Source organism: Phalangium opilio, unplaced genomic scaffold (assembly GCF_054372755.1).
Source record: "Phalangium opilio isolate 3A_F unplaced genomic scaffold, DU_Popi_V2 ptg000003l_1, whole genome shotgun sequence".
NCBI classification, from domain to species: Eukaryota; Metazoa; Arthropoda; class Arachnida; order Opiliones; family Phalangiidae; genus Phalangium; species Phalangium opilio.
In genome coordinates this window covers 8,930,842-9,340,712 of record NW_028324145.1, presented here as the reverse complement: position 1 = coordinate 9,340,712, position 409,871 = coordinate 8,930,842, and the positions used below count along the sequence as shown (strand labels likewise).

The 409,871-nt window shown below is 37.9% G+C and overlaps 43 protein-coding genes, 1 long non-coding RNA gene and 2 other non-coding genes across 62 annotated transcripts; 25 read left to right on the top strand and 21 right to left on the bottom strand.

Moving 5' to 3' along the window:
• Positions 1-15,203: 15,203 nt before the first annotated feature.
• LOC149717645 (uncharacterized) lies at positions 15,204-50,281 on the bottom strand. 2 transcript variants are annotated; one of them, XM_089840349.1, is made up of 19 exons: positions 49,148-50,281; positions 24,582-24,736; positions 24,087-24,192; positions 21,950-22,465; positions 21,575-21,814; positions 21,257-21,448; positions 21,044-21,166; positions 19,509-20,960; positions 19,207-19,440; positions 18,821-19,138; positions 18,516-18,755; positions 18,132-18,443; positions 17,596-17,883; positions 17,045-17,359; positions 16,578-16,976; positions 16,308-16,515; positions 16,117-16,235; positions 15,828-16,042; positions 15,204-15,732 (listed from the first exon to the last, which is right to left on the bottom strand). In XM_089840349.1, the coding sequence occupies exons 1-19, from the start codon at positions 49,941-49,943 to the stop codon at positions 15,652-15,654; spliced, it is 6,309 nt and encodes a 2,102-aa protein (XP_089696475.1). In that variant the 5' UTR covers positions 49,944-50,281; the 3' UTR covers positions 15,204-15,651. The 2 variants fall into 2 exon arrangements, with proteins under 2 accessions (XP_089696475.1, XP_089696476.1); XM_089840350.1 differs by lacking the exon at positions 17,596-17,883 and having other exon boundaries at positions 49,148-50,280.
• Positions 50,282-58,591: 8,310 nt separating this feature from the next.
• On the bottom strand, positions 58,592-149,487 carry LOC149717643 (sodium/calcium exchanger 3-like). Of its 3 annotated transcripts, none has more exons than XM_089840345.1 (13): positions 148,922-149,487; positions 146,268-146,393; positions 128,746-129,445; positions 128,254-128,593; positions 127,927-128,159; positions 126,685-127,014; positions 126,059-126,418; positions 78,300-78,391; positions 77,512-77,717; positions 75,308-75,407; positions 70,628-70,777; positions 65,684-65,842; positions 58,592-63,954 (listed from the first exon to the last, which is right to left on the bottom strand). In XM_089840345.1, the coding sequence occupies exons 3-13, from the start codon at positions 129,345-129,347 to the stop codon at positions 63,578-63,580; spliced, it is 2,949 nt and encodes a 982-aa protein (XP_089696471.1). In that variant the 5' UTR covers positions 129,348-129,445; positions 146,268-146,393; positions 148,922-149,487; the 3' UTR covers positions 58,592-63,577. The 3 variants fall into 3 exon arrangements, with proteins under 3 accessions (XP_089696471.1, XP_089696472.1, XP_089696473.1); XM_089840346.1 differs by lacking the exon at positions 65,684-65,842 and adding an exon at positions 65,113-65,271; XM_089840347.1 differs by lacking the exon at positions 65,684-65,842 and adding an exon at positions 65,113-65,271 and having other exon boundaries at positions 63,817-65,037.
• Positions 95,590-101,002, top strand: LOC149717644 (uncharacterized). Its single transcript, XR_016367161.1, has 3 exons — positions 95,590-95,627; positions 100,631-100,812; positions 100,881-101,002. It is a non-coding gene; the product is annotated as an uncharacterized LOC149717644 (long non-coding RNA).
• Positions 149,488-153,188: 3,701 nt separating the features above from the next.
• Dcr-1 (Endoribonuclease Dcr-1) lies at positions 153,189-161,952 on the bottom strand. The gene is made up of 10 exons (XM_089840344.1): positions 161,696-161,952; positions 161,472-161,597; positions 161,217-161,379; positions 158,029-159,563; positions 157,675-157,959; positions 157,220-157,621; positions 153,941-157,144; positions 153,709-153,874; positions 153,559-153,634; positions 153,189-153,475 (listed from the first exon to the last, which is right to left on the bottom strand). Exons 2-10 carry the CDS (start codon positions 161,589-161,591, stop codon positions 153,322-153,324), a joined length of 6,105 nt encoding a protein of 2,034 aa, XP_089696470.1. The 5' UTR covers positions 161,592-161,597; positions 161,696-161,952; the 3' UTR covers positions 153,189-153,321.
• A 454-nt stretch (positions 161,953-162,406) lies between these two features.
• Positions 162,407-187,445, bottom strand: Syx7 (syntaxin 7). 3 transcript variants are annotated; one of them, XM_089840342.1, is made up of 10 exons: positions 187,308-187,445; positions 165,187-165,353; positions 165,045-165,114; positions 164,737-164,983; positions 164,613-164,668; positions 163,961-164,060; positions 163,810-163,882; positions 163,631-163,713; positions 163,308-163,476; positions 162,407-163,174 (listed from the first exon to the last, which is right to left on the bottom strand). In XM_089840342.1, the coding sequence occupies exons 2-9, from the start codon at positions 165,293-165,295 to the stop codon at positions 163,384-163,386; spliced, it is 831 nt and encodes a 276-aa protein (XP_089696468.1). In that variant the 5' UTR covers positions 165,296-165,353; positions 187,308-187,445; the 3' UTR covers positions 162,407-163,174; positions 163,308-163,383. The 3 variants fall into 3 exon arrangements, with proteins under 3 accessions (XP_089696468.1, XP_089696467.1, XP_089696469.1); XM_089840341.1 differs by lacking the exon at positions 187,308-187,445 and adding an exon at positions 165,611-165,988; XM_089840343.1 differs by lacking the exons at positions 163,308-163,476; positions 187,308-187,445 and adding an exon at positions 165,611-165,988.
• On the top strand, positions 166,369-168,017 carry Rae1 (ribonucleic acid export 1). The gene is made up of 5 exons (XM_089840340.1): positions 166,369-166,554; positions 166,610-166,702; positions 166,774-167,019; positions 167,243-167,722; positions 167,792-168,017. The coding sequence occupies exons 1-5, from the start codon at positions 166,369-166,371 to the stop codon at positions 167,876-167,878; spliced, it is 1,092 nt and encodes a 363-aa protein (XP_089696466.1). The 3' UTR covers positions 167,879-168,017.
• Positions 168,018-175,508, bottom strand: l(2)k01209 (uridine-cytidine kinase-like lethal (2) k01209). Its single transcript, XM_089834704.1, has 13 exons — positions 172,863-175,508; positions 172,194-172,350; positions 171,468-171,739; positions 171,302-171,408; positions 171,061-171,231; positions 170,774-170,845; positions 170,217-170,406; positions 170,086-170,147; positions 169,366-169,578; positions 168,813-168,875; positions 168,449-168,737; positions 168,194-168,292; positions 168,018-168,107 (listed from the first exon to the last, which is right to left on the bottom strand). The coding sequence occupies exons 1-13, from the start codon at positions 175,078-175,080 to the stop codon at positions 168,064-168,066; spliced, it is 3,957 nt and encodes a 1,318-aa protein (XP_089690830.1). The 5' UTR covers positions 175,081-175,508; the 3' UTR covers positions 168,018-168,063.
• On the top strand, positions 175,888-179,862 carry LOC149717639 (uncharacterized). Its single transcript, XM_089834703.1, has 6 exons — positions 175,888-176,765; positions 176,834-176,919; positions 176,980-177,378; positions 177,435-177,681; positions 178,168-178,547; positions 178,894-179,862. Exons 1-6 carry the CDS (start codon positions 176,511-176,513, stop codon positions 179,354-179,356), a joined length of 1,830 nt encoding a protein of 609 aa, XP_089690829.1. The 5' UTR covers positions 175,888-176,510; the 3' UTR covers positions 179,357-179,862.
• On the top strand, positions 179,988-181,741 carry LOC149717638 (sulfotransferase 1C4-like). Its single transcript, XM_089834702.1, has 4 exons — positions 179,988-180,717; positions 180,790-180,875; positions 181,045-181,440; positions 181,501-181,741. The coding sequence occupies exons 1-4, from the start codon at positions 180,484-180,486 to the stop codon at positions 181,739-181,741; spliced, it is 957 nt and encodes a 318-aa protein (XP_089690828.1). The 5' UTR covers positions 179,988-180,483.
• On the top strand, positions 182,819-185,665 carry tilB (touch insensitive larva B). Its single transcript, XM_089840339.1, has 13 exons — positions 182,819-183,405; positions 183,627-183,720; positions 183,905-183,978; positions 184,036-184,113; positions 184,175-184,271; positions 184,335-184,410; positions 184,469-184,573; positions 184,639-184,700; positions 184,787-184,900; positions 184,963-185,034; positions 185,105-185,336; positions 185,402-185,463; positions 185,522-185,665. Exons 1-13 carry the CDS (start codon positions 183,396-183,398, stop codon positions 185,631-185,633), a joined length of 1,188 nt encoding a protein of 395 aa, XP_089696465.1. The 5' UTR covers positions 182,819-183,395; the 3' UTR covers positions 185,634-185,665.
• LOC149717636 (U2 spliceosomal RNA) lies at positions 185,851-186,042 on the bottom strand. Its single transcript, XR_016368481.1, has one exon. It is a non-coding gene; the product is annotated as a U2 spliceosomal RNA (small nuclear RNA).
• Positions 187,446-188,938: 1,493 nt separating the features above from the next.
• On the top strand, positions 188,939-192,334 carry LOC149717634 (uncharacterized). 2 transcript variants are annotated; one of them, XM_089840337.1, is made up of 6 exons: positions 188,939-189,064; positions 191,159-191,319; positions 191,375-191,457; positions 191,684-191,767; positions 191,842-191,967; positions 192,031-192,334. In XM_089840337.1, exons 2-6 carry the CDS (start codon positions 191,235-191,237, stop codon positions 192,052-192,054), a joined length of 402 nt encoding a protein of 133 aa, XP_089696463.1. In that variant the 5' UTR covers positions 188,939-189,064; positions 191,159-191,234; the 3' UTR covers positions 192,055-192,334. The 2 variants fall into 2 exon arrangements, with proteins under 2 accessions (XP_089696463.1, XP_089696464.1); XM_089840338.1 differs by lacking the exon at positions 188,939-189,064 and having other exon boundaries at positions 190,771-191,319.
• LOC149717633 (zinc finger C4H2 domain-containing protein) lies at positions 192,332-193,367 on the bottom strand. Its single transcript, XM_089840335.1, has one exon. The coding sequence runs from the start codon at positions 193,231-193,233 to the stop codon at positions 192,526-192,528; it is 708 nt and encodes a 235-aa protein (XP_089696461.1). The 5' UTR covers positions 193,234-193,367; the 3' UTR covers positions 192,332-192,525.
• Positions 193,368-193,582: 215 nt separating this feature from the next.
• On the top strand, positions 193,583-195,429 carry LOC149717632 (man(5)GlcNAc(2)-PP-dolichol translocation protein RFT1). The gene has a single exon (XM_089840330.1). The coding sequence runs from the start codon at positions 193,689-193,691 to the stop codon at positions 195,294-195,296; it is 1,608 nt and encodes a 535-aa protein (XP_089696456.1). The 5' UTR covers positions 193,583-193,688; the 3' UTR covers positions 195,297-195,429.
• On the bottom strand, positions 195,415-197,200 carry LOC149717631 (peptidyl-prolyl cis-trans isomerase-like 4). The gene is made up of 2 exons (XM_089840331.1): positions 197,123-197,200; positions 195,415-197,044 (listed from the first exon to the last, which is right to left on the bottom strand). Exon 2 carries the CDS (start codon positions 197,030-197,032, stop codon positions 195,521-195,523), a length of 1,512 nt encoding a protein of 503 aa, XP_089696457.1. The 5' UTR covers positions 197,033-197,044; positions 197,123-197,200; the 3' UTR covers positions 195,415-195,520.
• LOC149717628 (glutaminyl-peptide cyclotransferase-like) lies at positions 195,517-215,316 on the top strand. Its single transcript, XM_089840334.1, has 7 exons — positions 195,517-195,658; positions 210,614-211,009; positions 212,478-212,627; positions 212,691-212,960; positions 213,491-213,670; positions 214,519-214,618; positions 214,679-215,316. The coding sequence occupies exons 2-7, from the start codon at positions 210,881-210,883 to the stop codon at positions 214,984-214,986; spliced, it is 1,137 nt and encodes a 378-aa protein (XP_089696460.1). The 5' UTR covers positions 195,517-195,658; positions 210,614-210,880; the 3' UTR covers positions 214,987-215,316.
• On the top strand, positions 197,270-205,813 carry LOC149717629 (nuclear exosome regulator NRDE2). The gene is made up of 6 exons (XM_089840325.1): positions 197,270-199,238; positions 202,587-203,865; positions 203,939-204,048; positions 205,226-205,350; positions 205,416-205,487; positions 205,586-205,813. The coding sequence occupies exons 1-6, from the start codon at positions 197,450-197,452 to the stop codon at positions 205,769-205,771; spliced, it is 3,561 nt and encodes a 1,186-aa protein (XP_089696451.1). The 5' UTR covers positions 197,270-197,449; the 3' UTR covers positions 205,772-205,813.
• On the bottom strand, positions 204,256-204,413 carry LOC149717630 (U12 minor spliceosomal RNA). Its single transcript, XR_016368476.1, has one exon. It is a non-coding gene; the product is annotated as a U12 minor spliceosomal RNA (small nuclear RNA).
• A 1,135-nt stretch (positions 215,317-216,451) lies between the features above and the next one.
• On the top strand, positions 216,452-222,372 carry Glyp (glycogen phosphorylase). 2 transcript variants are annotated; one of them, XM_089840328.1, is made up of 12 exons: positions 216,453-217,141; positions 218,710-219,126; positions 219,195-219,306; positions 219,379-219,605; positions 219,679-219,771; positions 219,843-220,268; positions 220,336-220,644; positions 220,708-220,929; positions 221,004-221,131; positions 221,191-221,325; positions 221,400-221,630; positions 221,691-222,372. In XM_089840328.1, the coding sequence occupies exons 1-12, from the start codon at positions 216,896-216,898 to the stop codon at positions 221,701-221,703; spliced, it is 2,559 nt and encodes an 852-aa protein (XP_089696454.1). In that variant the 5' UTR covers positions 216,453-216,895; the 3' UTR covers positions 221,704-222,372. The 2 variants fall into 2 exon arrangements, with proteins under 2 accessions (XP_089696455.1, XP_089696454.1); XM_089840329.1 differs by lacking the exon at positions 221,691-222,372 and having other exon boundaries at positions 216,452-217,141; positions 221,400-221,634.
• Positions 222,373-222,752: 380 nt separating this feature from the next.
• mRpS5 (mitochondrial ribosomal protein S5) lies at positions 222,753-225,543 on the bottom strand. Its single transcript, XM_089840333.1, has 6 exons — positions 225,336-225,543; positions 225,195-225,272; positions 224,774-225,127; positions 224,538-224,710; positions 223,915-224,172; positions 222,753-223,211 (listed from the first exon to the last, which is right to left on the bottom strand). The coding sequence occupies exons 1-6, from the start codon at positions 225,400-225,402 to the stop codon at positions 222,831-222,833; spliced, it is 1,311 nt and encodes a 436-aa protein (XP_089696459.1). The 5' UTR covers positions 225,403-225,543; the 3' UTR covers positions 222,753-222,830.
• A 300-nt stretch (positions 225,544-225,843) lies between these two features.
• Ars2 (arsenic resistance protein 2) lies at positions 225,844-245,956 on the top strand. 2 transcript variants are annotated; one of them, XM_089840327.1, is made up of 18 exons: positions 225,844-226,030; positions 239,363-239,496; positions 240,058-240,195; positions 240,293-240,427; positions 240,511-240,684; positions 241,891-242,060; positions 242,192-242,291; positions 242,375-242,498; positions 242,566-242,659; positions 242,727-242,885; positions 242,959-243,164; positions 243,257-243,397; positions 243,470-243,655; positions 243,733-244,060; positions 244,157-244,265; positions 244,929-245,299; positions 245,372-245,447; positions 245,579-245,956. In XM_089840327.1, the coding sequence occupies exons 2-18, from the start codon at positions 239,378-239,380 to the stop codon at positions 245,649-245,651; spliced, it is 2,703 nt and encodes a 900-aa protein (XP_089696453.1). In that variant the 5' UTR covers positions 225,844-226,030; positions 239,363-239,377; the 3' UTR covers positions 245,652-245,956. The 2 variants fall into 2 exon arrangements, with proteins under 2 accessions (XP_089696453.1, XP_089696452.1); XM_089840326.1 differs by having other exon boundaries at positions 245,576-245,956.
• On the bottom strand, positions 232,921-235,836 carry LOC149717625 (lecithin retinol acyltransferase-like). The gene is made up of 2 exons (XM_089840324.1): positions 234,777-235,836; positions 232,921-233,657 (listed from the first exon to the last, which is right to left on the bottom strand). Exons 1-2 carry the CDS (start codon positions 235,221-235,223, stop codon positions 233,376-233,378), a joined length of 729 nt encoding a protein of 242 aa, XP_089696450.1. The 5' UTR covers positions 235,224-235,836; the 3' UTR covers positions 232,921-233,375.
• On the bottom strand, positions 245,937-248,698 carry LOC149717623 (tubulin epsilon chain-like). Its single transcript, XM_089840332.1, has 10 exons — positions 248,375-248,698; positions 248,223-248,296; positions 248,024-248,098; positions 247,834-247,949; positions 247,654-247,775; positions 247,523-247,589; positions 247,333-247,453; positions 247,077-247,255; positions 246,720-247,001; positions 245,937-246,655 (listed from the first exon to the last, which is right to left on the bottom strand). Exons 1-10 carry the CDS (start codon positions 248,397-248,399, stop codon positions 246,328-246,330), a joined length of 1,389 nt encoding a protein of 462 aa, XP_089696458.1. The 5' UTR covers positions 248,400-248,698; the 3' UTR covers positions 245,937-246,327.
• Positions 248,699-248,856: 158 nt separating this feature from the next.
• LOC149717622 (solute carrier family 12 member 8) lies at positions 248,857-253,929 on the bottom strand. The gene is made up of 13 exons (XM_089840305.1): positions 253,235-253,929; positions 253,016-253,171; positions 252,747-252,938; positions 252,570-252,687; positions 252,389-252,502; positions 252,119-252,320; positions 251,960-252,047; positions 251,755-251,901; positions 251,353-251,679; positions 251,024-251,291; positions 250,878-250,954; positions 250,503-250,678; positions 248,857-250,314 (listed from the first exon to the last, which is right to left on the bottom strand). The coding sequence occupies exons 1-13, from the start codon at positions 253,409-253,411 to the stop codon at positions 250,137-250,139; spliced, it is 2,220 nt and encodes a 739-aa protein (XP_089696431.1). The 5' UTR covers positions 253,412-253,929; the 3' UTR covers positions 248,857-250,136.
• A 150-nt stretch (positions 253,930-254,079) lies between these two features.
• LOC149717621 (thioredoxin domain-containing protein 17-like) lies at positions 254,080-254,714 on the bottom strand. Its single transcript, XM_089840320.1, has 2 exons — positions 254,589-254,714; positions 254,080-254,533 (listed from the first exon to the last, which is right to left on the bottom strand). The coding sequence occupies exons 1-2, from the start codon at positions 254,674-254,676 to the stop codon at positions 254,133-254,135; spliced, it is 489 nt and encodes a 162-aa protein (XP_089696446.1). The 5' UTR covers positions 254,677-254,714; the 3' UTR covers positions 254,080-254,132.
• A 585-nt stretch (positions 254,715-255,299) lies between these two features.
• Positions 255,300-261,279, bottom strand: Zmynd8 (Zinc finger MYND-type containing 8). Of its 4 annotated transcripts, none has more exons than XM_089840300.1 (16): positions 260,666-261,279; positions 259,843-260,060; positions 259,718-259,770; positions 259,133-259,632; positions 258,950-259,066; positions 258,805-258,892; positions 258,604-258,737; positions 258,194-258,532; positions 256,868-258,125; positions 256,683-256,798; positions 256,482-256,623; positions 256,233-256,402; positions 256,109-256,158; positions 255,850-256,027; positions 255,621-255,770; positions 255,300-255,553 (listed from the first exon to the last, which is right to left on the bottom strand). In XM_089840300.1, exons 2-16 carry the CDS (start codon positions 260,040-260,042, stop codon positions 255,491-255,493), a joined length of 3,558 nt encoding a protein of 1,185 aa, XP_089696426.1. In that variant the 5' UTR covers positions 260,043-260,060; positions 260,666-261,279; the 3' UTR covers positions 255,300-255,490. The 4 variants fall into 4 exon arrangements, with proteins under 4 accessions (XP_089696426.1, XP_089696430.1, XP_089696429.1 ...); XM_089840304.1 differs by having other exon boundaries at positions 255,300-255,563; positions 255,642-255,770; XM_089840303.1 differs by having other exon boundaries at positions 255,642-255,770.
• Positions 261,280-261,556: 277 nt separating this feature from the next.
• On the top strand, positions 261,557-265,232 carry TRAM (translocating chain-associated membrane protein 1). Its single transcript, XM_089840310.1, has 11 exons — positions 261,557-261,907; positions 262,167-262,221; positions 262,460-262,578; positions 262,764-262,880; positions 263,083-263,141; positions 263,303-263,387; positions 263,676-263,746; positions 263,835-263,945; positions 264,031-264,177; positions 264,256-264,416; positions 264,711-265,232. Exons 1-11 carry the CDS (start codon positions 261,782-261,784, stop codon positions 264,833-264,835), a joined length of 1,176 nt encoding a protein of 391 aa, XP_089696436.1. The 5' UTR covers positions 261,557-261,781; the 3' UTR covers positions 264,836-265,232.
• A 421-nt stretch (positions 265,233-265,653) lies between these two features.
• On the bottom strand, positions 265,654-272,502 carry LOC149717618 (EF-hand domain-containing protein 1-like). The gene is made up of 10 exons (XM_089840309.1): positions 272,068-272,502; positions 271,264-271,999; positions 267,795-268,058; positions 267,354-267,503; positions 267,155-267,292; positions 266,732-267,092; positions 266,423-266,649; positions 266,225-266,365; positions 265,851-266,145; positions 265,654-265,781 (listed from the first exon to the last, which is right to left on the bottom strand). Exons 2-10 carry the CDS (start codon positions 271,321-271,323, stop codon positions 265,729-265,731), a joined length of 1,689 nt encoding a protein of 562 aa, XP_089696435.1. The 5' UTR covers positions 271,324-271,999; positions 272,068-272,502; the 3' UTR covers positions 265,654-265,728.
• On the top strand, positions 272,276-273,250 carry LOC149717617 (cell adhesion molecule Dscam2-like). Its single transcript, XM_089834701.1, has 4 exons — positions 272,276-272,330; positions 272,402-272,695; positions 272,755-272,874; positions 272,932-273,250. The coding sequence occupies exons 1-4, from the start codon at positions 272,276-272,278 to the stop codon at positions 273,243-273,245; spliced, it is 783 nt and encodes a 260-aa protein (XP_089690827.1). The 3' UTR covers positions 273,246-273,250.
• A 128-nt stretch (positions 273,251-273,378) lies between these two features.
• LOC149717616 (cell adhesion molecule DSCAML1-like) lies at positions 273,379-274,425 on the top strand. Of its 2 annotated transcripts, none has more exons than XM_089840315.1 (4): positions 273,379-273,498; positions 273,564-273,854; positions 273,916-274,035; positions 274,107-274,425. In XM_089840315.1, exons 1-4 carry the CDS (start codon positions 273,423-273,425, stop codon positions 274,310-274,312), a joined length of 693 nt encoding a protein of 230 aa, XP_089696441.1. In that variant the 5' UTR covers positions 273,379-273,422; the 3' UTR covers positions 274,313-274,425. The 2 variants fall into 2 exon arrangements, with proteins under 2 accessions (XP_089696441.1, XP_089696439.1); XM_089840313.1 differs by having other exon boundaries at positions 274,095-274,425.
• On the top strand, positions 274,390-275,968 carry LOC149717615 (cell adhesion molecule DSCAM-like). Its single transcript, XM_089840311.1, has 5 exons — positions 274,390-274,521; positions 274,583-274,876; positions 274,940-275,059; positions 275,124-275,767; positions 275,833-275,968. The coding sequence occupies exons 1-4, from the start codon at positions 274,437-274,439 to the stop codon at positions 275,411-275,413; spliced, it is 789 nt and encodes a 262-aa protein (XP_089696437.1). The 5' UTR covers positions 274,390-274,436; the 3' UTR covers positions 275,414-275,767; positions 275,833-275,968.
• A 579-nt stretch (positions 275,969-276,547) lies between these two features.
• LOC149717606 (hemicentin-1-like) lies at positions 276,548-297,706 on the top strand. The gene is made up of 38 exons (XM_089834700.1): positions 276,548-276,860; positions 276,928-277,224; positions 277,279-277,398; positions 277,464-277,613; positions 277,934-278,044; positions 278,096-278,389; positions 278,443-278,562; positions 278,621-278,770; positions 279,232-279,525; positions 279,582-279,701; positions 279,758-279,907; positions 280,019-280,046; positions 280,165-280,172; positions 280,392-280,682; positions 280,741-280,860; positions 280,927-281,061; positions 281,959-282,101; positions 282,368-282,524; positions 282,583-282,876; positions 282,935-283,206; positions 284,286-284,409; positions 284,730-284,765; positions 284,852-285,145; positions 285,214-285,336; positions 285,401-285,559; positions 286,402-286,656; positions 287,473-287,721; positions 287,864-288,400; positions 288,463-288,717; positions 294,520-294,667; positions 294,786-294,934; positions 295,301-295,432; positions 295,511-295,746; positions 295,805-296,045; positions 296,111-296,398; positions 296,465-296,635; positions 296,710-296,942; positions 297,014-297,706. The coding sequence occupies exons 1-38, from the start codon at positions 276,758-276,760 to the stop codon at positions 297,092-297,094; spliced, it is 7,068 nt and encodes a 2,355-aa protein (XP_089690826.1). The 5' UTR covers positions 276,548-276,757; the 3' UTR covers positions 297,095-297,706.
• Positions 281,082-282,049, top strand: LOC149717614 (cell adhesion molecule DSCAML1-like). Its single transcript, XM_089840319.1, has 3 exons — positions 281,082-281,356; positions 281,422-281,718; positions 281,780-282,049. Exons 1-3 carry the CDS (start codon positions 281,287-281,289, stop codon positions 281,902-281,904), a joined length of 492 nt encoding a protein of 163 aa, XP_089696445.1. The 5' UTR covers positions 281,082-281,286; the 3' UTR covers positions 281,905-282,049.
• Positions 283,275-284,257, top strand: LOC149717613 (cell adhesion molecule Dscam2-like). Its single transcript, XM_089840318.1, has 3 exons — positions 283,275-283,670; positions 283,735-284,025; positions 284,087-284,257. Exons 1-3 carry the CDS (start codon positions 283,604-283,606, stop codon positions 284,242-284,244), a joined length of 516 nt encoding a protein of 171 aa, XP_089696444.1. The 5' UTR covers positions 283,275-283,603; the 3' UTR covers positions 284,245-284,257.
• Positions 285,566-286,479, top strand: LOC149717612 (coxsackievirus and adenovirus receptor-like). The gene is made up of 2 exons (XM_089840323.1): positions 285,566-285,969; positions 286,046-286,479. Exons 1-2 carry the CDS (start codon positions 285,891-285,893, stop codon positions 286,348-286,350), a joined length of 384 nt encoding a protein of 127 aa, XP_089696449.1. The 5' UTR covers positions 285,566-285,890; the 3' UTR covers positions 286,351-286,479.
• On the top strand, positions 286,664-287,458 carry LOC149717611 (cell adhesion molecule DSCAM-like). Its single transcript, XM_089840321.1, has 2 exons — positions 286,664-287,040; positions 287,117-287,458. Exons 1-2 carry the CDS (start codon positions 286,971-286,973, stop codon positions 287,455-287,457), a joined length of 411 nt encoding a protein of 136 aa, XP_089696447.1. The 5' UTR covers positions 286,664-286,970; the 3' UTR covers position 287,458.
• LOC149717610 (cell adhesion molecule Dscam2-like) lies at positions 288,725-289,655 on the top strand. Its single transcript, XM_089840322.1, has 2 exons — positions 288,725-289,086; positions 289,160-289,655. Exons 1-2 carry the CDS (start codon positions 289,026-289,028, stop codon positions 289,492-289,494), a joined length of 396 nt encoding a protein of 131 aa, XP_089696448.1. The 5' UTR covers positions 288,725-289,025; the 3' UTR covers positions 289,495-289,655.
• Positions 289,777-290,776, top strand: LOC149717609 (cell adhesion molecule Dscam2-like). Its single transcript, XM_089840317.1, has one exon. It carries the CDS (start codon positions 290,054-290,056, stop codon positions 290,600-290,602), a length of 549 nt encoding a protein of 182 aa, XP_089696443.1. The 5' UTR covers positions 289,777-290,053; the 3' UTR covers positions 290,603-290,776.
• On the top strand, positions 290,789-291,913 carry LOC149717608 (cell adhesion molecule Dscam2-like). Its single transcript, XM_089840316.1, has 2 exons — positions 290,789-291,573; positions 291,631-291,913. Exons 1-2 carry the CDS (start codon positions 291,174-291,176, stop codon positions 291,786-291,788), a joined length of 558 nt encoding a protein of 185 aa, XP_089696442.1. The 5' UTR covers positions 290,789-291,173; the 3' UTR covers positions 291,789-291,913.
• On the top strand, positions 291,982-293,327 carry LOC149717607 (cell adhesion molecule Dscam2-like). Its single transcript, XM_089840312.1, has 4 exons — positions 291,982-292,333; positions 292,406-292,693; positions 292,768-292,887; positions 292,952-293,327. The coding sequence occupies exons 1-4, from the start codon at positions 292,255-292,257 to the stop codon at positions 293,230-293,232; spliced, it is 768 nt and encodes a 255-aa protein (XP_089696438.1). The 5' UTR covers positions 291,982-292,254; the 3' UTR covers positions 293,233-293,327.
• Positions 297,707-297,831: 125 nt separating the features above from the next.
• On the top strand, positions 297,832-301,671 carry LOC149717605 (myotubularin-related protein 9). 3 transcript variants are annotated; one of them, XM_089840306.1, is made up of 12 exons: positions 297,832-298,230; positions 298,346-298,505; positions 299,129-299,280; positions 299,342-299,470; positions 299,538-299,694; positions 299,772-299,876; positions 300,119-300,492; positions 300,613-300,697; positions 300,764-300,833; positions 300,901-301,000; positions 301,099-301,226; positions 301,364-301,671. In XM_089840306.1, the coding sequence occupies exons 1-12, from the start codon at positions 298,075-298,077 to the stop codon at positions 301,443-301,445; spliced, it is 1,698 nt and encodes a 565-aa protein (XP_089696432.1). In that variant the 5' UTR covers positions 297,832-298,074; the 3' UTR covers positions 301,446-301,671. The 3 variants fall into 3 exon arrangements, with proteins under 3 accessions (XP_089696432.1, XP_089696434.1, XP_089696433.1); XM_089840308.1 differs by lacking the exon at positions 298,346-298,505 and having other exon boundaries at positions 298,089-298,230; positions 299,165-299,280; XM_089840307.1 differs by lacking the exon at positions 298,346-298,505 and having other exon boundaries at positions 298,092-298,230.
• Positions 301,672-316,158: 14,487 nt separating this feature from the next.
• LOC149717604 (cell adhesion molecule Dscam1-like) lies at positions 316,159-369,706 on the bottom strand. Of its 3 annotated transcripts, none has more exons than XM_089840230.1 (15): positions 366,306-367,043; positions 365,196-365,483; positions 356,374-356,493; positions 353,125-353,292; positions 352,546-352,693; positions 348,739-348,893; positions 346,475-346,606; positions 341,240-341,404; positions 335,605-335,675; positions 334,504-334,741; positions 325,824-325,922; positions 321,802-321,990; positions 319,352-319,555; positions 318,509-318,858; positions 316,159-318,401 (listed from the first exon to the last, which is right to left on the bottom strand). In XM_089840230.1, the coding sequence occupies exons 1-15, from the start codon at positions 366,388-366,390 to the stop codon at positions 318,321-318,323; spliced, it is 2,493 nt and encodes an 830-aa protein (XP_089696356.1). In that variant the 5' UTR covers positions 366,391-367,043; the 3' UTR covers positions 316,159-318,320. The 3 variants fall into 3 exon arrangements, with proteins under 3 accessions (XP_089696356.1, XP_089696360.1, XP_089696364.1); XM_089840234.1 differs by having other exon boundaries at positions 319,379-319,555; positions 366,306-367,041; XM_089840238.1 differs by lacking the exons at positions 353,125-353,292; positions 356,374-356,493; positions 365,196-365,483; positions 366,306-367,043 and adding exons at positions 367,730-367,900; positions 368,215-368,334; positions 369,574-369,706.
• Positions 369,707-372,117: 2,411 nt separating this feature from the next.
• Positions 372,118-393,810, bottom strand: LOC149717603 (cell adhesion molecule Dscam1-like). The gene is made up of 22 exons (XM_089834699.1): positions 393,411-393,810; positions 393,069-393,350; positions 392,884-393,009; positions 392,528-392,827; positions 392,261-392,407; positions 391,914-392,198; positions 391,739-391,858; positions 391,510-391,683; positions 391,123-391,281; positions 390,779-391,066; positions 390,583-390,696; positions 390,349-390,507; positions 389,920-390,067; positions 389,480-389,628; positions 384,773-384,904; positions 384,526-384,690; positions 383,490-383,560; positions 382,797-383,034; positions 378,144-378,425; positions 377,759-377,920; positions 376,516-376,706; positions 372,118-375,816 (listed from the first exon to the last, which is right to left on the bottom strand). The coding sequence occupies exons 1-22, from the start codon at positions 393,484-393,486 to the stop codon at positions 375,661-375,663; spliced, it is 3,924 nt and encodes a 1,307-aa protein (XP_089690825.1). The 5' UTR covers positions 393,487-393,810; the 3' UTR covers positions 372,118-375,660.
• Positions 393,811-395,227: 1,417 nt separating this feature from the next.
• LOC149717602 (hemolin-like) lies at positions 395,228-396,315 on the bottom strand. Its single transcript, XM_089840297.1, has 2 exons — positions 395,890-396,315; positions 395,228-395,768 (listed from the first exon to the last, which is right to left on the bottom strand). The coding sequence occupies exons 1-2, from the start codon at positions 395,948-395,950 to the stop codon at positions 395,458-395,460; spliced, it is 372 nt and encodes a 123-aa protein (XP_089696423.1). The 5' UTR covers positions 395,951-396,315; the 3' UTR covers positions 395,228-395,457.
• A 7,816-nt stretch (positions 396,316-404,131) lies between these two features.
• LOC149717601 (cell adhesion molecule Dscam2-like) lies at positions 404,132-405,147 on the bottom strand. Its single transcript, XM_089834698.1, has 3 exons — positions 404,829-405,147; positions 404,483-404,764; positions 404,132-404,427 (listed from the first exon to the last, which is right to left on the bottom strand). The coding sequence occupies exons 1-3, from the start codon at positions 405,085-405,087 to the stop codon at positions 404,132-404,134; spliced, it is 837 nt and encodes a 278-aa protein (XP_089690824.1). The 5' UTR covers positions 405,088-405,147.
• A 252-nt stretch (positions 405,148-405,399) lies between these two features.
• On the bottom strand, positions 405,400-406,264 carry LOC149717600 (platelet-derived growth factor receptor-like protein). The gene is made up of 2 exons (XM_089840296.1): positions 405,875-406,264; positions 405,400-405,814 (listed from the first exon to the last, which is right to left on the bottom strand). Exons 1-2 carry the CDS (start codon positions 405,945-405,947, stop codon positions 405,513-405,515), a joined length of 375 nt encoding a protein of 124 aa, XP_089696422.1. The 5' UTR covers positions 405,948-406,264; the 3' UTR covers positions 405,400-405,512.
• Positions 406,265-409,871: the final 3,607 nt, after the last annotated feature.

Here is a 409,871-nt window from a genome sequence, read left to right as displayed (position 1 = left end):
CTGCTAGACATTCGTGTAAGCAAACGATAGTTCATAATTTGCCACTAGCGGCGCTGTGTACGTAGTTACGTATTTACTGACATCTAATAAATGAAAAAAATTCCGCTAGAGGCGCTGTGTACGTAGGTACATATTTACTGATATCTAATACATGAAGAAATTTGCCACTAGGGGCGCTGTGTACGTAGTTACGTATTTAATGACTTCTAAAACATGATAAAATTCTGCTAGACATTCGTGTAAGCAAAAGATAGTTCATAATTTGCCGATAGGGGCGCTGTGTACGTATTTACTGACATCTGTAACATGAACAAACTTGCCACTAGGGGCGCTGTGTACGTAGTTACGTATTTACTGACATCTAATACATGAAGAAATTTGCCACTAGGGGCGCTGTGTACGTAGTTACGTATTTACTGACATCTAATAAATAAAAAACTTTCCGCTAGGGGCGCTGTGTACGTAGTTACGTATTTACTGACTTCTAAAACATGATAAAATTCTGATAGTCATTCGTGTAAGCAATAGATAGTTCATAAATTGCCGCTAGGGGCGCTGTATACGTAGTAACGTATTTACTGAAATCTAACACATGAAGAAATTTGCCGCTAGGGGCGCTGTGTACGTAGTTACGTATTTACTGACATCTAACACGTGATAAAATTCTGCTAGACATTCGTGTAAGCAAAAGATAGTTCATAATTTGCCACTAGCGGCGCTGTGTACGTATTTACGTATTTACTGACATCTAATAAATGAGAAAAAAAGTCCGCTAGGGGCGCTGTGTACGTAGTTACGTATTTACTGACATCTAATACATGAAGAAATTTGCCACTAGGGGCGCTGTGTACGTAGTTACGTATTTACAGACATCTAATAAATGAAAACATTTGCCGCTAGGGGCGCTGTGTACGTAGTTACGTATTTATTGACATCACATAAATGAAGAATTTTCCCGCTAGGGGTGTTGTGTACGTAGTTACGCATTTTCTGACTTCTAAAACATGATAAAATTCTGCTAGACATTCGTGTAAGCAAACATAGTTCATAAATTGCCGCTAGGGGCGCTGTATACGTAGTAACGTATTTACCAATGGTTTGAGAAAATTTCCACTAGAGTGGCCTTTCTAATAATAGACCAATAATAGGCTTTAGATAAGACTATGTAAATAAGATAAGGCAATGCTTACGTCACACAACATATTTAAGCGCGCTCAAGTATATAAATGTCATTCATTTCGCTGTCAGCCGTGAAGGAGAAAACTTGGTGTTTGATGAGAGGATCGGCTTCAAAGGTTTGCGTTGAAAAATGTAAACGCCAAGGGCTTGTCCTGGTATAGTACGGGTAAAGGCTCGAAAACCTGTACTAATTGGGCTGCGCGTCCGATCATGATTATGAGTTCCACTCCCTCCCTCGCCCTCGTGTAGGCACCCTGTTTCAAAAGTGTATCTCTTTATTCTTTTTCTATTTACTATTGCTATTATTACGATGATGATGATGTAATTATTAACTTTTGGTATTAGGCATCAGTTTTTGCTATACTTGGAGGCGCTCGTCCGGCGTATGGTAAAATGGACCATCAGAGCACGTGACACGCGTAAATAGGTTATCAGTAGACCAATAATAGGCTTTAGATAAGAGTATGTAAATAAGATAAGACAATGCTTACGTCACGCAACATATTTAAGCGCGCTCAAGTATCTAAAATGTCATTCATTTCGCTGTCAGCCGTCAAGGAGAAAACTTGGTGTTTGATGAGAGGATCGTCTTCAAAGGGTTGCGTTGAAAAATGTAAACGCCAAGGGCTTGTCCTGGTATAGTACGGGTAAAGGCTCGAAACCCTGTACTAATTGGGCTGCGCGTCCGATCATGATTATGAGTTCCACTCTAAAATTATTTTGATAGGGGGTGGAAGTAATTTTTATTTGCTCTTGGTACTAGCGAACCTTAATTGAACGTGGAACCGTATAGTTTGAGCTCGGCTTACTAGCAGCTTCCTGCTAGCAAAGAGGTTAGCGTAGAGGTTTTCAACGCCGCGAGCCGCGGTTCTAATCCTCTAGTATTTTCTAGTTGAAAAGTCCGTAACGTTTTAAATTTACAGTATAAATTAAAACACTGAGCGCGAGGTAACGTCGGTGACTAAGTGCATGGTTAGCATCGTGGTCTGTCACGCCACGTTCTCAGGTTCGAATCGTGACTAGCGCAAACTTTTAAACGGTTCATTTGGCATTATTATTGAAGTTGAATTTATAACGCTATTGAGAATGCTTACGAGGCGACGCGTTAGGTAGTGTCTCTGCTCACCATACCGTGGGCCCCGGTTCGATTCCCGCCGGTGGAAGTGATATTTATGTAAAAATCTGACCTCTTTTGATGATGCATTGAAGTTTAATTTATAACGGAGGTTGGGCAACGAAAGAGGTGGCGTGGTAGGTAGCGTGCCAGTAAGCCACGCAGCGAACCCCGGTTCGAAACCCGGCCAGGAAGTAGGTACTTATTTAAAATCGTGCTTCTTTTAAATGGTACATTTCGCTTTGTTATATTGAAGTTCAATTTACTAAGCTAATAGTACAGGTAGTGTTGTGGCTCAGTGGGTTGCGTCGTCATAAAGCGTGCCGAAGACCGAGGTTCGATTCCCACCGGTGGAACTGATTATTATATTAAAATCTGGCCTCTTTTGAATGATACATTGAAGTTTAATTTATAACACAGGCTGTACCGACGAATTGCGTAGCGCAGTAGGTAGCGTACCAGTAAGCCACACCGCGAACCCCGGTTCGAATCCCGGCGTGAATAATGCTTTTAAGTGTAAATCGTGGCTCTTTTAAACGGTACCTCGCGCTTCGTTATTTTCATGTTGAATTTATCACGCTAGTTATACCAGTGGCGTGGTGGCGCAGTTGGTAGCGTCGTCAATATACACACCACGGAGCCGGGTTCGAACCCCGGTGGAGGCGAGGGCCTTCAAGAAAACGAAACAAAAAATCATGACTGTGATGAGTAGGCGTCATCTCGTAATCCTGCCTCTGGGAAGTCAGAATTCAGATGTGGTGTGGTAGACAGGAGGTGAGACGAGGAGGAGAAGGTGAAGGAGGAGACAAACGGGGGGGTGGGGCCCCCCCCGGCATTTTTTTTCGATGATGTATTGTCTCCTCTATTTTGTTTTAGTTTTACTAGCTTATTAACTAATTAAAAGTAGTGGGGGTGGTGGTGGGTGGTAAGCTAGCAAAATTGAAATTCATCGAAAAAAAATGCCGGGGGGGGGGGCCCGCCCCCCCATTTGCTGACTTCCCATGTTTAGGCAGGACAAGGAGATGACGCCAACTCATCCCAGTCACCGGGGCTCGAACCCGGGCCCGTGGTGTGTACAACGACGACTTAACCAACTGCGCCACCACACCACTGGCATGACTAGGGTGATAAATTCAACTTGAATATAACAAAGCGCGAGGTACCATTTAAAAGAGGCGCGATTTTAAATAAGTTCCTACTTCCTGGCCGGGTTTCGAACCGGGGTTCGCTGCGTGTCTTCCTGGCACGCTACCTACCGAGCTACGTGTTCTGACGCTTAGCCTCTGTAATAAACTGAACTCTTTCAATGTATCATTCGAAAGAGGCCAGCCATTTCTATATAGTGACATCAGTTCCACGCAGCGGTGGGAATCGAACCAGAAGGGTAAATGACGAAAGATTCTGGCTTCCTTGAAATGGGGCGGCATATCCCATACAATCACTTGGAATTTAACCAAATGGAATCAGCTGGAAAAGTAACTGAAATGATTCGGATAATCTGTATAATTTGAATTAGCGCCCACGTCACACTTCGAAGCGCCCCCAACGACAGAATTTACTATAAAACTCGGACGCCACTTGCCCAGCTTTCTTTTCTCTCTGCGCCGGCGACGAGTCAACATCGTTCCTTGATCAGCTCCTCGTAATCCTGACTTTCGAAGGCAGTATTGAATGGAAAGCCACGTTTTACGCCGATGTTGGGACGTGACTCTAAGCTCTCCGCCATTCAATGTCCATTAATTAGAACGTTGAAATCAACGCGAAAGGTTAAGCCTAGTACGGTGTATGGGTAAGTTTTTCAATAATCCAAAGCCATCCAGCTAGCATTTTATTATTTTATTTAATCCTAGAGTTAAATTATTTAGGTAGAGTTAATTATGTTAATTTATTGAAAATTAATTACAATATGAAGAAATTTCAGACACGAGGTCAGTTAGACAAGGCTTCCCTCGAACTCCCTCCCTCGCCCTCGTGTAGGCACCCTGTTTCAAAAGTGTATCTCTTTATTCTTTTTCTATAATACTATTGCTATTATTATGATGATGATGATGTAATTATTAACTTTTGGTATTAGGCATCAGTTTTTGCTATACTTGGAGGCGCTCGTCCGGCGTATGGTAAAATGGACCATCAGAGCACGTGACACGCGTAAATAGGTTATCAGTAGACCAATAATAGGCTTTAGATAAGAGTGTGTAAATAAGATAAGACAATGCTTACGTCACGCAACATATTTAAGCGCGCTCAAGTATCTAAAATGTCATTCATTTCGCTGTCAGCCGTCAAGGAGAAAACTTGGTGTTTGATGAGAGGATCGGCTTCAAAGGGTTGCGTTGAAAAATGTAAACGCCAAGGGCTTGTCCTGGTATAGTACGGGTAAAGGCTCGAAACCCTGTACTAATTGGGCTGCGCGTCCGATCATGATTATGAGTTCCACTCTAAAATTATTTTGATAGGGGGTGGAAGTAATTTTTATTTGCTCTTGGTACTAGCGAACCTTAATTGAACGTGGTACCGTATAGTTTGAGCTCGGCTTACTAGCAGCTTCCTGCTAGCAAAGAGGTTAGCGTAGAGGTTTTCAACGCCGCGAGCCGCGGTTCTAATCCTCTAGTATTTTCTAGTTAAAAAGTCCGTAACGTTTTAAATTTACAGTATAATTTAAAACACTGAGCACGAGGTAACGTCGGTGACTAAGTGGTTAGCATCGTGGTCTGTCACGCCACGTTCTCAGGTTCGAACCGTGACTAGCGCAAACTTTTAAATGGTTCATTTGGCATTATTATTGAAGTTGAATTTATAACGCGATTGAGAATGCTTACGAGGCGACGCGTTAGGTAGTGTCTCTGCTCACCATACCGTGGGCCCAGGTTCGATTCCCGCCGGTGGAAGTGATATTTATGTAAAAATCTGACCTCTTTTGATGATGCATTGAAGTTTAATTTATAACGGAGGTTTGGCAACGAAAGAGGTGGCGTGGTAGGTAGCGTGCCAGTAAGCCACGCAGCGAACCCCGGTTCGAAACCCGGCCAGGAAGTAGGTACTTATTTAAAATCGTGCTTCTTTTAAATGGTACATTTCGCTTTGTTATATTGAAGTTCAATTTACTAAGCTAATAGTACAGGTAGTGTTGTGGCTCAGTGGGTTGCGTCGTCATAAAGCGTGCCGAAGACCGAGGTTCGATTCCCACCGGTGGAACTGATTATTATATTAAAATCTGGCCTCTTTTGAATGATACATTGAAGTTTAATTTATAACACAGGCTGTACCGACGAATTGCGTAGCGCAGTAGGTAGCGTACCAGTAAGCCACACCGCGAACCCCGGTTCGAATCCCGGCGTGAATAATGCTTTTAAGTGTAAATCGTGGCTCTTTTAAACGGTACCTCGCGCTTCGTTATTTTCATGTTGAATTTATCACGCTAGTTATACCAGTGGCGTGGTGGCGCAGTTGGTAGCGTCGTCAATATACACGCCACGGAGCCGGGTTCGAACCCCGGTGGAGGCGAGGGCCTTCAAGAAAACGAAACAAAAAATCATGACTGAGATGAGTAGGCGTCATCTCGTAATCCTGCCTCTGGGAAGTCAGAATTCAGATGTGGTGTGGTAGACAGGAGGTGAGACGAGGAGGAGAAGGTGAAGGAGGAGACAAACGGGGGGGTGGGCCCCCCCCCCGGCATTTTTTTTCGATGATGTATTGTCTCCTCTATTTTGTTTTAGTTTTACTAGCTTATTAACTAATTAAAAGTAGTGGGGGTGGTGGTGGGTGGTAAGCTAGCAAAATTGAAATTCATCGAAAAAAAATGCCGGGGGGGGCCCGCCCCCCCATTTGCTGACTTCCCATGTTTAGGCAGGACAAGGAGATGACGCCAACTCATCCCAGTCACCGGGGCTCGAACCCGGGCCCGTGGTGTGTACAACGACGACTTAACCAACTGCGCCACCACACCACTGGCATGACTAGGGTGATAAATTCAACTTGAATATAACAAAGCGCGAGGTACCATTTAAAAGAGGCGCGATTTTAAATAAGTTCCTACTTCCTGGCCGGGTTTCGAACCGGGGTTCGCTGCGTGTCTTCCTGGCACGCTACCTACCGAGCTACGTGTTCTGACGCTTAGCCTCTGTAATAAACTGAACTCTTTCAATGTATCATTCGAAAGAGGCCAGCCATTTATAGTGACATCAGTTCCACCTAAGACCATTAAACACAGTGTTTAATGGTCTTAGGTTCCACGCAGCGGTGGGAATCGAACCAGAAGGGTAAATGACGAAAGATTCTGGCTTCCTTGAAATGGGGCGGCATATCCCATACAATCACTTGGAATTTAACCAAATGGAATCAGCTGGAAAAGTAACTGAAATGATTCGGATAATCGACTTTAAAGTCACTTGGAAAACTCAGTTTAACTACCAATTCTCTTAGGGCGTATTTTTGCAATTTGAAAGTTTCCCACTTAAACACTGCAAACATTTACGTATCTAATCAATGTATGTAGAGCATCGTATTTTGGGATTCAATTTGATAATAAAATTTAACTCGGACGAATTTTAAGAAAATACAATCGTACACTGATGTATTGCGGGTAGAGGTTCTACAGGGGAGTGTAAGAAATGCGTTATAAATGTTTCCCCTATAGTTCGGCTTACTGAAACCCTGCCTTACTGAAATTTCGACATAGGCGGCCCCAGCCTTTCACAAACGTTCGTACGCCAGCTCTAAACAGCTGGCTGGCGACGTCATCTTATGTTTTTCTCTTTCAAATCACAAAAGTCTTAGTCTGATTATTCTACATCTTTGACCTTGATAGAGCGCGTGACACGCGTAAATAGGTTATCAGTAGACCAATAATAGGCTTTAGATAAGACTATGTAAATAAGATAAGGCAATGCTTACGTCACGCAACATATTTAAGCGCGCTCAAGTATCTAAAATGTCATTCATTTCGCTGTCAGCCGTCAAGGAGAAAACTTGGTGTTTGATGAGAGGATCGGCTTCAAAGGGTTGGAAGAATCAATCATGAACACGCGTGAACAAGTAATTAAGACTTCAGTTTCCAGCCCAAAACGTTGTTTTTCCAGGATGAACTACAATTTCCGGAAGCGTGCGTGGAAAACTTTGTACTAGTCTAAGTAATATATTTCTAAGCTGCTGAAAATTTGTTCTTGAATAAAATCTAATGTAACGTACTAATATTTAGTAAATATATTTCGAAATAAGCGCAGCTGTTGACACACTGTATACCACAAAGAGGACTCCGATTGAATGATAAATTAACGCGACACAATTTAGTACGGGTAAAGGCTAGAAACCCTGTACTAATAGGGTTGCGCGTCCGATCATGATTATGAGATTCTCTCTAAAATGATTTTGATAGGGGGTGAAAGTATTTTTTTTTTCATTTTTATTTGCTCTTGGTACTAGCGAACCTTAATTGTATATGGTACCGTATAATTGTATACGGTTCCTTTGGCATTATTATTTGGCGATTGAGATGGCTTACGAGGCGACACGTTAGGTAGTGTCTCTGCTCACCATACCGTGGGCCCCGGTTCGATTCCCGCCGGTGGAAGTGATATTTATGTAAAAATCTGACCTCTTTTGAATGATGCATTGAAGTTTAATTTATAACATGGGCTGTACCGACGAATTGCGTAGCGCAGTAGGTAGCGTACCAGTAAGCCACACCGCGAACCCCGGTTCGAATCCCGGCGTGAATAATGCTTTTAAGTGTAAATCGTGGCTCTTTTAAACGGTACCTCGCGCTTTGTTATATTCAAGTTGAATTTATCACGCTAGTTATACCAGTGGCGTGGTGGCGCAGTTGGTAGCGTCGTCAATATACACGCCACGGAGCCGGGTTCGAACCCCGGTGGAGGCGAGGGCCTTCAAGAAAACGAAACAAAAAATCATGACTGAGATGAGTAGGCGTCATCTCGTAATCCTGCCTCTGGGAAGTCAGAATTCAGATGTGGTGTGGTAGACAGGAGGTGAGACGAGGAGGAGAAGATGAAGGAGGAGACAAACGGGGGGGTGGGGCCCCCCCCGGCATTTTTTTTCGATGATGTATTGTCTCCTCTATTTTGTTTTAGTTTTTACTAGCTTATTAACTAATTAAAAGTAGTGGGGGTGGTGGTGGGTGGTAAGCTAGCAAAATTGAAATTCATCGAAAAAAAATGCCGGGGGGGGCCCGCCCCCCCATTTGCTGACTTCCCATGTTTAGGCAGGACAAGGAGATGACGCCAACTCATCCCAGTCACCGGGGCTCGAACCCGGGCCCGTGGTGTGTACAACGACGACTTAACCAACTGCGCCACCACACCACTGGCATGACTAGGGTGATAAATTCAACTTGAATATAACAAAGCGCGAGGTACCATTTAAAAGAGGCACGATTTTCACATAAGTAACATTTTCCTAACCCGGGATTCGAACCCGGGCTCGCGGTGTGGGTTACTGGTACGCTACCTCCTGACCTACGTCTTCCGCTGGATGGGATCTGTTATACATTGAACCTCAAAGCATCATTTCAAAGAGGCCAGATTTTTAAATAAATATCACTTCCACCGGCGGTGAATCGAACCCGGGTCCGGGCAACAGCCGTGTTTTAAACGGAGCTTCAGTAACAAAGTGATATGTCCCAAAATTCAATTGTAGTTTTGTGTCTAAGGAGAAAGGAGACCGAAACTTGAGATCTTAGATCAGGCAGTTCAAATCTCATTTACCTGTTATCCTATTAAATTGGTGGGTTTTGATAATGTATATATCGTTTCGATGATCACAATGAAAGATATCAATCAGAAGGTTGTTATCTCTTTGACGTGTCTTGGATCAGACTTCCATAACTTTCTTTTTCGAGTGAAAATATTTATATTTTATTTCTTTTCATTCAATCCTTTTGTACCAAGACAGACCCTTGGCGTTGACATTTTTCAGCGCAACCCCTATCCGAAAACCGATCGTCTGATCAAAGAGAAGCCCTTAAAATACGAAGTGTTCTCCTTGATGGCCGACTGGGAAATGAATGATGTATGAGTTACTTGAGCGCTTATAAGCTGCGTGACTTAAACATTTCATTGTCTTATTTACATAATCTTATCTAAAGCCTATTTTTGTCTACTGATAACCAATTAACACATGCCACGTGATCATTAGTACCATAAGTTAATAGTTATGTCAACATCATAATAATAGCAATAGTATATGAGGCCTTCAGAAAAGAGAATAAAGAGATACACTTTTGAAACTGAATGCCTACCACGAGGGAGCCCAACAGAAGAAAAAAAAATTATAAATTACTTGAAACTATATAATAATGTTGCCCAATTTTCCGTGGCAACTTTAAGTCGGAAATCAAGCTATTTAATCTGTTTATTATTCGACTCACCTGTTCTGTTATATCGAGAAAGAACTTTAATGTAGTGGATCTTATACTTTAACTTGCTGCTAAGGCACCCGGTGTTTCCCGTCTTTGTTTGCTCTCCAGCACATCAAACTTCAGATGGGGTGAATTCTTTAACACTTTTCTCGAAATAAAATAGTAATATATACTTCTACTTGTATTCAAAGGGTACCAATCAACTTTCTATAACATAGCCATAACTATAATTAGTAAGCTTATAAATAGAAAGAATTTTATCAAATAATATTTTATAAATGTTAAAGCAAGTTTTTATTTTGAATTATATTCCATTGATACATTAATAATGAAAATAATAAAAATATATTTATAAACGTGCAACTTCCGAGTGTTGAGTCCAAGTACTGAAAATAACAAGAAAATTTCTATTATTAACAAATTTTAATCGGCGTACGAATGTTTGTGAAAGGCTGGGGGGGGGGGCTTGTCGAAATTTCAACAAGTTCCCTAAGCCGAACTATAGGGGAAACATTTATAATGCATTTCCAATACTCCCCTGTAGAACCTGTACCCGTAATACATCAGTGTACGATTCAAACAAAAAGAGAGCTATTTATTTATGTTCATGCTGAAATATTTTCATTGTATCCCAAAATACTATCTACATATATTGATTAAATACGTAAATGTTTATAGTGTTTAAATTTAATAATACGGGCTAAGAGAATTGATAGTTCTGAGTTTTCCAAGTGTTACTTTTCCAACTGATTTCGGTTGGGATTACTTGGAAGCCTGAATATTATGCAAAATAACTCTACTAGCTCAGATTTGAACCATGGTCCGCGCTCGTCATGTGTTTGGTAACTCGGGTAAAATGGACTATCAGACCACGTGACATGTGCAAATTGGTTATCGGTAGACCAATAATAGGCTTTAGATAAGACTATGTAAATAAGATAAGGCAATGCTTACGTCACGCAACATATTTAAGCGCGCTCAAGTACCTAAAATATCATTCATTTCCCAGTCGGCCTTCAAGGAGAAAACTTCGTATTCTTTTCGGTATTATCCCATTGGACCGAATCCCATTCGACCGAAACCGCTTTTTGTTTTTTTATGGAGAATATATTTAAATTTCCAGCCCAATGGCGGGTTTCTGCTGAATGGGAATTTATTTGAAAGAATTAGTTAGTTAAATGTCTGTGAGGATTTCGAATCTTCGCAGCAGCATGGTAAAATATCAGGCTTTTAATTCAGAGGCTGGGGTTCAAACCCAGAGAAGGAAATTGTAAGTTAAGTTAGGTTAGGTTAGGTTAGGTTAATAATATTTTATAAATCATTTAACTATTCTACGCCTTTTCTAAAATATTTATGTTTAGCTTCATTGACTTCTCTAATAATATGCCTTTTCCAAAACATTACTGTTATGTTTGGTTAGGCTTGGTTTGGTTAAGTTAGGTTAGTAATATTTTATAAATCATTTAACAATGTTACGCCTTTTCCAAAATATTGATGTTTTATACCTTCATTGACTTCTCAAATAATATGCCTTTTTCAAAACTTTACTGTTATGTTAGGTTAGGTTTTGGTTCGTTATGTTAGGTTAGTAATATTTTACAAATCATTTTACTATGGTACGCCATTTCCAAAATGTTCATGTTTAGCTTCATTGACTTCTCAAATAATATGCCTTTTCCAAAACATTACTGTTATGTTAGGTTAGGTTAGGTTAGGTTAGGTTAGGTTTGGTTTGGTTGGGTTTGGTTAGGTAAGGTTAGGTTAGGTTAGGTTAGGTTAGGTTAGGTTTGGGTAGGTTTAGGTTTGGTTTGGTTAGGTTTAGGTTTGGTTTGGTCAGGTTAGGTTAGATTTGGTTTGGTCAGGTTTGGTTAGGTTAGGTTAGGTTTAGGTTAGGTTAGGTTAGGTTAGGTTAGGTTAGGTTAGGTTAGGTTTGGTTAGGTTAGGTTTGGTTAGGTTTGCTTTGGTTTGGTTTGGTTTGCTTTGGTTTAGGTTTAGTTAGGTTTGGTTAGGTTTAGGTTTGGTTTGGTCAGGTTTCGTTAGGTTTAGGTTTGGTTTGGTCAGGTTTGGTTAGGTTAGGTTAGGTTTGGTTTGCTTTGGTTAGGTTTGGTTAGGTTAGGTTTGGTTAGGTTAGGTTAGGTTAGGTTATGTTACTTCTATTATTCGAACCTTACAGGAGGGATTTCTACAATTATAGTAACTAGTTTTATCCTTTTTCTTATTCAATTGAAACAAGTAGCCATTATTAATGTAAAGAAAGCCGCCTTTATTAGCACTTCTCTCCGTTATCAATCACTCTTAAAGTTAAATTTTGCATTTCAAACATCAATAATATATATACAACGAAAACTGTAGGGTAAAAAAAGCCTTAAAAAGTGAAAACGTTTGCTTTTTAAATTTTGATATATATTTTCCCAAAACCGCACATTTGGGCTGTTTTCGGTTGAATGGGAAACGCGTTCGGTCGATTGGGATTCGGTCGAATGGGACACAAGCTTCTTTTCGATCAGACGGTCGGTTTTCGGATCAGGGTTGCGCTGAAAAATGTCAACACCAAGGGTCTGTCTTGGTACAAAAGGATTGAATGAAAAGAAATAAAATATAAATATTTTCACTCGAAAAAGAAAGTTATGGAAGTCTGATCCAAGACACGTCAAAGAGATAACAACCTTCTGATTGATATCTTTCATTGTGATCATCGAAACGATATATACATTATCAAAACCCACCAATTTAATAGGATAACAGGTAAATGAGATTTGAACTGCCTGATCTAAGATCTCAAGTTTCGGTCTCCTTTCTCCTTAGACACAAAACTACAATTGAATTTTGGGACATATCACTTTGTTACTGAAGCTCCGTTTAAAACACGGCTGTTGCCCGGACCCGGGTTCGATTCACCGCCGGTGGAAGTGATATTTATTTAAAAATCTGGCCTCTTTGAAATGATGCTTTGAGGTTCAATGTATAACAGATCCCATCCAGCGGAAGACGTAGGTCAGGAGGTAGCGTACCAGTAACCCACACCGCGAGCCCGGGTTCGAATCCCGGGTTAGGAAAATGTTACTTATGTGAAAATCGTGCCTCTTTTAAATGGTACCTCGCGCTTTGTTATATTCAAGTTGAATTTATCACCCTAGTCATGCCAGTGGTGTGGTGGCGCAGTTGGTTAAGTCGTCGTTGTACACACCACGGGCCCGGGTTCGAGCCCCGGTGACTGGGATGAGTTGGCGTCATCTCCTTGTCCTGCCTAAACATGGGAAGTCAGCAAATGGGGGGGCGGGCCCCCCCCGGCATTTTTTTTCGATGAATTTCAATTTTGCTAGCTTACCACCCACCACCACCCCCACTACTTTTAATTAGTTAATAAGCTAGTAAAAACTAAAACAAAATAGAGGAGACAATACATCATCGAAAAAAAATGCCGGGGGGGGCCCCACCCCCCCGTTTGTCTCCTCCTTCATCTTCTCCTCCTCGTCTCACCTCCTGTCTACCACACCACATCTGAATTCTGACTTCCCAGAGGCAGGATTACGAGATGACGCCTACTCATCTCAGTCATGATTTTTTGTTTCGTTTTCTTGAAGGCCCTCGCCTCCACCGGGGTTCGAACCCGGCTCCGTGGCGTGTATATTGACGACGCTACCAACTGCGCCACCACGCCACTGGTATAACTAGCGTGATAAATTCAACATGAAAATAACGAAGCGCGAGGTACCGTTTAAAAGAGCCACGATTTACACTTAAAAGCATTATTCACGCCGGGATTCGAACCGGGGTTCGCGGTGTGGCTTACTGGTACGCTACCTACTGCGCTACGCAATTCGTCGGTACAGCCCGTGTTATAAATTAAACTTCAATGCATCATTCAAAAGAGGTCAGATTTTTACATAAATATCACTTCCACCGGCGGGAATCGAACCGGGGCCCACGGTATGGTGAGCAGAGACACTACCTAACGCGTCGCCTCGTAAGCCATCGCAATCGCGTTATAAATTCAACTTCAATAGTAATGCCAAATGAACCGTTTAAAAGTTTGCGCTAGTCACGGTTCGAACCTGAGAACGTGGCGTGACAGACCACGATGCTAACCACTTAGTCACCGACGTTACCTCATGCTCAGTGTTTTAAATTATACTGTAAATTTAAAACGTTACGGACTTTTTAAACTAGAAAATACTAGAGGAATAGAACCGCGGCTCGCGGCGTTGAAAACATCTACGCTAACCTCTTTGCTAGCAGGAAGCTGTTATTAAGCCGAGCTCAAACTATACGGTACCACGTTCAATTAAGGTTCGCTAGTACCAAGAGCAAATATAAATTACTTCCACCCCCTATCAAAATAATTTTAGAGTGGAACTCATAATCATGATCGGACGCGCACATAAATAATTCCCTCGCGGGGATTCGAACCGGGGTTTCGCGGTGTAGCTTGCAGATACGCTACCCACTTTGCAACGTCATTCAGAACTTCGACCCTGTTATAAATCGAACTCCAATGTGTCATTCAAAAGCGGAGTTGTTGCAGAATGTCTCACCTTACTTTTGTTATAAGTAAGCTTATAAATAGAAATAATTTTGTCAAATAATATTTTATAAATGTTAATGCAAGTCTTTATTTTGAAACATATTCCATTGATACATTAGATTTTATTCAAAAGATTAACAATGAAAATAATAAAAATATATTTATAAACCTGTAACTTCCGAGTGTTGAGTTCTGGTACTGAAAATAAGAAGAAAATTTCTATTATTAACAAATTTTATTCGTCTTTGAATTTCCACTGTTTTCCCACGCTAATACCCTACTGAGCATTACGGTGGAAAACTAGTTTGTTAAGATGGAAAACCAGTGTATTTGGGTGGCAAAACGCAGCATTGTCCTTTATGTGATCAATTCACGCCATTTACACATATTATTTGCCCATATTAAAAATTTAAAACCCTATTTCCCGCCTTTATTCACCACATTTACCCAAGTTCAAGACCCTATTTACCACATTTCAAGTTGATTTTGCTATTGTCATTATCAGCTTTGGTGCCCCATATGACCAAATTCGCGCTCGGCCGAGAAATCCCGCAATTTGTCGGATTATGAATTCGGTCCAATGTTACAAACATCTTGGCTTAAATGTTCCTGATGAAATTAGAAATAATAATTGCCGGGAACGCAAAGATTTTATCTTTTCCCGCAAAATATAATTAACCTATAACATAAGTTTATAAGATATGTTCCTTAAGTATGTCGCTACCCATACTTCGTAATGTTAGAGGCTTAATGAGAGCTAGTCCAAGAACGACGTGAGAATTGACTACACTCGGTTTTGCAGTCCATCCTCCTCTTTAGTCTGTACTAAGCCTTTGACAAGGCCTCACTACGCGTCGCTTTACAAGAATCTATGACGTTTCACCTACGTCACTTCATGACAAGCTCTCATTAACGAGTGACACACTTATGGAACATATCTTATAAACTTATGCCTATAATGATTGAGTGGTTAGGTAAAATGAGCACTAGACCCAAGTATTAAGCAATAGTACATTGAAATTGTTTTATATAAGTCAATTCTTATATACAACATAAAACATTTCCTAAAAATTCTTACAAAAATATATATTTTTAGATTTTCCTCGCGTTAAGTCTTAATTCACGTTCGTGGCAACTTTTTTTATCAGTCATTCAGGAAAAAAATATGTTTAGAAACACGCACGCACATTTTCTTAGTTTGTAAATGTCAAATGTAATTATGTTAAACTTTAGAAGAAACTTCTAAAAAAAATCACCGACAATATTTTAAAATTAAGGTAAAATTAAATTATATCGCGGTCTGTGGCGTTGGTCCGCGGAAGAACACGATCGCGTTATTTAATCCTCGATTTGTAAAAGCAACAGTGATTTTCGTAAACCAATTAGCTTTTCAAAAGTGTTGTCGCATAACCATCACATTATTTACATCTTAAATTAGTTTGTTAAATTGAACAATGACTAACAAGGCTGGACGCCATTACCATTCTTTTCAACATGGTCAGGGGCTGACGTTGAGTGCCTTTCAGCGGCATCGTACGTCTAATGATAAAAAATATACACATTATAAATACGCAAATATTCGAACAACCATAAAAGAGCGATTGCTTTGAAAAAATGAGACTAGAATTGCTTACTTTGTAAGTAGGATTATCGTAAGCCGCCTCTGATGGTGACCTGGTAATTGGAGCTTTGGCGCTAGACTGTCGCCTAAGCAAGATGACCAGTAGAATGACGAAGCCCAAAGCGGCAACGGCCGCGATGACCGCTACTACTATCAAGGCGATGTAATAGGACTTGCTCTCTTCATCGCTTCCTCCATCGCGACGCTGAAGAGCCTCCGCTAAATTGGCTAAAACCAATAAGAAGAAGCTTGAATTAAGTCTCCAAACAAGATTGAAGAATGAACTTGAGTCTGAAATTTACCAGAAGGCTCGTCGTCCGGTATTTTGACCCCGGGTGGAGCCGCCTTCGTCATTACTTCTAAAACTTTGGAAGACACTGTCTTTCCGTTCGTTAAGTACAAATCTACCCAAACTTTGTACCTGTTTAATATTAAGAGCTTGTTGTAAAGTCCCGTAATTGCGAAGAAATTAAAGACCCTTATCAACACGTACCTTCTTCCCGGTTTTAAATGGTCTAACGGTATTTTCCCATCAGAGGATATACTCTTAAAGACGCGAGTTTCGTCCGCGTCTGTGTCGCTTTTGAAGGTGACTTTGGCCACGTTGACGTGATTATCGTACGGCGTAGGAACACCTTGTACTTCCAAGTCGGTTGAGAAGGAACCGACGGAAGCCGACTTCAGAGAAACGCTCATATCAGCTTTAAAATGAATTTTGAAAGTTAGTTATTAAGTCCGCGATATTTTGGCCGAGGTAGCTTACTTTTCTGCGTCATTGGTGGTGTTTTGAACTCCAGCATTTTAGTCGAAACCAAATGGGTAGATAGGTGATCAGGGGCGGCCAACTCCATCTCCAGTTGGTAACTCGCTCCGGGTTGCAAATCTCGAATGACGTATGATGTGACATCGCGATGGATCATAGGGGTTGATTTCCAGGCGACCGAATCGGCGGAGCCTTGACCGGGTACCATCTTGTACTTCAATCTCACCCCATCGATAAATTTCTTCTCTTCCGCTTCGAATGGTCGCCAACTGATACGGATGGAGTTTTCTTCCTTCAGTGGTTGACTAGTTAGCGTGGCATCGACCAATATCATCGGTGGTAAAGTGCTAGAAGTACCGGCCGTCGAAGTCTCCGAGATGGATAAATCTTTATCGTTATCTACAAATGGATCGTGTGATTAAATCTCGTTGCAAAACTGATTCGGAGATGTTTTCGTTAAACCTTACCAGCCGGCATCTTTAGCTTGAAAACCTCACTCTCGGGACCCGATTGAAGAGCGTCAATGACTAAAGAGACTTGGAAGAAGTAGACAGTTCCGGGTCTCAAACCGGCCAAGTGATACTCGATATTGGCAGTGTCAAAGAGACGCTGAGGGCGGGCGAACTTCTGCACGTGCCACGAATCGCGTGGGACATTTGGGTCGCTGGTGAATCGCAACTCGGCGTGACCAGCCAAACCAACCAAGAGAGATGGTAAAGAGAAGCGTACCCGAATAGCCGTCGAGTTTATGGGCACAAAGCTGACATTTTCCAAACCTTTCCCTGAAAAGAACTCCGATTATTTTTATATATACTTCGAATGATAATCAACTGAACACTTTTAACCAAAGACGCAAAACATGCGGGAATCAATTTAGGCCCACAAAAATATAATTGCGCAACATATATTCCGATTTAAATTAAAATGACGAATTAGTTTACCAGGAGGAACTTTTAGACGAGACCCAAAAACAGTACAGTTATACGCTTCCGACGGTAATTGTTTCTTTCGTTTTTACCTGAGAGGGAATTGTTACAGACGACGTACGGGCACATGACGGGGTCGTCGGGGGTGACGAGAACGGGGCGGGGGCATTGGGGAGAAGGTAATCGGAATCGATCGGGAATGACCGGGCATCCGCCCTCGCAATCCACCTCCGACCTCTGACCCTTGCTGGGAGCCGGGGCTCCTAAGAGCGCTGGCTGAGAGGAAGGCCGACAGGTACATAGCCTCCTAAGAGAACCCTTCCGAGCTTCCCATTGCTCGTTGGGCCGGTAACGTTTGCCGTTATATTGACAGTAGTCGTCTGTTTAGAAATGATTTTAGTTATTGTTTAGACTAGCTTTAAAACCTTATTTGGCGCGATAGTCCAGTTTCAGGAACAATATTTAGTTGAACCGATTCAAATTTAGATTCAGTTCATCATCGATGTTTAAATGACAACCGATTTAGTTTTGAATTTACGCGATCAATTATTACCTTATGATTATAACGAGTTTTCCGCGTTTGTATTTTTAATATCCCAAATGCAAATATTCAAGAAATTGTCAGTACCTCTATCGTTTCCGATGGCTACGTTGGAAATATCGTGTCTTCCACCAACCGGGGGATGGTTAGGTCCATCCGTGGACACGGGAGGACGACAAATCCAATGTTGGCAACACGGATCACCTGGTACTCGTCCCTTGTAAGCCAAGGATGGAGGGCAGTTTAAGTGAGGAGGTGGCGTTGAGGTTAACTGAGGACACCTTTGCTCGCAAGTGACGTTTCCATTGACACAGACACAACGAGTTCCGCAATCCAACAGTTCTTGAGGGACATGTTGGAAATTGCTGAGTTGCATTCCGTTGAAACGGCACGAACCATCTAAAAATTTAAATTATAGTTATATTCTAGTAACATCAAGTGAACCTAAATTGAATAGCTAGGAAAATTTACCGTTTTTGCATTTGGCGGGTGGGCAGCACTTGGGTGGTGTAGGAACAAAATCGGGATCAATTTCCCATTCGAGACATTCGCTAACATGAGCGGGAAAATGATGTGGACATTCAACTTGAGCGCAATTCACTCTCAAGTCTCGACCGCATTGGCAAACGGCTCTGCAAGAGTCGTAAAACTCTTCTCCAACGTGGAATCGACGACCCTTAAAGTCGCACATTGGAGTTGGAACGCTTAAAGCTATAATGAAAGGACCGTTCTTATTAAAATATTTTCTAAAACTTGAGCCTAATTCAAGAACTTACGATTCACGGCGTTATTGCAAAGGATGTAAGGACACAGACAAGGATCTTCGGGCGTTACTAAAACTGGTTGAGGACAATCTGGTGTTGGATGTTGAACGCTGGCGGGGATCGGCGAACAACCTCCATTACATTCAATAACGGTAGTTCCGTTGGACCTCATAGCGCAAGTGCAAACTTTTCTCGTACAACCTTCCCCTAACTCCCAAGTATCGCCTAAAGCGTGGCGGAAACCTTCATCGGACATGCAATAAGCGTTTGAGTTTGGAATTTGCGGGACGCGAGGTTGGACAGCTTCAGGTGGAATACGTTGATCCGTGTCTGAAGGAAATATAATTGTCGATTATAATTTTTTGCGAAACCTTAAAGGAAAAAATACTGCCACGTACCTCTGTTACTGTCACCGTCGCAATATGGAATGGTACAGCAAGGATCATCAGGGGCTGGTGCCCATCTGCAGTGCTCGTAACCCACGGTGTCTAGGTACTGTTCGCATCTATCCTGACATTGAATTAGACCTTTTTCTTGGCAAACACACTTGTATTGGCAACCGTCGTAAAAAACTTGCCCGATTTCGTACGTGGCGTTTCGATGGAAGCAACCTTTGAAAACCGCTTGCACGGCTATGAAAAATAAATTGAAGTAGATGAGACCTAACATTCAGTTTACACTTACAGTAATATTAACAAACCTTTCGAAAACGTTTTGACGTTGACTGTGTTACTATACAAGGACTTTTCAGGCGCATCAGTTGCAGCGTTAACGTGTTTCCTAACTTTGAAAAAATACTCCGTGTCAGGTTCCAATCCTCGAATATCCACTTGAAAAACATTAGGGGAAAGTCTTCTCAAATCTGTCAGTTTGAAACTCTCCTTCTTCCATGTGGCGTCGTTATCGGTTGAACCTTCCTTAGACGGAGCGTACCAAACTTGAACGGCGTTATTCGAGGTTAAGAGAGAGGTGGCGTTGTCAGTGACCATTTCACTTCCGGCTAAAGTCAACCTCAATCTGACTGTGGTAGCGTTTTGCGCTTCAACAGAGTCGATAATCAGTTTCAACCCTTCGGCATTACGAATAACGTCCGTGTCTCCAGGTCTCTCGCAAATCATTATCTTGCAACAGGAATCATTGGGATCGACTTGTTCGTGACAGAATGAACTATTGTCGTCAAGAATAATCAATGGACATCTTGGGACGCAAGTCACTCGTCCAGGGCCGACGCAGGTGCACCTGGCTTCACAACCGTCTTCGAAATTCTCGCCTCTCGTGTATGTCTTACCGTTATACTCGCACCCATCAAGTCTAGTTGGCACTGGAAGAGTTTTGACTATTTGTGGGCTTTCATTTTCGTGAAAGTTCCCTGTGATTAGGTCGTTTGCGGTTTCGTTTTTGGGTGAAGTTTCCGTAACGGGTGATACTTCCTCAACGGTTGAGTTAGTGCCGACATCTTCTATTACGGTTTCATCGACAAGAGAAATTGGTGACGTTGTTTCCTCAACTACTACGATTGTTTCTGTAGTCTTTTCGCTCGTCGTTTCGGGGAGAATGGTCGTAGCGGAAATGGCTTCCTCGGAGGAATCAGTCTTAGGTTTACTATCCACAAAAACAGGTGGATTTACCACGGTGGTTGTCTCTGATATTTCGACGGGCGTAGTAATGTTGTCTTTCACATCAATCAGCGTCGTCATTGGGGCCTCGGAACTAGACTCTGTCGTGAAATTGATAGTTGTCGTTTCATCCATTTGTAAACTCCTTTGAGTGGAAGCGTTACGAGCTGTCGTAGTTGTGGAAGCGTCTTCCGTTCCGTTGGTTGTTGTATCTGAATCAGGTGCGACAATCGCTTCGGTGAGGTTAGCGGGAACGATAGTCGTGTGTTCGGCTATTGATTCGCATGCTAGGATCATGCAGCAAGAGTCCAAAGGATCGGCTATAAGATCGCAAAGAGGGTCTCGATTGGCAACCTCGGTCGCGTTTGTGTCCTTGTGAAGGGCGAACACGCATCTGGGACTGCAACTGACTTCCAAATCGTCACCGCAAGTACATCGTAGATCACAGCCCACGAAGAACTGTTCGCCTCGGGAGTGAGTTTCGTTTCCGTACGTGCAAACGTTCGATTTGGTAGCTTTTTCCGACGGAGGTTCACCTTTAAGAAAAGTTAAATAAACCTTAATTTCAATAATTATATTACCTTTCAAAATCCGCGAATCCGTTTTGTTTCGAACTTACTTTTTTGACAACCTTCAATGGAATTTGGATCACCACCAAAACCATCGTCGCAAATACACTTGGGCAAAGTGGCTTCGAGAACACACCTGGCATTTGCTCCACAAAATACCGAATCGCACAAGCCTGTTTCGAAATAAAAACTCTCGTTAGATATTCCCAAACTAAACCACCTACAATAAATAATCCTCCGCCCCATCGCTAATGCCTACTTACTTTTGGGAGGTGCGACGTCAGTACAAGTCATACCACCACAATAATTCGGGCAACATTTGAAAGCGGGACCTTCCGAACCGCATTCGTGATCGTGGGTGCATTCTTTCGGACATTTATCATCAGTCTGGTTGTCTTTTGACGTAACGTGGATCACTTCCGGGCAAGATCCCGATTTTTCGGCAAAGGTGACGCCTTTAGTTTAAAAATAAAACAAAGAGAGAAAGATGCTTATTTGACCTTTTTTACTATTTATAATCTTATGTTGGCTTATGCGTGGAGTAAAAGTGGATTGTTTTACAAGTGGGAGAGGAATTTTACCTTCTCTGGCCCCGAGATTATCTTCTTGAGTGCATCTAACGGTGACGCAACAAGCGTCGGCGTCCAAGGGTGTTTCCGTGCAAAGAGGATCCTGGCCTAAGGTGCCCGCTCGATAATACGGGGGACTACAACGATCACGACATTGTCCTTCGTCTTTTCCTCGGCAAGTACATGCCAGGTCGCAGCCTTCAAAAAATTCCGCTCCCACTGCCAGAGTTTGATTGTTTCGAACGCAACCGTCTGCGAAAAACAAGTTGATTTATGTAAATTGTTAAAAAAATAACAGGTTTGTTTGCGTATTAATAAATTGGCAATGTTTTAAGACTGAAAAATATTGTTTTTAACTTTTTTTTTTTAAAAAAAATGCTACCTTACCTTCAGTGTAAACTGTAACCACTTCTGAACTAGAGCCTCTCTTCTTGGTTTCGGCGTCCTCCCAAACCATAACCTTAACTTGATAGGCGGTATGGGGTTTAAGTTTGGTGATACTCATCAATGGTATGTTTCCGGCTTGAACTTGTTCCCATTCGCTGTTATCGCCTTCTAATTGACGATACTCGACGACGTATCCCGATTCGTAATTGGGCAGCTTAAAATCGTCCCAAGCCAACGTCAACGAGGAAGGCGTACGTTGAGTGACCAGTACTTTAGCGTTGTCTAAAGGTTCACGGTCCAAACACTTGTACATTACGCAACAAGCGTCATCTGGGTCCGGGACCTCTTCGCATAGTGGATCTTTCAAGGAACCAGGTCGGAATTGGCATCGATCGTGACATTCACTCTGTCCTCCTTCGCGGCAAGTACACGTGCGATCGCAACCATTGACGTAATAGTTTTCTCCCAAACCCACCCACGCTGGACTTTCGGTGGAGTTATTCGATAGACAACCATCTGGAAGACAGTAAAAATGTTGTTCTATGAAATTCAAAAGTTGAAAAAACTTGACCATGGGGTCAAAAGGGCAAATTTGTTAGCCAAGGACACTAACAACTGAGCACGGTTCTTAAGGTGGACAATTTATTGAGAATCGAAAATTAAATACATCTCTCGATAAGCCAATAATTAATTACTGTGACAAAAATTTAATCAATGGGATCATTATAAATGAAAAAGTTTGTCATAGCCTAAAAAGGGAACGAGAGAGGGTGAAGGGGGAAGAAGAAAATTAAGCGGAACAAAAATGACCTTGAAGAAAACCTTGAAATATGTACCAGCGGCTACAAAAAGGTTTGAAAGAAAAAAATTGTTGACCCTCCCTCTAGAAACGTAAAATTACGTGTAAGGTATAAACATATTATAAATTCGCTTCGAATCATCTCATGTTATATGCCTGAAGTCTAAAATAAAGTTGAGCCAACGAAACTCGAGTCTAATGGGGGTACATCTCTTCCGTAGATTGTCTCGCTCTAAGCTTCAATCTTCATTGGCTTTAAGAAAAACCAGACGGAACATTATACCCCCTCCCGGACAAACTGAGTGTTTTAATGAGACCCGAACCTCAGATTAATCTTGTATAAAAATGATTGCAAAAACTAAGACGACGCTGGGTGAATCTTAAAATTTCCGATCACATAAACACACACCGACTTCTTGGCTCTTCCATCTCCGCGAAATCTTCCCCATTAAAAAGTTGACAGGTCTTTCGGTTACGGAACGGAGGCCGGGCCGTGGTACACATTCACGCAATGCCTAAGTAACTAACACCGCTTCTGGCTATCCATGTTTGACGAAATAAATTGACTTAACTTCGATCCCCTAGAAACCAATTTTATTTTGCTACATTCTTGTAAATAGAGAGTGAAATGCTTTTTAAATAAAGTCGACATTAACTATAATTTCCCATTATAACTATAATCTTGACACAACCGAAGTGAAGTTACTTGACCACTGACCCTTAACTGTTTTATAATTTCATAAGTTCATATGTTCCATAAGTTTGTCACTGGTTACAAACTGGAGCTTGTCACGAAGTGACGTAGGTCATAGATTCGAGGTAAATCGACGCCTGGTGAGGCGATGTCAAAGACTAAATAGGAAGATGGACCGTGCAAAATTATTTAATTCTCGCTTGTCGTTCTCCAACTAGCTCGAGCTGTAAGTCTCTAGCATTACGAAGTATAGGTAGTGTCTTATAAACTTATGATAAAATGAATAAATAAAGAAAATCGTTTCACCCGCTCTTTTCCAAAACCAATTATACTTAAGTCTGATTATAAAAACAGTCAAAAAACATGACTCAAAGTTAAATTTTCACCTTTCAGAAAATCTACCTAGGGGTTCTTTATACGCTAAAGAATGCTTGGAATTAACTCGGCAAAGAAAATGCGTACCTCATTTCCAAACAGACTGCGCGAATGGTATTCAACCGTTCTCCCGAAAACATGCATATTTATGAATTTTTCAGGACAGTTTTTAAGTACTCGAAAGAGAAATGTCAGCCTAAACGACCTTCCACTAATAATTCATAATAATCGTAAAAAAAAAGTTAACAAGCCTCGGGCTTTCGACATACCTTTAGTTCTTATAGGCAAAACTTCGAAGATGCCATTCTCCTCAACTCTAAAATAGTAATTGGTGTTCGGACGGAGATCTTCGAATTTCGCCGTAGATTCTTTCACCTAATAAATATTTGGAGATATTGATTAGACAGATGTATTTTATATTCAACATAATCCTAGATTGATAAGATATGTTCCAAAAGTATGACACATCCTATACTTCGTAATGCTAGAAACTTACAGCTCGAGCTAGTTCGAGGACGACAAAAGAGAATTGACTACACTCGGTTTTGCAATCCATCTTCTTATTTAGTCTGTATACTAAGCCTTTGACACTGCCTCACCAGAAGTCGCTTTAGGGGAATCTATGACGTTTCACCTATGTCACTTCAGTAACCAGTGACAAACTTATGGAACATATCTTATAAACTTATGATAAGTTATTCTGGGTTTCATCAATTGAAGGACCTGACAGACTAGAAGGCTAGAAAATTTGAAAAAATACTTACAATAACGCCTTTATCGCTCCAGATTGTGGAAGTTCCATCGTATGTTGGAGAATATTGGGCAACGGCTTGCGGTATTTCGGCAAATTTGGACAAAGATCGCCACCTGAGAGTGACCGATGTATGCGTCACATCGGCGCTTTGAACGAATAGTTTTCCTACAACAACAAGAGAGGAAGAGAAAAAAGAGAGAATGTTGTAATAAAATTAATCACAAAGACATTATATAAATGTTAAAACGTCAAAATAGTTTCTGTCCTAAATAATTTCAATCAAAAATGGCCCCGACTGGATTTCGGATATAGAAAGAGTATCGAGTTTCTTAAGATAACCAATATAATCTAGGTGGTTTTTTTTGCACGAAAAGGAAAATACTTTTAAAAGTTAATCAACCCATTTGGAGAGAGGTCAAATCACTCTGGTCAAACCAGTATTAACTTAACCGGCGTTTATAAGAAGAAAAGCCCTAGTTTTAAGCGAGTCCATTTTTTGTTGTAAATACTAGAATATATAGGTCAAGATTACCTTGTTTATACGAATTCTAGGTTCTTTTGAATTATTTATATACATTATAAAATATTTTGTATTTTCGAGAAAATAAAACAAGTATTTCCATTTTCGGTTAAATTCGTTAAAGCATAACGATGTTTCGAGTCTTTGTTAGTATTTACACTGTTGATGGACAGCTCTTTATATTAAACTTTTACGAGTCGTTGGTTAATTAAATACTTGATTCATTCATTCATTGCAAAAGAAAACGTGAGAGGCGTTTAAAATTTATTATAATAATATAATATGAGGCCTTTCTGTGACGTTATGTCTATTATTGATCTATTGTTTAGTATAATGTTTTATCAGTAAAAAAGTAACCTTACAGTTTTGTATAAATAGTCATGTTTTCAATCTATTGTCACGCATTCCTAGTTCATCCTTCATGTAGTTAATAAAGATATTTTAAATCTACTTATTTACGTGTGCTCAATCAAGTAACAAAACATGGTGTCAGAAGTCGGTCTTTTCTAGTCGGTTTTTTCTTTCGGGTCCGTATCCTTCCAGTCGCGTACGCGCCCCTATTACTTAGGCATCTGACCAATTTGTCAGCCACCAGGACCAGGGAATTTGCTGACTATGCAAAGGCGTTTGGATTCAAATCGATCACAAGCAGCCCCGAGTACCCCCAAAGCAATGGATTTGCAGAAGCAGCGGTGAAGGTCGTGAAAAATCTTCTCAAGAAATCACAAGATCTATCACAAGGACTTCTAGCGTACAGATCCACTCCAATGACAAACGGATTCAGTCCCGAACAGCTACTAATGAACCGACGGTTAAGAACCAGGCTCCCAACGACGTCCATATCATTGAGACCACATATCCCTCCGCAAGCAGTTGTACGAGAGAAGGCACAATCCCACCAACAAGCCCAAAAACGAAATGTTGACCGTCACCATGGAGTGAAAGACCTGCCCGAATTGCAACCTGGAATCAGGGTATGGATAATTGATATGCGAAGAGAAGGGACAATTTTAAGAAAAGCAGAGGAACTGAGGTCTTATATAATTGAGACAACGAACGGCAACTTGCGAATGAATTGTTTCCATCTAATCACCTTACCAGACAGAAGAACAAATAATATATAGTCTTCGCTAAGTCCTCAGGTTTCTGATATTGGTCCAGAAGACATGATAAGCCCGAAATCAAAGTCTACCATCCGGGATCCTGTCATACCTAATAGCAGTACTTAAGATCCTCCACCAGTCATCAGCCCAAGGAGCAGAGACGTCCTTCAATCGAGACATAGACCACGCGCAACGGATGAAACAGAAGACATCTCCAGCCAAGACCGTTCTGACAATGTCCAAATTGCAGCCACTCAACAACAATCAGCAGTCAGGGATGAAATACGCAATTACGGCACAAAAACAAGAAGCGGTCGCATTTCAAAACCAATAGTTAGATTCGGACAAATGGACCCAAGGAATAATCTAACATAGATCAAGAAAAGGGGATGTGACGTTATGTCTATTATTGATCTAATGTTTAGTCTAATGTTTTATCAGTAAAAAAGTAACCTTACAGTTTTGTATAAATAGTCATGTTTTTAATCTATTGTCACGCATTCCTAGTTCATCCTTCATGTAGTTAATAAAGATATTTTAAATCTACTTATTTACGTGTGCTCAATCAAGTAACGAAACAGTTTCTTACTGGCGATTCTCAGGAATTTCTTAAACTAATATTAAAGAATAATTTACTTCACATTTTATGTAAAAATATACAGTTTTTCTCGAGAAATTTCCAGTTTGTTTTCCAATTAGCTATTTGGTCATATCATAAGTTCATAAGATATGTTCCATAAGTTTGTCCACTGGTTACAAACTGGAGCTTGTCATGAAGTGAGTGAGGTCATAGATTCCTGGTGAGGTGGCGCTGTCAAAGGCTTAGTACAGACTAAATAGGAAGATGGACTGCAAAATTAACCGAGTGTAGTTAAGCAATTCTCGCTTGTCGTTGTCGAATTAGCTCTCTATAGCATTACGAAGTATAGATAGTGTCATACTTATGGAACATATCAAATAATTTTATCGCCATATTTATTTATTTATCAACAAATTGATAGAGAATATAGGCATTTGATAATATCAGGTTTATCTACTTCCAAACCTATACGCAATCCATCCGTAAAAACGGAATTTAATATCTTTCAAACAATGCATGCACCACCAAGAATGAAAGATAAGTTATAATAATTAAAAGCGAAACAAGGACTCTTAATAATGTAAGGTCTTCCCACGCTTTTAATGAGCCGAAACAATGAAACGCGTACAAGCTACTAAAGACGGGTTACACCGGTATGACTCTTGTGACGCGCGACGTACGTTCTACTGGGAACGTTGACACCATATACGTCGATGGGTTCACTCGAAGAGGTGAATGTCTTAATGGTTCAACCGCAGTCTGACTTCCAAAAGAAAGTCGAGAAACGAATAGAAAACCCCGCTGAGTTTATACCAACGACGCTATATACCCTCCACTTTCAATTTTGCTTATACGTTAAAAATGAAATTTCACCCTTTTGTCTCGACGGGATGGTACGCCGTAAGTATTCCGTGGCCGAACCCAACGAAAGAACGAAGCATTTTAAAGGAATAGTACCTCAAGTTTGGTTAATCGGTTAAAGCACTTACATAAACAGAAGGATTCAACTTAAGACAATTTAAAACATATTTAGCGCATGAATGTTTACAATAGTTTTCCTTTAAAAGTTTAAGGTGGGCGCCACAAACACTTAGCCGATGGTATCCGGGAGTGGGTGTTTGTGGCGAAAGGTTTAGACTTTAGAGGTAAATTACCACACAATATTCATCGCGGTACTCGAGGTTTACCACCAACTTAGATTGGCAAAAAGATAACGCTTCCTTCCTATACTAAAAATACATAGATTTCCATGTCAAATAAGACTGACTTCCCACTCAAACTTAAGTCCTGGATTTTGACCGTTTGATTGTCCCTTTTTCCACCTAAATGTCAATGGATCATTTAAGTTTTTTATCCTTTCAACCTAGGCTAGTCACTAAACTCCAAATTTACGTAGTTTTATAAGCGATTTTCGCAACGCAATTAAGCTAAAACCTACACGAGGTATTACCCCGTACCTTTAGCCAATAAGAGCTGAAAAAGTTAAGAACCTATTGTTATAAAGAAAATAATATATAAGTGTTTGAATTTTTGAAATAATTCGTTATTTTTTTATATCACGAGTTTATCAGTATGATAAAAATCGGCCTGTCATGTTAAGTATTTGTTGAAAATTATGTTTGTTCGAAACCATTAATACAAGCATAATAATGATATCGAAAGCACGAGGAATTTTAAATGCCTTTGTTGCGTTCTAGTTCACCTTAAAGTTTTTAGTTATTTGGGTGCGGAAATATTTTGGTCCTTTGGCAAAATAAATCGTTTTAAAGTACCCGAAGCAGAGCATTAAGAAAAACAAAATGGGGTTTTATTTTTTGTAGAAATTTTTGTTAGTTAAAGTAAGATAATTTTCAAGGGATTTTAATTCATAAGTAATGGGCGATGATTAGCAATATAGAGTTATTTCCAATTTTTCACTAACAAAGGAGATCATCATTATTAATTTGGGAAGGACACCACCAATTTGAGAATGACACTACCACATGAGATGGACATTGCATTGAGAGAGGCATGAGAAAGACACTACCACATGAGATGGACATTGCATTGAGAGAGGCATTATGAGAAAGACACTACCACATGAGATGGACATTGCATTGAGAGAGGCATTATGAGAAAGACACTACAGTTACGAGGGACACTATAATGAGAAGGACACTACAGTTACGAGGGACGCTATAATGAGAAGGACACTACAGTTACGAGGGACACTAGAATGAGATTAACACTACAGTTACGAGGGACACTATAATGAGAATAACACTACAGTTACGAGGGACACTATAATGAGAATAACACTACAGTTACGAGGGACGCTATAATGAGAAGGACACTACAGTTACGAGGGACACTAGAATGAGAATAACACAACAGTTACGAGGGACGCTATAATGAGAAGGACACTACAGTTACGAGGGACACTATAATGAGAAGGACACTACAGTTACGAGGGACACTATAATGAGAAGGACACAACAGTTACGAGAGACACTATAATGAGAAGGACACTACAGTTACGAGGGACACTATGATGAGAAGGACACTACAGTTAAGAGGAACACTAGAATGAGAATAACACTACAATAAGTCTTTCATTACATTACCCCTTTGGTGTTTACATTTAAATTTAAGAAAAGATGGAGAGTTCATGAACCGTTTTTTCAAAACTATAAAATAAAAAATATATTTACGTGACGTATGATTTTTTCCTGAGAGATAGATCGAGGTATTTCCCGTATATTAAATTTCCCAGTTACGCTATATTAAAGAATCTGGTTGTGGCCCTTTTGGCCCGAAGCTGAACAACGCAAAACCAAAAGAATATAATGAAGAAGGAGAAAAAAGCAAAAGTTAAAAGTATACACGCCAAGGGGCTTATACATTCTCAAATCGTGATATTCCCATCCTAACCATTATTACATATATCAGATCTACCTATGACGATATAATATACCTAGTACTAGCCTCACTTGGCATAAGGTACGATGAAAGATGAGCTATTGGGTTTAGAGACAGGTAAAGCGTGATAGGTGTATACCCACCCGTTCATCCACCTTTCCGTCTTGAAGAATATTTTGGCATCTCATCGTAAAGAATGTCGGATTATTTTCAACTCAACTGGGATTGTATCGGATGACGTCACCCTTTTCTCTAATTTTTATTTTGAAATTGTTCATACATTCACGTATTAGGGCAGTGCAGGTACAGGTGGGTTTAGGGTGATCTATACGTTTCATTAGGTATTTGCATACTATAACGTACATGTTTTCCTGTTATTTTTCAGAGACCATTGATCTCTAGAAGCTTGGCTTTGGGAAAGTCAAATCTAGATTGAAACAGAAGTATATACTATACTTCTCTTCGAGAGAAGTGTACCACAAAACGGCGGAGTAATTGTAACATGATTCTTCCCAACATCAGAACCTTTGGAGAAAGGTTACTAAATCGAATCACATAGGCGATAAATAGTTCCCTCGTCATTACTCTATTAGCGCTGCTTAACTATTTGCCAAGGCGCATGCGCTTGTGGATTTTTGTTCCACGTCAAAACAATCAAGGCTTGTGGGTTGATTGATTGCTGGGGATTTAGTACCAAACAGTTATAGAATTCACCCTACAGCACGCTGCGATGCCCATCTGAAGTTTGATAAGATAGAGAGCAAACAAAAAGGGCTCCCTTGCCTGGGGGAATCATGTTACACAACTAAAGTATTAAGAGGATACAGAGTGTCATCCTTCTTCTATTATCCCCTTCTGATTGAAGTTAAGATGTAGTTTTCCCTTAAGTTTAAGCACCGATTTGACCTTAGGCAACTGGTCAAGTTCTTGGCTATGAAAGCGTTTGTGAATTAATGGTTCAATTTTAAAGTCAGGCCCGAACAAGGTGCTTTAAAAAGAGCTTGAAGATAATCGCTTAGGAAAAAAACGCTAAGCGTAATTTGAAAACGATTAATAACTCACTTTTTGCCATCGAAGACTCGATGTTTTACATAAATTTGTTTCATATTTTCCTGGTCGATATTTGGTTCGAGCTAAGGACTGACGGTAGACATTTCCGCATACCCAAAGATTTTTCAAGCATTTTTTTTATCGAATTTTCTTTCTGTTTTTGTTGATAGGGGATAAAAACAGACAAAACAGGATTCAATTGTGCCTTGAACTCGGCTATATAATTTTCTATACGTCGGGATTTTATTAGGGGGAGTGTGTAAACCATAAATATACTCCATAAGACAAAAAAGACATTCATAATAAATTTATCGCGTACGAAAATGATTGAATATTTTCGGAAAATTTATTATCGGCTATATTTAATTGGGATATACTTTCGAAATTGGGAGGAAAATTCCTAGTACGTCTTTGCTAAAACCAAGCTCAATTAGAAACAAAACAGAACAGGAAGATTACCAGAATCTCAACCTAATTTGTTAAAAAAAAAAAAACATCAAAATTTGGAATAAAAAGTTTCGCGATCATTCAACTTTCAGGATAGAAAAATATCGATAATTTTTTTTTGGAATTAGAAGAAGAGGCAAAATTTTTCGTTTGACACCTTGAAGACGAAATTCTACTTAGAAAATTGTGACATCAATGAATAGGGAATTTCATTTCATTGACATATCTCTCAGCGGAAAGGAATTCTTCAGACAATTATGATAATATATTAACTAGTTTTAAACGTATTTTGCAAACCGGTTGGGTTTCTTTTTCAATACGGTTATATTAATCATTTAAAGTTAGCCCGTTTTGCAAGAAGATGCGGTTAATTTAGCCTCATCCAAAAAACTGGATTTTGCAAATTGAGTTTTAATGGCAAATTGAAAGAATTGCAATGAAGGGTTAACGTTACGTTATACCACCAATTTGGCAAAAGAAGATGCTGGATAGATTGAAAGATGTTTTCTTTTGCATTATACATTATTTACTGATAATAATTTTATTGGAGTGCTAATGCATATCACCTTATAATTGTAATTACATTACATATAGAGGTCTATTGCTTCATGATGGCAGGTTGCATCAATCAATGGAACACCATATTAAAGGGAATATATAAAGCAAGGCAAGTTTCAGTGATAGATTCTAAAAGTTTTGGTCTATAATTTAATACGAAAATTTAAAGTCCAACTTCAAGGGGAAATAGTGGCTTAAAACAACCTTCCACGAAAACTTGGGATGGTGTGAAGCGTTAGCACCTCCCCGCTGAGCGTTTTGGCAAAAGAAAACAGTTTGCTAAATTTGTTCAAACAGTCACGCGCGTGATATTTGAGCAAATATCCAAATTTTACCTTAAAAACAAAGAAGAACTAAAGCCAATAAAAAAAATTTGAAAATCCGAGAGAGAGTTAGTCTTAAGTATTTTCGAAGAATACCGTAACGTAAAAGAGGATGTATTAGCATAGGTTTATAAGATATGTTCCATCCATAAGTATGACACTACCTATAGAAGTTCGTAATGCTAGAGACTTACAGCTCGAGCTAGTTCGAGGGAGAACGACGGAAGCGTGAATTGAAGTCCTACACTCGGTGGTTAAATTTGCAGGACTTCCATCTTAATATTTAGTCTGTACTAAGCCTTTGACACGCAACGCCTCATGCACCAGGCGTCGCTTTACCTCGAATCTATGAACTACCTCACTCACTTCATGACAAGCTCCAGTTTATAACCAGTGACAAACTTATGGAACGTATCTTACGAACTTATGGTATTAGGAGATTTGATAAAGCAAGCGACTAGGAGATTAAAAAGAACCAAACCAGTTAGTCTAGTCCCGTAACTACACTTTTAAAAGTTCTTCTTCGGAAGAGGAATCGTTCTTAGAAATTAGAATGAAGAGAGACACGCGGAGGTCATCGAGGAAGTTTATTATTTTTCCATTCCAAGACTGGTCTTTTACTTTTATCCATTTTCTTTATCAAACAAACTTACTTAGGGAAAGAAATAATGCTTTGCATTAAATTCGAACGTAGATGTTGGTAAGAAGTATTTGGTATTTAGAAGAAAGGAGCTAGGCGACCTAGATATCTCAAGACTCGTCTTCATTTTGGTTGAAGTTTAGCATATATTTACGGGGCAAAACCTGCTTTTTACATAAGTACACAGGCATGGGGATGGGAAATGGTGGTTGCCCAAATTCGGCTAAGTCTTGAGAGAGGCCCGTCGTTTTTCCTCACGTTGTGTAGAAGTTTAGAAAATGTTTAATAAGGGATAAGAAATGTTTTAAGAATTAAGCTAAATTGTTGTAGGCATAGGCTACAATAAGTATTTTTTTTTGTCTTTTAGGGACGAGAAAGTACCTACAACTTTAATGTCAATTTAGATTAACGTGTCCCGCATGTCCTCGGTTATATGAAGGTAAATCTGCCTAATTTAAATAATCTCAATGAAATTATCTAAAAACCCACGCATCACAAGACCTAAATTTAGTAATTTCAAAATTCAAACAAAGTTTGCGCATTTTCGTTAAAAAGAAAAGAAAAGAAACCTTCTTGAAAGATATGGAAATGAGGTTAGGATGGTCTTTCGTGTAAATATAGTTACTAAATTTGTCCTTAACACTATTCGAAAATTAACTTTAACGCATCCCAAACATCCTTGAAACATTCATAATATCCATAAATGCAAATTCTCGTAATCCGCCGTGTTACAAATGGGAAAAACCGAAAAAAAAAACGCCACTCGCACCCTGGGAGTCATAAGTTTATAAGATATGTTCCTTTCCAAAAGTATGACACTACCTATACTTCGTAATGCTAGAGACTTACAGCTCGAGCTAGTTCCAGAACGACAAGCGAGAATTGAAGTACTACACTCGGTGGTTAATTTTGCACGGTCCATCTTCCTATTAGTCTGTACTAAGCCTTTGACACCGCCTCACGCACCAGGCGTCACTTTACCTCGAATCTATGACCTACCTCACTCACTTCATGACAAGCTCCAGTTTCTAAGTTACCAGTGACAAACTTATGGAACATATCTTATGAACTTATGGGGAGTATATAACCGTTGTCAAAAAATGCGGGTTCGACTTGTAACTTTCATCATCTTATGACGTATTCGCCCACAGGGTAATAATATAAAGTTATTGTTACTGTTTAAAAGAAAAATATAAGTGATCGTAACCGGGTCAATACGAAGGTAGTGGTGACTTCCCTCCCCCTTTTCCGATGATCTATTTTGTCCCCGATAGTTTCTTTCAGGTGGTTCCCAAATACCCGCCTAAATAAAAATGAAAATAATTATTAAAAGAGACTTCGGGGTCTTGCCTGCCTAGCTGACGTTATTGGTAAAGTATAACTTATCTATCTATATCTATGGGGTGAAGTTTGGTGAACCACTCCCAAGAAAGGAAGGCAGGCAGGCGCCCCCTTCAGCCTGGGGGCTTAAACACTACAAAGTATATAACTTTCAAACGACCGAGCGATACAAAGTGGGTGTTATTTTGTTAAAGTATAAAATTCACTTTTTACCTGATAGGTAATTTTTTTTTGAAACAGCAGCTCAGGGGGATTTTTTTATTACCATCGGTATTCTGGTTGAATGATGTTTGTACGAAGGAATGTTATTAAATTGATTTGTGAGAATTAAAACCTCAATTTATTTTTTATTTTTTGCAGTATCGATTCAAAGGGGAAAATATTATCTGGAACGCGGATTTATTAATTTTATATTGACTTAATTATTTAGGCATTTATTTTGTCACGCCAAATGATGTCTTAATTTCGACTTAATCTTCGCAAATTTACGTGAGAGAATCGCTCTAATACTTTTGCCCAATACTACTTATTGTAATTATTCTTGCGAAAATATAATTTTCTCATTTTCATCTGTTTAAGAAAGAAATAAAAATTATGAAATATTTTGCGTATTTCCTGTTGTGTTGCAAGAATTTCTCTAGTACTATAGTCGGACAATATAATATGACATCTGATTCACACATTAACATAGATTTTTTGTATTAGTTTCAATGCAATTGTGTTCTTATAAGGATCCTCGACAAGGGTACAATCAGGGTTCAGGGAAGCACAATGGAGTGTACTTGGGAGGTTACGGAAGGGTTGTTAGGGTCAAGTCATCTCCGGCAGTCGGCACCTGTAGAGTGGGATCACCGACGTCTTCCTTACTAACTAAAACTTCGTCACCTAGAAACTTGGCTTACAAGAGCGCACCACACTCATGGTTTCAATTTGAAATGTTATTTTATATACTCATCTCCGAAAAAAAAAAAAAAAAACTTTATGTTAACCTTAATTCCATTTAAAATTGGTTATCAAAAACGTCAGAAAATTAAATTTTAAGTGAATAATTAGCAATAAGGATAATTAAGACGATTTCAATGTTAATGTTATTAAAGTAATTGTAAATAACTTTCACATGACGTCAATTGTGTTGATTCGTGAAACCAATTCCAGGCTATGGCTGGTAAAATCGGATTAACCTAATTTAAACCATATTTCATTACAATACGGTGCGCGCATTTTTAAATTTAACCACTACTCTTAATTTGGCCTCGATTCAAGGAACACACCTTTAGTAGGTACACCTACGCCCAAGAAACCCCGAGGAGCGGACCCTTTCGAGGGCACTTTTAGCTCCGATAAGAGCCCTCTCATTATACAATGGCGCTCCGTTATAATAATGAAAAGATATCTCGGGTAAAAATCATTAAAATCTAGGGGGCCACGGAACCGAGTACATAGTTTTGGTAAACGCGTTAATGGTAGTACCTGTAGATTGAGAAGTTTTAAAAGAGGACTTCCCCATAAAAAAAAATCACGTCATTATCAAAATTGAAGCCGCGCCTTTCTGGTTTAAGACACGTTTATCGAAAAAACCCCTCGTCTCGTTCTAAATGCAAAAGCCATAAGTAAGAATTAATATGCCCTTTTCAAACATCAGGGGTTTGACCAGCTTGTTTCCTTAGGTCATGTGGACAACACGAAAGGGATTTATAACCATAATTTAAGCTTTTATCTATAAAGGTATGTCCACATTAAGCCTGTGGCTTACTTAAATATCGGTTCCTTTACAACGCTAGTCCATACACTAACTATTACCGTTAACCTCACTAGTTTTGATTTAAAGGTGAAACCACGGAAGAAAACTAGGTGATCTAAAAGTTAGGAGAAAACTTGCAAATTCCAAGCAAAAATGGCTTGTTCCCAGGTCTATCACCCTGTGCCTCAATCTGGGATCGAACCCAGCACCCTCTTGCTACAAGGCGAAAGTCATATCCGCTACACCACCCCACTTCGGTGAACTACGACTCCCGATTAACTAGGCCTAAATTACGTTGATTTAAAAACATTCCTAACCCATAATAAACACAACGTTGTTAAGGACCAACTGCCATTCAAACGATGACCAATTTCACGGTTACGTAACTGTATATCATATATATTGCACCAGTTTTAAACTTCGATTTGGTTCAACAAATCTCGATCACCTTACTTTTTAAAACGATATCATATAAAACAAATGACTTTTTAAATACCAGGCTATAGCAAATGTTGGGTGTTATATTATGTTTTTATATAACGGTTTAACCATAATGTAACCGTACGGGTAACGGAGATTTTAAGGAAGAGGAAAGATGATATGAAAGGTAGATTGAGCGGAAAGAGGAAATGGATCTAGATATTTTTTTTTAACTTCTTCTCTTTCGAGCATCGCCATCATCTTTAAGGTAATACAGAAGATAGGCTTAGCGGTTACCCAAAAGATACAAGGTCGACTAAGCAGGATATAAATTTACCATGAAAAAAAGAAAAAAAAAAACTCTGGCAGGCGGGTTCGCGATCAAAATCTATTACCAGTTTCAAATGGTGCAGTTTAATGCAAGTACCCAACGATACTTTAATATCGTAAATAATGTAAAAATGGCCGGTTTTTTTATCTTTTTATATGGCTCGTAAACTTTATCTTTATCCTGTTTTTGAATTTTTTAAACTTGCATATTTGGCTTAATTCCCATAAAAGTACCGTTAAAATTGCAATGTCTTGACATACCTACACGAAACATATGCCCACATAGATCATGCACGTTTGGATATTTTTTTCCAATCAAATTGGATTGTAGTTCACCTTACAAATTCGAAATGAAAAGAAAGGTTCTTAAGTTGAAATTTTAAAGGTAGTTTTTCGTTTTGCAAAATACGCTTTCGTTGCGTGAACAGAAGGGTATTGTGGGATTGATATCCAGTTTGTGTTTACGCAAGAAATATCAGTCAAAGTATGTCTCGGAGCTATCGAGTTTCGAGAATATAGAGCATTTCTACGCAAGGTGTAAGCGAGTCAGCGTCTACCCTTTGACAAGGTAACTCTTTTGGCAATGATATAAGCAGACGAGTATTTGTGTCGAAATTGCCTATTTGAAAAACGACGTACCTTGCCAAAAAGAATACGGTCGGCTACCTTCTAATCGTTTCAAATGTCGCTCGTAATTCGAAATGTGGTTGTCCTTGCAGCCAATTTCGATTATATACTTACGGAACGGAATGTTATCAAACGACATAAACCCTTTTTTTTTCTTTGAAAAACTAACATAGACGCTAAAAAATAAAAAGAAGTAAGATTTCTTACACGTGGTGGTATAATTATTTCTAACTAAAACCTATGATTATTTGGGGTATCGCGAAATTTTGCTACCTCATGGAAAAACAGACAAAACCGGCATTTAAAACTAAATTGGCATTCCGATACGCCTATTTGAACTCGAGGGGAATTAAGGAAGGCCGACATGGCAGTTAACGATAATTATAAATAGAGTTTAATACTGTCAATGCTTAGTAACTGTCATTACCCTTAAGTTCATTTCAGGTTCAGAACAGACTTTATAAGAAGGTACTTACAGCCCATACGTTTAACGTTAAGCATATTGTACATGCAGGTCTTAAAAACTTTCGAAAAGGCACCATGGTTTAAGGTTGGAGGGAAATTTCGGTTACCGAACCAAGACGAATCAGTGGAAAGAATCTTACGAATTAGTTGACATTGTAAATTGAGAGTAATGTTATAAACGTATAAGGCTCCCCCAGTCTTTCACCGCAATGACAAGAGACACGGTATTACCAATTACATCTCAACGGAATCCGATAGACCTACAAGAAGTCGACCTTCGTCCAAGCGGGACATCTGTGATAGTGTGAAGCTAGTGTTTTTTTTTCTCACTGGCAAAGTTTTCGAACCGTAACCGCTCGCCTTTCGCGCCACATAACTGTTACTTCCTTTGAAATCAAAGAGTTTCCAGAGGTTTTTTTATACAAACAACAAAGGTCTAACTTGTTGGTAAATGTTTTCAATATCTTATCATTGCAAGGTGATCAGCGACAAACGGTTCCATTGTTATATTATACAAGTAGCTAAGCCTAACACGTTACTCTCTATCACGATTGACATTAAGATCACGGTCAACTTAACGTGTCGATTGTACTGTTCTAGGGCTTTGGAATGAAAGGTTACGAGGTTCCAAGAGGTTAAACGTCGTCTGCTTTTGGTTCGCTTAATGAAGGTATAATCTAGATATATAGCTATGAGTTGGATGACACGACATAGTAGTAGCGTCTCTCTCTACTTAACGACAGGAAGTGACCAAGAGGACACTTGTCTATAGGGGAAATGAGTTTTGAGAGACAGAGGGAAGAGTAACAAGGAAAAACCAAAAACAAAAGTCCAATTATCGAATTCACGCATGCGAGGCCAAAATAACTTAACGTAATAAATGTGTATTATTTGAGTTAAATTTTTCAAACTTTCAACGGAAATCTTACTCTCTTATTTAGCTCGTCTATTATAATGTAAATTACCTTGTTTTACTGTTTGAGAATCTCTTCGAATTATATGAAAGTACATTTTTTCGTAAATATAGAACAGGTGTCTGATGTAGTGACAGTTTATTTTAACATAACACACCTGAACAATTTTAAATTTTCCTTTCGGGGAGAAAAAAAGTCAACGAAAATCAGGAAAACTCTTGGGTCTGTTAAAAGAAAACAACAACCGTCTCAGGTGACTCTAAGGTTCAGGGTTAGAGAACCCCAGAATGTAGAAAGTTGAAACCACGCGGGTGTCAAGCTGGGTTAGTCGGCCAACTTATAGTCTGAAAGGTTAGCTACAAGCTTTGAGAATGGGGTATCTACAAATACCGTAACAAGAAACTAGTCGAGGAAAGAAAAAAAACAAGTAACCCAGGAGAGGTTGAAGGTTACAAAAGGCCCGGTGGCGCGTTAACATTCGAGTTACCGAAGAAACCCCAACACACACTCGTGATAAATTAAGCATCAAAACGGCATGGCACCACCGGAAGTAAGCTTGTAGGTATTATTATTCGACCGTGCTCCCGCAAACGTTTAACTTCGTTTAAAAACTGACGGAAAAATCGGTGGCTTCGCGCGGGAGGAGGTGAAGTTGATGAACTCGTGGTAGCTCGTCTTTCCCAGTACTTTTAGTTATCCCCGGGTCGGTACTCGGTACATTGGCGTGTTTGGAGCCTGATCTAACCTAACCTGATGGAACAAGGGTGGGAGACCATGGAGAGAGGGAGAGAGAGGAAAGATCAGGTAGAAATCGAAGAAGAAAATAGGGCAGGATGACCTCCGACCTTGGCGGCGAGTACACGGTAGCCTACGCCTCCGGGGCTACACGCCAAGAATATAATTTGGTAGGTACTGAAGTAAAAGTTTAGAAAGTTCTGTTTCTTACTTCTTCTGAAGTGTGGGGCTCCAAAAAAATGTTATTAAACTTAAGTCCGTTCAACTTTAAAGATTGAATGAAGGTTTAGTGTCAGAAAGAATTGAATCAAATACTGAGGATTTCAACGTTTTACCAGCTTCGAATGCATTGACTCCACGATGTTGAATGGACTGGTAAAAGGCGCGTGTACCGGGTTTCGTTGTGGTAGGGAGGGATAGGTAAAGAGGCCAGCGTTGGTCTCACAGTCACTGTTTTACTCGAGACCACAAGCGGACGTTTCGAGACCTATCTAAATCCCTTCTCTTAGACTAGGGTAATACTGATTTTGACGTGAGCAAACCGTCGTCATGTACGTATTACCGAGGTTCGTCGGCACATCTCAAGGTCATTCTTTCTCGGGCGCCAAGATTTCTAAGTTTCCATCATCTCCGCTCCTCAACCAGTTCCACAAATCCCTCCACTCAAACCCTAATCACGCAGTCTCTTTCTCAATTAAAAAAGGGGAGATGGTAGGCCGAGTTTATTAACTAAGACTATCGCCAAATTCATTATTGAGACATCCGTGAGCCGTGACAAAATTTAAAGGCTGCGTCGCTTACATACGTCCTATATTGACGAAATAATTTTAGGAGTAAAAATGTTAAAATTGAAGTTTTCTGTGGGAGAGATGGGGTATTTAAGCGGTCATGGTCATACTCGACGGTGATAAGTAATTAGGCAATTTGTACACCCCTTTTAAGACCGTCCTTAACCCGTTTTGGAAGATGTATATATATTTTTTTTCGATAACGGAACTAATCGACACCGAAATACGTGCCATCAAACCAGCATCGATAATACTGAGAGACGATTTAACTTGACACTACAATTAAAGGGAGGCATACCCTTTCTAAATCTAAGCTACCAATCTCACGTGACTTTGATCGATTATGTAAGCATCTACTGATAGGTATCAGAATTTCAATTTTTGTTTTTAAGGTTGTTAGTTTTCTGTTTTTTTATAAATATATTTTCGTTTTAGTTTCGAAACTAGTTTTATTTAGTGTAAATTAATTCTTGTTTGCGCGATCATCTGGGTTGTTACAATTCAATATGGTACCTGAAAAGTATTTGGATTGCAGTAAGATATACACCTAATATATCCTAACTATATCTGATCTTGCGGAATAAATATCTTTGTTGATATCTTTTTAAGTTTTTAAGATTTTGTTTTTCTTCTTATGATTGTCGGATGCCGACAAAGTTAAAATCTAGGACATTACTCGACAAGGGGTGTTAAAAATTTCGGGTTTTATAGATTTATATAGCTGCGATTTTTTTTAATCCATGACAAATAAAATATGCGGGTCATCATGAATTCAATACATCATGATTTTTTCTTACCTTTTTCATGTTTCTGTATTATTATCCAACTCCTCTTCTTATTATTTAGAATTTATAGAAAAAACTGTAAATCGCGCGGTTGAAGGGGCAGATATTGAATTGGCGTACAAGAAAATTCAATAAACTATATCCTGATCAAACCGAATTAAAGTCTGTACACACAGATCGACTTATCCCCTTGTTTGAAATCTATTTTGTTTTATTTATTTGTCCGAATTTCGACGATGTTAAAGAAAAAACTAATTTCAAAAAATCAAAGAAAAACTGGTTTGAAAGGCTTCGGTACTCAATTCTTCAAGAAATGGATCAACATAATTTATGAATTGCAATAGATACTGACAAAACAAATGTGGCAATACAACAACCCTCGCAGTTCGCACACCAATTTGCAAATGCAATTAAGCATAACTCCACGTATATTTCTATAGCTGTGGCCAATGACATTTGCAAAAATATGTAAATAAATGCCAACACAACTCATCCTTGGCATAAAAACCACGTGAGATCAGTTCTTCCAAGAGCATAGAGAGTAAAACTGATGAATAATAATTTTCCTTTTTTTTTTGATGGTTTTGTTGGCTAAATCTTTTGGCAACCCACTACACCACCCATAGCATGGCCAAATGAGTTCTCGTTCTGTAAGATTATTAAGACGGTTGTGTAAGGTATACATACGCGTAGGGTTTTACAGAATAAGATAGATAGGAAAGTATAGGGAGGCCCTCGTTGTCGGTTAGCTTCGACACCCTAGGGCTACATCCGGTAGCTTCGACCTAACTTTTCATCCAACTATAAGGAGGAGCTCAAAGCTAGAACCAACCTTACGTGTGGTGTGTGTGTGTGTATATATAGGTGAGGTTGTATTTGTCGTGGATTTTTTAACTACTTTACAAAAACTATTAAAAGGAACCGAACGCTTTTGAAACTCTTTTCCGAAATATTTCCAAATTTTTCCTTTTCAACTTCTGACGGAAAAAAAATAAATACTCCCGTACCTTAATTCTATCACCCATTTTATGTCCCGTCATGTTGCTAAACTGGTATTTTAGTTAATTTATTCAATGTTGTTTTCATACTTGAAATCTAGTTCAAAGACTTCAATGTTAAATCGCGTATCTTCCATCGCGCCTAAGTCCCAGTTCTATATAGTGATCGCTTTAGAGTTTTTACTATAGCTAAGTTCCGAGCTTTAATTTTACAGTTAAGATTCAAATCTTAGCTTAAATATAGTTAAAATACTGTAGGTTGTAACGAATTGATTCGTTTTCTCTTGAAAATGAAAAGCACAGAACTCTGAACGTATTATTAACGCCAAACCTTCATAGATTAAAACACAAAGTGTACTTAAGCTTGCTCGCCCCGTGTAATATGAGAAACTCTCAGAGCAGTGTCGACCCCCATCTGCGTAGGATTACCTTCACTATCGTAGCACAGGGAACACGAGTGAATAGGCACAATAGCCAATACCAAGAATTAACGTTTGGAAGGCCACCATAGGTATGCTCCCAATTAACCCAAAACCATTTCTCCCAATTCTCACTTAACCCAAAAATATTTTGGTTTCCATTTAAACCAAACGCATTTCTCCCAATTCCCACTTAACCCAAAAACTTTCTAAATCTAGCGTTTTTTAAGTATAAAACGGTTATACCATAAGTCTATTATGTGGGGACCTTACATAATAGACTTATGGTTATACCTTTCTTTTTTAATTCTTAAGTGTAAAATCGTTATACATATGTAAATTTTTTAGAAGGGCACAAAAAATGATTAGATTAATTAATCTTTTTAGTTTTCGTATATAATGGGGTTACAAATATGCGATTGTTGTATTGGGTGTTTGATTTCGTCACTATCAAGATGGAGTGGGTTAGAACGTCGAAGGATCGACTTGTTCCGGTTATTGGTGGGCAAACGATGATGTTGAAGAACACCGCTAATGGTAGAAAATACTGCCCTTTTAGCGAGTGCAAGGTTACGGCAGGTAGCGATGATCAGACTATTCCTTATGTGAAAAACCAGCATTACCATGGAGTTAATCATTTGGAAGTTGTGAAAAACAGGTCCTACAGAAGTTGAAGAAAGAAGTCGCAGACAACCCATTGAAATCTGTTTTGGTGGTATAAACTGTTTTTGCCTGTATTAGCATTATTATTAATCCCCATGATTCAACAGATTCACAGTGAAGTTTGGGCAGAGTCAATTAATGGAGCCGAGACTGAAGATGTAGTTCGTCAAGCTTTCCTTAGTCATTATCAGTGCAAGTCATCTTTATATGAAGAAACGGAATATTCTAAGAGAACAATTGGACACCGGCGCTAAAACACCCGAAGAGTTTTTGGAGGCAATAAAATATGGTTTTAATTTAGAATAGTAAAATGTATACGATACTTATTTTAATTTTGGGAGAAATAAATATTTGGGTTAAAAATCATTGGGAGAAATAATTTTGGGTAAACTGGGATTGGGATAAGTAGTGTTAGGGAGAACTATTTTGGGGGAAATGGGACTAAATCCCACCATACAGTACTATTTTCTATAAACCTCTTCTCTGATTGGTTGGTTGGTTCGTGAAAGGGCTGAGAGGAGGGTGGTTTGTTTCTCCCTTTACATGACGTCTACAGCCAAAGGATTAGAACTGTGAACGAAGTACACTTTTTGCTTTTATCTACATGAACTTTTGTTAACACCCACCTTCTACGAAAGCATCAATTTCACTTTCCATCGAAGTTGTAATTAGATAATTTAAGAATTTCCAACCGTGTCAACATCCTTCTTAATTCCACGAAACAATTATTAAAACCCAAAAATAATAATATGTATACTGTATAACCTATAAGACATTATTAAACTAAACATAGCTCGGTTTTTAATTGGCCCCAGGTTAGGGATAAACACACACCCTCAAAAATGAATCAACATTGAGTCAAGTAGCTGCTGCTGCTGCTGCATCTGGTATTTTATTTAACCTGCGTGGCCTGATTTATGTTCAAGGAAAAAATAAACTTGGCTAGTTTAAAGTTACACGTATGGGATAATAATATAATAGATTCCGCCGCGAGTCCCTGTCTGGAAAAAGTCTGTACTACCAATTGACATTTTTTCCATTTTTCTATAAAATTACTTATAGTTTTATAAGATTACAGTCTGCAAGGAGGAAGAAAAAATTTAACCTAAAAATATTGACCTTAAATAAAGCCTAACTAGGCCTACAAAAATAAGGAAATAATAAGCCTTATCAGGAATGCATTTGGCTAAAAGGAATCATAAATTTTGTAGTCATTCTCAACGTGTCTATGTGGATTTTATGGAAAGAGAAATAGACTTATGCATGATGAATTTTATCTCGTGATTTTATCTATCTCGCTTGTGACTTGTACGTTGGTTGCTATTAACCAATGAAATCTCAGATAAAAAGACGTCAGAATTATCAGGCCCTGCCCACAAAACCCGCTTAGAAATTAACGTGTGAGAGATATGGGGTTACACAATTATTCCAAACAGATGTATGAATTCCTGGTATTATACACAGCTTTAAGGTATTTGACTCAACGTGTTATTTTTAAATCGTTTCCAGATATAATTAACTGGGGCATTTAACGTATTCTAAAATGTTATTTTTAAAAACTGATGATCGTGTATTTTTGACTTTGTATTTCTCTTAAATAAAATATATTTCTTTTTTTAAAAAAAAAAAAAGCGAAATTTTAAGTGAAAAGTTATATCCATTTTTAGATTTATATTTGATTCAATTCAATTTATAAAACACAATTAAAGTTAAGAAATTACGCTGATTTAGAAAGTACATCTTCCTTATACGAATCTAAATGTATTTACGCATAAATATTAATAACATAACGCGGTAATATTAAACAGATTTAACCATTAACGTTCCGGAAAATGTAGAAACGCGTGCTGGTCTATATACTTTATAAACATAATCATCTTTATAATAAAAATAATATAATTTGTATATGGGCCATGCAGACAGAGAGAGACTAGCATATATTTTTAGAAAATTTAAAAACTAACTGTACAATATGAAAAGATTAAAATTGCGGCCATAAGAGGTAACGAACTCAATCAAGTAGAACCGCCTCTATTCCGGAGGTTAATTTTAAACATTGTCCAAACAATAAGCTATACGGAATTAACCGATTTGTTTTTAACGATCTCGTTAATTTTTTAATACTATATGGGAATCGGAATTAATCCGCGTCCTAAGTTAATTTAAGGATTAATTATAAACCCGCTTCAATTTTAATAAGGTCCGGTTAAGTTTTCACGGTGTTTACTAATGAAGAGAACTAACTCCGTAATAGTACGATCATCAATTTTATCATAATTTATTCAGATGTTCGTTTCATGCGGGTTTAGAAGTCTTTCTATACCTTTGTTTAGAGTCACGTGAAGGATTTGCGCGTGAATCTTCGTTTAAAGTCATGTGACGGATTTGCGCGTGAATCTTCGTTTAATGTCATGTGACGGATTTGCGCGTGAATCTTCGTTTAATGTCATGTGACGGATTTGCGCGTGAATCTTCGTTTAATGTCATGTGACGGATTTGCGTGTGAATCTTCGTTTAATGTCATGTGACGGATTTGCACGAGAATCTTCATTTAGGGTCACGTGACGGATTTGCACGAGAATCTTCGCGCGCGAAGTTAATTAGGCCTAATGTTTTGAGTTGAAAAGTGAAGATAGTTCTAGTCTTTCATTGTTTTTCGACTTGATAGATGTTCTGATCTACACTAGAAAATCTATTGAGTTGAAATACTACCAGGTGTTAGACCTAACTCTAATCAGAATTCAGATGTTTTTGGTGTGTACAAAAGATATTCAACAGATTGCGCGGGAACTAAGTAAAGGGTGAATATAGAATCATCACGTTAGAGCGCCCAAAAATCGATTAATAAAAAGTGTGTGATAATAAAGGAAGACATTTTTTTAAAGAAGTGGATCACGTGTTGAGGGGAGAGTTCTTTGGTGCCTGACAAGAAAAAGGTGGATGGATAGATGAAGCACCCATGAAAGTTATTGAATGCACCGTTTCCAAAATATATCTCTTAGATGGCCCTGGTTCATGGGCGCGGGTCCCATATTCTTTCGCCCTCGAGGTACTACGGGTACGCGGTTCCATCCCATAAACGGAAGAAAAATCATTATTCAGAAAGAAAAATTTCACTCTCCCTGATGGCCTCTTTTTTGGGAGTTTTTGGGTTTTGGGCGGGAATGGGACTGTGGACACGCTTGGGACATCACCCAAGTTTCATTATCTAACAAGTAAAACTCCCCGCGGTAATAGGTAATGCTCAAGAGGAGTATGTAAGGAGTTTTCAAAGTTTCGGAGTACACCTTTATAAATAACTTGAAAAAAAAAATATGCTATTATGCACCATGTGACAAAACGTGCCAAAATTGGACGTAAATAACGAGCTACAATGTCAAAATTTATTATAAATTTAAAATGTAACTTTACCTTCCAAGGTATCAAAAGTGTACTTGGAAATCAAATTTAAATCTAATTAAAATTGATTTTAGAGCTCAGTTTTGCTTGTTTTTTAAAAACTATAGTGTCTGTCTGTACAAAAACTTTTGGCAAATGCGTACATGTCTTCAAACTCACAATTGTAACTTCCCAAAATAAACTATACGGACCGAAAAATCAGGTCGACACGAACGAAAATTACGCTTAATCTTAAAACGTTTTGTCGTTGCATTCCACCGCGACAATAATGGCCCAAAACCCTTTTAAACATTTTGTTTCCTTTCAGTTTTTTAAGACACAAGAACATAATAAGACAAAACAAAACTTTTCCTTCTTCATTTTAAGTGTTTTAGGGCGGGGTAGGAATGTATTTTTAGTCCCATATATATATTTATTGTCAAAATGTCATCGGTTGAAATTTTGTAACAATAAACTAGAAAGATTGAAAGCGAAAATAAAAATAGGCCTTGGATATTCAAACTTAAATTAATTTTGTAAAAGAGGGAGGGGGGGGAAGATGCGTCACGTGATGACAATAATATTATCCTTTTGAATAAATTCCCTTTCTTCTCATTATGCATTTCCGCTTCTGTAATATTATAATATACGTGAAGGGGAAGTATACCTTGTGGTTTTACATCAATTTGGAATTTAATTTGGGTAAATTTTTTATGTAAAAATTGACTTAATCTATTCGTATCTATCCATAGTTTTAAATTTACCTTAATTAATTACAGCGAGTTTATTTTAACTTTTAAAAGAAAAAACATGAAATTTTGTTCTAAAATTGTTTACTGGTAGTTTTTAAAACACATAAATAAAAGTAAAGATCCCATAGTTTTATAAGGATTAGGGTTAAGAATTGGTCAATAACCTGAAGAGCCTGTCAAGTATCGTGCATGAAACATCGATATTAACAAATATTTGGGGCATGTGTTCCTAAACAAACACATTTTTAATCATAAACATAAACCCCCCTGAGCTAAATATGGAAATATAATTTAAATAAAAAATATTATATACACTTAACCCACTAATTTCGTATTAACCCTTCACCAAAATATGGAAACAGCATCCCGTAACAATTCCCCATAAACTTTAACGTTATTAACAGCTTATAACTGCCACTGGCGTTTCGGAATACTTTGGTTTTCTTGGTATAAGATTTAAAAATTATGTTTACGCGTGAAAACACACATACGGAAATACTATATGGGAAGCAATATAAAATACATAATTCTTTACGTAATATTCCCAGACAGCCTACGTTTGAACTTTATTTTAAAAAGATGCAAACCAGTTGGACGAGATTCGTCACGACTTTATCCGACCTATAATCAATTACATTATCGGTTTTCAGTACGTATAAAGGTACCGTATTGAAACCTTACTTAAGTATGAAAATGCCTTTGGCTGTACTGTAAACCAAACCAGGGTTTTATCCGAAACTCATCGCGTGAAGTAAAATCTTCCTAGTTGGGTTATTTCACGACATGAAAAACAATTTACTTTTGGGTAATTTAATTTTAAATACAACTAACACTAATCATATATTTAATAGTTTCTTTTCAAATATAGTCTACTTGATATGGTTCATTGATGGGGTATACATTGTTTTCAGATTTGGAGGATTCATACCGTTTACACAAGGAGGACTGCCTGGCTTTTGACCTCGCCTCGGAGTCTGACCTCCTTGTGTTACACCTGAAGCCTGATCTCCTTGTGCAAATGGTATGAATGCTCCTTGGTCTGAAAACTATCTATGGTTGAAACTATCTTTGTTGTTCACATACCCATCATTGCTTCATCTTAAGAAGGATAAGGTGATCAAACAACAGACTATATTTTATCCCACTAACCTCCGATCCCGCTTAAAGGGAATGTTTTACTTCAAATAACGGACTTCCGAACAAAATCTAATTATTATTACAATATTTTTTTCACTTCATTCAACTATAGCCGCTTTACTTCATCACGGAAATACGAGATTTGTTTAAGAGCGAAAAAGCGAGCTCCGAAAAAGGGTTAAAAACTTTATCTCCGGGTGGAAAGAAAACTGGTTACGGAGATGGAATTCTTTTTTTTCTTTTTACAAACTTCAAAGTCTAAGAAAAATTAGAATGCGAAAAACGCGCTCGCCCGGCATCGTTTTAAACGTGAAAAAAATAGAGATTTGGCATCCTAAGTTATTCCAAATAGAGTACTAGCTAAGACAGAGGCAAGAAACTGCCTTTTCTCTTCACTGGGATATCCGGGCGACGCGTCAAAGTTCTGACGTATCCGAGTAAACGTTACGAATAACGAAGAGTCCCTTCATAAATCAAAATTTTTTTCCATTAAGCTTGGTAAAAAGAAATAAAAAATCTCCCCATTTTCGAAAAAGAAGCAAGGACTAATTTCCCTTCCAGCGTCTTAACAATATTTCAAGTTGGAAGGAAAACAATGAAGCATTGTTTAAACATATGTTAGATTTCCCCTTTAATACACTTGTTGAGTAGTTACTACTACACTTACATGTAGATAGTTTTTTATATGGTTTGATTGAATAAAGTTTCAGATTGGGGTCGAGAGTTGAATTTGCGTAATTTTTGATTTTCAAGGGATAATATAACGCCATAAAAAGTTCAAAAGAGCGTTCAATACAGTTGGGTTATTTAGTTTATTGTACTTTGCAGACCGTTCTATCAGTATTACGATAGTTTTACTGTTAGCCCTACTTTTAGAAGTCCCTAAGTCTAATTCGGTCTACTAAAGATTTCATTTCATTGTTAGTGTAGCTAGCGCTTTAAGTACTTAAAATTTCAAACTTACCGTGACAGGTCTTGGTTTCCGAATTGCATTTCAATCCAAACTCGACATCACACGGGGTATCGGCCGACCCGCAGCTTTGTCCCGCTTGTCTAGCGCAAACTTGTCTACAAGAACAATCCAAATCGGTGGTAACGCGTCCGGCAAAACAACTAGCAGGGTCCTTCCTTTCGACGACACCATCTTGACACGAGCAACTCTTGGGTCCTAAACTTCCCAGGTCATTCTCATCGAGTTTCAACCCTTTCTCTTTGCGACTATTATCTTCCACCATTTCCGGTTGTTTCTCAGTGGAGGACATCGTTACGCCAGGTTCTTCCGTGGACTTTAAGGTCGAAACGTCACCCGGCAAGAGGTTTGACGTCTCCGTAGTCGGTTCCGTCGAGGCAATCGGTGTTTCGGTCGTTTCCGTCGTGGTACTTGTACTACTCGTCGTACCAGATTCGGTAGAAGTCACCGGTAATTCCGTGGTACTTGGGGTCAACGTATCCGGAGATTGTACGGTGGAAGTTTGCATTGACAACGAATTATCAGTTCCGGATAAGACGTCCGGATTACCCGTGGTAGATGAGGCAACTTCCGGTGTATTAGTCGTAGTCAGTAAAATTGTTGATGACACTTCGGGGTTAATTGTACTCGCCGTTTCATTTTCCCCGATTTTGGGTAAAATTTCCAAATTACTAACGGACAATGGTCCGTTTAAGTCGTCAATATCATCCTGAGTCAAAACGGAAGGACTCTTTATCACGAATATAATTAAAAATGACGCGAACACGACTCGACAACGAGACCGCAACATGTTAGCGTCCCTGTAAGGAGATTTTACTCCTCTTTTTACTTCAAAAACACTCGATAACTGACAAGTACTTTTTAAGGCAACAATGTGTTAAAAACAACTTCAAAACGCCGGCGTGATGAATGTTGGCGCAGTTATCATAGGAGCGGAACGATTCGAGATTAAGAAGAACAACACCATTTGAGAGAAATATTTTTGGGCGTCTTCACTATCTGGTGAGCTAAACTCTTCTGAGAGTGAGAGAGGCACACCACGAGCTCGAGCAACAAGCTAAGACGTAGAAGGGAGAACCCAAAAACCGAACGACCTCACGGCCAGGTGTGTTGGGACTGCTATAATAGTCTTCTTCTTCACTCAAATGCTTTCCCCCAGAAATATAATTCGTTCCCCCGCGCCTTAATCTCATATGTTTTTTTATATTATAAAGGGGGAATCAAACGAAATAAAATAATTTCATTAATTTGACTTGATTGTTTAAAACTTTTCGATGACGTTTCAACATGAATCTTCCACTACCTATACATAGTTTTCACTAAAAGGGGTCTTTTCCCGTTCCCCCAGTGTTGCCAGGCAGTTTTTGAGTCAAGAGATAGCAGAGAGAAAGGCTAGCATCAGTTAAGTGTGACTCTGTACTAGACCAACGTGACTCACAGACTGCCTGACTGAAGTTTAAGCCGAAAGAGGGGAAGGAAACTCTTTATAGAGAATGGACAAATTGGGCGGGCGCTTTGTCTAAAAAAACCACGCTGCAAGAAAGAGCTTTCTTCAAAGTTAGTAGGGGTAGAAATCATTGCCCCCCCCGAATAAGTATTCCCCTAACAGTGCAAGCTTCGTAAAAATAACTAGTTACAAAGTCCATGATGTTGCTCTCGTGTTCTCCCCCCCCCCCAACACGAGTAAGAAGTTCAAGAACCCGCCAAAACTAATGATACTATAAGGATGGATAAAAATTAAATCACCTTCCCTTTACATTCGATTGAATTCCAGGGGAATCTCGGTGGCCCCCTCGATTTACCTGGTCCGTTCTGCTAAGGTAGGCAAGCGAGCAACCTGACAGGTTCCCCCGTTCTCCAAGCTACCACGTAACCAACCGCACCACGAATTTTTAGCAGCACCACCAAATCAAAAGACTCGGAGCTCCACTTCTACGAAGCAAAAACGAAACGGGCAAACCGGAGAGAGATTTTTTTTAACTTCAACTTAAACCGGCTTCTTTGCAAAAATTTAGTTCATTTCATTCCCCCCTTCCTTTAATTCTTTCTTAGTCTCACTTTAACTAAATTATTATTCCTTTTTTATGTAAAAAGAAGAGAAGGATAGGGGCCTGTTGGAAAATTTACCGCTGACGCGTGGCTCATAAAGGTCTCGCTTTAGTTTCGTCAAAATATGTGTAGCGAGGTTTTAATGGATTAGTCAGAATTTTATCGAAGGTGTGGGGATATTTGACGTTTGATCAAAGAAGTTCTAAGAAAATAAATGACTAGAGAATTACTACTGTGTTTTAATTTTAATTAAAATCGAAACTAGATTAAATTTCTTTAAGAAATAACGTGGAATGTACTATGAAGTCATTAACGTATTTAAGCCTAAATTTAATCAATCGTATAATCATTTGGATGGTGAGAAAGGTTTCTTTTGGTAATTACCTTAATTACTCGAGCCCTGGTTGTTGAAATTTACCAAGTATTTGGAACAAAAAGGTTTATTACGAATTCAAAGTATTTCAACGTATTTGTTATAAAACCGAAGTTATTAGAACCCAAAGTGGGATGAAACTAGAAGGATAATGCTAAACTTCTTAATTAATTTCCAAATAATATCGTTTTTAACTCTAGATAGCCCACCAAATAATCATACATAAAGGATTTTTGTCTAAATTCCCCATTAACGAATTTAACCCCACATTAAAGTCCCAATACACCCCCTTTAACATTACTGATACTTTAATTTCGCCTAAAATATTCGTAAATAAACATAAATTATGTTATTAATTGACGAGTAAAATTAAGGGTCACCAGACTTAATACCCCAACATGTTTGTACTCTGTTATGTTTAATTTATGCATATCGAAACGCGTTAATGACTTAAATATACCCTTATACGAAGTAAAAAGTAAGGTATGAATTAGAACCGAAACTATAAATCCCCGAATGCGAGATATAATTAGAAATGACACCAAAATAGCTAGAACGAAAGGTCACGGGACGACCTCCGGGTTTGTAACAAAAGAGAGAAGAACATTTTGGATATATATATCGATAATTTAAGGAGGCCCTTGGAAATTAGGCCTAGGTCGAGTACAATTTTTTTTTGTCTTTTTGATTTATTATATTTTATTTCACGTAATCCGTCGCGGTTATTTCGATTCTTCTAATTTTTGGCGGGAAACAAAAGATTTGGCGCGCATCCTTTTCACGAACGCGTGACAAAAGAAATTATTGTGTCCAACTGTTTAATTTTTAATTGGGGGAAAGAAAATTGGGTTCAATTTTTTAACATAATAAAACCATCTTCGAAACCTTATTAAAAAAATAAGGGTATCATTCTTACGTAAATCCAGAAGTTGATTATACAAAGTAAGAAGATTAAGTTTCCAATTCTGAATATAATTAATTTGTTTAGGAGAAGTTGGTCTAATACACCGTTGACGTTTTCCCATAGTTATAAGTTATAAATGTCGGGGTTATCATATTTTTCTTTTAAAAAGTTGGTCTTATCACACTTTATTTTTATATTGAATGATAATGTCGAGGTTCTCATATGTTGGTCTTACCAATCTTTAAGTTTATAATGAATGATAATGTCGGGGTTTTGGGGTTTTCATACGTTGGTCTTATCACTCTTTATGTTTATTATGAATGATAATGTCGGGGTTTTGGGGTTTTCATACGTTGGTCTTATCATTCTTTATGTTTATATTGAAAGATTTACATCGAATAAATGGACTTTTGACAATATAATAATCCCAATATGGCAACAGCCAGCCACGATACACCGGATGTAGCCTACCCCTATCGTATCTAACAAGGTGACTTCTTGAGTAAAAGATACAAAGTTAGCTCTTGTTACCGACATGAACTAAAAACCTACGATATTACAAAATTTGAAATTACACGCTCGAATTCCTAAAATAACAATGAATAAACAATTGAATTACGTTCGTCGCGATAAGAGGTCCGTGGAAAAAGAAAGGTCATGGAAAACAAGGAGACCTTGATTCGATTTTCATAGTTGGAGTTCTTGAATATTATTTTTAGTAGGCAAAAATATTCTAGAATAAAGAATGTCCCTTTTAGATTAAATTCGCCAAGGGAAAACCACCAAAATCACGATATTCGATCAAAAATCGTGAGGAAGAAATCGAGGTCTTGGTACCATTTCGGTTCCTTTTTCTTTTTTGGGCAGATGCGCCGCGGCGCGAAGAAGACCGATGGTCAAACTCGTGACCAGAAACTGGGCGAGAACCCAACGCGTCTGTGAAAAACTGTAGCGTAAATGAGGAAGAAATACTCATCCTACACCCACATAACATCTAGTTTCCCCTTTCATTACCAATTACATGTCGCGGAACAGACATCTTTTTTTTGTGTGTCGGAATATTATCACTCTAATTTTAAAGACAGCCTAAATTAATTAAACAAGATATTTCCTTCAGAATTGTCAAATAAATAAATCACATTTTTTTTTTTTTCAGATTTAAGAAAGCGACTCTGGTAAATGAACTAGGAAAAGGCAACATTGACGTAAAGACCTCTCAGCGTTTCAAGTTTAAGTTTCAAAATAACTTGTGCTGTACCAATTTCTAACAAGTTAAACGGCCTAATATTAAATTTAAAACTTCATGTGATTTTTCTCGCACCAACATTAATTATTTTTTTCTTTCCCGCGCGCCTTTTTTATCAATTTATAAATATTAGTGGAATTGGCCCCGACTTTTATTTTTATCAATTTATAAAATATTCAATTAGTGGAATTGGCTTAATTAATTGAGACCAGACTAAAAGAAAATATAAAATTTTGATAATTGTTGACCTACTCAGATTAAAACTTGATGCATCACGTTCATTCATTCATTGATTGATAAATAACTTAGACTTATATCGATTTAAAATATAGCCAATTAACTAAATAAAAAAATAAAATAAAACAGGATCCAAATAAAGGCCGATTTTTACAGAAAAAGCATCAAATTTTGAAATGAAAAAAAAAAACTAAAATAAAAAATAAAGTATTTTCCCAATGAATTTATTTTTAATCTTGATTAACGTTGTTTTTTATCCCAATTTAGAAGCGAATTCCTGGAGGAAGATGGACAAATACGTTCAAGAATATAACATACTATCTTATTCTAAAATGACCGAGGGCTATTATAAACTATAGGGATTTAAAAATAAATAGGGACATATTTTGGTAAATAATCATCGATCTCTTAATTCACCAATTAATGTCATTTGGATTAAAAAAAATAAAATAAAAACAAAAATTAGAGATAATGCACTTAAGGGGGCTAAAGAAATCCCCCCTTTCTTAGCTTTAACTGCGCATGTGCTTCATGGTTGCCAGTAATCTGTTATTAGAGCATCTCCTGCATCATTCAGGTTCAAAACTGAATGATAATTACCGAATCGAACTGAATTCTACAATCTTTTCAATCTGTTGTAAATAACGCTTGAATTGCACTCTCAAATTACTCTGGCAACACTTGTTAGCATACTATATATATTGAATCAATTACTCAGGACAAAATTTGACATTCATATCCTTGAAATAATAAGGTTATTTTTGGGTCTGGGACGTCACACTTATGATGGAAAATTAAAACTACCTAGGCCTAATTGTTTAAATTTCCTTATCTGCTCTTAAAAATAAACTTGCCCCATGAATTTATTACTTTTTCAAAGCAAGCCCGAAATTTACCCATAGGAAAATATTTATATATATACATCTAAGGAACAAACAATGATGCTCTAGATTATAGCTACACACATGGTCATTAATTAAAAAAGAAATCCCTCAACCTCCAAGGTTCTTTCAAAAACAAAGTTGCATCTTGGAAAAAAAGAGAACGCGTTTTTCCTAAAAATGTCTAACTTGTTTTGTAAAGGTGTTTTGATTCTACCTGTTTAGATAATTGACTGACAGAACTTCTTCTGTAGACGCTTACCACACGCGACTCTAGCTGGCTGAACTTTTAAAGATAAGCGTCGAGCCCGGTTTTCTCGCGTCTATTTTGGTGCCAATTGGAGCGTGCGTTGATTGACCTCGATTTTAGGCTGGTATAGGGGTTAAAGGTTAACCGTTTAAGGAAGATCCTGACGGGAAGGAAGATGAATTAAACGTAAGCAAAGGTATCCGAGGTAATTGTACTAGAACGACACAATTAACAAAGGGTCCTATACAGTTTGCTTCTGAACTTCTGAAGACAAATTCGAGAATAAATACCGAGCTAGGGGCTTCTCCGTTTCTTAACCACGCTTCAGGGTTGTCTGTTAGATTAATTTGTCAGAGCATCTAATGTAGGATTGGAACTGAATGATCACAAACACTGAATCGAACAGATCTACAAGCTTTTCAGTCTATTGTTGATAGCTGTTGAACTTCACTCTACAAAAGGCTGGCAACACTGTCTCTGACGGCATAAATAAGACGAATCTATTTTAAACGAAATCTCAACTGCAAAATAACAGAACGACACTCGTGGACAGGTCAATCTTCTAAGAGAACTTGGTCTATTATTGTTTACTAAGTCTAAAATAAGTTTCTGAAGCGTAAAATTATAATTTTCTTGCAATGTAATGCAAACAGCGGCGAGACTATTGACCGATTGATATGTTTTAATTTTGTGTTCCTTTCGTCTTACTTACTATACAAAAGGAACAAATTTATAACAAACGAAATTGTTAAAAAAGAAAAAAAAAATCGTTTCAAAAAATTACTGTCGAGTTGAGGATTTTTTCAGCTCCGTTTATTTTAACCCAATTTATCTAAACATACTTTCTCCTACTTTCCATTTTATTTTTTACATCCTACCAACAATACTCGACATAACAAAAACTACTTCAACTTCCAAAGTTTCTGTCTTAAAGGGATGGTGAAACGCCTCAAAGAAAGAAAGAAATTAAATACGTTTTCCTTTATTTGCAACAGAAGAAACTAAAAAAAAAAATAATAATAAAACTCGCATTTTGCTAAAATGAGGATAAAATATAGACCAAATACTCTCCCCTTTCCCCCCCCAATTAGCCGCCAAATTAAGCTTTTCCAATAATAAGGAAAGAAAACGTCTGTACATTCCTTTCTAATCAATACTAAGCAGCCACGTCTTGACCATTAACGGATGTCCACTATCGACATACCGATCTTTTTTTCCCCCTGCAGTTATATCGAAAGACAAGGACTCTATAAAAATGCTCTTATGTAGCCAATAACTAAGCTGACACATTGAGCGAGTAAAAATAAAAATCGATCAAGCGTTAATAATCGATGACCTACAAAAAAAAAAAGGATCATACTTCGATTTTAGGGTTGATTATTGACTTGAAAGAACAAGAGGAATTTTATTGTAACGCTAGTTTTAGAAGTTAATATTATTATCTATTTAGTGGTTTCTTTCATTGCAGTGATTCTTGAAGATGAATCAATTTATTCATGAATATGGTTCGAGATTCAAATAGATATTCTATAAATTTGAATAATAAAACTAATATCGACTTATCTAGTTAATTAGGAATTTCATCTAAATTACTTAATATTTTGTTACGCTAATTTCTTAAGCAAAATTATACTTTAATTTTTAATAAAATTTAATTTAAATTTAGAATTTTAAGTTTTAAATAGATGGCACGCAATAATTTCCCGAAATCCCATCTCCCTTTAGTTTCTTGTTCAGTTTCAAAACGTTAATGCGTACAATAGGGAGAAAAGAGATGAGCTGGAGCGGTAATGATGATGGGAGATCTGCGGCAATGAAAGTCTATCCCAGTGTACCTTGCGCACGTTCTTACCCTTCGGTAAAGGCGACTGTTAAGTGCTGCCGCGTAGCGATATTGTATTTGTATGAGAACTATCTTCTGTTTTTAAGACCCAGGGGGCATCCTCCGTGTTTCCGTACCGTACGACCCTATCGAAACGCAAGGCATCCTGGGAGGAATTCATTGCCGCATGGATTATTTAAAATGTCTAAGGATAAAGAGCACACACAGAAATCTCTGTAGGAAGGGAATGTTCTCTAGTTGTTCCTAAATTTTAACCCATCGCGAAACCAAGGCTTAGCGCAAGTTTTGGATTTTAATTGATAAAATTTGAAAAACGACTTACCAGGAGACATATCTTCGTAGATAATTCCGTTATTTCTTAAACACGACAACATTTTATATCAGAATTAATACCTTCATCGATAATTAAAATAATATATATATGCACGTAAACACACGTGTGAAATTTTTAACTTACAACACTTGAGTAGATCTGCTAGAGCAGACGAGAAAGACACAACCGGATCACGTGATGACGCTTCAAAATAAATGGCTTTCCGGTTTGCCGCTTGTGCCCGCTAGGTGCCGTTTGGAACCTACCCCTCTGCACTCTATCGTTAGGCATTTTAAATAATCCTGGGTTGCCATAGATGGCGGTGCAGAGGGTACGTCATAAGTATGAAGATTCGACTCCGTCCATCTCTACTTCAAGCTTACACGATGAAAAGAAAACTGATTTCTAAAGTTCGTGTATAACTCGTCAAATTATTAACTAATATACTTTGAACAAACAAATTCGAGCGTTCCTCTTAAGACAAATGACTTTATTTTATCTCGTATGGAAAACTATAAGGAGAGGATAGTGATAGCGTCATTAAATTAAATGAGTATAGAACACGACCCGACCAATAAGGCTTCATTATCGTTACGGCCTATAACGGAACGGTTTAAATGTCAATAAAGTTTGGAAAACCTTAAATCAACCAGGTCTTGAAGGATGTTTATTTTTAGGCCTATCTATCGAGCACCAGCTGTGAATATTCCTGCATGGCAATACACATAAATTAATGTGTGTTGGGTGCTAGACACTTGATAGCGTACGTAAACATTAAGAATCGTTATTTCACATAAATATATAAGCAAAAACAAAAATTAGTAGAGCCATTACTCCACTAAACTGTAAGTTGGCTCGAGCGCTGATGGGCTTGAATTTAGTATAAAAAGACAGAAAAACCATTAATTTTCCTAAATATCCTATACGTTGTTAATAGTGTTTCAGCGGCTTGGGCTTTCCATAGTGTAGCTGCTGGGCTTGAAATGGTTTTAAAAATTTCACAGAAAAATATTTAATAGACCTAAGAATTTTCTTAATTGGTTAAGTCGCTGTAACTCATGAGCAGTTTGGAAGGGGTAAGTTAAGACTACCGCGCACTGCGTGTTGATGAACCAGTTTCTTTCATAGTCTTTTAGGGGCTCGTAACTTTGTAAGCAACCAAAACTGCATTAAGTTTTATTTGGAAATTTGGTCGCTTAAAGACTATGGGACCTTGACATGAGTGTTTTACGATTGACCCCTTAAATTAAAATAAATAAATAAATAAACTAAAAGACAATGCTAAGGGGTCATCCGTAAAACATATAAAAAGTTGAAAGATAAATTTTGAAAGAAAAAAAGAGACGATAACAAACCTTTTTATTAACAAGGCTTATTTCGAGAAAAAAAGAAAAATTACAAGAGGATTTTTTATTGATTTTATGTTTGTTTTGTTTTTGTTTATCTTGTTTTTGGTTTTGGTTTTTGATAGAGTTTCACGGGAAAAGGATTTTCGAATAGAGATCGAGAAATTGGTTTTTTTGTTTATTTTTCATCACCAAAAAAAAATTAAATTGGGAGGGGCTTGGAGAAGATAGAATTTGTCTCAAAAGGGAAGAATTATTTATAAAGAAAAGAAGAAGGAAAAATAATAATTGTTTGGGGCTGGATTAATTATTTAATTAATGAATCTATTTATTTATTAATTAGAGTGAAATTGGTGAAGTGAGGGCGAAATGTTTTTCCATAATCGGTTTTTTTTCTTTTCCGCTTCATCTTAGCTTTCGTAAAAAAACCGTTTATATAGAAGATGGAATGATGGGTTCATATTTTAATTAAAATTAATTTATTTTTTGAAAGCGTTAAGCCTTAATATGGGGATTGGGGGTGGTGGAGGAGGAAATAGAGAAGTTAAGCGAAGCCATTTTTAAAGGTACGGTAAAGCTTATGTCTAATAAGAGGCGAGAAAAATTGTTAAGCCAAACGAGTGCGTGTTAAACGCAACTAATTAAAACTTAAACCGGGTATTTTTTAATTTATATAATTATTATAGTTTAATTAGTGAAGGGGGGTCTTAGTTTTAGTTGTTTTTTTCTTAAACTTTGTTATTGTTTTTTTATATAATCAAAAATTGTTTTTCGTATCAAGAAGCCTATATCAGTATAAATTTACATCTAATTCATTAAATTTATTTGTAAATTTCTTATTTTTTTTGTTTGGTCTTGGATATATTCTCTAATTTGGGTTTTATTGGTTTCGTTATTCGCTAAAACAAACCCGAATTTGTTTTTTCATTATATTAAATTGAAAAATGTTAAAAACTTTTATCAATAACAAAAAAAGTTTAATTATTTCTTTCTCATTTCAAATTTAATAATTTATAATTATTTCTTCTGTATTTTTTTCAAACAATTATATATTTGTATTTGGTTTTTAATATAATGTAGGCGGGGCTAAGCCTACTTTTTATTTAAATTTACTTTTTAATATTAATTTTTAAAGGCAATTTTTTTGGTATTTTTTTATTATTAATATTATTTTTTATTTTTAATAATAATCTCTCTCGATTTTTCATATCGTCAAATATAGCTAGAACTACTTTGTATAATAAGGCTCCATTTAAAATACGAAGAAACAACACGGTTCTTCCATTTTTTTGTGTTTTTTTCTTTTATTGTTAATTTTCAATTTTAACTTTTTTTTTAAGGGAAAGATTTTGGTGTTTTTTTAATATAATTTGCCAGTGATAAAGGTGGGCGAAGGTTTTTAGTTTTTGGGCGCAATTGTGTAATAGTCGTGTAAAGATGGGGGAAAAATTTGATATTGCCATAGGTCACAAGAAGGTCATTTGGATAGAGCTTAATTAGAGCTTTAAAAGGAGATTGAGAACGTTGAAATCGGATAATAAATAATAAAGTTAGGAATTTTTATTTTATTTAAAAATTAGAAACTTTTTAATTTATATTATTTCTGACATTAATTTGAAAAAAATGAGTTTGAATTTAAAGAGTTTCTTGCGGTAGATTAACCAATTAATTTCAAATAATACTTGATTTAAATTAGATAATCTAAGACTAAATGAAGCGCGTTACGTCGTATCTATATCTTTAAATTCAACAATTGTTTTTTTTTTTTTCAAATTGACGTCAATATAACATTTTTCATTTTAAAGTTCTAGAAGGGCTCAATCCAAAAAATGTGACATTTTTTTTTCTTTTATTCATTCACAAAAGTTTTTGCTTAAAAAGAAGAATGATTGGATGTAAATGTTTTGAATTAGTGTGTTTTTGGGAAATGGCGGACAATACAAACGGGCCGATAATAGTTGCTAAAAATACGGGAAGGGTCAAAGGTTAATTGGATGTTTTTTTTGGAAAAGGGGGTTTTATAATGAAAAGTTGAAAAACAAAGACGATATATTACGCGTATTACAAATAATATTAATTAACAATCGGTTCGTATTGTTTTTTAAACCGATTTCAATTTCTTTTTTTTTTTTTAATAATGTATGTATATTTTATTTTCACTTTTAATTTTAGAACAGTCCGTTTATTTGGGCAAATATTTCTTTTTTTGAAATTTTCATCGTCAGCTAAGACTAACTCGGTCAATACGGGTACGATTTTTCTTTACAAGTCGTACAATTACCCCCCAATAAACCAAAAAAAAAACCTTTGATTGTTAAATTTTCAATTTCTTCATTTTGAGACGAGACCCAAAGTTACTAAACATTGTTTATTTGTTTACTTTTACGTTTAATTTACGAAGAAGAGGAAGAAAACAAATTTGTTGTTGGAAGAGGTAGATTTTTTTAACGTTGTTACGCGTCAAAAAAATTTTAATAAATGAAAGTGTTTTTCTTTTTTTTTAATTCTTCACTACAAAGGCGTAGGTACGTCACTATTATTTGTTTTTATTTTTTTTAAATGCCGCACAATATTGTTTGTTTATTTATTTATTTCCGTTAGACCGAAACCACCACCACGTTTTCGCGAGAATTACGCGGGAAATTTTCGCGCGCGCTTTTATCATTTAATTGGGCCTAATTTGGGCAAATATTTATTTTCCCACCCTTCCCCAAAACAAAATTAATTTAATTTAATTGAAGAGATAATCACGAGAAGAAAAAAAAACCAGGAGAAATTTAACAAAGAAAATTTAAACTAAAAATGAAAAATAAAAAAAGGAATTAAACTATTTAAAAGTTCATTCTTTCTTGCCTATTTCTTTTTTTAATATTGAAATTGAATAAATTCGACTGCATTTCATTGTCCCCCTTTCGTAAATTAAATTTTGAATTCCCTTTTCCCAATTTCGTCAGGAAAATTGTCAAATAGAAATAATAAAAATGAAATTATATTTTTTTTTTGGCTACCAACTTGAACCTTGAAGGAGATAGGGATGGAGTAGTGTGAACCCCTCATCTACGGAACGGCAACGAAGTCCTCGCAGCATGCTCTGTGTGTTCGGTAACGTCGTAAGGTATGATAACTTCAAGGATACCTACCCCTCTGTCTTTTAAAACAAATCTAGTTCTCATACAAATAGAATGGCTGGCGCTACGAGGCAGCGCTTAACAAAATTTCGCCTTTACCCAAGGGTAGGGGGGCGCGCGAGGTATACTGGGAGACTTTCATCGCCGCAGATCGTCCATCATCATTCTTTACCGCTCCATCTCACCTCTTTTCTCCCTTTTTGAAAAGTCAAAACTCAAGAACGGTTTAGAGAGATAAAACTGTCAAATCTGGGCCACCGAAATAAAATTGAAAATGTGGAGGATGTAGACAGACAGGTAGATAGGAGTAAAGTGGAAGGGAATTCAACTAAAAGAAAATTAAATATTTTCTGCGGTTTGAAAAAAAAATCCGATGATATTTTATCTTATTTGGCGTTTCGATTAAACATTTTTACGCTAATCTCACATTAATAATAATCGCTGACTGACCGCCTAGGCACATTGTTTTTTGGTATTTTTATGATTTTTTTGTTGAAACTATAAACGTATACAGTTAGACCATTTTAATATAAAGTTCGTGTATATTCCGTACTTTCCTTCTAGAGAGTTAATATTTAAACTTATCAATGGCAGTGATGAACTTACGCGAACCTTCTATCAAAATGGTCTATTAATATTACACCTCGGCTTATAATAAATTAACGAATTTCTTTTTTAAGTATCTCGTATTAATTAATGTTAATTATCTCTCTCATCAAGTTCGAAGCCTTAAAAAGTAATTTCATGGCACAAATCTATCTAGGCTTATTTTTATATCAATGTCCCAATTTTCAAAGAGAGAGAGAGAGAGAGTAATTTTAAGGATCCGAAAATTTGAAACAGAAAAAAAGGTTTTTTGAAAAAGGTAAAAAAGTATGGGAAATAGTAGGAAAAATTTAATGGATATAGAATTTGTTTTCTTTGATTTTTTGTTGTTATGTTTGAAAAAGAAAAACGATAATTTTTAAGGAGAGAAAAGGGATCGATATATAAGAATTTGTTTTGGGAAAAAATCGATTATTTTTTAACTATATTTGATATTATTATTATATTTTTTACGCGAGATTTGAAAGCCCAGTTCAAGTTTGTTTTTATAATTTCAAAATGAAGGCTTTTTTAAATTTCAATTTCATTTTTTTAAACTTCATAAATACGAACACAACCCTGAAATCGTCGATTATACGATTTTTATCGATTATGAAAAATCGATATTTTTTGTCTAAAAATTCAAGCGATTAATCGGGACAAAGAAATATCGCGATATTTTTTTGGTTTTTTCACGATACGACGATAGTTCACAATTTAAATTTATAAACTTGGTCCGACGCGTTTGGCGTAACCGTTTTTATTTATTATCCCTGTACGTAGGGATCACCGTGACGTCATTATTTCGTCACCCAGAGTCCCGCAAAACTGGGGGTATTGTTGAAATAAATTCCCCGCATTTCGTCGGCGCCTTCCAATCGACGACTATAGTTAAGTAATTTAAGTGTAAGTCTCGAAATTGAAACCAAAACTTGAGAGAGTTTTCTCAAAATAATGATTAACCCTTTCATCGCGTCTTTGATTGAAAGAAGATGAAAAAAAAATCCTATAGGGTATTTTAAGAAATTACCTGTTATTAAAAATAAATATTGGGTGGCACGTCTTTTTAAATGACCCTTATAACAACAGTCAAAGGCATCGAGCTGCCATTTTTCTTTTTCTATATTAAACTTTCGTTAATTCGGGATGGTAATTTAAAAAAAAACTTCATTATCATTTAAATCGTATAATTAATTACTTTGTTTCATACGTTTTAATGACTAATTATTAAATTATTAATTATTTAATTTATTTAATTTATTATAATTTTTAGAATCCTTCGATGACGTCGTAGGCTTCTAAACTGCACAGGACGACGTAAAGAAGCCATAAACTGGCGAAGAAGATGGTAGTTGGCAACTTGAAACGCATAGGACCACCGAGCTCGCCACCGACCGCCGGTGACCTCCTGAAGAACAGGATAAAGGCGCAAACGACTGCGCAGACGCAAAAGATGGTCACCGAAAAGGCCAAGTTGCCCGGTTCCACCTTGAAGACGGAACCCCGGTTCATGTGGACGAAGGCGGCGATACTCCAGGCAATCCCGATGCCCAAAAAGACGTTGACGGCGTTGCTACCCGTCACGTTGCCGATTGAAGAGTCGGCGTACTTGTCGTTAATGGCAGCCACTTTACTAGCGAAAGTGTCTGCGCGTTCGTTAAGACCAAACCAGGATAGTCACGGCAATGACAGACGGAAAGAGAGAGAGAAAGAAAATTGGGGAGAAACGCGAAACGCCATCGATAAGGGAAAAGATAGTAAAAGATATTAGAATTGTCCCATTAGTAACGCCATAAACAATTAGCGTGACAGTGGTGTTAGACGTATATCCAAACCACTTTCCCATAAGAAATTTGGATTTTGAAACTTCTTTTCAGAATCATTAACACTAACCTAAAATCCTATATCCCGTAATAGACCATTTCGACGTAGGCAAGCCTTAGTATCGGGGCATACAAGGGGTCAAGGAGGCATTGCCGTTTCATGATACAAAAAATTAAAAAGCGAGATGGAAGGCAAAGTTTTACCCCCGTGTCTTCTTTCCCTCATCGAAATGGTCTATACCACTAGGGTTCCAATTTGTCCCTTAAACTTGGAACAATTTATTACCACACAAACTGTCACGCTTACCATTATGGCGTCACTTTCACCAGCATTTAAAAAGAATCGAAAAAAGGTTTATGAGAAAGAAAGAAGGGTCCCTTAATCCCACCACCAGCGAGCAGACCGAAGTAAAGAATCGATAATCTTTCAATCATATCGTCACAGAAGCGCGATCACCGATCGATCATCTTCCGAAGAATGTTACGTTACATAATATTCGCGTGCTCTACATACACCTAACGCAAACAGAAAGAACCAAGGGGGATTCCAGAAAAAGAAAACCATACCAAACCGCGTCGCAATAATGTATCTACATATACCCAAGTCTATGGACTGGCCGTATCTTTAACGAAGCGTAACGCGTCGTAAACACAAACGATATTAATATCGTAACTAGAACAAAGCCGATAAAGGGGCGGGCCGAACCAAAATGCTATTTTACTACAGAACGTATCACGATATATCCATTAGAAATCCATTATACGAAACAAATTGTCAAAAAATCTTCGAAGTCTGAACACAACCGAATCTGTTTTACTTCGAGTAATAAACTTCCGCGTCCACCCATATCAGAAAATAAATTTAAGTATGTTCACGAGTAAGATATCGAATGGTGTTGAAATAATCTAATGAACACCCGTGATTTACGTCGTAAATTGTGATATTTACCACGTCAGAGAGGTTGGGTGGTAAGACATTACCTGGGACGCTGGTACCAAAAGCAACTAACGAGATGGCAGTTACGGTGTCCTCGAGTCCAACCGTACACCCAAAATGGGCCGCTAGATCGCCAACAGCAGCCGTCAAGAGTCCGATAACGACTATACTGGACACAAAGCAAGCCCATCCTCCGAGGTAGTCTGGCCATCGTGGTTTTTTTTAATGTAACCCAATTTTAAATTTTACCATTTTTATACGATTTATTTTGTGATTATCCATCGAAAGAAAGCAGCCGATAAAATATATAAGATATTTGTTTTTCTTTGAAAAAATTGGTTAAATTCCGAGAAATATATCTCGATTTAAAACGGAAGACCATCTGTGATGAGATATAATGTGTTCGGGGGGAAATGTTTCGCGTTGACCTGACGTCAGCGTGTAGTGCGCGAAAATAAGGTATTGCGCGTGATTGGAGTGCAAATGTCAAAGGTCATCAGCTAAGTAAATGATTGCGTTCAATTTTGACGAATTTAAAACACTTTTATAACAGCAATCATTATGGGGTGGATCAAGGGTCAAAGGGGTTAAGGTTTTTCGGGGTGACACCATTACCTGGTACGCTGGTTCCGAGGGCGACCAAAGAAATGGCAGTGACGGAATCAGCCAATCCCACGGTGCAACCGAAATGGGCGGCCAAATCACCGATGAAAGCAGTCAGCAAACCGATGATCAATATAGATAAGACAAAGCAGAGCCATCCGTCGAAGTAGTCTGACCCATTTCGGAATTTATCGAGTTCAAACGCGAAAGGCAAGAGGGTTACGTGACCCCGTATCGAATTGAATCGAATCAAATCGAAAGGAGTTCGAAACGATAAAGTTTTTTTAAGGATTGTAAGAGGATGGAAGATGAGAGGAAAGCATTGTTCCCGGAATTGAAAGGAAAACGAGAAAGAGAAAGATAAAAAATAAAATAAAATAATTTCAAGCGATTCCGTCATTTGATAATGTCTTTTACAACCAACATAAAACTAGCCAATCACACCCTTGGGATTTTTATCGTTTTATTTATTTCTTTCCTTCTTTAGTAAAAACTCTTGAAGATAAAAAGATTTCCCGTTTTTTATTTCCGTTAAGGAAGACAGAGACATGAAGTGACGTAAAGATCCATCTGAAAAGTATACATCACGTCATACATGCCACGGACTATTCCTGTAAAGGTTTTTTTCTGGTCATTGTCCCTACTCAGGCGGTCTCTACAAATGGACTCTACTATCCGATAAAAAGAATATCATATCATCGAGCAGTTGTAGGAAATAGTTATCAACGGGTTTCGCCTTCCAACGAGCAGTGCTACCAGCTTGAAAACCCATGGCAGGCCTTGAGAAAGGTTTAAAGGTAAGCCTAAATAGTTTCATGAGTATTTCAACCGGGAAAATTTTGCATTTTGCAGGTTAACTATCCCGAAAAGTGTATTTTTTGCAAATGATTTAATCTAGCAACGCGTATTCTCGATTACTTTCATAAGAGTAGTTTTGAGAGTGGCATCACGGAATGGAATGTTGGGTCTAATACGATCTTACACGGCTGTATGACTACGATACATCCAGCTAGAGGAACCCCGAAAATAAACTACCTCATCAACGTCGAAAAAATCCCCACATAAACGTTGAGTCGTTACAATATTGGGATGGAAAAAGCGCTAGGCCACGGTACCATGAAAGATATTCAGCTAGGAAGCCGCGATGTTAAACGAACGACAGCTGAGCCCATCTGCGGCACAGCTATAAGTGCATGCGCCGAGCCGAAGCCCTTTTTTTTCTTTCTGTTTGAAACAGATCCGTTATCCTTTCCCTTCTTTTTTCTTCCATACTTGCAACGTCAAAACGAAAGAAAGGCCAATATTTGAACCGACCCAAAAAGTCCTCTTTCCTCGCTTACATTAACTTTGGATGGAGCAGTGTGATAATGATTAAGTTTACTAAAGTGTTATCAACTGACGAGGGAAACACGTCAAAATATTTTTAGGTAAACCTTGTATAAGAAGAAAATAATCATCCTTATTTAGAAGTGTTGAAGCAAGGATACTTTCAGCGACGTTTCAACGTGTGCAGTATGTATGGACTGGTACAATCAGCTCCAACGAAAAGTTTATCTTTGACCCCATATGCTCCGAAAAATTGGCGCCAATTTCGCAGGGACATATTACAATGAAATACCTGACATATCCCTGACTTTTTAAGAAAAAACTTTAAATCCCTGACTTATCCAGGTATTCCAGGCTCCGTACGAACGCTGTACATAAGGAAGAGTGTCCTGCTATACGTCATGGACACGAAGATGAGACCAGAAATATCTTCATATTTTGGTATTCCAAGTAAATGTTATTTATATATTCAGATTGATCGTTTGATTGCGTCCTTGTTCTCTCCAAACTGGCTTATATTTAAAACATAAGCACTTGCTCACTGACATTGTTGTAGCGGACGACAGTCACCAAGAAAACGAAAATTATTTCAAAACCAGGAAGAAATAAAAAGAGATGAAGTTGAAAAAGAAAAGGTGACGTTTTGGTGGCAAAATCATTTCGGGCTAGCCGTCAATCAGTTCAGAAGGGACGGAAGCAAAGAAGCTTATATTCCCTTTAAAAAACGGGGCTTTAAATGGATTGACCAAAAAAAGAAGAAGAGGTAAGAGTGCAGGCCTTTATGCGGGAAAAGAAGACTGTCAGAATATTAAATGGCGGATTTTAGAAGCGCGAAAGAAAAACTTTATATTTCGCTTTTAGTTCTTATATGGAAGAAAAAAACGCGAGTGCGGCCGAGAAGGAAATCTTTTCCTCATTTTCAAAAAGTTTTTTCCTCGAGAGTTTTTAAGTTTTCAAGGAAAGAAAGAAAGAAATAAATGGTTTTCATCCCTACGGAGTTTTGAATATTTAAGCCTTTTTTGTAAAGCGCGACAAGCGTCTCTAAACGCCATCGCTAAAGGGAAGGTGATCATGTAAACCGAACGAATAAATAGAACCTTTTCAAAGTGGGAGGGGCGCAGAATCGTCTGCTTTGACAACAAAGACGTTATATGGCTTAAAAGTTTCCAGTCCTGCACCAAATTTGGTCCGTATTGTTTCAAGTCTTTGTTGTCAACATACCCATCAATCTTACTTCTTAAGAACACAAAGTAGTGGTCAAACAACCGACTTTGAAAAGGGTCTATTCGCTTCAGTTTTTCACCGTCCTTTTATAATAAATTAATTAATACTAAATTCTCCATTCATCTAAATTAAATTAAAACTAAGTTAATGACTTAATAGAAGAGAGACCTAAATGCGGCGGCTCTCTTTCAAGTCAGAACGCTATATAAAATTTCAAACTACACCTAAAAGAAAACACTATAGAAAAAAACTACAGTTAGTAAAGAAACACAATATCTAAAGGAGAAAGAGACAAATAATGAAACCCGGGGATAAATGATAGAGGCGACAGGGGTTTTCCAACATTCATCAAAGAGTCAAAGGCAATCCATGCGAAAAACGAAGAAGAAAAGCGTACAGGAAATTGGGGAAGATATCAGAGAGAGAGAGGACATAGATATAAATGAGAGAGGTTGGGAAGAATCGAGCAAAATAGCTACAAATAGCGGGCTAATACGTTTTAGAACAGTGCGCTAAAAGTTAATCGAGTACCTTGAGATTCCAGTCAACCAAATACAAAAGACAAAGAGAGAAAGAGAGAGAGAAAGGGATATGTGGAAAGAGTTGGCAATAGGACAATCGTCCGATTATATTTTCTCCGCACGAAAATCCGTTTCGAAGCGAGCACGGGGCTCCAAGACGAGTGAGTACATTGGGGAATATAATATTGTTTAACAGCGCGATGAGCTCGAAAATCGAGCGATTTACACTTTCAACCCTTTCCTTCTTAAGTACTTCCTAAACGTAAACTGTTCGTACCATCCTTACGATTCGATTGTGAGAAACTGAGCTAAGCCTAATACTCGCTTTATCCGAATTCTCAGAGTAAACACGATACCCTATACTTTGGTATCCGAGAACTTGGGCGCAATAACCCTAAGAGCTCGTTCCCAATTCAAGGATTCTATTCGTGGTAAATAACGCTAAGCCTAACTCGAGCTTCTTCCAAAATGGTAAAGGCAACCCAGTTTAATAATACGGAAGGAAACAAAGAGAGACTATAGTTTTTAAATTAAACTTCAGTTCTGTCTAAGCCCAAGCTCATACGAAACCTATTCTAGGCCTAACATCCTACAGGTTTGTAACTGGAATGGAACTCTAGAATAGAAACGATTTAGTTGAAACCGGAGAATCATTTTCATCTCTTTCCCAACTTAACCCCTGAAGGGTTTGTTTCGCTTCAGAGCTCGCGAGTTGTTGGCCTCTTATGGCGGATAAACACTCCCCAAATGGGACTATTTAAGAGATCCAAGGCTGTTTCAACTCTTTTTTGACCTATTTCGGAAATTTGAAACGTTTACGAACCTTCATTAAAATCGGTTTTAAAACAGCTCCTTAAACCTTACAGTTTAAAGTCATCTAAAGAGAAGTTAACCTGGGATAATCCTAAAATAGTCCCAAAGGGTCCATCCAATTCGTTATTTAACAAAATTTTAAACTAGGGTCCAGAGACTAATAAATTAAACGTATACGAAGTTAGGGTTAAGATAAAGCTCGCCGTGAAGTTAAGTTTCCTACACGACGCGGTCTTCCCAAGCCACCGACCCTAACCTCCAGGGGTCACGCGGCAACCAACAGAGTCGCGACAAAAATTATTGGGTTAATACATAAGGGACAGATAGTTATCCGAGCGTTACGAATTAGCGCTGGACATAAACAATATAACAGCGCGAGAGAAAATGAGTTCGGAGGGGCAAACATTGTTTGGAAACTGCTCTTGTCATAGAATTTTAACGCCATGGGTTTCGCCGAGGGAAGAGGAAAGCGTGTGTACTGTTAGCAATAATTTACAGATAAGAGAAGGCCGGACAGAGAAAACGGGACGCGTTTGTCCGTTGTCCGTTTATTACACGTGGAACAATGGCGCGCGGTACGACAAGAAGAGGGCGGGACAGAAGGATCATTTGTTAAATTTACCATCGTCAAGTTAGAATGATGGAACGTTTTGAACAGTGCAGCGGGTGTGCAAAGCTTATATGGATGGCATACGTAATATAACAACGGCAGTTGGTTTCATACGCAACGCTGTTACGTTACATACGGTGTTAGTAAAAATATAAATAGTTAAAAACTTAAGAATACAACATTGAGATTCGAGCGACCATGACGGTTCACGATATTACGTAAAAACCAAAAAAAAAAAAAAATGTGTTATGATACAAAGTGAATCACTGGGATATTAAGGCGGTTATCGCAATAGATGTTAGTATCAAAATTAGTGGGAGAGGAGTTTTCGATCACTTCAAAGCTTGGCAACAATTACAGTATCTCATCACGTGGTCAACAGTTAGTCGGTTAAATGAAGGGAGACAATTACAATAACAGGAACCATAAGCTTGTTATTTATCATAGGTTTGTTGGACTTACCGGTGGGTGGTACGAAGGCAAAGAGGACCTTCCAGAAGATGGTGAAGAAGTGAAGAACGTAGTCGGAACAGGACGGCATCTTCTGCTCTCCTTCTCCTCCCTCCGCGCCTCCTTCTCCATCGTCTTCACCGTCATCATCGTCATCGTCGCCTAAAACAATAGAAGAAGACCCCCAAAAAATAAAACAACATTAGTTTATCTTTTAGTTTCATTCTTTACTTAAACATTATTCTAAAAAACCAACAACATTGATTAAATACTCTATATGGTACGAAAGCACCCTAGTAGACCATTTAAAGTAGGTCAAAAGAACCATTCTTTACTCATTAGGTCTAAACACTGGACGAGACACTTGAAATTGAATGGAAAAGTTAGCAGAGTTCCCTGGGAACAACCTTCGTTAAAATTAAAGAATAGAAATCTCGACAAAGCAAATGGAATAAATCGATACAATTGCAAAGTCTGAATCCCCGATTCTTTTGTCACTTTTTAAAACAACTTCAATATTTGAATTTTAAACTTTATAGGCGGAAGAGAGGGAGTCCTTGGAGATTGGGGTAGAAAGAAAAGAGAGCGCTTCTGTCTTTGTCGCGAACCAAACAGTGACGCTGCATGGCGCGAGGCGAGAAGTCTTTTAACTTTATTAACTCTTCTCGCTTCACATCCTCGCCTTTATAAATAATTGAAAAGACAAGACGGTTACGGGTTCGGCGCTATCTCGCAGTTCTTTTGGATTTTACTCATTTTTTAAATCAAAATATTAAATAAATTCATCGCCAGTTAATACCAAGTGTAAATTTAGTTACATTGGTAAACTGGCTAGGTCATAAGTTCATAAGATATGTTCCATAAGTTTGTCATTGGTTACTGAGAGTTTGTCTCATAAACTTATGGTTAAGTTCTATAATGACAATGTTACGTTCTAATTGCTGATTAATCTCAGACTCTTCATTAAAACCCTATCCACATCAGGAAAAACGAAGTTCTAGGACAACGATGGGACCAATACATACCAACTTACATAAATGGCTTATTAACATCACCTTTCCTTAAGGATAACTATACTTAGCTTCTCGCTACATGAAAACGATCAATGTCTCTGTTGAAACACATACACTGCGTTATAATTAATGAAAGTACATCTAACGAAACAGTTTCAGTTGTTTTAAAACAACGATTACGGATCGCTTTCCATATATTACGTGACCTTTACGTGAAAAAGAAGTAATCATTTGTAAAAAAAGAAAGAAGGATAGGACACTTGGCAAATGTCCTGCCACTAAGGCGCGGGGAAACATGAAAATCGGTGACCCGATCCGTCCACTAAAGGTCACGAGGATTTAAGGAATGATCCCGGCCCTTTTCTTTCTCAGAAAGTCTTTATCTTACTCTCCATTATTTTCTCCTCCTCGGATTCTTCGCGAGCTACAATCTGATTTCTTCCTTTTCTTGATGGTTAACATTTAGAATTCTAAGCGCCAGTTACCGCGTAAGAGTTTGCTCTGATAATTTAAAGCTAAACTAATGAATTTCTAACGTAATTATGATGAAGAGAAGTCTTTTTTTTATTACTTTATTTTTCTTTCCAAGTCCCGTTAAAACGGAAACCAGGAGAATTAAGTGTCATTGAAAAAGGAATTCAAGAAGTAGAGCTATCACACGTAGTCAAAGGATTTTCCTAAACCTCTTATAAACTAATAGCTTTGAAACTCCAGATAGTGAAACGGACATTAAAGGAAAGAATACAAGCCTATTTTTGTAGAAATAGACGGCGTTTGTAGGTTGATTTAACCGAGTCGTTTTGAGGTTTACTAAGACAGCACTCATGGCCGTAAACAATCGTTTCGTTTTTCATGTTTACATTCCCATCTTAATATTTATAGATAACACTTAAACTTAATGGCCGCTTTACTTTTTCTCTGACTACATAGAACAAAACCGTCTACAGACAAGTATTCCAACGATTCCAAGTACTTTAGTCTCGAGTGAACGTTAGAAAACGTGTTTAAAACAGTTTCCAACCAACTTTAGTCGCACTTTCCAAGGTTCTAACTTGACAAGTACGGGATATAATTTGAATTAACTATGGTAGAGCAATTTGCGCTTTGAAAAAAAAGGAGAGCAGACTACGTTTAGAAAGGTTCTAAAACGATTAAGCTAGGAAAATTCCGAGTATCTTTTTTTAGGCATCAGTTTTAAGGCGTATTTGCAAGCAGCAAACAATTTACGGAATGAGCTTAATTGACTGAAGTTCAAAGGTTTGATTCAGATGACTAAAACTTAATTATTCGGTTTACTTCCGAATTAACAGAAAATTTCAAGTCAACGTTTATATACTCGTTGTTAAATAGATTACCCTTTGAACTCGCGGGTTAAAACATTTTAGGAAAAAACAGGATACGGTTTCTGGCAGGCAAATCCGCCTTCACTATAGAAAAAAACTGCGTTTCTCAGCGAGATGCTTCACGAATGAATACAACCTCGTTTATGGTGGAGTATTTATGGATGAATAAGCCCCTTAAAGCGTAAAAATAAAACATGGAAGCAAGCCGTAAGGGAACGATGGAGAGCTATATGGATTACCTAAGCTTAAGGGAGCGGATACCGTTGAGACGTTCGCGACGGTTCTAAAGTCTGATAGGGTCGTACCACGGATGACGGAGAAAAACTTGAAGCGACACGTTTATTTCCTGACCAAAACTGTATTGACTGGATATATATATATACACTGCAGAATAAACAGACTTCTCCGGACCTAAGTTCTCGTTCTCCATCTTCGCGGAGACGGAGAATCGGCAATCGAACGTGAAGAGGAGGAGCGGGATGGAAAAAATCTATACAGAAAAGTTAGGACTGTTTTCATCCATTTTCAGTAGAGAGACTTGACTTCAAAAATTATTAAAAAGTAGCAATTATTCTTTAGAAACCAGCGTTTTTCTGTGGAGAATTTGAAAGCCTTTGTTTTGAAGACAAAAAAAAATAGTTTTGTAAAGAAAAATGAAAATAAAAACCTATAGATCCAATTAAACCCGTGGGAATATCTATATTTTGTTCCGTTCTTCACGATATTTGTTCATGTGCACCGTTATTAAAAGAAAAAGCGTAACAGATTGGGTGTGTGTGTGATACAACGCCCAAGAAATCTAATCCTTCCAAGCAAAAGGAATGACACGCCGAAGATGGCGTGTCGCATCTCCTACAGCCCATCAACTTTGAGGGGAGACAGCTAGTTCCCAAAACCCAAACCAAAGAAGGATTTGTTCGTAATCGAACTCTGGAGACTATGTTCCCCTCAGTACCCCAAAAACCCTAGCTACTGCACTGCATGGTCTCACTTCCAAGGCTTAAGATCTTAAAGATATCCTTGTAGAATAGTCCCCGGTAGTGGACGTAATAAGCTCGAAACCCTAAAGAAGATATGTTTTTTTTTTACGGATGAGAGCGTCTTTTTCCCTTCGAAAGACCAACCCCTATCTCTATCTAGATTTCTCGTCAAACCCATGCAGCAATTTTAAGGGTGAACCGAGAGAGACCCAACCTAAGCCTCGTCTTATCTCGTTGTAACGGGAAATTCCCAAACCACGGACTTCATTTCGTGTCCCATGAAGGACCAACTTCGATATGATAAATATACGGAATCACCTGTCATAGGCATCTTTGAATAAGGAAGGGTCTACCAAACTCTGATAATGGTGACAAGAGACGTTGAAATTGCGTATAACCAGCTAACGTGCGTGGAGGAATTGGTGCTCCGGTTAAGGAGCGAGATTTATATGGAATTTAAAAGGCCAACCAGCGGATGATATTAGGAGATAAAAGCCTTACACATAGATCTTCCCTCGATCGCACTCTTACAAAAGACCAAAATTACAATAGGAAAATTGGAGTCTCAAGGGAGAAACGTTACGCATCTAAGAGTATAAACTAGGTAGACTTTTCCCGTGCTGGTAATAAATTGAAGTTCTCGATTCGGGAAATGGACTGCGGAAAAGAGAAATATGGTAGGGGCAGGGATACATATGGCTAACAGGAATCATATCGTAGTCATCCATTTTATCAACGTATCTAGGCGGATTTTGTGGTACTGACTTATCACTATGTATGACGAATTTTACCTGGCGAATTGATATCTATCTCGGTACCTGGTGCACCTTGCACGCATGCCTAGGAACACGCCTTACTACCATCCAATTAAATCACAGTTATAGAAAGACGTCAGATTTACGCTCAAGGCGTGACGGATAGTAAGTTCTCAAGCCCGGCCCACGTAGAAATTAACATGTTAGATATTGGGTTGCACAATTATTCTTATTGGATGTATGTATTCTTGATATAGGGATTATAACTTATATAACAAAAAAGAAATAGATTTTCACGGACGTGAGAATATCGCTTATGGCTTTATATTGAGTTATCCTTCAATGGAATAAAGCTGTCGTTTATCTTATGTTTCAATTTATCTTGTTTGCACCAAAGTTTTGGACTAAAGTCGTAAATTTTAAAGACACCAACTTAACCGTATATCTGATAGTGAAACGTTACTGAAAATTGAAAATACTTAAAGCTCTATAGTTTAATGTTACAGATGTATTCACACAGGGGCATGATTTAATGCCGAAACGGTGTTAAATTTCGCAATCTGAAATAATTTGAAAAACAAAAACGAAACATTGAACTTACCCGCGCTAACTGTTATGGCTTCAATGAACTGCTCTCTCCAAGAAGAAGTGCCTAACATCATCGAAATGTTTGCTTTTTGGAATAATTTGTCCACCGTTGACTAAAACAAAGAAAATATACAAAATTTATCTGTATTATGATCCAGAATTTTGGAGAAAAAAATCACAATAAGACGTATGCCCATCTCTACGAAAAAAGCAAACCACTCAATCTTTCTTAATAACTATGCAGGGGTATAAACTCAAAATTCCATTTCGAGTATTGGATTTTATTTTTTCTCGTATATACTTTAGTTGTATACTCTGTTGTTTTCCTATTTACTTAGGATGGGATTGGATTGCAAACGTTTTTTTTTTACGTATCCATTTCCCTTCACAGACACAATCTATCCTAAAATATTTTACGTCTAGGCTGTATAGATTAGGGTCGATGTCGTAAAACTGAAATGATATATATTGTGGTTTGGGTTTTCTTCCCTAAAAGTTTCGTGTATTTTTGGGAATAGAAATAAGATATTTTATCGACTGCCTCCTGTTTCTATAGGGACCAAGGCCTATGTAGATTATAAGCCATGTTCTTTCTCGATTCAAAAATGGTCGTTATACGTATTGAGCCGAATATCGTATATAGTTTCTAGTGACGTCAGTTGACTAATGACGTAATGTGACGTATCAAATTGGACGTATGAACACGAGGATATAAACCGTCTTTCCTCCAGATCTCTGTATTTCTAAAAATAAATACTTAAGATGTTGCCGAGATTTTGGTTCTCGACGAGTCTTTTCCGATGTCTGGGTTTCGTTTAAAAATAAGATGGGGTGCATTCGGCTCGCCTATTTTCATCACCGTGGCATCACCACCTTTCGAGTCAGGGCAGAACCTACTTTTCCAAACGTAACCCCTAAAGGAGGCAAAGGTACGAAACTGCCATCATCCTCCCAGTTGATTTTATTATGATTCTTCTCTCGTAGGACGCCTTTTAAGTGTCAAAAAAAGCAGTTTTTTTTCCTCGGGTATTTTTCAGTAACAGCGAATAAAGTTAAAACCTCGTTTGTTTTTGTTTAAAGTAACTGCATCTCGCTAAACTTTTCTCGGTTCTTTACCCTCCTATCTCTCTGGAGACTCGTAAAAAACGAGCTCTTTGCTTTCGGAAGAAGACGGTTTAATCTTTTAGCGTAGGTTACGTGGTGTTGTTTAGGAAATATATTCTCTCTTTTATTTAACACAGCGCGCGACGTTTTCAATATTTACAAATTCTCAGCTTATTCGCGGAATATTTATCCATAAGAGCGTTTATCTTCTTGCATTTTTTAACATCGGCGAGGATGGCATATTATTAAATTAGATCGGAAGTTTGTTCAGCCCTATCTCGAAATAGGCTTAACACAGAGTAGAAAAATGAAATTATTTTTAATCCAGAGTCGAAAAATGAAAATAGGCTTAACACAGAGCCGAACAATGAAGTTAGGCTTAACACAGAGCCGAACAATGAAATTAGGCTTAATGATACAGATACGAACAATGAAATTAGGCTTAATGATACAGAGCCGAGCAATGAAATTAGGCTTTAATGATACAGATACGAACAATGAAATTAGGCTTAATGGTCCAGATAAGAACACCGAAATTAGGCTTAACAATTCGTTTCATGTGAAATTCAGGAATATTCTTTGTAAGCTCTATCGATAGACAAGACCTAGCAAGGTTAGCCGATAAAGTAGCGCAAATTAGGCCTAGGATTAGAAACACAAAGGGTTGCAAGAACGTCTTGTATGTATATATATATATATAATTCATATAGAGACACGCCACACAAATCTTCCCAAGTTAGTCTTGGCGACAAAACTAAAATCAACCTCAGGGACACATTTACTTTGGATATACGGTGTACAGATTGTATCATCAGTAGCCTGGTTGCCCTAAGGTTATAAAAAAAGGGTTACGTTGGCCTGCTATTTAAGGCAAAAAGCCAGCCGCATAATGGAAGGGGGATAGTTTATGACTCGGTTAGCGGTTGACTAGGTCGCGGAAAAAAACCAGTTAACTACGTCCGATCGCCAGCGCAGATTGAATTGTCGGAAACCAAGCCCAGAGGCACCCAAAGAGAGGTCGAGCGAAATAAAAAGGGACAGACCAAGGCTCTAAGCTGGATGGTGTTAAATCTCGGTTGGTAAAAGGGGCATAAAAGTGACGATTCGTCTCACCTTGAACTCTTTGCTCTCCTTGATGTGAACCTGGCACTTGGTCTGTTCTCCGAGACGCGGTTTCCCTAGTAACGCTATCTTCTCGGCTTCCGTCATTTCGTCGACGCTTTTCTTGACAACTAAGGGGAAGGCTTCTTGCTGAACCCCTTGGACCATCATAGATGGCCGACGACTGTTGTAATACTGAGGAAACTCTTTTAATAGATCTATGGTGTCAGATAAAATAAAAATAAAAATTGTTATAAAAGAAACTTGTTTTAAGATCGTAAATAAAGTTATTTATCCCACGATCGCTTTTATGTTAGCAGTAGTTTTTTTTCCACTGCAATATTATGAAATTATTCAATCTTCTATATGACAGGGTTCGTGCAATTTTTGGAAAAAACCGATTTCCCTGGTTTGTTTCCCATAAGTTTCCAATAACCGCGAGAGTGGATTTTTTGGAGTAATAATTGAGGGAGTGGTTATTTTAGTTGGAGCAACCCCTTCAGGGCAATGTCCCCTAGTTTCCCTTGAATTTTTAGTCTACAATTTATTTCCCTGACATTACTAGGTTTTCCAGGTTTGTATGAACCCTGAATGAGTAACGAACTACGTGTTAAATTGAGATGGCATTGGGTTTCTTTCGAAGATCGATTGATTTGAAAATATACCTTGATTGTTGTTTTTTTTCAACAATAGATTTCAATCAATAATTTTTGAAGTACAATATAGCAGTTCAAATTCAAGTGAGGCTTGAATAAATTCGTTACAGTGTAAATTTTATTATATTAAACTTAACGAGTTACCTTCTTCCAAAATGGGATCTCCCAATTCAACGTAAAATAAGGCGTCTTTCTCATAGCTCTCGTTGTCGATAATTCGAACCACAAGTTCTTTCCTATGTAATAAAAAAAATAAGAATATTTAGTTTAAGATATGTGTAGGTAAGTTTATAGTCATAAACAGATGCGATAATATTTAATAGTTCAGTGTCAGCTAAACTTCCCTTTGTTTAGCTGCAATAGTAAATCTTTCACTCCCATAAAAATACTCCCTGTAACAGTAGACTACTTTATAGTTGACCTACATTTCTCTCCGTTTTTAAGTTTATTTAAATATTACAGCCGTATAGACTTCCTAGATCTTAACCAAGGGTCAAAAGTAGGCTTCAGTACAGCGGTTGAAACATTTCTACATAATACAGGATGTAGGCGGAGTTTGTCAGGAGGCGCGGCGCGGTTTTTGGTCTACATGGGTCTCGAGGTCGTAAAAAATAGAACGAGGTTAAAATATAAAGTCAAAAATTTAAGAAAATGACGTCACGGAAGCAACATAAATGCTACTAATCTCTTAGCGATGTATTTTTTAAGCTTTCCTATAGCAATTCGTACATATATACGATAGTGCAGCGAGATAATTAGCGAGCGACGGAACCTAGAGTTGTAGCTTCCTGAGCTCCAAAAAACCCCTTTTTTCTTCTTTTGCATTTGAGCGTCATTAGGGCGATCTCCCATTGTTGTTTGCTTGGAAAATAAAAAGAGTAGCTCTCGTAATCATCTCCGACTCCGTTCTTGGGAGACAATCGTGTACAGGACCTCCCGTCGCTAAAAGATTGGAGTAACTAGGCCTAGCCTAGCTTCTTTTTACTCGCGTCGAGCGAAAAACGTGGCGAATGACTATTTTAATAGTGTAGAAGGGAAACGCAACGTTTCTGGTTGGTGCCAGATTTATACCGGCACCGGGAAGGACAGCAAACTCCAATTATTAAGGGACCAAGGCTTAGGACACAGAGAGAGAGAGAAGAAAAATTGCAAGGGGGATGAATCACATGTAGTCATACTTCTTTTTAAAAATATTTATAACTTTGTGGGTTAAGTCGCTCTTCTCGATGATGAACTAGAAGAAAGACAAAAAGAAAAAAGAGCCACCCATGATGAAACTTTTAAAAGCTGAAACACGTGCTGATCTATTACGAAGTTAATCTTACAAAAGAACGCATTAAGGGGAAATGTCCAAGTAAATCTGAGGATTGGGAACCAATTAGAGGGATCGATTCTACGCCAATTAGCAAACCTATTACGTTAACTACATTTGCTGCTATAGCAATCAATCTCTAATACACCTATAAATGGTCCGTCTCAAGAAAACAAGGTAATCAAACACTAAACTCAAGCTACTTAACCCTTGACCTTTGAAAAGGCTCTATATATTACTAATAATAAATTATTTCGTGTTATTGCAACTATTTTGTTTTTCCTTAAAATTTGAACTAAAAATGTGTAAGCTAGAATTCCAATTCGAAAAAAAGACACACTTCAAAAAAAAAAAAAAAAAAATGATATAGATTCGCGTACCAAGCCAGGCAGGATAAACCCTTATTTCAAAAAAATAAAATAACAAGCTTTAGTAAATCTGGGATCTCCCCATCCCCATCTTGATTGTAAAGGAATGCAATTCTTTTCTTCTTTTTCTCCTCATCAGCTAGCTATTAGATGGGCTAGAGTAGCTTTTAAATTTAGTAAAGGCCGCTGGAAGAAGGGAAGAGAAGCTAAAAATGAATGCAAAAATCAGGAAGGCAAAAGAAAATCAGTGTAGAACTCAAAAATGGCTCGATGCCAAACGTTGGCTGAGAGAGAGAGAGAGAGAGAGAAAGAGAGAGAAAGAGAGAGAGAGAGAAAGAGAGAGAGAGAGAGAGGAAGAGAGAGACTGTCTTCTTTTACTCGTAGACTTATCGGCGTAAAGAAATATTTTTGAAAGTCTCGTGAGACATTTTATTTCACCGTCGTCTCAAGCTTTTAATCGAATAATTGAGGTTTTTCTTCTTTTTTTCGGAATCGAGGGAACTTTATCTAGATTGGGGTCATTTATTAAATTTACATTAGTAGCGTGACAGAGAAGTACTAAGAATATTCTACGTCCTATTCTCTCGGGTTTTAACTTAAGGGACAGAGAATATTTGAGAGAAAAGAGATTTATTTAAGCGTGCATTGTTTTCGAGACGATTTAAAATATAATTAATTTCATTTCAACCGTAAATAAATTATTCACCGAGGAATTTAAAGTGATAGTATACAGGGTGTTTCTGATAAGTCTGCAATAAATTAAGGGGGTTAGTGTTCTTTGGGAAATCGATTTTGAGTCGAAATTGTAACTTCAATCTCCTTTTGGCTCGAGTTACTGTTTTCGAGTTATGATTTGAGTGTTTTAGGGATGACCCCTTAATTAAATTAGAAATCATTGATTGTCATTCAGTATGAAGGTATGTTCAATTTTTAAAATATATTCTTAAAATGTAAACTGATTATTTTCACCAAAAAACTTTAGTGTATAGCGGGCAAATGATTTACAGGGGCTATGGGAAATAACATTAGGGTTCTGCGCCTGTAGAAATGTTTACCCTGCCGCACACGAATTTTCAAGGATAAGTTAATCTATATCAAATCGACTCCCAGTCCAAACCGCTTTACGTAGAGGGCTGAAATTTTGCAGGGACGTTACTCTTAAGTAGTAGACACGTACTAAGCAAGATTTCTTCAATCCGCCGCCATCTTGTAAAATGGCGGCTAGAAATGTAAAAAAAACCTTCTTTATGGAATAACGCCCGCGCATTTCAACAGATTTCTTTAAAATTTAGTACACTGGTTAACTATATCCTATAGACGGGTTTTATGCCTTAAATTGGGCTTTGATTTGCCCTCCGCCATATTTAAAAATGGCGACCCGATTTTGAATAATCGTCCGCTTCCACGCGTAAGTTGCAAAGTAAATACTTTCGTGAAAACAATTCCAACAAGATTTAAATTTAAATTTAAAAACGTTGACTTTAGATTATCACTGCAGTTTTTATTACTTAAAATGAATTTAAAATGATTGAAAAATAACACACCGTTCTACGAGTATACTCTGCGCGTATCTGTACTAAAACAGCTATTATTAATATATACCTGAGCATATCCTGTTTAATAAAAGAGGCAATTTATTTTAGCCGATGTTGCAGAAAGAAAGAGAAAAAAGATGAAAAGGTGAGGAGGAAAAAATTGCTATTCTTTCAATCTTGCTTCTTTCTTTCTTTTCCATAAAAACCATGCAAGGAATCTTTGTCCTACCCTCCATCCCATCACGTGCATGATACCGGAAGTAGATAAACACGAAATTATTTAAATATAGACAATGTACAGAGAAGTGTTGACAGTCATTTGTCATTGCAATTCAACCGAACTATTAACAACAGACTGCAAAAGTTTGTAGAATTCTGTTCGATTTAGTACTGGATCATTCAGTTCCACACCTGCAACAGATGCTTTAATAACAAATTACTGGCAACCCTGAAGCGCATGCGCAGTTAAAGTTAAAGTTAAGAAATGGTTTGGGAAATTTCTCTGCCCCCCCCTTAGGGTACAATGTCTATATTTGTTTCAAGTATGAAATTATATATGAAGCAAAAATGAAATGAAACGAATTGCTATAAACAAAAATAATAATTTAATCTTTGTTTTAACTTCGTGCTTAATATACTTTTAATAATAAGAAGGATAAGGGCTAGACGTTTCTTCTTTCAAAGTTATATTAAATTTGAGATACGGGAACTATAGGAATTCTGAAAGTAAGGCAACATTCTTTTCAAATTTTTCCAAAGGCTTAAGTCTTTGTTACAAAGTCTTAACCCTCGGCATATTTTTCAAATGTTACTATAACCTTCAATAAAAAGCATACAGAAATAGCATTCTGTGTTAAGTTTCAATAGAACGGGACTCGGTTAAAGGCAGACAAGTGACACTACGCGGTAAAGAGGTTACGGTTATGGGGCTCGACATCTCGGAAATTAAAAACAGAGTCCATAAAATGATATGCTATGCCCTAAAGGTTGGTTTCTTTCTGTATCTCAATTCTGTTTTTTTCTTCACAATTTCCGGTTACGTAAAACGTTATGATAGGTCTTTTTGGTATAAACGTTTGCGCGAACGGATATCATTGATTACTACCACCAAGATTGGGTCCGACGATAAGCAAAATTGTCATCTCGGACCCCAACTTGGTGATAAGTTGTTTGTAGCGAAGATGAAACTAAATATAGGTCATCCGAGAATATATTTCTCTATATCTTCTATAAACCTGTTTACGAATTGCAGTTTAATCAAGCCAAAGGCATACGGAAAAAAGGCAACATAATGTTGCACAGTACATGCATTTCGTAAAGCGGCCTTCCATCGAATTAATTGTGACAGGTCGACCATAAGGTATATAAGATCATAAGTTTGTCAGTGGTTAAAACTTAGCTTGCCATGAAGTTACGCAGGTAACCTGGTAAGGCGATGTCAAAGGCTTAGTACAGACTAAGTTGGAAGATGGACTGCAAAACTGAATGTAGTCTATTCTGGCGTCGTTATCGAACTATAGCTCTCAGTAAGCATTACGAGATATAGGTAGTGTCAAACTTATGGAACATATCTTATAAACTTATGATATTACCCGCACTCACAACCGTTCATCATCCGAAACAAAATTGTCAGAAGCTGCCTTTCTTTCTCATATAAGTGTCGCGAGGATGACGTAAACGAAGATGACAGGTGTCTTCACCCAGACACTTTCAACCAATCAAAACGCTTCTTCGTTTTTCCAAAGAAAAAAAAACCCCTACAGGAAACTGGCTATCTTTCAGAGTTTGTCTCTCTCTTTCATTGTCACCCACCCTCGCCGCGCGTGATCTTCTTGAATGAAATGGAAGATGTTACAGAAGGGATCGTGTTGGGATGAGGACACAATCGCTGAGAGTGAAATGGAAAAGAAAGAAAAGGTTCTCAATGAAAACCGAACGATGACATCTCTTCGCTTCTATTGTCCGTGACACCCGGGCCAAAGAAGCCGGAAAGAAAACAATACCAATAGCAGCTTTGGCGAAGAACATTGTTAGAAAGAGTACCCAACTTCAACGTGAATCATCTCTCCAAGCACCGCAATACTTGCTCTTTTTCAAAAAAGAGACGTTATTGGAAGCTTGTGAACTATACACGAAGCTGCACTAAAGTCGTTAGACCTACTATAGATAAGTGTCTTTAAACGTCTACAACAAATTTAAGTGTAAACATTCCCCCTGTATTTCTTATAAACTGCATCGCGAGAATGTTTTATCTTCCCAAGACAAGCTGTAAGTGCACGCCGAACGTTATAAACAAACATAACATCGTAAAAATTATGGGAGATTACGTATCCAGGGTACTTATATATAGGTATAATCTTCCACGGTGCTAATTTGGGATAATAGATAGGGGGAATATAGTGAAAGGTGATCATAATTCAATACTTCAAAGTAAAAATAACGACGCGTGATCCCGGTTAGAAATACGTCAAATTTATGACCCCTTACCCTTGTAGGAAGAGAGAGAAAGCGCTCGGGAAAAATTCTCGCGCAGTCTAACGAGATGCGAATAGAAAGGTTAAGTGAACTTAAGAAGGGAAAATAAAATTAACAATAGCGATGAGAGTGCATTCGCGTACCTTAACCTCTCTAACACGACAACGAGGCTTAGGTATAAGGATGGCGTTACAGATTAGGTAGGAGGACATGGCTCTTTTAGACGATCATAACTTCTATTCATATACATAGCGATCGAAGGATTTCCATTAATTTTCGGAAGAAGAGCGGAGCCTTCAGAAAAGAAGGATGCGGCTTGCCCTTCTCTCTTTCCCATGCCGCATATCGTTCAATTTTCCATTGACCCTTCCATAGCGCACACCCATCCTTTTCTAACAACCAAGCTTAAATAACTTGGTTAATGATCCGCTTTTTCCTGGGCCTCTATAACTTGCCTATAACCGATCCTTTCAATATTTGACACTGTTATATTGATCGTTTCACGGTAAATAAGGCCTCAATTCACGAGTTCCTGGTGTGGTTTCTCAGAGAACTTTTAATTGGTACACATTCTGAACCATTACTTAAAATGTTTTGAAATAAATGGTTAAAAATTTGAGATGCGAGAATTGAATTCTGGGACGCATTTGAGTATTGTATACGATATAACCAGGGAGAAATTCGGTAAGATGGAGTGGTAATGACGATGGGTGACTTGCATGCGGCACCGAAACCCTCCCAGCTGTCATTGTATTTGTATAAGAACTAGCTTCTATTTTTAAACAGAAGGGGCGTACTATACGATCTAAACGGCACTGAGGATGCTGGGAGGACTTCGGTACCGTTCCGTAAGTGGGGACAAACAGAGACATGGTTAAAGGTATGAGGGTTCGACTCCATCCCTCTCTCCTTCAAGATATATCTTCCATAGACCTAGGCAAAATTATTCTCTATAGGAAATATATAACGTGACGGATGCGTGTACTAAAACCGAAAGGAGGAGTCAAGTACCGGGTATTCGTTTTCCTGTTCTTCTATATATAATTTCTAAATCGTTTTCCCGCGATATATTTCATATTTTCGCATAAACCCGACCGAGACTCCATTTCAACCAGAAAATCCAACTTTTACCTAAAAACAGCGTAATAAACTACGGTAATACCTACTTTAGTATCTAGAGAGAGAGAGAGCCGCAGTCCCATTGAATCTTTCCCATGGGATGAGGTATAAAAACTTCACGTCATTTAAATCACGCCGAGAATGCACCACTTATTTAACTATACACCTTGCTACGTTTACCTTCACTCTTATTGAATTCTCATAGTGACACTACGCATATATATAATCGGATTTTTGGGGTCGAAATTACCCTAAATGATGGAGGTCACGAATAGAAACGTTGTCGTCACCACGCGCCAGCCAGAAAAGGGGAAAAGACACGCCCCCTGGAGGAGAACGCGCCCTCTTGTGTCCATGACTCTGTGTGTGTGTTGTAATTTCATTCTAAGATGATAATAGGCGTTAAGGCTGGAATTGATGTTATTGAATCATTTAAAATATAGCTTGATATAGGTTTAATAGAAATAGAAACTCAAGTTGTAAGCAACAATATATTGATATTAAAGGGAGTATGAATGGTCTAAATAAGTTTAGTTTACTCTTATCAAAGTGATAAAATACTGAAGCTGAAGTGAACTTGTTAAAACAGTCTACGCTTTCTTTTTAAAGCATATAACCAGCTACGAGGCTGGACTCTGCTTACCTACATTAAACTCAACTTGTAAAACAAAAACAAACCAAACATTTGGCCAATGATACAAGCAAAGGTTTGATGAGTTTACTAACGTTTTGAGCATTTTTTTTAGATATATACAATTTTGAAGTGAATTTGTTTTGAACACTTCACGCTCCCTTTAAAGAAAACCAAGAAGGCTAAACCCAGCTTATCTATACGAAAAAATCTTCTTTTAAAAAATGATTCAAGTTGAGCTATCAGCGTATTTGTAAATCCTAATCTAATAAAACGACTGATAAAAATTGGATGAAACTAACTGGAGTAGAAACGGTATATATACATATAGAAAAAAAGGGACCATGCAGAAAAAAAATCAATGATTGATCCACTTCTTCAACTTAAAGAGCATTTCAATACAACTCACGTTCATATCATCTTATCAGCCTTTGGTAATGGTATAGATAGGATATAACAACATTAAGTAAGAAGGTAAGATTAAGATGGTCCGGGGCTTAAATCGAAGTCCTACATCGAAGAGAAAATCAATCTACGCGCGTGGAGAAGAGGATTCCACCTATAAAGGATATCAACTATCGATACGTCTTGAACTGCTATGAAGTATGAAGCTGTCCATTTCCGGTCTGGGCACTTTGCTTCAGTGCCGATGTAACTAATGATCAGCCTAAGATGGAGTCTTATCTATGTATACCGTAAGCGGGAAACACGTTAAGCTGGTCTTGGAGTTCTAGATTGAGGAAGGAAGGACAAATGTTGGAGCCGCATGAAGAGCGTGTAGATAAGACGCCTCCTCGCTATCATGTTCAAGGATCGAATTCGCGTTTGATTTGAAGCAGAACTTAGTTTAGACTTTGAGTGGTGTGACATTCATTTGATTAATTAATAAGCCTTTGGTTGATTAACTTAATTTAAATAGATAGTGTGCACTTAAGGGGGGCGAGAGATATTTCCTTATACCCCTTTTATTAAATTGAACCGCATACGCTGAAGGGTTTGTTATTAGAGCATCTCCTGCAAGCAGGGTATGGAACAGAATGGTAATTACTGAATCGAACAGAATTATACAAGGTATTCAGTCTGTTAATGTAGATAACGGTTGAATTGCACACGTCACAAATAACTGGTAACACTTGTCCGCGCGATATCTATTAAAAATCCTTCAACGGAATGTTTCACGAAGTGTTGATTAATTTTGATCATATTAATCAATGATTAATTTCAAATTGGAATTGGAAGTAATTTGTCTTTTGCGTTTTATCAAAACGTTCCCTACATGAACTTAAAAATTTTACAGTTGTTACTTTATCAAAATTAGGACGAGGTGAACTTTGACCTATATATATTACTATTCGAATGAACCAGACGACAGTCTTGTCTTGTCTCTCCTCTTGACATAAACTCCAACTGGATTTAGCTACTAAATTTAAGTGCCTTACAAATAATTCAGAATAAAGTATTGATCAGCAGCAAAGTATACGATACAGCAAATGGAGTTTTCGCGCAGTTTGTTGAGTTCTATCACAATGTTTGTTGGATAAAAAACCTTTTGGGTGGATGGATGTCAAACGTCCAAACTAATCAAAGTTTAAGGGATATTTTTTGTTCGTTTTTAAAAGCAAGTAGAGTTTAAAGTGTCCTTTCTTAACCGTGAGACGGTTTGAGCGAAAAAAAATAAAAAATAAGAACAGAAAGAGTTGTCTGCTGTCGATAATGCATCTTCTTCACTAACGTCTACCACAAGTCTACTTTCCCAGTTTCAATAGTGAAAAAAAAGAAAAGAAAAAAGGGTTAGTGTCCGCGTTGGCTTAATATCAGGTTAGTATATTCCCCAGACGAAGACGGATATGTCCCATACGATCACCTCGCCCTCCTTTTGTTTTTCAATTTTAAACTATGGCTATTTGTGGTCAAATTTCGCTGTAATTTTCTCACGATTTAAGGTATAATTATGCAAGATAATTAAAATTAAATGGATGTTCAATGTGTGACGTAAGTTCGGGGACAATATCAAACTTATCTTCTATGAAATAGAGCTCCCACTGAGTGAATTTCGTAGCATTGGGAAAGGGCATTTAACCCTTGCCATTTGATAAGGATTGAACTTTCCAATGAAATTAATCAGAATTAATCTTAAGTTAATCCCTGAAAAAATTTTAAATTCATTATAATTAAATATTATTTTTAAGATCATGAAGTTTAAAATATTTTCCTAAAATGTAAACTGATTATTTTCACCAAAAAACTTTAGTGTATAGCGGGCAAATGATTTACAGGGGCTATGGGAAATAACATTAGGGTTCTGCGCCTGTAGAAATGTTTACCCTGCCGCACACCAATTTTCAAGGATGAGTTAATCTATATCAAATCGACTCCCAGTCCAAACCGCTTTGCGTAGAGGGCTGAAATTTTACAGGGACGTTACTCTTACGTAGTAGACAGGCAACAAAAAAGATCTTAAAAATCCGCTGCCATCTTGAAAAATGGCGGCCAGAAATGTAACACAAATTCTTCCTTCAATAACGTCCTTGCATTTTAAGATATTTCATTAAAATTTAGTACACTGATTAACTATTTTCTATAGACGGGTTTTATGGCTTTAGGGATTCGGTTTGCCCTCCGCCATTTTTAAAAATGGTGGCTCGAGAACTAATAAAAACTTCCGTGCTACTTATAATTTTGTAAGAGCATATACCCAAGTCTTTACTTCAAATAAAACAATTTAATCGACTTGAGCCGTGACTATTAACACTTGGTAGGTACCCATTCTTACAATAGCGCATTAAATAGATTTGAAAGCCAAATGAAAGGCAAAGACCATGATAAACGCATTAGGGAGACTTTAGCCTTAATCAAACAAAGCGATTAGTAGGTAAGGCCTTTCTCTTGGCCATCGAACGAACCAAACCCCATCACGATAGCTCCTAGCTTTGGCAAAAGCAATAGAGCCGAAGCCAAGTCTTAAACGGATTCCTAATGGCGGTTTTCTCGACTCGTTACTCATTCCGGCGGGAGCCGTCCCTTTTCGGGTTTTCGCCAGAGCGTACGGGTCGAATGGAAAGCCCAACTTCCGGCCAACTCTTCCGGGCTTTCCATCAACAATCGAGGAAGAAGGGAATCGGTACGAGAGAGAGAGAGAGAGAAAGGTTAATATAGGCGCAGACAGAGCGATTTTAGTTGAAGTGTACGCTATCTCGTACCTCACTTTGATCCGTTAAAATTACAGGTTAAAAGTCACAGCACGCGACTTGTATCAAAATGGCCTATAGCTTGTGAGAATTTCAAGGGTGGCAGTAGTGCCATTGTAACACAAATGGATATCTAAGTATAAGTCAAAATCCTGTCTCACTTGTAATCAAAGCCCAGACCTTGCGGGCAAATTATTTACAGGGGCTATGAGAAATAACATTAGGTTGTTGCGCCTGTAAAATGTCTACTCTGCCGCACACCTATAATCTAAATTAAATCAATGCCCAGTCCAAACCGCTTCATTTAGAAGGCTGAAATTTTGCAGGGACGTTACTCATAAGTAGTAGGCACATATTATAAAATATTTTTACAAACCGCCACCATCTTGAAAAATGGCGGACAGAAAAGTAAAAATCTTCTTTATGGCGTACAGAAAGTAAGTGATAAAGACGATATACTGTTGTCCTAGCAATTCAAGTATAACATTCCCCCCGCCCTCACCCAGGAGCTCTTCAACCTATTTTCTTGACACGTGAAGGATCGCGCAACAATTTACGCCAAAAGCGTCGCGTGCTTCTCTATTAAGTTCATTTCACTAGGTTAAGTCTGTACTAAAACTAAATAAACATTTAAGATATTAGGGCCGTGTGTTAAATAAACGGTTAGATTTCTCCACTTGAAATAAACCGTAGAATCTCCTCAGGGGAAAATAGTCTAGTGGAGAAAGAGTGAAGTCAGAGAGCGTAGAAACATGTGGACTAGAGCCTAGCCGTTAACCCTCGCACTCCATTTCCAGAAATTCCCCAGTTTCGTGCACTTAAAGGAATAGCGACGTGATTTAAAAATTATCTCAAATCTAAAGAAAACCTTACTTTTTTGAGAGTTTAAACTCTTCTGATTCCAAAAATATGCTTGATTAATATTTAAATATGAAGGAAAACACAGAAAAAACACTTTGAAAACTTGAAATTTGGGGGCAAAAGCAAATTTGCGGAGAAGATTTTTGGCGGGTTTTCTCCTTGCTACGTCACTCACGGCATCTCGCGGAAAAGCCAAGCGCGCGCGCCCGAGACTCCCGAGTCTACTAATGCCGCGCGAATCTGAATAAAATAGGCTTAACGCGGCGCTGAGACACTTAAAGGCGTCACGTGAGCGACATCTAGAGTGAAAGTTTCTCCTTACTACGTCATTAAGCGAAACAAAATTTTAACTAGGCCTTTTCCAAACACTAAACTTTGATTGCAATTTTACAAATTTCTACGAAACCAAATACAAAAGTAAACATATCATAATAAACTAGATTTTTCAAGGATTTTTTTAGCATTTTAAGTTTGTGGGTGACGAAAATTATGTCACTAACACTTTAAATTAAACGTATCCTTGGAAACGTAAAAATAATTGAAAATTTAAAGCAGACTCTCTTTATATTGGTGTTGGATTTAGTTTGAATCGTTTGTGAAACAATTTTAAGAATAATGGTATAGCACGTGGAAATAGCACTTGGTGTTACGTATGCAATATCTTTAAATATTAATAAAGCCAAGGCTTAAGGCTTCTATTTTCCAAATTGATTAGTCATCAGGGGTTTTGATTTTTGATTTGTTTTCTCCTAACTTAAAATTAGACTTATTTAATTAGTTCTCGTATTATAACCAATCTACATGCAGAGAGGAAATCAGCAACTATAACAAAAATTTCCCAAAAGCGCCTTAGAGTCCTTGCAATTTACTAAAAGCAAAACGCATGGGGTGAATATTAAATGAAGTTGCGCTAAATAGTTATAAAAGAATAATCTCAGTTTATTTTTATAATTTCAGAACGAATTTCCACACCCATTTATATAAATTGTCATTTCCACCTCAAAAGTTCCCTCATATCATTACGAAAGTACAGTTTGTAGAAAGCTACATTGCAACTAATTAAAAAAACCTAATCAAGCAGAAAATATTTTGTACTCTCGGGATGAAATACCTATCCAAGCAGATAAAACCCCCCACACAACTGGAACTAGGATTTAAAATATTTATCACGGTGAAATTGGACCATTAATAAGGGTGAAAAAAGGCATTAAAAACAATATATTACGGTATACCTTTGATAGTGGTATATTATCAAAGTGAAAAATATTTCACAGCGTAAAGAATTAAAAGAATTAACGTCGTCAGAGTTTATTATAGAGTTCCCCTCAGGTCGCCCCCCCCCCTTTTCCAATCATCAAATTTTCATTTCGCTAACCCTAAAATCCGGGCCTAATCTAAGGGTAACGTCACCTGCTATATATTATTCTCTTCTTTTACAGATTTTCCCTGGAGACACGTAATTTACTGTGGCACTAGATATATTTTCATAAGCCAAGAAGCGATATCTAGTTTATTAGGGAGAAGGTATAAGATGTATAAGTAATCGCGCGCCATATAGTCCCAGTCCTCCTTTCAAAATACAAGGGGGGGGGGGCGTAAAAGGCTATTTCGCCTCTCCTCAGTCGGAAAATATACTGTAATTTTCGTCATTCGCGTCGCGCTGACGTGCACGAGTTTTCAAGAACCAATGAGATGCTGGTTGTAATTTAGAGGGGCGGGGATTAACTCCGGACCTACTTTTGGACTGGAGATAAAGCTAGAAAAGCGTCGAATTTATACCTTCTCCCTAGTAAACTAGATATTGCTTCTTGCATAAGCTACGTCGAGTTTAGGAGTTGAATTTCCATTCACGAGTTTTGATAGCAAAAATTAACGAACTCGGCTTAACAGCTTTAACTTATTAATGGTGGATTTGAACTAGAACTTTTCGTCCCATAAATCGTTACCATATTCATGGGGCGTGCGCAAACCGCCCCCCCCCCAAAATGTTTTGAACATTATCAGCGCCATTAGGGATAACGTTTAAAGGGTGAGCGAAACGTCAATCAACTAACATAAATCGCATCATTATTACCGGCTTACAGTCTAGACCGCACGCCGTATAAACGCCAAGGGATTTAAGTAAGGCTTAAGGAATTATTTGTTTTATACCCTATTTGAATGAAAAATATATAGGACCTATATATGGCAAACAGAATAGTAAATATTGGTTTTCTGAATGGAGTAACACAGTTTTGTTATTTAGATTCCTTGTTGATATTATGGTTTTCTTTTTTCTGACACAAACATAAATTATTTAAATATATTAAGCGTGTTTCCGATGATATCACTTGTGTAAAAAAAAAATAAAATGATGGGTTTTATTTCTAATTCAGAACAGAATCGACCACGATTTTCTTTATATTTTATTAAAATATGACTTTAAAAACCTAAGCCTTCCAGATCTCTAGATATGGATGGAAATATCTCCGAAATAAAATTTTGGCGCGTGCTACTGAGGATGAGATCCTGAAGAAAAACGTGACTAAAATACCAATGCGGCGCTTTTCCATCCAGGATTTATTATTATTAATGTCACTGATGTCTTAAAAATTCCACGACTGTTAAGCTACGTTTTCATGGTCGCTTGTAGTGTGTAAATGACTAGCTTGCGAGTAAAAAACGGACGAAACTCGCAAGAATTTTCATTTTCATGGTCGCTCTAAACATACGCTTGTAGCGTGAGCTTCCAAACTTTGATTTTTGAACGCTACACGCCGATATCAAATCGAAACAGATATTTTACGCGCAAGCGGTGGTTACAAGCGGCGTGTGAGTGTCACGTGATCAGAAAGAGCCAATAGGAAATTTATTTTTTCGCCATTTTTAAAGAACAGTTTTTACCCTGGCATTAGTACAGTACAAAATGTCAAAACCCAGTTAAAAGTCGGTGGCGGATCAAAAGAAGGAATTGAAAAAAAAAGAAATTGAGTTAAAAGAAAAATAACAATAATAATATGACCAAGGCTTAATCCGAAATGAATAGAAGTTACCAAAGAGCCGAAATCCCCCTCTGTTTTACGGTTTCGCCATATCGGATGGACCCACCAACGTTTCGCTTTGTATCGTCGTTTAATATTTTGTTTTCTCTTGATTATTGATAGTGATAATAATAGAATTTTCTTTCGAATCAGCAAATTTCGTAGTTCTTCGTCCGCCATCTTAAAAAGCCTAGTAGACAAGCTCTAGATGTCGCCAGCGGGTATTTTCAATGCTACCATGAAAACATGATTGCTTGTTTCCGAGCGAGTAAAGTACACGCGGCACTTTGACGCTAGCAAAAAATACTTGCACGCTAGTCATTTACACGCTACAAGCGACCATGAAAACGTAGCTTTTTAGGGGCTACTAGAGAGAGATGTAAAAAGTTTATCAATACTGATATCAGAGTGTCGTTCGTAGCCAGGGAGAAATTGTAATCCAAAAGATGATGGTTATATAATCATATCTAGGCTAGTTGTGTATTTACGTTTTCAACTAATACTGCGATGCTTTAATGGAAAACTTTGAATGGGATGAAATATAAAGATACGACGTCACCTAGTGTTACTTCTACAAGCACTTTATATTACATAAGGTATACGATTTTGCCATTAGTATACTAACTCGCTGAACGTAATACCAAAAGAAGAAAAACGGATACCAAACTCGAAACGAAAAACAGAGAAAAAATATAAATATAAATCCGTTCAGGTTAATATAAGTAATAAAATGTAAGCGAGGGTAGCAGTAAAATTTTAAGATTCAGGACTCCAATACCTCTAAGGTTCAACTTGAAACGTATTCACTATCAAAAGTTGAACAAAATTTTGTCCAAAACTAGATAATGCAAAGCGAAAAACCTTAAGACATTTTTTTGCTTTCGAGTTACACTTTCTTCAATCGTAGTTATCCTAAGATTTCAAAGCTACAATACTGAAAAAAATGTATTACCGCAACTCTAACAGCAGTGCAAATTGCGATTGTCTCAGATAACGGGACGACATATGAAGAAATAAGACTCGGCGGAAAAATGGAAAAATATTTCTGTCGGTTTATTGGCGCGGAAGAAGAATTCCGCAACCCTTTTTTCCTTCTCTACACAATACGCGTTTTTACTTTCTTTTTTGTTTTCGCCACATTTTTTTGTTTAAAGTATATGTCTCAATGCTGGGAAAAATACGTGTTTAAAGGGTTTTGGGGAAGATTTTAAAAGGCGCATTTTGTTTCAACTCAGAGATCTTACATTTATTTCGTCTCGTGAAATGACAAATAAAGAAAAGAAGAAGAAAATTGCGGGAAAAGTAATCCGGCGACAGAATCCGCGGAAAACAGAAACGACCAGACACTCCAAGGTTTTCTCAAAAAGTTTTTTCTATCTTTTCGGTGTTAAACGGAGTGAAACGAGTCTCTTATATGATTTTGGATGATGCGAAGACCTATTTTTATCATCGTAACACAGCGGAAAAGTGAAATTTAGGAACTTGGACACAAAAGGAACTCAAAATGAAAATAAGAAAAGTCTATGGCATAAACCATGTTCCATAAGTATGACACTACCTATACGTTCGTAATGCTAGAGACTTTACAGAGAGCTAGTTCGAGAACGACAAGCGAGAATTGAAGTCCTATACTCGGTGGTTAATTTTGCAGGACTTCTATCTAGGTCCTACTTAGTCTGTACTAAGCCCTTGACTGTGCCTCGTGCACCAGCCGTCGCTTTACTTCGAATCTATGACCTACGTCACTTCACGACAAGCTCCAGTTTGTAACCAGTGAATAACTTATGGAACATATCTTATGAACTTATGTTAAAACTGTCTTTTTGTCAATCGGGTAACGCTTGAACGTATGAATTTGGTAGAAATACTTTTATGGTGTTCTCCTTTGAATAAAAATTAGGCTTAACATAAAGTTGCTGCTAACCAACACCCAAACTCGGCGGCGTCAAAATATCACCCCAATTTCGAAGGTTGTTCCTTTTATTCGTGTACGTGTTGGAACGCGGCGGGCTATTCTTTAATATTTTAGACCAATTACTTTTAGAAACCTCGAAAGTTGAAGAGCTATATAGGTCTATCTTATAGTTCTTTTTCCGCATCGTGTTCTGTTAAATAGAGTGAACTTCCGCTTCCGCTTTTGATCACGCCAGCCAGCCAAGAAGAGTGCCATTGCCACACATACCAGTTTACAATAGAAACAAGTCCCAGAAGCCTCTTTAACCGCGCGCCACGAACCAAGGCCTATTGCCGCTGAGGAGAAGCCCGGAATGGTTACCATAGCTACCAAATAGGAAGTACCCATTTTCGACAACACTGGGGTCATGAATAGGGTAGAAAAAATAGGCCTTATCAATGAAACTACCATCCACCTTTCCTTCACGCTATAGTTGTACTAACGGAGAAAGGGGCACGTAAAGCAGCGCGTGTTTTCAATCGAAATACACCATCAATACTAGCTAAGGCCATGAGTTAGGGTCTAAAGTGGAGAAAACATGGTCCTTATCTATGAAAGCATCACCGAAACTACTATCCACCTTTCATTTACACTGCAATTGAACTGGTAGACAAAGGTGGTAGATATAGCTTAGGCTTCATATTGAAATACACTATGCCGCAATTTTTTTTAAGATAAGATTTTACTAGGGCTAAAAGGTGCATGGATACCTTTTGTTCTACGCAATGCGTTTCTGCTAGGGTTTAGCCTTGGTCTATGGTAAAATTTTAACCTTAAAATTGTTTTAACAGTCAAGAACAAAGAGGTGTAAAGCCAAGGAGGAAAGAATTAAGGGTACCTAGAAAACAAAACACTAGAGTCTGTCTGTTACGGTGAGTCGAGAGAGCGAAGTCAAGTTTAATCATGACAAAGAAGTTTGTTATCAGTAAAGGGGTGCGAAAATGTGATGTCAAAAGGCGGCGCCTACAAGAGTGATTCAACCTCAATACACCGTTATAGATGAAATTATGTAGGTACACTTCTATCATAAGTTTGTAAGATATGTTTCATAAGTATGACACTTCATATACTTCGTAATGCTACTGAGAGACTTACAGCTTGAGATAACTAGTTCGAGAACGACAAGCGAGAATTGAAGTCCTACACTCGGATGGTTAATTTTACAGGACTTCCATCTAGAGCCTATTTAGTCTGTACTAAGCCTTTGACAGCGCCTCATGCACCAGGCGTCACTTTACGAAAATCTATGACCTACCTCATTCACTTCATGACAAGGTCCAGTTTGTAACCAGTGACGAACTTATAATGTAACATATCTTATGAACTTACGCTTCCATTAATGAACTTGACATGTCAAGTAGACAATATTCTGTCGTTAATGGGGTTTTTACATCAGGGCTGTTAAAGAGTTTTTCTTGTTGGTAATACTGTCATTCTTTAGTTAATGGCGGGTATTTTATAGACTGATGTCACCCGAATACTCATATTTAAATTAGTTTTCCGTCTCCTTTCCCTTCCCACCCAGGGTTGCTTCTAACGAGGGGCTAATCACTATGCAATACCTAAATTTACGGTTTACGTGTAATCACAGTCAAAGGTTGGGTTTTTAAAAGTTACACGTGTACCTCTTTGTTATAAGAAAGACGAGGGGATAACCACTACCAAATTATCTGTAAACGGATTTCGGACACTCAACACCGAGTGGCTGTACTGCGCGTCCCTCGAAACACGGCGCGTTCAATAATTAAGGCAAGTGATTATCCCCTCGGTTTCTAAACAGTCTATTACAAGATCCAGTGGACTCAACTCGAGTGGGAAAATACAGCGAGATATTTATAGACCATAATAAATTCTAGCCAATTGACTGTTGAGAATGCGAACAGTCTGTGTACCCTACCCTCAACAGGTATGGAAATACGAGAGATATCTTGCATAACGCTTGAAAACCTGGTCATACACACCCTCTATTTGGAAAGGTTATAAATTTTTAATAAATTTAGTCATTCAAATGAAAAGTGTAATGGAAGCGAATCGAAGCGCAAACCGCGACGAAATTATTATCGGATATAAATTAGGGTTAAATATTAAATCTCGTGCGCTCGTGTTTATCGCCAGTGTATAAATTGTCACGTGGTTTATTCCAAATTGGCGCGTAATATATAATCAATTTCTACCTTATGCCCTCATTTCCAATTCATAATTTTCTAATTCAAATATTCAAATAAAATTATTCTACCTTGAATTAATCAAGAAATACGCTTGAATTCGCGGCTTTATCAACCAAAATGTAAATCAAAGCAGATTTATACGATATTCTTAGTGTTATTGCTAAATTATACGATATACGATAGTTTTTCTGTGTGTAAAAAAAATAATATAAAATAATATAACGTGATACGAGCCCATTTTAGGAGTGACCAAAATTTGGCCATAAAACCAAACCGGCCACTATAGAGCAGAATTTTCCTTAGACTTCTTCCCCCGTTATATGGAAAAGTGCAAGAAAAATTCTGCGCTAGAGGTTTTGGTAAGCGAGCGTGTTAAAAACCAACCCGGGTTCGAAATGGCAAAAGTTCTCGAGAATCAAGAGTTATAAAAATAAGTTTGCGTTGCTTGGTTGTTGTTCTTCATTTTATTCTTCTAAATCCCACATAAGGCTTAAATCGAATCTCTTAATCCGTTAAGTCAACTCAGTTCTTGAGAAGAAGATGAGAGAGATGGTATACTGGTCAACGAAAGCTTAAGGGTATATAGTTATCTTATAAGGGATTCTTTCCAAATCGAAGTGACTTACGTTTTTGGTCCAGCAGTGAGTGTATACGATAAAAGTCGTATAATAACTGCCTACGAGGCTACGAATGGTCGGCACAAAATAAGGGAGTGTCTTAAATTTTTGGCATCTTTTTGGTTCGAGGTTTTAAGTCTTCTTGTCCATTTTCCCGACTACAAATCTGGTTATGTTATGGGTTCTACTCGTCCTTGTCTAGGAATTTTACTAATTATGATTTTCCCTGATATACTGTTTAGTTTCAAACTAATTTCCCGGAGTTTTTAGCTCTAATTTCCCTGAGCTTTGAGCTCAAATCTCCCTGAACGTTTTGCTCTAAATCTGATGTCCCTGATAATTTCAAGTATATTTTCAGTTTTATTAGCTCTTAGTCATTTTCCCTGATGTTTTCAAGTCTTCCCTGAGATATTTAGATTTTAACCAATTTACCTGATATTTCCAAGTCTACCTAGAGTTTTTCGTGTTCCTATGAACGGTTTTCTACCCTATTTCATAGAGGGTCTAGCATTGGCTTGTTTCTCTCGTTATTTTTTTACTTTTTTTACCGAGTCTCCGTGGCCGGTCATCTAAGGATTTGGGTCTACTGGGAAATTCGTGGGTTGTCTATATTTTTTTCCTCTCAAACTAACGTATAACGCAAGTGTGGGCGAAGTGAAGATGGACATCGGCCGTACGAGGATTTCAGAGCAGAATCGAGAACCCACGACCACTGACAGATAGCTTGGGAAGCTCGAAGGGGAAGAAAGAAATGGGAATTACTTATCGAAGCAATGGAATAAAAGAAAAAACACACAGAAATATCGATTACGTGCAGGGTACAAGGTACAGATGATAATAGGCTAGATATATCATTGTTGGAACGTGTTTACGATCTTCCAACAAGATGGATAGTTTCCAAATTGATATTTTATTATTTAAATAAGTATCTTAAAGTGGTTGATCGTTGTAGAAATTGATACGATTAAATTACAGCGTTATTAAATGTGCGCGTCACTTCAAATATTAAATACCACAATTTTATCAAAAACACTTCAACAGACTTCAAAATTCATCCTTATAAATATCTTTACTCGAGGCTTTCTTAAACATCTAAATATACTTTCGGCTACATTAAACGTAAACCTTGGCTCCTCTATTTCTTTCATCTCAAATTTTAGGAAACTGGATAACCTTTATTAAAATATTCATAAACGGGGAAGGAAATTTTCCTCATCCTTTATAAATTATGTAGAGAAAAATTTGATATCGGTTTTTTTTTCTCTTTATCTTTATCTATAGACTTTATCATGGCCGGTGCAGATAAAAGCAAAAATTACAAATTCGGGCCTAACGAGGCTTAGGAGGATAAGTTAAAAAATGGGTTAAAAAATCAATGTCATCTTGGCTGCAATGAGGCTTCTCAAATAACACCGTAGGAAAAAATATGAAGGAGGTTTCTATTGACGGCGGCCTTTTCGTAACTCGTTAGTTAACTTTGCATAGTATGAAGAATGACAATCAATGCCTTATTTGATTAGCGCTTTTAGACTCGACGCCTAGATTCGGAGGGGCTTCTTTTCGGCGTCATACTTTTATGATTGAACCGATAGCCTCATTTCCCTCTCGAAAGTAAATTGGGAAGATTTCAGTCCTGATTCTCGCAACTCCACTACCCTCTATCTCTTACCTCGGTGTCGTCGTTCCCATACAACTGAACCCCCAATAACTGGGTTGGTTGTGTGACATTTACGTTCGCTTCTCTCTTGGCGAACTGAGGACTTCTTATTTCAGGATTTATAGAACCTTTGAAGAAGCCGATCTTTGATACTTTCAGGTTTTTCCCATGTATTTCCCTGATACTCCCCAGGTTTTTCCAACGTATTACCCTGATACCTCCAGGTTTTTCCCGTGTATTTTCCTGATTCTCTCAGGTTTTTCCCGTGTATTTCCCTAATACCTCCAGGTTTTTCCCATGTATTTTCCTGATTCTCTCAGGTTTTTCCCGTGTATTACCCTGATACTTCCAGGTTTTTCCCGTGTATTTCCCTAATACCTCCAGGTTTTTCCCGTGTATTTCCTTGATACTTCCAGGTTTTTCTCACGCATTTCCCTGATGCTTCCAGGTTTTTTCCATGTATTTCCCTGATACTTCAGGTTTTTTCCATGTATTTCCATGATACCCCCAGGTGCAAGGCCAGATTTCAATACACAGTTTTCAGACTAAGATGATTCATACCATAACCATTTACACAAGGCGAGTCAGGACAAAATACTCTGCACTTTGTCCTCCAAATACCCTGGTCTCCTTGTGTAAATGGTAAGAATCCTCCTAGCTTGAAAATTATGCATACGAAACCATCATTATTATTATTATTGGGTGAAAAACTATTTAATTCTTATGTAACTTTAAATATACTGGATTTTTCGCTCCCTATTTAACATACGTCGTATTGCTTCTCAAATATTAGAGGAAAAATATGGCAGAAATTCGTCCTTTAACCTTTAGTCATTAACAAAGTTACAAAAAAAGTAGCAAGACTGTTTCAAGATGATGTTTGACTAAGCGTAAACCCTGGGGAATAAAACGTAACAAGAACCCATATACCACCCGAGAACATTCATTCAAAGATAGCATAACTCCGTAGCATCGCATACCGTGATATCAGGTTTATTTAGACGCTATTCCAAGTAGGTTCCCTTGTGCGATCTCATGGAAACCTAAACGTTCTCGGGTATTAAGTGGGTTCTTAACGGTATTTCTCACCTCCCTGCCTTTGTCAATGGTCTATTTTCAAAGTGAAAAACAAACAAATGACGAGCGGATCGAGGGGGTCATGAAAAATTTCTTGTGCCTTGGTCTATTTTTTTTTCTATACACGTTATAAAATAAGTTTCTGTACTATATACTATCATAAGTTCATAAGAAATGTTCTATAAGTATGTCAACTGGAGCTTATCATGAAGTGACGTAGGTCATAGATTAGAGGTAAAGCGACGCATGGTGAAGAGCTGCATGTCAAAGGCTTAGTACAGACTAAATAGGAAGATGGAAGTCCTGCAAAATTAACCACCGAGTGTAGTACTTCAATTCTGGCTTGTCGTTCTCGAACTAGCTCGAGCTGTAAGTCTCTAGCATTACGAAGTATAGGTAGAGTCATACTTATAGATGGAACGTCTCTTATAGACTTATGATACTATATAACGGAAGAACTAAGGCGGCTATTTTTTCGATCTTCTTCGTATAGAGAAAACGATTCCTCACGTTTTGTGAACCAAGGGTTAAAGCAAACGAACACTTTTTTTCAAACGTAGAATTGATAGAGAAAGATTTAGAAAAGGATTGGATGAAAACTTTCTTCGATTTTCAACTCACTGAAATTCGGACTATATATATACCTACTATATAGAAACATTTCATATCCCTAAAGTAAACCAATAATATCTAAAGGTTAAAAGGTCAGTTACTATAAACTCATAGCTTATACATTTTACTAGACAGAATTTGATTTCATATTTCAAACATCAATGAAAAAAAATTTGCTTATCCGCAAATGAAGTTGTTCAAAATTCACCAAACGAAATAAAGATTTACGTATTTAAGTTATGGGAAATGAGAGCTGTTTGAAGAAATGGTTTAGTAACAGAAAAGTCACCTATAAACTAATCAAGCTCTCAAGGATCAAGCCCTGTCCCTCATCCAATTAAATAATAAATAAATATGGAATTAATATAGCCTTGTTTACTTTGTAAATATTTCCCATGGGTAGAAACTTTCCAAACACAAATAAAAAAATATTTAGGTACCTCAAGCAATTGAAATTAAATAATAACGAAGAAGCGGAAAAAATCAAGTTGGATATCAACATTTTCGTTGCACGAAGATACTTAACATTTAAAGTATGCAGTAAATACGACTACAGCCCCTACACTTTACTTGTAATATAATAAACACGGCATAGATAAGACCCCAAAATTAATATACAAATTTCCTCTCTCAATCCCAGATAAGGTGCACATACATACTTACAGAACTATATAAATATTTCCTAACCTAGGCTCTCAATATCTTCGCGGAGAGAGCTGTAATAGAGATAAAACTAATATAAACTAAACTAAACACTACTAACCAAGTTTACGCCTTCCACCGTATTAACAAATTCACCACGAATAAGGTAAGGTAAGGGTGTTTTATCGACTCAACAACCATGGAGACTTTCATACATTTTTACAAACTTCTCAATAAACTTACTACCAAGAATACATAGTTGGACTTGGAATATTTAAGAAGCAATAAACCAAATTCTAGTAAGTGACTGAAGGTAAGGGGAGGGGCTTAAAACTTTGTTAAACCTTCCTCGCGATTCATTGGTTAGTCACAACCGTAGACCCTACTTCTACTAGTTCACACGACGCAAAGAGAACTTGTTTACATTCGGGTTCGGCACTCATAGGTCTTCAGACACCCCAATATCACTTGGCTTCCAAGTTCAACTATATTAAACGTGACGTCACGGGTGATGGTTTCTACGCCTCCTCCCCTTTACGTCAATGTTACTTGGCTTCCAAGTTCAACTATATTAAGCGTGACGCCAGGGGTGGCAGTTTCTACGTCTCCTCCCCTTTAGTTCAAGCAGAAAGGTCCAGAATATTGTAAGTTAAATATTCCAAGTAGGAGAATATTTCTATACAAGATCACAATGTATGCTCTCTTTTTCACCTTGCAACCTTCCTTTGAGAAAAAGGGTCAGATTTATATTTTAACGACAAGGAAAAAGTCAGCTATATAGTGGCATTCCACGTACAGACCGATGTCCCTCCAAAAAAAGAAGAAGAGCGTGACCTCATAGTCATAAAAGAAGTAGGATCATAGCCTCATACATAAATGAAATTGCGATGGAGAACGTATACGAGACTCTACGAGTCTTCTTCTTGCCAAGGCTTAACTACAAGAAACAAACTTCTTCGTACTACGTAAGGCGTATTTTTGCTTTAAGAGTGAACTGCAATCATAGGTGACAAGTTTTTCGGACGAAAAAAAACAAGCTTGCAAAAAAAGAAAATCAAAAACCGTCGCGTTTTGAGGAAAAAATAAAAAATAAACTTGAGAAGTCTTAATTTTTTTTTTCGACGTATCCAACTATTTACGTTGTTTCGTCTCACTTTCAACGTGCACTGAGTTAAAATAGTACCTCTTTGGAATTTTCAAGGTGTTTTTGTCAACTAAGATATGCTGGTACAAACTTCTTTCAACAAACCCAAGCCTGTAACCATGGAAACCCGAATATTTTTCTAGGGCCAAATTGATGGGAAAATTATGTTGTAAGGAAAAACCTACCTACTATGGTATAGTGTTTTTAACACTAAGAATATATACTATGCAACCGAAACTACGAATGGAGCTTAAATGAATATCTTTAAATAACTTCAAATAGAAATTGAAGTAGGTGAAACTTCATAGATTCTCTTACAGTATGCTGTCAAAGGCTTAGTACAGACAGTCCTGCAAAATTAACCACCGAGTGTAGGACTTCAATTCTCGCATGTCGTTCTGGAACTATAACTCGAGCTGTAAGTCTCTAGAGTAGCATTACGAAGCGTATGAATTGTCATACTTATGGAACATATCACTTATAAACTTGTGATGTCACTGATACTCCCAGGATTCCATTCAGTGAAATTCTTTCCAGTAGTCTGTCAAAAGGTAGCTAGTCCCTCTTATTTTTATTCTACAGAATCTAGACGAAGTATAAGTTTCTCAATGGAAGAGAAAGGGTTAGGGGTTTTGGTGGCCAGAATATATAACTCAATTTCGATTTATCTACGCTCGAATTGAAAGGCGTTCAGGTAGAAATTTGGGCCTATAGGAATTCTGAGAAATTGAGAAGAGACGTCGCGAAACTCCAATATGCCTTGAAGGAGTAAAATATATATACGAATCCAGGATTGAAGGAAAATTTCGCGGGAAACACAGCAGCCTGTGATGATGCTGCCTCCAAAAATAGGACTTCTGTATCGATTCCAATTTAACTTAGGAAAAAGGAGTTTTGGAAAAATTCCCGAAGACATAATCTAATCAAATCTTAATTGATGCGCTAATTCCGATTGCGAGAAATTTTCGGAATCGTGTAAAAACACGAACGAGTGAATACACCTAAGAGCAATTGCGTTTTAATTACGAAAGAGACTAAAATTCCAATTAAAATTCGAATAATATTTACGCTTCTTATTGATTGATTTAAATTAATTAATTAAAATTTGAATCATTCTCGCGTTAAAATATTCATAACTTGAACGAAGCCTCGTGAGTTTACAAAAATTAAATAAATATATAGATAAATAAATAAAAATATAGATAAATAAATAAAAATATAGATAAATAAATAAATATATAGATAAATAAATAAATATATAGATAAATAAATAAATATATAGATGAATAAATATATAGATAAATAAATAAATATACAGATAAATAAATAAATATATAGAAAAATAAATAAATGTATAGATAAATAAATAGATAAATAAATAGATAAATAAATAAATAAATAAATAAATAACTAAACAAACAATTACTTATGTCTAAAATAAAACGTGAAGCGAAATTCGTATTTAATATGTCTAAAATAAAACGTGAAGCGAAATTCGTATTTAATATGTCTAAAATAAAACGTTAAGCGTAATTAGTCTGTTCTTATATTAAGGTACCTTCGCCTGAATCTTATATATGTAAATATATTAACCCTATTTCCTTTCCTACATTTTAAGGCTTTTTGAAAAAAGCTGTCGTAACAGCGTCTCCCTTCCTTCCTTTGAAATATACGGATTCTCTCATAAGCGGCAAATGTAGTTCCATAAACAATCGAATATAGAGAAACTCAACTTCCGGAAAAGTTTTAACAACTTCCCCTACTTACACTAGTCTACGCATTCGTAAGTCGAGGAGACGCCGGCGGCGATTTTCTTCTCTTCAAATAGCAAACTTGGGGAAACAGTTTTGGGAAAAGAGGAGGAGGAGGTCAAGAATTTAATTAAGGAGACCTTCCCCCTTTGAACTCCCCCCCCATTACACCGAAAAGCTAAGAAAATGATCCGATAACTTCAAGCCGTAATTAGAAGCTTCAAACACCAACATAAACCTTAATTCTGGACTATTTTTCATATTTCGTACAAAATATTCCAGTCATATGGAAAAAAAAATTATAAGAAAAATTTAAAACAATATATTTGAGGAAGTAGTTTGTTAACTTTGTTATTTGTTCTTTAAGCGCAGGTAAACACAATAAAACAATAACAATTTCGATAAACAATACTAATGAAATACTAAACCGCATACCCCTTTCTTTAGCCAGGGTCAATAACTTTTACCCCCGACCTTTTTCAAGAAAAGAAAACTATAGGCTAGACTATATACTTGTAAAAAAGGAATTTAAAAACATAACCAATTTTTTTTTTCCTTACTACAACCTCAGCCTTTAAGAGGTATAGTATATAGTATAAAAAAAATGTAGTAGCTCCGTACAAAGACACGACCAGATATTTCACGCATTTTTCTAAAACTTGAAGGAAGCTTCCCTCAATAACACCGAACATAAAAATGAAGAAAAAAGGGGCAAGAAATTCGTTTCTAATAAATGTGTTGGAAGACGGAAACTTGGGGAGTAAAAAAAAACTGGACTGGAAGAGAAAAATTTATAGCTGTACATAGGAGAAGCGAGAAAGAGGGAGAGAGAGAGGGAGAGAGAGGGAGAGAGAGGGAGAGAGAGAGAGAGTAAGAGAGAGAGGAAAAGGAGCAATTTTTTGACACGAAGCAGGTGTTTTGATAAAGCTCTCTTCGTCCAAGACCGGCTCCGAGGAAACTGTTCCGTATTGAACGCGTAGTAAAAGCCAAACAACAAGAAAGAGAAAAAAAAATCTGGGAAGAGTCATCGTAAAAAAATACAAATACCATTTCTTATATTTCTTTTTTTCCTCTAGATGAAATAAAGGAAACGAAAAAGAAGGAGTAAGGAAAAAAATCTATCCAAGAAGACATTTATTATATTTTGAAGTCATTTCTCCGTGCGGACCCATACAACCAAGGCAAAAAAGAAATTGAGAAAAAGTTCACAAAGCGTTTTAACCTCTGAACCCTAAAGGAAAAATGCTGTGTAGAGAATAGCAATTCGCACTATATCTATCCATTTTAACTTTTAAAATGATCGTCGAAATTGGTATCTGACATGAGATATAAATAAGTATATTGGTTAAAAGATAAATTTCAGTTCAGAGAGAGACCCACAGTTTGAAAACTATCTACAGAAATCACACACTCACAGAAAAGACGCGGCAGCAGAAACCCCGAATAAATTAGGCCTATAGAGGAATCAGAACTTTATACCGTAGCCATCAAAATAGAATAATAGACCTAAACAATCTAGATGTTATTTGAAAATCCCCAACCCGAGAGGACGAAACGATAGGAGACAGAGAGGAAACAGAACTGACTTCATCCAATACAAGAAAAGATTTTATCCTGGAAGAAGATTACTCCAAACAACTTTCGGGTTAGGGTTAGCAGGGTGGGGGAAAATGCCGAAAAGGCTTAGCGAAGAGACCAATAGAATGGAGATTGCAGCAGCGTACAACGTCGAGCGCTCGAATCGGCCACAACATTCAAAAACATCCGGAATTTGCGACCCTGTTTGAGATATTCCAAACGCTAAGCCTAACTTTGTTTGCTACGCATACTTGGTTGAAATCGAGCGAGAATGACGAGAGAGACAGTCCAGAGAGAGAGAGAGAGAAGGTGAGGAGGAGGCTAAAGGGGCATTCAATTTGGCCTTTTCATCCTCGGGATTCCGAAGCTGGTACGTAATGAAAGACTTGATTTGCATATTGCCTAGCTCCGAACCATACATACCAACGAGGGTACGAGCCACCAGAACCAAATCGGTCCTTTACTATTGGTTAAAAAGGAGAGCTAGCTATGGCAATGAAGGAAAGAGAGCAGAAAGAGACGCGTGCACATCCCGTTCTGAATCTACATTAGGTATTAACCTACAATTTTAGGGTTAAGCGCATCGTAAATATATCACAATTTCTTCATTTAACCCATGAATATGAAGGCTTTCCTACAGCCATAACCAGCCTGTGTTATTACTAAAACGTTATTCAATAATATTCATTGGAGAATTTAAATGATTCCATGGAAAGGTTTATCGAGTAACTTCTAAAAGTGAGATGAGGCAAAGATTTAGTGAGGTCTTTTCAACAATCGACTCATCTTGCCTCCTGGTGCAGCATAAAGACTTGAAAAGTAGGAAGGACATTAGCATGAGAAATTGCTAGTTTACTTTTTTTAAAAGGCTGCAACCGCACAAAAAGCAGGGTGTTTTTTTCGTGCAATGTGTAAGAGGTACTATATAGGAAAATTGGAAAAACACTATCACAGGTCTATTTTTCAAGGTAAGAATAAACCAAGTTGAAAGGCAACTATGAGGGAAGAAAAGGGTTTTAATTTAAATCCTATAGCACGCTGCCTTTATTTGTAGTAGATTCTAAGCATGGGACGTAGGAATTAAAAAAAGAGGGAAGAATGGGGCGGGAGCAATCGTAACGTTAGTCTAAAATTGAATAAAACATTCAAAAGATGTAAAATTGGCGGGAAGGCGGATATTTTTACGATCGCATGCATTCGATAAGGAGAAGCGCGGGAAGGAAACAGAAGAAGTAGAAAAAAAATGTTATCTTTTTGCAAATTTTCCAGCGCAAGCGCAAAAAAATCAATATTTTCACTTTTTTACTTTTCACGTTTTTTTTTTTATCCCAAAAGGTTTTGATAAAAGTTTCTGGTTGGCTGGCTGGAAAATAACCCTTTATACATAGGAGGTATACTTCTACTATTAAAGCTGACCCTTGTGACCTCGCGAGGTCAAAAACTAAAAGAGTTAGTGTCACCACCCCGCGGACGGAAGCTTTCCATCGACACCTCATTTGACCCAAAAAAATTGATGGTAAATAAGAAAAAAAGGATACATATGCGATAAGTTAACAACAAAAACCACGTGTTTCCATGGTTTTTAACCGTGGGGTCACAAGGTCAAAAAAACCCGAGGACGAAATATTTCCATGAGAATCGAAGGTACAAACGTACTCAAGCGAACACTCAAGGAACTTAATTTATAGATAATTACTAAAATTAAATTAATTATATTGGTAAGTACAATCGGTCTGGATCATCTTGTTGGTTCTGTTTTATCTTTTGAATATTTCTCACAGGAAATAAAAAGGAAACAGCTTGCCTTTCCAGGACAAAACAAAACACACAAGACACCGGATGTTACACGTATCCATGCACTCATCCAAGTTTTTAAAAATTTCCTGAAGTAACTTTAATGAATGAAGCACAAAGGATCATTTTTCAAAATCATAAACACGTGTCGACTCAAAAATCAATTATCAACCGTTCCCTGTTGAAAAATGAAAGGGCTCGAGCGGAACCTTAAGAGGGATGTGCCCAGCACCAATCACAAAGAAAGAGAACTTCTCTCCACCTATACTGATGATAGTTTTAAAACTTTATAAACAAAACCGCGACACATCATTCTTTAAAATGGAGGGATCAGACATTCAGGCTAGAATGGTTTTCTAAATTTCGAAAGAACTTCTATAATAACGAATATTGGAAGGAGTGGCTGGCCAATCACAGTCCCAACACAACATTACGTCATGTTTCGCATATTGTAAATTGATGCATGGTTCCCCATTTTAAATATTCATAACTTTATATATGTTCTTTTTTCCATGAAGTTAACTTAGAGCAAGAGCAACTTCTAAGTTCTAAAACAAGAATGAGAGCATTTAGTCCACCACATTGGGAGTTTATACCGCCCAGAACTTGTCAGCCCTAATTGTTTCTTACCTTTTAAAAGTTTCTAGGTTTAACCCAGGTTAAGTTTAACAGGGGGGAGAAAGGGTTGGAAACTTTTCTAGGAAGGGGTCGTTCATAAAGTAACTAACTCAATTTGTTAGTTTGTTTTTTCTAATAGCTATACCTAAATATGGTCAGAATCATCACAAGCACGATATTACCCTAAATCTTCGTCACACACAGCGCGACAAACTCTCTATCCCATTATTTAAGTTCCCAAGTCCTTAATTGCGTGCCGTAATTTATGAACGGTCCCGAAGGGGTTAGGGTTAGGGCTAGGGTTATAATTCCAGGGTTACAAAAAAGACCTATATGTAGGTGGCAACGTTCAACAATTAGGAGGGGGAGAATTTCTCAGGAGAGTTAAAGAGAAAAGATGTTGGTCCGCCTATTCTCAACCTCTTTAAAGGGAATATAAAACACCTAGCTACAAAACGACGTATTTGCTGGCCTATTCGTGACTTTAACAGCTAGTTGAGTCTCATTCCAGCAACTGCATGGCAAGTTTAAAACTATGTAGTTTCAGAATCTCTTTAGAAACAGGGCGGTTAGTGAAAGAGGTTTTCTCATCAGAGCAGAGAGAGAGAGAGCAGCGATGATCTCCTCTCACCATTCTCTCTTGGCTCGTATGTTTTCCTCCTTTACTAAAACGCCAAGTTCCCTTCCTTATCTTTGGGTCTGTCGTCGTCTAAAAAGGGGTTTTTGGGGGTTTGGGGGTTGAAGGCTATCAATGTTCTTTATTCGTGGTCAGTGACCGACAAAAATCGGTCCGATACTTTTTCCTCTTCCGTTTTTTATCGAGATTAAAGCTTCCTCCTTTTCTGACCCCGGGTGACATTAGAAAGTGTAAGGAGGTCCCCCCTCCCTATTTCCTTCCGCCAAATGAGGATCTTATCATTTTATCGACAAACTACAGGAGAATGGGCCATGATGGGAAAGCCCAAACTTTCGAGTCTCCTAGCTCATTCTCAAACACGTAAAAGAGAGAGAGAGGAGAAGAGAAAGAGGAGCAAGGATGACTTCTTTATGATTATGAGGTGTTGAGAAAAATAATGACAAATATTTTACGATTCCCTGGACAACAATAATATAACGATATTTGTGAATATGACTCTCGTTTTATGTTTTGAATTCCAATTGTTAAATAACGTCTTCACATCAAAGGAGTAGAAAAGGCATGATGCAATTCGCAGTTAGAAAGATTATAAATTAGAAATATTTAAGCCTTGTTTTCAATTTTGAAATTAGGCCCTAGTGCAACTTAACATTTTAGTTAAGCCTTTGTTTTCATTATGTATGTCACGTGGTTAGTTAATAGGTTGGCGAGGAAGAACTGGAATTAAATTAAATAGATTCTAGGCAAGGGAGCTGTTAGTTAAGTAGCAATATTTAATGAATAAATGCAATTACAGCATCAAGTCATTCATTCATTAAAAGCCTATTTTCTGCATTAGCATTTTGAACTAGGTTATTTTCACGTAGCCTACGGTTTAATTATAATTAAATCTAACCCTTAATTAATTGTAAAGAATGGAATTTATTTGACAACGGCCAAGGCATAGTTAATTCAATAGTTTTTCACTCACTCACTCACTTACCGAACACGGGGAATTAAATCTCATTGTTAATCCATTAAAGCCCCTGAAGGATAGGTGCGCGTTTCTAAACCCTACTTTCGGTCATGCGCAAACCGTATCGTCATTCCATTGTTTCAATAAAGCTCTGTCCTCGCGCTTTATTGCACGTCTTTCACGGTTAATCCAAGCGAAATTAAAAACGCAAGGACCCATGGGTGTTAATTGAGTAATTCGAGTAAAGAGAGAAGAACCCCGTTTTTAGATTTAGCTAGGCCTAGCTCGATCATTACGTAAAATAAATGTTTCTATTAAAACTAATTTATTAATTAATTAAGTAATCTGTATTTGAATAATTAATTCTAAACGTTAAATATAGTAACTGGAGACAAAGTAATCAACATGTCTCAGGAATTTCTTACATACGTAAAATCAACAGACGCCACTAATTAATTTAAGGTAATTATAACTAGACTTAATGATAATGAGAGTAATATACTAATAGTTTCGTCGAGTCTGCTACATATTGTTCGTTAGTAAGAAAGAAAAAATCTTGATTAATGAATCTAAATTTACAGCCTTTGTTTAATCTTTTATACTCGGTTATTTAAGGATGTAGCGTATAACTTAAGGTTAAAAAAACCAAGGAACTAAACCGAAACTAATGACTTTTAGAGCAACATGGCGCCCTTTTTGATCCCAAGAGAGGAAATCTAGATCAGACTAAGAGAAACTAAAGATGGTTGTTATAAGGGCGAAACGTTTTTTTGGATGATGCTGCTGGAGAAGGTACATGGCGCGAACAGTCTGCCGCCCTTAAAGAGACGAACCATTACCAGGTTCATTTTGGCGCCAAGATACGAGAAAGAAAGAACTACTTAATAGAACAAGGGGAGTTTTGGAAGATGAGAAAATCGTATATGTGTTCGAAATTGTTTTCGGAGCACGTGGTCTCGCGCGCTTTTCTCGTGACCATTAATTTTTATTCATTTTAAATCCTCGAACAACGCCTATGCCTTAAGCCTAATTATTCAGCCTTCATTATGGTTTATGTCCAAACTCCGAAGCAACAATGGGTTGGTTATTTATGTTGCACTAAAACTACGTTCTCTTTGCATATACAGGGTGTTTCTGATAAGTCTGGCATATAAATTAAGGGCGATGTACTTTCCGGGCTACTGTTTTCGAATTATGATTTGAGTGTTTTAGGGATGACCCCTTAATTAAATTAGAAATCATTGTCTATCAATCAGTTTCCTTATTAAATTTAAGGGGTCATCCGTAAAATACTCTTGACAATCTTAACTTCAAAACAGTGGCCATTAGGGGAAAAAAAGTTACATTTTCGACTCAGAATCGCCCATAAAGAACATCCCCCTTAATTTATGGCTGACTTATGAGAAACACCCTGTACATAAAACTAGTGGTTTTTCCTCTTTGAATTTGCTTCGTGTTGACCATGCAATCGTTCAATATTAAACTCGAACAGTTCAAAGGTTATCAACCCTTCTTTAGACGGTCAAAATTAGCTGGCGTAGACGTCCTTATTTGTATTTTACGACAAAATTTGGTCACCGCGAGTCTTGGCCAACCCAAACTATAACCGTATCGTATGTAATTTATAGGGTCAAAGTATATGGCAACGGATGTTGGTAACAGCCTCTGCATGCCCCCCTTTCTTGGATATACGCTAGAATAAACCTTAAGTACACTGGAATCTGTCTCACCCAATGATTTTGCAGACGCTGTTTGGACAAAAGGTTTAAGATACCAAGCTCGAGCTAGGCCCATTTAGATATATACCAGTACATATCATTGGACAGGGACATCAGTATCATCCAAACTCCACCCACGCATCAAGAAGTGATATCTAGTTTATTAGGGACAAGGTATAAATTCGCCACATTTCTAGCTTTATCTCCAGTCCAAACGTTAAGTAGGTCCGGAGTTAATCCTCGCCTCTAAATTACAAACAGCATCTCATTGGCTCTTGAAAACTCGACGCGAATGACGAAAATTACGTATTTTCCGACTGAGGAGAGACGAAATAGCCCGGCCTCCTGTTACGTCCCCCCTTGTATTTTGAAAGGGGGACTTTGACTATGGCGCGCGAATTCTTAGGTAACTTATATCTTCTCCCTAATAAACTAGATATCACTTCTTGATATAACAAAAGGGTAAAAAAAAAATCATCGAAGTGGGAAGGAATAGCAGATGCCTTATTGTTTTTAGTTTCTTTTCCAAAAGGAATCGTATTGCGATTGCGCACGACTTAAACGGTGAAGCCAATAAGGCCCGATTGATTTTTACTATTTTTTTAACCCTTTTTTCCCGTTTTTTCTCTTTTATTAGCTGGCATTTATCCAGGGAAAAAGTTTTCCCTCTTAACGAGAATCCAATACCTAAAAACCCTCCCCCAAATAAAAAGAACTTAAATAAACCTCAGATGTTAAAGATTTGAAGGAAAAAATAAATTGGACAGAAATTCTATGCGAAACTAGGAAGGGTAATGAAAAGTGGCTATTTATAACGTGGTCTATAGTTCGAGCTGCGTGGGTCTCGTGTCGTGACTTAATTGGCTTCGAGTGTAATATCATCAAATGCATAATGTTAAGGTAAATTTGCGCCCAAGTAGGTATAGTTTAAAACACAATTTACGTACGGGAATGATTTGAGAAATAGATCAGAACTTTTAACATTATCCGAGGTTTAAATTGAATTAGACTGTCAAGCGAAAATTCAAAAATAGTATCGATTTCTATTTAAACGCAAAATACCAATTCACAGGTGAGTTACTATCTTCCATCTCTCCACTGTGTAATTATGAAACTTCTTCAGGGTTCATACAACTGTTGGAAAACTAATTTCCCTGAGTTTTCCAGGTTTTTTCCCCCATACATGGAGCAATAACAACGGGAAAGGTTCTTTATATAGTTGAAGCAACCCATTCAGTGCAAACTTACTGAAACCTCACGTATTTACCTGAGTTTTTTGCCAACTATTTATTTCCCTGGGTTTTCCCTGATTTCCATGTTTTCCAGGTTTGTATTTACCCTGTTCGCGATTTCGTTGGGTACTTTGGTAAATTCGCCGCATAATAAGTAAGAATTTCTGTGTCACCTCTAAAATTATTACTGGTAAAACGTTTATCACAATTATGAGCTTTTCACAACCTTCTATTAAATCCATAAAACTTAACACCAGACTTAAATTAAGGAAAACCTAATTAACATTTAGGGAAACAAAGAAAGTGAGTAGGTCTTTGGGAGTAGGCGATAGGTTGGTTAAAACCGTACAGCCCCCTTCAATTGGATCCGATTAGTAGTCAAGTATGGGATAATGAAAGGTTCCTATATACTAAAAGCTTCCGGAAACAGAGGGTTAATTGAGACGGGGATCGAGGAGAAGAGATGTCTATTGCTAAACCTAACAACTAAGCAGCCAAAATCCTATAGTCAGAAAGAAGAACGCCAATGCACGTTAGAACGCAACGCAATGGGAGAAACTAAAATCCTATACTTCCAACGCCACGAAAACGTGTCACCTCCATTAGAGACGTTTCCAATCTCGAACGGAAGTTGGGGAAGCTTAGGATGGGGGGAAGGAGGGATGAGGATGCTAGAAAGAAGATGTAGATGAGGATGGAAGAGAGAAAATGACGTTTCCGATGAATCGGGAAAGACAAGGGGGGGGGTGAACGAAACAACAACCTTTCTTTCATTTTATGGATCCCCCCCCCTCACAAATAACGCCAGAAAAAAAAACTAACCCTTCCGAAGTTAAAAACATGTTTGTTATGGTGATGGGCCAAATTCCAACAACAAAAACAAAAGGCATCAGTCGTTCAAGATTTCCAAACAATTTTTATCAATGGAAATTTAAGGAATTGTAATTGGTTTTTCTTTAATTTCTGATAAGTCTGCCATAAATTTGGTATCAAAGAATGAGAGAGGTCTACAACATTTACTTATTGCAAGAAGTGATATCTAGTTTATTAGGGAGAAGGTATAAATTCGCCACATTTATAATCTAGCTTTAACTCCAGTCCAAACGTTAAGTAGGTCCGGAGTTAATCCCCGCCTCTAAATTACGACCAGCATCTCGTTGGTTCTTGAAAACTCACGTCAGCGCGACGCGAATGACGAAAATTGCGTATTTTCCGACTGAGGAGAGTGTAGCGAAATAGCCCGGGGCCTCCTTTTACGTCCCCCCTTGTATTTTGAAAGGGGGACTGGGACTATGGTGCGCGAATACTTAGGCATCTTATACCTTCTCCCTAATAAACTAGATATCACTTCTTGACGAGGTCTAAAACATGTGCTCCCAAACATTTGATTGGCGACTCTAAACACAAGGGAATAGTAAATAACGTTTGTTGAGGCAGGCAAACTTTGCTTCAAAATCACCAAAAAGGTATACCATGGTTCAACCATGATGGTTGTTAACTGAAGGATGGAGACATTTGAGTACGCGCATGCACTTTGAGACGGTACACGATTTTGCTTTCTAACTGATTCTTTTACGGGACTATACGTTTCGCGCCAAATATTTTAGGGTGGTATTTTACGAGATGTATAAAAATCGACCTGCACCAAGGCCTAAATACAACCAGAATCCAGTTGAAGGCTGTTTTCCTTCGTCCCAAATATATGAACGTGTATTTTACTTAACTTAAAAGAGAAAAATATTAAGAAATTCACGCAAGAAGACTCATGGTGGTAAAAAAGAAAGAAAAATTAAAAAAAATGCCAAGCTTTTCATTTTAAGAAACTATTACCTAGGTCTCTACATACTCAAAAAAGCTCTTTCTTTAAGAGTCTGCGAGGTGTGCGAAGAAAAGAGAGGGGATGGAAGAAGGAAGACTTTAGAGAGAAAAGATGAAAAATAATTTGGGCGAGAGTGAGAAATGAAAAATGCGAAAATGCGCGATTTTTCTTTCTTTTTTTAATTCTTCTTAAAAATACTGGAGAGGAAAGACAAGGTACTGGATGGGTTTATTAAGATGAAAAGGAGCAAAATTTATATAAAAATAAATGAAATAAAATGGATTCTGTGGGCGCATAAAAAAAAAACCCCTGAATAAATTAATATTTTGACAAGACTTTTAAAAAATTTAAATATGATCTTCTGACATTTATTTGATTAAAACCGCATTTTATTCTTTAACGAGTTCTCTTAAATGAATAAATTATTTCTCTCCTGAATATTGATATAAACTTTTATCATTTATGTGGGAATATTGAAAATAATTAACGCCATTAACTATTTGATTAAATTGAATGTAACCCAATTTCGATCATTATCCTGAAGCAAAAAGGTTCAAATATTTACCATTCTACATTAAATTTTTAACTAATTAGGGAGGGGAGGGGTCATCCTTAAAGAGGTTAAAGCGGAAAGTAAGTTCAACGATCCGACATTATTGTAAATACCTAAGATATTATAATTTGGCCAGTTGAAAAAGTGCAGACAGCAATATAGAAAATATTTGGAAAAATATCCTAATATCTGATTGGTCGATCAAACGTTTCAAAAATTCAGCCAACTCATAGTGAGCCGTTGTAAGAATCCTTACAAAAATCTTCAAGCAGAGAGAGAGAAGGAAATATTCCAATCGCGGGGATTTCTCATTTTTTTTAGTCTGGACCTTTGCCAAATGGTAACCATGGCAACCTTTCCTATTAAGAGAACGTGATAAGGCGGGAAGAACTCGAGGCATCCGAGTTCAGACATCAATATACTTTACTAAACATACGAATTAGCGCAAAAAACCAAACACACACTCGTCTATATCGTTCTCTATAATGTAAATACGATATAATCACCTTACAGAGTTACCACTAAAGTCTACATTCTACGGAAAGAATGAATCTAAGAGCGTTTTATCCTGAAGTAACTTGTGAAATTCTATCTCAGTAGGCAACCTAACACCAAGAAAAACCCGACCCCGTGTTGTAATATTGAAGGAGGGAAAAGTTTCATACTGGAGTGGCATACATAGTTTAGGGGCACGTTTCGTGGCATGTTTTTCAAGGTTTGGCATCATTTAATGCTCCCGTCTCTCGGTGAGAAATATTTTACAAGCTTAGTCACGTGTTAATAGTAGTTCTTATTGTTATTACCAGGTGGCACCAAGGCTTATGCCTCCCCAAAAACCGAGGGGGGGGGCGGTACTATGGGTAAATTTTAGGGCCGTCTTATGTTAGCGCTGTAGAGTATGATTGCTACTCCAGTATAAACGTTCATCCTCCATGATGAGCCAAGGGTGTTTTAAGGGGTATTGTTTGAACCTTAGGTGTCATAAAAAAGGTTTTTTTCTAAAAGCCTTTGTCCCTAATGGTTTTATTTTATCGGACTTTGAGAAAACAGAGTCAATATCGACGATACTTTCAGCCTTCCCTTACACTGGCTCTAATTCATTAAACGAAATATTTTAGTTAGAACAGTGCTACTAGGGTTTAAGACTTCCTATACAATATTTCTAACTTAACGAACGTCTAACATGTCCTTTAACTGTTTAGGACAATAGAACTAACGCTGATAAAGGTATTTCCAAGGGTTACGCTGCTCCAACTGAACTCTGGAGCTTACGAAAATACATTACGTTGACCAATGAGGTCCCTTAGTAAAGGGAGTAGTAGACAGGAGCAGCCCAAAGAAAAGGAATAGCATAAGTTTACCCCATACTGGAACTTTCATTTGAGTGATAACATCATAAGTTTATAAGTGATATGTTCCATAAGTATGACACTACCTATGTTTCGTAATGCTAGAGACTTAGAGCTCGGGAACGACAAGCGAGAATTGAAGTCCTACACTCGGTGGTTAATTTTGCAGGACTTCCATCTTCCTATTGGAGGATATACTAAGTTTTTGACATGCAGCGCCTCAGCACCAGGCGTCGCTTTACCTCTAATCTATGACCTACCTCACTCACTTCATGAATTGACAAGCTCCAGTTTCTAAGTTACCAGTGACAAACTTATGGAACATATCTTATGATAACATCAAGTTTAATACATGAGCCTTAAAAAAGTGTGGTATAAAAACGAAAGAAGGCCTTGGATGGTGCATGCATGCTATTATTGTTGAAAGGTTACTAAAGGGGAAATTCCACCGGAAGATACTGAGAGAGCTGGCATACAACGACGAAGAGAAAAAGTCCAAAATAAGATTTTTTTTTTCATTCTTTCTTTCTTCTTATTTTGGATAAAGGATGAAGAAGGAGGATGTTAAGGCTGCGAAACGGAAGAGCCAGATGAGCTCTTTCACCCTTTTCTTCGTGGTTTAAACGAAATTGTTTAGGGTTAAAAATATAGCTAGCTCCCTTATCAAGCTAAACTTTCGTAAAAAAGAGGTAGCCAAGAATCCCTTTTTGTTATGGAACACAGCCCGATAGGAAATTAAAGATTTACTAAGACCTACTAACTAGTCATAAAAATGCCAGGTTTAAAATTAATTTAGTCAGATTTAAATTTAATTAATAAACAGGGTGTTTACCGAAAAGGGATGATTATAGATGCGAAGTACAGTATACAAATAAATTTTGAGTCGAAAATGTAATAACTGACTTTATGTATGATTGACATTTTGACTTAAGGGACACCGTTTTCATGCGATGATTGGAGTGTTGTTTTAGGGACGACCCCTTTTAGGAGCACCCTGTATTACTAAAGTCGGAAAAAGAAAGTTCAATCTTTCTTATTAAAACTTGTAAATGATTAAATTATCCATGCACAATTTATTTTTAGTGAAGCCGCCTTACAGGGGCACTACAATCTGTACTAATTTTAATTTTTTAACTGTTAAAATCTGGATTTTAAGGTTAAACATCTTTACCAAAGTGTAGGTATTAGGCACCTAAAGCTTTTCAATATTTATTATAAATTATTATTAGTTAAATTCAGTCTAAAATTAATAAAATAGCCCGTAGCCCCTGCAGAAATGTTTCAACCGTATTCCTAGGAGTACGAGGAGTAAGCCAACATTTAGGGGTAATAATTCTGTACTCTATCTAATCGGGGGCTGCCTGCTTCTCAAGCCTATTGAAAAATTGAAAAGGGGGCATAGAATTTTATTTCTTGAATCTTCCTTTTAGGAAAGAAAATTCAAGGAAGTTTTCTAGCTTTCCTTGTAAGGAAATAAGGAAGAAAAGATCGAATAAAATATTTATACGAAAAAGTTCTAAAGAAGAAACGGTTTCTCTACAGCACAATTGAAAACCTGAATCATTTAACAGGGTTCCTATTTCAGATTGAAAATCCCTGACCATTTTTGGAAGTGTTTTTCAAAGCCCACTTGATCATGTGTGGCCCGTATTTAGCATTGCTCGACGTGAGGTTTAATTAATAGACTTAAATGAAATCCGTGACCTTTACCCCCCCCCCTCCCTATTTATCCAGGTTTAACAGGTTGTGTACGAACCCTGCTTCAGTTGGAAATTAAAAAACCTTGTACGGTTGAAGAAAGCGAGATGGGCGTGGCCGCTATTATTTATTTTCTTAAAAGTAGGTGGTAGCCCCAAACCGATCACTCGAAAACGAGAAAAAGCACTTGCTGAAAGTCAATAAACTTAAGTTACGTTCACACTTACGAAGGGAATCGGTTCGGAACTAGTTTGTCCAACTATAGCTGTATGTTTTGAAACCCTATTCATTACCATTGCGCAAGACCATTTCAATGACAGCCTTGGTTCACACTTTAAGACGCTTCTGTTAGTGTTGTGTGCTAGGACTCCAGGTCCTTGAAAATACCCTTAACACTAAGGTAACTAAAAAATGGAATGGATCTACGACAACTTTGTGAAAGACATTTGGGTGACGACGACTGGTTGGTTGTCCGAAGATTGGGAGAATTTAAAATTGGGTGGAAATGAAACCGACAGAGCGTCAATTCGCTCACCCAATTTTCAATCCTCAAAATAGTCATCACCCAAATGTCTCAGACCCATTTGTCATACTGCCGGTGAAATATCCCCAATAACTAGAAACTAGAGCCTCTTTTTATTCACTCGGCACTAAGCCTCATTGTTCCAACGTCATACACTCCAGAAATTTAACTTAAAGAGCTCACTAGCTTCTTCTTTCATATTGTAAATAGACCAAAAAGGCTTAGCGATATTCATAAAAAAAGGAAATAAACCAATCCATTAAAGGTTAAAATGAGTCCAGCGATAATTCATCAACTGAACTATAACCTATTCTATTGAATAGACCAAATTAGATTAGGATATCAACAAGAATGAGAAATTCCGACCAAAAAAGAATAAAAAAAAGGTAGAAAGAAAAATAGAGAATAGATAGTGGATTGGTTGGTATTCGGTATATAAGAAAAAGAGTGTTCATTCTGGCAAGTCAAAAAACGTTCCTTACTGTTCCCTCCAATCCATACCTATAATACGTGAGCCACTAACTTCCATTGACCAGGACCCGGTGAATAAAGAGAAATAGGGGAGATACGGAAAAAGAATGTCATGCTTTTAGCCTTTGGGTTCATTAAAAAGGTCTTAGCGAACGAATTTTCCTGGAAGGATTACGTGTGGAAGAACCGAACGGAACGGGTGTTGGGAAAATGTTTTTTTTTTTATTATTTTTTTGGCTCTTTATCAAAGAACGGTTTACTGAATGCGGGTAAATCCGCCTTCGGAATAACAAAACTTTGCGTTTCAACTGAAAATCGTATTAAAGTCAAAGGCGAAAATTGGGTTATTCCAATATAACTTGTTTTACTTCACCAATAACTTTTGGTACGTAATCAAAACTAAAGTTGGGACGTACTTTACAGTATACCCGCAGGTGCCTTACCCCCATAGATCTCTTCGCGAGCAGAGACGCCTTAGTTTTGTTTCCTATAATACATTTTATAAATTATAACACGACTAAAGGTTATAACGGGACTAGCTAACCGACTAAACTAACCGAACAAACCTCAGCTTCGCTTTATTTATTTTTTCTTATACCAAGAGTTTCTTAACACTCCAACGATTTTACCGAACCTTAGCTTTAAACCAAGGCTTGTTTTGGCTTTATGCTTTAGCTTTAGCAACATTTTTATTGTAAAAGGCTTGAGGAAAAAAACCACTCCCAGTGTTTTTTAGTCGAGAAATAGCGTCGAAACGAATTGCTATGGCATTATTCCTGGCTTTTTCCGAATTTTATTTTTACTCCTTGTAGTTTCACGGTTATTCCCTCTTTTTTACGTGTAATTTATCTTTTAGAATTGTGGTAATGGCTTAGTTACAGTATATAGTCGTGTAAGACTACGATATACTGTCCGTTTAAGGTGTTAGTTACAACGATTTTGCAGCTAGATGCTTATTAGAACTTTATATTAGACCTATCCTAGGTTTATAATTATCTTTTTTATATTACAGGTTATTTTTATTTATTTATTTGGGAGGGTTTTAATTTACTCTAAAGATATAGTATCAAATTATGTGCTTTGGGTACGATTGTATCGACCCCAAGTACGGTTACTTTTAAAACGTACAAAAGAAAAGAAAGAAAGAAAAAACTAGAGACTTAAAATGTTTCTGAAACTTTAGACTTTCAAAGAACAAAAAGAAAAAAGAAAAGAAGTTTAAAAAGGGTTAAGACAGATATTTCGGAGGAAGATTTATAGGTTAAAACTTTAAAACAGACAGAAGCACAAGGCAAAAACCTCTAAAACAATGAATTTCTTTTATCATCATAGCATGAAATCACGTTCTGAAACCTTTCCCCAATTGCAAATTTTGCAAAAATCCGTTTCAAAGCAAGATAGAAGAAACCCGAAAATAATTATCTTTCACAATACAATGAACGACCTTTTTTTTATAAATTCAACTTACTCCTATTTCATATCAATTAAAACTCAGTAAAAATAGAAAATTCCAATTAAAACTAAACTATATATACTTAAAAAGTAAAGCCTGGGGGTTTTTATCTAACATAAAAGACAAAAGAAAAAATCCTTGAACCGAGCGAACCTAAAATCAATTAAGAGTCTTAAGGATTTTTCTTGTTTGGAAAAGATGTGGGGGAGGGATTCTATCCTATCAGCTGAGAGAAAAGATGTTGGGAAATAAGACTGACTGAGAGCTATAGTGACGGACCACCAACCGCGAATTCAATTAGAAGGCGGTGATCCGGGCAAGGCACAAACCAATTTGGATAATAGTATAGTAGGCGGAATAGCGTAGGGGTGAACTATGAGTACATTGTCATCAACGTGTCACGTGGAGAAGATGCGGGAAAGAGGAAAAGGATACGGGGTTTTCGGATTTGGGTTTTAAATCATTTTCTATCGGTTAAGGCAGCCAAGAAGCCTGAATAGCCCTTGGTCGGTTTGCCTTTGGTCATATGACCGATCTTTGTTACTTGTACACCTAAAAGTCCCGACTAAGTACTGATTAAATAACTCCTGTGCATTGCTTTCTCTCCAAGTAAACAATGGAAAGTGGTCTATTCCCACATTATTAAGATTAAAGGCCTAATTCTCCACTCTCAATTAAAAGATTAACCCTGATTACACGTTTCACGTGGGAAAAAGAATTAGACTGTATTCATTCCCAGAATCATAAGTTTATAAGAGATGTTCCATAAGTATGACACTAGTTATACTTCGTAACGCTACAGACTTACAGCTCAAGATAACTAGTTCGAGAACGACAAGCGAGAATTGAAGTCAGGCCCGTAGCCACGGGGGGGCACCAGGGGGCAATGCCCCCTCAAAAATATATCCTGCCCCCTCAAATAAGATTTCGGTTTGCCCCTAAATGCCCCCTCAAAATTTTCCAATGCCTTCTTATCAAACTAACTTTGCCCCTGTAATGAATATTTTCATTTTGATACACAAATATTCAAGCTATATAGAATGTATATCAACATATTTTAGACTTTATTGTCTTTACTTGTGTATATTCCTGATACACTTGGATTTTTTTACTTGATATATTCCTGATTCATTTGTATGTTTTAAATTCACTTTTGATATGTATCCCTGATACACTGGAATTTTTAGCTTTTTGTGGTTATCCTTGATATATATCGCTGGTTTTGTCATCCAGGACCAAAATATTATGTCGGGGTACAGTGAGGGGTCGGACGTTTTGGAAAAAGTGTTCGGGATTTTGAAATCCAATTTGATTTCTTCGGATTCCGTCGGATTTCGTTTGATTTCAGAATTCGATAAAATCCAATGAATTTCATCGAATTTTGAGATTTTTCCCGTGATTTCGACGGATTTTGCGATTTCTTTGGATTTTGGATTTCGTGAATTTTGTAATGGATTTCACGATTTCTTTACTGATTTTGTTTCTGATTTTGTGATTTCGCTTCTGATTTCGTGATTTTTATGTTGATTTCGTGATTTCTTTGTTGATTTTTTGTTTTTTTTCTGATTTTATGATTTCTTTAATGTTTTGTGATTTCGTTGCTGATTTCGGATTTTTTATTTGATTTCGAAATCAGCATTGATTTCGGATTTCTTAAGTTGGATTTCACGGGTAGCGTACGGGAGTTCATGAATGACCGACCCCTCGGGGTACAGACTTACATTTGACGCCTCAACAGCGACTTGCGAAGTTGCGAGGCAAACTTTTCCTGCCCTACTGGCGTATTTTCACTTTAACGACGAGCTATGTCACTTGAAAGAAAGTGAAACTTAACTTCCCTAGCCTACGAAAAAGATCTGACTAGAAATTTAGATTTAGAATTGTTTATTAACAATTTATTTATTTTTAAACTTTTTAAAAAAAGTTAGATTTTCAAATGTTAAATGAGTGTCAATAATGAAATACCTGCTTAAATATTTATTGTCTGACATTTTGATATTTATGTTATTCTATAAAAAAATTCCATTTGCCATGCCCCCTCACAGAAAGATACTGCCCCCTCTGCGTAACTTTTCTGGCTACGGGCCTGATTGAAGTACTACACTCGGATGGTTAATTTTGCAGGACTTCCATATTCCTATTTAGTCTGCATTACTAAGCCTTTGACCGCGCCTCATGCACCAGGCGTCGCTTTACCTCGAATCTATGGCCTACCTCACTCACTTCATGACAAGCTCCAGTTTCTAAGTTACCAGTGACAAATTTATGGAGAAACATATCTTATGAACTTATGTACCAGAATGTTTCCATCTAAAGAAACTTCATAACAGTTAGACATCTAAGAAATTCCAAGAATTTCGTTTCCTTAAATGGCGCAACGAAAATGCAATGCTGATGAATGATATAAGATGTTCATGAAACAAACAAAAATTTCTTCTCGCTGCGGCTGCAGACAAAAGACACGAGTGACTGCGAAGCTAACGAGAAATTCTGAAAAAGTTTTGGAAATAAGACAAGGAGAGCTAGGAAGAACAATGCGCAATATATTCTGCATTCTATGACGTCATTAAAAAAGTCGTCCTCCGCATTTTTGGTTGGTTAGTTGATTTTGACAGAGAGTGGAAGAAAAGAAGAAAATTGAAAAGAGTGTGAGAGAGAGAGAGAAAGAGAGAGAGAGGCCCCATAAACTAAAATAGCCCCATTTTCCCGACTATGTGTGACGTCATATTTTGAGATATTCACGAACAGAGGGGGGAGGGTTGGAAAAGAAAGAAGTCGGGGATCACGTGACCGGTACGTTTGCCAAAAACAAAAAAACGGGCTATGCGGTTTGTCGCGGTCGCCCGACAAGGTACCTGTTCAATACCATGTCAGCTATAATGGTACTCAGTAAGGTTGTAGAAAAACAAATTTCGACAGAAAGTGTCACACGTCTATATTATATATGTTATGCTTTATAGGCAAATGGGATGAATTAGATACGTAGAAAAGCGAATAAAAAAGAGAGAAGTGACGTCATATACGGAATACAGAGCACACCCACAATATTTCCAATAGCCTAGCTGGAGAAGATACTTTTCGGAGGGACAGTGCATTTGACAAAATCATAAACGATAAATACAGCAAAACCGGGATAAAAAAAGGTCAGAATACTATGTGGTGGCCTCAAACGAGCCTCCTAGACCACCCAACAAAAAACAAACACTAAATACAGCAGCGAAACGGTATACGAAAGGTCAGAAGACCAGGTGACGACCTCATACGACCACCCAAATATAGTGATCTTTGATGAGTCCAAACTTAAACATTTCAAAGTCGGATTATAATTCGTTTGAAGTATCCAACCACTCTTAAGAAGATCTTTCCCGGAGAAGAAGGAAGACGCTGTATACATCCATAATTAGTTTTCATCCCGCTGATAGGTCGGTGCATGCGCTCGGAGATAAAGTTATCCCCGTCTACAGATGTACACGTTTATTATGGCCTATACACCACCGCGTGTCTCAATGACACCGTTCCAACTCTTATCTATCTCTATACCTCCCTTTTCCCTCTTTCTCGACTGACTGTACTTTTAAACCTAAATATTTCAATCTTAAGTTGTCAAATAATACAACATCTTCAAGCCTAACTCCCAATTGAAAATGGACCTGCGTCGAGTATAAAGAGACACCACCACTCTTGAATCCAACTAAAAGCTTACGCATTAACTTTGTTTCGGAATAGGTTACTACCAAATACAAAGCCATTGTTAGGCCTAAGCCGTAAGTAAGTTTAATCTATATACCTATATAACTTTGGTATAGAAGTTTACGATGGAAAAACAACCATCATCAAGAGCCCCGCGGAGAAGGATGAAAAAGGGCGTGGAGAAACGAGAGAGAGAAAGAAAAAGAAAGAAAAGAAATTTGAGGTCGAAAGGATGGCCGACATCCAACTGGCAGGGCTTAAAGAGAACCTACATCTTCCTGAGAAGTGGAAGAGTTTCTTTGGGCCGAGAAGAAAAGAGAGGAAAAGAGAAAGGAAGAGTAAAAGTCCTCAAACGATGACCTCGAGCGCCTCTTTACGATTTCTAAGCCACTGGTATTCGTACTAAACCGTTGAATACCGTGCAACAGTATCCTAGTGTACCCATACTCCCCTTTGTCCCCGTTTTCCCTTCATTCCTACTTTACCCACGAACACAATCCCACCCCACTTCGCATCCCATAGTTTCTCTTCTTGCCACGATGCCGACATAATTCTCGCGTTGAAAAGCTACCAAACAACAAAGGCCGGAATAGCGTATTTACAATAGTCATTAAAATACCCCAAACCCTGCCTATACACGAAGATAAAACGGTTCACGGCTAGTTCGTTTTAAATAGTTTTCTTTTCCAAAGCAGCGAGCCGCCGGGGCCAGGAAAAAATAAAAAGAAGAAAAATCTTAGTACCACTATCCATTCCCTGAAGCGAAATGAGACGTACTAAGACTAGATTTCGTCGCGAGTATGCAACCAAGGTTAAGTTGAAGCCATTGAAACAGCTTTAAGTGTAAGTGTAAACTCATCATGGGATGGACGGAGACTTCTAAGACGTATATAAGTTCTTAGCTAAGAGAAGAAAGGGCTATAAGTAAGAGAGAGGTTTGGCATCCTTTCTCGCATGCACGAGTTATTTCTATACTTTTTTTGCGCGAAAACCTCGCTCCGCAATATATAGACCACCGTTCCTCTATGGGCGGAAATTTTGACGGGCAAGTTCGTAAACAAGTCGAGTAAAAGTTTTGACAACTAATTTCTGGGGATTAGGGACCGTCTTTACAACAGTTCCTCTTAACATCTGAAGAGAAGAAGATGATAAGCATCTTTTACCATTCTTCCGAGGCACTTTAAAAGGGCCAAAAGTTAGTTTGAAAACTATCGTTGGTATATAGAAATGTTCCAACCATTATGGTACTGTCGCGTTGAAATAGGGTTCAAAAGTTGTTCAAACTTATAGGGGGTTAAGTCAGAGTCAGACGAACTCTGGTTAGTTTTTTTTTTTTTTGCGTCACCAAGTAAATTTACGGTTATTTCTACGTAAATTTGAGCCAAAAGCAGCTCGGGATTAAGTGACAGAGCAACAATAAACGGACACTTTGTATAAATTTTAAAACATGGCACCATTCCAAATTAAAGACCGTTTTTTTCTTGGAATTTCGGTGATTTCTCTACCGATTCCCAGAGAAAAAATAGATGATTGGTATGGTATTTTATGGTCTTTGGCGTGTAACAAGTAATTTGTTAATTGTATCTGAAGTCTGTCCAAAAACCTATCACTTCAGTATCTAAGTCGCAGTCTCGCTTAATCGCAACTATGTCACTTAACGACAAAAGAAAACTTTTTGACTTACGATGTTTCGTTGTTGTCGAAAATAATTTCCCCGAAGGAGGCTTCGTAATCAGCTCCGGACTTGGCCGTTCCGTCGATAGTTTTGTAGGGCAGGATGACCTTTCCTCGGGCTCCACTGTATCTGTTGATCAGGATACGTACTTCGCCGAATGATTCGGCCACGTCGTAGAGAGACTCGGCGAAGGAGTAAACGCCACTGTGATCGTCGTCCAGGATCATAACGGTGGCGACGGAAGGAGTGGCGAGTTCCAAGGGTGGACGAGCGGAACCCGTGGTCGCGATTTGGCCAGAACTCAAACGAGGAGATCCTCCATTCATCGTCGGAGGTCTCGTTACCATCAATCCATCCGGGGTCAAATACCTGTTGGCAATAATTAGAAAATGACTCGTCTATGAACGAGTCTTAGTCATCGTATAACAGGTGGTTCTTTAAAGCGTAACGTTCAAGAAAATAACCCAGGAACGAAAAAAACTGGCCTTAAAAATTTTGAAATATCCTTGAAGCCCGGCCAAGTCTGGCAGAGGTGGTTCCGCGAGGTGCGGGTGTGTTAGTAGGCCAAGAGTGTTTTTAGACTCCGAAGTTCGATCGGAGTACGAAGAAGATTGAGAAAGAGATCGGATACAAACCTGGGATTACTTAGACGGACGTAAAAGTGTTCATCTTCCTCGAAGACGTCGTCGTCAATGACAGAGACGTAGATCTGTTTATGGACTTCACCCGGTCGGAAGACCAAGGTTCCTTCGGCTTCTTCGTAATCGGAACCGGCGTTGGCTGTGCCGTCTTCCGTTTTAAACTCGACGCAAACGCAATGCGAAAGGTCATTGGCTTCTCTGGATACGGTCAACGGGAACTGACCAACGTTTTCCATCACCGTGTAATGTCCTGGATCGAAGAAGATACGCGTGACATCTTTTTCCGGACCTTTACCTTCTTCGTCGTCTTTCTTGTGATCCATTCTACAAGTTGACCGAAAATCAAAAGCCAAACCCCCCAAAAGAGAAACAAGTTAGAAACTTGAAGACAAATGGGGCATCAGAGGCCGGCTCAATTCCCATTCAAGATACGTCATCTTGTTTCATAGGAACTGACCAATTGAAATAATACTCTTAAGTAATGAATTAAATTCATGCTTGAATTGTCTACCATAATTAACTTATGTTCCATAACGTAACACTCCTGATAAGTGTTTATGGGTTAAAGCAATAAATTGCCGTTTATAACAAAAGATCCGTGGAACATAAGTTAGGCAAACCGACACCCAGTGATTGGATACGTGTTGGTATCGGTCTTTAAACTTAATATTTAACAAGCTTACAGTACACTGTGTTCCAAAAAGGGAAGGTGTTCGGACTTACCTACCTTTATGGAACACCCTGTATTTTAATTTACCAAAAGAAAAAGTTAAAAAAAAAATACCCAAAAAAAACTTGCGTCAGGTCGAAATTAAAATATATTATTTTACTACCGTTCGGGATTTAAAAAAAAAATTATTAAAAAAAAATCATTCTATATGCGTACTTGAAAAAGTGGAAAAAATGGAAAAATGAAATAGTTAGAAAAGGTAGAAAAAAGAGCTAGTGAGAGAAAAAGAGTGGTGTCGAAAAAAAGGTGTTAAAAGACAAAATAGAACCTAAACCTTTTCTCGCTTAACGTAGGGCTTCCATGAGAAAGCATGAAAGAAACGCACCAAGTGTTAGATAGAACGAAGGTTAAGTCCTAGAAGAGACAGATATACTGAGGGAAATACTCCAGACTAATAATTCTAATCAAGTTCTACAGTGCGTCGTCTCCTACTACGAAGTTAGTTATAGGCTTATATTATACGTATAAGATTAGGCTAGACGATGGCGAGAGGATTAATCGTTTACCTGGCGAGATTCTTTCTTTTCATAATGTTTCCGCCACCCATGAGTTTTCTCGTAGCCTGGACTCGATAGAACGCTCGACTTTTGGGACCCTTGGCCATAATTTCGTCCCTCGCCATCATCTCGAGCTCTTCCATGGAAGCGTCCGGGTGCTTCCTTCGAAGTTCCCTCAAAATCTCGATGTACTGTTGCCGGTGTTCCTCAAATTCTCGAACTTCGTCGTGACCATCGCCTGGCTGAACGAAAATCAATTTCAAATTTATTCATCAGTCTTTTCTCTTCCGGAATTAATGGAATGGTCTTCTATAGAGTGACGGTGAAGACACTTACCTTAAATTCTATCATTCCTCCGTCGGGTAAATGGTTTCCCTTGTGCGAACCCAATTCCATATCTTCGCCCTCACCTCCGACGATGACTCCTCGCTTGTTCATACGGTAATTCTTGGAAATGTATTTGTAAATGAGTAGCCGCCTGTCGGCGATGTACGCGGTTAAGACGGTGGCCGGGAAAAAGATGAAGGTGGTCAGTCCTTCCCATAATTCAACCACTCCCGGCGAAATTACCGCGATAATGATGTACAACCAAACGTAAGCGAAGACGCTCCACGTCATCGTCACGAAGAAGACCCTTAAGTGTTTGATCTTACGGTTCTCCGAACACGGCACTGCCCTTCACGCGCCACCCAACCCATCGAAAAGGAAAGGGACACACGAACAAAGAACAAAATAGAAAAAGAACCATTAGCGCCACACGCAAAACAAAAAGAACGACAACAACAAGAAGAAACTGCCAACGGATCAATAAACGTTTTTTCGGCTCACCAGACGCAAATGGCGATGATAACGAACATATTAAAGGCGGCGGAACCGACGATGGTTCCTGGTCCCAAATCTCCGGCCTGGTAATCGCGACCGTAGATCTCGATGATGGACAGCAAGATCTCGGGTGCCGAGGAACCCAACGCCATCAAGGTCAAATTGGAGACGGTTTCGTTCCAGATGCGAACGTTAATGATCTGCGTCTCCCCGTTGGGTTTCTTCAAGATGACCTCCTTCTCTTTGGAGGTGATAACCTCGATGGCAGCCATGAAGCGATCGGCGATAATCGAGACGCCGACGAACATGTAGACGAGTGCCAAGAAGTAAATGATACCCCTGGCCACCACGTCGCCCGTACTGAGATTCTCAATAGGGTGCCACGCGGGCAGTATTAAACCGTCCGTGCATAACCCATCTTTGGTCTTGTTTCCATTGGCGCTGGGAGGCGCCACTACCGGACTGACCCCGTTCGCCGCCTCGATCGTCGTCCAACATACCGACGATAGGACCGTCGACAGCAACAAAAATCTGGAATAGGACAATCGCTGGGGCCTCGAAGATAAAGAGGACCAGCTGCCGCAACTACTACGTCTTCGGCCTACCATGGCTCTCGGTTTTGTTCGTCCAACGAAAGGAATATTTAAATATCCTAGTGGACTTTGCTTCGTCAGGGGCCTAGGCGATTGCCTATCACCCCCACACTCTAAGAAAGAAAAAACAAAGAAAAAAGGTGATAAGTTTCAAAAATCTACACCAAATCAGAAACAAACAACATTCTTTCTGTCTCCATCCAGTAAATAAGTTCAAAGTTGAAAAACAAAAAAAAAACGTTTGTGATGTCATGATAAAGGCATAGCTAGGTTAAAACCATTGACTCGTGTTTCTAATCGGTTGTCAGCTTGTCATATTCCCGTATTTACAAACGGTATATAACAGCTTTCCCCGCGCGGTTTCCAACTGAAGAGGATGTTCTTTATTTTTTGTCGTTTAGCAGTCGATAAAAACAACCCAGGACATCAACCCACCCACCAACCAACCAAAAGCATGAATAAATCCAAATCCGTTCATGGTAGGAACTAATCCTTCCAGAGAGAGCGATAGAAATGGGAGGATTAGGGCGCTTAGCTTCGTATCTAAAAGGTTCAGCCAATACCACCCAGAAAAACGTGCGCCATATATTTCACGAATTGTATTTTGACCGACAATATACGGAATATAGATATTCTTAAACCAAACTAGGAACTATAAATGAAATTAAGGAACGAAAAAACGGGGGAAACCTTAGTAGGAGAAGGTCGAGACTATATATATATATATATATATATTTACAACGTACACGCCAAAAGGTCTACTAAAACACGCTATATGTAGATTGGAAAATGTCCCAGCTAGCGCCAAACATATAACGGATCATATCCTACGAGTAAGAGAGAGAGAGAGAGAAAGAGTAAAAGTATAAGAGAGCTGGGGGATATTTTTGGTTCGTGAAGCCTTACTCTGGAAGGAATATTGACTAGGAAAGTCTACATACAGAGAGGTGTTTATGATAAGTCTGCCATAAATTAAGGGGAATGTTCATTGGGAAATTTATTTTGAGTCGAAAATGTAACTTCTATCCCCATTTTGTTTGCCTTAAGGGACATTGTTTTCAACTTAAGATCGTCAATAATATTTTACGGATGACCCCTGAAATTTTAATTAAGAAACTGATTGATAGACAATGATTTCTAATTTAGTTCCGGGGTCATCCCTAAAACACTCAAACCATAACTCGAAAATGGAGACAGAAACCACATTTTCGAATCAAAATCGTGCACCCAAAGAACATCCCCCTTAATTTATGGCAGACTTACCAGAAACACCCTGTATATCTTTAGATTAAGTTAAACTCCATTTAGCCATACAGTTTCTCTACAGCAAAAACTTGAAAATAAATTAATATTTCCTCATTTAAAATTGAGGTAAAATCTGTCAAAACAAAAAGTAATTGGCCTAAGGACAATTTCCCATAAATGGGAAATCCCTCTTATGACTAACAAAGGCTTTCTAACTTAATAAATATTTATGTTGTACGAAGAAAGGAGGTTTTAATGAGACAATTAATTTGCATATTAATTAAACTATAGCCTGTTTGTTAGCGGGGGTATATATATTAAATGAGATGTCTATCCAATCTAGTTAACAATTGACAAGTCTATTATATTATAAGTAACGCGTCAAAAGCCATAGCGATATCGTTGGCGTTTTAGAACGAGTTACAGGGGTAAGTTCTAGGAAAAGGGTTAACTAAAATTGCTTGGTAATAGCTTCAAATTGCCTTTCATATATAAATTAATTATTAAGACAACGGGGGGGGGAACGGGAAACACGAGATACAGTTAGTCCACTAAACAAGGGGTAATTAAGTTAAAGGCAGTATAAAATGGTAAATCTGTACGCCTAAACTGTCTTTCAATCTATTACCTCAACGATAACGAACATCTTATAGCTTCGGAGGCGTTTTCTTTACTCTTAACCGAACAGTCGGTTAAGATTACCTCGTATGATTGTAGGAACAGTAGGCAATTTACCTCCCTTATATCATAAGTTTATAAGATATGCTTCATAAGTATGACATTACCCATACTTGAGAGCTAGTTCGAGGGAAAACGACGCGAGAATTGACTACACTCGGTTATATTGCAGGACTTCCATCTTCCTACTAAGCCTTTGACATACATCCCATCAGCACCAGGCGTCGCTTTACCTCGAATCTATTACCTTCGTCACTTCATGACAAGCTCCAGTTTGTAATCAGTGACAAACTTATGGTGAACATATCTTATGAACTTACGCGAAGGGTTAACTGAAATACTCTACCCTTACAACGTTCCATTCAATTATTAAAAACGTCGGCATTTAATAACAATAAAGCTTTCGTCGGTTTAAGCTAGATCTTATAAGGGTAGAGTAATCAAACGGTGGAGAAATTAATTCAAGGTATTGGTTAAATAGGCAATCACTCACGAAACCCGCCATCAACCCTTTGAACTCGGTTCATGCATGGGTCTTTTAATCCTTTTATCGCGATCAAAATCCACTTAATTGAATTCTTAAGCGTATCACAGCGCGCGTGCGCTTACTAGGCTTAGCACGAGCTGAAAACCTTCTCTCGTGCTCAGAAAGCCATACTCATCAAAGTCAGATTAAAAAGCAACGAGTTTATTAAAATTATACCCTTTTAAATATTGGTAATACGAAAATCTGATGGGGCTTATTTGATACGTACACTTATTGAATTCATTTAATTCTCTCTACACTATTATTATTATTATAAGGGTATTCAAGATCGAAGGATAAAATAATAGTGTCGTATCACGACTATGTATCGCCAAGTTTGCTATATATATATTATCTTGAAGTGTATAACAATTTAAAAACGTCGGTGACGTAAAAGAAACACACTTCATTTTCATTAAGTAAAACGTGGACATATTTAGAAATCAAAGAGACAATGAAATCTATAATTTGCACGATTTAGTATATAGAATCTTGGTTTATTTGGGCCGAAACTAATTTAGTAACTGGTAAAAATAGCTAAGTAATTGTTAATTAGATCTATAATTAGTCTTTATTCAATTAGACGACGAAGAAAGGCGCCCCGTATAGTTTCTGAAGTTTATTACCGGTACACCATCGAAGGGGAGTTCATCTATTGCTCCCTACGGCGCAGGCTCCAAGATGCGAGATGGAAGGTAGAATTTCATCCCCTCGTCTTTCCCCCCCCCCCTTAGATTCGTCGTCGAAATGGTGTACTAACACTGGCACTCTCGGGATCCAAAACTCTCCCTACAGCGCAGGCGCTAAGAAGCGGGATGGATCGAGGCAGTGTTTTTAAGACCCCCATGCCTTAAGTTTCCCTCTTATAGAACATCGAAATGGATTTCGTATTAACAGTCGTAAACACTTCACCATCCCTTTACAAAACATAAAATCTGACGTAGATGGTTTCTATTATTCCGAATAGGCGGTGCTCTTTGGCAAAGAAAAACTAACGTGAATCGTATTAATTCTTAAGAGGGTCGGGGAAAATCACAGAGACTCATCCATAAAACTTATCATATCCGAGCTAGGCCTAGAAAATCTTTTTATTATTTTTTTTCATTCTCGAATATCGAAAATGTGTCTTATCTTATCGAGACGAACAAAAGTTCCTTTCAAATACCGTTCCGTTGGTAAATCACTGTCCTTTATGTCTATTCCAGCATTTTCCCCACTGAATAATTATCAACTATGGGTTTCTATTTTTAGGAAAGCAAAAACTTACCCGATAAAATTATAGTGGAGGAGTGAAAATGATTGTAATGTTATTCCCAAACGGAATCGAGAAAGATTTTTAATGAGAGAATTATATGACAACTTCCTTCCGGCGGCCAAACGCGCGCCAACTGAGTTGCTCTAACCATAAAAGCGATTAAAATTGTTCCATAACAACTTTTTTTTTAAAACCGTTTAGTTTTCGTTCGCCTTTAGCCTATATTACCTGCAAGCGGTAAACACATTCGTATAGTGTACCGAGCACTGCGTCAACATTCATGAACTAAATAGTGACACGCATCTACACGCATAGAGGAATATTTTTGATAACGTAACTAGCACGCGCTATATTTCATATATAGAAGAGTTAATACAAATGAATGTGATTCTATTCCTATAGTTTGTTCAAATTAAGTTCATTATCGAACCGCGTTAAGTGTAATTAAGCGCAGATTGTAAACGAGCAATTTGGAAATATTCCTACAAAATACTTGAAAACAAATTTATTCGGCATATTTCAAGTTTATATATTTCCAATATTTTAGTTAAGGGGGATTTTTCATTAAATGTTCCATGATATTTGGGGGTATTTTTCACTAAGTGTTCCATGATATTTAGGGGCATTTTTCACTAAGTGTGCCATGATATTTGGGGAGATTTTTCACTAAAAGTTCCATGATTTTTGGGGGGATTTTTCGCTAAGCGTCCCATGATATTTGGCGGGATTTTTCACTAAGTGTTCCATGATATTTGGGGGGATTTTTCACTAAGCGTCCCATGATATTTGGGGGGATTTTTCACTAAGTGTTCCATGATATTTAGGGGGATTTTTCACTAAGTGTTCCCTGTTATTTAAGGGAATTTTTCACAAAAAAATCCTTATTATTTAACACCTTTTCACTAAATGTCCAATGGCATTTCCATAAATTTTTGTATAATAATTTTGAAAAATAAAATCATTTTAAAACTCAAATTCTGTTTGAAACACCTCTGCAAAAATTGAAAAACTAGGGCATGCACATACAACATCAGATACTGTCTGAAAAGGGGAAATGATTTTAAATAGAGTTGAGCATAATAGTCCGAAATGCTAGTTTAACTGGGAAAAATCCAAAAAACTGATAAGGCCGGCCATTTATGGTCAACCTCCGTAAAAGCAATAATTACCACGAAGATCCAATAATGTCAAAGGATACCACGAACTCAATAAAGCCTAATAATATTATCCACTTTCAATTAGGAAGAACCCCGTACCGCAAACCTTTCATTCAGACCATATACATGATTCGAAGGTTGACTTTGGCTAGGCCATGATTAGACCCTAACTGAACTGACACGGCAAGGGTGTCGAACACTTGTCTTATCCGCATTCTACCAATTCACAGCTAACATATCTGTCGAACAATTGTCCTATCAACAACAAACGTTTTTATTTTTTCTTCAATAATTTTAAAATACCAAAAGCTTTGGTTATACTGGGTTATACAGGGTGTTCCAAAAAGTGTCACCCATAGAACCCACAATACTTCAGTGGCTAGTTCTACCACGTTTTCTGTAAAATCCTGTATAATTTTCGGGGTAACGTTAACTAGCCATAGATAATAGCCGCTTTAGAAAGATTTAGGTTTAAATGTTGGGTATATTTTTCAAGTGTCCGAACCCTTAGACTGACGTCCTTATGGCTAGGGCTTCGTAAGGTCCTGGCAGCGTGTTCAGTTATCTAGGTCCGAAATTGATCGAGTCAGAAGCAAGCGAGGAAAGAAAGAGAGAGAAGGAGAGAGCCAGCTAGCTTTGACTTAATGACCTACTACTAGAGTAGAGACGTTACGTTAGGCTTAGGAGTCCGTTTTTCCCGCATGGCCTTACTTCTCATTCTAATCAAATTTTGGAGCGGGTCCAAAAAGGCGGGAAAAACATACCGAAAAGAATGATAATACTCTAGAGGGACCCTCAACAATATTTGGTACAACAAAAAAGTACATATCAGACTACGTTACTCCTCCAGTGATAATTCTCTCTACGGTATCATTGGATTATGGTTGAAACCGAGAACTTGGTGCTGGTGGATCTTTTAGCGTCAATTCCCTTTTCGTTACGCTTTCCGGCATAACGCGTTGAAAAAAACCCGTTTCCCGCCAGAAAGTCGAGTTTTTAAAGACCTACATTTTAAGAGAAGGCAAAAAAGGTATACTTTTTTTCTTTTCTGGATTTTTCCATTTGGGTTCCACTAAAATCTGACCTACTACAACTATATTTCTAAATTTCAAATTAGAGTGCATTAAGGGGATTGCAAGTTTCGAGAATGCTTTTTAAAAATTCAAAATAATTTTGAAGTTTGGAACACATTAAGATGTATTAAATTTTCATACGCAGAGATATCACAGAATTCTCATAAAGAGAAATGTCACAAAATTCTCATAAGGAGAAATGTCACAAAATTCTCATAAGGAGAAATGTCACAAAATTCTCATAAGGAGAAATGTCACAAAATTCTCATAAGGAGAAATGTCACAAAATTCTCATAAGGAGAAATATCAAGAAGTGATATCTAGTTTATTAGGGAGAAGGTTTAAGATGCCTAAGTATTCGCCCGCCATAGTCCCAGTCCCCCTTTCAAAATACAAGGGGGGATGTAAAAGGAGGCCGGGCTATTTCGCCTCTCCTCAGTCGGAAAATAGGACTGTAATTTTCTTCATTCGCGTCGCGCTGACGCGAGTTTTCAAGAACCATTGAGATGCTGGTTGTAATTTAGAGGTGGGGATTAACTCCGGACCTACTATACGTTTGGACTGTAGATAAAGCTGGAAATGTGGCGGGAAGTTATACCTTCTCCCTAATAAACTAGATATCACTTCTTGGAAATATCAAATAATTCTCATGAGCAGAAATATCAAAGTTCTCAAAAGCAGAAATATCACAAAATTCTCTCAAGCACAAATATCAACCTCGCATAGTTTGAAATCAAATTCCAGACCAAATGTTAATTTTAAACTATTATTAAATTAAATTAATTCTGCCGAGTATATCGAAAGAGACTTCTGAGTGACACACTGACATAAAACGTGCGTTGACTTCTTTATCATATTTAAAAATATGCGCGTAATAACCTTTCGAGTCAAAAAAGCTGACCGTCTGAAACTAAAACATCCGGCAACTGATTGATCAATGACATTCTATATATATATAAGAGAAAAGAGCTAAATAATAATTCATACACGACCACCAACATTCAATCTTAGAATCTATAAATAATACCAACCGCGCTCTATCTTAAAATTTAATTAACACTCGCATTTTTAATTAATTAATCTTTTTCAAAATTATCTTTTAATTTAGTCAGGTCGCCGTGTAATTCATTTTGCTTAATTCTTTTCAGCAACAAATTCACGCATGGTTCCTTCAACACACACACACGCATTTAAAGATCTTGAAAGACTCGAGAAATAATGAGTTTTAATTAAACGAAACGTTTACTGAAGAAATGGAAGAAAATTAAGAAAACTTGGCGCGTCAAGAGAAAGAGAAAGAGAGAGAGAGAGAGAGAGAGAGAGAGAGAGAGAGAGAGAGAGAGAGAGAGAGAGAGAGAGAGAGAGACATAAAAAAATATATTAATTATTTTAAAGATCTTCAACACACAACCAGAAAACTCCTTTTAACAAGTGGGAAGAGAACTTGCAAACTCTACGCGGCGGGATTTGTTCCCCGAATTTCAACCGGTGCCACAGTCCGGGATCGAACCCGGGATCCTCTTGCTGCAAGGCGAAAGCGCTAACCGCTACGCCACCCCACATTATATTCTTTCTATAATGAACCTCTAACAACACAAAGAAAACACCTTAAATAAATAAAAAATCGTTCAAAGAAATAAAATTCTCTTTTGAAATCCGCAGTAATTTTTTTATTTTTATCTCTCATCCTTTCTTAATTAATTTTAGCGCGGTTTCGCTGTGGCCTTTATGAAAAAAATAAAAATGAGAAGGATATTCGCCTTGAAACAATTATAAGAATCATAGCCGGTGGAAGCGAGATGAAGGAGGGAGGGATGGTGGATGACAGAGAGTAAGTTACACATAACGGGAGTCAGTTGCGGTAAATTTTTGAGTCGAAGCCGCGGTGCGCTGCTCCGAATGAGATACGAGGCGAAATGAGTTTATTTTGGGATCGGGCACTTTGCCACCGAGATCTAATTTTATCCAACGAGAGACAATTCGCGCCTAACCATCGAAACATTGTTTAGTAGACTTAGCTAAATCATTCTTCCCATTACGTAAAAAAAGACGGTATAAGTTTATAAGATATGTTCCATAAGTATGACTTACTGAGAGCTGGACGCGAGAATTGAAGTCCTATACACTCGGTTAGTTTTGTAGGACTTACATCTAGTCCTATTTATTCTGAACTAAGCCTTTGACAGTGCCTCATGCACCAGGCGTCGCTTTACCTCTAATCTATGACCTACCTCATTCACTTCACGACAAGCTCCAGTTTCTAAGTTACCAGTGACAAACTTATGGAACATAATCTTACGAACTTATGTTAGTATAGTATATTTGAAGGCGTCATAACGACCTATCGGTGATTTTATTCCGTTTATAATATAATATAATAGAGCTGCTATTAAATATAATTCAATTCTTGAAATAGATCGTAACATTCGCGACTATAGACGACTATGTTCCTCTATATATAGAACTTATTGGGTCTTAATATTGATGGTAGAAGCTATAGTAAGGAAATAGATCAACAGTTTTTATAGATTGGCGACTAAAAATACTTTCGTTTGCTAAATAACTTGGATCTTGATTTTGATGGCAAAAGGAAATTGATCATAATTAGATCAACCGATATCAAATAAATTACATCATTTCAGGATCCAAGTAGGTTAATTCAGTAGGTTGAATGAATTTAAAATTCGCGTCCGCTCAGTTCATTTTGAATCAGTTCTATTCATAACAAATCTCTAGGGGGACCCATGGATGACTGGTCTGTTGGAACATAAGCCTAATCCAGAAAATGCTTCACTTCACCACTCAGAGAGAGAAAAAAAGCTTACAAAACAAAATCCAATTATTAAGAAAATACTTAGATTGAAATGAGATACATTTAAATGCAGTTCCTACTTAAAATTCAGTCGATATATTTTCAAAATAGAACCATCATCGCGTCATTTCATTTCTCTACAGCCTGCCTAAGGTGCCTGGTTACCATAGTAACCGGTGCAAAATTATAAAGAAAACGACTTGTATCGTATTCAAAAAAAAAAAAAAGGTCTGAAAATATGGTTAACTGCATGTAGAAAAGCCTGAAAAGGGTTACTACGAAAACTGGTGACACTGGGGTGTAATTTAACGTTTCTATATGGAGTCCCGAATATTGTAAGTTAAGGTCTGTTGGTGACAGCTATTACTACAGGAAGGGCTTTATCTATCGAAAACTTCCCTACTTATCATTGCCCAATATCATTTACGATGAACTCACGCCGGTATGAGCATTTAACAGCTGGCCTTGACTAATATTGAAACGTGTTAAAAGTATATTAACCTAAAGATGTATACTTCTTCATCCCAAACTCGCTGCCTGACCTGATAGATAGTGTGTGTGGACAAAGTGTTGCCACTCATCCGTGAATGCGATAGGCCTTTTCCGAGGGGGTAGACGCTCTGGATCTCTGTGTACACCTGAGTTCAAAAGAGTTCAGCTTTGACAGTGCTTCGAGTTCAAAACCATCGGAACTCAGAGTTCAGCTTTGACAGTACATTGAGTTCAAGACATATTGTACACCTGAGTTCTCAAGTGTCTACCCCCTCGGCCTTTTCGACGTAAAAAAGGGGTAGGCATACAACCCTCTGTATCGGGACATACAGAGCGCTAAAAAATAACTAATAAAAAACTCAACCTCTTATCTAATGATAGGATTTCTCTAACTAAAAAATAACTTTAATTTCTATAAAAGCATTGTGAATCTGATGTAAGGTAGCTCTTTTATCTTCTAGTTTTAAAGCAATAAGTCAGTGCTTAATTGTAACTTGTTCTAACTTCGTATGCAAATAATTTAAAAACTATGATTTAATTTCAAGTTAATCTCGGGTCAAGTAAATTTTAAACATAGTAAGATAGATAAGTACGCGCAACAGGGTTGATGCATTGCCATGCTCTAATAACAATTTTCTGGCAACCCTGAAACGCATGCGCGGTTAAAGTTTAAAGTTAAGAAACGTTGGTAGGAAATTTCTCTATCTTCCTTAAGTGCAAACATTATCTATGGCGTGTATTGACAACAACGTTGTAGTATTTTAAAGCTATTACTACCTATGTACATAGATAAAAACAAAACCGCCCAGAACGCCATACTCTATTGGTTTATGGAAAAATAACAGATGGGGAAAACGAGAGAGAGAGAGATAAGTTCGGAAGAGAAAAATATGATTTGTTTTTAAAAACTCAATCGAAAACGGTTCAACGACTCAGTGTCCCCGATTTTTAGCTTTATTACTTCACAACGATGCAGTGTAGGCCTAACACTCCCTAATTCGGAATTAAAATGATAAAAGCCAATTTATACACTAACACCTAAAGAAATATTGCGTATTATAAATGTTCGCTTACATAATTTGGGGTGTGTCTAATGAGTCTGCATGCTATAGATAGTTTTCACACATGGAGGATACATACCATTTACGCAAGGAGGCCGGCCTATCTGGAGGACAAAAACCCGTCTGCTTTTGTCCTCCAGATAGCCCGGATTCCTGGTGTAAATGGTATGAATCCTCCATGTGTGAAAAAAATATATAAATTAAGGGGGATGTTCTTTGGGAAAAGAATTTTGAATCGAAAATGTAATTTCTATTTCCATTTTCCAATAATGGACACTGTGTCCAAGTTAAGATTGTCAAGAGTATTTTAGGGATGACCCCTTAAATTTAATTAAGAAACTGATTGATAGACAATTATTTCTAATCAATTAATTAAGGGGGTCATCCATAAAACACTCGAATCATAAAATTTCGAAAACTGTGTCCCTTGGGACAAACAGAATGGAGATAAGTTACATTTTCGAATCAAAATCGATTTCCTAAGAACATCCCCCTTAATTTATGGAAGGCAGATTTATCAGAAACACCCTGTATTAGGTCCAATATTAACTGTACAGTTTTAGTTCGGGTTAAAGTAACTATACAAGAGTTACTAACAGACTTTAGAAAACAGACAAAAGCTGATTGGTGTATTTCGTATTACAATATATTCAAATGAACTGTCTGACATACTGAAATTGAAAAAAAAAACTTCCTTTTGAATGAAAATAATTGGGTAGTTCCGAAACTATTATTTTAAATTCGAACTGACTCAAGCTGTAAAGAGTGATTGTACGAATAAATAAGAAACTTCCCATTTACATCAATGGTTATATGCATCCTTGGAGTTGAAAAAAATAAGAAGATACCAGGAGAGAGCGCTTTAATCCCCCCAAAAAAAGATACCTTAGAAAATAAAAATATACAGAAGAAAATAAATTCCAATGGATCCGTCTCCTAAACTTGACTGCGTTTCTTTATTCAGGATTTAACTTAAACTAGGCTTATATGTATGGGGAATATCGAGTTTGAATAGGAAGGGGGGTTTTTATATTACTAGCAAAAGCGACCAGCCAGCTAGCTACTTTCCCAGGGATCTTTTAAGAATGGAAAGAAAAAATATCTATTGGGTAAGAAAAAATACTTTTATCGATGTATTGAGAAGATGTGAGGCTTAACACACTATTCTCCACTTTCATCGAAATTTTTCTTACTTTCTCTATAACCATAAGTTTATAAGATAAGTATGACACCTCCTATACTTCGCAATGTTAGATAGAGACTTACAGCTCGAGATAGTTTGAGAACGAGAAACGAGAATTGAAGTCCTACACTCGGTGGTTAATTTTGCAGGACTTCCATCTAGCTCCTATTTAGTCTGTACTAAGCCTTTGATAGCAGCGCCTCATGCACCAGGCGTCGCTTTACCTCGAATCTATGACCAACATCACTCACTTCATGACAAGCTCCAGTTTGAAAATTACAACCAGTGACAAACTTATGGAGGAACATATCTTATAAACTTATGCTATGACCTATCCAAAGTGTAGAGCTCGTTTACAGACCTAGCTATTTGTACGAATAAAAAATCGTTAAATAGTATTAGTTCAAATAATGTGTTTGGTGTGTTTTATGTCTAAACTTTCAGGACTTAACTTAAACACATTCAGAACCAAGCGCGAGTTTTAAAATACACGAACATTTAATCTATTAGTGCGGGTAAATATTGTGCAGCAGAAGTTGAAAACTATATAATAGTTCCAACTTAGAGATAGTTTATAATTTTAAAAAAAGTTAGAAGCTATTAGAGCTCCAACTCGGCTACAGTTTATAACAGGGTTCGGGCGAAATTCCCATCCCTGACTTTAACATGCCAATATCCCTGACCATTTTAAGTCCACTTTACCACACCTGACCGGGCTGACCCATACTTAGCATTGTACGAAGCATGGTTTGATACATTAAAAGAAACCACTGACATTTTAGGAAATTAATTTACCTCCCTGACTTATTCCCCCATTTGCCAAATCCCTGACTTATCCAGGTTCAGTATGAACCCTGTATAATCTAAAAAAGTGGCGATTTTTGCCCTATCTCCTAAGCTACTATATTCAGGGTAATGTTACCCATTAACAATGGAAGTTATAAAAGAGACATTACATTTGGAACTGAAATATTTTGCGTATGCATATGGAAGACCAAAATTTGCGTCAATTAAACTTTCTGAAACTATGGCAACGACGGGACTTCAATATCGTATCAGAAACAGAAGAAAAAGAGAGAGAAAGAGAGAGAGAGAGAAAAAAACGTAATTGGGAAAATTTCCTCCGGTTTTCTAATTAACTGAAATTTGCGCTTGAATGCAGTTAAAACCACGTTAAGGCATGACTTATCTCTGTAAATGGTATAATTTAGACTTAGCGTCTTAATTAATATACCAAGGCTTAATGGGTATGGACTATTTAAGGCCTAACCCTACTCGAATAAGTAAACCATTTCCTTTAAATAATAGATAAGATACGGTCATGAATCTTACAAGTGCACTGACGTTTGTTGCAAATGACGCGACTAGCTAAAGGGCAGAAAACTGCAGTGACAATTTTAAGTATGCCATAAGATTATCAAATTCGAGTGTTTTTTCATAATCTACAACTAAAAAAAAACAGTATCGAACTTTGCTCCTTTTGATGTTGAAGAGAAAACTTAACTCAAGAAAAAGAAAAATCGAAGAACACGAATAACTGAGAATCTAATACAAAATCGAGTGGTTTGGCAAACACTCAAATAAAAAAAAATTAGAAATCAGAAAACTAGGAAAAGATAAGAAAATTACTAATTACTAAACCGTACTTCAGTAGCATCCAATTTTCCAATAAAAAAACTTTTCGTTTTGCTACCATTTCGACGGTAATAAGTATAGTCGAACAACGCTCAGTATCGGTACATTATGATTGATACATCAAATAGACCATTTTGATGGAACTACGAGGGAAAGACACGGCCTTCCATCTCACTTTTTGGCACCTGCGCTGTAGTGTTTTTGTTTCATGAGATTGCGCAGAGAAGGATCAAAACCCACCCCTATGTGTTGGTTTCCCTGCTACAGACCCAAACATTGAACGGTCTTTAACCGCAAATTCACAGCGCATTTAACCATCGATTATTTAAGTTTTGTACTATACATTTCAGAAATTCAAGTCACAGCGCAAACAAAAGAAAAATTACAAAATACAACACAACACAAGAAGTTGTAATACGTATTACAAGTCATTATGTAAATTAATGCTAAATATGAATGGGGGGGGGTATACTGGTACGCGTGATAAGAAATATAAGACTCGACTTTACAATGTTACGATGAACAAAACGAAAACGAAGAAAAGAAAGAGTAAAGTATCGGATTTTTGGTCAAGATATTTAGTCTGCCATGCACGAATTCCTCCAAGAAATCTATATTGAGAACTATGTTCTTAAAAAAAACCCAAACAATAAGGGGAGCGTGCGTGTTAAACGCTTTTCTACACGAAGACAAATTGTATCATTCTTCATACTGTATAAAGATTAAGGCAAAATTTCTCACGGTTTGAAATTGCGAAATTGTTAAGGTGGTTTCTGTAAGATTTAATCTATAGTATAGTAAACCTTTTCAAAATTGGTAGGGGGAGGGGTTAAAATGGAGTCTGGTGTTTTAACACCTTCTTGTCTTAAGACTTAACATTGATGGATATGTGGACAACAAAAACGTTAGATCATGTGACTTCAAAAATAATGAGGACCAATATTGGTGGACGGTTTAATGTTGAAGCCCTATCTATAGGCTTCGTTGTCCAGGTACCCAATGCCTTTGTTGTCCACGTACCCAATGCCTTTGTTGTACACGTACCCAATGCCTTCGTTGGCCACATACCCAATGCCTTTGTTATCCACGTACCCAATGCCTTTGTTGTCCACGTACCCAATGCCTTTGTTGTCCACGTACCCAATGCCTTTGTTGTCCACATACCCAATGCCTTTTAATTTAATTCTGTATTTATATTAACTAATTCAAGCAGACTATCCGAAATTGGTCTACTAATAAGTAAAAATAAAAAAAAAGAAATAATTGCGATGAGTTAAGCCTAACTCATCAAAAACTCGTTTCAGTTTGGGCATCACTTGAGAGTAGAAAATCATCTCGTTCATTCATCATATTCTGATGATCAATTTCAAATATGCCTAATCAATCAGAAAGTATTAGGCCTAAATTAGGTTGTTCAAGAAGAAGAAGCAAAAATCCATAATCTTTCAGAAGTAATTTGTGAATAAAAGAAGATATTCGATTAAGAAAAATCACCCTCCCATTAAGTCCATCCAAGGGCTGCCTATTTTTCCGTCATTACTCGCAACGTTATAAAATTCTAAAAAGATTCCGTGAACAAGTACTACTTTTCTTACCAAGTTTTATTTTTACAAGAAAGTCAGCGCTACTAAGCCTTTGTTTAAAAATCTTCCCACGTACTGTAGGAGAAAAACGGGAGGAAATAACCCCCCCCCCTCAACCAAAACCGAAAGGAATGCCTTTTGCCGCCTTTTCTCCCCGGGTCTCTTCACCTTGTGACATCCCAAGAGGGAGAGGACGAGGGAGAGAGATGATTAGAAGCTGAGAGAACGAGGATGGACAGGAGTTTGAGAATTTAAACACGTGTGTAACCATGGCAACGCTTATAGGACGGATTTGCGGTTGGCACCGACTTCCCGACATTGGGAGGGAGAGAGGGCGCCCTTATATAATCAGACTCATTATATGTATGATATAAGAGGCAGGACATATATATATATATATATATATATATATATATATATATATATATATATAGGATTAGATGTAAATTACGGAGGTCGTGTCGATCATGCGTGACCTTAGGCTTAAGGTCACATATATCAAATGGAATTTGCATATAGTATGTTATCCAAAGTGGGTTAAGACTTAAATTAAACCATGGATGCATGCTCGGCTAACTAAAGATTGATTTCCTCATCACGTCGTTTAAAGTTTTGAGAAGTTCTTGACCTTTTCGTAACTAATTAAATGCTAATTTAACGAAAATAAAATGACCAGTCGCGGTTTTAAAGCTGTACAGGGTGTTACTGGCAAAGTCTGGAACAAATTAAGGGGTTATCCCTAAAACACTCCAGTCATAACTCGAAAACGGTGGTCCCGGATGGCACATTGTCTTAGACGTTTTATTTTTGACTTAAAATCGCCCAGAAAACACCCCCTTAAGTACCAGACGGTTAAAAATATTTAAAATAATCTTAATTTGAAATTCACCCATCATCTTTCTTTCTCCAATATTGATATACTATAAACATATCATTAAAACGGTAACCGCTTTATTAAATTTCCGCGTACATAAATATTTTACTGTTTTAAACAAAGCCATTAAAAATGAAAGGGCTCATCGACTAAAGCGTGTGTGTTTAAAGATAAAAAAAAGATATATGGAGAGATGAACCGCGTCCGTCTGCTCCATGAGGGTTAATTTTCCATTCCAAGTGGGCCAAAATCTAAAAGAGCGTGTTGTTGCACGCATGGGACGTTGTGTTATACACTCTAACCCAACAGCAGCTATCGCACGAGACGAGATTGGCGCGAAACATTTTTAGAACACGCGACCCGGCGCGCCATAACCTCGTGCCATGAGCAACTAGCTTCGTAACAGTACCCTCCCTCCCTCCCATCCTTAAATTCCCATAGTTTAACCCAGGATGCTATAATTATAAAATAGAGAGCCAAATTAAACCGAAGGTATCATTATCGTTTAGCTGGCATTTTTGACCCAAAACAGCTTATTATAGCTCATCTTCCATAAAAAAGAGGCCTACTTGTGGCACGCGTAGATTTCGTGGCATTAATCAATGCATTATGAATGGTCACGTGTCATTGCCCAATCACTACTACAAGAAATAGTAACGCTACCGCTTCAAAATATAGTTCTTTATGTGACGAGTTTGTACACCCCTTCAACCAAAAGTATGTTACATAAGTTTGTCACTGGTTACAAACAGGATCTTGTCATGAAGTGAGTGAGGTAGGTCATAGATTCGAGGTAAAGCGACGCCTGGTGACTGAGGCGCTGTCATAGGCTTAGTACAGGCTAAATAAGAGAAGATGGAAGTCCTGCAAAACTAAACGAGTGTAGTCGTTCTCCCTCCAACTTGCTCTCAGTAAGTCTCTCTCTAGCTAGCGTAGTGTCATACGCTTCAACTTTAGCGAAGCAAAAAGCTATTTCATAATTTCTAGGTAATATATTTCTACTTCTACATGTTGGTAAAAGTTTTGGGAAAAGCGCAACCATCAGGTTTTGTTTTGGAGGTTCTCAAATAAACGTTTGGGATGGGAGATCTTAATAAAGGGTATAAATAAGACAAAAATGTGCCGACTTGATTTTTTTCTTTCTTTCAATTTTAAAGAGTTGAAATTCTCTTTTTAACTCTACGCGTACCTTTGGGGGCTTCTTTTCCCACAATCATTTTGCAATGAATATAAAGTTAGGGGTACCACACTCCTCCGTTTGTTTTAAACCATTTTAACACGATAGATTTACCTTTGGTAACGTTGCAATCTTATTATAGAGGAAGAGGAGAGAGAGGATATATAAAAAAGTGTTCCTTTACCTCGCTTCTAAGTCTAGGAAGCAGCCGAGGTGCGGATATTTGGCAAAAGACTGTCATTTCCAAGCTCGAGGAAAATCTTCATGCTCTCGGTTTCTTTCGCGTTGTGAGCGGGTCTTTACTCGTACCCTGTCGCAAAAGAAAGTCAACTTTTATATACTGCACGGTTTATTCTACATTATAACAAACTAATCGCCAGTGATAATGTCATTTTTGGCGCGAAATTAAGATAACCCAATTGACTAAAACACGTGTTTCCCATTAAATTGCGCAAACTTCTTTCATTACAAAAAAAAAATAAAAAAAAATATGGAGGGAAGTTATTATTGGAGTAATTTGCGAATGACCCCGTTAAAGTTTCAGTAAGAAACTGAAACCGAACGTCAATGATTGCTAATTTAATTAAGGGGGTTATCCCTAAAATACTCCAATTATAACAGTTGTTTAGAGTGTCCCATAAGTTACATTTTCGACTCAAAATTGATTATTTCCCATAGAACCATAAATCCCACTGTATTTCGGACCTAAATCCCTTTTTGGAACACAAGGTATGCTGGGAAGCCTACTCATATTAATTCTTTTTCATTGGAGAAGCTATAGAGTGGTACTGAAAGGGGAGGAGCTACGGGACGTGACGTCAATATTGGTATAATCTAAATTGTATGGACTTAAGCTGACTACTTCCAATATGGTCGCCAAAAACCGAGGTAAGAGATAGGTGTATGTGACGTCACGGTAGCAGACTATAACCGAGTCTTTTTCAGGAGAGAAGCTATAGTAAACCGACTTGAAAAGTTAAAATTCGCCTTTTCGAGCAATACAAGCCACTCAAATACTATAGTCCCATTAATATAAATAAAACCAGGTCATTTAGCGTACACATTACGCGTGTCCATTTAATCTACCGAACACTTTGTAAAATACTTAACTCCTAAATCATTTAAAATTTAAAATACTAAGCCATAAATAACCCACTTAAATAGTTAAGGCTGTAAATAAAGAATTCGGGTATGGGTATTTACTAAAGCAACTCTCTCTTAACATGATCACACGCTAACGTTACTAAAAACTAACGGTGGTGGGACCTCGCTACATTCACTAGGTTCTCTGGAGCTCCAAAAAAAGAAACGGAGGAAAGTTAGAGAGAGAGAGTGAGAGAAAGATATTTTCTTTTACCGCGCCAATTATCTTGCCAAATCTCGGTGGAAAAATTCCTATGCACCATATAGCTCCGCAAGAACCTAACCTATAAGCTCTCGACCCTTTACAACAAGAAGGGACCCGACCCAAAACCCCGTAGTCGGGGTAAAATAGACCTAGGCCATTTTAAAAAAAGAATGAGAAAATAAGTAAGAAGTAAAAAGAAGAAGAAAAAAATCCTTGGCTAGAATTTTCTAATTAAAAGACGCTCGGCGTGGTTTAAGGATGGAGGAAGATGAAAGCGATGAGACTGCAGCGCTAATCTATCCCCTTTTTGCGAAATGAACACACCCCTAACCCCTCTAAGTTTTATTAAGATAGTGAGGTTGAAAAAATAAAAGACAATCAAGTAGGAGATAAAGGGAATTTTACTTGGAAAAAGTGTACCTATAGATCTAGGGAAGAGGACTTGTGTGTAGCTTGACCTTATTATAAAATTATTTTTGCGGGCAAAATTAAGCCTTTTTTAAATAGAATTTTCATATCTACTATTCAGTTCCCCCCATGCAGTGTTGCCAGGTCGTTGATGGGTGAAGATATTGCAGAGATAAAGGCTAGTAGGTCAGTTTCACTATATATGTACTTGACCAAAACACAGAGCCTGACAACACTGCACTGAAGTTTAAGCCGAGAGAGAGAGAGAGGGGGAGAGAGTGGAGAGGAATTTTAACTAACCACTTTAGTGGAAACTATAATATAAGACAGTTAAATAATTTAGCTATTAAATTATAAAGATTCCATCATTTCTCCATATAACACAATTGGGCCTAGTTATCTATTCAGAATCTATGGGTAAACTCGATTAATTTGCAGATTAAATTATGAATAATACGGAATAACTTCAATTTAACAGATATATTTAGGAGCATGGTTCATACTAAATTACCAAAACCAAATTTTCCTAATTAACTTTTCGTTAATTTCCAGGTGTATAGAGTTACATTGATTCATAGTGAGCTAATTACACGCCTTCCCTGTTAGTACGAACCCTTAATTGCGATGAAATACGAACAAATACAAAATAACCCATAGATAATAGATAGTAAATGGGAACCTCACGCTGAATATTCCGAAAAATAATGTGAAATTTCCACAACCCTTAATCTTAAATCAGGTTTGCCAGTAATAGGTTATTAGAGAATCTCAAGCGTCATTCAGGTTTAGAACTGAATCGAACAGAATTCTACAAGCTTATCATACAGTCTATTGTAGATAGCGGTTGAATTGCAGTCGCAAATGACTCTGGCAACACTTGTTTGCGCACTATCAGTTCGATTGTATTATCAGAACCAAATATGTTATAAAATTGTTGAATTTTCTAAAAATTGGAGGGGGATGGGGACGTGGTCTTAAGGAGCCATAACCCCTTCCCTAACACTAATTCATTAAAAAATAAAACAACGCTTAATTAAAACTTCACACGCAAACTTTATAAACGAAACAAACATATCACTCACGTATATTAAAAACCGAACTGTTTGTTGGTTCCGCAAAATGACGTATTTATCCTTTTTTTCAGGTAAAAACGAATGGATACACAAAAACCCTAATAATTATTATTTTTAATTTCCGTTAAGAAATCCTTCGTTGATTATTATCCATAATCGGAAAACAAAAGAAGGGCCGAGCTGCTATGATCAAATAGAACGGAACGCGCGTGAATCGACAACAAACAAAACACCTCTTCACTTTCGATTGATTCCCTTATGAAAAAAAATACCTCCTCATAATCCACAATGGCGCGAAAACATGATCACAACACGCGGCGGCCAATGGTCATCATAACTATATCCTTCACCAACAATACAACGAAACAATGGCCAAAAAACACCAAACGATTTTTTTTATTATTTATTCTTTTCTTCTGTTGTTGTATTATTATTACTACGTCATTAAGTGACCACCGATTCCAGAGTGGACGACGGACTGACTGACTATAAGGGTAAACAATGGTGTTACGACACAACGCGCGGCGAGGGAAACCAACCGGTTCAACACCGAGGAACACCGCGCGGTAAATGGTAGTATTTGCCAAATTCTCCGTTGGTCGGTGACGAAAAACAACCCAGGCTCTTGCTCCAAACGAGACAGAATGCTCCGTTAGAGCACAAGGAAGAGAAGGTATAGAAATAGTACGAAAGATAGATAATAGGTAAAAACAGAGCGGCGCGAGAAACTTTTAGGGTTTATTCTTTTCTTTTTCCAATTGGAAAGAAGGAAGGCGAAAGCTGAGAGCTCGCCAGCCGCGTGTGGAGTAGAATGGAGCAGCAGCAACTTTGGGAGCCAACGCTCCAATGCGGCAACTCCTTTTGGCCTCTCCAGTACCAAGACGCGCTACACAGTGACGCCGCGCGTTAACTTCCAATCCCTGGCATACCTCTCTCTCTCTCCCTTCTCTTTCTCCTAAAAAGCTTCCTCCTCACCCAACATCCTATTCTCTCTCTCTCTCTCTCTCTCTCTCTCTCTCTCCTACCCTGACACTATCCTTATTCCAGTTGCGCGCGTTCATACTCGCTCTTTTCCCAAACCCGAGAGAGAGAGAACGAGTGAGAGAGAGAGAAAGGGATAATTCCTAAAGATTACAGGGAAGAATTCAAGAGGGATAAACATAATAATCTTGATCTCAAATCATCGTCCAAATAAGTTTCTAAAATTACGTTTTAGAGCCCTGAGAAATCACAGTTCAAGATTGAAAACAGAAAATAGACTTCAAAAGGTTTTCGGTTTTCCAAAGGTTTCAGGGAAGAAGTAGGGAATAGATAGTTGTATGGCGTTTCGTTCATTCAGACAAAATCAATTGCATTTTTCTTTATTATTCTCTGATATTTGTTGCACCTGACTTGAACAATTTATTTGGGACTTTCAAAGATTTCTATTGGGGTTTGACTTTAGATAGTGTGTGGACAAGTGTTGCCAGAGTAATTTGAGAGTGCAATTCCCCCAAATTAGAAAAAAAAATACTGACTTTCAAGGGCCAAGAGCGACTTGGCCTATCAAGGTTTTCTCGATTTTTGCGCAATAGTTTTTCATCCAAATTATTTCAAATTTCCTTTTTTCAAAAGTCTATTAGAAGTAGTTTAAACCGTGGTTTTTCACGTTGCAACTAATTTTACCAGCTGACCATATTTAAATTTAAGGTAAATACAAAGCCAATTAAGTTCAAAGTTCAACTTGACGCTGCCGACGCTAACGCTACTACAGTCAACTACGCGAGAAAATTAATAACTTGAATAACATATCTGTGAATTTCACGCATAACGATACTTCCTTAAACTATAAAGAACCTTGAAATTCTCTCTAAATCCAAGCAACTTCCGGAATAAAACAAAAAAATGTACAAGCAAAATCGCTTCCTATTTTATCAGTTTAAAAGCGTCAATAGACGACGTTAATATTATACTTTTACAGAATAATTTAGCAGGATGGTCCCTTGACACAATTTCCTATCCACGATTAGTTGCATGGGAGTGAAGGGGAGGAATTGCTTACGTATTGATTGTTGCGGGAAAAGCAAACCGCGTTAAGATCAGAGTGCCTGCTAGTGGAATTCGATAGTGTCAAGTCAACTTAAACAGGAAGGAGGGAAGACGCTTTTTTATCTAAATACAATAATTCGGCATTTTTAGAGGCGTTAAATGTCCGCATTTTTGACCGGTAAATAGGGGTGACAAAAGAAATGGTTCTATTATACATTATGTTATGTTGAACACTACCTGCACTTCAATTGATTTACCTCTAGAATCTAAGGTGAAGCATGAACACTCAATAAGAGTGTTTAAAAGCGCGTGCAAGGGGCAAACGTCGAAATTAAACGCCACTATCACTTTGAATGATAACAACATTGACCTATAGTATCACAAGTTTATAAGATATGTTCCATAAGTATGACACTACCTATACTTTGTAATGCTTGAGTCTTACTGAGAGGTAGTTCAAGAACGACAAGCGAGACTTGACTACACTGACACTCGGTTTTGTAGTCTGTATTAAGCCTTTGACATGCAGCGCCTCACCAGGGGTCGCTTTACGAGAATCTATGTGACCCACGTCACTTCATGACAAGCTCCATTTTGTAACCAGTGACAAACTTATGGAACATATCTTATGATAGTATGTGTAGCAGCGATGGGTCTTTCGCGATTAATCAGGGAAGTACTTGAAGTGGGTATGGGATACGGGGTAGTCAGTCGGTACCGAAGGTGCTTCCAAACTGACAAGCCCCTTCTTCACTAGTACCTTGTCGCCGAGACACTTGGCTTACAACAGTGTGCCATACTCCTAACATTCCCTACACAGTTAACTTCATATATTTACGATGCCTACTCCAGCAGTTATTCGTGATTATTATCATGTATAACCAATTATAATTATTTCAACATGCCTTGGGTGTTATAAAGCCAGACATTGCGCAAAGTTTAACCCCATTCAATGGTACCATACAGTACCCAAAACCAACCCCTTACTGAGTTAGGATGTGACAGCAGCTTTGTAACTTGAAATAAGAATATATGCCTCATATATTTATTCTCGACTTTAGGATCGGGTCGCTGAGATAATAATGGTTCATTAATGTTAATCAATCTCAATTAAAAGGGGTGAGAACGAAAGCTAAGGCCTAACTTTGAGCAAAAAAAAAAAAAAAAAGAGAAAGAAAAGGTGTATTAGTCAAACCCGAAACTTAACCAGGCAAAGGAAATATCCATTTATAGAGTCATCAATCAGAGACGAGCGCGAAAACCACTCGTTAACCGCTTCAGGGTGGGCCACCGAGGGTTCTTTTATTCCTAAAAGCTCAAATACCTCCACAGAAACTATATTTTTAACGCTCTGTTACTTAATGACTTGTAGAATGCATTAAACCTACTTTTAAATCAAACCTAAACCTCAAAACTTAAAAGCATGCATGCACTTCTCTAGATTAAAAGATGTTCCAATCTGCGGAATTGTCCCGAAATTTCTCAGAAGCAAACCTTTAAATTCAGTTTCTAGTTTCAACAGACTGTACTAGGCTGATTTACTTAGCCAATTAGAAGAGAGGTTTCTCATTAACTTAGATAAACAACTAAATCCAGCCTGATACCATTGAGATCAATGCAAATTTGCTACTGTTAACCTTAGGGCGATAATAGCTTAAGCGCCCCCCCCACCCTCCCTTGTTTATTATCGAAATAAATTTAAGTGTATACAACACCTCATTAACATAACGCACTGTGAGAATATTAACACTATGAAATCTAAAAAATATATGACCGTAAAATAAACCAAAGTGGTGCTGATGAGCTAAGGCTTACAGAGATGGATGGGCATTTCATGGATGGAATGATGGAAAAAGGGGGGAAACTTTGTTGGCCAAGGCTTAACGTTACTAAATGTTTTCCTTAATTTAGTACTTACTTGAGATATCATTTTCCACGAGTTTACGATGAAAATTCCTCCAAACATCGACATTATTATAATTTTAATTTAAAACGAAACTGTACCGTACTTTGAGGAACGCTGTCCACATCTTTCTTTCCAAGGGCATTCAGGACACAAAAATGTGGGAAAATGCGCTTTGAAATAGCAGAGACAATAAAGATCGAGTAATGAAGTACCACCCATAGAAGTCAGTTCAGTTCAATTTCTACCTCGTGGTGAGCTATTTAAACTAAAATTCCTTTTATATATGAAAAAAATCTAAGAGTAAGAACTAAATTTTTTCGTAATTTAATAAAACGAAACAACAAAATTACTAAAAATTTGTATTATTTTTTCTTCACAATAATTAGCACAAATTTCAAGCCAGGCTCAATTTCATTTTTTTTTTGTCATTTCTTAAAACAAAAACTTTACATTAAAATGTTTTAGAATGAAAAATTCATTTCTTTTCTACTTTCTTCAAAGCACGTAACGCTCTCTTTGCGGCCGTGCATTTGGCAATCCTTTTATTGCGTCCAACTCCAACAAACTGTCCCTTTCCGACCACTTCAACCCTAATCCTTACTTTGCCAGCTAAGGTCATTTCGGCTCGGCTAAAAGGTGAAGTTCAAAGGTTATTGTTACGCGAAGACCAGCGTTTCTTGAATCTACACTAAAAAGGGGGAAAGTAACATACTCGAATCTAGCAGTTTGTGGATAACTTTCTAGTAACTCTCTAATAGGCGATTTTGGAACATGTGTACTGAAATATTCTGTAAAATAAAATGTAGAAAGAAAATTGAACATTTGTTTTCATTTTGAACCTGCCAGTCATAAATGAACTTACCAATTTCGGGTTTCATCATTCTAAAATAAACTTCCCAAACTGTATCTAAGGACATGCCACTATCAAGGTAAATAGCCCCAGCGACAGATTCAAAAATATCACCGAGGGCTTTAGGTACTTCGACTTCCTCCGCTTCTTCGCATTCCTCTTCTTCTAAATAATACTCCTACAACACCACCGATTCATGTTTAACCCGTGGATTTTTACAAGTCCAGGGCCGGCCGCGACTTACCTCAAAATGTACCAATCCTGGACTGGTTCTTTTCATATCTACAAACCTGCTAATAACCGCGAAGAGCCCGGGTGAAATGGCTTTAAAATACTTGTGAAAGTCGTACTTTACAGCGAGAGAAGCGAAAAAAGTATTATTGACTAAAGCGGATCTTAAATCCGTCAAAACTCCGGGATAATGTTGTTGAGGATCTTCGTAAAGATGTCTGGTAATAAGATAATCTAAGACAGCGTCTCCTAGAAACTCTAAACGTTGATAGCAATCGGTCAGTCTATTGTAATGATAGGAGGCGTGCGAGAAAGCATGTAAAAGGTAAGCTCGATCTTTGAACTTGTATCCAATTTTGGCTTCAAAGTTTTCGAAGCCAGAGAGTTGATGCTCCAATTTGATTTCCGCATCTGGAATGTGCTTTAAAAGAGGAGAACGGGGAGGTTGAAGGTATCCAAATCGGTTGGCTAGTATTTTATCTTCGTCCGATAATGTTAAGCCTTCCTTCAGTTTCTGTTTGGTTTTATCGGGTAAGACCTTGAGGCCCATCCAGGACATGAAGAGTAAAGCGCCTCTCGGACCGCAGGACACCAAATAAGCTCCAATTAGAGCTTCTACGCAATCAGCTATACTTTTGTCTGGGATACTTTGCTGCGTCAATAAGTTGTATCGAATATAAGGAGCGCTATTTTCGTCTTCCGTGATTAAATCGGACTCAAAGTCCAGCGACTCCAACATGGGTTTACCCAAAGTCTTTTCCTCCATGATGGCCTTTCTTATCGTGTCTTCATCCATGCTTCTCAAATCCTTCATGTTTCCAATGTTCCAATGTCCCATCGGTAACCCCGAATCAATTAGGGCTTGCTCTAGTCCTCTTGGTACAGTGAAACCAGGCGGTAACCAATTATCATTCGGGTCAAACTTTGAAGCGATCATTAATTGTCCAAGGCCGCATTTTTTACCCAATCTGTACAAGTTTAAGTTGCTAATTTGTTTGCTGCGAAGGTAGGATAGTTTTCCTTCGTGGATGTCGGTGTAAGAGCAATACAGGTAAGCCGTAATGGCGTACTTTAAGAAAGAGTCACCGACAGTTTCTAACCTTTCTAAATTAATGCCGTCATTGGCATTTGACATGGTAAAAGCTTGAAGGACTATACTAGGACTAGGACCTGGATTAGATGATAAGGAAGGTTGATCATCAAAATGAACGCGAAATATTCCACTATCTTCATTATCTTTTTGAATTAAACTATTGGAAGATATACTTTCTCTGTCTGGTAAGAGTTCACCAAACGCGGGCGCGGCTGATGGTACCGTCGACACTGTTTCTTGGGATGAATTACTCTTTAAAGTACTTGACTCCGATATTTCACTCGCCGTTTCGTCATTATCTGTTTGAAAATTTTCAACCGGTTCCGGCGCTCTTGGCCTCGACTTTTCGATAATTGTTACAGATTTTCCCACCATCTTGCAAGAGCTATCATCGGGCTTTGGAAGTCCGACAAAGTTCTCGTCGTATTCATCACTCTCGAATAAGTTCTCACTGTAAACCGATAACCAATCGGATTCGAACGATTCCTTGACGGATACGGTTTTCTTGGAGGCGTTGGCGTTAGTGGTGCGAACATCGTTTTCATCTTGTTCATTATTAATTTCTTCGTTCATAGTGAAGGATTGATCGCGTCCATCGGGTTTAGGAGAGTCAGGAGCGAATGTAGAATCCATTTCGTCGAAATCTTCCAAATCTTCGTCATCGTCGTAATCGCTATCCCATATGTCATCGTCTCTTCCGGAAGCTAAATCCATGGATAATCCTTGGATATTGAAGGCACTCGGCGCTGATATATAACTCAAACCGGGAAGGTTCAACCTAAAGGCGTTACTTTCATCGATCTCCGTGTCCCATTCGGAATCCCAACCCGTTCCCTCAAAGTTACTCGGAGAACCGTATCGAATTCGAATCTCCGTTCCATCTACCTCGTTTTTATCCGGTGGTGGAGGTGCTCCCCACGTTTTAAATTCGTTTAAGTTTAGAACTTTCCCACCCAGGGCCTCTTGGAAATTGATATTAGCAACTTCGTCGTCCAAGAGTGTATCATCAATATCAAACTCATTTTCCGTTTTATGGATATGTGGGTCAAAAGTGTCAATTTCGAAGTCGACGGATGACGTGGCGTTAGTGGCGTCCTTCGACGAAGAAGTCCAAGAACTATCAAACTTGAACCCGGTTGGTTCTGTAGTGGGATCCGAGGATGGTTTGCGTTTGATTCTATTCGGGTGTGACGCGGCTCTCTTCTTTTCTTTGAAGTCTCTTTCGTCTTTGGCCGCCTGTTGAGCTTTTTCCAACACTTCCGCCAAAGTCCAACCAAAATCCAGCGGTTGCCATTTGAAATCCAAGGAAAGTTGGTAGTTTCCAACGCCTATTTCTCGAGCCACGGTAACTCGCAGTTGCTCGGCGAGTAACAACGAATTTATTCTGTACAAGATGCAAGGTAAGCAAACGGCTTTCCTCCAAAGAGAAGCCGGGAACGGATGAATGATACATAATTCCGGAATCAAAATTTGTTTCTGTTGCAAGTTCTCGCGTTTGGCTTTTTTCGTGTGTTCGCTGCTAACTGGTAAAGTCATTCCTTTACGATTAACGTAACGCGGCGTTAGTAAGTTTAATCTGGCTGATGTGTGATCGACATCGAGAAGGGGTTGATTTGGACTCATAATCGTGATATTATACTTTTCTTGATAGTAATCCTTAAAAGTATCGTAGCCAAAATCGGGAAAATCGCTAAGAGGCGTTAAATCGCTGCATATCTCAGCCACGTAAAAGAACTGAGGTTTATCTAGATTGCGGTACCAAGGCATGACTACGGCGTCGGCGTAATCTTCAACATTGAATTTAAAATTTGTACGCTCTTCCTTGGGAATCTTGCGCGACTCCAGTTTCTTGCTTTTGCATATTAGGGAGACAAAATCCCAATCTATGGACCATTCTTGACTATTGTCAAACGTGTTTAAGGGCACCAAGTAAAAGGAATTATCGCCGTCTTTTTCCTTAAAAATCATGGGATATTTTTCTAAACACAAAACGTCTTTGAACGCGTATCTATGAAATTCAATCAACTGCGCAACTTGTTCATCATCAACGCTAATATCATCGGCGATACGTTCAAGATCAACCGTGACTTCCCCAGACCTCGTAAAAACCGGGAAAGTACAAATCTAGAGAATAGGTTAGATTGAAGTAATGAACGGGTTTTATTTTACAATACAACCAAAACCTGGGTGTTCACGTACCGGAGGAACTGGTTTTGTGGTTAAAATCCCAAAACCTCTCGCGGTTTCGGCGGGGTTGTATATTTTACGTCCCCTCGTGTTTTGTTCTTCGGGAATTGGGCATGTTAATACCATAGAGAATCGATAGAGAAGGCATTTAAGATTTGAAGATGGGCTGGGACCTTTCAAGGGTTCCGCTACCATCTTATAATAATATTGGCGTCTTTTTGTGGTTCCCGGTCTAGGAGCACCTTGAGGTACTTGTTCTATATCGGAAGTTTCTAACATATCTTCTTCGAATTTAACCGCCTCTTTCCCAACTGGTAATAAGTTATCGTCTAATTCGCCAATTTTATGAAGTAATTCGCAAACGTCTAAAGCCGCGGCCATTTTAGCCAAAGATTGACTGGGCATTGGGTCACCCTAGAAATAACCTTTTCAGTTTGAGTAATGGTTCCCAAGTCCGCCAAACTTACCTTAACGGCTTTCTTTAACGGAGAATTTATAGGCAATAATATTGTGCAAACGAAAAGAGACCCGCTTTCGCCTTCCTGGATGGACACGCTCCATTTGGGGGTCAAACGAGTGAAGGTGTCACTGGGAAGTTTGCAACAATATCTATTAACTAAGGCAATAGCCGTGGACATGGAGACTTTCGCTCCGCCTTCGGAAGCTACGTAAGGCGCTTTCAAGGCATTAGCCTTTTCCTCGGAAATATCATCACCAACTGAATCATTACTCGGACTCTTACGAGTTAGAATCTAAGGTAGAGTAACACGCTTTAAAAAATCGCGGATGGATGCATTTTGGCTTCGTCTAGCAAAACTTACACTCTCAATTTGACGATAATTGGAAAGAGTTTCGATAAATTTGTCATTTCCTTTTTGAATAAAGATGTAGTATTTCGATTCGGGGGCTCGGGCCCGAGATTTCGAGTGGATATAAGAGTGAAAATTATCCGGTAGATCGAACCTAACGATCAAATTGCATTTTGGCACGTTCATGCCCTCTTCCAAGACGGAAGTCGAAAAGAGAATGTTATATTCCCTGCAACAAAATCTTCGAAGGGTATCTTCCTGATGTTGGAAAGATACGTAACTCAATCGATTCTTCGAGGAATTCTGGTTTTTCTGACCCACGACGAAATTGGGTCTGACGAACTTAAATTCGGGATCATTCTTGGCTATTTCGTTAAACCACAAGTTCATGGTGTACGCGGCAACTTTTTGTTTGACAAAAACTACGGCGCATAAGGCTTTCGCGTCAGCGGCTGCCATAGCTTCCGTCACGTAAGGACGTCTACGACCAAATGCCATCATTTTAGAGGGTGCGTTACTAGGTTTGGCACTATCACAGCCTAATTTTGTCGAACTCTCGAGAACGGGTTCAATATTCTTTTCATCATTCTCTTGGGAAGATGGTTTATCGCCGTTTGTCAAATTTTCCGGAACTTTCACATCCTTTTTAACCTCTTCTACGTCATCTTCTTCATCGGGTTTGTAAGGTTTCAAAATATCCAAAAGTCGTTTTAGCTTCGGAGCAGCGGTTTCAATCAAAGTCAACTCCGCTGATTCTTTTAGAAAAATACTAACAACCTTTTCCAAGACAGTTCTAGCGACTAAAATCATTTGTAGATGAATTTCAGAATGGCAAAACACTTCCAAAATGCGACTAATTTCGACCATGAAGACTTTGGCCGCTTTATGGGCGCACCACGGTCCTAGCGTTAGTAGGACGTAGGAAACTTCTAATAAGTATCTAATGGGTTGCGTAGTAGGATGGGGGAGTTCCGAGTTATCGTCAAAATCCAGGATTAAATCGTCAAAGAAAATTAAGGCTTCTTCCAAGCAGAGTTCCATTTGAACAAAGCAAGGTGTTGTCGAATTGAATTTTTCATATTTAACAATGGCTTCAAGCGGTTTAGTCGCGTATTGGTTGAAAGACACCAAGTCACTGGCGGTTTCTATTCTACTGGCTAAAGTTTTTTGAAGTTTTTCGATTTCAATTTTGAGATCTTTAGGTTTACTATAAGCCGTTAATAAGGAGGGACACAATCCGAGTATTCTCGGTTGAAGGGATTTTTCGTTACTAAGGTAATGCCTCATAATTTCTTGGTAGGCGTGTTTTCCCAAAGCTTTTTGACAATCTTCCATCACCAAAAGGTTAATTCGATTCAAATGAATTATCTTTGTACTAATAATGTCAAGAAATAGATCCGGAGTCATGACCAGAATTTGATACGACTCTATGGCTTCTTCCCATTCTTCTTTATTCCAAAAATCTGCCCCCATTGAACTATAAAACTGGCCTACTTTCAGGTCAGTATGGTCTTCCAAAATTTTCTTCTTTTGTTTAACCAGGTTAGCTATAGTTTGAATAATTTTTCCCCATAGATAAAATTAGTAAACTTTCCTTACCTTGTGGGCTAAAAATATGTCTTAGTTTTGAAAATCCAACTTTTTTATAATTCACACTTTTTTTTTAAATTATTTTGACTTAAATTATTATATTAATGTCATTTAAATTGTGTATAATTATTATTGGCATTAACTGTCTAAATTATAGTGGCAATTTTTCGGAATTTTAACACTTTTAATTAACACATTATTCTTCAAATCCAATTTCAATTGAAACCGGGTTTTAAGCGTAAGTATCATAATCAAAAATAAATTTTCTCTCTAAGCAGTCAGAATACTCAGAAATTAATTATCTTTACCAAAATGATATTATTCACGAACACACTTTGTATAAATAATAAAACGAATCGCTTTATATGTATCAAGTTTTAACATGGATTTATATAAAATAATATTAAAAGCACTGCGGGAATAAGTCAAACTTATTTTTATCATGTTACTTATGCTGCGCTATAAATAGACCATTTCGACGTAAAAATGGGGTAGACAACACTCAGTATGGGGCCCACGCCCCACTAAGGGGGTTAACATATTGCTATCTCTGCGCACTCTCATGATAAAAAAGACTACAGCGCAGGCGCCAAAAAGCGAGGTGGAAGGCAAAGTTTTACCGTCGTGTCTCCCCCTCTTAGTTACATGGAAATGGTCTATTATTTTTGGGGAACTTTCATGCTACTACCAACTGAAGTCTAATTTTCATCACGGACTTTAAGTTGATGAGATTTTACCTTATCTTTGAAGGGTTTATGACTAACTTCAGACATTTAAGGACACTACTATTACACTTTGATGACCCTGCCAATACCAAGAACCTACATACGACCTGAGAACATTCTAAAATAGAACAGGGCTGCTGGGTTTTTACTTCACTATTCCTCGTTTTCTAAACTTCCTTCAGATCACCATCATATTACCAAGCTTATATTGACCCACAGCAAAAAGTGTGAGCTTATAAAAAGTAAGCCTTGGTGACACCCAGCAAAAAGTGTGAGCTTATAAAACGTAAGCCTTGGTGACTTTTATTACATGTTCTCAAGCCTTATATGAGTTCTTGCTTATAGCGAGTACACATCCATGAACAACTCATTTAAAACAAAAGCTGATTTTATGTTAATGAGATTTTAGCTTAGTTTTGAAGGCCTTATGACAGACTTCAGAAAGTTCAGAACTAATATCAAAACACTACTACTACTACTACACTTTGATGACACTACCAATCCCAAGAACCTAAATATGACCTGAGAACATTATAAAATAGAACAGGCCTCAGGGCCTTATACTAAGGGTTTTTACTTCAATATTCCCAGTTTTCTAAACACCACCATATTACCAAGCTTATTTTGACCCACTACAAAAAGTATGAGCTTATAAAAAGTAAACTTAGGTAGCTGTTATTATATGTTCTCAACTCATATATGGGTTCTTTCTTACATGAACTATTTGCGTATAAACTTTTTAGTTTTTTGATTAAATATGATAAAAACATCTCAGGATTAAAGTTTTAAACCATTTAGGTAATTACAAATCTTGATAAAATATATTTTACATTTTGTCAACTTGCAAATATGCAAAAACATGCTTAGAAAAAAAATTAAGCTTACCATTTAATGCCAGGAATACCGTTTTCTTTGCATCCTTAATCGGCTGTTCTCTTGTTTGACTAGAAAGCTCGCGAATCAGCATGACAGCTATGAAAGTCTTCCCAATTCCCTTTCCCATACAAACAACCACATTTCTTTCTTTGGAGGAATCAAGAAGTTCCACCTAAAAATTAAATAAAATTAAGGATTAAATCAAACGTTAAACAAAGGCAGTTCATATGAAATCTATGGAATCAAGATTTAATTATTAATTACCTGATATTCTCTAGGTGTAAAGGTTTTAGTATGAACATAATCTAAGAATGTTCGTCTAACTCTTGCTGGAGGAGCAGCTGGAGGAGTTGATATGGGACCATTCGTATTTTGCAAAGCCATGATCACCTGTGAGGATAATAAAAGCAAATAAATAACTGGAAACTACAATTATCGGTAAGTTTTACTCTTGGTTTAAGCTCTGTTAATATTGACAAGTTGCCTACCTTAGAAACTAGACTTTAAAACTAAAAGGTTTATCGCTAAGCCTTGGTCAAAAAAAACAAAGTCTCACTAAACGTCGATTATCCACAAAGAATATGAATTTACTTCATATAATTTTGTTTTTTAACTTAACAGAAACAAAATATGGCGAGCAGAGATGCATTATTTTAATTAAATCCCGTATTGTAACAAAAATAAACTCTCTGATTAACGTGCTTCAAGTGGCTGATACTTGGGAAGCACATCAGAGTGCGTTCATAACTTACCACACTTAACCAGTCTCTTCATATTACACACGAAACCGGATGTCAACGGTTTAAACCGGTAGAGGTATCTGAACGAACTTATTACAGAAAGCTAGCCTAAGCAAAAAATGTATGAACTTTTGGCGCGAAAATTCAAAAAAAAAACCTCGTATTTATCTATCTCGGCCTTTGATATTTATTTCATAATTATTAAATCCGTATTATAACAAAAATAAACACAAATTATTACTCTCTGATTAGCGTGCGTGCTTCAAGTGGATGATACTAGGGAAGCACATCAAAGTGCGTTCATAGCTTACCACACTTAACCAGTTTCTTCATATAACACACGAAACCGGAAGTCAACGGTTTAAACCGGTAGTGGTATCTGAACGAACTTATTAGAGAAAGCTAGCCTAAAGTAAAAAATGTACGAACTTTTGGCGCGAAAATTCAATAAAACAAAAGTCGTATTTATCTATCTCGGCCTTTGATATTTATTTCATAATTATATATATATACAATGCAGAAGCAAAATTAAATATTTCTTTAAGATAAAATAGATTAACAACGCTTAATACATATTTTTACAGAGGGGAGGAGAGGCTTATTTAAGGCCTAATATCTTAGAAGAAATAGAAATAAACTTTTTAAATGAGAAACAGATGGAAAAATAACATAACGAAAGACAGAAACTAATTAAATAAGCTTATATATTGCTTATTCCAAAAAAAATGGAATGTCAGTTACGTTTAATTAATAATTATTGAATTTAATTGGTTAATTAATGCTTATTGTTTGTTCTCCATATAATAAAGAAAAGAGAAATAAACCTAATTGGTATAAAATACGAATATTACACGAAACAAAATAATAAATACTATATAAAATAATTTTCTAAATTGTAGGAGTGTAGTCTAACACTTTTGCCGAAGGAAGATATTAGTTTCTTTGCTTTTCTTATTTTTTTTTTTTTTTTTTTTTTGTCAATAATTGGGGAATTAAACGTGTGTTTTTTTCTTTTAATACAGTTTGATATTATTAACAAACAATATATTAATTAATTTATTATTATTATTCTCATTATATTTAAATGGCGCTTAAATCAATCAAATTAAATTAATTAAATTAAATTTCCCCTCCCATTTAATTCGATATCCAAATTATCAATCCTATTAAAATGGCCACTGAAGAGAATATAAGGATCAAGATACAAGAACGGCGCCTTGATGCACTCTAATGGAATAAATTAAATTTAATTAAATTATTCAGATTAAATTGATTCACTGCAAATCAAATTAAAAGCTCACTACAACCTAATTAACTAATTAAACTAATTAAATAATTAATAATTAATAATAATACATACAAAAAGAAGGTGTACAAATCATCAAATGGTAAAAAAAAAAAGGGTTTTTTATGGTTTTTGCTGCAGGTGGACTTGATTATCTCAATTCAAGCCCGATAATAAGCCCAATTATTCCCAGAACAACCAAAAGAATTGTAATCAAGATGCATTGCTTCTTTCTGGCTGAAGTCTGATCAACAAATGATCACAAATGTTCAATTGTTCATGCCATAAAAAATAAATAAAATGAAACAAAAAAAAGGAAAAATTGCAAAATTAAATTTTAAAATAAAGTAACCAAATATAAATTAAAATAAAGAAATTGCAAAGAAAGAATTAAAGACCTGATGTCTTCTAGCTTTGGACAATTCTTGAACTCCGGTGCTAACTTGGGAAGTGGCCAGTTCAACATTAGCTTCAATGCTATCTGTTTATTACAATTAAATTAATTTAATTTAATTTTTGGGTTAAAACTTAGTGAATTAACGCAAGTTATAAATTTGCATTTTTTTAAAATACTGACCAACTATCTCTCCTTGTTCATGAACTAATGTTGCCAAATCTTTGAAAATATGGTTGACATCAACAATGTCAGACTGTAAAAATATTTAATTATTAATTATATTAAAAAAGTAATTAATTTTAAACTCTCTTAATAAATTAAATTAATTAACCTCTAATTTGCGAACTGCTTGTTCCCTTTCCCTCAAAAGTTCCAAATTAACTTCTTCTTCCATTTGTAATGCTACAGCTTGGGTTTGAGTTTGGGTTGGACTGTAAAAATAATTAATAATTAATTTTTAATAAAAATAATTAATTTTTAATAAAAATAATTAATTTTTAATTTTTAATTAAAATAATTAATTTTTAATTAAAATAATTAATTTTTAATTAAAATAATTAATTTTTAATTAAAATAATTAATTTTTAATTAAAATAATTAATTTTTAATTAAAATAATTAATTTTTAATTAAAATAATTAATTTTTAATTAAAATAATTAATTTTTAATTAAAATAATTAATTTTTAATTAAAATAATTAATTTTTAATTAAAATAATTAATTTTTAATTAAAATAATTAATTTTTAATTAAAATAATTAATTTTTAATTAAAATAATTAATTTTTAATTAAAATAATTAATTTTTAATTAAAATAATTAATTTTTAATTAAAATAATTAATTTTTAATTAAAATAATTAATTTTTAATTAAAATAATTGATTTTTAATTAAAAAATTAATTTTTAATTAAATAATTAATTTTTAATTTAGTTATTTTAATTAAAAATAATTAAATTATTAAGCACAAAATAATTTTAATTACCTTGCCAAATCAATTAAATTACTGCCACTAGTATTTTCTCTGCCATCAAAAGGGTTCTAAAAGAAAATATTATAAGATTCAAAATTAGGATATTAAATTCATTAATTAAATTATTTAATTATACCCCTTTTAATCCAGAATGAGCTCTGGCTCTCATAACACTCTCTTTTTCCTTTTGAGCAGCTTGTCTCTGGGTTGTTTGGAAGTTTCTCAAGGCCTCAGAGAAATCATTAGTTAATCTTTCTTTCAAAATTTTATACTGTCTCTGTTCCGAACCAGTTAATCCCAAATTTTGAAACATTGTGGATAAATCCTTCAGATGTTCATTAGTGTCTTTAGCTAACTGATTTGTGTAATGCTGTACTTTATGACTGTAAATTGACATTAGTTTCAATTTTCAATTAAGGACTAATAGTTTAAGAGAAATCTTACAGTTCAGAACGTAAGTTATCTGAATCTTGGGCAGTGCCAAGTTGGTTGACCATTCTTTGCATAGAAGCCACTGTAAAATTAAGTAATTTAATCTAATTTGCATGATTGCACACTTATTAATTAGCCAATTGAATTAACTTACCATTTTGGGATATTTTTTGAATATCAGTGCCAATAGTTTGGGATAATCTGTCAAAGTCAAATGTTAATTCTGTCCCATTATATGGGGAATATTGATACCCCTGCGACATTCTTGGACTTTTTTTGAAGACTTCTACTAGGCAACAGCTGTTCAAATTCTTTAAGATACTAAGATAAAGTTTTGGTTAAGGTTCCCTGCCTCTTGTAATACTAATTTTATTAGATTAAGGACTGTCAAAAATAACATCTCCCGATCTTCCATTCAATTTTTCCCCCATTTTCCACCCTACCCGCCCCATTATCTTGACCAAGGCCTAAAATAAATTATAAAATATCTGTCTCCGCTACCAGACTCAAAAATAGGTTAGTAAAAAAGTTAAATTGGATTAATTTGGCGTATTTAAAAGATGAAAATAACAGCTTACTTTTCCTGAAGCGTTAAAAACTAAAGTCACAAATTAATTTAATATTAAATACGCAGAAAATCCAAAGACCGTCCAGTTAAAATTCCTCGAACCAATAAATTTGCATAAGAAGATAAAAGATACCGACAGTACTCCCCCTTAACGTTTTACCCCCTACATAGCATGGAAACCGGTTTCTTCGGTTCAGTCTCGAACCCGTTTCCAATGTAACCGGCGCTGATTTTTATATCGGTATATCTCTTTGATGCGTTCAGTTCTTAAAGCAAAACAAACCGGGATGTAAAATTGTGACATTTCCGGTCGCTGGGCCATCCTAATTTGCACTTTAAAATATAAGAAGTATTTGCAAATTAGGAATAGGATACGGTATGCAAAGTTTTAGAGGGGTAAGTTAACGGTTGCATCTGCACTTTTTTAAAAGAAGTTAGTAAAATATTTATTTGTAAATTCGGATATGCTTTGAATAAGTTTCTGCCAGTTTGCAAAAAACCTGGCTGCACATATGGAAACAGTTTGCAAACTTTTCGAGGGGTACATTACAAGTTTGTAAAAACTTTATCTGGAAATTAGGACGTCCCCTTCAAATTTGTTCAGTTTAAAATCATCGAAGGGGGGAAGTACTTAATTATTCAACGTTGTTTACAATTATGAAAACAAGTGTTTACAGTTGTCAATTTCTGAATTCGTAAATTCTCAGTTTTCAACATTTCTTTAAACAGTCCATGTATTAGGCGCGATAATTCGTAATTAGCTTGAAAATGTTTGGTACAACTCCCGCTGGTTTCGGAACTTCCAACACTACCATGTTTGGTACGACAACCGTAGCTGGCAATCACAATCCTATGAAAGATTTCGAAGTGGTGTATCCACCCGATGATTCCATCAGCAGTTTAGCCTTTAGTCCTCAACAAAACTTCTTAATCGCTGCCAGTTGGGATAACCAGGTATGAAACTATCGGTAGCTGTTGCCATGCTTAGAAATAACCGTCTTCATCACAGATAAGATGTTGGGAAGTTCAAAATACTGGCCAAACTGTTCCCAAAGCGCAACAAACTCACCAAGGATCTGTTTTAGATGTTGCTTGGAGTGATGTAAGTATTAAAAAATAAGCTTCAAAGTCAAACTTTGGAGGTTACGTTACGTAAGGTTTTTGTTATTTTAGGACGGAACTAAAGTGTTTACGGCATCTTGTGACAAAACTGTAAAAATATGGGACCTGAATAGCAACCAGTCAATCCAAGTGGCTCAACATGACGCGCCAGTCAAAACTGTTCATTGGATTAAAGCCTCCAATTATTCCTGCATCATGACAGGAAGTTGGGATAAAACTCTTAAATTCTGGGATACCAGGACACAAAATCCCATTTTAACTATAAATCTTCCTGAAAGATGTTACTGCGCCGATGTGGTATTAATATACACATGGGAGATTGGGGAGGATGTGTAATCAGCCTGCTAACTGTGGAACGACTCGGGTCGGGGGGGGGGGAGAAATACTCGGGAAAATGGCGGGCGGTCTAACTGGTATCCCCCCCCGACCCGGGTCGTTCCACAGTTCGCGTGCCGATTTCCCTCAGATCCTCCCCACATAATGAAGAATTTTCAAGCTGATAAGCTGTTTTATCGAACAGGTTTATCCTATGGCTGTTGTAGGAACCGCTGGTAGAGGAATCATAGTATATACCTTAGAAGGAACGCCACAAGAATACAAAAAGATTGAATCCCCTTTGAAATACCAACACAGATGCGTCTCAATATTCATGGATAAAAAAGGAGCCCCTAGTGGTTTTGCTTTAGGGAGTGTCGAAGGACGCGTCGCCATTCAATACGTCAATCCCCAAAATCCCAAAGATAATTTCACATTCAAGTGCCACAGATCCAATGGAACAACCAATGGATATCAAGATATTTTTCCAGTAAACGATATAGCATTTCATCCTGTTCATGGTACATTGTCAACCGTTGGTTCAGACGGAAGGTTCAGTTTTTGGGATAAAGACGCCAGAACAAAACTTAAAACATCGGAGGCCATGGAACAACCTATAACTACTTGTTGTTTCAACGCTGGAGGGGAAATATTCGCTTACGCAGTTAGTTATGATTGGTCCAAGGTAGTATTTAACTTTCAGAAAGAAGTTTCAACGGAGAAAGTTCTAAGTAAAACATTAATTTTCTCTCAGGGTCACGAGTATTACAATCCACAAAAGAAAAACTACATTTTCCTTCACCCATGTTTTGAAGAACTCAAACCAAGAAATAAGAAATAATAATAATAATTAGTGTCAATTAAATCGTCGTATTAATTGTTAAGTCGTTTGTCCTTTGAACGGATGACACTAGTTAATTCTGAAATCATACAATAACTTCAACTTGTGTTTTTACGAATAAAATTCTTTGTAACAAAAACATTTCGTGTTCTCTTTATTTATTTATATTTTATTAGTAGGCCAAATTATAGACCAGCTTCTGTTCCGAAGAATCGATCGCCAAAGTTACCTAAAATTGTACGCACGCAACATGACCATGATGATTTTAGCTGTCAGGTTGAATTACATTTACAAAAGTGTTAAAAAAGATCATACCAATTCCAGGCATAATGTAAAACTTATCATTGACACCCGGGTCAACTTGCGAAGTGATAATCTGAACTTTAGGAAAAGCGTAGGCGATTGTATGAACACCTTTTGAATATAAAAATGTTAAAAAGTCCGTAAAACACATAATTGACTTCACAAGTAGTGGAGACTATACAGATATGCGTTTTGATGGCGTCACATGGCGGCCATCATGGATTGATGCGTATCTGTACATTCTTCACTACTATCACTATAAGTCACCTGATTCCGCCATCAAAAGTGAACATAAAAATATATCTTCTTCTTTAACATCGTGATCGAGAAGAACTCTAATGGCCATCATAGCCGCGGCTCCAGTTGCGACAGTCGCGTCCATTAATATAATTTTGTAATCGGCAATATCTTTGGGTAAACGTAAGTAGTATAGTTCCGGTTCGACAGTTTCGGGGTTTGTTTGTATAAGTATTTTTCCGAGTCGGACGTCTTTCAAAACGTCGCATAAAGCTTGTTCCATTGTTTCACCAGCTCTTAAGATGGACACGCCACATATCTTCGATAATAATTGTAGAAAATTACTTATTTAATATGTTATGCGCTTAAAAACACCTAAAAACAAGTAAACAACCTTCTCGGTGTCAATTCTTTTTCCTTGATAAGGAACTCCTTGCGGAGTTTCAATAGTTACATCCTAGATTGATTGATTGAAACACAGTCTCAAAATTTTCCTTACAACAGAAGAAAGCTAAATATACCCCCAACATGGCCACAATGCGTTTTTACAACAGTACTTTCTTAACACGCATATTTTTATGCCTCAGCCTTCAGTTATTTATCAAATGTGAGCTGAACGCGCTATAGATATAGAGTGCTGTCAGAAGCGCCGGTGTGACGTCACCCATGCGGTTTTCCCATAAAGAAAAAAGGGTAACTGTCATGGCCGCCCATTGCTAAAGGCAGACTCGTGACGTTTAAAGGGGCTGTTCGGACAGTGGGACAAACGACGATCTTCCTCATAGAGCTTAACATAGTGGGTGGGTAAAAAAGGAGAGGGGGTCGAACAGCCACTTTAACCTTGGATCTGACGTCACAACAGACAGCACTCTATACTGCTAACTGCTTAACAGAAGCAGATATGTCGGCCATCTTGGGGTTCAACCAAAAATACTCTTAAAACTTACACGGAATGGCAATAAAGATAACGTAAACTCAATCAACAAACGCATTAAACGTTTGCTATAAAAGATAAAATCATCTCTGGACGTTTTACAACTACGAATATAAGTATGAAGACCCTGAATCTGGGCTGTCATTGGCAATAATTCTAACGTATTTGGCATTGGTTGGCCCAGATGAATCTGAGCCAGCTTGGACCTACGAAATAGAGACCCGGACTAAAGAGGCTTTAAAAAATAGCACAACCAAACATAAAACGTCGTAAAGACAAATAAAAACCACAAGCATTATAACTACAAACAATACTACACTAAAGTTAATAAGATAATTCAAGCACCTCCAAGCGAAACTTTTTGGTTGCGTTAAATAATAAAAATAAGTGTCAGAACTTCAATAAGAATTAGTGTTTAATTCTTTTAAACGCAGAAAATGGTAAATTATTATTACCACGTACCAGAATATTTCCCGGCTTTTTCAAGACAAGGTGTAAAGTGTATTTTAAAGATAGTTTAAGCTTACCTCAATTTTAAACCTCGCTTCAATGATAGAAAGAAGGGGAAAGTGAAAGAAAATTTATATAAAAAAAGAAAAAAGAGATGAGTATAAAGTGAAATTGAAAAACAAGGCGGGAAAAGTGGGTAACCCAATTTTGATAATGGGAAACAAGCCAAATTTTTAGGACCCTCTCAAAGCTAAACCCGTCAGAAAAGTTTATATATACTGACCTGTTGCAACTGTGAATGGATATGTTGCACGATTAAATCTTTGGCTATATTATTCTCACCGCCTAAATGATTTTTTACGTTAATTAACTCCTAATTGAAAATTTAATCGGGACTGTCTTCAAATCAATTACCTCTTGGAACTATAAGGTCAGCGTGAACCATAGTGGGGGCTATGTAATAATCAAATGACGGTTTAACAAATTTGTTATACTGTTTAAGTACACCTTCTAAATCACGCCCCCTTTCAGTTATATCCCTTTTTAAGCGTCTAGCTAACCGAATATCGGAATCGGTATCAATGAAAAGTTTCATATCCATCAGCTTCAAGGGAGATTAGAAAAATATAATAAATTTTTCAAACCACAATTTAAATTTAACTAAAGGAAAAGATTAAATAACATTATATCTTAAAAGAACGGCGGCCTTTTTCTAAATATAAAAAATAAATGATCTCTTATTGCAATTAGTCTTAAAATGAGGACTACCGCGCCATCCGCCATTCGTTTAGTGGCGTCTGCTAACCAGAACCACTTACCCCCACGGGATTGGTTGATTCTCATAGGCTGAGAATAAGGTGGGTTCGGGCTAGCAGACGCCACTAAACCAAAAGGACGTTCTTTTAAGGTATAATGTTATGTTAGCTAACTTTTCCTATAACTAATAAGTATTAACTAAGATAACAGTTCACCTCTGTAAGTTTTTTGTTAGCGAAGACTAATATTCCCTCAAAAATAATCACATTTGCTCCATACATTGTTTTCTATAGTAAATGGTTTCGAAACTATTAACCTACACGTAAATAGATAGTTTTCACACATGGAGGATTCATACCACTTGCACCTGGAAGCCAAGCGACCTGGAGGACAAAAACTCGCGTACTTTTGTCCTCCAGGTAGACTGGCTTCCAGGTGCAAATGGTATGAATCCTCCATGTGTGAAAACTATCTATTAATTACTTAATTACGATTAACAAACCATTCTTTTATCTCTCGAATGAGTAACAAAATTATAAATGGGAACTTCGACTTTGCGACCTTCTTTCAATTTAGAAATAGTTTCAATCATCAATTCAAAATCAAAAGCATCGGGGTGATCAAAATTATATTCATTATTGTGGGCCAACATGTGGTCTTTCTCATTTAAAACCTAAACAAGTCACCTCTAAATTACTTAACGATCATTTTATTTAATTTTAGTAATTCCTAATTTAACGTGCCTTATAAAATGAATCCATAGAAAGTAGAGTAACCCACGGAATATTTAAGGATTCAATAATTGTTCTAGCCATTGTAGTTTTACCGCTGGCACTCCCTCCACATATCCCTGATCAAAAAACGCGCTAATTTTACACCGGTCAAATGTGAAAGGGGTATTTTTCTCACCAATAACAAAAGGTTCAACCAATTGACCAGTGGTGTCGTACCACGGAGGTCTTCCAGCTGTATAAATGGTTCTTTGCCTAGTTCTCAAGACAGGTTCTCTAGCGGCTTGACCTTTGCTCCCACTCTTACTTAGTGACCTGGTTCGTTCTCGTTTACCCCTCTGAGTTTGGGGAGAGCAAGTTGGACAAGGCGATGGTATCGGAGAGGAGCATATGTCATCAAGTACATGAGAGGCCAATACTTTCGCGTAGAACAACTCATCTTCCCCGCCACTAATAAATTTGTCACGTTATTAAAATAAATCGGGGGATTTTTAAACAAAAGAATCTAAAGTCACCATGTAGGACAAAAATTTTTAAATCCTTCATTCATAGCTAGTGAACAGTAAGGTATAAGGATCTAAAACTAAAAGGTCTCTACGTAATTGGGTTGCTTGCTTACGTGTCTAAAACTAAAACAGCTGAAATACATTTGTATTAACGCACACACCTACTCAAAGAGCGTAATAATTTTCCTAAAATGTCAAATGACATTTCAATAATAGCGAAAGAAAACAAATATAATGGCACTATGCCAAATTTTTACGTCGCTAAAGCGAGTAACTCATGGAGTGGAGTAAGGCTTAGCTTATTTTGATTGATAAGTACTTCGAGAACTTTATCTCAAACAACGGGATCGAAGTTTGATTTTCCGCGACCTTATTTAATAATTTAAACAAATATTCACCTATCAGAGCTCGCTGAACTCGGTGGTCCATGGGCCACGGTTCCACCATCGAAATCAAAGACGTCTTTCTCAGAAGCGGCCATTTCTTCACGGTCGATAAATCTTCTAGATTGCGCAATTTCTCGAACCACGTGGCAGAAGCCACCAAGTGCAAAGGCTTAGAAATTTCTATTTTTAACCGCTGACGCTCAGTCGCGCTTCTCGCCATTGGCTGAAATTTGTCCTAAAACCACTATGAATGGGTAATGTATGCCACGTGACAGTGACACCCATCCGAAATTTGCGGGAAATTCGAATAAATGTTTACACGTGCTCGCAACTTTTAAAAATATAATAAGTTTAGTATATTTTTACAATTATACAATACATTGCTCAAATATAAAATATTTAACAAAACACAATGGTATTTTCAAAGTTGGTAAAATGTAAATGTTCTTTTAAAATAGTATAATGCAAAAATGAATAAAAGTTTGATACAAAAAATACAGTAGAGTATGAAACATTGTATATTTTTTCATTATCAAAAATATCAACAGATTTAAGGCATTATTATTATTATTATTAAATTAGTTTTGTAGAGGGACATAAAAATTTGGCTATTCATTTGTAATAAATATTTCACAGTTATTCTTCGTCACTATAACCTATAAATAAAGATTATCTTATGTTATAGTTTAGTTTCGTGCTGTCTCATTGCCGATCTAATATGCAACGCGTATTGCCTTGATCTAGGCAACCTGTCATTCGGAATAGGATCGATATCATTATCATCAACAGAATCAACATCCCCATCACTGGAGTTATTAGAAGCTGCAAAATGATCCGCTCTAACGGGCTTCCGAACTTTATGTCTTCTATAGTATCGAAATTCCCTAGGCAATGTATAAGATCGTGGCAAGGATATCTGGCTATCTAAGTCAGAAGGTATCCTATAAGACTTGTAAATAGAACCTTGAGATTCTCCATTTTCCACCACACCCAAGGGTTGTTGTTGTTGTTGCTGTTTGTTTCTTACTCTCACTGGCTTTTCAAAACTAGAAAAATTACTATTGCTAGATAAGTCCGAAGCTTGGCGATGCAAATTTACATTAGGAATGATGGAATAAGTTCCTCTGGGTTCTTGATATTCGTAATAAACTCTACTATTATCGAGGTAATGAGGAGCCAGCAAAATTTCCGGTGTTTGAGATCTTAGTTTTCCCTTCATTTGCATTTCGGGTTGAATTTGGCAACCTAACAGACTATGATACATCATTTGAGACTCGAGAAGTGAAGGTAAATCGGGTTGAAACCAGGGTTGCTTCTTAGAATGAGGAATTGGTTGACAAATAGTATCACTATCGGATATTTCGGACGGATGAGGTCTTTTCAGTTTTCCTTGTTTAATTTCTTCCTCTATCTCTTTCAACTCCTGAAGTTGTTGCTGTTTTTTCTCCTGCAACTTTTGTTGAATGTTGACGCGAGACCCGACACTTTCATGATCACTATTACAATACTTCGGTGGAGTTCTCTTCCAAAATGGGTGGGACATTTTTCCATTGCTATTAGTACTTCCATTTGAGTTACCGTTACTTATGATGGGTGCTGGAACTGAAGGAGCGGGAGGTGGAGGAATGAATGAAGATGGTTTCTTTTTCTTTCTTTTTAGTCCCGGGTTCAAACGACAATTAAAAACACCGGGAACATTCGTCACTCCATTTTGATAAGTGCCATTATTAGCCATTCCCGAATGAAAGATCGCGCTTTTTTGAGTTTTAAAGTTTGTGGCTAGTTTAGATTTAAGATTGGCGGAAGAATTCTCATCAGATGCCAGGTAAGTATTGGCGATCGATTGAGTAATTTGATCAAGATTTGACGTATTCGCTTCGCTTAAAAGATGTTTTAATCTTCGAATATGGAAGAACCAATAGTAAATACCCATAAAAAAGATACCTAACGTAAAACCTCCCCATACTATAGCGATGGTTGGATACTGAAACCATTTAAAATCGTCCCTCAATCCTAACCAAACCGCCATCAAGAGAGTATTTTCCAAAAACATGGTTATGTAAAAAGTTATCATTTTTGGACGAGGGTTAACTTCTTGCAGATTAATGTAACAAAATATGTAAACGTACGCGATCAACATTGAATAAGTTATTTTCTTCACAATTGACATTTTTTCACCATGGAAAATGTTTTTGGGTGACATAATCCAAAGCAACATACTCAACCAATGTAAACTTATGACCACAAATACCCAGTAATGATATAAAGTGGCGTATACCGTTAATGATATGGCTCGAGATGCCACAGTCCCTAATCTCCATAAAAATTGGAATATTACTCCTAACCAAGTCAAAACTAAACGATGCATATTTTTTCTTCTAACATTTTTGTTGAAAGAAGCTAAAGCCCAACAAATACTAAACAAACTAAGCATAGTTGAAACAATATTTAAATCTGAAACTTCATTTGCGGAAGGTTTAAGCCAAATTAAATACAACTGTATGAGTAATAAAGGGGCTGCTTCGCAAAAGGCGTGAACCAGCCTCAACATACACAAATCTCTAACTTCAATCTTGACCTGACCGAGTTCAACTGGAATGAACAGTTTAAAATACCGCCACAGGACCCCAAACTGCCCAATATGCATTATAAACACAATGAGTAACGTTAAAGTTAATTTTGTTTCCGGGGTATTTTGCAGGTACCACTTCAGAGAGAGTAATTGGCTAGACACTAATGATATCACGATGCACGTTAGCGCGATTGTAAACCAAACAAACTCGTAATGAAGGTATAAGGTGTAGACAGTAACCACATCGAACACAATATCACAGAAATACGATGCTAATGATATAATGTTGAACAAAACATCGCACAGAGGTAAAAATTCTTGAGCCATAACGTGGGGCTATATGTACATAGTTTTCAATGTGATGGATTGTTCAATGTCAAGTAAGTTCAATAAGAAGTCCCATTTTGTGATTTGACAAAACTGTCGCAACTACCCAGCATAGGCTAGGGTTTAAGAACCCCGCTGTTCCCTCAAATTGTTGAAATTGTACCATTTTGTTGCGTCTTAGGTTAAATTATGAGCCTAAAATAATTAAATAAATACTGAAAATTAACTTAGATGCTCCGTTAACTTATTACAATTTTTACAAAATGTTTAAGACCAAGGCTTAGGAACTGACATTCATTACCTTTCTCATTGTAGCCAGCGTCCTTTGGTTTAGTTAAGAATAATAGTTTTGAAACATACGACATAAATACCACTTCTCTAATACAATAATTTTATTATGACAATTAATTTGGGTTAAAACATCTCAATTATATCATGGATGAAGGATGCGCGTGAAAAATATTCGACGCTCTACAGGATGTGCAACTCCCTATACTAAAAAGTAGACAAGTCGACACTAGCGCCGCCTGGCTACCAGCGCTGGAAACCCTCGCGGGAAAAATAAAAATTACAGGACATAAGAAAAAAAAACAACTGTTTTGCTTCTAGCAGACGACGCTAAGGAAAAAAACGATGGTAGCGCGTGTTTTTTTCTCGTGTCCAGTATTTTTTATTTTTCCCGCGAAGGTTTCCAGCGCTGGTAGCCAGGCGGCGCTAGTATCGACTTGTCTACTTTTTAGTATAGGGAGTTGCACATCCTGTTGAGCGTCGAATGTTTTTCACGCGCATCCTTCATCCATGATTATATTTCTTCAAAGTGTACCACCAAAGACACCATTTACATTTAATTCGTTAAAGACACCACTTGTGGAATTTCAGGAATGTTGGCAAACTATCTACGGCCAACTTCAAGGGCAACTCTGGCGAGTGAGGGGAATATTTTTGGCGGGGGTTTAAACAACGCAAACTACACGTGTAGTATTGCGTAATAAACAAGATGGGTATAAACATAAATTGTTTTTCCTTTTTGAAGTTCGGTACTTCAATTTTCGATTTAGATAAACCGAAATTAAACTAATAGGCTTAATTACTTTCTAATAAAACGTTGCATTATATACGAAAATAAAGTCACTGAGATATGGTTCTTAGATAAAGCCGAGATATAATATTACTTTATCATCATAGCGTTGTATAGTTTTTATCAAGATAAGTGGTGGGACGATTTTAGGCCAAGGACATACAATTATTTTTCCGAGAACAAACATTCTTTAACCAATTGACGAGTTATTCTACGCCCGAGGCGTAGAACAGTACGGGAAAACCACTGTGTATACATAACATCATTAAAAGTCAAACATCTGCAAGAAACCAAATAATAAACTAATTGTGCTCTTATAAAGAGTTTCCCACGGATTAATAATATCCCAGATATGGCTTCAAAGCAGGAAAACGAAGGAAACGACGTTTATGAACATTGTGAAGTAGTATGGGTCGATGGATTGCCTTTCCCATTGTTTGGACCTACCGAGAAGATAGCCCGAGAAATAATAGACATGAAACCCCGTCCTGGAGACATTTTCTTGGCAACTTATCCGAAGTGCGGAACTACGTGGACCCAATTCATAATTTGGGGTATTCTCAACGATGGTGCAGTACCTCCTAACTCTAGCGTCATGATGTTCAGGGCAAGAAAAACTACTTTGAAAACATTTTCTATACGTATAACCACGGTATAACAATCGTTCCATTGTAGGATTTTCCGTTCCTGGAGCTAACTGGGTTGGATAGAGTGAAAGACATGCCATCACCCAGACCCATGAAGATCCACTTGCCTTACAGGTAATTTAAATCGTACCATAACAAATATATGTTTCTTAAAACAGTTTACATCAATCTTAGGTTGACCCCCAAGAGTTCTGACTGTAAATACGTCACTGTCATGCGGAACGCCTTCGATTGTTGCGTCAGTTACTACCATCACATCCTGGAACTCGAGGCGAAGTCGGTCGGCAAGAATATCTACCCATTCGAAATCTATTTCGATGACTTCGTCAAGGGGTTGCTACCGTTCGGCGACTATTTCGATACTGTTCAATCATGGTACGAGAGACGGAATGACGAAAACGTCCTCTTTTTGACCTACGAAGACATGAAGGGTGATCCAAAAGGTCACGTACTAAAGATAGCCGAGTTTCTGGGAACCCAGTACAAAGACAAACTGGAAAGCAATCCAGATATATTGGAAAACGTTCTGAAACATTCCAGTTTTGAATACATGAAGGAAAACGCTCCTTTCAGGTATGGAATGGGGACCATTTTATTTGAGCCTAAATTTCTCATAGCTATTGTTCCAGGTTATCCAAAGAGACTATGAACTTAGGAAGCTTCACGGAAGCCGATTTCGAAATGGCTCAAAAAACAATGTGTGATCCCGAAGTATTAAAAGATGATAACGCCTTTCGATCGGCAGACTTTTTCAGAAAAGGAAAGGTTGGAAACTCAAAGGTTGAGCTAAGTCCTGAAAATTGGGATGTCGTTGATAAATTAATAGACGAAAGGGTTAAATATCCCGAATTAAGGGATTTAATGAGAAGAATTAAAGTTTAGAAACATGTTTTTAATTGATACTTTTATCAATAAAAAGTTTTTAGTCAATACGTTTACCAATAAATAGTTTTTAGTCAATACGTTTATCAATAAATAGTTTTTAGTCAATACGTTTACCAATAAATAGTTTTTAGTCAATACGTTTACCAATAAATAGTTTTTAGTCAATAAAGTATCAATATTTTTAAATAGAAACGTAGTCATTTGATTTCATAAAAGTCATTTGATTTCATAAAGACATAAACAGAAGCTTATATTGAAATACGTATATACAAGCAAATGTAAGCTGCTACTGCGTTTAAACCTTGGGACTAACTAAAGTTGTAGAGCGGGTTTTATTTCGAGATCCTGGCACATTTATTTATTAGGTCACTCGTACACATTGTAAAAAGCCGTTCCAATCTAAGGCGAACGACGGATCAACAAAGATAATTGGCGACGCCGAAATAATATCGCGCGGTTCAGATAAACTGATATATATATTTCGATAGTTCTTTTATAATTATCTGTGTAATAAACATGGAGGCTGGTAATTCTAAGGAAACCTTTGATAAAGCTAAATATATAGAAACGGTGGTCGTCGATGGACATCCGTTTCCACCTATTAAAAACATCGAGGAAAATTTCAGAGATATTTTGAAAATGAAACCGCGAAACGATGATATCTTCCTTTCGGCTTTCCCTAAATGTGGATCAACGTGGACTCAATATATTATCTGGGAAATACTTCACGATGGGGCACCTATTCCTAATGCTAATGAGATGATGTTAAGAGACTTCGTTTTCTTAGAATTCGCGGGAGTACAAGCCGCTGAATCTATGGGATCACCAAGAACCATGAAACTCCATCTTCCATACAGGTATGGGATAATTTTGAACTCCTCTTCTCAGAATGTATATGTATAAATGTCAGGAGACGTCAGTCTACAATCAACGTAGAGTCCAAACCGCTTTTCTTCAAAATTGTTTTGCAACTACCTTACTATTATACAGTGTACACTCGGAAATATGTCTTAGAAAGCCAAGATGGCTGCGGGTCAAAGATATAAAAACTACTTTAAGTCTAAAGAGTTCAACCTCTGAGATTTAGTACACTGATTTACCATATCTCATAGATGGACTTAATGCTTTTTTGGTTTGAATATGCCATAATAGCGTAACCAAAAACAACATTAACATTTCAAGCTTTTCCCAATAATTAATTAGATTCACTCCTGTTGTACCGGAGGCCAAGTACATTTCAGTCATGAGAAATCCTTTCGACTGCTGCGTCAGTTTTTACCATCAACTATCAGCTTTCTTTCGTGACCAGCCGAGTCCTTATACTTTCGAGACATTTTTCGATGACTTTCTATTGGGACGAACCCCATGGGGAGACTACATAGACTTTGTTCAATCCTGGTACGAAAGAAGAGAGGAACCCAACATCTTGTTTTTACAGTACGAGAACCTGAAGAAGAACCACGAGAAAGGTGTCATGGACATTGGGAGATTTTTGGGCTCGAGTTACGAAGAACAATTGGAAAGGGATCCCAGTCTCTTTAGGACAGTACTCGAGAGAACGTCATTTGAATACATGAAGGCTAACGCACCATTCAGGTTTGTTTGTTTATTTATTCATTTATTATTTACTTCTATTTCAAGAAATATTTCCCTGATGAAATTATAATTTACCGAATGATGCCTGTTTATTTAGGGTTGTTAAGGACGAAGCTACGAAGAAAATCTTAGGAGCGGCTTTCGTAACATCAACCTCGAACTCTGACCTTTTGAAAGACGACAATTTGTTTAAAAACTCAAATTTCTACAGAAAAGGTACAGTTGGAAGTAGCAAGACCGAATTAACCAAGGAACAATGGAACAGGTTGGAAAACTACGTGCAAAATGGCGTGAAATACCCAGAACTTTGCCAAATGATGTTAACCACATCTTGAAAAATAAATGCACGTCAGAATTGTTTCTTTAAAGAATCGTCACTTAGCCGTATCAAAACATTACACAAATTATAGTTATTTGTGTTTATAAAGGAAGAATTCAAGATTACCAAACCTTGAAATAAAATTTTTATTATTAAATTTTTCAATCGCAACTGAGGACTTAATGTAATATTTGAATTGTCATTCCTCATCCAGGCGTTCACAAAAATTAATTAAACCTTTTTCAAACTACAAAGTTAATCCTCTTTCCCGTTACACTATACTGATGCAAGGATTTATAATGTAATCCGACCATTAGAACTTCCATAGGCCTTTTTCTCTTTTTTTTTTTTTTGCCAACCTTTATTCAGCGCCTAAACCCGAGTATTATGTAGGGGTATTTATAACCTTGGTATAAAGTGCAACTATGCTGTACACAGTAGTTTGAATAGCTGTTCTAAGCGCTTCAAGGAAGATATTGAAGAGATTGCGTTTTCACCTTCATCGCGAGCATCGGATTAGATATAACCATCTCAGTTCAGTTTTAGACGGTAGGAACTATACAGTCGTAATCATAAGTTAATAACGGCATAATTAACTTATGTCGTAATATATAATCAGCAAAGATTGAAGTTTATGTTAAAAACATTCAAACTCAAACAATCAAAAGATAAACTTTGTCTCCTATCTAAAGTTTATAAGGATATTGCATGGTTGGATTTTGTTATTTTTCAAGTAAGTCTTTGCTCGCTGTATAACTGAGTTCCAGTACACTATTCTAAGCTCTCTCTTTCTCTCTCTTTTCCAGAGTTTGTCCGGTTTTAGTTATCGATTCGTTACTTTGTGTTTATATTCCTTGACCAATTTTGTTTTATTAAAAATGGCTGACGACGAAATTCACAGAATAGAAACGATATCGGTGGATGGTTTCAGATTTCCAGCTCTAGGTTTTTTCGAGAAAACTGTACGGGAAGTATTTAACTACCAATTCCTACCCGGAGACATTGTCCTGTCCACTTTTCCGAAATGCGGAACCACGTGGAGTCAGTTTATTATTTGGGGCATTGTTAACAACGGAGAGGCACCACCGGACACAAATATCGTAATGTTAAAGGTAAGTACCTTCAGAGAACTCGCTTGCAACAATAGGGTAATTGGTGGTTAAAGGTGCTTTTTTACGCTGCAGGAGTTTCCGTTCTTGGAGTTGACCGGTTTACAGGCATTGGAACCTCTTTCCAGTCCAAGACTAATCAAGTTACATTTACCTTACAGGTAACTTATAAGCCATGCCTACTTTAGAGATATTTTGGTGTTTCTTAAAGTTAATTAGCCAGTCCAGCTCTAATAGGGTCTATCAGTGGCGAACTCGCAACAGAACTTGATGTTTTAAATAGTTAAATTACTGTTCACGACTCAAGTGTTTAATTGTTTATCCTTGAAGGTTGACACCCAAACAATCGGAAGCCAAGTACATCTGCATCATGAGGAACCCTTTCGATTGTTGCACCAGTTATTACAGCCATTTGAACGGGATTGACGCTAAAACTATGGGGAAAAGGCTAAACTTTGAGAGTTATTTCCAAGATTTCCTCGACGGCGTGCTACCTTTCGGTGACTACTTCGAGCACGTCGAATCATGGTACGAACATAAGGACGACCCAAACGTACTCTTCTTCACCTACGAAGAGATGCGGGCAGACCCGAAAGAAGGCGTACTAAAAATCGCCAAATTTTTGGGGAAAGAACATGGCGACAAACTAATAAACAATCCAGAAATCTTGGAAAACGTTCTGAAGCATTCCAGCTTCAAGTACATGAAGGAATCGAAACCGTTCAGGTATGATCATGATACGGAGAAATGTAAAGGTGCTTAGGCTTATTTTCGAGGTTATTACAGATGCGTGAAAGATATGGAAACGGCAGCGAAAATAGGAGAAAATCTACCCAACGAGATGATAGACCCGAGTAAATACAAAGACGATAACATCTTTACCAGTGTTAAGTTTTATCGCGAAGCCACCGTTGGTGGAAGTAAAAACGAACTAACTCCTGAACAATGGGAAAAGATAGAGAAGGCCATCGACGAGAAGATTAAGTACCCCGAATTGCGGGATTTGATGAGAAAAATCAAGATATGATATTTTTAAAATAATATATATACTGTTAAATTTGAATACTTTTGACGAACTGAGTTTTTTATAAGGGAATTAAAGGTTTTATTTTGTTATCCGCTTATTTTAACTTAAAAAGTGCAAGGATGACAATCATTGACTATGGGGATAATTAGTAAACCGTTATAATTACACAACTAACCTACACAAGTTGATATTTCAACGCTGTTAGCACCTTGAAACGACCACGGAGGTATGATTTTCTGGTGCATTCCAATGAAATTGTTTATTCTTGTCTCTGTCTAGACTTAAACTATATAAATACGTATTTCTTCTAAGGGAAACCATTAACCTTAAATGAATTTTAATAAATCGATAGTAGATTTCCTATTTTAAATTGGAAAACAAGAAGATACTAATTTCTAATTTGAAATAAAAAACCTGATAAAAGTTGAACCCTTATCGATAAGAATAAATTCAATAAAGATCTAATAGATCCGTTGAATACATGGCCGCGAATAATCATTACCATGGAACTGTGCATATTGTGAACATACAACAGAATATCAACTGCACGCGAACTTTGGCGTGGGAATAGAGGGGTGGAGAAAATCGACATTGTTTATAGTTAACTTTACTCTTAATAACCCAGCTAGGTCAGCGCGCGCAAATGGCACTGCCAAGGTTTTTTCAACTGGACCCTACCACCCTTTACTCCCCTTGAAAAATCCTCCAATACATGAATAGAAATAAATTACCCCGAAGTAAGCGTTACTTCTACGAATTTTACCTTTGACTTTCCCAATGAAAAAACTAGGCATGACGTTGAAGCAACGTCCTCACAATTCGCGAAGACTGTCATTCGATAAGCGGCAACTGTGAAAAGATTAGGCCTATAAATTTGGTTGTTTCCCGCCTTTCTTCTCTAAACATCCTATATGAAATACTCAGGCTTCCGCCTGAGAAGATGCCAATGCAAACATGAGCTGAAAACTGTCCACAAAGATCTAGACACTTGTCTAAGTTTCCCATAAAGCATTTAGATTTTGTAAAATATCAGTCATTAGTTAAATAGTGAAGTATATGAGTTTTGATAAGGACGTAAAAGCTTGTTATAACTTTGGGTTAAGCAACTTTGTCCTTCACTGCGCACCTTATTGCTTATCCCATTTGTAGTGTAGAACGATCATAATTTTTGGTTTTTCAAAACGGAAGGAAACATTTGGCGTGCGTGATCTTTTAACGAGTCACGATATGACTACGAAACTGACCATACCTAAAAGGCCTTTGCATACCACGTGATTGCGTGTGTTCCCGAAAACACAGTTAGGTCAATATACATAGCGAGCTAGCGACAGTCAATCGACGTACCAACTGCGAAAGTAACTGCAGTTTTTGAGCCGTTTCGACTTTCGGTCGGTGCTCAAGCGTCTTTTGTTACCATAGTGATTCCCTCCCGACTTTCTCGCCTTTAATAATAATTACAGTGATTTTCTCCGAACCGATAACCGTGCACGCGCCTTTCTTTCAAGATTAAACAAAAATCTCCACGGCCTCTTGACTTTCTGTATCTGGGCGCGAAAACTACAGCTAGACTCTTGTCGCGTCTGTTTTCTCGCTATACCACAGTTTGGAAAATTGTGTTCAAACGAATTAATAAGGATACGTTTCTCTGTTCATAATGGTTCGAAGTAAGTTGACAAGGTTACGAAACCTTCTCACAATGTGTTCTGGTTTAATGGTGAGGAAATCAAGGTGTCAGACAAACAGCTAAAAGCGCTGCAGGACTGTTTACTTTCACGCGACTTCCTTGGAAACCTTGACCATTAAGTTTACCTTGAGTGAATCATTGGTTTTGCCACGTTTGGCCTCAAGTTGTTTCGAGCTTAACAAGTCAATAATGATTTTTCAGTTACCGAGGGCTTGGTTCGAAAACGAGCTGAACATAATGATGGGTTAATTACCACTCTGGAAGAATTAACGTTGCACCAAGAAGGCATCGAAAGGTAGGACTGTCATGGAATTAAATCATTGTAGGAGGTCATACCTCTATTCTGTTCCGGTATGGGACATCAGCCTACTTTAATTTGGTTTCGAATGGACAATACCAATACTATAAGCCTCTACCGTAGACCCACACTTAAGCATTATTGGGTTACGACGATCCTTTAGCAAATTTTGTCACTTCAGGCTCGAATGTTTGGATAAATGGTGTCGTGACTTGAAGATACTGTATTTGCAAAATAACCTCATACCGAAGATAGGTATGATAATATTAAAAACGATTGGTAATAAAAAGTATAACTCTTTACTTCTTTCAGAGAATGTCAGTAGATTGAAGCATTTGGAATATTTAAATTTAACTCTAAACAACATCACCGAAATCGCCAATCTTGAAGGTTCGTGGATAGTTTCTAAACTTGTTGATATTTTTGATCTATTATTGGTATTTGTATGTAGGTTGCGAGTCATTGGTCAAATTGGACTTAACCATCAACTTTATTTGGAAGTTGACAAGCGTGGAAACGCTGGTTGGTAATTACAACCTAAGACAACTGTAAGTTTATATAAATTGAACATTTTGGATTTAAAAATACTAAATTTTAAAGATATTTCGTAGATTTTTGGTTGGGAACCCATGCGCGGAGTATGAGGGTTACAGGTCATTTGTTATTGGGACTCTACCCCAATTAACTGTAATTAAAATTTCCATTAACTAATCGAAATTAGTTAGCTTAATTTTATTATTTACAGTCTCTCGATGGACTCGAAGTTACCAGAACTGAACGGTACGAAGCCAATAAAGATCTTACGGACGTCAGAAAATTAATAATAAAACAACAAGATGAATACTTGAAGGTAAATAAAAGGCAGTTTTGAGCCATATATAGTATTTGAGCGGATTGGTGGCATGATTTTTACAGAAAACAGTGCTGAAACAAATGGATGAGAACCATAACATCAAAACGAATGATTCGGACGAGAGGTAACGTGACTTTTAAACGTCCAGCTATTAATTTGGTGGTCAATACAACGTGCCATCGGAAATATATTTGTAAAAACTATTTATAGTCTTATTGATGAAAATTATTGGACGACCCCGACCGAGTATACGCCAGAGTCGAGGGTCAAGGCCCAAAAATACGGCGAGTATTTGAGAGAGAAACGAAATTCGGAAGACGCAAAGTATATTCTTGCATTAGAATGGATTACTAATATGTATGTTATATGATATGTCAATTTTCAAGGGATGAAACTAAACCCAAGGAGAGAAACCTACTCGCCAAAGCTGGAAGGCCTTTAAACGTCAATGAAGCCAAGTACGACTTATAGACTTAAGTTCATACTATAATCAAATTTCATTTTCAAACTAGGCTTAATATTTCCTAGATTAAATTTCAAATTAACCGAAGAGGATGACGGAAACAGTTTCGTTTTGGAAATAAAATTGTTTAAGTTCTTGGAGACGTCTGACGTGTCTGTGGATTGCCAACCGGATTACGTCAGGTTATGGGTCAAAGGAAAGGTCTTTCAACTGGTTTTGCCTGAAAGCGTTCATCCCGATACATCAAAGGCGGAGAGATCGCGAGCGACGGGAAAACTGGTCATTCGAATGCCTAAAGTAAGCTACCCAATCAACAGGCTGAATTTATCGATCGAGCTGTCTAACGTATTGTAATGTTACAGGCTCGCCTGGACAAGGTTATTGTTGGAAGCGGCAACTTGAAACAGAAGAATGTGCAGAAAACGTAAGAATGCGTATAAGATGGAGGAAATAATTCAACCTTATTATTTTCCATTTATCAGGGACCAAAATGTTTCTTCGAAAGATGGGAAAAAAGAAACGCACGTGGACGCGCAAAATTCCCAAACTCAAAAGTCAGATGATTATCAAGAAGATATGCCAGAATTGATATGAAATATGGTACAAGAATTGAATACATATGTATTTATCTCAAATTTTCAATTTACATTAAAATTACTTCGTAATTAAACACTATGAATAGTTTCATATGAATCAGTGAACAATAACCATAGCAGAAATATTTTAGAGAATATTCAACATGACGTAATGTCGTTTATACCGATCTACGATAGCAATTTATAGGAAAATGTGTTTGATTTTGATTTGTTTAAGGAAGTGGGCCGATCCCGGAGGTACTGCAATACCGGGCCAACCCGTAGCGGAGGTGGAGCAAGCCCCGAACTCTCCGCCGCCGTTCAAAAATAAGTTTAATATCTTGGGCCCCAATGGGACCCGTATCAGATATTAAGCTGATAAGAACAGATACTACACTTTGATCTTAGCCAAAAGGCCGAGAAGCGATACCTTAAATATGTATCCTATCTAGCGTATGTAAAAATTCTTACCCAAGCCCTATATGGAAGAGGTGCCATTTATAGTACCAAGTATGTGCTTCACATACCTACGCTAACATCCATAACTTATAGTAAAACGTAAACATTTTTCACATATCGTGCTGTTGAAAATTATATTTAAACATTAACCGTACTTACTCAATAATTAAGATTATAAGGCTTTTAATTTTACGTTTTTTTTCTAATACAATCAAGTAACCCCATCTACTTAACTTCAATGATAAGATAACTAATTTTAACTTCAAAGTTAATCTTATATCATACGGTTAAAAATATTTCACTACAAAAGATAAATTTTGTAGTATTTTATTTTTATGATATTATTAAATTTAAAATTCTAATGTAAATTGCTTTAAACTTCACCAATAGATGGTACTTTAGTTTAGTCGTGGCCCATGCTTTCATTGAGTTGAGAAAATAACCACTAGAGTGGCCTTTGCCTTAATCTGCCTATTGGGGTACGTGGGACACTTTTGAAAACATAGAGACGGACGGACAGCTTCCAAGTTTATTACGCGATGGTGTCGCCATCTCGAAGTCTAGATTGGAAATGTATAAATGCATGTAGTCTTGAAATCAGTCAAATTTCCCGCCTTTTCTTTTAGTTCCCTTGGTTGCATCGGGATGGCGCCACAAGCGCGTGATTTAGTTAATTGGGTCTTCCCGCCTTTTCTTTTAGTTCCCTTGGATGCACCGGGATGGCGTTACCAGCGCGTGATATAGTTAATTGGGTCTTATATCCTAGCGGATGGAAGACCACTCAAGTGGTAATTGTCTCAACTCAATGCGTGCATTGATAATCTATGATGCGTGCTTTAATCGATAAAAAATTGGAAACGCGCGAAAATTCAAACTACTATGATAATATAAAAGCGCCATTAATGCTAATTACCAAAATGAATGTGAGAAATTGGCCAGAGTTTTATATTTTCACGATCAAAATTCAACAAATTAATTTGTTTAGCTAGTTAACTTGATATTACGTAACAATTATTTAGTTATATTTGGCCTTATCTACAAAGAAAGATCATGATGTTCGCTTTTTACTAGGTTAGCTAATATTGGGGTTGTTTCGTCTTTGGCCCCTTATATTTCCACTCCAATCATGCATTGAATTAAAATACACTTTCATAATTATTAGTAAAGCGCATTGATTAAATAGGTTTAATTAACATTTTAGCGCTTTTTAAATTATTTAAACTTAAAAGCTTACCTTGGTAGTGAAGCAACGCATCCGATTTCCACAAGTTACTGAGATGAAAGATGGAAATAAAATACGGTTCCCACATCACAGAAAGAAACACACGCAAACAAGCGACGACCTCTTCTCGAATTTTCCATAGAAAAACCCAAGGCCAGGGGTGCTACCCCACTAACCCACTGTTCCTAGCCTCGCTGCCTCGACCTTGCCAGAGTTTCTTCCCCCTTTGCGAAGTAACCCTTCCTCAGATCTTTCAAGATTAGAATCAAAAAAAAACCCCAAAGAGGAAATAGCTTTTGTCCTTTCCCCCAGGTATTTATATGAAAAAGCACACGTGCTTGGCTTTAGTCGTAAACAACTCCGAGCTGAAAAATTCCCGGAATTGAGGGTAGCTTGGGCCCTACCCATCCTTTAACAATGGGAAAAGAAAAAACTTCTTTTAGAGTCCTCCTGTTAGAACCCAATAACAGGTTAGGAAAATTTTAAAACTTTTAGCCTTCCCATTTGTTGGAAAGTTATATTTAACACAACAGGGGCGATAACCTTTTCTTCCGAGGTAACAACAATAAGTATTGGCCTTATGCATAAGTTTATAAGATATGTTACATAAGTATGACAATTTCTATATGCTTCGTAATGCTAGAGACTTACAGCTCGAGTTAGTTCGAGAACGACGTCACAATTGAATACACTCGGTTAATTTTGCAGGACTTCCATAGATCTTCTTATTTAGTCTGTAGTAAGCCTTTAACAGCGCCTTACCAGGCGTCGCTTACGAGAATCTACGTCACTTCATGACAAGCTCTCAGTAACCAGTGACAAACTTATGAAACATATCTTATGAACTTATGTCTTGTGTATTTTCGGTTATTTTCCATTTTTTTTTTTCTTCCTTGCTTGCAATGGACAAGCTAGGGCTGAAACCGATCAAGAGGGGATAGTGAATTTAGGCTAACAATATAAGTTAATTTTTCGTTGTAGGTTTATTAAAGTTTGAGATGAATTTAAGTATTAAATCGTATTTATTTAACAACTTTAATGCGAAGAGGATAGGGGTTATAGTATTCAAATACATTATAACTAATAATAATTAATTAATACATTATTATTAAATAAAAATTTCAAAGTAAATTGCTTGCAAATACACCAATAGCTGATGGCAATTAATCTTTTGATAAAATTGTCTGCTGATAAAAACGCGACTATTGCAAATTTTATGAAAAACACGCGCGGAACCATAGACCATTTCGAAAATTACATACAGAGAAACCAACACACATATAGGTGAGGGTCTTCTCCCTCTCGCCAAGAATCCCCGCTAGAGGCAATGCGATTTGGTTAGCCTCCCTCCTGTGTTTTGGTTTCTCTGTATGTGTTTTCCGAAATGGTCTATTTCAGTTTTAAAATGTTAGGTTTACCATAACGTTAATGGCATGACGCGCTCATAGATATTAATGGGGCCAATATATATTTAAAATATCTATGAACGCACCTGCGTGACAATGTCCAGAACATGGCATTTTCAATCATTTCGTTGGGTACTTGTTTTTTCCGGGCGCATGCGTTTAATCGATCAAGTTACCCTTATTTACCCGTCATTCGAAATTCCAAACGCGCCGACAAACATTTTTATCGCCGTACGTACAGTTTCAGTTATAGGGATTAACTCGTTCTAGAGGCAGTTGATATCTTTTCTACTCTCTCTTAAAATAGTTATTTAACAACGTACTGTCTCAGTCTGTCTGTCTGTCATCTACACAGCGATACAGGTAGGTTATTGCTCCATGTTAAAATTGTCCATGAACCTGAAAAATTGTTTATGATTATTTTAAAACGGGTTAAATCAAATTTATAATTTTTCTTATTAAACTTATCATCCATGTCCATCAAAATTATCGAAATGGAATTTCTTTGATTGGTAAATTCAAACTGGGCCATCAAAATTAACCATCAAATTAATTTGTATTTTTATTTACGCAAATCATTTTGATAATTTCTAAAGGATAAGGTCCGTGGTGTCTTTAATTATCCCGAAAATTTGTTAAAAAGTCTTGAATTATTATCCTAAACGTGCTAGACTTTAAATTCAACGCGTAATTACCATTCTTCTTGCATTAAGCCTTCAACACAGAACTGGTAATGATTTGCTTACGTCACGCCAGAGCTGTGAACTATATTTACTTGTACCCTTTTACTGTTATGGACCGAAATAGAACGAACAAGGGCTAGCAATTTTGAAAATTGGTTCAGAACTATATTGTTTGCTAAACCACATTTGACAAGAAAAACGGGAAAGGTCTAAAATATATAGTATATACATCGACATAAACGTCTTCGTGCAAAACACTTCCTAATTTTTCTAACTTCCGGTTCTAATTATGCTATCTTGATTATTCAACAAACGTACTAATAACCACAGCAATTTGCCAGAACTAATTATCTTAATAAAGAAGTTAAACATCTCGTGTTTCGGTTAATAATTTTATTTTTTTGAGCGGTTTGCTTTTGACTACAGCTGTTGTAGCAAACTATGACACTCAAATGCTAAACAGCAATAAGATATGAAACCCTGAAACGTAAATATTACCTCATTGTCAATATCGTAAGCATTTCTATTAGTCAGAGGCCAATGGACTCGAAAGCGAAGGGGACAAAAGGGGGAACAATTTCCATTTATAAAAGAACTTTGCGTGAATACGACTTCCGCATTTGCTCCAGACTAGACAATGAAAACACTTGTTTTGCCTGCATGAGTCAGATAAGCGACTTAGCGTCTTTCTAGTTATAAAATGCGTTACTTTCGAAAATATGCAAATGAGATGTAATATCGAGAGCGTCATAGAGGGGTGCGTTACTCTCATTAAAGTTTCATACCTTTAACCATGTATTACGACTAAAGTTAGACCCAAACTAAGAGCTATTAGCTCCTCGAGTGTCGCGCTAAATATTGATTCGTTTTCACCAGACAATTATAAGACCTAAATGTTAGTTAATGTAGTCCTATAAAACGCATTATAACCAGATTACACAGTTTTTATGAATTATGGGACAAGCAGGGTTGAATCGTTAATAGATCCATAAAACTTTCCAGACAATCTGGAAACTTTGGTTTTTGGATAAAAAAAACTATTATAGATTGGTTCTATATCGATTGGTACCAAAATTACAACGAACTGGTTGATTAACTGTATAAAAAATAAGATAGATTCCCGTATAGAGGTTCTGACACATCAAAAGAAAAAAAAAATAATAATTGCGAGGTATAGCCAGACAGTCACTTCAGAAATTATCACCTACGACACCGTTGAATTGATTCAATTTTCCCAATAAAACTTCACTCTAGAGATAGTATTGTGTGCACTAAAGGAAAGGGGCTTCCTCCGTTTCTTAACTTTAACCGAGCTTTATGGTTGCCAGTAATTTGTCAGAGCATCTCCTGCAGGTTTGAAACCGAATGATAATTACTGAATCTAACAAAATTCTACAAGAATTTCAGTCAGTAGTAGATAGGGGTTCAATTGCACTCACAAATGACTGGCAACACTTGTAAAAGGGTTATTATACAAACTCCTTATTTGGGAAATTTCTAAACAGCTCTATACTAAATTAACTATTGAATTAATTCACGCTACTACCTTAGTAATGGGAGGAGGTGAATACCAAGAAAAAAACCTCGGTTGTCATAGCAACCACCAAGAAACAACAAGCGTACGGCGGTGTATACATACACACACACGAATCCGAAATTCCTGAAATAATATTAGCGATGTTTTATTATCGGAAGTCCGATCGAAAACATCTCATTGCAACTCCTTCCTCAATCTCGGCTAGTAATTTTAAGAAATATACGTATTTCTTAGCAGCTGCCACGATAAGAATGGAGTGCGTTTTAAGATGAAACGTTTCGCGCCTTTTGAGTGCTTGGGATAAGTCTATCAAATGATGGGCTGTGGAGCTGCCAAAGCCGCTGCTACCGCTCCAGCACCGGAAGATTCCCCCACTTCCGTGGAACCCATACAACCAGGTTAATTAACGTTTAATTTTAAAAGTAATCACAGTACTAATTTAATTTTATTTAGTTCCCAAACCTGTGGCTTTCGATATTCCATTGGATGAAAAGGAACAAAGCATAATAAAGAAACATCCACCGAGAAGATTGCAGGTTCGTTTCCACTGGATGTTTTTTTGAGATCTGTCAAAAGGGAAAGCCACCTTTTAGGGGAAACATCTCTGTGTATTTTCAATAGGCCCCTGTAGAAATGTGTTTCCCTCTGAGCTTTGCACTCCCCGGAGACATTTTTTTTTGTTACAATTCATTCCAAAGTTTAAATTATTTACGGTTTACGTTGATGTTAATTAATTAATTTACGCAATTAAATTGTTTTTAGAGGTTAGAGGAGCAGCTTCCCAACTTAATTTCGCCTGAAGAAATTGAAGAAAAACAAGTAAAAGCGGAAGAGAGAAGGCAAGAGGTAGGTTTGACGTTTATTCTTTATTTTCAAATAATAATTTGAATTTTAAGCATAAATGTTTTTGGGGGTTAAAGATACTGCAAGAAAGGATTAAAAATTCTCAAAAAACGCAACAAAGGATACTGAAAGATATGAAAGCTGAGAGAGAAAATGAAGAGTCACAAAATATTCCTAATGGAGTTGATTCCAGTGAGGAAAAAGTGAGTTTAGTTAATTTTTTTGACTAATTAGTTGTTAATTTAAACTACTTTTTATGAATTTAGACTGAAGAGGAGACTGCCAGCTAATATTGCCATTCTAAAATATAATCAGCACAATAAATCACGAAGTGCTTTGGACATAATTTTTTATTAATTTTGGGGGGGGGGGGGGGAATAACTGTGAGCAATAATGATTTGCAAATATGATCTCTTGTTTCGTGAAATAAGGGTAAAAACTTAATAAGTAATAAATAAGCTTAAGAATTTCATGCACCTACCTATTTTTGGATAGAATGCGCCCACATGTTTGAATATTTGACCTTTTAACCCCCTGGGATGAATACATTTTATGAAATAAAATAAATTATAGTTATAAAAAGACTTTTATTTTTTAAATTACGAGACAAAGTACATAGTAGGAACTTAAAATGTTAAATGAAAAATTGTGATGAAATCATGATTTTTTTTGGCACATTGATATTATAGTATTTAACATCGAGATTTTAGTTTAATGATGGAAGAAATTTTGGTTTTAAAATGGTCGATTAACATTAAAGTTTAATCTTCTAGCTTTCTCTTTGGCTTCTTTGGATTTCTGGAACGACTTTTAGCCTTGCATAAAGGACAAATGGGAGCATTGCGATGAATTTGTTGGTGGCAACTCAGGCAAGATTTCATAGGAGGTGGCTGTTGTCTGAATGCTGCTGATGGTTGATGGTGAGGTCTAGTATGATCAGGGGGCATTTTTGGTCTTCCATGAACTTGTAATTGCTGAGCTGCAGCGGCAGCTGCTGCTAATGAAGGTGGAATAACGGTGTCAGCCACTTCACTCTGCCATTCAGTTTTCTGCTTCTCAAAGAAGTCTGGTTTGAAGTTTTCATCTTCCTCGTGAAGTTCCGGAAGTTTGTGTAGTCCAATATCGCATCTCATCTTGTCCACCAGGTCTTTAACAGGACGATACTCCTGATGGAATTGCTTTGCATTTTCCAGATGCTTGTTTCTGTCCTCTTCTGACTGTTTAATGACATTCTCCATGGCATTAATATCAGCGTGAATTTGACGAAGTTCTTCGACGTGGGCCATCTTTTCTTGAAGCAAAAGCTCCATTTCGTGGCGATATTCTTGTAAACATTTTTCCTCAGTTTCAGTAGATTCTACTTCTTGTCTAAGCCTTAGCTTCAGCTTTTCCAGTTGGATAGTTCTGGATCGTATCTCTTTCAACATCTCTAGCTTCCCCATTAAACTAACGGCTACATCGTCATCCATATTGATGATTCTTCAAATATTTAATTAATTAAAACAATAATTATTAATAATCTATACACGTAGGATAACAACAACAACAAAGCGTCACTTTCGTCAAATTGACAGATTTCTCAGATCCCCCCTGACCCCTCTAACCCGCTCCTCGGTTTATTACGCCCTCTATTGGTGAATAAATTTCAAAAAAATTGAACTGTCACTTTTTTCTCGCGGGTGCCGGTTTTTCGAAGTCTGTAGTGTTTTTATTTAATTAATTATCATAAAATTAACCTTAATTAAAGTCGAATTATCGTAAAATTAATACATAAAGCTATCAACTATAAATGGAAACGAAGAATTCAAGATATTCCCAGGTATTAAATTAGTTTTAGGCAATTTTTGAAGCGCTGGAGTTAGTTTTATAACCGCTAAGCCTTGGTCGCGAAACCGCGTATTTCAAACTCAAAGACGAAAGAAAAATGAGTTCACCCGTTGCAACCAAAAGTGATAGTGATACTAAATCAAATGAATTGTTGATAAATGTTGCGCGTTCCACGTCGTATAACATTATTCTGCAAATACTTTTGCGTGTAGTAACTTTTCTCACAAATGCCTTCATTGTGCATTATGTCAGCAAAGATGTTTTGGGAGTTGTCAATGTACGGTTAACTCTTTTGTACTGTACAACTCAATTTTTGACTAGGGAAGCCTTCCGAAGGGCAAGCCTAAGTAATAAGTCAAAAGATTCTCTTCCATTGATTGTAAACATGACGTGGCTAAGTGTGCCAATATCAATTGTATGTGGTGTGGCTTTGAGATATATCTGGTTAAATGTTCTATCTCAACCAAATCCAGATATTATTTTGAGCTACCAGTTTGGCGTGGATGCCATGGTTCTAAGTGTAGTTCTCGAAATGTTAGCCGAACCTCTTTATGTAATAACTCAACTTTCCCAGTTTGTTAAACTGAGGATTGTTGCTGAAGGGATATCTTTGACTATACGTTGCCTCTTTATGGGATTGGCTGTTGTTAGGTTTCCTAATCACGGAGTGGCTGCATTTTCATGTGGACAACTCTTAGCATCCTCAATCTACTGTTCTATTTATTACATTTACGTAATTAAACTACAATATCAAGAAAAATTTGTAATTAAATCATTTCGAAACTTGTTCCCTTCAAAAACCCATGACCATTGGTTTGACAAAGAACTAATCGTACTGACTGTCAGTTTCTTTAAACAAACTATTGTAAAGCAACTCCTGACAGAAGGGGAACGCTACATAATGACCATTTTTAACATTCTTTCATTTTCTGAACAAGGAATCTATGATATTGTCAATAACTTGGGCTCTTTAGCTGCTAGGTTTATTTTTCAACCTATAGAAGAGAATAGCTATTTATTTTTTGCCCAATCCCTAAATAGAGGTCAACCCAAAGAAGAAAGTAGTGATATTGCTCGAGTTTTAAAGAATGTGATGAAAATAATGCTCTTATTGGGAGCGATTATTTTGACTTTTGGGCCAAGCTTCTCTTCAGTGGCTTTATACATTTATGGGGGTTTAACTTTAGCAAATGGAATAGGACCGACACTTTTATCCTGGCATTGTTTTTACATAATGTTCTTGGCCATTAATGGGCCAACAGAATGTTTCGTCTTCGCGACCGTCACTAGTCAGAGTATAGAGAGCTATAACAAAATAATGGTGTACTTATCAGTTGTCTTCCTGATTGCGGCCTATTACCTAACTATAGCCTTAGGTAGTGTGGGTTTTATCTTGGCCAACTGTTTGAACATGGCTATTAGAATTGGCCATAGCTTACGATACATCGCCGGTTATTTCGAGTCTTCCAATCCGCTGAGCGGTTTGTTATTAAATAAATGGATCGTAGTTGTTTTAGTCATTTCCAATCAATTAACGTGGCATACTGGTGCCTACTTTAACTATTCCAAAGGGTTAATCTATCTATTCTTACACGTTTCTGTTGGCGGAGTGTGTTTGCTTGGGGTTCTAATGGCCATATACTATTTTGAAAAAGAATTGATAATGTTTATAAAAGAATTTTTCGCGAGAAAGAAAGTTGATTGAATGGTTTCTCTTGTAATTTTAAAAAAATTGGATGAAACGTACGGGATATGTTAATATAAAGAATTTAAAAGCATGTTCATGTTTGAAAATTATTCCAACAAAATTAAATAACAATATATATATTGAAGCAAAAGACTGTTTATTTATTTATTTATTATAAATACAAACAAATCTTTCATCAAAACTTTAGGTTAGATACAAATGAAAAGTTTGACTTGACGTAATCACTTCCTGGAATACCTATCCCGAGGTCTATGGTCATTATGGTGTCTTCTGTTATCTCTTTGGCTTTGGCGCTCATTATCACCACTATCTGAACTTCGTGATCTCTTAGAAGGCCTAAATTTCGCGTCCCTTCTGTGGTGAGTAGAATCTCTTTCATTGCCCCCACCACTACCACCACCCCTATTATCATAACGATTCGCTCTGGGATACCCTGAATTTCTGTGTCTATCTTGGTCCCTATAATCTTTGCGACTTCTGGAAGATGTTTTTCTGTCTTTACTACCACTCCTGGATCTAGATTTAGACGCGGAGCGACGCCGAGATTTTTTAGAGGAGTCTTTCTTCGAGTATTTAACTCGTTTCTCTTCATCCTTTATACTCCTCTTTAGATTTTTATAAGCCGCGTTTGAGCTTACTGGGGCATCATCTTCAAAAACCAAATCATATTTTTTGCCACTTTGAGCAGACCTATTTGGTTGGGCGCGATCTTTAACTTTAAACTGCATGAGTTTATTGGCGTGTTGTTTCATTTCTTGGTAATTTAACTTGGCAACAGACTGGCTAAAATCAACGTGAATTCTTCTATCATCAATTAGGACATTGTCCATTTTAAAATAAGCGTTTTCGCAATCTTCCTCTTTCTCAAACTCTATGAAGGCGTATTGCAAAGATTCCCCCGATTTCCTATCTTTAATTACTTCGCAACTAACGATAGTGCCGAATCTGGAGAATATCACCTCAAGATCATCCGATGTTGTAACGGGGTTTAATTTACAAACAAAGAGTACATTATCAGGGGGTCGAACTTCAGCATCGGGTATATCCCCAACCATTTCTAAAATAGTAGCCCTAGCTTTAGCTTCTTTATCTTGAATTTCTTCTTCTATTTCTTCCATTGATTTCCCCTTTGTATCATCAATTTCTTCGTCAGCTCCTATTCTACCACTAGATCTAATTTGTTCCTCCGTTAATTCCGGGGAAGCGTCTGGGATTTTTAAACCAGGAGGATCGTCATAAGGGTCTTCTAAAATAATCGTATGAGAAATTCTAATATCTTGATAAGGACGATGATGTTCATCGCATATAGCTTCGTTTATTTTTTGTAACGTTTCCAATCCCTCTTCAACTTGACCGAAAACAGTGTGATCCCCATCCAAATAGTCCAAATCTTCAGCCAGGGTAATAAAAAATTGAGAACCGTGCATATTTTGACCATTGTTTATCATGGAAAGTGTTCCCAAGTTGACGTGTTTTAGACGCGGTTTAGTTTCAGCTTCAAAGTATTTTGCTTGATCACCGTAAAGGTGGCTGAATATAGATTCTCCACCTCTTCCAGTACCTTCTGGGTCACCAGTTTGGGCTGTAAACCCTCTTTCAACTTTGTGAAACAAGCAATAATTGTAGTATTTTATCTTGCATAGTTTTAAGAAATTCATGCAAGTTCTTGGTCTCTCGTTTACAAATAAATCAATGGTTATATCGCCCAATGTAGTTTCCAAAATAACGGCCATGGTGGTTCGTTTCTAGGGTGTTTAATTTTAAAAATTAAGTTATATTTCTTAAAAGTTTATAGTTTAAAATTAGTTTAAAACCGTACAAACCTTCGACAAGAGGAGAGTTGTATTGTATATGGGCACTACGTACGTACGGTATCTCTATTTGCCCGCAATGATTTAGTATTGGAAAATATTTTCCTGCCACCTTTTGGGGAATTATTGAGGTCATTACTTAGCGTCGTCTGCTAAACTTTGAACGTCGGTACGTACGTTCCGTTCGACGGTTACGCGTATTACCATAGACATTAGAACAACGTGTTACCCTTCGTGTATTGTTCGGTTTCGGTTGCAGTTTCAAAGGCCTCGCGTATTACTTACATTTAACTGTCGAAAATAGTTGGAAGTGATTTTATTTTTCTAAAAATTATTGAAATGTCGTCTGGAGAAGAATATGAGTCTGTTATAATATCAAGTTCAAGTTCATCTGAAAATGAAATGCAAGATGATGATGAAGAAGGATTAAACCATAGATTTTCAAGATCTTCCATGATCAAGGAAGATATTTCCACGCAGGAACCAGTTAAACCGTCGCTTTTCGCTGCTTATAATCCTAATAAAGTAAGTCAAACTTCAATTCCTACTTGGAACGCTTCAGAGGTCAACTCGGAGCCCAGTTCGGGTCTTTTCCCCGCTTATAATCTCTGCGAACCCAAAAAAACTGTTGAACAAACAACTTCGCAAGCTCAATCATTCGATTGGTTAACCAATACCAGTTTTAAGACCCCAGTTGTTGAATCAAAACCTATCGTAGAACCTTCAGTATCAAAAGACAATAATACTACCAAATCAGAGAAACTCGATAAAAAGGTCAAAAAACCTAAAAAACGGAAACACAAACGTAAACGAGACTCGGACAATGAGGAAATTAAACCCATTAAACTCAAAGATAATGAGGATAAACAGGATGACTCTTTATATGGCCAACTATCTAAGATGGTCTTCATTGAGGAGACAGGGTTGGCATCAGAAAGAGCTTATCGGCTTGACCCTAAACCAGACAGGGAAAATTTTCAGTTTGATTCTTTCTATAAAGTTCATATTGCCAAGTATTATAGGAACCCTTTAGTCCCTCTTGGCGCGCCTAGGGAGTTTGAAAATGATCTTTTACTACTTGAAAAGAGGAGCAAGAAGTTCCTCAAGAAGGATAAAGACGCTAGATACTTCAGTAAAAAGAATGTATCGAGAAACATTTCAAAAACACCAGTTCCCGTTGTACCCATGAAAGAATTAAGAGTAAACGAAGATGCCAGTTATATTTCCATAAAACAGTCCTTTTCAGACAGTATTAGTTTGAAAAGCCATAGTGACATTAATGCCTTGGGGGTTTATGACGCGGCGACAACCTCTTATCTAGCTGGTGTTGGTAAAGAAGCCCTTAACGCTGACCCAACTCTACAAGAGCAGAAACGGGAAACTGAATTTTATAAAAGAACCCAAACTTTTAACGAAGCTTTAAGGGAAAATCCTGGGGATGAAGATTTATGGATGGAGTTTGTCGCCTTTCAAGACGAACTCGCTACTTCAAATCCTTACGAATCTGATCAAATTTCAAATTCGACCAATATTAATAAAGCTCTTTTGGAGAAGAAATTAGCGATTTTGGACCGAGCATTGGCTAACAATCCTAGAATGTTAAAGTTAGCGGTACAGAGGATGGAAATATGCTCCCAAGTGATGCCCAGAACCCAAGTTTTGGCTGAATGGAAGAAACTAACGTTTGTTCAAGCTGGAAATCCCGATGTTTGGCTTCATTATATCGAGTTTTTAAAATCAAATTTGACTTCATTCACCGTTACGTCGATAGTAAAAGCTTATGTCAAAGCGATCTCTACTTTAAATAGTATCTTGCAAGGGACTTTCCATACCCTTACCATTGACCCTAAGCTCGAAGAAAACCTATTGGGCTTATTTGCCAATTATTGTTGGTTTCTGAGAGAGAATGGTCTGACTGAAAGATCAGTCGCGACATATCAAGCTTTAATTGAATTTAACCTTTTTGAACCAACACTGCCACCTGAAACTACCTTCAATGAAAGAGTAACCTTTTTTGAGCCATTCTGGGACAGTGGAATGGCAAGAGTTGGAGAGGAGGGAGCTCAAGGATGGGCTCAAGTCTTTGCGCAGAAATCTTTCTCAGAATGTCATACAGTTGGTTTTGCAGGTTAGCAATAGTTGCTGAAGTAAAAGCGTCATCACACATCTCCTCTGAGTCTTGTTTGTTGAACTCTGCGATGGTATTCGCAATATATGGGGGCATAGACCATTACATTAATTCCAAGAGAGAAGCAATTACACCACATGGGCGTGGAGGTCACCTTCTTGGGCTATTTCCTTCGCGCCTAGAGATAGTGCGAGTTGGCTAGCCTCCTTCCACGTGTAGTAAACTCGTGTGAACTCAGTCTGGCGTTGAATCTTGGTTGGCAGACTATACTTTGCAGGCTCGTAACTCTGTGTCTACTAGAGATACGGGGATGTCCTTTGAGTATGTTATAGCCCAATTTGTCCCCCATCTAACCATACTAAAGACTATGGGCTACGACAAACAGGGGCCAAGTAATTAAGCAAAACGTAAAGAAACAAACCCCTCCATAGGAAATGCATTAGACCCAACTTTGCAGGCTCGTAACTCTGTGTCTACTAGAGATACGGGGATGTCCTTTGAGTATGTTATAGCCCAATTTGTCCCCCATCTAACCATACTAAACACTTTGAGCTACGACAAACAGGGGCCAAGTAATTAAGCAAAACGTAAAGAAACAAACCCCTCCATAGGAAATGCATTAGACCCAACTTTGCAGGCTCGTAACTCTGTGTCTACTAGAGATACGGGGATGTCCTTTGAGTATGTTATAGCCCAATTTGTCCCCCATCTAACCATACTAAACACTTTGAGCTACGACAAACAGGGGCCAAGTAATTAAGCAAAACGTAAAGAAACAAACCCCTCCATAGGAAATGCATTAGACCCAACTTTGCAGGCTCGTAACTCTGTGTCTACTAGAGATACGGGGATGTCCTTTGAGTATGTTATAGTTCAATTTGTCCCCCATCCAACCATACTATAAACTTAGGGCTACGACAAACAGGGGCCAAGTAATTAAGCAAAACGTAAACAAACAACCCCTCCATAGGAATTGCATTAGACCCAACTTTGCAGCCTCGTAACTCTGGGTCTAGTAGAGATACGGGGATGTCCTTTGAGTATGTTATAGTTCAATTTGTCCCCCATCCAACCATACTATAAACTTAGGGCTACGACAAACAGGGGCCAAGTAATTAAGCAAAACGTAAACAAACAACCCCTCCATAGGAATTGCATTAGACCCAATTTTGCAGCCTCGTAAGTCTGGGTCTAGTAGAGATACGGGGATGTCCTTTGAGTATGTTATAGTTCAATTTGTCCCCCATCCAACCATACTATAAACTTAGGGCTACGACAAACAGGGGCCAAGTAATTAAGCAAAACGTAAAAAAACAACCCCTCCATAGGAATTGCATTAGACCCAACTTTGCAGCCTCGTAACTCTGGGTCTAGTAGAGATACGGGGATGTCCTTTGAGTATGTTATAGTTCAATTTGTCCCCCATCCAACCATACTATAAACTTAGGGCTACGACAAACAGGGGCCAAGTAATTAAGCAAAACGTAAAAAAACAACCCCTCCATAGGAATTGCATTAGACCCAACTTTGCAGCCTCGTAACTCTGGGTCTAGTAGAGATACGGGGATGTCCTTTGAGTATGTTATAGTTCAATTTGTCCCCCATCCAACCATACTATAAACTTAGGGCTACGACAAACAGGGGCCAAGTAATTAAGCAAAACGTAAACAAACAACCCCTCCATAGGAATTGCATTAGACCCAATTTTGCAGCCTCGTAAGTCTGGGTCTAGTAGAGATACGGGGATGTCCTTTGAGTATGTTATAGTTCAATTTGTCCCCCATCCAACCATACTATAAACTTAGGGCTACGACAAACAGGGGCCAAGTAATTAAGCAAAACGTAAACAAACAACCCCTCCATAGGAATTGCATTAGACCCAAATTTGCAGCCTCGTAACTCTGGGTCTAGTAGAGATACGGGGATGTCTTTTGAGTATGTTATAGTTCAATTTGTCCCCCATCCAACCATACTATAAACTTAGGGCTACGACAAACAGGGTCCAAGTAATTAAGCAAAACGTAAAAAAACAACCCCTCCATAGGAATTGCATTAGACCCAACTTTGCAGCCTCGTAACTCTGGGTCTAGTAGAGATACGGGGATGTCCTTTGAGTATGTTATAGTTCAATTTGTCCCCCATCCAACCATACTATAAACTTAGGGCTACGACAAACAGGGGCCAAGTAATTAAGCAAAACGTAAACAAACAACCCCTCCATAGGAATTGCATTAGACCCAACTTTGCAGCCTCGTAACTCTGGGTCTAGTAGAGATACGGGGATGTCCTTTGAGTATGTTATAGTTCAATTTGTCCCCCATCCAACCATACTATAAACTTAGGGCTACGACAAACAGGGGCCAAGTAATTAAGCAAAACGTAAAAAAACAACCCCTCCATAGGAATTGCATTAGACCCAACTTTGCAGCCTCGTAACTCTGGGTCTAGTAGAGATACGGGGATGTCCTTTGAGTATGTTATAGTTCAATTTGTCCCCCATCCAACCATACTATAAACTTAGGGCTACGACAAACAGGGGCCAAGTAATTAAGCAAAACGTAAAAGAACAACCCCTCCATAGGAATTGCATTAGACCCAACTTTGCAGCCTCGTAACTCTGGGTCTAGTAGAGATACGGGGATGTCCTTTGAGTATGTTATAGTTCAATTTGTCCCCCATCCAACCATACTATAAACTTAGGGCTACGACAAACAGGGGCCAAGTAATTAAGCAAAACGTAAACAAACCCTCCATAGGAATTGCATTAGACCCAACTTTGCAGCCTCGTAACTCTGGATCTAGTAGAGATACGGGGATGTCCTTTGAGTATGTTATAGTTCAATTTGTCCCCCATCCAACCATACTATAAACTTAGGGCTACGACAAACAGGGGCCAAGTAATTAAGCAAAACGTAAACAAACAACCCCTCCATAGGAATTGCATTAGACCCAACTTTGCAGCCTCGTAACTCTGGGTCTAGTAGAGATACGGGGATGTCCTTTGAGTATGTTATAGTTCAATTTGTCCCCCATCCAACCATACTATAAACTTAGGGCTACGACAAACAGGGGAAAAGTAATTAAGCAAAACGTAAACAAACAACCCCTCCATAGGAATTGCATTAGACCCAACTTTGCAGCCTCGTAACTCTGTTTCTACTAGAGACTTGGCACCAGGGATATAACCTACGAGAACGGCCTCCCGCCTTTGCGTTGGTTTTTCTGCAAGTGATTAATGGAATAGTCTATTACAAACGTACCTCAGAGCAGTGCGTGTAGTGGACCTGTTACTTGTTGTAATCAGCACCTGCAAACCTATTTTTACTTAATTTCGAGTTTAATATTTAGATTTAAACGAAAAAGAGGATGAAATTATGGAAAATGAAGCTTCATGCGTAGAGTATTGGTTAGAATTTGAAAATCTTAGAGAGAGACATCATTGGTTACCATGGCGACCAAAAGAAGGGACTGATGAGGAATGCGAAGACCCTGAAAGAATGGTTACTCTTGAAGATGTGTCCCCCGTTTTATTTCAACTTCATTCGGAGAAGGCTAAAGTCTCCCTGATTCTACGTTTCTTACGTTTTTTGGGTGTTAACGTCAATATTGAAAAGCAAGAATTGACTCCATTCTCCTTCTCGAAAAGCTTAGAGGATAAATTGTTTAATGAAGTTGTTAATCTTTCGAACGAAACGAAATTAGAGTCTTTATTACCGTTTGTCAATCGCCTTCTGGAACAAGTTAAACCCAAATTTCCTTTCGTCACCCAGAGAGAGCTTGATAAGGTTTATTTAACATTTTGCGTCAAAGAAACACTTTCGAACTGTAAAACCAAAAAGGAATTCAACACTCAAATCAAGAATTTGAAGAAAATTACTAGGAATATCTTGAAAGAAGAGAATAACCGTAATGATTTATATCTATGGACCATTTACGCTCGATTGGAATACACTTCTGGCAAAATTAAGGACACTTTTAACGCCTTTAGTACCATATTTGCCTCACATTGCGGAATCAGCCCTGCCAATCGTGAATTATTTCTGTTTACCATACAGGCCTTGGAAACCGTTACTGGTCTAAACAATGACCTTGATAAAATCTCAGTTTCTGATGAAAATCAGACAAAATTCAGACAATACTTGACAGTTTTAGGGGCCGGTGATAAATTTCTTGTTGAGGACTACGAAAAACAACCAGAAATACCAGTAACCCTTTTATTGAAAGCCAAAAACGGTTACAAGAATTTGTTAAAAGAAAGGGAGCAAAGTTGCGAAGCTAAACAGACAGATTGGGAAGTTTTATTTGGAGAAAGAGTGTCCGAGTATGCCTTATGTCTCTCGTGTTATTTGTACTTCCTGTATTTTACTTATGGACTTCAACAATCGCTTGAACCATTGGATACAATTATTTCTTCGAAATTGACTGAAAATGGTTTCAAAATAAATCAAACTGATATGGAATATCTAAACAAATGCCGGATTAATCTATTAAATATGGGTTCCGTTTCTCTAACACTGTTAAGACCAGCTCTACAACATGCTTTAGAAATTAATCCTGAAGATATTACACATCTAACTTCGTTTATAAAGATAGAAGGTGCCTCTTATTTATCTAGACAACTTAGAAGGTAGGACTTCATGAATTATAGTTTATTTGAAACTTTTTCGAGCTAAGAAACGTGTTATATTTATGCTACGCAGATTTTTTGCTGGTTTATTAAATTCGAAATCAAAAAACTCCACAATTTTATGGATTTACGCAATTATTAGTGAATGGAGAAGGATTTCTAATCATTATTCAACAAATAATGGTAATTATGTTTGTTGTTTTTACCTTATAAGGCGATGTTTTTAATTTTTATTGGTTTAATTGGGAAGGGGTAGGTCGCTACGATGTGATTAGGGTTTTAATTGGGATGGGGTAGATGGATACGATTTAATTTAATACGGGTTTTATTTAATTCTGGTTTAATTAGGAAGGGGTAGATGGCTTTATTTAATTTTGGTTTAATTAGGAAGGGGTAGATCGCAACTACCGCGATATCTCGCTAAAGTAGGCGAGTCACCACAGGGCAACCTGTCCCCTTTTAAAAATTAGAGGCTACACTTTGTGTATGGTAGCTAAGCCTCGCATCACCAAGGCTTGTTATTTTCCTTACTCATTAGTTTAAGGCACGAAGATTGTAATAAAATATAGTGAAATATCAAATCTCCTTGTATAGCTAACGTTAGCAGTATCCTCGGAAGTTATCCCACTTTATAAGCTTAAAATTTCAAATTATCTTTGTTAATTAACGTAGATTATCTAATCATCGTTAAGTCGTAGTTTAGTTTAATTTAATTGCGCATTTTAGGCTGCGTTATTTCAATATACGCCTTTTTGTGAGATTCGAGTTGGAGCGTAGATGTAGCGATGTTCGCACTTATTGTAGATAAAAGCATAAGTTTATAAGATATGTTCCATAAGTATGGCACTACCCTATGCTTCGTAATGCTAGAGACTTACTGAGAGCTAGTTCGAGATTCGAGAACGACACTTGGTTAATTTTCTAGTCCATCTTCCTATTTAGTCTGTACAAAGCTTTTGACAGCGCCTCACGAGGCGTCGCGTTACGAGAATCTATGACCTACGTCACTTCATGACAAGCTCTAATTAACCAGTCACAAACTTACGGAACTTATCGTATAAACTTATGATAAAAGATATAAGCCTATTTGCGACTGAACTATGGAAACGTAAAGCCTCTGTAATGCGGACAAGGCCATTTGCTTCCCTTTTGCCTTGAATCTCTCCACCCTTATGGATCCTCCCGCTGGGAATTGCGCGTAATCAGACACACCTGTCAGACTGTACCACAGTAGGCGGTTCAAATACTAAAGGGAATGTGACACTATTCAGTCTGAATTTATTTAATACAAGATAAATGGCGTTTTCTTCAAAATAAAGCGTTGATTTTATTACTTAAAAAACATCTTTCTAATTTTAAGGTGAAAATGTAGAAATACCTCAGATAGGCGTATCATGGAAAATAAGAAATTTATTTGAAAGAGCTTTAAACATCCCATCCGTTACGAGTTGCCCTTTATTATGGCGAATGTATATGAAATTCGAGGTACACCGTACGCTTTATATCACCATAATTTCTTAAGCCTAATTTGTAATCACTAATTATTTTAGGTTGATCAAGGTTGTCGTGATAAGGCCAAAGCGATATTTTATCGTAGCCTACAAAAATGTCCCGGACATAAAGTAATTAACTAAATAGAGGCTGAAAGATTTCCAAAATAAATTATTATTATTCGTAATTATGTAAATTTTGATAAATTAACCTCGATTAAAATACGCAGATTTTATATTTGGATGCCGCCAAATATTTTCCCGATATTATTGAGGAAATATCCGATTTATTAACAGAAAAGGAAATAAGAGTTCGAACTCCGTTGGAAGAAATTCAACTTTTAATTGAACATAAAAATATAAATAACAAATCGGATGATGCCAATGCCGAGACAACCGAGGAAAATTTATTGTAAAAATATTATAAAAAGATATTAATAAAATTTTATACAATCGTGTTTGTCTTTCATCTTTGATCAGTCAACAACGGAACTTTCTTTAATTAATAATATATCAAATGATTGGACATGAATCTATTCATATAAACTCATGAATATCGAACCCCTTTTCTTATAAAAGCTTAGTATTTCTAAAGGAGAAGTTGCCTACAACTTATTACAATTTGATTGGCTCGCAAATATCTCTTTTTAGCTGTGAATCAATAGACTATTTCGATTTAACTAACGGGGAGGGAAAGAGTCACGGCGATTGTAAAACTTTGCCTTCCATCTCGCTTTTTTGCGCCTGCGCAGAGACGGATGACAATGTATCAACCCCCCTTGTACGTCCCGATACTGAGTGTTATCTACCCCTGCCCTTGCCTCGAAAAGGTCCATCGATAGTTTCAACCCAAGGGTCTACAGAAAATTCCTACCCCCCTAACGCAGCGCAGTGTCAGTAAAGTTTGTTCAGTTCTGACTGGTGAAACTGAACTGTTAGCCTTTATCTCCGAGTCTGCAATCTCTTGTGAGAACTATGTATACTCATGGATGTATATAAATACATTCATTCTCTATTTAAGTAATATGGGAATGAACCGGAAGCAGTCTTGTGTACCGCGATGGATGGAGAACCGCAATCTCTTCTCTTTACTGTAATCAGCATTTTGATTGAGTTTATTTCCATCAGAAACGGGGTCTGGAGAGTGGGCTGTTGTGCATGAGACTATAATAAATGGAGAGAGCTTGTTCCCTAAGTGTTGACCCTTGTCGACACGACGATTAATTGGCAAATACCCAGCCGATCATTTCCAGCCTCCCCCCCCCCCGAAGATCACGTAACTATGGTTACCACGGTTCCTTTCTTAACCAATCCACGAAGTTGCGGGAACCAAGCTCTCCATCCATCTGTTTAAGGTCAAGAACTAAGTCGATCCTGATCTAACTTTCGTAAATGTAATTTCCCCGCTTGTAATATATTATGCCATAAGCCTTTCATACCATCGATAAGTATAAGTCGCCAGGAAATGCTATGCTATGAGCATATGGTAGTAGGCTTATGCCGGAACAATTTGAAAAGGATACTAAACAAACCTACAAGGCTTACCGGTACTAAATAAAGATATAAATAAACAGAAACGATCGTCTTCTGTGATCTTTATCTCTACCTGTAACCTGACTCGACCCCTTGACTCGACTATGGAACGGAGTAAGAATGTTCATGGGCCACGTGCAGCAATGAAAGTCCCCCATAGTACCTTGCGCGCGTCCCTACCTTTGGTAGAGGGGATTGTTAAGTGCTGACGCGTATCGCCATTTTAAAACAGAAGCTAGACACAGAGGGCGACTTTGTCGACGTTTTGGTACCGTACGACCCTGCCCAAACGCCATTGAGGATGATAGGGGTACAAAGGGTTCGTTATAGGTATTTAGATTTCGACTCCATCTCATCTCTCATCCAAGATGCGATAAACCCGTACTTACGTTACGCGTTATAGGGCTATGATGAAAGACATTTCATCGCGGATTTAGCTACAGTGCTGTATAAGCAACTACATATGTCTCAGTCGGCGGGATTATGGAGAGAAAATAGTACCCATTCTCTCTTTTATCACGAAATATTTCTCTGTCGCCAGATAATAGGGTAATTCTACCCTTACCCTACCTACTTGGGTCTCCCGCAGGAAATTATGAGTACTTCTTTATTTATGGTTTCCCCGAACAAACGGAAATTAAGAAAAATGGAGAAAATATACTGTGTAGTACCGTAGGGTGATGCTCTTATCATCTAACATACCCTTTAATTGAATGTAATTTTAGAAGAATTTACTTATAAAAATCAAGCAATCAATCAATTTTTAATTAAAATCGAAGAAAGAAATATATTAGTAAATTTCTAAGAATAAGAACACGTGGCCAAGCGTGGCCAATCAGAGAATCGAATTTGGTGGCTTTGCATCATAATAGTTCTTCAAATAAGGCCGCAAAAAGGCTTAGAAATACGACGACAATAATTGAATTGAATCCTTTATTATAGTGTATTTTTATTCTAAAACTTTTCTCATAAATCCAGCATGTGTTTATCTATGGCTTCCCAGTTCCCATTTGTGAGACTCCCAACGAAAACGAAATCTAATGAATAAAGATATATAAGGCACTTTCTTATGTATATACTTCCCCTTTTTTAATTTTACACGTAATTTTAATTACGGTAAAATTTAAGAAACGGCACCAAAACCCCTGTCCCTGTCCCTGTCCCGGACGCGTCCGCGAAACGAACGCTTACGATAAGAGAGGGAAACCGGTCGCGTCCGCGAAACGTACGCTTACGATGAGAGAGAGAGATCGCTAGCGTACGCGGTGGCGATACGAAGCTCCGCGTAGAGAGAGAACTGCCTGCCTGGTATATTAGTGAGAGGGGGAAGAGGGAGGGGGGCATCCCGCTCGGAGAGAGAGGAAAGAAAGGTAGTTTAAATCTCGCGGGCTTTTTTGAGTGAAGGGAAACAAGATGATAATTTTCGTGCACTACTGCACTTTGTGCGCGTGATACATCAGAGATTATGCTGGATGGTTAGGTTAGGTTTCGTAAAATAGAGGGGACGCTTTACGGTCATAGTGATTTCTGGTTTAGGGGATCCAGGATTTTGTTTAAATACATTATTTGATTCGTATGGTTTTTAAAAATTATACTTTAGTGGGGTGCACAATTTAGTTTCATTAATATTATTTGAAATGTGACGTTATTAGAAATTAAAGGGATACACGATTGTGTTTCAGAAATGTTTTTAGTTGTCAACTATACGGGGGGTCACGTGAGCCGTGTAAAATTACTATTAAGGCCCAGCCCTTGGGCCATCTTGTTCCAAATGGCAAATACACCATTTCAATATAGTTCCCGCGTTAGAATGACCTCGCCTTTAATAGCGTTAAAACTAACCAGTTGTGAATGGGGTAATCTAACCTATCGATAGGTTTCAATCGAAATGGCTTATCCAGAGATTCGACTCGTAGGCTAGCATCAGAGCGCGTGGCACGTGACCACGTCCACGAAAAGAAATCTATATATTCTTCCAGAGGAGTGGGCGTGTTTCTAAAATTTAATATCGTGGGTTTTCAGGGGTCACGGGGTGTATATCGGGGTCGGATTTCTGTCAGAGCTTAAGCGGAGTATATTGTCGTATCCAATACACTCGGCTCAGCCAGTGCAGAGCTCAACGTATTTCTAGTTATTTTAAAAATAGACTCAGAATCAAATCCTGTTAAAAACAGAACGAAACAATTGATTGAGATTTATTTGGTGTGCCGGGAAAAACAATAAGATTGAGTTTCTCATTTTGAAACGAATGACAAAATTAACTAAAAGGGGGTCTGTCTTTTCATTAAATTTAGCAGTTTATATTAGAAACTTCAGTTCCATAATATCATAAGTTTATAAGATATGTTCAATAAGTGTGACATTATCTATACTTCGTAATGTAGAGACTTACAGCTCGAGATAGTTCTAGGAACGACAAGCGAGAATTGAAGTGCTACACTCGGATGGTTAATTTTGTAGGACTTCCATCTTCCTGTTTAGTCTGTATACTAAGCCTTTGACATGCAGCGCCTCACCAGGCGTCGCTTTACCTCGAATCTATGACCTTACCTCATTCACTTCATGACAAGCTCCAGTTTCTAAGTTACCAGTGACAAACTTATGGAACATATCTTATGAACTGAATGATCACTGAATCAGAAACAAACAGAATTGTACAAGCTTCTCAGTCTGTTGTAGATAGCGGTTGAATTGCACACGTCACAAATGACTGGTAACACCTGTCTACTGCACACTATCCGCTCTCGCCCACGCTTCGGAAAATGACTATTTATGTTTTTAATAATATCTGTTGGACCAGTTTGACCGATGATCATCGATCCACGAAAGCAGCGCAAAGCTTAACCTTTGGAACTACTGAAATTCCGTAACATTTAAGCCATTACTCGGTTTTTTCTGTAGTAGTCTTTGAGCGGCTTGGAAAGATTTGCATAGAAAAACCGGTGCTTCAATATTGGCTGGGTAAGACTTCAGGTCAGGAGGACATCTGTATTGAACTAATGATCTAGACTTGTGTGTATGAGGCCTTCAAAAGAGATGCATTGCTTTCCAAGCTGCTCAGAGTTTATATACTCTTGAGTTATTTACGCCATCAACAACGGTTATTCCATCAGCTGCCCACGTTCATGAGTACATGATCTGATCTTGAAGCAAAGGTTGGACACTTGCAGAGAATAATTTAAGGATTTTGGTAAAACCCACGATATGAAACAAATACTTAATATTTTCAAGTCAACCATAGAAACTAACTTTGATATAATTACGTTGTATTGTAAATATTGGAGATTTTAGATTTTAAATCGAGTTTTATTAGAGATATTGTCCAGCCCCTCGTATTCGTTTTTGTGGAAGCTATTTCCTTTGCCGTCAGCTGTGATACATTTTCCGCTCGGTCGCTCCACGTTATTAAATTTCTTTCCAGAAGAAAGAACACCAAATATTTGACGTAATTTAATTATAAAACAGCTAAACATTGTTTTTACTTATTATTATAGAGGTTTTTTTAAGTATTAAGTATTCAAAACTATTTTATTTTTGGTATTAATTAAGGCTAAAAATGTGTGCTCTTCCTTTTAATATATTAGATGCATTTATTATTACAAAACTACTATAAGTAAAACCTAGGTTTGCTTGGCAATTTTATTAAAAGTTAATTTAGTAATTTAATTCGTCCTGAAACGGAATGTAATTTTATTTTACATTTCATCTTTCCTTTAAAAATGCAGCTACGACTGAATCTTATTGGTTTCTTTCCATCGTCTGCTAAAGAGGGAGGATTCATTTTGGCGCGTCGCCACAGGGGGCCTGCACCTGATACGTTTCCGCCGTCATTCTATGAAAGGAGCCGCTCGGAAGTTGACGCGTGTTTCTGACTTTTCGCTATAGTTCCCGCGATACGGGGTTGTTTTAATCTAACGCACGTGATAGTTTTCCCGCGTTATTTACCCGCCAAATAAATAATTTTACGAATATTTAATTAATCCCTTGTAATAATGACAATTAGTTACGGTCAAGCTCTATTTCTTTTACCCGTTTTCGCCCTTTTTCGATTGTTTTTATGGGCAGCGTTTCGCGAATCTCCGAGCGTAAACGCAGTAAGTTGGAGTCAACAGTCAAGCAAGGTAATGTGAAACTCAATTCTTACGTTATTTATGGTTCTAGTGTTTGTAATATTTGCTAATTAATGGGTTGAAGTATAAATTTATGAGTGGTATATCTATTAAATGTAATTTAACAATAGTTTTACGGTCGTTTGAACAGACAGAGTGGTGTAGGGGTACTTTTGCATCGTAGCTTTGCGTGTGTTGGAAGTTTTACGTTTACAAAAGGGAAAGTTTTACGTCAGTTTATATTTAATTTTTTTTTGGATTGAAAAGGAAGTACAAGTTTAATGGGACATAGGTGAAAAGTACAGTTATATATTTTTGCGGAAACATGCCTTTTTTAACAGTAGCCTACGGCAAATAATTTTCTTGAAGAACGGTCTTTTGGTTAGTGGGGCAAAAATAGCTATTTAGGGGACATTTAAACTGACCGGGTATAGAATAAGAAATTTTGGTCCTTTCTAAGGGTGCAAAAGTGTTTAATTTACAACCTCTATAAGCTGCAGTCTTTATCAGAACAGTTATAATCCCCGTACTGAAGTTTAATTCTGACCTTCTGACACGATGGCCGCAAACTAATTCAACCCCCCCCCCTCCCCACCGCCGCAGTTTGACGTAACCTAACCTAACATAGAGAGGAAGGACAAGGACAGTTTAGGGTAGTTATATGCTACTGAGGGTTGAAAGTGTATACTTTTGATAAAGTTTCTGACGTTCTAAATTAAAAACTATAAGGCCACAGTTTTATCAGATCAGTTTATTTTTATTAAGTGATTTAATGTAAATAAAACTTTTAGAAAAAGTGTACATAAAACTTGAAATTATCCGATGTTTTTCAAAGATACATCTACATGGCCTTTTACTAAAATAAAATATCTTCAAATATACTTCTTTTTTCTTTACAAAACACGAAAATTAAATCAAAATTTGTCCTGTCTTATACATTCTTTTCTTGTTTTTCAAAATTCTCGAACAATTTATAAAATATATATATATATTTATAAATTAAATTTTACAAGTTGATCTTCCCAAACACGTTTTACAAGTACCATCACCCAAAGTTAGACAGTTTAACCTCAATTTTCCAAAAACATCTTTAACCTGTTCGAAATTTAGAAAGAATAATTTTAAATTCAAATATTTGTACACGGTGTTTTTGATAAGTATGCCATAAATTAAAAGGTGTGTTCTTTATGTCAAACTGAAGGGAAAGTGACATCAAAGAACATGTGGTCTACAACATGCGTCACTATTTACTTGTTTAATGGGCCAATAAATGTTTTGGAACCCATATCTTCGTAATTACAAATGTTATAGACCCCTCCCCCCTGTTCTTTGTCACTTTCCCCGCTCAGTTTGACCCCAAGGAACAGTGCACCCTTATGACAGACTTATTTATTTAAAATGATTTCAACGCAAAATTAAAACACGTAATAAAATTAAATTAAACTAATTACGACGTTAATTAATTTAATTTAATTTAAAGTGGACACATGATTTAAAACGTTTTGACGAACCATCATTGTTATACTTGGCGGAATCAAATCATATTCATCATTCGGATTTTAACGAAACATTAGACAACATCCTGAAAGTTCGAGTTCCTGGAACCGAAGGTCACAGACAAGTCAAAGAAGTATACACGTTTAATTATCATAAATTCCCGAATAAAATTTTTGAATAATTATTTATTTTATAGTATATAATTAATTCTATGAGCGATCTTGGTTGGACAATCGAAGAGGATTATTTTACAACCAGAACTCCCGAAGGAAGAAAACCCTTTACAAATATTGTCGCGACTTTAAATCCCAAAACTTGTAGGCAATTGGTCTTAGCATGCCATTACGATTCAAAATTAAGCAGGGGGAACCGGTTTGTCGGCGCGACTGATTCGGCAGTTCCTTGTTCAATGATGATACATTTAGCCAGAGTTTTGCACGAATCTCTCCTGGATCAAAAAGCCAAGGTTCCTAACTAATGTTTTTCATAAGTTTATAAGATATGTTCCATATAAGTTTGTCACTGGTTTTTGAAATGATGCCTTGTCGAGGCGCTGCATATCAGAGGCATAAGACAGACTAAATAGGAAGATGGACTGTAAAACCGCGTGTAGTCAATTCAGGCATCGTTCTCGAAGTGACGTAGGTGAAACGTCATAGATTCTCGTAAAGCGACGCCTGGTGAGGAGCTGCATGTCAGAGGCATAGGACAGACTAAATAGGATGATGGACCATGCAAACCGCGTGTAGTCAATTCACGCATCGTTCTCGAAGTGACGTAGGTGAAACGTCATAGATTCTCGTAAAGCGACGCCTGGTGAGGAGCTGCAAGTCAGAGGCATAGGACAGACTAAATAGGAAGATGGACTGTAAAACCGCGTGTAGTTAAGCAATTCTCGCTTGTCGTTCTCGATGGAACATATCTTATAAACTTATGATATATTTTTTTTAATGATTCGTTTTCATTTTTAAAACTAAATTTTTGATCATTCTCAAGTCCAAAGATCTGAGCCTGCAATTTCTTTTCTTTGATGGAGAGGAAGCCTTCCGTAGTTGGTCCCAAACTGACTCTTTGTACGGAAGCAGGCATTTAGCAGAATTATGGAATAGAACGCCGCCAACTGGTGACGGATGCGTCAGAAATGGAGAGCCAATGGTTTCTAGATTAGATCAAATGGTAGGTGACCAACTGATTAAAGTTGTTGTAAGACATCGCGATATTTAATAGGGGATCGCCATAAATGCTTCAGTTCAATGATTTCATTGGTCAGTAGCAACGCGAAGTCAAGCTCGCGGCCGCGCTAGGTCCAAGGCGCAGCGTGATAGATTATAAATTCGTGAGGTGAAAAAAATTCGTCATGCATAATGACAAAAGTGTATAGATTACCTGGGCCACGGTCGGGAAGGTAATCTACGCAGAGGGGGGTCGACACTATTCAGGGATAAAGGAGTTAGGGCTTCTCGGCGCGGACAAGTTTTAACGAAGTGTTTACTTTTTGTTCTTATACCTATATACTTTTGATAATGATTAGTCTAACCAGGGATAGATTTAATTTTAGAAGTAGGAATGAAGAACAGAGTAATGTGGGCGCGCGTCAAAGTACCGGACCCCCTTCCATGGGACCGGGGGGGGGGTATGAAAGAAGAGGCGGGTCATAGCGACAGAGGTAAAAAAGGAATTACCTCCGTATTTTTCGCCGTCTCCGACAGTAACGTCATCAAAACGTAGCTGTTTAAGTGAGCCAATAACATAATTTAAACTTTTCGTTACATTACGTGTTGGAGGGAGGGGCTCTATACTGGGTGGGCTGTGAGTCGGACTGATGTAAATACTAACCATTCTCCATTCCTACTTGTAAAATTAAATCTATCCCTGGTCTAAAATCCACCATTTTAAAATTCCCTAACAAACCCCTGACTTTTCCAGGACTTTTAAGAATTATTTTTTATTACCTCAATCGCAAATTTTTTTTAATTAACTAATTAGTTATTAGTTAATAAACTTTTTGTCAATTTTCTTTTTAGGATGTCATGGTTCTATTAGATCTGATAGGGACAGCCAATCCAAAATTTTATAACTTTTTCTCCGAAACAAACGCCATTTATTCGCGTCTTCCAGGAATTGGTAATAATTAAGAAAAATCATAAACTTCTAAGTTAATTAATATTAAAAAATCCCATTCAGAACAACAAATGAATCAATTAAAATTGATGGAAGGGCATCCTCCAGTGACGAATACGGATTATTTTGACGAGAAAACATCTTGGTCACACGTTGAAGATGACCATATACCATTTATGAAAAGAGGAGTACCAATTATTCATCTTATTCCGAGTCCATTCCCTCACGTTTGGCACAAAGATTCGGATAACCGGGAAAACCTCCATCATCCCACTATCTCTAATATTAATAAAATTTTACGTATTTTTGTCTCGGAATATTTGCATTTGGATGCTGGTAAACTTCTAAATGGTAAATTTATGGCCAAATGAAAAAGTAATTAAACATTGTTGGACGCTAAAAGTGTTTCAATGACTCTAGAAAGATTTATTTCAACTTTGATGAAAGTTGAAATGTTTTAAATAATTCAAACATTCCAATAAGTTTATTTTTACAGTTTCCATTTAAGTTTTATGGAAATTTTGAAGCAATTAAAACAGTTTTGAAAAGTTCTGTTCTTTGTGGAAACAGTGTAAATAATATTGTCAGAAGAAACAGTATTTTTAAATAATATTTTGACCGATTTTTGGTTCATTTTTAGAGCAAATTTTTGTCTCAATTGTTGTCTTGTTAAATATAAATTAAATGGTGCTTAAGCATAATTGCTTTTATTCATTTATTTCGGTATTAAGCCTTTTACAGAGCCTCGCCAGTCACCAGGTGAGTGGTGACGCTTTAAAGTACTCTACCTACGTCATTAAACGTGTAACCATAAGTTTATAAGATATGTTCCATCCATAAGTATGACGCTACCTATACGAAGAGACCGAGAACGACAAGCGAGGCCTAGGCCTTCTGTGGTTGCCTGTAACGTCTGCTACTAAATAAAGTATTATTATTAATTGATTACATTCGGTCTCGGTGTTTGCAGTCCATCTTCAGAAGTTCCGATTTAGTTTGTACTAAGCCTTTGACACGCGCAGTGCCTCACCAGGCGTCGCTTTACCAGAATCTATGACCTACGTCATTCCATGACAAGCTCCCAGTAACTAGTGACAAACTTACGGAACATATCTTATGAATTATGGAAAATATCTTATAAACTTACGATAATCTACGACCAATGAGATAGATAGAGTTCCAATTCAAATCGGCTTACCGCGATACACATTTTTTTTATCAAGCAAGTTTATCAAAACATGACAGCGCCACCTGTGAGCCTCTAGCGGAACTAATTACAACTTTTACTCGCTTATTTTCAATCAGAAACATCGTTATGATTTTTATTTCATCTATTTATTAGATTAAAAAGGTCTAGAGTTTTTATTATTTAACTTGCTTATTTTATTTAACACGTTTAAAAAACTATTTTGACAGCAGACGGTAATAAAAAAGTTCTTCAAGTGACTAATAGGCGGCGCCACCCGTATTTGATAAAGATTCATGCTCGACAAAAAGTGTATCACGAATCGTCGATCTCGAGATCCCACGTTGTGACTCTAGGTTTATATATATATTCTATCTCATTGTCTACGACTATAGGCCTCCAGTGGCGTATCTCTATGCTGATGAACGATAAAATTTTCAAATTTCCCGCTCAGAATCACGTGAAAGTTTCTTCATACTGCGCATGCGCGAATTTACGCAAAAAATCGAAGACAAAGGTCAGATTATCACGTGAGATGAGAATGCATTGTAAAAAAAAATAGAATTAGGCCTATATTAAAAAGACAAAGTAGTCGGGTCTACAAAATAGGCTATTTTCTACAAGCAAAAGTAGATATGTAAAAAATTAAAAGTCAATATTAAACAGAAACGGAACTTTTTAAAATTCGCGTTCGGTGTCACGTGTCTCTGTTTCCCTCTCAGGCCGCACGCGCGACCTTGTAAGAAGCCAAGGTCGAAATTAAAAAGTTCGCACAGCGGTGGAGACTCCCGGCGCGGCGCGGAGCTTTAAGTTTTTAGTCGGTTTTTTATTTCTGCCAAGTTTTCTACGCCCGGCAACTGCACCCTTGCTGGTTAATATACCCTCTTTGATATTATACAATATTCCATCCATTCGTTGATGGGGCAGCGTGCTAAAAGGTTCGCTCCTCTTTAATAATCGTGATTAGATTCTTAAATTAATCTCAAGGAAGTCAGTTGCTTCGTTCGCTTACCGAGGCTCGTAACTTCTTCGTCCATTCCAAATCGTTCACCTTCAACCTCAAAAGCACTGCCCAGAGTTAGTTATTTGCCATAATGTCGGCCCTACCGGATAGTGATTATGAAAAACGCAAGCAAATTAGTGTCCGCGGCATTGCCCAAGTTGAGAATGTCGCCAATGTTAAGAAAACCTTCAACCGGCACTTGCATTACACCTTAGTAAAGGATAGAAACGTCGCGACCCCAAGAGACTACTACTTCGCTTTGGCCCATACCGTCAAGGATCATTTGGTCAGTCGTTGGATTAGAACCCAACAATACTACTATGAAAAGGATCCCAAGGTAAATATTGCATGTTTTCTAAGGTGTTGGTTTTGTGCATGGCATTATTTCCCTTTACGTTGTATGGTCCACTCGAAAGGGGTCAGTGGCGTTATTTATATTGTAATTTATTGAATAAATATTTAGGCCTACCAATGGTCAAGATTTTAATTGTGTTCAATGTTCGTTAATATCTTAAATTGTTGAAGGTTAAATTAAGGCTTAAAAGTTTCCCTTGCCAATTAAGGGTCATGACCTCTTGCTTGTAGCTCCAGGTTAGGTCACCCATTGGTGTTAGAGTAGATTTTTGCCATATCAATAGATCTAATACCCTGCTGCGATTCTGTTTTAATTATTAACGAAATATGTACCAAGGGTCAACGTTTTAATTATATTCAGTGTTTGCTAACTTAAGTTGTAGAAGGTTAAATTTAAGCATCTAAAAGTTTCGCTTGCCAGGGTCATGACCTCTTGAGCTGTAGGTTAGATGACCCCTCAATGTTTGAGTAGATCGATAGGTCTAATACCGTGCTGGAGTTAGTTTTTATGAATAAGCATTCAAATATTATTAGAAAATCAACGCGGAGTTAGCTTCCCTGCAATACTTAAACTGGTTGGTTAAGTCATAAATGAGGCCAATAGTTTATCTTCGGCTTTAGGTTCATGACCCAATATTTTTACCCTCGTTTTTACTTGATATTCATAACCACGCTTTAGTGAAAGTGGGTCTTAAAAATAATAATTGTATAGTTATGGTTGTTTTGAAAACTTTTTGAAGAACCCAGATAAAGCTTTCATATTTTTAACTATTTCTAAGAATTAACATTGGTGTCTTGGAGAAAAAAATTAAACAAGCTATAAATGCTATAACGAAACCCTTGCAATTGGAATAAACCCAACTTCTTTTTTTTCCCTTTCTTTTCAAAGTCAACTTAAGGCATGTCGTTTAACAAAGCGTAGGGAGGTATTAGGTTCTAAACGGAAGCATATTGTATGAGTGTACATGTTGCATATTACGCGTATAGTTTGCCTGAAACAGGTGCATGAATCAAATAAATTAAATTAAACTAAATCAAAGTAAAGAATGATGAAGTTGTTTGATAGTCATATATTCTTTTAGACGTCTTAGAGATTTATTAGATTAATTCTAGGAAGTTGACTCCATTTTTATCTAATTTAGTTTTGTGGATTAATTTTAGTATGATTGCTTTGACAGTTTAGTAAGTTAGAAGTTCAGTGACACGCAGTAGTTATATTAGACCATTTTATTTTTTAAGGTCTACGTCAGAATTTAACTTGAGATATTTATAGGTCAATAACCCACGTCATAGATTATAGAAAATGAAATATGAGTGACGTTACAGCTCGTAGGTCAAAAGTAGTTTTGATAAGGGATTGGGAACTGAGCAATAACAGTATAAGGCCAGACATTTGAAACAAATTTCGTAAATGTTGTTTATTAAAACGGGAAATAATAAAAAGTGTGACGAAATTCGGTTGTTGACTTGTTCTAATTTGGAAAAAAAAAGACCTAATTGATTCTGATATTAGTTATCGTTAGTTTAATTGAAAATTAACTATGATTTCAGAGAGTTTACTATCTCTCTCTGGAGTATTACATGGGAAGGTCTTTGACCAACACCATGTTGAACTTGGGCATTCAAAGTGCCGTTGATGAAGCCTTATACCAAATGGGTTTAGACATTGAGGAGCTAGAAGATATTGAAGAAGATGCTGGGTTGGGTAACGGTGGTCTTGGTCGATTAGCCGCCTGTTTCTTAGATTCGATGGCCACTCTTGGTTTGGCTGCTGTTGGCTATGGTATTCGTTACGAATACGGTATTTTTGCCCAAAAAATCAGAAATGGAGAACAGGTTGAGGAACCTGATGATTGGTTGAGATATGGCAACCCTTGGGAAAAAGCTCGCCCTGAGTTTATGCTTCCCGTCAACTTTTACGGTCGAGTTGAAAAAACTGACAAGGGTTCAAAATGGGTTGATACTCAGGTACTAATGTTACGAGTACCTCGTCATTTATTCGCAGACTGAACCATGTACATATTTTTTTATTAAAGATCGTATTTGCCATGCCATATGATAGCCCGATTCCAGGCTACAAAAACAATATTGTTAACACCATGAGATTATGGGCTGCTAAGTCTCCAAATAGTTTTAATCTTAGATTCTGTAAGAATTTCTTCGAACAAATATTTTCCTGTTGAGTTCCTTTTTAATTAACTTATATGCGCCCTTAATTAGTCAATGATGGTGATTATGTGCAAGCTGTTCTTGATAGAAATCTCGCCGAAAACATTTCCAGAGTTCTGTACCCCAATGACAATGTCACTGAGGGAAAAGAACTTAGATTAAAGCAGGAATATTTCATGTGCGCCGCTACTCTTCAAGATATCATTCGCAGATTCAAATCTTCCAAATTTGGATGCAGGGATCCAATTAGAACGTCATTTGATACCTTCCACGAAAAGGTTCATATCTCAACACCCTCCTCTATCCCCCAGAAAAAGTCTCTCATTCTTATCTTATCGTCAATTATTTTAGGTTGCCATTCAATTGAACGATACCCACCCTGCCCTAGCTATTCCCGAATTAATGAGAATTCTAGTAGATATCGAGGGTCTTTCATTTGATAAAGTAATTATTTATTTTCACATTGATAACGATAGAAGACAACCCAATCTTATTGTCTGGATCATTTCCTTTAGGCTTGGGAGGTGACTAAAAAAACTTGCGCGTACACTAACCATACCGTCTTACCCGAAGCTTTGGAAAGATGGTCCGTAGGGATGCTTCAAAACTTACTTCCGAGACATTTAGAAATTATCTATGAAATTAACTCCAAACATTTGGATGAAGTTAATAAGAGATGGCCGGGAGATGTAGACCGCCTTCGTAGAATGTCCTTAGTTGAAGAGGGACACGAAAAAAAGATTAACATGGCCCATTTGGCTGTTATTGGTTCCCACGCTGTTAATGGCGTAGCCGCTATTCATTCTGAGATCATTAAGCGAGATCAATTTAGGGATTTCTACGAAATGAATCCGGAGAAATTCCAAAACAAGACTAATGGAATTACCCCTAGAAGATGGTTATTGTTATGCAATCCCAGTTTGGCCGACGTTATCGCTGATGTACGGGTTCTATTAATTGTCTTCAAAACCCAATAGGGACTTAACATTCAATATTTTTCAAACACAGAAAATTGGGGAAGAGTATTTAACTCATTTAGATCAACTGAAGAAATTGGTTCCGTTGCTTAATGATCGTGGATTTGTTAGAGCCATTCAGAAAGTCAAACAAGAAAACAAAATGAAGTTGGCGGGTTACTTGCAAAAGGAGTACGGAATTCCCGTTAACCCAGCTTCCATGTTTGACATTCAAGTCAAAAGAATTCACGAGTACAAACGTCAGTTACTTAACTGCCTTCACATTATCACTCTTTACAACCGTATCAAGAGGGATCCCACCGCTCCATTCGTTCCTCGTACCGTCATGGTTGGAGGAAAAGTACGTCGGTTGTCTTCAAAGAGTTTTAAGGTGGTCTAATTTTCAAAAAAAAAAACCTTATAGGCTGCACCCGGTTACTACATGGCGAAACAAATCATTCGTTTAATTTGCGCCGTGGGCAAAGTTGTCAACAATGATCCTGTAGTTGGTGACAAGTTGAAGGTCATCTACTTGGAAAACTACAGGGTTACTTTAGCTGAAAAGATTATTCCCGCCGCTGATCTTAGCGAACAGATCTCAACTGCTGGTACCGAAGCTTCCGGAACTGGAAACATGAAGTTTATGGTAAATAATTACTTTAGTATTTGAAACGTTTGACTCGTCTACTCAACTACTAATGGAGATTGATTGAATTATAGTTGAATGGCGCTCTAACTATTGGAACTTTGGACGGAGCTAACATTGAAATGAAGGAAGAGATGGGCCCGGAAAATATCTTCATCTTTGGCATGAATGTTGAAGAAGTTGAGGCATTGCAACGAAAGGGGTAAACTTAAATTTTCATAATATTAAAGAATGCCTAATCTAACCATCAATATCTTTCAGATACAACGCCCATGACTATTACAATAGCAACCCTGAATTAAGACAATGCATTGATCAGATCAACGGAGGATTCTTCAGCCCACAAAATCCTGATATGTTCAAAGATGTTACTAATGTTTTACTTAACCATGACAGGTTTGAATCTATCGTTGATATCATGTCTTATGAGTATAAGGATTTGTTTTGAACAGAACATTGTTTATCTCTAGATTTTTCTTGTTTGCCGATTATGACTCTTACATCAAGTGCCAAGAACGCGTCAGTGATATGTTCACAAATACCGAGGAATGGACCAAAATGGCCATCATGAATATTGCTTCTTCCGGAAAATTCTCTAGTGATCGTACAATTGCCGAATACGCAAGAGAAATCTGGGGTGTTGAACCATCCTGGGAGAAACTTCCCGCACCTCATGAACCCAGAGACGAAGATACCAGCAAGTAAGTACTTAGACTAAACTCATCAACTGAAATTTAATTTTTTTATCAACCGTTTTACAGAGCCAAGAAATAAAGAGTAATTAGTTACATATTGAGATTAGATTTAATAACAATTTTGAATTTAATTAGTTCTCTATTTTGAATTCATTTAAATTTAATTAAATAAGTAATACAGTTTATTATATTAATATTAATATTTCCAATAAGTTAAAAAAAATTTCAATTAATCTTGTTAGTTATATAATTAAAACAGATTTTAAATAAATAAAAAAAAAAATAAAACGGAAACTTCAATAAGAAAGCTATAAAATGGAAATGGACATTGTTAATTGTGGAATTCCAAATTAATTAGTCAAGATACGTGGCTTTTTGTGTGTGTGAGAAGTTGGGAGGGACTCCAGTGACGTCGTCTTATTCTATTTGTGGCTTGCTTAAAAATGTTTGATGTTTCTTAATTTTAATTTAGATTAGGTTAGATTAGGCAATATAGAAAAAGGTTAAATATAATAAATAAAATATACTCTATATCATATTCTTGTGACATTGTTTTATATAGAAAAGTTTAGTGCCATAAATTTAATCGGTAGGTTAATCAAAATTGCAAAAAAGTGTCATAAATGTTCCTATTTTTCGTTTTATTTTTGGCTCTTGTTGAAAAATGTTTCATAGTTTTATGATCATACAATCGAATCATGGGGAGAAACATAAAATTCAAATAAAATTGTTATATCAACCGTTATAAGAGTAATTTGAAATTGAAATTGTTCGCTCAAGACACACGATTTTTTTTTTTTTTTCAATTAATTATTTTTATTATCATATTCTTTTATCTACAATCAATCAAACTTAATTATTATAACTATACATCGGTTGTTGAAGCATTGACTCTTTCTTTATTAGCTAGTTCTTCTCTAATGGTAAGAAAATTGAAATTGTTCGCTCAAGACACAATTTGTTTTTTTTTTTTTTTTTTCAAATTATTTTTATTATCATATTCTTTTATCTACAATCAATCAAACTTAATTATTATAACTATACATCGGTTGTTGAAGCTTTAACTCTCTCTATTAGCTAGTTCTTCTCTAATGGTAAGAAAATTGAAATTGTTCGCTCAAGACACAATTTTTTTTTTTTTTTTCAATTAATTATTTTTATTATCGTATTCTTTTATCTACAATCAATCAAACTTAATTATTATAACTATACATCGGTTGTTGAAGCTTTAACTCTTTCTCTATTAGCTTGTTCTTCTCTAATGGTAAGAAAACTTTTTAAACCTCCGTATTCAGCCCTTAACCTCGTTCTAACATCACGGAAATTTCTTTGATGTATCGTTTTTCTAATTCTAATTTCCCAGCTCGGTAATTTCTTATAAAAAGCGACTTCTTTAGGCTTTTGAACTTGAACCTTGCCCTCGTTTATGATTTCACTGTAATCAGTGATTTCATTAGACGGAATTTCTTTCCTATTTCTAACTTTTTTCTGTTCCGGGGAAGCTATAACTTGAGGGAAATTATCCCTTTCTTTACGAAACTCTACGACATGGAGACCCATTTCATTGGCCAAATCTTGATGAGTTTTCTAAAACAGAAGGGGGAGAGAATGAAATGACCGGTCTACTTTCAGGGTTCATACAAGCCTGGAAAACAGGGAAAAATCAGGGAAATAAATAGTTGACAAAAGCCTCAGGGGAAACTCGGGGAAATTTCGAATTTTTAATAAAATTCAGGGAAATTTCGAATTTTTAGTAACATTCAGGGAAATTTCGAATTTTTAGTAAAATTCCGGGGAATTTCGAATTTTTAGTAAAATTCCGGGGAATTTCGAATTTTTAGTAAAATTCAGGGAAATTTCGGATTTTTAATAAAATTCAGGAAAATTTCGAATTTTTAGTAAAATTCAGGGAAATTTAAAATTTTTAGTAAAATTCAGGGAAATTTCGAATTTTTAGTAAAATTCAGGGAAATTTCAAATTTTTAGTAAATTTCAGGGAAATTTGCATCAAACAGGGGCCAAATAATTAAGGAAAATGTTCATGAACTCCATAGGAATAGCATTACACTAAACTTTGGAGGCTCATAACTCTGGTTATATTAGAGATACAGGGATGCCCTTTGAGTATGTTATAGTCCTGTTCCCCCCCCCCCACCACCTCCTTCGTTAACATTTGCACCATTGGATACTCCATATAGGGGGAAAAACCTGGAAAACTCAGGGAAATTTGTTTTCCAAAAGTTGTATGAACCCTGACTTTAAATTATTATTAATTTAAAATAACTTATACCTGATTTTGAAGACCATTTAAAAATGCATTAACGATGGAAAGGGGATTTGTTGATTTCTCAACTTTAACGTAGATATCTTTAATTCCTATCATTTGACAAATTTCTCTAAGGATACGGTGACAAACAAGTCCGTAACCTTTAGGTTTTTTCTTAACAAAAAGCTTGGTTTTATGAAATTCGGAATAAAAGTCATGATAGACTGTATGCTCTTCAAATCTGTCTATGTATCGGAGTTTTTGCACACTTTGATTCTTAGCCTATTTAAGAATAGAGTAATGTCAGTTCTACTATGCAAACGTCATACCATAGAGCAGTGTCGGTAGAGGGGGGAGTAGACTGTGTATCCCTCCCTCTAGGCGCGCTTTTGTAAGAGGGGATACTGTAAGCGCCTGGTAGGGGGGATGACACTTAGCTAAGAGATAGAAGGGTATGACGTTTGCATACGTAGAACTGACATTATTCTATCTCTTAGTGTCATCCCCCCTACCAGGCGCGTACAGTACCCCCTCTTACAAAAGCGCGCCTAGAGGGAGGGATAAACAGTCTACTCCCCTCTCTAACGACACTACTCTATTGAAGATGGATCAGAGGAATTATAAAATTTCTCTTTTAAGGACGTTACTTTTTTCATGGCAGTTCTTCCATCAGCGGCTTTACCCATTCCAATCCCAACAATCCCATTTTTATTCCCCGATACAGCCATAACCCTCATTCTTCTCGTTCGACCGAAGTTCCCTTTCATACAACAAACCATTCTCATCTCAAGGACCTTGCAATCAAAGTTTTCAAAGGTTTCTAATAAAAAATTTGGCGTTTTAATTTAATTTGGATTTACTCTGGATAATTATAAGCCCAAACCTTCTCCAATTGGATCAGGACGTCCAAGACTTCTACCAGGCATTTTAACTCCCGTCCAACCTCTCTCGAGTGGATGTAAACGTAAAGGAGCAAAATCCCTCATGGAATCTCTAAGTTTTATTAGTTTTTCTTCTCTTTCGGGATCAGGAGGAAGTTCTCGTTGTTCCACAACTTCTCTGCCTCGAATAACGGGAGAGTTTAATCCGGGCCAAACCATATTTATCTTTCCAATTCCAATCATTTGACCACGATTTAAGTCTTTTGCACGTTTGGTTCCTACTCCTTTACCACGACCTCTCTTTCTTCCAGCATTACTGACGCTGGTTACACCTTTCCAGAGCTGCTCGGCGCTTACTTTAAAGCGAAATAATTATTAATATTAATTATAAAATAATTATATTTATATTGTTTTTTAATTTACCTGTTGTAAGAAATGAAGTTTTTCTGTGTTGTTGAAGATTATATAAGTTTGTCGCGCATCCTTGGCATCCATTCAGCCCTGAAATTTATGAATTATCTTATAAATATTTAATTTTAATTACTTAAAGTTAATTATACATACGTTGTAATAAAAGAGGATTAATAATTTGGGCATTTTTACAAACTAGGCGAAGCATGGACGACGCCATGATTTTTATCAGAAAGTATATATAGTTATATTCAATGTAACTTGTCCATATATTACTATGAAAAAACAGGTTTTTCTACTGTACTACAGGGTCAAGTAACATAAGACATTTGGCCCTCTAGCATTGTCGTTGTGTTTTTCGCCTTTTTTTCGTCATTTGAGAAATTAAAACTTGAAAGCAGGGATGCCATATTGGGCGAAAAATCAACCAGTTGGGCTTCTACTCTAAAATAATGGCTAGAAATAAAATGGTTCGCTGTTGGCTAATAATTAGGGTTTTAATTTTCACTATTTATTGTTGGCTGTGTAGTCTCAAGGTTACTCTAAAAAGATACACTAGATATTAGTCAGTTTTGGGCTTCATTTTGAAATATCAATTTGCAGTTTTTGGGCTTCTTTCCAATTTTATTTTGGCGGTTTGAAGGTTTTCAATCTGGCAACCCTGCTTGATAGACGTCGATGTTGACCGGGTAAACGGCGTAAGTGCGAAGTTTTTATCCGCGATTTTTGCTCTTTCGTGTTTAATTTCAAGGTGAATTTCGTTCATTATTCGGTAAAAAGACGCGTTTTTATCGATTCATTTGGATTAACATCATTTGTTCAAGATTTGGATGCATTTTTGGCAAGAGGTAAGAAAATTTTCAATACAAAGAATCGGGCCGGCACTTTTTACTAGCCAAGGCTTACGAAATGAAAGCCGGTAAGCCTTGGCTAAAATTTACGCGGCGAATTGGTAATTTCCGGGTTGTGTAGCTTAGAAGCAATAGATGGCGTTAGCTGTCCATGATTTTGTTTTCGAAAAGTAGGAAAAGGGGGGGGGGGGTAAGGATTGCGGCCAATTTTAATTTCCGGGTTGTGTAGTTTAGAAGCAATAGATGGCGTTAGCTGTCAATGATTTTGTTTTTGAAAAGTAGGAAAGGGGGGTAGGGTATTGCCAATTACGTCATCCAACGTCTAATAGATATAAGAAATAAATCGATACTTCGGTTTTTTCCATGCTTTTTTCCACTTATGCTAAAAAAAAATAAATAAAATCGGTCTGGCGGTTTAAATAACTGAGATGATCCAAAAATTACAAACAACATTTCAATATTTGGAAGTGTTAATAAGTTTATTTATGATTGACTATAGTTCATAGTTTAAACCACCACATTGCCATTTTTATTTACTATAACGCTTAGCTAAACTTAAACCACATGGAATTTTCTATTGGTGAAGTATTTTTAACCACTCCACCACACTTTTAGGTGGTTTTAACCTTTCCACACCTCAATTTTAAACAATCTTAAGACCACCAAGATCTTAATACATTTTTTTAATGAATCAATCGGGTTGTTTTTAGTTCTTATAAATATTTACGGAATGGCAAAAATATATTTCAAGGGAAACCTTTTTTAAAAATCTTCTTTGCCTTAAACGATTTGTTTATTTTTTTCGAATGCATGCCCAATTTGGTAGGCTCAAAAGGGTTTAAAGACTGTTTTACTGGTGCAGCCTTGAGTCAATTACCCATCCATCCTTCCCAGCGCCTTTAAAAATAGATTTTTATTGGAGACTCGAGAGAGAATGTTGCGCGTGGAAAAATACCAAGATACGTTTTTTTTTTTTAAATATTTTTTCCCTATAGGTGTTAAAATTGTTTCTTACCAAAAATACAAATGAACATGTGGTTAATTCAGACTTAAAACATTAATAATAATTAGTACTTTAATAATTGGGGATATCTTTAAACAAAAATGGTCACGTTTCCTTCTCAAATTAAGTTTCTTAAGGGCTTATCATTTGAACCAAACATCAACCAAAAAATGTTGAACTAAAATAAGTTAGATAATTTATTATCTATATGGCTTAGATCAAAGATGTTGTTGAAGCTTTTTTTCTTGAAGAAAAACATAATTTGTCCATCTTAATCGTTGATAAACTGAAGGAAAACCCTGATAATGATTATCTATTAGGTTCAGATGTTTTTCTGAATCTTTTTCTGTATAAAAATATGCAATTCGTAATTCGAAACCTCCGATTTATGATTTTAAATTTGAAACGATTAACAGGAAATATTTTTCCAAATGAATATTAAGTTAATTGGAGTGATAAAACGATTAGGGTATACTTAAATTTATAATTAGCATTCCCTTACAAAGCCACTTAGAACGACGTTCCCAGAAAAATAATAGTGAATTAGTATCTTTGTAAAACGCTTTAAAATATATATCAGGCATGTTTTAAGAGATGAATTTTTACTTTCGTATTCTACCATGGTTCTAAGGGAGTATAGTTGAGTAACTAATTTCATTTAATGAGTTGCACCAAAAACTAGTCTTTATTCCATACAACCCCCTTTTTCTTAAAAATGATCTTTGAGACGAAAGTACGCCGACAAAAATGTATGGTTACGTGACCTCTTTTTTGAGAGGGATTAGATATAAAGGTTTTTTTTATTTTTTCTCGGTACGACAGATAAACAAGTCGTTGCTTCCCAGAAAGAGTCATTTACAGGGTAAACCGGAAAAATGTTATTTGAAACCATTAACTCTCCGCCAGTTTTCGTAACGAGTAATAATAATATTACGAACAACAGGTTTTTTTTTCTCTCTCTCTTTCTCTCTCGCTCTGTAAGCTCCTGTTATTCTAGTCGCTTGTTATTTACGCAATCAAAATTATTTTATCATGTCGTATAGTTTGCTTTTAATTTTTCCATCAAAATAAAATGAAACTTCGCGGAATTGTTTTTGTGTGAACCTACTTTCTAGGAACTTGAGATTGAGAAGACCCTGGTTTTGAGATTATATCATTTACGTTAAGAAGATTAACTCTCGTTATTTCTGGGACATGTTAGCTTATTTTTTTTCTTCGTAAACGTATATTGTTTCGACCCTTGCGAGAAAGGTTCCCAAGCAGGGTTGCCACAGGTTAGGGAAAACCTGGAAAAGTCAGGGAATTTTTAAGAATTTTAACGGAGTCAGGGAATTTGGTTAAAAGTGGCTGAAATATCTGTGGTTCGGTCATCCATCTGGGTGACGTTTTAAACGTAATTTGGGCGAGATCACATATGACCAGACACATAATGCTTTACTTTAAATATTCATTAAATTGCGATTTAAACGCAAATGTTTAGTTATATTTATAATAATGATAATTAGGCCTCAAAGGTCAGGGAAAACCTATAAAAGTTAGGGAATCTCAGTTTGAAAATTTCGTATCAACCCTGCCAGGTATTCAATGTCATTGGATGGGTAATTTGAATTTCACGCCCCTAACTAAATTTTCCTAAATTTCTTTTTGAATTTATTTAACCGTTTTAAAGAAGTCTGAACGAAGGTGTAAAGCTCCATTTTTGCCCCATGGGTTTTGTTACCAGTCTAGACAGAGAAAGTCAGTTGAAATTACTTAAATGTACAAGGAAACTTAATTAGAAAGAACCCTTCAGCGGCATTCCTTGTCCATACACTTTTTTGGCACCTACTTAACTTTAATTTAAAAGTTTCCTCAATTTTAAGTGAAAAATTATTTAATGGAACTTGGGGAGTTAAATCAACCAGCACTAGGCCTACGTCTTCATTCTTGAATCAAATAAAAACAAAACATCAATGATTCTTCCTAACCCCTTCCTCCACCCCCTAGTTAATTTGGCTTTAGTATTGTCTAACAATCAGAAATTGTGCCAAGATTTGAAACACATAAGCGACTGCCAAGAAATATCGTTTCGTTTCTCCTTTGGCTTCGGTACAACTTATTGTAACTAACAACCTATTGGAAATAATTATTCAAGTTCAAGATAAGAGTGGAGTACGATTGAAAGACGTAACTAACGTAATAGATTCGTAATGATTTTATAATCTATCTATTATGACCGCCGCCTTTGTATGTAGTATAGACTTAAATTGATACGGGTTCGGCAGTAAAAATGAATAACAAAAACAACATCCAGGTATTTGAAAAACAACAGAAGACAAAGTATCTTATCGCTTTGGTCCCATTGAACCGAATTCCCATTCGACAGAAGGGGTTTTTTTTTTGGGGTCCCATTCGACCGAACGTAGCCAAAGGTGCGATTTTATTATAGTCCCATTGGACCGAAATTCTATTGAACTGGAAGAAGACATACTGTGTGGTTTTGCATTAAATATATTTTTAATTTCACCACTTATTATTGTTAAAATAAATGTGAGTTGAAAATGTATTACTGCACTTATTTTAACTACGTTTTAATTACGGCGAACCTCACCTCACCTACCCTAGCCTAACCAACCTAACCTAACCCAACGTAACCTAACCTAACCTAACCTAACCCAACCCAACCTTGTTTGGAGGTAAAAAGATTATTTATATGAGTATTAAAAGCCCGCCTCTTACCACGAACAATTTATTAGCAATAATAGAAATATTTTGGAAAAGATGTCAGATAATTAATTGGAGAATATTTTGGAAAAGGTTGCATCTAATTAATAGGAGAATATTTTGGAAAAGGTGGCAGCTAATTAATAGGAAAATCTTTTGGAAAAGGTGGCAGCTAATTAATAGGAAAATCTTTTGGAAAAGGCGGGAGCTATTTAAAGGGAGAATATTTTGGAAAAGGTGGTAGCTAATTAAAAGGAGCATATTTTGGAAAAGGTGTCAACGAATTATTGGAACCAAACCTAACCTAACCTAACCTAACCTAATCTAAGGTAACCTAACCTAAGCTAACCTAACCTAACCTAACCTAAGCTAACCTAACCTAACCTAAAATAACCTAACCTAACCTAACATAACCTAACCTAACCTAACCTAACCCTAACCTAACCTAACCCTAACCTAACCTAACCTAACCTAACCTAACCTAACCTAACCTAACCTAACCTAACCTAAGCTAAGCTAACCTAACCCACCCGAAACCAAAATATTAAAATTTTAATTTAAAGACATTGATGGAACAACCATTAAAATCTTTTGGAAAAGGCGGGAGCTATTTAAAGGGAGAATATTTTGGAAAAGGTGGTAGCTAATTAAAAGGAGCATATTTTGGAAAAGGTATCAACGAATTATTGGATCCAAACCAAACCTAACCTAACCTAACCTAATCTAAGCTAACCTAACCTAACCTAACCTAAGCTAACCTAACCTAACCTAACCTAACCTAACCCACCCGAAACCAAAATATTAAAATTTTAATTTAAAGACATTGATGGAACTACCATTAAGACTGTACTTCATTTTAAGCACAATTTGATTATTAATTCTATATATCTCTTGCCTTGAAAGGAATGAAAGTGAGCGTTTTAATTAGTATCACGAAACGTTTACTTTTAATATTATTAACATACCTTTCGGAGATTCGAACCAACAACCTATCGCTTCGCAATTCAACATCGTATCCACTACACCACCGAATCGCTGACGGCTACAGTGTTTCAAGTTATATTCATGTATTTTTTAGGGGCATATTCGGACGATTGGGATTTCGGTCCATCGGGAATATAGCCATTGGGCTGGAAATCTAAAATCATTGCGGGATATTCGGTCGAATGGGATTTCGGTCCATTGGGAATTCGGTTGAAAGGAACGATACCATCTTATCTGGCAAATAAAATAAAAACACGAAAAAGCTCTCTACCTCATAGACTATGCATAGTTTTAAGACTAGGAGGATTAATACAATTTTTATACCAGGAGGGTAGGCTACTTTGTACTGCACTATGTCCATCAAGTAGCCTGGCTTCCTGGTGTAAATGTTATCATTATTTCTAGTCTGAAAGAGATGCATTCTTCAATTCGTCTGTTCTTGTTTTGATGGAGATTCTAGCCCCCTAAGATATGAGCCTCTCAAATTTACATAATTTTTTAGATTCTTGACATAGTTTTTGATAAACTCGTTCTATGCCCAAGCAAGCACTGACCCTTAAATGTTTGCTCAAGTCTGTATTAAAGGTATATCCCTGTTATACTGTTGCTAGACGTATAAACATTTCTGGGAAATCATTGATTTAATTCAAGCAGGGATTCAAGTTTATTTTTTGTGTGTGACTAACGAATAAGTCCCTGAAATAAAAACAACTACGCTGTGTTATTGAAGGATCCGTCCCTTCTCTCCCCCTTCATTATCTCAAACCCCTTTTGTTTTTCGTTCAACTTTTATTACAGTATTATTTCTTCAACCAATTTGACGTGACGTGTTTTTGAGGTCACAATTTCCGGTTAATGTAATAAATCGTACGAGCAGGCTTCCCCCACCATACGCAAAAAATATCCTCAAGTTCCAAGGCGTTCGAAACGTTTATCCGGGTAATAATTTTTTTCCCGCCAAAACAGATCTTACTCGGGAAAGTTTATTGGTTGAAGTAAAACAATAGAAACTGTTATTATAGATCGCGTGCATACAAGTGTTGCCAGCCATTCTTCATCTGTTATCCCCAAAAAGAATGAAAAGCTTGTAGCAAAAGAAATCCACCAATAAACCAATTCGGAAATTACAAACAGAGAAACCAACACACAGGGGCGAGACCACCATTGGGGTCTTCTCCCTCTTGCAAAGAAGCTCCGCCAGAGGCATTGCGAGTCGGTTAGCCTCCCGCCTGGTGTAGTGATTCTAGTAAACTCGGGCTCCGTCTGGCGTTGTTTATTGGCGCGAGGGAGAATAAATACCCCAATGGCGGTCTCGCCCCCCTGCGTATTTGTTTCTCTGTTTGTAATTTACGTATTGGTCTATTGGCTGCCAGAACCGTGACGTACTGCTCACACTTCAACAAATGGACATCTGTCCTAATTTATTCACTATTCAAGCTATGCGTGCTGCAATACCATTTATCCTTCTTTTATCTTATAGCCGGTTTATTTTTGGAATCGGAACTTAAAGGGAGACCCCACCCGGAACCCTTTTTTTCCTTTTCTTATTTTTCCTGTAAAGCTTCCTTCCCTCTGCGGCTTCTATTATTCTCGATTGATGCTTCTTGTCACGTGGTTTCTTATCCCTCTTCGTTAGCTATATAGGAGGAAAATCTGAATGAATAAATGATGTGCCTTTGTAAACCTTGTATATCAACAGAGACTGGGCCAAGGTTTTGAAACCATTATATTTTGTCGAGGACATAAAGTTAACGTTTCGTATGTACCGGGGGACTGTGGTGGAGTTACCTTCGGAAATAATTCCTGGAAATTGCGTGTAGTTACTAGAGACTAGAGAGAGTGTGTGTGCCTGTTCGCCGCGTTTTAGTAGACCTAGATACATTCTGTAATTAAGTCAGCTAGGATATACCCCTACCACTAGTTTTAATTAACCCCCTTTTTCATACTAACGATTTTAAAATGTTTTAGAAGGGTTGGTTTGTGATGGTTTCGCACGAGGTTTAATTTCTCGAGATGTTTGATGGTGAGATTGGTGTTGTTTGGGGTCAGGTCAAAGGTTGTCGCGAGACCAGTTAGGTTACCAGTTTTTAATTAAGAATAGGAAATGATTCATTATGAAATCTTTGACTTGAGGAAGTCCAGGTCCCCTAACAATTAAAAACTAATCTGATTTTTTTTATGTGAAATAACCACGCCATTTTTAAGTAACCAGAAATTTATTTCGGTATATTATTTATATATCTTTTCTCTTAAATTTCTTTAAATTCATTATGATCAAAACAAACAAGAAATCCATGTCAAATTTGTTGACTAGTTATTTTAAAATGCAAACAAAAACAAATTTTTTTATATAAAATATCACACTATTTACAATATGGGGATGAAATATTTGGAAAACTAAACATTTTTTTTGTGGCAGTAGTCTGAACTCGCCTCCATAAAATTCGAGGCGACATACTAGTTACAAAACAGGCATATCCAATTATATAACGAAACAATATTTACAAGTTTATGCTTCGTCATTTCTCTCTCTTTCTCTCTCAAAGATCCCGATTAGTTTTTATTTATTTTGATTGTTTATTTATGTTAATTTGGCCAATGGAAAATTTTCCATTCGGTGCTGGTAGAATGAGGGTTAATTCTTTTTTTTTTTTATGCGAAATTACAAGGTGTCGTTCGACCGCTGTTGGGTCTTGAACTAGAGTACTTAGGGATAACGGGACCGGGTATGACTGGACACACTGAGTTCGGGGTTAGTCCAAGGACTGGAGGGGTTGATGATGACCTTCTAGAACGATGGTCGCGAACTACTAAGTGACTGAACTTTTCCAAGTTCGGTGGCGTTTGAAGGATGGCTGTTAGACTTTGAAGTAATTGTTGACCTCTGTCTCGTTTACAATCCAAGGATTTAATCACGTTGATGGCCATTGTCGCCTGCAAGTTCAAAATCAAAGATTTGATTAAGATATATTTATACCAGGAAAGGTGGTGGGGGGAAGTTTTAGCGTCAGACAAGGTCATCCTAGCGAATATCTAATAGACCTTTTCGACGTACAAAAGGGGCTAGGCAACATTTAGTATCGGGACATACAAGGGGGGTTGATACATTACTCTCATGATACAAAAATTCTACAGCGCAGGCGCTAAGAAGCTATATGGAAGGCAAAGTTTTTCTCTGCCTCGTCTCTATGTGGGCGGGTACTCTACTAAGCTCTCCACAGTCCACGTTTAGACCATGGTGACGTCAATAATTGGATACTCTAAAGATTCCCTGTGTAGCTTCTATATTTTCCTATTTCTAATAATTATATCAACCCACTTTCCCCTTCTTGTTTCATCGGGGTTTAATAATTTCTAGGAAGCCATTAGTTCAGCTAGTATGACTACGATAATTGCGTTGCGTCTGCACGTGAGTTTTCCCCGCATTTTGCATATTTTAATCCCCATGGAAAAATCTGATCACGTGTTCACGAATCGCGGGAAAACTATTTTCGTAAACATTTTTATTTACGTATCCGACCTTGCACGCGTTCTTAGTAAAAAATAGAGTTAAAAACAAAAATATCACGTGTCTTATTGAGAGAAACAATGCGTTGGTGATAATATACAAGTTAAACTGACGATTGGGTTAACCTTCAAAGAGGAATATAGGAAATCCATTTCCAGGTACAGCTGAATCACTAAAACGTATCAGGCTTCCCTTGCTTTACTACGTGCTTTTACTTCAAAACCTTGAGGTATACTTTGATATGGTAGTGAAAAAACCTCAAGACCACGCACCTGGAACCCTACCCTACCCTACCCTACCCAACCAAATCCCAAGGTAACGAGACCACCCTCTAGGTCTTGGTTACGTTAGATTTCACAATAAATTCTCCGTTCAAGCTGCCCCCCATCCTTGAGTACGAACTTTAACCCAAAGTTTATGACGTTCCAATACAAGCTAAATTATTTATTAGAGTAACGGCTGGGACTAGCCTTTCCTAGTATGGGGAGTTGTGCATAGGGTGCCATTACCGTTATAACTTACGAAAAAAGTGTTTCAAAAGTTACCTGATCACTCCATCCAACACCGTATTTCCATTCGGTTGTAAAATGTTCCGCATTTCTGGTCAACAAATCATAGTCCACCACTTGACCAATCATATCCCTGGCCTTCCTTAACACATCCTCAACCGGACACGGTTGCAAATTCCTCGATTTAGCTTTCACCTCTTTATTATTGACTCTGACACCATTATGTCCAGCGACGTCCCTGAGTTTATCTCTTCGGACCACTCCTTTACAATTTGTCGGGATATTTTCGCCTTTAGCGCCGGACACGTGGATAATGTATCCATCCCCTTCGTAAAGAGCCCAATCCGTGTACAAGGTCCGGTCAATCTCGATCAGATCCCCGACGTCCGAAACTAGATCACCCGATGGAAGAAACGAACCCAATCCGTAGAAATCGGTGTCACCTCCCGATATTACACGTTTGCGTGAATTGGATTGCTGCATAACTTTAAAAGGTTGTTTTTTCTTTCGCAAATGATTTCAAAGACTTGTTTTGCGTAATCAAAGGGGTTTATAAACGAATAAGGGAATTTTACGTATTTTTTTTTATTATTATGATGAAGTTGGACTTGATTTAAGAGTTACGTTAAAGCTAGCCTATTATCTTTTTTTCCGACATAAATTATCGCGAGCGACTCCACTCTGTCTAGTCCGTTCAAGGAATGCCGGCAACCCAGCCAAGCCACGAGGTAAAATCGTGTCGTGTTGGAATAAAGTTTTTTAGACTCGCGAGTGCGCGCGGGAGGCAAGGAAAACTCGCGTGGTTGGTTGATTTGATTCTGAAAACGCTTTCGTTCAGGGTTCCTCGCCGCGGGCTCTATTTATTCAACATCCAGCTAGGTTTGTCTGAGCGTGTGGTGATGCAACGTTTATGTTGAAGTGGACTGACTGCTGGATCGATTTTCATTTTCCAGTTGTTTATGACAGGCGAGATTAAGATATGACGGTATTTACGCAAATAGAGAGACTTTTATGTCCTTGTACTTTGTGTAGCAACCACCAGAAAGGGCCGACCTTAATCTTAATAGATGACCATTGACCCATTGACTCATAGCTTCATAAACATGTTTAGCAAATGTTTGAGGCGTTGTATTGACAGCTTTCGGTTGGGGGAGGAGCTACGATTCGTGATACTGGTGGTGGGTGTAATGTATAGAAAAAGCCACCAATATGGCTGCCAATATTTGAGACTTAGTAGGTTAGGTTTTACTGTCGTATAGAGAGAGAAAGCTTTCTGTTGCGAGAGGAGTTAAGATTCGAAGTTGATAGTTTTTCACAACCATATTGTTGGTGGGTTGGTATGCACAGGGAAAGCCTTAAACCACACCAATATGGCTGCCAGAATAGTGATAAGACTTAAAAGGTTGTGACGTACTACTCATCCAACTGATAGCTCTCTTTTTTGAACGGGGTTTTTCGGTTTTATTAATTCTCATTCAAAATAAGTGGTGTACTTCACTCACAGAATGAATCGATATTTTCATGAGTATTATTTATCATGATAACTTTCATTCAAAACCCTTTAAATTTTTCCTTGGAAATTTTCGAGTTTTTATCATAAAACAAATTTAAACTCTCGTAAATTTTGTGATTCACTTTTCGGGGTAGTTTTTACATCAATTACAATACAAATACTATAGTATTTCATTGATGCCCTGACTAATGAAAAATATTGATTTCGTTTCCAAATTTAAGCTAACAGTAACCACTTGCTTGTCCTGGTAGATATAAAGATAGTAAGTCACTCTATAAACAAATGTGGTGATGTCGAGGGGAGGGGCTTAAGCGATCATCCCCTATTTTCTTGAAGTCTCCTTTTCCAAATCATTTGGAATCTATATCTTTTCTACTTACTTTTGTCGAGGTCATCCTGGGATTTCTTGGCAATGGAAAAATTTTGTAAAGCCTCTTCCACCCCCTTGACAACCGATCAGTTTTACTGTTAAGTTTCTCAAAGAGATTTAATCTGAAAGTGAGAAGTAACCTCCTCCAATTAGTTGAAATTGTTTTAATTACTATTCAAGTACTCTTTTTTTGTTTAATGTAACGCGTTATTTAAAAGTTATTTTAATTTTTCTTTTCTCGAGGGTTGATTTTCTAATTTCTCTCGTTTTTTGTTGCACCCGAGGTCTTGCCCGAGTTTTTTAACTTGTCCTCATTAAATATGTAATGTTACGCTATACTCGAGAGAAAAAGCCCTTTTTTGACGGCTAAATTATAAGGTTTTTTGGGTAACGAAATTTGCCACCCTATGGGGTCGTGCATAAAGTTTGAAATTAACATTTATTTTTGTTTTTTTAAGTTAATAAACCCATTTATTTTAATTTTAAAAGTATCTTCAAAAATAATCGTACGTATCTTTCTAATGAAGAAATATGGAAAATTTTTAATATATAGTTTTCATACTATGAGGATTGATACCATTTACACAAGGAGGCCAGACTCCGTAATGGAGTTAAAAATCAGGCCTCCTTGTGTAAATGGTATGAATCATCCTAGTCTGAATTAACTATGCATAGGTTAAATTTTAGTAAACATAAAAAAATAGGTTGAATAAGTGGGTAGACACAAGAAGTAGTTGGCGGGGTTGTCTGTATTTGTTGTGACGTTGACATGGTCTTGATTGTTAGTTCGTTTGTTTGTTGTTTTCGACATTTTCCCATGTGCAAATTATGCCGTTTTTCATTGGCTGCTAGCAATCAATCTGCCACCATTGAGCAATATGAGATTAGACATAGATGAATTGAATACAAGATTAAAGTAACTTTCGTTTTCACTTCAATAAAATTACTCCATTGAAATTCATAAGATAAGTTCCATAAGTTTCTCACTGGTTACAAACTGGAGCTTGTCATGAAGGGACGTAGGTAAGTCGAGGTAAAGCGAAGTGCGCCTGGTGAGGTGATCTCATTAAGTCTCTAGCATAACGAAACGAAGTATAGGTAGTGTCATACTTATGGAACATATCTTATAAACTTATGAAAATAGCAGTGGAAAGTTTACAGCATTAGCTTAAAAGGAAATAGAATTGCCTTGAAACATAGACCACCACCATAAATTGTAGTATAATATATATATATATATATGTATGTATTTATATGCTCCTTCCTTTCTTACGTCTTTGTAAGTCACGTGTCAGAAAGAGAAAAACATCGGAAGTTGGAATAACAAGTTTATAAAAATATCTATCAGTTCAACCATCGCTTAATTTTTTAGACGTTTTCTCTGTATCTTTTTTCGCCCAGGGTCTTTTTTTTGGGGGGGGGGGGGAGATAAGTATAATTTTTCAGCATGCACCACGCAGTCTAAAATTTATTGGTAGCTTATCAGTTAGTTTAATAGCCCCTAGTAACCAACCCACCCCGATCTAAAACGTTTCTCGAAGCTGGCAGTTAATTTGAAAGAAAGCAGAAATTTCGTTTCTAAGGTTTGCCGATAATTCTTTAACCTTCCTATCTTGTGGTAATAATATTAAACCATGATAAAACTGGTTGGAAGCGGTTGGTTACTGCGATTAAAATTGGCCAATTCGTTATTTGATCTATCGCCTTTAGATATTCGCGCACTAAGATATATTATTACTTTAAAATTAATAACCCTTTTTGGCACCCAGTACCAGTGTCTTGAATTTACAATTTATATTTTTCTTCGGGATCAAGAGCCAAAATTGTTTTAGACTTAGAGTTATGCGGTGATACTGTTTGATTTATTTGTTTACTCAAAAATTTACCATCTCTGATTTATATTTGACATTTTCTCTCTGTCAAGGCAGTGTTAGTTAGCTAAGTGAGAGAGAGAGAAAGAGAGAGAGATAGAGAGAGACATATTGCGAAACCGTAGGCATTAATTGCTGATTTTGTTTGTTTTTAATTAAGATCAAGAAATTTTACGGTTAATAGACTTTTTCAATGTAAAAAAGGGTGTACTGTAGGCTACCCTCAATATTGGGACATACAAAGGGGTTGATACGTTGCCGTCTTTGCACACTCTCTTAATACAAAATTACTACAGCGCAGGCGCCTAAAGCGAGATGGAAGGCATAGTTTTACCCCGTTTTAGTTACATCAATCGAAATAGTCTATTATACAACTCCCCTTTTGACGCAAGCAGTTTGATATATTGGCTTGTTTTCAACAAACTTCAATCACATCCTGTTGTTATTCATTGAAAATTCGTATATACGATCAAAGTCTATTTTCGTTTCTCAAATCAATTTTTAATCAATATTTAATTTACTTTACGTCTTGAAGCCTTTTCAAATTATCAAGTCATTAAGTGTAATTTATTGTCGATTGAATTTACATTTTCATGGTGAAATCCATTAAACTTATCAGCGCGTGGGGGTTTTTTCATTCACACGTAAATAAGGAAGGAAATTAGAAAACAAATACTGATAAGCTTGTTGTGTACTACACCGTGTGTCATACATGCCTATAATTTACAAGTTGATATGATAAGATTATAAGTATTAATTTGAATGAGTGGAGTTTGGGTTCTTTTAGTTTCAAGGATTTTTTTAATGCCTAATGGATTATTTTTTAATTGAAAGGATTAATACTTATTTGTCTTGTTTTTGTCAACAGGTCTAATTAAATAATATGGCGGATAGTGACGAAGAGTACGATAGACGGAGAGCCAGGGATAAATTCAGAAGAGAACGAAGTGATTATCAAGATCGGAGAGAAGATAGGGGAAGACGCGAAGATTTTCCTGAACGGTGAATATCTCCTCAGATAAACGCGTTAATTTAATAATGTATAGGCAGTCCCTATTCGAAAATAATTTTCCCAGCGTGTTTATTACATTTTAACGACGTTCATTTGAAATGTCGCCTACTTGTTTAAAATTTAAACAAAGTTCTTATTAGAAGAGAAAATGTTTTTTTTTTTAAATTTTATTATCTCGAGGTCTGGATGATGTAGGGCCAAGTACTTGGCGCTGTTAGACAAAGGACAATTGCTTCTGTCACTCTCACAAAGCGTTTCCTTCCCGTTTCCCCTTAAAGTTTAAATTTAAAAAAGTTCCGAGGTTCTGAAGTTTTGTCTACATTAATGCCACGCGTATCTTCCATTTTTTAAAAGATGAAATTGACCTAATTTATTTACATAAAATTTGCCTTGAAATATTCAAGTGTTTCTTTACCACGCGTAATATGCATATGGATTATAAACGGAACTTGTAGCTTTATATTTAGTTATTGGGGAATAAGGTCTTGAAACACATGAAAGTTGATAATCAAGAATCCCATAAGAAATGCGTTGCTTGGTTCCAATTACAGGGAATCATGGAACAACAGAGAACGCGGTGGGCGTAGAGAATACCGCGATTATGACCCTCGCGGTCGCAGAGATCGCTACAGTCCACCACCTCAAAGACACGACATAAGTCCTCCTATGAAGAGAGTCAGAATGGACTGGTAATTTAAATCCGGACTCCTTTGATCGCGGAAGAATTTCCCGTTTATAGAAAAATTTTCAAATTGTAACCGTACCTCTTGACTTCCTATTACTTAGGGCTGATGAACCAGGTTACATGGGGGGCGGTTACGAGATGGGTTACCCAGGTGGTCGAGGCGGGGGTAACATGATGGGTGGACCTCCTGGTAGCTGGGGCAGAGGGGGGATGCATCCTGATATGATGCACGGAAGGTAAGATTCGACTTTAGCTTTTTGACCCCAAGTACAAGAATATGTCACGTGTTACTTAAAAACCACTTGAAAAAAAAAATCAGCGACATGGAGCCAGGAATGACCCAACCACCCATGAAGACCTTCAAACAATTTTTGGCCGAACAGAATGACAACATTGATGACCAAGAGGCGGTCAAGTCGTATAACGATTACAAGCAAGACTTCAAACGACAACAACTTAGCGAGTTTTTCATAACTCATAAAGAAGAAGAGTGGTGAGATATTTCATACACGGTTACCGTCTTGACTTGTTTTTTTGAAATGAAATATGCAATTGTTTTAGGTTTTAGCGTAATTAAGATTCATATTTGTTATAATAGATTAATAGTTAATTGTAATTAATCGATTATAACTACTATTTTTAGTAGTTAATTTAACAGTAATTGCTTTACAGGTATTTGGGGACGGCGAGTACAATCCAATCTTTTCCATTCCCTACCTCCCATAACCTTTTAAATACTATCCTGGACACCCAATAAGTAAAACCTTCCCACCCGCATCTCTCCGAAGCCGAAATCTTTATAAAACAATGTAAATTACCAGGACACCACACACGCCGCGTTTTAGACGTTTTAGGGTTTTATTTCGCTGCGCACAAGGCAGCGTTTAGCTTTAATATCCATAAAGTTAAAGGGTAGGTTCAGACTTAGGTTAGCTTTTAGCATCTTTTTCGCGTTATTTCGCGGATTTTAAAATCGTTAGGATTTTGCGTGTGTTGGTTTTATATATAAAAAAATCTCACGCTACTCGTGTTTTGAGTCCTGGAAGGTGAGGAAACTTGTTGTATACTTCGATGGCCAATTTTTTTTTATTGTATTTTTTTATTGTTTTTCATTAGATTAAGTTTAATTTTAAGCTTACCAGCAGTGATTTTAAGCATATTTACTAACGATTTAGACTTCCGTATAAACATGGGTAGCTTAGGATACTGTCTAATAAATCTTAGTTTTTAAATGATGAAACAGTTTTGCCAAGAAGTGATATCTAGTTTATTAGGGAGAAAGTATAAGATGCCTAAGTATTCGCGCGCCATAGTCCCAGTCCCCCTTTCAAAATACAGGAGGGGGGGACGTAAAAGGCCGCCGCCGGGCTACTTCGTTTCTCCTCAGTCGGAAAACACATAATTTTCATCATTCGCGTCGCGCTGACATGAATTTTCAAGAGCCAATGAGATGTTGGTTGTAGTTTAGAAGCGGGGATTAACTCCGGACCTAGGTTTGGACTGGAGATAAAGCTGGAAATGTGGCGAATTTATACCTTCTCCCTAATAAACTAGATATCACTTCTTGATTTTGCAGGGCTAAAATTTTAGTATATAGGCCTCTAATTTTGTTTTATTTCACATGAATAATTTCGTCGCGCTAATTCTATGCTTTCTACCCCCCTTTTTCCCCCCTATGGTTTTCTTCGAACGTAATTAGGTTTAAATCGAAATACCATCCAGAAGAATGTCTTAGAAGAAAACAAGAACAACAAGAGTCCATTAACAAACGTCTCTCCGTCTTTATGGAATTGTACCAGACTAAATGGTTAGACGATGTCAGCGTTGATCACGATAAATCCGAGCAAATTATACGTCTTTTAGATGCGGGTACGTGCCAACGCATATTTTGTTTGTTTATTTACTTGTTTGTTTGTTGGAATATTCTATTGATTGATTCATTCATCAACGCGGTAATTTTCTTTCTTTCTTTCTTTCTTTCTTTCTTCTTCTATTTTTAGTTGTCATCAAACTGGAAGGTGGTTCTGACAATGACTTGCGTTCTTTAGATGAGCCCCAACCTGAAGAAAAACCGAAAGATAGTGATTCGGTTTATAAAAAGTAATTATCATAATTAATTAAGTCATCCTTGAATAGGAAATTGAAGTCTAAAAGGTAAGGAAATTAATTAATTAATTAATTAGGGAAGAAAAACCAGCACCCGCGGAATCGTCTACGAAAGAGGAGAGTAAAGAAGGTACTAAAGGCGATGAAGATAAAAAGGATGAGAAAGATAAAGATAGCAGTTTAGATGATGATTCACCAAAGGTATGAATTTTATCTTTACTATCTTTGAATAAGTTAAGCCTAAATCGTACGCAAACAACAACAACAGAAGAAGAAGAAAAAGACAAAAACAAGAGGTGAAAATCATGATGATGAAACCAGTGATAGTGAAAGTAGTAGCAGTGGAAGTTCCGACTCTGAAGGTAAGGTGGTCTTAATGGGTTCCATACATTCTTCGAACTACAATGTCCCCATCATACCATCGTGAAGATTCGAGTGAAGATGACGATGACGATGAAAAAGGTAAGAAAGATGTTAAGGAGAAGGAAAAGAAAAGGAAAAAGTCCAAGAAGAAGGATTCCGATACGGAGGAACCAGAAAAGGTCGCGGAGAAAGATGATTCCATTGTAGAGGCTAAGGAGTCTGGGGGTATGCTAAGCTTTCATTGGGGACTGTGGCGAATTGTAGCCTGACTGTTGTTAAATTTATGACGCGTACTTAGAAGTAAAAGAGGAAAATAAAGATGTTGAAATGGAGAGTATAGCTTCCCCTGATAAGGAAACCCCAGCGGAGGAAGGTGAAGCTGAAAAATCCGAAGGTAAGGCTCCAGCCAAAGTAGATTCGCAGAATCCGTGTCCTCTGCACAAGACATGTTCCATTTTCTTGAGGAATCTTCCACCAACCATTACAAAGCAAGAAGTTGAAGCGGTAAGTATCGAAGCCTGGAGGAGTCATCTTGAGTTACACTTTGGCTGGCCTATTTTTCATTCATTGTTTGACCCGGGGTGTTATGTTATTAGATGTTTAAGAAGTTTGAGGGCTTCTTAAGAGTAGCCATCGCTGATCCTAGTCCCGAAAGACGGTTCTTTAGGCGTGGTTGGGTTACTTACGAAAGAAATGTCAATGTCAAGAGGATTTGTTTTGAAGTTTCTGAAGTTAAGGTAAGGGTTGCGCGTGTTGTTTACAAGTGTGAGGGGGTAGGAGTATTGAGAAATGGTTGGTAACTCTTTTAGCTACGCGACTGCGATTTGGGCGCGATTGTCAATCGAGACCTCATCCGTCGTATTCGTTCTGTCAACGGAATAACATCTCATAAACAAGTCGCTAGAACTGACATTAAGTTAGCGGTAAAAATCATTCAGAATCTTGACAACCAAAGGAATCTATGGAAAGATGCCAAAGACACTAAGTCAGAAGGGGTAGGGAATTGGCAGTTATTTATGGGGATAAGTTTAACAAATAGCTTATACTGGTTTTTATTTTAAAAACTTCGTAGACCGCGAGTCTTAAAACCAAAAATCCATTATTGGACAATATTTCGGATTATTTAATCGAAGAAGCCAGTGCTGAGGAAGAGGAATTGTTAGGCATAAGTATTGATGAAGGTGGACAAGCGAGCGCGACGGGGGAGGCTGTCAGTACTTTAGAACGAGATGAAACTCTTATTAAAGTCTTGGATCGTCTATTATTCTACCTGAGAATAGTCCATTCCATCGATTATTACAATTATAGCGATTATCCTAATGAGGATGAAATGCCTAATAGGTGTGGTATTATGCACGCTAGAGGCCCTCCACCCAAAGACACAGTTACTCAGCAAGAAAGTAAGTCAGGGGTGGTTTTTGATGGAAAGACAACGAAGATTAATATTTCGCTGACGCGTCTTAATTGCTCAATCAACTTTATTATATTCTTTGTAGTTGATGAGTATGTAAGTTTCTTTGCCGGTAAAATCGCCCCCATTGTTAATCCCGTCAATAAGGTGCCCAAAGAAGACGCGGTCAAATTGGGATTGAAAGAACCCCAAGTGTATCCTTTCAGAGATCATTAGCACCATCCCGAGTTATTACTTAATTAGGGTTCGTACGGAACCTGGATAAGTCCGGGATATGAAAACTAGGGGGAAAAGTCGGGGATTTAAATGTTTTTCCTAAAAAGTCAGGGATATGTCAGGGATTTTGTTTGGTCAGGGTTCGTACGGAACCTGGATAACCTGGAAAACCTGGATAAGTCAGGGATTTGGAAAATAGGGTAAAAAGTCAGGGATTTAAAATGTTTTCCTAAAAAGTCAGGGATACGTCAGGGATTTCGTTTTGTATATCAAACAATGCTTCGAGCAATGCTAAATACGAGCCAGGCGTGATAAAGTGGGCTCTAGTAAACACCTTAAATTGGTCAGGGATATTGGCAAAATTTGGTCAGGGATAACCTGGAAAAGTCAGGGATTTTCAATGTATAAATTTCGTACGAACCCTGTTGGTATATCAAGCCATGCTTTGAGCAATGCTAAATATGAGACAGGTGTGATGAAGTGGGCTCTGGCAAACACCTTAAAATGGTCCAGGGATATTCCAAAATTTGGTCAGGGATAACCTGGAAATGTCAGGGATTTTCAATGTAAAAATTTCGTACGAACCCTGTTAATCGCGAAAGTTCATTATTTGAAGTTTTTCCTTAACAATAACGTAACAGGGAAGTTGAAAAGTTCGTCAAAGCCAATTCCCAAGAAGTTGGACCGGGAAAATGGTTATGTCCACTTTCCGGTAAGAAATTCAAAGGACCAGATTTTGTTAGGAAGCATATCTTCAACAAACACCACGAGAAGATCACCGAAGTGGAGACTGAGGCGGCTTACTTCAATAATTACTTGTTGGACCCCAAAAGACCCCAGCTTCCGGAACATCCTTTTAACCGCGAGAGAATGGGACCACCCGGACATATGGGACCCAATAGAGATATGCCTGGTGGTCCTGGCTTTATGGGTGGACCTGGTTTCATGGGACCACCATTTGGAGGAAATTTTGGACATAGAGGACCTATGCCCATGTTTGGAGGAGGAAGTGGTAGGTTTCGGATCTTGGCGGCGATATTTCTTTATTTTACATAATGGGGTTAAATTTTTTATTCTTTAAAAGGTTTTGGTGGTCGAAATGCTTATCAGGATATGCACTCTAGAGGTGGTGGAAATTTTGGAAAACTTCCAGGCCATGGGTAAAGCTTATTTCGTGCAATAACCAATCACAGATAACGATTTATTTTATAGAAATCGCATATGGGGTTTTTTTTTTAAGGCCTACGTTAAACTGGTTTTTAGTTTGATAATAATTATTCATTCACAGCAGGAATGTCAACAAACCTCGCAAAATGATCAGTTACAATGATCTGGATGAACCAAAGGAACAAGATTTCTTTTAAATGAAAAACCAATTACGATTGGTTCCTTTTCTTTTCTGTCTAAAACTGATTTTTGAGGGGAAAAAGGGGGAAGAATTTATAAATACTGACTTTGAATTTACACGCGTTTTGTCGATCGCGATAGGAATGATTTTATTTAACATTTTCAGCCGTTAATTTGATTTTTTTTTTTTTACCTTAGCAGTATGAAATAACGTTTTTTTGAGTCCGAGTGTATTTGGTACACGGTTCATTAATCACACATTAAGGCATAAAGAATAAATGGAAAAAAGTATACAAATTCACTTTAAAATAATAATTATAAACTGTTTTTTAATTCTCAAGGCACAAAAGTATCAAAAATACAAGCCCCCAAATATACATATTAAATACTAAGGCCTAAATTTTATGTGGCGAGTCCCTAGTGCGACTTGCCGAGTCCTAAGTCCGGCGAGTCCCGAGTGCGACTTGCCGACTCCTAAGTCCGGCGAGTCCCGAGTGCGACTTGCCGAGTCCTAAGTCCGGCGAGTCCCGAGTGCGACTTGCCGAGTCCTAAGTCTGGCGAGTCCCGAGTGCGACTTGCCGAGTCCTAAGTCTGGAGAGTCGTTAAAAATTGCTTGCCAAGTACAATGCCAGTCCTAAATCTTAAGACTTTGGACTCGCACGATCCTAATTAATACTGATGACATACGATTAATTATATCAAGACACTAATACGATTTGGCACTGTCGCTTCGTTTTTAACACTAATTGAATCGTATTCCGCAATAAGATTGGTTAAACTCGATAAACCAGCTTGAAGATCACTTATTTCCATACCATCTACTTCCAAAAAGTGATGAAGATGGGCTTTTCTTCGATAAAGCTTGAGAAAATTCTCCCGTATATTCTCAAAGTTGTATTTAATGGCGGTTGTGTTCTTTAAGGCGAGTAGAGAATATGGATGACCAACAGGCGGTACTGGACATAAACCAATTTTCCAACCTTCTTGGTTCCATTTAGCGAACTTCATTGTTTTCTGTACTCTAAAAAAAATACCACCAAAAATTGTTGTTTAATCTCTTAACACAAACCAAAGTGTTTGCGTACTTATTAATGTTCCTCTGGATGTCCGATACTTTAACCTGTCCCCTAGTTAACATGGCGCATGCCATATATATGGCGTTCGTGTTGTTCAGGCTTATCAAGTGATTATTAGCCGAAAATGCCTCGCTAAACATATGGTCTAAACGTCTGGCGGGAATGTAGACATCGGAGAGCGAGTAGAGTGGACTGAGACTAGTAACTATGTAATGTAAATGAGGAAAAGGAACTAAATTCATGGAGATTTCACTCATGTCCACGTTGAGGCTTCCATGGTATCTACTATGGCTATATTTATAAAACGATACGGGAATTATAAGCAATGGTAGTTCAGTGTGCGTGTGAGAACGTGCTGCTTATCACCTAGTGAGATTTAGAATTAGATTGGCTACAATATTATTCATATGATCGTAGGGTTTGCTTTTAGAGCTTATTCCACTACCCATGGATGACGTCAACGGACTTTCAGGCTTTACCTTGCGCCTTAATCGACTGGATTCTGGATTGGCCTTTTCAACTTTGGCCGAAATGTTAAGTAAGGCCTAGTAAGATCGGTTTGTGTGTTAGTTACTTAGAATCTATAGTGTGCTAAACAAGGGTGGTTATAGGTTAACAGTACTTCGTTTTCAACTGGAAAAACGCAATCCGCGAATTCAGTTAAACGGTGAAGAGCTAAAACACTGTTGTAAGGTGATGTGACCACGTCGTCATTTAATGAAGGCAAGACAGCAAGGACAAATCTATTGAAGATGATTTCAGGTGAGGAATGGTATGTCTTATACTAATTTTGGTTTGAGTTGTGTATAAACCTTTCAATATTTTCAAATTCGTCACTTAAATACTCCGTGATGGCTGAACCCAGCCCAGACCCGGTTCCTAAATAGGGACGGTACTTGTAATTAAGTTATTATAAGCTTATCTTACGTTAAAGTGTACCTACCACCCCCTGTTGAAAACAGCAAGAAAAATGATTGCAAATAATCACAGTGCTCCGCTTCTTTTCGAACCAAGTCTAAGATCTTTTCCTTATACTTTTTCCCATAGAATTTATTTCCCACAGCCCTGTAAAATTCTAATACGTTCAGAATATACGTACAAATTTCGGGTACCCGTATTTTACCAATTATTGCCAGATCCGGAACTATCACTCATAGTTTGTTTGCTATCAAATATTTTGCCAATTGGACCTTTAAGGATACTGTTCAAAACCCCATCTTCCATGTCAACCAAAACCGCCTATAATATATTGAACCCTGAACATTGTACTTGCAAATCGAATAGTTCGACCACCGTATGTTTTTTTCGCATACCCTTGCTTTTAAACCATTTGACCCTTTCTCCGTTTTGGATTTTCGGAAGAAACATTCTGTTGATACTTCCTTTTGCTAAGAGGGGGGAAATAGATTCAATTGCGAGCAATGCGCGTCTACAATTCATTGACCACTATGGTGTACCAATACACGGTCAATACGCGCTTGGACTTTATAGACCAAGTAAGAAACAAATTACCACAGATTGTTGCGATTGTTCTCTGAGTGCCAACTCGTAAAACTGCCCACCAATTTGATTTCCACACTGACCAACTGTAAAAATGTTGTAAACAATTACGCCTACACGCAATGTGACGCAAAACGTACGTACACAATCCACTATTACTATACCTTGAATAACGATTGATTGTGTCATCTTTTGATGACTTGTATTAACTCCACGACGCTACATTCAAATCCTTTTTACATAACCAACAACTCATTTCATTCACGTAAATAAAAATAAATAACACAAGTACACAACCAAAAAAGCTCAACCCATATTCCAAGGTTGAACCTCGGAAAATTATCTATGCTAAAACCTCCTACTAATCCATACTACCTCTTATAGCCCAACCCCCTGAGTCCCTGACACTTGGGAGGCAAATTTAAAACAAAGAAAGCCCTAATTGCATACCCTCCTCGTCTTTTAGTTATCGGAAAATCCGCCAGGGTTGCGGAAATGGCGCTAGCGTCAGTTTTACCCCCTTCCCCTCCCCCCGCTAGTGACTTGTGGAACCCTTTAAATATAAGTTGGGTAAAGTAGATCAAAAACGTAAATATTTAAATTTCACATTTATTTTTTCTTTTATTTTTTTGAGCACATTTGGGAGGTTGGTTGGTTTGATTACATTTATTTATTTTTTTTCGGGTTAGCGACATTCATTAGTTGGGAATTTTATTTTAACATTGTTAATCACAAAGTTAATAATAATAATAGCATAAGTATATAACCACCACATTGTGACACACCTTTTAAAGAATACTTATGATTTGTTATTCCCGCAGATTGTCGTGTGTTATGGACTTGTTTTTGTGTGAATATATTTTTTTAACCTCTCATACTTATGGGACCTTAGGCATGCATGCAATGACGTAATCTTTAATTTTCTGTCTTAGCTTATAATTTTGTTTTCTTGTTTTTTTTTTTTAATCTCACTTTTGGTAATTAGTTTATATGTATATATATAATTTTTTTTGCACTTTTTTTTTTGTTTTACACAGGCGCACATTTTTTTTGGGCATACACATTTTCTCTTTATAGCAAAATTTATTTTTTCTTAAAACATATTTTAAAACATGTTTTAAAGCCTTTTACGTTAGCGAGTTAACTTTAATTAATTATTGAGTATATTGTTTTATAATAATTAACACCTGAGTTAAGGGGAAGGGGGGGGGGGGTATTAAATACAATTAATACGGTATAATTAACATTAACTTAATTGGCACTATACAAGACCGGGTGGGGGAGGGGGTGGAAAGGGTTATTGATTATCACACATTTTTTAGGATTAAAAACTTTACTTTTAATTATTTAAACTATTCATTAGTGGGGGATTTAATTTATTTAACAATTAACATGACTATATATGTATATATTTAATTAATTAATTAATATCTATCATCTGAACTTTATATTAACATCTATTAAGTATAATAATTATTTTAAGTTATATTCAAGGCAGGAACATTTCTAACTGGTAATTATTTTATTTATTTTTTGGTCAAATCGGGTTTTTTTTTTTAACCACAAATGGAAAGTGTAGGGTTATTTATTTAATTATTTATTTTTAAATCCATTTAAATTTTTAATATATTCATCATAAACAAAATAGAGTTCCAGCTCTGTTGTTTTATTTTATTTTATTTTATAAAATTTGGCTTCAAAAAAAAAAAGTTAAAATACTTAAAATGTTTAAACAAAAATACAATTTTTTTTTTGGTTTAAAAACATTTTAATAACAAAAATTTAATATTTTAAAATGCTCCCCAATACTGATTTTAAGTATCTTTGTATTTGTAAAATTGTGACTAGATTAATTGTTGTTGTTTACCATCATTTTAGGCTTAGATACGTGTCTTCTCTAAGACGACGTTTTGCCTAATTACTCTTTTAATCGCTGTCAAAATCTTGAAATCGAGCCCCGGGGTTTGATTTCATGGTTTTGGAACGATGGTAAGGTTCCCTCGAAGCGTAATCCTCATTCTCTTCATTTAATTGAGCAGCCATAACTTCCACTCCAGGGTGTAAAGGGGTTACTACAATTTGGTCGTAATCTGTGTAGTTCCCACTGAAATTATATTTGTATAGTTCGAATTAAGCGACGAGATATGGTCAATTCCGATAGACCAATCAGACAGAGAAACCAACACGCAGGGGCGAGGCGCGAGGGAGAATAGTCCCTAATGGTGGTCACGCCCCTGTATGTTGGTTTCTCTGTTTGTAATTTCCGAATTGGAGACAAGTAGATGTATTTACCCGCAACATCCTTTGCATATTCTTTTAAGCCAAGGAAAGAGTTTAAATTCCGTGATACCAGGGAAAGTTCCAGGATTGGCTTGTCCGATATAAATCCAAAATACAGTTATGGCTAAGAGCATGGATAATGCGTAACCCCATTGTACCAGAAACATAATGACTATTTTACATAGTAACTGTATAAAACGGTTAAAATTAATGCTGGCGTCGTTTAGATCTATTAATAATCATTCAAGGTCATGATGACCTCTTGAAGGTCGATCGCGACTATTATCAAAGACACTTAATTTCTATGCTGCGACTTGTGGTTTGGAAAGTTATATAAGGTCATCATGACCTTCAAAAAAGGATCTAAAGGTCATGAATACCACTTACACCTAAAATAGCTATCCATCGATTGCAAAACAAAGAGTACCACGCTCTGCTTTTGCTTTGTAGTCCCTGATTGTTATCTAAATTTTTTTTAATTCAAAATCTTGAAAATTGACTGACCCTCATTTTGACACCCAAAACCATTTTACCTGGTCCCAATAATAACATTTTATCATCGGCTTCTAAGTAATTTTCCTGTTTATCTAAAGTAGACCCTTTGGATTCCGCGCTTTTAATCGAGCTATGTTCATCCGGGGATGTTAGAGGGGATTCTGTTGTACTTTGACTGTGACGTCGGTGAGGGAATTGAACGGCAGTGTTGACTGACCCCGAGGTTGTGGCGCAAGAGACGGGGCTTCGCGGGGTCGAAGTTTTAGAGCTTATTCTTTCGGGGAAAAGTTGGTCCAATTCACCGTGCTGCGTAGAAAAACGTTTAACTTAGACTTATAGATAACTCCGGACAGTTGTCGTAAAATACCTTGACTTCCTTAGAGGTACTACCATACGACGCGAATTGTTTTGTGAAACCTTTATCCTTCCTTAAATCAAACGAGGGACTGGCTAGTAGAGCTACGTCAGCGCCTTTGGTGTCGTAAATAGGTTTAGAAAATCTCGCCTCCCTTTCCTTTTGCAAGTCGTATGTCATTGATAACGAGAAGAAGGCGTATTCCACAAAAACGTAGGTCAAAAGGAATGGTATGGTGACAATGGGAGCTAACGTATTGATTTGCCCGATTGCGATGAAGATAAATGTAACCAGAGCAAAGATGACCAACGCGTTGACGGGGACTTTGTTTGGTCCAATCTGATTCCGGAGAAAGTTTCAGACTTTAGCACCCTGATAGGTTATGGTATGAAGGAAGCTGACAGTTACGGTTACCCCTTTGGAAAGAAAGGTTGAAGCGGGGACGACACTTTCCGTGGCCATACTTTGTATGATGCGAGGTCCCGAGTATAAAGCACCGAGACAAGATGACATCGTGGAAACATAAAGACCGCAGAGTAGTAGTACACCCAAAGCGGAAACCTTTTGAAAAATGACTTTAATTGACCCTGTCAAAGACTATAGTTAATCCTAACCATACATTTTCCGCAATCATGTAATTGGACTGCAACGCGGCTCTCTGACAAGTAGCACCCAAACCCATGATGAAGAGAAGATAAAGGAAAAGACTTTGAAACAAACATTAAAACTCAAATTAGTGAACGGTTCCCGACATTTGATTTGAGAAACCGCGACACACCTGACGCCGATTGATGTTAGAGTTCCAACGGGAATATCTTTGGATGGGTTTCTCAAATCCCCGCTCATGTTAACCCCGGCAAAGATACCAGTCATTGCCGGAAAGAAAACCCCAAACACAGTGAACCAATTTTCATTCTCCATGTAACCCGGCATGGTATTGTTTTGTAATACCACCAGATCATAACCAATCACACCGTGTTCTGAAATGTTATGGCAGTATACGTTAGCTTCAACCATAACTACGCGTATAACAAACTGTCCTACTGACCAGGGTCCGTGTGTACAAAAGTACCAACTGCAAAATCTAACGCGGCTAAGAACAGTATCATCAAAAGGAAAAATTGAAGCCGGATGACCCATTTCACTCCAGCGACATTGATCCCTTGGAAGTTAATGAACTTTTAGAAATGGGTTGGGTAAGGGTGAGGATAAGCCATTACGACAGTAACCTATAAGAAGAAGGATGACTCCTAAAGCTAGCGACCTTTCCAACCAAGGGTTTGTTATTTTTAGAACCTGGGACATGGACTCCGCGAATCCCATTACGTGTAAGGCGCAACTTACTGCCTAAAATTTTAAGAAATTATTTATTGTTTCTACCAAGTTGCAGCAGTCGGGGTTTAGACCTGTCCAAAGCAATAAACAATGCCAATAGCTCCACCGATTTGCGCACCCAATACGTGAGATATTAGAAAATGAATCCCTCCACTTTGTATCTGACATTGCTCGCAAATCGCAATCCCCGATAGAACTGCCACGGAACAAATGATGACTGTTGTCAGAACAATTAGAACAGACTGCCCAATACCAGCGTTTCCCTTGAAAAAATATTTGAATTTTTTTTTTGTTCCGAAGTTCTTGGTGTTAAATTCGCAACAACATAATTAAGGATTACCACAATCCAACCAGCTCTCAAAAATATGATGACGCCGAATAAATTAATCATACAGGAGGTGAAGACCCCATCCCAAGTACCAAAGAGCACCGGTTCAGATAAAAAGAAGTTGGCTTTCCACCATGGTTTTTCACCATAGCCATTTGATGACGCTTTCTAATTTAAAAATTAAGTTAATCCGCAAATATTTGGTGGTAAAGCGGACATAAATTATGGTACCTGCTCTTCACTAAATAGATCATTTTGATTAACACCACTGGGTTCGAAAACAGAATCATCACCTTGAGCCGCACCATATTGACTAAGACCTCCACCACTATCTTGAGGATTAGCACTAAGCCCATATTTTTCCCAATCAGGATATTTACCTTCCGGTTTGTCTTGACTATCCTGCATATCTGTACACTAATTTATTTTTAGCACGAGATATTTCCGGGAAGTGGACAACCCCTGTATTAGGTGCTTCCCTACAAAACACCAACTAGTATTCTCTAGTTACTTTTAAACGTTTTAAAATTAATACTTAAGTTAAATCTAAAGGAGAGAGCTTATTTATAGTTTGTCATAATTAAATTAACTCAAAAACTAGCGGTAAAGTGAAAGGTTTATGGTTTTTGGGTTCCATATGGTAAGCTACCTTGCATTGTTTACAGAGCGTGAAGGGGAAGCCCGCTCTCCAGTGCAACCGCGCCTCGGACAGAATACACGCTAGAAAGGTGGCGCAGCACTCCCACGCAATTTTTAAGGCCACACCCACAATTTAACCAGCTGATTGCCGGCTCACTCTAATCTCCGCCCATTTTCTAGTATCCCTCCCTACCCGGCCTCATTCATACCTGCCTTATTGATTTCCCAGAGTCTATTTGAAGAATTTATTGATTTATTTGATGAACCAAGGCTTAAAATAATTAATCAATGACAGACATTTTAAAAATAGTAATAATATTGATTAGGCTTATAGTGGCGATTTGCAGTAAAGCCTAAGTTATTATATGATAACATAGCAGAAGCTCATCACTTGGTGATAAAAGCTTTATGGTTTGGGTCATAAATTGAGATATGGATTTTTGGAAAACGTTTTTTATTTATCACTTTGAAACAGGTGGTTATCATTAAATTATCCTTCAATTAACATAGATACTAAATCCTTCTTCATACATTCTTCTTCGACAAGTCTTTCTGAGGCTGAACTGTATTTTACAAGTGTAGGAACGGCTTTCAAACTTAATTTGGGATCTTTTCTAAATACATTATTCTGATCTTTCCAAAAACTTCTGTCCCCAACTTCGCAATGAATTAGTGTAGTTGAAGCGTCTGCTAGTTCATCCATTGTAGAGTATATAACGGGTTCCGCTTTTACACAATCGGAGCACCAACTTTCACCCTCTGAATTTTTGGACCCACAAAACAATATAAAGACTTCTTTATCATCTTTTGAATGTTCTTCCGCCGCTTTCTTGTACTCGTCATAACCCTTTACGTGAATCTTGATAACCATTTTCTTATAAATCTGAAATTCTAATCTTATATACTCAATATAAGTATATAGTTCTATTTTAGTTAAATCACTTACCAAACTTAATTTTTAGGAAAACACGTCGAGGATCACGCAAAATTGCGGTGGCACTTGAGCTGCAGTTGAGGGAGGAAACGCATGGCATGAGGACTCAGGAGTCAGGACATGAACTTTGGACACTCCCCTCTTTGATTTCTATGGTTTTCAGCGCCCTCTATGAAGCAAAATATGAATTGATCTCACTCGTAAGTTAATTGTAATCATCTTTTGGTAATTTTAGACCGAAAATACTTCTTTTCCGAAAGTACTTAGATTTAATTGGAATTTAAGTTAAATAGGCGTTGAATCAAATCAATACTCCGATTAACAAGATGGGCAGGGCATAGTTCGCATTCACCCACTGTGTCCAGCTATAGAGTAGTGTCGGTAGAGAGGGGAGTAGACTGTTTATCCCTCCCTCTAGGCGCGCTTTTGTAAGAGGGGATACTGTACGCGCCTGGTAAGGGGGGGGATGACACTGAGCTAGAGCTAGATGTCAGTTCTACGTATGCAAACGTCATACCCTTCTATCTCTTAGCTAAGTGTCATCCCCCCTACCAGGCGCGTACAGTATCCCCTCTTACAAAAGCGCGCCTAGAGGGAGGGATACACAGTCTACTCCCCCCTCTACCGACACTACACTATGGTATGACGTTGGCATAGTAGAACTGACATTACTCTATGGATGGGAAAAATTTTATGCCTACTAATTAAAATAAGTCACACATATAATTAAATGAAACTTTTTATTTAAAAGACAAAATGACGTAAATGAAAAGAAATGACACTTTTTTTTAAATCACGTATCGTGATATTCTATTTTTAAAACTGGAAGAAAAAAACATACAGAACAATTGTGATTACAATCATCATGACGGGTGTTAGTTGACAAATGTTTAATGAGTGCTTGGAATTCCCTTTTATTCGCGGTGGCTAATTTCTGTTGAGATTTCCCTGCGTTGATGGTATGATTTGACTGGGACCTGAAAATGTCTTGGGCTGCAATGTTAGGATACTTAAAAACTACAACGTACCAACCCCCTTAAGTACATTTAAGTCTTGTATATTTACCATCAGTGGAACATTGGTAGTATTGGGAGTGACGATGGTGGAAGTGGGTACCAACTGGTAACACTGGTTTCCTGATAAGTATTGAAGTTGTACTGGTCCAGTTATAACTGGTGTAGGTGGAGGACCCATCTTATTAAGAAATGAAGATTAAGTGTACAATTCACGTCACCGGTGTGACCGGTCACAATGAGGGATGGGATATACTTACTCTTGGGCGTGTTAATTGAGGTGTTGGTAACATATTCTTATTATTATTCGATGTTAAAATGGTTACATTGGGTTGGTTCCCTTGAACTCCACTAACTGATGGGACATTAGGTTGGTTCTGAGTGCACATGTTCATGTGACTTATCCAATGAGCTTGCTGGCAGTTATGATTGCAATAGCTGAAGAGTAAAGAGGAAATTGGATGTTTAGAGAATCATTTCAATTAATTCTAAAGGTCAAATGTTTAAGCGCATGATGACCTTGTGTTCCAGCAACAATAGAAGATGGCTTCCTTCCCGCAGTTGGCACACTATATGAATGATATAAATAAGTCAGCATGGTTGGCACTAAACGATGTACACCCAAGAAGATATGAAGATATACCCATTGAATTTTCTTAGTGGCTTCAATAGCCTGCTGCTTTTCCTTTTCCATCTCAAGTTTTAGTTCCAACGTACATCTGGATTTCTCAAGTTCAAGTTTCTCCCTTAGTTCTGCCAAGGCCTTCCTCTTGTCAAGTTCCATACTAGCTCTAGCCTCCAGAAGAATTAAATCTATGACAATTAAGATAGAAAACGCGCGTTAAGTCTCCAATTGCTTATAGGAACCTTTTTGGAGACAAAATGTACCAACCAGAATTGTGTTTGACTTCCAATAATTCTTGCTGGTGTCTCCATCTCAACTTCTCCAGCTCAAGTTCCAAAGACCTAATGGTAGCTTGAGGATTGCCAGGACTTCCAGCGTCTTTGCATAACTCTTGCATAAAGTCAATCAACTGAAAGTGTAAGGTTTAGTTCATGGCTGCTGAGTCTTCTTAGTCCATGAGAAAATTACTTTATGCGCGTAGTTGGTTATGTTAGATGGATCAGTCTCTGTGATGTTGCTACCATTACATGTTTGGGTATCCGCGGAGGAAGGGCTAGCAATTGTACTTCTCTGATTAACTTCAGCTGCGAATTTTGAAGCCAGGAAAGTTAGTTACACGATGAAATAACATTATAATGTTCAACCAAACTTACATGGTTTTTGTGACGATGTGCTTGCTGCTTCTGATGGTGCTCTTGAACCATCACTTTTTCTTTTAATGCCAGCACTTTTTTCTTGAACAGGCGATGTTGATGATGTTTTTCCTTTAGTGCGACTATTAGAAACTGTATTCTCAGAATCATCCGCCATTTCTACATCCGTTCCACTTTGAACTCGAGTGTCTTCATTGTCCTTATCGCCCGTCGTCTCATCTATAACTAGATTTTCTCCATCTTCGCTGGATATGTTGCTGAAGTTATCACAAACTGGAGGACTGGCGATTCTAGGAGCGCTTTCTGTGGTTTTAGTCGCCATGTCTGGCGCAGCTTCCTTGGAGTCTTTGCTTTGTACTTGAGCCTTATCAGCGTCTTTGTCATCCGCACTGTTCATGGAGTGATCATCGTCACCTTCTGACTCGGTACTTGGAGGGGCCATCTCTTCATCCATGTGCAAGCCTTCAATGCCCAGTTGAGCTTTACACGACTGTATAGTTTCTTGAAGTTTTTGAACAAATAGACTGTTGGTCTTCTTGGGTGATAAGTGAGATGACAGGGTGGAAAGGTCAATTTGTTTTTCACTCTCAGCTAAGCTTGTTGTGCTTGAAACTTCGCATTGCGGAGGTGGTGGACTAGTTTCTTTGACCACTTCACTGGCTTCTTCATCTTGGCTGGTTGTAGTACCATCTTTATCAGTCTCAGGTACCATTTCACTTATGATTGGCGGACTTCCTTGAGGGCTAATAATGGTGTCCTCGTCTACACCTTCAGCCTCAGCATCCGAGCCACTACCCATGCTGGACATGAGATTACGTTTGATTTTTTCCGCGGCAGTTTCGTCCGCCCTTTGAGCTGGAACTTTACTTAAAACAATGGATGGACTGCGCAGTTGTAATGGTTGGTTGATCTCCAAGGAACTACTATCGCTGATCTCAAAGACACCCATTGGTGGTGGATTTTTGGCTGTATCAGACTTATCCTGGCTATTTGAATCCTCCATTTTGAGTTTGGATTCAAAAATTTCCCTTTTGAGTTGTAAGCTACTGATGGGTTTTGAGTCCGTGCTTCTGCTTGTTTTGGGAGAATTACTGGCCGAGCTCGATCCCTTCTTTGATTTTTTCGGAGTTTTCTTCTGATCTTTCTTATCCTTTGGTTTGGCAAAACCCTCGGCTTGAAGTCTTCTCATCCAGCTACTTGTAACAATGGTAACGGTGCGTCCTTTACTCAAGGAATTTTGTTCGGCATCACTATGGCGCTGAAAGATTAAAATGGTTTTTAATAAAACCCAAACCAAATTTATGGATATAAATACTGAATACTCACTCTTCCAGTGCTGACTTTACTTATGGGTTGCAAATATAATCTTTCTGGGTCCAGCATAGTTTTTGTTGGAGCGTAATCGAAACCTCCTAGTTTAACTCTCAACTTTTGAATATGAGCATCGAGTTCTTCAAGTGAGGTATCAAACGCGGCTTTTTTCTTCACTTTCAAAGGTTGGGGCATTTCGTAAGAAAGCAAATAACATAGATGGATAGGTACCCAAGCTCGATCATGGGCACCAAAAAACCTGATGTCCGCGTTGCTATTTTCAACTTGCATTACTTTTCCTGGCCAGTATGGAAACCCTTTCAATTTTGCCCAGACCAAGACATGAGCTTTTCTCTGAAACAAGTAGTTAATTGCGCTTTCTGCCCATAAAGGAGTTCATTTCCCGCGTTATAAAGTATACTCACGCATGGCTCCAGGAACCAGTTATCATTCAGGGTGTTAGCGTGCAAGTAGCAATCGGGACAAATTTCAATTTCCCTCATTTCAGCTCGACAAATCTTAACCAGCGATCTCGCAACTGATGTTAATTTGTGGGCGGCTGAAACATATTGGTTCTTAATTCAATTCAATTCACTCTTTAGTGGAGTGAAGTTTTCTATACATACATCCATTGAAAATCAGGCTATTATGAGACAACCATTTTACATCCGCTAAAAACGCTTCTGTTGACCCATAGACTTTCTTTTTTATATTCTAAATGATAATTACCGTTAGATTATTCTACTGCAACTACAGTAGATAACCTAATACCTTCTCTAAGAGAGACAAATCAACCGGGTGTACAATGTACTCTAAATACTGGGGGTATTCCTCTTCGGAGACTGGTTTACTAAATGCATCAGGTTGGGTATCCGCCAATAATTTCAACTGGAATTCGACAAAATTACTTTCAAAACCCAGTTCTTTCTTTTCCTTGTCAGTATTTTAACCTACAGCGTGTTGCTTCATTCGGTTCAAAGCAAATTTTAAAAGATTGCATAACTGGTCAATGGTCAGCATTGACATAGCGGTGGAGCGGGTGTCAATATCTTCCGCCAAGATTACGCTTCGGCACTCTTTGCAAATCCAGTTTTTAGGATCTTGAGGCAAAAAGTTGGCACCTTCGCCTTGCTGGTCGCATTTAGTATGAAACGAACGAGGGCAAACTTGACAATCAAGTGTAGTGCCTTCCCGGTGACAAGACCAACAAAACGGGTCACAAGGTGATTCTTGATTACCGCTGATATCTAATTTTTGTCGTTTTATCGGAGGCGGTTTTATGGCATTAGGACCCTCATTATGGGAGGAACTTTCTTCAGTTGGTTTGGGAGAGTTTGACGCGGAATTAATTGCCGCTTGTTTTCTGGATAAAGGCATTGGTCTAGACAATGAGGGTGAGGGTTTGATTTTTGATTCTGATGACGTTTTGCTTGTTTCTAATCTCTCTATTGATCCTAAAATGTGGAAAAACTTGTCAGGAATTAAGGAAAACAATGCCTGATTACGCGTATGGTTTTAACACAAAGCTATGAAACCAACCTTCAGGTTTTGTTTTGTCTTTTAAAGGCTTAGGTTTGACCTTTTTTACAGATCTGTATTAATTAATAATTAATGAAGTTTATTTATTTTGAATTCAAAACGGTGGTTTCGTAATCGGTTTATACCTTTTTAGAACTTTGCCAGGTGTATTGGTTTTAGTTGAAACTTTGGTGGTACTGCCGATACCGTGATCAGTATTTTTAGTTTTATCCATTGTATCGCTAGTAGGCTTAGTAGCGACTGTGTTTTTATCTGATTTGGTGCTAGATTGATCTGATTTTTTTGAATGATCTGTTTTCTTGGGGCTACTCGGTGTAGAATCCATTTTGGTACGTGCGTTTGTCTGTGAGAAAATTATGGTTCTACCGTGTTTAGGAAGTATAGGGACTTGGCATTTCTAGCTTAACTCCGCCCCCAGCGCCATTATGGTATGTTTTTTTAACAGAATGAAAACTGTATAAGCCCCTCCTCCTGGTATGTTTTTTAGCACTACTGGAAGGTAGCCTGACGTTGCGTGACGTAGTACTGCCAAGTCCCTATTGATCTAGCGTTTTTGGTCATAGGCAATCAGTTAATGGGAATATTTTATTAACAGTGACAGATTCATTAAGCGTAACAAAGATTAATTAATAATAATTCATTATTAATAATTTTTTCAAGTGAAAATCGGTAATTTTGGTAAAATTTCTATGAAATTGGCAGTTTTAGAAGGGTACAACCAGGTTTATTTGTAGACACGATAACAAGCGACACTTCATCATTATTTAAATGACAATACACTTAAAACTATCTCTGAAATACACAATTAAACACTACATAACATCATTCATACTCATACATGAGGCGAGGATTGGTGCACAAAACATTGCAGTTACGGAAACTTATGGCCCAACACTCACTGCACAATTGCTACTATGACAATATCAGGCATACAATTTATATAGTTACCTTATTCCACTTGAATTGTGTTTTATTATCTTTGAGGATAGCAAAATGGTTCTCAAGTTCTCAACTTCTTAAGTCAATTGCAAGTAACACAACTGCATCATTCAAAAGTCTTTGACGACTTGAGTAATTCTTTCAGGGTTGAGACCACTCCGCAGCCTTGCCTAGCTAGCTCCCCCTTTGTTGAATGCGATGATGGGAAGCGCCCTCTATTAGGAGGAATTCTCTTATCATGAAAATTGGCCCCAGTGTTTTTACATATATGCTATTTTAAAATAGTTAAAATTAGTTTATAATGTTAAATTTTGACGTCGCTATTGGTTATTTTTAATCTGAAATAACATAAATGGTAACTATAATTAATCAAAACTGATAAACATCCTATTTATTTGCAATATTGGTTATATTTTTGCTTGAGATCACATTTAGGGTGTTGCAAGGTAGCAACCTTTGAAGGATTAAAAGTTATTTGTTTCTTAATTATAAATGTTTTTTATCGTAACTAAAGTTAAATTAATCCGATATTAATTAAATAACGGTTTAACAGTCGTAAATTGCTCCAAAAGTTGTTTATTTTACGGTATTTCTAGTTATTTTAACCTTCTTAAAGATTTAGGGGCGGGGCCTATCCTTTTAGTACTATAGTAGGTACTACATGCGTGGGAAGGATGCGCGTGAAACCGTATTTCCACTTAAAAAAAATCTTAATTAAAAGAACATATATTTCATTACAATCTTTATTATAAAAATATACAACAATTAATTATATATAATATTTGTGACTTTTATAAAACAAGGCGTTCGCGACTCCAGCCTAAAAACACTGGTAGACGTTAGTTCATCTGATGGAAGTCACCCACCTTCGGCAATATTAAGTTCTAGTGCGAAATAACATGGGGTGCCACTAGTCTATTCGTTGGAGGAAGCCGGCCGGTTTGAAGTAAACGCAGCCACCAAAAGCGGCAGCACCGTCACCCTTCGCGCCAAGAGCCTGGCGCACGCGGCAGCGGCACGCGAGTCTTGTCCATCCTTTTAATTCTTTCGAAATCAGTCGCCGTGCGGTAAACTTGTGGGAAAGGGACGCGCTGTAAATTTTGTAGTATCGTTTCGTTTTTCAACATGGGTATCAAAAGGCGAACGGGAACGAAAAACCCGCCGATTTTTAGCCATGATTTTGTAATTCAAAATCATGCTGACATCGTATCATGCGTGGCTATGGTCTTCGTAATCGGTTTATTATTTCAAGTAAGAAATTTGACATTTTTGAATCTAAGCCTTGGCACGTCGCACGTACCTTATTAATGGTATACGTGGCGGCTTTTTTTTTGCACTTGCTACTACAACCACGGGTGTTATAGTTTTTAAGCGGTGTTTTGTGATTGTTTCGCGAATAACTTAGTTTTACAGCACATTTATTAGACGCACTGATGCTTTTTAGCAAATTATGTGGTTGAAATATGTCATAGATTCGTTTAGAATCTTAATTATTAAATTTACCATCTAGGTTACGTCGCCATATGCTACGATGTTTGTTGCCATGAATCATAACACTACTGAAGGTGGGCGCATTTCTTGGTTGAAATTGCGATATTACTTATTTACCTACATTCTAGGCTAACATTTTAACATTTAAAACCAATATTTAGGTATAGTTTTAACCACTTTTTAAGAGTTTCTGTGGGAATCTATAATAATCCCAATCTGATGAAAACTAATCTTTATTATCAATATGAAACCCATGCATTTAATACCATGAATCAGTTGAAATATTTCACTGAATCCATGTAAATTTTTTAGCTCAATCACCAATTGATATTGTTCACTACACATATGGAGTGAAAGATTTTTGCGTGGTGTTTTTCTACTATTTGATAGCCATAGTTTTACACGCTATAGTTCAAGAATATCTTCTAGATGTAAGATTTGATATTAAAGATTACGCTGCATTAAACAGAGTTCATACAAAGTTAAGAATAGTTAGTTAGGATAGCAAATGGGAGATATTTAATTACAAAATCACTTAATTAAGTTTTGTATGAACCCTGTATCTTAAGTTACAAAACCTCAAATAACATGAAAACTTTATTTTAACGTTGCATAGAAAATTAATCGTAAAATGCACCTCTCTAAAGTAAAACACAGCAAATTCAATGAATCTGGACAATTATTGATATTTTATCTGATATCATTGGTGTGGGGCATTGATATTATCAGAAGGGTAATATCATTAAAAGTTTCCAAAAAAATATTTCCAATTTCAAGGGGCTGTAACATTTGCCAGTAAATTATCATTAGTAATTACTATAAATAGTTTACTATCTTTCACTTTAAAATGGCAGGCAACTGTTTGGCCCCTTTTGTAAGTCTTTTCTTATTGCCCACAATTTGACCTGTATTTTTTGGTATAATTTGTTGTATAGGAAGGCTATATTTTTAACATAAGTAAACTCTGGGAAGATTATCCTCACGACGAAATGACGTAGGTCATTTTTTTGTTACATATATATATTTATTCCTTTCACCACACCAGTGGTCTGTCTTAGAAAAATGTTTCCTCAAAATTTTGATGAAATGGGTCAATTCAGAACTTAAAAAAAAGAACTAAACAAAACTGGTTCTTGTTTCCAAACCTATTTATAGATTCATATTCAAGTTCTACTATATCATTCAATTGTCTTATTGGTTTCATGGATACCCTGAATTATATTTCCAAAAAGTTAAAAAAGTAATATTTATAGATCGACCTAAACACCCTTGATACAAATTTTGGTCCAGAGTTTGGGGGTTAAAGGTCATTTTGATATTTGGTCCTGTTATGGAATTATGTATTTTACTTAATATTATTTTAATATAATTTACACAATTATGGAAACAGAAACTAAAATTCACCGGTAACCTCTGTGCCCCCCCCCTTCCCGGGGGCCGTGACCTCAACCCCCAAACCTTGACCAGTTTTGGAAAACTCTTTATCTAAATAAAAGCGATGTAAATAAAATGGAATTGATATTTGTAGGACGAGATGGCACCTAGAATTGCATACACAACAATGTACTTGTTGTTTTTTGCCGCTGCGTATCTCTTAAAGTGTGTACTTACTTAATACCCCTCTCTTTAAACTGAACCCCAGTATGCTTGTAATATTCAAATGTTTCTATTCTTTTGAACAACTCAGTTTCACCAGAATCGCCATTTGCCTTTCTGTTATGCACTACGTAGTTGAAAGTATATTCCACGGAGCACGTCTCCTTTATTTTGCTGAAAAATCTAAAGCAGCCAAAATAGGGTATATATAATATGAAAAAAAAAATGTTCTTTAGATTATTTATTTGGGGTCCAATAGTTATTGACGACACATTCTTTACACGCAGATTTATGGTTTGGAATGTGTTATTTGTTTGTATTCGTTTGGGATCCATAACATTATCAGTTCTTACGTTCTGGTATGGTTTGGCATTGGGTGATAATGGACAAGGTGTCGATGTCACTAAAGGGCAATTCAACACGAAATTAATCAGGTCTTTAAACTGATCTATCGTAATCTTCGAACTTCGTGATATGGGGAAGGGTTTAAATAGTTTTAAATTTACTTTCAGGTTAAATTGTTTAATAGCTGTTGGCTTTTTGCAAGCGTGGATGATGTGGAACTTTATTAACTTCCATTTGAAACGAATGCGCGAACGGGCTGCCTTAGCGGCACCAACCGTTACCAAGAAGAAGACGGTCGCTAAGAAGGAGAAGAAGAAAAAGGAAGAACGTAATTTAATTTACCCTGCACTCTTAACGAAGAAAGCTAATTAGACCACACACAAATGGGGCTTTCTTTATTCCTATAATCCCCTTGCTGGAGGTGGTTATGCTTTTGTTTTGGTTTTGTTTAATCCTCCGAACCTTTTAATCCAATCTCCTGGTACCTGCAACAATTCAATTCATCTATGCTTTTTAATTTGGTTATGAGTACATTAGAAGCGCAAAAGACTAGTAACAAGTATTAGTGGTAGGGTTACCGTAAACTCTAACAGTATATTTATAATCATATTTCAAATTGCAGTGAAAAAATCCTCTGAGGAGGATGTTAGCGAATTACCGGAAGTGGACCAAAATACTAAAAAAGATTTAAACCTTCGTTCACGTACAGTCACCACATCTGCAAGCCCAAAGTCAAAGACTAAATAAATAAAATGATTTTTTTTGTTTTCGTTGTTTTTTCGGTCTACCCTTTTTTTCGATACTTGTTTTTCGTGTGTTTTGTCTTATTTTGTTAATTTTTGTAAGAAAAATTGTTAACAAAAGACTTAAGTATGCGTTTATTTTTGGTTTACGGTAAACTTTTGGCAGAATCATGGATGGATCTATCTATCAAGATGCTTATGGAATTGTAATACTCCGCGTGGTAAGGTTGTAGTTGACGTTGTCTCAGTGGTAAAACTTTTCGCGCGATATTTGTTTTTTTTTTTTTTGGTTAAATCAATATACTCTTTATCTCTCTGTTTTTCATTTGTTTTTGGGGATTTTCTTTGAGACAATGTCATTGAATTATGGCTGGTTAAAGTAAATAACAACAAACATGGAATGTATTTCTGCTTTTTCTACCATTTTTAACAGTGGTGTTTTGTTGTAGAAAGATAATTGTTTACTATTGGTTTTAAAAGTATAGTCTTTTTAAAAAAGATTTAAAATTTCTATTTATGCGCGACATTTTAGGCATATTGTGTCCATTTTCTTTATCATGTTACAAAAAAACAGTCAAAAAACAGTGGCGGCGACATGGGGTAGGTGATACAGGTTATAACCACCCTTCATGTTACCTTTGATATGTTTTTGGTGTTACCAAAAACATTGGCGGCGACAGTGGTAGGTGACCTACCTTTGACTTCGTTTTAGGGTCAGATTATATTGGCAGTTTATTATAGTACAGTTCTGTCCGTCGGCAAAGGTGATCAGTGTTAATAAGTCACAATTTGAACAAAGATGTTTATTCACGTAAACTTTTAACATTGAAGTGCTAATATGGACGGATAAAAAGTTATGGGAAGAATTTTGTTAATCCTTTTAATTCATTGATAAAGTCAGGAATTGCCCTTGTTTCTGACATGGCTTTTGGTTAGTTCCAGCGCCTCGCCTAGGAAAACCAATTAAAATTTTAATATTAAGCCCTAATTTAATAATAATTCTTACACCATTTAACTACCTGAATAGGCCGCGGCGTTTTCTTGCATATATTTCACAACGTACATATCACAGTCTACTAGTTTGAATTTCCAACCCGAAGCTTCTATAGTTGCCCCTATATAAAAATCGCTGAAATGGTAATAATTGGGGTGTGTCAGGTCTGTTCCTGGTTTAGTTAGCTTTCTTCTTTCCAGGAATTTTCCACCAATCATGCCCGAGTTTGGTACGTAAGGTTCGTAGATGGAAATGGTATCATCAGCCAAGTAAAACGAAATGATGAATTTTCTAGTTTTGTCGACGTATGATGGGTTTTGCTGGGAAATGAAATGTCAAGAAAAAAAAGATTATAAGATGTACTTCAGTACTTTATTATGGTGAAACATGAGTACTTACGAAGACAGCGCCAAATCGTAATACCTTCGTATCATTTTCCAAGAACTTAAGTATGCTTTTCTTGGGTTTTCTGGGCGTTAAATAAATGCAAGATTGGGCGGAATCTTCGGGTGAACCGTAACCATTATAGGGAGGCGTTTTCTGAAGGTTATCAATACATCAGCAATGAAACATAAACCCTGTCACCCATTTCATTACTTGTCTTTTAATTGTCTCCACTGGTTTTTGAATTTTCACGGGCGTAAAGTCTTCAACACCCAGGTACTTTCGATAAAAACTCTTTGTAAAATCGTCGCAGTCGCATATTAATATTCTCCTTCCAAAAATATCGCGGACTTTCCCAATTCCAAAGTCTTTAGGTCCCAAGTAGTCGTCGTTGGTCTTGGGTAAGAATTCTTCGACCCCTGGTGCTATTGGAAGAAATGCTGAGCGACATGCAAACGAATCAAAAACGAAACGTAATTGGTTAAATAACCATAAACGACGTTGGAATGAGCCTGGACTTACTGGCTGGTAACCTTCCGTTTTTAGGGACCCTTTGTCTTTTAAGCGCGATTGGGTTGGGGTCGCGTCCATCGTTAGGTTGATGACATTCCCGTATCTCAAGGGTATCGTCCACTAAGTAATACTGCAATAAAACTGGTCTCGTATCTTGCTCGGCTTGTCCCGGCCCTCTCTCTTCCAGTATGCAAAAGAACCTCAAGACTTGTCGATCGAGGTTTAGAAATTTCCATAATTTGTCCTCGACAGGCGGTGTTATGAATGCTGGCTTTTGTTTCTGTTGTAATTGTTGGCGCCGAGAATGGTACGGGTCTGATGGTAACTCTTCCGCGTCGTTTAGTAAAACACCGTTAGTTTCTAAGTAGTTCTGAAAGAATAAAAGAAAGAAGTTAATTTCATAATATTTTCAAGTACTTTTTAACGCTTTACCCTGGTCCAATCATCGCAGTTTAAAATTCGATACATGACGCTGTAGATTTGTACAGTTTTTCCTAAATTGAAATCCGTCCAATGCCAGTAACTTTTGCCACCGTTTTTGGACACTTTTTGACGACGTAAAATTTTACCCTGTATATTACAGTATAAGTTAGTGGGATTTCTCGCGCATTAATTCAATGGACGCGAGTACCTGTCTTATTCCGCTGTTTTCCGTTGGCGGTTCGTATATTCCAATGGTGTCATCCTCTAGGTAATAGTACAGGTTAACTTTACGTATCCTGAACCCTTCTTGTTGCGAGTTTTCAACATCTTCTTTGAAATAGGCATCGAACTTCAAAATCTGTTGAAATTAGGTTAAAATAATAAGAAACCATTAACGTTTATCCTTGGCTTTCTATATATTAAACGATCCGCTTCCGTTTCTGGTTCCGGTATAATTCTAGGTTAACCTTGGGTCACGAAACAAAAATTAAGGTAGTCGAGATTTGCTACAGTTTTTTTGTCGTGTCTCATAATGACCCAATTCGTTTCGTAGCCTGTTGCGTGACAATGTACGCTCAATTCTTTTTAACTGTAGCTTCTCATTGTGGGTAAGGTAATAAACGGTTTCTAATATAAGGTATTGACGCACCTTGATGTCCCAAGGACTTTCTGATTGTCCTCTAACTCTGGGGGTCATTTTTCTTTCAATATATCCATTCTCTTCGAATCCATTGACCCCTCGGATCCCTCTATCACTTGCTTCGGAGTAGAGGCTTTCTAAGGAAGCGATTTTTCTAAAAGTATCTTTGTGATGGTCTTTGTAAGGGTTGACATTTTCCGGTGTCGTATGGTTGATGGGAAAAGCGTATCCATTGTTGTATAATAACGTTTGAGATCGATGGAAGTTTCTTTTCTACCAAAAAAAAATAATAATAAAAATAAATTTGAATATCGAAAAACAACTTTTATTTATTATAAGTCTATATTTGACTCGAGTTAACCCCTTTAGTGCTGGGTTAAGGTCTTCACCACACCTTTTCCTTGTCAAGTTACTCTACGCATTGAACTCAATCGCGAATTAATTCAATAAATACGTTATCGAAACCTTGAAAAGTTTCTATGTCAACTTTTTGATGATAATATCAAATTATTATATACTGAGCACACACTTATCTCATAAAGATTTCAAAAGATCATTTAGTATTTTAACCTCGTTTTATTTTAGACACAAAATTACGAGGTAGTAGTCTCTGAAATCAGGTTAATCTATAATACTCATCATTATATGCTAAAATGCACTTATTCGCAAATACACTCTAATATTTAATTCGGGAAGCGTTTTACAATAACGTTTCTGTGGACTTACTACTTAGTCGATAGAACATTGTCATGAGTTTCAACATACGCTGCTATATTGCACCAATTCTTTTGTAATCCTTAATAATGCGATGTTAGATAGAGCTAATTCGGGTATACTTTGAACAACATGGGGTAACTTGGAACACCATTAGGTCAATTAGACAAGAATGAATCGCGTTGTCACATGTTCTTCTATATTTATTTCAAAAATACGTCGACTATATACCCTACTTTTACATAAAAACAAGTTTAACTACTTAGACCACAGGTCACTATAAATATTGGAATGGATTCTTAATCTCCACCCTTCAGGGAAAATGGTTTGTTTGCCTCGTAACTCGTGAAAGAGATGGGTTGGAACCAACCTCATTTATTCCGAAGTGGACATTATAAAATGATCTCCCTTATGGGCTTTATATGAAAAAGGCGTGGTTATTGACAGTTATAAAGGACTCTAATTTAGCCAGTATTTAATTTAAACGGCGCTCAACGGCGGTGTCATGGGGAAAAAACCAACCATTTTGGGAAATGGTTACTGGAATGGATCCTTATGGAATTGGATGAGATACTTTGAATTGTCATATACAGGGTGTTTCTGATAAGTCTGCCGTAAATTAAGGGGATGTTCTGTGGGCGATGACTGAATGACAATGATTTCTAATTTAATTAAGGGGTCATCCCTAAAACACTACTCATAACTCGAAAACCGTAACCCGGACGGCAAAATGTCATTGAACATTTTCCACTCAAAATTGCCCAAAGAACAACCCCCCCTTAATTTATGGCAGACTTATCAGAAACACCCTGTATAATATTTATTCCTAGGTACAATACTCGGAAAGGGAGAGGATGAGGGAGAAGTGCGGAACAAACATGACCCCAGCTTGTTGTTTATTTTGAGTTTCCTTGTCCACTATTTTGGGAAATACGGGGTCGCGGTTCAGGATTCACTCTCTCAGGATATCATATTTTAACACTTAAAATAATGAAACAATTAATTCTATGGTGATTTTAATCTTTAAATAACCCTTTTTTTATAAAATAAACCTTGAACGTTCTAGTACGTCTTTTTAGTTCATCACGTAAACTAAATTTATGGATAAATTATACCTATTTGAAAAATTGTAACGTCATATTAAAATTATTAGATTGGGGGGATACGGTCTGATTAATTTGATAAAGGGCTTAGGTTTGTTGACCTTGTCCTTGGAACTCACCACGAGGAACGGACCAATATGGTCATTCTTTTTTTCTTTATGGGCAGTAACCACCCAATCGTAACTATTTAATATTCTCCTTTCATTTATCTTTTGCTAGATGTATATGAAAAAAAAAATCCGTAATTTCGGTTAATGGTTACCGTCCTAGGGTCGTGACATTGTCTTTTGTGACTGAGTGGCCTTTACCAGTCTTGGACTCGCAAAATCGATTAGAAAGAGTATAAAACTATAAACCAAAGGGGCAATCACCCTTTGAAGGGTGTCAATAATGATGTAAAAATAACCCTTTTCTGCTATTTCAAGTACAACGACCTTGCTAAGTTCAGAACGGGTGGGAGTGGGGAAGAATACATCCACTTAAAATGCTTTTTGTAGCTTTCATCTGAAAGGTTTTTAACTCTTTTTTTTTAATTTAGGGCTAATGGATTGGTAGGGCTCCGTGAAAACTACAAGGGGTTACACCCACAAACACCCTGTAGGAGTAGTCGACGTAAAATCAATGTAATTTTTGTTGACGACCTTTTTGGGAATATGCATCTCGGGTTCAAGTTGCAATGGGGTTGGGGTTGTGGTAATCTTTCATAGACATTACTTTGGAAGCAGTTTGAACCTTTGGTTTTGTTGTAACTTCTACTTGAAACGGACTTAGTTATAACTAAGCAAGTTTATTAAATTTTGGAAGGCAAAAATCAAAATCTTCATTTTTGATTTAGACTTAATTGATATATTTTTTAAAAATTATTCATAATTATTATATTTAACCATGGATCTTATATACCTATACGGGGTTTTAAAAAAAATATATTACTGCTTTTCTATTCCTCTTTAGAACTACGAAGTCCATGGTTATATAGAGTCGTGGCACTCCATGCTAACAACTCATAGAGCGTACTGTAGCTAAAGGCAGGGATATGCCATTTCTTTTTTCAGGTTCAGTGTCGCTATGTCGCGTGCTAGAAACAGTAACTTAAATAAAGTTCGCGAGAAGGAGGGTGATAGACGTTTTCTTTTTGTGCCTGTATAATTTGCAGCTAAATATGCAATGGGCGTGCGTCTAACATTATTTACTTGCGTTGTGTTGTCCTGCCAGCATTATATTGACTTTATCTTGAGTTATACCTGAGATTATAATAAATATATGGGCACCCCTAGATGTAAAGATAAATATTGAACATTTTAAAACCAATTTAATTTACTTTAAAGGGAGGGTGAAATGTTTGAAATGCAAAATATGTTTCAGAAGGGCTTCAGACCTATTTGTTTATATAGAAAATGATTTTGAAATTCTTTAATAGGTTTGGATAAGTATAACTAAAGTTAAAGAAAAATACATGCTACAATAATAAATAAGGTTGCTTCAGAAGTTGAAATAATTGGAGTTGAACCATAAATTACAACTAATTCAATTTAGCAGAATAAAAACTATACAGTGCATGCTTTAGAAACTCTTTTATAACTTTCTTAGAGTGTAGTTTGCGCAACCTTCAACATTTTTACGACAAGTCTCCAAACATCATTATTTACAATGCATGCAAATACCTTCAAATCCCTAAAGGTGTATCCAGGTAAGAGAGGCAGATCTCCAGTTCTCAAGTCCATAACTAAACTTTTTATCTTTCCCTCTTCAAGAGCAGCTGGTCATTTCAACCGTAAGCTTGCTACCTTCAGACTGGTTTACCGAAATGTCTAAGTAACCGTTTTATATCATATCCCATGTGGGAAAGATATCTAACAGAGCGCGCGCACGTTCCGGTTGTCAAACTCTAAAGTACACTTTACGGGGGTAAGATCAAGAGAAAAGTGAGACCGACCGAGTGTTTTCCGTTACCATGGAAACGGGATCATATTTTTTCTATACCTCTTATCCCATCCTTACAACGCCTAAGCGCAGTAGCCTTGCAGGACTTGTTCGTTCCGCCTTTACGCTTTGTTGTAGTTTAAACACGTAATTATTGATTAAATACAAGGACCCTTTAATACACAAGACGGGACATTGTGGATCCTTGAGGAGTAAATCCGGCGCGTTCGTAGCGCCACTTCCTGTTTTCATTTGGCCTACTATATTATTTTAATTGGAAAATTAATAAAGACGTTTCAATTTTGTTTATTGACGTATAAGAAAACAATAAAGCTTTTAGAATGGGTTAATAGGTTTGGGCTGATCTTCTGTCACGACTCCCGGGTGGATTCGAATAGCACACGGCTCGGCACGACGGGGTGCGCTTTCCGCTTGCTTGGTTTCTTATTATGAAATCGCTACCATGTGTAACCTAAACTGAGAAAGCCAAAATTTAATACACTTGCATAATGACAATTAAATTTCTTCTTGAACGTTTCTCTTACTAAATTTGTCCACCGAGAGGCGCGTGCAACGCTGTACTGTTCATTGAGTCACTCTGTTCGCGTACGCCATGTTGTAACAGTCAATGGACAGCTATAGTCCTTTTAAATAAATATTTAATTGCGATTGTTTGTAATTGATTTTACCTCCGAGCAAATTAAGTCGTAGTTTTTAATATCAAACCCTTTTGAAGACTGAAGAAAACGAATTATGTCTGCCGTTTGGTGTATTATCTTGTTAGCCTTTTTCGTCAGTGTATACGGGGGTAAGATTCAACCTATTATCGAAATATGTTTTAGTTAAATTAACCGTTGTACTTCACCACGTGCTATTTAGGAGTTCCTCCTGATGTTCAACCCTTCCAATTTCCCAGTAATGTTACCGCTTCCGCTGAGAGGAAGGCTCTGTGTACAGTGAAACAAGGCGATCTCCCATTGAAATTTCAATGGCTAAAAGACCGCGTTAATTTAGAAAGTAAACCCGGTAAGATTGTCATTGCCACTGTGGAAGATGTTAGCGTTTCTGTCTTGAAAATTCTCTCGGCCTCTTCGTTTGATTCGGGAAACTATACTTGCGTTGTTAGCAACGCTTTCGGGTCTTCGAAACATACTGCTCAATTAATAGTTGAAGGTATTTAAACTAATATGATTTGCTGTTTGAGTTCGATGTTAAGCGACCGCTTTCAATAGCTCCCCCGTCTTGGTTACTGGAGCCAGTTGACCAGGACGTGTCCTTGGGTCAGAGGGTTGATATGACGTGTTCGGCTACTGGGTTACCCAAACCTAAAAGTACTTGGCGTCGTCTTTCTGGTAAGCACGGTTGTATTTGTTCAGGAGTAGGTTTTTGAAGACTCGGACGCTTTGTAGGTAACCAGGATCCCACTGAGCTCTTGGGGTCAAACGGAGTCTTGACCTTGGAGGCCGTTTCGGAGCTTGATGAGGGGAAATACGTTTGTGAATCGACCAATGGTATCGGCACTGCACTTAGGAAAGTCATTACACTAACCGTTCGGGGTAAGTGTCCATCGTTCTCGGACTGTTTGGGTTCGACTGTTCTGGCTTGGGTACCGTTGGCGTTCGTTTCTTCCCGCCAATTCTATGTTGGGTTCTATTTGGAAGATATGCCACTAGGTATCGCCAGTGTTTCTAAATATCAGAAACATATAAACAAAGTGAAATAGGGGTTCGGAAAAACGCGATCGCCATTTTCTTCGGGATGCAGGTTTCCTGCAGAGATAGTGTGTATGTACACCGCGAGTTTGGGTGTTGTTTTCTCTACATGGTTTTGGGATTTAATTAACGTTCCTACCAAACCGAAACGTTTAATTTGACGATTTGAACGATTTATAAGCCAAAATATGAAAAACTTCGTTATAAATCAGTTCTTGTTGAGTTCGCTACTCGCGATAAGTTGGGTGTACGTTTGCGTTGCAGGTAAGCTCGCTTCAAGTGCTTTCATGTTTTTTGTACGAAGTTTAACATTTCGTATTTTCAATCAGGAATTTCTCCCAAGGTTGTACCTTTCTTTTTTCCTTCAAATGTAACGAGCTCAGAGCGACAGGCAATTTGTACCGCGGCTCAAGGTGACCAACCCCTAAAATTTCGATGGGAGAAAAATCGCAATATACTGATAGCAAAAGCTGGGAAAATAGAGTTAGAAAGCATTGAACATTTGAAATTATCCGCGTTAAAAATTCATTCGGCTTCGGCAGAGGATTCGGGTAATTACACTTGCATCGTTAGTAATTCATTTGGTGAAGCCCGTCACACGGCCGAACTGGTTGTAGAAGGTAATGGCAAAGTCTTCAAATCTCAGCAGAAATTAGGTGGTAAAGTCTATTATTTGAACAGCACCTCCAATATGGCTTCTAGAGCCAACTGACCAGGACGCCATGTTGGGTCAACGTGTCCTTTTAAACTGTTCCGCCAATGGGTTACCCAGACCTAAAGTGACTTGGTTTAAACAGTCTGGTAGGTGAATTAGACTTGACGTGCGCTCTTTGGGAGTTCATGTTGCCGATTATATTCAGAACATAATATAGAGAGAATATCTGACGATGGAATATTCTCCATTGACTCTGTGTCCGAGAAAGATGAAGGGAAATACACATGTCAAGCAAATAATGGTATCGGACAAGGTCTACGCAAAACTGTGTCTTTAACAGTACGGGGTAAGACGGTGTCTTCAGTTTTCCTTGTTTATTTTTCGCGCCAATGTCCTTTCCACTCGGCACCATACAGTTCCTAAAATAAACGCGAGGATTCGCTGGTGTTCTGGCATATTATATCGACAGAATATTAGTACGCCATTTTTGTTCAGACTTATTTGTTTCAAACCCAATACAACTTCATCAATAATTACGGTGGTTATTATGCTGTTCAATAGGCATATATGTTTTCATAACGCGGTTGTTTTGTTGCTTTTCACCTCATGGTTTCGCGTTCCATGCTTTGCAGGTAAGCCATACTTTTCTTTGTTATTCAATGCAAGCCTTATACTTACGCTTGAACCTTTCAGGAGTACCTCCTGTAATACAACCATTCTCTTTCCCGCGAAATGTAACAGCTTCCACTAACAGAAAAGCCGCGTGTATTGTAACTCAAGGAGATAGCCCCATGACATTTTATTGGGAAAAAAATGGGGCGAGGCTTAAACCAATAGTAAATACTATAGAAATTGCAAATGTAGAAGATATGAGTTTGTCCGCGTTAAAAATTTTGTCCGCCACGGCTTCCGATTCTGGTAATTACACATGCGTGGTTACCAACTCTGTGGGTACTGCCCGACACACGTCAGAACTCATTGTCGAGGGTAATGCAATTAAAATATTAATTCGTGTGTAATAATAATTGTCAAGCTTCGTTTGAATCATAGCTCCACCAACTTGGATGGTGGAACCAACAGATCAAGACGCTCTTTTAGGTTCGGGCGTAACCCTTACCTGCTTAGCAATGGGCCTTCCTAAACCCCGAACTTCGTGGTACAAACTTACAAGTAGGTTATAGATAAACAAGCCATTGAAACGTTTTCGGTTCAATTTACGATGTTTCTAACAAAGATTCGGGCAAAATTCCGGTAACCCAACAAGTGTCCCAGAATGGGAGCGTCCACCTTGACGCCATCTCGGAATCAGACGAGGGCAGGTATCTATGCGAATCTGATAATGGAATTGGGAAAAGGTTGTCCAAGACCGTCATCCTCGCTGTTAGGGGTAAGGTCATGGGTTGTTACAACAAGTTGGTGACTGTATTCAGCGAATGTCGGTTTGACGCGAGGTTCGAGCTCCACTTGGAGTGGGCTCTCTTTAGGGCCGTTCCTTTTTCCCGCCAAAGGTGGCAAGGGCCTTAAACTTCCTCCTAATATGTGAATACGCCACTAGGTACCACTAGTGTGTTCAAAAATCCCGATCTTCTTGATCTTTTCGTCATTGTAAATCGGGTTGGAAGTTTGCGCCATGTTTCTCAGTACGTCCGTCGTCAAAATCGCGGGTCGGGCCTCGCTAACAAATACGCGGCTATTTTTCGTTCTATCGTGATTTATTGGTGTTATTTTAAAGAATTAACGCGAATTGTGTGTATTTTGTGGGGTTTAAGAGTGTTTGTATGGGAGACACCATCATGTATTCGGTTCTGAGGCAAACTTCCGTGAAAACGGCGTTAGTTTTTGGGTTCGTCTTCCCCTTAGTGCTCGTGAGTAGTGCAGGTAAGTCCAACTCTTTCGTGTTTTTTGTTGTAGCGATGGTGTTTGATATTTTAGAATTATTTTAGGTGTTCCTCCGACTATTCAGCCCTTTAATTTTCCGAAAGATATTGAAACTAATAATGAGCGAAAGGCAGTGTGTACCGCCACAAAAGGGGACCAACCGTTGGCCTTCGAGTGGCGTAAAGACGGGAAAAAATTGATGTCCATTGGCGGGAAAATTGAAATAGCTAACGTGGAAATTATGAGTGTATCCATAATTAAAATTATTAGAGCGTCATCTGAAGACTCTGGAAATTATACATGCATTGTTAGTAACAGTTTTGGTTCGGCGAAACATACTGCTCAGCTTATAGTTGAAGGTAGGTGTGTTCTCGGGGCTGAAAATGTTTAGGCCAATGCCTGAGGTTCTGGAACTATTTCAGCTCCGCCCTCGTGGCTGTTGGAACCAACTGACCAAAATGCTCTTTTGGGTCAAAGTGTCTCTCTGAACTGTTCCGCATCGGGTCTGCCCAAACCCCAAGAGTCATGGTACCGATACGCCAGTAAGATTCTTAACGTGCTCCATGACTTAGGGAGCTTTTACAATGTGTTTTTGTTACAACAGACTCGAATCAAGACTTAAAACCTTTGTCCTCAAATGGAATACTACTTATCAATTCTGTCAGCGAAATTGACGAAGGAAAGTACGTTTGTGAAGCCAGTAACGGGATTGGCGCGTCCATTAGGAAGACAGTGGTGCTGGCGGTACGGGGTAAGCTCCATTTGGGTTTGGTGATCTGGGTCTTTGAAAGAGTTCTTTGTATGTTCCCGCCAATGTTGTTGGGATTGGTAAATTTCCAATATTGTCGCCAGACTACGCTACTGATTCCAAAAATCATATCGTTTTCTTCATTGGGTAGTTTTCGCTGCGCCATTTTAGTATTGCTAGGTAGTTACCCTTGTTAGTCTCGCGTTGTCGGATATTTCAGGCGCGGTTATAGGTCTGTAATTATGAATGCCGCGGTAATTAAGTCTGTTCACATCGAAAAATTCAAGTCAACAGTGTTTAAAGTTTTATTGGTCGTTCTGTTTACGAATTTTCCATGCTTTGCGGGTAAGATATCCATTCACCCTTGATTGACTGCTGCATCTATGTGATTATGAGGACGTTTTTCGTTCAGGAGTTCCTCCACAGTTGGTTCCTTTCTCTTTTCCGAGTAATTTCACAACTTCAACCACGCGGAAAGCTGTATGTAATGTAAAAGAGGGTGATCCACCGTTCACATTTCAATGGATCAAAGATCGTAGTGTGCAACTATCGCCTATTCATGGGAAAATCGAAATAGAAGAAATAAAATCCATTGGTTTATCAGCTTTGATTATTAAGTCGGCGACTGCTTCCGATTCGGGAAACTATACTTGCATTGTATCTAATTCACATGGTTCTGCTAGACATACAGCGGAACTTGTCGTTGAAGGTATTAATGTATTCTAATATCAGAGAATTAGAGATACATTAAGTCATTACTCAGCCCCGCCAACTTGGAAGGTGGAACCCTTTGACGTGGATGTTCTTCTTGGTCAAACGCTAATTTTAAACTGCTCCGCGTCAGGTCTTCCTAAACCTAAAACATATTGGTATAGGAACAAAGGTGAATTAGTTGGTATCACCATTGTACATAGGCTTAGAAATCTTTAACTGCTGTACGTCCAACAGACTTGAAGACCGTTCTTCAGGGACCATCTAGTGATGGTGGGAACTTGGTCATTGTGTCCGTTTCCGAAGATGACCATGGAAAATACTCGTGCGAAGCCACGAACGGAATTGGCGCTGGTCTCCGCAAAGATATTAATCTATCTGTCCGTGGTGAGACATTCATCTGGGTTTTTGTCATCACTGGGATTAGAGCTGTCGCATTGCTCGATGGGTTGGGTTGGAATTCAACTTTCAACTTGACTTTCCCGCGGGTTCTTCTGGTAGAGAATACTTTAAGGTTTTGTCGCTAGGTACCGCTTGTGTTGCGTTGAAATACGCTCCTTGAAAACCTAATTCTTACAAAGACCTACATATTCAGCTCGGTCGCCATTCCCAAGCTAGTCCGCACCGCGCGATGAAGACGTTTGTAGGTGTTACCCTATGACTAGTGAAATATTTCATAATCGGCTGAGTTAATTCTCATTGTTAAGACAACTTCGACTTCATCTTTGTATCTGGTTTTATGATTTTAGTTATGTTTTCACAAAACGCGATCGCGTTAGCTACCGTCATTAGTTTGTTCAGCTGGTCGTGCTATGCAGGTAAGCCTTGCCCCTTCGCGTTTTGGACGTTACTAACCCGTGTTTCTACAGGAGTTCCGCCGACTATTCAACCCTTTACTTTTCCAAATAATATTGAAACAAATAGCGAGAGGAAAGCTGTGTGCACAGTTACGAGGGGCGATCCACCATTGAATTTTCAATGGGAAAAAGATGGTCGGATTATAAAACCAGACTCAATGAAATATGATGTTACCATTGTTGAAGGTGTTAGCCTCTCGGTTTTAAAAATACTGTCAGCCTCATCAACTGATACCGGAAATTATACATGTGTGGTAAATAATGCTTTTGGCTCCTCGCGTCACACCGCCCAATTGGTTGTTGAAGGTAAATTGTAAGTGACACCAACAGAAACTCAAAGCTTACAATGTACTTCATAGCTCCACCAACATGGGTGATAGAACCCACAGACCAAGATGTCATGTTGGGTCAAACAGTTCATTTGAACTGTACTGCAACGGGGTTACCAAAGCCACGCGTCTCGTGGCTGCGCCCAAATGGTAACGAGCACGGTCTTTGTATCACTTTTCGCGTTGACCATTCTCGGTTCATTCATAGGTCAATCCTTGGGGAAAGAGCACGCTTTTGGTGACAATCCCGTTTTGGTGATAAGCTCAGTTTCCGAGCTTGATGAAGGAAAATACGTATGTGAAGCTAATAATGGTATCGGAATGACCTTACAGAAGACTATAATGCTATCAGTTAGGGGTAAGAAATAAGGTTATGGATGTAGCCGCGATAGATCGGGTTGGGTTGGGAGTCATGGCCTCACATGATACAACTTGACTTTCCCGCGGGTTATTTCTATTGGAAATGGTTTAAGCTTTCATCGCTAGGTACCGCTTGTGTTTCCGTGAAAATATTCTGTATTTGTTCCCAAAGACCCACATAATACACTTGGGTCGCCATTACACCAATGTCGTCATCTACAGATTAAGGCTCCTCTCAATTCTGACCTTGTTTAGGATATTTATTGGGTTTAAAGGCATTAGGTTAATCTTCATTTCTTTATAAAACGCGTATGAATGATTATTGCCGCGAAATGTTACATCTGAACGCGATCGCGTTGTGTTTCTTGAGCTTATTGGGAACACCATGTTTGGCAGGTAAGCGACACTGCATACCTTTAAGGGGTTTGAGAGTTGCTTGATTTTGAAAATGTTTTTAAGGATTTTCTCCGTCGATTCAACCATTTTCGTTTCCGAATAATATTGTAATTAATAACGAACGAAAAGCGGTATGTACCGTAGTAAGCGGTGACCCCCCTTTAAAATTCCAATGGGAAAAAGATGGAAAACGTTTAAACCCAGAAACCGGGAAACTTTCAATTACGGTTGTTGAAGATTTGAGTCTTTCGGTTCTAAAAATATTATCGGCAACTGCGACCGATACTGGAAACTATACGTGCGTGGTCAGCAACTCGTTCGGAACTTCCAGACAAACGGCGCAGTTGGTTGTAGAAGGTGCTTTGAATGTCACTATCTCTAGAACCAAAACTAACATGCATTAACCTTCAAAGCTGCGCCAACTTGGTTGATTGAGCCCACTGATCAAGATGTCATGCTGGGACAATCAGTACATTTGAATTGTTCAGCTACCGGTCTACCCAAACCCCATGTCTCTTGGAGTCGCCCCGATGGTATGGTCTGTCCTTTGCTATCCACTTGTAGTTGACCATTCTCGGTGCATTCATAGGTCAATCCTTGGGGAAAGTGCACGCATTTGGTGACAATCCCGTTTTGGTGATAAACTCGGTTTCCGAGCTTGACGAAGGAAAATACGTATGCGAAGCTAAGAATGGTATCGGAATGACCCTACAGAAAGCCATAGTTCTTTCAGTTAGGGGTAAGAAACGCGGTTTTGATACATGGTGTTCATGGTCGCTCCCTGGAGTTTGGGTTTGGGATTTCGCGCCATCATACTAAAATCTTGCTGAATTACAAAATATACCGCTAGGTCCCGCCAGGGTCTTGAGAAATCACTGGTAAAATAAGTCCAAATGATTTTATTGAGTTCATCCGCCATATTCCTCACTTTGCGTCATAGAGACAATGGTGTAGCATTGAGAACCAACCGTTCTCGGTGTTTATCGGTTGTCAAAGGTTTCAACGTTTGTTTGATAGGATTTTCACGTCATTTTATTAATGTTTAAAGCCCAATAATTTAATCTCAAATATGTATACTCGCATCATCTCGATTTTCTACGTCCGCGCTCTATTAGCTTTGTTGGTCGGTTTACTCTTACCGCGGTGTAATGCAGGTAAGAGTACCCCTTCTAGAATCTTTGTCGAATTTCGATGAAGAGGTGTTAAAATTGTATTAACTTTAGGGTTACCACCTAAAATACAACCATTCTCATTCCCTTCTAATATAACAAATACGGAGCGTAAAGCTGTCTGTACAGCGATAGAAGGTGACCAGCCATTAAAATTTCGCTGGGAAAAGAATGGTAGACCATTGAATGATGAGTCAAAAAGAGTTGAGATAACATACTTTGATGGTGTAAGTTTATCAGTACTAAAAATACTCTCAGCGGAAACCAGAGACTCTGGCAATTACACTTGCATAGCGAGCAACGCATATGGTACTGCGAAGTATACAGCCGAACTTGTAGTCCAAGGTAAGTACATGTAATGAAGGCATCTCCTTCATTACGTGTACTGAAATTCTCTTGACAGCTGCTCCTGTATGGGTTATGGAACCTTCTGACCAGGATGTTCTACTGGGACAGAGTCTCTCGGTCAACTGCACGGCATCGGGTCTACCCAAGCCCGTGGTGACCTGGTACAGACAGCCCAGTGAGTACTCTAGCCCATGGCAGCGTTTTCGCTGTCTTTCACCTGACAATTCCTTCCCTGCTCCAGATAATGACCCATTGTCTTTGAACGGAAACTTGCACATCGGATTAGTTTCCGAGAAGGTTGAGGGAAGGTACGTTTGCGAAGCAATCAATGGAATCGGGTCAGGTCTTCGCAAATCCGTCACTTTGACTGTTAGGGGTGAGTGAGTGTCCATTGACCGAAACTCTTTGTATGTTCCCGCCAAATCCATTCCTTGAAAATATAAAGGATATTGCGAGTTTCCATGGCGCTCACTAGGTTTCGCTGGCGCGTTAGCACACTTCCAGTGTATGTCAGATGTAGTCTGAACGCCATATTGGCTTCATATCGTTCGTCGTATCGCGGTTGTCTCGGTTGTTTCGTGTTTTGTTGGTCTTAAAAAATATGGAAAATATCCATAATGTCGCGTTTCATCTTTTCCTATTGAGTATGGTTTGCCATTTATGCAATGCGGGTAAGCCAACTACAGGGTTTTCTAGATCGTTTCATACCATCCACTAATACTGTCAATGGATTCAGGCGTTCCTCCTGAAATTCAACCCTTTCGATTCCCAATTAATGTTACTGCTTCTGCTGACCGAAAAGCACTATGTACTGTCAAACAGGGTGATCACCCTTTAAAATTCAAATGGATCAAAAATGGTCATCAAGAAATTAATTCAGTGGTTGGGAAAATTGAAATCGAGGAGTTTAAGTCTATAGGTCTCTCAGCTTTGATAATTAAAACAGCAACAGCAAACGACTCCGGAAATTACACATGCGTTGTGACTAATGCATTTGGTTCTGCAAGACATACGGCCGAGCTTATTGTCGAAGGTATTCATTGGGAATGGCTTGAATATTTGAATATTATAGTGGCTTTCATGGTTATGTTCAGCTCCTCCGACGTGGCTTCAGGAACCGTCGGACATTGACGCGCTCCTTGGTCAGAACGTTGTCTTGCAATGTTCCTCTTCTGGTTTACCAAAGCCACGATCATCTTGGTACAAGATTGAAGGTTAACAAGCCGAACCTTAACCGATTCTTCATTCTAACCTTGGCCCTCTGTTATCATAGAGCACAAAGCACCATTTGAGCTCCCTTTAAAGAGCAATGGGTCGCTATTGATCGAAGCCGTGTCTGAGGTGGATCATGGCAAATATTTATGTGAAGCCAGCAATGGAATAGGTTCCGGGCTTCGCAAGACGGTCACGTTATCTGTTAGGGGTGAGGTTTCATTTATGTCCATGGTTCGGTTCAGTTGACTCTTGTGGAGTAGTTGAGACCCTGGACTTTAGATTGACTTTCCCGGGAACTTTTTGTGTGGGAATTGTTTAGCACATTGTCCACTAGGTACCGCCTGTGTTTCTACAAAGACTTCGTACATGAAGTTGAAATACATTTTTATCGCCTTATAGAAGGCTAGTTTGGTATGGACGCCATTGCCATAAGGGTGTTCACATCGCGCGGTACCATTTCGCGTTAGTTGGCATCATTCTTCCATTGCAGGATTATTACATGTTTCGTACACCATTTAATTTCAACGTTGTTCATTAGTTTAAGTCCTTTAAATTTAAATATGGTAGCTTCAGTCGCGTTAACAATTACTTTACTATGTATTTGTACTTCGCTGTGTCGTGCAGGTAAGCCTCGCTTCATTTCTAAGGGGCACCAGTTTGTTTCAATGGAACTTCTTCATAGGAGATCCTCCTACGATTCAGCCGTTTTCTTTTCCAAGTAATATCGCAACTAATTCTGAACGAAAGGCACTTTGTACTATAACTTCTGGAGATGCTCCTTTTCGTTTCGAGTGGGTGAAAGATGGGAAAAAGTTACATGCAGCTGCCAACAAAATTGACATAATGGTTGTTGAAGGCGCTAGTCTTTCTATTTTGAAAATACTCGAAGCTTCGTCTTCCGATTCCGGAAACTATACTTGTATTGCCAGTAATTCATTTGGCTCTTCTAAACACACAGCCCAGTTAATTGTTGAAGGTACTTCGGAAAACCAATTGTTGATTATTTATCCTTGATAACAATTGACCTTTCAAAGCGCCTCCAACATGGGTTGTGGAACCCACAGACCAAAATGTTATGTTGGGTCAGACTGTTCACTTGAATTGCTCTGCAACTGGTCTACCCAAGCCACAAACGTACTGGGTTAGACCCGCGGGTGAGTTGTACAGCTCCTCATCAGGATTCAGGAATGGAGTTGACCATTCTCGCCCTTGTTTACAGACGAATCGTTGTTGGAGGCAAATCTTGGTGCCAATCCCGTCATGGTTATATCTTCAGTTTCGGAAAAAGACCACGGTAGATACACGTGCGTGACCAAGAATGGCATAGGGTCTGGTCTTAGTAAAACCATCACTGTCTCAGTTAGGGGTAAGCCTGTATTGCGTCGCGTGCGTTACATCTTGCCATACGTATGGGTGGGCTTTTGAGTATACCATTTCATATTCCCGCCAACTATTTCCATCGTTGATTGAATTCCTAAAAGTACCACTAGGCTTCACTAGTGTCTCCAGTATTGTTGTCTTAAATGGGCCATTCGCGTTTCTCGATGTTCCGCCATGTTCCTCGGACCATTTCTGTAGTTGCAGCTCTGGTGGGTCAGTCTCTGGGTCTTCAACTAAACCTTTCGCTGTTCCGAGATTAATTTCCCATTTAAGTTCAGTTGTATGTGTGAGTTAGGTATTTAAATCTGGATAATTCGGTAAATATGTTTCTGGTCTGCGCGAACACGTTTATCCCGTTATTACTAATAGCTTTAGAATTCTGCTATGCGGGTAAGCCCAACTTCATTCATAGTCGTATTGCCTTTTGGCTCTGATCATATCTATTCTATTTAAGGAGTTGCGCCTAAAATTCAGCCTTTTACATTTCCAAATGGTGTTGACAGTAATAATGAAAGAAAAGCCGTATGTACTGCCATTCGCGGTGATCATCCCTTAGAGTTCCTATGGGAGAAAGATGGTCATACCATTTCAGCAACAAATAAAATAGAAATCATGTTGCTGGAGGGAGCTAGTTTGTCTGTATTGAAAATTATATCTGCTTCGTCTTCTGATTCTGGGAATTATACTTGCGTTGTCAGTAACGCATACGGTTCCTCTAGACATACTGCCCAGTTAGTGGTTGAAGGTACTTCTTAAATTAGCGCGCGAAATACAATTGTGAGGTGAACCATGTCATTTTACTCCAGCTCCTCCTACTTGGGTGGTTGAGCCCTCGGACCAGAACGTTCTTCTGGGTCAGAGTGTTCGAATGAATTGTACCGCCGCGGGTTTACCGAAACCCAAGGTCAAATGGTACAGAACTCAAAGTAGGCAGCGTTTTGACCTAATATCCATCTGTCACTAACCTGTATATTGTTGGCCTTAGATGCCAATATTGTTGAAAAGGCGGAGGATTCACCGGTTATGGAAATTAATTCAGTTTCGGAAACTGATGAAGGTCAATACATTTGCGAAGCCTCCAATGGAATCGGTCCCGGACTTCGCAAAACCCTGACCCTCAGCGTTCGGGGTAAGGTCCATAAGCACCAAGTGCTTGAGTACGGGCTTCAGTGTCCAATTTGACTTCGCGCCCAATCTCCAGGTTGACACTATTAATCTAAGCTTACTTCGAAGGGCACTAGGTTGCGCTACTGTTTCCGAAACATTCTTCTTCCATTTCTCATTCCATACAATTACATATCCACTGTGGGATGGGACGCCATTTTATCTCGCGGTCGCGGGTAGCAAACGTGTTTACGTGTGTTAGCTAAATTATTTTCATTTAATTTGTTTGAAACGCAAAAAGGTCATTGTAATAATAATTTTTGACCATGGAACTCCAATGCTTAGGGTTATTGGTACTTTGCGTCGTATCTAGTCTTGCAGGTAAGCCGACCATTTGTGAAGCTATACCCTACTTGGTTTGGTAAACCTTACAGGCGCTTTTTTCCTAACAATGGTATCGTTTTCAGGAAACCCTCCTGAAATACAACCATTCTCTTTCCCCAAAAAATTAAGCACGAATATAGAATGGAAAGTTCTCTGTACTGTAACTAAAGGTGACCCACCATTGACATTTACGTGGAAAAAAGACGGGGTAACATTAAAATTGGAAAAAGGGAAATACGAGGTATCCTACTTCGAAGATATGAGGCTTTCGGCCCTAAAATTAGTTTCATTGTCGTCGAATGATTCTGGAAACTATACATGCGATGTTAAAAACACGTTTGGAACGACACAGCATACGTCGGAACTAATTGTTGAAGGTCAGTGATTGCAAACATTATGCTTAGTGAAGTACATCATCGAAGTTTCTCCGTTGTTTTTGTTACAGCAACCCCAACTTGGGTCTCTGAGCCAATGGATCAAGAGGCTCTTCTGGGACAAAGTGTGTCCATGAAATGCTCGGCTATGGGGTTGCCAAGGCCAACAGTCAAGTGGTACAAGACTTCCTCAGGTATTTATAAATGAAAATACGCGCTGTGGCTTGTTCTGGTGTTTAATGATACCATCGGTTACAGATAGAATTACCGCCAACTTGAACGAAGCCCTTAGCCAGTCCTTGAACGGGTCGTTGGTATTTGCGTCAGTTTCCGAGTCAGACGAAGGACATTACGTCTGCGAAGCAAGTAACGGAATCGGAATGCCTCTCAGGAAAGCAGTAGTGCTCGGTGTCAAGGGTAAGTGCCGTTTTTGTTTTCTTCACGGCGGTGTTCGGGTTTGGTTCCATATAAGGACCATCCATCTTGAGTTCGCGTTTCGCGCCATTCCCTGTGCAATTCGCCGAATTTCTGGAAAACCTCGACAGGTCGCGCTATGTTCGCTAATTTTCGTCGTTTCTATAAGTTTTTATGCTATCACCAAGACTCGCCATGTTTGTTTTGGGAGGGTATGGGAACATAAGTCTCGGTCCGCAATTCAGACGCTGTTGGTTCTATTCCTTCACTGTGTTCCAGTTTTGAATGTTTTAATTAGTTTCATAATCCAGTTATTGATAAGGATAATCAGAAAATGATTAGTTTCATGTTTATAATGGTTCGTTGGTTTTGCCTTATGGCTTTGACTATATTCGCGTCGCGGTGCATTGCGGGTAAGCCGAACCTTAAGTTGCGTTTCCAATTTCTTCCATATGAGTTTTGTTATAAGATTTGGTGATGAATTGTCAGGAATTATACCAGAAATTCAACCATTTCAATTTCCAAAGAACGTGAAGCTTAGTATGGACACTAAGGCAGTATGTACAGTCACTGAGGGTGATCGTCCTCACACATTTCGTTGGGAAAAAGATGGTCAAGCGATCATGTCGCAGAAAAACAAAGTGGAAATAGCTGTTTTTGATGAAATGAGTGTATCCATATTAAAAGTAGTGTCCGTTGATTCGAGGGATTCTGGTAATTACACGTGCATTGTGTCAAATCCCGCTGGTTCAACTCGCCATACGACCCAGCTCACTGTTGAAGGTTTGCCTTAATACACCCTGGCTTACATACCCAGAAATACGAATAGTATTCCTTATAAACAGCACCACCCGTCTGGACCATGGAACCGACTGATCATAGTGTTCTATTGGGTCATAGTCTTCGTTTAGAGTGTGGCGCTACTGGTCTCCCCAAACCAGAGTTGTCCTGGCACCGAGGCCACGACTCCTCACCCTTGTCCTCGAACGGGACTTTTATTATCAACTCCGTTAAGGAACAAGACGCGGGGATATACGTTTGTCAGTCGAAGAATGGATTAGGGAGTGGGATCAAGAAGGCCATCACCGTTTCGGTTCATGGTGAGGCTTGATTTCATTAGTTGATGGGTTCAGGTTTTCCCGCCAATTCCGGGTTTCCGTTTCACTTGGATTTAATACTGGGTTCCATCGCCAGAGTTCGCTAGTTCCTCAAAAAACATATCTTATCTTTAGTCTTGTGTTATACTTTGCCCGTCGGCGTTCCCTCATTCATTTCCATTTGTAGTCGGCCATGTTTACCCCGGAACTCGCTAGAGCGCTCGGTGGTAATTCTGATGCGTTTTTAGGTTAATTTTCGTACCTTAACTCCGATATTTAGGAATAATTATTCTGTCAATATTATAAGTAAGAGAAAAATGAGTTCAATGCGTATTTTCATCGCCAAAGTTTCAATTCTTAGCGCGGTATTTGTATTGTGTAATGCTGGTAAGCCCAACTTCTCTTTTCCGGGAGTTTTGATCGCTTGAGTTTAACACTAGTTTCAATGGGTGCGATTTCGTAGGTGTACCTCCCATTATTCAACCATTTCAATTCCCCAAAAATATCGAGGCCAACAGTGAGACTGCAGTAATGTGTACAGTAACTAAGGGAATTCGACCTTTTACATTCTCTTGGAAAAAAGACGGCAAAGATATCCAAACAATCAAAGATCGTCTTGAAATTACAGTTTTACAAGATCTGCGGATGTCAGTCTTGAAGTTAGTTCAAGTTGCTTCACAAGACTCAGGAAACTACACTTGTATTGTCACCAATGGTGACGGAGTCGCGCGGCATACTTCCAAGTTGACCGTTGAAGGTGACCTCATGTCCCTTCATTTCAGAATATCAATGACCGAAGGTTAATGCTTTGCCTTATAGCTCCACCTGTGTGGTCCAAAGAACCAACGGACCAAAACATCTTATTGGGGGGTACTCTAAGGCTGGACTGCATCGCCATTGGTCTCCCTAAACCAGAGACGTCCTGGTACCGAGGTCCAAACGAAGTGTCTCGAAATGGGACCTACTTTGTACCATCAGTTCAGGAAACTGACGGCGGCATGTATCAGTGCCAAGCCAATAATGGATTGGGAAACGGAATTAAGAAGTCCATCACGGTCACAGTCAATGGTGAGCATCTCTTAGTTGGGGTCATCGAATACCAATTCCACCGAGCGTGTTTCGCGCCAGATTGAGTCTTGATATAGTTTGGGTCTTCAATCGCCAGACAGCGCTACTTTCGCCGATTTTAAACCATTCCATTGTCGTTTTTGAGGTCGAAACTCTTTCGCCATTTTATTTTCCACCATATCTTCTCTTACTCTGTGTATCACGGTTGTCAGTCTATTTGTTCCCCATTTCGTAACTGAAGCTGCGCCGAAATTAGTTATGGTTTCATCTAGTCACTTAAGTGTAGTGTTTATATTTGTGCTTCACATATCTTCGCGGTGTTTGGCAGGTAAGCCCTCTTTCGCGCTCCAAAATGCTAAGTACGTAATCATTGACGCTGGTTTAGGTGTACCGCCTGAAATTGAACCGTTTAAATTTCCAAAGAATGTCAAGCTTAATATGGAAACTAAAGCTGTCTGTACAGTTATTGAGGGCGATCGTCCCTATACATTTCGTTGGGAAAAAGATGGTCAAGTGATAGTTTCCCAGAAAAATAAAGTGGAAATAGCTTTTCTTGATGATATGAGTCTCTCTGCGTTGAAAATAGTTTCTGTGGGTTCTAGAGACAGTGGAAACTACTCCTGCATCGTTACCAATCATGCTGGGTCGACTCGTCATACTACCCAACTCACAGTTGAAGGTTTGACCTATTGAACCCTGCCATTCGTACCAAAAAATACGAATAGTTATATTTATCAACAGCACCACCCGTTTGGACCCTGGAACCAACTGATCAGAGCGTTCTGTTGGGTCAGAGTCTTCGTTTAGGGTGTGAGGCTACTGGTCTCCCCAAACCCGAGTCGTCCTGGCACCGAGGCCACGACTCTGTGCCCTTGTCCGCGAACGGGACTTTCATTATCAACTCTGTTAAGGAACAAGACTCGGGGATCTACGTTTGTCAGTCGAAGAATGGATTAGGGAGTGGGATCAAGAAGGTCATCACCGTTTCAGTTCATGGTGAGGCTTGATTTCGTTGGGGTTCAGTTTTTCCCGCCAATTCTTGGTTTCCGTTTTACTGGAATATAATACCGGGTTCCATCGCCAGAGTTCGCTAGTTTCTCGAAAAAACATATCTTGTCGTTAATTCCATTGTAAACTTCTCCCGTCGGCCTTCCTCCAGTACTATTTGTATCAGTAGTCGGCCATGTTTAGCTCGCAACTCGCTGTCCGAGCGTTTGAGTGAATATTTTCCGTCGTAATCTGTTAAATTATCTTCAGTGGAATCGTTTTTAGTTACTAGTTGCCTTTCAAACATAAAAAATCCGATGTATACTTCCTTAGACAAAATCGCTCTTGTGAGCGCGATATTTGTTTTGTGTAATGCTGGTAAGCCCACCCTTTGATTTTCACTGATGCGCGTATGGATGTTGGACTAACAACTGTACTTCGTTTGAGTTAGGCGGCCCTCCTGAAATTCAACCTTTTCAATTTCCAAAGAAAATTGAATCGAATATTGAGACAGCAGTTATGTGTACAGTTGCGCGAGGAAATGGTCCTTTTGTGTTTTCATGGCAAAAAGATGGGCAAATCATTGAAAATATCAAGAACAAGTTATCTATAACCGTTTTGCAAGATTTGAGGATGTCCGTGTTGAAATTGTTACAAGTAGGGTCCGAAGACTCAGGAAACTACACTTGTATTGTCTCCAATAGTGACGGAGTCGCTAGACATACCGCGAAGCTGACTGTTGAAGGTGACCCCCATTCCAACTTGGAAATTGGGAATATGTTGTAAAACCCTTTTTCTGATGCTTGATTAGCCCCGCCTGTATGGTCTATAGAACCAACTGATCAGAACGTCTTATTAAGTAGCAGTCTCCGACTCGATTGCCTGGCTTCCGGGTTACCCAAACCAGAGACAACCTGGTACCGTGGCCCGAACGAGGTGTCTCGAAATGGGACGTACTTTGTTCCATCAGTTCAGGAAACTGACGGTGGAACGTATGAATGCAGAGCCAATAACGGGTTGGGAAACGGAATTAAGAAGTCCATCACTGTCACCGTCAATGGTGAGCGTCTCTTAGTTGTGAGTCTCCGAATTCCACTTCCACCATGCGTGTTTCGCGCCCAATTGTGTCTTCCGTATAGTTAAGGTCTTCCATCACCAGACAGCGCTACTGCCGCCGAATTTAGACCATTCTATCGTCCTTGTTTAGGGTCGAAAATTACTACGCCATTTTATTTTCCATCTTGGCGACTCGGGCATCGTCAATGTCGGTTTACAGCCCATTTGCTCTATATTTTGTACTTAAATACGCGTTTAAATCCAACTAAATCGTCAATTTAAGTTGAATATGTTTTCCCGTACCGATTTTTCTGTAATTATTGTACTTGTGAGTCACTTTTCATCGCGGTGCATGGCAGGTAAGCCCTCCTTCACGCTCCAAAATTTCCAACACGTAATATCATACGCTGGTTTAGGTGTACCGCCTGAAATTGAACCGTTTAAATTTCCCAAGAAAATAATTTCAAATAAAGAAACCACGGTGATATGTGCCGTGACGCAGGGTGATCGACCTTTCACCTTTCATTGGTTAAAAGATGGAAAAGATATTGAGTCTAATTCAAAAGAAATGGAAGTAACGGTTTTACAAGACTTGAGAATATCTGTTCTAAAAATTAGCAAAGTGACACCAAACGATTCTGGCAATTATACCTGCGTTGTATCAAACATTGACGGTACTGCTAGACACACGGCGCAATTGACTGTCGAAGCGCCACCAATATGGGTCCTTGAACCCACTGACCAGAGCGTCTTGTTGGGTCATAGTTTCAAATTAGAGTGTCAAACGTCGGGTCTACCCAAACCTGAAACGTTTTGGTTTAAATCTCCTGGTACTTAAACTTGAATGAGGTGTGAAGTCCATTGTAACGGTACTTAATTATAGGCAACAGCCCAATCTCGAGTAACGGGACGCACTGGGTCACGTCCGCGAAGGAAAGTGACGAGGGTAGATACGAATGTCGGTCTAATAACGGAATTGGCACGGGAATTTCGAAAATCATTTCGCTATCGGTTCACGGTAAGATAGCTTCTCATTGTTTATGTGACGTCCGGTTGAAAGGTATTGAACAATAAGAGCGTACGCGTTCGTTTCCTGTTGTCGTCGACCTAAACTTCCCGCCTTTTTAACCTGCCGAAAAGTTGATGTACGCTTCCAACACCAGGGACCACCAGCGTATCCATTTGATTTTCATGCTTTGATCCAATTTTTCGGGAGCGACAGAATTTCCGTAGTAGTCCGCCATCACTGTATTTTCAGTCCGTCATACAACAGCGTGTCCCGCATAAATTCTTCTTTGGTTATTAGTGTTTTTGAGGATTACAGAAACGGTTTAGTTTCACTGTTTCGGGCTATATTTACAAATCTCAAGGTTTAGATATGTATGTAGTTTTCCGCGTCGCGGTTTTGAATGCTGTGTTTCTTTGCTGTCATGTTTGTAATGCGGGTAAGCTGCTGTTTCAATCCTTTGGGTCGTATTCGCACCTCGTTTTTGCGTTCAAATCCGTTTTCATCTTTAGGAATTCCGCCCGAAATTCAACCCTTCTTTTTTCCGTCAAAAACAACACCGGGCGAGGAAGTTAAAGTGATTTGTTCAACGCAAAAAGGGGATAAACCTTTGAATTTTGAATGGTCCAAAAATAGAAATACCATCTCTCCCACTGAGAACATTGATATTCAGATATCTCAAGATATGGGTCTTTCTGTTTTGAAGTTTTCCGCGATTGGATCAAAAGATTCTGGGAATTACACGTGCTCTGTTTCAAATCAATTTGGTTCAGTTGAACACACCGCTAATCTGGTTGTCGAAGGTGTTAAATTGATATATTTTAAATCAAATGGGAATACTGAAGTAATTTAAATCGCAGCGCCTCCAAGTTGGTCCCAAGAGCCAAGCGACGTCGAAGTTGCTTCGGGTGAAAGGTTAACCTTGCTATGTGGGGCAGCGGGCCTACCCATACCTACTGTTACGTGGTCCAGAGTGACTGGTACGTCAGTAACACTTCCCTGGATGAGTTTCTTATAACTAAAGGGTATATAAAACCGCGTAGATCATGATGGAAAGTCTCTAATACGCCATGATAACATCTTGCCAAGTAACGGTACTTATTTTGTGGTGTCGGCGACCGAAATGGACGCCGGAAGATACCAATGCGATGCCCAAAACGGAATTGGGAAAGGGCTATCGAAAATTATACTTGTTCATGTTCGAGGTATAAACTCAGTTTTACAAAAGATGGTTTTTAGGGGTAGTTCATTCATCTTTGGCGCCATTCTCTATACTTGCGCTCATTTTCGCGGGGTAGCGCTACGGTTTCCATCTCGTCCTTTTCGTGGTCTTTGTAATGTATGGACAGGTTCAGGCAGGAACGCCATTCCTTCGTCTTTGAGAGCTAGAGAGCTTCAGACATCGCTAAACGTTTGGCGAAATCAGTTCACAATTTCTTTTAGTATAAATAATTCAATATCTTTAGTGATATTAAGTTAAAATAATGTTGATTGTTGATAAGGCATTAAGTGCAACCGTGTTTATATGGGTTGCGTACTTTACGGGGGTTCGGTGCGATGCGGGTAAGCCCATCTTTTCTATAAAGGCGTTAATCATCGTATACATCACATCCAAAATAATACGAAACGTTTCAGGAAAACAACCCATAATACAACCGTTTAATTTTCCACCGACTATTCCAAATGGTCAAAATACCAAATTTCTCTGTTCTGTTAGTCAAGGGAGTAAACCCCTGAATTTTCAATGGAAATTCAATGAAAATATTTTATCGGAAATCAAGGATAAACATGAAATTACGAAATTAAGCGATACTTCTATTCTTAATATTATTTCTGTCGGTCCGGAAGATTCCGGTAATTATACTTGTATCGCCAGTAACAATTACGGTAGCGCGCAACATTCATCCGTTTTGACCGTCAATGGTAAATCAATAATGTTCATATTTTCGACTTCAAAAATATTTTCAAAATCACTTTGTATTATCAATAAAACTTAGCTCCACCAATTTGGGTGGATGACCCGACCAATTTCAACGTTGCCCTTGGTGACCCCTTAACAATCGACTGTAAAGCAAAGGGGTTTCCTACACCAACAATTACTTTCCAAAAACTTCATGGTCCGTCTTTCAAAAACATCATTTCAACCCTTTTCACGACGCTAACCCTTTTGTAAACACGTAGAAAATAAATCCAGTTTATCGGACAATAGCGATGCACCTGGTTTTACAAAAGTGAATGAAAGTCGATGGCACTCGAATTCTGTTATTGAAGGACATCATGGAAGATATTTATGTCAGGCATCGAACGGGATTGGTCAGTTAGTGACCAAGATAATGACCGTAACAATCCGTGGTAAGGAGATTGGGGAATTTCCCGGAATTTTTCACGTTTCTCGCGTTGGTCCCGTTTCCATTTACTTGCGCGAGGGGTCTCTCCTTTCTCGGCTACCACCAAAACCTTAAACGGATCTATTTTGTCGCCATTTTATTATCAGTGTGTTTTGAGAAATGCTAGAGAGTGCATCGAGGAATTAACTTGAGAAGCGTTTTTGTCCAAATTTTAAGTTTATTTGATTCATTTAAACCTTCACTATGTGCTGTACTTCGTTTTTCGCGATGTTTTTCGTTATAACGGTTTTCCGGAATATTGGCGCGCAAAGCAATGAAGGTAAGTCCGCTTTACATTATATTAGGGATTTTGCGAGGGGCTAATCACTCTCACACCGATTACGGATTATGCGTAATCATTTAAGCACTGTCAAGGGCAGTAAACTTAAAGATTACGCGTAAACCCCCTTAGGTACAGTCGTGTACACCGATTACTGTAAGTGATTGGCCCCTCGGGATTTCGCGAGGTATTTTCATGTTTTCTCTAAACTTTAAATGTTTCCCACGCGGAAAACTGATAAGTTTTCTGTATATTTTTTTAAATAGATAACCCTGTTATTCAAAAATTTGAATTCCCAAAGGGTTTAAAAGAAAATCAAATGACCACGGTTATATGTACTGTAATTCAAGGCCAAAAACCTTTAATTTTTAAATGGTTAAAAGATGGAATTGAAATTAGCGAAAATTTAAATGTGAAACAAACAGCTGTGGGAGATTTCACATCATTTCTTTCCATTGAAAATCTTAATCTTAACCATTCTGGCAATTATACATGTACTGTTAATAGTCCCTCTGGTATGGCCACTATGACGTCATCACTGTCCGTTTTTGGTAAGAATTAAGACCCCTGGTTTATCGCAAAATATGTTTATATATTATATAAAATTTGTATTCCAGCGCCTGTTAAATGGATACACGAACCCTCCGACGTGGTCAGTCAAATTGGGGGTTTTTCCATAATGAACTGTCAGGCCTCCGGACACCCCGACCCCGTGGTCACGTGGGTTAAAGGTCCCGAACAACTATTTAACGGGGGTCGAATTAAAACGTTCCCCAATGGCTCTTTGATTATTCGCGATATCAAAGACGAAGATTCGGGATCATACCAATGCGTGGCGTCAAATTCATTAGGAACCAAAATTAAGAAAATAATTAACCTTTCAATTAATGGTATGGAGGATAAGATGGGCCAAAATAATAATATGAAAAGAGCGGAAAAACCAACAACATATGTTTAAAGAAACATTTTAATAACCGTTTTTTTACAGATACAATCATACATTAATCCTTTAATCTTAATTTAAAATTAATTTAATTAAGTTCCGCGTAATGACACGCTATTTTCTTCCACTTTTCTTGCAGTTCCCGCACGTTTTGACGAGAAGTTCACCTCTCTCAGCGTTCGTAAGGGCGAAAGCGCGCGCTTGACCTGCGAGGCCAAAGGTGATCAACCACTTTCCATTTCCTGGAAATCTCAAGGAGTTGAATTCGTCAAGGAAGGCAACGGACGGTAAGTTTCGAGTTTCCTTTCTCTCGTAAATTGAAACCCAGCCCTTAATAATTAGAAATAATAAGAAATTGGAGCGCGTCATCTTTTATCTAAATTAACTTTAATTAACGCGGCGTAGTTACGAAATTTTCGAGACGTTGACTGAGAAAGGATTGGCATCGGAACTCCTGCTACGCGAAGTTGATCGCAACGACGGTGGAGTCTACGCTTGTAGGACGGAAAACCCCTACGGCAGTGACGAGAGGAACATCAAGGTCTCGGTTCTAGGTCAGTCATCTTTCCTCTCTCTCTTTCTCACTTTCTTACTATCGTCAAGTTATCAGAGTAAGATTAGACCATAAGCAAAGGCGGGGGCTTCTAACTATCCTCGTGTTTCTCTGTCTCGAGTTACGTTGAAATATTTTAATCGCGTAGAAATTTTTACAAGTCGTTCCGTTCCCCGCCTTTTTATTTTAACTCATTATGACAGCTGGATGGCTGTAGGGTGTAATCAAAAAATTACTTCGTTCTTGTTAAGGAGCGGAGAAATTCAAAAGACGCGTGGGTGTTTAAAAACATTAAAATTCGCGGAAAGATTTTCATAAACTAGAATAAATAATCCAATTATTCATGATTATTAATAAAATCTTAAAGAGGTTCCGGCGCCTCCTTTGGATGTAAGAACCCAAGAGGTTTGGAGTCGAAGTGTGGGAGTCGCGTGGGCGGAACCTTATAGCGGCAATAGCCCAATTACTCAGTATCATATCCAGTACTGGAAAAACTATGGTAAGATAAGATTTGTATTGACGCGAAGGGTTCAAGATGGGGTGTGGTGTTGAAAAGTTTGTTTTCCGGGTTCATCAGGGTCAAACCATCGTCTATTGGAGATGGTGGTACCCAGTTCCCAACCCTCCGCGTTGGTCAAAGGGTTACATCCCGGTACTCCATACGCTGTGGCGGTTGTTGCCGAGAATAGTGTAGGACGCAGCAATCCTTCGGATACAGTCGCGTTTGTTACTGGTGAAGAAGAACCAAGTGGCGCACCAGTTGACGTTAGCGTCAAACCTAAAGGAACGTCGACGCTGCATGTTGCTTGGAAGGTATTTGTTTTGTCTCTTGGGTTGTATGTGGGTTCTTTGTAACCGAATGGATATGCAGGTCCCACCCAAGGACGAATGGAATGGTCAACTGACCGTATTCTACGTAGGGTTTAAAGTTCGCGGAACCTCCCAACCATATTCCTTCAAAACGGTCGATTTCGCGGGTCCCACAGCAAATCACGAGCATCTCTTGACGAATCTCAGAACAGACACTGAATATGGAGTTGTCGTTCAAGCTGTTAACAATGCAGGAGGTGGTCCATTATCGCAGGAAGTCGTCATTAGGACGCTAGGCGGAGGTAGCCCTCTTCAAGCCTTCTATTTACGACGTCATGGCACTAACTTGGGTGTATCTTCGGAACAGATTTACCAGCGCCTCCGACACCCTTCGTGGTGGATACCACTGACCATAGCATTAAAATACAGTGGACAGTTGGGAAGTCGAAGCCCTCGTCAGTTTTGGGATTCATCATACATTTTAAGAAAGAAAGTGGCAGTTGGCAGCAGTTGCCCGTCTTGCCCGTTTCGGAGCATTCCTACTTGTTGAAGGACTTAGAGCCAGTGACCAATTACCAGCTCTACATGACTTCCTCCAACGAATTTGGAGAGGGCGATCCTAGTACCTCATTGTCTGTCAGGACAGACGCTACAAGTACGTTGCGATAAAATCTTGACTTTTAGGTACTCGGATAGTGTAATACTCTTTGGGTTTAATCAGAGACTCCGGTGGCACTGGCGGGGAACAGTGGACACTTATTGCCGGTCTTCACGGACTTGTCTCTAATCATTCCCGTCGCCGCGTCCATCGTGGCTGTTCTAGTCGTCATAATAGTCGCTTGTTTTTGGATTAAGAGAGTGCGAAGAAACACGAATAGTGTTTTACACGCGGGTATGTTTCAAACCTATACCCCTTGACCAAATTGTTAGTGTAATTAATCAATTCTGTCACTAACGATCATGAAGATCCTTATATGAATGGAACTCTTCGTTCCGAGAAGGGATACGGGTATCTGCCGCCTGGTAACGGTCAAAGGTACGTGGACATGGAGAAAGCACGACCTTTGACCCAAATCGAGGGAACAGCGGATACGGAGTGCCTTTACCCGGCACCCTACGCTACCATTCCTGTTAGAGACGAGACCTTCATGAGGAAATTGCAAGCTGCTAACCAAGAAATGAAGATATTTTTGCCGCAAGTAAGTTTCACGGTCCATTATTAATTAGGGTTAAGTATTAAAGAAGTGTCACCGGTTTTGTTAAATGATAGAATATGAAGGACCGCCCACTTCCTAATCCCGGGAACAATACCCTCAAGAAGGATCCGGCGGTTTACGATACTCCTCAGTGAAAATCTCTCTTTTGGGGGGATTTTTTTTTTTTTTTTCACTTTTTTGAATCTCTACTAACTGCAGACGCGAATAATTAAGGACCATATTGACGGACTGGTGCGAAAATAAACATTTTGTAATGTAGGTAAGTAGAAGAGACTCTTGAAAAGACATAAGCCAAGAAACAACTCCGTAATAATAATTTATAGAAGAGCCGCCGCGCGAAATTATATTGCCAATGGGATTAATCCAAACAAGATACTAATATTGTACAGATAGTTTAATTCTTTTATGTATATTTAAGTGTGTTTTCTTCTGAATATTCTCATGAATTCTCGTCAAGCATTTGATACATCTCATTTTAAACTTTGAATTTTAAAATATTTCGTAACTATTTTTTTGTTTGCCCTACTTTGTCATTGCTAATATTAATTGTCTATAATTCCTATAAAATTTAGTCCGAGTCTTGCGCTTTTGAAAAAATATTTGACCTTTTTGAAAATTTGATTCCCATATATCGTGAACTATAGTTCTGAATTCTGATAACAACCAAATAATGATCTCTCTGTATAAACTTCATCATGACATATTTTGCTGTTTATAGAATAAAAGTTGAAAGTTGTTTTTCGTAATTTCGTTATTAATTTCGTTTAATTTTGTCCTAGGTCTCCCGGGAGTCTCGGCACCATCCATCTCTATGGCACCATCTGTAAACTTATTTCCAGCACTGTCCCGGTGTAGCAGCCGACGCGGTTTCAATTTTTCTGCTTGAGTTAGGAAGGAGTTTAAATTGAGACACGTATCGTAGAGGTTTTGTTAATATTTATTGTATTATAAATACATTATATCGTTAAAAATTAATTTGTTTAAGTTTAAAATAGTATTAATCAACAATTTTAGATCATTCTGTGTAATATTTAGAGTTTCATATTGTAAGACAATAGTGAACGCGAAAACGGTGACCAAGGCTTAGGAAAAGTGACAAGGAGAAGATTTTAAAATGGAATTTTCGGAGTTAATCAAAACGCCGAAGTTGGATGGTGTAAAATTGATACGCCCCTTGCACAAACCCGTAGAGGGTACATTATGCATTACTAGTCACCATATACTTCTTTCTTCAAGAAAATCTAGTTCTGATACCAATGAAGAACTATGGGTAAGTGTTTTTATTTTTCAATGGTAACGTTTTTGTCTGGGGTCACTAAGTAGTTATAGTAGTTGTAGTATATTGTTAATGACTAACACAAGTCATTATTATGGTAAAACGTTAGCTATTACACCGCGCAGTTGATGTAGTTGAACGTAAATTTGGGATAACCAGTGGAACTGTAATTCTTAAATGTAAAGACTTCAGAGTCATTCAACTAGACATTCCAGGCCTTGAGCAATGTACAAATGTTGCGGATTCAATTGAGATGCTTTCATCTCTGGGTGATTTTAAACTTTAAAGTTAAAAACATAGCATAGGCCATTTCTCATGTATTGCCATAGTTTGCAATGAATCCATGTGCATCGCTGATTTAACTAGCTTTGAAGAAGCCATGACAGCTTTAACAGTTAGAAAAACCTTTAATATAAATATAATTAACAATATTTCGTGTAGTAATAATTGGTTTTAATTTCAATACCTAAATGAGTTGCCATGAGGTTATACCTTACAATATATGAAATTCAATATGGCCGAAATTGAGTCTCGTGTATTTGCCATGGTTTGCAATGAATCCATGTGCATCACCAATTTAACTAGCTTTAAAGAAGCCATGACAGCTTTAACAGCTAGAAACACCTTTAATATAAATACAATTTACAATATTCCGTGTAATAATCATTGATTTTAATTGCAATATCAAAATGAGTTGCCATGAGGTCATACCCTCATAATATATGAAATTCGAAATGGCCGAAATTGAGTCTCTTGATTCATTCAATTTATAACCTGTTGCACTTAGAAATAAATAAGCCAAAATTAGTGGTTTAGGCCTTGCATGAGAAATTGTCTATATTATCAAACAACTAGGGCGTGATTTTAACGTGGGTTTAAAATAAAACTACAGAAAATTGTGAAGCTTTCTATCCTTTCTTTCACCAAGCCTTAAGTGGTGTATTTGAGGATGGTTGGAGTGCTTTTTCCACGGAAACCGAATTTTCTAAAATTTTGGGGTACACTGATGAATGGAGATTAAGCCACGTTAATAAAGATTTCTCTGTGAGTTTAGCTTAATTTTATCAAATGAAGGTCAGAGGTTAAAATATGAACGAATACGTAGGTCTGCCCCACATATCCAAAATGCGTCATTGTACCCAAAAGCGTAGACGATGACACGCTTATTGCGTCAGCTAATTTTAGATTCTACGGTCGTTTCCCCATTTGCAGTTATTTTCACCCAGAAACCAAGGTACAAAAACTAGTTTAGCTGTCAGTTTTCGAAGTTCTCTAATGTTTAGGAATACAAATACCTATAGGCTGCTTTACTTCGCAGTAGTCAACCTATGGTTGGCACAAGCAATAAGCGTTGCAAAGAGGATGAAAAGTTGATAAATGCCGTTGTTGGCACCAGTAAGAAAGGTTACATTATTGATACCAGAACACCGACATTGGCTCAGTTGGCTAGAACCAAAGGTCAGGATGGGTTTACTAGGGATGGATAGGTTATTCGAGATTAGTCCTTAATTTTATGTTGAATTACCGATTTGAAGGGGGTGGTGTGGAACCAGAAATGCATTACCCAATGTGGCGTAAAATTCAGAAACCAATTGATCGACATTTTACACTTCTGGATTCTTTGGCTAAGCTAGTTGAAGGTTTGAAACTTTAATAGTACCGTACTGTGCTTGGCTGCAGTGAGAGTTTTCTCCACTGAAAACTGGCAACATCGATATTGAACCCAAACTTTAGAGACTAAACTTAATTATCAAAATAGAAATATTTTCCAAAGTGTCAGGATGGTAGAGAAAATTCCCAACTGTTTCCAAGAATGGGTGTTTAAAATTAACCCCAAAATAGTGTACTGATCTCCAATGTACTGGGATATTATTTCCTAAAGCTTGCAACGACACCAAAAGCAGTACTGATAGATGGCTAAGTCGTTTGGAATCTTCCAATTGGTTGAATAACATCAAAGATGTTCTTACTTGCGCTTGCTTGGTGGCTCAAGTCATAGACAAAGAAGGGGCTTCAGTATTGATTCACGGCGCTGAGGGAATGGACGCCACTTTGCAGGTTTCTTCTTTGACTCAGGTCATTTTGGACCCTGATTGCCGAACCATTCGTGGTTTCGAGGCCCTGGTGGAGAGGGAATGGCTTCAAGCCGGACATCCTTTTACGACCAGGTGTCATAGGGGCGCCTTTACTACTTCCAGTATTCGTACCAAAGATCAGAGTCCGACATTTCTGGTTTTTCTAGACTGCGTCTATCAGGCACGTTTTATTTGATCATTTTATCAATGTCCCTATCCAATGCACCTCCCAGCTTGTATTGATGTTGTTGTCATTTGCGTGTTGCACAATTTGATAGATTTGTACGTAATTTATCCATAGATTCATTATCAGTTTCCTTGTTCATTCGAGTTTAATGAGGAATTTCTAATAATGTTGTTCGAACATGTTTACGCCTCTCAGTTCGGTCTGTGAAGCCTTAATTATTTTACTAATTAAGGGATTACAAGTTAAAAGATTCTTAATTATGTAGGGACGTTTTTGGGAAATTGTCAGAAGGATAAGGTTGATTTGAAATTGTCAGAGAAAACAGTTTCGCTATGGTAGGGTACTTCTTAGCCTATTATAGAACCATTTCAGAACAGTTTGTCAATTTTTTTCCACAAATAGGTCTTATGTCAATAGACCAGATATTATGCAAACGTATTTAAATCCAATGTATGAACCAAACAATTCGGTTATTTGGCCATCCGTCGCTCCACAAAGCCTGGTAATTTAATTTATATCAATTGGCTTTTGGTTGTGGTTAAATGCATAGCTTGAAAACAAAACGCTATGCACAATTACTTAATATGTAACTGAACTCAGGTTCTTTGGCAAACTATGTACTTGCGTTGGGTTTGCGATTTGAGGAGCCAATCAGAGGCTTGGGTCGCTATTGCTGAAATTCGGGAGAAAGACAAAGAATTGAAATCCAGAGCGTCTCGACTAAGACGGTCTGTCCTATAGGGTTTTTAATTAATATTTAATTAAAATGAACTTTTAATTAAATTTTAATTATTTCGAAAGGGAAAGCCGCGTGTTTAGGGTTATTCTAAATACCTTGTACTAATTTTGGTGTATTTTTTATTAGAACTCTAATGGAATTGGAACGTGAAGCCGTTCGAGCCCGACTTATTCAGTCGTCGAACGACGAGATTATTGTTGAAAGTTAAAAACTGCGAGATCTTCAAAAATTTGTCTACAGGTACGCTCAGTGTCTATAAAGGACCACTTAATTTATAAGCATATTATTGAAATTGTTATATACGAGATGGTATAACGCTATATTTGTCTATTTAAAATGAATCCCCGAAATGGTATTATTTGTGTATAAGTTTAACCCAACCGTAAATTAACAACTTGAAATTATCTAGTATGATTAAAATGTCATTGTGATAATCGATGGCTTTTTAAGGTAACAGGTAACCTATAAATCCAATATTAGTAGTAGTATATTTTAACTTAAACTCATACTGGGGAATTGCTCCAAACTGGTGAATGAGGTAAGGTTTTACTACAAACTCACTCGTCAGTAAGGTAAGGTTTTTACTACAAACTCGTCAGTAAGGTAAGGTTTTTACTACAAACTCGTCAGTAAGGTAAGGTTTTTACTACAAACTCGTCAGTAAGGTAAGGTTTTTACTACAAACTCGTCAGTAAGGTAAGGTTTTTACTACAAACTCGTGAATGGGGGGATTTTTACTACAAACTCGTGAATGGGGGGGGGGATTTTTTACTACAAACTCGTGAATGGGGGGGGATTTTTACTACAAACTCGTGAATGGGGGATTTTTTACTACCAACTCGTGAATGGGGGGATTTTTTACTACAAACTCGTGAATGGGGTCATATTTTTACATAAAACACATGAGCAGGAGAGTTTTATTTGTGATTGAGAGACATTTATCGAAATATACGAGAAATATTTTAATTTCCAATTTCGCCACAGCAACGGTGTGGTTCTGTTTCAAACTCTCAATTTTCAGCGCAGTTTCTTAAATATGATATGTACAATTTTTATTACCTAAACGAATCATTTAGTTAAAGTTGTATAACTGTAAACCAACTGCGCAGTGTATAGAATACTAACACAGAGTTTAATTCACCATAAAGTAAAAACAAAAATCGGCTAAAAGTTTAGTCTAATGAGCCCTTAGGGTTACCCGCGCTCAATTTATATTCAAATTATTTTAATATATTCTCTTTTCGATTTTACGTGGATGTTTTCCTTCGTTTATTTGCATTTCGAGCGAGCGAGAGAGCAAGCTTCCCCTTAATTTGCGTAAGGGGGAAATGAGAACAAGAATCGGGGCTGTAACCGCACTACCAATATACCAATACCCCCATCACCTCAGCTAGATAAACTTCCGGCTTCAAAAACCCCAGCTGGAAAAGTTCTAGGCATATACTTCAAAAAAAATTAATATCCTGTAACAACTGAATTGTTTAAAGGGATACACCGTAATCGAGAATTTTTCTTTTTTAATCGAAAGATCGAAAGAGTTGATAAAATAATGAGTATATCGAATTGGAACCGTGTTTCTAAGTACAATATTATTGAAGATACGAGCAATTAAGTTTCCGAGTTGGGCTTGCCCGCGAAGCACTGGGAAGTACTATTATTGGATGAATCCGTCAGGTGGTACTAGGCGTCCAATAGGGGTATTCTTCCCAGTGCTAGGCGGGATAGCCTAACGCGTAGTGCCACCATTACTGAAACCTAATCGCTCGTATCCTTTTTAATATTGTAGATAGAAACATGGTTCCAATTGATATATTCATTATTTTATACGCTCTTTCGAAGAGTATCCCTTTAATTTTAAACTGGACTGGTGACTTCAAAGCCCTATCTGACGTCTTTGCATCCACATAGACAATCCTATATCATGTAGACTTTAAAAAACCAAGAAAAACTCCACTAATCTATCGCTTTCTAAACTGAGCCTTGAATTTGTTTTTCTTATAAAAAAATACAAGTACAGTTATGCGAGTATATTACGGTCGGCGTACGGTTTTTGGTCCGTTTAATGTTTTATGAAGCTAGGGGAAAAAAATTTGAATAATGGAATTCAGCGACAATGGCGTGTATGCCACTCTTATTAGGCTTAGGGGCGGGTTCCGGACACTATACTAGCAATTTTATGTATATATTTTTTCCTTTTACTTTTTTATTTGTTTTGTTTTCTCTCTCTCTCTCTCTCTTTCCTAATTGCTTTATTTTTTTTTTCTTTTTGTACGGGTATTTGTGACTAATACATAACGTAAAGTTGGGGAGATAGCCTATAGCAACCCAAACCATTATATTATTATATTCCACACGTTTCTCTCGTTTTCTTTATGACAACGTCGTATTATACTATTTGAAACGAGACGCAATACGGGCCAGCTAACAATAAATTAGATAACACGAAAAGTAAAAAAATAAAAACAATTTCGCCTCGTGATACCAAACATTAACCCTTCTTAGAAACATTACATATTTCATAAAAAACAATTTAACCAAATTGGTAATTATGATTATTGTATCTAATCTATTCTAATTAGTTTTTCCACTTAAACAAAAGTTATTTTTTAGTAAATTTAAATATATATGTAAGTCTAGACACTAGGGGGTTAATTAATTTAAATGAAGTTCGTTCGTACCACCACGTGATGTGTAAAAATTTAATCCAATATATTCACTGACGTCATAATCTTTTTAAATTTTTCTTATTGGTTGTTTAGACTTTCTTTTTTATTTATTCTCGAAACGTTCTGGCGATTTTTTGAAAAAAAAATTGGGAAAGGGTTGATCTTTTTTTTTTTTTTTAAAGTAGCCAATGTATGGGTGTTTGTTTTGTTAAGCCTTTTCTTTTTCCTTTCTTTCCTGGATCGAAGCGTGCTGGGCAAAAACGCAGCCCAGTCGGGGCCCTTATTTTCTTTTTTATACATTATGAAACTCGGAAAAAGATGAGACCATGTCTAAAAATAGAAATCCTCCTTTTTCATCTCCATCATTTTATTCTTTCTTTACTTACTCTTTACGTCCACGTTTTTATCCGTATTTTTGGAAAAATTCTTGAAAGGGGTGGATTTTCAAGGGAGAGTGAAACAGAAATTATTCTTTTTTTTTCCAAGATTTTCCGTTTGAGAAGTCTAGGCACTTTTTTAAAAAAGGTACAGGTCAAAAAATAGGCCTATTGTTTTTATCTCTGACGCTTAAAAATCTAAAACAAACTTTGGGAACATTTAAATATGTTGCATTAATATCTATATTTCTGCCAAAGGATTTAATGATTTGAAACAGGGATATTCTGTAAGGGGGGAATTTATATATATTATCAAGAAGTGATATCTAGTTTGTTAGGGAGAAGGTATAAATTCGCCACATTTCTAGCTTTATCTCCAGTCCAAACGTAGGTCCGGAATTAACCCCCGCCGCCTCTAAATTACAACCAGCATCTCATTGGTTCTTGAAAACTCACGTCAGCGCGACGCGAATGACGAAAATTACGTGGTATTTTCCGACTGAGGAGAGGCGAAATAGCCCGGTCTCCTTTTACGTCCCCCCCCTTGTATTTTGAAAGGGGGACTGGGAATATGGCGCGCGAATATTTAGGCATCTTATACCTTCTCCCTAATGAAATAGATATTACTTCTTGATATTATAGTGGATGGCGGGAAAAACTTTGAAGCGCAGCATCCTTCTGCGTGGTCCATTGGAAACGGAAACGTGTCACGTGATCATTGTAACTATCCGCATTTTGCAATAATAGTCACTTGACACCTTACCGCTTCAAATAGACTGCGCAGAAGGATGCGTGTATCCTCATATAAAGTCTCCCTGATTGAAATAAGGAAAACCAACTGCTTTATCTTCAATTTATCCTCCCTTGAAGATAAAATGCTTCATTGAAAATTGTTTATTTTATTTTTTATTTTTCTATTTTTCCGATGTAAGAATAAGCTTTTTTAACGTCGAAAGTTTCTCGATTATGTCTCAAAATATTAAGGAACTAAAAGCTTAGGGCTTATAATCGACGTTTAGATCGTCTGCGCCAGTTTGAAAGGGGTTTTGGGGGCGATGGGGGAAGCAGAAAAGGCGCGAACTAAATCCCGCCATCCGAGTTCTATTTATAGAAACGTTCCCCTCCTATCCACTTTTAATTACACTTAGCTTATAACCCCAGCCCCTCTCTTTGGAACGAGCATGCCATTTTGATTAAAAAGGACGACACGTCGAACCGAACCAAACGCCGATTATTGGGTTTTAATATCCCGAAAGGTGGAAGAGGGGAATGGACCCGGGATTTTGACGCAACTTCGTCAAAAAGAGTCATCCTTTATTAATCCGTTCTGAAAGGGATTATAATTTGGTCCCCTCTTTCCTAAATGAAATGACGTAATTAATCATTTTCATTATCGCTAATAAATGATACTATATCCTTAATGCTAAGCCTAATCTGTCTGCCTTCAACGGTTACTTACGAGGTTTTGAATCATGAGCTTGGGTGTAATCAAACCTGGTTGGTAAATAAACATTAACTCCTTTAGAGGTGTTTCACCTCTTGACACGTGGGTGTTTGTGCATGGGTTATGGGAAAAACCTACGTTCAGTAATTACGACTATAGAATAGATTTAATTAGTATTTATTTCATAGTATTTTGTCTTATTGGTTTAAAAACAAAGCCAGCCAAGTGAACCAACCGGAAGTGAGCTCAGTTAATAGGCTTAGATACAGTCACGGGTTTTTAATAACAGTTAATAGGCTTAGAAGATACAGTCATTTGTTTTTAAGTCTTAATTTGCCTTCAAATCATTAAAAGTGATTCAATTGGCAGTTCCGCCAATGACTATGTCATAATTGTCATTAAGAAGAAATCCAAAGATTTACACTTATTATTTGCAAACCTTACTTACGCTATAAGACCAAATGAAAGTAACTGGTTCAACAACCCATAACCCATTCGTAAACAAAACAATTCCCAAAGGGGTCAACCGTCCAAACCTACTAGTACCACGAAATTGACTTTAGGAATACACTCCCATGGCAGAATGTCTATTAACATATAGACATTTATTTTCTGTCACCATATCTGTTAACAGCGCTACTAAAGGTAGGAAGACTTTACTTCTCTCATTTTATCTAAACCCAAATATCACTGAAGACCTTAATACCGTATTAATCCACGTGGTCTTATCCCGCCTGATTCTTACTCCACTAAATCTTTGAGGTGTATACAATATTTATTTGGTGCAACTGCAAATTAAACCGCCAATCGAACTAGGACCGTATTAAGCCCCTTGCCTTGCCTTGGAGTATGCATATCCGTTTTAAGCTATGACGTTATAGAGCTACCAGGAAGTAATCTGGAGTATGTATTCTGTATTGATTCAGTCTCTCTCACCTATGAAGAGAGGATGCTCTTACTGAGAGCGGGGAACTATACAATTTTCATCGGGAGTGGCAGGAATGGATGGAGTTGTATAGTCCCTTATATCCCCGCCTTTTCTCTTTTGTAAATCTTAATTATAATCCAAGTATGACACACTATATGGAGTCTTTAAAAGATTTGGTAGGCCTATAAGAATGGATGGATGTATGTACTTAGTCCGTTACCGGGGCTGTTTCTATTTGAGGATGTTATGTCGTTCATTATTCGCTTTTAGGATTTAAAGGGGACAATGAGAATTTAGACGTGGAGTGGATATTATGAATTTTGTTCTCTTATATATTGTCCGGCTGTTTTATGAAGATAAAATTTACACTTATACTTTTCTCAATTGAATTTATATCTTTGAGTTAATCCTTTATTTGACACCGTATTTTTGAAACTGATATGAAAGTTAAATAGGGAGTGGACAGAGGGGGGGGGGTACGACTTTAGAATGCCTTAGCTTCTCTCCCTCAAAATGGTGGATAAGTTAACAGAATCGAAGCCTTGTAGAGTCTGATGTTATGAGAAAGGGCAATAGAGTGGTACCGAGAGGGGAGGAGAAACTGGGACGTGACGTCAATATTGGTAGTCTAAATTGTATGGCTGACGACTTCCAATATGGTCGCCAAAACCGAGGTGGGTGTGACGTCACGAGGAAAGTTTGTAGTAGCAGGCCATATAGAAATCGTATGCAGTGACCCAGCGAAGTGACGGCCACTTGCCTGGACTATATCAGGCAACATTGAATGCCATCTCCGTGCAGAGATTTATGTCACCAATCTTTAAAAATGCCTAAATTTAACAGTAAACCCCAAGACATTTTATAGCTTAATCCTTTCCAATATGACGAATACGAACCGTACATTTTTAAGATAAACATCATCCCGTTCTTAACAACGTTTGTTACTTTTCTCAAACAAAACGAGGAACTATTCTATTTCTCTGTGCGTTTCCCAATCCCAAATTCATTTCGCGAATTCTCGCGTTTCAGAAACGCCGGAGCCACCGCCGGAAGATTACTCACACATTCTATTGGATCTAGGGTTCCACTGGGGAAAACGGGTGGTGCAGTGCAGTGTAGCCTCCATCCAAGGTAGAGGCAGAGTACAATACCAGGAGGGGTTCGTAGCCTTGATAGCTAAGCTAAGCCTTAGGTTCGCCTTCCCTGTATAACAACCACCATCCCAGGCACAAAATGCAAAGACTTAACTATTAAATTAATTTCGGGAGCAAGGTTGAGTGTACTGTATTTCCTGCCTGAAACGTTGGTACTCGATCGATGGTAGCCTAGGCTGGAGCGGGGTATACACGTGACGTGAGAGTGGTAATACCTTGCAAACCGGCGCGGCATAGCTAGCGCCTAGACGCTTGATTTCACAGAGTGACTCACGAGTTAAGCGGCAATGCCAACCTTTTTTCTTTTTTTTTTTCTTTCTCCGTCTCTTTTCATATTTTGCAACTATGACTCGAGCTTTAATCTTTTTGGTTCTGGAGCTAAATTCTAAATTCCACCCTTTTTGAAATTGTTCCTTCTTGAGAAAAGTTAAGTAATACCCGGTAAAAAGTTTCTCTCCAAATTTTCTAAGAGTTTTCGACGACTTTCGAGATGGCTTAAGTTTCTGAGTCATAAAACGTCTTGAAGGAAAAATATAAGTGGAGGAGTGAAGTAGACAAATAATGTTTCGTAGGGAGAAATTTAATTTAATCTTACAGTCCGTCTGTTGGTAACGGTTACACGGCGTTTGTGTTGCAAGAGTAATCAGTTTAGATTGTTTAGTTTATTGCAGAAGAGAAGCAATTACACCACAGGGGCGGGGTAGGTCACCAACCATCTTGATTGGGTTGTTTCCTTCGCGCCAAGAAGTGCCGTTAGAGGCAGTTGAAGTCAGCTAGCCTACCTCCCTCTAGCGTGTAGGGCTCCGTCTTACGTTGATTCTTGACGCGAGGAGGGCGGCTTTCTGAAAGTGTCTGTGCGTTGGTTTCCAATATTATGTTAAAGATACAGTTGGCGTGAGATGTACAGTATACCCAACAGTTTCTATGGAATAATTTTGTCAGTGATTTAGGCTTAAGGGTAATCCAACAGCTGAGGCAGATAGGTACAGAGAGAGCGAGCGAGTCGAGGGAATAAGATGTTTTCGTATCTTGATTATTATTCTTTTCTTAGTTGCAGGATCGCCTCGTAGTAGGCAGGTGTGCTTATCCCCCCTTTTCGTTTCGCCCGCCCATCTTTTCTTACTTTTAAATCTATAATGTATCAAGTCTTAGCAGCGTGCGCTCGCTTCGACTTGAATTGGTCCGCCGTCTGCCGATCGCAGACTGCCAGCTGCTCTATTTCTATGGCTTTAAAACGTCCGTCAATTGAGCCTGCCATTGGGTCTATCCACGCTTTGCTTGGTCATACGCGGAGAATGTATGGATGACTGTTAGTTTTAAAGCCAACTTTTCACGTTTCTGTCGTTTCGGATATAGGGTTTAGTTTAGTCACAAGTAGAATAATCTTACACCAAGTTCCTATGTAAGATTTTTTGCCGTAGCCTCTAGGTCTGAAAGTTCTGACGTTAAGCTTTTTAAAGTTCCCAACGGAGCCGCGTGAATGGAGAGATAAAATTTCTAAAATATCGGCCACGACCGAGAACGAGCTTTTGAAGCAGCGCTCCACAGCGGTGGAGAGTGAAGTTAAACAGGCGGGGTTAATTTATTTATCCGAGTAAGTTCAAGCAAGGGGGGTGGAATTTTTTTAGTGAGACCCAGCTTTCCGCGGCTGATGTTAGTTGGCGCCGAGAAAAAATGTTAGTAGAGAAAAACTTTGGGTGTTCAACTACCATTTACTCTACAGTAAATACATTCGGCCTAGCCTTGGGATATCAAGTTTTAGGAACACTAGAGATGAGACGTTCGTTAGAGAGAACCTGACACACAATACCCTCATTCCTAGGCTGGAAAGCTATGTCCTTTTAGATCATCTCCTTTTGGTTTAGTTTAGAATATAGAGTTTAGTTTAGTTTAGAATATTGATCTTTCTTTGGATTAGGGTGATTTTTTTTATTATTTATTCATCTCCAGTTCTGGTTTAACGTCCTGAAGTTCGTCCCTATTCTGACCCAATTTTCTTGAGTTCTGGTTGACTTAGGCCGAATAAAACGGTTCTGTTGGATAGAGGGCAATAATATCTCACATCCTTATAGAGTTTACCCTTGGCATTTAAATTTCCAAAGTTCTAACGTCCCAAATCTATAAAACTTGAAAATTTCCAAAAACTTGCTTATCTTGTACTCTGATTGATTTAGGCTCATTTACATTTTACCGTTCAGCAGAGGACAGTTTTATCTATCGTATTTCTTTTCGTCATTTAAATTTCCAGAGTTGTGACGTATTTTACCATATCCTTTCTTACCCTTGTGAAAACCCAGCTTAACTCTGGCATGTGTACAAGTCATTTAAATGTCCCTGCCATATTTAACGCTTTCAAAATAAACTGTCGCGTCAATTCATATCATCCCCTGATTCCCCCCCCCCAGGCCTAAAAAACTCCATTCTCACCTGTCAGAAAACGTCATAGTATAGAATTCGTCCAAATTTCTTTTTTAAGTCCTTGCTTAATAGTCTAGACCAATAACCAACACCAAAACGGACGTCAAATACGCTGTAACAACCCCCAAATTCTTTTCTACCTTGAAACTATACCATAGCTCAAAGCTAAATTCCATTCAAATCAAGTATTGCCATTGAAAACACATATCCCCTCAGTTACCCCTGCTCGAAAATCATCTTGTAAACGTTATTGAGTCATATCGCGGTGAAGTCTTTTAAAAATATATACTTAAAAAAAAATACTTTTCAAACCATCTGTCGACTTATAGTAGTTTTAAAAATGGCGAACCCTCTCCTCTGTCTGTATTGGTCACGTGGTATTACATTCCCCCTTAACTGTGCACCACCTGGCATTCGATAGTCGCATTGCCCTAGGGCCGTAATATGAAGGAGCGTGTGGTAATGTAGAGAGTACCCTCTTGTACGTGACCCTGTATACCATACCATTCATGCTAGGCCTTGTATTAGTTTTCTCTCCTTGCCTGTTTAGGCCTAACTTCATTCCCCACGTTCTTGTTGTTAAATGGTTTTTATACAAGACGAAAACATTGTTTGATTGCCTTCTTGCAAAGAGGGGGAGAGCTAGCTGTACGTTCTTGGAGCGCAACTGTAATTTGATTAGGGCTCTTAGTTTGACGTTGATTCGCTGCTGGGGGTTCCCCATATAGTCATAGTTAGAAGCGTTTAATCAAATAGAAGAGAAAGGCATTTCAATTAAGCTATGGGGAAATTTTGTTATGATATAAATAAACCTTGTTTGTTTGTACCTTGCTGATTGTACGGTTTATAAATATTGCCTAATTCACCGTGTTCCGAAAATAAAGGGTAGTGCGGTGGTTGGACCAAAGTTAAGTGGGGTGGTTCTATGGGGAAATAAATTTTGAGTCGAAAATGTTCAATGACATTTTGCTCTACGGGACTCCGTTTTTAAGTTATGATTTATTTTAAAATGCGATAACATTTATTGCATCTTAACTTACAAAAATTGTGTACTGACTTTAAACTGCAGACTTGTAATAAGGGCGTTTCCACCTAAATGTATATGTATACTTCATCTAAAACCAAGCTAATTAACAGCGGAAGTGAGACTCCAGTTACAAATTAACATTTTTGTTTTGTGGGCAGACTGTATATCCGTGAATCTTAATTATTTGTAAGAACTGTTTTGTTCAAGATTTCTTCAATGGTGTGGCCCGACTGCAGAGTCTGCATGGAGAAAATTTGCGTTGCCATAGTAACAATTGCTAGCCTATCTAGTTTTCCCCGCGACATATCCGGTCACGTGTCAGGTGCATCTCGTTAAAAATTATGAAGCCAGAGGTGATGAGGGTTACTTTCAAAGCAGAGGCGGGGATAGAAAAATCACGACTGGAATATCACTCGGTTCTTTTTAAGTTTGCTAAAAAAGAAAACTCGCCCCTCGCAATCAAGCTAATGAAGGACGTTTTTCCACCCACCGACGTATCCATCCAGCTCTCCTTGTATTTTTATACCTTATCTCTGATAGCTTTCCATCTTTTCAAACAAATACCCTGGAGGGAAGATAGATTCAGTGATTCACTAGAGTGATGTATTATGCATAAGAACACGCGCCTCTTCTTGCCCCTATCTGGTATGATACCCAGGTATGATCCTTCGCAAGTCCTAGGTAGTGTTTATATAATTAGGCTTAGCGACGTACTCCACGGGAATCGAATCATCCATGGTATAGTTTGCAATACAACGAAAGAGCAAATTGAGATCAAGAAGTGATATCTAGTTTATTAGGGAGAAGGTGTATAAGATGCCTAAGTATTCGCGCGCCATAGTCCCAGTCCACCTTTCAAAATACAAGGGGGGACGTAAAAGGAGGCCGGGCTATTTCGCCTCTCCTCAGTCGGAAAATATGACTGTAATTTTCGTCATTCGCGTCGTCGCGCTGACGTGAGTTTTCAAGAACCAATGAGATGCTGGTTGTAATTTAGAGGCGGGGATTAACCCCGGACCTACTATACGTTTGGATTGGCGATAAGGATGGGAATGTGGCGTATTTTAACCTTCTCCCTAATAAAACTAGATATCACTTCTTGTTGAGATACAAGCTTGTTTCTAGATCTTTTTGGAATTATTTAAGTCTTTATTAGCATGAAAGAAATTAATGCAATGTTTTTTAAGTAAGAGTATGGAGATGCGCTGAGGAGTTCGGAGGGGGTTCTTTAAAAGCTCGACGGGGGCGGGGAACTGCGCGCGCGTTTACATTTGTTTTTTGGCAGTCAGTCGCGTGGCAGACATCGTGCACGTGAATTTGAATTTGAAACATAAGAACAGCTGTTGCCTAGGCTAGGGTACACTACAATATTAAGCCTACTGACCCCTATAAACTCAGTTCCCTCCTCATCTTTCTGTATCTATGGGGTATTGAGGCTTCGAGATATATCAATAACAAGGATTGAGAAGCAAATACCCCAAAACCACCGTCCCATCAGTGTTTTTCTACCCCCAATTTATTTCCATCAATACTGAACGAGCTGCAAGCCCCTTGCCTTTATCTATAATAGAAGCCCCAAAACCTCACTCCAGAAACAACTCGAGTTGAAACACACTTATAAATATTCCCGCTTTACTGTTGGAAAAGGCGGGAAAAAGCCTAGAGTATTTTGCAGTATTGGGACTGTTTTTAACCATTTTTGGTTGAAGATAAAATGCCCAGTGTGTTGGTTGGTGTAACATGCTGGAATCATTCGGGATAGAGAGAGAAGGAAATATACCACGGGGTTTTGAGTAGTTTTTGCTTTAGGAAAACCAACCCATAGTGGTGGTGGTACGTTTCATCTCTTCGTATTCACCCCCGGAAGCTTATCCGCCATTTTCTTTACATTAGCGAGATGTTGAGGGCGTAGGGGATCCATCTCTCTCTTTCCTCTTTCCATCCTCATCTTTCGATACAGGGTGTTTCAAAAAGGATGGTACGTTCAAAATCAATTGTGAGTCAAAACTTCTATGACATTTTGCCACAAGGGACAGTCACGATTTAATTGTTTTACGGATGACCCCTTCAATTGAAAGGCAATGTTAAGGGGTTGTCCGTAAAGCACTCTAATCATAACTTTTAAAACTGTGACCTTTAGGGCATATGGCATATTAAGATTTTCGACTATTATTCGCCTACTGCATTTTGGTTCTACCAACCATTCTTTTGGGAACACCTTGTATATGAGAGGATGAAGAGCGAGAGAGGAAAATCGGGATGGGAGGGAGTACGCCCTAGGTTTAAGGATCTCTGGCCATATTGATTGATGTTAGAAACCCAGGGAGGAAATGTTTTAGCCCTGCTTGGCTTCGGATATAAAAAGCACTAAGTAATAAATGAGTTAGTACTATAGAAAGGTTGGTCTACCCGTGACCTACTCGATACTACCCTGCATGCACACCAGCTGGTTGGCTAGCTCACTCTCTGTTGGTTTGCGCTTTATTCAAATTTTCAAGAGGGAGATAGCTATATTCTTTCTTCCTTCTTCAGGGCTCAAGGTGATAGATGAAACATTTAGGCAAAAAGGATCCCCCAAACTGAGTAGGTTTTGTTCATTCTGTCTTTATCTCCGTAAAAAAAAAAACATGATGACGGTGTAATACCGAGTAATGCCTACAGGGGCTTGTTGTACAACGTGTTTCTTCGTTGTTACTATGTGTCTGTACTATCTGGATTCTCTAATCTACGTTTTAGACAAATTGCTGGTGGTAAGAATAATTACTCGCTTTGGGAAAGTATTCGATTTAGTCGTCCCAGTTTTTCTGGATGGCTTAGAGCAAAATTTATTCGTCTCTCTATGAAGAAGTCCAAGAGTAAAGCCTCATTTTCGCAAGCTTAAATTAAATTTTCATCTGAATCTGAAAACGTGGGAGTGAAAACACTGCACGCTATCATCTATATAACCATTTATTTTTCAATTTTAATTTCAAATTAGGCTTATGAGTTCTTGTGAAATTTCGACTTAACGATATTAAAAAGTAGTAAATTTACATGCTGGTCAGGTTTCTTAACTCAGTGTTTAGAAATAAGCAATTTAGGATGTCGTTTCTTAAAGAGAAAAAAAAGAACCTTCAATTTGGCCAAAAACACGCTTCTTTTGAAATTAGATCCGTTCAGTCATCCAGATGCCAAAACAATTTATGCCAAAACAATTTTTTTTTCTTTTGCGTTTGTGTTTGCCAACGCGCACGCTTTCAAAAGACAGAGCCTGCCATTATGGATGGATATAATTCTTGTTTCTTATTAACTGTTAAGTATAGAAAAGACCCTCACTTTGTTGTTTTTTCTTTACTCGCAATTGCCTCATTACTTAAGAAAGAAATATACGAAAACATTTGGAGACCTCTGTTCAAACTCAGACTCAATCTTATACCCAAGAAGTCACGCTCCTGATATCATAAGAGGATTTTCGAAAGGGCTATTTGGGCGAAAGAGGTTTTTGCTAGACGTTATCCGATTAAAAAATGTAGACCTACTTTTATTAGAGGGGTCGGAAAGGTGAAAGAGAAATTTCCTCAACTTTAACCGCATGAGCTACAGTGCTGCCAGGGTAATTTGGGCAGGTTAGGAACTAAATAATAATAATCAAAGCTTTGCCTATGAAGGGATTTCCACACTAAGCCTGTGGCCTATTTACAGGTGGGTCCCTTTACAATGTATAGAGGGGTGGTGGCTAGCCCCTGTGCCACAGCTAACCTACAGCGCCCTATACTAACTATTACCGTTAACCTCTGCTGAATCGAACCGAATTCTACTAGATTTTCAGTCTGTTGTAGATAGCAGTTGAATTATGCTCGCTTATGACTGGCAACACTTTGTCCGCACAATATCTACAATAAGCCCACGCTCGAATAGACGAAAAACAGCGCATAATCGCGTACTTCTTCGTTTAAATAACCTTTAAATTAGGCATGGAATATTGACCAATGATTTTTGACCCCAATTTAAACACATCGCAAGTATATCCCCCCTCATTCCGGATTTTTCAATGACTTGGGTGTGGGACTTAACCGTCGTCTCGGTGGAGTTTCTCCAAACCAGGAATGGAAACTTTTGATCTAGGGGGCCATTGTCAGAAAACGTGCTCTTACACAAAATTCTCCTGGTAATTCCTTTCAATCCCGATTTGCAATGAAGAAAAAGGCTATTAATACCTTCTCAGATATTTCTAATATAGTATTCCCACACCCCAGTCTCTGTTGTATTCTTCGCTATTGCGTTTCCCCAAAGTATGGGGTATCTCTTTCGACCCCGGAAGTTATTGGGAAAAGAAACAGGGAGGGTCCGCCCCCACCCCCCTGGTTGCATCCATCCCAAAGATGAAGACCTATATAGCTTCATATCTAATCTTATTCTTCTCTCCGCTTTACAAGTCCCAGACGGTCCCCAGACACGATATAGTCAAACCCACGCTTGGATCAAAGTTGCCACTAGCAACGTTTTTAATGAATTAGGAAAATGTTGACAGCGCGGATTATTTTTACGTTTTCTTATTTTTAAGAAGAGACTGCTTTTCTTGAAATTGGAAAACGAACTCTGGGGTTTTGCTGTACTTTGTGTGTTCTCAATAATGAGAATTATGGGGTGGTGGATGGGCGTTCGGTTTATGGTTTTGTATTTTTAATTAAGAGAGATATCCATTAATTGAAGTAAAAAGAATTGAATCTTACCTTTTTTCCCGTGAGTTGCTCGCCATTTTGAGCTAGGTTGTTATCAATATCCCGCCATTTTTAAATATGGAGGTGTATTCCAACTAAAAACCATATTTATCTAGAGGAAACGTAAGGAGATGGTTCCCTAAAAATCTTTTTTAAATTTATACCGCCATTTTTCAAAATGGCCGTGAATTGGGAGAAAATACGCCATTTTTTTTCAAAACAATGAGGTTTTTCTTTTATTATTAGTTCTTGATTTTTTCTTAGACTTCTTATAAATTGTTTTTTAATTTTTCCGAATATGTGAGAGAGGTCACATAATAAAACATTTTTTTATTTTTTTAAATTTTCATTTTTGCAAATTTTTAGTATTTACTTTTACAATTACGTTAATATTATCTGGGATTTTTTTAGTGGGAATTTTGATGTTTATTTATTTTTTTTAATTTAGGACCCATTTAATAGATTTTAGTAATTAAAACATTCGAATCGATATTTTTTTCATAATCAATCAATTAATTAATCTGACCTTTCCGATATTATATTTTTTTGTACTTTACACCTCTATAATAATATTTAATTATCTTCTTCTTACTTCTTAATTAATTATTTTTTTCTTAATATAAACACCACTATAATTTTGAGATTCTTTATTTATTCATTTATTTTTTTTGGTTATTTGTTTATTTAAAGTATGACTAGAATATTTTTTACCTTTATTTTGTCCTCTCGTAAAAGTAAACAAAAATTAGTATATTTTTTTTAAAAAATGTTTTTTTTATCCCTAACTAATTAGGTATTGGGTAATTAAATACCCCCATTTCTTATTTTTATTATTAAATAACTTACAACCAACGTAAAAATTTGTGACAAAGAATTTAAATTTTTTATTTTCATTCATAGATGATTTTAAACGGGGGTCATCTATAAATTATGTCACAATTAGATTTGAGAAGGTTATGTGTAAGAGTCTTTGAGATTACCTTAGATTAGAAGACACGCTGTGACTTGAAACGTAGTTGCGAAAAATTGTCACATGATTTCAATTTGACTCAAAATTTCGAGACACGTGATGTTAGAACAAGTTCCATAAAACTTGTGTAACAAATAATTCCATACACGGTCTCCATTTACCCTTATTACTCCACATCGTGACGTCAGTTATTTCGATATCCAATCAAACCAAAAAGTGACATAATTCACAATAAACCCCCTAAAATTAATATCCCAATTAACACAATAATCTTATCTTAATTTTTATTTCATTAAACTCTTTTTTTCTTCTTAATTAATACTTCAATTTCTCCTCTACATTTTCTTCTTAATATTGCACAAACTATTAACTTTTTTTTATGATGGGGGAAAAAAGGTAAATATCTTTCATTTATTTACTCCTTTTTAGTAAAATGGACAACCAACACTGAAGGTTTTATTTTATTTTTTTTAATGACGTTGTTCAATTTTTGTATTTATTTATTTACTTACCATTTTTGTTTATTGGGAGGGAGTACTGCATCTGATGTGAAATTCTTATCATTGTAAATTATTTTTACGTCATTATTTTCAACAATATTTGGGGGCGGGAAATTGTGTAGAATTATTATCATATTTCTTTTGGAATTACATTTTTATTTATTTTTTTTTTAAGAAGAAAAAGCACCAATTAACTTTCGTGGATTTTTTGTTGTTGTGTTGTTGTTTGAAATGAAAAACGAGGAAAATAATTCATTCGCGTGTTCGGCTCGCGATTATTAGATTAATTTTTTAGTACGATTTTTATTTTATTCCACCCACGTGACCTGACGTCATAATGATTTTATATATAAACTACACACACTCCTCCGAAGTTTTCGAACATTTGTTTTTCTGTTCCGGAAGTTAAAACCAAAAATTTACACCATTTTATTTATTTTTCTTCTCGTCAATATCGCGCGAAGCTATTTTTTTTTGTTTATTTGTTTGGTCGCGTTCATGTGTTTTTAAATTAAATAATGGAATCACACACTTTTTTTTTAGTTAATTGATCATTCTCACACAATCACAGTTAAAAAATTTTAACACCAAGTTTATTTAGTTTTTTGTTTAGTATAGTAAAAAACAAAGAAACTAACAAAACCCAAATTGTTTGTTTCGAAAGTTTTTACGTCATTATTTTTTTTTTTTTGGAAAGAACAGGGTTTTTTTTATTTTGGTTTCGACTCGCGAAAGATAGGTTTTGTTTTTTAATTAACTCGTAATAAATTAATAATTAAAAGATGGTTCGCGTAACCATTTTTTAATCGCGAATGTATTTTTAATTGTTTTGTACGTTTTTTTATACTGAGATTCGTACAGGTTTTCGGGTTTTATTTTTAATTGGGTTGTGTTTTTTTTTACGCGGCTACGTCGTAATGATGAACGACTGCCTGCACGTTACTTCCCGAAGCACCACGTTGATTTTTATCCACCGAACCCTATTAATTTATGCACCCAATTAAGTATTTAAAATTAATTGCAAAGGTGTCAATGCAAAATTTGTCGAAAAACTTGTGTTATGAAAGGATTTTTTTGTAATTTTTACCTGAGGTTGGGGTTGTCCACTTAGCACGGAGGGCCTGCTTCCGTGTTTGGGTTTGTTCTCGGCGCTCAACCTTCTCTTATCGACTGTATTGGTCTTGAGGGGCAATGTGGCGTAAGGGGCTGGGTATCCCCCGGGCGGAGGTCCCATTCCCGGCATGGGTGGAGGGGGCGGTGGCCCGTTTTGTAAGTTGACCGGTGGTCGCTGAAATTGAGCCTGTTGGGGCTGGGGCGCACTCGTTAACGACTGGTGGTGCAACAGTGGCTTGGACTTGTCCGTCTCAACGCTGTACCGAGACGGATGAGGATGTGGGAGGGTGTTTCCGTAGGAACTGCGCTTTTCTGCCATGCGCACTGGATATCAATCATGGGTAATCAATTAGTAAAATGATCGTTGATAGACCATCTGCGTACGAACAGCGTTGCTCAACGAGTTGGCAAGCTAGAATATGGACTTTTAGACCACCTCTATACTAAACATAACGCAGTTTGGATGCCTGCTATGATTTTTAAAGCATCTTCTAGACTATAGGTACTTTGTTATTTATGAATCAAGTCAGGAACAATTTCATATTTGACTTAAGTCCATTGTCTTTCTCTTAGCTTGTCATTTCAAATCAACTATTCGTAGGCCAATGGTCTATTTTCATTAGAATAAACGAGATCCCCGTTTATTATGTATCGTAAGCATCAAAGCGATAGCCGTAGTAGAATGATGAAAAAAAGAGATTCATATGAGTGTTTGATCAAAATTCGTGAGACGTGTTATATAATTTTTGTAATTTGAAAAAAGTGGAAGCGATTGCGATATATATTTTATGTAAACAAAAAAGGGAGGTTATAATACCTAAAGTATTTAAGTAGAGAGTCTTACTGGCTAATACTGCTCGGCATCGTTTCTGTTCGCGTTTTACGTAAATACACGCTCCCGTTGAGACCAATAGAATTATGGCAAGAGAAACAGCCACTGGTATCACCACCGTCATTTGCAAATACAAGGGGATGTTGAGCTGGGGACCCGTCACGGGATATGAAGAGGAATCGGACAATGCTGCAAATGGAAAGAAATTTTGGAACAAAATGTATAGTATTAGTTAGCAAAGTTATTGCATCGTGGACATCAATTTGTTTCAAAAATTATTTTCTAAACCCCACACCTATCAAGGATTTAACCACATTTGTAGTTCAATTTTCGGACTCTAGAGCTTGTCTCACTTACAAAAACAGGGTTTATTCTGAATTTTCATAGAAATTATTGGGAACAGAACTTAAATATTTAGAAAATATATAGTGTCATGTCTAAAATAAGGAAATAATTTCGAAATTGTTTTCTGAACTCCATTGGAGTTTATCATTTGATATGAACTATTATGTCTTTTAAGATAAATCTATATAGTACAATTTTCAGACTGTTATGGCTTGTCTCATTCTCCGTTTCATTACAAACAGAGTACTAAATTCTCAAAGAAAAGAAAAGGAAGATGAGTCGGATGATGTGTATCCCAAAAATGAGGCCCTTGCAAAACGGGGACACACAAAGAAATTCCGTTTTACCCATTAATCTTTTGTAAGTTCCCCTCCCTGACTCAATGAGAGGGTTTTTGTAAAGAAGCACCCTGTACTTGGCCCCTCAGCACCCTCACCTCCTCCTTCCAGGGAAAATCTGAACATCAAAAGAGCAGAGCAGAACCTCATGCAGTCCTTGCTTGCTCTTACGTAACAATGGAATGGTGCCCCGTCGTTGCTAAGCCTAAGAAACATTCGTGCTCTCGCGTTCCATTTCTAGTTCGCGGATTTCTAGTTCAGGTTTTCGTCTAAGAAGCAAAGTTCTTAGAGGTTCGTAAGACCAAAGACCTCCCCTGCCTGTTATGCTTGGCGTCGAGGAAATATCAGTTACATGTTAAAGCAGGCGATACATTTAGTAACTTAGCGGAACCATTTTCTTAAGTTTCTAGTTTTCAATTACTAGGTCTAGAATTGTTGCTTTGATATAGTTTAGTTTTTGGGTTGGGAGAGCGTATCGTATAGTTACTTGAGAAGTTAGTTTCAATTATTATAACCGTGAACCATAACGTTCCTTGTCAAATTTTGAGTGGTACCACATTAGTTCCTTTTAATTTATGACCTTTAACCTTGTTTGAAGGTCAGGATTGTTGGTGCCTTTTGTCTTTCTTGTCTTTAAACTACTTACAAAACGCGTTAGATAAAATAATATTAGCGTATATACAGCTTAGGAAGATCTACTATAGTAAGAGTTCAAAGGTCGTACATAATCTTCTTTAGGAAGATCAACACAAGAAAGGGTTCAGTTGTCAAAACCTTTCTTCGAATCCCTTAAATGTATTTTGTCATGAAACTTAGTAACAAATTGTAACTTGCACTTTTATAATCGCATTTACGAAAAAGAACGCAATTCCAGCAAATTGCAGTTGTAACATTGTAGTATATTATTTCTTATATTGTAACCATGACAACTTAATACATAAAAGGCGCGCAATGAATTTTTTTTTTTTTTTTTTGGACAAAATGTGCAGCACGTGAATTTGATAAGAGGGCGGGAAAGAAATCAAAAACATTGAACCGAAAGTGAAAAATGACTGGCTGCTGCTGGTGGTTACCATGACAATAACGGTGATAAAAAAGAAACGATAATTGGGGAGCAATCTCTCCCAGGCACGCTATCTTTCAACCTCCCACCCACTCCCCCTCCCGTTAGATAGCTTTTTAAGTATATATATATATGAGACCTCAGGCCTTACAGACAGCGAGCGGCTAATGCTATACCGTATTAACGGAGGAAATTGGTAAAAAAAAAATATCAAGCTATCCTATAGTAAAGGCCCCATAGCAGAAGCTACTTGATGAAGAGACTAGGGACGGACATACGGTGTGTGCAAAGATCTCGAGGTCCTCTTTTTCACAAAAATAATCGATTGACGTCGTCGTAGAAGTTAGATGTAATGGTTAAGGTTAGATTGTTCTAAATACTTTCAAGTTAATAGATTTCTAATAGGCCTGTATCATAATGCATAACCTATATTGTGTAACTCAGTGTTTCTGGGAACAAAAAAAAAAAGGTTTTCCAACGATTTGCCGTGTTGTTTTAGCCATTCCAAAGTACGTAACTGTAATTAACTTTGACCCCCGTCCAGAGCTTTGAAAGCAAAAAAACCCAAACATTCCCTAAGTCTTAACCCTAACGAAAAATCGATGAAGCAGACGAATGTTGGCCTTAGATAGGGGCTAGCTCGGCCCTTCCTGTCTTATAAGGAGTTAAAACAACAAGTATTTCCTAACCTCCTCCTTCGGTTCGCACCGTCAATGTATCGCTTGGATCACTCTGTCCGGCTTCGCTGACCGCTGTCATGTACAGTTGGTAACGCGTCCCTTCTTGCAGGCCCGTTAGCGAGTACTTTTTGCCAGCCGTGCCTGGAATCGTCAGTTCTGTCCATGGTCCGTATTCCCCTTGATAGTGTAGGATGAAATCTGTAAAAAAGAAAAGAAAGAGAAAACTTTAGTCTGAAGCTCTTTTTTGTCTTTTTGAAAATGGAGTTGTAGTAGAGTTAGGGCCTTTGCAATAAGGGAGTGCGTTAACCCTAAAATATCGACCCTTAACTTCATCTTAGTTAGGTGCTAGAGTAACGTCACTGACTAGACTGCCGCTTTAGCAAACAGCTGGGTGGTTTTTAGTTTTCGTTAAATTTGGTAAGCCTGGCGAGACATCAGGGATTTTGTGAATTATTATGCGAGGAAAAGGGATAAGGTTCTTAAGTACAATAGCACGAACCCGTGTCATACATAGTGTTCCGACTAGGAGGATGCATATCTACCATTTACACCAGGAGGTCAGGCTTCAGGTGTTACACAATGGTGGAGTCAAAAGCCAGGCCTCCTTGTGTAAACGGTATGAATTCTCCTTGTCTGAAAACAATGTATGCCTGACGAAGTTCAAAGCTCCTCGTAGTGCATAGTATGATCTCAGGTACACCTAAATCACACGTTCTCGGTGATATGACCTTAACCGTGTTTATTTTGGTTATTATAAGCTAGTAATCTTATTAACAATGTTGTTGTTGTTCCTGTCGTGTTGGCCCTAAGCTCAGCGACGAAAATCAATAAACCAAATATTCAAATTGGTTTGGTCCGAAGTAGATTACAACCAAAGGTTAAATTTTTGTTTCAACGGTACCATTAAGGAAACATTGCAAAACAAACAAACAATCGTATTTAAATGGGGTTTACACTATCAATTACGTGCATTTCAACCCAAAGAAAGCTCTGAGACATGAGAGGCTGAGACTAAGTATCCCACGCATTCGCAGCCCCTTTAAAAAGAAGAAAAAAAAATGAATTTATACGCATCGTTGCTTACTAGCCTCATCTTTTTTAAGTAAAATACAACTGTCATCTTTTTTCACGCACCATCCTTTTCATAATAATAAATGAAAAGAAATATTGCACCACGAGGAACCTAAAAATTAGCTAAAGAGTCCTAAGCTATAAAGCGTAAAAAAAAACTGTTCTCCTAAATGGAGATAGAAACATACAGAAGCTGCATGTGCGGATTGACATCCGGTAAGGGCTGGCTGGGGCTTCGCGGCTTTTTTTATACCCCTGCATTTATTTTGCTGTCTCTTAAGAGTTATTGACGAAGATGGAGAAATAGAGAAGTATCCAAGAGAGAGAGAGAGAGAGAGAGAAAGAAAGGAATATATATATGAGACAAGACGAAAAAAATGTGTTCTTCCTTCAGTAGATTGGTTAATTACGGACTCGGCTGAATGTTAGACCATCCCCCCTCCCCCACAGAAATAAGATTCCCTATAGCTAAGAGTGTATTCAATTTACTAAGAATATGGACTTAGAAGATAAAGAAAGCCTTATCATACAGGGTGTTTCAAAAATGGTAATTATTGAACCCATGTACAGTCACTACAGTGGGTTTGTTCCATGGAAAATGTATCTAAGGTACACCCTAAAGAAGTTACGATATTGTTTTATGGAAGACCCTTTTTCAGTTCCTTACTTAAATTTAAGGGATCTTCCATGAAACACACTTTAATGCTCCGAACTTGTTTAGGGTGGCCCTTTGTTACATTTTCGACTCAATTGATTTCCCAGATATAGAACCATGTGCGTTCTTTACATTGTTATCATCGTTAGAGATAAAATTAGCAGACGAAATTTCTGTTTCTATATTCTTAGTATAACGTGAATTAATTCTTGCCTACCAATGACGTAAAACCTATAGAACCAACCACGAGCTCGAAGAAGTAAAAAAAAGCAGAATCTCATTTCTAGTCCTTCTTCACCAGATTGTGGGAATCTGATGACGACGATTCGGATTGGATCGAGTGTAAACCGATACCGCTATGCATCATGGGGCTTTACGATCCCCTTATTTCATTCTATCTATCTTTTACTTAGTTCGCAATGGGGGGATAGAAACTAGTAATTCTTTTTTATTTTTTATCAAAGTGGCTTCCTATGGTGGTGGACAAAAGTTCAAAGATACTAAGGTTAACATAAATCTATCAAAATTGACCTCTTCCCGCTAAGACCTTGTCAAATTTTAGTTTTAAGTTTCTACCAAGTAGTGATACATAGTTTATTAGGGAGAAGGTATAAATTCGCGCCACATTTCCAGCTTTATCTCCAGTCCAAACGTAGGCCCGGAGTTTTTAATCCGCACCGCCTCTAAATTACAACCAGCATCTCATTGGTTCTTGAAAACTGACGTCAGCGCGACTCGAATGACGAAAATTACTCTGTATTTTCCGACTGAGGAGAGACGAAATAGCCCGGCCTCCTTTTACGTCCCCCTTGTATTTTGAAAGGGGGGCTGGAACTATGGCGCGCGAATACTTAGGCATCTTATACCTTCTCCCTAATAAACTAGATATCTCCTCTTGCAATAATGGGACTGCAATACGCCTAAAAGAAGAGAACGGAATTGAGAGGGGGGGGACAGGGGTGGATACCGTCAATACGGTTGGTTATTTGGCAACCTTGTTGCTACAGCTTATTTATAAGACCGTGGAATGGTCCTAATATATTGACGTTCTTGCGCTATTCTCCTTTTCTTTCTGTTGACAACTGGAAAACGATTTCTTTTTACATTAAAATGAATGGGAGATGCTGTAGAAGGAATCGATTTGGAACCTAGTCCCTCTGTAGACCTATTTCTTATATCAAATTGATCTAAAAATAGGCAGGAGCCCGGGTTTGCCCTTGCCCCCAAAGGTTTCCATTAAACGAAGCACGGAATCGCCGAAAAGGGCCCCTGACGAAGTATGCTTGGGAAATGCGAATTCCCAATGCAGAGAGAAATGATGACGGTTCATTTGAATATTTTTCCCTCCCTCGTTTCGTTTATTCCAGAGTCCAGACCCTTTTCTGACGTATATACCCTCTCACCATCACCTTATGACTTCCAGAATGACGTAGGAAACTAAATTAAGTTTAGGCACGGAAACGCGATGGGCCTTTTATTATTTCCCTGATACATTGTATCCTCCAACTCTAGCTAGCTCCTTTATCAGAAATCTTTCTTTAAGATTCTGTTAAAGGGATATTGAAGTCAATAAAAGAAATAGGGGGACATCTATAAGAAATAGTAAAGGCGTTGATCTAGCGTCATCTTCCCTTTATTGGATGAGAAAAAGTAGTTCCCAATAGGCATCTTTATAGTCTTTAGCTTAGCGGTCCTGCATAAGTAGTGTCCCTCATAATATTTTTTCTTTCGTTTTTCCTCAACCCCTGGGCTGGGGTGCTGTACCATCAGTTTTATTTGATTTAGGCTTAACGTTGCCAAGGCTTAATGTTAGGACTAAAAGGTATTGGTGGCGGGAAGATAAATAGGCCCAGCGCTGTCATAAATAATTAAGATCATTTTAGACGTTTATTAAAATGGACGTTCGCCTTGTAGCAGCTCATGAAGGCAGCAACGGAGGGAAGGAGTGAAGGAGAAACGTTAAGTTTATTTAATCGATCAATATCGCATATTTTAATCGAATTAGAATAAACTGCACGTATATTCTGAGCCAGATTTTCGCGTCTTGTACGCTATAGATTTTTTTATCCAATAAGATCGATGACCTGCCGATAAACTAGATCGAAGCAAACAACTTTCTTTCTTTTTTTAGGCGCGAAACTTTCGCTGTCTTTTTCTGTGCACAGTATTTTTAGCTCTATAGATCCCAGGGATCAAAGCGAAAATGCGCGTAACAAACCCCCAAACACCCCTCACTGGTCAAGCTAAGTAAGGTTCAGAACTTGATCGTACCAACGTTACTGGAATAAGAAATAGGGTTACTTACGAGTGACTGGTCCACCGGGTCCTGGTTTCTGTTCCCATTTAAGGCCGATACTCGAGGAACTTTGAGATTCAACCCAAACTGACGGAGCTGTCGGTGGATCTAATTAAAAGAAAGATAATAATTTTAATTAGAGTTAGGGTTAACATGATAACAAAATTTCGTACTTCAAACGTAAATAGTAAACAAGACTTTCAAACAAAAAAATGTATGCTCCTTTTCCAACACGGTAGGATATACAGCGATTAGCATAACCATATAATACTCTTCGGAAGTATGGGGGGCTATACAAGTACGCATCGTTTATAAAAGGGTATAGCGTCATCTAGTGGCCGTCTTTCTCGTAAAGGGTCGCGTAGTTGTACTCTAATGGCCAATTTGCCTACTGTGGTAATAACACGAGTGAGACGACCAAGAATGGAAAATCACAGTATTCTGAATCAGTTTCAACTTTCAAGGAGAAGCTTTTTAAAACCGGTGGCGCGACAATCTCTATAGTTTCGCCACTCGCAAGGGAAATACTTATGTCCACAAGGCAGACCCATACGTATGAGTAGAAGTATAGGGTTATGGTATTAGTCTACTGATGCTCTATAACGTCCATATTTTATCAACTTATCCAAGCGAATCTCTTGAATTTACAATTTTTGGGTAATTCTATCCTGACGATTAAATTGCTTCGCCTATGTTGGGTTTTAGTCGAAGCTGTAAACACTTTAAGGGCCAGCAGAGGGGTTAGTTCTTGTAAGGTCTATGTCCGACGTCTATTTTAAGTAGACAGCCTGGAAAGAGTAACGGCGTACTAGCGGCGTAGGCTATTATTAGACTTAACTGGTCTGGGAAATTTCCATCGTAAAAGGGGTTTTAAAATTAGGCGAGCGTTGGACGTTAAATGATAAATGACCCAGAACGTACGTGAACCAACGAATAAAACCAAAGCAAAGATAAAGTGCTTGCCTAACTGCTAGAAACTGAGAACTCTTCCCATGAAGTTATTTCATTTGACCATTGTAATTTTGTACGAACCAGTATGATATCAAGTGAAAATAACTTAGCTCAAAATGCGTAGAGCTATGAACGTAAGGTCTTTAGGCTCAAGTTCTCGCCCGATTTAGGCTCAAGTTCACGGCTCAAGTTCACGCCCGATCTAGGCTCAAGTTCACGCCCGATTTAGGCTCAAGTTCACGCCCGATTTAGGCTCTAGTTCTTGCGCAATACAGGCTTAAAGTAAAAATTAGGCTTTAAAGTGTTTCTTCCGCTCTGTAAATATGAAATTCAAATAATTTTCATGGGAGAATGACATAATTTCACGATGTTAGAGGGGCACTACCACTAGCAGCATGCACGCTCGCAAACGTAATGGTTGCCCTAATATGGTAGAGCGTGGCCCAGCACGGAAGGCTTTCCATTTGAGTTTCATGAACCATTTTCTCTCTACTGCCAGCCTTACCCTTCTCTCCGAGGATGTCGATTGCGACTGCGATTTTCAGGCTTTGCAGAGGAGAAGAGGGGGGGAGTAGTTTGGCGGGGCATATCGGTTCGTTAAATAGCCATCAGCTAACAAGCTTCATAAGCAGGGACACCATTTTTCTGTCCATTAAGGGTTCTACGAAAAGGGATAGGTGAGTCGAGGTAGAATGAGAGAGAGCCTAGTTTTTGCCCAGTCGCTTCGTTTAACAATAACGACCATCTCTCCTCCCACGCATTAGTTCCAAGTTTTCGGTTCAAGAGTTCATTTCATCTAGAATTTTCTGTGCAATGGTAACGCTTTCACCGATTATATTAAACGGGAAGTAGATAGGGTTGTAGTGGATGTTAAGAGTGAGATAGGTTGTATTCGACTGAGTTTGCACTATTTTCAAATATGTAAAATATGTAAGATTTTATAATGCGCGAAAATTGGGGAATATATGAGATTTGATACCATTTACACCGCAGGAGGTCAGGCTTCTTGGCGCACATAGAGCAGTACTAAGTGCCAGACCTCCTGGTGTAAATGGTATTAATCCTCCTAGCCTGAAAAATATGTATATAGGGAGCTTTCGGTTGGGGGAGGAGCTAAGATTCGTGAGATAATTTTCACGGTGGGTTGAATACAGAAGGAAAGCTGATACCCACCAATATGGCTGCCAGAACCTTGGCAAGACTTTAGGAGGGTGTGACGTACTACTCAGCCAACTGAAAGCTATCTATAAGGTTGAGCTTGGCTTGCCATTTAACCCTAGTATATCAGTTTTTAGAGTAAACTACGATTGATTAAAATGTATATAACTTAAACATACATTTACTTCGCTAAGAACTCTATTAGATTATTAATAACGGAACGAAAGTTCTGCCCTAGCTGCTAGCAATAACGTTTTTCTTCTATTTCCCCCATAACACCCAAAAGGTTCTTTCCCTATAGGAGGTTTCGACAAATGGATGAACTCGCGGGCGATATATATTTTTATCCAAACGTCTATTCATTTTGATAATATGTTTTTCCGAGGACGCGTTAGTTTGTTTGAATAAGCCCCGGAGAGGATGTATGCAGCGGAAAAGAATCGTTAAAAGGGACTTTTAATAAGTTTGGGGCAAAAGAGAGTGCTTACCAAGGCCTAGAACGAAACTAAAAAAAGATGAACACTTAAAGGGAGGTTGACGTGATACCTTCATCCAAGAAAACTACGTCAAAATTAAATTTAGGCTATTTTAATTTTAAACTGGTCATTCAGAAATGGTTCCTTAATGTTCTCCTATGTTTTAGGTCTAGAAGAATCGACTAAAAATGGCTCTTCATCCTCTCTTTAAGGCTTAGCCCTTTAGCGCGTAAGCGAAATGTTTCCCTACCACCATCACCACCACCCACTAATAAACAGCTTCAAACTACGCCCAAGGATGTATGGTGGCATGCACGCTCTCGGACTGCGAAATTTGCGCGAGCGAGCTAGCTAGCTCTTGGGCTTCTTTTTTCTCTCTCCCCCAAATTTCCCATCTTTTCCATCCATCCCATCCTCTCTCTCGCCTCTCCTCTCCTCTTTTCTCATCCGGCAATCTTCTCTTCCTCTTCCGTTGGTCTTCAAATCGATACCCGAGCAGCGCGAGAGAAGTAAACAAGTAGCTCCGGTTACCTACGAAATGCGTGTGTATGTGTGTATCTAACAGAAGTGTGGTGTGACAGTTTGGGTGTTAGTTAAGATACAAAATGCCTTGGATGCTAAGCCTAACGTTTTAGGGTCATTGATTGTTTTAAGGGTTTTATTGAAGGCGGTTTGACCGGGGTATAGCTTAAAATTTACTGACGTTATCTCTTTAAATAATAAGCAAGGGTTTATTTAGTTTCTATGAAAACATGGGTACTTTTAATTTATGTAAATAGTTTTTGTTAAAAGGTTCAATATATTATAACATAATTTAATAAGGTATGTTACATAAGTTTGTCACTGGTTACAAACTGGAGCTTGTCATGAAACGACGTAGATGAAACGTCATAGATTTTTGTAAAGCTACGTCTGGTAAGGCACTGCATGTCAAAGGCTTAGTACAGACTAAATAGGAAGATGGACTACAAAACCGAGTGTAATCCTCAATTCTGGCGTCGTTCTCGAATTAGCTCGAGCTGTAAGTCTCTAGCATTACGAAGTATAGGTAGTGTCCTACTTATTGAAAATATCTTACAAACTATCTTTCATGCACCATAAAATGGGCTTAAAGTTTTGGTCTAAAAATGACAGACGACAAACGGAGTAAAACCCTTCTACCCCAAAATCCGGTCGTATTTGTACGTCAAACCTTCCATAAAATTTCCTGGCGCTTGTGGGCTTACGTAAAAGCTCGGTGGTACTTTCTGGCTGGTTCCTTTCTTTGAAAAAATTTAAGCCAGCTAGCGTGGACTATAAAATGGACTTTTGTGGCCAGCTTAGCTCGATATTTGGAGGAAATGGGCGGGAAAATAGGGGAAGAGGGGGAAGTTTGGGTATACAACAATCGCGAAAAGGGATAGGAAAGCTAGCGGCCCTTTTCGGGAACAACCGATCGATGGTGAAATAAGTTTAAGGCCAGTCGAGTATGGGAGAGAGAAGACGTCCCAAAGCATTGCAGCCAAGCCAGTCAAAAAGTCCCGCCTATACATAGTTTTCAGACTAGGAGGGTTGCTACCATTTACCGTAGGAGAACTGGCTACTTGTTAGTACTGCACTCTGTCCGCCAAGTAGCCCGGCCTCCATGGTGTAAGTGGTATCTTTCCTCCTAGTCTGAAAACTACGTATAGGCTTTCTCCCTTTTGGTGGCTGCGCCGCATTGCCTCGTGATCTGCATAGGTTATTGCTCCGAAGCTTCCCGCCTTCCTCGTTCCCTTCTCTGTACTGCACGGTAAACACTGTCGCGTCCCCAATCTATAAACAAGCGACGGAAAGTTTAGCGACGCGACGTTTCAACATTTGACGCTCGAGGGAGATAATGGCCATGCACAAGCTATAATACTCGCTTCCAATAAATGTCTCTGGGCGAACTAATAAGACTTGTAAACCAGCGGAGAGCTCGAACTAACTCGTCTCTCTTCATCCCTCAGCCTTAGAAGTTATTGGAAGATAATACCATGCGGGTGATATTGGGTTTATTTCTGTACGAGTTCGAACTCTGACCCCCCAAGATATCCTTCCTTGAATGGGCGTATCTCATTGTTCCTTTAGATTTATAGGATTTTAAAACGGTGATGACGTTATACTTAACTTAAGGTAAAATCTAATTTAATTACGAAAGTGAACTGAAAGACAATTCTAATTTTAATTAATTAAAGGGTCATCCTTAAAACACCCAAATCATGACCCGGACGGAAAAATGTCACAGGAATTACATTTTCGACTTAAAATCGCCCTAAGTACATCCCCCTTAATTTATGTAAGACTTATCAGAACAGAAACATCAATAAATTAAACAAATATCACTTTGAACCATTAGTAAAACTCAAAACTAAGTCCCCCAAATCTATATTCATAAATTTTGGGCCCATTAATTTACATCGATTAGTACAGTTATCTTTTCCAGCAACGGCTGCCTTCAACTGTATGCAGTAATCCTTCTCCATATATAAATTATAAATTCATTATTATCGAACCATATTCCGAAATCCTAACCTCGTAAATCAAGTAACTCCCAACCTTTCCTCTCTCTAAAACTTACTAACTATAGTTACTTACTAACTACCAGGCCCCATTGTCTAATTCAGAAACTTAATAACGCTCTAACTCCCTTGATAAATTCGATGAACGTCATTCGATAATGTCATCCACCCACCCATCCACCATCCCTCCATTTTCAAACTATAGTAGTTCTCTCTTTGATTCTATTTCAGGACACTCGTCGTCCGATTCAGGGGGACTTTACCCCCCCCCCCCCCCTTCGCCCTTTATTTGAACAGACCCTAAGTTGTCAATATTTAGATTAATAAGGAGACAATAGGAGAAGAAAATTGTTTTTGAAAATTCCAATAATGAAATTCGCGAGAAAGACAAGAATGGGAAGGTGAGGTATAAGAGATGATGATGATAATATTATTGATTTACAGAAGCTGAGAAAATAAGTTTCCTAAAGTCGGTTGGTAGGTTGGTTGACCCCGAGTGTACCCCCCTCCCTTTCCCTTCCCCCTAACCTCTCTTAAAAATTCTAATTTTGTTTCAAAATGGGCATACATTAACCGAAGGATTACGCTTCAGTTTCCTTTTTTAGTTTTGCGAATGATTTTTTTCCCCTTTGCAATTTGAATCATTTTAAATATATGCGAATAAATTTGTTATACATCTAAGGAAGGAATTTTAGGGGTCAACATCCTGTTTTATATTTTTATGTGGGTGATATGACGATTTAATTTGACCCATGACCCCGTATGTTATTTAAGGAATTTTGCGTGTTTGTATCCATTGGGTTTTCAATTACCAGAAAACCTTTATTGTAAAATATTTGAGACTTCGCCCCTTTTTTTTTCTAATGAGTGTTGGAAGATTTAGTTATTATTAAGATTACAAAGAAAACGTGTAACGCCTACGTCAAAGATGAGAGTACGATTCGTGTGTTTGCTCATCACGTGGCCCTTGCTTGAGTATTGTGGTCCTTATTCTGGGTGGTAACCCTGACGATACCATCTTTGGCGCAAGCAACACCCATCAATTAAAAACATTATCTTTCTTTGAGGGTAAACGTCAAATTATCTTGGCAAGAGTTAATTTCGGGTCTAGAAAATGACTTAAGGTTGTATCGACGTTATCATAACGTGTCTTAGGAAGAAAAATGTACACGCTCCTTAGGGTCTGGTCTGTCTAGCGATAGGGTCATTAAGGATATCTTGTAAGAAGGATTTTTGGTGGTTTTTGACTAATGATATTTTGTCAGGGAAGGAAATTTTTCAGGTGTTTCGTGCATGACTATAGGTGACGGTATGGTTAGGGCGTACCTAAGATTATTTTCTTTCTTCAAGATTAGTTTGCAACCTAGAGAAGCCTATGGCGGATTAATACATAATGTAAACCTTTATTGAGGACGTAAGATTTTGTGCCAACCAAAACCGTATTCCTAATCGATGATTTGCGTCATTCCACAGCTAGTTTCTAAATAATTTTTAAAATATCTTTATCCTAGATCTAGAGTTTGACGCCCATGCTGTGATATATTATGTTTTTAAATATTGACGTCACGTAGCTAAGCCTTGGCGTGTTTCTCGATATACCTTTGGAGTATAGTGGTATTGAGATGGTAGGAGCTACGGGAACGTGACGTCAATATTGGTATAGTCTAAATTGTTTGGCCTGAGCTGACGACGACTACCAATATGGTCGCCAAAATCGAGATAAGAGATAGGAGGGTGTGACATCACGAGAAAGTTCGTAGTAGCAGACTATAATCTGACTTTAAGGAACGAATCATAGTCCCGGTCATAATGGGATTTCTACTCTCTGACCGTTTAAGATACAGGCTCCATGCTCTGACCAAAACAGGAGAGAGGCTTTGCGCGTTGCGTGCAACCTCTATTATAGTACTTATAGAAGCGTAAACGCGTTAAGACAATAGCTATTTTAAGTTTCGAGCTCGTAAATATTTGCGGTCTCGCGATTTGCGTATTATTAATCAATATTTTCACCAGTTCCCGCGTTATACTCCGAACTCCGCGCCTATCAAACTCGAAGTAGGCATAGCTATCACGGCTTGCTTCAGAAATGACTTTCCATGATGAAAACTCGTTATAAACTGACCTAGAAATGTTCCCTCTGTGAATATTACGACTATATTATGTGACCAACTCGCGATTTGCGAATGCTTTCAACTGCGGTATAGTTATAATATTGTAAACAAGGGACAACCATAAATTAATTACAAATTGGTATTTAAATTCCCCAATGAATTAATAGGCCAAAAGTCGCGTTCATACCGTTATTTTAGTTAGGATTATGTTTTCAGGGTTCGTACGGTACCTGGAAAACCTGGATTAGTCAGGGAATTGAAAATGGGGTGAAAAAGTCTGGGATAAGTTAAGGATTTTAATTAATTTCCTAAAACGTTAGGGATAAGTCATGGATTTCCTTTGATATATCAAACCATGCTTCGAGCAATGCCAAATATGGGCCAGGTGTGATAAAGTGGGCTTAAAATGGTCAGGGATATTGTCATGGCAAAATTTGGTCAGGGATAATCTAGAAAAATTAGGGAGTTTTAATATAAAATTTCGTCCGAACCCTGGTTTTCTAATCACGTAGTGTGAAGAAGGTTGTTAAGATTTTTATGGCACAATATAGCAATGCAATTTCAATCACAACAAATAAACCTTGTTTGTCTATATGTTTGTGTTTGTTAGTAAAAATTGCAGTCTGAACACACCCTTAAACCTTCGTTTTGAAATTAACCTATTTTATGCTAAATCTCGAAAGCCAATAAAATGCAAGGTAGAAAAGACACTGTAAGATTTAGCACTCTATCAAAATTCTGGAGTTATAATAAAAATCCACTAAAGTGGTTAATAATATCTTTAGCAGACCTCTTAAACCAAATTGACCCCGCCTAGCCGATCAAGTCCATTAGTTTTAAACTGTCCAGTTTTGCGACCACCGCCTGCGAGCGCCACCACGGTCCGAATTTCCGAAAAATTGCACGACGTTGAATGCAAAATTTATGAAGTCGATTTATTTTTATATGAGCGAGGGTTCATTAAACGATTCAGCTAATTTAAAACGTTATTTTCTTTTTCCAATCCATAAAAAAGGGGAGAGGTAGTTGATAGAAGTTCATATTGTTGAAGTAAAATGTTCGGAACCTTCCTTTAAGTCGTGTTTGGGTGAGCTAGACTAATCATTATGTATAACGAAATTTACCTCGCTAATAATCTACCTCGTTGCGCCTTACACCTCGCGTTGCAACTAACCAATGAAATCAGCGTTAGAAACACGTCATAATATTCAAGCCCGGCCCACAAAACCCGCCTGGAAATATGGGGACACAATGAATCCTGGTAGTGTCAAAAGGTTTCCAAGTAATACACTTCTGTAACCACGTCAATTTAGAACAATCCCCACCATTTTATAAATTACTTAAGGTCAGTAATCTCGCTGGACGGAATGGACCGTTTTATTGCGTCATTGAAACATTAGTGGTCCCCGGATTTCCAGTGTTAAAACAGTAACAGTAAAAAACAGCGCAAGAAGATAAAATTTAGGCTTACCAGTATCAGGGGTAGTAGCGGATACTTCCTGCGAAGATGGTCCACTTCCGGCGTTGTTAAAAGCCTTGACCACGACTGTGTAAGCTGTGGACTTTAGTAGACCAGTCAGGGCGTATTCCTCTTCCAACGTCTCCCCAAAGTCGACCGTTTTGTAGGCGAAAGGTTCCACGGATCCTTGAACTTTGTAACCGATGTAGTAACCCTTTAACTGTCCATTCCATTGGTCCTTAGGCGGTGGCTTTACGTCAGTGTTGTTGTTATTGTTGAGTAAGGTCACGAACATGATTGGGTTATGTGAAATGGATGAAGGACAAAGAAAGAAAGAAAGAAAGAAGAGACACAAAAGTTTACTTTTGTTGATAAAGTTGCAATTTGCTCGCTGTGATTGCGTTTTTTATTTGAACTCCCTGTCTGTCTATATCTCTACGTGTCTAATGTCAGATTCTATTTTGTGATTGGCTCGCTCAGTGTATCTATTGATCCGAAAGTTAGGCCTAACCCTAAACAATTGTGAAAAGAAGAGACGTTTTTCCACCTATAGTTTCCTTCAAATAAATGTCCTCTTATGTTGTCCTGATACATATAGATAATAGGAACCATTGTGTAGCCATTTTCTTGGCGGATTTTATGGGTAGAGCAGAGCTAGACTAATTCGTCATTATGTATGACGAGCTGCGCCTTGCACCTTCCAACCAACCAATGAAATCGCAGTTAGAAAGACGTCATTATGAAGCGTGATGGATTAGTAAGTTCTTGAGCCCCGCCCACAAAACCCGCATAGAAATAATCATGGGCGCACAATGATTCCAATTATCTGTATGTATTCCCGATAATATTTTCAAAATACCATACCCTTTAAACATATTTTTAACTTTGAAATATATTTGAAAGTTAAAAGGACAAACGCCGGAAGTGGGATAATAGCCCATCATGTTTTTACAGAGAAATACTTTCTCTTATTAAATGTTTTTATTCATAATCATAGCCCTACGGGTATGAGATAACAATAGCTGAACATTCTAACTTAACTCATTACTTGCGTAAATCATCAAAGAACACACAAATTTCATATAAGTAATGGGTTTTAGTTTGTTTTTTTACCTTCCATTTGACCCTGAGAGCGCCAGCGCCTCTGGCTTCGACCCAGACATCTGTGGGAGCTCCCTCAGGCTCTGAAAATAAACCAAGATAGGCAGTTTAATTTTAATAATTCGTGACTGCCAAGAACGAACGTGACCCGAAGGTTTAAATTTTAATAATTATTAAATGTAAGATTTAAGTGTTGTAATTATGATCCTGCAGAAGTATACGAAATCGAAGTATTGAAGCGTCAAGAGCATGGTGAGATCAAGGTTAAACCCCTTTATAACCAAGGTCTTAAGCGTGGTTGAGAGGTCAAGGTTCAACCCGTTATATAGGTTTATAAACAACGAGGTCTTGTGACCGTGCTACTAACTAAAGGGGAGTGTCACCTTCCGTGTCGACGACAATCGTTAAATAAGAAATAGCGTGACAACTTCAAAGTTAATTTAGTTCAGTCACATCCTAATTTATTCTGCTCGTATATAGGATTACTACCAAACTGAATTCTAATTAGACTTAATATAAAAACTTGGATGTTCAGGACTAACTTCGTAAGTGGAGTTTGCGGAAATTGGTTTTGTCCCCTCGTAAACATTTTCATGTCCCGACACTAAAAAGAAGATATTGGGGATATCCGGTGACAGAAAGACTAAGGGAAAGAGAAGAAGCAGGGTCCGTGTGATGTCCTCTAAATATAGACTAGACGACTTTGCTGGTAAAAAAAAAAAAAGGCGTAGGAGTGAAGTTGGTTGGGGAACTTGGGGATATGGCCTGCCTTTCATTTATTATGAATTCAACGCATAGAGATCTCCCCGGTTTGCTCGCTCTATCTTTCAAGCTCTATAGGTCTACCAAAGCTTGGTTATGGTCTACCCTCCTCAAAAAGATTGCGAAAAGATAGACATTAAAAGAGGGTTATGTTTCCTAAGTCTTCCATGACTTAGACCACACTGACTTTGCAATGGAGACGAGGACTTAATGTCGAAATGTTGGGACAGAGATGGGAAGAGTATGTGTAAATCTCGGTTTCTTTCTTTTAAATATTTCAAAACTTATCCACATTAAGAATAATTTTTCGGAAATTTGTCGTCGTGTGATGGAAATCTCAACTTTCAAACATTTGACAACACTGACGCAAAATATTTCCAAGATAAGTTAGAAGAACCACAGTTCCTATACAACCATACTTCCGTTCTTATTGCAAACTTGGTTGGAAATTTTACAATCGATGTTTCGAACGCATGGTATAGTGCACTGAACACTTTGCGTCAAGTTATCTTGCCATCGTTGTTTAAACGGGGGCACCCATGGTGCTAGTTTCCCAGCCCTGAATGGCAAGGGATCATAACTTTACTTTTTTTCGTCTTTCTATCGTGTTTCGTCTCTCTCTTTACGAGGCCATTTCGCTTCGGAAACTCCGCGAGAGGAAGGGGAAGAAGGGCTTTACCACCGCAAAAAAAAGGGAGGAAATAAAGAATGGAAACGGAAGTCTTCCCCAGACCTTCACTCTTATATATATTAAAGGGAATGTTTAACCTTGCAGTTGGGTATAGTGGTGGTGGGTCTCTGAGACAGTGCGGAGTGTGCACCCTGTTGCTGCATGGCCAACCAGGCCAAGGAACTCTTTATGGGCTTTATCGATCGGACATGGATGGTACTATATGCTATCTATGAATTCGCTCCGTATCCCCCCCTGAATTTAAATTTTCAACTATTTTCTAAGATGTTTAGTTCCTATCTTCGTTAATAATGAACTAAGGTTGAGGAGGAAATGAGAAAGTATATGTATGTATGTACGTGAGTGGTTCCGAAGGAGGAAATGGTGATTAATAAATGATTCCAGATGAGGGACGGGGGGTATTGTGCTGTATGTTTATGCCAGTTGCGAAGGAAATGAGGTTGCATCATTCAAATGGAAAAAGGAATAATGACACTGAACTTATTCGTAACTGAAATATTTACGAATTCGAGTAAACTCCATTTTATCAATTTTAAATTCAAAAGGAGAAAATTCGGAAGTAACTTCCAAGTTAAGAATCTTTTATGTAAGATTGGTAGAGTTATCTAGGCTTACGCGTAATTTCAAAATAAATTTAATTAGGTTGCTGGCAGACTCGGAGGCAATGGCGAACGGTTCTGGGGGATACTTGTAACCAGTGCGTGTTGAGCCAAGACAAGTAAAAGCCCTTCATTTCAACCCCTATGGGTGACTGTTCCAAGACTAGTTCCGGAAACTTACAATCCATATATCGTGACCAGTTGAGTACACGGTTAACAACTTTGTGACTGAGTGAGTCACCCACTGGAAGCAATCTTAAGAATTATCAAAGACATCGGGGTCCGTTCGACTCAACCAACCTTCCTTCTTTCTCGCCCCCCCCCCTTCCAAGTGGGCAGTCTTTTCACTTAGTCTTAGTGAGTGAGTTAAGCATCATTATTATAATAAATGCCAGCAAATACGGAGTAGGAGAACGCTAGCTAGCTCCCTTCCTTCTCCTTGGGTTCTATTTGCTTTAGGGGAAAGATTTGATCGATAATTCTTCGGGGAGAGACCCATTCCTGTGCCAAGTGCCTGCATAGAGGGAGCCCAATCTTGTCCTTAAGTTCTGGAACCTTTTGAACTACCCTCACCCTGGTCCGAGGCTTAGCCGAATGCAATGCGTATACAGGGTGTTTATGATAAGTCTGCCATAAATTAAAGAGTTTGTTCTTAGGGTCAAATAGAGTTGAAAGTATCATGGAGATGGATTGGCAACTAAAACCAGGAAATAGCTACGAATGTGGACTAAGTGATTAGCTTTATTTTACCAGCGTACGCGCATGCGCTTCTACCACCCATTTAATACCACACTTCAGACATTCAGTAACGTTCTAAGGCTGATATGTCTTACTCCACTTGTGTGATTATTTAATTGTTTTTGGGGGGGGGGCAAGCAACGTTTGGGGCCCATGCCTTCGTTAACTAAATGGTTTAGACCCCCATGCATGTTCTTGAACACCACTTTCCACTAAGTTTGACCCTAATAACACGCCCTTTATCAGATACACCCTGTATAGAAGCGCAAACTAATGCGATTAAAAACTTTCCTACTGCATTTCCTCCGACCTCGTATTGGGGAGACAGAAACGACGTGCGAAACGAAATTGAATTACAAAAGGAAAGAGAAAAAAGATCGAGAAATCTTTTTCCCCTCTCTCTTCAGCTTCAGCTTCCGGATGGAGAAGACCCAGCGTCTTATCCATCCATCCATCCTTCGTCGGTGAGAGAGAGGAAGAAAAAGGTCCTTAGTTATAACCCCAGCTTGTCTAGTAAAAGTATAGCGCTAGAGTTGAGTTTGAAACTGTGAGCCATCAAATACTTTAGTGCCTGCCTGCTGCTAAAGGAACGAATTTAAATTCCGTTTTCAATTCAGGATTTGCAGGGTTATTAGAGAGGGAGAGATTTCATGTCTTATTTTACGGATTAAGCTATTTTAACCTAACCTAATCTAACAGTACATTCGACACAAGCAATTGTTTTAGGGGCCAATTAATGTGTCAATTTTGCAGACCCCATGATCTTTGACATTTTCCACGGCCTTTAACAGGGTTCATAGGAACCTGGAAAACTCGGGAATATAAATAGTTGACAGAAAATTCATGGAAATTTAGAATTCTTTGTGAAATTTTGCCAATTCAGGGAAATTTGTGAGGTTTGAGTAAGTTTGCTCTGAAGGGGTTGCTTTAACAATAAAAACCACTCCCGTTGTTATTACTCTACATATAGGACGAAGACTTGAAAACTCAGGGAAATATATGGGGAAAAAACCTGGGAAAACTCAGGGAAATATATGGGGAAAAAACCTGGGAAAACTCAGGGAAATATATGGGGAAAAAACCTGGAAAACTCAGGGAAATATATGGGGAAAAAACCTGGAAAATATGGGGGAAAAAACCTGGAAAACTCAGCTACATCCGTTTTTCAAAGGTTGTATTAACCCAGTAAGAAATTGATAATTTCGACTGGGCAACACGTTTGGAAAACAATTTTAACAGAAGATGAGAAAACAGACTGACACTCATCAAAATTGGTAACGATTTTCTGCCAGAATCAGAAAAATAAGGGTTATTTACTATTTTCATCCATACATATAATAAATGATGGAGAACTCTAAAGAAACGGTACGAGCTGTGTTACGGAATTTCTATCAAAAATATTCCGCTGCAGGGGGTACTGTTACAGTTACAAAAGTATTCGTTTTGGGATCTAGAATTGGAGATGCGATAGTATCATTCATTCCATCCCCCATCCCCAGAAGAAAAAAAAAACGGAAAAGTTATTATCGGACATCCATAGTGTGTGGGAGGGGGGGCTAAAGGGGGAAACTTTTTTTTTCTTCAAAAAAATACCGTTACAGTAGAGAAAAACGGAAATAAGAAATGGGGAGATGGAGATGGAAGAAGCGAAAAGAGAGAAAACGGATCTGTTCTTTTTAGGAAAGAGAAGTACATTACATTTCCTCTCACACTCTCTCTGCCCCCCCCCCCTCCATACTCGTTTTCTGCTGTAGTTTAACGACGAATTTATTTATTTCTTCTAATGAATATTGAATGTTTCTCGCGTAACATTCCTATTTAGTCTGTTCTTAACAGCGCCTAACCGAGGCGTCACTTTACGAGAATCTATGACCTACGTCACTTCATGACAAACTCCAGTTTCTAAGTTACCAGTGACAAACTTATGAAGCATATCTAATGAACTTATATTAGTATTATCCCTGTATCTCAATCCGTTTCAATATTATAGGTAAAAATGAATGATTTATTCCTAGTGTTTAACTAGAAACTTCGGAATCCGAAGGAAAGTTCATTCTTTTCTCCAGTAGATAGCTAGCTAGATCTTGTACTAACATATTCCGAAACCTTATTTACCGTCCAATTTCGCTTCATTCCAGTTGGCTCGCCCTTTAGTTAGGCTTAGCCGTATTTGTCAACCTTTGACCTTTTTATTATACTAGGGGACTCTGTCTGTACGGCAGGACGTGTTAGGGGTGAAAACCTTTTGATATAAAATCAGGGGAGACGGGATCATCTCTTCCCTAAAACCTAAAATCCACTCAAGTTGGGAAGAAAAAGAATATCCATTCCCTCGGGTACCTTGCCCAAAGTTTCAGTGTTCCTTTTGGGTCTAAAGCTCTTTTTTATTAAGGCAAGGCAGGGTGTCCCTTGAATCCCTTGATGGTGACATTTGGGCGCGAGGAGAGCCGTAATAAAGAAAAAGGCAGGGTAGTAGGCCTAAATCTCTATTTATTAACATGGGCATACAATGGCACTTCATGTTGAAACTACGTTGTACCCTTGAAATTTCAAATATTGCTTATGCGTAATTCTATGACTCATCGTGACCTCATCTTTGTCCATACAAAGGCATTCAATTAAGTTAAAGGCAGTGAGGTGTTAAGCCCAGGTAGACACCCTACCTTTTCAATCTATCCCCAATTCCCAACAGGCTTTTCCTCAACACGAACATCGGGATGGTCTGTCTCAGATACTGAAGCCATCAGGGTATAAACCTTAACCTCAGTCTCGATGACTCACTCACGCATAGCGAAAGCTTAACACTTAACACAAAAGTCTGCACTGAATATTACGTATGAAACGGTAGTATCCTTACCTTCCTCTTTGGTTGAGAACTGTTGGGTCTCTGAGGCGCTTCCACGACCAATTTCATTTTCGGCCAGGACCCTGATGACGTAAGACGTCCCTGGTTGTAAATCTTTCAGTAGAGCCGAAGATTGGGAAGGGGCTACCGATTCCTCTTCCAATCTATGAGGAGCTCCTGAAAAAAAAAGGGAATAGAAGAAGGTCATTTTCACAACCCAAGCAAGACAAGTCTGTGCCCGAGCTAGAGTATAGATTCTCGTATTATTTTCAAGCTCAAGGTGTTACGGGAACAAACCCCAAAATAACATTATTTTTTTTGTGGTCCCTGGACTTCCCTCAAGGTTGCTCGTTGCGAACCCAATATCTAAACCCATTCCCCCATCTTCCCCCGATCTATCGGTAGGGATATGTATTTGATGGAAGGCACGAGTGGGTGATACGTTGCGGCTGTTGTTACGGTTGCTATTTCGGGGGTTTTTCACTTTAACATCGACATGCTCTTTCGACTGTAATTTTTGGAAACGCTAGAAGCTTCTTTCTCTTTCTCTCCTCTCGTACGCGGATTTTTGAAATAACCCAAATTGGAGATGATTGAAAGAGAGGTCTGGATGGATGTGTGGAGGAAACGGATGTTCAATGTTACCCGCGTTCCATGTTGTTAGAAAGCCAAGGCAAAGAGATGAGGAGGAAAGGAAGTTTAATATAATATATTTTTTTACACCCTTTGTTGGTTGCCATGGGTTGTTGCGCTTTTATTGGACAAGAGGAAATAGAAATGGAGTAGAAACCGTGATCATATGGAACGTGTAGGGAGATTAACGTGGCCCTGCAATTGTCACGAAATTTTGTACTTAAGTACCTGCCCAAATCGTTAAGTTTCATCCTTACACAGTTAGGATGGAAACGTAAGGATTCCCAGTGTCACTTCTATAATTTTCATCTTTAATTAAAAGGATAATTAAGGATCCAAATTGCAAATTCGATAATGAGTTGGAAAATAAACACCGAATTCATTTTATGTATACACCAGTGTACCGCGGGTGAAACACTTCTACAGGGGCATCATAGTAAAGCATTACTTGAAATGACCTCCTAAATGTTGGCTTCTCTCAATTAACAAAATGAATGTTTAGAATAATATAAACTCGTAAGACTTTCTCATAATAACATAATATACTCAGTTTAAATTATTTCCCTTTAATATCCGTTGAGTTTTGGGATATATATATGTATATGTATATATACTATCCATTGGTGTTAGTGTTACCACATTGAAGACAGGTTTAGTTTAGCAGGAAGCTGTCTTTATTTCAAATCAACCCAGGATACCTGCTATAGCTAGCAAGCGCAAATACATCTTTAACGACGTAGTTACTAGTAACGTAGCAATACCAAGGCTTAGAGAGAGAGAGAGAGAAGGGATGGATCTATATCACAGAAGCATCGGGCGAAAGAGGCGTACGCGGTTGCTAATGGTTTCTGTAACGAGAACGAATTTAGTGGGGATATTGGCGGTTGCCAGAGCCAGTTAAGCGTGGCGCCAGCCATGATAGGAAACCCACCTAGCAGGGGTTATTTAGTATAGACAAGGCTTAGCTAGGGGAACAGATTCCCCAAATGATCGGCCGCCAGAGCGCGCGAGAAAGAATCTTTCTGGCGTGAAAAAGTGAAGGAAAAATGCGTCAGCTGCTAGATCAAAGAGTAACTTACTCTCTCTCTCTCTCTTTCTTATACTATGATATCATAAGTTTATATAATAAGTTCCATAAGTTTGTCGATGGTTACAAACTGGAGCTTGTCATGAAGTGACGTAGGTCATAGATTCGAGTTAAAGCGACGCCTGGTGAGGCGCTGTCAAAGGCCTCTAGTATTACGAAGTATAGGTAGAGTCATACTTATGAAACATATCTTATATACTTATGATGATAGTTATATTAGGTTACAGTCTAAGAAGGTTTATATTTCGCCTTGAAAATGTTAGTTTTTGTGCAATTTTCTAAGGATGGAAAGCGATATACTAGAAAAGGGACTTGCTCAGGCTGCAACACAAAGTAAAGATCATACCAAGAAAAGAAAAAAATATATATTCAACTCTTTTTCGTATCTTTCAAAGATGTAAACGTAAACTCTCCAATGGGATTTGACTATAAGATGATGTTGCGCGTGAAAATCTTTTAAAGTTTATTTCAAGCGCAATTTTCAATACGTACTATCTTTCTTTTCAATGGATGGATGGGAAGGAGGAACATTGTGTTTGATACCTATGAATATATTGCATACTTAAGTGGTGATACGCGGTAATTTAAAATATGGCCATATAATGCAATGGCGTTCAAAGGTATGACCCCGGTAACCTTTAGTAAAATATTATACATATATGCAAATTTTTGCTTGGAATGAACCCCATTACGTTTTCTCAGGGGTAAATAACGAAAGGAGTTACAGACGCTAGATTCCGTAGTGTAGAATACAGTGGGACCTTGAAACGTCATAGAATTTGTAACTAACGTAGTGCCATCTTTGGAACTGTATTGTAAATAAGACCAGAACCTTAAAAGTTTTGCCTTAAAATCTCGCGCCGCAAGGTATTCTGGGTAAAGTAAAATGGCGGGTGTCGATGTTGTGAAGTCGTCTCATAAATCAACCCAATATAATTATTATATTCAATCGCGAGTAAACAGCGATTTAATTAAAGAAGAAAGATAAGTCAACAATTTGCAATTTGAAGCCGGGGAAATCCTCAAAATGTGATCAAACTTGTTTTGCCGTAAGTGCGCGGTTACAGACAGAGTCGGCCCAGTGAGCCAAGGCTTAGTGGGAACTGTGGGATCAGGATCATCGACTGTATCTATGACTAAAGAAATTAAAACAACTAAAACTATATTGAAGGATGCAAAAACGACATTTAATTCCATTTCATTATCGAATAAGAATTTACCAACTTTAAAGTTGCATGTTTCTAATCCAAGTGCACCTTAATGAATAAGCTTTACTCTAAGCCTAATTGTCACTCAGTCGTAAGCAGACGAACACTAGCAGACGAATACTAGCAGACATTAGAAAATTGATATCCCAGCATGCCTTTCGAATCTTTGCTGCCACGCTATTGGTTGGAAAATATGATACTTATTTTGAATTATAGGCGGCGCGACCGAGGCGTTTTCTCTTTTCTGTGTCTACGTTTGAAAGTCCCACTGTATTCTACACTACGGAAGCTAGCGTCTCTAACTCCTTTCGTTATTTACCCCTGGTTTTCTCCATACAAAATTAGGTATTTTTTTGGAAGAGAGAAAAAAACAAAAGAGGTTACGATGAGATCCATCCATTCTTAGCCCCAGGGCTTTTGTCTAAACTCTTGAGTTCATCCCAATTTTAGCATACAATATACATAGAAGTAATCTCCCCTTTTTATCAAAGACCATCCAGTCGCGCATTTTAGTTTCAACTCAATTGCATTCTCAACTTGAAACAATCTGCATCCTTTTTTTATTTTGGGATCTAGATCAATTTTGCTGGTATTATTCTAGGATGTATTTTTCTTTCCATACGTAAAGAGTTAAAATAAAGGCCTTCCAGAGCGAACCCCGGGGAGTTTTGTGTGACGTCATTCACGGACTGCCCCCTTTAGGCTCTTTTGCAGCTCCCACTTTCATCCCCTCCGAAAGATGAGGGGATGGGGTAGGTTGGTTTCCTGGATCGATCCCAATGCATGGAGGCTGTGAGAAACTCGGGATGGATGGTGGTGCGCTATTATTCCTTCCCTTCTCTGGGTACCGGGACTCCCCGCTCCGTTTTCCGGATTATACCCGGAGTTTTTCGAGGGGTTCTTCACTTTTTTCCATGAATTGAGTTCAGAATTTTGAAAATGATTGAATGGATTTAAATATTTCTGGGATTTTCTTTCACTTATCTGGATAAATTTTTAAATAATTTCCAGAATAATGACGGGGTAGTAAATTTCTCTGACACCTTAGCCCACGGGCCACGCTATAAATTGCCAAGTCGCAATTTCGTTACTGAATTCATTGGGAATTCATTATTTTGAATTTAATTTTTGGGGATTTTTATTTATCTATTTATTTGAGCAAAATACTGAATTAATTGTGTCAATTTCACAAATAAATTCGTGGGACGTATTTAGATTAAGCCTCACTTTCTTTTAGTTGCATCGTCAGAATTAGGCTTAGGAAGTCACTAGTATAGAGAGCTTTCAGATGGGATAGTAGTACGTCACACCCTTGTCTCACGTCTTACCGCTGTTCTGGTAGCCATATTGAGTGCATGGTCTCAGCTTCATTCCTGCTTTAAACCCATCAATATTGCACCGTAAATTATGTCACCAGACTCGGCTCCTCCTTCAACTGAAAGCTCTCTATACTTGTGAGCCCAATAAAATGCTTTCGCGTGGTACATAACCCCTCGGATTTTCACCCAGCACCCTCTCTCTCCATCCCTATCGAGTATCTTTATAGATTTTTTTCGCTTCTCTCTCCATCCTCCGCATCCTCATCCTTGGAGAACGTGGAGCAGCACGCGCGCAACTGGATCCCCTCCTGTTTCTTTTCGCACGCGCCTAAAAACCTTTTCCTTTTGCGGAATTAACTTCACTTTTTTTCCTCCCTCTAGGGAATTTTTTTTCTTCTTCTTCATCTTTCTGCCTCTCTCTACGATTCGTCGGGTTATCCGAGAAAAATAAAGGCTTTATATATATATTTTTTTTTTCTAGCTAAGCCACAAATATGTCATATGTATCTTCTCCCCGATCCCATTCTTTCTCCCTTTATTACGTTAAATATCGCGAAGTTTTTCTACCACCCCACACATCCTCGTAAGTTTATGAGGAAATGGTGATAATCACGTGGTTTATGATGGTTTAACCAAGATTAATCGTAATAAAACAATTTAATGGTGACTCTTAATGGTTTACTTGAAAAGGCTGTGTGCTTTGTGTGATTCTGAAGGAGTGTTTTGCTTCTACTAAGCCTAATTTTAAATCTTTTCAAATTAGGCCTAATAAACAACTGATTTGATTTTGAAGAAATCTTTGTTAAGCCTAATTTTGAATCGTTTTAAATTAGGTCTAACAAACAATGCACTTGATTCTTCAAGAAATCTCTGCTAAGCCTAATTTTAAATCTTTTCAAATTAGGCCTAACACTCAAAATATATTTATGGCGCTTGCATTCAATTCCAAGAGTACCTCGAACCCGAAATTACAAATTAACTTCAAAGTAGAGTCACTTACCCGCGTCTCTCCAATACTGCAGGACGAATTTAGTTATTGGACTGTTTCCGCTGAAAGGCGGTGTCCAACGGACACTGGCACTTCGACTCCATGACTGTTCAACTCTAATATCCAACGGCGCTGATGGAACCTCTATATTAATTAAATAATTAAAACAAAGGATTGAATTAGCCGAAAAGTATAATAATATTAGCATGGTCTATTTTTAGGCCTAATAATTAAGGGTTCCCAGGTTCAAATCCCCGAACGAATTAACCTCTTGAATAATTGATTTTTTTCGCTTCTTTCCGTTTCCTACCAATTACCCGATTTTGCACCCTCATTCTTTTTTTCTAATTAATAAGGTGGGGATGAGTTGGCTGCCAAACCCCGGGAATTGGATTGGGGGGATGAAATTCCATTAAAGGGAGTATAACCTCCATCCATATTTCTTTTCTGGTACGACTCTTACGAAGGTTAAGACATTTTCAATCCATTACACGGATATCTATTGGTATATTTTAAAGTTCTATAGTGAGATGGATGGGATTGAGTTCGTGCCTGAAAGGGTTATACTCCCTTTAATTGGATGAAAAAATTTCTGCCTTTCAAATTCTTTTTTCAATTTAGTTTTTGCAGTCTATACCCTAATATCATTTTACGGATTTTTTTTATATCGTGTTGAAATATATGCGAATGTCACTAAGTAAGGTCTTTGAGTGTTCTTGTAATTTTAATTTGAAATATAATATAGTCAAAATCGAGGGGGTAATCACTGTCAGATTAAGTGTACATCTAGTACAGATTACGTGTAATCATTTTAGCACTGTGAAGGGCAGGGATTATAAAGATTACGATTAATCACTTTAGTACAGTCAATGGTACATAAGTGTACACCGATTGCACTGAGGGACCGGCCCCTTGGTCAAAATTATCAAAGGTGGGGAATGGTACAGCCCGCAGTTTGAACCCAAGAAAAGGCCTAAGTTGCTATCTCTTTGCTTTCTTAAAGACCTTAGTATATTTGTCCAAACTCGATTTTTGCAACTTTGTAAAGGAGATCATTGTAAATTTGATCATAAATATTGACCCTCCATTTTGGTACTGTACAAATCGTATGAGAGAGAGAGCAAAGGCTTAAAGCCTTACACGCAATGGGACCTTACTAAGTAAGAATTTATTTAATGTTTCTATGAATATTGGGTTTGAAATACGATGAAGACGCTATATGAAATGCCAAGAATCGTCAGTTCAAATTACTCCAAAATTCAGGGATGAATCGAGCAACTTCACGAGAAATCCCTTTTACCCAATTTATTTTTTTATCTACGGAATTTATGTGAAATAGATTCTTTTTGGCGCTTCGTCGTCGGTGCGCGATGGAAGACCCAAATTCGACAAGTAAAATCGTTCAAGCGTTCGAGCTTTTTCACGCCTCAAGGGTTACGAGGCCCAAGCTATGCCCGTCCTCATACTTTGGGGGGCCCCCAGAGACGCGCGACACAAAAATCAGGGGAACAGTTTTATTTTTTTCTATCAGTTAACTGAAGTACTTTCATCCTGGGGATGGGAATGGAATAGACGTATTGGAAAAGCGCGCGCGGTCAGGTGAAACACCTTAAATTGTAAATTTAAATCTTCGCTAAGTATATAGGTAGTGTGTGTGAGAGAGAGAGTTCAAAAGATTTGGTGCGACGCAAATAGGACGGTTTATTAGGGATGTAGAGTTCTCCGATTTCCAAACGGAATTTATTACTAAATCACGTATCTTAGTGGTATGTCTCGAGGTTAAGGATACTTTTTCATACTTCATAGTTTTCAGACTCGGAGGATTCGTACCATTTACACCGAGAGACCAGGCTACTTGGCGAGAAAAGTGCAGTGAAAAGTAGCCTCCCCTCCTGGTGTAAAATGTATCAGTCCTCCTTGTCTGATAACTAAGTATAGTTACCATCCATCCAATCAATTTTGAGGTGGATTCAAGCGGAAAAAAGCGGGGCCACCAGTCTGTATTTTTATAATTGAAAGCGTCTATTGAAGTATTAACCATTATATATACAGGTGAATTGAGCTAACATAACCACAATTAGTGATCCGAATTTCAAACCCCCCTCTGTCCAAATTGGTTGTGTATTAAAATGTTTGAAACTGAACAGAATCGAACCAATTTTGGGCTGCTATCATCACGGAGAAACAATTGGGGGGGGGGGGGAATATTTTCTATCGATAATCATCTTTAATTGTTAGAAGGAGGAGGAGCTTAAGTTTAAAGAGGTAACAATTACCTAATACGACGAGTTTAATGGTGCGGTCATCTTTGCCGAATTTATTTTGAGCGACGCAATTAAAGACTGCGCTATCTCTTCTCTCAGCAGCTGGAACGTGCAATTCGGAAGACGTTCCCGTTGCCGTGATGCTATCGAACACTTCGTACTTGGCGCTGAAACGAAACGCGACATACAACAGACATATTTAGTTCCATATACATTATATCATAAGATATGTTCCATAAGTTTGGTTACTGGTTACTGAGAGCTGTGACGTAGGTCACAGATTCTAGTAAAGCGACGCCTGGTGCATGAGGCGCTGTCAAAGGCTTAGTACAGACTCAATACAGGGTTCGTACGGAGCCTAGATAAGTCAGGGATATGGAAAATAAGGGGAAAAGTCAGGGATTTAAAATGCTTTCCCAAAAAGTCAGGGATTTCGTTTGGTATATCAAACCATGCTTCGAGCAATTCTAAATATGTGCCAGGTTTAATGAAGTGGGCTCTGGTAAACGCCTTAAACTGGTCAGGGATATCGCCAAAATTTGGTCAAGGATAACCTGGAAAAGTCAGGGATTTTCAATCTAAAATTTTCGTACGAACCCTGCAATAGGAAGATGGACTGCACAACAATTCTCGAACTAGCTCTCAGTAAGTCTCTGGTATTTCGAAGGTATAGGTAGTGTAATACTTATGGAAGGAACATATCTTATAAACTTATGGCTATATATAAATTTTAATTAAATTTTCCCCACCACTTACGCGTCTACTAAACCGCGAAACCACCTTTGGTCTTAGGCTTCTAAAGTTTAATAATAAGGCTATGATATTCGATTACCCATGCAGAAACCAAACCTGCAGTACAGCAAAGTTTGGCGGTAACGCAAAGATAGTGATAGTACTGATAATCCTGGGGATTTAAACTTCCTGGAGACGTTCAAGCGCGCGCGCCCAGCCTTCCCAGGTGTTTGCTGTTTGCCTGTTTTATGGTTTGCCTACTTGTAAGGGCTCCGAATTTGAGCCTAAGCCTCGATTTATTGGTGGGATTATGGCCGGGGGTATCAAATATAGTGTCAAACAGAGAAGAGAAGATATCCATGGCTTCCTTAACTTATTTATTTTTTTTTCTTCTCTCAACAAAATTTTGGTCCCTAGTTATTAAGACCTGGTTGAATTTATTTGGTTAAAGCGTGGTTTTAATATAACTACATTACTTAGTTAAATATTCACTGATTGCGAGCAGAATTAAGGAGCTTTCTTAATTTAGTTAAATTATGTTTCGGAATTGAGAAAAAAAAAATGAAAAAAAAAAAATAATAACGTCTTTATATTTTGGCGCGAAATAGACACGAGATCTTTCAATTTTGACGGGGAAAAAATAAATAAAAATCACACTAGGCATATCTTTTAAATTTTTACTTTCAAATTAGGCTTAACTATTTCAAGTTCTCGTGAAATTTAAACTTAAAGAAACAATGTCTAGGATGCTACACAAGCAAATTAATTTATAAAACGAACTTCCTTAGCTCTCAATCGCGTTCGAGGAAATACCACGGTAATACCACTTTACCCAAACACAGTAAACGTGTACACACTCTCTAATAGCGTTTTATATACCCTGCTGTTCTAGCTAGGGTTAAGCCATTGTACATGTTCAGATGTTATCGTCTTGCGAAAACTTACTAACTATACTGGTACATTTTCTCGCGTATAAGAACGATAGATTAATTGCCAAGTTTTCTTCTTCCCCATTCACTTTCGAAACACGGAATCGTCTAAAATAATTACCACGCAGTCAGCCCGGAGGCACTCCCCTATACACATACACCCTTATTATTATACTAACACGCGATATAATTCCGAAAACTGGTTTATATAACTTTCTATTTGACCTCCATGCATGGACCACTAAACCTAGCTTCGTTATACAGAAAGAAAAGTAAAGAAAAAAATTTATTTTCCCAGCTGAAAAGGGTTTGCTTCATAAATTTCCATAGCAGAAAAAAAAATGTCTGGTAATGGGTACTTTTATTTCTCGCCCCATATGCCGACTGGATGGTGTTAAAGTAATTATTAAAAGTTGTGGAAGACAATTAATGAAGTGGTAGCTATGGAACAGCGCGTTTTTTTAGCTTTGTATTAGCCTTTTACTGTATTAACTGAGTTGAAAAATTAATTTGGATCTTTTCAAGAGGAAATATTATGGAAAATGCGACATTAAAACGTCATAACAGAGTGATATAATGTATTTCGTCTCTGGTTACACTACAGTCATTTAGGTTTTTATTTTAATATTTTTATGAATGCGATTATCGTTAATTTTCCTTTAGTTACAAGATATCCTTAGTAATTTTAAGTAAATTAAAATTAATAACCAAATGATTAAAATATTTAGCTTTGAGACTTATAGAAAGACATATTTGAAACTGGAGTCTAAAAAAATACTTTTATGAATTATGGTTTTAATATGCCTCGCCATGTTTCAAAATGGCGGTTTGAAAAGAAAACAAAGAATCTATTCTACGAGAGCGGTAGCTCTCTTAGATAAGACTTCAAACTGGCTTTAATGTATAAGGAAGAGTTTTTGATACCAGATAGCGGTTTTATACGTTTTAAGCGCCACAAACAAACAAATTTTATTTTCGTAAAGAAAATATGACGTTATGATGTGGGTCAAATGGTGTCACTCATTTTAAACCACCACCACAAGTAATGGCTATACCCACATTATACACTTTATTTGTAGTTAAATAATTTCCCAGAACTAGCAGCAGGCAAAGTTAAGTGGAGAAAACTTACTAGTACATTATGGACATACAAATAATTTTCAAGGAAGAACAAGGATAATCTGTCTCGACACGATTTGCTGGAATTGAGCTATAAGGTTCACTTAGTTTCATTTAATCTTTCTTCTATCTTTATCTAATTGAAGAAGCCCCCGTGTAATGTAATGTGTCTCTAAGACATCTTGGGTCCCTTCGTTTTATTACTTAGTAAATCTAAAACAATCTTGGCGGCAACCGAATTGGATCCCCGCCAAAAGTTTCAATCAACTTGAGAGCCAAGTTTCATTTTTAGGGCGCGCAAGAGAAAATATTAAAACAAACACAAACGGGCTTTAAATTTTTGAGTGAGTGTGTGTACTACTTGTGTGGGAATATACAGGGTGTTTCTAGTAAGTCTGGTCAAGAAGTGATATCTAGTTTATTAGGGAGAACGGTATAAATTCGCGTCACATTTCCAGCTTTATCTCCAGTCCAAACGTATAGAGGTCCGGAGTTAATCACCGCCTCTAAATTACAACCAGCATGCATCTCATTGGTTCTTGAAAACTCACGTTAGCGCGACGCGAATGACGAAAATTACATGTTATTTTCGGACTGAGGAGAGTGTAGCGAAATAGCCCGGCCTCCTTTTACATCCCTACTTGTATTTTGAAAGGGGGACTGCTGGGACTATGGCGCACGAATACTTAGGCATCTTATACCTTCTCCCTAATAAACTAGATATCGCTTCTTGGTTTGGTATAATTAATTAAAGGGTGTTCTTAGGGTCAAGCTGAGTTGAAAGTGTTAAAGGGTAGACTTATCATTAACACTCTGTACGCTAAATTATTATCAGGAAATACAAGTCGCGAGAGCTTTAAACTGGTTCATCCAGTCAACTATCGTTAAATCTTTTAAAATAGTACATTTCTTTTTTTTTTTTTGAAAGAAAAGTCGAATTTCGTAACAGGAAACTCGCGCTTTCACCACCAATATTTTTAGATTATGATGTAAGACATATTCTAATTGATAAGGAAAATGCTTAATTTTGATTTCTTACCTACTGTCCTCACGGCCAGCTATGATTTCTTTATTTTTGGTCCATGTAATGGTGATAGGGTTGTCTCCCATTGCCTCGCATTTTAGCTTGGCCGTATCACCGCGTTGTATTGTACGCACCTCGAAGCGCTCTTCGAAACGAACAGGCACTAAAACAGAAATTTAATCAAGTTATTTCTAATTTAATTTAAAGTAACTCCATTTAAATCAGTTCCCCAACGTCCAAAATGATTTAAGTTTGGGCTGTAGGTTGACGTAGGACGTAATAGGCTTAACAATGAATGACGTGACGTAAGAGTATGAAATTTAGGCCTACTTGATTGGGGAGGAAGGAATGAATGAAGGATTTAGTTGGATAAAATCATGGATTTTAAAACAGAAGAAAGGGGCTTAATTTTTCAAGGGGATAAAACATAAGTCAGAAATTAAATTATAAACGCGACTAAAACGAATACGCCGCTTTCGCGATTCTGTAAAAGCATTAATTAATTAATTATTTAATTAGATTAATTTAATTCAAAAGCAATTATCGTCATTTTAAATTATTAAAAAGAAAAAAAAGGGTTTAAGTTTAACTTACCATGAATGCTGAGCGAAATGATTTTGCTTATTTTGTCACCAACGCCATTGGCCACTTCGCATTCGTATTGACCAGTATCTTCCGGTTTGGCCGAATCGACGGTCAAGGAACTTCCGTTTGCACTCAACCGGAAATGACCATCGTCCGTTACGGGAATCAAACTCGAATCTGTTATAGAGTAAAACATAGAAAGGATGGACTTAATATCAGGTTATAATGAAATTTAGAAGGCGAGGTACACTTTTTCCACCAGGGGTAGCTGTTTAAACCTTTCTCAATTAAAGTAAGAAACCTTAAAAAAGTAATTGTACCACCATTTAGGTACTTATTTACAACTGGCCCATATTTTACTCGAGGGGTAGACGCTCTGGATCTCTGTGTACACCTGAGTTCAAAAGAGTTCAACTTTGACAGTGCATTGAGTTCAAAGCCTTAGAAACTCACAGTTCAGCTTTGACAGTACATCGAGTTCAAGGCATATTGTACACCAGAGTTTTCTAGTGTCTACCCCCTCGATTTTACTGCAACCCAGTTGGGCTTAAACCGAAACCTATAGATAAGAGTGTGGACATAGTGTTGCCAGAGTCATTGCAAGTGCAATTTAACCGGTATCCACAACAGACTTAAAATAGCTTGTAGAATTCTGTTCGATTCAGTTATTATCATTCAGTTCCAAACCAGCATCAATTGCTTTGATAGCCAATTACTGGCAACTCTGAAGCTCATGCGCATGCAGTTAAAGTTAGCCCCTTTCAGTAGTGCAACACGATCTATAAACAACTTAAAGTCACTCTAATAAAAAAGGTTACATCTTAAATTAACGAAGAGTGTCGTAATAGAGGTAAAAAGCTGGCGGTATTCTTAGAGGAGGCTATAGCTAGTTTTTTTACGAGATCAAAGTCTAGAAGAACATAATGGTCGAATGAAAAAGCAAAAGAAAAAAAATAAAATAAGCACGAGGGAGAGACCACCGGTGGTACAAAAGGAGCATCGTTCTATCCTATCCTCTCTCTCTCTCTCTCCATCCTGACTCTTGAAGTCCCTTTGCCTTGTATCATTTTCTCCATCCCTCTGACCATCTTTTCTCTCTGTAGCATCTTACCATCATCAAAAAAGAAAGTTATTTCAATCGATTTTTATGTAGCGAGAGAGAGAGAGAGAGAGAGAGAGAGGAGAAAGAGAGAAGAGGAGAAAAGAGAGAGAGAGAGAACGGAGGATCCCCAAGAATCTAGCCGATTTTCTAGATCTTTTTTATACGTTCTTGGTTCTTTCGACGGACCTGGAGAGAAGTCCAATCTTCTTCTCTTCTTTTTCTTTTCCATTGACTAATGATGTTGGTTGCTTCAGAAGCAAGAGGATATAGGAATGGAACGTAGGTAGTTTAGAGGATGGAGAAGAAGAAGAAAAAGAAAGGCTTAAACTCCTAACAACGCGCTTAAGGATCGTATAAAGTTTCTTCTAGAAAAGCCGAAGATCCTCTCTTCCACCACCCACCCACAATCTTTTTGCTCTTACAGTCTCGGGTCGCCAGTCCTGTAGCGTTTTTTCTTATAATTCTTTATTTTTATTATTGGGCTAAAGGGATGGTAAAATCTATAGCCTATATACTCTATAGTATTACTAAAGTTAGTGCAGATTAAAAGATTATTTAATTATTTCACTATATCTTTAAAACTTTAAACAAAACCTTAGCTACTCCGCCATCAAAAGGAAAAGAAGAAAAGAAAAAAAGAAAGGAATTCCAAATCTTTCCTTAAATTCTTAAACTTTTTTGTGACGGATATTTACTAAGGATTTCCAACAATTTTTACTTATTTCTTACATTGCATCAGATCTTACATAGCTACTACATAGCTACAGCTAACGATTTTTTGGTTCTTTCATACGAAGCTCAGGGTTCATATAACTTTTGGAAAACAAATTTCCCTGAGAATTCCAGGTTTTTCCCCATTTACTCCCCTGAATTTTCCAGGTTTTTCCCGTATATGGAGTATCCTATGGAGCAAATGTTAACGAAGGAGGGGGGGGGGGTCAAATATGACTATTACATAATCAAAGGACATCCCCGTATCTCTAATATAACCAGAGTTATGATCCTCCAAATTTTGGGTGTAATGTAAATCCTATGGAGGGAATGTTTACGAACATTTTGCTTAGTTACTCGGCCCCTGTTTGAAGCAAATTTCCCTGATTTTTACTAGAAATTCGAAATTTCCCTGAGGCTTTTGTCAACTATTTATTTCCCTGATTTTTCCAGGTTTGTATGAACCCTGGAAGTTAGACATACTTTAAGACAAAAGAAAGAGACAAGGGGGGGGGGGGTTTAAAATCTTATAAAAGGCAAAGAACTCTCTGACGTAATAACGTTCCTTGCATTGCATCTCAGAAGAAAAAAATAGAAAAAAGTCTTGGTTATATAGGAACACACACAAAAAATCGTTCCTTTTTCGACGGAATAATGTGTCCAGGAAAGAAGGAAAAGGGCCACCGAATTTTTTCCTTTCCTTTCCTTTCCTTATCCTACTAGCTCTTTTGTTTCCTTTTGAGCTATATTGACACCCAAATCGATTTTTTCGAAATGGGGCTTCACATGGTGGTGTATAGCAGCATTGGGTCCAACTCAAGGGGATGTTCACAATCACAATTTTCCTTTATGTATAGTTTTCAGACTAGGAGGATTCATACAATTTACATCAGGAGGCTAGGCTAATTAGCATTGCTAATTTAATTAAGTGGGTCATCACTAATACAGTCTAATCAAGAAGTTACATCGAGTTTATTAGGGAGAAGGTTTAAGATGCCTAAGTATTCGCGCGCCATAGTCCGGCCAGTCCCCCTTTTAACTCGCGCTGACGTGAGTTTTCAAGAACCTATGAGATGCTGGTTGTAATTTAGAGGCGGTGGGGATTAACTCCGGACCTACTATACGTTTGGACTGGAGATAAAGCTGCAAGAAATGTGGCCAATTTATACCTTCTCCCTAATAAACTAGATATCACTTCTTGGTTTAATCATACATTTTTTTTAAACAACTGTATATCGTAGCGCGTATCCCCTCGGTTAGTTCAGCTATCTTGAAGGGGGACTTAATTTCATTCGAACTTTGACATTTGTGAGTGAAAGGTTTCGTAACTGTATTGTACCGCGACGTTGCCAACTCAATAGGAAAGAAATGTCCGGTTTTTTTTTAAGGGATTTGCTAGCGCAAATGGGATATAGACCTAGGTCCGGTCTGAGTTGCGTACTGACCTTTTTTCCTTCTCCATATTATCTTGGGCTCTGGAAAACCCTCAGCTTTACACTGAAGGACGGCCTGCTTGGACACTGCTACTTGGACGTCGCTTGGTTCTTCTGTCCAGCGAGGTGATACTGAAAAAACCAAAATAAACAAACAATTGTAGAGCGATATTTCAACATTAGTAAAAGTTCATAAGTTATGTTCCCCATAAGTTTGTCACTGGTTACAAACTGGAGCTTGTCATGAAGTGACCTAGGTCATAGATTCGAGGTAAAGCGACGCCTGGTGAGGCGATATCAAAGGCTTAGACATACTAAATAGGAAGATGCAAGTCCTGCAAAATTAACCACCGAGTGTAAAACTTCAATTCTCGCTTGTCGTTCTCGAACTAGTTATCTCGAGCCGTTAGTCTCTAGCATTACGAAGTGTCATACTTTTGGAACATATCTTATAAACTTATAAAATTAAGCTTAGCTTTCTCTTATAAATTAATTTAGCCTTGGCGTGAAATGATATTTTGCCCCAAAACCCAAAAACACCAACCAATATTGTTTGTACCAATCTCAAAAAACCCTTAGGGGTAATTGGTTCCCCAAACAAAAACTAGTGAAAACATCTCTCTCATTGTACACAATCCTGCAGAAAGGACACGGCTGCCATATTGGGGTGTTCTTACTTAGTTCATGACGAAACGAAAACCAGAAAAGCCATCCTTTCTAGCCCTTGGCATTTTTCGCAATCGATCAAAAGATTTCTTTATTAAAATACCAAAACGGGCTCGTATATTTTTAACCAAGCAATTATTCGAGTCAGACTCTTTCCTAAGTACGCCCCGGGATGAAGAGAGAGAGAGAGAAAGATGAGAGAGATCCATGACGTCATGGTTGAACTTTTCCAACAAAAGGTCGTGGACAAGTGGGGGCCTCGCTTTTATCTGGCCAGCAATGCTTCCTCTATACCATCCATATCTCTCTCTCCTAAGCTCGCTCCCTCTCTCGCGCCTCCTAATAGAATCGATTTTCTCCTCAAAGCTCCTCTCTCTTTCCTTCTCCATCTTCATCCCTCTTGCTCTTGAGCTTCCCTCTCTCTCTCTCTCTCTTTGAAGCGAGTTTCTCTTTACATTCGCCCCCGAAAACAGCTAGGAGGATGCGGAGTTATAGAGCCAAATTAGAACTACCCCAATTTTTTTATTTTTTGTAGACGAAAATATATTACTTTTTCAATTCAAAAACGTCCGCGCAACGCGTCTTTTCATTTCATTTCTCGAGAGCCATTATTGTCAACTTGAACTAACCGTTGCGTGACTCTGAGTCTCGTCTGCGAGAGATTGTAAAGATGGAGGAGGCGTGATATTTGGTTTAAATTTTAACGCATCGTGATTATCTCACTTTCAATGACCCATTTTTGGTCTATACCCAAAATTTTGAAATTGAATTGGTTTTTTTAGTGTAGACAATAAATAAAAGTCGAGTTTAACCGGTTTTTACGAAATTTAATGGGATATTTTACAATAATTTAGGTATATTTATTTTTGTATTTTACTATAAGGAAATATTAAGTTTGTTTATGCGTATATTAATTTGAGGTTAATTTAAATATTAGATTTTCAGTCGGTTTAAATGACAAGATGGCGTCATCCGATAGGGGTCAAAATCTAGGCGCGTTTATTGCCTACACTGCGTCTTGGTAGAAGTCCAAAATTATAATCAAAACAGATTTTAATTCTCTTAGACTGTTTAAAAGGCATTAAATTCCGTTCCCTTTAATCTACGGATGACATCAGGCAATGACGTCATATGATGACTAAAACAGAGTTTGAACTTATCGGTGTACATGAGTCAGGAGAAGGGATGGTGTTTTGAGATTTGGGAAAATCATAGCTTACTACCCTTTTTCCAATCAACCAACACTGTACTAAACTTTTTGAATATAAATTATTTCCGACAACTTACGGGGGAAAGGTATACAGTGTGTTAAAAAAAGGGTAGTTATAGAATTGAAGTACAGGGGATTTTGAGTCCAAAATGTAACTTCTATGACATTTTTCCCAAAGGGATGGGGCCATCGTAAAAAATTAAGTTATGATTGAATTGTTTTAGGGATGACCCCTTAATTAAATTAGCATTGTCTGTTTAGTTTCTTGCTTAAATTAAAGGGGTCGTACGTAAAGCACTCCAATAATAACTTGTTTAGGGCAAATTATCATAGAAGTTACATTTTCGACTCAAAATCCCACTTTACTTCGGTCCTATCACTTCCCCTTTTAAACACCTTGTACATGCAATCTTCCCTTCATTTCCTCACTTCCTGTTTTAATGGGATGATGCACTGGATGACATCAAAAGGAATTTTTCCATTTCAATTTAGTAAAGTCTGAACTTTTACCGAGATTTAATCAGTAATTATTTTTAGCGAATGCTTCCCCCCCCTTTTTGCTGCTTCTAGCACCATTTTTAATTAAGAAAATCAGGAATGTTCAGTTCGTTTTAATGACCAACCAACACGTTTAAAGAAAAAAAGGTACCCGCACGCTATCCCACCTTAATCAAATTAGCATAAGAATTACGGGAAGTTACACTTTTTGAAACTTTGTTTAATTTAAAAACTAATTATACACCTTGGTTTTTGAGGGTTTTTTTACTGAAAATATTTATTATTTTTAAAATTAAACGTCGCTGTTATTTATGGTAGAAAAAGCGAGCGTAGTTAAAAATTGTTTTTTTTACGTTGGGTCACGTTTACAAATTTCTAAATAATTAAATTAAGAATTCTTACGCTAATTATATTACTTCTTCTAATTTAACCTAGAATGGCAGGGAGCCCAGCTGTTCCCTAATTCCTATAAAATCCTATGTTTTTGAACCTCTTCTATATTATCCTATAATTTGATGAAAGGTCCTATATTTTTTGTCATAAAATTGTATTTACGTCAAAACGTTATCAGGGCTCCCACCAAAATCTCAAAAATAAATAGGGGAAAAAGGGACTTTTCACGATAAAAATAGGGTAAAATAGGGACCAAAATTCTAAAATTAGGAACCAAAAAGGGACCACTGGTAAAACAAAATGATATCTATTCTGTGAAAATATCACAAACAGTTAGGAACCTATTACTCTTTTCTATTTTTTCGACAAAATAGGATATTATTTCTGACTTTCTTTTGTTTATATTCTTATTCTAAGGGAGCGGTAGGTTAGACTTGATATAGCTCTAATGTATAAAGAAGGTTTTCTGATTAGAAGTAACTATTTTCCTATCATGTTTACTGTTTTTTAAAAAATCCACTGAACTAGAATTTGGGCCTTTACAGGGTTCGTACAAAATTTTTGGAATGAAATTCCCTGACTTTTCCAGGTTTTCCCTGACTAACTTGAACAAATTTCTCTGACCATTTGCAATAACGTACATGATGAAAACTAAGCTAAATTCACTCGAATAATTTTTTCAAGAGTTGTTATTGTTATAAAAATCACCCAATTAATTCGTTTAAATTTAACATTAAGTAAATCATAAATAACCAAAGCGAGCGAAGCGAGCTCCGCAAATTTGGGGCTCTGCTAAAATCTCAGACAAGACATTTTCAGGTCACCCTTATACTTTTTCTGAGGTTTATAAAAATAGGGTGATTTAAGGACCAAATACCAATTTTAGGGTAGATTAAGGACCTTGTAGGAAAATAGGGACTTTAGGGACTTTTAGGGACCTGATGGGAGCCCTGCGTTAAAATAAATGCGTTTAAAATGACAATTTTAATGCTTTTCGATAATATTATTGGGAGGTTTGCTTTCTAAAGATACCCAGGGGCTAAATTGTAAGTTAAAATGCTTTGACTCGAAACTTCATTTTAAAAAGCCCGCCAAAATAGGCCTATCTCCATGCAGACGACACCTTCGCTCAAAACATGCAACTTTGTATTTCTCCCCCCCCCCCCCTTCTTCTTCTCGAACTTCGAAGCCAAGTTGGGACTTGGGACAGCCATTGTCAGTTTGATTGACGCGTGCTAATCGGTTATGTCTATGAATTATAGTTAATTTTTCATTTAAATTAGACCGAAATGAATTAATTTTGTGATCAAAACTGTGCCAAGATCGAGGAACCTTGGATTCAAATCATTCTGGGGTGAAATAGTTCCCGTAAGTTTTTTTTTTGACAAGTTTTATTTTTAAGGTTACCGAGGGTGGTTAGGGTTAAAGCTTTCTTGACTCGGGGCTACGGAGAATCAAGAATACAGCGGCGGAAAATGTTGTATTTTTTCTCGGTGAAGCGCGTCGCGCCCCGTAGGTTGTCAGTAGGGGTATCCCGATTGAAATTCAAAATGGCCCTTATTTTAAAATTTTTTTTCTCAATATTCATTTACTAAATATAATTTCGTTCAGTTATTACGAGATAACTAAAAGTGCAAAATGACATTCGGATGTTTTTTAATTTTTGATCAAAAGATATTATTTTAATTTAAAGTGAAGTATTGATTTTTAAATTGGGGACGCGTCAGTTATAATTTTCAAATTAATAAAATATTGCTTGGGCAAAAACAAAATCACATTTAGGGTAGTCTCTTTTTCAAAAACCAAAAACTTTCCATTCTTATAAATGATTGACACCTCTTTATTTCACTTTTTGAATGGAAGCAGAAGAAAATAGGGGAAGTGGGTAGCTTGGGCAACTTCGCGAGGCGTCCCGTTTACGGATTTTTCGCGCCATTTCCCTCCCCGTGGGGGTGAAGAGAGATAGGATTTTTACGCGCATTAACACACGAGTGACGTAATTCTGTGGACAGTACGGTCCTACGCCTTCCAACTGACTAGAGGCGTCTGCTAGAGGCAGTGAGGCACTCAGGCAGAATGGCAGAGGCTGGAATCGAGTGGTAAGTACTAAATTCATAACTTATTTTAAAATATGTCTTTATTTTTAAATACAATGGTATTTCTAAGTTCCAGGGAAAATATTAAATTGTCCGAAGTTTTAAACTGTGATAGGGAAGAGTTCAAAGTAATAAAGTTGTATCCAAGTTGTTGTAGTTTGATTTTTAACATTGGGATTGGTTTGGGTAGATCTTACTTTTCCTTTCAACACAGCCTGAGTTTTCTTATCGGTAGTTTCCTGTACGTTAAATCACACTGCGTACTCTTAACGACATTCATTTTATTAAATAACCGAATTTTCGTCCTTAATTAAATTAACCCGTTGCCCGACGTAACCCTAACTCAAACTGAAGCACAGCAGAAATATAAGCAGACTACACAAGTTAGTTCCACAGTTCGCTACATGGTGGCGTTCGCAATGAAATCTGGTACTATTTTATGCTTCGCGCCGATTGGCCAGATTCAAATTTTAAGGGTGGTAGGGGAATCGACCATTGTAAGTGAGAATCACTGGACGACTTGTATGGCTCAAGGCTACGGCTACCCACTTCCCCTATTTTCTTCTGATGGAAGGAGAGGGTGATATTTAGGGATGAAAAAAAAATTGTCAAACCCCTCTGTCTTTTTGAAGAAGGACAAGGTGCAGAAAAGCTTTTGATTTCAACCTTCTAGGCCTAGGCCTATATATTTTTTTTTTCTTTAAAAAGAAAAATTGGGGGAAGAACTGAGAGATGCATCACTAGCTTGGAAGATGAGAGTGGGTATTCAAAAAGAACCTTTCAGTCTATTTTCCTAAGCCTTTGTTGTCACTTACAGCTCATGGAGGAGCTATAGAATCTATTTACAATGTATATTATCATGGACAAGAGTGGAAAGTTTTTGCTATGCTAGGTAATCCAGATTCAGGTGCGCGGGTTAAGGGTTTTGCCATAGTCAAGGTAATATTCAAGCTATGGTAACTAAGGCCTCCCTCCATGTTTGAAAAGGGTTCAAAAACTGCAAAGGGTTGATGACATTATTATGGAGGGACTGTTCTGCTGTTCTCTGGTTCTATGTATTTTTGGGCCCCCGGTTCCTGAAGGGGTTATATAGTGAAAAGGACTTTTCATCTCAATTTGTCATATTTTCAACTTTGACCCCGTGAAAATTGACCGTGAACCAAACCAATCCCCCTCCCCCCCCAAAAAAAACGGCAGGGTGTGGACTATATGGAGTGCATTTGGGTTTGAGGTTTTTCTGTTTGTCTACGACCCTGTTGTATTGGGTTCATACGTTTCTAAAAATAAGATTTTCTAGATTCGATGAAGTGATAACAAAGGGAGTGGTTTTTTTCCAGTTGAAGTGTAGAAAATACATCAAAAGGAATAGGAAATTTAGTTTTGGTAAAGGCAGATGCAATTCGGTTTATGTCTTATCCGCAACGCCTCTTATTGGTTTAAATTCGTTATCTCCTTAAGTATTTAGTATTACGTAACCAGGCATTGAAACAGTAGAAAGCTTCTTCTCCTTTTGCTATATTCTCTATGGTTGAATGAAGAAAACCTTTTAGAGCAAACTTTAATTTAAAACTCACAAAATTTCCCCGAATTTTTAGTCAACAATTAAGTTTTTTAGTCAACTAAGTTTTTTCGCCTCAAATATTGAACATTTAAAATTAATTCCTTTACATTGAAAAAAAAAAAAAAAAAAGCCTCGCTGACCTAATATTGCGCATAGTTATACAACATTCCATTGTACGCTACAGTTAATTCGAAAAGTGCACGCAACTGTTTTTCCCCTCGATGCATTTTCATGCATTGAAATACAGGAAATGCTAAAACAGGAAGTCGCGATCCGACCGCAGCAGTCACAAAGTAATGTAGGGTAACATGAGCGCCTTGTCATCGCTTAACGTGAAGGACACGCGCGTTCTCGTTATGTGTATGTGTGTGTGGGGTGTTTTATTAGAAACTAGTGGCCTCATAGCTGCTACAACCTAACCTAAAATGAGTTAACTTCTTTCTTGTGAATATAACCTCATCAAAAGAAAGCCGATTTCAAACCTTTTTTTATTTTATTCGGAAAGCCGTTATGCGAAAGAAGGAGATGAATTAATTCAATATATCCATGAATAGTAAACTATACAAAACAACTTGCTAGTTGCTAGGTACCTAACCTCATATTTTTTTCAAAATATCAGAAGTGTTGCCAGTTATTTGTGAGTACAATTCAACCGCTACCTACAACAGATACTGAAATCTTGTAGAATTCTGTTTTATTCAGATCATTCAGTGAACATTCTCTAATAACAAATTACTCTGGTAGCCCTGAAGCGCATGCGCTTAAAGTTAAGAAACAAGAGGGGGGGAGGAAATTTCTCTACCCTTTTAGCTTGCATTATCTATATTACCACCAATATGGCTGCTAATATTTGAGACTTCGTACGTTGTACTATCGTATAGGGAGCTAACAGTTCTGACCCTGAAACGTCACATCCTTAATTCTATTCCTTACTGGAGTATCATCCCCCCTAACCTTTGGAAACATTATTCTACGCGCAAAAATGCCAACCAGAGAGGGGCTGCGTGACGTCAGACTATCTCTCTCTCCCCCCTAGCCAGTTGTTAGCTTCCTATATTCGTGAAAGGATTCAATTTATTCATGTTAACAGCCCTAAGAAAAATAAATCTCCGCATATCCTACGCTTGTTTTCGATTAGGTATGGTTTGTGTAAACCTTTTCTTTATATTTTTTTTTTGAAAGAGTAATTTTGTTATTAAGACCATTTGAAATGGAGTAATGGCTTTCGTAAAGCTTTGACAGTGTTTAAAGTCTACGAAGAGATAGGGTTTAGTGCCACCCCCTCCACCCACACTTGATAATCATGGTTCCTATCATGAAATGCTTGATAGCTCACGAACGAGCCAAGGACGTTTCGGCAAAATGATCTCGAATCACGAAAATCGTGTGTGTGTGTGTGTGTGTGTGAAAATAAAAACCTCCAGACATAAAAATTCCCATTGAAGAATTAGCATTTTAAGAAAATATTAGAGAGAAGAGATTTAGCTTGTTTTACTTTTATTATGAAATACAACAAAGGATTTTAAATTTTAAGCCGATTATAAGAAACCAAAAACCAAAGTAAATATATTCCATTTTTATTCATGCAGCAGAAATATACAAAATTAAAAATGATATCAAATTTTCTTATAGATAGAAAATTTCAGTGTTGTCAGGCTCTCTGTGAGTCAAGGACTGAACTATTAGCCTTTATCTCTGCAATCTCTTGACTCACAAACTGCCTGGCAACACTGGGGGAACGGCAAAAAGCCCCCTTTTAGTGCTAACTAACTTTAAAATTCACCTAAAAAAATCAGCATGTCCGCATTATACCTTCCACCATGTAAACAAAAACATGTAGAAGAAATAGACCACATCTATATATAGTTTTCAGACTAGGAGCATTGACACCATTTACACCAGGATATTTGGTACTGCACATTGCTGGCCAAGCAGCTTGGCCTCCTGGTGTAAATGGTAGTATCAATCCTTTTAGTCTGAAAACTATGTTATGAATAGTTTTCATACATGGAGGATTCATACCATTTACACCAGGTGGCCGGGCTACCCGGAGGACAAAAATCCGTCTGCTTTTGTCCTCCAGGTAGCCTGGCCTCCTGCAGTGTAAATGATATGAATCCTCCATGTGGGAAAACACGGAAAAATTATACGTGGGCAAGACTCCAGGGATGTAGAGTTAGGGGTTGTTTACCTTTCATATTGATTTTAGTGAAATACTAGCTAACAATCCTTAATTTTGGGGCTTGGATACGCTCATTAAATAAATATGGTTCATACAAATCCTCTTTAGACGGTCGTCAACGTATGACTAATCCCCCCATAGGATCTGGTATCGTCAGTGGCAGAGTGAGTGAGTAAGAAGGAAGGGGAGTGCTAGGAGGAGGAATGGGTATTAGGCTTAACAACTTACCTAGAACGGAAAGCTGTGCGGAGTAGCTGTCTTTTCCGACCCCATTTTTGGCGATGCAGGTGTAATTACCGGCGTGTTCTCTGTCGGCTCCCTTGATGGTCAGCATGGAATAGTCGTCGAACGATTGGACGTGGGTCCGGCTAGCGTCCATCAGACTGGCCCCTCGCTCGTCTTTAATCCATTGGAAAGCCATTGGATGGTGACCCGCCGTCACCGTGCACATTACTTTTAAATCTTGACCCGATGAGACGTTTTTCGGGAAAAAGAACGGTTGAATTACCGGGGCCCCTGTTGTTGTTTTAAATTTTTTTTCGAAGAAAATAAGAAAAAACAGGACAGAAAAAGCCTTTTAATCCTATTGTATTATTTAATCCCTCGAGTTTAGGCCTAAAAATAATGTTACTCGCTACGCCGGTTTAATTATTAAATAAGCTCTCCAAATAGAATCCCCCCATTATTTTACCACTATACTAGGGTTTTTTCTGGTTAAATTTTAAACACAGTTTTCTCTAGCACCGGTCGATATTATCTTTGTTTTCGTCTGTCTTTTTGTTCTATAATTTTTCCTTTTACACCAGTTTTTACTTAGGAAAGAATACAATGTTGAAATAGTATAATTTCTCCCTAAAATTCGGACTATTTTTATGAATAGTTTAAAGATATTACATTATTTGAAACGTATCTTGAATTTAAAATTATATTTTTTGTATAGAGTAATTTCTTTCCCATATACGGCAACGTCATAACTCTCTATCTCTTATCTTAGTGATATCCCCCCCTCCCCTTCCCTTCCGGGGGCAAATAGTATTCTCTAGTACAAAGTTGCCCCTAACGTAGGGGATACACAGTTCACTCCCCCTCTCAACCGAAATACAGCTCTTTTTTTTCTAATTCTATAATAATTTTAGTCGTAAAATGGGTCATATTCCCTTTAAAAAACTGGATTAACTGAAAGAACAGTTATTTTCTGATCATATTAAGTTATTTAATATATTATCAGCAGCTTTCTCTTTCTCACGTTGATTACCATCACTAGAATTGTTACTGGTTGCTGATACTCTTATCTAACCCCAGAGTCTAATACCATAGTAAAAATACACTGATATTTACCTTCGGATGAGACTAGTGTGGAATAATATCCGAACAGCTGTACCACGGTAATCCACCGGAAAAACATGTCGCATTTTTTCTTCATTTTTAATTTATTTATTTAATTTTTTTAAGCACGTTTGAATAGAATTAGATTTTTTTTTCACTGATAATTTTTGAGCACTTTCTCGCACGTAGTAGTAACTATAAAATCAGACGTGGTAAGCGTCGGTCGAGGCTTTGTGATGATCCCAGAGACGTATTTGCGCGCTGTACCGATCGAACTGAAAGGGTTGGCCCCCGTTGGGAAGCTTTCCCGCGTTGCTCCTCATATTTGCCGCAAAATACACTTTACAAAAGCACGGTTTAGTCGCGATATCGCGCTCGAAATTCGACGAATTTAATCCAAATTTTGCCATAATATTTTCCTTTTCGGACACAACATAACACCAAGCTGAAATTACGCTATAAATTCAAAATTTTCTTACAATTTTAGTGAGAAAAAAAACTCCCAAGATTTATCCGTCAGAGGATGGAGATAAAATTGGGTTATTTTTTATATAGAAAAAGTATCCATTCTCCTAGCTTATTTCTAGTACGTAGCACCTATCGCACAGCGTCGTACACTCCGTTCTAGCGACTGCTACAGAATGCAGGAGCTGGACTGGTGGTGGTGCTTTCGTCTATTTGGCGCGCACTGCGAGGAATTTTCACCCCCTGGCTTGTTTTCGTCCTTTAGCAACCCTCCCCTTAACTTCTACGGAGCTTTTCAAAGTCTCGCGTTTCCCGTATTATCAAGCGTAAAGCCCGCGCTCCCTTCCCGCCAAGGTTGAGCCCAGTTACCCATTTCTCCCGTTAGGCTTATGTCCGGCGCTGTATACGTATGCAGGGAGAGAAGCCGTATAACGAAACTCTCCAAAACTTCTCTGCTGGTAATAACGGCTCCTCTGGAATTTGCGCGCCAAAACTTTGGGTAAAGAGCGAAATAAATGTATTAATGAGTGATTTTAATTGGAAAAGAAAGCTCCCATTTTAATGACAAGACGCGTAAAGGGTATGTTGATATAAATTAATAAACAAATTGATGAAATAATAAAGTTATAATGGTGCGAGGCTTAAGGGTATTGTTATGTTATGGTATTGTAGTTCTGGGGATGGTGGGGGTGGAGAAGGAGGTTAAGGGTTAACATTGTTGTATATGTAAGCGGTATTCATGCCTCGTGTGACATTCGATTCTTATTGTTAAGCCTTGGACTTAATGTTAATATGTATGATATTCATGGGTTAAATTATGAATAATTACCTTATATTAAAAGGTAATTAACATTTTAAATGGTTTTATGCCTAATGTATGCTTCAAATTTGTTTTTATTTTTGGTTTTGGATGAATGTTTTGTAATGATGACTTTGGATATTGATTTTTGGGTTTTTGTTTGTGATAATACCTTTGATGTGCAAATTGATAAGTTTTTGGAGGGTCTGACCGATGCCATTGGAAGCTTCGCATGTATATTGACCAGCATCTTCTTGCCGGACACTGGTGATTGTTAATGATCCATCCGCGTTGAATCTATGGTGACTGTGTCCCGGTGATTCCGGTTCAGAACCTTTTGAATCTAAATAATTTTAATATAAACGTTAATTATACCTCACTTAATCATATTCCTAAAAGGATTTAAACCTTTTTTTAATTTATTATTGGAAATTTAAAGTTTTTTTTTAAAAAAATTTAATTTTTTTCCGATAAACATTTTTTGTGTGCAACAATGAATTTATTTTAATTTTTTTCAATGTGTTTCCCCATGCATTAAATAACATAGAGACGCACGCCAAACGCATATTTAAATTTATGGTGACCTTGAATTTCCAAAAAATTATTTAAATAAAATATAAAGGTTTAAATTTATTTTAAATTTAATTGTTGACATACCATTGAGCTTAGTCCATTTGATCTTTGGCACTGGATAGCCAATAGCGGAGCAATCTATTTTAGCATTGTCCCCTATGGACACTGCTGTGTCCTTGGGCTCTTTCGCCCATTTTGGGGGTCCTAAATGAAATTAAAATTAAATTAATTGATATATAAATATTACTGGAATTTAAATTAAATTTGAATATAAGGGTATTTTAATTGGTTATTATCAATAAAATCAATAATGTTTTGAATTTTTTTTTTCCCTGTCAGGTCGTTATAGTGGAAATTATGGCTATGATTTAAGTGGAACAGTTTTATTTTGATCTGCAATTGCATCCGTAACTGCAACTGCGAGGAAGTTAAGAACTCAACTTGTGGCATTGATGGAACACGATATATTTAAATCCCCGTGAAGATGAGAGACTGAATGAACTCCTAGGGATGGCTGTTACTCTACAGGAGGAATCTCAACACCAACCCAACCCAACAGGATGCAACCCACCAACTTACTGGAGGAAATAATGGAAACTCTCCCTAAGTAATGAAGGGGTAAGTGTTACATTTTCTTAAGCTATTTGCGACGCAGCTAGCTGACGTAAAATTCAAAACAAATGCTCAAATTCAAAATTGGAAAATACGATAAACTAAGGTAACTTGCTCTATAAGGTTACATGACCTTATTATTTATTAAGTATCCAGAAGTAAAACTAAGACTACCATACCCTCGTTTTAATATTTGGGGACCTTACTGCTGACACAGTTCTTCAAGGTCAAAAGGGTTCATGACCAGCTACCAATATTGGCCGGGGGGGGGGGAATATTAAATACGTCAAGGTCATAATATGTAAAACTAAGACTACCACAACCGCGTTTTAATACTTGGGGACCTTACTGCTGACACAGTTCTTCAAGGTCAAAAGGGTTCACGACCAGCTACCAAATTTGTTAAATATTTTTTTTGGGGGGGGGGGGCTACTAAATACCACAAGGTCATTGGTTCCATGTGACCTCTACACAATTGTTTAATGACCCCCTACTAAATAATTGAAATATTTTTTGGGGGGGGGGGAGACTACTAAATACGTCAAGGTCGTTGGTTCCCTATGACCTCTACACAAATAAGCCATATCAAATTATATAAATAGGGATGGGAAGTTAAAAATATTTTTCTACAACCCGCTGATCTTCAAGGTCACGTGGTTAAAAATTCAATGATACTAGCATTCGGTGCCTCTTTATGGAAATTTAAAGAGGAATTTGGTGTAGGGGGGGGGGTAGTGACTCTTATTTTCGTGCGATACCAGTACTTTCTTTGAAATGAAGGCGACCTTGACCCCGTGACCCATAAGGTTAGGCGGAGGTTGCGTTGCGTACCTTGTACTATGAGTTGGGCCGTATGCGTGTCTTCTTGACCAGCGCTTTCGGCCATGCATGTGTAATTGCCGGATAGTTCGCCGATGGCTTCGTTGACCATTAGCACCGATAGACGGGGATGGGAGACTAGGGTCACGTGACCGCCGGAACTGATGGTCACCCCGTTTCTCAGCCATCGGAAGCGGACTTCCCCTTCCGCTTGACTGATGCCGCACATGACTTGCACGGACTGACCTTCCAAAACGCTCCCCGGGAAACTGAATGGCTGAATCCGAATGGCAGCTGGAATCAATGACCCCACACCCCCATTCAAAAATTTTGAAATGACCCATTCCCCACACTTAAAATCAAAGAGATGCAACGTAGAAAAGAGTTTTGAAACATTAAGACCACTTGGCAAAAAAGCCCGGAATTAACAGTTAATTAGCAACGATTAAATTAAGTATATAATATAAAGGGCGATTCAAAATAACTATAGGTTGAATAAGACGTAGTGGCATCCCTTGTTATCTTCACACACAGTCTGTTGTGGTCAAAGTGAGATAACTGCCATTAACATTTTACTATAGCGTTGGTTTAGGAACAAAATGTGATGTTTTCACAATAATTATCATAATTTATAAATGTACGAATTATTTCATTTAATTTATACCAAGATAATTATTGAACTTTAGCTACCCATTATTTAAATTTAGAATTAATGACAATATGACAGTAATGATTGGTCATATTTTGAAGTTGAATTGCAAAGAATCTATATTGAAATTAAACCTTGAGACTCGCATCAGTATCTTGTCACTGTACTTGTAGTGACTGATATACTAACAATACCCTCTCGTTTAAAAATAATTTCAATTCCTGGTTCATACCGTTCATATATATATTTGAAACCAAGCACTAAGTACACAAAGCGACTTTGGCTGGCAAGTGTCCAGTTTAAAAGAAGAGAAAAAAAAATTAACTCGAAACCTTACCGTAAACGTTGTCTATAAGTACTATAACGATCGCTAGGGAGGCGAAGAGGCAGTTCGTCCAAGTAGACGACACCATCCGCCATCCAGGGCGTAACCCAGTAGCTTCCGTACATTCTGTCTTTGAGCGATTTTCCTTCGTTAAACACCTCCACAACATAATTCCTCCGAAGAAGTAGTTTTAATTTCTTTTTTAATTTGTCGTCGGTCTATCCTTTCTCAACTACGACCAACGGAATGGTCCCAACGCGCACCAACACCCGCGTGATCCATGGTACCAAATCCCTAAAAACAATTCCTTCTTCAACTAACCAACTAACAACGGTCACTCCAGTTTCTTTAATGAAAGAACGACATCGTCAAGCGTCGAAGACCAAGAGGCGTTAGAGAAACCGTAGCTCCATAAGTCAGTCCGATAAAGGATGACTAACTAACCAGTCCAGGGAAAAACCCGTTACGAGAAACAATGTCCACGGAACCGGACGCCAAGGTTTCTTGAGGACCTATCCTCCGAGTGTACGCGCTTGATCTAAATGTTCCAGGAGCGCAATTTTTAAAAGGGTGAGGGGTAAAAACGTCCCTTGTAAGGTTGCAGTAGCAACAGCAGCGCCTTAGGGCCCCAAAGCTAGGGTAGAATTTTTTATAACTACCCTACCCTGCACTGCACTGCATTGCACTTTCTGTAGGGCGGCAAAGATCCTATTGAAGGGGCGCTCCTGTCCTATGAAGAATTCTGTATGGTTAGTTGAGAAGCTGAAGAAAAGCTTTTCTAAGGAGGGGGGTAAAAAATATAAGCAAATGAGCGCATGCGCTTATGCAAAGAATGGAAAGGGGGGATGGAAATACCGGGGGGGGGGTGAATTAGATTATGGAGAGTTTTTTTTTATTCGTATTCTTCTTTTCGTCTCTGATCATGGGATGGAAGCTCATTTTTATTATCCGTTATGGTTTTAAAAATAACTGAACTGATCTGCATGCTGTTTTTGGGAACCATTTATGTATTCGGAGTTTTTTTTTGGGGGGGGGGGGGCTATTTGTAAAATAACTCTATTTAATCGAATTTGTCGTTGCGAGAGTGGTACAGGTATTGTAGGAGATTTCCGGGATGTCTGGGGTTATGTGTTTATAGCAGATTGGTACATACTTAGTCGCCGTTCTCTACTCCGTATTTTCTTATACAGCATTCAGTTAATTGTTTGCCGGGAAAACCAACCTACACAGGGGCTGGGGTGGTCCTTCTCTTAAGTTGCTTCCCTAGCCCCAAGACATACTTAGCTCAATTTAGTCTACAGACTCGTACTGCCTCTGGCGGTGCTTCTTTGTGTCAGGGAAATAACCCAAGGTGACCTCCCCACTGCTGTGGTTTTTTTCTTCTCTACTGGAATTTATGGAATAGTCTATTGAACACTTAGGAACTTTTTGGGTCTATAAGAGATGAGGGGGAAACCTTTTTTGAGTACTTGTTACCTTTTTAACGATGTTAGGTATTTGTAGTTCTTCTAAACAGGGACAGGCTTTCTCAAATTGGTGGAAAACATGGAAAATATTGTATCTTTTTAGATAATTGACTCGGTTTGCTTTTAGTGAATGTATATTTTTAATACTTCGCTACAGTTTTTTCATACATAACGCGAATACATGTTTTCAAAATCCTTTTTTTTTTTTGCATTTCTTTTGAAGTTGGTTTGGTAAAAAGAATTTAGTTTTTAATTTTTTTTTTTTATTTTTCACTTTTCTTGTTGAGTTTGATGAAAAACAGTGAGCTGCCCATTATATTATTATTATTATTATTATTATTGGGTACATTATGAAAATTGAGAATACAGGCTGTATATTTTTAGTAGTATTTTTTTTTTGCACCAGGGTTATTGTAGTATAATATCTTTTTTTATTTTTTTTATGAAATATTGAAGATTATGTTTTTGAATTTATTTTTTTGTTTTTAACTTAAATATTACACAGTACTGGTCAAGGAAGTGTGTAAGGTTAAGGTGTTTGTCCCCTTAACTAACGTGGCGACAATTATTACAAAGATTTGTTTCTTTTTTTTTGGGGGAGGGTCAGTTTGATATCCCATAGTATATTTATTTATTTATTTATTTTTTTATATATAAAGTTTATTTATGAAAACATCTTTCGTAATTAAGTAAAGTTGCTTCTGTTTGATATTTTCCAAAGATTTTTTTTTATCTTTTTATGGAAAGTGTTAAACTGTTATCTTCGAATTAACTCGGATTTTATATTTTTAAGAAAACCTGTATAAAATGATGTCCAAAAGGGGAAGCTATTATTAATTTATTTTTTCATCCGTTATCACAACTCTACACACATGTTTTCTTTCATAGATACATCTACACATTTTTATTATGGCACCTTAAGGGTTTTCCATTTTAATCGGTTTTTTTTTTGTTGGCCAAAAATATTATATAAAAAAGATACGGTTGGTTGTTTTTTTTTTCTTACTAACACGACAAAGATATTAATTTTGTTTAAGTAAAAAAAAGTGATAAGTTGGTTATCCCCTCTCTCACTCTCACGCTCCCCCTTGCTTAACTTAGCCATTATTATTAGATTAAATGTAAGAAAATGTTTCTTCATTTTTTTGGCAATGGTTAGCAACACCTCCTTAAAGAGAAGGGGCTGCATTCTTTTTTTTTATTTTTGCTAAAGAAAACACTGACGACACACATGATAAATTTTTATTTTCTTCGCGAATTACGACCTCTCCAAAAAGTCTCCCCAGACAGTTTAAGATGTATTTTTAAAGGTAGAGTCTCATTGATATTTGGATAGAGATCTTTATGAGCTTCAAAATGGCGCAAATTACGTTGGAATCGGAGCAAAAATAAGAAACTTACGAATTTTTGAATATAATTTTTCTTTTAAAGATATTTAAAATTTGTTTCGTCAAAGTTTGTTAAAAACGTTTGTACCAACTTTTATATTATAACTAGCTTAATTCTTCCCTGTATCTTTGAGACTCTGTCTTTAGGGGTTAAAGGTTAAATTTCTGGGGAGATTTTTTTTGTTTGTTTCGTCGCGATTAAAATTTTAATACTATGACACGCACAATTTATTTAATTAGCTATTAAATGTTTTTAATTTCTTATTTTGAGTATGAGTTCATATATTTGGCCATTTATTAGCGCGGAACTTAATAACAACATCTGCACCATATTATTAGGAATTTGAAGGTATCATATTACCCTAAGTGATTAATTAAAAAATTAATTTAAAAACAAAAACAAATTCATTAATTAACCAATAATTAAAAAAAAATAATAAAAAATAAAGCTCTTTTATAATAATTATAATTTTATTTTTAAATGATAAAAACCTTATAAAGGCGTCTCATCTTTCAGTCAAGTCTATCCGAGATCATTCGATTTAATGAATAATTAGCTAATTAGCTTTCTTAATTAACACAACACGTGAGAGATTCGGTCATTTAGTTTAAAAAAAAATCAAAAAACCAAAAAAATGTTGAAGATCAAGTCCTTTTTTATCAAAAACAAGAAAATAAAAAGACAGAACCAAAAAAAACATCTAATATTGAAAGTAAATGAAAAATAGTGAACAAAGCTTGTAGTTTAGCTCTACATCTATAATCGATAAATCGGCAGGGCGCTCGCTATCTATCCGTTCCGTATCCCTCGCTTAGGTCAAAGGTCATCAAAGGTGTTAACGATGTCCGGTGGGTGCAACACCACCCTGCACCCACGATAAATTTTACCCTCCCCCCCCCAATCTAAAAATCTATTATTTTCTTTCAATGTTCATGGGGCTTCAGTATCCCGCCAAAATCATCCCTTTCTATGGAAGAATCGTGTAGAAATCCCGCCAAAAAAATAACTGGGGAAAAATAGAATAGATGGGGGAGGGGGGGGTTAAAAGGGGAAAGCTAGCGCCCGGTCGATTAGCTGGCCCGCAAAACGCAGGCGCGAGGCCGTAAAGTTCAAAGGACCATTCCCCCCCCCCACTACTCCATTCTCCTTCCTTCTCCCTTTTTTGCTCCGCAGCCTCTTCCATCCAATCTTTCCTCTCGCTTGGAGCATCTCTTCCTTCTCGATTCGAGCCGAGTGCGAAAAAGTTTTCCATCAACACAACCTTTCGGTTAGAAAAACATTGTTTTTTTTCCTTCTCTCTCTTCTCGCTCTTACCTAATCCTCGGCGACTGAGGTTCTTACACTTACACACACATATACACCAATTTTGGTGGTGGACTTAGAAAAAATTGTTTTATACTGGATGTGTTTTGCTTTGTTAGAAGGGGACCTAATTTTACAGATGAAAACCCGAACGGCGTCATGATGGGGAATTTAGATTTAGACTTAGCTTGATTTAATCTTATATCCGTTTTGTAGTGAATTAACCTGAATTTAAGTTGGATTCCTTTGATTTTAATTAAGGTAGATTCGTCTTGAATTAACTGAAGCTTGATTTCACTTGATTTTGCATGGTTTTAAGCCGAATTCACACGATTTAAAACCGATTGGACATAATTTAAGCCGAATTTCACTTGATTTCTGCCCACTTCACACGATTTAAAACCGATTAGATATAATTTAAGCCGAATTTCACTTGATTTCTGTCGAATTCACACGATTTAAAACCGATGAGACATAATTTAAGCCGGATTTCACTTGATTTCAGCCGAATTCACACGATTTAAAACCGATTTCACACAATTTAGGCCGGGTTTCACTTGATTTCAAAGGAAAATTTCACTTGATTTCGGCTGAATTTCACTTGATTTCAACCCAATCTGTTTTCGAAAGTTTCCACCTGCAGTTTCAGTCCCTTCCAAGTATGGGTTTAACAATTCCATCCGCAAGTATATGAGTGTAATCCTTGTAATAACGTAGGAAACTCTAAAATTCCATTGGACAATGAGGCTCTTTTTTTTTTCATCATCAATTGTCAATGAAGAAGAGTACTGTATATTTCGGTTTTTGGCCAAGGCTTAGGGTATTATTGATAATTGGAAGTTATTTGTTCAAGAGACGAGGGGGGGAGAAGGAAATCATTGTTTTTTTCTGTCCTTAGAACACAAATGGTCGATGAAATGGTGGTATAGATGCGAATGCGAATTGGGTTTCGTTTTCTTTTTTACGGGCTATCGTAGACCGCTAGTTGCAAAGACCCATCCTTTCTCTTTAGGGAGCTTTGCCTCGGGAAGGGTAAGGGTCGGTCCCGATTCCGGTTCGGCTGTGGTGGGGGAATAGGGACACTCACCAGGTCCTCCTAGAAAGGGGGAGTTGTTCATGAAGAGCTGAATGGAAAGCAAAATACGGGAGGAGAGCGATTTTAACCCGACAACGAAAGAAGTTTTTAGCAGTCCATCCAAAAAATCAACATCGAACAAAAATAATTAATTCACTTCAAAACCACATATAATATAACTCTTATACCGCCGTGTATTAGCGTGGGTTTTACATATCATGCCTTTGTGGTTTGGCTTATTTGGCCTCCTATACATTTCTTAAGTTATTCCTTCAATTTCTTCCGCATCCAAAAAAATGTTATGTTCATATTTACAATATTTATGTACACTTTTATGTCATGCAATAATTCCATGCTTTGTTGTTTTATTGTTTTTGTTTATATTTATATTTTGGTTTTGTTTTTTAAACTTGGTGAACGTAAGGCGCATGCTGATACGGTCGCTGATAGATGTGCTGTTATTGTTATTGGATAAGGGTTGATTTTTGTTTTGGGATGGAGACACATTGGGAGGAAAACGCAAGTAACACAGATGGAATAAAAACACACAAGAGAAAAATAAATAAATAAAAATAAATAGAATGAAAATCAAATAATGTATAGAAATATATAAAGATAGATATATATATATATATAGAAAGATTTGAGGTGACCCTCACTAATTTTGGTTTCTATTATTTCTGAGTCAGTGGCACTAGAAGAAGTAGTAGAAGAAGAAGAAGTATTGTAGTATAGTTATTTATCTCACTTGCGCTGGAAGAAAACTCTTCATTTCGGGGTTGTCCTCCTCTTTACTGCTGTTGTCGTCCATCATGTCTCTCATTTGAATTTGGTTTTGACTCGTCAGTGTCCCTTGCATGGCCCCGGATAGACGCGCCTTTTCTATGTCCACGTAACGTTGGATCGTCCCCTTGTAGGCTATTTGTTGTTCGGCAATGGCTGGAGACACAAATTAAAAACAATGCAGGGTTATTAACCTTTAGGGGAGGTGTAGGAGCTGGTTTGCAGTTTGCAGACGTGTCTGGGGTTTGGTATTTTTTTACGTAGACAAGTTGGGGGTTTTTATTTTTATAGTTTATTAAGGATTTATGTACCTTGTATTAAATCAAGTTAGGGATGAGATTTATGGAGGGGTTTTTTCTTATTATTATTTGCGAGGTTGAATGTGAACAGGATCAAGGTCTATTTTTAGAACCCAAAGCTTTTTGAAGCTTAAAGGGGATAAGATCATAAGAGGAGAGCTTGCTCTTCATCCTCCCCACGCGTTTCGATCCGCGGATTTAGTCTATACACTATTATATAGTCTTTGAGAGCCTTGGAAGCAACCAAAATGCTAGTTTTTGAAGGTTTGAAGGCCTTTTTAAATGTCTTCAATATTTATATATATAAGGTTTAGGTTCGTAGGCCCAATTTGAAATGTAAGGCTTACCAATGCGTTTCTCTACATTAAAAATCCTTTCTAAGCCGCATAAAGTGTACATATCTCTAAATTTTCTTCTTCATATCGAAAATAGGAGTCTAGAAGGCGAGAGTGAGAGAGTAAAGTGTCTTAGCTCTCTCTTTTTATGGCTCCCTTTCGGCCATCACCTATATACACACCAGATTTCTTATAAGGCTACGCTACATTTCCTTATAATACTGTTTTTCCTTGCCCGAGGAAGCTAGGAGGATCTACCAAGGATATGGGAATTTTCCCTTATAAAAATGATTTACGTTCAAGGATTATTATCGCGTTTGGTTGAAGCTAGCTGCAGCCAAAGCCGGAGCCACAGTGCTACTAAATTTCGTAACAAATGGCTTGTGTACTTGAGTCACTCTCGTCTTCCACGTTCCCTGCCTCGTGTCGCATGTCGCATTTGGTTGCACGCGCGCAACACATTTTTCCCCGCGTTTTATTTTTTACACAAATTAGTTTCTAACGCGTGACCCTTAAAGGTCACGTGACGTGTAGCTTAGCTGGGACACGGGTTAGAGTTAGATACTTAACTGACCTCTTTCCAAATTTTGCCTTTGTCGAATCTTATGAACGCATAGACATGCTACAATAACCACAACTATCGTTGCGACCAATGACGCGGCAACGGGTATTAGAATGGATAGATCCAGCATTAGAGCCGGTGTTGGTGAACCAGCTGATATGCTGGGTTCCAAACCTGGAAGGTGATAATAAAATTATAAGCTTTGGGTCCCTAGAATTGACTAATTAATTTGGGCTTGCTTATATATAGTTTACACACATGGAGGTTTCATATGATACCATTTACACCATGCAGAAGGCCAGGCTTGCCTAGAGGACAAAAAGCAGACTAGTTTCTGTCCTCCAGGTGTAAGTGGTATGAATCCTCCATATGTGTAAACTAACTTCATTTAACTGACCTCCTTCGGTCTTGACCGCTATAAGGTCACTAGGATCACCCCTTCCCATCGCCGTTGTACCCGTCAGGTATATTTGGTATAATGTTCCACTGGTCAATCCGTTCAAAGTGTAGGTTGAATCTTCGGGTTTTAAAATGGTCAGTTCTTGCCAAGGTCCACCGTCCTCTCGAAAATGAACCGTGTAACCGGAAGCCACTGGCGAATCGTGTTTCGAGTTCCATCTTAACGTGATGGAGTTGGTCGTAGTTGACGTAACGAAAACGGTTGGAGGTGGCGGTAAATCTGGATGGTTGGTAGGGAAGAGCGAACAAGAAGGGTTTTTCATTCTCTCATTTAGGCTTAACGACTTAAGTCTTGAAAAATCTTAACGTCTCTTTGATTGCGAGCAACGAGGCGTAAAAACGCAATTAAGAACCTCAACTACGTCTCCGCTTTCATAATAGACCCAACGCCAACGCGGCCATGCCAATTAAAACACTAGATTTTGTCGCTATGGTAACACTTTCTCTATTCGTGGATAATGCTTAAATTTCTTTTTTAAAGTGTGTACAGGGTGTTATATAATGAAAGGTCTGAGAAATTACGGGGAGTGTACATAGGGTCTTTGGGAAATAAATTACTTGTTGAAAATGTAACTTTACCGTTTTCAAATTCTGATTGGAGTGTTTTAGGATGATCCCTTAAATTGGAGATTATGGTAATTTAATTGAAGGGGTCATCCGTAAAACACTGACTTCAAACTTAACTTGATAACGGTGACCCGGGCAGCAAATTGTCATAGAAGTTACATACATTTTCGACTCAAAATCGACAAATCTTTTAGAAACACCCTGTACGGGCATCCTTTCATTGTCGCTCTTGGTGTTCTAATGATGGGTTAATCTAGCGTGCATCTTACTCCGCGTTTCCCAAGTACTTTGAGTTGGCTTTTACCTTCTTATCTTTTGGTGGCTAAACCTCAGCTTAAATCGTGGGAGTAATATGACTTGCCTTTGAATGTATTGCAAACTCCAATTGAAAATAGTTAAAAGATATTCGTGTTCAGAATGTTAATAAAGATAATGGTAAATTCACCTTAATTTTACCATTATACATTTTCCCTTAATCTCTATTAACTTTCACCTCGCGAACAAGCGTTATCACGCCTGAAAAGCTGGCTTTATTTTGGTATCAAACTAACCTTAGTCCGTTATTTAAGTCTGTTAGACCTTAATAAATCATTCGCGATGGTCTAAGGTGACGTTGATTCGTATTTGGGGGGTCCTTAACGAGCCATTCGAGATCGCGGGGCGCGTGCTTGCGAAACCGGGGGTAGATTTTTCCTTATCAGTATATACCAATCAGACTCTTAATTGCCCGAATTACTCATACTTAATACTCCCACGTAATTCATTTAATGCTGAAGGACTATATAGAAAATTGTGTATAAAAAGCCTTTCATTGTATTACCTATCTTCCTTCGAATACACGCTCGGAAAATTGACCCCTTTAACCTTAACTATAATAACAACTAAGTACTATGAATAGACCAATTTACGTCTACTTAGAGAGAGTTAAAAGCGTAATTATTATTTACAGCCGTATAGAACTAGGCTAAGTGTGTCCCAGATAGTAAAGACTAAAGCGGTTGACCTTTTCTGTTGTAATATCGCTATGCTTGAAGCAAGAAGTGATATCTAGTTTATTAGGGAGAAGGTATAAGATGCCTAAGTATTCGCGCACCTTAGTCCTGCAGTCCCCCTTTCAAAATACAAGGGGGGACGTAAAAGGAGGCCGCAGGCTATTTCGCCTCTCCTCAGTCGGAAAATACCACGTAATTTTCGTCATTCGCGTCGCGCTGACGTGAGTTTTCAAGAACCAATGGGATGCTGGTTGTAATTTAGAGGCGGAGATTAACTCTGGACCTACTTTTGGACTGTAGATAAAGATGGAAATGTGGCGAATTTATACCTCCTCCCTAATAAACTAGATATCACTTCTTGGTTGAAGCTACCAAGAATTTTCATCTTAATCCTTAGATGCATATCGAATTTGCCCATTTTTTAAAAAAAGGACAGCTTAATTCGAATTTGGAGGTTAGATAGAATACTAATTAAGACTTGGACAATCGTGGTTTATATCTCTTATTTTGATACGCTCGCTTTAACCCTAATTAATTTATAATTAACCAACAACCAGATATAAATGAAGAAGGGGAGGTTTATCTTTAAGTTAAATTGAGGTAATATAATACTCGAGTAGAAACCTTAAATAATACCGCGGTTTGATTGTAACTTAAATCGATAATCGTAAAGGAAAGGGGCCCCAAGTACAACCAATTTTCTTGAATAAATAAATTTTTCTCGATCGAGCCATATCGCTCACGGAGAGTAAATCGGTTGCAAACCACTGCTCCCTTACACCCCTCCTAACTCTCATTCTGTCTCTAGCATCGCTACTGATGTAATGATAAAATCGATTTTGGGCTATTTAGAAAGGATTCCATAGGTTCATGCAATGCAACAGAAGTTAATACATAGAGCTATAACCCTAATTTAGATAAACGGAAATAGGAGATTTTATAGTAAGTTTCCTACTATGTATGTAAGGTAAACAAAGTTGTTTCTAGGGTTGGGAAGCTGTAAATATCTATGGAGAAAATGCGGAAATATAATGGAAATAATACAGGGTTTTCCAAAAAGGGATGGTCATTATAGGACCGAAGTATAGTGTGATGGTTCAATGGGATATCAATTTTGAGTCGAAAATTTATGTAACGTCTATGACATTTTGACCTAAGGACCACCCTTTACTAGTAGTTATAAGAACAGTGTTTTAAGGATGACCCCTTAAATTAATTAGAAAATTATTTCAGTTTCTTTGTTAGTTTAATTTAAGGGCTCATCCATAAAACACTTCAATTATAATTTTTTTTTTGTTTAGGGAAAATGTCATCGAAATTACTTAATTTTTGACTCAAAATTGATTTCCCATTGAACCCACCCTTTGTACATCTTTCCTAAACCAATCACCCCTTTTATAGAACACCCTGTGTATTACCGTAAGTCGCTAGAACCCTTTAATGTAACTCCCACATTCGACTATGGAACAGTTTTCACGATGATAAATAATTCCATGAGAATAAAAATCCGTCCAATAACGGGGATTTTCTTGAAGGATTATTCCCTCATTTCGCTTCTCTTTCTCCTTTTTTTTTTTCCTTTTTTCCTTCCAAACAAGGAATGGATATAATCTAAAAGCCGCCCGGAAATTCCAGGATCACTTTTTGTTTCACATTTAGTTTTTACTGAGCACGAAAGCTTGATACATCCTTATCGAACCTGGCTATGCTTACACTCTCAGATACGTTTTAACCGATGGTATACTCTCATTATTGAAAAAAAAATACAGTAAGCGGTTGAAGAGTATAGTGCTTGGTTACGAGCTTACGACCGCCCTTAGCTTTACGTAATAGCAACGGATCTTTGAAAGAAAAGCAGCTCGATGCTGCGGCAACTTGGGCGGAAAAAAATAATGCATACTATCATGAATTTAATCAGGTCTTTCTTGAATAAGAAGGCTAGATGTGAAATAATTTTAACAAGGGGTATAGTTATGGCGAGAACTTAGGAGCGTCTGTCTTTATGTGGCTAAAGATGGACGTCATCCGAAGTTAAGGGTCCTTAATCATAAAGTGTTGGGTAATTGTTGAATACAATCCTACCAAACCATATTGACGTAAGTGTGAAATAAGCCTATTACATTGTTAAGCCTAAATTTTAACAGGGGGTAATTATTTTGGGAACTTTGGAGCGTCCATCTTTATGTGGCTAAAGATGGACGTCATCCGAAGTTACCCGTGTCCAATCATAAAGTGTTGGGTAATTGTTGAATACAATCCTACCATACCATGTTGACTCAAGCGTGAAATAAGCCTATTGCATTGTTAAGCCTGAATTTTAACACAGGGTAATTATGGCGGGAACTTTGGAGCGTCCATCTTTATGTGGCTAAAGATGGACGTCATCCGAAGTTAAGGGTCCTGAATTATTAAGTGTTAGGTAATTGTTGAATACAATCCTACCATACCATATTGACTCAAGTGTGAAATAAGCCTAGAGCATTGTTAAGCCTAAATTTCAACACAGGCAAATTATGGTGGGGACGGACTTCGGAAACGCCTGTCTTGTTGCAGGCTCAAGATGGGCGTTTGTCTGTTCAGGTTCCCCAATTTTGAAGGGTTGTATAATTTTTGAATAGAATCCTGTACCCTACCCTACCATTTGACAGGCAATAAACCTATTTTAAGGCCCAGGCAAACCATAACCGAAACTTTGGAGGGCCTATCTTTATGAGGGTAAAGAGGGACATCCCAAGTTTCCGGTATTCCTATTCAGTATTCTTGAAAGACTTGAATAAATTGTTGATAGCACTAGCTTGATTAAAGGTAATGAAGTGAAAGACTATTGGATAGAGAAGGCGGACGTAAGCCTTAAGAGCCAATCAACTGACTAGAAGTGTATAAATCGTTCTAGGGCTTTTTTCTTTGAGAAGGGCTCTGTCTCTCCAGAAGAAGTACTTCTATCTCTAAAGTACTTTTAATATTGATAGCGTGTCTCAATTACATTAGGGAAGGGTCTTGTAACGTGCAATTTACTTTAATCATTGACTTACCACCGTCCGAAGTTCTGGCGATGGCTTCGTGGGACGCTGGTCCACTTCCGGCTGTGTTAAATGCCTTGACCACCACGTTGTATTCGGTTCCTCGCGCTAAGTTGCTTAGGAAGTATTCTTGGGTTGAATCGACTAGAAATTCGACGCTCTTGTACGAGTAGGGTTGGCTAGAGTCTCTGGCTTTGTAACCCACGTAGTAACCTTTTAATTGGCCGTTCCAGTGGTCCTTTGGTGGTGGCTTTGGGTTTCAAATATAATGATTTTTGGTTAGAAACCAAGGATTTGTTTTTGGAAACTTAACAACTACCCGGGGTTTTTCAATGGGTACTAGAACTATCTAGGAATAGTCCAAAGTATTTTGAAGTATTCAGTAATAACTCAAAAATTATTCTAAATCCTCTACAATGACTCAAAAATTATTCTAAATCATCTGCAATGACTCAAAAATTATTCTAAATCATCTACAATGACTCAAAAATTATTCTAAATCATCTACAATGACTCAAAAATTATTCTAAATCATCTACAATGACTCAAAAATTGATCCAAATCGTCTACAATAACTCATTTTGCAAAACCTCTATCACAACAATTAGTAGTTCCGAAATATCTTTTTAATCATTACAGAAATTCAATTATCTAAACCCTGCGCTCTATTTACTGTTGAAGCCATAGATAGCTTTAATAACTTACCTTCCAAGTGACCCTAATGGTAGAAGGTCCTTTAGCCTCAACGGTAATATCCACTGGTGGGGCGGTTGGTTCTGCAAAAAGAAATACATCATAACGAAATTACTCTCATATAGTTTTAATAACGTTATGCTTCTTTTGCCTTTTCCATAACCCTAAAAGGGTTTACGAAAAAAAATAAAAATGTTTCACTTTTCTTTTCTATACTCCCTCATGTCATACGGGTTAGAACCACCTCCACCTTCCATACGCTCTTTTATATTTTGCTTTGGGGCCCTCGAGACTCGCTTTCTAATGGTCTTCCAGGGCTTTTAAAGATCCATATTTTTTTTTTTTTTTTTTTTTTTGGTTAGGTATATTTTTAGCAAAGGACCCCGGTATAACGGTATTTTTCTATTTTCTTTTCAACTAAATCTTATTACGTTAACGGGTAGCAGTAAATAATATAAAAACATCTAACATCTGTGGATGTTCATCTTGTTTTGTTAAGGGCGTGTTCGCACTGAGCGACTTTTTCGAAATATTTTAGCTTGTGGCAAACTTATAAGAAACACCTTGTATAGTCTGAACGTACCCCTTTAGATGTTAAAAAAATTTATTTGGAGGCCAGTATTGTGTTGTCGCACGCTTCTTAACCTCTCTACTGTTTGAAAGCTTATCTCAAACTCCCCTGCTATCATTATGGTTAAAACTTTTTTTGTTTTCTAGTAGTTAATAAGGATTTTAATCCTACACTTTTATTTAATAGTTTGTTTACGGTGTTAAAGCTAGTAGGGGAAACGCGGGGTGATATGGAGATACGTAACCTATATTCCTGCCTTTATCCGTATTGGTTTAAGGTCGGTGAACCCTAAACTTTTTATTATCTCGTGGAGGTTCAGTTTCGCACGAGGCTAACTAAATTCCATAATTAATCATTCTGAATTTATTTTTTTCTGTGAGCTTAACTATAGTTGAAAGGGTAATTTTTATAGGCTAACAGCAAGCTAGGGTTTCTTTAGTGCAAATTTAGTAAGCTAGAATCTAGTAGCTGCCATACCTTCTTCTCCAGTTTGTAAGGAGACTGCGTCGGAAGGCGTACCACGTCCCACTTCATTTTCAGCGACAATTTTGACGACGTAAGAAGTTCCGGGATGTAGGTCTTTCATCATGGCTGACAACTGGGAACTTGTTACCGTTATCTCGTGTAGGCGGTGCGGTGCCCCTGTTTGTATGCGTTTACGTTGAAATTAGTTAAGTCTAATTCGTAATTCACGTCTTTGTCGAACTTTGGGTTGCGAAATTACCTTGGTCTCGCCAGTATTGAACGACGTATTTGGTGATTGGACTGTTTCCGCTGTAAGGGGCTGACCATGAAACGCTGGCGCTTCTAGTCCAGACTTCTCGGACTTTGACGTCCAAGGGTGGTGCGGGAACCTCTGTAAATTTTTTTTTGGTTTTTGAAATTTATTTTTAGTAGGAGGCTTGGATTGCGTATAAGCAAGAAGTGATATCTAGTTTATTAGGGAGAAGGTGCCTAAGTATTCGCGTACAATAGTCCCAGTCCCCCTTTCGAAATACAAGGGGGGGACATAAAAGGAGGCCGGGCTATTTCGTCTCTCCTCAGTCTGAAAATGTGACTGTAATCATGAACGCTGGATCTCTAAAGGGACCGGAAAACGCCCGCCTTCCACTGCACAAACCGAGTCCTCTCTAGCATAGCGTCGGGGGAAGGGATGGGGGTTGTGAATTTGGGAACACTCAAGGCCATTCGGTCTTTTGTGAATCTGAATAAACCTATTGAAAAGAAATTTAAACGACCTTGGCCGTTCCCGTTTTTTTTTATTTATTTTTTTACAAAGCAAACGTGCTATAGAGAAAAATCTATTCCGTTTACCAGTCCCTTTAGAGATCCAGCGTTCATGCTGTAATTTTCGTCATTCACGTCGCACTGACGTTAGTTTTTTAAGAACCAATGAGATGTTGGTTGTAATTTAGAGGCGGGGATTAACTCCGGACCTACGTTTGGACTAGAGATAAAGCTGGAAATGTGGCGAATTTATACCTTCTCCCTAATGAACTAGATATCACTTCTTGGTATAAGTATATGAGCTCCCACAAAGAAAAGTTAATTTATTTATGATTAAATATATGGCCTATGATTCAAAGCCACGAGATCGTAAAAATGGTTGTAAATCCTGGATTTTGCCGAATTCCGGTATGACGTTTCAACCCAACCCTTCAACATAAATCCTAATATTGCCATTTTTAAAGTCAAATAATGCCATTACGCCCAAAGAGTGAATTTAGGTCAAAAATTTATGGAATGTATACGGCCTTTTTTTTAAAAAAATTATATATATATTGATATTAGCGTCTTTACGATATCCTAGCTATACTCAGCTACCCATTATCGATTCTTTAGAGTGTGATGTATTAGGATTGCTATTTTTTCTACGTAACTTTATATAGAATCAAATTATCCCGAAGTTATCAATAGTCAATACAATATATCCAATAAGCTCACAACATGTGAAAAGCTAGCCAACTCGGTCGCGCCTCTAGCGGTTTCTCCTGGCTTGAGGGGAAATTATCCAGTATGGGGGGCGTGCCCCTGGAAGTCAATAACACTCTGGATACCAGCATACGTTACATTTTTAATCTAAAATTTCCTTAAAAACCAATTTCAAGTTTCGAAGCTGCTTTGACTCGCATTAATAAAAAGAATACAGTCTTATTTATTTATCTGACTGTCAAAAATTCGGAAAGACACGTGACTTTAGTATTTCCTTCAACCCACGCACGTGATTTGGGAATATAATTATTTTTTAATTAATTTCTTTTTCTTCTATTTCTTCGAAGCTCGCGCCCCCATAGTTTCAGAGAGAGAAAAAAAAATAAATTAAGCAGGGTAGCAAGGGATGATTAAAATTGAAATCCGATATTATGACTTGGAAATCGACAAAAGTCCATTTTTATTAAGGTTCGGGGGAGCTAGTCTCTTTTTTTTTTTAATTTTCTATTTCGTGGAAATTACTCTTAAGGTTTTGGAGACTTGAAAGTAAAAAATTTAATATATGATTCGAAATCAAGTTTTTTTTTTTTTTGAAGGGTTATGGCTAGTAACGTTGGCAGTATTTGACATTTTAAATTTAGTGGGAAGGAAAAAAAAATTGAAAGTTGTTTATTTTTGGAAAATATATATTTTTTCTTTTTAATATTTTAAACCAACTGTTCATTAAAATCATATTATTTAATTTAAATTCCATCAAAACTCTCCAGACTCCGGTATCAGTTGGTGAGTCAGCGTGAGTGTGAAGTTGTATATTTTAAATGAAATATTTATTCTGGTTGAATTAAGATAGTCGTATCTCATTTCTTAAGAAATATTTAGGTCAAACTTTATATTTTAATATAAATGAAATATTTCTTATTTTTTCTTTTAAGCCTAAGCTCGAATGTTTCTTAGCGTTTTATATAAACATACAACGAAAAAACAACAACAAAAATTCACTTTAAAACTTTCTCTGTCACGTAAAACATATTTGAAATACTTTTAAGAAGGTAGACTACCAATATAAATAACCCCAGGTGAATATTTTAAATTTAAATTTTCTCTTAAAGCAAAATCGAATATATATTGATCAGAAAACTACTATAGCTTTGTACCATAAGTTTATAAGATATGTTCCTACCATAAGTATGACACCACCTATACTTCTTAATGCCAGAGACTTAACTTAGAGAGAGATAGTTCGAGAACGACGGAAGCGAGAGTTGAAGTCCTACACTCGGTGGTTAATTTTTGCAGGACTTCCATCATCCTATTTAGTCTGTATTAAGCCTTTGACATGCAGCACCTCATGCACCAGGCGTCGCTTTACCTCGAATCTATGACCTACGTCACTCACTTTTTGACAAGCTTCAGTTTGTAACCAGAGACAAACTTATGGGAAACATATCTTATAAACTTATGGTTGTACTAGTTTAGACTAAAACTTTAGTACCAATTTTGTCTCTCTTTACGACTATACAAAATTAACAATGCAAGGCAAACATAGTAACTTAGCTAACGGAGGAGATAATTTAGTCTCGCTTTTGTTAAAAATCAATGAACATTGTAAAAGGCTTTTCCCTTTTAAACTTTGAAGCAAGTTTAGTCGCTTGGACTTGAACGACAACGGGTAAATTCTAATTTAGAAAGTCCTTCTTACTTTTGTATTATTTTTTTGCTTCTTATTCTTGTTTAGAACATTCAATTCCGCCCCACGGTCCCCACCCCCGCTTTATTTCCTCCCATCTGTTACAAACAAAAGGCGGAGGATGCTATATCCTTTTCCTATTCAAGCTCTTACAGAGTTCGCTACCCGAGGGGCAGATCACTTTCTTGTTTAATGAAGTACCCCTTCGCTAACTGATTGAATCTCTCCTAATGTTTACAAATACAATGTTTAGCTCGTTAGAATATGAATGACGAAAATTGCGTATTTTCCGACTGAGGAGGGGCTACGAAATAGCCCGGCCTCCTTTTACGTCCCCCCTTGTATTTTGAAAGGGGGACTGCAGGACTATGGCGCGCGCGAATACTTAGGCATCTTATACCTTCTCCCTAATAAACTAGATATCACTTCTTGGTATCATTTTACTTTGTTTACAAATACAATGTTTAGCGTTGTTTTGAATGATTTAATTTCCAAGTTCAAAGGTTTACAACTAGGTTAGATTGATTAAATAGTAATTATATTCATTAAATTGCTATTGCAGATGAATGTTATTGATTTAATTTAATCATTTTAATCTACCCTAACCTTAATTGGAAGTGATCTGCCCCTCAGAGCATAACCCCTTTAGATGCAAAGCAGTCAGTGTAAGCGAAAGGGAATTTTCTATTCCCCAGTCTCTCTCTCTCTGCTTACTAGTTACTACTACCCACACAGATCCATTTATTTTCGTTCATGTCCTCATACTCATTCTGACTTCTTTTATCATCAATTCAGTCAAATACTGCCCCCCTAAAGTCAGTCTAAAGTCTCTATCTATCTATCAATAAATAAATAATTTTAGTCTTTTCGTTGGAAGGAATGGGTTGAAATGGAATTCTTCCATATAAAGTTACGTTGCCTACAAGGCTAAAGGACGGACGGACATTCGAGTAATTTGATTTGATTTTAACATTTGTGACTGAATGAATGATACGTGATGGAAAACCCATTCCTCCCCCTCTCTTAAAAAGTTACAAGGATGCGTATTAGACAGTCGGGAGTCTTGATGCGAAGATGCGTTATGTTTGATATTATAGATGGATTTATTCTGTATTCTGTAGTGGTTTTGGTTCTACTGTCTGAAGGACGAATTTATTATTTTTGGGGTAAAAGAAAATAGTTGAGTTATGTTTATAACTTTTATTTAGGTCAGGCTTAGTTTGCTCTACACTTATTATTATTATGTTTAATTTAGTATGATATTATTAATTAACTTTGAATTAAGACACGTATGGCTTTATTACAAGCTTTGATGTACAACTATGTTCCCTTATATTATTAAATTATACCCAATTTAAGGCTACTGTAGCGTCCAACAAACTATGACGTATCTTTACTATTCTTTTGCATGAAATAAATCAATAACGGAACCTTCTAGCCTTTGCTTAATTGCATTCTGTGACTGAATTTACCTTATACATATTTTGGGCAAATGTTTAGAAAAGCTTATTCAGAATATAGAAAAAAGAGTAAAAATGTCTCCAAGCGTTTAATAGTTATCTTAGGTGACATTGACTTTAAGATTAAGGTGTTTTTCTTTACGACGTTTCAATAATTATCAACCCTAAAAAAACTAGTTTTGGGCAAGTTACGACAGCCAGATGGTAAAATTCTTTGGTTAACGAGATACTACATCGTTTTCGTATAATTTTTACCTCCCCCAAAAAAAAAACAGTATCCTCATTTGTTTTCAAGGCTAAGGTAATCATTAAACGAAAAGAGAAGATTTTTTTATGTTAAACTTTTACTTACCCAAAACAAGAACGCGGATTTTTCTTTCGTCTTTGCCAAATTCATTTTCGGCTGTGCAGGTGTACATGGCCCCATCGTCTCTCTCCGCGCTACGGATGACCAATTCCGAGGAGACCCCTTCTTTCGTTAGCGTCTCGAATATTTCGTATCTGAATTAATTAGATTAGATTGTAAATTAATATCTTGAAATGCTTTTTCTTCTAATTTAATATGTCATGTTTTGTAAGCCTTTTTTCTTTAAAAAAATCATTGTTTAGTGTAGAGCAAGTAGCTTGCTAAAAGTTACACTACGTCAAGGTATTTAAATCCCTTGTTGCATTTTATTTCAAAGCGTATTTTTTTCACCCATGTCTAAAATCATCCAACGCATGTAATATCGTTAAACACATGTCAAATTTGGCCTATTTTGTTAAGCTAGCGTTCAATGGTGGCACACTGACCTATTGCTATCCAACTTGGACAACTGTTTCTTCTCCTTTTTCCATGTGACAGTCAAAGGTTGATCCCCTAAGGCGTTGCATTCTAATTTTGCGCTGTCGCCTCTCCTGGTATTCATAACTACGAATTTTTCTTCGAAACGTGCCGGCACTAAATTAAAGAAATGGGCGAAAAAAAGGAACCATATTTAGACTCATTTTCACGAGAAAGCGTAGGCTTACATAAAATTATAATATCCCAGTAAATTTTAAATACTTTGGTTGGTACCATGGTTATTTAAATAAGCGTTAAATTAAATTAAGTATGCTTAATTAGCTACAGCTGTAAGAAAAACATTAGTCATTATGTTGTTTCGTCCGTTTTTATTTTGAAGTATGGTTGTACTCCGCCTTCTGAGTAATTTTAATTTGTTTTGCTTCAATTTCTCTTACCAAGAACCGTGATTGTAATTGTTTTGTTTATGTTACTTCCCACGCCATTAGCTGCTTGGCAACTATAATGGCCAACGTCTTCTTGAGTGAAGGAAGTTATTGTTAAACTTCCGTTTGCGAGTGTACTGAATCGAGTACTGTTTTCTATTTTAACATCCCCTGAAAAGTGGTTAAGTGAAGATAATTGTTAAAGGTTGTTGTTGGGTTGGGTTAGGTTTGAATTTGTTTAAAAACCTTTAAACCAATTTAGTCTCGGTTTAGGGAACCCTATCGCTTGACAATCGATTGTTACGCGATGTCCACTTATTTTGGATTGGTTTTCGGGTTCCAGGGACCATTTGGGAGGGACTGTAATGTTTATTAATGGGTATGATGTTAGGTATTTGTACTAGGGTCTAGGGTGGTGGTTTTACCATTTTGTCTTACCTACCTTTAATTTCCAATTGAGAAGAGTATGAGTCCCTTCCATTGTTATCTTTGACGACGCAAGTGTAATTGCCAATGTGTTCAGCTTCAACTGATTCTATTTCGAGTACTGAGTATTTTTCTAGTATGTTTAAGAGTACTCCTCTGTTTGAGTTAGGTTTGATTAAGGTTCCATCTTTGAACCATTCGAATTTTAAGTCTCCCACATAATCTATGGGTGTGCAAAACACACGGACACTTTTTCCAAGGGTTATAGATGATGGGAACGAAAAAGGTTGCAAGCTCGGTATTCCTAGATTTATTATTTTGTTACTATTCAGTATGTTGAAGTGATAAATGCGAACTTACCTATGACGGATTGTAAGGCTGTAAATAGCGCGACAAGGGTTATTGTAAAATAAGAAGACATAGCGAAATTACCACGTTTTAGAGCAGTAACATGTACTAAGTACTTCATTAAGTACTTGAACGCATTTAAAACATTTATTGACTTATTTGTACCAAACTCTTAAACCACCAATTCCTCAAACCAACCTTTCCCACTGTAGTACCACGAAGGAAAATGGAGTAAGTCCGTGTCCCCATGAAGTAGGCCTAACCTAGACAATGATTCAGTAAACCATTCCCATGGAGACAGAGGCGCCAACTCGCGTTAGATACCCAAACTTTGTGAACCAGAAACTTGAACTGGTTCATTGGTTCAAAACTTTATTGGCATTAGATTAGCATTCGTACCACGAATGAGTATATCCACCCGGGCTGTTATTTTCTCGTTTATATCGTTGTCCGCTTGGCAGACGTAACTACCCGCGATTTCCGGTGTTACTTGGGCAAAGTGTAAGGTGCCATTAGGGTACACGGTGCCCCGTTGTTGTTTTAGGACATGCTCCAAGTCCTTGGAACCATTTTCTGTGTAGTAAAACGAAACCTTAGCAATGGGTTAAAGACTTATGGACAGACTTACCTTCCAGTCTCTTCCACGTAATTCTGGGTTTGGGTGAACCAGTTGCCTGACAGTTCAGGGTAACAGGTGAGCCAAGAGTTGAGATAGCGGTTTCAGGTTTGGCTACCCATTGTGGTGGAGCTGTAAGGATGATGTTTAAGTACTGCAGACAGGGAAGAAGTTTTTAGAAACATACCTTGAACATTGAGGACACTGCTATACGAGTCTTTGCCAGAAGGCCCTGACACCGTACACGTGTAATTACCCGCACTCTCTGCTTCAACCGGCTCTATAGCCATAACAGAGAAATCATCCACCACTGTTATCCTTATTGGATGCTTATTTTTGACCTCTTGACCGTTCTTTAACCATTTAAACGTCCAAGGCCCTTTACCACCTGATACAGTACACATGACACTGGCTTTTTCACCCAATTTTACCAGAGGTTCAAATGAAAACTTTCGAACAATTGCTCTGTCGTCTATACAGAGTTTAACACCATTAACAGAATAATTCCAGATTCAAATATATCAGATATCTTACCTTGACAAAGGCATACATTCAATAGAACCGCGAGTACTAAAATACCTTGACAAATAACGGTATTTCTTTCCACAACCGCGAAATTAATGAAGATATGCATGATAACAACTTGAAAATACTTAGAAACAACCCTATGTATAACCAACACTAATCGAAACGATGGAGAACATTATGACAGAACTATCGACTCTCAACCAAGATGGAGAATGAACTACAATATTAGTCACACTAAGGAACCAATAAAAACGGACCCAAAATGGACCAAACCGACAATGGATCTCTGGAAAGCTAGCGCCACATTGTGCACGAACAGGGCAACGTGAGAAAGGGCGCAAAATTCATAAATGGTAACTTCGAGAGTTACCATGAACCAAGGAACTGAAGATGAGCGATGGAGCTTATTGTGCTTACCACTAACTACCAATGAAAACTGATGAGAAATATTGCCACCTTCGTTAGTGGCCACGCACGCGTATACCCCGTTATCGGACACGGAAACATCACTCATAATCAAACTTCCGTTCGAGTGTTGAGTTATTTTCCGGCTTTGACTCATCGCTTTGTTCTCTACAAGGAATAAGATGTGTCTTAGAAATGTGACGTGTTTTTGGGAATATGGGAACTAAAACCTTTAATGTTCCAGTATTGCAAACGAGGAGTAGGGCTACCCTTGGCTGAACAGTGTAGCGATATGGTGGAGCCTATGCTGGCCCTTATGTCATCTTGCTTATAGGACCATTTTGGTGGCTCTGAACATGTTTTTAAAGATGTTATCGTATTATAAACAGTTTTGGTATAGAAGTAGTACCATCAACTGATAGGAATGCGGTGTAACTTGCTTGACCCCCTGGACCCGAAACGATGCAAGTATAATTGCCACTATTTTCACTGGTTACTGGGTCAATGACTATAACCGAAGCAGCTCCAATCTCACCAATGGACACCGGTCCAGAACTCTCAATTTGTTTACCATTTTTTCGCCATTTAAAGTTAACGGAATTACTTGAACCAGAGGTTAAACAATTGGCTATGACTTTGGCACCAACCTTAACCGAGGTCGGGAAGCTAAATGGTTCAACTTTTAATTCATCTGAAACTTATTTAAATTAGTTTCATGTAAATTTTTCGTTCGGATAATGCGGGTACTTACTTTGAGACGATAATTCTATACAAAGTGCGATAAGGCCCAAAAGCAAGCTGTATTGCGTTTTGATACCGAACGCCATGGTATTATGTGGTACCCTATATTTTTAATCTACCCCTAAATATGAATTATATCGAAAATTTCAACAACGAAGTTCAATCCAAACCACACGAGAATCAAGGAGATAAACTCAAGTCGACCATTTTATCCCAGAAACCGACGAATTACTAATAGAAAGTAAACCGACACAAAACCCTTGGTAGCTCACTAGCTTTGTGGAAACCTGAATGTTTGACCAAGTACAGAGAAGATAGCGCCATATTTCGTGAATAAGAAGAACTATGCAGTGAATACAACGTTGCCAGGATGGTACACTCAAAGGTACCCGAAGGAAACTACACCAACGTGTATCAAAACCCTTATGTTTCTCTTAGAACGAATCGGAATCTCACCCCTAACTGTGAAGGATATTTTAGCTTTCAAATTGCTCCCTATTCCATTCGCGACTTCGCAAAGATAATCTCCCGCCATATCTGGATGCACTTGAAGGAATGTCAAGGAACCATTAGGGTGCACCGTGTAATGAGTTGTCTGTGAGACCGGTGTCTCCACGCTCTTGGACTCCCCTGTAATTTGATCCCATTTACTTTCGTTACTAAGTTTGTTACTGGGTCGTTGTCATTCCAGAGACATACCCGCGATTCTTTTCCACATTGCTGTGGGAGTCGGTGTTCCCTTGGCGGAGCAAGGGATGGTTATTGTCTCCCCTATGCCCCCAAAAGCGTCTTGCGGCTGTTCAACCCATTGAGGTGGCGCTATGAGTGAAACTGGGTTAGATCGCGATCTTTGTTTACATGGAATTCCTGATGGCTCACCCTCTACTTTGAGCACCGCTGAGAATCTATGGGTACCCGAGGGACCATTAGCCACACAAGTGTAATTGCCTTGACTGTCTTGTTCTACTGGACTAATGACCAAAATAGCTACACCGTCGATATCGACTATTTTGGTGACTTTGTTGGGGGTTAATTCTTGCCCATTTTTAAGCCATTTAAAAGTCCAAGGACCGGAACCACCTTGGGTGGTGCAAGTAACGGAGGCTTTGTCACCTAGTTTGATGCCATTGGGGAAACTAAATGGTCTTATAGACGGGGAATCTATGAAATTGAACGGACGAGAGTTGAAATAGGTGAAATAACATAGATAGTACGTTATTATTACCTTGGGATGAAACTAACAGTAATGACGAAAATACAAAGACCAATGAAGACGGCCATATTGAGCCGAGGCTAGCCATGTTTACACATAAATCACGCTAAATGGAACCTCTATGATGCCGATAAATTGATAGAAATATAGTTTTAACTCTACAGTAACTTCTGAGCCATTTTAAAGTGACTAGGATAAATTTGTACAAAATATCTTATGGGAACACTGGACTCTTCGACCCTAACACACTCGCATTCCTCAAAGAACTGTTACTGATCATGGACTGGAAAACTACGTCTACCAACTACAAAGAATAGTATTTCTATATAACGAAATGTTATGCCACTAGCGCCACCTCATGAAAAGACGCTACAACACTTGCTGACAATAAACACCATCCTTTGAACCCTTGAAATCCCAATTTGAAGATCATCAACGAATGACTTTTGAAAGTCTTACCCCTTATTGAAATCGTGATTTTATGGCTTATACTGTCTCCCACACCATTATCAGCCACGCACAAGTAAACTCCACCGTCTTCGTTATCGATGTTGACAATCACGAGTGTGCCATTGGAGTGCACAGTCCTCTTTTTGTCCATCTTAATTTCCTCGTACGCATTTTCTAAATTTAATGGTGCATCAATGACCCAGTTCAGAAAATGAACCAATATTTCCTACGATTGAGTGTCTGGGCCCATTTCCACGTAATCCTTGGTGTTGGTGTCCCCTTGGCAGAACAAGGCACCACCACGGTTTGTTGTATATGGGTGGTTATGTCTTGTGGTTTTTGAACCCATTGAGGTGGTGCTAAATAGTGATTTATTTAGTGTTGTGTGCGTTCATTACCCTGGAAAACCATGGTCTATACCTTCCACCTTAAGCACAGTACTGTGCCAATGCTGACCAGTGGGCCCACTAGCCACACAAGTGTAATTTCCTTCGTGAATGGGTTGTACAGATTTAATTGCAATGAATGAAGCTGCTCCACTATGAATATCTACATCTTCTTTGGATCCTGATAGTATCTTGCCATCTTTCTTCCAAGAGTATGTAAATCCCTGGGAGTTACCAGCGATGACACAAGTCGCTGTTACAGTATCGCCAACTTTAACCTTAGCCGGGAAGCTGAAGGGTTGTATCTTGACGCTATTTTCTATATACAAATTGGCACCCCATAGAAGAAGTTGAGATGGAAGGAACAAAATCTCCATGAATTTAACCGCAACCAAAATAATTACGAATGAACTGAGGCGTGAAATATGTTTTATCTTTACCTTGCGCTAGAGACGCCGTCATTAGAAAGAAGATACAGTAACACAGCAGTGAAAGATACATATTTACGATGGAGAACCGTCGGTTTTTTTGAAGTATTTTAGAACATAACGGAGTGAAATACGGTATATTTGTGAAGGAAGATGAACGGACACTGAACTGAAAACGACTTTCGACTTTGGAAGTGGTTATTTAGAGTGAAATTAAGTCGAAAATAAATTGGAGCTCGCGACGCGACCAAGGGGTGCGTATCGCCCGAGTGACTACAAGAATATGGCGAGAACGAGACAACTGAGAATGATACAAATACAGAGAATAGAATGGAAAGTGAGAATCTCGCTTGAATGATCGCCATGGCGCCACCTATCTAGGTGAAGCAAATTTAACGAAAGGATAACGGCGATGGTGCTATGAATTGATGACTGGTCCTGAGACAGAACTTATAAAGACCAGTTTCTTAAGGGACCCACCATGAATTGAAATCAATATCTCTGCCTTCAAGGGTTCCCCAATGCCATTGGTAGCGGTACAGACGTAGGCACCACCGTCCTCTGCAGACACACTCTGTATGGTCAGGACACCATCCTTCAAATGGTACTTTTTTCGTTCACTTATCATTTCTTCGCCTTTATCTGTTCCATTGAATGATTGTAATTTATATTATCTTCATGGGGTATGGCTTGAAATGTCCTTACCACTCAACCTCTTCCACGTTATTTTGGGTTGAGGAGTACCACTAGCGGAGCAGTTAAGGCTTACAGTGTCGGCTAGTTTCACCACTTGATTTTCGGGTTTACTAATCCAAGCAGGTGGTGCTAGGATTTAGTATTAATGGTTAAGACGGCGAGTGGGACTTAAAATGTGGATGGATGTTTACCTTCAACATTAAGGGTCGTGCTGTAAGTGTATTTACCAGCGGGACCACTCGCGATACATGTGTAGTTCCCAGTATTTTGGGGTTGCACTGGACTTATAAATAATGCTGACCCTTTAGAGGAATCTATGACCTCAACGTTTTTGTTGTCTTTGATGGAGTGACCATTAAAGTTCCACGAAAATGACCATCCTGAACCATCTTTAACTACGCACGTAACGCTAACAGAACTACCCGTTTTAATTTTGAGTGGGAAACTAAATGGTTGTATTCCAGTCTCCTCTGTAACTCAAAAGGCACGTATTTAGACGGTGTATGGACGAAATTATAATCGGGCTTACCTTGAGCCTTCGCGAGTGTCATAATGGACAAGGCACAAACCACGATTAGAACACAACCCATTACTGATTACTATTATTTATAATTAAAGATCAATGTAAGTAATCCAACGCCAGAAGAAATGTTTCACACAATAGAGAAGGGAAATTTTATACAACTCTGACTGAAGACAACATTTCAGCAAGATAGCTCTGACGGTAATGGCGGTGAGAGGATAGCCTCAAAGAGGGGAGATATCACAGTTTGGATATTTGGTTAAAATGGACTCAATAGCGCCACCTTTCGACATTTAGCTTAGGTAGAACTTTTTGTGGGTTTGGGAGTTACTTATGGGTGGTATAACCACTACACAATACGGGGCCCAAATGTAAATGGATCACCTACCGCGTATATCAACCCTGGCTTGTTCGACTAATGGTTCCCCAATACCGTTGCTAACGGTACAAACATAAACACCGGCGTCTTGGGGTCGTACCCCTTGGATCACCAGACTTCCATTGGGGTGCACTTTGATGTGACTCTTAGCCAGAGACTCGATGCTCTTAGAATCCTTATCTAAATTAACAGGGTCTTTAGAATGAACATTTCTAAACCATTAAAGGCCCTTAAATACCCGTCAGAACGTCCCAAGTTATTTTCGGAATAGGCGTCCCTTTAGCCGAGCACGGTATCTCAATAGTATCGTGCTCCTTGGTGACGTGGTCAATGGGTTTGACTATCCATTGTGAGGGAGCTGCAAGTCACCCCCGGGATCAGCAATTGTTGCTTTTCACAATGAGATTTTAAGTCTAACTACCTTCTATGTGCAAAATTGCTGTATGGGTCAGCCTCCCAGAAGGTCCACTTGCTATACAAGTGTAATTGCCAGCGTGGCTGGGCTTTACTTTGTCTATAACTATGATAGATGTGCTGGGAGTTTTTATAATGTTTAGAAAATCCCCGTCTTTGATAGGTTGGTCATCCTTTTTCCACGTTAATGTCCACGAATCGTATTCCCCCGTTAGTAAGCAAGTAACACTGGCCGAAGAGCCAGTTTTGACACGTTGGGGAAAATTAAATGGTTGTATTTTTGTTGGATCTAGAAAATGTTGACTTAGGATTGTCTCTTCTGTTGTAAATTATTTGGCAAATGCCTACCTTGGGCCGCCGCGAGTATCAAGACAACAAAGGCATAGACAACTAACGCGATTGGTGATAACATTTTAAAGATAAGATGAAATCTTTGAATTACTTTTGGACTACCTATTCATGACCGTAATATATAAACTTGTGAAGAGGAAATTTACTTTGAAATGAAATTAACTCGTATGACACGGTAGGGTCCTGACTCCGAAAATCAAGGTTTCGATATGGCGGATCGGAGTCGATGCAAGGAACAGTAATATTATATGAAATGCTTGGAATCGTAACATTGGCGCCACCTCGCGATTATGTATGGAACCCCAGTACACAAAATGGTTCATGAACCCAGTATGCCCAGATGATACTAGAAATTATGCGCCCAGGTTCGCGTGGATGTGGAACCTACCCCTTATCTCTACCCGTATTCTTTCCGAAATGGGTTCTCCAACACCATTTTCCACAGAACATTCATAAACACCAGTGTCCGAAGCCTGGACACTCTGTATGACCAAGCTACCGTTGGTGCCAGTGGACACACGCTTGGTGTTTCCATTCCCAATAACGTCAGGCCCTTTTTCTGTTATCAAATTAGCAATCAAGATCAACTAAGGTTCGAAAATATTAGGAAGACAGACCTTGTAGTCTCTTCCAAGTAACCCGCGGTTCGGGGGTACCAGAAGCGGAGCACGGGACCACTATGTGGTCTTGCTCTTTGGTTAAAATGTCTTGTGGCTTTGAAAGCCATTGTGGCGGGGCTAAGATATGTGCAGGGATATATTTCATGGTTCAGATGAAGGGATTAAAAATCTAATACCTTCCACGTTCAATACGGAGCTGTGGGTATGTTTACCAGTAGGCCCACTGGCTATACACGTATAATTGCCAGCGTTCTTACCCGACACTGGCTTAATTATCATCATAGACGCGTCTGGTGTAGTGGTTATTTTTACATCATTGCTATCTTTCAATATCTGACCGTCTTTTTTCCATATGAAGGAGTAGGAACCTTTCGAATCTATGACCGAACACATAACGCTGGCCGAACTGTCAGCCTTAACCCTTGGTGGGAAAATGAAAGGCTGGATACGAATTTGCTCTGAATATGGAAGCCCCAATTAACACCGAAATGAACAGAAATTGAACCATAGTTTCGGTCATACCTTGCGCCGAGAGTAGGAATTTAGGCAAAACGACCAAAAGTGTTAGTGGAAACCAGACTATCATTTTTAAACCGTTCTTGAACAAAGACAACTTGTGGACTATCTAGCGAGCGCGACAATGTTGGTCACTATGGCGGTACGACCAACAAAATACAACCCTCTTCTAACAGAGAAACGTTCTCACACACAGAGAACCTAGCGCCACCTTATGTATGAATACTACAACCGAGTATGTCCGAATTGCCCCCTAGTAATCCGTCCCGATAAAAATTGACCACGGAAGTGAACCTTATGGATATTTTCCTTACCGCGAATTGATATAGCTATCTTATGAGTTAGGCTCTCGCCCACTCCGTTGTCAGCCTCGCAAATGTAAAAACCCGCGTCTTCGTTTTCAATTCCCGCTATGACCATGGTGCCATTTGGGTGCACCATCCTTCTTTTGTCCATTGTTATCTTTTCGTACTTATCTGAAAGGGGTTTCGTGTTAATCAGGTCCATGATGTTTAAATGTCGTCAATGTTCCTCCAAAATAGCCATACCAGAGTTGGTAACCTTCTTCCACGTAATGTTCGGTGGTGGTGTTCCCTTTGCTTGGCAAGGCACCACCACTCTGGCGTGTATTTGGGTCAGTATGTCAGAGGGCTTCTCAACCCATTGTGGGGGCGCTGTTAGAAAGCAAGGTTGAAGATTTGTACCCAATATAGAGTTTATTTAGGTGCTCTTTATTTGAATAATAAACTTACCCTCAACTCTAAGAACAGTGCTGTGCCAGTATTGACCCGCGGGTCCATTGGCAATGCATGTGTAGTTACCCTCATTTTCGGGTGATACTTTTTTAATTATAATCATTGAAGCGGTTAGACCAGTAATTTCAACCTGTCCTACAGAGCTTAGTATTTTTCCATCCTTTTTCCAAACATAGCTAACTCCTTCCGTGTTTCCGGCTACACATGAGGCAAGGACCGTCTCGCCTACCTTAACCTTAGCCGGGAAACTAAACGGCTGAATTTTATACGAATTATCTGCAAAATTAACGCTGGTTGGTTGTTGTTTAACTTGTTAAAACGGACTAATAGACTGATATTTACCTTCGCTGACAACTAATGCCCATAAGTGTACAATCCAAAGGCATAACACCCATAGAGACACGCGGGAGGAACTTAATATTACAACTATTGACTTAAAAACCATATTGATGCCGTTGTACTTAACAAACAAGCGTGGGAACGCGATGGAAACTACCTTAAAATTAACATTAAGTACTTGGAACTACCCCGTAAGTCTGGAGACGACTCGTAGGTTTGACACTCGAACTAAAATGGCGATGTGAATGAGTAGGTGAGTGTTCGACATAAAGAACCAAAAATATATTTCAAAACGGTCCCAATAGCGCCACCTATCTTACTATGCCAAAAACTGATCCCACAAACTATAGTCGGTCCTGGACCAGGAAGGTTTAACTCGAGGTTAGCGGGACCCACCACGAATTGAAATGTGTATTTGAGTCTTCAAGGGTTCTCCAATGCCATTGGAGGCCGTGCAAATGTAGGAACCCCCATCTTGCTCTTCAATTTGGTTGATGACCAAGACCCCATCGTGTACATTGTACTTCTTTCTCTCCCCGATGGTATCCTCGCCCCTTTCTGTTAGCCTCTTCCAGGTCACTTGGGGTCGGGGAATACCCCTCGCCGAGCAGTTTAAAGTCACTGTTTCACCTATCTTTACATTCTTGCTCTCGGGTTGAACTACCCATATTGGCGGGGCTGTAAAATGATTTGATTAGCTTCTTGTCGGGTGGGTTTTGTGTGTAAGCTTACCTTCAACGTTGAGGACAGAACTATATGAAAGTTTGCCGGCGGGACCCTTTGCCAGACATGTATAGTTTCCAGAATGTTGGGGCTCAACGGGACTTATCATAATTGTCGAAGCTCTCGGTAAATTTGAGACCCCAATTAAGTCGTTGTCTTTAATGGGATTACCGTCTTTAACCCATGAAAATGTCCAGGTGTCTTTACTTCCCGCAACAACACAAATTACGCTTATTGTATCAGATATTTTTATCTTATTTGGGAAGCTAAAAGGTTGTATACTGGGCCCAACTGTAACAAAATATTAATTTTGATTCCCATCTAAAGAGAGTTAACAGTATAAAGCGTTCCTTACCTTGAGCGTACGCGAAAGCCATGGTTAACAAGGCACAAACTACTTGGATAGGACACATTAGATACATATTCTTAACAATGTACTATTAGATACTAATGAAATTTCACGAAAATGAAGCCAATATTATTACTCCGTTGACGGTTTGTTGGGATTAATTTTTAACATTCTAGAAACTTAGACGAGTGGGTTTCACGAACGCGTCGACTTATGGACAGATCGCGAAATGAAATAATGGCGGATATGGAACGTTATAGAGATGTAGAAACCCCCATATTACTGGCCCGATTGAGGCACTGGCGCCACCTTATGCAAGAATGCAACAACAAAAACCTTCCCTGCAGCCCCTGGGTTTAAACCCAGGATCAAGCCCTAAGCGCATCGTAGCGCAAATGTAATAAGTGATCTTATGGCTTAACCCACCACGGATTGAGATGAGTATTTGCGCCTTCAAGGACTCTCCAATGCCATTGAAGGCCGTGCAAATGTAGGAACCCCCATCTTGCTCCTCAATTTGGTTGATGACCAAGACACCATCGTGTACACTGTACTTCTTCCTCTCCCCGATGGTCTCCTCGCCCCTTTCTGTTAGCCTTTTCCAGGCCACTTGGGGTCGGGGTATACCCCTCGCGGAGCAGTTCAAAGTCACTGTTTCGCCTATCTTTACATTCTTACTCTCGGGTTGAACTACCCATATTGGCGGGGCTGTAAATTTATAGGTGTAAGGTTCAACACAACTGCAAAGGGGTTGGATGTGTACCTTCAACGTTGAGGATAGAACTATATGAAAGTTTCCCGGCCGGACCTTTTGCCAAACAAGTATAGTTTCCAGAATGTTGGGGCTCAACCGGGCTTATTATTATTGTAGAACCTCTAGCCGAAGTGGTCACTTCTACTAATTCATTATCTCTAATTGGATGACCATCTTTAACCCATGAAAATGTCCAGGTGTCTTTACTCCCCGCAACAACGCAAGTTAAGCTTATTGTGTCAGATATTTTTATCTTGTTTGGGAAACTAAAAGGTTGTATACTGGGCCCAACTATAACAAAATAAAAGTTTTTGATTTTCATCGAACGACAGCAAGTAGTACAAAGCCTATCTTACCTTGAGCGTAAGCTAAAGCTATGGTTAACACGGCACAAGCCACTCTGAGAGGACACATTGAAAACATTTTCTTAACAATATAACTGGAACTAATAATGAAACTTAAGACTATAAAATATTTCTCGGGATTTCCTTAAACATAGTACAATCTTAGACGGATGGGCTTAACGAACGCGTCGACTTATGGACCGATCGCGAAATGAAATAATGGCGGAGACCGAAAGTTACAGAGACACAGAAACTCCATATTACTGGCTAGATAGAGGCACTGGCGCCACCTTATGCATGAATGCTACAACCAAAACCTTTCCTAGTGCCCCTGAGTATAACCCTGGTCCAAGCCCCTAGCACATCTTACCACGAATTGAAATAGCAATCTTATGGCTTAAACTCTGCCCCACACCGTTGTCAGCCTCGCAGAGATAATAACCCGAATCCTCATTTTCAATTCCCGCTATGACCAATGTGCCATTGGGGTGCACGGTCCTCCTTTTGTCCATTGTTATCTTTTCGAACTTATCTGAAAAACGTTTCAAAGAAAATTGGGAACAGGTTTTTTAAATAGTACCTTCAAAATATAGTAATACCAGGATTTATAACCTTCTTCCACGTTACGTTCGGTGGTGGTGTCCCCTTGACTTGACAGGGCACCACCACTCGGCCGTGTACTTGGGCCATAATGTCTGAGGGTTTCTCAAACCATTGAGGTGGTGCTATTTGTACCAAACTCGATAGTAAGTTAACTAGGCTGCTTTCGAGACATTTTTACATACCCTCAACTCTGAGAACGGTACTATGCCAGTGTTGACCCGCAGGTCCATTGGCAATGCATGTGTAATTACCCTCATTTTCGGGTGAGACATTTTTAATTATTATTAATGAAGCTGACTGGCCAATAATTTCGACCGAATCTTTAGCATTAAAAATTTTTCCATCTTTTTTCCATACATAACTAACTCCGTCGGTTTTACCAGCTACGCACGTAGCTGTGACGGTTTCACCAACTTTAACCTTAGCCGGAAAGCTAAAAGGTTGAATTTTGTATGGGTTTTCTGAAAAGGTTGGCCATGTTTAGATATAAGTTTTATTAAAATAGAGAGGTACGTATTTACCTTCTCCCATAACCACCGCGATACACTGTAATATCCAAAAAAATAGAAGCCACAGTGATGCTCGCGGATTGTTGTAGTGCTTAACCATCACTAACAATCTCACAGTAGACATGATACTTAGACCGATATAGTAGTAAGTAAATTAAATCTTAATCGCGATGGAAGTTGTTTCAATAACAAAACCGATTACTTAGAACCCACCCAAGTCGCACGCTAACCGGGCTAAAATGGCGATGGAATGAGTGTTTCACATAAAGAACCAAATATATCTTTCAAAACGGACCCAATAGCGCCACCTATCTTACTATGCAAAAAACTGTTCCCACAGACTATAATCGGTCCTGGACTAGAAAGGTTTAACTCGAGGTTAGCGGGACCCACCACGAATTGAGATGAGTATTTGCGTCTTCAATGGCTCCCCAATACCATTGGAGGCCGTGCAAATGTAGGAACCCCCATCTTGCTCCTCAATTTGGTTGATGACCAAGACACCATCATGTACACTGTACTTCTTTCTCTCCCCGATGGTCTCCTCGCCCCTTTCAGTTAGCCTCTTCCAGGTTACTTGGGGTCGGGGTATGCCGCGTGCCGAGCAGTTCAATGTTACAGTTTCGCCTATCTTAACGTTCTTACTCTCGGGTTGAACTACCCATATTGGCGGGGCTGTAAAAATGGTTTGATTAACTTACTTCTGAGTAACCTTTGGGTTCAGGCTTACCTTCCACGTTGAGGAGAGAACTGTACGATAGTTTTCCAGCTGGCCCTTTTGCTAAACATGTATAGTTTCCAGAATGTTTGGGCTCAACCGGGCTTATAAGAATACTCGAGATTCTTGCTGAATTTGTTACTTCAATAAGCTCGTTATCTTTTATCTGCTGCGCATCTTTTATCCATTGAAATGTCCAGGAGTCTTTACTATTGGCTACTACGCAAGTTACACTTATTGTATCGCCTGATTTTATCTTATTTGGGAAACTAAAAGGTTGTATACTGGGTCCGACTGTAACAAAATAGAAACCTGATTCTCAATCAACGGAAGCGAATTAGTACAAAGTGTCCCTTACCTTGAGCGTACGCTAAAGCCATGGTTAACAAGGCACAAACTACTTGGGTAGAATACACTGAATACATATTCTTAGCAATATAACCGGAGTTACTAATGGAATTTTTCAAAAATGGAATTAAGACTAAAGAATTTGTCGGGACTAATTTGACTGTAGTGGAACCATAGACGGAAAGCTTTGAGGAACGCGTCGACTTATGGACCGATCGCGAAATGAAATAAATGGCGGAGACGGAACGGTATAGACATAGAAACCCCATATTACTGGCCAGGTTGAGGCACTGGCGCCACCTTATGCATGAATGCTACAACAAAAACCTTCCCTGGTGCCCCATGAAGTATCGCGATCTTATGACTTAACCCACCACGTATAGAGATGAGTATTTGCGTCTTCAATGGCTCCCCAATGCCATTCGTGGCCGTGCAAATGTAGGAACCCCCATCTTGCTCCTCAATTTGGTTGATGACCAAGACACCATCGTGTGTATTGTACTTCTTTCTCTCCCCGATGGTCTCTTCGCCCCTTTCAGTTAGCCTCTTCCATGTCACTTGGGGTCGGGGTATACCCCGTGCCGAGCAGTTCAACGTTACAGTTTCGCCTATCTTAACGTTCTTACTTTCGGGTTGAACTACCCATATAGGCGGGGCTGTCAAATTATAATAGGTGTAAAGTTCAACGCAACTATTATGGTGTTGTACGTGTACCTTCAACGTTGAGGACGGAACTATATGAAAGTTTGCCAGCGGGACCTTTTGCCAAACATGTATAGTTCCCAGAATGTTGGGGTTCAACGGGGCTTATTATTATTGTAGACCCTCTAGCCGAAGTGGTCACTTCTACTAATTCACTGTCTTTAATTGGATGGCCATCTTTAACCCACGAAAATGACCATGTGTCTTTGCTACCAGCTACTAGACATATAACGCTGACAGAATCCCCTATTTTTATTTTATTTGGGAAGTTAAATGGTTGTATACTGGGCCCAACTGTAACGAAAAATACTTGTTAAAACTGAGCCCGAAATAGCAAAAATAATTATTCCTTACCTTGCGCCTTAGCTAAAGCGAGGGCTAACAAGGCACACGCCACACGGAAACAACACCTCGAAATTCTCAACATTTTCTGAACAATAGTAATTCTTTCTTTTTACAAAGATAACATTGTCGTTTCGATGACTTAATCAGCCTTATCTCAATAATTATTATCAGAAGAGAATAAACTTTAAGAAGCGCGTTGGATAAGACCCGACCTACTACGAGTTGTACGCGACATGAAATAAATGGCGGAACACTTTCTCAGTAACTCGCAACCCAAAGAGAAATACACAGCTGCCAAGTTGGTTAGTTTAAAACGGACTCTATGGCGCCACCTTCCGCAACATACGGTAAACCAAGATTTGGACCACCCTTATTACGTCTGTCCAAACTGTGAACCCAAAATGTCACTCACCCCTTATATCAACCCTCGCTTGACCCGTAATTGGTTCCCCTATTCCGTTTTGGGCGGTACACGCGTATATGCCCCCATCTTGACCCTGAACTCCGTGGATGGCCAGGGTACCATTTGGGTGCAGTTTCAATCGACTGTTTGACTTATCGTTGATCTCCTCTGAACCTTTATCTGTGGTCATTAAAATGCTCTTAGTCAAGTTGGGTTCAATGTGGTCACAGAGCAGTTTCATACCGGTTAGGACCTTCCAAGTAATCTTCGGTGTCGGTGTACCCTTAGCCGTACAGTGCAGGAGCACAGTGTCATGCTCTTTGGTTAATTGGTCAGTTGGTTTTACAATCCACTCAGGGGGAGCTGGGATGAAATTGAATGTTTAGTTTGGTTTTGGTATTTTCAAGTACTGGTAATTGACTTTACCTTCAATGTTAAGTAAAGCAGAATGTGTTAGCTTCCCCGATGGACCGCTGGCAATACAAGTGTAGTTTCCAGCATGGTGCGACTCCACTTTGTTTATAACAATAACCGAAGCACCAGGGTTGGCCAGAATACTAACGGAACTGGAATCTTTTATAAGTTGATGGTCTTTCTTCCACGATAATGTCCACCCTTCACTGTTACTATCCATCAACAAACATACAACACTTGTTTTGCTTCCCACTTTGACTCTTGGTGGGAAACTGAAGGGTTGGATTTTGGGTACATCTGGAAGATAACTTTGCTTGAAACGATTTACAATGTGGAGGAATATTTTTATATTACCTTCACAGTGCACTATTGAGAGTAGGATAATGACCGAGGCCAATCTCCATAATAACAGTATTACGCGACCCATTGAGTTAAACGCGAGTTATAATATGAACTACTAAGACTTAATTCAAACAAGACAGAAATCGGAGTTGAAAACGACGTGAAACATTGCCATGAATAGCAAAATAAACGTCCGAGATACGAGTTGAAACGAGAGTACCTTTCCCCGAGTGAACAGAAACCTTAATGGCGGTCGGTACGGACCTCTGAAGACTCAATGGAAACAACGAAACCGGATGGACTACTATAGTTTAAAACCCACAAATATGGAAACCATGGCGCCACCTTGCGAAATGTTTACAAACCCTCGTTTAGGATCTACCCTGATCCAACATACCACGAATATCCAGTCGCACCCTTGCCATCAAGGGCTCCCCTATCCCATTCTCAGCCACGCAAACATATTCTCCCTTGGAAGAATCATCCACGTCCGAAATAGTCAAGGTACCATTGCTCTCCACGGTCACCCGATTATGTTTGGAAGTACTTACGGGCTCGGACCCTTTATCTGAATGAAATAACCACTTAGTTGGGTTCCCTGTTTGTATATTAACTAGTCATTCTAACCATTGAGCTTCTTCCAAGAAATTCTTGGTTTTGGTGTCCCCGTTGCTAGACAGTCTAAACTTGCCTTCCCGTGATTCTGCACCACAATGTCAGTGGGTTTGGAAGCCCATTTAGGTGGTGCTATTGAATAGACTATTGAGTCTTGTTGTTTTTCAATTTGTGGATTGGGGTTTGTTTACCTTCGACTGTTAGTAGGGCGCTGTAGGACACCTTCCCAGCCGGCCCACTCGCGATGCAAGTGTAGTTTCCGGCATTATCATTATCAACTGGGTTTATAACTATGTTAGACATTTGTGGTAGGTTCACAATTTGTATTGAGGAGGTTTCTTTGAAACTTTGGCCATCTCTTTTCCATGAGAATGTCCAACTGTCTTTGTTGTTCGATACAAAACACGTAGCGCTCACGGAGCTTCCCGCTTTTACCTTAGCGGGGAAATTAAATGGCTGTATTTGTATTTCATCTATTGTAATTGTAAATAATTTATTTGGCAAGTTTGGGACTCTCGAGTTGAAGCGTTTGATATTCCTCTTACCTTGCGCCGCTAAGACTTCGTTTAACAATATCATCGTTAGGATGATAGCGAGGCTTAATGAACTACCACTCATTCGCGTATGATACGTCATTAAGTACTTAAGAACCGCGTTCATATTACCAGCAGAATTCAATTATGGTTTTGAATACAAAATGGAACATAAAGCAAGAAAATCGCGGACTCAAGTGGGATATCGAAAATGCGGAACTCCGTAAGGGACTATCCCGAAGCTGTATTTTGTGCCTAATGGCGTCCGAACCATTGGTTAGATAGAATACCATCAACACATTTATAATATACATATCATGACTGCAGAGACATAGTCGCCACCTTGTGGCACGAAACCAAAGATATTTGTACCCAACTCTTAGCCCACTTTTCCATCTGTTCCCACCTTTCAATGAGTTCCAAAGTTTGGCTTACCCCTAATATCAACCCTTATTCTTTGTGTAATGGGTTCACCGACCCCATTTTCTGCCGAACATATATACACCCCAGTATCTGAAGCTTGGATACTCAGTATGTTCAAGCTGCCATTGGTGCTGACCGATACCCTACTCGTTTTGCCTGTGGCTATCTTTTCTTGACCCGCATCTGAAAGGATAACGTTGGCTCAGTTAAATTTAAAGAGTTTGTTGTAGACGGGACTCTTACCTTTAAGAACAGCCCAAGATATTCTTGGGGACGGGGTCCCTGTAGCTAAACAGGGTATGCTGACAGTTTCCTGTTCTTGAGTAATTGTGTCAGAGGGTTTTGTAACCCATGTCGGGGGTGCTGTAATGAACAAGTTGCAGTATTTGCGTCTTTTGTTTAGAAATGGTTTTGACTTACCTTCTATGTTTAGTACGGCACTGTAGGTATATTTCCCCGATGGACCACTCGCGATACATGTGTAATTACCAGCGTTTGTGCTCGACACTGGCTTTATAGTTAGTAGTGATGCGTCTTGGGACACGAGTATTTTAGTATCATGAGATTCTTTCACTATTTGGTCGCCTTTTTTCCATATAAACGAGAATGAATCTTTGCTTTCAATGACGTAACAAGTAATTGTAACTTGAGCACCCGTTTTAACTTTAGGTGGAAAACTAAATGGTTGAATTTTGGTTTCATCTATAGCGAAAGATGTATGCTTTAGAAATGCAAGGTACCGCGTTACATGTGTTGTTGCTTACCCTGCAAGGCTTCCGTTATGTTGATAATAGCGAACAGTGTCGCTGATACTAATAATACTAACTTATCCATTACTAATTTAATTACACATCCCTTAGGGTTATACCGTTTTCATAAACAAATTTCAAAAACTTTAACCCTGAAACCAGCCCATAATCTCGGGACTGTTAGGAAGTTTTAGACTTAGATCTGACGCTCCGTAAAATGGCGGAGAAATGAGACACCGAAAGAACACTAATACGCAGATACCCATTCAGTTTATTTTACAATTTTTCGAAACCATGGCGCCACCTTTTAAGGTTTACCCGAAATGTGGAGACTTGTTCTTTGAACCTCATTTGGGAGGTAGCATTTACTTACCCCTTATGTCGATGTTTATTCTTTGGGTAATGGGTCCATCTATGCCGTTTTCAGCTGTACAAGTGTATACCCCACTTTCATTGGCTGAAATGTCCTGGATTATTAGGCTCCCGTTTTTGCTCACGGACACCCGTCCGGTGGTGCTATCCAACGC

What these genes read in the sequence shown, in the direction of transcription:
- LOC149717645 (XM_089840349.1), bottom strand. Translation starts at nt 49,943, where the DNA reads ATGTTGCGGTCTCGTTGTCGAGTCGTGTTCGCGTCATTTTTAATTATA. An exon ending in TGACGTCGCACCTCCCAAAA is followed by an intron (nt 21,167 to 21,256) that starts GTAAGTAGGCAT and finishes ATTTCGAAACAG; the next exon opens with GCTTGTGCGATTCGGTATTT. An exon ending in CAAGCTAAAGATGCCGGCTG is followed by an intron (nt 16,977 to 17,044) that starts GTAAGGTTTAAC and finishes ATCCATTTGTAG; the next exon opens with ATAACGATAAAGATTTATCC.
- LOC149717643 (XM_089840345.1), bottom strand. Translation starts at nt 129,347, where the DNA reads ATGGTAGGCCGAAGACGTAGTAGTTGCGGCAGCTGGTCCTCTTTATCT. An exon ending in AGATCCCATTTTGGAAGAAG is followed by an intron (nt 77,718 to 78,299) that starts GTAACTCGTTAA and finishes CTGACACCATAG; the next exon opens with ATCTATTAAAAGAGTTTCCT. An exon ending in AGCCATAACAGTTAGCGCGG is followed by an intron (nt 70,778 to 75,307) that starts GTAAGTTCAATG and finishes CTATTGTTTTAG; the next exon opens with GCGACGATGACGATGATGAC.
- Dcr-1 (XM_089840344.1), bottom strand. Translation starts at nt 161,591, where the DNA reads ATGGCTTTGCAAAATACGAATGGTCCCATATCAACTCCTCCAGCTGCT. An exon ending in TTACACCTAGAGAATATCAG is followed by an intron (nt 161,380 to 161,471) that starts GTAATTAATAAT and finishes TTTAATTTTTAG; the next exon opens with GTGGAACTTCTTGATTCCTC. An exon ending in CCACAAAACCAGTTCCTCCG is followed by an intron (nt 157,145 to 157,219) that starts GTACGTGAACAC and finishes CCTATTCTCTAG; the next exon opens with ATTTGTACTTTCCCGGTTTT.
- Syx7 (XM_089840342.1), bottom strand. Translation starts at nt 165,295, where the DNA reads ATGTCGCAGGGGTATCAATATTCCCCATATAATGGGACAGAATTAACA. An exon ending in TCAAAAAATATCCCAAAATG is followed by an intron (nt 165,115 to 165,186) that starts GTAAGTTAATTC and finishes TTAATTTTACAG; the next exon opens with TGGCTTCTATGCAAAGAATG. An exon ending in AATTTAATTGATTTGGCAAG is followed by an intron (nt 164,061 to 164,612) that starts GTAATTAAAATT and finishes TTATTTTTACAG; the next exon opens with TCCAACCCAAACTCAAACCC.
- Rae1 (XM_089840340.1), top strand. Translation starts at nt 166,369, where the DNA reads ATGTTTGGTACAACTCCCGCTGGTTTCGGAACTTCCAACACTACCATG. An exon ending in GATGTTACTGCGCCGATGTG is followed by an intron (nt 167,020 to 167,242) that starts GTATTAATATAC and finishes TTTATCGAACAG; the next exon opens with GTTTATCCTATGGCTGTTGT. An exon ending in TTAGTTATGATTGGTCCAAG is followed by an intron (nt 167,723 to 167,791) that starts GTAGTATTTAAC and finishes ATTTTCTCTCAG; the next exon opens with GGTCACGAGTATTACAATCC.
- LOC149717639 (XM_089834703.1), top strand. Translation starts at nt 176,511, where the DNA reads ATGGCTTCAAAGCAGGAAAACGAAGGAAACGACGTTTATGAACATTGT. An exon ending in AAGATCCACTTGCCTTACAG is followed by an intron (nt 176,920 to 176,979) that starts GTAATTTAAATC and finishes CATCAATCTTAG; the next exon opens with GTTGACCCCCAAGAGTTCTG. An exon ending in AAACTCCATCTTCCATACAG is followed by an intron (nt 178,548 to 178,893) that starts GTATGGGATAAT and finishes ATAATTAATTAG; the next exon opens with ATTCACTCCTGTTGTACCGG.
- LOC149717638 (XM_089834702.1), top strand. Translation starts at nt 180,484, where the DNA reads ATGGCTGACGACGAAATTCACAGAATAGAAACGATATCGGTGGATGGT. An exon ending in CAAATATCGTAATGTTAAAG is followed by an intron (nt 180,718 to 180,789) that starts GTAAGTACCTTC and finishes TTTACGCTGCAG; the next exon opens with GAGTTTCCGTTCTTGGAGTT. An exon ending in AAGGAATCGAAACCGTTCAG is followed by an intron (nt 181,441 to 181,500) that starts GTATGATCATGA and finishes AGGTTATTACAG; the next exon opens with ATGCGTGAAAGATATGGAAA.
- tilB (XM_089840339.1), top strand. An exon ending in GGACTCTACCCCAATTAACT is followed by an intron (nt 184,411 to 184,468) that starts GTAATTAAAATT and finishes TATTATTTACAG; the next exon opens with TCTCTCGATGGACTCGAAGT. An exon ending in CGAAATTCGGAAGACGCAAA is followed by an intron (nt 184,901 to 184,962) that starts GTATATTCTTGC and finishes TCAATTTTCAAG; the next exon opens with GGATGAAACTAAACCCAAGG.
- LOC149717634 (XM_089840337.1), top strand. Translation starts at nt 191,235, where the DNA reads ATGATGGGCTGTGGAGCTGCCAAAGCCGCTGCTACCGCTCCAGCACCG. An exon ending in CGTGGAACCCATACAACCAG is followed by an intron (nt 191,320 to 191,374) that starts GTTAATTAACGT and finishes AATTTTATTTAG; the next exon opens with TTCCCAAACCTGTGGCTTTC. An exon ending in ATCCACCGAGAAGATTGCAG is followed by an intron (nt 191,458 to 191,683) that starts GTTCGTTTCCAC and finishes AATTGTTTTTAG; the next exon opens with AGGTTAGAGGAGCAGCTTCC.
- LOC149717633 (XM_089840335.1), bottom strand. Translation starts at nt 193,233, where the DNA reads ATGGATGACGATGTAGCCGTTAGTTTAATGGGGAAGCTAGAGATGTTG.
- LOC149717632 (XM_089840330.1), top strand. Translation starts at nt 193,689, where the DNA reads ATGAGTTCACCCGTTGCAACCAAAAGTGATAGTGATACTAAATCAAAT.
- LOC149717631 (XM_089840331.1), bottom strand. Translation starts at nt 197,032, where the DNA reads ATGGCCGTTATTTTGGAAACTACATTGGGCGATATAACCATTGATTTA.
- LOC149717629 (XM_089840325.1), top strand. Translation starts at nt 197,450, where the DNA reads ATGTCGTCTGGAGAAGAATATGAGTCTGTTATAATATCAAGTTCAAGT. An exon ending in TTATCTAGACAACTTAGAAG is followed by an intron (nt 203,866 to 203,938) that starts GTAGGACTTCAT and finishes TATGCTACGCAG; the next exon opens with ATTTTTTGCTGGTTTATTAA. An exon ending in GAATGTATATGAAATTCGAG is followed by an intron (nt 205,351 to 205,415) that starts GTACACCGTACG and finishes TAATTATTTTAG; the next exon opens with GTTGATCAAGGTTGTCGTGA.
- LOC149717628 (XM_089840334.1), top strand. Translation starts at nt 210,881, where the DNA reads ATGACAATTAGTTACGGTCAAGCTCTATTTCTTTTACCCGTTTTCGCC. An exon ending in GGAGTCAACAGTCAAGCAAG is followed by an intron (nt 211,010 to 212,477) that starts GTAATGTGAAAC and finishes TTTAATTTAAAG; the next exon opens with TGGACACATGATTTAAAACG. An exon ending in TTTCTAGATTAGATCAAATG is followed by an intron (nt 213,671 to 214,518) that starts GTAGGTGACCAA and finishes TTTTCTTTTTAG; the next exon opens with GATGTCATGGTTCTATTAGA.
- Glyp (XM_089840328.1), top strand. Translation starts at nt 216,896, where the DNA reads ATGTCGGCCCTACCGGATAGTGATTATGAAAAACGCAAGCAAATTAGT. An exon ending in ACTATGAAAAGGATCCCAAG is followed by an intron (nt 217,142 to 218,709) that starts GTAAATATTGCA and finishes CTATGATTTCAG; the next exon opens with AGAGTTTACTATCTCTCTCT. An exon ending in TAGTTTTAATCTTAGATTCT is followed by an intron (nt 219,307 to 219,378) that starts GTAAGAATTTCT and finishes GCCCTTAATTAG; the next exon opens with TCAATGATGGTGATTATGTG.
- mRpS5 (XM_089840333.1), bottom strand. Translation starts at nt 225,402, where the DNA reads ATGGCGTCGTCCATGCTTCGCCTAGTTTGTAAAAATGCCCAAATTATT. An exon ending in TAATCCTCTTTTATTACAAC is followed by an intron (nt 225,273 to 225,335) that starts GTATGTATAATT and finishes CATAAATTTCAG; the next exon opens with GGCTGAATGGATGCCAAGGA. An exon ending in GAAGAACTGCCATGAAAAAA is followed by an intron (nt 224,173 to 224,537) that starts GTAACGTCCTTA and finishes ATTCTTAAATAG; the next exon opens with GCTAAGAATCAAAGTGTGCA.
- LOC149717625 (XM_089840324.1), bottom strand. Translation starts at nt 235,223, where the DNA reads ATGCAGCAATCCAATTCACGCAAACGTGTAATATCGGGAGGTGACACC. An exon ending in GTGTTGGATGGAGTGATCAG is followed by an intron (nt 233,658 to 234,776) that starts GTAACTTTTGAA and finishes TTGAACTTGCAG; the next exon opens with GCGACAATGGCCATCAACGT.
- Ars2 (XM_089840326.1), top strand. Translation starts at nt 239,378, where the DNA reads ATGGCGGATAGTGACGAAGAGTACGATAGACGGAGAGCCAGGGATAAA. An exon ending in CGCGAAGATTTTCCTGAACG is followed by an intron (nt 239,497 to 240,057) that starts GTGAATATCTCC and finishes TTCCAATTACAG; the next exon opens with GGAATCATGGAACAACAGAG. An exon ending in AGAGGCTAAGGAGTCTGGGG is followed by an intron (nt 242,886 to 242,958) that starts GTATGCTAAGCT and finishes ACGCGTACTTAG; the next exon opens with AAGTAAAAGAGGAAAATAAA.
- LOC149717623 (XM_089840332.1), bottom strand. Translation starts at nt 248,399, where the DNA reads ATGACACAATCAATCGTTATTCAAG. An exon ending in CAAATGGTTTAAAAGCAAGG is followed by an intron (nt 247,950 to 248,023) that starts GTATGCGAAAAA and finishes AATATATTATAG; the next exon opens with GCGGTTTTGGTTGACATGGA. An exon ending in ATCCAGAGGAACATTAATAA is followed by an intron (nt 246,656 to 246,719) that starts GTACGCAAACAC and finishes TATTTTTTTTAG; the next exon opens with AGTACAGAAAACAATGAAGT.
- LOC149717622 (XM_089840305.1), bottom strand. Translation starts at nt 253,411, where the DNA reads ATGCAGGATAGTCAAGACAAACCGGAAGGTAAATATCCTGATTGGGAA. An exon ending in AATGTTATTATTGGGACCAG is followed by an intron (nt 250,955 to 251,023) that starts GTAAAATGGTTT and finishes AAAAAAATTTAG; the next exon opens with ATAACAATCAGGGACTACAA. An exon ending in ATATGCAAAGGATGTTGCGG is followed by an intron (nt 250,315 to 250,502) that starts GTAAATACATCT and finishes ATATAATTTCAG; the next exon opens with TGGGAACTACACAGATTACG.
- LOC149717621 (XM_089840320.1), bottom strand. Translation starts at nt 254,676, where the DNA reads ATGCCATGCGTTTCCTCCCTCAACTGCAGCTCAAGTGCCACCGCAATT. An exon ending in TTTCCTAAAAATTAAGTTTG is followed by an intron (nt 254,534 to 254,588) that starts GTAAGTGATTTA and finishes ATATAAGATTAG; the next exon opens with AATTTCAGATTTATAAGAAA.
- Zmynd8 (XM_089840300.1), bottom strand. Translation starts at nt 260,042, where the DNA reads ATGGATTCTACACCGAGTAGCCCCAAGAAAACAGATCATTCAAAAAAA. An exon ending in ACTGGTTCCTGGAGCCATGC is followed by an intron (nt 258,533 to 258,603) that starts GTGAGTATACTT and finishes TACTTGTTTCAG; the next exon opens with AGAAAAGCTCATGTCTTGGT. An exon ending in GGAAGTCAAACACAATTCTG is followed by an intron (nt 256,403 to 256,481) that starts GTTGGTACATTT and finishes TAATTGTCATAG; the next exon opens with ATTTAATTCTTCTGGAGGCT.
- TRAM (XM_089840310.1), top strand. Translation starts at nt 261,782, where the DNA reads ATGGGTATCAAAAGGCGAACGGGAACGAAAAACCCGCCGATTTTTAGC. An exon ending in TAATCGGTTTATTATTTCAA is followed by an intron (nt 261,908 to 262,166) that starts GTAAGAAATTTG and finishes TTTACCATCTAG; the next exon opens with GTTACGTCGCCATATGCTAC. An exon ending in GCATTGATATTATCAGAAGG is followed by an intron (nt 262,881 to 263,082) that starts GTAATATCATTA and finishes TTTGTTGTATAG; the next exon opens with GAAGGCTATATTTTTAACAT.
- LOC149717618 (XM_089840309.1), bottom strand. Translation starts at nt 271,323, where the DNA reads ATGGACTTGAGAACTGGAGATCTGCCTCTCTTACCTGGATACACCTTT. An exon ending in TGGAGACAATTAAAAGACAA is followed by an intron (nt 266,366 to 266,422) that starts GTAATGAAATGG and finishes GATAACCTTCAG; the next exon opens with AAAACGCCTCCCTATAATGG. An exon ending in TACGATTTGGCGCTGTCTTC is followed by an intron (nt 266,146 to 266,224) that starts GTAAGTACTCAT and finishes TTCATTTCCCAG; the next exon opens with CAAAACCCATCATACGTCGA.
- LOC149717617 (XM_089834701.1), top strand. Translation starts at nt 272,276, where the DNA reads ATGTCTGCCGTTTGGTGTATTATCTTGTTAGCCTTTTTCGTCAGTGTA. An exon ending in TTTCGTCAGTGTATACGGGG is followed by an intron (nt 272,331 to 272,401) that starts GTAAGATTCAAC and finishes CGTGCTATTTAG; the next exon opens with GAGTTCCTCCTGATGTTCAA. An exon ending in TGCTCAATTAATAGTTGAAG is followed by an intron (nt 272,696 to 272,754) that starts GTATTTAAACTA and finishes CGCTTTCAATAG; the next exon opens with CTCCCCCGTCTTGGTTACTG.
- LOC149717616 (XM_089840313.1), top strand. Translation starts at nt 273,423, where the DNA reads ATGAAAAACTTCGTTATAAATCAGTTCTTGTTGAGTTCGCTACTCGCG. An exon ending in GGCCGAACTGGTTGTAGAAG is followed by an intron (nt 273,855 to 273,915) that starts GTAATGGCAAAG and finishes TTATTTGAACAG; the next exon opens with CACCTCCAATATGGCTTCTA. An exon ending in GACTTGGTTTAAACAGTCTG is followed by an intron (nt 274,036 to 274,094) that starts GTAGGTGAATTA and finishes GATTATATTCAG; the next exon opens with AACATAATATAGAGAGAATA.
- LOC149717615 (XM_089840311.1), top strand. Translation starts at nt 274,437, where the DNA reads ATGCTGTTCAATAGGCATATATGTTTTCATAACGCGGTTGTTTTGTTG. An exon ending in GTCAGAACTCATTGTCGAGG is followed by an intron (nt 274,877 to 274,939) that starts GTAATGCAATTA and finishes TTTGAATCATAG; the next exon opens with CTCCACCAACTTGGATGGTG. An exon ending in TTCGTGGTACAAACTTACAA is followed by an intron (nt 275,060 to 275,123) that starts GTAGGTTATAGA and finishes TTTCTAACAAAG; the next exon opens with ATTCGGGCAAAATTCCGGTA.
- LOC149717606 (XM_089834700.1), top strand. Translation starts at nt 276,758, where the DNA reads ATGAATGCCGCGGTAATTAAGTCTGTTCACATCGAAAAATTCAAGTCA. An exon ending in GGCGCAGTTGGTTGTAGAAG is followed by an intron (nt 279,526 to 279,581) that starts GTGCTTTGAATG and finishes TAACCTTCAAAG; the next exon opens with CTGCGCCAACTTGGTTGATT. An exon ending in CCAGTACTGGAAAAACTATG is followed by an intron (nt 295,433 to 295,510) that starts GTAAGATAAGAT and finishes CGGGTTCATCAG; the next exon opens with GGTCAAACCATCGTCTATTG.
- LOC149717614 (XM_089840319.1), top strand. Translation starts at nt 281,287, where the DNA reads ATGGAAAATATCCATAATGTCGCGTTTCATCTTTTCCTATTGAGTATG. An exon ending in TTGCCATTTATGCAATGCGG is followed by an intron (nt 281,357 to 281,421) that starts GTAAGCCAACTA and finishes CAATGGATTCAG; the next exon opens with GCGTTCCTCCTGAAATTCAA. An exon ending in GGCCGAGCTTATTGTCGAAG is followed by an intron (nt 281,719 to 281,779) that starts GTATTCATTGGG and finishes GGTTATGTTCAG; the next exon opens with CTCCTCCGACGTGGCTTCAG.
- LOC149717613 (XM_089840318.1), top strand. Translation starts at nt 283,604, where the DNA reads ATGTTTCTGGTCTGCGCGAACACGTTTATCCCGTTATTACTAATAGCT. An exon ending in TTTAGAATTCTGCTATGCGG is followed by an intron (nt 283,671 to 283,734) that starts GTAAGCCCAACT and finishes ATTCTATTTAAG; the next exon opens with GAGTTGCGCCTAAAATTCAG. An exon ending in TGCCCAGTTAGTGGTTGAAG is followed by an intron (nt 284,026 to 284,086) that starts GTACTTCTTAAA and finishes ATTTTACTCCAG; the next exon opens with CTCCTCCTACTTGGGTGGTT.
- LOC149717612 (XM_089840323.1), top strand. Translation starts at nt 285,891, where the DNA reads ATGATTAGTTTCATGTTTATAATGGTTCGTTGGTTTTGCCTTATGGCT. An exon ending in CGCGTCGCGGTGCATTGCGG is followed by an intron (nt 285,970 to 286,045) that starts GTAAGCCGAACC and finishes ATGAATTGTCAG; the next exon opens with GAATTATACCAGAAATTCAA.
- LOC149717611 (XM_089840321.1), top strand. Translation starts at nt 286,971, where the DNA reads ATGAGTTCAATGCGTATTTTCATCGCCAAAGTTTCAATTCTTAGCGCG. An exon ending in ATTTGTATTGTGTAATGCTG is followed by an intron (nt 287,041 to 287,116) that starts GTAAGCCCAACT and finishes GCGATTTCGTAG; the next exon opens with GTGTACCTCCCATTATTCAA.
- LOC149717610 (XM_089840322.1), top strand. Translation starts at nt 289,026, where the DNA reads ATGTATACTTCCTTAGACAAAATCGCTCTTGTGAGCGCGATATTTGTT. An exon ending in ATTTGTTTTGTGTAATGCTG is followed by an intron (nt 289,087 to 289,159) that starts GTAAGCCCACCC and finishes CGTTTGAGTTAG; the next exon opens with GCGGCCCTCCTGAAATTCAA.
- LOC149717609 (XM_089840317.1), top strand. Translation starts at nt 290,054, where the DNA reads ATGTTTTCCCGTACCGATTTTTCTGTAATTATTGTACTTGTGAGTCAC.
- LOC149717608 (XM_089840316.1), top strand. Translation starts at nt 291,174, where the DNA reads ATGCTGTGTTTCTTTGCTGTCATGTTTGTAATGCGGGTAAGCTGCTGT. An exon ending in CGCTAATCTGGTTGTCGAAG is followed by an intron (nt 291,574 to 291,630) that starts GTGTTAAATTGA and finishes TTTAAATCGCAG; the next exon opens with CGCCTCCAAGTTGGTCCCAA.
- LOC149717607 (XM_089840312.1), top strand. Translation starts at nt 292,255, where the DNA reads ATGTTGATTGTTGATAAGGCATTAAGTGCAACCGTGTTTATATGGGTT. An exon ending in ATCCGTTTTGACCGTCAATG is followed by an intron (nt 292,694 to 292,767) that starts GTAAATCAATAA and finishes AATAAAACTTAG; the next exon opens with CTCCACCAATTTGGGTGGAT. An exon ending in TACTTTCCAAAAACTTCATG is followed by an intron (nt 292,888 to 292,951) that starts GTCCGTCTTTCA and finishes GTAAACACGTAG; the next exon opens with AAAATAAATCCAGTTTATCG.
- LOC149717605 (XM_089840306.1), top strand. Translation starts at nt 298,075, where the DNA reads ATGGAATTTTCGGAGTTAATCAAAACGCCGAAGTTGGATGGTGTAAAA. An exon ending in ACGTTAATAAAGATTTCTCT is followed by an intron (nt 299,281 to 299,341) that starts GTGAGTTTAGCT and finishes ACGAATACGTAG; the next exon opens with GTCTGCCCCACATATCCAAA. An exon ending in CCGTCGCTCCACAAAGCCTG is followed by an intron (nt 301,001 to 301,098) that starts GTAATTTAATTT and finishes AACTGAACTCAG; the next exon opens with GTTCTTTGGCAAACTATGTA.
- LOC149717604 (XM_089840230.1), bottom strand. Translation starts at nt 366,390, where the DNA reads ATGAAGAAAAAATGCGACATGTTTTTCCGGTGGATTACCGTGGTACAG. An exon ending in CATTTCGCTCAGCATTCATG is followed by an intron (nt 352,694 to 353,124) that starts GTAAGTTAAACT and finishes TTTCTGTTTTAG; the next exon opens with TGCCTGTTCGTTTCGAAGAG. An exon ending in CTCTCAGGGTCAAATGGAAG is followed by an intron (nt 334,742 to 335,604) that starts GTAAAAAAACAA and finishes ACTGACGTAAAG; the next exon opens with CCACCGCCTAAGGACCAATG.
- LOC149717603 (XM_089834699.1), bottom strand. Translation starts at nt 393,486, where the DNA reads ATGGCGTTCGGTATCAAAACGCAATACAGCTTGCTTTTGGGCCTTATC. An exon ending in CTTACAAACTGGAGAAGAAG is followed by an intron (nt 383,561 to 384,525) that starts GTATGGCAGCTA and finishes TTCTTTTTGCAG; the next exon opens with AACCAACCGCCCCACCAGTG. An exon ending in CGCCAGAACTTCGGACGGTG is followed by an intron (nt 378,426 to 382,796) that starts GTAAGTCAATGA and finishes CCAACCATCCAG; the next exon opens with ATTTACCGCCACCTCCAACC.
- LOC149717602 (XM_089840297.1), bottom strand. Translation starts at nt 395,950, where the DNA reads ATGTATCTTTCACTGCTGTGTTACTGTATCTTCTTTCTAATGACGGCG. An exon ending in GACGGCGTCTCTAGCGCAAG is followed by an intron (nt 395,769 to 395,889) that starts GTAAAGATAAAA and finishes ATTTGTATATAG; the next exon opens with AAAATAGCGTCAAGATACAA.
- LOC149717601 (XM_089834698.1), bottom strand. Translation starts at nt 405,087, where the DNA reads ATGGGGTTTCTATGTCTATACCGTTCCGTCTCCGCCATTTATTTCATT. An exon ending in GGCTTTAGCGTACGCTCAAG is followed by an intron (nt 404,765 to 404,828) that starts GTAAGGGACACT and finishes ATTTTGTTACAG; the next exon opens with TCGGACCCAGTATACAACCT. An exon ending in TTCTCTCCTCAACGTGGAAG is followed by an intron (nt 404,428 to 404,482) that starts GTAAGCCTGAAC and finishes CCATTTTTACAG; the next exon opens with CCCCGCCAATATGGGTAGTT.
- LOC149717600 (XM_089840296.1), bottom strand. Translation starts at nt 405,947, where the DNA reads ATGTTGAGAATTTCGAGGTGTTGTTTCCGTGTGGCGTGTGCCTTGTTA. An exon ending in CGCTTTAGCTAAGGCGCAAG is followed by an intron (nt 405,815 to 405,874) that starts GTAAGGAATAAT and finishes TTTTCGTTACAG; the next exon opens with TTGGGCCCAGTATACAACCA.